This window comes from Podarcis bocagei, assembly GCF_964188305.1.
Source record: "Podarcis bocagei genome assembly, chromosome: 2".
Classification (NCBI taxonomy): Eukaryota; Metazoa; Chordata; class Lepidosauria; order Squamata; family Lacertidae; genus Podarcis; species Podarcis bocagei.
This window is the reverse complement of record NC_138126.1, coordinates 102,832,092-103,244,914: the sequence shown is the minus strand read 5'-3', so window position 1 is coordinate 103,244,914 and position 412,823 is coordinate 102,832,092. Positions and strand designations below refer to the sequence as shown.

The 412,823-nt window shown below is 46.4% G+C and overlaps 8 protein-coding genes and 2 long non-coding RNA genes across 18 annotated transcripts; 5 read left to right on the top strand and 5 right to left on the bottom strand.

Annotated features, from left to right (window-relative positions):
- Positions 1–6,267: 6,267 nt before the first annotated feature.
- On the bottom strand, positions 6,268–34,722 carry GAA (alpha glucosidase). The gene is made up of 20 exons (XM_081180868.1): positions 34,613–34,722; positions 33,004–33,595; positions 32,264–32,409; positions 29,486–29,651; positions 26,625–26,721; positions 25,137–25,256; positions 22,917–23,035; positions 22,634–22,765; positions 21,449–21,559; positions 20,860–20,973; positions 20,644–20,728; positions 19,787–19,904; positions 18,839–18,972; positions 18,075–18,226; positions 16,150–16,298; positions 15,751–15,892; positions 9,158–9,256; positions 8,742–8,906; positions 8,469–8,621; positions 6,268–7,331 (listed from the first exon to the last, which is right to left on the bottom strand). The coding sequence occupies exons 2-20, from the start codon at positions 33,526–33,528 to the stop codon at positions 7,272–7,274; spliced, it is 2,787 nt and encodes a 928-aa protein (XP_081036994.1). The 5' UTR covers positions 33,529–33,595; positions 34,613–34,722; the 3' UTR covers positions 6,268–7,271.
- Positions 34,723–37,641: 2,919 nt separating this feature from the next.
- Positions 37,642–61,838, bottom strand: CCDC40 (coiled-coil domain 40 molecular ruler complex subunit). Its single transcript, XM_081180854.1, has 21 exons — positions 61,640–61,838; positions 59,651–59,717; positions 58,943–58,999; positions 57,850–58,206; positions 56,581–56,701; positions 55,684–55,862; positions 54,822–54,905; positions 54,510–54,729; positions 52,949–53,106; positions 52,486–52,608; positions 51,042–51,163; positions 49,660–49,903; positions 49,362–49,544; positions 46,992–47,237; positions 43,972–44,185; positions 42,576–42,745; positions 42,243–42,334; positions 41,498–41,618; positions 40,501–40,689; positions 38,419–38,577; positions 37,642–37,963 (listed from the first exon to the last, which is right to left on the bottom strand). The coding sequence occupies exons 1-21, from the start codon at positions 61,657–61,659 to the stop codon at positions 37,718–37,720; spliced, it is 3,372 nt and encodes a 1,123-aa protein (XP_081036980.1). The 5' UTR covers positions 61,660–61,838; the 3' UTR covers positions 37,642–37,717.
- Positions 61,839–62,214: 376 nt separating this feature from the next.
- Positions 62,215–63,439, top strand: RMI2 (RecQ mediated genome instability 2). The gene has a single exon (XM_081185312.1). The coding sequence runs from the start codon at positions 62,225–62,227 to the stop codon at positions 62,654–62,656; it is 432 nt and encodes a 143-aa protein (XP_081041438.1). The 5' UTR covers positions 62,215–62,224; the 3' UTR covers positions 62,657–63,439.
- Positions 63,440–64,643: 1,204 nt separating this feature from the next.
- On the top strand, positions 64,644–125,279 carry TBC1D16 (TBC1 domain family member 16). 8 transcript variants are annotated; one of them, XM_081180873.1, is made up of 14 exons: positions 64,644–64,662; positions 70,251–70,342; positions 81,166–81,418; positions 83,703–84,330; positions 85,250–85,357; positions 109,858–110,055; positions 115,167–115,314; positions 117,588–117,755; positions 118,401–118,549; positions 119,305–119,439; positions 120,188–120,374; positions 121,842–122,021; positions 123,794–123,940; positions 124,195–125,279. In XM_081180873.1, exons 3-14 carry the CDS (start codon positions 81,229–81,231, stop codon positions 124,438–124,440), a joined length of 2,484 nt encoding a protein of 827 aa, XP_081036999.1. In that variant the 5' UTR covers positions 64,644–64,662; positions 70,251–70,342; positions 81,166–81,228; the 3' UTR covers positions 124,441–125,279. The 8 variants fall into 8 exon arrangements, 7 of the variants coding, with proteins under 7 accessions (XP_081036999.1, XP_081036997.1, XP_081037000.1 ...); XM_081180871.1 differs by lacking the exon at positions 64,644–64,662 and adding an exon at positions 64,726–64,833; XR_014004600.1 differs by lacking the exon at positions 64,644–64,662 and adding an exon at positions 64,751–64,899 and having other exon boundaries at positions 121,842–121,962; positions 124,195–124,333.
- Positions 124,731–318,740, bottom strand: LOC308579917. Its single transcript, XR_014004636.1, has 2 exons — positions 318,708–318,740; positions 124,731–128,647 (listed from the first exon to the last, which is right to left on the bottom strand). It is a non-coding gene; the product is annotated as an uncharacterized lncRNA (long non-coding RNA).
- Positions 192,998–204,218, top strand: CBX4 (chromobox 4). Of its 2 annotated transcripts, XM_081180889.1 has the most exons (6): positions 193,012–193,144; positions 196,350–196,632; positions 196,773–196,816; positions 197,879–197,944; positions 200,641–200,707; positions 201,776–204,218. In XM_081180889.1, exons 2-6 carry the CDS (start codon positions 196,564–196,566, stop codon positions 203,156–203,158), a joined length of 1,629 nt encoding a protein of 542 aa, XP_081037015.1. In that variant the 5' UTR covers positions 193,012–193,144; positions 196,350–196,563; the 3' UTR covers positions 203,159–204,218. The 2 variants fall into 2 exon arrangements, with proteins under 2 accessions (XP_081037016.1, XP_081037015.1); XM_081180890.1 differs by lacking the exon at positions 196,350–196,632 and having other exon boundaries at positions 192,998–193,144.
- On the top strand, positions 254,117–255,388 carry LOC308582202. The gene is made up of 2 exons (XR_014005552.1): positions 254,117–254,452; positions 255,193–255,388. It is a non-coding gene; the product is annotated as an uncharacterized lncRNA (long non-coding RNA).
- CBX8 (chromobox 8) lies at positions 268,982–274,126 on the top strand. Its single transcript, XM_081185287.1, has 5 exons — positions 268,982–269,320; positions 269,943–269,986; positions 270,212–270,277; positions 270,409–270,475; positions 270,699–274,126. Exons 1-5 carry the CDS (start codon positions 269,252–269,254, stop codon positions 271,545–271,547), a joined length of 1,095 nt encoding a protein of 364 aa, XP_081041413.1. The 5' UTR covers positions 268,982–269,251; the 3' UTR covers positions 271,548–274,126.
- Positions 286,860–297,498, bottom strand: CBX2 (chromobox 2). Its single transcript, XM_081180922.1, has 5 exons — positions 297,250–297,498; positions 297,083–297,126; positions 295,737–295,802; positions 290,169–290,238; positions 286,860–289,361 (listed from the first exon to the last, which is right to left on the bottom strand). Exons 1-5 carry the CDS (start codon positions 297,319–297,321, stop codon positions 287,982–287,984), a joined length of 1,632 nt encoding a protein of 543 aa, XP_081037048.1. The 5' UTR covers positions 297,322–297,498; the 3' UTR covers positions 286,860–287,981.
- A 9,123-nt stretch (positions 318,741–327,863) lies between the features above and the next one.
- ENPP7 (ectonucleotide pyrophosphatase/phosphodiesterase 7) lies at positions 327,864–339,565 on the bottom strand. Its single transcript, XM_081181179.1, has 6 exons — positions 339,549–339,565; positions 336,976–337,216; positions 335,872–336,017; positions 332,962–333,582; positions 330,446–330,671; positions 327,864–328,568 (listed from the first exon to the last, which is right to left on the bottom strand). The coding sequence occupies exons 2-6, from the start codon at positions 337,214–337,216 to the stop codon at positions 327,970–327,972; spliced, it is 1,833 nt and encodes a 610-aa protein (XP_081037305.1). The 5' UTR covers positions 339,549–339,565; the 3' UTR covers positions 327,864–327,969.
- Between the last annotated feature and the right edge of the window lie 73,258 nt (positions 339,566–412,823).

Genomic DNA, 412,823 nt, shown 5'->3' with positions numbered 1-412,823 from the left:
AGGGGTTGAAGGAGCAGGGTAAGTGAGAAAGTGAGAGGAGATATGATAGCCATCTTCAAATATCTCTCAAGAGCTGTCACGTGGAACAAGCTGTCACATGGAACAAGAGGGAACAAGTTTGTTTTCTCCTGCTCTGGTGGGTAGGACCTATCATTATTTATTTTTATTGTTGGAAACAAAAAGTACATGGGCTGTTCTGGAGCCTTTGCAGTTTACATTTCAACTGGCTCTAAAGGGAGAGGAGGAAAACGAGACTAGAGATGAAATTCATGCTTCAGGCAGAGGTTGATCTTGGATCGAAAGGTTGGGAAAAATTGGTTCTCTTCCTCCCCATTTAATCTTCACAACAACCCTGAGAGAATGACTGGCCCAAGAACACCCAGTGAGCTTTCATGGCTGAGCAGAGCTTTTGAACCTTGGTCTCCCAGGTCCTAGTCCAATACTCCAACCACAATAGTACACTGGTTCTTTTTAAGAAGCCACAAAATGCTGGTTTTGCTGCAGTACAGACACTGGAAAAGGTTGAGACCTTGGAGACCTGCTTTGGGCTTAATGGAACAAATAGCTTTTTGATTCAGTAAATGACAATTACATGAGCTCATGAGCCTTGGCTTTGAAGAGATAACACAAAAGAGGCAGAATACTCCCCCTGTGCTTTATTATAACCCTCTTGTGACAGGTACAGATCATGCATGGGGAAATTTTTGTTTTGGTTGGTGGCAATTGTCCCAGACAACACGGAAGGGAAGAATCCCTGCCAACATACCTGCAAACCGAGTCAGTCAGAAGCTCCACCTAGCTTGGAGAGGAAGGGAGGGTCAAGCCATTGAAAAATCCATGATTGCAGAAGAAAGGAAAAGGAACAAGTGGGCGTCTCCAAAGCCAGCACTTAGCTAGAGAGACAGTGACAACCAGAAGAGCTACCTTTCCAATTCGCAAAAATCCGGACTCAAAGACAGTCCAGGGAAATTATAGACAATAGTTTGTTTGTTTTTAAAGAGGGAGGGTATCTGGTACATTGGGGGTGTGGGCAACCTGCAGCTCTCTGCCTAATTTCATGGGGGTGGCAAGAACTAAAAAAACAGAGAGAGGAGAAAGAGTTAGCAGAAAGGGAACGTGGTGCTCACCCCCACCAACAAAAAGGTTAACCACATTCGCAGTATTTCCGCCCTGGAAATCTTAACTTCGATTCAAGATGTATAGTGATTACGGAAAGGAACCTCTTGCCAGTGCTTCTCATATTCTATTTTTTTTTTTTATAAAATTTTTATTGGTTTTACAACATTTTTAAGAAAAACAAACAAACACAAAAAGTAACAAACATACATGAATAGTTTCAAACATATTTTCATAAACCTCTTTTCTTGAACTTCCCCATACCCCCCCTCTCTGCATCCCAATGTCCATAATTCAACTAGCAACTCCCAGTTGTTACTTTCTAATCTCTGTCATCTTAGTCCTCTTTTATAGTCTAGCCTTGTATCCCTGTACCCTTTTACTTCTGGGAACCAGAACATTTTAGCATTCATTAAGTTTATAGTAGTCCTTAAGATAACTTTTAAATTTTCTCCACTCTTCTTCCACCGTCTCTTTTCGTTGATCACGGATTCTGCCTGTCATCTCGGCCAGTGTCATATAGTCCATCACTTTCATCTGCCATTCTTCCAAAGTGGGTAAATCTTGTGTCTTCCAATACTTTGCGATAAGTATTCTTGCTGCTGTTGTGGCGTACATGAAAAAAGTTCTATCTTTCTTTGTCACCAATTGGCCGACAATGCCCAAGAGGAAGGCCTCTGGTTTTTTAGAAAAGGTACATTTAAGTACCTTTTTCATTTCATTATAGATCATTTCCCAGAAGGCCTTTATCTTCGGGCATGTCCACCAAAGGTGATAGAAAGTACCTTCAGTCTCTTTACACTTCCAACATTTATTGTCGGGCAAATGATAGATTTTTGCCAGTTTGACTGGGGTCATGTACCACCTGTAAACCATTTTCATAATGTTTTCCTTTAAGGCATTACATGCCGTAAATTTAATACCGGTGTTCCATAACCATTCCCAGTCAGCTGACATAATGTTATGTCCAACATCCTGAGCCCACTTAATCATAGCCGATTTTACTGTTTCATCCTGTGTGTTCCATTTTAACAACAAGTTGTACATTCTAGATAAATTCTTAGTATTGGATTCTAACAATTCGGTCTCTAATTTTGATTTTTCCACCTGGAAACCGATTTTCCTATCCTGTTTAAAAAATTCCATTATTTGGCGATATTGGAACCAATTTTCTACTTTATGCTTCAATTTCTCCTGACTTTGTAGTTTGAATTTATCTCCATCCTGTTCTAAGATTTCCCAATATTTCGGCCATCCGACCTCCATATTGAGTTTCTTCACTGCTTTAGCCTCCACTGGTGACACCCATCTAGGGGTTTTATTTTCCAATAGATCTTTATATCTTATCCAAACATTAAATAATGCTTTTCTAACAATGTGATTTTTAAAGGCACTGTTAACTTTATCATACCAAAGATATGCATGCCAACCGAAAGCATTGTTGAAACCTTCCAGATCCAAGATGTCCGTGTTCTCGAGGAGCATCCATTCTTTCAGCCAGCAAAAAGCTGCTGCCTCATAATACAATTTTAGGTCCGGCAGGGCAAAACCCCCTCTTTCTTTAGCGTCAGTCAATATTTTAAATTTAATTCGGGGCTTTTTGCCCTGCCAGACAAATTTCGAGATGTCTTTGTGCCACCTCTTAAAACATTCCATCTTGTCAAGAATCTGCAAGGTCTGAAACAAAAACAACATTCTAGGCAATACATTCATTTTAATTACTGCAATTCGGCCTAACATTGACAGTTTCAAATTTGACCATATTTCTAGATCTTTTTTAATTTCTGACCAACATTTTTCATAGTTGTCCTTATACAAATTCACATTCTTAGATGTTAAATAAACCCCTAGGTATTTCACCTTCTTGACCACAGTCAAACCTGTTTCCTCTTGAAATTTCTCCTTTTCCATATCTGTTAGATTTTTCCCTAAAACTGTAGTTTTTTGCTTATTCAACTTAAATCCAGCTACCTGGCCAAATTGTTGTATTATTTCTAGGACCTTTTTCGTACTAGTGTTTGGCTCTTGCAAAGTCAATACTAGGTCATCTGCATACGCTCTTAACTTATACTGTTTAGCTCCGACCTGCACACCTTTGACCTGCTGGTCATTTCTTATCATGTTCAGCAACACCTCCAGAACTGAAATAAAAAGTAATGGGGAAATTGGGCACCCCTGTCGTGTTCCTTTTTCTATCTTAAGTTCCTCAGTCACGACATTATTTACAATCAGTTTAGCTTTTTGTTCAGAATATATTGCAGCCATACCATTCTCAAAACCCTGGCCTACCCCCATCCCATGGAGATTCTTCCTCATAAAACTCCAAGAAACATTATCGAAGGCTTTCTCCGCATCCACAAAGATCAATACTGCTTTAGTGTTTATATTCACCTCTAGCTTTTCCAGAATGTCTATTACATTCCTTACATTATCTGCTAGGTGTCTCTTAGGGAGAAAGCCTGCTTGGTCTCTATGAATCTTCTCCATCAAAACTCTTTTAAATCTTTTTGCCAAAATGTCTGCAAAAATTTTGTAATCCACATTAAGCAGTGATATTGGGCGGTAGTTCTTAAGTTGGGTCTTTTCAGTCTCTGACTTTGGTATGAGTGAAATATATGCCTCTTTCCACGATTCAGGTGCCCTTTTTCCCTCAAGGATCTCATTACAAACTTCTCTTAGTGGTTGAATCAGCCATTCCTTCAGCGACTTGTAGTATCTGGAAGTCAGTCCATCTGGTCCCGGAGATTTGCCCAGTTGCATATTCTGAATGGCAGCCTCTATCTCTTGTTCTGAGATTCTCTGGTTCAAATCCATCTTATTTTGATGAGAGATGTTTTGTAGTCCATATCTTCCAAGGAATTTATCTATATCTTCTTCATTTTGCGGGCCTTGAGTGTAAAGTTTTTTAAAATAACTTAAAAAGCAATTTCTAATTTCATTGGGTTTAGATATGTTCTTTCCATCCACCTCTAGGCTTGTAACTGTATTTAGTTTCTGCCTTTTCTTCAGTTGCCATGCCAAAAGTTTACCACATTTATTTGCTGATTCAAAAGTCTTTTGCTTCATTTGCTTTATCTTCCATTCAATCTCTTGGTTCATCAATTCCATATATTGTGTTTGATATAACTTGATCTCTCTTAAAATATCCTGAGACTTTGGTTTTGTTCTTAATTTCCTCTCTCCTTCCTTTATCATTTCCAAAATCTTCTCTTTTTTCTCATTTTGTTTTTTCCTCTTTATTGAATTTTGTTGAATCAAAAATCCTCTCATAACCGCTTTACTTGCGTCCCAGATCACTCTTTTCTCCACGTCGGTCCTCAAATTTATTTCAAAATAGTCTTTTAGGGTCTTTTGGGCCTTCGTGAGAATCTCCTTATCTCGAAAGAGGGTGTCATTCATTCTCCATCTAAATTGACCAGTTATTGTGAGTTTCATCTCCATCTTCACGGCGTTATGGTCGGAGCAAGTTTTTGGGCAGATTTCCACTTTCTTAATCTTTGGAGCCAGTCCACTAGTAACCCAGATTTGATCAATTCTGGTCCAGGTCATCATTGCTTGGGAGAAAAAGGTTCCCTCTCTCTCCAGAGGGTTCCTTGTTCTCCAAATGTCTATCAAGTCCATGTTTTCTGTCATTTCGAAAAAAGTCTTAGGGAGTCTCCCTTCTTTAGTGACTGTTAGTCTTTGTGCCTTGTCCATATTAGTGGAGACAGTGCTTCTCATATTCTAGGGTTGAATTCTGGTATTAAAAGCAGATCTGGCTTCATCAGGCAATGGTTAGAATATTCCACAGGGATCTGTGCTATAAACTCACAGTAAAAAGTTTACTTCATGTCATTTGAGGAAGGTTTTAGTAGATCATCGCTCCCATTCCGTACAACGGTCCTCAGGCAATTGTTGTCTGCAGCCTTGCCTTAAATATGGTCTTGGGTGTCAGAGACCCACAAGTATTTCAAATACTCCAGGACAGTATTGCAGTAGTACAAAGCAGGGCCTGCAGTAAACTGTTGCAATGCATTCTCCCTCCAGTGCAGGATTCTAAACAGCCACTCCCTTCAAGCAGGTCAGTCCACTCCTTCCCTCTTTTCAGCTTTATGTTTAGTGGCTCTTGAGCATGTTCAGCCTTAAAACTGGGCAAGTTTGGTGGATTTTGACCCTTTAGGGGGTCCCCCAACTTTTTTTTACTTTTTTTGCTAATATTTAACACAGTGGTATCTCCCCTTCTGCATCTCTGTAGACCCTTTGGGCTACAACTCTGATAACACTTGCCAGCTGAGTTTACCATTTAGAAGGAGCAACAGCAATGAACAGTCTTCTGTACTTACATATATAGAATGCATAGATTTGTGGGGTTTGCAAGGAATGACTTGACTCTGTGGATCACATGCATTACCCTTCCTTAAAAGACCTATTTATATATATTTTGAGGAAGATAGTTTCTTGGAAGTTATTCTCAATTTAATTATGAAGTATTTGTTTAGAGATACTCAGAAAATCTCTCAAACTTCTATGTGCGCATACACACATACACATGGAACAGGGTCTCAATGTACTTTTAACCAACTAATGTAGTTCTGTGTGCCTTAGTCCTTTTGTTCAATCTTCAATCTTCTCTTTTTTTTTTTTTAAGAAATGAGTATCTGTTAAGGATTTATCTATAGGGCATGCATGGGGTACAGAGTGGCTGGAGCAACCCAGCAACATACTGTTGTTACAATTTTTATTCTATCTTGAATCAACCTTTAAAATAATCACTGCATCCTGCATTACATGCAATGTTGTTTACTATTTGCTCTTGTGTCTGTGCCTTATGCTGGGCGACAGCAGCACCGTATCCTCAAACTGCAGCAGTTTTTGGCAACCACCACCACCAGGATATCATCATGATCGTTAACCATTTGGGTGCTGGTAAAGCAAACTTGATGGCAACAAGAGAACAATCTGAATGCACCTGATAAAGAGCCAGTTGGATGCCTGGCCTGTTCTGAGCTTTTGAGAGGAAAGGTAAACGAATAGGAAGGAGAGATGGGAAAGCTCTATGAGTAGTAGGGAGTGTGGCTTTGTGATCACCCACATTTTATTAAAGGCGAACCTTTTTAAAATTTTCTGCCACCAGTGAAATAGATCCAACACAAGTGAGGGTAAAGCACAAGATTTAAGAAAAATCTTTATTGAGAAGACAGACTTCCAAGAGGCAGGAAAAAAATTCATTTCAGACTTCAAATGCAAACAGACTCTCTGTATTCCCTGAGTTCCTGTTGCAGCTGCCTTTCCCCAAAAAGGAGGGTTTTTTTTGTTCATAAGAGCTGCTCTTTCAGCAAGCAAGCAGCTTTTACAGCTTTCCTGTGGATGCACTACTACAAAAATAGAGCTGCATTTTAGTGCAATAAAATGAGGTCTTGTGCATAGAGAAACCCTTGCTCTGCCCAAAACAGGAGGGCAGGGGGACATGATTTGGAATGACTAACTCAATTGTCATGCTGTTTTCCCCTGAAAGATTCTGCTCCCCAGGCCAGGAAAGTTTCCCTTCCACTGCCCTTAGTCCTGGATCACTACAGCCAATGGGAAGCTACCAACTAATTCAAGGGGAGCTGACCCTGGTAGCCAATGAAGTAGGTGTTTGCAATGGCTTCTGTCTGCTTCTGCACCTGCTTGAGCAAATTTGCTCCATCTGGTCGTACCATTAAGGTGAGCTTCATCACAACAAAGCAGCATCTGTCTTCCCATGAACATTTTTTTTCGGGGGTGGTGGGGTGGTGGTGGTGGGAGATATGAAAATTGCAGCCATGTGTCTTGAACTTCATCAGCATCCAAAAAGCAAAACCAAAGCCATCAAATATCTGGCTTAAATTAAGAATACAGAAAGTCCCTGAAGACTCGTGACTATTGCCCTTCCAACAGATACTGAGCAACCTGTGACCCTCTAGATCTTTTGGACTACAGCTTCCATCATCCTTGACACCAGAAGGGTCACAGGCTCCCCTTCCCTGCAGTGCCAGAGGAAAACAGGAAACAGTTCTTGCTGCTGAAAAGACACTGTCTGACAAATCACCAAAACATTCCAGTGTCGCGTACAGACAGAATAATGTGCATTGTTCATCATTGGTTTTTCATTCTTCTGTTGTGCAGAGAAACTGGTGAGAGCTTTTCTTCTTTGCTCAGGACCAGGTGATGAGAAATGGCTCTCCCATCAACAGGTGGAGTGGGATGGTAAGGATCTGAGGAAGCGACAAGGTAGAGTTAGTGACAGTTGCTCACAGACTTCATCCTGGAATCGCAATGAAGGACAGAGCAGTCCAAGCTCAGATGCTGGCTGGTCCATGCCAATCTCCACTGAGACCTTGTGGGGCCATGGGTAATCTCACAAAGCAGAGGGGAAGTTCTGCTGTCCCTTCCTTTGTGCTTGGGCTTCCGTGGTACACATGGTTCAAATGTGGGTGCTGCCCCATGTGGACACACCAGTTCACGCGACAGGCACTTCTAGACTGACAGCCTGTTGGCGGTCCTACAAGCTCCTGCAGTCAAGTACCCTGGGTGGAATTCAGTGCAGCAGTAAGTAGGGTATGCATGCATGGAATGAGGTCCACTTGCACAGCAATACTTCCCCGCCCCCATGCCCACCTGTTCTGGATGGTTAGGAGAAAACCAGAGCAGATTTAGGGAGGGTGGAGAATGGAGAGGAAGGAAATCTCCCTGCATGAGTGGACCTCATCAGCTGAATCCCACCCAGAGAAGCTGCCATGCTTCTAAACCAAGTCAACAATTGTCTTCTGAGTTATGCAGCCATCCTAATTATTTCTGAGAATATTCTGTTTCCAAGGTGTAGCTGGATATATAAAGTAAAAACAAAACAAAAGCAAAAGAGCATTTACCCCCAAGTATATTGAGAATGACATTGTGTTCCCTTGATTTGCATTTTAATAGCATTTACAACATTCAGAATGTTTGAGGAAGTTTCTAGATGGGTTTTGGGGAGCGGAAGAGAGGAACTGAAATACTGGGGCAAGTATTGGGAATTATGGGAGAAACACAGGGAACTCAGGGTAGCCATGTTGTCCAATGTCCAGTTTATACTGTTGTTGCTTTATGGCATTTGTTTTGATTTATACATTTTGTATTTTGTTATGTACCGGCCCAGCAACTTCAGATTCAAGGGCAGAAACAGAAATCTAATAGGTAACTAATTCCCTGAACACTGCAAGCCCTGCTCAAATCAATTTGGCACTTTCAAATCTTTACTAACATACTTTCAAAAAGCTGACTACAGTATATTCCATTGCTTAAATAGCTCATGCTGTCTGCAATCAATGCAAGCAGAAAGAGGCATCAGCCTCCACCCACAGAGAAGTCCTTACCTTGGTGTCGGTGCGGTAGGAGAAGTCTGGGACGGGGACCCCGTTTGCCAGGACATGCTGAGGAGGGCTGGGGACACCAAGAACTGCCACCTCTTTCAACAGCAGCCCATCTATTTGGCTATTGAGCTGCACAATCTCATTGACCAGCATGCCCTGTAGCCGTGGGGGAGAGAGGGAGGAGAATGACATGATACCCCCACAAAACAGGTGCAGCCAAATGAGATCCCAGGCATTAGGAGCAAATGGAGCAACCTGTTTCTCCCAGAAACTCACATCTCTTGCCAGAAAGACAATCTGTGTGTAATCGCCCTTCTCAAAGGTCTGCAGTCCATCGCCATCATCCCAGAACAGGTCACCTCTTGCTACCCCTTCCAGGGTTAAAGCCACCACTAGGGACATCCCCTTTTTGCGGGACTCTGTAGTGGTGAAGGCAGGTTCCTGGAGAGAGAGGCAGTGGAGGAAGATGCTAACCAGAACAGTAAAGCCCTGAAATATAGCTCACCCCCCAAGCAATATTATAAAAATATCCCTGCACCCCACTAATCATGCACACAAGAACACCCTGCCAAGAGAATCCTATGGCAGTACTTGGCTTAGTAGTTCTGTGTTGTTGTTTTTGGTAAAGGCACTGGGTGGATTCAAAGACATAGGATGTCCAGGCAAGGTCAAAGGTGGTGGAATTAACTCACCTGCAAGGGTAAGATGTGACCTGCTCGTACATGGACATTGATAGTGTCAAGTGGAGCCGATAAGAGAACCCATTGTCCCTTGCTGTGTATGGCAGATCCCTGAAAAGCCAGATACAGGACCCATCATTAAGCAGGCATTTGAAATCCTGTGCGTGGTGTGTAAAGGCACAAAATGCACAAAGGCCGAGACTTCGCGGATCACACACAGCTTGGCTGGTTTTAGTTACAGGTAGGTAGCTGTGTTGGTCTGCCGTAGTCAAAACAAAATAAATTAAATTAAATTAAAAAATTCCTTCCAGTAGCACCTTAGAGACCAAGTAAGTTAGTTATTAGTATGAGCTTTTGTGTGCATGCACATTTCTTCAGATACACAAGCTTGGCTGGTGCTTGACTGGTATCATGGCTCCCCACCCTTTGAACGCACCTTCCATTTTGCTGGTGTGCAGAAAAGGTTACACACACACACACACACACACTCTGTCCTAAGAGCTGATGAGCTACCAAGCCTCTCTTTACTGCAGCTTAGCCAGCATTTGGATTGAGAATAAATACGGCAGCCTACTTCTGCATTGTCTAAAGGTTAATTTTCATCCACTCAGGATGATGATTCAGGCTACTGCCGCTTTAAGACAAGATTAGTCACTCGACAGTTTCAAGTCAAGCAAAATCTGAAATGTGACAAGTATTTGATCATTACAACCCACAGCGCCCAAAACAAGTATTTCTGGAGCCCATGAATGTGGCCAAGCCTGAAGGGCAAGTCATCTACCAGACACGTTGCAGAAAGATATCAGAAACCACGGCTTCTATAGAGAGTGGGCACAATAATGTTACGAAGGTGCGAGGTCAATGATGGCCACCTAGGTGAACTCAATTCTGTGAATGTCTAATCAAGACATATGCTTCAGATACAGCTTGGGCATCATGGGGAAGGCTCCATTTACTGAAGCTGAAAGGACCTGGAGCAGGGAACTATCAACCTTCTCTGCCCACTGTGCTCCCGATTCCAGTGAAACGTCACAGGCACTTGTGATCTTTCACATTAATTATAATAATAGTTTTATTATTTATACCCTGCCCATCTGGCTGGGTTGCCCCAGCCACTCTGGGCAGCTTCCAACACATATAAAAAAACATAATAAAACATCAGAATGTTTTATACATAATAAAACATCAGAATACATAATAAAATATCAGAATAAAATATCAGAATAAAACATCAGAAACGGCAGTCTTCCTGGCTGCCCAGGAAGACTCCCTGAGTGAGTGCTTGTGGGCCCTGCTTTTGCCACTTACCATCTGGCTTGGGGCGGGGCCTGGGGCCTCACAAGGACTGCGTGCTGCTTGCGGCCTGCTGCCCAGGAAGACTCCCTGAGTGAGTGCTTGTGGGCCCTGCTTTTGCCACTTACCATCTGGCTTGGGGCGGGGCCTGGGGCCTCATAAGGACTGCGTGCTGCTTGCTGCCTGCTGCCCAGGAAGACTCCCTGAGTGAGTGCTTGTGGGCCCTGCTTTTGCCACTTACCATCTGGCTTGGGGCGGGGCCTGGGGCCTCATAAGGACTGCGTGCTGCTTGCGGCCTGCTGCCCAGGAAGACTCCCTGAGTGAGTGCTTGTGGGCCCTGCTTTTGCCACTTACCATCTGGCTTGGGGCGGGGCCTGGGGCCTCATAAGGACTGCGTGCTGCTTGCGGCCTGCTGCCCAGGAAGACTCCCTGAGTGAGTGCTTGTGGGCCCTGCTTTTGCCACTTACCATCTGGCTTGGGGCGGGGCCTGGGGCCTCACAAGGACTGCGTGCTGCTTGCGGCCTGCTGCCCAGGAAGACTCCCTGAGTGAGTGCTTGTGGGCCCTGCTTTTGCCACTTACCATCTGGCTTGGGGCGGGGCCTGGGGCCTCATAAGGACTGCGTGCTGCTTGCGGCCTGCTGCCCAGGAAGACTCCCTGAGTGAGTGCTTGTGGGCCCTGCTTTTGCCACTTACCATCTGGCTTGGGGCGGGGCCTGGGGCCTCATAAGGACTGCGTGCTGCTTGCGGCCTGCTGCCCAGGAAGACTCCCTGAGTGAGTGCTTGTGGGCCCTGCTTTTGCCACTTACCATCTGGCTTGGGGCGGGGCCTGGGGCCTCATAAGGACTGCGTGCTGCTTGCGGCCTGCTGCCCAGGAAGACTCCCTGAGTGAGTGCTTGTGGGCCCTGCTTTTGCCACTTACCATCTGGCTTGGGGCGGGGCCTGGGGCCTCATAAGGACTGCGTGCTGCTTGCTGCCTGCTGCCCAGGAAGACTCCCTGAGTGAGTGCTTGTGGGCCCTGCTTTTGCCACTTACCATCTGGCTTGGGGCGGGGCCTGGGGCCTCATAAGGACTGCGTGCTGCTTGCGGCCTGCTGCCCAGGAAGACTCCCTGAGTGAGTGCTTGTGGGCCCTGCTTTTGCCACTTACCATCTGGCTTGGGGCGGGGCCTGGGGCCTCATAAGGACTGCGTGCTGCTTGCGGCCTGCTGCCCAGGAAGACTCCCTGAGTGAGTGCTTGTGGGCCCTGCTTTTGCCACTTACCATCTGGCTTGGGGCGGGGCCTGGGGCCTCATAAGGACTGCGTGCTGCTTGCGGCCTGCTGCCCAGGAAGACTCCCTGAGTGAGTGCTTGTGGGCCCTGCTTTTGCCACTTACCATCTGGCTTGGGGCGGGGCCTGGGGCCTCACAAGGACTGCGTGCTGCTTGCGGCCTGCTGCCCAGGAAGACTCCCTGAGTGAGTGCTTGTGGGCCCTGCTTTTGCCACTTACCATCTGGCTTGGGGCGGGGCCTGGGGCCTCACAAGGACTGTGTGCTGCTTGCGGCCTGCTGCCCAGGAAGACTCCCTGAGTGAGTGTCTGAGGGCCCTGCTCCTGCCACTTACCATCTGGCCTGGGGCGGGGCCTGGGGCCTCACAAGGACTGCGTGCTGCTTGCTGCCTGCTGCCCAGGAAGACTCCCCTGAGTGAGTGCCTGAGGGCCCTGCTCCTCCCTGCCACTTACCACCTGGCCCGGGGCGGGGCCTGACAGGCCTCACTAGGACAGTTGTTACTGCCGGAGAGGCACAGAGTGTTTTTAAAATGTTTTTTAAAAATTTTCTTTGGATTTTTTGTATGTGGGGGGTGGGGGTGGGATGGATGTTTGGTTGGGCTTGGGGAATTATTATTTTTTTATTTTGATGTTTTTGTAATTTTTACATTTTTTTGTTTGTATTGTTTTATTGGTTTTGTTTGTTTGTTTAAGGTGTTATTTTGTTTTTAGGGGGAGGGTTCAGGGCTGCCGGGGAGTGGGCCCCAGCCCACAAAATGGCTGGGGCATGTTCCACAGGGGGGGATGCACTGGGACAACCGATCTCAGTGATCACGGGTAGGAGGAGGAGTTACGCTAAGACCAGACCATGTCATTACAGAGGAGGCAGGTTTAGTCGTTGTCTGAGGACTATCCCTGCCTCCGGGTCTGGTCCTGTCCGGATGGATACTAGAATCAGCAAGGGATACCCACGTGACCTGAAGGTGCTGCTGTGCAATGCCAGGTCAATGATTCGTAAGACCACTGCCATCCATGACTTGATCATGGATGGAGGATTTGACCTGGCATGTGTAACAGAGACTTGGTTGGATGAAGCAGATGGGCCTGTCCTTGCCGCTGCTTGTCCACCAGGTTTCTCTTACGCACAGCAACCCAGGTCACGTGGGCGGGGAGGGGGGGTTGCAGTGATTTTTAGGAAGTCATTAGTTTGCACCAGGCGTCCTATTGGGAAGACCCAGTTTTCTGAGTGCATGTTCTGGAAGTTGGGCAATAGGGGCAGTACAGGATTCCTTTTGGTGTACCGACCTCCCCGCTGCACCAAGGATTCCCTGCCCGATCTGCTTCAGGTCGTGGCGGATGTTCTCCTGGAGACACCTAGCCTGGTTGTCCTAGGGGATTTTAACATCCATGCCGACACGACCTTACAAGGGGCCGCTCGGGACTTCGTGGAAAGCATGGCCTCCATGGGGCTGTCCCTGAATAAGTCTGGCCCAACCCATAGCCGTGGACATGCCTTGGACCTGGTGTTTACCTCTATGGATGTTGGTGATCTGACACTAAGTAAAAGCGAAATGAAAGAAGTGCCATGGTCAGATCACTTCCTGGTGCAACTGGACTTCTCTGCGACCCATCCCCTCTGCAAGGAGGTGGGACCAATTCGGATGGTCCGCCCCCGCCACTTAATGGATCCAAATGGTTTCCAGAGAGTGGTAGGGGATGCTTTATCCCATGTTGATGGCCTTTCAGCCGATTCCCTGGTGGCCCGCTGGAATGTGGAGTTAACCAGGGCTATTGACTGTTTGGCTCCGAAGCGCCCTCTCCGATTGCATGGAGCCCGGACAGCCCCGTGGTTTTCCATGGATCTGAGGGCAATGAAACAATCGTTGAGACGGCTAGAGCGCCGGTGGCGGATAACTCATTCCGAATCTGACCGGACACAGGTTAGAGCTCAACGTCGAGCCTACCAAGTGGCGATAGCGACGGCGAAGAAGAATTTCTTCACCGCCTCTATTGTATCTGCAGAAAACAGCAGCAGGAGACTTTTTCAGGTGGTTCACAATTTAGCGGAACCACCTGCAACATCGGGGCCCAGTACGGGCCACATGTTCTCCTGCAATGATTTTGCAAAGTTTTTTGCAGATAAAATCGCCCAGATTCGGGAAGAAGTAGACTCCACCGTGGGAGCAGGGCCGGGGCGGGAGAGTGCTAGAGTTCTGTCTAGTCAAGTTGAGTGGGATCAATTTCAATCTGTTACCTCCGAGGATGTGGACAGGCTGCTTGGACGAGTGAAACCAACCACCTGTCTCCTGGATCCTTGCCCATCCTGGCTTATAAAAGCTAGCCGGGAAGGACTGGGCGGTGGGCTTCGTGGGGTGGTGAATGCTTCCCTCCGTGAGGGAGCCTTCCCAGACCCGCTGAAAGAGGCGGTTATTAAACCGCTTCTTAAAAAACCATCTTTAGATGCGGCCACGATGGCCAACTATCGCCCAGTCTCAAATCTTCCATTCCTGGGCAAGGTGATTGAGCGAGTGGTTGCTGAACAACTCCAGGCACGCCTGGAAGAAGCGGACCATTTGGATCCCTTCCAGTCGGGATTCAGGCCTCATCATGGGACTGAAACTGCCTTGGTCGCACTGGTTGATGATCTCCGGCGGGCTAGGGACAAAGGTGAGAGCTGTTTCCTAGTTCTGCTGGATCTCTCAGCGGCGTTTGATACCATCGACCATAGCATCCTTCTGGACCGTCTTGAGGGGCTGGGAGCTGGGGGCACTGTTATACAGTGGTTCCGCTCCTTCCTCCTGGGCCGTGTTCAGAAAGTGGTGGTGGGGGATGAGTGTTCAGACCCTTGGGCCCTCACTTGTGGGGTGCCTCAGGGTTCTGTCCTCTCCCCCATGCTTTTTAACATCTATATGAAGCCGCTGGGAGAGATCATCAGGAGGTTTGGGCTGGGTGTTCATCAGTATGCGGATGACACCCAGCTCTACCTCTCTTTTAAATCAGAACCAGTGAAGGCGGTGAAGGTCCTGTGTGAGTGTCTGGAGGCGGTTGGAGGATGGATGGCGGCTAACAGATTGAGGTTGAATCCTGACAAGACAGAAGTACTGTTTTTGGGGGACAGGAGGCGGGCAGGTGTGGAGGATTCCCTGGTCCTGAATGGGGTAACTGTGCCCCTGAAGGACCAGGTGCGCAGCCTGGGAGTCATTTTGGACTCACAGCTGTCCATGGAGGCACAGGTCAAATCTGTGTCCAGGGCAGCTGTTTACCAGCTCCATCTGGTACGTAGGCTGAGACCCTATCTGCCTGCGGACTGTCTCGCCAGAGTGGTGCATGCTCTGGTTATCTCCCGCTTGGACTACTGCAATGCGCTCTACGTGGGGCTACCTTTGAAGGTGACGCGGAAACTACAACTAATCCAGAATGCGGCAGCTAGACTGGTGACTGGGAGCGGCCGCCGAGACCATATAACACCGGTCTTGAAAGACCTGCATTGGCTCCCAGTACGTTTCCGAGCACAATTCAAAGTGTTGGTGCTGACCTTTAAAGCCCTAAACGGCCTCGGTCCAGTATACCTGAAGGAGCGTCTCCACCCCCATCAGTCTGCCCGGACGCTGAGGTCCAGCGCCGAGGGCCTTCTGGCGGTTCCCTCACTGCGAGAAGCAAAGCTACAGGGAACCAGGCAGAGGGCCTTCTCGGTAGTGGCGCCCGCCCTGTGGAACGCCCTTCCAGCAGATGTCAAAGCGATAAACAACTATCTGACATTCAGGAGACATCTTAAGGCAGCCCTGTTCAGGGAAGTTTTTAACGTGTGACATTTTACTGTATTTTTGGTTTTTATGGAAGCCGCCCAGAGTGGCTGGGGAGGCCCAGCCAGATGGGCGGGGTATAAATAATAAATTATTATTATTATTATTATAAAAACTCCCAAAAGAGGCCTGACTTCAGATGTCTTCTAAAAGATGTATAGTTCTTTCATCTCCTTGGCATCTGATGGGAGGGCATTCCACAGGGATAACAACAACAACAACAATAGTAATAATGGCGGCACTAGCCAGAGGAAGCAGCAACACTCACCGCCAAAAGGTTGTACCATGTGCCTGAAGGGAAGTAGCCGCTGACATGACTCTTCCCTGCCTCCAACACAGGAGTGATGAGAACCCCTGCTCCCCACATGAGCTGTCGGTCGATGTCCCATGTATTGGGGTCTTCTGGGAACCTGCAGAGAAGAGATTCACCCCCATACCACTCTGTTTTATAGGGAATCAACAAACTTGATTTGATCAAGAAGCAAATTCCTCTGCCTCCAGCTCATAAACATTCTCTTTCATTTTCTCTCTCTCTCTCTCTCTCTCTCTCTCTCTCTCTCTGGCTCCTCCCCACCCCCCCACCCCCACGGGTCAAATGGCTGCAAGGCCACAGATTCCCCACTGCACCTGACCCTTTCACTGCCAGCACAGCAGTCCGCTGACTCACTCCAGATAAAGGGGTCGGGCAACCGTCTCCCCTGCGGAGTGGGCCTTGTGAAAGAGGGTGTAGAGGTACGGCAGCAAGGAGTAGCGCAGCAAGAAGGCTTTTCTCATGGCTTCTTGGGCCTCTTGGCTGAAGACATATGGTTCCTGGGGCTGCAAGATAGAGGGAGAAAACATATTAGAAGCATCATGCCCCAAAGACTCCTGCAGAAAGAGGCATTTCCCAGGTTGCCAAGATCAGATTCAGAAAACATCTTTTCCCCCCACATGTACCCTCCCCGATACCCAAACATCCTTTTCACCAGGAAGTTCAACACCTGCTGTGGGACACGTTGACACTCTTAACACAGTGTTTCCCAGACTTGGTTCTCCAGCTGTTTTTGAACTACAACTCCCATCATCTCTAGCTAGCAAAACCAGTGGCCAGGGATGATGGGAACTGAAGTCCGAAAACAGCTGGAGACCCAAGTTTGGGAAACACTGCCTAACAGGAGTAGAGTTGATGAGAGCTGAAATAAAAAGAGTAACCCTGAAGCCAAGGGTAGCTAACGCGGTGCCCTCTAAATGTTGTTGGGCTCCAACGCCCATCAGCCGGCTCTTGTTTTAAGGCATGATCCCATAGGGCCCGTTGTGCCAGTAACAGAGCACATAAGACTGGGCACTTGTACCAACCGCAATCTGTGACACTACATCGACAGTAACAGTCAGTTCTAACTGTTATGCTGCTGCTGCTGCAAGCAGACCCGAAGATCCTTTACTACAAGGACCCCCATGGCCACTTTTGGTGCAACAGCGGCACGCAGAGCCAGAGCTCTGTAGCAAGCAGAGAGGGCAGAGGTCACTGCATGGGATGGAGTTACTTGCCACTGAGATGTGCAGCATCTTGAGGGCCACTGTGAAATCTACCAAACCAGAAAGTGAAAACAAATCCATGCAATTATTGCATGGATGGAGAAAACGGGCAGGGGGAGATACTATTAAACCACGGTTAAGGCTGCAACCCTACATGCACTTACAAGGAAGAAAAAACAGCATGGAACACATTAGAACTTACTCCCGAGTAAGCATTGCCTTGAAAATTGACTCACTTCATGAGGTCCAGTTAATGATTTACGAGACTATAAAAAGAACAACTAAAAGAGTTGTGCATGCTGCACAATTCATACCATGCAAGCTGTGAATCTAACCATATAGAGACCTCCAGTTCCTTGCAGTTGCATAGCAGCGCCAAGACTACTGGGGTGATTCACCAGCTCAGTATTATACGGCCTTGTTTTTCAAGTTAAGTTGCCCTAACCTTTTTCTGGGGCTCCACACCTAATAGCGTTCTTTGCCACATTGCCACATTGCTTTTAAAATATTATCTGGCCAATTCCTTTATTACTTCTATGCCTGTGGCTATGACCACATCACTGCACACTCTTAAATGAACTTAGAGCACAGGACACTTCTAAATGAAGTGCATTTAGGTTTTGACTCTTACTTCCTGCTCAGTATTGGAGGGGGCGGGAAATGGAGCCTTTGTCTGCTTTCTTCCAGCAGCATGAAGCTGAATGTTATTTCACTGTTGCTTGACAAAAATGATTATCAGAACTTTTGGGGGGCAAGCTTCACAGGATGGGTTGTAGTGAGCAGAAGCCGATTCCAAAGATTAAACTAACTGGAAGTATTTGGGGGAGAAGGGGTGAGTTGTTCAACAAGCTACCTTTATGCTTGGTTCATGACACCAGAGACCAATCCAGATACAATGGCCCACCAGTCCCTTATCCTGGACCACTGAGCGATGCTCCTATCTCCCAGAGACACACACCTTCCATTTGAACTCTCTAAAACGTTTAATCCCAGCCATGCTCCCCACCATGACCCCACACACAGCGTAAATATGTTACAAAGAGGGGGAAAGAGCAAGGCTGATCCACCGTCGCTTACCTTGTTTCTACGGTCGTTGTGGTTTCGCATGAAGGGGTAGAAGGCGCCCAGTTGGGTCCAGCGCACACAAAGCTCTTCTGACGTGTCACCCACAAAGCCACAGATGTCCGCGCCAACCAATGGCACACCATAGAAGTTAAAGAGCAGCACCGCTGAAGCAAGACAAGGAAAATACATGGAATGACCTCTTCAGTGGCAGGCTCTAGGTGCAGGCACGATTCTGCAGTGGTCTGTGGGGTTTTTTGTGTTTGTATATGTGTGATATTACACAAAATTCATCCCTGCTAGGGAATTCGGGACGCGGGTGGTGCTGTGGGTTAAACCACAGAGCCTAGGACTTGCTGATCAGAAGGTCGGCGGTTCGAATCCCAGTGATGGGGTGAGCTCCCATTGCTCGGTCCCAGCTCCTGCCAACCTAGCAGTTTGGAAGCACATCAAAGTGCAAGTAGATAAATAGGTACAGCTCCGGCGGGAAGGTAAACAGCATTTCCGTGCGCCAGAAGCGGCTTAGTCATACTGGCCTCATGACCTGGAAGCTGTACACCAGCTCCCTTGGCCAATAAAGCAAGATGAGTGCCGCAACCCCAGAGTCGGCCACGACTGGACCTAATAGTCAGGGGTCCCTTTACCTTTACCTTTAGGGAATTTGCATCTCTAAGTCCAGGAACTTTCCTCTCTCATGGAGATCTGAAAGAACTCCAAAGCAGCATCTTTATAAGCAGAACATGGCAAGTTCCCGGGACTGACTCCTCAAACATATTTACCTGGTATGGTATAGTATAAATGGTCCCAGGTGCTCATGACATCTCCAGTCCAGTGACCAGCATAGTGACCATGACCGGCAAAGGTGGAACGAGAGATGATGAACGGGCGCTTCCCTCGCACTTTCATCAAAGCGCTGAGAACAGAAGGGAGGGGAAGTTGTGGGCAATGTCAGAAACTGACCCCTGTCCATCCAGAGCTTTGATCTTTCAATAATAATAATAAATTAATTTTTGTACCCCGCCCATCTGACTGGGTTGCCCCAGGCACTCTGGGCGGCTTCCAATACATATAAAAACATAGTATCAAACATTGAAAACTTCCCTATACAGGGCTGCCTTCAGATTTCTTCTAAAAGTTGTGTAGTTCTTTATCTCCTTGACATCTGACGGGAGGGCGTTCCACAGGGAGGAGTGCCACTACCGAGAAGGCCCTCTGCCTGGTTCCCTGTAACCTCACTTCTCGCAGTGAGAGAACCACCAGAAGGCCCTCAGCGTTGGACCTCAGTGTCCGGGTTGAACAATGGGTGTGGAGACGCTCCTTCAGGTATATTGGGTCAAGGCTGTTTAGGGCTTTAAAGGTCAGCACCAACACTTTGAACTGTGCTCGGAAATGTACCGGGACCCAATGCAGGTCTTTCGGGACCTGTGTTACGTAGTCCCGGTGGCCGCTCTCAGTCACCAGTCTGGCAGCTGCATTCTGAATTGTAGTTTCAGAGTCACCTTCAAAGGTAGCCCCACGCAGAGCACATTGCAGTAGTCCAAGCACTGGTGGAAGTGCTGATTTACTGCATCCCATGAGAAGATTCTCAGGCAGAAGTTCAAACTCAAGGCGCTTGGCTCCAGCTTATCACCAGCAACAGGCCCTTGAATACCAAGATGAGACTCTGCATCCAAGAGGCATACTACCTTTTGGGCAGGGTCCCCGAGGACTCTGCATGTTCTACTCACTCGTGTGACGCGATGGCTTCGGTCAACCCATACAGATTGTGCAGGTTGTAATGGGAGGACAGGTATTGCCTGCTGGAGGCACAGAGCGTTCGAGTCTTCAAGGATCCTCCTAGCACACCTATGTGGGGAACAGGGGCAGGCAAGGCAGAACGTGTGAGCAAAAAGGCCATCACCCAGGAGCTAGAAGGCAAGTAAAGCATTCTTGAGCACTCTTGGTCTCAGGGATCTTAGGATCACTAGTGCCCAACGAGGAGCTCCTGCAGGCCGAAGGGAAAAGGCAACACTTCTCAATACTTACACAAGTCTCTTGACCTTCACAGGGAGCTGCTGCTATAGGAATAGTCTAACCACAGAGAGGTCAATTGGGAGCGACTGCTAGGACTCCTGCTTCAGGATCTGGACCAGGCCAAACAAGGATGAACTTGTTGCTCTTCGGTGCTCCTCATACACACCAGCCCTGCACTAACTGGCATTCTGTGACTTGTGATTCCTTGACTGCTTTCATATAGTGCAGTGTGTGTAAATCATGGGTAGAGAACCTTAGGTCCTCCAGATGTTGCTGGACCAACTCCTACTATCCTTAACCATTAGTCTTGTTTTGCCCGGGGCCATAAGAAGCTCCCCATCCCTGGTGTATGTCATGATTTTGTTAAATAGCTAATCCAGTGCTGCACAGTGCAGTGATCCAAGCAGAATTAACTGAAGGCCATGCTGTCATGAATATTCCCAAGTAATCATATTTGGAGATTCCTCTCCCCAACAGGTTTATTGATTTATCTTCTATTCCCAGATTCTCCAGTCCCACCCATCATTTACTAGCAAAGCCCCATCTTTGTAACCTTCTCTCTCTCTCTCACCTGGCACATAAGGGGGCATCTCAAACTTGTTGCTAGGACAGTCTTCCAAGGAACCTTCCACAAAATTTGATGGCTCATTCATGTCCTAGAATGGGGGGTGGAAAGGAGAAGAATCTTGTTTCTCCATCAGTGTAGAAGCAAAGGGATTTTGAGGACTTTGCACCTCCTCCGTTCAATGAACACGACAACACCAAAGTACTGGCCTAAGAAACTCACAATCCACATGCCATCAAAGGGCACCTGGTCATGGAAATCCTTGACCATGTCATGCCACCACTGCTGAGTCTCTGGGTTGGTGAAGTCAGGGAAGGCGGTGGGGCCAGGCCAGACCTGGAAGGTAAAAGGTCACAGGCGTCAAAAGCCATCGGGAAACCCTTGTGTGTCACAATGCTATGCTTACTTGCATCCTTAGAGCACTACTTGTGGCCCAGTTCTCCTGGAACCCCTTAAAATATGGAACTAGAGGAAGGCCAATGAAGTAAGAAGGCACAGCAAAACCTGTGTAAGAGCAGAATCCTCTGTGGTTTCTAGGGGAATGGTGACTGCAAGTGTACAATCGCAGCCATATAGCGCGCTGAGAATGCAATATTACAGGGCTTCGCTTTGCAATGCTACCAAAATGGAAGTCGGAGCCCTATGAACAAAGGAAGACATGGGCCATCCTATTGCCTCTCCTTGACCCATCCAGCTCAAGTATAATTAGAATATGAATCATGAGCTTTGATTTCACTCAAAAACATGTGCCATTCAGAGCAGGCATTCTTTCATGGTCTGCCAAAGCTCAGGGCTCGGGCCCAGGACTCACCTCTCCAATCAGAGGCTGCCCTGTTGTATTTAAGATGAAGACCCCCCGCTTCAGGCCTTCGTCATAAGGCTTGTAACTCCCAGCGGGGCTGGAACTGCTGATACCTGCATCCTAAAAAGAGAACACAGTGAGACGCAGGCTAGGACATGAAAATGCAAGAAAGCATGGAATTCCACGACTTTTGAAAAGTTAGCAGGCCGATACACAGTATCTCTTGAAATGAAGTCTATCATTTCATAACTACTTCCATTTTCTAGGTCAGACCAGCAAGTCTGGAATCTCACACCTCATGTCTCAAAAGAGTTAGGTCATATGTACCAGGGGATTTCTCAACATATAAATCTACAGATTTAAGAAAGAGAAGTCCTAGCAACTTGCTGCTTGCTTGTTGCACCTCAGAAAGCAGCCCAGACCAACAGCAGTAGCCTTAAACCAGGAGTGGAAAATAGATAACAATAACAATAATAATATTTATATTATATATTTCCCCAGCCACTCTGAGCGGTTCCCAAGAGAATATTAAAAGCACAATACAATATCAAACATTTAGAACTTCCCTCATCCCTGACCACTAAATGGTGTTGGGAGTTCAAAAATATATGGAAAAATGCAGGTTTCCAACCTCCAGCTTAAACATTGTACCTAGGCTTAGAATCATTCAAGTTGTTTCTTACTGTAGGCCAGGAAAGTAGCCTCTAGATTGTTTGGACTGGTGGCCAATTGTCAGGGGCGATTTGTGAGTCCCACATCACTTGGGTTGTGACAGGTTAGCTACTTCTACTCTAGAGCAGTTATCTTCAAACTTTTTGGATCCAGGACCCACTTTTAACCAGAACATGGACTGGGGGACCCATTTCTTAATGTTTTACCATATATTTGTATGGTGCTTGTGCTGGTGTCACGAACCACCTCAGATCAGTCTGCAACCTGGCCATAGTAATAATAATTTAAAAAAATTGTTTGTATCCCACTCTCTCCGGCCGAGGCCAGGCTCAGAGCGGCTAACATCATAAAAACAACACAATAAGCATAAAAACAGACATCAATTAATTAAAATACATCTTAAAATTAATTCAGACAAGCTTCTGAATAGGTCCCGACAGACCAGCGGACGATCTACGATGTAGAGAACCGGCCTTTGTGAAGTTCCCCATCGGTGGAAGAGCTCAGGCTTCATTAACTTACCACAATCATGACGTACCTCCGGCCATCGCGGTGGAAGTCGTTCACCATATCTGGCATATCCCCGAAGCCATCCTTGTTGAAAGTGAAATCTCTCCTAGCATCTGCATAATCCAGGTCGTTCCACTGCACATCCTGTGAAGTCCACAGATGGCGGCATTACTGAGCATACAGGCGGTTTCTCTGAAGCTCCGGCCCTGTTGTTCCCCACTGCTCTGTTACCATGGCTCTAGAGGCACATGAGGGAGAAGCTGTGTCCTGGAGAGGACTCCGGGAAGCCACATACCAGGGGGAATCGTGCCGCTGTCATGTTCTTCACCACTTCCCGGGTGACATCCGTAGATGAGTATCCCCAGCGACACAGGTGGAATCCCAGGGCCCAGTAGGGGGGCATGAATGGATACCCTGAAGGAAAAAGGAATAGGTGGGGGCAGAGAGAAAGGGAAAGATACTCAGAGGCCTCCAACAACCAATAGCATCTCACAAATCCACCATGCAAGTAAACTTTCAATGAAACAGCCTCCAAGATTTGAAGAAATAAACTTCCTCATTCAAATGTTCTTTGGGAGATGGGTAAAAAAATCTAGCGTAAATATGTCTCCTTTAAAAATCTAAGACCGCCTCTTTTCTGTTGCAGCTAAGGCCAGGATTAGGAGCAAGGGGTCAGTCCCCATTCCAAATACTCATGGAAAGATTCTGATGGTTATGTTTATTGCATTGTAATAAATACAAATACAGTGGAAACTCGGGTTACAAACACCTCGGGTTACAGACTCCGCTAACCCGGAAGTAGTACCTCAGGTTAAGAAGTTTACCTCAGGATGAGAACAGAAATCATGTGCCGCAGCGGCAGTGGGAGGCCCCATTAGCTAAAGTGGGACCTCAGGTTAAGAACGGTTTCAGGTTAAGAACGGACCTCCGGAATGAATTAAGTTCATAACCCAAGGTACCACTGTAGAGCGGCCAGAAGAATTCCTTCAGGGGGCAAAGAGGATTAAGGCAGCAGAGCTGGAAATCTCAAGCATGATAGTCCAGGGCTGCCTTATGTATTTTTCAGTGCATGAAGTACATCCATGTGGGAAAAGGGAAGCCCGTGTACAGATGATTATTATTTTTATTTAATAAATTTATATACTGCCCTATACCCGCAAGTCTCAGGGCAGTTCACATGGGACGGTGGCAATGCTGGTATCATCACCATCACTGCTCCTTCATTTGTATGGTGCCTTGCCACGCACAAAAACTGTGCTCAAAGAGGCTTGGAAGAAGGGCAACAGCAAAACAGTACAAAATCAACCATCGGAATTACAATTTCACAATAACAGCAATAATGAAACACCAATGTAATAACAACCATAATGGCATACAACAAAATAACATCTCGGTACTATAACTATAGCAACGTTGCACCTCCTAGCAGTAACAAAAAACAACAGGGGGGTTTAAACAAGCTCTACCTCTCTTTTAGAGGGACGCAGGTGGCACTGTGGGTTAAACCACAGAGCCTAGGACTTGCCGATCAGAAGGTCGGCGGTTTGAATCCCTGTGACAGGGTGAGCGCCCGGTCTCTGCTCCTGCTAACCTAGCAGTTCGAAAGCACGAAGCGCAAGTAGATAAAGAAGTACCACTCCGATGGGAAGGTAAACGGCATTTCCGTGTGCTGCTCTGGTTCACCAGAAGCGGCTTAGTCATGCTGGCCACATGACCCGGAAGCTGTACACCGGCTCCCTTGGCCAATAAAGCGAGATGAGCACCACAACCCCAGAGTCAGCCATGACTGAACCTAATGGTCGGGGTCCCTTTACCTTTTTTTACCTCTCTTTTAAATCAGAACCAGTGAAAGCAGTGAAGGTCCTGTGTGAGTGCCTGGAGGTGGTTGGAGGATGGATGGCGGCTAACAGATTGAGGTTGAATCCTGACAAGACAGAAGTACTGTTTTGGAGGGTAACTGTTCCCCTGAAGGACCAGGTGTGCAGCCTGGGAGTAATTTTGGACTCACAGCTGTCCATGGAGGCGCAGGTCAATTCTGTGTCCAGGGCAGCTGTTTACCAGTGCCGCCTGGTACGCAGGGTGAGACCCTACCTGCCTGCGGACTGTCTTGCCAGAGGGTGCATGCTCTAGTTATCTCTTGCTTGGACTACTGCAATGCACTCTACATGGGGCTACCTTTGAAGGTGACCCGGAAACTGCAACTAATCCAGAATGCGGCAGCTAGACTGGTGACTGGGGTTGCCCCTTTTAATAACTTTCTAGCACCCACAGTGCACTACCTGAAGTTCAAAATAAAGAGGAGTGCCTATACAGAGAAAGGACAGGCTTGAATTATTGCAGCCCTGGCACTGGATGCTGGTCAGTGCCATTAAGGACAAAGCTGGAAGTGGCTCATAGCACTTCACAGGACCCACAACAGACCAGAGTGGTATTTTTGATGGCAGCAGTTTTGGAAGAGAAGGCACTTTGTCAAGTTATTAGCTAGCTTCTCATAAGGAAGAAAGCAAGTGCCTACCAATGACATCCATGTACTGCCGCACAACACTCTTTGGGTCTGGTCCCAGGAAGACGTAGAAATCTAGGATACCACCAGTTGTTCTCCAGGTTAGGGCTGGACTGGGCTGGAGGATCACATCTGAAAGGCAGAAAGAGGCATGGAAATGGTGGCCGAAGACCAAAGGCACATTCTGAAAACAGATTCCAAAATCTCGTTCCAGTAAGGTTGATCCAGTGAACTAGTGGCAATAAGCAGGGAGGGACCAGAGTCAGACCGAAAATAAAAATAAATTGGCTTTATCTAAACTGAAGCACATAAATGATGAAAATTTACAAATTCAGCAACCACTGAAAAATCAGAATAAAAATAAATAAATTTATAAATGGTAAATGATATTAGACTGGGGAATAAAATTAATTAAATGAAGCATGTATGTAAACCCTAAATTGCACCCTCCTAAAACTTTTACCAGTCTAATTTAGTTAATTTAGGTTACTAAATTCATATCCTTTTAGCAGTTTAATCTAAAGTGTAGTGGGGGGTGATGACCTTCACCATGCATGCAGATTTGCCCCCCAAATGGGGCGCAGGAACACTTCCCAATTTGGAGCCCAGATACACTGTCACGATTTTACCTTCACGGTTTACAGGCAACCATCACCTTGCATCAGCAGCTAAATCCCTCACCTCTCCAGCCTGATGTGCATTTTTGCCTGTAAATATGCTGACAGCATCAGCTTGCTGTTACCCACTCACTACACCGCCTGATCTGATCAGGACAGATGCACAATATTACATATAGATTCATCTTACATATAGATTTGTCTTAAAGGAAAAGGCTTACAACGTATCAGTCAGGCTGTGATCCTAAACACATCCTGAACAGTGGAGCTTCCCTAAGAGTAAGTTCCATGGAATACAATAGAATTTGCCTCTGAAAAAATGTGGGTGGTGCTGTGGGTTAAACCACAGAGCCTAGGGCTTGCCAATCAGAAGGTCGGCGGTTCAAATCCCCGCGATGGGGTGAGCTCCCGTTGCTCAGTCCCTGCTCCTGCCAACCTAGCAGTTCGAAAGCACAAAGTGCAAGTAGATAAAGAGGTACCACTCCGGCGGGAAGGTAAACGGAATTTCTGTGCACTGCTCTAGTTCTCCAGAAGCGGCTTAGTCATGCTGGCCACATGACCCAGAAGCTGTACGCCGGCTCCCTTGGCCAATAAAGTGAGATGAGCGCCGCAACCCCAGAGTCATCCGCGACTGGACCTAATAGTCAGGGGTCCCTTTACCTTTACCTTTTACACATGCTGAGGATTGCACTGATGGGTAAGAAACTAAACTGCCACAGCTCCCCCCCCCCAAAAAAAAAAGTCCCAAAGCATTATAGAATGCTTGAAAAAATGACTATTAAATATATAGTATCCTGCATTTTAAATAAACAAGATGTAGGGCCCTTTGTAGAGGTAGATAGATATAAAGGAACAGAGAACACACTCTAAAGAGATACCTTACCCATAGCATTGCTGTTTAGCAAAAAGACTCCATGGGCCAAGCCGCCGTCTTCCATTGCCAGGTAGAAGGGGTGTGAGCCATACAGATTGACAGAGGGCTGAAAATGCAGAAACAGTGCATAGTCCACATTACACTACACAGCTAAGCCAGGTGTCAGGGACTGGACTGAAGGGGACAAGATGGAGGAGGAATGGTGGAGATCACTCCCCTCCCCCGCCCCCCGTTCTCCTGAAGCTTCCAGAGAAGAGGAAGGCAGTACAGTAGTACCTCGGGTTAAGAACTTAATTCGTTCTGGAGGTCCATTCTTCTTTTTTTTTTTTTTATAAAAATTTTTATTGCGTTTCTTTCCATAGGTTAACAGATTTGTTTACAGAGCAACATGCAAGAAACATTTTTTTTTATATATATAAAGAAAAGTAAAGAAAAAGAAGAAAAAGTTAAGATACTTTCATAACGTCCTTCAACAGCTCATTTTTTGGACCTCCTCGCGTCCTCTCAGCATTGCATTCATTATTCTAGCCAGTTCAGCAATTTGTTATCTTGTTTCCCATCTTATTATACCTTTAAGTTTATTATGTTACCAATTTCAAAAATTTGTAATTTAGTTTTAACACTCTTAATAAACATAATATTTTGTTTCTAATTTGTCTCGTTTTTTTTCATCAATACTTACTTTGTCATTTACTTAAAATAAATTGCGGAAGCATAACGTTTCTTAATCGTGCGCAATCTTAACATTCAAACAACTTATAATGTTTTTGCAAATAGTCCTTAAATTTTTTCCAGTCCTCCTCCATTGTTTCTTCGCTCAGATCTCGAATTCTGCCAGTCATTTCTGCCAACTCCATGTAGTCCATCAGCTGCGTCTGCCAGTCCTCCAGTGTGGGTAAATCTGGTGTTTTCCAGAACTTTGCGATAAGAATCCTAGCTGCTGTGGTTGCATACATAAACAAGGTTCTGTCCTTCTTTGGCACCTTCCGGTCCACCATGCCCAGAAGAAAGGCCTCTGGTTTCTTAGAAAAGGTATATCTGAATACCTTTTTCAGCTCATTATGTATCATTTCCCAAAAGGCCTTTACTTTCGGGCAGGTCCACCAGAGGTGAAAGAATGTCCCTTCTGCCTCCTTACATTTCCAACACTTATTATCAAAAAGATGATATATTTTAGCCAACTTGACTGGGGTCATGTACCACCGGTATACCATTTTCATAATGTTCTCTTTCAAGGCACTACATGCCGTGAATTTCATACCGGTGTTCCATAACCTTTCCCAGTCCTCAGACATAATGTTGTGTCCTACATCCTGTGCCCATTTTATCATAGCAGATTTAACTGTCTCATCCTGTGTGTTCCATTTAAGCAGCAAGTCATACATCCTCGAAAGTACCTTAGTCTTTGGTTCTAGTAACTCCGTCTCCAGTTTCGATTTCTCCAACTGGAAACCCACTTTTTTATCCATTTTAAATACCTCTTGAATTTGAGCATAATGTAACCAATCTCGCACCTTGTTTTTTAGTTTGTCCTGGCTTTGGAGCTTCCAATTATCTCCAACTCTTTCAATCAATTCCCAATATTTTGGCCAGTAGGCCTCCATATTGGGCCTTTTTTTAGAAATCTTGGCTTCCACTGGTGATAACCACCTCGGGGTCTTGCTTTCTAACGTTCTGGAGGTCCATTCTTAAACTGAAAGTGGTCTTAACCTGAAGCACCACTTTAGCTAATGGGGCCTCCTGCTGCCGACGTGCCACTGGTGCACGATTTCTGTTCTCATCCTGAAGCAAAGTTCTTAACCCAAGGTACAATTTCTGGGTTAGCGGAGTCTGTAACCTGAAGCGTCTGTAACCTGAGGTACCACTGTATTGAATTACAGCAGTGGTTTGAGGATGGTGACAGCTCAGAGACATGTGAACAGACGAGTTGGGAGGTGTTGGGAGAAGAGAAGAGAAGAGAAGAGAAGAGAAGAGGGAGACTGAGACAGAGCAGACAGCTGACACGTTATCATTGGAGAGTATTTCTGACCCCCCTTCTCCCAGAACCTGGCGATCGTTGATATACAAGAGCAAAAGACTCAGAGACAATTAGCCTCTGTCGGCCACCATAAAAGGAAGTGCTGTTACTAGCAAGGGAAGGGGAAGGAGCTCAGCTGGAGCAACGCCATTAACGGGAGACAGACTGCATTCCTTGTCTCTCGCTGTGATGATTGAATACACTCACTAGTAGGAACTATTCTTTGTTTTCTCTGTTTCTCGCTGCCACTGGGGGAGGGAAAGAATTCCCCGAAGCTTGACACCAGGTTTAGTTAGTAGAACAGTGCAATGATGGATCTACGCTGTGGACAATAGCAGAATACTTCAGAACCTCACTGCCAGACTAGGTCAAACGATCCTTTCTGCACAAAGCACATCAGAAGTCAATGAGAGAATAAGGCATTCCTCAGGCAAATGGTCCTAGCAATGCATATGATGGTGTGCATGCCCACAACTCCATACACACTACTAACTTATAACCTGCTGAAGAATTCTGGGTACTGAAGTCAGGTGAGGCATTGATAATTCTCTGCTGGAAATCCCAAGCTCCTTTCCTAGAACTACTTCTCCGGGAAGAAGGAAAGGACAGGTTTAACTGGATTCAAAAGCAGAAGGGACAAAGGTGAACTGCAACAAAATGTTGTGGCGTAGAGTGCTCCTGTTGGGGGTTCCAGCCAAGCCATTTCCCATGCTTCTCCCCTCTGTCCTCTGGATACACAGCGCAGTGTGGCCTCTGAGCATGCCCAATCTGTATTGGGCTGTTGCTGCTTTTTGAGAGGCAGACTTCTAAAGTTTTTTCACCCCAGCCCTTCCTGAAACTCCCCATGACTTACTGTGGGCGTTATGTCCCGATTCCATAAGGTAACCCTGGTCCAACTGACATTCAGGATGAGCGAGGTCTGGTGCTCACCCAGCCCAGAGATGAAGCACGATGGCAGGGAAGTGGAGATCTGCAGGAACTGGTCTGCATAGAAGAGGGGAGCCACGGTGGTATTGATTCTATTTGGGGGAGAAAGTGGACAATCCCACTAAGCAGACTGCAATGAATTTGCCTTTTCTAGATCTCTGTTCCACTAACCACTCCCAAAGCCTACACCCCCACACACAACTTCCAGTGGATTTGTTGACCACATGGCCAGGGCACATGAGCACTGTGTAGCTCAGTTGGCTATAGGAGGCTATTGGTTGTCTGAATTCCCTGTGAGAACAAGGAGAAAGAAGCCCCTGAACCAGACATTAGGAACACAAGGATCTGCCTTATACAAGTCCACCTAACTCAGTGTTTTCTGCCTGACTGGCAGAGACTCTCCTCCATTTCAGGCAGAGATGTCTCCAAGCCCTACCTGGAGATGCTGGGGATTTCACCAGGGACCTCCTGTCTGGAACACAGATGCTTTACCACTGAGTCCAGCCAAAAAGTGTTAGAATTCCTGCTCCGTGATTGCAGTCATGGGATTGCTGTCGTTCACATGACGGTGTATGTTTTGACTCCACAGAGTGGGAAGTGACGGAGACAGGATGTTTGTATTACTGTGTTCCGTGAAGTGGGACTATTGTCCTTTGTTCTTTTTCTCTTTGCTGTTTGATGCTAGAGAGAGAGGGAGCCATGTTGCAGTGCTCCGTGTGTGTTTATATGTAAATAAAGTAGATTAGCCAAAATGCTGAGTTGCTGAGGTCTATTATGCAAGCTGCGAAGACTCTGCGATCCCTAAGTGTGCCTAAGTGTCTATTGGCATCGGTCGCTGTGATGTTCGGGCTGAAGATAGCTTTTGAAGCTCCCGAACGATCGACCAGGACGGAGAGAACATGCCAGTCGGGCATGTGTCTCTGCCAGGGTCCTACTCGAGTGTAGGTCAAGCTCCTGGCAATTCCACTTTAGCATTTCTCTGGTTCATGCTGCTCTAGCACACCTGTGAATAATGTCACTACATACCCTGAATGCAGAAAAGGACCTTTCAAGCTCTGTCTCACCAGAAAAGCAGAAGGTCAAAAAGAGGAAGTGCTTTAGCCCAGAGTTATAAATACTACAAAGAGCTCTAACCACTGGAGGCTGCTTCTCATAACAGTATTTGCTTAAGGTGCACACTTAAAAGAGGCTACATTTTCAGATATCAAGTTATGTGCAAATGACTCCAATTCATGTCTGGAAAAACACACATCAGTCAGGCGCACACATCAGAGAGTTTGTAATGTCTGAAGTGCTACCTTAGGTAGATTCTTGGGTATAAACCCTGGATTGCTCGTATGCAGTATGGCAAATGGCCCTGGGGGCAGCCTATCAGTGGAAGCCTTCTGCTTGTGCATCAGGGTGAGCCCCCTACCCCTGTGTGACCCCTGAAATTGGGGGTCGAGTATGATCTTAATACTATTACGTATATAGTGCATTAACTGATTTACCCCATGAAAGAATATGTACATTATCCTATATATTAAACATAATACATATATGTTTAATTAGGCATTCATAATTTACCCCATGAATATCCTTGAATATACTAGTACCTATAATTTTACATAATACGTAACTGTTTATTGTGCATAATATTCTATACGACTATTAAATACGTATTATTAACCTATATATCTGATTTTAAAACGTTATATCTATCTCATGCATTATTATTTTTAAAATATATTTTATTAATTTATTTACAACATAGTCCACAACAACTCATACATACAAACAAACCCACCACCATGGACAATTTAATTATCAAAATTAAACTCCTATCCCCTTACATAAAGAAAACAAACATAAAAATAAAAGACTTCCTTTATCCTGTAAATGGCCTCCTTATTTACTTCTGGTATACTGTTTCTTTTATATGTGACTATTACAATTTTTCCTAGTTATGACTTTAAAAACCGCAAAGTCTCCTGTAGAAATTAATCGAAACAAGTCTAGGTATATATTTTGGGGCACTGTTTGGTAAAGTATTCTCTGCATTTCCCCCATTCTTTTTGAAATTCTTGTCTGGGTTGTAAACACTCATGGCTATCCACTAACTACCCTCCATAATCTTACATTCAGCCATTACCTGAAATATTTCTCGTCAACATGGAAGTGCATTTTATACCTGGTTATTTATTAATCTGGCATATCACGTGAGAATCACCAACCCCTGTATATAAGGCCCCTCTCCCTAGTAATCACGCCCATAACTTGAGGTTGCATCACTTTTCCCAAGGCCCCTGGTCGTTACGTCAGGACCATCCTACTCTCCATCACCACTTTCTCATCTTTTCCAAGGCCTCTGGTTAACGGGTTAGTTCCGCTTGTGCCCTTGCTCATAGCATAACTAGTTTTCCTGTCGGCTGGTATTTTTTATTTCTCTTTCCCTTCAGATCACACTATGTGGTGGGGAGAGGAGGGATCGTTCTGTCTGGCAAGCTGTAATGCTTGCACAGACGGAATGACTGAAGAAGCATGATGTTGAAATCTAGATATTAGCTACAACATGGGTCTCAGACAGGTCAACTGCCTTCACCCCCACATGCTCTCATTCCTCTGTTATTTTCATACAGCTTTTCAGGCTCTGTTTGACTGATGCTCTTGGCAGCAAGCAGACAGAAGGAGAACATTTGGGTAAAGAAAATCAGGAGTAACTTACAGAACCTGCCCACTGGATTTTCGGACAACAACAAGGCCAAATGGATCATCAGAGAACTGTACAGAGTACAGTGTTGAGGACGCCCGGTTGCTCGTTTTTGGGGTCTCTAAAGGGACTTCATAGCGCTTGTTAACTGGATCCTTAAGCTGTGTTGGAGAAGACAATTGAAACAGCATTACAGGGTTGACTTAAGCCATAGTGAGCCTATGAAGAGATTCCTGCATCACAAATAGAGATGCTGCAAATCAGAGAAGTCTAGCCAGGCTGTCAGGAACTTAGCATCTATAGTGAAATTACTTGAGAGAAGTAGGGGGTCGGAAAAGATCATTCATAAATTTCGGGGTGGGCATGTCCTGGTCAGAGTATGAGTCAAAGGAACCAGGTGTTTTTCATGAAACAACTCATCCCTCCACCCCCAATTCAATTAGCAAAATATTTGACTTTATATACAGTACTGATTTATTACATCCCTTAGCCACTGATTTGATCCAAGTAGCAAAATACCCCAATTTTCACCTGATTTTGATCATTGTATATTCTCCTGGAGCACTATAGGCCCACTTGGTTTTTGATGTTGCTTTGAAGTATTACACTGAGATTTTTGTGCTGTTTGGGTGTGTGTGTTTTTAATTACATCTTATTGCATGTATAATATGCAATTTGCAAGTTGCTCTGCGAAGATCTTATTTTCTTGATGAGTAGTATACAAATGAAATGAAATAAGCACAGTCCCTACTCACCGTGAAGTGAAGCCTACCCTCCGTCTCAAAGATCACATCCAGCTGCAAGGTCATTACGTCGTCCGGCATGAAAGTGGGCACACCGCGGGTCAAGCGGGCAGTGTAGCCACTTTCAGTGGTGGTCAGGTTTGCTAACTTGTAACTAGGGTAGCTAGGAGGGAAGAAGCACCACGGCTGCAAAATAGCAGGGCCCTTGGGCAAAACAGGGACATAACAACAGCCCCGGGCCTGGCATTCTTCTTGAGAGAGCAGCTTCTCTGGAGCACAGTCAAAGCGGCTGTCTGGAGGAACGTTGCACTGTGGCTGCGCGATGAACCCTCTGGGGAATTCCGGTCGTTCTATGGGTTTCCGTTTCACGTCCCTGCATTTATTATGATCTCTGCAGGCACTCGCTTCTGGAGCAGCTCCAGGGCTCAAGTTATCATGGACCCCAGAAACAACAAGTATAACAGTTGCAGCTGTGATGCCAGAAGCCCACAGAATCATGCAGAGACCCTTCCACTTAGGCTTCTCCATCAGTGGCATAGCGGACTTTCAGGAGACAGGCAGGTGTGCCCTCCTCAGCCGGCATAGGATTGGTTAAGGCATCTACCTACGGGAGAACATGCAAGACAAGGAACTTAAGACTTTCTGCAGGCTGCATTGCCCAAGAGTCCTATTGTGTAGTCAAAAGTTCCCAGTCTGCTTCTTGGCATTCATTAGTTTTATCTGACTTAAGTACCCAGCAAGTCAGTTCTATACAATAGCCAGAGTGCATTCCTGCCTACCCCCCCACCCCGGTCTGCCTAATGCTGCTTCCAAACTTAATGGGCCCCCTGACACCACTTTGAGGGTGCACTAGACTACTCACATTGATGGATTTGGGTTAAAATGGAGCATTCATTCATGGGTGTAACATAGTTGTCAACTTTTCCCTTTTCTTGCTAGGAATCCTATTCGGAATAAAGGAATTTCCCTTTAAAAAAGTTGACAGCTATGGGGTGTAGCGGGGGGTGGGGTGGCAGGGGCCAGCAGCCTCCCCTCAATCAATAAAAATCCATAGAAACCTGAGGTCCTGCCCCACCCCAAAAATCCTGGCTACTCCCATGCATTCATTCTAGTTTGGTGGACTCCATTCTGCCTGTGATTAAGTCTTATGCTCCCTTCTTTTTTTCTCTGGAGAAAATGGGGTACAATTCTATATGGGAACTATCACAGTCCCAAATACTACCTGTTTTCTGGCAAGATTCCGTGCCTAAGAGCTCTGCAGCAGGCAGAAAAACAGAAGGTGTGGCTTTTAATAGCATATACAGTACTGCTATTATACAGTGAAAGGAGGCACGTTTTCCCAGTTTTTTTGGGGGGGGCAGTTAAAGGCACGGGAATCCTGCAAATAACATGAAAAATGGTGACATTGTGTAATTAATAAAATACCGACTTCGAAATTTTCCTCATGAGTCAACACTGCTAACTTTGCTTTTTGTGTAATAAAAATTACAGGAACCCTTGAAAACCTCACAGTGCTTGATCTCCGAATAAGATTCTTCAGCTTACTCTACCAGGCTTGCAGAACGGGGTGGGGGACACTCAAATATATCCTGACCATTTTCCCCTGCAAAACTTCACTCACCGCCGGCTCAGAAACGCCGTCAGCCAGCCACATACAGTACTCGAGTCCAAGAATATTCCGGGTGGGTGGGGGAAAGCTCAACAGTCACGTGAGCAGTTGATCATGTGACTTCCCCCTAGTTTGTCTTTCGGGTTCTCTTGAAGCAAGCAAGCTCCGTAGACTAAAGTGGGAGGAGAGTCTGTTGTTGTTACTTGAGGCATCATATAGCGTCATGGGGAAAGATTCCCCTGGATTCAAAATACTTTTCTCAGGGAAAATATGGATTCGGATTTGTACCCGAATTCATCAAACTGTGTAGAACTTCAACCTCGAACACGCACACACAGCCACCACGCTGGGGAACAAAAACAAGCAAGAAAAATTTGATAGGAAATGATCGAGGCCGCTCCTGAACTTTGGTATCTTCTAGACCTAGAGAGATTCATTTAGTCGGAAGGTGCGTGTCCTGAAGAGGGAACATGTTATGCCCTTTTGGAGTAGTTTTAATAATGCGGACGCTTGGATACTCATTCCTATTAGCAAGCGATGAGCTTCTTCCTCATTGACGAGCTGTGACAAATTACCTTTTTTGCGGGGGGGGGGAGGAAGCACCAATCCTGTGATTAAACCCTGTACAAGCATTGAGAATGTTCGCAAGTTTTTAGTCTGCCTCCTCGCGTGCGCGCACTTGCTACTTGTTGCTGTCGGTTTGGGAAGTGGTGTTCAAAAGGGACGATTGGTCTTACCCAGGCTTCCTCAACCTTGGCCCTCCAGATGTTTTTGGCCTACAGCTCCCATGATCCCTAGCTAGCAGGACCAGTGGTCAAGGATGCTGGGAATTGTAGTCTCAAAACATCTGGAGGGTCGAGGTTGAGGAAGCCTGGACTTACCTGAAGCGTAGATTTGGTGGATAAGGAAGGGTACATCACTTTGCCACCTTTATGCAGCTCTCCTGAAGTCCTGGGAGATGCGCTGGGAGAGAGGCTTTGCAGGTGCTGCCAATCAACAGCGCTTGCAAAGCATCTTTGGGCCAAGCCCTGCCCTTGCCTGTCCCACATCTGGCATTCTACTGTATATGTCATATAACAACTGGTGCAGAGCTGGTAGGCATGCTTGGTGGAATGGGCCTGATGATAGTCAAATTTGGGCAGCAGGCTGGAGGTTCACAGTGGACAGTATACAGGTGTGCTTGCAGAACTAGCATATTTTTTTCTACAACGAAAAGCTGTTTCAGCCACACATTTTGTACTCCAAATGGATGACAAGGTAGAAAATACACAGTGTGTGTGTTTGTGAAGGGTGTTCACATACAGTATAAAACTCTGAACCAACACTTTAGCAAAAAAGAAAAGAAAATACCCCTAGCTGAGTGCCTATAGCAGGGGTCAGCAAACTTTTCCAGCAGGGGGCCGGTCCACTGTCCCTCAGACCTTGTGGGGGGCTGGACTATATTTTGAAGGGGGGGGAATGAACGAATTCCTATGCCCCACAAATAACCCAACACATTCTTTTGTTGTTTAGTCGTTTAGTCATGTCCGACTCTTTGTGACCCCATGGACCAGAGCCCGCCAGGCACTCCTGTCTTCCACTGCCTCCCCCAGTTTGGTCAAACTCATGCTGGTAGCTTCGAGAACACTGTCCAACCATCTCATCCTCTGTCGTTCCCTTCTCCTTGTGCCCTCCATCTTTCCCAACATCAGGGTCTTTTCCAGGGAGTCTTCTCTTCTCACGAGGTGGCCAATGTATTGGAGCCTCAGCTTCACGATCTGTCCTTCCAGTGAGCGCTCAGGGCTGATTTCCTTAAGAATGGATAGGTTTGATCTTCTTGCAGTCCATGGGACTCTCAAGAGTCTCCTCCAGCACCATAATTCAAAAGCATCAATTCTTCGGCGATCAGCCTTCTTTATGGTCACACATTCTACTCATGTAAAAACATGCTGATTCCCTGATGGTCCGCAGGCTGGATTTAGAAGGCGATTGGGCTGGATCTGGCCCCTGGGCCTTAGTTGGCCTATAGTATTAAAGTTGGTAGAAGACACCCTGCACCACTTGGGCCTCAGTCCTCCACTAGTATCCCCTAAACTATGCACCTGTTCCTTCAGAGGAAGGGTAACCTCTCTCAGAGGAGGCTACCTCCTAATCTATCTGGTCTAGGGAACTAGGGGTACCGACTAACAGTGCCTCAGTATCGTTTGGATTAAGCTTGTTTATTGGCTCTCATGCTGAGGCAAGACATTGTTCTAGCACATTCCCTACCACACCTGCAATCAGATAATTTTTGGAAGTGGGTTTTGATAAGCCCCTCTACAATCGGGTATAAGTGGGGAAATGCTTTCAGTTCTGGTGTTCTGTTTTAAGTTGGAACACTGTAGAGAAGATAATCTGGAGATGAATAAATAGGGCCCTGGATAGCATGATCTGTTCCTTTAAATTGTTTTTATAAAAGAAGCAGCACAGTCTGTTTAGCTTCTCCAAACCTAAATACCCTCTTAGGATACAATATAGGGGAAAATAAACTCAACCAAGGGAAGCAAAACAAATATAAATACCTGTGTATTAAAAATGAGGAAGAAAACTTTTTATAGTGTGACTTGCTATCTTTGCAGCCTGATGGTAGTCAATTTTAAGTATCCTGATCAGCAGAAAAATTACGGGACCCAAATTCTGCAACTCTCCTTTAGTGTATTAAGGGTTTATAACATAGATCAGGAACCTGTGGGCCTTCAGCTGCTGCTGGATTCCAACTCACCTCATCCCTATTGCCCATGCTGGCTGTTGAAATCCATCAACACTAGGAGGGCACCACACTAGCTGCCTATGCCATAGATTAATGACAGATTTTCTGTCCTCAGTAACCTAAGTCTACAGACAGTAAACTGATCCTTAACAGCCTGCTGTTCCAGAACAGAAAGAAAAGTAAGAGCAAAAAAAAAAAAAAAAAAAAAAAAAATCAAGACTGACATGCTTCTATTTATTTATTGCCACAATGACCATCTTTGCTCTTTCATGTTTAACTATCCACTAAATGATAAGCAACAATTGTTCCAAACCATTCTCAAAAACATTTTTATTTGTGAAATATCCAATATGTAAAAGTTTCAGTCTTCGTTTCCCCGCCCCCTGCTACTATACTGTTGGGGTACCCAGCCTATGGTTTAGGCTTTGGATGAGCAACTTCAATGCCGGCTTGTGCTGAGGATGCTCCTGCCCGATTTGATGGAGGATGATGTGAACGCTGTGAAGTCGCTCCTCCAGCTTCTGCCTTTCGATGCGGACCATTAACTCAGCGCGGCAAACTGGGTGGTAGCGTCCTTCCTTCACTGACCGCAGGTGCTTCAGGCGCCCCTGGTTGGCCACAATATCTGCAAGGTTCTTAGAAAAGCAACATCAAATACGTTATAAGAAACAAAAGTCTACAGGCAAGGCAACAGTGAATGGGTGCTTGAGGTTGGGAAGAACTGCTTCCCAAAGATCTGTTCCTTCTGACAATCAGAGACCTAGTCTTTAATAGACAAGGTCCCCAAGTGCAGGGGACAGTGAAACAACATGGTGGGCACTGCAAGGGAGTTCCAAAAGTGAATGCTTGCATTATTCTACCTGCACAGGGCTAATGTATTTTGGTGGACAGAATGTTGGGTTTAAATGCAATAAGCCCTGCTTCAAATCCCTGGCCAGTCATGTAGCTCAAAGATGGACTTGGAGTGTGTGTTAGCCTAAGCTAACCCATAGGTTGTTGTAAGAGTAAAGGAAAATGCACTTTGTACACTATAAGTCAGGGGTCAGCAAACTTTCCAGAAGAAGCTACAGAGAAGCCCTGTTCTGCTCACCTGCCGTTTCTTCTCCTGCAGATGATCCACCTCTGTCTCAAGCTTATTAAATTCCATGTTCAAGAGGGAGATGTTGTTCTGCTTCTCCTGAAGTGAAGTAGCGAGGCTCACCTGGGAATTCTCAAGTTCAAAGATGGTTTTGTTGCACTCCTCAGCATTCTAAAGGGAGAGAAGCAGAGGGGGAAACACTCTATGCCTTTCAGTGCCAACCCACATGCCAGATAGTCTTGGGGTAGCATCATGCATTACATTTTTATTAAATGGTGGCTATTCTAACGTAGGAAAATGCATGTACACTGTCACAAGAAGCTTTGATACATGGGTGCAGACAGGATAGCTGATGAGAATCCATACGTCTTGCAGCAGGGTAAAATCTTATGCCATGCTTAATAGGTAATGGCGCACATAAACATGGAATGGAGGAAATGTCTCATATTTCAAGCTCTTCCTTCCCTTAGCATACAAAAGCAATGAAGACGCAGGTGTTCCTAACTGCCATCTGGCCAGCAGGAATCTGGGGGACCGTCTATTGACAGTCTCCTCATGGGATCTGTCCAATTGTGTTGCTGTTCTAGTTCATTGCATTTTAAACCATATTTTGAAAAGGTTCTTTGAACTGCAGAATAAAAGGCTCTAATATTTTCTTTCTAGATAGGTCCTTTTTGGGCTTGGAGCTGGCAACTTCAGGAAGGCATTTAGCAGTCTCTGGTCGCTTTCATACTAGTTGTTTTGCCATCCTCTGTTCACTCAGTTTTTATTGAGAATAAAGATGATGCATCCTGGAACTGATTAAGAGCTGATTAAGGGTTTAGAAGCTACTCATCGGTAATGCTGCTGCCATACTGAACAGGAAGCAATCAGAAGGCAGAAGCACAAGGGGGAGTTTCTAATTAAAGCTGCAGGAGGGGTTTGTTTGTTTGTTTTTGCTGAACAGGACTTACATCTGAGTATACACTAAAGAAAGATATTTGTCATGGGCACTGGTGGATAATACAGTATTATACTGTGTGGTGTTTCAGTTCAACTTCCAGCTGATTACAGGAAAGCAACCCTTGCTAGGAGATCCTAGTGTGGAATAAATGTATATTTCAAACTGCCTGCTGTGGACCAGGAAGGTTGTTAAATTAGATTTTGTTCCGAGATTCTGCACTTGTAGGGCAGGCAAACTTGAGGGTCTTGCTATTTTCTATTCTGCTCTCTTTATATCAGCTTAGTAAGAATTGACGTTTCCTGTTCTGTCTAGCATTTCATTTCATAAGGTTAATTATTTATGAAAGGCAGGAACAAGGCAAAGTTTATACGACATTTGAAGTGCTGATATAAGACAGTATTTAGTTTGCTGCCAGGGCAACTAATAATAAGAATAACTTAGGGATTTGGTTGTTTCAATAAAGCAATCTGTGAGATTCAGTATATGTACAGTATATGTTAGAGTCTACAGCTGAGACTATTATTAAGCTATATAATACCATCTTCCTACTGTTTTTAATGAAGAGCTGCAGCTTTTAACGTGGGCAGAGATGGGAGAATGTGATCAGGTAAGACTAGCTAGTGCTGCTATCCTTTGCAAGTGGGCTGAAGATGCTACATCTCAAGTCTTTTGGATTTGGGAAGATCCTGGCTGCTTCTTTGTAGAGTTGCTGTTCCTACCTAAGCCTAATTCCTCACGAACAGGAGCCCAACATTATCTCATATTATGTTCAGGGGCCCACTAGAGCAATGGCAGGCCATGGTAGCAGTCATGCAGAGGGATGTTTTGAGATGTTTGTCTAATGTCCAAGGGACATTAGAAGGCTGGGACCTCTTTAATAAGACACTAACTTCTATGCTAGGAAGTCTGGAAGTAGAACACTAAATAACTAGGAAAAGGACCCAGGATAAGGTGGAAACTGCACCAGCTCTTTTTGCTATTTTGGAGACACACTGTACAAAAATGAGCTGGTCAGATAAGAGTCCGATTTTTTAATATACTTTTGAGCAGTTTCGTGGTAGCCTATAAAGCAAAAAATAAATAAAAAGTGATTAGAATATCCCTTCTACATGGCCTTACTGAGCTATTGCCATCTGTCTTTATTTCCTGACCTTCTGGGTCTCTTTGATCTTTTTCTTTAGCTCCAGCTTCTTGTAATGGAAATCGCCCTTGGTGAACACTTTGCTACTCATTTTCTTCTGTGCCTCTCCACGAATCACAATGGACTCTCGGCGGGCAACTGCTGCCTCCATATCTCGCATGAGCTTCTCCTGTTGCTTCATCAGCTGCTGGTACCTTACCTACAATGCAAGAGAGAGAGAGGCAAACCTACTGGATACACCTCAAAGTCACACATGAGGCAGATGCCACTCTTCTATGCCTTGCATTTTAGCTATCAGACAGGGCACAGCGAACACATGAGCATCAACAGTCCTAAGGTTTGTACGATGTAGGTTGCATACACACCATACACTTAAAGCACAGAATTTCCCCCAAAGTCCGAGGAACTGGAGTACAGTGTTGATTTGTGCATTCAGCAAAAGGCTTTAGAATGGTTACAGTTTTCAAAGAATCTCAGCTATTGGCTGCAGAATGCCATGAGATAGGAGCTAGGGAACAACACTCCAATATGAAATGCAGTGGATCACAGTGCCTCTGTTATCCAAGGGCTATCTGTTTCCTGCCAGTCCTTAGAAGAAGGCAAGGTTGGCAGCTAGAATGAAATTCATTAAACACACCTGAAAGAAAACCCCATTGATCTGCTTATCAATTATCCCAACTGCAGGATCTGTGTTTCTCCTGCCAGAAACTGGTTATCCTCGTTACAAGTTTTGGATCTGTCTGGCACAAAAAGTCACCAGGCCCCCATATATATATTATATGTGCAACTTTCCTTCCTACATTGTCTTCCATCATAATAGATACATCAGCAGAACAGGAAAGGATCACCAGAAGTCTACTGTGTAGGCAGGAGGTAATGTTGTTTAGGTTGAAATACTCTCTGCCTTAGTGCCTTAGACTAGGCTTCCACCAGTTTGCTGAGGTTTCTGATGCTTTTGCCAGGCTAGGTGATGAGCAGATTTGTCTACCCAACCCTTTCTATGTCACCTGCATCCTGTGGATCTCTGACTTCATGGCTTGGATCTCACCCTGCCCGGTCTCTGAATCCACTGCTGCACGCATCTCTTTGGCCAGCTGTATTTTCTTCTCCCATTGCATCATCTGACATCTAAAAGGAGAAAAGGTGAGGGGGATGGAAAGGTTTTATACAGAACACTAAAGCAGTTATTTTGGCTCTGATCTGTATCTGTTTCCAAGGTAATATATATTAGTTACAAAAAGGTCACAGAGTTATACTACTGATCTCACTAGCCAAGAGGAGCCTGGAGCCTCAAGCAAACTGCACACCGTACAAAACTCACTATCACAACAGGCATGCTTTTGGGGTAAGTTGGGTGCAGAGAGATGTTGGTAGGAGAGATTGCATTTTCCAGGCAACTAAATTACTATTGTCTATGTAACGTGAACTCACAACATAAGTGCTACAGGTGGATATGTGGATCTCACAAAAATACTGAGAAGAGTAGAATTGTTGCTTTAAAAAAGAAATCATCTAGAAGACCCTGGACAGCACAGTAGCAATTGTGGTGAACAAACCAATTATTCCAGGCATGAAAGCTGCTGTCTGTTCAGCTCTGAGGCTGTGATAAAAGGAAATCTGATTTACGGTACTTGTGGCTATTCTGTGACTGGTCCTTCCAAAAGAGAGGAAATGCAACCATAAGGAAGCATGTATATTTTACCAGCTGTACTGCATAAGCGTTCAAGTTCCATATTACACCACAGGACTCACTCTGCCTCGAGTAGGCTGTTGAGGAGCCTCTCTTTCTCTTCTTGAAGTCGGTCCAGCTTCTCTTGCATCTCAATTGATTCTCTCTCTGCTACCTAGAGCCAGAGAGACATTGTTTATGCCTTTTATCCACTTGGGAATAAACTAAATGTGCATTTGAGCCCCCTTTCCCCCAATTTAATTCTTAGGTACACTGTACAATTTACCATACCACCACTCCCACAAAAGGCATTCAGGCTACTTCTCAAGAGTTGCCCCTTTCTCTAGGTTCAGCAAAACAGAGCAAGAGCATCTCAGACAATGTATGAGGAAACGCATCAAGAAGACAGGCAATACCTTGAGAGCACGCACAAACTCATTCTCCATGATAGTATTGCCTTGTTGCAACCCTTCAGAATTCTCGCTGTTCTTATTGATCAATAGATGCAGTTTCACCAAGTCGTTAGTCATGTTCTTCATGTGACGCTCAGTGTCCTTCATCTCATTTTTCTCCTGCTGGATTTCATCTGCAGGGGAACAGTGGAGAGAGATAACAATGCTCTAAAATATGGGATGTGTAATTATAGTCCACTGGTGAAAATGCCATGGAGAACATGTGTGTGCATAAACTTTATGAAATATGCCATAAATATTGCTGCCCAAATATAGAAACCTGTTGATGTTGCTAAATCTGTGCTGCACTGTGATTTTAACGGCACCTTTATATCCCTTTATATTTATATGTCTTGTTCACTATGGCCAGTGAACTGCTTGTTTACTATGGCCAGCAGGAACATGAGAGTCTATAACTTTACAAGTCCCTTTCTTGGTAGCTGGAAGGTTGGTAATAGAGTTGTAAGGGCAAAATGTCCTTTAAGAAGTCCCCTGTGAAATTTATGGAAGAAGAAGAAAAAAAGAAGAAGTCACCTGTGAATGTCTGCCATCTGAGAATCTTAAATTCTCTCAGAAAGGAAATTCAAACCTGATGGGCACAAACACACAATTCTGCATTCAGAAGAATCTTCTGATTTCATGGGATTGATTACAGATTGCTGTGAAGTACTTTTTTTTTTTTGAGATTTGGCAGCAGCAGTTTTGTGAGAGCTTGACACCAAATCACTCAAGGCGATCTAAGTAAAAAATACTTAGACAGCTCTATAAGACGCACCCAACCATAAGACGCACCTAGTTTTAGAGGGGGAGAACAAGAAAAAAAATATTCTCTCCCTCTCTGCGCAGTGCCTCTCCAGCGAAGCGAAGTCAGAACAGCAAGAGGGATCGCTGCGCAGCGAAAGCAGTGATCCCTCTTGCTGTTCTGGCTTCTGGGATAGCTGCGCAGCCGGCATTCGCTCCATAAGACGCACACACATTTCCCCTTACTTTTTAGGAGGGAAAAAGTGTGTCTTATAGAGAGAAAAAAATACGGTAACTCAAGCAACACATGTGACCTTCCTGGAAAAGAATGCAATTACCAAATGCTATGAGACCCCAGGGTAGCTAGCCAGTCACCTAAATGACTATCTCACATTTGCAGGTGCTTGAAAAGGACTTCACTGATGCCGCTGAAAGAGAGTGGCGTGTCTCTCTACCTTTCCCCCCATTAGTTCTGCCTTTGGCAATCACTGACTAGCAATCACAAACAGAATTATCCCACTTTAACCAGACCATCTTTAAACAGACTTCAAAACCATCCAGTCAAAGCTGTGGGGAAAGATCTTATTAACAACTCCTTAAGAGGAGGACCTGCACTTACTCTCTATGCGAACTTTCTTTTGCTCCTTAATTGTGATTTCTTTCTTTAACATATCCAAGGATGCCAGCTGCTGTTCTCGCACCTCAGTAAGCTTCACTAATTCCCTCTGGCTGTTCAGCCAGTGTTTCTGTAGCTTCACCACCTCCATATCATTGTCCTCAATCTGTTTGGAGAGCTTCTTGATTTCAATTTCCAGCGGCCCCAACTCTTGTCCCTGGAATCAGGATCACATGAATGTTGGGGTGAGGGGTGTTGCGGCACGTTGCTTTCGCAGGGCTAACATGCCACTTCAGCTGCTTATACATATCACAGCAATGTTGGAAACATATGACTTGGCGGCTAATGCTTCTAAGTGCACAGAATCTTTTTCTGAGACTGTATCAGCTCAAATAATGAGTTGTGAACGGCATCTGGGAGTGCTGAATCTGTGCTGAAAATATCAAATTCTGGTAGCCGAATGAATTATTCTCATTAGCCCCAAGTCAAATTTATTTTATTTACTCCAGTTGCGACGTTCAATCATTTTAGCATGCCAAACATCAATTACTTGGGAGCAAAATAGATATGAGGAGCACAATGCTGAAATAAAAATAGGAATATAGGTAAGATAAAAAGTAAAGGACCCCTGGACGGTTAAGTTCAGTCAAAGGCAAATATGGGGTGTGGTGCTCATCTCGCTTTTCAGGCCGAGCAAGCCGGCGTTTGTCTGCAGAAAGCTTTTTGGGTCCTGTGGCCAGCATGACTAAACCACTTCTGGCGCAACAGGACACAGTGATGGAAGCCAGAGAGCACGGAAACGCCGTTTACCTTCCCTCCGCAATGGTACCTATTTATCTACTTAAACTGGTATGCTTTTGAACTGCTAGGTTGGCTGAAGTTGGGACGGAGCAATGGGGAGCTCACCCCGTTGCGGGGATATGAACCGCCTACTTTCTGATCAGCAAGCCCAAGAGGCTCAGTGGTTTAGACCACAGTGCCACCCGCGTCCCTGGATACATACACTGTTTGATGCTGTCTTTGCTTTCAAACTTTTCAGCAGAGATTGAGCAACATCCAGAGTCCCACATGTGCAGAGGTTTCTCATGTTTTACTCTGAACTGAAATGCTTAATGCAAACATAGGTGCTATAAGGGCACAAGGAACAGCAAAACAGAACAAACAAATACTAAGGAAGATCTTGGTTGGGGTAAGGGAGGAACTAAACTGAGGAGTGACCAGCAGGCGGGAGATAGATAACTGTAAGAGCTGGCTAAGAGGTTCCTTGCCTCTCTCAGGCGGACAGAGAGGTAGCTTCACACAACAACTGGTGGATGCCTCCTTAATCCCATGCAGAGGAATAAGTTAATGCTGTCTGATCAATGAAAACAAACATTCTCAGCAATCTGAGAAGAACTAGGAAAAACAGGGGGGAAAGGAAAACATTTTTATGCAGTGCTCCATAATTCCACTTACATAGTTTTCTGATCAGCCTGATAAATATCTTGTGGTTAATGTCACATGAAAAAGGGGCCTTAACAATGCAAGGAACTTGTGCAGGATTATCTACATGCCATCACTACCTCATTATTAATGTTGGTGTTTAATAGAGGGGCAATTCACTAACCCACATTGCTCAATTCTAGGCCATGAAAAATAACAAGACATGCATAACAACAAGGATGGTGGGACCTTAGATGACCAGGTGGTTTACCTACTTAAGCAATTTCTCATTCTAAATTTTTCATTACCCACGTTCTGTGCCGAGACCCTATATACAAAACACAAAGTAATAGCACAATGACACCTATGATTAAAGTGGTAGACTAGGACAGGAAAGACCTGGATTCAAATTCCCACTCAGCCACAAAACATGCTGGGTGACCATAGACCATTCATTACATCTCAGCCTAGCCTACTTCCCAGGGCTGTTGTGAGGATAAAATTATTGGGGTCGGGGCACACTCTATGTGCACTGTCTTGAGGTCCTTGGAAGAAAGTTTGGATATTATAAATTATTATTGTAATATTAATAATAACATTATGGGAGTATATTGTATTTAAAAATGGGGTATCAAGAGTTTTTAGGGGGCTAACCAGGTTGGGGGAGCTGGGATAGCAGGCTTGTTGGGTTTTGAATGTTTTATGTAGATTTTTCAATTTCGTTGTTCTGTATGGGACAATGACAATAAAGATTATTGTATCGTATTTTGAAATGACAAAGATCAGAATCCAGAGATTTTGCATAACTAGCTCTGATCTTTGAGCAGACCTTTGGATTTGCATATCTAGAGCAGCAGTCCACCATGCCACAGATTGGGGAAAAGATTGTGAAATTTCTCAACTGCAGTCCATGTTGCGGTACAGAGACGTACAGAAAATACATAAAAGGCACCATATCCCCTCAAGCATCACAAGTCCTTGGGTGCTTATAAAGAGGCTCTTTGTACTGAGCTAAGGAATCCCATGGCACCATGGAGAAAAACTGGTTTTCCTGTGGCATGAGTACAGCAAGCTAGTTCACCAGCTGCATGCAGTCGATCTAGAATTACTGGATGTGCAGAGCTAATACCTTTCTCACTTCAGAGCAATGTATGGTTTAGATTCAGCCTCTCATTATCACTGTGAGAGGGGGCACTGGAAACTTTTGCACGTTCTGATCAGCAGACAAGACTGATAAAAGATCACATACCATATGTTTTATGCTATTACACTATTAACGATGAAGTAGCTCCTCTAGGTTTTTCTTATTAGAAATGTTGGCTTAGTTTAAGGATATAACAGGTCCCCTTATGCGCCGGAGTTTTATTCTCATACCATTTCCCCTTTGGAAGTCCTCACTAATCCCCAAACCGCTTTTACAATCCCTGCTACTTTAAAGAGTGGCCTGTGGTGCAGCACAAAGAGTGGCTGAAGACATAACAGCCTAATAAATCTTGGAGTGAATGGCAGCCAATATTTTTGAAACCTAATGCCAGAAATGAGATGTCATATTCCAGTGAGGAGGCTCAGATTTCAAACTGTGAAAGTCACAAGGCACATACCCCCAGCTGAGATAAGATCATTTCCAATTTCTTGTTGTACAGGTTGATGAGCCCCTGTTTGCGCCCAATCAGGAGGATTCGCTTCGCAATTTCAATCTCACTATGGTTGATTTGTTCGTTCAAATAGTCCATTTCCTTGTCCACTTCAGAGAGTTTCTTTTCAAGCATATTCAGCTTGCATTGGGTGTTTGTTAGATCCAGTGCAGTTTGGGCCATGTCGTTTTCTGCATTAGCAATCACCATATCCTATAGGTAAGCAAGGGCAGAAAAGGAAGGGGAAATTGATTCAATATTATCAGCAAGCCTCTGATACTGACATAGAAAGTCTAGTTCTAGAGTAAGTTGGCTAAAGGATGATAGATTTCATTGCTGGTCTCCTGCTTAGCATGAATCTGCCTGTGAGTCTCATTACCATCAGTTGTCAAACGAGCTCAGGTGCTTGCACAAGCAGCACCCTTCACTGAGCAGACTCCCAACAGGGCACAGGTGGATTTCCACTAGCACAATGGGATTTTACCTTCCTCTCCTTCCTGCTGCAAATCTCCCCATCCCTCCAAAATCCATTCCAGAAGGTCCTCCAGTATTCTGGAGCAAATGTTGAGGATGCAAGGGACTTCAGCAGGGAGGAGAGAGAGATAAAGTCCCACTGTACAAGTAGGATCCCATTCTGCTCATGCATAGTACTGGGTATAGCCCTGTCTACTACTCTCACTGATGTCTTCTCAATTGTTTGGGGAGTGTGTGCTAGACCTTTTTTCTTAATGCACTGAAGTAGCCAATATTTTACTTCCTTATAAAACATACGCTGTTGTTTTTTTTCTACAGAAGCACACCAGTGACTTTCAAATATGAAGGAGGCTACACTAATAAAAAATCTCCAGCAACAGCTAACAAGCAAAATTATTAATCAAGTGTACATAAAATAGAAGGAAAGACAGTTGGCCAAAACAGTTAGAATTCCTAGCCATACCTAATCAGTATTAAAAGTTCAGGCAAATGTGAATTAAGTACAACTGAGATGCTTTGATGGTAGAAGTTAGAGGATAACATTTTATATCTTAGGAAAAGGCTTGAAACTTCTATTGCCATTTAATAGAAACTCAAGGAAAGCTTGTGAATTTTCCAAAGCCTAATAATTTATTTCACAAATGAACCACTATTGCCAAGAGTAAATGACAAAAGATGGATCAATCCATGCAGGTATTTTTTCATTGAAATGTGTATTACTTACTACTATTTACTACCGCACCAGGTTTTCAGTATTCCACCAGGCCCTAACTGCAGCTGGACCCAACCTGTGGTCTTCTCTACCCAGGGCCGCCAAAGACGGACATTGTAGAGCTAGCAGCCACTAGCAGTTGGAAGGTAGGTTGTGGGAACTATGGACTAGCATCTCAAATGCTCTCCTCATAAACAACTCCAGCAACTAACATGCACACAGTTTCTTAAAGCTTCATCAGGTCCTAACAGAAACTGCAGCATTTGCAAAGTTTCTTTCATTGCATAGAAACTACAGAGGTGTGTATCTCTCTGACATGATCAGAATACTGGGTGTGGCTTTTTTAAAATGGAAGATTTAGCAATTAGCTTTAGTTAAAAATGCACAGATGGAATAAGCTAGAAAAACAGGCTATGGCAACACAACTCATAATGCAAGAACCAAAAAGATTAGATTCAAACATCATGCCTTCTCCTCTCTCCACCACACACCCATTTACTTGTATTATAGCTTCTGGTGGGTTTTAACTGTAAGAAATGTGAGAGCTAAACTAGGGAATGTTTATGCTAAAGAAACAGTATCATACTGAGCTAAAGTTCCTGACGCATTCCCAATACAGGCTGTTCATGAATCTCCAAGTCCAGCTTTGCATCATTTGCCAATGATTCTTGGTTACTGGGCCCAGACCAGTTCTTAAGAGGAATAAATTCTTACACAGTTTATATCTGCCTCCATAACTAGGTTGTGCAAGAACTGTCACACAAGAAGGCAGCAATGTTATTCCAGTTGTGTTTTCTTTGCATGAATCATCCTTTATCTACAGCCTCATTAGTTAGATTGCCTTGAACGTCAGATAAACATGCCATCAGTTGGAGGTGAATTGCAGATGGGATAGTTTTCACTGCATAATAAACACTTATTACGCCTATAAGTGCGCTTTATGCGTAATACTTTAAAAAGCGTAATCACGGAAAATCTGCACATCTCCATCCTTCATTAAGAAAGGAAAGAGGTGTGCTTGAAGTTTGGCACTATTTCCTTGTAACGCTGGGTCCTTGTGGTCTGATGGTTCATCGTTTGAAAACATTGTGAATATAAAAAAAGGGGAGGAAATCCTGTGCTCTCCATGCAACCTTCAGTGCTGTACATACCAAAGCCATCAATCTGTTCTGCAGCTTGATGCCCAGCTGCAAAAAGTATTTCGCTGCTTTGTTAGACATCAGCTGATCTTGCAGCTTGCCCACAATCTCGTTCTCCAGTTCTTGCTTGTTTTGTGAACCTTTCTCTAGCTCTCGGCGAATGAGAACCAATTCATTTGTGCGAGCAGCTCGATCCTGGAAAAGAAAGATATGGGAATGTTAAACACACACACATGATTGTGAACAGAGCATAGGTTTTTGTGACTTACTAGAGTAAATCAGGTAGCAATGCCTGGCCCCGTGATCTCACCACATTGGCCCGATTGAGGGCTTGCTCTGTTTCTTGAAGGGTACGGGTGTAGGTCCCAAATTCCACTTTCATGGCATCCTGTTTGGCCACGCTCTGGGCTATCAGCTTCCTGCTTGTGTTGGCATCGTTCTCTGACCGGTTCAAGATAGCAGCCAACAGCTCATTCCTTTCCTCCTCCTTGATGATGGACTTCTTGTAAACTTCAATCTCAATCTCTAGAGACTTCAGCTTGTGCCTGGAATCTCTGCAGGAGCAGAAAAAGAAATATCCAAGGGTAAATAGTGACATCAGTGCCTGCTGCCAAATGAACTGTGAGAGAAATAAGAGAGGATTGCAATGGCTCATTCAATCTCAGTGGTCACCTGTCTTCCTTACTTTCAAGGATGGACCTTTCCAGATGATTTCAAGATAAAAAAGGCAGGTGTTACTTTCTTTGTTGTTGGAAATACAGACAAAAGTAATCCAACAAGAGCATGGTGGTGTGGGTTTGAGCCCTACGTTGGGCAAAAAGATTCCTCCAATGATCCTCCTGGTCCCTTCCAACCATCCTATGATTCTAACATCTGGAGGGTACCCTGTTAGCTGCCCCTCATTCAGATGGTTTTCCTAACCCATCAGTAGCAAACTGCAGTGCATTATTGCTAGGAAATGTGATTCCTCCTCCTGCCCACCCCCAAAAAGTCAGTGCTATTATCACTAATAATAATCACCATGTGGAAATCAGCTGCAAAAATGTCACAAATCCTCAAAACTACAAACTCTGAAGCCATTTAGATACAAAAGTTGCAAATTGCAGTAAACGTATGAAGCATGCCATTGGCTCCCACTTAATGTATCTGTGAGAAACCAATGTCTCACACTGTGCTTCTCTTAGCATGTTAGAGAAGCTGGATAATTTTTCAGCTTTGGCAAGGTCCAGATCCTAGATAAAGAAAGGAACCAAGTAACTAACTGCCCAGCCTAGATGCATGAAGTTTCAAGATAGAGCTGGATCCAAACATAAAATGTTAAGGTAGGAACCAGAGGATAAACAAATTCTCTTTCCCCCCTTAGGCAGAGATTAAGAGGAAAGCAGACAGCTGCCAACAACTCTCTTGTCAGCAGATCTCCAAGAAGATCAGATGGAGAGGCAAAACGTGGGTATCTGTTTACAGACCAGGGAAATACGTTCACAGTTTTTAGTGACTGGCACACATTTGAGCAAAGAGATAAAGCAAGAATGAACATTTCCTTTTGGAATAGTTGTCATTCTAGGTAAGTTCTGAGTGTCATTGGGAATTATGGTGATCTCCATCTAACCCAAAGGCAACAATAGCCAAGTGTTGTTGTTGTTTTAGAAATACTATCCACCCAAAGAATCTCTGCTTCTTCACTGCGGTTACCTTAGAGCTTCCTGCATGGCAGCGTAGGCCTCATCACGGCGCTTCATTGCAGTCAAACTGACAGTCCATTGATGCAGAAGTTGCTTTTTCTCCAGGTGAATAGCTTGTATTTCTATACTTGCCTGCAAAGACACTGTGGTGAAATACTACAACACTGTGCAGACAAATGGGAATCAAATCCTATTTCTGCTAATCACCACCTCCTCCTTTTGTACACAGCCCAATACCAATGTTATAAATTCTGACCCTTAACTCTCATCTCCTTGGTTCTTTTTTTCTTCATGTCAGAAGAAGCTGAACTGAAAACTGAGCGTACAAAAAATGAGTTGGAAATTGGAAACTTGTATGAAAAGTTTGGAGGACTTAAAAAGGTCTATGGAACCCTAAATTGCAGTGCTGACTAGTGCTATCTGGAGGAGACTGAGAGGCAAATGACACATTACACACAACCTGTAGGGGAAAGGCTAAGTGCCTCCAATCTCCTGCCCTGTAATTCTTCCACTCAAAATTATATCCTCCCAAAACTGTTCTTTTAATCATGCAGTTTATATACCCTGAGTTATCTTCATAATATAGACAGAAGAAGATAACACACACAATTTTAATAAGCCATAATAAAGTGGTCAATGCCATCTCAAAACACTAAACATAAAAGAGGTCCATTTTGTACAATAAAGAAAACCCATGGGGAACACCAAATAATTTATTCATAACTCAAGGAATTTGATCTTTCCTGAATGATTGTTGCTGAGGAGATGAGTTCTTAACTTGCCCAAAACTGTGGATCGATTCTTTTAAAAATGGCTAAAAGGTCTTCCTTTACATGGATTGTAACCTGTAGTTTGCTCCAGAGTATTATGAGCTAATGTATCTGTCTATGTATCAAATACTTCCACATAGATACATAAATGTTTAAACATGATAATGGAAAGGTAGGGTATAAATGCATTAAATCAGTCAAAATATTGGTATATAATTTACGTAATTTACATCAGGCACCCTCTTGGGTGAGGGAGGTGCTTCAGGTTGGTGGTGGCAATCCTGCAGGTGTGCATTTATCTGCAGGATGCCACTGCTGCCAACCTGAAGCTGCCTTGACGTTGCTGCTGCCTTGCCCCACTTCTGTCCCCGTCGGTCAGGAGCACTTGATCAATGTGGGAATCACTAGCTCTGCCTGAGGAGTTTAAACAGTGCAGTCCTATGTGTGTCTCCTCAAGAGTAATCTCCCATGAGTTCAATGGGACTTGCAACAGGACTGTAGTCTTGAGCAAAGAGTTACATAAAACAAAAAAGGTAAATAAAACAATAGGTTTAATCTAATCAAACATTTTGTTTGAAAGGTGGGCTGGTTAAGTTCAGCAATGCAATGTGTGCATGTCCTTTTTGGAGACTGGCTGGAAACTTCCCCTTTCATGAATATATCTTAGCCACAGAAAGACATTACCTCTCCCACTTCTTGTCGCGTGATTCTGGTGTCTTCAGCCTGAGCCATATGTTGGGCTTCATACAGAGCAATCTGCTCCTGCAGCTCATCGACCCTCGTCACGAGGCGGTCCACGTGAAGGTCCTGTGAAATCAGACAATTCCAGATTAGCGGCAGCAGCTTTGTCTCTGCTCTCTCTGTGCACTCTCGGAAAAAGAAATGGGCCCAATTTGCTGGGAACTTTCTGGGAGCGTTCAAAAATGATACCGCCCAGTTGGAGTCTGCAACCCACTCTACCACCCTAGGCTTCTTTATCACCCTGTTTATGTGATAAAGTGCAAGTGGAAGGAAAGCTGTTCCAGGAAAGGGGTCATTGTGGCAGATGGGAGGAGACAAAGGGGCCAACAGGAGATCAGCTTTGGCAGGATACATAAAGCAAATTACATTCATGGATAGGAGTTAGAGAGGATCAACCGCTAGGTACCTGTTTTTTCTTTTCGACCTCTGCTCGCATCCTCTCCATTTCAGCCTTCTTCACTGTTCTCTTCATCACAGCAATATCATCGCGAACGTCTTGGTCCATGTTCTGCATGTAGAACAGGCGCAGGGAGAGACTTTCCATTTCTGTCTGCATGGCTGAAACTAAGAAAACCGGAAGGAATACACATATATATTTCCATAGCCTGTGCCAAAACCGTGGTTAAGAGTATAGTAAGGGGAAAGCAACAAGCCATGTAAACTAGATGGCTTTCTCTAAAGTGAAAGGATGTCAGGCCTGCAACTCACAGGCTGCCCAACTGGGATCTACTTGATCATATCTCTAGAGCAGGAGTTGCCAATATAGCACCCATGGGCAAACCTTCTCTGACACCTACCGGGGTCCCTTTCACTTCTGAAATTAGGCCTGAAATAAGAACAGGTTGTAGTGTGTGTGGTTGGTTGCAGAGTGTGGGTGGGTGCACATGACAGTTTCTCTGATTTCCAGATGTGCCTATGGCCCCTTGAAGGTTAGTGATTCCTGATCTAGAGGCATGTGTATATGATACTAAAAATATCCAGATTTCCTACCAAGGGAATGTTTTCTTCCACCCCAAAACTGGAATACTGTGGCCTCAGTAAATCATGCAAATTAATCACATGCATTAATCTTGTTTTGCATCTTTTAGTCTCCTTCTCTAGCCAGAAGAAAAGAACCAGGAGCATTACATAAAGCCAACCCTTAGCCCCAGCTTTGTATTCAGCAACTCATCTGATAGTTGTAGGTGACAGCAAATTCCACATAAGTCAGTGGAAGAAGAGGCAATCTGGAGCAATCCATTCCTCCTATTTAAAAAGGCCCATTTAAAAGGTTGCTTTGTCCACCAAAAGTGCTGCTTATCGCTCTTTGGCTTCTGTTGTACATATGTGTTTTAAAAAAATAAATAATAGTCATAAAGTTAGAATGAAAACTGAAAATGGAAGTTGGGATTCTCAGAATGCTGAATTTTATGTCCAGAACAGTGGTACCTCGGGTTACAGACACTTCAGGTTACAGACGCTTCAGGTTACAGACTCTGCTAACCCAGAAATAGTACCTCGGGTTAAGAACTTTGCTTCAGGAAAAGAGCAGAAATTGTGCGGCAGCAGCGGGAGGCCCCATTAGCTAAAGTGGTACCTCAGGTTAAGAACAGTTTCAGGTTAAGAACGGACCTCCGGAACGAATTAAGTACATAACCCGAGGTACCACTGTATCAGCTTCTGACTTTTCAGTACAGAATACACATACCCTCCGTAATATCACTTTTTACATTGGCCTGATGAATAGAGCAACTATAAACACAATGGAAGAAAATTCACTGACCACCAACTATGTCTACATGCAGTTGATCCAACAGTCATACTATATATAATTCAGGAGTCTGATAGAAGGAGACAAAACTACTTAGGTTGTTGAAATATTTGTAGCCCCTGAATACTGGAGCTAAAGCTTACAAAGTAAGCATGTGATAGGTTTAATCTCTCAATACGGAAAGGGTGATGGACAACATAGCAGCAAAGAAGGTCACCTTTTTTACGTTCGCTCTCAGTGCCCTGGCATGTCTTCTTATACATGCCCCTGAGGTCTTGCAACTCTTCCTCTAACTGCCGGCGTGCCATGGCAATCTGGGAATGGTGATTGTGGTTCTTCTCCAGTACCATCTGCAGTTGGGCCAACTGCTGCTGGACCCCATACAAGATCACGCCGAGTTCTTCCCTCTCAGTCTTTGCAGTCTTTACGCCTGCTGTCTGCAATCAGGGGAGGGACAAAGTGACCATGCACACTCCAGTGTGAATGGACAAAAAAGAAGAGACAGAAATTCAAAGGAAAGATACTGTACCAATTCCCGAAACTCTTCAGTCAGCTTTCCTATCTGTTTATTCAGGTAGTTCTTGAGAGCAGTTTGGAATCTTTTCATCAAGGGCTATAGAAAGAAGCAAGAGCAAGTTAATATATCATCCAAGGGGTCAACATTTGTCTTCTATGACTGCTACAATTTCTGCCCTGCCTATCTTGGGTAAATTTCAGTACAAAATATGGGGACAACCTGATTTCATGATAAAATTTTAAAGAGAAGAAGATCACATATAGCTTTACCAAAGGTCCATGCTGGGCATCCACCCCTCCTTTCCAACTTTCCACTTAGGACACACCTACAGACCGGCATTCAATAAATGCCCCAGGCATTTATCTCATGTAAAACAATAGAATTAATGGAGGAGAATCATGCCGAAACAAAAAGCTTTACGGTAATTTTGTTTGCTGACTGAATGGTTCGGTGAACAAGGAAGGCGAGGGGGAAATGGAAGGAAAAAGGGGAGGAAGCAGAGGCACAGCTGGGGAAACTGGGGTCAAGGTGGGGATTTGTAATTATAGAACGCAAATGAGAAAGGAAGTCATTGAGAGTAAGGGATCTTGTGTGAAAATTGGGAGGCTGGTGGATCGAATATATTCATGAAAAAACTCGGAGCAACAAGGGTGAGAGAGCAAGTGTGGGGAATCTTAGAACTGGGGGGGGGGGGAGACGGACATTGTTATAACTTGCAACCCTGATTTATCTTTGTGTGAGAAGATCTGCTCAAAAGAGTCAGCCGCTTTGTATTTAAATATCACAAATTTCATCAATATCTTTTACTATCTGACTTTCTGTTTTCATCCAGCTGCCGACATGACAGCTCTCTTAAGCTTTGGTCTTTTCTTACATGCTCTGGGTCCAACACAACAAGCTCAGCTTCTTCCTCTGCCTCTTCGCTACCGAGATCACCCTCAGCAAAATCCAACGCTTCCTCCTCTTCCATGGGCCCAAGCATACTGGGTTGCAGAGACAAAGGCTGAAAAACAGCCTCAGTAGACTCAGGGAAGATGACTGTCTTAGAGGCACCTATATGTGGAGAAGAGATGAGTAGCATCAGCAACAGAAAATGCAAGGTAGCAAAGACTTCTTTATCACATGGAAGGTTTACTGTGACCTTCTTGGGGCACAGTGCTTCATAGAAAAGCAGGGTATAAACTGAACTGAACTGCAACAAAAAGCCACTAAACTAAACCAACACCTCTCACCTGATACTACTGGGCAGCACATTATTAAGGATATTCCCCCAGTTCCATCCATTTACTGCCATTTTGTGCTATTTTATCTATTTTATAGTTCTCTTTCTCTTCTGCTAACCTATTTTGATTCTATTTAACTTCCTATAAATTGATTGTTGTTTCTATAACTTTATGTAAGTTGTTTAGAGTGGTGTGGCCTGAGAAGTGGTATACAAGTACTATAAATAAACAGTGTTGTTATTGCCATTATCCAATCTCGGTTCTACAAAAATCTCTTCCATCCAATCTATTTAATATCATCTCCATTAATCACTGTTTAAAATCCTTGTTTCTATTATCCAGATCCTTTGGATATCCACAGCATGTTCAAATGACTGTGGCAGTGCTATAATGATAACAATCAGGCAGAAAACCACAGTGGAAAATACAGAAGTCGACTTAGTATTGGCACCAAACATTTCAAATGCAAGGTTTCTCCATCACCAATTGGATTCAAAACATGCTTCAGTGGCAAGCAAAGTCCTCATCAATAGGATGGCGACTGATACCTGAAAACACACGGCGTCCCAATGGCGTATCCAATCTCAGGCTGCTGGTCCCTGAAGATACAGGAGACAGCACTTGCCCACTGGGCAATCTGGAAGGCAGGCTGAATGTGTCAAACCCTTCCTGAAATAAAGGCTACTGTTAGAAGGGAGCTGCCGAAAAGGGTGTTGATGCTTAGAAAGACTTGAATTGGTAATACAGTCATACCTCGGGTTACAGACACTTTGGGTTGTGTGATTTCGGGTTGCGCATTGCACTGAACCCAAAAGTGCCGGAACGGGTTACTTCCAGGTTTCAGCGCTTGTGTATGCGCAGAAGCACTAAATCGCACTTTGCGCATACACAGAAGTGCCAGATTGTGACCCACGCGTGGGTCCCGGGTTGCGAACGTGCCCCCCGCATGGATCACGTTCGCAACTCAAGCGTCCACTGTAGCAAAATACGAATGAAGCTACCTCACAACGACCCTAGGAAGCAGTTTAAAGACTATAACTGGGGTGGATAGCAGATAGACACAGATGCTTGTTGGCATCCTATGAGAGTCTGCATTAATTTTTTTTTTTTAAAGCTACCTCGTGTGATTGCAAAGTAAAGACTGGAAACATCTTGCTAGTGCAACCTTGGGAGAGTACAACTCATATTCCTTCTATCTCTCTCCCCCCCCCCCATCACACACAGACACACATAGAGCACTCAGCCTTTCTTCCCTAAGTCAGGATGAGGGGCTCTAAAAACCCATCTCCCCCTAGGGTTGAGATGGGTAGTGAGGAAACACATCTTCTTCTCTAAGCAGTAGGCAGAGGGCTTTATTTCCCCATCTCAGTGCTGAGTGCTACAGCACTCCGATTGTAAGATAAAGCTGGAGGGGGCTGACAGGTCACTTCCTGTGAAATGCTGAGCTGGATTTGGCTGTGGTAAATCAACCCTGCCTTGGACAAAATAATAGTAAAAATTGACTCATGGATTTAATCAGTCCCTTCCCCCCCAGAATTATCCACTTCCACCTGCTCCTCCTTCTCACATTTTATTCATTTAGACTCAACCACATTTTCAACAGGACTGCTTCTTGATAGAGACCTGACATTGTATATACAACAGAATGGCCTAAATCAGATATAACACAAGACTATGGGAATAAGCCTGCTTGAGCCTAGGGCTTTAGAACTCTCCTGTCTTCCTCTAGTGTGGTTTAGCAGCATTATATCCAAATGAGGCCAACATGACCTAGGGAATAAAAAGCTCCTTTGTGCCACATTCAGTGTCACACTCACCTGCAAAAAGGAGGGGGTGCCACTCTCAGGAAGACCTGGCATTGGTGTGCCGGGCTCACTCATCACTCTTGAGAGTATCTCTTCCAAGATTTCCATAGGAGCACCTTTTGCCCCTTCCTCTGTAGCAGCTGCAGGAGCACCTTCTGCCCCTTCCTCTGTAGCCACTGCAGGAGCACCTTCTGCCCCTTCTTCTGTGATCGCCGCAAGAACACCTCCTATCCCTTCCTCTGTGGCTGCTGCAGGACCACCTTCTGCCCCTTCCTCTGTAGCCACTGCAGGAACGCCTTCTGCCCCTTCCTCCATGACTGCTCCAGAAGCACCTTCTGCCCCTTCCTCCATGGGATTATTTTCTCCTGGCTGCAAAAATTAGAATGAATCAACACTACCTGAACACTAGAAAATAATATGAAGATATTTCACGTTTCATCCTCTAGAAAGCACAGAAACTTGTCTTGATTCAGGACATGCTTAACCATCCTTTAGATTTGAGTGTGATAATTTGAGAATCCAAAGTCTAAAGACAGTTAGAAAACAAGTTAGATCTGTATTTTTCTTCACTGATTTGTAGCATGGTCTTTGGCAATGACTGTGTAATGTTTATTTTCAGCAAAGGTTTAGATTTAGATTCTTTTTTAAAAAGTGAAAACTGGAACTATGTTATAATATCTGCTGGACTGGAGACAAGAGTGCAGTAGCAACCTGTGGGGGGAGGTGGAGCAGCCCTCCAAACACTGATGCTACCTACCTGGATGGGGCTGGGGTAGGTTAGGGTGGTAGCAAAGTCAAGGCTACATGGGGGTGTCAGCAGGGCCAACCCAGTGCTCCCACCATTGTACCTGTGCAGCCCCAAATTCACAGCCACCCTGCCCCATCCAGGTAAGCTGCAAGGATGCTGCTGGCAGTGGGCGAGCTCTGCTGCTCAACCTCATCATGTAAGCTGCTACTGTAAGAGCAACAGCAAAGCACTGATAGTGCTAGAAAATAATCAAAATAATTTGACTACTGAATACCAGAAAAAGGAAGCAGCTTTGCTCTTCTCAAACCATTTAAATTAACTGGATTGTTTTCCTACTGAAGAATCATGAATACCCACCTCTGTGGTCACCCCATCATCTTGATTTTGGCCACTTGTATCTTGCAGCTGCTCAGTCTATTCAATACAAAGAAAAGGGTAAGTGTGTGAAACATAGACATAGAGGAAAATAGCATTCTATTTATTTATTTTTATTTCCAATATTTATAGACCACTTTTCATCATTGATGGTCACAAAGCAATTTACAGAACAATCAATGAAACAACTCTTCAGTCACTTAATATGGTGTTTAAAACAAACAAAAACCACAGGTAAAAAAACATAAATTCACAAATAAGCATAAAATGACATACTTAAAATGCCTGCTGGAATAGAAAGGTCTATGACAAGCATCCAAAGTTCAACAGGGAGGGTACCTGTTGCTCTCAGCTGGGAAACAGTTCCACAGAGTCTGACACATAATACTGAATGCATGGCTCCTGGTGGACATGAGCCGTGGATCTGAGTCATGGGGCACTACAAACAGGGAATCCACCCTCAGTTAATGGGTTGGGATATAATGATCCTTAAGGCACCCTGGACTCAAGTTCTTAAGGGCCTTGTAAATTAATACAAATATACATATTGCAATAATTCAAACCAGTGCTAGTGAGTTCCTCAGTTCAAACGTGTGCAGTTCAAGTGAAACTGTGTCTTTAAAGCTGTGGTTCACTTTCTATATATAACTTTAATTCTCCAGCACATCAAAATCCTTGCATTTATATTACCTCTTCATCTTTTGCAAGCAGCTCTTTTTTCTCATCTTCTGCAATTTCTCCATGCTGCGATTCAGCACTTTATTTTAAATTTAGAGAAAATAAATTATTTTAATAACATTACAATCATATGTTGAAAAAGCAGTTTAGATTTTGGTGAATTTTATATTCAGGCCAGTTTGCAAGGCAGGGCACCAATACAGAATGACAACAGTAGTAATTTGCCTTTGTTTCATTTTGGCAAACCCAATTTGATATCTTAGTGCTACAGATTTATACTGTACTAGGTCTAACTGTGCAATCCTATGCATGCCTACTCAGAAGTTGAGTTCAGTGGGACTTCAGTCCAAACAAGTTTATATAGGGTTGTTGTTGTTTGTTTGTTGTTTATACTCTACCTTTTTTACTGACAAGACTCAAAGCAGCTTACAGATAAAAATAAGAAAAGGGGCGGGCATTAAAAAACAATTAAACACACACACACACACACACACACACACACACACTATTACAGCCATTGGTTGCAGTCCAAAAGTCCTGAAGAGTCAAGAGGTAAATGAATAATATCAATGTGAATGACAATCTAAAGAGGAGAAAGAGTTCTGTGTGGAAGGTGATACAGCTTCCACAATATTCTTTGCTTCTTATTACTGCAAGTTCTAATGATGACTTTAGCAGTAAGTTTCAGATGCAAATGTGCAGCTTGGTTGACTAGAACAGACAACAAGATGAAAGGTGAGAGCTATGTTTCTTTTAATAATGCATGTGTGCTGAATCAGTCTAAATAGGAAGTGGATGAATGGAGATTCTGGGTTCACAGGAGCAGGTGGTGCTAAAATAGGGAAGGGAAACTGGGAGCTCTGGATTGCAATAAATTGATGGAAATAAATAAGGATAACAACAGCCCAGCATTTGAGAAGAGAAAGATACAAAATGCAGTTGTTTGAGAGGCTGGAAGTTGTGAGGAACTGAGTTTTTAGTGATTACATAAACAGTGGTGAAAATGGTCTTGAAACCCTAGGAAGAGAGCTGAGATGCAAAGTGTGAGGAAATATGAAGTAAGGGGACTACAAAGCTGATGACAACAACTAGAAAGTATCTGGGCTTGTGCATAGGGAGAGGCTCTTGGTCTTCCTTGAGCAAAGACCAGATGGGAAGACAAGTTACACAAAGTAATGTTTGAAATGGATATCAGGCATGGGGAAATGAGGGCCATGCAGTTCACCCCAATGCATGTCAACTCACAAATAAATTCACTGGGACTAAGTAAGCACACATAGGATTGCAGCTGGCGGGAGGGGGGAAGAGTAGAGGTTTGGGAGATCCTTGTTGTTTTTAGTCGTTTAGTCATGTCTGACTCTTTGTGACCCCATGGACCAGGCACTCCTGTCTTCCACTGGGAGATCCTAGAAGCTGGTAATATGGGGGGACTGAGGAGAAAAGTAAAGGGCATCAGCGTCAGGGATGTCCCAACAAAGCGCCTTTTGGTCAATGGAGTGGAATGGGGTATTTGTTGACTGTTTGCAATGGGAGGTGGAATATTGAGAAATGGAGGGTGGAGCTGGTGGGTAGGGCAAACAAGGAGTGAAGCGGCAGCGGGGGGGAAAGCAATGGTCTGTTTTATGGGGCTCCTTTTCTTCACCCACTAACAACAGAAATTCCCATTCACATATATGCCCATTCTCCCTTGAATTCAAGCTTTCTTGATATACGACCACAGCCCTAGATTTTAGTAGCTGAATGGGAGCGGGTTGGGGGGTGCTGTTAATGAGGGCACAGCAATGTAGATCTACAACCAGAAACTCATTTTATTTTATTTAAAAGGAAAAGTGGGGGGCTGTCCCCCCCCCAAGAAGAGAGATACTAAAAGGGCTTAACTAATGCAATACACTGAAGGGCAGCAGCCTTTTCTGGGGCACCCTTTCCCCTCATCACAATGCACCCCTGTGCCTGCCCCCTCTCTAACCCAAGTGCCTTGAACCCGCTCTCTTAAGCGCTCACCGGCTGCCGCTCGGCTCCATCCTCCTCCGTTGCTAGGCGACGCTAAACACATGCAGCGCTCTCTCTTCCTTTCCCTTTCTCTCTCTCTCGTGCCCCGCCCCGCCTTCTTCTCGGATGATACCACTTGCGGGGAGGGGGAAATGGAAATATGGTCCGAACCATTTCTGTGCTTCAGGCCGTCGCGCCCGGACTAGGCTTTAAGAGACATGCATATCGAGCGACGGGAGACAAAGACAAACGAAAAAGTGTAGAGTGACACGTTGCATGAACTGAAGATAATTTATCTCTTGAAATAACTGATTGTCTGAGCTTCTCTATGGTCGCAGAAACTGTGTCAATTAGGTGTAATCTATCTTTTTTTTTGCAGTAAACGTTAGCGGGGGAGGAATACCAGCTCAGTTTAATTTTAATCTATGGAGAACTTTGTGAGTCCACTCTTCTTTTTCCTCTCTCTATGGCCAACGAACCTGTGCGTCTGTTGCTTTTTTTAAAAAACTCCTTCAACTCTCGCGATATTACTGGAAGGCTCCGCCGGCCCGTCATCCTTTTCGCGGCGTGAAAATTGGCGGGAAAGAAAGCAGGGCCATGTCGGAAGACTCTCGCCTCGCGCAGTCGCCGCCGCCGCTGCCGCCTGTGAAGGTCCTGGCCGCGCACCTGAGGCGGTGCCGCCGGGTCCCTGGCGGGCCGTGGCTGCTGGACCGGGAGGAGTACCGGCGCCCCGCTCTCGCCGTGTCGCTGGTGTGGCTTCAGGGCACGGTGCTGGCCGTGGAGGAAGGTGGCTCGACGGTGCGGCTGCGGGACGACAGCGGCCCTTTCGTGGCTCAGGGCGTGGAGAAGATCCCCAAGGGGCGGCCTTGCCTGAGCGCCGGGAAGTACGTGATGGTGATGGGCCTGGTGGTGTCTTGCAGCCCAGAGCCCACCATCCGAGCTGTGAAGATGACGGACCTTTCAGGCAACCCCCTGCACAGGGACATGTGGCAGCTGGAAGTGGAGGATTTGCATAGGCACGTTTTGTGATGGGAACAGTTTGTCAAAACAGCTTCTCAAAAGAACCTAGGAGGCTGAAGAAGCACCTTTGGATTTTTTTATTTTTTATTTTGCCAAATAAGGTTCCTCCTTTAGGAGAACTTGGATTAACCAGCGGAATTTGACCTTGGTTCCTTTGCTGCAGATATGACAGAGCAATGGAGATGGAAATGCTTGCATCCCAACCCCCTTTTTGGAGGAGGGCTGTCGCTGATTTCCAATTAGTCAACTTGGGTCAAGTAACGTTAGCTTATCCAGTGGAGAATGCAGTTGTCACTGCTACGATAAAACATCTGCAGTCAAGAATCTGGTTGCAAAACTTTGGGCTCTTCATTCGGCCTGCACTTTCTCTGTATTACAACGCATCTAATGTTGAGTTGCCGATTTCACTACCAGTTGCAGTCCAGACATCTGACTTCAACTGTAACTCCTTGAACTGCTACATAAAGTCTATGCTGCTTTGAAATACTGTTTCCTCTGCCCCTGTACATATTTGGACTAATGGAGTTTCTGGACAGCTATACACATGTGGATTCAGGGAGACACTTGCAAGATGGACAAAAGTTACAATAAAAACCTGAGCCTATTATCAGCTTGAGCATCTATGCTGACCATTTTCTGACGGGTCAGTGGGGTTCTTAATGGCTCGTGTTTCATGGAATTCAACATCACAGCTTATGCATAATTGATGTGCCTTGTTTTGGAACTTGCCTTGCTTACTAATGTGTGACTATTGTGAGTTGTGGAGGTAGCTATTGAATAATCCACAATCTACTCCTGATTTTGACGTAGTACTTTTCCCAAATAAAAAGAATGCAGGGTAGTTGCTGATGCATGCTGCTCTGGGGCATGTTGCGTTTCAGCATAGAAGCGCATACTAAACACACATAGTATTTCTACATTGTCCAAATATTAAAGAATCATCTCTTGCTAGCTACTGGATTTAGTTATGCATAGTCCCTCTGGTTTGCTGTGACTCAACAGCATATCATGGAATCAAGTTTCCTTTTACTTCTGATGCTCAAACAAAAATGTTTATATTAACAGGTTTGGCATTGCTGAGTACTATTAACATACAAAATGGTGGTCAGAGGGTACTAACTCAATTTTCTGCAGACTCAGTTTCTCAGGTATAAGTGTTCCACATGTGTATTTCTAGATATATACTTGGGTTAAAAAAAGAATTTTGGAATAACTCAGTCACAGCATGAGCACTGAATAGTATGGAACAGAAATACAAGTTTTCCAATAAAGATATACTAAAAATAGAGGACATGAAATCTAGTTGCATAGTATTCAAAAGCATAATCTCTAGGTTTAGGAGATGCAGCCATGCTGTAGTCCAGAGATGTGTATAGATTAACTTTTTAGTGCAATCTTTAACAGTTCACCATGTATTATCACTATTATTCTGAGCAGACTGCAGAAGGAGAAGCATGAAACCCTGGCCAAGGCAATCACATTGAATGTATTTAAGTTCATGCAGTAGGTTTATTTTAAAATGCTCAACTGCTGTGTAATTTAAGGTGGAACTTTATAATGTGTGTGTGTTTCTCAAATATAACTTTGAATATGGAAGAAATATAATACAAAAAATCCAATTTGTCATTTTCTATAAAGCCTCTTACAATTTTGGGTTGCCGAAGGCGCTTATTTTCTCATGCATCCTTGTTTTTGCAGCCCAGTGCTGTTAATCATTCTTAGGTTTTTCAAAGGACAGCGTAGTGTCTACAGAGTATGTTACTCATTTTAAAAAATAAATAAATGGCCCAGCACGAGAAAGTCCACTTTGGCTCTGCATGCATGAAGCCTCTGCTTTTTACACTGAAGCTCCAGGCTCTTGCAGCAAAGATGCCGAGGCGGGGAACGGGAGCGGGGAAAGGGTTGCGTATATTGTGCAGCAAAGCTTTTCCAGGATGCGAACGCAGCACGTCCCTGGAAACCGGACGTATGACAAAAATCCCCCGTCTCCACGCGATGCCCTTCTGCCGGCCTAAGTATTTGCTCTTTCCATCCTCTAAGCCCGGAGCGGATCCGGGAAGGAAGGCTCTGTGGGCAGGGCTAGGCAGATAGGGTGGGAGTGCCTAAGGGTGGCCGCGCCCACCTTCCCGCAGACCCTCCTCTCGCGCGGCGAGGATTTAGGAGGCGGCAGCGGCGGTGGCCTCTGGGTGAGAATTTGCCCTGCTGGGCTTTGGGGGGCGTGGGCGAGGCTGCTCTCGCGGTCTTTGCTCGAGGTGTGTATTCCCTGGGAAATAATAGCTTGTGGGAGGTGGGGAGCTGGTTCGATTTTGGGGTGGGGTCTTCATTCAGGCCCTGCGGTGGGTGAGCGGGGTGAATGGGATGTATTGCGGTGCTGGAGGAGGCGAGGTCGCGAGGGGTTGATTCTGGGAAGGAGCTTCATCTCTCGGGGGTTGGCCCTTAGGGGGTGGTCTCCATCCTCTTGTAGATTACCTGCATGTGTTTTGACACTGGTACCTATGGGAAAATTATGGTGGGAATCTTGCACTGTACGTGGCTGTATAGACACTAGGGGTTGACCCTGAGGTTATATGTGCAGAGAAGCCAGTTGTTATACTAGCGAGGCAGCGATTGTGAACTGAAGGGAGCCTGGTATTGTGAGCAGGGATTGGCCATTGGGTATTTGAAAGCTGCACACCATAGTGCTCTAGACAAGGGAAATGTAGTCTAAAGAGGAAGGAGATGAGTGTATGTCACTGTAGAAGGCTTATGATGAATACATGGGGAACATGCTTTCCTTTGGGGTAACTCTCTTTAGGTACATCTATTTATATGTACTATGGTTCGCCTGTCTTTTTTTGCAAGGCATTAAGCATATCCTTCTGTTATGTGACTGGCAGAGGAATGAATGTTTTTTTCTTGTTTTTTAATGTACCTCTTCAGTCACACTAGATTACCCTGGGCTGGCATGCCAAGTTCCTCAGTTGCATTTGTATATGGCATTCTTCTTTCACTGATTAACACTTAGAAATAATTCATCTTGGCAGGGAAAGGGTGGGGAATGGCACACAATACATGATATTCTGGTGCAGAAAAGCTGTGAGTTAGACATGATCTCTCCCCCCCCCCCCAAATCCCCACCTTCCTGGAACACACTGGTGAAATTGGAACCTTTACTCGCCAGTTATTTGGCAGGATGTAGCAGCAATCAATTTCTAAGGAGACATATGTAGCATGCCTGATGTTAAGATCCTGCTAGGTGATCCTCATGTTTTGTGTTATGCTTATTTTAAAAGCTGCCTTGGCAGTTCTGTCAATATGTAAATGTCATGATTGGGGTGGGGTGGGGCAGGGAGAGCCCTTATGTGGAATAAAAAAGGTAAAGGGACCCCTGACCATTAGGTCCAGTCGTGACCGACTCTGGGGTTGCGGCGCTCATCTCGCTTTATTGGCTGAGGGAGCCGGCGTACAGCTTCCGGGTCATGTGGCGAACCAGAGCAGCGTACGGAAACGCTGTTTACCTTCCTGCCGGAGCAGTACCTATTTATCTACTTGCACTTTGACGTGCTTTCGAACTGCTAGGTTGGCAGGAGCAGGGACCGAGCAATGGGAGCTCACCCCATCGCAGGGATTCGAACCATCGACCTTCTGATCGGCAAGTCCTAGGCTTAACCCACAGCACCACCCGTGTCTCATTTATGTGGAATAGTAGCCTATTAATCCTGTGTAGAATTGGGCATGCTTAACTGCATAGGATCAGGCTACTGATGAGCAGACCATTCTGCTCACTTTTTAATTTACAGAGCTTCTGCCAGCAGTGAAAGAGGTTGTGTCTTTCCTTTTCTCCCCACAACCTGAATACAATGAATAATTCATATTAGCCCGGGAGGCCATAAAGTATGGATCTCATAGCATATGGGGTCAATACCAATGTACAGTTAAGTCCCCAGGCTCAGAGCATAAAAGGCCACAAGCATAATAAGAGACATAGTCTCTCCTTTCTACCTAGTATAATTCGATTTTTGTGTAGTCATGTCCCACGTGTAGTTACAGTGGTACCTCATGTTAAGTATTTAATTCATTCTGGAGGTCCGTACTTAACCTGAAACTGTTCTTAACCTGAAGCACCACTTTAGCTAATGGGGCCTCCTGCTGCTGCCGCGCCGCCAGAACCCAATTTCTGTTCTTATCCTGAAGCAAAGTTCTTAACCTGAAGCACTATTTCTGGGTTAGCGGAGTGTGTAACCTGAAGCATATGTAACCTGAAGCGTATGTAACCTGAGGTACCACTGTATTTCTTCTCCAAACTTCTGTGTTTAAATAACACAGTAACTGAGGTGTTTCAATGCCTTCAGGATGTTACCAATGAAGTTTATTTTATTATTTATTATTTTATTTATTAAATTTATATATCGCCTATACCCGGGGGTCTCAGGGTGGTTCACAAAATAAAAAGTTACAGCAACGTATGTCTAACAAGCAAATAGTCTTTTGGTCATGCATGCATTCTCTTGGAAGGCAGTTCCCTTTGGAAAGGGGAACAAATCTGTTGGGAGCCATTCTCTCCTATTCATACAGTACATAACATTATACAGTAAGTATAGACTTGGCATTAGGAATCGGAATTGTTCTTCCGTTGTCCATATACTTGAAATAATAACTTCTAAGTAAGCTATTATTTAAAATAAGCCTTAAAGTACAGTTGATGGTGGAGAAGGTGTTAAAAGACAGAGTTGCTCTTCCTGTTACTAAGACATGCACACAAAAAATCCCACTAGGGAAGTAGTTTGAAGGGGTGATGTGTCAGGAAGGAAGGTTTTAAAAACAAGCATGACTAGGCTGCGCCAAAAGTACAGTGTAAAATTGGCTAGATATATGCTTGCTAGTATGTTAAAGGAAAAAGGCTGGTAGCAACGTCCTTTTAGTTTAGGTGATGGTTAAAAAAAGGATTTTCAGCAAGGAACAATGCAAAGTTGCAAGAGGATTTCATTTGAGATGGAACCACAGCTGCAACATAGTTGTTGATGATGACAGGGCTGTAGCATGTAGGTTTGGAACATCAGAGAACCTGCTTATGCTGAGCAGAGGAGTTAGGCCTCTAGGAATGCACCTGTAAATACCAGGGCTGGGCTGAGGCTTTAGCACAGATTAGTCTTTGACGCACACGTTATAGGAGTTCGTCTCTCGCTTGGCACACAGGCCAGTAATCAGGAGATCAAATGAGATGGTGGTTTGGTGAGTAGGACATGAGCAAAGGCTTTTGACTCGGAAGACCAAGAAGTGGTACTGTATACTTAAGCAATCCCCAATTAACTTTTAAGTAGAGGAAGGGTGTTGGTGGCTTTAAGAGTTGGGAATGAAGTTAAGGAAAAGGCCAAGACCAGCTGAGGTACAGGACAGGAGTTGGACAGAGATTGCTGCACACACACAAGCGCACGATTCCAGGACAACTTGTCCAGTGAATGTTCTAGGTGGGAGGAAGCTTCCTCATACTTTCTGCCAAGATTACAGTGGTTTTTGGAGGTTTGAGCCACCAGGCAGAAGCAAGCAAACAAGCAGTTAGGAAACATCACAGAGATCTCACAGGAGCAGGAGTCAAGAATCCAGCAGTGGTTGAACTGGTGAACTGGAAGCAATAGATAGCCAGACTCAACAGGAGGCAAAGAGTAGAGATAGTCTGGATGAGGTGGGGTGCTGTGTTCCATTAAAGTTAGCACACCAGGCATTCAAAGTTGTTTTCAAGCTGAGGATGTCAGAAAGACTGTCACCAGTATTGTGGTTGTAATATTGGTGGCTGTTTAATAGTTGCATGAGCACCTAATTGTGGAATAGCACCTTACAGAAAAACGGAACACTGGTTTATATCCCTGGGTAGTTTTGAAAATAAAAGTATGTGAGTTTTGTTGCTGTGGACAGTTTAAGGCAGTGTTTTTAAAGTTTGTACTTTCATAAAACCTTTTCCAAATCTATGTGCCTTTGGGTATCTGCCCAGAACCCCTGTGTATTGGGAAGGGTGTTTCACCCCAGAACACATTCATTTGGTGGTAACTGGTCAGACTTCTTGGGCCTTGCCATCATCCTGAGTGAAGGAGAAATCACCGCAACCTTCTTTACAGCTGCACATTTCAGGGCAAGATTGGTAATGATGCATAAGTCAACTTTGTAAAGAATCTTAATGTCCTAGAAAGCCCTGATAAGCGTCCAGGAAGCTCCAGGATTTCATAGAACACAGCTTGAAAACCACGGTGCTGAAGTGATGTGGAAGGTTTGTCAAGTGGTAGGTAAGCTGATGGCGCGGTTTGGACCAGATAATGAGAGCTGAGCTGGGGAGAAGTGCTGTGCTGATCTTCTTGCGTAAGAGCTCAGGCCTGACCTAACAAGGAAGTTTACTTAGCAGAGCAAAAGTTGATAACGTTCCTTCCTTAAAACATGATTTAATCAGCTTCCAGTGAGCTCATTCTTTTAAAGGACTTACTCATTTCTTTGAGTCATTTATTTGTGCATGATTCTGGGCTGTGAGGTGCACGTTCACTGCAGTGCCAGAGCACTGTAGCTGGTCTAGAATATGTTATGTTTTGTAAATGGGTGATTGAGAAGCTATTGTGCTCAGTTCCTCAGGGTGTGCTCCTAAGAAGCAGAAATCCCTTGGGGGAATATTCTTCTCAAGAGGCTTGTCTGGTATGCCTCAAAAGGACTCTTGGATATCTGCTTGCTTCCTTCCTTATTTATTTATTTATTTATTTATTTGGTAACTTGATCTTCTGCCCAATGGTTATAAGAGAACTCTCTTAGAGATGCTCTAAGACAGGCATGTCCAAAGTCCATTTGGGGGTCCTCATCTGGCCCTGTGGCCGGTTTCATCCAGCCCGTGTGGCAGTTTATTTATTGGGGTCAAATCCTTAATAAAGCTCAACAAGTTCAATCCTCAGCAACTTTGATCAGCCCTCATGCATGTTCACTTCATCAAATCTGCCCCTCTTTAGTAATAGTAGTAATAATAATAATAATAATTTATTATTTATACCCCACTCATCTGCCTGGGTTTCCCCAGCCACTCAGGGCGGCTTCCAACTGAATATTAAAAACAATACAGCATCAGACATTAAAAACTTCCCTTAAAAGGGGTGCCTTCAGTTGTCTTTTAAAGGTAAAATAGTTGATTATTGCCTTGACATCTGCTGGGTGGGCGTTCCACAGGGCAGGCGCCACTACCGAGAAGGCCCTCTGCCTGGTTCCCTGTAACCTCTCTTCTCGCAGTGAGAGAACTGCCAGAAGGCCCTCGGCGCTGGACCTCAGTGTCCGGGCTGAACGATGGGGGTGGAGACGCTCCTTCAGGTATACAGGACTGAGGCTGTTTAGGGCTTTAAAGGTCAGCACCAACACTTTGAATTGTGCTCAGAAACGTTTGGGCACCCCTTCTCTAAGAGGTCTGTAGATTATCTTGAGAGAGATTGTCCATGTTTAAACTTCCTCTGGAGTGAATAACCACCAGTTATTGTGCACCAGAGATAATATATATATATATGCAAGGTTTCTTTCATCCTTTACTTCACAAAGTACATTATAATCTGTGTTCAGTCTTGCAACCACCCTTGTGAAGTAGGTAACTTCTGATCCCATTTTACAGGTGACACTGTACAATGAGTTGTAGCTGCTGTGATCGATGCCAGCGGAAGCACAGTCCTTTGCACGGCTTTGGCACTCTCTTGGGCAAGAGAGGTGAGTAGCGCTTACTCATGCTGCTGTTTCCAGAAAACCTCCCCTAAGTTGTGTGGTGCATAGTATTAAAGGGGTGGTGGTGGATCTGGACCACTGTACTAAAGCCACTGTACTAAAGCCAGTGTGGAGACTGAGCTACAATTCCGTCTCTGGTTCTAATTTCATCCCAGTCACAAACTCACTAGGAGACCCATCTCCCCATCTGCAGCATGGGAATAGCAGGGCTGCCCTACCTTGCAGGGTCGTTGCAAGGGTTACCGCAAGATAATGTATGTCAAGTGCATTGCTGAGCACCCATAAAGTGCTGCGTAAATATTAATTGAAATTCTGCAGCTGTTTCTTCCCTTGCAACAATACAGTTACACTTTGCAAATAGCAATAGTCAATATTTGGATTTGCCCCGTCAGAAACTTGATTAGCTGAGGGCAGGGACTGAAGGCGTGCAGGGGTTAGGATCTTCCAGATACCGTCCCAGATGGGAGTGCCCATTGTTTTAACAGTTCCTGGGAAGTAAGACTCGCCGCCCCCACCAAGAAATATAGTCTCCTCCTTGGCACTGATGCTTTCCATTGTCGTGTTTTCTCTCCTTCCCTCCCTTTTTTTTTTGTTTGCCTTGCAAATATAGCAAAGTACTTTGTGAATTCAGAAACAGTGACTACTTGAAAGAGATGAAATTGCCATGGTTGCCCCTTGTTTTAGTAATGTCTTTGGCTGCAATCCTAAACCCACTTACATGGGAATAAGCCCCATTGAATTCAGTAGCACTTATTTCTGAGTAGATATGGTTAGAATTGAATAGTTAGTTAGATTACTGTAATTCCTTATATGTGAAGCTGCTTTTTTTTGGGGGGGGGGGAGGAAAAAGTCTTGGGAAACTTGAATGATCCAGCCGTAATATTGCTAGTCCTTAAACATCTACACTAGCTTCTGGTGTATATGGGATGTAATTCAAAGTGCTGTTTTTGACCTTTAAAGTTCAAAGCACATTGGTGTCAGGATATCTAGAAGACCATTTTCTTCTGTATGAACCTACCTGTTAGCTGAGGTCTTCATATTGGGCCCTCCCCATCTTTGAAGGTCAGGCAGCTATCTATTGAGGAGCAGGGCTTTCTTGTGGTGGTGCTATATCTATGGAATATCTTCCCAAATGAGCTCTTCTTTGGTGCCTTACTTATTGGCAACAGGTTAAAAACTGTTTTATCCTCTCATTGTTATGGGCAGTCATACTTTGCCCTTTTTGCTATGATTTTACTGGTTGCTTTCCACTGCTGCTTCTTTTGTTTAGTCTTTTGTGCATTTGCTGTTTATAAACTACCTGGATTTCATCGTGTTTTAAATTGTATCCCTTGGATGCCTGGAAAGCCATTTGCTGAAAATGCAGGATATAAATATTTGTGTGGTTTTTTTTAAAGAAACAAATAACTAAAGAAGGAAGTGTATTGCATACTTGAGTTTTAGGTTCTTCATTTTCTTGCACATGATGTTAGAGGAAGCACAGACTATGCTTTCGTTGCAGTTACAGTAAGAACTCAAAAGTTCTTGTATGTAACCTGTTAAGTCCCCCTCCCCTCACAACCAGCAATGAAGCCAGGCATCCCAGTTCCTGCTGCATCCATCTTTTGATACGGGACCATTCTTCCGCACACTTGGCTTGTAGCAAAACTCTTAATCAAATACAGCTCCCACTTCTGAATATGCCTTTCGATTCCATGGCAGCTCTTGGGACCTCTGCACTGCTGCAGTAATTTCTATTGTGTAATTTTAATGGTATGGCCACACTCCTTCGTCTTGAATAGAGAAATGCAAAATAAATTGGTTTGCAATATTAATTCTTTGTGTGCGATTGAATCTTCTGCTTATACCCATCTGCCCCTGTGCTTTTCACAGTCCTTTTTATCTTTTCTCTTACTGTTCTTTGTTTCTGTGCTAATTTTGTAATGGGGAAATTTTAAGAAGAGCTGTGCATATCTATATTTCCCATTTCCCATCCCCCCCCCTTCTGACTTTCCCATAGTTGGCTGGGGCGTTGCATAAATCTTCAGTGCTTTCCTGCAGGGAGCATGCTGTCTTGCATGCCTTTCAAACATTACTGGGTTCTTGTAACTGTGCCAAGTCTTCAATAAGAAATCCATCCTCCCAGCCAGACCATTCCCAAAAGCCATTCCTCTTTCTGATAAAGAAGAAACGTGCAGCCGGAGCAAGTCAGCAGCCCTGCCAACAGGATTTTCGGCTGTTTGTTCAAAAGGGATGGGCCTTAGAAGAAAGCAGCCGACTGTTTCTGCTGGCCCAGGCACTGCTTTGCTGATGAGAAGGCCTGGGGGTTATCCAGTTGCTGCCTGCCTCCAGGGGCATTGCCCATGAAAGTAGCCAGTAGCTGACTGGAAGTACGCTGTGGGCTGCAGCACAGGTGTGCAGCAGTAGCAGCAGCAGCTGAGTGTGGGAGGAAATTAATAGGGCATGAGCAATTATTATTTTTTAAGGCAGCTGGGATTTTATTTCACCGCACATGATTGCATCACAGGTGGGGGAGAGCACTGAAGGGCCAGCTTCACAAATTGCTTGCTGTTTCCAAACATGAGGAACTGGACTCTCCAAACCTGAAATTTCTGCAGTACGTGATTTAAAACAGGAATTGTTTTAGAGCGTGATGCCACAGCACTAATCTCCTGTCTGCACCAAGGCCTTGCATCATGTTTACTTGGGAATATGCCCCAAGAAGTGTCTGTCCTCAGAACCTGCAATGTAGGCATGCTCTGCGCATTACTTGGAGCAGTGCGGTCGCTTCCATGTTACTCTGGGGTTCCTCCTGCACAGTTCAGGTGAACTGTGTGCACTTACATTGTTGGCATGCTGTGCACCTCCCAAAAGAGAATACAGTGGTACCTCAGGTTAAGAACTTAATTCGTTCCGGAGGTTCGTTCTTAACCTGAAACTGTTCTTAATCTGAGGTACCACTTTAGCTAATGGGGCCTCCCGCTGCCGCCCGCCACCGGAGCACGATTTCTGTTCCCATCTTGAAGCAAAGTTCTTAACCCGAGGTAATATTTCCAGGTTAGTGGAGTCTGTAACCTGAAGCATATGCAACCTGAAGCATATGTAACCCGAGGTACCACTGTACCATATTTTTCCATGTATAAGATGCCTCCATGTATGTGATGACTCCTATTTATTTGAACCCAAAATTAAGAAAACAAAACCCTAAACCAGAAGTGAAAATCTGGATGAGCGGCGGCAGCAAGTCGTTGATCTTTTTTTGGGCGATCACCCTCAAAGTTTCCAGCATGAGGTGCGCATGCAGTGCTGCTCTGTGGTGCAGAATCAAAGGCAGCGGTTGGGGCACCGCATGTGGCAGCTGCTGCTGCTGCAGGGAAGCGAGGGGAAGGAGGCTCCCAAGCAGAATACCAGGGAAGAGCCAGGGGAAGGCAGCGCCCACTGTGGGCGACGCCAGGCCGTCAAGCAAACTGAGCTGAGGAAGGTGGTGAGTGGGCTGGGGCCAGGGTGGGAGTTTGAGAGGGGAAGCGGAAAAAGAGGAAAGAGCAAGGAGAGGCAGCTGTGATATTAATGCTGCATTCCACCGTTGTACCACCGTGAATGGTGGTTTTTATTTATGTATTTTTGTTTGTTCCATTTTGTTTTGTTTTGGGGGGTGGACACTGAGTGGGGCGGGGATTGGTTTTGTTTGGGCATAATTGTTTTGGTTGTTTTGTTTTCTATTTGTAAATGGAGGTTAGTATGAGGCTTGGGATTGCGACCGTGGAGGGGCAAGGGAGGTATGGCGGTGGGGGCAGATGTTATAGGCGAAGGGGATCGAGATATGGATATGCTCGTACCCCTTCCAATCTGCGCCCCATCCCGAGAGACGAGGGTAGGGTGAGCAAGGATTACTCACCTCCTTCACTGGTGTTGTGCAATGCCAGGTCTATAGGCAACAAAACTGCTACCCTGCGAGATTTCTTTATCTCGCAGGGAGTTGACCTGGCTTGTGTGACGGAGACCTGGGTGCGCGAAGGGGTAACTGTTACCTTACGAGAGATGGCGCCCCCGGGTTTCTCCGTCCTCCACCAGTCACGGACTGTGGGCCGGGGGGGAGGGGTGGCAGTATTAATCCGGGAAGATTGTTCTTTCAGGGCTCTACCATCGCCAGCGATCCCCGGCATTGAATGTGTTGGCCTAGTGTGGGGCTCCGAGGAGAGCTTGGCTGTCTGGCTGGTGTACCGGCCACCTAGCGCACCAGCAGCCACCCTGTCAGGCCTGCTGGAGGCGGTGGCCGGCTGGGCCTTGGAGTTCCCTAACCTATTGGTATTGGGAGACTTCAACTTCCACGCTGATGCCACTCCCTCCTCACAGGCTCTGGACCTGGTGTCTTCCATGGCGACACTAGGGCTCTCCCAGTTTGTTTCGGGCCCCACACATCAAGCAGGCCACACGCTGGATTTGATCTTTGGCGCCGGTATAGATGTGATCATGTCTCCTTCGATGAAGGTGCCATGGTCTGATCACTACGCTCTGAAAGCCAGGATTGACTTTCCACCCCCACCCTGCTTAGGTGGCGAGCCGATTTGGGCTCGCCCGCGGAGGCTGATGGACCCGGATAGATTCCGTCAAGCCTTGCGGGACCTTGCTCCCCCTGGCGACTCATTGACTGAGCTTGTTGAGGGCTGGAATACCCAGCTCCTGGCAGCCATCGATGAGATCGCACCTAAGCGCCCTCTGCGACCCCGCAGAAACCGGGCTCCCTGGTTTACCGAGGAGCTTCGGAAAATGAAGCGGGACCTCAGACGGCTAGAGCGAGTATGGCGGGGTGCCCGTGACGGAGCCTCAAGAACATCTTATAGGGTTTTTATGAAAACCTATGAGATGGCAGTGAAGGCTGCTAAGAAGTCTTACTTCTCGGCCTCCATTGCATCCGCTAGCTCTCGCCCGGCGCAATTATTTAGTATAATCCGGTCTTTAACGTCCCTTGAAGGACAGCCAAATTTAAATAACAATCTGACACACAGCTGTGAGGCATTTGCGAGCTTTTTTGCGGAGAAGGTCCTGTTGCTCCGCCATGACCTCCCTGCCAATTTGGATACAATAAAGGAACTGGAGGCCCCTCGACTGTCCTCGGGTCCAATATTGGACCACTTTGACCGGATATCTCCAGCCGATGTGGACAGATTCCTCCAAGCTGGAAAGCCCACCACCTGTCCTCTTGACCCGTGCCCGTCATGGCTGATTAGAGCGTGTCCAGACGAGGTGCGGGGCCCCCTGGGGGATATCATCAATTTGTCCCTTGGCACCGGGATATTCCCAGGGGAACTGAAGGAGGCAGTGGTGCGTCCGCTCTTAAAGAAAACATCATTAGATCCCTCAGATCTATCCAATTACCGCCCGGTCTCGAATCTTCCATTCCTGGGTAAGGTGATTGAGAGAGCGGTTGCTGAACAGCTTGGTAGGTTTCTGGATGAAACATCTGCTCTGGACCCATTCCAGTCCGGCTTCCGCGCTGGTCATGGGACCGAGACGGCTCTGGTCGCCCTAACAGATGATCTCCGCAGGCAGCTGGATCGAGGCGGGTCAGGGCTGCTGATTCTTCTAGATCTGTCAGCAGCCTTTGACATGGTCGATCACGAACTCCTGGACCACCGCCTTGCCGACGTGGGGATCCAGGGCACAGTCCTTCAATGGCTGCGCTCGTTTCTCTCTGGTCGGGGACAGAGGGTGGCGCTTGGGGGGGAATTGTCATCACGCCACTCCTTGGTGTGTGGAGTGCCTCAGGGTGCAATTCTCTCCCCGATGCTTTTTAACATCTTTATGCGCCCCCTCGCCCAGCTTGTCCGGAGTTTTGGGCTGGGTTGCCATCAGTATGCTGATGACACCCAGCTCTATCTGTTGATGGATGGCCATCCTGACTCGGCCCCAGACACACTGACCAGATGTCTGGAAGCTGTGGCTGGATGGTTACGTGGGAGCCGGTTGAAGTTAAATCCTTCGAAGACAGAGGTCCTCTGGCTGGGGCGGGACGATATGGGATCGAGGGGGCAACTCCCATCTCTTGCGGGGGTGCAATTAGTGCCAGCACCGGCCGTTAAGAGTTTGGGTGTAATCTTCGATACCTCCCTCTCTATGGAGTCGCAGATTACAGCTATAACAAAGGCGGCATTTTTTCATCTCCGCCAAGCTAAGCAGTTGGCCCCTTATCTCTCTCGTCCTGACCTAGCCACTGTGATCCATGCGACGGTCACCTCCAGACTGGATTATTGTAACTCGCTCTACGTGGGGCTGCCCTTGAGACTGACCCAGAAACTCCAGCGGGTGCAGAATGCCGCGGCGAGACTCCTTATGGGGTCTTCGCTGCGAGAGCACATTCATCCGGTATTATACCAGCTGCACTGGCTCCCGGTGGAGTACAGGATCAGGTTTAAGGTGCTGGTTTTAACCTTTAAAGCCCTATACGGCCTGGGACCCTCGTACCTACGGGACCGCCTCTCCTGGTATGCCCCACAGAGAAACCTACGGTCTGCAAATAATAACATCCTCAAGGTCCCAGGCCTCAGAGAGGTTAGGCTGGCCTCAACTAGAGCCAGGGCCTTCTCGGCTGCAGCTCCAAACTGGTGGAATGCTCTGTCAAAAGAGACTAGGGCCCTGCGGGACCTGACATCTTTCCGCAGGGCCTGCAAGACAGAGTTGTTCCGCCAGGCCTTTGGTCAGGGCGCAGCCTGACTCCCTCCTCTGGCAACCTGCACATAATTCTGCTTAATTGGTTGCCATCAATTTGATTTAATTAATTTTTATAATGAAATATTTTTAGATTGTGTGATTATTTGACTGATTATTTGATTGTTGTTAGCCGCCCTGAGCCCGGCTTTGGCTGGGGAGGGCGGGATATAAATAAAATTTTTTATTATTATTATTATTATTATTATTATTATTATTATTATTATTATTATTTTTAGATTTTGATTCATGTGGAAATTGTTTTCCACTTGGTTGTGTATTTTTTAGATGTGGTTTATTTATTGTTTATGACTTTTTAAAATTATGTAAATCTTGTCATGTTGTAAGTCGGTTTGAGCATTGTTTTTAACTATGGAAAGGCAGCATACAAATAAAATGATGGTGATGAGGCAGTTTGCAGTGGCAGCTGTTCTCGCTCCGGTGGTCGAGCCAGCGAGCGCTTCAGGAGGCAGCAGGAGCAACTGCCTCAGCCCGCCCAAGCCAAAATCCCGGATATATGCTTAAATATTTAAAAAATCCCTCCAGATGCCCATGTTCTGTGTACAAGGCAACCCCAGGTTTTTTACTATTGTTTTAAGTCTTATACACGGAAAAATACGGTACGTTGCTTCTGTGTTTTGTAAACATGATGCACGTCTGAGCCATGTGGAAAGAAGGTTATGCATTGCTGGGATGCAGTGGCATTAACCATAGAAGCAGAGCAACCATGCTGTGCCCACTGATACATTCATAGGAGCACAGGAATCTGCTTTACACAGAGTCGGACCATTGGTTTACTTAGCTCCGTGTTGCCTGTACCAGTATTCCCCAGCCTCCAGATGTTGGTGGACTGCAACTCTCATCACCCATGGCCATTAAGCTATGCTTTTGGGGACTTACGGGAGATGGAGTCCATCATGTCTGAAAAGCACCAGGCTGGGAAGGCTGGTCTACTGTAGCAGGCAGCAGCTCACCAGGGTTTCAGACGGGGGTCTTTCACCCACCCAAACTAGAGAGACCAGATTGAACCTGAGACCTTCTGCAGGTAAAGCAGGTGCACTACGGCTTATCTGTGGCCCTAATGGCTTGGGGTTGATGCAACCACTTTTCTCCTCCCGGCCTGATAAGCCCTGTGTTCTCTGAAATGTAGTATTCATGTCATATGCTGTCTTGGGTTTCCCAAGCACTGTCATTCAGAGGTTCTTATGCACTCTTTGTGTGTAGCAAGAGAGATTAAGTTCAGTGTAGGATCTGGTGGCATGTTTGTTTCCTTTTAGATCCTCATCGTGGGCAAAAAACAAACAAGCCCTTTTCATGTTCAGCAGCTGCTTTGCTTTTGCTCAGCAAAAGCTGGTGATATGGCGAGGCTGCTTTTCATTCCATAAGGGGGTCAATCTACTGCTGCTTCAGGCCCCTGGAGAAAATAGCTGGGAAAACATGTGAGTTTGTGCCTGAGCAGGCCAGATTCCCCCCCCCCACCTCTTTCTTCCAGAGGAAATGCTGCCTTTGCATTCCCCCCCCCCCCGTGGATGCATCTGCTGCTCCCTGACTCTGCCAGTAAGACACTACTACATCATGACACTGTCACACAAGCTCAACGATACACAAGGCTTTCTGCACAATACAGAGGAACAACATGGCTGCAAGCAGTTTTGCTCCTCTCCTCAGAAGTGTGAGCATCTTCGTTTTGTCTGCGTTTTTCAGTGAGACGAGAGATATACTTGGGTCAAGAGCTTTTGAGCCTGGTTTGACCTGGAAGTGTGTGTTTGGCAGTGGTGGAGAGTAGCATGTGAAATTTCAAAGATGTCTTGGTGAAATCAGCTCAATAATCTCACTTTATCAGAATGTTTGAGGAATATACCTCTCCATAAGGATGATGGGATGCACTTTCTGAAAACCAGCATCTTAAGAGCTGCCCTCTGGCAAATTACTCTCAAATCCGTGTAGTTCCTTGACATGCTTCCTCACTTGAACCCTAGTAAGGAAGTGCTGCAGCCATGGTATTGCCAGGTGCATGGTACAGATGGAATAGGCTTTAATTCAGGAGTGGCTAACCTGTTTCGGCCTGAGGACCGCGTTGGAGGTGCATGCCAGTGGTGGGCATGACCAATGTATGTTCACTTTCATGTTTGCACACAGCACACATATATATCGCAACTGCACTCATGCATATACAGTACACACAGAGAGACAACACATGTAGCACGCATACATATCAGCAGGCAGATGAACACATTCTCTCTGTGTGTGGAGATCATACCACTGGGGAAGGAGGAGGCTGTCCCCCCAGCCCAGCCCTGCAAAAATGTACTGCCGCTGCTTTAATACTAGAGGAGAAGTATGTCCTGCCTCCCCTCCCATGGTACATACATGCTGCTGCAGTGGAGGAAAGGAAAACCCGTGTTCTCTAGGTAATGGGGTTGCCAGAAGGTGCAAAGGGAGATGTTCTAGAAGGAAGCCATAATTTTGAGAACAGGTAGAAAGTGAACTATTTCTGTGTATAAATAGCTTCTTGGCTTTTAGTGTGATTTTTAGGTCTGCTGCTATTAGTGCATCTGCCTTTTTTTGTTTCCTCCTTCCTTCTCTCCTTTGTGCATCTCTGACTGTCTCTCTCCTGTATCTGTATCTGTATCTGCATGTGTTAGCTTATGCATGCATTTTCCCCAGCCTGCTTTCCTGTTAATTATTTAGGGGGACAGGCACACAGTAAGGTTTGATCTAGGCTTGCTTCCTGATATTTCTCTTTCTTTCATTTTCTGCTTGCCTTTTCATGCACAGACCAGAAAGCCCTTGAATCTGGCATTGCAGGGGATGCCTCACCTGGTATATCCAGGTGTTGCTACAGGGACCATAGAAACCAGACCGGGTTAAGCTGACCCAGGGAACAAAGAGTACTGACTAAAAAGGAACAACTGTGCTTGGAGGGGAGGCTTTGAGTGGGATCAGTTTTCCCTTGGCTTGTTTTTTTCTGGTGGACCTTTGGAGCCACTTCATATCTGAAGCTGGTGATGGCAGGAATGTGTTGCTGGACAAGCTCCATTTTCAAGAGGAGTCAGAGGCTATGTATACAGAGGCTTGTCACTATGCTACAAAGGAAACAATAGCCACAGCAGTTCCCAAATTGCACTCCTGGGCAAGGTGTTCCCATCATCACTCTGCAGAGATCCAGAGGAAATAAGTGATCATGGCAGAAATGCTTATTGAAAATACCTGGTGCATTCTCAGCTAAAATTCATCCTCCTTTTCAGACAGCTTCTGTTCCAAAATGTGATTGCATAGCTCTTGAGGAAAGTCCCTCTGTTGTTACATATTAAGGTGGTATGGAGAGGGAAAGAGGATGGGGTTTTTTGGGAGGGGGGTGTTCCCTCATTTTTTCTGGGCCACCTCATCTCTCTGTTGAATTGCAGACAAGAACTCTACAGTGGTACCTCGGGTTACATATGCTTCAGGTTACATACGCTTCAGGTTACAGACTCCGCTAACCCAGAAATAGTGCTTCAGGTTAAGAACTTTGCTTCAGGATAAGAACATTAATTGGGCTCCGGCGGCGCAGCAGCAGCAGCAGGCCCCATTAGCTAAAGTGGTGCTTCAGGTTAAGAACAGTTTCAGTTTAAGAACGGACCTCCAGAACAAATTAAGTACTTAACCCGAGGTACCACTGTAGTGTTAAAAGTGACACTGGAAATCTGTGACCAAAAGCTGTGAATTTAGAATCCAGTATCATTTATTTTTAATACTTCGGAATGAGAAAAAAGAAACTCCAAATTACAGGTTCCGTTTCTGGTGTTGCAAGAAAACCAACCGTAAGCCTTGTGGTCCCACAAATATTTAGCCAATCTGCTGTGGCAGCATACACTTTTGTGGTCCACAGCTCATTTTTCTAGAAGTAGTTGCCTAAACTGTGTTGGAGTGGGGTTTGTTTGTTTTTTAACAAAGACTTTCTTATTCTCTCAAGTATTGTATTATTTCCCCCCCCCCCACTAATCTCATGTGACTGAGACAGTGTCATACTGCACTCAAGGTTTCACCTCCTTTTGCATGAAGGCAAGCAGTATGTGTCTTTCTGTCCATTCTACCTGTTATTGTTCTCTTTCTGACACTTTTTCTCCTTTCCCCCTGGGCAGAGTTGACTGTCTGAATTAGGTGCTTAAGTGGAGTCAACAGAGAATGGAAACACTCCCTTGGCAATGTCTCTGGGAAGACTCCTCCGACGTGCCTCTTCGAAAGCATCTGACCTCCTGACCTTAAATGCCAGCAGCAGCAGCAGCGGTGGTGGCGGCTCGTCTTCCGTCTTGGATGGGGGGATTATCTACTCCAAGAACAATGTCTGTGTCCATCCACCTGAGATGCTGCAAGGCATCGTGGAGCATCACCCAGGTGAGGGCAGGCTGGAGACATGGGTTGGTTTATCTCATTTTGTTTACGAGTCTCTCCCCAATGAACAATCTTGAAGCAATTTAACAATAAAAGCTTCATTAAGAAATTCTTAGAAGTAACAGATTAGGCTGAGGGATGGAAAAAGGTTAATAAATAATGAATATTATGGATTACAATAGGAAGCAAAGATTAGAAATTCGTAATTGAAAAAAAAGAAATATTGGTGTTATAAAATATGAAATTGGGAACTGCTAAATATGTGATATGATGAAATTCGGATTGGAGGGTGTCGAGGAAGTCTTTTGGCAATGTAAATATACCAGGAAATAAGAAGAAATAATTCTTCTTTTATTATTTTGTTTTTATTGTTGTTATGTTTTTATGTTGTGTTAAGTGTAATGTTTTTCTTTTGTGTTTATGTTTTTGTGTTATAAGAGAAAACCAATAATTTTTTTTAAAAAAAACAAACATACAATAAAAGCTTCAATAATGAAACAGTTATTAAATGTAGTTTCGGGTTCAAAATTGGGATAAAAATGTCCACTTGAAAGGTTTGTTGGAAGAGGAAAGTCTTCAACGGGTGCCAAAAAGATCATAGGGATAGCATGTGTCTGACAGGTAATGGAATTCCAGAAGGTGGGTGCCGTAACACTAAAGGCTCTGACATTGTATGGAATGAATCTCATGATGAGATGGTGCCTGCAGAGCATGGTGATCAGTTGCGTATACATGGGGTGAGATGATATTTTCCGTATCGTGGTCCCAGGCGGTATAAGGCTTTGCACAGCGGTATCAGCACCTTGAACTTTTATGCTGGACTTAATGTTAAGGAAAGTTCTATGGGATACACTTTGTGCACAGAAGAGTCTCTCAGTAAGCATTAATTGTTCCATAAAACCTCTCCCTTGACTTCTTACCTCTTATTCTCAATCCGGTTTCAAAGTTTCTATGGAGGGTCCACTTGGTATTCCTTGTTCTTCCCTTCTCATCTTCCAAATGTTTTATTATTTCTTACGTAAAACATCAGAGTATCTGTGGTGGCGAATTAATAGATTTTTTTTTTAAAAAAAGACCCTCCTCTTAGGGCTAAACTGCACAGGATGCAAGATTGGAATTCCCAATATTTGTTAAAAGCTTAAAAAACAAGGGGAGCTCCCCCTTTTCCACCAGAGTCTTTTTCCCAGTTAAAATTGCATCTCTTGTCATTCCTCCAAAAAGCTGCTGGTAACCATGCTGGGGCAAGAAGAAAACAGCGTAATATAGGAGCCAATCCTTTTCTACCAGTGAGAGCCAGTGTGGTGTAGTGGTTGAGAGCAGTAGACTCGTAATCTGGTGAACCGGGTTCGCTTCTCCGCTCCTCCACATGCAGCTGTTGGGTGACCTTGGGCCAGTCACACTTCTCTGAAGTCTCTCAGCCCCACTCACCTCACAGAGTGTTTGTTGTGGGGGAGGAAGGGAAAGGGAATGTTAGCCGCTTTGAGACTCCTTCGGGTAGTGATAAAACAGGACATCAAATCCAAACTCCTCTTCTTCTACTCCCTACCCCACACTAATAGGGTTGTTGTTTTTTTGGAGGGGGGGTAGTATGATTAAACAACGTTTGCCCCACCCCTGCTTTAGTAACATCCTGAAATTCAACCAGATTCCAGCCTGACATGAGCTCTGGAGGAGTAAGTGATGATCTTAGGAAGTTGCCTTAATACCAAGTCAGAGTCAGTGGTCTATCCAGCTCAGTATTGTCTAGTCTGCATGGCAGCAACTCTCCAGGGTTTCAGGCAGGAGCTTTTCCCATCAGGGATTGAACCTTGGACCTTTTGTAATCAAGGCAGATAATCCATAACCGAATGGTGGCCTTTCCCATCTTGATTTTCTAGGACTGGCATCCTTATTCTTTGGGTTGCAGTTGGCCAGAAGAGTGCTCTGGTGTTCCCTCTAGCAGATGTAAAAATGACTTGGATGTGCTGATTGAGTTGGCTATGTTTTTGCCTCTAATGCCCTGTTGGATCCCAAACCGAGCTGTTGTAGATACTAGCTGGAAAAGTAAAATGCAGTCAAGAATGATGCTCAGTCAACCAAACATTGCTCCAGTGGATGAAGCAATTGGGTCTGGTTAGGGGAGGAGGAAGAAGTTGGGCTTAGGAGAGAGCTGCTCAAGAGGCAAGTGAGTGATGGGAGGATCCCCAGTGGTAGCAGGAAACTGGAGTGCTCAGCACCCTTTCAGGATACCTGCCATTCATGAAGTTGGGGCTTGGTTGTAACTCTGGGGCACTGTGTTCTTCCGTAGGCTATTTGTGCCTGTACATGGAGAAAGATGAGCTGCTTGGAACCACGCTTATCTTGGCCTGGGTCCCAAATTCCCGAATTCAGAGGCAGGACGAGGAGGCCCTCCGCTACATTACACCAGAGAGCTCCCCGGTCCGCAAGGCCCCCCGCAAGCGTAACCGCCATACTCAGGGTTTTGGCGCCACTATGCAGGCTTCCCCCTCCGAGCAGAAGCGAGCTGTGACCCCAAAGGATGAAGAAGACGTTCTGACCGTGTCGCAGCTGGTTAGGGATGTGGCTCACGTCAGCTGCCCTTCGGAGGAAGGGGAGAAGCTGTCCCAGGGTTGCTTGGCAACGGACAGCATCCACAGCTCGGCTCAGCCTGCCCACAGTGACTCAGGTATCTTATCGACAATCAGTTCTCTGGAGGAGCACAACCGGTTGGAGGAGTCAGTGGAAGAAGGGCTGGAGACCCACCTGGAGACTGGAGAGGACGACGAGGGCTCTTTGGAGTTGTCTGCCGATGATGTCAGTAGAGACAGCACATTTGACTCGGACTCTGATGCCTTCTCTTCTCCATTCTGCCTCTCACCCATCAGTGAAGCCCTGGTGGAGAATGTTGGCTCCATGTTCCTGGTTAATGAAAACAGGTGAGTTTATGTTCCTTTTCTCCTTTTACGGAGTAATCAAGGAGCAAGATTATCCAGTTGTAGAACAACTATTTGTCCGGTTTTTGCCCCTGCTGAGGGGCGTTCACTCTACTACTCTCAGCACTGTGATTTTATGTATGTCTACTCAGAAGTCCTACTGAGTTTAGTGTGACTTGCTGCTGCATAAGTGTGTATAGGATTACGGTCTATTCTTTTGCGCCTCAGAGGTGAAGGTCCTGGATTCCACTAGCTGTCCAACTGTGGTGACATGCGTTGACAGTAGTCGCTACATATGAGATCCCATTTGGTCATTGAGATGGTAGACCCTGCTTGTTTTGAGATACCCGCTGCAATGGAGGTGTAGTTGCAAGCCGTGGTATAAGTTGCTTTGATGACCAGGATGTTACTTAAATATGGATCTGAATGTATGTACCTGTCTTTTTTATTAGTATTCATGTCATGTAAGGAATAGCTTTTAGCTGGCTGACAACATTGCCTTACAGCAAGTTGCTTCTTTCAGTTTGGGGGCACCTCTGTTTGATGTTATCTACAGGCAGCGACCGTTTTAGCCATGTCCAATTGACATGCAGTTGCCAACGCATTGGTCCATTTGGACCTGGAAGAAGACAGAATGGGAACTGAATGGCTGACAGGGCAGAATGGGGGCAGGGCACATTTATATGGGCTTTGCTGATGCACACAGGGGCTGGGAACAGAACCCTGGCACGAAATGGCCGTCACCTGTATATCCAAGACAACTTTTACCTGTCTGAAAGATGGATGAAAGAGGAGCTCAGTTGCGTGCTTCAGTACCCTGGATATAGTCTTGGAGCTTAGGCTGGCTGTGCTACTATCCATGTAATTTAGGTTGCCAAGATTATAAATTGCCAGGCTGATTTTTCTTTCTGCTTTCCTCTAGTGCTGTTGTGCAGGAGTGGCTTGCCATGTCTTCCTGTTCCTGCGCTGCAAAATCTAGATCTTATACAACTTACCATTCTGTGACAAACTGCAAGGCTGATTTTCTAGGGTGAAGATTTACACTTTATCAATAAAATTTGACTGAAGCCACAGCTCTCCAATTTAGTGCAGTGCACACTGTTTTGCCTGCTCATTGTGTGGGGAGGGTGCCCTCGTGTGGCCTTTCAGTTATATTGCAAATTGGCACATGAGAAAATATTTAAAATTGCAGAAGGCTGGTTTTCAAAGCTGTTAACTTTGCATGGTTCCAAGATCCCGTGTGCTTTTTGATGCTTACTTGTCAACAGGCAGCATTCCTGTTCTGTGGGCTGTGGTTTATAGAATAAAGGCAGTCAAGGATTTCTCTTTGTTTCCAGAAGATGTTGCTGTTCAAGACATGCCTACTGGATAGCCGAGTTGGCTAAAGTGTGGTGCTGATAATGCCAAGATTGCAGGTTCGATCCCAATTTGGGACAACTGCGCATTGCTGGTTTGGACTAGATAATCCTCAGGGTCCCTTCCAACTCTACAGTTCTATGATTCTATACTGCAATCTGTGGATGTTATTCTTAGTAAACACGTTTGGAGGATTACACAGAGTAGCTGAGGTCTTTCAAGCTGTGGGATGGTGGGAGTGCGTAGGTGGTTGGGAGAGTTGTTTATTGACATAAAACAATTCGAACTCACTTTTCTGAAATGCTCCTTCCTTAAAATGAAAAATACAGTTAAAATAAATTGTACATTAGCTTCTTTTTTTAAGCCCCAGCAAGCTTGCCAGAGAAATCAGCCAAACTTGAGTTGAACTAGGTTTTGCATTTATTAGACACCATATGCAAGGCTCTCCCAGGTTTTTCATCAGGCTTCAAGGGTCTCAGCTGAAACACAATACAGTTTTCAGGCTGCAGAGATTTCTGCATCTACATACTGGCAAGAAAGGACTGAAGTAAAAAGATAACATCTTTAACACTTTTTCAGTTGTCCCATTCCTTTCTAACATTGCACAATGACGCATCTCTCAGGGCTAAGATGTCAAAATCACTTCTGGTTTACTTCACCTTTTATTCACTTTACTTTTTATTGTTATAAATGTGGTTAAAGGTTTTTAAAAATTAAATATAAGTGACTTGATCGTTCTCTTTCAAGCTCGTATACAAATCCCTGCTTCAGTAAATGTTCTTGAGCCCATGGCAAGTCCAGTAAAATTGGACAGGATGGTGATGATGATGATGATTTCAGGTCTTTATTAAAACACAGGCTTAGATACCTTTCCAGGCCTGAAGCTTGAAGTCCAACAGTGAGTTAAATATTGCTGGACTGCACTGAGAGGCTGCTCAGAGGTAATCTCCAGAAGGAATGGTGCGTGGATGAAAACAGCTGGACATTCATGTAATTTCAAACCTAGATCCTCTTGCACTGAATTAACTTCAACATTTGGTTGTTTGATAGTCCAAGCTATTGCTTCCAAGTGGATCTGTCAATATGCACACAGGGTGTGGTTGGTGCTTTGCAAGTGGAGTTTTGTTCACACCATGGGATTTCCCCTCCCTCTCCTCCCTCTTCATGCTCCCAAAATTTCAGGTGGCAGAGGGACTCCCAACCCTCCAAAGTAGATTTTGAGGGTGCAGGGGTGGGGCTATGGGGCAGGGAGGAAGGAGAGGAAGGGAAAGTCCTGTTGCACAATTGGGAGTCTGTTGCGTGAGCAGAACAGCAGGGTTAGATGCTGAGAGACATCCTTTCCCCATAAATAGCTACAGGGATGTCATCAACACAAATTAGCAGTCCCATGGTGCCCACCCCCATTTATTTTTTGTACAGAATATCATCTTCCTTTGCCCTGGTTTGGAAAGAGACTACGTTATTGCAGTCACATGGGGGCGGGGGAGATTTCATATATGAGCTGGATATGCCACACAGTCCATATGCATGAGTCTCCCTCTTCCAGTCCTTTGCTGTTACTGCTATTAAGTGAGGAAGATACTTAATCCAGGCCTCCACATATTTGTGTTGGTGTGGATTGCCCAGTTTACATATTGCTTCTTTCATGCAGCTGAACATACGAGCCAGGATGTTGTCCTTAAGCCCTGTCCGTCTTGATTCTAGGGCCTTATTAGGAGATTCCAAGAGGAAGGAAAGGGTCTTTGCCTCTGCAAGGATGTAAGGCTCCAGCTGAGAGGCCCCTGGGCTGCTCCTATCTTTCTCCTTTGTGACCTTCATGGCAGGATGCAGTTTATGTTTTCCAGTTGTATCCTGTCCTTGTTCATTTTATATTGTTCTGGGTTTGCAGGGGGCAAGTACAGTGGTGCCCCGCAAGACGAATGCCTCGCAAGACGGAAAACTCGCTAGACGAAAGAGTTTTCCGTTTTGGAGGTGCTTCGCAAAACGAATCTCCTATGGGCTTGCTTTGCAAGACGAAAATGTCTTGCGAGTTCCTGCGGGTTTTTTTCCCTTTCCCCCCTTTTTCTAAGCCGCTAAGCCGCTTATCAGCTGATCCGATAAGCTGATAAGCCGCTAAAAGCCGCTAATAGCGCTAATCCGCTAATCTGTCAATGGGCTTGCTTTGCAAGACGAAAAAACCGCTAGACGAAGAGAATCACAGAATGGATTCTTTTCGTCTTGCGAGGCACCACTGTATCCTCTAAAATTTTGGGTGCCAGATTCTCCCAATTACTCTCTGAAATTACTGAGTGTGGCGTTGGCTCAATGGATTTAGCAGGGCCTTCACAATAAGTCAAGCCAGCTTTCTCGGGAGATTGGCTGAGAGAGGTGCCATGAAAGAACTAAACAGATGATGGCACTGACATTACCCTGATGAAAGGCGAGCCATTGGGACATTCAGTGTCACACAAGAAGGGGGGTGGAGTCCCTCCCCCAGCTACTTGTTAGTTAGCAAAAGACAATAGCAGAGTTGGGAAGGGGAGGTTGCCAGGGTTACAGGGGGCATGATGTCACCACAGGAAAAAATTGTCCTTTTTGCACGAGGCTTGGGTTGCATTTTAGGAAAGGTTTTGGGCAGAAAGAAGGGTGGAGCCAGTGGCCATGCAGGCTGACACATGGAGAAGCTGTGTGGAGATACAGATGACATTTGGGCTACCTTTGTACCAGGGCTGCACTGACGTGGTGAGCGAGCCCCTTGTGAGATGCGATGCTCAGAACCCTCTCTCCATCCAGACTCAGATGTAAAGGTAAAGGTAAAGGGACCCCTGACCATTAGGTCCAGTTGTGGCCGACTCTGGGGTTGCGGCGCTCATCTCGCTTTATTGGCCGAGGGAGCCGGTGTACAGCTTCCGGGTCATGTGGCCAGCATGACTAAGCCGCTTCTGGCGAACCAGAGCAGCGCACAGAAATGCCATGTACCTTCCCACTGGAGCGGTACCTATTTATCTACTTGCACTTTGACATGCTTTTGAACTGCTAGGTTGGCAGGAGCAGGGACAGAGCAACAGGAGCTCACCCCGTTGCAGGGATTCGAACCACCGACATACTGATCGGCAAGTCCTAGGCTCTGTGGTTTAACCCACAGCGCCACCCGCGTCCCTTTAGACTCAGATGTAAATATGTGTAAATAAACTGTATTTCACAAAGATACTAAAGTCTCCACCACACCTCTTTTTCCCAAAGGAAACACGGACACTGGTAAAGTGCCAAGACCCCTGGAATCTCAAACTCTGCAGTGGAGATTGGGGTGGCCAGAAGCTATATATCTATATCTATATCTATATCTATATCCATAACACACAATATATCAGATAATGAATCAAACTGCAGTCTAAAGGAAAACATTACAATAATAAAGTAGCAGTTGCTTGTTCCATCATATGTAGGTTGATCCTTGTTTTGTAAGCAAGCTATTTTTTGTGTGGCCGCGTTATACCCCTTTATGCATCATATATGAAATTTCTGGCATTCATACACAGTGAGAGGGGGTAGCTCATCAACTCCCTTCTCAGCACTGGCCTGCTGCTCAGTTTGGTAGCTAACCACTGGCATATGTGCATGTTTTAATCCTGTATGCTCATTGTATGCACAGAGGTGGAGCCTGTCATATAGCAATCTTGGATTCTTGGGGTGGTTTTTGTGTGTGTGCAGTGCTATGAGCACACCCTTTGGTTTCCTGGTTCTCCTCCAGACGCTGCCTGGCTCTCTGGTTTGTTATTTGAACAAGGACTCCCCTTAACAGCATGTGGATACAGAAATGCACAACACCAAATAGCACACATTGCAGCTGCAGAGCTGGTAAACCTGGGTTCAAAATAAACTTCCACCTGTCTTTTAACAAGCGGGGCTGCAATGTGTAATCAATTTAAAATGCTGGCCACTCAAAAATGTGACCCCTGTTAACTGAACATCTGATTGTCTTTATTAAAAAAGATAAAAGTACAGTTTGTAAAATTGGAGGTGGCTTTTTAGAAGCATTTTTCTTCTAAAAGGAAAATAGGTGCCTGCCACAACATGCACTGCATTTCTTTAAAAAAAAGAAAGCGTGCTTTGTGTTTCATGCTTAGTGTGTTGTTCATCTGCAGAGTTAGTGGACTGGCTAATCAATTTATTGACAGTAATATTATTGATTGGTCAAGCAACAGCCCTAGCAGTAAGTAATATAGCTTTCCCCCCTGTTCTTTCTAGTGGCAGTGTTGCAGGAATTGGGAGTCCTGTCGCGACAGTCTTCAATAAAGACCAAGCCTACTGGCTGCTGTTTTGCTCTGGTATTCCTGGCTGGTGTCCTTGTTTTTTGTGCAAGGGAGCCCTCAGATTTCTGTGTTAACAGCAGGAATTAAGAAACAGCTTTGGGACAGGAGGGATGCATGTGCCCAGGAAAAGCGTGGAATCCTTAGGAGGCAGCTTCTGCGGGTTTTGGCTTGATGCAATGCTTGCATATTTCTTGCCCTTTCTGTTTCAACTCCTTTCTAGGGAGCTGGTGATTAAATTGCTTTCTTGTCCAGTTGTGTTATTGGGCAGGGAGTGTGCAAGTGTCTGTGGGACTGCAAGCAGTAACCGAGTCTGGGATGTTGCATCATGCTGTTGTGGCAATTCACCTAGGAGGCTGGTGCCGGCTGAGATCTCTGTAGAATTAAGCAGGAGATGAAATTACTGGCAGAGCAGTTGTGAGCCATAGGTATGTAATGGATGGAAAAGCAAGTGTAGGGAGCAGAGAATACCAGGCTTTCGAAATTGGCTTATGCTGTATGATGCTGACGTGGGATTTACCTACTTCATGCAGTCTGTGTTCCTTTGTGTTCTTCTTTTTATAGAATCAAATTATCTGCTGCGTTGTCACCTATTCAGTCAGCATATTGATTGAAATAAAGCAATCCACACTTCCAGAAATGTAGCTGTGTAGGACTAACATATCAAAAACAAAGAGCCCAGAGGTACATTTGGCTTGCCAAACTCGCAAACCAATCCTAAATGCCCAATCTGTCCATAGGCTGCATTTTAAGTCATTTTAGCTCCCATCCTTGCTATGTGACCCAAGGTGAGTGAGGTTAAAATAACCAATTGATTAAGGTCCCACCGATTGTGTGTGTGCACGTGTGTGTTTTTACACCAGACAGACTCATCGACTCCTTTGTATGCCTTTGTCAATAGCTTGCCTTGCACCTACTGTAGAATTAAGGACTGAGTTGGATAATAGAATACAGTAACGGGCTGTAAAATGTACCAAATGGGCCTATTTCAGTGAGATTATAAGGCTATGTCAGAAACAGAGAGAGGCACATCTGCATCATCAAAGGCACCTGTAAGACAAAATAAGAATCCAGGAAGGAAGTGAAGCTAAGGGATTGTACCATCTCCCCACCCCCAGGAAGGTGGTAAAATTTAAGATCAACCACCAGTTCTATAAAAGAACATTCCTTACACGTATCAAATAGGACAATTGGAGCAAACTGTGCAGCAAAAATGATCTTCTTTCACCATTTCCATTTTGTTAACAATAGTGGAAGGACAATCCATCTTAAGGAGCACAACCTTGACATAAAGCACAAAGACAGAATTTCTATGTACACCTTCCTTTTTATTATGGTTTTATACATTTACTGATGCTTCTGTTGTGCTTAACTGATACTCTATGCCTTTGCCTGTGTCAAAACTGGCTTATAACCCTAAGTAAAGATTTGATCTGATTTCTTTGTCTGTGTGTTGCCAGCAGAGGCCTGTGAAAGGAGAGTAGCTTTGTAGATGGGAGGCGATGGTGCCTTAAGCAACTCCTGTGAGGAACTGGGATCAAAACAGGAAATGTCAAAGGTATGAGCTGCCTAGCATTGTGTCAATGTTTAAACAGCGGAGAGGGGTTATTTTAGGTAGGCTCTGTTTCATATGGGCTCTTCCTATTACCTAAGACAAGGGAGCAGTGGTGGCTTTTGATGGATTGTTGGCAAAAGATGCAGGGTGATTGGGAATGGAAATTAATAGATTTCTATTCTTTTCAAGGTGAGACATATCCAAAGTAGACCAATATAAGAAACAAAGTAAGTTTTGAAGGTCCACGGATTTGTCTCCTGTGTGGTGCTTTCGCTGTAAATATGGTCAAGGTCTTCTGGAAAGGAATAGGGCAATGGAAGGAGCTTTGAATGCGTTGTGACATCTCTCTCTTTGTCTTCCTCCCTCACTACCTCAACAAACCAATATGGCCTACTAGTGCTTTCTCTGCTCTACCCCATAGCCCAGTAGAATTTTTTAGCTCTCTACAAATCAGAGCTCTGTATGCATGCCTGTGAATGAATGAGAGAGAGAGAGGAAAAGATTGTCCAAATAGGAGGGACACCACACAGGACATCACACGCTGCCTTGAGATTATATACCCTTAACAAGGTATATAATGTGTGAGCACCTCACTTTGTCATGAAGTAGGTGGAAGTAGTTGTATCTATTATCTCTAGAAGCTGTTCTATTTGTACGAGAGAGATGATGCAGTTCTTTCTCCAGAAGTAACCCAAGGGGTTTGGTAACATTTTCCTATCAGAAATGTAAAGGTTTACTATGGCCCCGTTAGCAAGCAGTGCTAAGGCAAACCATGGCTAAGTGTAAACAAGCAAGCACCTGAGTACGCAGAGTGAAAATTGTGGCTTTTTTGCTCCTCCACAAGCAGTAAGCCAAGAGCAAACCTTTGTTACATCTCATGGTTTGTCTGGAGCAAAACAAATCATCAGCTCTGGATTGACATAATGCTAAGTCAGATCATGGGTCGTTCCCTGATCTAGAAACCATGGCTTTTGCAACAGGAGTGTTCTGTTGTGGCTTGTAGTACAGGGATTTCCGCCCCCCGCCCTTACGTGTATTCAGCTTGTGTGCATTCAGCTTTATGCGCTTAGCAAAAATAAAAATAAAATAAAAAGGGGGTGGGAACGGGGGCAGACATCTGGGAAATTCTTCAGTCCCACCTGCCACTGAACCCAATGGTGTTTTGACTATACACGATTTCACGTATATGCCCAGTACTCAGGAACATAACCCCTGCATAAGTGGGGAGACGCCTGTATCTACAGACTTCATACCCCAATGTAGCTGTACCGTTAGGTGAAGGGACCCCTGATTATTAGGTCCAGTCGTGACCGACTCTGGGGTTGCGGCGCTCATCTCACTTTATTGGCCGAGGGAGCCGGCGTACAGCTTCCGGGTCATGTGGCCAGCATGACTAAGCCGCTTCTGGCGAACCAGAGCAGTGCATGCAAACACCATTTACCTTCCCGCCAGAGTGGTACCTATTTATCTACTTGCACTTCGTGCTTTCGAAGGTTGGCAGGAGCAGGGGCCGAGCAATGGGAGCTCACCCCGTCGCAGGGATGCGAACCGCCAACCTTCTGATCGGCAAGTCCTAGGCTCTGCGGTTTAACCCACAGTGCCACCCGCAACCCTAGCTGTATCGTTAGACTGCACCTAAAAGCTAACTGTTCCAAGGACAAAGGCATCAATAGGTGCATTCTTTCATTGCTAACATGATACTGGGAAAGGGGTGTATTTCAGTGGAAGAGCATTTGCCTTGCAAGCAGAAGATCCCAGGTTCAATCCCCAGCATCTCCAAATAGGACTGGGAGAGTACCTTGTCTGAAAACCTGGACAACTGCTGCCAGTCAGTGTAGACGGTGTTGAGCTAGATGGACCAGTAGTGTTGACCTGGTACAAGGCAGTTTCCTGTGTTCCTAACAATGGTTTTGCACTGCAAGGCATTCCGCCCTTGCAGTAATGGTGGAGTCTGCTTTGCCAGTGTACTCGTGGGAGAAATTTAAGTAAAACGGGGAATAATTTTCAATGAAAGGTTAGAGCTAATGTGATCAAGTCAAGTTTGTCCGCGATTACTGCACTCTAAGTAAGTTCCCAACCAGTGTAAATACAAAACTCTGTAACTATAAAGCTTAGTACAACAAAGAATACATAATAAAAACCACACTGTCTCAGTGCAAACCATTTCAGGAATCAATACAATACTAAATTCTTAACAATTTATTATACTAGAACAAAAAAGCACAGCTATGGCGGTGGGTTTAAAATAGCAAGTCACAGTTCATTTTGTGGTTGGCTTATTGGGCTGGTGGATAAGTACAAGACTAATAGCACCGTCTAATGCATGTCTACTTGAAAGAGAGTCCCATTGAGTTCAAGGGAGCTTATTCCTGGAAACTGGGTACAGACATAACACAACACTCCCCGACCTGTATATGTGTGGCGCTGGGAAATCAATCAATCGATTTAAATAAATTCAAATCTGGAAATGGCAGGACAGAGCTGGAAAGTCCTCATGGCTTGTGAGGAGACCCTCCCCAGAGCTGGAAAGTCCTCATGGCTTGTGAGGAGACCCTCCCCAGAGCCCGATGTTTAAAGACTTTTAAAACAAGAATTTATAGGCTCCAAAATGGCTTGCGGGGATTCTCACTGCTGCTGCGCTACCCCTCTCGACAGCTGTTGGACGGGAAGCTACATTGCAGTGGGCTTGGACACACTTTTCCCTGCTCTTTCTGGCAATCTGGAGGCAAAGGAACAATATGGGTTGCTTTCTGTTACGTAGGGTCCCGAAGAGCTCTGGCCTTTTTTTGTTGTAAAAGAAGAAAAAATCGCCCTAGTTCCCTGCCGTGACGAGGCTCTCCACTTACACACATTTTGCTTATGTGCACGGGGGCCCAGAACGTAACCCCCGCGTAAGTGGCGAGTCACCTGTATAGGATTGCACCAACCACTGCAGTCCTATATAGCAACTTTCCCCAACCTCATCCCCTGCCATACGTTTTAGACCACAAATTCCATCATTGCTGGCTGGGGTTGATGAGAGGTGTAGTCCCAAACACCTGGAGCAAACATGGTTGGGCAAGGCTAGGAGTAAGTCTCATTGCACTTCATGGGACTTACAGCACAATCTAGTGTGCATCTACTCAAACAAGTTCTTTGTTCATCTTTGCTTTCTCCCACCCACCGCATCACAGCACCAGCATACAAAGTATTTTATCCTCTTTCCCTTATCTTCCACTTCCTTTTCCTTTCTCTTGTATTTCCTGCTTAACGTATAACACTAAGCTAAACGGTAGCTAAATGTGAACACATGAGTGCATGGGTAAAGCAAAAATTGCATCCACTTCACTCCACACCCAGTCACCCTGCTACCATGCTACCTGGAGTTAAGCCCTGGTTTGGTTTAGCGTTGCTTCCAAACTTAGGCTTCTGGTTTGCCTTGCTCTAGAGCAGGCATGTCCAAAGTCCATCTTGGGGGCCTAATCCGGCCCACTGCTCAGTGTAATCCGGCCCCTGTGGCAATTTATTTCCTGCAGTAAAATCCTAAAAAAACCTCAACAACTTCAATCCTAAAAAGGTCAACAACCTTGGTTGGCCCTTTTGGTCCTTGGTTGGCCCTCATGGCCCTTCACTTCATCAAATCTGGCCCTCTTTGAAAAAAGTTTGGACACCACCGCTCTAGAGTCTAGGCCAGGCATCCCCAAACTCGACCCTCCAGCTGTTTTGGGACTACAATTCCCATCATCCCTGGCCACTGGTCCTGTTAGCTAGGGATGATGGGAGTTGTAGTCCTAAAACAGCTGGAGGGCCAAGTTTGGGGATGCCTGGTCTAGGCAAACCATGAGCAGTAAACCAAGGACAAACCTTGGTTACAGATTGTGATTTGTCTGGAGTACCTGCATTCAAACGAACAAGCTGTCATGGAACTGCTGTACAATCTGGTTTGGGCTAACTCATCCCATGACCAGTATTGTGTTGCATTTTCCCACTGCCATCGAGCCTCTTGATTTTGGGAAGATTAATAGGTTGGGTCCTTCTTTTTTTCTCCCTTGCCCCTCTCCCATTCTGTATTCAACACATTTTCTGTGCTCTTGAAAAAACTAGCAATCAGAGGTCATCTCTTCATGCGTCCAGTAGATGGCACACTTTTCTCAGCACAACTTTGGATAACTAAAGGAACACCAGAGACATCTAAATTTAAAGCTGGGTGGAGGCTGTCCCAGCCTTCTGCTTTTCTTCAGAAGAAAATTCTATCATTGATCCTTCTTGGGAGATGGCATGCCCTTTTCTTGCTATATCATCTGGGCTAGCAACTAATCAAACTCTGCCATTTATTGCCTGCCTTACATTTTGGCAGGCATAGCTGCTGATGGACCTACTTGCCTTCTGAGTGCAAAATCATCATTGTTCCTCCACTTGCAAGTAGCCCATCTTGATCCTTGTGCCCTTCAGTTTCTTCCAGGAAGGTTGCATGGGCAGGCTGCTTTCTGGTGATTAAACAATTTGCCGCTGCTGTGCTGTGATTGGCTAACATCTTCTTCTCTAGGGACATGGCCTCTGACCTCATGTCCTTGGAGAGACAATGATTGAGAGAGCTGAAGTGTGTGTGTGCCTTCAAATAGAGGACAATGCAGAATCCATCGGTTTCCTTTTCTCCCATGGAAGCCTGGATGAAAGATGACCTAAAACATGAAGGTTTTAGGAGAGTGATATATGTGCATTTTAATGGAGAGTTCTGGCAGGAAGGTCTTGATTTTGCATGCCATTGATGTCTGTAATGCAAAATGTAGTTGCTGCCTCAGATTCCTGTGTTGCTTTTTCCATTCATGCATCGAAAAGAACCAAGTTTCTAGTCCTTATGGGTGCTGACAGAAGTTACCTTTGAAAGCATTTGTGCAGCGTTTGCTAATCGCATGAAATCTTGTTGGGTTTTGAAGCGCATTCCACATTAAGTAGAAGATCAGGAGGTAAAACTGCTACTGGGCTGTGCACTATTTCAGACTGTAGGAAAACGGGTAATAAATGTTAGGTTGTTCTCCAGTGTTGAAACGATATCTGCACCTAGAAAACGAAAATTCTGAGGCAAAGGAGATTGGGAATGCAATTCATTCCGTTACTTAACATCCCTAGAAAGAATCTGATTCCATCAGTATTTTGGAAACTGGTAGTAATCTCCTTGTCTCCTGTGGCAGTTCCTTACCAGTAATGCAATATTCTAGTGTCCCACCCTAGTTCCACCCTACAATTTTTGCAAAAAGGCATCATCACAAGACATCTAGACATGTGCCTGGAGGTCACCGTGACTTAAATTAATCAAGAAGAGTGCTTGATGGTTATATTGCCAAAAATCTTAGGAAGCAGGTAAGTGGTCAGATTGGGGTAATGCAGGCAACTGGCTTAACAAGTGGTTGCATGTATGTGCTCTGCTAACTGGTTCCCCTGGTTTTTTATTGACCAAACTGGAAAGCTCACAGAAAACCAAGCCCATGATTTAAATATCTGAAAAGAAGAAAAGTTGAGGCGAAAGCAAGAAAAAAGGCTTGCTCACTCCATGTAACCTATCATGTACTAAATCCAGGATTCAGCCATTCCTGTTTCCAGCTCTAAGGTGCCAGTGAAAAAAACAACATTATTTTATTATCTTAGCATAAACTATGCTAACACCAGCTCTGTTCACTGCTAGCTGTACATGAGCTTGCTCTCATGCATTGAATGTGATGGCTATTGAGGCACCCCCTCTTCTTCCCCATACCAGGAAGCTTTACCTGTGCATCTTTTTCACCTGCCACTGCTCATGTTCCTCTTAAATTCAAGAGAGTCTTTTTTTTTCCTTTAGAGAGCATCTTAAGTAAACAGTATGCACCAGTGCTGTAAAGAGGAGGTGCAAAGTAACATTTTAATTTTAGATAGATATAGATAGAACCAAAAACGAGCTTTTGGCTAGGAGAAAAAGGTGTATGAGTGGAATCCCCAGTGTAGATAAAGGTAAAGGACCCCTGGACAGTTATGCCCAGTCGAATTTGATTATGGGGTGCAGTACCAGCGTTTGTCCATAGGCAGCTTTTCTGGGTCATGTGGCCAGCATGACTAAACCACTTCTGGTGCAACAGGACACCGTGACGGAAGCCAGAATGCATGGAAACGCTGTTTACGTTCTCGCTGCAGCAGTACCTATTTACTCACACTGGTATGATTTCAAACTGCTAGGTTGGCAGGAATTGGGACAAAGCAATGGGAGCTCCCTCCGTCATGCGGATTCGAACTGCTGACCTTACGATCGGCAAGCCCAAGAGGCTCAGTGATTTAGACCACAGCACCACCACTTCCCTTACCCCAGTGTAGCACCCATGGACACCAGAGTGCCCCCTTGCTGCTCCTGACTTTTTTAAGATTACATTTTCCAAAGGTATTTTTTTCCCTTTGACAGTGGCTGGTCAGGTGGGTTAGAGACAAAAAAAAGAGAGGCTTATTTAAATCACTGTCTGATGTTCTGATGTCTGATGAATCACTGGGACATATGGTGCTACCCATGACATATTTCCCCTGGTCCAAAAAGGTTGGAGGAGTCTGGTGTGTGGGCTATAGAAGGGAGGAGATTCTGGAGCAAACCCAGCTCCATTGGAAAGGAGCAGTTCTTTTACAGCTACAACAGCAGCAGCCCCAGCCCTATTCCAGGATTGCTTTTTGCCCTTTTAGCAGTGGGGAAATGAGCAAAGCTTCCTGTCCTTCCTCCCACCCTGGAGGTGAAATTGACAACGGGTTTAACCAAGAACTCTACAGAAGAAGAGAGCAGGACAGGAGCAAAAGGGGATAGCGAAGCTTGATGGCAGAAAGGCAAGCAGGTAACAGAGAGAGGTAGGGTTTACACACAGTCAGTCACCAGCCCTATCACGGATTGCAACCTCCAGACCACATGAGGCAGCAGCATTATATGAGTTTGTGCCTGAAAGGACTCTTCTGCAATTGCGATGAAAGCTCAAAAATAAATAAAATATACGGTTTTTAAGGGATGCGGGTGGTGCTGTGGGTTAAACCTCATAGCCTAGGACTTGCCGATCAGAAGGTTGGCGGTTCGAATCCCCGTGACAGGGTGAGCTCCCGTTGCTTGGTCTCTGCTCCTGCCCACCTAGCAGTTCGAAAGCACGTCAAAAGTGCAAGTAGATAAATAGGTACCGCTCCGGCAGGAAGGTAAATGGCATTTCCGTGCACTGCTCTGGTTCGCCAGAAGCGGCTTAGTCATGCTGGCCACATGACCCGGAAGCTGTACGCCGGCTCCCTCGGCCAATAAAGCGAGATGAGCGCCGCAACCCCAGAGTCATCCGCGACTGGACCTAACGGTCAGGGGTCCCTTTACCTTTACCTTTACAGTTTTTAAAGACTGGAGTGATGCTCATATAAGGACAGGGATGCAACAGTTCAGGAGAGGTGTCTTTTGGGCTATTGTAAATCAATGGTTCCCATGCCAGATAAAAAGACTAGTGTGGTTTCTCGACCACCATTCAGTCTGGCCCCTTTGACGTTGCTGCTCCCCACCCCACCCTTTTAGTCTTGTAACTACCATCCATTGTGCATCTTTTTTCTCCCATGCTCATAGGAGCCCAACCTGCCCCTTGCAAGAGCAGGAATTGCTACCATGATGCCCTCTAGGGGTTGCAGACTCTCGCCATTCCTGACCACTGGCCGTGCTGCTGGGAGTTGAGAGGGAACCATGTCCTGCCTTTCAGCCTTTTCAGTTGATGCCATTTCTTGCCGCTATCTTCTGATGGCTAAACCAGGTTTTAAGAACGTGGACTAATGATGACCACCGTTCTTGTTTCTTCGATATTGGCATTCATCTAACATTGCAGACAAATTGACAAAAGTTACTACGCAGCTACAATACTTACTGGTCTGCTTGCCTTTTTCCCCCTTCCTTTTTTGCATACTCCTGCGAGCCATTTTTGGCTCTTCCAACTTTAACAAGAAATTCCCTGCCTGGCTGCCTGCAGGCAATTCCTACTTGTTATAGGCAGAGTGGCTGTTTTTGCAAGCCAGCATTAATCCCAGCATCGATAGGCCATATGTTCTTCTGCGCTACTTTACGATGAGCGCTTCATTGGCGGCTGCCTTAACAATGCACTTATTGCTAATATTTAACAAAGAGCATCCTTTCTTGTCCTACCTGCTCACTGCCTCGCTCTGTCTGTATTCTATACTCTTTTGTTCAGAACAGAATTCTCTCTCTCCCCCTCCCTCTCTCTCCTTGCAGCTCATGCAGCGAAAATTGCCTGGCTTGGTTCCCTAATCCCAGCCCTTGAAATAACAATATTAAACACTCTTGGTAACCCTTCTGGTCAGCTCTCCCCATTCCTGCCCCCTCCCTGTATGTGGAATGTTATGCCATACTCCAGTGGGTTTTGAACAGCGGTGCCAATCTCTTTGGGTGGTGCTGGCTGGGCAAGTGTTGGAGTTCTCAGCAGAATATAAATTGGTGGTGGGGGGTGCTTTAATCTGCCAGGCAAAAAAAGGACCCTTTGAGATTCTCTGCTCATTGCTAATATGCTAAGAATCTGAGAACAAGAATCTTTAGGTGTTTCCAGTGACTTAGCTTTTTTTTTTTAAAGGCTTGATTGTAATTAGCATAATGAGTTCTGACTTTTATTTTTGCATGGATGGATAGGGAGGAGGGAGGCAGGGAAAGCGTTGCAAAATGACCCATTGATTCTTTTTTTAAAAAAATAAAATAAAATAGAATAAACAAGGGTAAGAAAGCTCTCCTTTTCCAGGCTGGACCAGCTGGAAGGTAAACATTTCTCTTCATGCTGTGCTAAGAAATCACATTTTCCATCTCTAGGATTTGGGGGGGGCGGGCGAGAGAAGTGTTACATTTCAATTGATTTATTAACAAGCTGAAGCCCAGGCGCAAAGGACCCCCCTCTTCTGTACAGAATGTAAAGACGTATCTTTTGGCTTTTGCAATACTTGCCTTGTTTTAAGAGGAAGGTCAGGTTCATGTCCACGGCTGCCTCTCAATGGTTAGCTGTGTTAAGCTGCAGAGGGGTGTGTGACTGTGTTTATTCATAAGTGTCAAACGACTAGACCTGTCACCGCTAAGCAACTGTAACAACAAAAATGTTGAGGAAAATCCTTTCCTTGGATTTACCGAAGCATGCCTCATCTGTTTAGCAAGTATATATGTGTGCGTGTGCGTGTTTGTGTGTATAAAATCGGAGAGTGAGCGCACTTATATATGAATGTACAACTTGCATTTGACTGGCTAAAGCAGATTAAAGCACATGGATTATTTCGTAGCAAACTGCTAACAGCTTCTTTTTTTGCCATTCCCATTTTAAATTAAGCTGTTTATCCTCTTTGCATCACTTATAGTAGCTAACAAACCTTTCTAGTGGAGTAATCGTTGACCATGCTTCTGTACCAGAAGCCTGAAAATATCAAGCTCTTTGTTGCTTAAATATATTGGAATATGTTGTATAGATTGAAATATGCAAAGTAGGCGAAATTGCAACAGTTTCACTGGATGTCTCTTTTGGGCCAGTCACTGACTGGAATGTATATTGGGCTAGAGGGGCAACAAAACAAAAAACAACAACAAAACAACAAAAAAGAGGAGTGGGGAAATGTGCAAAATGGACACTTCCTGCCTGCTAATGTGCCACATGATCACCTCTGGCCTCTCTCTATTATTAGCAGACTGTATTTTAAGAATCATGGCTAATGAGGACATGAAATTTCGCTCTAAATTAAAAATCAGGAGGCCTATCAGAACTGGTGTAATATAAAAAGACTTTGTGTATTAACGGATTCCATGCTGTGCATAGCTGAACACTGGCCAGACAGATTCAGAGGAGTATCTAACCTCCACTTCGGGCACAGCCCTCCCTGTGAAATTGCCCTGAAAATGGTCTCTTTTCTCTTTTCCCTTCTTCTCCCTTTTAATATGTTGGAAATGAAATGGGGTTTTACAAAGGATCTCTCACTCACACACACACACAACTGTGTCCTTGTGTTGAGTCAGACCAGTAAGGGAGCTCCCCTTTAATGCCATGAGAGGGTTTCTAGAACCAGCTATGATCCTGACCTTTTCTATTTTATTGTTATTAAGCATTCCTCTAAAGGAGTATGGTGTACTAAACATGGGTCCGCTACACAACTGGGTATTTTCATCTTGGATCAAAATGCCAAACAAAATAACTTGTCTGCTCCACAAAAACTGAATCCTGTTTATGTGTGCACGCTCACATGTGCACACATGCGCAATTTTGGATTCTCTGAGAGAAGAGTAAAGGTCTGATACGAAAGTTTCCCATATAGCATTAGCATGGATACTGAAAATGACTGACATTGCTGCAAGCATCACTCAAAAGGGCTTTTGTTTTCTATTTCCCCACTATTTGATGAGGAGCAGATGCCAGCACAGACAAAATATAAACAGTCTGGGCTTTGAATATCTCCGTAATCCATTTTTAAGAGAGGAATATCTGTTAACCGATAAACTCAGAAGAATTATTAGCTTATATATATATAGATTGTTGAATCCGCTACCTAGCGTTGCATGGAAATTTCATGTAAGCATTGCTCCCCCCACCTTCCATCTTTTCCATTGTGCGTAGCTAGGCAAATTTGTCCGTAGCAGGAATGTTCCTAATGCAGTCCCTAGTGACCTTTGTGGACATGATTGGCAGGCTGCTGTCAAGGTAGAACTTTTGCCTCAGTGGTGGGAAGGAGCAGAACAAATGCCAGAGGACAGCTCCAGCTCCCTTGGGGAACTGGGCTAAAAAGGTGAAAGAATCGCAATTACAGGAGGTTTTCTAGCACAGAAAGTTAATTAGCTACTTAAATAGCATTTAGTGGCACTTGCTAGGGGGAAATGGACACATAACAAAGGTCTGTGTGCATGTGCATGAGAGAGAGAAGGAGGGAGGGACCCATGCCAACATTCTAGCATTGGGTGCTACAACATTTCCAGAAGTCAGTCTTTCTCAAGAATAATGGGACGTACTTGGTTAGTGGAAGGAAAGGGAATTTAGACTTTGCTACAGTCCTGGACTGGACGTGGGTGGCGCTGTGGTCTAAACCACTGAGCCTCTTGGGCTTGCCGATCAAAAGGTCGGCGGTTCGAATCCCCGCGACGGGGTGAGCTCCCGTTGCTCGGTCCCTGCTCCTGCCAACCTAGCAGTTCGAAAGCACGTCAAAGTGCAAGTAGATAAATAGGTACCGCTCTGGCAGGAAGGTAAACGGCATTTCTGTGTGCTGCCTTGGTTCACCAGAAGCAGCTTAGTCATGCTGGCCACATGACCCGGAAGCTGTATGCCGGCTCCCTCTACCACTAAAACGAGATGAGCGCCGCAACCCCAGAGTTGTCCGTGACTGGACCTAACGGTCAGGGGTCCCTTTACCTTTTACAGGCCTGGACAAACAAAAAACGAAGATGCAATCACATTCATTTTTATGTAAAGAATATTGCACTTAAGATAAAAGGATGTGCACAGTTTATCCTCAATCCCTACTCTCCACCTAGATTTTATATTAGAAGTTCTTTGAAGCAGCAGCCTGTGTTTTTGCTTAATCCGGAAAGTGGTGTATGCATGCTGGTGGGTACTACAGACATAAGTCTTTGAATTTGAAATTCTGTCGCAGAGCTGTTGTCCTATTGCTGAATCTAGAGGGGTTTTTGCTGTTGTAGAAATATCTAACCCACTTTCAAAACAAAAATAAAACTGCAAAATGCAGCAGTCGGGTCCAGAATTTAAATTGTGGTTGTTGGGTTTTTTAAAAAAAGTTTTCTTAAATTTTCACTTCAAGAAATTTCAATTTCAATTGTTGAACAGGTAAAGAAATCTAGGCCTGCATTTGGAGGTGGAGCTCTTAATATCATGGCTTGTTGCCTCATATGGCTGGTCAGCAGATCAGCATAGACAAAGAAGGAAGCCAAGATGTAGATGCTTTGATGAGCTTATTATCTGGTGTGACTGCTAACAGAAAGGCCCACAAGGCAAGGAGGCACAGAAGGAGCCCCTTGGAATTGGCTTAGTGTTTCAAAGCGGGCATGATACAGCACCACACACAATTACCCTGACTCCAGTGGAAGATTTGCCACTGGCTTCATTTCAAGCTTCACTAGATACTAGATTATGATTTTTAATTGCTCTGTTTAGACCCTGAGACTGAAAGCGAATCCTTTCATTCAGCTTTTGCTCTAGATCAGGGGTGGCCAGCTCCCAAGAGACTGCAATCTACTAACAGAATTAAAAACTGGCACTGATATACCCCTTTTTTCGAGCTTTTTTTTAGGGAGGAGGAAACCCCCGATTATTGAAAATCCAAGCCTAAGCTCAAGGGAGAAAGGGGAACAGCCACTCAACAACAGATCGCTGCGGGGAAACAAACAGCCTCACTAAGTAAACTCCGTCTTCCGTTCTGCAGATTGTGCAGCAATGGAGGCCGGGACAAGGGGGCAGGGCTGGAATTTATTTTACCAACACTAAGGAAAGGGATAACTGAAGAATTGATGCTTTTGAATTATGGTGCTGGAGGAGACTCTTGAGAGTCCCATGGACTGCAAGAAGATCAAACCTATCCATTCTGAAGGAAATGAGCCGTGAGTGCTCACTGGAAGGACAGATCCTGAAGCTGAGGCTCCAATACTTTGGCCGCCTCATGAGAAGAGGACAACAGAGGACAAGATGGTTGGACAGTGCTCTCAAAGCTACAAACATGAGTCTGACCAAACTGCGGGAGGCAGTAGAAGACAGGAGTGCCTGGCATGCTCTGGTCCATGGGGTCACGAAGAGTCGGACACGACTAAATGACTAAACAACAAAGGAAAGGGACCCAGCAATCGACCGCCATCTACCAAAACTTCACAGGGATCTACCAGTAGATCACGATTGACCTGTTGGACATCCCTGCTCTAGATTGCTAAACTACATGGTTTTCCCTTATGCATGTAACGGGAAAATCAACAATGGCACATCTTTATCCATGGGTCTCTTTGTTAGGCACAGTACCACATAAACACAGAAAACTAGGTTGCGATGCCTGTTCTCATTGTACCCAGGCAGATACCTGTGGGAAACCCGCAAGCAGAACCCAGGCACAATAGCACTTTCCTCTCCTGTGGCTTCCAGCTACCGGTATTTGTTCTAGCAGAACAAACAGAAATTATATATGAGTTATGTACACTTCTTTTAATGAGTTACCAACTACAGGAGCATCATGACCTGGTTAAAACCTAGATTACAACTGTTAAATTACACAACTCATTTTCATTGCCAATGTGGGAGTTGAATGTCCAATATGATATCTGGTTTTAGATGTAAATATAGGTCCCTGTGGTCAGTCCTCAGTCTAATTGGATATACTTGTAATTATGTCCTGCATCTTATTTTATAAGTGGGTGTTGTCAAATTAGTACGTTAATTATCATGTGATGATGTAAGCACTATGGTGTAAGGATTGCCTAAACTGAAAGGAAACTGTATTCGCACCATCCTTTGAAGGAAATCCTGAGAGTCAACAGATACTTCCAAAGGGTCCTTGGCCAGCAAAGAAGAAAACATCTGAATGACTTACCAGCTACTTTGAATATGGAATCTTTGTAAACTGAGAAAGTTACCGTATTTTTCGCCCTATAGGACGCACCGTCCCATAAGGCGCACCTAGGTTTTTTTTTGGGGGGGGGGAAATAAAGGGGAAAAAATTATTTCCCCCCCAGGCACGGGGCTGGGGCGGGGGAAGCTCGAGCTTCCCCCGACCCCAGCCCCCAAACAGGCAGCTCTCTGCAAGCTGTGGGAGCGCTCCCGCTGCTTGCTGAGAGGTGCGCGAAGCCTGGACGCGCTGAGCTGAGCGCGCGCAGGCTTCAGCATGCAGGCAAGTCTCCGCAAGCAGCGGAAGCCCAGCGCTGGGCTCCCGCTGCTTGCGGAGAGGTGTGCGAAGCCTGGAGAGCGTGAGGGGTCGGTGCGCACCGACCCCTCTCGCTCTCCAGTCTTCAGCGAAAGCCTGCATTCGCCCCATAGGACGCACACACATTTCCCCTTCATTTTTGGAGGGGAAAAAGTGCGTCCTATAGGGTGAAAAATATGGTAGTTTAATCAATGTAGCAGCGCAGACTAGTTTGGAGTGAGTGAACTGCCCCTATCTTCCATGGTCACTTTTTAATTTTTAATAATGTTCTTTGTTTTGGAAGGTTGAACCCTAGCCTTGAAATACTTTTGGGGGAAATTCAGTACGTATCTCTCACCCCACTGCCCCCACTCCTCCTCACTCGTGGCACAAAAAGTGTTATAAATTTTGACTTCCCAACAGCTTCTTTTGAACTCTTCTGTTGGGCTGCCCAAGGAAGTAAGCTCTTCTCTTACCCTCACCTGTCTTCTTCAGTCTTTCTGACAAAAGGCAGATCGCCAGTTCTTCCATGGTTACCTAACAAAACAGGATTCTGGGCCTATTTTTTGCTTGTTTGGACCAAGTTAACTGTTCTTTCCAGTATGTGATCTGCTCAGTCTCGCAGCTGCTTTGGGAGTCAAGATGGTGGTTTCCCCAGGGCATTCAGAATGAAATAAGATTTGAGTTTTAAGTTTCCAGAAATCTTGAGGACTTGTGGGTAGTGGATTTCAAAAAGATGGACCTGTGCAGGAACAGCTGTTACGCTATTTCCACTCCCCACCTAGCTAGTCGCTGAGCTGCTGTTCTGTGCCAGAATGTTCAACAGATGTGTTGATTTTGCTTCTGTCTGTTGCATAGTTTTGATAATAGGTGCAGTTTCTGTGAGACGGAAGTCATTTTGGAATAAGGAAAACCTCTTTTTTATGGGGCAGAAATGGTGGAGCTGAGGTGGGGGGTAACGGGGTGAGAGAGCTTGGGAGGCAGGAGACCCAAGAAACGGAGAGCCCAAACAGCTGTGAATTACTTATCTATGATCACTGAAGATGTGCAAATAAAAGGACTTAAAAGCAAATTTGGAGATGGTTAGAATATTTCTGTTTAAAGAATTAGCATGTACAGTGGTACCTCTGGTTGCGAGCAGGGATCCGTTCTGGAGCCCCGTTCGCAACCTGAAAGGAGCGCAACCTGCATCTGCGCACGCGCTGGTTGAGATTCGCTGCTTCTGCGCATGCGCGTGATGTCATTTTGCGTGTCTGCGCATGCACAAGCAGCGAAACCTGGAAGTAACCCTTTCTGGTACTTTCGGGTCGTTGCAGGATGCAACCTGAAAACATGCAACCTGAAGCAAACATAACATGAGGTATGACTGTATTTAAATTTGAAATGTGTTGGGTAGTAGATCATTGGGCTCTACTGTGTGTGTGTGTGTGTGAGAGAGAGAGAGAGAGAGAGAGAGAGAGAGAGAGAGTACACAGACAGAGAGACTGACTTCAAGCTGTATTGCTGAACTTGGTCTCTCCTGCACATCAAGGGAGGGGGCTCTGTTAACAATGGAGCCCTCAGCTTGGCTGTCTAGGGAATGTGTATTGGAATGCAATGACCCAAACCACTGGTGAATGCTAAAAATAAGGCTCTTCCAGTGGTCTAGTTCAGTCTGTGGCCCTGGTTTGGGGGGCGCTGTTTTCAGGATAGGAAAGCATGCTGGTGGGGATGTTCCGCACAGGCATGCTGAGTGTGTGATTTCTTCAGCGTTCAGTGCCTACATTGTTCAATAAGCGGATTAGAAAACACTGCATAAAGTGGCTTTTCAGGGGGCTGCTTTTATACCTGCTCCTTGCCTTGTTTTGCAAACCATGATTTCACAGTAGAGCCCATTCAGGCTGTTCAAATGGATTGGCCTTTTCAAGATCTCAGAGGTCACAGTTTCAGATTCACTTGTTTCCCAGAGCACTGCTGTTTTTCTTGGGGCAGGAGGGAGGATGATTTCATAGGGGAGGGAAGGAGTTACTTTCTGAAATCTGGACCCTATTTGGGGGGCAATATATCTCCTGAGTTCAGTTGCTTAACATGCCGAAAAGCTTTGTCTTGTTGTCCCTAGTATTTTGTGGTTAAGCAGCTGTGCAGCCACTTTGTCTAAAAATGTGATGTGTGATGCTACCAGCTGAGCTTCTATGTGGTATCGTATTTTGCATTCCTAGAGTAAGGGTGCTGAAATCCTGTTCCTTGACTATTCGTTTGAGGGAAATGTGCCACGATAGAAGCAGGGAGTTATTCTTACATTTGAAATGGTTCCTCTAAAGGGTTAGTGTGTCTTCAAATTTGCATATATTTCAATTTGAGATGTGTTGGGAAGTAGGTGGTTTTTGTCTGCAGAATGTATACATGCAGACTATGGAATTTCATTCCTGTTATTTCTGGAGAAATGTGGCCAATGTCACTACCAAACATTTCTCTGTGATTAAAGGACCTAAAGCCTTTTCCCTTACAAGGTTCTTTTTCTACCACAGAACAGCCAGTAGAATCATAGAATCGTAGAGTTGGGAGGGACCCTGAGTGTCATCTAGTCCTGTCCTCTTCAATGCAGGAATATGCAGCTGTCTCATACGGGGATCGAACCTGCAACCTTGGCATTATCAGCACCACGCTCTAACCAACGGAGCTATCCATGCTACTGTTTGTATGCTAGCCATTTGAGGAATATTTGTAGAAATAGAAGAGGCCTGCTTGGGAAGAGATTTTAGAGCAAAGGTCGCCAACCTCTTTGGGTCTGGGGGGCACTTTTGGAATTTGAGAAGGTTGCTACTGCCAAAGGTGTGGCTTAGCCCTAAAAAGCTGCTGACTGCAAAAGAGCAGAAAAAGAAAAGAGATGGAAACATAAAATGTTTCAAATATGGAAAAAAACTGTTCAGGTGTTGATTTTGTTTTGTTTCTGGTTCACAAAAAAATGTTTGGAAAACTTTCTTCATTTCTGGATACAGTTAAGTCTTGGTTGTTATGTTCCCCCTGTTGCTGGTTTGCTGCTGTAGAATAGAGCTGGAAAATAAAAGATAACTGAATGCAGAAATAATTTTGAATTACTACAGCCAGTCATACATTCACAGATACACACACAAACCATTCTTAATTCTGGCTGGCGAGTGGTTTTTTTTTTTTTAAAAAAGATCTTTAGGGAATGGAAAAGAATAGAATACAAATACAAGGAAAATACATTAAAAATGCATAAAATGAGCTTGACTCGTACTTGAACAATACTGGCTCAAACTGGTATGATGTTTAAGGCTGACTATCATCTGCAAGCTTCTCAAAATTAGGGCTTTATGAGGAGAGAACAAGGATTATGCTTCTGCCTTTTCACTGTGCTGACTCTCCCCAAACGACTTTGGAACAATCCATGCTGTGGACCAGGCAGAGGTAAAGGTGATAACAGTGATGCCTTTAAAATGGGTCCCCCCCAAAAAACAACAACAACAAAATTGGAACAATCAGGAAAAAGGTGGTGATAATAGTGACAACGACAACAAAATGTCTTTGGTAACAGGTCTGGACCTCTGCATAAGACTTCAGGGTTCCATTGATAGGGTGAATATTGCAGTATTGAGCTAAATAGACCAGTGGCCTGGTTCTGCGTAAGGCAGCTTGCTACATTCACATGTTCACGTGACAGACTGACACTGATGTAGAAAGTGCTTAATGGTCTTTTTCTTTGCCCTGCGAGAGAGGCGGCTGCATCTGTTTTGCAAACTGGAAGCTGTGGTCGAGAGAGGGTCAGTGCCCGGCCACCCAGCGGGTCTGGCAGAAGTGGAACTCAGAGTCAAGTGGTTTCCCCAAGTCCTTTCACAGCACAGGAGCCACAAGCCTTTTAGCTCCTTCCACTTTGGCCAGCAAGCTTGAAACATTGCTTGCTTCTCTCTTTTTTTAAATATTGTCCTCTCAGCATTGTTGCACTTTGAGGAAACCTACCTGCTCTGCTCACCAGCCCTACCTGGGAATCAAGCACAGACATTGGTTTGAAGCTGGTGTTGGCCAACCAGTGTTGCCTGTTGGGAATTCATAAACGTGCTGAAGTGAGAATGAGACATTAGGGTTACTGGCTTGAAAAAACATGCACACAAATTTGGACTTTTCTCTAATGCCACTTTGCAACTTGGGGAATGCTGTGCCTTCTGATTACGTGAAGCTTAATGAAAAGAGTTGGGTTTTTTATTTTATACTTCCAGCTTTCTTTTTCTTTTGCTCAGAGCGTTTTATTCTTGCAGCAATGGATAAAGGTTAGACTGAGTTGATGGCTTGCCCAATACCACAGAGTGAGCTTCATAGCTAAGTGGGGTTGAGTCTGTTTCCCACATCAAAATCAAGCCCTCTAGCTCCTATACCACACTGGCTCTTGCAGTTAGTAATTTTCAGGTAATATTTCCTGCCTTCTTCCTTCCTTTCTTCCTCTTTTGGTGCCACTCTCTCATGGTGGTGTAGCGAACCGTGCAAAAGCCACATGACTCGCTCAGTCAGCTCCAATTCAAGCCTTGATCCCAACTCCCAGTTCCAAGAGAATAACGTTCAAGTACAGACCTCCCGGTGGGATGAGCAGCAGAAGGTGTTTGCCTTGGAACAGATCTGTGGTGTCTTCAGAGTCGACCTGGGACAGATGCGGTCTCTTCGCCTGTTTTTCAGGTAGGATAATTCCTTTGGAGATGGTCTGACATGCCTTCCCTTGCCCTGTTACCTAGGAGAGTGACACGGCAGCAGGACCAGGGTGAATTTCCATCTTTCATTGTTCTCTGAGTGGAAGCCCACCTAGGGAGTTCTAATGGTATCAGGTGTTCTTTGTGAATGGTGGACTGCTCCTCTGCGTCCGTCTTTCAGACAACAGATTACCTGTACATCCTCTATGCATTCTGAACCAGTGAGCCAAGACTTACTGTCTCTATTTCTTCCCACTCGCACCACCTTTTTTGTGAGGGGATTTTACTGGGCTGGCAAAAATATATAATGTGGTGCTTTAGTAGTAGGCCAGATTCTATATATCCATACAAGTGGCTCTTCCTACCCAGCTTGGAATCCATAACTTGCATAAAACTTGGCTTCCTGAGGCTGGGGCTACACATTACCTCAGCAAACATGGATGTCTGCCAAGGTAATATGTAATTCTAGCCTGGGAATTTGCTTCTGTTCCAATTTTCCCTCTCCACCTCCACAGTGGTACCTTGGTTTAAGAACAGCCCTGTTTATGAACTATTTGGTTTACAAACTCTGCAAAACTGGAAGTAGTGTCCCGGTTTGCGAACTTTACCTCGGTCTAAGAACGGAAGCCGAACGATGGAAGGGCACCGGTGGCAGGAGGCCTCATTAGGGAAAGTGCGCCTCGGTTTAAGAATGGTTTCGGTTTAAGAGTGGACTTCCAGAACGGATTAAGTTTGTAAACTGAGGTACCACTGTACCATGGTTTCAAATGAAAGGTTTAAAATGTGAGGCAGTGAAGGTATTATGAAACTGTTGCCACATGCCATTTTCTTGTGACACAAACTGCCTGAACGAACATAGTCTTTCAGGCTGGCTGAAGGTTACACACCACTCTTTCTCTTCATGCTCAGGTAGCTGTGGAGCCCTGGGAGAACATAGCTGTTAGGGAAGTTGCCTGAGCTTATGGAAACCTAACTTTTCCATCCTGATCTGTTCAGACTCCCCAGGCTACCTAAGAGAGCCTGAAACATTTTGGAGCATGAACCCAGAAGGAAACTCCTTTTGTTAATGGGTTAGCTGCAGTTTCTTAAACCCCAAAGCAAAACGCATTGAGTAACTTGAGGAAATAATTGTTTTACACTGAAAGGAGGAAGGTAGCCTTAGCCAATATTTGAAACTCCCATTGTTCTAGGCACATTTTGTGACAGGGAATTTCATTAGCACGAGCTGTTTCTGAGCTCTGGGCGCAGTACTGCGCCTAAGATTTCAGAAAAAAAACTGCAGAGTGGAAGAAAAGGAGGACCCTTTTCTGCCTCCCCACTTCCGGCTACTCTCTGAAGACTGGAGAAGAGACTCTCTTAAGAATATTAGGGGGGTGGGCAGGGGAAGGACTAGACCAGGCATGGCCAAACTTGGCCCTCCAGCTGTTTTGGGACTACAACTCCCATCATCCCTAGCTAACAGGACCAGTGGTCAGGAATGATGGGAATTGTAGTCCCAAAACATCTGAAGGGCCAAGTTTGGCCATGCCTGGTCTAGACCATGTGAAAAATGGGAATTGTAGTCCCAAAACATCTGGAGGGCCAAGTTTGGCCATGCCTGGTCTAGACCATGTGAAAAATGAACATAATGTTTTAGCTGCAGTTCATTCATTTTCAGCTTTGCATTCTGGTTATAAAAAAGCGTGCCTAGACATTCCGTTGTTGCACCCATAACTAGGATTAAGGTGTGCCATTTAGCTTCCTAGCTTTCATATCTCAGTTTCTAACATTGGCCTTAGCATAGGAAATAAATGAAAGGTGAAAACAAACACTAAAAAAAAAAGGAAACTGCCTTACACCTAGTCAGATCATTGGCTCACCCCACTTGATGATGTCTGCGGTGATTGGAAGCAACCCTCCAGGGTTTTGGGGATTCTTTCCTAGACATAGGTGGATACGCCAGGGGTTGAACCTGAGACCTCTAGACCTGCATGCTCTACCTCTAGACCTTTAATGGGTATAGTATAGTATAGAATAGTATACGTGAAAATTGACACTGGATTATGGGACATAAATATGGATATGCACCTACTTTATACACCAGTTGGAAATCTTGGAACGTGCTCAGTTTATGGCATCTGAAATGTACGTCTGTACAGTCCTGTTCATTCAATGTAAATTCATGAAAAAGAGCTTCCTTCCCAGTGGCAAAGAGCAGTGCGATGGAGCCTGGCCTTTAAGCCCTTGCCTAAGCCTCTGCATGCCTTTTTACGGCATATTTGTTCATAGCGCTTCAGCAACCAAGGCCTCTGGAAGTAACTCAAACCACTTCCCAAAGCAGCAGCGCTCGCCATAGTGTTTTGAACCCACTTACAGAATCCCGCTGAAAATGTATTTAAAGTTTAAAGTGTGTGCTTTTGCACCGAATTGTTGCAGTAAGGTGTTTATGACATTGGCACCCCAGATGAGCGGTATGTATGGGATTATCCCATTTTCTTCTCACAGATAAGTGTGTAAGGTAGCATTAGATAGTGACTAAACCAGACTCACTCAGAGACCTCGTGGGCATGTTAACACTAAGCCAAACCATGTGTCCCACTGCGTTTGAGGCACTCCCTTGGCCTTACACCAGGCATAGGGAACCTGTGGCCCTCCAGATATTGTTGGACTCACAACTGCCCAGCCCCAGCCAGCAGCCCCAGCCGGCATGGCACAAGGTTGAGGGCAATGAAAATGTCAGTCGAACAACATCTGGACAGCCACAGGTTCCTCACTCCTGCTTACATCATATTTTGTATATTCTGTAGCTCACTCACTAAATTGCCTCTTTGCACATCCTCTTTCCTCTTTGGTTCTGATTTTTAGGGCCTGTAACTGTTGAGAGCGTAAGTTTTTCTAGGGTCTTTGCTGTGTAAACAGGAAGTATGCACTTCTTCTATTCCATAAAATTCAGCTCCTTTTCAGGCTACCAAGTGGGATGGGGGGTGGGGAACAAGAGGAAGTCTCTTCATTTAGAACGGGGAGAGCTGAAGGGCTATGGCTAATTATCCTATTAATCACAGGTAAATTAACAGGATTTGCATATAATTTTCATAAACATGACAGCTGTTACACTTCTACAGCATTTATTTATTTATATAAGTTTTTCCTTTTTAAAAAAATAAATAAAATCCTGCCTTTATAGCGGGTACACATCATTCCAAGGGAGATTTTCAACAAATGTGTCACAATTTAACAATGAAACCCCCAATAACAGTGCAACATACAGTCAGATACAACATGATGGTTATTTTTCTGCTGTTGCTGCCCACAAATACAAAGTTGAAATAAATAAATAAAATTCCAGTAGCACCTTAGAGACTAACTAAGTTTGTTCTGGGTATAAGCTTTCAGTATCTTTTTTATTTATTTCGACTGTGTCAGACCAACACAGCTGCCTACCTGAATCCACAAATACACAGATAGCTAAATACAGTGGTCCCTTGGTTCTCGAACTTAATCCCTTCCGGGAGTCTGTTCAACTCCTGAAACCGTTCGAAAACCAAGGCGCAGCTTCCGATTGGCTGCAGGAGTTTCTTGCACTCAAGCGGAAGCCTCATTGGACATTTGGCTTCCGAAAAACGTTCACAAACCGGAACACTTACTTCCAGGTTTGTAGCATTCGGGAGCCGATTTGTTTGACAACTAAGCCGTTCGAGAACCAAGGTACCACTGTATCTGAAATGTGTATTGATTTATGGAACAACGTTGACATGAAGCGATGAAAGGTTGGAAGCCCTTGACAAGCTAGCTTTGTTTGTTTCCTCCATTTCAGTCCTTGAGCTGCCTCTGTTATTTAGCTCCTGTTTTTGGTTTTTACAGTTCCAAGTGGTGTATGAATAACAATGAGGACTAGAGGACATGGAGTTACAAAGGAAAGCTGGGGTTCTTGGTTGTGGGGGAGGGTTATATTATTTATTATAACACATTCAGTGTTTTATGTATGTGTGAGAAAGACGGAGAGAAAGAGGGCTTTGTGCCTGTCTGGTGAGTGTGTGTTGTTTATTTGGGGAATGTGTTGAGTGTGTGGTCTGCACGTGCAGGATATTTTTGTGTGTATGTATATACATTGGCCATACCCACTGGTGGCATGTGGCTGAGCATCCCTTGGGCTGAAAACGGTTAGCCACTGCTGATTAACGCCATGAGTCCTGGAGTTCATTTGAGAAGCAAACTGGTCTTGGCAGCCGACTCCTTTGCCCAGGCCCTTAGGATCTACTGGCTGTGGGGCGGGGAGCACTGTTCCATCTGATACTGCTTTTGTTTGTACAGTGCCTAGCATACCAGGACTCTGGTTGATTACCATAAACAACTTGGTAAGTACTGCCAGATGTAAGCAAAAAAAAAACCCCCAAACCCACCCCAACCTTTTTTGGGTACCAAGAAAAGTGCAGTGTTCTCTGCACTGTGAGACCTCACAAGCGCCAATTGGGCCATGAAAGCTCATAATCAGAGCAGTGTGTGCTCTGCAGGGGGCGAAATGAAAATGAAAAGCAACCTCTACACCCGGGGTGGGGGGGAGGAGAGGGGGGAAGCAAAGTATGTGCTCAGAATATATTATGCAAACTAAGGTCAGATGATTTGCATAATTCATTTTGATTGCAGTTTGGAGTTTTCAGAGAACTTGCCATTTCAGTCCTTGCAGATACATTCTATGGGGAAGGGGGGTAGGGAACGAGAGAGAGAGAGAGAGAGAGAGAGGGAGTGCAAGGGAGGAGGAAGGAATTGGGGTGCTTGAAGCTTGGGAAATGATGTAGAAAAAGATGGCTGTCGATGCAAGGCACAGACTTCTGATTCCTGGAAACGCTCCCTAAATTGGTTTTTGAGTCTTAAGAAAGCATATGCTTCAATGAGAGGTGCCTAAACCGCATTAGATTGTGTAGCGCGGTTCACATTTCTTTGGAAGGGTGCTGTATATATTCTCAGCCCAGCCATGCAACATGCACGCAGGACTCACAAACGTTGTTTGCGCTATCTGTATTTGAACAACGTCCCACCCCCTAGATGTTCTGACCAGTAAACTGTGCTCTTAACTACATATTCCCTCTTTCCTTTCCCGGTCCCTCCACCATTTTCCTTCAGTGATGAGGCATGCACCAGTGGGCAGCTGGTTGTTGCCAGCAGGGAAAGTCAGTACAAGATTTTCCACTTTCACCACGGCGGCCTGGATAAACTTTCCGAAGTGTTTCAGCAATGGAAATACTGCACAGAGACCCATCTCAAAGACCAGGTAAGCTGTAAAGTCCAGAGTAGACCTGGGGAGCTTCCACACACCCTCTCCACCCCTAGCAGATGTGGTCTGTGGATTTCTAGCTAGGAATGAAGAAATGTGAGCAGCATCTCTTCTTGTTTCTGGCATGTCTGGAAAAGTGGTGGCAAGTGCCCTGGAAGGCTCAGAGGCCAACAGTAGATAGGGCCAGAGCTAACCTACCAGGCCAGATTCAAAGCTCTTGTGTTGATATGCAAAGCCCTGGGCAACCTGGGTCCAGAATACCTTATATCACTCTGGAGGAGGGAGGTTAGTTGTGCTCCTGTGCTACAGAGGCCCAATTGGCTGCATCCAGAAGTCAAGCATTCAGTGCTGCCAGTCTGTGCTGTGGATCACTCTTCTGGCAGAGACTCAGCAGGCAGCCTTCCTTTTTATATCAGGCGTCTCCTGAAGATATTTTTTTGTGTGTGTGTGCTGACAGGTTAAAAAAAGAAGAAGATCGAGAAGATTATTTTGTACTGCCTTTACAGGCTTTTGTACGTTGCTAATGTTTTCTGGGAGGGCAGTTTATAAATACTATTATAAGTGAATGAATGAATAACAGAGCCAACCAATTCTAGTTTTATCCCCTTCCTCCTCCCCCTCGACTCGTTGAAAGTAAGAAGGCAAGGCAGGTAAGGGCTGGATGGCTGCCTGGCTGAGAGCCAATGTGGTGTAGTCGTTAAGAGCGGTGGACTCGTAATCTGGGGAACTGGGTTCGTGTCTCCGCTCCTCCACATGCAGCTGCTGGGTGACCTTGGGCTAGTCACACTTCTCTGAAGTCTCTCAGCCCCACTCACCTCACTGAGTGTTTGTTGTGGGGGAGGAAGGGAAAGGAGATTGTTAGCCGCTTTGAGACTCCCTAGGGTAGTGATAAAGCGGGATATCAAATCCAAACTCTTCTTCTTCTTCTTCTTCTTCTTCTTCTTCTTCTTCTTCTTCTTCTTCTTCTTCTTCTTCTTCTGAGGTTGGTGGGGCTGTGCCCCATTCTTGCTGGCAGGCCAGCTTCCCTGCTTGTCTGAAGAGCTGCCAGGGGTTTGTAGACACTGGTGATGCACTTCCCTTGGTTTGTTCTTTCTCTTGCTGGAGAAGGGGGCCATCCAAAGTATTTGTTTAATCCAATATTGGGGATTAACGAGGAGCAGGTTTACGTAGGTAATGTAAGCTCCTGGCAAGGTGACACTACATTGGGTTAAGAAATTTTAGCCAAACAGGAGTTTCAAATAATGGAGGATTTGCTTTATTGGGCAGAGTGTTCGCCTTTATAAACCTCTTCTGCAACTAGAAGATTTGGGCCCCGTTTCATTTCCTTTGCTTCTTGTGGCCTGCGGCAGCCTTATGAAATAGGCCAGCTGTTTATATAAATGGTGAAGCCACAGATCTAATTCTCTCAGGGTTCTCTTCTGTGTGTTATGTGTCCGGTATGAGCACAGGGTGAGTCCACAGATTGGGTGGAATCTGAACTCCAGTCCAGGATGCAGCAAGTGTCCTGACTTGCCCATCCTGTCTCTGCAATTAGGCTTGTGCTGAGTGTTCAGTCTATGACTTCTAGCCGTCTGTATTCAAATGATGTTTTGACAAGGCCTATTGGCATATCTTGCTTCATTCTGCACAAAGGCCTTGCAAAGGCCGTAATTATATGTTTAAAGATACTAGAGATGCTTGTTAGAAACAGTGATTTCTACATTCCCTTCCTTCTCCCCAGCCCCCCTCCCCACTTCTTCCCCTGCTGCTTTCCCCTCATTATAGTACCACGGGGGCTTCCATCTGTGTTGAGTAACCTTTTGATTTTTAAATTAAATGTCAGCTGCAGTTTTCACCCAGGAATGGCAAGCGTCCTCGGAGAGCCTGGCACCGCTGCCTTCTCTCCTTCGTAACAGCAGCCCTTTTGTATGTGGCCAATCAGATGTAATTTATTGCGTGCATTCCTGGGCAGGCTCACGATATTGCTGCAAGCCGTGTTAGCTCTGATCTTGGGCAGGGGAGGGTGGGAAAGGCAGCCAGCCGAACCAAGCAGTGCGTCATGTCGCTCTGATCCTTAATTACTCCCAATTACGCTTTCTGGCTTGGGCCGGAAGTCTCCCCAAACTTCCAAGGCTTTGCCGCCCTCCCAGGACAGTCTCTCTCCAGACAAAAATCATCTTCTTTTTCCGCTGTGGCGACCTGGATATAAGATGCCCAAGCCATGGGAATGGGAGGTCAGGCTCCTGCAGCTATTGCTCTAGCCCTCTCTCCTGGTTTTGTCTCCCAATTAGCAGCTCACTGACGTGAAGACCTGCATGCAGTTCTCCATCCGAAGGCCCAAGCTGCCCTCCTCGGAGACCCATCCCGAGGAGAACGCTTACAGGCGCCTGGATGTCTCTGCGTGGCTCCATCATCTAAATGAGGCTGGGCAGGTAGAAGAAGAGTACAAGCTGAGGAAGGTGAGGGAGAAGACACAGTGGCATGTTTTGCTCTGCTGGTTCCAAGAGAAGAAAGGTCTCCCAAGTGGAGCGTGGAGCAGTTGTGCTTATTTGGCCTCCAGGAACCTTTGCACGTCTTCCCAGCCTTTGGCAACGGGGAGGCAGCACCTCTCAGCTCCCTGCAGGCTAACGGCAGCAACTCTCTGGATCTCTGGTTTGTTGCTGCATTGATTGCCCAGCAGTTTGGGACATGAAGACCAGTGAGCATTTCTAGGGGTGCTTGCACAGTATGTGAAGGCCTATAAAAGCAATTGAGACTGTCTGGCTTTAAAATAATTAAGGGGGAGGTGGTATGTGAGTCTGGGTCCAAGTGTGAAGTTTCCAAGATTGGGGATTAAGCAGTGACGTGAGAATGATGTGTTAATTGTATAGCCTCTCCAGGGGGGTTATTGACATTGAAATGAGTTTGATTTGTGTCTCCCCTGGGAAAAGGGGGGGGGCTCTGCTTTCCCTCTAAACATGTGCAGATTGTGGGGCTCCTGAATCTCAAGGCGTCACTTGTCAGAGGAGGAGAGCAAAAGAGGTCCAGTTTCAGAAACTGTGGCATTTTCCTCTGTTGCAACCTCTTTATCATTTCCCCTCTGCCCTCCCTCCCTTCCTCCCCAGGCTATTTTCTTTGGTGGGATCGATGTCTCCATCCGTGGTGAGGTCTGGCCTTTCTTGTTGCGCTACTACAGCTATGAATCCACTTCAGAGGAGAGGGAGGCGCTCCGAGTGCAGAAGAGAGAGGAATACTTTGAGATCCAGCAGAAAAGGTAATGAGGGGTGGCAGTGGCTCCAACTCCAGACTTTCAAGGTTTACATGTTTTCTTTCTTTCTTTCTTTCTTTCTTTCTTTCTTTCTTTCTTTCTTTCTATTACTTTTATAAATGCTGAACTACTTTGTTCTGTAAACCTCAATCCTAAACCCCAGATCTGCTGCGTGGAGGGTTAGGGTGGGGAGGGGGAGGGAGTCAGCACATCACATTTTCCTGCAAGTGTAAGGACTTTAGTCCTTCTGCCTTTCAGGGGAATGGAGGGGACTTTGAATCCAGCAAGTCCATACCCAGTTGTGTGTGTGTGTGTGTGTGTGTGTGTGAGAGAGAGAGAGAGAGAGAGAGAGAGAGAGAGAGAGAGAGAGATGGATGCCTCTTTCTCCCCACCCTCCCTCCCTCAGCCATTCTTCTTTTAAATCCTCCCTCCCCTGGCAATTGAAACAATGAAGGGGGAATTAACTATCCCCAGAAAATGAACCTTCACAGTAGGTCCAATGTCACATTTTGGGTGGGACGTATACAGAAGAGAGGCAACTGCTCTGTCCTCCCCAACTGCCCCAGATCTCCTTTATTTTGACCCTTACCTGAAAGTACTCCCAGGTCCATTGGCATAGCTGTCAGCATTTCCCTTTTTTAAAGGGAAATTCCCTTATTCCGAATAGGATTCCTCGCAAGAAAAGGGAAAAGTTGACAGCTATGTCCATTGGCAGCAGTGGGTGGTTTGGGAGTGCACTCATGTTGTAATGTGGCGCCTAGGCTCTCCCTGACACCGGAGGAGCAGAAGGCATTCTGGCGGAATGTGCAGTTCACGGTCGACAAAGATGTGGTGAGGACGGACCGCAGTAACCAGTTTTTCCGAGGAGAGAACAACCCCAACGTGGAAACAATGAGGTGATTGTTGTAACCCATTAGTGCCCCCCAAAATACACTGAGAACCTTGCACCCACTTGGAAAGCCCAGATCCATCTGTGTTTTGGACACCCAACCTCATACTAAAGCTAAACCCTTTCAAGGGTGGGCCGGGCAAAGCAGGTGGAGCCTGCAACAATATTGTAGTATGGAGTGCTCCTTTTCATGTTGCCAGCCAGCCATGCCCATTGCCACTCCGCTCCACTCCATTCCATCCCCCAGCCACCCTAACAGCGAGTCAGCATTCTGTGCCTACTGAGCATGCTCACAGACCCTCCAAGTGTCCCTATTTCCCAGGGACAGGCCCAGATTTACAGAAGCCATCCCGGTTTCTGATTTGCTCCCAGAATGTCCCGCCTTTCCTTAGGACGTCCCTGTTTTCATCTTGGAAATGTTGGAGGGTATGGTAGGATGTCCCTACTTTCATTGGATAAATATTAGAGAGGGTATGGAGTTAGCCAACCCCTAAGCCATCTGAAGGCAGCCCTGTATAGGGATTAAAAAAAAAATGTTTAATGTTTTATCATATTTTTTATACATGTTGGAAGCCGCCCAGAGTGGCCGGGGCAACCCAGTCAGATGGGCGGGGTATAAGTAGTAAAATTATTATTATGGAATAAGAGGTCCCTAATTCCATTGGAGAAATGTTGGAGGGTACATGCTCAGGCCTCTCTGGGTTGCTCCACCATCCCAGCCTCACTGTCTGGTCATTTGACCATCCTCTTCCTAGGCGGATCTTGCTGAACTATGCAGTGTACAACCCTGCCATTGGCTACTCCCAGGGGATGTCTGACCTTGTTGCCCCACTTCTCGCGGAGGTCCTGGATGAATCGGATACATTCTGGTGCTTTGTGGGTTTGATGCAGAACACGATCTTCATCAGTTCCCCTCGTGATGAGGATATGGAGAAACAACTGGTGAGAATTTGACCTTGGAGCACTCTTCTCCCCCCGCCCACCTTATTTATCTCTTTTCTTCCTCCTCCGCACTCCATTTGCCCTTTAAATCCTAAATGAATCGGAAATGTGAAATCTTGCATCCATGATGGATGAACTTACCTGAGGAAGTTGTAGTAGCTGCAAGGAGGAGAAGGTGCTGTATCCAACATGTAGGATATACTGGTGACACATTGCTCCAAATGGCTGCTCCCTACAGCTTCGTGTAAATGTGAAATGACACTGGGAAGAGGATATTACCCTTCAGAACCCCATAGCACAAGTGGCAGTGGGGTGAGGAACAGTTGCCATGGAGGCCCTGAACTCATGAGCTGGCAACCCAAGGCAACCTCAGCATGGATGTTGGTCACCTAAAACCACCGTTCTGGGTTCCTCCAACATCATACCCAAGATAAGCTTGGTCAAGGAGGCTGTTGGGGCATCAGGGTGGGAACTACACCAACAGCATTTGCAAGCTGTCTCCCAATACCAGGTGCAACCTTCCAGTCCCACTCGAAGGGATAGCGAGAAGTTAACTCCTTGTGGACTGCAGCAATGCGTCCCTTATCCCCATCCCACCAGTCTGAGGTGATGTCACACTGAGTACTTGGACAGGTAGACCTGAGTCAGATCTAACCATCCCAGCAACCTCCACTCAGGCCTTGGTGATAGGCACCAGGTCAGCCCCACTCATCCACGATCAAATCGTGGACGAACATGGTTTTTCTACAGACCGACCTGATAGTCAGCAGCAAAACCACCAGACTATTGAGGCCGTAAGTAGTGCACCCACTAGCACCAGGGATAAAAAGGTAAAGGCACCCCTGACCATTAGGTCCAGTCGTGACTGACTCTGGGGTTGCGGTGCTCATCTTGCTTTATTGGCCGAGGGAGCTGGCATACAGCTTCCGTGTCATGTGGCCAGCATGACTAAGCCGCTTCTGGCAAACCAGAGCAGCACACAGAAACGCCATTTACCTTCCCGCCGGAGCGGTACCTATTTATCTACTTGCACTTTGATGTGCTTTCGAACTGCTGGGTTGGCAGGAGCAGGGGCCAAGCAATGGGAGCTCACCCCGTTGCGGGGATTCGAACCGCCGACCTTCTGATCGGCAAGTCCTAGGCTCTGTGGTTTAACCCACAGCGCCACCCGCGTCCCTGAAGCACCAGGGATACAGTGCTCCTAATAGGACTGCTTGCATTAGTGAATGAATTAGTTTTATTCTGTGAACTGCCCTGAGACCCCCAGGTATAGGGCGGTATATAAATTCAAATAACAATAACAATAGTAATAGTAATAATAATAATAGAAGCAGCTCTTAGAGTTGTGCCCGCTCCTGCTGAGCTTGAGGGGTTTGGGGGCAGGAATGCCCAGTGGTCTAGAGGGGAGTAGCGGGGTTTTCTTCCCCTTCTCTGGAGCTGAACTGAGCTCCCCTTCCACTTTGCCAGATGTACCTGCGAGAGCTGCTGCGGCTGATGCACGTGCGCTTCTACCACCACCTGGTCTCCCTTGGGGAGGATGGCCTTCAGATGCTCTTCTGCCACCGCTGGATCCTCCTCTGCTTTAAGCGTGAGTTTCCCGATGCTGAGGCTCTGCGTATATGGGAAGCCTGCTGGGCTCACTACCAGGTAAGGTTTAAAAGGGGGCTGGAGGAGCGGGGCAGATAGAAGGGTCCTTTTTGTCGGTGGGGCTCCTGCACTGCTCCTTGGAGGATGCTGAATGGGGGGATGTTGCCGGTTGCAGCTGCTGTCCTTCCAGGCCTCTCTCCCCTCCCCCAGCCATGACTGTGACGAGCTGTGTGTGTGTGTGTGTGTGTGTGTGTGTGTGTCCCTCCCCCTCCACACTGCTTGCCTTCTCTCCCACTGTTTGCCTCTGACATTACACAAATCGATGCAAATTTCACCCTGACGGTTCATTACTGAGCTCCTGGGCTGTTCTTGCTGCTGTCGCAACCCATCAGCCAAAGCGGCCCTCAGCCTGCCTTGTGCAGTGGGGTTGCTGCAACCCTGGCTTTCTCTCCCAGCTGCAGATGTTGCTGTGTGAAGGGCAGGCGCGCGCACATACACACAGAGGCAAGCTAATTTTCAACTTCCTTGTGAGGTTAGCCCCAGGACTGAGCAGCGTATGGTTTCTGTCTGACCTGGTCTCGTCTGCAGGAAAGGAGGTTGCCACCAAACTGTGTTCGCCGTATGCTGCTTGCTCGCATTACTCTCTGCCAAATAGTTGCTCTCTGGTGGTGGTCTGGGAAGGGGGAGGGGAGATTGCTTTGAATCCTCGTGGCAGCGATTTCACCGCCCTTTGCCAGGTGGTTTAGACTCCTGTGCTCCTAAAACTCATTGTATTAAGCAAGTAGAACAGGGGCAGCCAACGGGGTGCCCTCCAGAAGTTGCTGGACTCCCAGCCCTCAATAATCTCTAGCCAGCATATGGCCAGTAGTCGGGGATGATGGGAATGCAAGTCCGGCAAGATCTGGAGAGCACAACTTTGCCTATCCCTGCAGCAGATCTTAATTCTGTGTGCAGAATTATTCAGAATGGAGCGTTTTGTAAATTAAGTGTTAACGCAGCATATCCAGTACCTAATTTGTTGGCTGCTCACTTGAAAACATTTTACTAGAAATAATATTCCCTATCATGCCTTTACTTCTTCAAAGTGAAAACAGATATAACTGGGTCAAAAAACTTACAGACTTGCTAGATTTCATATACTTCAACACTGTAGGCTTTTGTCTTGTAAGCATACACCAGTTCTCTCAGAATGCATCCAGATTTCATGCATGTAACTGGGCAGACTGCCAGGATTTACTAGTTTTGACTTCCTCTTTCTCTGTGGCCCTGATTCAAGAGATTTCTGCATTGCTTTTGAAAGTGTATAGCTCTCTAGATTTATTGTAATGCGTTGCATTCCTGTGCTTCTTTTAATAAGATTAGGGTGGCATACATGATTTCTCCACCTCCTACTTTATCCTCACAACAACCTTGTAAGGTAGAGCATGTGACTGACTGCCCCTCGGCCACCTAGTGGGGATTTCAACTTGACTCTCTTCAACCACACAGCAAAGCTCTAACCTCTACACAACAGTACCACAGCATTGTGCGAAGTACAGTGCTGCCTTTGTCTTTAAACCTCTGCCTAACAGTGGTTGGGAGAGAGTGAATAGCTTTTCCTTCTCACCTTGCCACATCATTTATAATTCCCATTACCTTTCGCATGCTCCTACATTGAAGGGGTTGGACTAGATCCCTCAGGATCTCTTCCATTTCTACAATTCTACGATTCTTCCATTCACTGGCTTTTTTTCAAGCCTAAAAGCTACTAAATGTGATCTTGTTGCCACAATCGGTGCATCTTTCTAGCCCTCCCTCCCTCCCTTGATCATTTTCTTCTCTTGCTGCTGCAGACAGACTATTTCCACCTCTTCATCTGTGTGGCTATTGTGGTGATCTATGGAGACGATGTCATCGAACAGCAATTGGCCACTGACCAGATGCTTCTGCACTTTGGGAACCTGGCCATGCACATGAATGGGGAGCTCATACTCAGGAAGGTAAATTAAAAAATGCAGGTGTTAAACAAACAGACAGACAGACAAAAAACCCTTTGCAGTTCTGTCTGCTCCAAAACAGCATATGGAAGGCTGTGCAGTGTTCTCCTTTTGTGAGTGGTGTCAAGTCTCCGTTACGGTTTGGGTGTGAGATGGGCAATTTAGATGAACTCAGCAGTTTCTCGTATCTGCTATTTGTGCCATGTGCTGTTTTGTGGGCTTGTGTATTCACATCTACTTTGCCATCCTATTTCCAGGCTAGAAGTTTGCTTTATCAGTTCCGCCTGCTGCCTCGGATCCCTTGCGGTCTGCATGACCTGTGCAAACTCTGCGGGACAGGAATGTGGGACAGTGGCTACATCCCCACTGTGGAGTGTACGGGGAACCACCCGGACTCGGATAGCTGCCCTTATGGAGGCATGGTGGATGAACCTTCTCCCAAGCCAGGGAACGAAAGCAGGAGGGGACTGAAAACACGGGAGGTCTTCGCTTTCCGGAAATGACATCTTCCTGGGGCTTGGGTGCCCAAAGACTAGAAGAGAAATGGAAGCGAAACAACTTGGCGCAGTTGAGACGCACTCTCAGCAGACATCAACAGGAGACAAGAGGAGGCAGATGTTTCTCCTCAGTGTCCCAAAGGAGATGGATGAGTGGATGGGAGAAGGAAGGAGATGGCACCGAGTGGAAGAGTCTCCCTTGTGGTCAAAGCAGGATCTTGATGTGTGTCCTATATACTTGGAAGGGCGTTGCTCTGACTGTCCCGACTTTTGTTGTTGTTGTTGTTGCTTTACGGTTCGGAACATTTTGAAGGGAGTGCACAAGGCTGAGCCTGGTGAATCAAGAGTTCCAAGGGGCAAAAGGATCCCCCCTCCTAACACACACACACACACACACACACACACACACACACACACACACTGCTGCCATAGGGGAATGTAGATGGCTTAAGACAATGAGTCCACAACCAGCAACGCAGTAGATGGAGGGGCAATGCTACTCCAGCCCCTCCATCCCGAACACACCCATGCACCTGTGCACGCCCGTGTTGCTTTAACCAAAACACCATGGCTCTCTGGCCTCTGCATAAAGCCACCGTGATCACTTGGAATATAGTCTGCCAAAAACGAAAACAATAAAATTGCAAGCTTTTGGGCTTCCCCAGGGAAATAATCACATGTGTGTATGTATCCAAAGCTTGATCACCATATTTTACAAAGCGCTTTATTTTTATTCTTTTCATATATACATGACTTGTTTGCTGTAGGTCAAAAATCAAATTTTTGCAGTTACGGAAGTTGCAATCCTCAAGTTCACTGTGAGTATAATAAATTATGCAAAATCACACGCCGTGAAAACACTTGATTATTTTTGGCCCGAACGGTCTGATTTGGAGATACAGGTAGAGCCCCTGTAACATTTTGTCACTGACTCTTCATTGGGCCCTTGCACATGGCTACTCTCAGTGAGACAGATCTGGAGAGGGGAATAGACTCTGCCTGCTGCAGTCTCAAAGCTGAGTCTTCAGGCCCCACTTCCAGAGATGCAGCCTATTCTCTGCGCCTCTGCCACCCTCCTGTCTCTCACATCCATGCCCGTCCTGTTTTCCAGCATTCACTGTGTTTGATCTTCCTGGAAAAACTACCCAAAATCAGTGCTGCAAGAGCCAGGACCACTTGGAACTGTGAGCTGAATGCATGTCCTGCAGTTGTAGGGTTAGAATGGATTTCTCAGTACTCTGAATCCTGTCTCCCTTGCAGCTTTGATCCAGCTCTGAGCTGCATTGAGAAAGTGCCACGACATACTGCAGGTCCTCCTGCTTTTCCCTGCAGCCATTGTGAGCGTGGCAGGTTGTAGCCTTCTGGTTGCAGAGCAAGGGCGACTGCTTGGTTTCCGGTGTGCTTTGCTTAATTTTAAACTGACTTACATTTTAGAATGCCACTGGAGAGACTCTGCATTTTAGGATCTGTTACAAGTACTAGTTTCATTGAGTTAGCATCCAAAGTCTCTCTCTCTCTCTCTCTTACATCTGTTCCAACGTGGCAGATAGTTTCAGAAAGGATAAATAACAACTTGACTGAGATTAGTGGTTGCAGTCTGTTAACATCCTTGCACAGGCTTCTCTTCACAACATTTGACCCACCTAGCCAAATGCAGCCCATAATAGCACTATACAGAGGACCTGCCAAGTGCTGGCCCCTGCCTGCCTGCCCGCCTGCTGCTGCCAAACTAATAGACATATGCTCCTCCTTAAAGACCTCCAGTGATGGAAGTTCCCCCGCACCTGTAAGCAACCTGTTTCAGGGTTCTACCACTCACTACACTCTGGTTTCAATCCTAAATCCTTCTGGCTTCAGCTTCCGCCCATTGCTTTTGCCCATGGCAGACAACCCACGACCTCCTCCAGGCACCCCTTTATGCACCTGAAACCTATTAGTCTTACTTTTCTCAAGTAGTCTCTCTCCCAAGCAAACTCCCCACTTCTTAGCCAGGTTGCTAATTGTTTTTGGTTGCTCTTTGGATTACACTTGCAGATATATGTAGAAAACCAGACCTGGTGGGTAATTAGCACTTCAGACTTACCTGCCACAAGGGAAAAGTCTTAGCAGGAAAGAGCCAATTTAATTTTAGTTCAGCTTGGCTTTGCTAGAGGTGAGATGGCTGTGAGAGATAAATTTCTGCAGAAGCGTTGTGTTCATTCACATTGGATTGGGGGGTGTATATATCCATTTAGGCTTGGCTTCCTCCAGAGGTCATAGGAATACAGCACCACCTGCTGTTTATAATCTCAATTGCCGTGTGCTCTTCCAAGTCTGAACTCAATTCTCCCACCTGGTCACTGGTGCCGAGACTGTGGATTCAGGACATTTTTCAAGTGGGTGGTTGTTGCCAGTGCTACAGATTTAAACAGAGTGAATGCTTTGCAGCTCAGCATATCAAAGTGGGGGAAATCTCATGTTTGGTCCACAAACACAGAACTGTTGATCTAGACATTGTTACAGAAGATGCTGCCAAAACAACAACACCACCACCAAAACCATTGAAATAAAATTAAATATTTCATCAAGAATTGTTCTCAACTAAAGCTGTTGGACAAATACAAAGAGATTTGGGGTGGTGCTGAGTGGGGGTTACAGTTCTTCACCTTCTAGCCCATGGGTAGGCAAACTAAGGCCCGGGGGCTGGATTCAGCTCAGTCACCTTCTAAATCCGGCCCGCAGACGTTCCGGGAATCAGCTTGTGTTTACATGAGTAGGATGTGTCCTTTTATTTAAAATGCATCTCTGGGTTATTTGTGGGGCATAGGAATTCGTCCCCCCCCCAAAAAAAAATATAGCCCAGCCTCCCACAAGGTCTGAGGGACAGTGCCCTCCTACTGAAAAAGTTTGCTGACCCCTGTTATAGCATTTCTAAATGTTGTTTAGGTATGGGAGTCGTGTGACTTTTGTGTTTCAGACATTGTGTAGTGGAATATTCCGGAGGCACAGAGGAAGCTTTTGTTTTCTAGCACGACCTCTATTCACATAGGCACATCTCTCAGCCCTTTGTGGCATGTGTGCATTTGTGTGTGTGTCATGCAACTCAACTGATAATGCCCAGTCCAGTTTTTTTTCTTTTTGGAGGACTGGACTGAGAGGCAGAAAATGCCAAAGAGTGAACCTAAATAAAAGGGAGGGGGCATCAAAATAAGCTGCAGTGTACTCTCACACACGCCCCTTCCCAAAATATGTTGGATAATGTTTTTGGGGGGTGTTTCTTGCTTAAAACAACAGAAGATTGCTTATTGAAGCCATGGAGTTTGCCTGTACAGTCGTACTGTGGAAGTCAAACAGAAGCTCCTGCAGCCAGTCAGAAGCTGCGGAAGCCCCGTCTGATTTCGGGTTCCAAAAGAATGTTTGCAAACCAGAACAATCACTTCCGGGTTTGCGGCGTTTGGGAGCCAAAATGTCCGAGTTCCAGGGCGTTCGGGATCCAAGGTACGACTGTATGCCCTAATGAAGTCATAACGTATGTCTCAAAGCAAACCGTCTCCACCATGAGAGCTCTAAAAATGTGAGTTTTTCAGGCTCCTGTGAGGAAAAGTGAAATAATGTTGTGACTTTTCTTTTCTTTTTAATGTTTTTATTCTATTTTAAATCTCAATAATGTGGCAACAATAAACACACGGTAATATACAAATAATTATAGGTGACAGTCTTTCAGTAATACATATAAGCAAAACACATAGAAAGTAAAAAAAAAAGGGTTTGCATTACTATTTATACATTATCTTAGGCTGTACCAGGTTCTGGAAAGAAACAGGACACCCTTTCCTTTGTTTGATCACTGATAATCATAGCACTCTTGTTTTCTCTTTCTTGCTCTCTTGCACGCACACGCACCCCCACCCACCCACCCACCCCTTTACCTCTACCTCTTAGAGGTCCACTTTGTTCAGTACTGGAGGAAATGTCTTCTGCCATTCTGGTCGTGTTGGTGTAACACAAGTCTTTCCTACTTTACTTCTAATACACACTTCAGCCTAAATGGCTCATAAGCTTGACATGTGAGTTTCCATGATCAGTTTGTTTGACCAAAGAAACATATGCGCACGCACACACGCACATGCGCGCGCACACACAAAGTTATTGGACTACATCTTTCATCATCTGACGATGGCCTGTGCATTCCAAGATCAGGATATATTCACCACAGTAGTCCATGCATTAGTAACTTCAAGACTGGATCAGTTCTACCCTGTACATGTAGGGCTCTGTTTGCACTTGATCTGGAAATTACAGTTAGTGATGAATGTTGCAGTATGGTTGCTGACAGGAGTGAGACTCTCGCAGTGTATTACACCCCTGCTCAGAGATCTGCATTGACTGACAATTTGTTACCAGGCCAAATTCAAGGTGTTAGTATATAAAGCCCTCAGCCGCTTCGGACCAGTTTACTTGAAGGATCAGATTACTCCCCCTGGGCCCATTTGATTGCTTTGATCTCCGAAACCGGCACTTTTACGAGTTCCATATAATGTATGTTCTGTGTGGCAACACCTACTTTTTGGAAGTCCCTGCCCATTGGTATTAGGCAAGCACCTTCACTGAATTGTTTTCAGCACCTGCTAAAGCCTTTTCGCAATGTTAACATGTAATTTTATTATGTGTGGTTGTTTTTAGAATTACTGGTTTTATTAACATTCTGATTTTTAAAAGTCAGCTTCCTTTTAATGTTCGCTTTAATTGGTATCGGGTAAGTGGTATATACATTTTAAAAATATACATTTTGTTTAAATAAAAATTCAAAAGCTGGCCAGGGCTGATGGGAGTTTGAATCCAGCTACCATCAGGAAGGCTGCAGGATTCCCATCCCTGAGTTAACCAGGTGATACGTATGCCATCTGTGGAGAGCTCTTGAAGCCTTCCAGGACAGGCATAGGCAAACTCGGCCCTCCAGATGTTTTTAGACTACAATTCCCATCATCCCTGACCACTGGTCCTGTTAGCTAGGGATGATGGGAATTGTACAAAAAAATCTAACAAAAAGAGAAATGACATTTTTTGAGCTATTTCTGCTCAGACACTGTTTCCAGGAAATTCTGGATGTATGTTAACCCTAAATAATCCTTCTGCTCTAGTCTTCTGAATGAATACCACTCAGGCATAGGCTTCACCATGTTGCTTATACTAATTTGCCTGTTACACTCTTTCGTAAGGAGAAAAGATGCCATATTCCAAAGAGAAGTCGCCTAAATTCTTCTTGAACTTTGAGATGATTCATGCTTCAGTCTCTGGCGGTAAGGGGTGCCACAATTATAGTCCGCAGGGCTCCTGGAATCATTAACAGTGAGCTTCGTTACAGCAGCTGAGAACATGATCTCGCTGTATTGGAAAGGTGAAGCACAGCAGAGCGGTACGTTCTGTGCAGATGGCCATCTCCCAGTGCTATAAATGAACATGCTGTGCTAGTCTAGGTCCTCTGCTCTAGTGAATGACTACTTTAATTGTTGAGCCCTCGTGAGTGAGGAAACTGTAAGTCCGAGTACTGCAAGAGGGGCTGTTAAATGAGCACAACTTGGAAGGCCACGGCAACACCTCCTTCCACTGTAGTCCTCAACCTAATTTTGTTTGACTCTTTCACAGCAGCAGCACATCCGAGCGTCTAAGGTTTCCTTGCTGGACCTGACTAAAAGCTTTGTCAAGTCCAGCACTCGGCTCCCATCAATGGTCTATCCAGGTGTCCTAGAAAGTTCTCAGGCAGAGTGTTATGCAACAGCCATAATAACTTGTTTTTTCCCCACACCACACCCAGGAATCACAAACAGGCCGTCTCAGATTATGAAGTTTCTATCTGGTTCATTCTATACCTCTTGCAGATTTCCACCCAGCATGATTTACACGGCCAGTTGGCTCATTAAAAAGAATGCATAGCATCTTGAGCATTGATGAGGTTCAGGGGCGCAATGTCCAAGCCTTTTGCTTTGCATGCAGAAGGTCCTCCCGTCTTAGAGAGGCGCTGCCAACCACAATGACTGGATGGGCCAATAGTGTGGTTCGGTATAAAGCATCGTCTTTGTTTGTTTGTTAGTGAAACAATCAGTGAAGGACTAACTCCAGAAAGAGATCTGTCTCCTGCAGTGGTAGATAATATGGAGACCTCTCGGGTTGAGTGCCTTCTTACTGAAAGTGTGCTGAACTGGTTTTAATTGCTTTAATAGGGAAGGAAAGGGATAGTTTCACCAACAAACAGCTTGCCGCTGGAGACAGAACACAGCACTTGCCTGCAACATGGAAAGAAGCATGACCCAGCCCTGTCCTATCCTTTGTGTGACACTGTAGCAAGCCTTGGTTCACCAATACTATGATGTCCCCATCCTCACATATTTAATGGGATGCGGGATAGCTGAAGGGTGATCTCTATAGCACTGTTCCCTCGCTTCCCTCGCTTTGGAAATGTGGATAGATGTGTATGCCAGAACGTAGCGCACACAGCCACTGGAATTTTTATATTATTCAAACTTTTGAAATTTGCAGACTCATACAGGTATTGGTATTGGGGAGGGACGTGGGTGGCGCTGTGGGTTAAACCACAGAGCCTAGGACTTGCCGATCAGAAGGTCGGCGGTTCGAATCCCCGCGACAGGGTGAGCTCCCATTGCTCAGTCCCTGCTCCTGCCAACCTAGCAGTTTGAAAGCATGTCCAAGTGCAAGTAGATAAATAGGTACCGCTCTGGCGGGAAGGTAAATGGCGTTTCTGTGCACTTCTCTGGTTTGCCAGAAGCGGCTTAGTCATGCTGGCCACATGACCCGGAAGCTGTACGCCGGCTCACTTGGCCAATAAAGCAAGATGAGCGCTGCAACCCCAGAGTCGGTCACGACTGGACCTAATGGTCAGGGGTCCCTTTACCTTTACAGGTATTGGGGAAGGGGTTTGTGTCGCTGTTGCTAATGTACGTATAGTCACAGGCAATACCCCATATATTGACGACGACGCTCACACAATTGTATGCTATCCAGCAACCACAGCAAATGGTTTGGGGTGTTTTTTGCGGGGGGAGAGTAATATCCCACCCACTCCCAGCTATAAAACATTGTCCTTGGGCAGTTGTGAAAAAGCCTTGTTCAAAGAACAGAAGCACAACATTGCAGGGAGAGGAAGGGGCTGGTCACAAGAGCTCACAAATGTCCATTCATTGCACAAAGACAGCAACTGTATGGGAAAACCTTCTGCCTGCTCTGCTGTGTGATAAGATCAGGGTTTTTGGGGAGGGGGGGGGAGGAGCAACATCAGCTTCTGAAACAGATTCCAGTACTGGACACTAGGGGATCCCCAGCTCAAACTAAGCACTTAAGCTTTTTCTTCTATTGTTTTAGCTGTGAAAGTGACTTCATACGCTTTAGTCTAAAGCAGAAATATTCAACCTTGTCAAGGGCAGAATCTACGTACCTTTGATCTCAACCTGCAACATAAGGCTCAATTTAACTTAATTATTTTGTCTTCCTCTTTTATCTCTCTAGGATGAATGGGTGCAAAGAATAGCAGCAGGCCTCCTGCAGTTTAAATTAGTTTATTTAAAAAACTGTTTTTAAACTCTTCACTTTTTAATAATAATTTTTAAAAAAATCTAAGTGGCATACAATAGTTTTGTGGAAGAGGAATTTTTCAGCAAGTGCAGCTTGCTAAGCTGGAGTAAGAAAAGCTTCCCCTGCTGAACTTTCCTCTACTTCGCAGCTATTAGAAGTGCTGTTTTCCTTTGCGTGGAAAACAAGCCTGGGACTGAACCTTTCCTCAGACCAACAACTTTTCTACCATCATTGTATTTGGCTTTCTTCTCTCTGAAGTCGTCATTCCGCCCTTAAGACTTGGGAGTTGTAACAACATTTTCTTTCTCATCACAACAACAGGTCACAGTTTCTCCCATGTTACGGATGTCCAACCTAGTCGGCTCTCCCTGGAAACTTTGTGTGATGAATCTGTGGCCTAACTGAGAGAGGAACTTGAACTCAGCTCCCTAAGCTCAGCCCTCTGACACTATGAGGAGATGACAGAGGAGACTGAGCTGACAGCAAAACCCAGGCCACCCAATGTTCCAAGTCCCAGGGGGTAGGGCCTATAGCCCTTGCTCAGACGGCTGGCACCAACACTTCTTATTTTGAGACACTGTTGTCACACTGAGTGACAACATTCATATCTGTTCTTGCAGAGTACAGCGGTACCTTTGTTCTCAAAATCCGTTCTGGAAGTCCGTGCCAAAACCAAAGCATTCCAAAGCCAAGGCTCGCTTTCCCATAGAAAGTAATGCAAAATGGATTAATCCGTTCCAGTCTTTTTAAAACAACCCCTAAAACAGCAATTTAACATGAATTTTAACTATCTAACGAGGCCACTGATCCATAAAATGAAAGCAATAAACAATGTACCGTAGTCACACAATCAATCAATCAGTAGCTGAACTGGGTTCCACACAGTCTCAAAAAAAAAAAAAAAGGCCACAAAAACAAAAACGCAAAATAAATAGCAAAAAACAGACAGACCTCAGCATAACACTCAAATCGGAAGTGTAACACTCAAAACGGAGCCTGTTCGGCTTCCAAAAAAAAAGTTCGCAAACCGGAACACTTAACTTCTGGGTTTGCAGTGTTTGGGTACCAAGTTGTTTGAGTACCAAGGCGTTTGAGAACCAAGGTACCACTGTACAGGAGTTTCAGAGTACAGAAGAATAAGGAGCCCAAGAGAGTGCTTGGCCTGTGTTTCTCCTCTTGTGCAACTCATGGACTGCAGTTTTGGGGGCACATACACTCTCACACACACCTTTTATTGCTGGCTGGCAAATCTGTAATGAATTATGCTCCGGCAGCTGCAGCCCCTAATAAGGAGCAGAGGGATGTTTGTTCGAGTTATAACCGTCAGGAGGCTCGTCTTTTTCCAAAGACACCAATGAGCTGGTCAGTCCTAGGGCAGTCAGCCGCCGTTTCTGTTGATTCATTGAAATGCTGCGCTTGAATATAGCGCTGCAGGACTTAGCAGCCTCAGAGCTGTATTACTGTTGCTGAAATGTCAGAAGAGCACCCCATCTCCTCCCAAAATTGTGCCCCCACTGTCCAGTGAGGAGGAGAGTTACAGAATCCTGCTGCTCTGAGCTTTCTTTTTAAAAATATTATTATTGCTGCAAAAAGCAACAAAAATAATATGAATTAAATGAAAGCTTAATTGAGAGAGCAGTGGGGACCTATGATCCTTGAGAGAGATACCATCCTTTCCTATTGGCCTGAGAAACATGGGTTCAGTTATCTGTACTTGAGCAGATAGCTCCTAGTAGAATCTACAAACCACTGTAGCGAGTGTGTTTGTACTTAACCCCAGTGAGCACAACGACCATTCGCTCTTGCTGTACAGGTGCCTTTCAGCTCAGGCCCCAAATTCAGCTCCACCAGCGTCTCCAGATAAATGATCTTGAGGTGACATGGCTGGAGAAGGCCTCTTGCCATGGGCTTTGAGAGACACTGCCGGCCAACATAGGTGATGCTAAGGAAGATGCAGCAACGATCTGACACAGTGAAAGGAGGCTTCATCTGTTCAATGAATAGGAAGAGCACAGCTTTCACTACAGCATGCTTAACTGCACATCTGCAAGCAACTGCCCACATTATCATAGAGGTCATAGAATCATAGCCAGACACGCCAACCCATTGTGCCACAGGATGGCCTGGTGTGTAGGCACTTTGAAAGCTGTATTGTACAGGATGTACTAGATAATAGGAGAAGCTAAATTAGCAGTGGGCCACACATTGCCATTGCTGATATTGCCATTACATTATGTTTGTGTAATCACTAATTACACATTAGCGAATGAACTAAACCATGATTTTGTGACCTTGCTATTCAAAATGGAAGGGGGGCAACCTTGGCTTGCTAAAGCTTAAGGACTGCCTTTGGTGGTATTAATTTTCACTAGCATGAACTTTCCTGTGTATTCCTCGGTATGCACTCATGTGAGCAACTGGCGTGTTTATTCGAAAGCATCCGGTTCATGGCTGCAGGCATTCTCACAGTCTTGGAACCAGAACACCAGGTTTACACGTTTCTGACATACGTTGCTAACAGTAGTTCTTTCAAGCACACTCATGAGGAAAATAGGAAGGTTGGTGCAATTTACCAAGGAAAACATACTGCTTGAACTAGCCTTGTTACCTTACAGTGACTAAATAATTCCGTACAGAGAAAGCTGTCTTGAACCGAGTAAGATCATCTGTCGCCATCTAGCTCAGGGTTGCCTGTACAGTGACTGGCAGCAAGCTCTCTAGGACCCCTTCCATCAAAAGCATGCTGTGCTGCTAAGAGGTGGCCCCTTACCTTCTGCATCCTCCTGGGTGACGCTGTTCTCCAGACAGTGAAGAGGAAGGAGGCTGGAAGTACATTTTGCAGCTCAAGTCAAGATATACTTGCAACTGAGTCAAGATATACAATGAAGTTTGGACTAGATAACTTTGGGAATTTTGTAGGTGTGGGGCCCATGGGTTTGCTATGGGCATGAGATATAAAGACACACACAACTTTTGATGACAACAGTTGCAAGTTAATCTATCAGCAGGTCTAAGTGTTTTTCTTTTCTTTTCTTTTCTTTTCTTTTGTTACATGACTGCTCAATTAAATATTTGCTTGGATTTCCACAGCCCCCACCTACTGCCAAATCCACACTGCAGGCTACTTTTGGGTTATCTTTGGTGTATTCTAAAGTGCCCACAAATTTTTATTTTATGAGTTTTGATGTTAAAAATTCTCAAGATGCCCTAGGAATATTATTTGAACAACCCTCTGAACTGACCTTGGTGCATATTAATTTCATTGGTGTACAGTATATTAGTTTCATTGCAATCTTCACAACAGCTTTCTGATGACAAAGTAAAAGGGCCATAATTAATTGTCCAGTAAGAAAATTACTAATGGTATAACACCAGTGATAAAATGCTACTACAGTCAATGACGGCATGGAAATGCTTTCCAATACATTGTATTAATCACAACTACCATGACTAATACTTGATTATAATTGTGGTCACTCCAAACAGGATACATATTATTGGCATTCCACTCCTTGGTCACCATAAGTATAGTGGAAAAAAATAGCTATGTAATAGAGGCCTTTGAAGGGGTAGCTCAGATGTGACTGATAAATTTTCTGCAGCTAGTAAGTCAAAGGCAGTGGTTTCTTCATTAGGAGAACTAATTTTGTTTTCACTGTTTCGCTACCTAGGCAGATGAATGATTGTGGCAGGTTTCCTATTAGTGATTTCTTTCCAAAGGGGTTTGCTATTCTAGGAGGTACCTGTACAACACTGTGGTTCCACCTCCTCCATCCCTGCCAGCTAATAATGTTTTCTGACCTTCCACACATCAGCAGCAGTTCTTGTAGAATTGTAAGGGTTGGAAAAGATCCCAAGGATCATCTAGGCTATGGTTACCAGATTTTTTTCAATGAATCTGGGGACACTTTTTTTTTTTAAGCTGAGTAGCAACAGGGAGTCAGTAGTGGGGATGTTATGTTGAGGCAAAAGACTCTTGGCCCAAGCATACATGCTTATTGTATAAAGGTACAAAGTCCTTCTTTCACACCCTGTGAAACATAAATGCACAGTGTTTTTAAAAAACTTGGCAACGGCTGCCCACCCATGATTCCCGAGCCTCCCCCAATCAGTCAAAACGAAAGGGTCAGGAGATAGCACAAGACACATCCTATGAGCACAAGACACATCATATGGGGACTTCTGGCGAGGAAAAATGGCAGGCGCCACGGCAGCAAACAACTCCTGAAGCCAGCCAGAGCCAACTGTGCTACCAGGCTGGCTCTGGGCTGCTGAGGCTGCCACTGCCACATTTCCCAGGGACAGATTTGCAAATCTGGGGACATTCCAGGGACGGAATTTATTCGGGGACAGATTTGCAAATCCGGGGACTCTCCCATGAAACGGGGATGTCTGGTTACCCTAATCAAGGCAACGCAGGACTCTGAACTAGATCATACATGACAGATGGCCATCCAATCTCTGCTTAAAAACCTCCAAGGAAGGAGAGTTCATCACCTCCAGAGGGAGTCTGTCCCACTGCCAAACAGCTCTTACTGTCAGATATCACTTCCTGGTATTTAGTCGGAATCTCCTTTCTTGTAACTTGCCTTACTGGCTTTGAATGGGGAAATATTTTACAGGTGTTGTCATGAAACAAGTTTTACAGCTTCAACCCATGGGCTGGTTTGTTTTTTGTTTTGATGTGGAATGCTTTAATGTTCCAGGAATTCACCTTGGTTGACTTTAGTTTTGGAAGAGTGGTTTGTCCAACTGGTGTGCAGAAGTCAACATAACGAACCATGAACATACACTGAAATCCTATGCATGCTTATTATAATAATATTATAATAATTTATTATTTATATCTCGTCCATCTGGCTGGGTTTCCCCAGCCACTCTGGGCGGCTTCCAACAAAAGATTTAAAATACATTAAAACATCAGTCATTAAAAACTTCCCTAAGCAGGGCTGCCTTCAGATGTCTTCTAAACGTCAGATAGTTGTTTATTACTTTGACATCTGATGGGATGGCATTCCACAGGGCGGGCGCCACTACTGAGAAGTCCCTCTGTCTGGTTCCCTATAACCTCAATTCTTGCAATGAGGGCACTGCCAGAAGGCCCTCGGCACTGGGTCTGTGTCCGGACTGAACAATGGGGGTGGAGACGCTCCTTCAGGTATACTGGGCAGAGGCCATTTAGGGCTGTAAAGGTCAGCACCAACACTTTGAATTGTGCTTGGAAACGTACTGGGAGCCAATGCAGATCTCTCAGGACCGGTATTATATGGTCTTGGCAGCCACTCCCAGTCACCAGTCTAGCTGCCGCATTCTGGATTAATTGCAGTTTCCGGGTCACCTTCAAAGGTAGCCCCACGTAGAGCGCATTGCACTAGTCCAAGCGGGAGATAACGAGAGCATGCACCACTCTGGCGCAACAGTCTGTGGGCAGGTAGGGTCTGTGTACCAGGTGGAGCTGGTAAACAGCCGCCCTGGACACAGAATTAACCTGCGCCTTCATGGACAGCTGTGAGTCCAAAATGACTTACTGAGAAGTCCCACTACGGCCAATGGGGCATACTCCCTTGTAACAAGGTTGCAGCCCTAATCAGCTTGCAGATGTCTTGTTCACAGAGCAATGGAGCAAATGGCTCAAAATATACAAGGGAGGGAGGTAGCAGGGGAGTCTGTTCCTCCTAACCTGGTTCTACAACTGTGTTGTGCCCATGGGCATCAAAGCATGGAACATAACTTGCAGGAATTCCTGCAATGCAAAGGGTTGGACTAGATAACCCTTGGAGTCCCTTCCAACTGTTCAATTCTGTGATTCTTTGATTATATGAATGCTCCTTTGACTCTAAAAATGTACTATGAAAGCCATCTCTTCACTGTCTTTTAATCCTGTGCAATCTTCATCACAAACAACCTTTCCTAACCCCTTACCCAGAAGTAGGTCCTATTGATTTAAAGGGATTTAAGTTTAGGGTTGTGGCCTTTAGGTCAGGGGTAGGGAGCTTGCAGTCTGTCTGGCTTCCTGCAGGTGTGTGTGAAGGGGGAAGAGACCTGAAGTTGGGTGTGAGGGGGAAAGGTGAGGGGTGCTGAAACTGATGGTAGAAATGGGGGGAGCCCTTTGCAAGGAACCAGTTCAGAACTCTAGCAAGAACAATCGGTCTCTCACCAGCACACTGGTCCAAAAGGAAGAGTGAGAGAAAATGGGGTGTCAGAGAGAGAGATGGTGATAGCAAAAACCACAGCTAGTTGCCATATGCCAGGGCTTAGGGGCAGCCTCTGAAGTCAGAGCAGAAGCTTGCCATACAGTACCATCTGGACCCCAGGACCTTTCTTTTACAAACCACGCCCTGGTTCCCTGTTTGTGGAATGCTCTCCCCAGGGACGCGGGTGGCGCTGTGGCTTAAACCACAAAGCCTAGGACTTGCCGATTAGAAGGTCAGAGGTTCGAATCTCTGCGACAGGGTGAGCTCCCGTTGCTCGGTCCCAGCTCCTGTCAACCTAGCAGTTCGAAAGCACGTCAAAGTGCAAGTAGATAAATAGGTACCGCTCCGGCGGGAAGGTAAATGGCGTTTCCGTGCGCTGCTCTGGTTCACCAGAAGCGGCTTAGTCATGCTGGCCACATGACCCGGAAGCTGTACGCCGGCTCCCTCGGCCATTAGAGTGAGATGAGCACCGCAACCCCAGAGTCGGCCACGACTGGACCTAATGGTCAGGGGTCCCTTTACCTTTACTCCCCAGGGAAGATTGCCTGGCATGTGTTTAGGCACCAGGTAAAAATGTTTGTTGATAACCAGGCTTTGGGCTGATTAAACATTCTGCATCCCTTAAAATGTGTTTGGGGGGGGGGAGGTTGGTTGGTTTGTTAAATGTATTTTTTGTGTGTTCTCATTTTCTATTTTCATGCTGTGAACTGCCCTGCAATCTTCAGAGGAATGGCAGTTTACACATTTAATAAATAACAATTATTATCATTTTTATTATTTAGCTGTGATTCCTGCATTACAGGGAGTTGGGCTAGATGGCTTTTGGGAGATCCCTTCCTACAGTCCTATGACTCTGTGAGAAGAATGGGGGAAAGATCAAGCAAAGACAATTTCTCTTTTTCCCTGACAAACTGCTATGTTTTGTTCCTATCAGGCTGCCTCTCTGGGACACATCTGTGCTAAATGAATTTTATTAAAATAATTATCTTCTCGCGGAAGCAATTATGTCTTCGCTTTAACTTGCAAGCAGCAAACGCAAACCATCAAACTACATGCATCTCCTCCATTTGCCCGTTTGGATGGTTGCTATGTTGGTTTGCTTGACAACTATGCTGTGCTAAGCAGGCCACACTCGCTCCTTCCAAAATCAGTGACAGCTTCTTCTTTCTTTAAGTAGGACGCTCTAGTCATATAGCGGCTACCTCAGGCTGTGGAGTAGCTAAAAAATAGCCAAGGTGTCTGCTTTAAAACAATGGTGGCCGTACAAGGATCGCCAACCTTTCTCAGAGAGGGCGCACATTTGGAAATCTAAGAAACCATTGAGGACACAATAGCAATTTCACAAAAGAAAAACTTATGATGCTTAGAACCTCCTCTCCAAAGAAAAGCAGGCAAATTTCTACAAACCCTGAAACAAACAGAACATGGATAAAAAAACAGGCAACCCCACCCACCAGCCAAACAAATCGTCAGGTCAAAAAGTATTTTAAAAACAATTGGAAGGGACAGTGGGGCCTTGTGACTGACTCCAAGAGGGATATCTCAAGGCACTGTGATACCAGTGGATGCCACCACAAGGGCCTCAGGGCTAAGGGGCTGTGGGACCAGGCCCTTTAAAAGCACATTCTTTTGCTGCCAATGACCTGATAAATCAGGCCCTTGAGGAAGTGACCTTTCCTACGAAGAGCCAACTTAAGTTTTCAAACCTGATGTCTGAGGTTAAAACCAAGGAAGCGGCATTTCTTCCCTCCAACGTCTTCTCAACCCCCAGCCCTTACTACTAATCTCACAGCATCAGGTGTTCTTCAGATAAATGTTAATAACCACAGCAAAGAAGTCCGCATCTAATAAAAAGGATGTACAGGTCAAGATGGAAACATTTACAAGAAATTATTTCTCTCCCACTCACAACTCACAACGTGAAGGGAAGGCAGATGGTTGAAAGGTTTGATCAGATCGATTAAGCCTATAAGCTTCGAATTTCACAATGGAGCAGTATGTTCTTAGACTTTGATTTAGTTATTAACATTTATAAGCTGCCTTTCCATTTAAAAAAAACCCCATTCCTATTTTGAGTTGTCAGCTGGGACATAGAAATGAAGGTAGAACTGGGATGGATAATCTGTTGTTCTTGGTATCTTATAGAGTCATAGAGTTGGAAGGGACCCTGAGGATCATCTAGTCCAACCCCCTCCGATGCAAGAATATGCAGCTGCCCCATGCGGGGATCAGCTGAGCTATCAGTTCCCATCAGTCCCATCGCAGCAGGGCCAGTGGTCAGGGAGAATGAGAGGAGTAGTCCGGCAGCTTTTGGAGGACCCAGGGTTCTCCACCCCTGAGCTACCCTTATAAGAGGGTAGACTGGAAAGGGAGCTACACTTGTTTTTATTGGCTCTCCCACAAGCCAACGCTGAACTGGGGAAAGGGAGCATTTCTGCCTGAAATGGCCCCATTAAGTTTGTCTGCTGCTCTGTAATAATCATTCTTGCATCACTTCAAAGGTAGCCATTACTAAGCTTGTGGGCACCTTCCTAGTTGACGGTGACTCCCTCCTACGAGGTACTTAATTTATCTGGTGCTATTAATAAGTCACTTAAGGTCTTTACACACGAGCCAACACCCTGGAATCCAGGTGTTGCCGGCTTCTACTTTTATGGGTGGAGACCTGGCTAGGGTGGTGTCACATGGCCACTTTTCAGCTCTCGATGAGGACATACCCTCAAACAATTCTCTGATGGAAACAGTGACATCCTATTCTATTACTACTACTACTACTACTACTACTACTACTACTACTACTACTACCACTACTACTATTATACCCCACCCATCTGACTGAGTTGCCCCAGCCACTCTGGGCAACTTCCAACATATATAAAAACATAATAAAAACATTAAACATTGAAATATACATTTTTTAAAAAAACCAGAAGCATTTTTACTTGGTATTATAGGTCAGGATATTAATAGGCAAGATGTTAAATTGTTTTTATATGCAACAACTGCTGCAAGAGTATTGTTAGCCCAGAAATGGAAGCAAGAAGAAATTCTGACGAAAGAAGAATGGCAGATGAAATTAATGGACTATGCAGAATTGGACAAAATGACAGGAAGGATTCGAAACCTGCGGGACCAGAGATTTACAGAAGATTGGAAGAAGTATATGAATTATTTGAAGAGCAACTGTAATCAACAATTATGCTTGTCTGGAAGCTGGATACAGAGGGGCATGAGAGAGTGTGAAGAAAACAGCCCACTGTTCAAATGTAAAATTTACATCCATTGCTCCAACCATTTTTGCTTTTTTATAATTTTATTTTATTTTTATTTTGACAAATAACCATTAATAATAATAATTAATAAAAAATATAAAATATTACTTTGTCAAAATATTTTTTATTAAAAAATATTATTTATTACCATTTTTGCTTTTGGCATCCACCCCCCGGCATGGGACCCATGGCCTGAAAAGGGGTTCCCCACTCCAAGTGTAGCCACTGCCAAGGTAGATGGACCCAATGGTGAGACTCCTTCCTATGTTCATAGCTGTCAACTTTTCCCTTTTCTTGCGAGGAATCCTATTCGGAATAAGGGAATTTCCCTTTAAAAAAGGGAAATGTTGACAGCTATGCCTATGTTCCATGCTGTAAAGGTGAGAGGGGCGGGTTTATTTGTTGAATTTCTGCATGCTGTGCATTTAAATAAAAGCACAAGAACTCCAAAAGGCAAGAAAGAATTTTGTTTAGTGGCCTTTATGACAGTTACATAATCTTCCGGTATAGTCCCCTAAACTCTGCAGTCCAGATCTACAGGTGCCTTTGCCTGGTCCTGTCCCCGCAAGACTTCAGTCTAAAAGTATCATAGTATCTAGGGTGGACTCTGCAGCTGACATAGCGGGCTTCCCGTGCTCATGCAATAGCAGAGCTAACTCATAGTTAAAAATGCCTTGACTTTCCGGAAGGCCCTTTCAGCCTCCTGCTTTCAGCAAGGAGTGTGGGAACTTCGCCACTGTACTGATAAGCCCTAAAGGGAAACACTGCCTTATCCTTAATTGCCTGTCAGTAAAATGGGGATAAAAGGACTGCCCGTCTGGGTAACAAAAAGATTGTGGGTGTTCAACAATACCATAATAGGATGAGGTTAGGTACCGCAGACACTTGGCTAAGCAAGTCAGTGTATGCCAGAGGACATACATGATGAATAAACAGGAAGGTGGTGGGGAGGGTTCACTTTCCTTTGATGTCCGCATACGTACATTATTGGCGGAAATAGGCCAATGGTAACAAGAGCTGAAGCGCAAGATTTTGGGGCAAGAGAGGAGTGAGCAGGTGGGGTCTGAAGGCATGAACAAGGCCGGTTTTATCATATAGGCAGGCTGCATGACCATTCAGGTGGCATAATTATAGGGGTTCCCACCACACTGGAAGAAGCACATGGATTTAGGTTTGTGTAGTCTCTAGGTTGCTCAGTTGCCTGTGCAAATCAAACAGAGCTGGAACCCTGCTATATCATCCCAGAGGATTGGGTGGGAACTCTCTGAGCATGAGGATGTCCCCCTGTCTCAGGCACACACACGAATGTTGAGATGGAGCCAGTTGTGCTATGCCGGCGGGGCACAATGAACTTGCTTCCAGTGATTAGGACAGCGAAGCAGCGGGGGGCAGGTAAAATTATGGCTGGAGATGAGATAAATGTAGGTTGCTTCAGCAGCCAATCCCCTCTAATTTTGGAGCTATTGTGAACTATGACTGCATAAGAAGCAAGAGCTCAGAGCTGGTGGCAGAAATGTTTTGATGCACCGAGAGCAAGTTTGCATCCCATGACAATGGTGTGTGTTTGTGTGTGTGTGTGTGTGTGTGTGAGAGAGAGAGAGAGAGAGAGAGAGAATAATTAGTAATAACAAAGTATACTGTGGGTTCGACTAGTTAGTATTAGTCCTATTGTGTGTATAGCATAAATATTCATTACTATTATGCTATATATTTTGTTTAATGTGCTTCGCAAGTTTCCAGTTCCTGTACTTTCCTCCCCTCCCCCTTCCATATGATGCAATCTGTGTGCATCATGTAATCCCTTGGCACCAAGGACTTTTTTTTTTTTACAAGGGGAGGGGGCACCTGTTGGTTTATTTAAACTCATGTATAGCAAAACATAGGCTCCCACACCCCCTGCTGATCATGGTGTTCCTCCTTTATAATCCAGCCAAATGTGTTCATTCCACAGGGAAACACATTGCATCAGTTAGTGACTTCATGGCTGATAATGGCTACCTCCAGTGTTTTGTCTCAAAGAACAAAGCCGGGGTGAAGCCACTTTATGAAGTCATTAATGGCCCTTCATTCTTTTCTACGCACGTTTCAGTAAACAAATTTTGTTAGGTAGATCACAGAGAATGTGAAGGCCTTCTGGCTGTTTTCTTATCCCTTTTTAACTCCCTCTTTAACCCTCTTTAAGTTGCCAGAATATTTACTTTACCCAACTGAGAGGTGTTTCCTCATTTCTTCCCCAAACTCAGTACAGATACTTGTTCTGAGTTCCTGCAGTCTTTTTCACAATCTTTCCCTGCTTCCACCTCAGATTCCCCAGAATTGGATGGGATCTCAGGGGATAATTAACTAAGGTCTTCAGAGCTCACTTCACTCAATCCAAACCATCCCTGGGAGAGTATTCCTAATGTGGTCTAAGCACATACATTTTACTACCTGTAGGATACTGGACAGATTGATATATCAACTCTTGTAAAAAATAATAATATCCTTCCTGATAGCCTTTGAGAAATGAAAACTCCCTCTAGGCAAATAGGGGAAGATGATTTTGGAAACAGGGAGAGAGTTTTTGCTAGCCCATACACATGAATACTGGCTGGTAAAAAATTGCGCGGGTTTGTAGCTGATTTCCATGGAGCTCTTTGCAATTTGGCTGCTGCCCTTCTTTCAGATGGAAACTCAAGTCTTTAAAGTGAGGTGTTTTGTGCCTCTTTATTTTCTCAGACAAACGGTCTGTACCCTCTGATGGATGGAAACAGCTATCCAGAGTACAGGTTGCATGCACAATCTTCGCAGGTGGAGTCAGGTGATCCCAGCTGCAAACATATACCTTTTCTTAAGAATCATCTTTGGCACAGATGCTTTGCTTTTTTGAGACCCTCGCTCAAATAGTTTTCACCTGTTCTCTGGGGAAATCCTTCCTATATCCCTATTGCCCTTCCAGTTTAACATTTTATCTCAAATCTTGCTTCAATGTGATTCTTTGGTTCCCAGGGCGCATCAGTACTGACCAGCTTTACATTTACATTTCTAAGAGATGACTGCAACTTCCCTGGAGATTCTGACTGGGGATAGAAGGATCTGTCAATTTGGTTCTCTCAGTTTTTAATTTTTCCAATCTTAAATTCATTTCTGCAGCAGTTTGGGAATTTTCTTTTGAAACATCTCAATGAAAATTCTGCAGCATTTTAGTGCAAATTTATCCAAATAAGCACATTTTTGTAAGCAATTCCTCCTAATACAACACATTTTGGAATGCTATCTTCCCTATTATATTCATTTCTATGCGCACTTTTAATTAACATATCCGTTGTTGTAAACATTGGTTTGTTGGACAACTGCATCACAAAATTCGGATAAATGCATATTTCGAAGGATGTCCGTGTTTCAGTTTTCATATTGCTTCAGAAAGTGCAAATTTGATACATTCCGCTTTAAACGTGAACAGGATCGTCTTTCTCCCCCATCCCTAATGCAGACTGCATTGTACCTGGCTGCTGCCAAAGTGAGAAATCAGAAGAGCAGCACAGTCAAATCAGCTGCTTTGTGTACTGGGTCCAGAGTGGTGCTGCTGACATAGAACTCTCTATGTCACACTGTTCCTTTTTTTTACAAACAAAGAGGCGCACCAGCTCCCACTTCCTGCCATATTGACCAATTCAGCATTTTAGCATCTCTCCTCTTGTCCCACCCTCAGCGGCAAGGGAGAGTGAGCATTCCACCCTGATGACAGTCCCTTAAATATGTGAAGACTTGTCATCACATCCCTGCCCTTAATTGTCTTTCCTCCAGAGCTGAGCCTAACCAGTTCTTCTATCTTTTCTTGTTTGTCAGACCGTCATGGTTTGTGACCCTCTGATCGCCATGTGAAGCAGAAGCCGTTTTCCCCATTTATTTTTTTCCTGGAGAAAGGCTTCGAGGGGGCCTCCTGAAGTGCCATAGGCAGTGGCCCAGTGGCTCTACAGTTCCTTGGGAATGTTGATTTAATTCCCTTTACAGTTGCTGTTGCAATATCTTTCAGGTCTTGCTAGCGACGAGAGGAGCGCAGGAGCCATGTTTTGACGTTAATAGAGAAACATCTCTGTTCTTGTGGAGAGGTAACTAATGGCTCCCACTGGGATTTCATGATCATTGAATACTAATCACAGTGAGCAAGGGCAGCCTTGGAGAGCCAGGGCTGTCAGCAGGTGACACAAACACTCACAATACATCCCAGACTTCCAGTCGGAATGCTGAGAGTATTAACACTTCTGCAGCAGTACACAGAGCTACTTCAGCTGATGCAAGATCAACGATTCATTGCACAGATCTCCTAGTTATCTAAGTTCCCTTCAGTAAGGTCTCCGTTTTCTGTGAATTTGTGGTTTTGCCACACAAGTACAAAAATTGATATGGGGTGCAGAATTCAGCATCCAAAACCTCTTAAATGCCTGGTATGGAGTGTTTTTTAAAATCTTTCTTTCTTTTCGGTTATGTTTCCAATCCTTATGGTTTAAATGAGCGTGAGAAATTGCTGGTGAAATCTTGGTGCTGAGAAAAAATGTTTCAGCACCCTGCATATTTCTTGGCACTACCTCTTTAAGAAGCAGAATTAATCATGCAAAATAAGCAATTTCATGCAGATTTGCACAATGTGTTCTCCTTTCAGAGTTTAGCTTTCCTTGGTGTTACTTTTGCACAGAACACACACACACACACACACACACACACACACAGAGAGAGAGGGAGAGAGAGAGAGAGAGAGAGAATAAACACAACCCTACCTTGAAGTTCTTAGGGACATGGTGGCCCTGATAGGCCATCTCTCCAAATACTGAGATAGAAAGCTTTGACTAGCAAATTTGAACCTAGCAAATATAGGATCTTTGGTATAACACAGCTGCAACTGGTCATCAAAAATTATGGTTTATCATGATGGGAATGAGCCTAGGCAACTTTTAGGCTCACACACTCCCCTTTCCACTCCTCCTCTGGTATACACACACACACACACACACACACACACACACACAGAGAGAGAGAGAGAGAGAGAGAGAATGAGAGAGAGACTAAACCAGACCTTTCCAAACTTTTCATGCTGGTGACACACTTTTTAGACATTCATCATTTCGTGACACAGTAATTCAGTTTTGCTAGCAAACCGGAGGTTAAATAGACCCCTTTCCAGCCCCGGGAGGTGCACGGGGAGCGTTCACGCAACACACCTACCTGCTGCAGCCAACGCACTAACATGTTGTGACATACAGTTCGGAAAGATCTGGAGTAGACATTTGCAGTTTTGTGCTTTTTTAGAGCTCCTCTGACACAGTTACAAAGATTTCGCTTCTGCTTTCAATTAATCATAGTTTAGTGTTGCATCTGAATGGTAAGCTGTGGTTAATCTTAACAATGGCCAGCTGCATAAAGCATGGTTTGAATTAGACTTGTTTCGGCCAAACCACAGTGAAGAAAAACCACATTTTGTTGGGATCACACAATGTGGCATGCTGAAGTTGATCAAAAACAGAGGTTAAATCTTCTGAATTCCTCCTTGGGGTTGTGCTGGAGGGTGGGGAGCAGGAGAGCCCAGGGGAGACTAGGCTCAATAAACCACGGTTTATTGTGACACCTGGATCTAGCCTTAGTGTGATATCATTAGGAGAATAACATTTCTGTGCCTGTGTGTTGTAAATTCTTACAATTCCTTCCAACAAACTGTTAACATGCTTCATATGCTTCCACATCCCGCTTCACCTGTCATGCATCCAATAATCTTCACATCTTCTTATCCCTGAACACACACAGGCATAGACAATGCAGATTTGTTTGTTTGTTTGATTGTTTATTAGAGCTGCAGTAATTTGCTTGGGACTAAATTCCAGGCATTCCAGCATGGAGAGCCAAAACTGCACATAAAACAACAAGGGTGGGGGGGGGGGTTCCTGCTGGCATTACCCTATTGGCTACGGTAACTTATTGAGCACAGGACCTATATTCTCATGGGTGTTCCAGATGTGTCTTTTATGTTGAATGACAAAACCTGAAAATCAGTCAGAGTTCTGCAAAATAAAAATTGCTACTGTCCTTAAATAACAAAGTTTGAGCTCTCCACACTGAAGTTTTTGCAGCTTTTCAGTGGACGGGTGCTTTTTTGGGTAGCATCAAATATGAATATATTTAAGATATAATACATTTTCAAGTCAATATTTTTTGGGGGGGTACATTCCTGGATTACTCTAGTGCAGCTGGTAGGACTCCCTAGCTTTTGCTTCTTTATGTACAATAGCATGCACATTTTAATCTCTCTCTCTCTCTCTCTCTCTCTCTCTCTCTCTCTTTCTCTCTCTCTCTCTCTGTTTGTTGTTGAAGAATAGAATTCATATCCTATAAGGAGGGCCAGTAGAAAATCTATGAACTTTGATGCCTACCCATAGCTGTCAACTTTTTCCTTTTTTTAAGGGAAATTCCCTTATTCCGAATAGGATTCATCGCAAGAAAAGGGAAAAGTTGACAGCTATTTGCCTACCACAGATTGCGAAAAAGAGAAAAGAGGGAGGATAGTTGTGCACCCACCAAGCCAAAATGCAATGAATGGGCTGCCTTCAGCTGGTGGGTCACAAATTATACAGGTCTGCTCTAAAGGCTTGTGTGTCACACTGCTTATCAGCTGTGATTTCATCTGCGCCTTCTGTGTCCCTCAGGGTACAGGGAGACCAAAGAGATCCTTACCTTTTGATGCCCCACCCCCTCAACCCTTAGGTCTCTTTTTCTTTTTAAAGGCTTCTGGTGGAGACTCACAATTTGGCTACAATGGGGAGGAGTCGGGGCTTGAAGGTTTCATTCAGGCTTCCCTACCTTTCGCCCCATGACTCAAGCATTACTGGCCCCCATAGCTGGCAAACCTCCAATTGCCAATGTCTGCCCTGCAGCCTCCCCTCACTCAGATGCCCTCCATGTATATTTTGGACTATGGCCACTTCAAAATAGGTTGGGGAAGCAGGTTGGGGAAGGTTTGTACCAAATCCAGCCTGCCTCCATTCTACTACAGTGGTACCTCAGGTTACAAATGCTTCAGGTTACAGACTCCGCTAACCCGGAAGTAGTACCTCGAGTTAAGAACTTTACCTCAGGATGAGAACAGAAATAGTGCGGTGGCAGCGGGAGGCCCCATTAGCTAAAGTGGTACCTCAGGTTAAGAACAGTTTCAGGTTAAGAACAGACCTCCGGAACGAATTAAGTTCTTAACCAGAGGTACCACTGTATAAAGGCATGGGGAGTTCAAGAAGTCCATACTAATGTCTCATCTAAAATAACTAATAAATAATTATTTGCACGCATATAAGAGTGAGCGCTTATAGACTATTCTTGGGGGTGGGTGCAGGGCAAGAATGACATATGGAATCCCAAATATCAAATTCGGAAACAATGGACTGTTGGTGCCTGTGTATTACACAGCCAGGTTACACAGCCTAATTTTTTCTTTTTCTTTTTCTCCTTTAATCCTTAACCGATAAGGAGAAGTTGAGCTTCTTCTGCGTTCTGCAGGGCCGAGAGGATGAGGCAATCCAATCCTCACTTTACCTCATGATGGAGCCTAGGAAAATGCCTCTCCTTGTTTCCCGCTCCTCCTCCTCCTCCTGTGTTGTACTGAGCTGCACTGGCTGTGCTTTGAGGGGCGGCCGGCTGAGAGCCCTGAGAGACATTTGGTTGCTATGGGAGTCCTGAGGCAGCAGTTTGCTGGATGTGGCAGGGAGGAATCTGTGTGTTCCAGGGAGCCTCTCCAGCCTGCTTTTTCAACTAATTGTCGAACCGGGAAGAAGGGAGAAGCTGGCGGGAAGCCAGGCAGGCAAGCAGGGGGTGGAGGTGTCTGCCCTGGGACTCTCAGCAGGTGCTGTGCACAATGACGCAACCGTCCGCCCAGAGGTACAGGTGTTAGTTACATGAGTAGGTACGCACCGAGCTGGGGGAAGGGAAGCTGCCCTAGATTTCTTTTTAATCTATGTGGGAAAGTGCATCTGAAGAAGGAATATTGTACAGCTGGAGAAAGTGCAAAAGGACAAGCAAAATTATTCTTGTTATTATTACCTGCCCTTCACCAGAGGGTCCCAGGACAGGTCACAGGAATGTAAAATACAGCATTAAAAACAGTTTAAAACAGAATGATCAAGGGCCTTCACCCCTGTGAAGAAAAGTTGGGGCCTCCTTAGTTTAGAAGGGAAAGGGCAGGCAAGTGAAAGTGGGCAGGACATGGAGATGCAATGAGACTGAGGGTACTTTCTATCATATGTGGTGGACCTGTAAAAGGGTAAAAGAGTATTGGGAAATGAATTGGGGGGGGGAGTTTAAAAGTAATTTTACAAAAAAAAACACCCAGAGTCCTTTTCGTTGGGGATAATTCAGACGGAAATTCCCAGGTGTCAAAAAAGGTTATTTATGTATGCCACGACTGCGGCCCGTGTTTCATTAGCCCAAAAATGGAAAATGAGCAAAGTCCCAACTAAAGAAGAATGTCAACATAAACTGATGGAATATACACACCTTGCGGACCCAACATATAGAATAAGAGAACAAGAAGAACATACATCTAAAGAAGATTGGAAAATGTTTATTGAATATATGGGGGGAAATAGTGTATATTTGAAAACATGGTCAGCATTAAGATATATTCAACAGTGTAAATTTGTTTTGATGGATGTAATAACAGAATACTGAATGGTTTGGTTTATATAAAATATGCAGGGATTTATGTTATGCAAAATGAACCATGGAAAGAGAAGAAGGGAAGGCATTGATATTTTAAGATTGTTTAAATGAATATTCTAAAATGTAAAAACAGAAAATTTAATTAAAATTATGGAAAAAAGAGAAAGTGGACATGACAGAGGGGTTTAAGATACGAATAATGTGGAGAAAGTGAATAGACAGAATATGTTTCTCCTTCCCCTGTTTCCCATACTCTGATCACACTAGAACCCAGGGGCATTCAATGAAGCTAAACAGAGAGAGATGTGGGCCAGACCAAAGGAGGTGCATAGAATGCAGCAGCTAGACTGATGACTCGAAGTGGCCACCAAGACCACTTAACACCAGTCCTGAAAGACCTACATTGGCTCCCAGTACATTTCCGAGCACAATTCAAAGTGTTGTTGCTGACCTTTAAAGCCCTAAACGGCCTCGGTCCTGTATACCTGAAGGAGCATCTCCACCCCATCGCTCCGCCCAGACATTGAGGTCCAGCGCCGAGGGCCTTCTGGCGGTTCCCTCAATGCAAGAAGCCAAGTTACAGGGAACCAGTCAGAGGGCCTTCTTGGTAATGGCACCCGCCCTGTGGAACGCCCTCCCTTCAGATGTCAAAGAGAAGAACAACTACCAGACTTTTAGAAGACATCTGAAGGCAGCCCTGTTTAGGGAAGCTTTTAATGTTTAACAGACCACTGTATTTTAATACTTTATTGGAAGTCGCCCAGAGTGGCTGGGGAAACCCAGCCAGATGGGCAGGGTATGTATGTATGTATGTATGTATGTATGTATGTATGTATGTATAAATAAATAATCTGTGGGATCCACTGCCACAAGATGGCCTTCAATTTAGCTCTGTTGCCCCCCTTAGCTCCCAACACCTCCTCTTCCTGCTCCTTCTCCCGCTGAACATTCATCGTCATCCCACCACCAATCCCCAGGCTCAGAGACTTCTTCCCTTGGGGGTTCCCTCCTGCCATTCCTCTGCGTCCAACCAGTCCATGGCAAAAATGCATCACCAGGAAAGAGGCCACATCTGCATAGAGTTTGTAGATGGTAATTCATACGTAAAAATACCAATTTGAAAATGTTGACAATAATAAAAAACACAATACAGCTGTGTACACACTATACCTTTGACACCTATTTCTCCCCCTCCCCCAAGAATTCTGGCCATTGTAGTTTGTTAAGGGTCGCTGGGAATTGTGACACAATGAGGGGTAAACTACAAGGCCCAGGATTCTTTGAGGGAAAGATGGTGTTTCTAGTGTGTTTTAAAAGTATAGCACACAGAGGACAGGTGAATTCTTTATATTTTAACCAGACTTGGACCAGGCAGCCCTTTAAACGGAGGACCATCTTCTGTGTAAAGTAGGATATATGATCACCTTAGGTCCAAAGGAAGAATGTCAGAAGTCACTGACCATTCTTTAAAGAGCAAGCTGTGTGAAGGCACCTCAGCACCTCCTTATTTCTGCTGCTAAGAAACGACAGGGGGTTCCTTATTATGGCTTTGCTGCCCCATAGCCTGGGCTCCTGGAGCCAGAGTTCCCAGGAATTGGTTCGATTTTCTTTTTCTCCCCCCCCCTTTTCTTCTTTTTTTCTGTTTAAAAGATCCCCAGCAGCATCTGGAAACCTTGGCAACCACCTAAAGGCGTGCCTGGACTCTGGGCCTCGTGCCAAAATTAATAAATCTGCCTCATTTCTAGATGCTTTGTGCTATTGAGGCCTGCTTCGCTCCTCTGCAAGGCCTGGCATGACTGACAACTATGGGGCTGTAATCCCAGGAGACACAGCTGTGTTTCACAGGGTTCCGAGCTCTGAGCGTGTATCTGAAAACTTGGCCTGTTGGGCGAGCCTTATTTTAACAACCTGCGTGTTCAACGAAATGCCTCGAGGCTCTGCAGACAAGGCAAAGCTCTGACGTGGCCCTATCTTAGACTATCAGGTGTTTTGAAAACACACACCCTGCCAAGTACAGAAGCCTTCTGTGAGCCTATAATCTGGGAACGACATCCCGAGAATCTGGGTGCCATGAGTCCAGTTCTGGCTCAGAACTGCCCTGGCACAACCAACAGCGCAAGCAAGGCATGGTTTCATAATCCTACACTTGATATATGCCCCAAGATCAGCCCTACTGTTAGGCAGAATGAGGGGACAGCAGGTGCTGGAGGTCACAGAGTAGTAATGAGGTTCTGAAGGGCAGGGGGTGTGTGCCCATGACCTGCCCTGCGTCCCCTCAGCTAGCCTACTGCCCTCGAGTGTTACAAAAGATGCTGCCCTGACGCCAGCGTTGAATGAAATATTCAGCTGCCAATCCACTCAACATCTGTGTCACAGTCTTGGTGTCCCAGATCCCTCAGAGCTTACAGCAGCTGCTCCTTGCATCCTTCAGGAGCAGGCGGCGGTTCCTTCTCATCAGTGCAAAGAAGCCTCACTTATGAGGCAGGGAGGGGAATAGGTAAGCCAGCCAACCACTCCCCCCCCCCCCGCCTATTATTTTATCCTCCCTCAAGTGGCAGCCTCTGCATTCCCATTTGCCTTCTCAGTGACTCCAAATTGCACTGTGGAACCTGAAGAGAAAGCCAGAATATTGCTAACCCTGGAGTTTACTGGATTTCATCATTTATTCTCGTTTGATTTTGCAGCTGCAAAATTTTGGTTTTTGTTTTGTTTTTCACCATGCAGAAATTCGGCCAAATTGTTTCGTTCACATTGGCTTTCCATAGCAGTATATGGAGTTCAGTGCTTACCAGAAAGGGCAGTGACATTTATAGCTTATCTATTGCCCCAAAGCATATTTTTTTTACTCCATTCTAATTGACACTTGCTGCAATGTTTTAGTCTTTTAAATCTCTGTTTTAAAGTGGTTTGTTTGATCTTATGGTTTGTTTTCTTTTGCTCTTTCATAAGTTATTAAGTATTATTTTTAGTTGTATTTATGTGTGTTGCATATTGAACAGAGAATAATTTTTATTGAGCTGCAAATGGATGAATGAATCAACTATTGCTGGAATGAATCAACCATAGTTAGCCATATTTACATTCCATTGAGAGCCGCTGTGGTATAGTAGATAGATACAAAGCTGGACTTCAACACTGGGAAGAATCGACCTCACATAACTCTTGTGAGAATAAAATGTGGGAGGGAGATACCATCAATGACATAAATCTGTCCATGCAATCAGTGATGGACTTGATGTGCACTAAAAAAAACCACAACATACAAGTAGCATTAATCAAGTGTGATTGGGTTTCAACCTGTTTTGTATGAGGATTGTACTCACCTTGAAAAACAAGGCTTGCAGCTTAAGAGTGCTCCACTTTGACTTGGGCTTGATCCTGGGTTCCCAGGTGGAAGCTGCACCCAGCAGTGCTTTTGCTCAGCTCCGGCAGATGTGCCAATGACATCTGCTTCTAGAGCAGGCATCAGCAAACTTTTTTTAGCAGGGGGCCGGTCCACTGTCCCTCAGACCTTGTGGGGGGCTGGACTATATTTTTGGGGAAAACAAAATGAACGAATTCCTATGCCCCACAAATAACCCAGAGATGCATTTTAAATAAAAGCACACATTCTACTCATGTAAAAACACCAGGCAGGCCCCACAAATAACCCACAGATGCATTTTAAATAAAAGGACATATTCTACTCATGTGAAAACATGCTGATTCCCAGACCATCCGTGGACCGGATTTAGAAGGTGATTGAGCCGGATCCAGCCCCCAGGTCTTAGTTTGCTTACCCATGCCCAAAATGATCCTCATAACATGGCACTTTCATTCAAAGCTAGGTAACCCTCCTTTGACACATCTGCTCCTCAAGCTGTTTCTGGCTGATCCCCAGTTTAATAATATTGATTTGCCTTTGCTCTCCCTGGGATTCCCCTTTCTTAGGCCATGTCTTCAGCACCCGCATCCTTCAAAGGGATCCTTTTCCCTAGCGGCACTTATGGCAACAGCACAGGTTTACATCTAAGAATTTTGCCCCACATCTCTCTCTCCCTCCCTCCTTGCAAGAGACACAAATTTCATCCCTGTTTCGTTCCGAATCAATTTAATTTTATTGCCCAAATCACTCAAGAGCAATTTTTCAAGTACAAAAAGGTCAGCACATCCAGGTCTAATCAATTTTCTTCCCCAACGGCAGGAGGCTGAGGCGACATATACTTCTCAACACACTTTTATTATCTTCATGATGCCTGTCATTAGTAGCAGGTATGATGTGCCCCAGAGTGTCCTTATGACAGAGAATAGGGAGGGGGAGATGGAGCAGCAGGGCTGGTCTGAAGACATTTACAACCGTTCAGGACAAGTCTGATTACAATAACTGCGCTCCAGCTGAGGAACTGGCCAATTAACTGGGAGGAATGATCAAGAATGCGGCTGACTCCCAGGGTGGTTTGATGTATAAAAAGTGGAGCAAGAGGGTAAGGGGCAAAAAAGAGGGTGGAGTGGGGATTTATACAAGTCCTAGACCTGTATAATCTAGTCACATGGCTGCTAAAGTGGCATAAGAGTGCTTTAAATGTGTGGTGTGGACGGACCCCATGCCTCAGATGTGGATGGGGCACATAATAAGGTCTCTTCCAATGACTTTAACAGGCAATCAGGCAGGATGGATTGCACTGCAGAAGGATGTTTATTAAGTACAGTGGTACCTCGGGTTAAGAACTTAATTCGTTCTGGAGGTCCATTCTTAACCTGAAACTGTTCTTAACCTGAAGCAGCACTTTAGCTAATGGGGCCTCCCACTGCCGCCACACGATTTCTGTTCTCATCCTGAAGCAAAGTTCTTAACCTGAGGTACTATTTCTGGGTTACCGGAGTCTGTAACCTGAAGTGTCGGGAACCCGAGGTACCACTGTATCCTGGTCCCAGGAAGCTTAGAGCTTTAAGGAATAGGAACTAGAATTTTGAATTGCTCTTAGAAGCAGACTAGCAACCATTGCAACTGATGTAGAAGTGGGGGTGCATGCTTAAAAAGAACTAGACCAGGCCAATAATCTAGATGCTGCATTCTATTCTACCTATGGTTTTTAGACAGGCCCACACACTGGTCTATGTAAGGTGCATTACGGTAGTCCAATTTCAATGAAACCAAGTCAACTTATTCTCTAGAAGAGGCACGTCCAACAGGTAGATCGTAATCTACTGGTAGATCACTGGACATCTGTGTTAGATCACTGGCTCCCCCCAAAGAAGCTAAAAAAAGCTCAACAACTTTGACCTAAACCCCCAAAAAGGAGGTAGATCACTGCAAGTTTTTAACTCTGTGAGTAGATTGCAGCCTCTTGGGAGTCGGCCACCCCTGCTCTAGAACATGGGTAGGCAAACTAAGGCCCGGGGGTCAGATCCGGCCCAATCACCTTCTAAATCCTGTCCACAGAATTCGTTCATTCCCCCCCCAAAAAAAATAGTCCGGCCCCCCACAAGGTCTGAGGGACAGTGGACTGGCCCTCTGCTGAAAAAGTTTGCTGACCCCTGATTTGGGGTATTCGTTTGTACGGACAAAAGCAGAAGGGAGGTCCTCCTACTGAGTGTGGTTACTTTCTTGTACCGAACCCTGTTAGAACTAGCCTCAGGGCACTGGATTTTGTAGAGGTCCTGCGACTTTTGAGAGACGCTTTTGGGATTTGGAGGAGTGTCATACCTGAAATTACACTAGGTTTTGAAAGCTCTCAGTGTTTCTGAATGCTCAGCTTTAGAGGCACAGCTCAAGGGCTGAGGTGCTACATTTCTTCTGAGGCCTGGGATTGAGTGGTGTGGGGGGTTTGCCCCTGATGAGGGCTTTTTTTCAGCCAGAACTTGCTGGAACTCAGTTCCGGCACCTCTCAGGTCAGTGCCATTACATTCTATGAGAATGAGGGGAGTGTTCATGGTGGGTTCTAAAGTCTCTTTTTCTAGAAAAATGGCACTGTCCATGAGACCATATGCCAGGCCTCATGAGGACACTGCTTCCAAGTACCCCTAAAGCCCAGCATGAGGAGCCTGACAAGCTGCAGCTGGCAATGACCACCCTTGCCAGGGCGTGGACCGTGGCGCATATCTGACTGTGCCAACTACGGAAGCTGGGCCTGTGGATACAAGATGGGTGACACCTGGCTTGAGAGCAGTACATGTGAAAAGGATCTAGGAGTCTTGGTTGACCACAAACTTGACATGAGCCAACAGTGTGACGCGGCAGCTAAAAAAGCCAATGCAATTCTGGGCTGCATCAATAGGAGTATAGCATCTAGATCAAGGGAAGTAATAGTGCCACTGTATTCTGCTCTGGTCAGACCTCACCTGGAGTACTGTGTCCAGTTCTGGGCACCACAATTCAAGAAGGACACTGACAAACTGGAACGTGTCCAGAGGAGGGCAACCAAAATGGTCAAAGGCCTGGAAACGATGCCTTATGAGGAACGGCTAAGGGAGCTGGGCATGTTTAGCCTGGAGAAGAGGAGGTTAAGGGGTGATATGATAGCCATGTTCAAATATATAAAAGGATGTCACATAGAGGAGGGAGAAAGGTTGTTTTCTGCTGCTCCAGAGAAGCGGACACGGAGCAATGGATTCAAACTACAAGAAAGAAGATTCCACATTAGGAAGAACTTCCTGACAGTAAGAGCTGTTTGACAGTGGAATTTGCTGCCAAGGAGTGTGGTGGAGTCTCCTACTTTGGAGGTCTTTAAGCAGAGGCTTGACAACCATATGTCAGGAGTGCTCTGATGGTGTTTCCTGCTTGGCAGGGGGTTGGACTCGATGGCCCTTGTGGTCTCTTCCAACTCTATGATTCTATGATTCTATGATTCTAACCAGCATTGCACAGTCAGGCCTGACCCAGAGCACCATTGATGGAAGCTAATATTCGCTGATTGAAATTAATGCAGCAGCTTCCGCATGTATGCAAGGACAAACAATAGGGACATCAGCAGAAGCTCGTGCTTCTCAATGCAGTTACAGAGTGTCTGGCTCAGGAGCCGCTTGGAGAATAGCAACAAGCCTGTTTCTTTGCTGAATCACTTTGCACAGCAATTGCGCCTGCCCTTTAAAGCAGCCCCTTTGTGAAGTCAGAGAGCCTATGGAAATGTAATGGGAGAATCAACAAACGATTGTTGGAGGGCTTAATTTAGCAGGCTCGCCATTCAGGCACGGAAGTAAACAGTACACCATGGTGCGTAAGCAGAGGCCAAGGAACAGGATGAATCAGCCACATTAGGCCTCTGCAAAATGTGGAGAGGCTGAGCTGGCAAAGAAGGCAGGTATGCCAACCTGTAATTTCCTTACTTATGAACAACTGGGTTGGAAAATGGCAGCTATTTATTAGATGCCAGGAAGGGATACTTAGTCAAGAACTGACTTGGATAAACCAGAACTCGTATTTGGGCTAGGCTAGACCCATAGTCCCATTTCTGTTTAAAGTCAATTACCTTTTGCTTAAGGGTTAATTGTTTATGCAATCAACAGATTTCCAAATCAGCTGGAGTACATTTTGTGCAATCAGTTTCAGCAGCACAGAATGACCTTTCATATGACAGACCTTTACATTCAACAAACCCCGTGCAGCTTAGGCATGTTTCCTCAGAAGTTAAGTCCAACTGAGTTAATGAGAGTTACAGGTAGGAGGTGTGCTGTATAAGATCCTATCTGCGCTATGCTTTTAAAGCAATGTCAAATCACTTTATACAGCCATAGCTTCCCTAAATAATCTTGGGAGCTGTGGTTTGTTAAGGGTACTGAGGGTTGTTAAGAAACCCCATTCCCAATGTGGTTTTTTTTTTTATTATTTATAAAATTTTTATTGGTTTTACAACATTTTTAAGAAAAACAAACAAACACAAAAAGTGACAGACATACATGTATAGTTTCAAACATATTTTCATAAACCTCTTTTCTTGAACTTCCCCATACCCCCCCTCTCTGCATCCCAATGTCCATAATTCAACAAGCAACTCCCAGTTGTTACTTTCTAATCTCTGTCATCTTAGTCTCTTTTATAGTCTAACCTTGTATCCCTGTACCCTTTTGCCTCTGGAAACCACAACATTTTAGCATTCATTAAGTTTATAGTAGTCCTTAAGATAACTTTTAAATTTTCTCCATTCTTCTTCCACCGTCTCTTTTCGTTGATCACGGATTCTGCCTGTCATCTCGGCCAGTGTCATATAGTCCATCACTTTCATCTGCCATTCTTCCAAAGTGGGTAAATCTTGTGTCTTCCAATACTTTGCGATAAGTATTCTTGCTGCTATTGTGGCATACATAAAGAAAGTTCTATCTTTCTTTGTCACCAATTGGCCGACAATGCCCAAGAGGAAGGCCTCTGGTTTTTTAGAAAAGGTACATTTAAGTACCTTTTTCATTTCATTATAGATCATTTCCCAAAAGGCCTTTATCTTCGGGCATGTCCACCAAAGGTGATAGAAAGTACCTTCAGTCTCTTTACACTTCCAACATTTATTGTCGGGCAAATGATAGATTTTTGCCAGTTTGACTGGGGTCATGTACCACCTGTAAACCATCTTCATAATGTTTTCCTTTAAGGCATTACATGCCGTAAATTTAATACCGGTGTTCCATAACCATTCCCAGTCAGCTGACATAATGTTATGTCCAACATCCTGAGCCCACTTAATCATAGCCGATTTAACTGTTTCATCCTGTGTGTTCCATTTCAACAACAAGTTGTACATTCTAGATAAATTCTTAGTATTGGGTTCTAACAGTTCGGTCTCTAGTTTTGATTTTTCCACCTGGAAACCGATTTTCCTATCCTGTTTAAAAAATTCCATTATTTGGCGATATTGGAACCAATTTTCTACTTTATGCTTCAATTTCTCCTGACTTTGTAGTTTGAATTTATCTCCATCCTGTTCTAAGATCTCCCAATACTTCGGCCATCCGACCTCCATATTGAGTTTCTTCACTGCTTTAGCCTCCACTGGTGACACCCATCTAGGGGTTTTATTTTCCAATAGATCTTTATATCTTATCCAAACATTAAATAATGCTTTTCTAACAATGTGATTTTTAAAGGCGCTGTTAACTTTATCATACCAAAGATATGCATGCCAACCGAAAGCATTATTGAAACCTTCCAGATCCAAGATGTCCGTGTTCTCGAGGAGCATCCATTCTTTCAGCCAGCAAAAAGCTGCTGCCTCATAATACAATTTTAGGTCCGGCAGGGCAAAACCCCCTCTTTCTTTAGCGTCAGTCAATATTTTAAATTTAATTCGGGGCTTTTTGCCCTGCCAGACAAATTTCGAAATGTCTTTGTGCCACCTCTTAAAACATTCCATCTTGTCAAGAATCTGCAAGGTCTGGAACAAAAATAACATTCTAGGCAATACATTCATTTTAATTACTGCAATTCGGCCTAACATTGACAGTTTCAAATTTGACCATATTTCTAGATCTTTTTTAATTTCTGACCAACATTTTTCATAGTTGTCCTTATACAAATTCGCATTCTTAGATGTTAAATAAACCCCTAGGTATTTCACCTTCTTGACCACAGTCAAACCTGTTTCCTCTTGAAATTTCTCCTTTTCCATATCTGTTAGATTTTTCCCTAAAACTTTAGTTTTTTGCTTATTCAACTTAAATCCAGCTACCTGGCCAAATTGTTGTATTATTTCTAGGACCTTTTTTGTACTAGTGTTTGGCTCTTGCAAAGTCAATACTAGGTCATCTGCATACGCTCTTAACTTATACTGTTTAGCTCCGACCTGCACACCTTTGACCTGCTGGTCATTTCTTATCATGTTCAGTAACACCTCCAGAACTGAAATAAAAAGTAATGGGGAAATTGGGCACCCCTGTCGTGTTCCTTTTTCTATCTTAAGTTCCTCAGTCACAACATTATTTACAATCAGTTTAGCTTTTTGTTCAGAATATATTGCAGCCATACCATTCTCAAAACCCTGGCCTACCCCCATCCCATGAAGATTCTTCCTCATAAAACTCCAAGAAATATTATCAAAGGCTTTCTCCGCATCCACAAAGATCAATACTGCTTTAGTGTTTATATTCACCTCTAGCTTTTCCAAAATGTCTATTACATTCCTTACATTATCTGCTAGGTGTCTATTAGGGAGAAAGCCTGCTTGGTCTCTATGAATCTTCTCCATCAAGACTCTTTTAAATCTTTTTGCCAAAATGTCTGCAAAAATTTTGTAATCCACATTAAGCAGTGATATTGGGCGGTAGTTCTTAAGTTGGGTCTTTTCAGTCTCTGACTTTGGTATGAGTGAAATATATGCCTCTTTCCACGATTCAGGTGCCCTTTTTCCCTCAAGAATCTCATTACAAACTTCTCTTAGTGGTTGAGTCAGCCATTCCTTCAGCGATTTGTAGTATCTGGAAGTCAGTCCATCTGGTCCCGGAGATTTGCCCAATTGCATATTCTGAATGGCAGCCTCTATCTCTTGATCTGAGATTCTCTGGTTCAAATCCATCTTACTTTGATGAGAGATGTTTCGTAGTCCATATCTTCCAAGGAATTTATCTATATCTTCTTCATTTTGCGGGCCTTGAGTGTAAAGTTTTTTAAAATAACTTAAAAAGCAATTTCTAATTTCATTGGGTTTAGATATGTTCTTTCCATCCACCTCTAGGCTTGTAACTGTATTTAATTTCTGCCTTTTCTTCAGTTGCCATGCCAAAAGTTTACCACATTTATTTGCTGATTCAAAAGTCTTTTGCTTCATTTGCTTTATCTTCCATTCAATCTCTTGGTTCATCAATTCCATATATTGTGTTTGATATAACTTGATCTCTCTTAAGATGTCCTGAGACTTTGGTTTTGTTCTTAATTTCCTCTCTCCTTCCTTTATCATTTCCAAAATCTTCTCTTTTTTCTCAGTTTGTTTTTTCCTCTTTATTGAATTTTGTTGAATCAAAAATCCTCTCATAACAGCTTTACTTGCGTCCCAGATCACTCTTTTCTCCACGTCGGTCCTCAAATTTATTTCAAAATAGTCTTTTAGGGTCTTTTGGGCCTTCGTGAGAATCTCCTTATCTCGAAAGAGGGTGTCATTCATTCTCCATCTAAATTGACCAGTTATTGTGAGTTTCATCTCCATCTTCACGGCGTTATGGTCGGAGCAAGTTTTTGGGCAGATTTCCACTTTCTTAATCTTTGGAGCCAGTCCACTAGTAACCCAGATTTGGTCAATTCTGGTCCAGGTCATCATTGCTTGGGAGAAAAAGGTTCCCTCTCTCTCCAGAGGGTTCCTTGTTCTCCAAATGTCTATCAAGTCCATATTTTCTGTCATTTCGAAAAAAGTCTTAGGGAGTCTCCCTTCTTTAGTGACTGTTAGTCTTTGTGCCTTGTCCATATTAGTGGAGACCACGCCATTCATGTCTCCCATGATTATCATATTGTAATCCAGATAGTCCGTCAAAGTTTCATGAAGTCTCTTAAAGAAGTCAGATTTGCCTTCATTTGGTGCATAAATTCCAACAACTAGAAGTTTTTCTCCTTGTACTTGTATCTCCACAGCCAAATATCTCCCTTGTTCATCTTTGAATATCATTTTTGGAGCCCATTTCTCCTTCACATATATTACCACTCCTCTCTTCTTAACTTTGTCTGATGAGATAAATTCTTGTCCTAGCCTTTTATTTGTGAGTAATCTCCTGTGGGCTCTAGTTATGTGAGTTTCTTGTAGACATATCAAGTCCAGTTGTTCTCTATTCAAAATATGAAATACTTGTCTTCTCTTCAAAGGCCCATTCAGTCCATTACAATTCCAACTAAGGAATTGCAAAGCCATCTTGTTATTTTCTTAAGACTCCTCCAACAGCTCCAAGTTGTTGCTCTTCTTCTGATGGTGGTGGTTTTTGTCCAAACGAGAGATTCAGGATATCCAGTGCTCTCCTCTGTTCTGCAAGTACGTCCACAGTCCCCTTCTGTAGGTCCTCCTGATATCTTGCCAAAAATTTGTCTTTATCTTGAATTGTCTTTATTTTCACTTTCTTTGCCTTATAGTCGAATGACAGTCCTTGTGGGAACTCCCACCTGAAACGGATAGAATTTTTCTTTAACAAAAGAACCAAGTCCTTGTAGAAGTTTCTTAAATCCAAAATGTATTTTGGGATGTCTTTAAAGATCTGTACAGCTGAATTTCCAATTTGCAAGGCCTTTTCAAAGTGTAGTCCTAATATTTTATCTCTTTCCTCCTTGGATCTGAATGTAATCAAACAGTCTCTCGGTGTCTTTCTATCTTGCTTTTTACCCAGTCTAAAGGCAGTCGTAATTTTAAATTCGTCTTCCTCAAGGTCCCAGCAATCCACAAACTCCCGTGTCAAATATTCCACAAGGTTGTCTCTTTCATTCTCCGGAATCAGTCTTAATTTTAAATTTCTCTCTTTCCTCTGTAACTCCCACAAGGCCAAAGTTGCATCATGCTCATAGACCTTCTTGGCAAGTGGCTCTAATTTCTCCTGTGTCTCTCCGGCAGTGGCTTTTGCCTCTTCGGCAATTTGGCGCGTGGTGGCGTTTTCCTCCACCAATTTATTTATAGATTCTGTATTCTGGTTTAATCTTGCTGATATTTCTGTTAATTTTTGTGTGTTCTCTGGAGTCTGTTTTGTCAAAGACTCCAGAGTTTGGTTTATCTTGAGCAAGGCCTCTGTCACAGCTTCCATAGAGACGGCTGCTCCTTTGTCTTGTCCTGTTGTTCCTGCTGATCCGGCTGTTGCGCCTGAAATTGAGCCTCTTTTCTTTGCCTGTTGCAGCTGCAGCTGTTGTTGTTGTTGTTGCTTGATCTTGGCTCTTGTAACTATCTCTTCTTGTGGGCCACTCATGTCAAGGTCAATTCCCACGGGATTATTCTCCCTTGGAAAATTCCACTGTCTTAGGCCGTCAAGTTTTACTTTATCCTCTAGAGGGAGCAAATCAAAATGGCCATAGAACAGGATTTCCAAATACAAAAACAAAGGAGACAGTCCAAGATGTAAAAAAGAAGGAGATTAACACAGTCAAAGTCAATGTTGCTAAAAACTTATAACTCCAAATTGCCACAGTTGCCCAGTTTATACTGTTTCTTCTTATGATATACAGTAATCAGGCACTGTGGAAACTTTGTATCAAAGTATCACTTCACAGGAAAAAGTCAGTTCAGTGTACTAACAAGGCAGACCGTTTCATGCTTTCAAATAGGTGAGATAGCAGAGGTTTTTTTCCTCCAAATGGATCATGCAGTTGTTGGTCAGATTCACCTCCCCTCTGCCCTGCTTGCTAGAGGGGAGATCAAAGGTCTAAATGTCCGGTTTATATGATCAAAGAGCAGGTTTAAACGGATGCAAGTTTAGAGTTCCGTTGCTTTCACTTTCATGCAGTCGGGGGGAGGCAGACTTCCTTTGCTTAAATCTCCCCGTTTTTAGCCCAATCTCTAAAATTTTAAAGGGTCCCGATTATTGTCCAGCTCTTACTCACGGGAATTCAGTCCAAATTTTCTTTTCAGGAAGGAATCGGCGCTCTCCGCTTATGGCGACGCGGCTTCACTTCGCAGGCTGGGTAGCGACTCTCAGCACCGCGCTCTCTCCCGATGTCGATCCGTAGCCTTTAAAAAGGCTCTTTCACGGTACCGGGGGGGCGCGAAGGTGCCCACCGAGTCTCCTTGTTCTCAGGCTTCAGCGCCTGGGATTTTAGGGGTCCCCCGCTCGCCGTAGCGGGTAAGACCCGAACTTGCGAAGCAGTCCTTCTCCGGAGCTCGGAGGTAGGACCGCCATTAAGCGCTGGCACCGACCGGAAGTCCCCATTCCCAATGTGGTTTAACAGTCAAGCCCTCTTCCCAGGGAACTCTGAGAATTGTAGCTCTCTGAGGAGAATAGCAGTGTGTTAACCACTCTCCGCATTTTTAACAAATGACAGTTCCCAGGATTCTTTGGGGGAAGCCATGACTGTTTGAAGTGGGGAGCCATGACTTTTTAAAGTGGTATGATGCTGCTTTATATGTATAATGCAGATGGAGCCTTAGGCTGAAATCTTATAAGACCATAAAGCCCATGGGTGACCTTTGGCCAGGGACTATCTCTCGGAGTTGTTGTGAGAAGAAAATGGCAGGTGAGGTGGAGATGCATGAGCTACTTAAAGGAGAAGTGGGCTTTAAATGTACGTTATGTAGACAGACAGACAGACAGACAGACAGACAGACATACATACATACATACATACACATACATACATACAATGTATGTGTGCCTTCTGCCACAATGAAGATGAAAACAGATGTTGGTTCTCCTTTAAACTCTGTGGGATGCCCTGCACATGTAACACAGAGATCTTTATCCTAGTGATTTTCATACTTTTAAATTTGTACAGCACACTTGTATCTCATACCTATTCTGTGGAGCTTGGACCATACAAATGATGTGACCCTATTTTATTCTTACAATAACCCTGGGAGAAGCGGTAGGCTGAGGTCCAATGCTAGGCCCAAGGTCAGCTCCTGAGCAGGAATCTGAACTCAGTCCAAGCCCAGCATGCTAGGCTACTCTGGCTGTTTCTGAGCCACCACTGGAGATGAATCAGTGGGGCTTTACCTGTTGGTGCCATCCTTTCCCATATGAAATTTCTAACACTGCCTTGTTCCCAGGACGCAGTGGTATAAACATGGCTGCTCTTCTCCAAAACATCTTTAAGCCAATGGTTCAAACTGCAATGTAAGCCATTCCCATTGTTTGGGGATCGCGTCACATATTTTGTCTTATGCCTTTATGGATAAAATGACATGTCACTTGTACAGGGCTTTTTTTTCCAGCTGGAACTCAGTTCTGGAACCTCTCAGGTGGGTGCCATTGTGGCAGCTCTTTTTCTAGAAAAATAGCACTTCGCTTGAAGGATGGGTGAGGGCACTGGTGTTTTAGCATGAAACAGAAATCATGAAGAGAAGACTAAAAAAAACCCTACCAACCACTGTTTGATGGAAGAACCTCTCTGGCGGCACCACTGCTTAGGTGGTACAGGCAACACAGCACGTGTTGGTGTCACAACTGTAGGTCTCACACCACCATACAGGTTCCGAGGTGCTGAAAGATCATTTCCAGTTCTTCGCCACTACCCTCCCAGCCCACACAACCCCCACCCCTGTACAGATGTACTTTTTAGTTGAAACACTTTCCAAAACACAACGAGAAACAGATGTGGCTCTAAAGTAGATGCATGGGTGGTCATTTCCAATTTGGGTTCACTTCAAAAAAAAAATCAGCTTTTCACTGGAAACAAGAGTTGCAGGATACTATGAAATCAATCAAAATGATTTCAGATTTTTTTATCTGGTCGTGGCGCTCGGTGGGTCAAACTCTACTACTGCCAGCCTTCCCCCCTCAGACCCTTCTAGCCTCAAAGGGTATCAGCGCTGCCTCAGCTTAGCCTTGCTCACACAGATGTAGTTACTGTCTCATGACGCTAGATGTCCTCTAGCTGTCTTTTCTGTTAGATACACTGGACTTTCCCACATATTTATAAAAGCCCCGGTTTCTCCCTAAGTTTAAAGTAGAATACAAGTGGTACCTCTGGCTAAGAACTTAATTCATTCCGGAGGTCCATTCTTAACCTGAAGCTGTTCTTAACCTGAAGCAGCACTTTAGCTAATGGGCCCTCCCGCTGCCGTCGTGCCGCTGCCGCCCAATTTCTGTTCTCATCCTGAGGTAAAGTTCTTAATCTGAGGTACTACTTCCGGGTTAGCGGAGTCTGTAACTTGAAGCGTTTGTAACCCGAAGTGTTTGTAACCCGAGGTACCACTGTACATGCCACAGCTTGATGCCACTAGCATGATATGGTGAGACAGCACTTGGAATAATGTGTACCTCAAATGCAATGCAGTAGAGTTGCGAAAGGACAACCAAAATGATTAAGGGGTCGAAGCAACTCTTCTGTGTAGAAGAGGTACAACACTTGGGGCTTTTTAGTTCAGAAAAGAGACAAGGCGGGACATGACAGAGATGTATGAGCTTGTACATGGAGCAGGCAAAGTGCTCTTCCCCTCTCATAGCTTTAGAACCCTGGACCATCCAAGGAAAATGAATGTTGAAAGTTTCAGGACAAAGGAATGCCCTAACTTCACACAGGGGCGTAGCGAAACTATGGCATTTGTTTCCACAAGAGGCAGTGATGGTGGCATATTTTGATATCTTTAAGAGAAAGATTAGACAACTTTGTGAAGGCAAAAGCTACTGATGACTCTTAGCTACAATTGCTGTGTTGTATCTCTGAAGTCTGAGGCTGTATGCCTCTGAATACCACTTGCTGGAAATCACAAGCGAGGAGAGTGTTGTCACACTTAGGTCCTGCTGGTGGGCTTTCCATGGGCAGGCAGTTGGCCGTTGTGAGAACAAGATGCACGACTAGGTGGGTCTTTGGCTGGATCCAGCAAGTTTCTTCTTGTGTTCTTATGGCAGCCCCACCCCATACAAGGAATGGGGGACGCCTTGCTCTAGGGACAGCTGGTATTTGTCTTCCCTGTTTTGTTTCCATTGCAGCTGGAGCAGGGGAGCACACAGCATTTTTTAATAATAAGAAAACAGCTATATTTAGAAAAGAAATGAAGACGCAAATGACCCAGAAGGATCACAAATTGATATGGCCCTGCGTCAAGTAGCTTTGCAGGTGCTCTTTGCAGGTACTCTGGAGGGTAGGACTTGAGCCAATGGCTTCAAGTTGCAAGAAAGAAGATTCCAACTAAATATTTTGGGGGGGGGATTTCCTTGGAGGTTTTTAAGCAGAGGTTGGATGGCCATCTGTCATGGGTGCTTTAGCTGAGCTTTCTGCATTGCAGGGGGCTGGACTAGATGTCCTTTTGGGTCCCTTCCAACTCTATGATTCTGTGATTCAACCTAGCCATGTAAAATTGCTCCAGGGCTCTCAGCACAGAAATAGGGCATGGCCTCCAAATTTGCAGAGGAGCTTTGGTTCTGACTTTGGTAATGGGTTGCTAAGTATTGGTTTGGCTCTTTGACACCTCATCTGTCTTTTCAGCACTCCTTTGTTTGTGTGTTAATTATTATGAATATTCACATCCTATCTTTCAGTGAATGCCCAAGGGAGGCTAGCAAAAATAATATATTTCAAAATGAAACAAATGAATTACATAATGGAATGAGTCCCACAAAACTGTACTGTCGGAGTTCACATAGTTAATGTGGTGGGACTTGCATTCTGTGCTAAGGAACAGCAGTGACGGGCCTTGGGGTCTCAACTTTCTGTGGTGCCCTGTGCAACACCAAAATTTGGTGCGTCCTCCCCCCCCCCCCGCCTCTTGCGTTCAATTCAAAATTATAGTTGTTGCATCTCCGAGGCTCTGCACCCAGTTCTGTTGCACTCCCCTAAAACTGCCTCTGGGAATAGAGTGTTTGCCTATTGCTTGATGGTGTTATTTTGCTCTCCTGTTTCTTATTCTCTCTGCAATATTCACATCCCAGTTCTAACCAATGCGACATAAGAGATGCTGCCACCCACATCTAAAGCACGGGCTGCGTCTCTTACATGTGTGTGCAAAGGTGTGTGCCTGTAGCAACTTGCATATGAGCTTGCAGCGTTCTTGGGCACCGCAGACCTACTCTATAAAAAATATATATAATTGCTTGCAAATCAGCACTTGCTTGGTGAGTGGTTTTCTGTAGCCTTGCAAATTATTACCTTCTAACAAATGTATAGAAACAGGGCTTGCTTGCTCCTGCCGAAGTCAGAGGGTCAGTTGAATATTTGGATGCATGCCAGTGCCTCGCAGACCCCTGGGATCTGCACCACGGTGCAAGTTGATTGAACACTAGAGGTGCATAAATACCCAACCAAGCTGGGGAATCCGAATATGTAGACAATCATGAGGGTGATTATTAGGCGAGCCAAGTCAGCTGCCGGATCCAGAGCAATGGTGGTGCTGTTTGGGTCAGAGGTGCAGCAGCACTCTTACTTTGGTTTAATGCAAAATCCAGTGAGAAGTGCAGATGCAGCCAAAGCACACGGAGGAGATTAATGTTTCATGACATGGTGGTCATGGGTCAAATGTGAGACTTTGCTACAAATTTAAGGGCAAGCACCTTGCCAGTGGTACAAAGCAGCCCAAGCACAGCCTGAAACCAACAGTATCTATTTTGGGAACGCCCAGGCTAGAGATCATGCATGAAAGGGGCTTTAAATCCCGTCCCCTGCCTCCAGTTTTCATGAAGTGTGTCACAAATGGCTCATTTTTTTATTTCAGAGAGAGAGAGAGAGAGAGAGAGAGAGAGAGAGAGAGAGAGAGAGAGACCCCAAATCATAAATACCTTATTGGAATTCTGAAAACTGACCCTTAGTAACTGTGCAGTCAACATGAAGTGCAACTGACTATAACTGTGAAATTCTAAGTTGCAGGCGTTGGTTATTGTGTACATTGATCATGTCTTCGATAATGTGTTGAGTTATTGTTGTATTTTTCGATGGTTTTAACACTGAGCACCATTAAAGATGCTTAGTGGACTGGAAGGCAGAACGTGAATGAAAAAACAAGTGATGTAAGTAAATTAATATTTTGTTGTCTTGCAAGAACTAACCAGACATTGAAGGTATATGTTTGTCAAGTGTGAAAACCCTGTTGAATTGAATGGACTGTGAATCTACTGAGATCAATCAGTGCTGCCATACACTGGTTTTATTTTGTTTTTTTTATTCTTGATAGAATTAAGTGAAACTCAGTGAGATGAAAGCTGCAGAAACACAGATCACCCATTAAAAGCCCTGGAGAATAAAAATGACTTAAGCAAATGTCCGAAAAATAACAATGTCATAGTGTACTGCAGTTCTGAGTCCCCTTCCTCAATCACCATCTAACCTGTGAAGGAGGGCTTTCAAAGCAGATCTTAAAGATTAGGACTCTTCATGTAGGACAAGGTGGCACTTTGGTTCCAAGCCATTTAGGTCCGCAAAGTTACAAAAAGCATCACCTTGAATTGCGCCCATATTAAAAAACAAACAAGTCAGATCTTCAGACATGCACCTTCCAGATAATAATATAGCTGCCATGTTCTGTGCCAGCTGCATTTTCTGAACCAGTTTGCTAGAGCAGTCCCAGGAGTAATGCATTGCAGTAGCTGTGAGTCTGTTTCTTGTGACGAGACAAAACATTCAGAAGAGGATGGGGCCATAAGCAAATAAACATGCTTGAAATTCCAGTTCCTTGTGGGGACAGTGAGAGGACAGGATGAGTAAGTCACACCATGCTGTGGAAATAGGTCTGGAAGGAAGGAAGGTCTGTCCACCTTCACAGAAAATGCCATGCGAACACACACATGACACACAGTCACACCCCACACAAGAATTTAAGCTATGATACAGTAGCCAGGAATAGGTTTTTGTGTCTCCTTTCCTATTCAGAAAGTTTTAATGAGTCTACTTATACTATTTTGAAAAGAAAAAGAAAAAGTCAGACATGAACCTCCCAAATTTCAGCCCTTCCAAATCCCATTGATTTCAACATGAGTATTAACTATTGCGGTCATCCTTTCCCACTGAAATCCAAGGGGCTTTAAAAGTGCTTGACCAGATTGTACCTCTGAATATTTCTTAAGTGGAAAGGATCCTCATCTGTCTCATCAGTGCCTTCAGGAGGAGTATGCGAAAAGCTTTTGTTTTTGCCAGACCTTTGCTTTTTAAGTTACTGTTCTGAGATGCCGCCTTCTGTCCTGATCAAAATGTTTTACTGTTTTAAATGTGGATTTTCTTTAAGACAATCCCCCCACCCGATTACTGCAAATCACTTTGAGGACACTGTACAATAGTGGGGTGTAAAGTTGCAGCTGACATCCTATCAGGGCCCATGAGACAAGGTGAGGCAAATGCCTCAGGTGGCAAGATCCACAGGGGCAGCAGATCCCGGTGTAGATATTTACTCCCCTCTTCTTCCTGATGCAGCCTCTTCACTTTCTTCCCTGGCGGCATGGGGGTGCCATTTTGCGGTTTGCCTCAGGTGCTAAAATATCTTGGGCCAGCCCTGAATCCTATACACACTTAATTGGGAGTAAGCTTGCATTGAATTACTTTGGCAATTTTGAGTAAAGTCAATGCTGCGGATTCTTATGAAACCACAGTCTTCTGTGTATGTTGCTTATAGTTAATGGTTTTTATGATTTATTATTATGACCTATGGATAAGACAGTAAGTTCCAGGATGAATAGCACTGGGAGGAGGCGCATGGTATTGTCCAGTCTGAGTGCTCAGACATTAATAAACTAACATGTATAAATGGCTTTCTCTTTAAAAAGCTGAGAGCTAAAACAGGGGACAGATCAGTAACAGAGCTCATGCTTTCCATGCAGAAGCATCCAGTTCCGATCCCTAGCAAAGTCCTTCCCCAACTGGGTGCCTTCCAGATGTTTTTGCTACATCTCCCATCAGTCCCAGCCAGCATGGTTACACGCTCTGGGGCTGATGGGAGTTCTGGCCCCAAACACCTAAAGAGCACCAACTTGGGGGAGGTTCTTCTGTGATCAGTGCTGTAGCATGGGGGAGCCACAGCGGCAAATGCACCGGGGGCAAAATTGTTAGGGGTGCAAAATTTCAACATCCGGTGCTGCCTCAAGACAGCTGTGCTCTCTGCCACTGGGCTCCATTGAAAACAGCTTCTCCATGCGAACCAGGAAGTGACCTCTCCAGACAGCAGAACAACTCTTCTTTTCTTATCTCTGTGTCTGCGATCTCCTGGGTGGCGCAGACACTGTTAGGCAGTTGAATGTGCATGTGTACTCTGTTTCCCTCCCTTCCACATGGCCCCGGGCACTGGCAACCCACACTATGCCACTGCCTGCGACAAAGGAACTTGGTAGCAGGACTGGAGAAATTCCCCCCCTTGAGGCCCAGGAAAGCTGCTGGTGTTCAGAGCAGATGGGACAGCCAAGCCAAGTGGACCACCACTCAGATTCAGTATAATGCAGATGGCTTAAAAACACAGCACCATTACACCACCTCTCCCACCCAGTATAAAACAAGAGAAATGGAATAACTGAAAGAACAATATAAAACCTGCTATACCTGGCCAGCAAAGGAGTTTGGTTTTTTTACTGAAGATTAAAAGCCTTGGGTTTTTATTTTTGTTGTTGTTGTTGTTTAGTCGTTAACCTGACAACAGAAAGTGCTTAATGGTATCCCCGTCCTCCATGTCTCTGGAAGTACTGTGTGTGCTTCTCCATCCCCCACCCCACCCCATAAAAAAAGGCCTTGTTCAGAGACACCAGACGAAACCAGAAGTACAAGGTACAGAATTAGCAGAAGGGGAGACCCCCCCAGGAAATGGCATCTCTCTGAGACCAATCGGCTTGTGACAGCTGGAGTTCCCAGAACCTGCTCAGGGGAGGCCAAAGGACCCCCCCCCCAATCAGCTAGCCTGGGCTTTGTCCCTTGTCCTGTAACAAACTGGGAAATGAAAGGAGCAGCGGCCTTCTGTGGGTTTCCACAGAATAGTCCCCACAGCTGGGCAAAATGACATCTTGATCTTTCAGCATGATTCATCCAAATTCTGAGTAATAGCATAGGGTGGCTTATTAACTGGGCCTGATTTTTCCTCACTGCTGCAGCAGGCCTCAAAGACCTGAACAGGAAATCTGAAATGTCTTTCTTAAGGGTGGGGACATTCCCAAGGATGGGAGACCCTCCTCCCTTTCTGGCCTTTCCTTAGCTGCAAGACTATTCCTGCTTCATCTTTGCAGTACTGATGAGAAGATTTATTCAGCGAGACAGCAGCAGCTTATCCCCTCCTTTTGTTTCTGACATCACTGCAGTCTCCATAGGAACCAGATGTGATGTAACTTCTGGATACTCCGGGGGAAATCAGATGGGCTTCTTAGGCCAGAGGATCCTGTTTCCATTAACAAATGGGAGCCTAGAAGAGAAACTCCAGAGGACTGTCTGGTGTGGATATGGGGACATCTGGAGTTCCCCTCTGTATCTGTCTAATGTGCATCACCATAGAATCCTGACATGCTCAAATAGATTCCAAGCAAAATCCTGTATCCATATGGAATAGAGAGGCATCTTATGCAATAAATGCTCTTTAGCTGATGGCCTAAGCAGGGCGGAAGAATAATTACATATGCTTGCCCCATTTAATCGAGAAATGCACAGCCTTGTCATCCACACTAAACAAGTGTTAACATGTCTCGCTAGGTGCTCTTTAACCTGATGTTTTGCAGACCTTACTCCAGATGTTCCGGCTAGCAATGTAGCCTGCTAGGGGTATGGATCTACCTCCCCCCCACTCCAATGCTCTTCTGTTTCTTTTCAGCCACTGCAAGCAAATAGATCAAAGTGGGTCGAGCTATTTAATTGGTCGAGGTGCTGCAAGTGCTCAGTAGTGATTAACCCAATCATTGCTGCATTTCCCCCTTTGCAAATCACTCACTTCACACAACCAGGGACGGCTGCATGAGAAAGGGGATGTGGGCAATGGGGAGAACTGGTTTGAGAAATGTGGCAGATAGGTGCATCGCCTTCGTGAGTTGTTATGTGTGCTCCCCCTATTGCCTCGCGTGCTGTTGTATCATCACCACTCGGTCACAAAGGCCTGGCCGGCTCTGGGCAGCGTGCAAGGAGTTAAAGCACCACAATCACAGCCCTGCCGTACTTACTAGTGGAACTGAGCCCTTGCCCTCCATACAAATCATCTGGTAATAGGTTTAGTGTCGTGGCACTGGAGGCCAGGCTAAGCAGCTTTATAGCAGGGAGAGCGCACCACCCGAGCAGCGACAGCATGCCTAGCGTGCGGAGGAGGGCTCCCCCGGCTTGTCAACTAAATCTTCCCAAACCATAAAGGCCCCTGTGTAATCTGCTGAGAGGATAAAAGCTGCAGGGTGGTCGCCGGGCTGGTGACATCGTTTCACAAACAGCCGTGTGTGCACGCTGGCATTTCTTTGAGGCTGCCAGTGCGGTGCTGTTTGTTGCAGAATCTGAAGGAGGAGTAGGCTGAGTGGGCTGCGAGTCTGCTGGAAGGAGAAGCCCTGGATGGGGCGGGTTGAGGCCGGGTGGGATGGCTGCTGCACTGGCATCTCTGCTCAGGTGCAGAAAGGAAACTCACAGCCTGGCCCAGCCGCCAGCCTCCTCCCTGCCACTGCCCCACCTACAGGCCACAAAGCCAATGAAAAGAAGGCAACAGCCCCAGAAAACAGCTGCATCTCATCTCAAGAAACACTCTGGACTGGTTGAAGGTGGCTGGCAAGAGTGACTGGGTGCTTCTACTTTGTCTGCAGCAGTGGACATGTACACTTGCCTGGTATCCTGTGCAAGAAAAGTGGGGCAGAGCTATCCAGGCTTGCCACTCTTGCCCCAACACCCAGACCAGATTCTATTTTACTGTGGCACAGAGCTGCTCTGAAGGTTTGCCTGCGAGCGTGTCCTCACGTGGCTATTCAGTGGCCCTTGCCTGCCTATCAGCTCTTCCACACTCTCTTTGCAGGTCACGGGTGCAGAATCTGCTTCGCTAGTGCAAGAGCATCTGCCAGATCAGCCACTGCAACATAGTGGGCTAAGAGCCAGCTAAGTGTATACTTGCCTGCTACAAGGATGAAGAACATCAGCCCTAAGCCATTAAACCCAAAGTTCCCAGATCTCAGCTCCACCAGGAACAGCGGCCTCAGCCAAGCTGCTATTTCTTTGCCTCAACCATTTCATCTGTAACATGGGTATAATACTACTGACCTACCTTACAGAGTTATCATGCAGAAATAATGAGGCAATGGGTATGAAGCAATCGGGAAATGCACTTCCTAAATACTAAGCATCTCAAGGCTTCGGGGAAGCTATTCCTCTCCCGGCTGCAGCAAGAACAGGGAAAACAAGGTAGAGTCCTTTTTTAAAAAAATGAATTTTATTCAATCCTAATAAAAAGGTAAAGGACCCCTGACAGTTAAGACCAGTCACAGACAACTCTGGGGTTGCCGCGCTCATCTCGCTTTAAAGGCCGAAGGAGCTGGCATTTGTCCGCAGACAGTTTTTCCAGGTCACGTAGCCAGCATGACTAAGCCGCTTCTGGCGCAATGGAACACCGAAACCAGAGCAGTACATGGAAACGCCATTTACCTTCCCGTGGAGCGGTACCGATTTATCTCCTTGCACTTTTGGGTGTGCTGTCGAACTGCTAGGTTGACAGGAGCTGGGACTAAGCAACGGGAGCTCACCCCATTGCTGGGATTCGAACCGCCGACCTTCTTATCGGCAAGCCCAAGAGGCTCCGTGGTTTAGACCACAGCGCCACCCGCGTCCCTTCAATCCTAATAGCAAGAGACAAAAGAATGCAACAAGCCTTGACAATGGCATTGCTCCAAACTGGGCTCCTCCTCTCTCCTTCTGAAATATACTCAGAGTCGCAAAGTGATTTCATGCTCTTTATTCAGCTCATAGTGGTGAGGAGGAATGAATGAAAGTCCCCTCACAGTATCTGCTTTATATACATTATTTACACAATGGGCTGCACATGATTGGCTAATTCCGGAATTCTACTGTAAGCCAATCAGGTTGTGGATTCACTTCTATCTGGAGCAGGATTGGGTGGTTCCTGCCAACCAATCATACTGCTGCATTGTTCTAGGACCAATCAGACTGCTGCATTCTGAATCCTATTGTTCTAGGACTAATCAGACTGCTGCAATTTGGATCCTATTGTTCTAGGACCAATCAGACTGCTTCAGTTTGGATCCTATTCAACTCAGTACATAACACCCCTCCCCTCTAAGTTCCAGTCCTGCCCGGGAGGTCGCATTCATAGTCCTCGAGGTACGCCGGCGGCCTACGTGTGCGTTGCGGCCTGGGGTGTTCCCTGGTCCGGGCTCCAGGTTCTGGCTCGTGTTCCAAGGATGCTGGCTGTGATGGGGTTGTTTGGTCTGGTGCAACCGGCTCGCTCAGTCGTGGTTCTGGTTCTGGTGTCCTTTCGGCCTCACGGGTCCTCTCTGTATTTACTGATTCTGCCTCTCCTGCTGGCCCCTCCTGCTCTATGGGCCTCACTGCCCCACTGTTCCCTTGGGACTCCTCTGACCTGTCCTCCTCCTGGGTTTCTCCCGGGAATCGTCGCCGTATCTGGTCGCAGTGGCGGCGCCAGCATTGCCCCCCATCCGTTAGCACCTCGTATGACACTGGGCCAGTGACCCTGGTGACTGTGGCGGGTACCCATGCTGGGCCTGCCCCAAAATTCTTTGCGTACACTGGGTCCTGGGCCTCGAAGTTCCGGGGGTTCCTGCCTTCCCCCACCACTACCTCATCCTGAGCTCTATCGGGGTGAAGGCGGTCCAATCTGATTGCAAGGCGCCGACCCATTAGTAGTTCAGCGGGGCTCCGGCCAGTCGTTGAGCTGGGGGTGCTGTGCTGTGCTAGAAGGAATGTGGCAAGGCGGTACTCCCAGTCCCCTTGCGTCATGCGGCGAAGGGTGTCCTTGGTGGTCCGCACCATGCGTTCTGCTTGGCCATTGGTGGCAGGGTGGAACGGCGCCGAACGGATGTGGTGGATGGCGTTCTGTGCTGTGAAGGTTTGGAATTCTCCTGACGTAAATGCAGTCCCGTTGTCTGAGACGAGAGTGTCAGGGAGCCCGTGGGTTGCAAACAGCCTGCGTAATACCCGGATGGCTGCGGACGTGGAAGTGGACGGTACCTGTGCAACTTCCAGCCATTTGGTGTAGGAGTCCACCACTATGAAGAATGTTTTCCCCTGAAAGGGGCCAGCGAAATCCACATGCAGGCGTGACCATGGTGCTCGGGCGGACTCCCAGGACTGGACTGGGGCCCTTGGGGGATCTGGGCGGGATTCTTGGCAGGCCTGGCAGTGTTTGACCCAGGCCTCTATCTCTCCATCGATCCCCGGCCACCACAACTCCTGGCAAGGGCCTTCATTCTTACTACCCCTGGATGTGTCTCGTGTAGGGCTGTGAGGACCCTTTTGCGGAGGGGCTGGGGAACAACGACTCTGCTTCCCCATAACAGGCACCCCTTGTGGGCCGACAGTTCATGTTTGCGGGTTGTGTAGCCGGCGAATTCTGGCCCGGGGCTGCTGCTGGGCCATCCCCTCCACACCCAGTCCAGGACCCGGGAGATGACCCTATCTTTCTTGGAATGGTGTGCAACTTCTTGTGCCTGAATGGGGCGGTCGGGAAGCAGCTCCAGGCTCATAACCTCTTGTGCAGGTGCTGGGTCAGGGCCTGTTTCCGGTAGTGGTAGCCTGCTGAGGGTGTCCGCATGGCCCATCGCCTTCCCAGGTCGGTGAATCAGTGCATACTGGTAGCTGGCAAGGAAAATTGACCACCTGAGGACGCGAGGAGACAGCACTTGGGGGGTCTGCTTTTCGGGGGCAAACAAGCCAAGCAACGGCTTGTGGTCAGTCACCACGGTGAAGGGCAAGAAATCATGGAATTTTTTTACTCCCTTCACGATTGCCAGACCCTCCTTGTCAATTTGCGAGTAGTTCCGCTCGGTTGCGTTGAGTGTCTGGGAAAAGTACGCCACCGGTACCTCTCTTCCATCCGGGAGTTGGTGCCCCAGGACAGCGCCAATGCCATAGGGTGAGGCGTCGCATGCTAGCACCACCGGCAGCCTCTCGTCGAAGTGTGCCAAGACAGAGTTTGAGACAAGCAAGTCCTTGACTGCCTGGAATGCGGCCTCCTGGCGCTGGCCCCACACCCAAGGGGCCCGCTTGTCCAGGAGTCTGTGTAGGGGCTCCGCTACCGCCGCCTTGTGGGGAAGGAAGGAATGGTAAAAGTTCAATAGTCCCAAGAAGGCCTGAAGTTCAGTCTTGCTCTTGGGCGCTGGGGCATCACAAATGGCCCGTACCTTGTCCCCAGTCGGGTGGACCCCTTCTGCGTCCACCATAAATCCCAGAAAGTCCACCTGAGGCACTCCTAGTAGACATTTTTCCCGCTTCACCTTGAGACCCGCCGTCTGGAAACGGTGCAGAACGGTGCGGAGGCGGTCCTCAAACTCCTCTGGTGTGGGCCCGGCAATCAACACATCATCGAAGAAGGGGGTGACACCAGGAATCCCTTTAAGGAGAGAGTCCATTAGATTCTGGAATATGCCTGGTGCCACGCTGACCCCGAATTGCAGCCGCTTTACCCTGAACGCTCCTCTGTGCGTCACAATCGTCTGTGCCTCTGCTGTGGCCTCATCTACTGGCAGCTGTTGATATGCTTGGGCCAAGTCCAGCTTGCCAAAAATTTTCGACCCAGCCAGGGTGGCAAGGACATGGCTGACCACTGGCACTGGGTATGCGTGGGCCGTGAGGGCCTTTTTATGGTACATTTGTAGTCCGCGCAGATGCGGACCGAACCATTAGGCTTGACGGGTGTGACGATTGGAGTTTCTCAGGGGGCATTAGGCACCGGCTCCAGCACTCCTTGCTCCACGAGTCGGTCCAATTCCTCGTCTATACAGGGTTTCAAGGCGAACGGGACCCGGCGGGCCTTGAGCCTGACCGGTCGTACTGCGGGGTCAAGCTGTAGCACAATGGGGGGCCCCGTATACTGTCCCAATTTCCCGTCGAAAACCCCTGGAAATTCCTTGCATATGGCGTCCACGTCCACTTGTAAGCTAGTGTGGTTCACCCCGGTGACAGCTAGCCCCAGTGGTCCAAACCATGCCAACCCCAGTAAGCTAATGTAGGGGCCCTTGACCACGAGCAAGTCCAGTTGCCGCGTCCGCCCTCGGTATTGCACCCTGAAGGTCCCCACGCCCATTGTGGGGACCTTACGTTTCTGGAAGTCCCGTAGGGTGAATGGGGCTGGCCTGAGTTTGGGACCCCCAGTAGGACACAGTTTCCTTAAGGTCTTTGCCGAGATTATGGATAGAGTTGAACCCGTGTCAAGCTCCATGCGGCATGGGGCCCCCTCTATCTGTACCTCTACATAAATTTTCTCTACGTTGGGGTGGGGCAACTGGTATACCTGGCAGTCCGTGAGCTCCGTCGAGTTGCCTTGGTGTGTTGGGCCCCGGGACCTGGGGCTCTTGGGTTGGTCATCTGATGCCTGGTGTCGGGTGGGCCGAGCCCGACACACCCGGGCGATGTGTCCCAATTTTCTGCACTGCCTGCACTCTGCGTTGCGGAAACGGCAGGTCCTCCTCTCGTGACTCTCCCCGCAGCTTGCGCAGTTTCCTCCTTCTCGTCGAGGCAGCTGTGGTCTGTGCGCTGCTTGAGTGCGCTGCTGTACTCGGTGCACCTCCTCCCTGTCGGATCCTGAGTCGTCGGTGAGGTCTTCGTGGTGGACCCTCGGTTGGGATGGCAGGCTCGGCCATGCCTCTTGTGTTGACCTCTCGGCAGCTTCTGTTGCCAGGGCCTCCTCTAGAGCGACCTGGAACGTTAGGTCCTTCTTGGCGTAGAGGCGTCGTTGCAGCTTCTCATCCTTCAGGCCACCAACGAGGCGGTCACGAAGCATGTTCTCCAGCTCTGAGAAGTTGCAGAACCGGGCGGCTTGGCGGAGAGAGGTCACAAACCCAGTTATGGTTTCCCCAGGGGCTTGTCGCTTTGCGCAGAAGGCATTTCGACGAGCCACCACTGAGGGCTGCGGCGAAAAGTGCCCCTTCAGCTGTTCCATTATTGTTTTGTATGGAACAGTAGCGACGTCTTCAGGCGCAAGGAGAGCCCGGGCGATTTCAAACGTCTCCTCTCCGCAGACGCTGAAGAATATCGCCCTCTTCTTGGCGTCTTCTTCGTCGGTGACCCCTTTGGCTTCTAGGAGGAAGGTGAAACGGGAGGCGTACGCTTCCCAGTCTCCAGATGCTGGGTTGAATGGCGAGAAGCTGCTGTCGGTTGCCATTCTGAGTTCCTTGTGTCCCGGAGCTGAAGCCTGGATACACGGTGCGAGGCAGCGGTGCGGCAGGTGGCGGTGCTGCGGTGCTGTGTGTGGCAGTCAGCTCAGCGGGATCCCACCCTCGTCGCCAGTGAAATATACTCAGAGTCGCAAAGTCATTTCATGCTCTTTATTCAGCTCATAGTGGTGAGGAGGAATGAATGAAAGTCCCCTCACAGTATCTGCTTTATATACATTATTTACACAATGGGCTGCACATGATTGGCTAATTCCGGAATTCTACTGTAAGCCAATCAGGTTGTGGATTCACTTCTATCTGGAGCAGGATTGGGTGGTTCCTGCCAACCAATCATACTGCTGCATTGTTCTAGGACCAATCAGACTGCTGCATTCTGAATCCTATTGTTCTAGGACTAATCAGACTGCTGCAATTTGGATCCTATTGTTCTAGGACCAATCAGACTGCTTCAGTTTGGATCCTATTCAACTCAGTACATAACACCTTCCTAGTAACAGCATCTTCCCTTATGGTGGCCACTCATGGTCTAATGTCTTTGAGTCCTTTGTTCCTGTACTCTTAATTAATGCCATGTTCTGGGAGAAGGGGGATCAGAAATACTCTCCAGTGACATGTCATCTGGCTGCCCTGCCGCCGTGTCCCCCCCCCCCCGGTCTTCTAACTCTTCCCAACTTTTCTGTCCCTCTCTTTCTGAGCTGTGACTTTCCTCAAACCCCTCAAAACCCTGCTGTAAATTGAGGCTGTCTCCCTCTTCTCCTGTAGCGTCAGGAGAAGGGGGGGTGATCTCCACCATTCCTCCTCCATCTCACCCTCTTGAGTCCGATCCCTGACAAAGCACATGGATCACCACAAGGATCCTCTCAGCAGGGGTCACCACAGCCAAGGTATTAGGGTTTCTACTTGAGGGTGCTCTTAGATCTTTGACACTAGAGACCCAACTGACCTCAGTTGCAAGGCACGCCTACTGCCAACTTCAGCTGGTACATCAGCTACAACCATACCATGGGATCCATGTGTGGCACTCTCAAGACTGGGCTGCAGTAACAAGCTCTGTGAAGGGCAATCCTTGAGGATGGTTTGGAAGCTGTAGCTACTGTACAATCCTGCCACTATATATATATACACACACAGTGCCAGAGCTGAGATATTTGCACAGGATGCCAGTTAGCTATTGGGCCAAGGAGACAAGTTTAAGGTGCTGTTTTTCACCTATTAAAGCCCTGAACACAATTGGGGCCAGGCAGTCTGTGAGACTGACTTATCCTGTCCAGTCAGCCCAGGTCACTGTGACCTACTGCTGGGGCCTTACAGTGCCACAACCTACTGGGAGTTTGCTTGGCTAAGGCTCAGAGAAGGGCCTTTTTCACTGCAGAATCCATTTGGAGGAAGACTCCCAATGGAGTTCATGTGAGCACCAATGAGGGTGTGCTTTTGATAGCTGGCTTACTACTGAGAAATATAAGCAGCTGCGTTATACCAATCTAAGCCACTGGCCAATCTCATCTAGCATTTAATAAAGAGCAAATGAAATTAAAATCAGCTGCGCATTGAGTCTGGGACCTTCAGTATACAAATCACACGCTCCACTACTGAGCTATGACCCTTCCTAGGGTTGCCATACATCTGGAATTTCCTGGACGTAGCCGGAATACTGCAGTCAGAAGCAGTAAAATTTGAACATATGGCAACCCATATCACAGAAGCAGTTTTGGGCGATTTTCCTTTCAATTAGCTCAAAGACTCATTGTTTTGCATTTTTGCCAAAAAAGCTGAACAACTTTGGCCCAAAAGGGCGGGGGGAGGGAGAGAAAGAAAGCTCAACAACTTTTGTGTCTGGATTTTCACTTTTTGGAATATGGCAACCCTAACCCAGCCACAAACAACTACCAGAGACTAGAAGGTGGCCCAATAGCGATGCTTTTATGTAACCATGCATTCAGCATTCAGCTTGTGGTACTGCTAACATGACTGGATTTCTTTCCTCCATTCTTGTCTACAGATAACTCTCTGGGATGGCACAAGGCGGACTATTATAAACCGATTCTGGATCATATTGAGGCAGATATGGAAGATCCTTCTTTGATGCATGGCTTTTAACTGGATTGCATTGCCCCGGAGGTTCCGTAGGGCATATCGCTCTTTGCACACTCCCCAGTGCACTCATGCTGTGGACCCTAAACCAAAGCTCATGGTGCCACAACCTCCTGTTGCAGGTGCCAAGTGTGAGCAGAGGAACTTGGGTCCTGCAGTCAAGCCAAAACAGTCAAGTTTTAGGGGTTTGAAGGAAGCTGCTTGCCAGACTATTGGGGCCAGACAGGAACCTCATCCAGGGCAGGCAAGGGCCAAGCCCCATTAGCATGAATCATTGTCAGGGACGGCAGTTCCATTCAGCAAACTGAGGCAATTGCCTGGTGCAGCCAGGACAGGTGTGTGTGTGGATTAACCCTCATTTGCCTTGCGGGCCACACCACCCGCCCAGCTCTTGCGGGGCTCTCCCATCTCCATGTCTCACCTGGATGAAAAAGAGGGGCGTTCTGGGAAAGATGGCCTACAAGAAAACCTGTGCTGCTGCTGCTGCTATCCCATGGAGGCTAGAAATTCTCTTTCAAACCTAGTTTAAAGTCAAATCATTTAAATGTTTTAAGCTAAATTTAAAACAGAATCTCTGCTGCCTCGGAAAAGTGTCAGAGGCACTTGGCCACTTCATCCAAAATGCCTCGCTCTGAGGACATCCATATGGGTTTTTTTTTAGAGCTTTGCAGTCCTGTGTTATTGGGACTGACTTTTGAATGAACAAGCATAGCATGTGCAACTTTCTGTGGGTTTGGTGCTATATATATATATTATACCCCGCCCATCTGGCTGGGTTTCCCCAGCCACTCTGGGCGGATTCCAATAAAACACTAAAATACAATAACCTATTAAACATTAAAAGCTTCCCTAAACAGGGCTGCCTTCAGATGTCTTCTAAAAGTTTTGTAGTTATTTTTCTCTTTGACATCTGGTGGGAGGGCGTTCCACAGGGCGGGTGCCACTACCGAGAAGGCCCTCTGCCTGGTCTCCTGTAACTTGGCTTCTCGCAGTGAGGGAACCGCCAGAAGGCCCTTAGCACTGGACCTCAGTGTCCAGGCAGAACAATGGGGGTGGAGACGCTCCTTCAGGTATACTGAATATATATACCTATATATATGCACAAAAAGTGCATTTTGTTGCAAAGAGTTTGTGGCCGCAAGAGAGAATGGGCAGAGAGAAGAAGGGGGTGGGGAATGAAGCTGCAAAACCCCGTGCCAGGCATCCCAACTGCATCACAATTCACTGAGCAGCTGATGGGCTCTTTCTTGTGGCTGTCTCTCTTCTCTGTTGTCAGGAGACACATGTGCAGACCTGTTCTTCAAGGAGAAAAATCTTGTAATTACACTCAGCTGTCAACAAACTGCATCCACTTAAGCGGCAAGCGCTGCTCAATATGCAACGTTCAGGGCCCAGTCTTCCCTTGGCCCCTTCACCTCCAGATACCACCCAGAACCTTAGAGCTTCCCTTGCACTTTCGTCCAGTAAATAAGGAAGAAATCTGAAATTTCCTCTCTCTCTGGTTTGTACCTCAGCAGAAGGAATATAGATCCTTTGTCAGCCTGAGGGCTGCGTTACCTTGGTCAAAAGCTGGGGCAGGGGGGCATGTTCTAGCAGTAGGTGGGCTAAGACCCCAGTGTAGTAGGGCCAGGCCTGCACACAGCTACAAACACACGCTATGTATGTATTTGGCACACACTATGTCTCTCTCTTTCTCTGTCACATAGACTGTCACTATCTTCTCCCTTCATGCTTAGTGCTCCCCCAAGCCTTTAGCTGATCTGCACCAATCACCTGAGGAACAGGGCGGGTATAATTTCCACCCCCATCCTTGCGTGCCTTGAAAGGAGAGGGGAGTGGGGTGTTCCCTGGCCATGTTGAAAGACTTGGAAGGGATTCAGAGGCCAGAGGTTTAATAATAATAATAATAATAATAATAATAATAATAATAATAATAATAATAATAATAATAATAATTTATTATTATTTATACCCCGTCCATCTGGCTGGGCTTCCATGTAAGGGTGTGTCCTCCACACACACACAAAAGTTCCCTAGAAGGCAATATTGTTATCTGGTTGTGATAAAATATACGCCTCACACAAATAGTTGAAAATAACTATTTTTACCTGTCAGGTTGGTAACAACTGGACAAGTTTTATTTACGAACTCTTCCAGACAACGCCTGCATGAAGTCTCCATGCTTCTCATCTTCACAACACTAACAGAAAAAAACCCTACCAACTACCACCTCCTTTCTCCAATACCATCTATTCTTTGTGAAATGCATTCCCACTGAAATTACATTACAAATACTAACAAATAGGACCTTTGAAATGAAAACTGTTCCTCACAGTTGCTTAATACTGGATTAATGCAAATTGTACTTTTTTTCTGTTACAGTGGTACCTCGGGTTACAGACGCTTCAGGTTACAGACACTTCAGGTTACAGACTCTGCTAACCCAGAAATAATACCTCAAGTTAAGAACTTTGCTTCAGGATGAGAACAGAAATCGCGCACTGGTGGTGGTGGTGCGGTGGCAGCTGGAGGCCCCATTAGCTAAAGTGGCACCTCAGGTTAAGAACAGTTTCAGGTTAAGAACGGACCTCCGGAATGAATTAAGTTCTTAACCCGAGGTACCATATACCACTGTATATGGTTATTGCTTTACCCTTTTTTTTCTTATTTGCTTACTGAGGATAACAGTTTATGTCATGTCTGGTGGAGCTGGTTCTAGCTCACTCAAGCTTGTGCAGTAACAAATGTGCTAGCCGTCAGGTGCCACAAGACTCTATCGTCTGTGCTGCATTCAGCTAACATCGCTGCATTTAGGCGAACCTGGCTACCCCTAAGAAAGTGGGTCTCCTCCCATATATCAGCGGCTGGTCAGCTCCTCTGACAGCAATTTTTATCCATCTTTCCTGTGTCTGTTCTTTCTCCATTTGGAATATTTGCCTTTCACTCTGAATCTGTGAAGCCATCAAGCACCCGGCTTGATCTGTGAGGTGAAGGAGCAAGTTGCATTTCGAAAAGGGACAATAATTGCAAGTCAGATGCGCTTGTTCAATACTCTATTGACAGATTTGCCTTGGCAACCCAGAGCAGTGATTCTTTGTGTGCCTCTTACTTTGTGGCATTTGATTGATTTTCATTTTCATGGTCTCTCTCTCTCTCTCTCTCTCTCTCTCTTTCTCTCTCTCTTTCCCCCCAACCTCTCATTCTCTTTAAAGTCTACTTCCCCATCTTCTTCTTTCTTTTATCCCCCGCATGTTATGTGACCCACAGGCAACTGGTTTGTGCCCTACATTTCAAACATGTCTGCTTCAGCAGAAGGATAGGCCAAGTCAGATGGAAACATTAAACTGAACAACAGGGTGAGGTTTCCTACCTGCCTCTTGGAATGAATGAGGGACATAAGGGCCTGAATAGCTGGGAAAACACCCACACTGATTCTGAGCTAGCTTTGCAGATCAGCTCGCCTCCTATTTTGTTCTCTTTCCCACATCTTTTATTCCTCACCCTGTGATTTCTGAGAGCAACTAGTCCGATCAACAGTTTAATATGGATATGTGGTAGTGAAAATAAATTTTAGAAATCCCTTTAAAAATAAATCGGTTTTCCCTTTTGTTGAACAAAGTCCTGTTCTACCCAAAATGTATCCATTTTTGTAAGCCAGAAATGATTCCACCCCCACCCCTGGCATTGATCCATTTGCTAAATGGTGCTAAATTGTGGTTGGATCAGAGGAAGGCACACAGATTTGCTGCCTTTCCAATCACCCTCCTGAGCTGCAAGGTCTCAGTGTCACCCCCAGCCAAGAGGTTGAGATTCTGCACTGGTCTGAACTGGGCAAGTTTATTCACAATAGTGGTTCTCTCTATATCAGGTCTGAGGGATCTTTGGCTTGCTAGATGTTGCTGAACTACAGTTCCCACCAGCCTCAGCAAGCATGGCCAATGGCTGGGGGGGCGGGATCTGTAGTTCAGCAACATCTGAAGGTTCTAATATTGCAGGGCATCAGTGCTACTGAAAAGCAAGACAATATCTATTTCCTGAAAGAACCTGACATCTGACTGGGAGGTGAGAGTCCCTCCCTTCAAATGAGCATATCTGTGGTCCATGTACACTACCCGGAAAAATGATAAGCTACTCACATCCTGGGAGCCAGTGTGGAGGATGGGTCAGTGAACTTGATCTCTGCGAAACCCCAAATAGATTTATTGGAGGGCATAAATTCTACATTTATGAAGAGTCCTTAGGACCTCTATCATGGGGGGTGGGGGAGACAGAGTCTGGTGTGATCATGGGTTGACCTGAATACTGAAAAGTTCTCTGTGGACTATGAAAAGTGTTGTATAAATTATTACACGTTTGCACACATGCGCTGTGGAAACGGGTGAAATCAGAGAAAAATGAGTACAGTGTACAGTTGTTCAACATTGTTCTGTAGGTTCACAGTTCTGAACAACAGAACAATATCAGTAAGCAGGATGTGATTAGAATACCATTATCTTGGTCTTAATTGCCAGGAAGAACCATTAAAGGTCTTTAGAAACCTTTCACAAGAAACTTTGTGCAAACCTTTTCTCTCAGAAACAAATGAGTAGGGTTGTCAACCGATTCAAGGGTTTTTGGTCAATTAACTGCCTTTAGTTTTAACTGATTAATTCGCCTTGCAGAGGTCTGCTCTGGGATCTCAAATCAGGAAATACTTTAAGGATTCTTGGTTAAGAAAACACAAACTTTTTTGCATTAAGTGCTCTTTCTCGACTGCCTGAATCAAGGAATCCCTATGGTATTTTACAATAATAACCATCAGCCCAAAATACCTTTTCACAAGCGTATCTATTTTAATCTGGGCAACAGTGAAAACATATGCCTGTCTACTCAGAATGAAGCTCAATATAACTTATTCGCAGGTAGGTGTGGATAAGATTTCAGCCCTTCACCTTCCTTTTAATATTTCAGACCCCCATATTTGTAATACAGTATTTTCATATATATGTATTATAAAGTGAAATGTTTTTTTAAAAAAAACTGGATCCCACTTGTGTATATGGTACAGTTGTGGTTTCTGTGGAACTGAGCAATATGCCTTAAAAAATATTTAAAAACCTACAAAGGAAAAGATACATAACCAGTTCATAAACCTTCAAGGTAGTAGGACGGCAAAGACAACATTATAGGCCCCATTATAATCATTACTGTCAAATCATGTGCAATCAGTCCAGGAAGAAAAGCCAGATGAATATCCTGCCGAAATCCATATTGTCAGATCTGGCTTTTTAGCAATTTAAACTCTTTGAAATTGAATGATTATAACACTGAATGCTAGCAGTCTCTGAGATGTGGCTTCTGCCTTTATACACTTTAATGGTGGGCTCTTTTGTTTTCACCTGAGGCAGGATTATTGTAGCTGGGTGTGGGCCGTGGGTGTTTTTTTTTTAAACAAAGAACCTGAGTAAATTAATTTGTGTGTTTAGGAAAGGTATAAAGGCAGCTGGGGGGTGATGGATCACTTTTATGCTTGGCTGTTTCTAAAGAGGAAATATTGAGATTTTTCAGATGCAGATATCCTTTTAAAGTTCAGCAGAATAAACGTGGGGCAGGCCTGCAGAAATACCCTGATGGAGGGGGGGGGGTTGAATAATAATAATAATAATAAATACCCAACCTCATCCAGCAGGCACTTTTCACCCAGATCTTTTTTTGCATTTAAGCTTTCTCTGATTTTCTTGCAAATGTACATTAGGCAAGATTACAGGGCATTTATCCCCTCTCTTTAAAATAAGTTTAACAAACTCTTAATGCATGCAGGTGAAAATTTAGCATTAAGTAGATGACTGTTTTGGTTTGGGTTTTTAAAAAAAAACAACACCACCACCATTTCCTCTGAGCACTCTATATCAGCTGCTATTCACAATGGATAATAATTCTTACATTAAGCCCCATCAGGCCCCCAGGGAAATCAAAATTGTAATATCAGTTTGCTTTTTATTGGCTCAGCTCTGTGACAGTGCAGAGGCAGGGTCTTTGTTCAGCTCCTAGCCAGAAAGGTGTGTGCAAATGGTGATATCCAGTAGGCCCTTTCCTTGCAAGCTCAGAGAGCTTTGCTTTTCCTGTTCTGCTGCCAGTCCAAGGGACTGGTCCTTCTTGTTACAGGCAAACCTTTGGCTAGTGCTTATTTCCTGTTATAAGACTTTATCCATTTGACTGGCTGGTTTAAACATAGCACCTTCTCCCCACACCCCACCAAACACAAATGCTTTCTCTTTAACCAAAGCATTATGAGCTGGGGTGCCAGGAGTTGTCTCTTGTTTATCAGGGGTCCTCGCTTATTTTGCAATATACCAGCAGAGCTTCATGAAATGCCCCATGTTGCAGAAACCCTGGAGAGAGATCCAACTTCACATTAGTGGATGTGACAGGATTCTCCTTCCCTGCCTCCTAAATCTGCTTCAGAGGGTCCCCAAACCTGTTTTCACAAGCAGGATGCCACAACTGATTATCACCCATGGAGTGGAATATGGCCTAGCCTAGGGCAAAGAAATCCAAATAGCATTCCCCAAAACATCTTCCCTTCCACAAAGCAGTCGTGCACATAAAATCATACATTGCTCTTGTTAAGACAAAGTGAACCATGAAATGAATGTATGTTGCCCTGCCTCCTGCAGCCATTACCGTAATACACGGAAAACCAGGTTTTGATACAAAACTATATTACATTGTACCAAACAGAACTTGAGGATACAATATCACTTTCTGTATTATTCCAGACAATCCTGTATGTGTTTCCTTGGGATATACTTTCGAGGTGGCTTGTTCCCAGGTAAATGTGCATAAGACGGCAGCTTTAGCTGTTAAAAATGTGGTGCTAATTAAACGCCTGACAATTTACCATGCTTTGAAGATGCTCCAAATTGACTGCTTTCTTGTGTTTCTTCGAGTTCAGCAGGGATCTATATTCTCTCCTATGCCATTGAACATGTGTATGAAACTGTTGTTGAAGTTCTCTGGGGAACTGGGTTGCTGTATGCACACACGGCACCCAATTTCATTTTGCTTTGTTATCAGATCTTTGCTTTGTTATCAGATCTTCACGTGGCAGTAAAGTCTCTGAACTGCATGCTTGAAATCAGTAATGAAGGTTAATAAGCTGAAACTCATTTATATCAGAACAGAGATAATGATACTGAGCGGTTAGTTATGGGGAACTGATGAGAGATCAGGTTCACAACTTGGGAGTTCTCCTTGGCACTGCCCAGGTGATGGCTCTGACCTCAAGTGCCTTTGACCAGCTTAACTCGATGCACCAACTGCACCCACTACTGGAGGGCAAAGCTCTTGCCACAGTTGGTTCATGCTGTATGGTTATTGATTAGACTACTGTTAACACTCTTTATATGGGACTACCCTTGAAGATGGTCTAGAGGCCTCAACCAGGAAAGAAGTTGACTGCTGACATGTTAACAGCTGTATGCTTCCACATCACTTCCAAACCAACTACACTGCAGGGGATTGAGCCCTTGGGGTCCCTTCCAACTCTACAATCCTATGGTCAAATTCAAGCTGCAATCCCGAAGTGGGATGGGCCATATATAGGTAGGTAGCCATGTTTGTCTGCCATAGTCGAAACAAAAGAAAATAAAAAAAATCCTTCCAGTAGGACCTTAGAGACCAACTAAGTTAGTTATTGGTATGAACTTTCATGTACATGCACACTTCTTCAGATACACTGAAACAGAAGTCACCAGACCCTTATATATAGTGAGAGGGTGGGGAGGGGTATTACTCAGAAGGGTGGTGGGAATGGGTGATTGGCTGATAGGTGTGGTAAACCCCAATCACCCATTCCCACCCACGGTCTGGTGACTTCTGTTTCAGTGTATCTGAAGAAGTGTGCATGCACACGAAAGCTCCTACCAATAACTAACTTAGTTGGTCTCTAAGGAATTTTTTATTTTTATTTTTTGTTTTGTTTTGTTTCTTTTTCCCTACGGTTGCCCTGGCATATTAAAATATTTTCATCAGGTCCTGCTTCATGTTCTACCAGTTAGGGAATTATCTTTCATTGACAAGGAACAGGACCTTTTTGGCAGTGGTCTCTAACCTCCTCAGTTCCCTTGAAGGTAGGCTGGCAGGTACAGTCTCTTTCTTCTTGAGGGCAAGTAAATATCCATTGATTTTTGTTTTGTCTTTTTTATTTGATTTTTATCTGACAAACTTTGGCTGTATGCCATTGTTGTATCTGCCGTTCTGCTTTGTTGCTGTTGTTTTCTAATTGCCGATTATAGCTATTATTCTTCATTGTTGTGGTGCTATTATTACTGGGAACTGCTTTTGGGAAACACAGTTATTGAAAAGTGATAAGAAAATGCTACAGACAAAAACATCCCCTCACTACAGGATTCTAGGCCACTCCGTGTTGTCCCTTCAAAAGCAAACAAAGAAGCGCAGTGTTCTTCAGATGTTCAAGATATGCCAGTCTGGAAAGCAGTTCTGTATGTATTCCAAAATAGCCAAGGGATCCAAACAGTCTCTCACTTTTCCTCCTCCCCACATCCTCCACCCTGTGTGTTTGTGAATGTTCTTATGTGCTGCTTCTACAATTACCTAACAAAATAAAGAACTTCATCAAAGGCCTTTCTAACTGCTCAGTTTGTTCTGGGCTTTTGTGTTTTATTGCGCAGCAGTGACATCCCTCACCCCCTCTATTGTCTTCTTCCTGGAGTCATTTGTTTTGTTCTAAAGATTTCAGCTTTTGTATTAAAAAGTATTTTTAAGTAAAAAGGAAGAGGGGATGCTACCTACTTGGTTTTCAGAAGCATGTGTGTGTGTTCAGTGCACCTTAGGAGCTAGTGCAAGTGTGTGCGTTGTCAATAAAGAATTAAATTACCCCCCCAAAAAAAGTATTTTTAAGTGTTTAAATTTAACTTTCATTTGTGCCTCACTTTTCTTTCATTGAATTTCTGTTTAGTTAGAAAACAACAAAAGGTTGTCCTTATTAGAGGTACACAACTTTTCTCTTTCATCCTTCACCGAAAAATGCCCCCCAATTCTACGGTTGCTTATTGACAGGCCCAGCACTCCTCTATTTGTGCTATCATTTTATCAGTTGGCATATTTCTAGCCAAGGCATGCACCCTTAATGGTAAAAATGTTAATAATGGAGGTTTCTTCAAGGCATAAGAACAATTTGCTCTCTACCTCAGGCATCAAGGAGCAACTTTTTACACTACTGAAGGAAATAAGTCACCTAACACAAAATGGCTGCCGTCTCCTAAAGAGCAGAAAAGGAAGAGACAGGAATATAAATTGAAGACATAATCATGATTTTTCCATATTATCATTAGCAATAGTAACGATAACACTAATAGTGCATCTGTAGTGTGCTCCCCCACCAGTAACAGCTTGGGAGCAATCCTTCCCCCCCAAAACTTGCTCCCAAATAAAAACAAGTGGCAGACTCCAGGTTCCCACTATGGTCCGCAGACTGCACAGCCAAAGTAGTCCCCCACCCAAAGTGGGCAGGGTTCGACTTCACAGCCAATGAGAAGGGAAACGGGGTAGACATTACACCGGCTCACCAACACGTTAAACTCTTTAAATATGCCCAAATCGGTATGCGTTAACAAAAAAGGCAAATAGATGTGTTTGCCCCCCCCCCCCAAATCCCATCTCTTCTTCGTTTTAACTTTGCAGTTCTGAACTGTGGTTGCATCCCACCTGGTTTCGACGTGCACAAAGACAAGGGGAAATAATTTTTTGACAAGTGTCTAAATTTGATTCCCCCTTTGAACTCGAACCTCCTGACGTCCAGAGGTCCTGAGAGCGCGTCCCCACGTGCCTGTTGCAGTCGCGGAGTCAAGAACGTGTGAACGCCGCCAGTTAGGCATCACCGTAGATTTCGTCCCACTGGGTTTCTCTAACCCTGTGCAGCCCTTACGATTGGGTGCCTGTCTTGGATAACAAAAGGAACAAAGCTCCGAGGAAGGGGCCTTGTTGCCGGGGGAGGGAGGAAGGGCAGCGCGGGTTAATTTGGGGAAAAAATTAAAATCCAGCCTTCCACGCTGCGGAGACAAGCGAGGGTCCCGCGGCCCTTCCCCGCCACCGCCAGTCCGCTGCTCGGCCGCTCCTGGTCCCAGCGGGCGCCTGCAGAACCCGAGCGCGCAGCGAGCCATCGGCGTTCGCTTTCCTCCCCCTCGCGAGCGACACACGTGGCTGCCAACTCCGGCCTTATTTGCATACGGAAACGCTTAACTCTTTCCGCTCCGGAAGGGCGAGGAGCGCCGCTGGAAAAGGAAATATTAATAGCACCGTTTCGAGCCACACGCACGGGGATTTCTCCCTTTTCCTCCTCCTCTTCCGCCTCCTCCCAACGCGTAAATTCTTTACCACTTTAAGAATTTTTTAATTTTTTTTTTTGGAGATGATCCTGGGATTCCAGAGTTCTCACGGAAATTCCTGGAAAGCTTCGAGATCGCCTCGGGATCGTTTCCTAACTCATTTCAACCCCCCCCCCCCCCAAGTTTTAAAAAAGGGAGCTGCTTTGGAATACCCAAAACCCTGTGGGCCGGCGAGACTTCCTGGGGTTTATAATGAATCACACGCCGCTAGCATTGAATGAATGCCTCCGCCCTTCTTAATCCAAAATAGATTCCTGACCTATTAAGTGGGTTCTTCTTTCCCCGGCCCAAATCACTTCCAGGAAAGACGCCTTTGCAGCGAAGGACTGCTCCCCAAGGAGGTGCCGGGGGAGTTCAACAGAATCAAGCCCGCAGCTTCCATCCTGGAGGTCGGCTCCATCCGTTGCCCGGCTTCCTCCAAGTTAACCTCCAACCGACCTAATGCCCAACCGACTTCCCCACCACCTCCCGGGTTACAATCGGTTGCTTCAAAATTCAGCGCAGCAGCAGGAGTGGCTAGTGCAAGTCAGATCCTGGTGTCTAAAATGGTTCGCTCGGTATTCCTGGTTCGCAGTTTAGGACTTGGTCCTCACTTCCTCAACAGCCCGGATTAAAGGAATCCAGCAGACACTTTAGAGACAGGTCGAGAGGAGAGTTTGTTTGTGCGGCCCCTTTGAATGTAATAATATCCCCTTAAAGAGCCAGGCGCCCGTTTGCTGACGCTGTGTGTGTATATGCGTGAGTGAGAGAACGATTGGTAACTGCAATTCTCCTGGCTGATTTTAGATGTCCGTGTAATGTATTCCTGGCACGATCAGATGGCAGGGCATATCGTTATTGGGACCTTGGGATTTTAGTTGTGAGCTTTCCGTTTTCCTGTCTATTTCCACATACAGGTGAGAAGCGGCAGAATGGAGTTCGTAGCCCCACTGGGGGGCTTCAGGCAGAGATCTCCCCGCCTGCCCAGGAAACTGCTTTATTGGTGACATTGGGGGCGGGGAATGGGGACGGAAAGAAAACGCGCTGGATCCTGAACTCTTCCTCCGCAGGCTAACATAGAAAGCCAGAAATGGATGCAGCCAACTGCCCTTTGGGCATAAAAGCGGTATACAAATTAATAATAATATCAACTTGCTGCAGATGCCACAGCTGCTATTTCACAACCCCTCTGCTTAAGCTATTATTGCCAGGTGATCCTGAGCCAGGAGAGCATCTGCATCTTTCAGAGGGTCAAGTTTTCCTGTCACTGCAGTGCTTTGTGGCAGGAGAAGCTCCACCTGGAGAAATTCTCCCTTCTAGCCAACTCTCAAAGACCCTTAAGGCGTCAGTACTTGGCAAACCCCGTTCCAGACGATCATCTCTTTTCCGGTGTGTGTTTATCGCAGCTTTTAAAAAACACAACCCCCGAACTTTTCCATGGTTGTTATTCACTGTCTCCAGGTTGTTTAATCCTCTTTCCCCTCTTCTGCGCGGTTCTGTTGGCTTCCCTCTTCGGGCCACCCGCAGGCTGCTTCTCCCAGCTTCAGGGTCGTTGTGTTTTATTGCGTCATGCCGTGTGTCGTTATGACACAATGCCAGCGTCCGGTGGGGCTTCGATTGGAAGCGGATGGGAGAAGCGGAGAAGTCATTCGTCCGTTTCTCTCCGAACTATTCCCTAGTGCCTCTCCAATGAAAACTCATTCCAGGTGGGATAAACGAAGTGGAATGAAGTTTTTGGGAAAGGAGCAAGGTAGGGAATTTGGGCTCTAACGAGGCAAACGCTGCAAAATCGGGGGACAATCCGTTTGTTTAGAGTCTGTCTCTGTCCCTCATTCGATTTTGCTCTGGAGATGCTGTAACGCGGGATTTGAGCGTGGGTGTTTTGCGCATTCTCTCTGCTACAATCCTTACACCGAGTCAATTGTTTTCTTTCCTTCCCAATCTCTCTCTCTCTCTCTCTCTCTCCGCTGTGTCTTTGGTTTCAGGCTGAGACAGGAATGTTCCACTTGGTCAAACAGCTTCTTTCCTTCTTCTACCTATTTGACAGCCCCCAACCCCTTTTCAAACTGGGTAAAATCACTTCAGCAGCAGAACCGAGGATCCTAAAATGACCCAGACCACCACCACCACCAGCAGCAGCAGCAGACCTACCGAATTATGTCCTACTTTTTAAAGAGCTCACACGCCCAGCTTTTAAAATGGCGCGTAATCCAATAATGTATTGCGAAGAACTCTTGATCCGGATCAACCATTTCAAACATCCTAACTGCAATTTAGTGTTCACAGGTATAAAGTGATGTAAGAGGTCTGGTTTTTCCCACTTGGTAGTATGTGGAATAGTAATTGGATAGCATTAGTATGTTGGATAGTATGTGGAAAAGGAAAAGTCTAATCCTCGATCAGTACAGAAACAAGAGGCGATAGCTCTTCTGGATTAGTGCAAAGTAGCAGGATAGGATCTTGCAGGTCCCTATGAATGCAGTATCCGCCCCCGCACCCATAGGATCAACTGTAGCGCATAGATTGCATTTTTTGTATTGTCCAAATGCAGAAAATGCAAACTCCCCCCCCCATCCCACCCTCCATTTCCTGTTCCGCGGATCGGGCTCCTCGCCTCGGTTGAAGCGGCGCTAAATTTCCCGCAGACATCAGTAGGGGGCGCACTGGCGGGCAACTGAGAGAAGATGAGATTGCTCACTTGCTGCTTAAAAAAAAACACACCAGCTAACAGCACGTGGAAAATATAGGGAGAGGAAGGGGGGCGTGGAGAGAAGAGGGCTTGATGTACAGTTCTAAGGGCCCGCCTTCCTCTGATTCTTTTTTTTAATGAAAGGTTATTGCTGGTTAATTAATAAAAAACGATCTGGGTCGACCATCTTTCCACGGTGTGCTGAATACACCGGCTAGCTGGCTGCTTGCGCATCCTCCTCTGTCTGTGTCATCCGAAGGACCCGTTTGGCCAGAGCAGATTTGGGAGATCGTAGAAAGCCAGGCGTCCCCTTCCCCTCCCTCCCCCACTAGTTTAGCGCCAGCGCGTCCCCGGTGCTCCGGTTTCCAGCAACATCTCGCGCAATTGGCTGCGAGAGAAGGACGATTCCAACAGTGTGATAAATGCTCCCCTTTGCTGAGATTAATCCGCTTCTTCTCAGACCCGATGAGCTCCCAGAACCTCGGCCGTGTGTGGACAGAGGTATTGGCGTTTTTCTGCCGTAACATCGCTTAGCCCACGCCGAGCCCCATTAAGGGGGGGGCAGCAAAAGATCTCTGCTGGAATTACAGCCGGGGGGCTATATATATATAAGCCAGCTGATTAAATCGACTGTTCCCGAAAAAAGAAAGCCACCAACTCATCGCGCCACAATAAACCTGGTACTCCCCTAGGGCGCACGACACTCCGGGGCAAATGGGTCGATCGCCTTCTCATGAAACCGCCCCCCCCCAAAAAAAAACAAAAAACAACAACTGGGCAACTTTGCGCACGTGTGTGAGCTCCGGTTAGGAGGGGAACTGTCCAGCCTCTGGTAAACTCTCCCGGTGGAAGCCACGATCGCACCAATCGGGCTGGGGCTCTAGTTTCCGAAAAAGGGGCCCTCTCTCTCCCGCCCACCTTGTGGGGCGACTGACAAGGGGGATTCGCCCCTTTCCCATACCCTTGGGGAATATAATATTGTGCCCCGCAAAGCTTCCCCATCCCCATCCACTGAAGTTTTTCGGGATCTGGGCAGCGGGTCTGCCTCTGTTGCAAGACTGCTTCTCTCTCCGTCTGTCTGTCTCTGTGTGTCCACATCTTCTGAAGTTCTCCACTTCTCATCTTCCACGTCGCCCCATTCCAACAAGAGCTGGCTAGCTCCCATCGCCTCCCCCGTTTATATCATGCCACGAGGGTTACATGCTGCAGAGCTTCCCCAAAGTCTCCCACTGGGGTTCAGAGCAGAGGGCTCGCACGCGCCCCAACCCCAGCTCGCTGGCATCTTTCGGGGGGTGCCCTGCACTTTCTCCGCCCCCACAGCTCCTCCCGCTCACCTGCCACTCCAGCGAAGGTTTCCATTGCCTTTTTTATTGTTCAACTTCTGCCCTTATGCGCGCAGCATAAAGAGACTGAAGGTTCTTAAACCTTTAGTAGAAGCCTTAGGTGACCATCTCGAAAAGGGCAGTTTTTATTTTATTTTTAAAGGATTGACTGACTGGGATCCAAGATCAGAATTTAAATCCGGCAAACCGGGAGAAGCTATTCCTTCTTTAGGGAGAAGCTACCGTACTTTTCTGTCGCGAGACTAGGCTGCCCGAGGGCCGGAGTGGACCTGCTCATCTTATTTGACGTTTGACGTGGCTGAAACCTCGCCCACCCACCACCGCGTTGCCCCCGGTTGCCCTTCTCTCCCAGATATAGACTTTGCCGGGTCCCCTTTAATCTAAAGCTTGTTCCGTCATGTTAAAAAAGGTCATTCCCCCACCCTCACCCCATTGCAGAACAAACCCCACAGCAAATAAATGGAAAACTTTGCGGATCAGCCCCTACGCTTCTGACGCTACGAAGCTGTCAGAAAAATCAATAAGGTGTTTTTTTGGGGGGGGTTGCTACTTTGCAACTCCTCAGTCCTCCGGTTTGGTCCCCGAAAATGGTTCCTTCCCTGCATAAGACTTTGCCAAAGGGCACAGTTGCCCCTGCAGTGCTGCTATCCAGAGAGACTGAATACCACCCTAAAGACTTTTTTTTAACACGGGCGGATTTCGAAATTTTAGGTGGGGGGGCTGACTAGGGTAGATTGCTGAGCAATGGAGCAGTCGACCCTTCCCCCCCCCTTACTCTCACACACCGACTGCATGCAAGGGGGGGATTAAATCGAAACCCCTTCTCCTCCGCCTCACTAACATTCTCTCCGTTTCCCCTCCCCCGCTTTTCCCGCCCCTCGACGGCGCGGAGCCAATCCCCGGGCCGCTTTTCTCTTTGACAGGCAGCGAGCTCCCCGCCCCCCCGTGACGTCCTAGCGATGATTTGCATGAGTTGCGCTGCTGCAAGAGGCTGGAGCTCAGTTGTCTGGGAAGGCGAAGCGAGCGGAGAGAGCCGGAGAGCGCTGTCTGACTGCAAGACACCCCAGCCCTAGGGTTTCCCCCCCCCGCCCGATCTCACGCTCCCCTCCTCCACCCACCCAGCCCCCCCTACCCAAAATGGAGCTGCCGACGGTGGGCGAGCATGTCTTTGCGGTGGAAAGCATCGAAAAGAAGCGTATCCGGAAGGTGAGCGAGCGACGGTCCTTGCAGCTCCAGGGTGGAGGGCGGAGAGGGGAGGGCTGCTGGTCTGCAGACTGCGTGGTGGGGGGATCTTTCAGGAGACTGACGTCTTTTATTCCTCCCCCCTCCCCTTATTTTATTTGCAGGGCCGAGTGGAGTATCTGGTCAAATGGAGAGGATGGTCCTCCAAGTAAGTCCTGGGGAAGGGCGACGGGGGAACCTTCCAGCGGGCTGCAGAGTGCTGGCTTGCCTGCCTGCCTGCTAACGCACTCCGCTTGCATGCTCCAGCAATCCGGAAAATGCCTCGGTTGTGTGGTGTTTTTTTAACGCATGCATAAAAAGGAGGGGGGAAGTGCTTGCAATTTTGGGGGGGGCAGCGTAGAGAAACGAGGCAAAGCGGTGCAGAGCCAGCAGCTTCAGAGAGAGAGAGAGAGAGAGAGAGAGAAGGCAAAGGCGGCGACTGATGTTCAGCAGTTGCAGAAAATGGCTCCTTTGGAAAGCAGGCTCCATATTGCAGAACCGAGCAGACCCGAGATCGAGGAGAGAAGGGAGGGCGAGAGGAGGGGGAGAACCCCCCACAAATAAATAAATAATGCATTGAATAGGACCCGATTTAAATCCTCGAATCTAGCCCGAGAGGGAGAGAGACCCGGGAGGAAGGTGGCCAGCCACTGTCACCAGGGTGCTGCCTTACTGGCTGGGAGGGGACTGCGATTGAACTTGACCGTCCCTCGGTCCGTGCTGCTACTTCTGCTGGATCAGAGGAGACGTGCGGGAGCTGGGAAGCTCCGTGGGGTCTGGATGACAGAGCCTGCGAGGAGGGGGCGGGAAAGGCGCTGGAACTGGGTAGGATGCCGAGACGGCGGAGGGGGCAGATTTGGAAAGGGGGGGTGGGCTTTTGGCCCGCCGCCGCATGCATGGCATTCCTCCGGAATAATAACCGCGCTAAATAAACAAGATTCTCTGCTCCGCCCGCCCAGTCTACAGCCCCTCCGCCCATCCCCCAGTTGCCTGTAGCGGCTGGAGTCCTGAATGCGCACTTTGAAATCTGTCTTGGGAAGCCGGAGGGGGGCGGCGGCTAACTTGGCCAGTCTCTAAAATGGCCCCTTAACATGCAACTTGGTGTGTGTGTGTGTGTGTGGTTTTAAGAGCTCCCATCGAGAACTACAAATGTGAATTATTGTACTATATAGCTAAGTGGTGTGCATTTGAAATAAATAAATAAAAAACCTCCTTTCATTTCCTTTGCAAGGTATAACACGTGGGAGCCGGAGGAAAACATCCTGGATCCCAGGCTCTTAATCGCCTTTCAGAACAGGTGAGAGCTTATGGAGCAAAGGGGATGTCTGTCTTTCTGCCTGTCTGTCCGCGTCAGGAGCTGTACAACCAGATCCATTTTCGGTGGACGAGCGGGGAGCCTAGAAACAGCCACTGCTTTTGCGCGGGAGGTGGGTAGTCCCGGGGTGGGCCGCGGAGTGCCGAGGACCTTTCCTTTGCTGCTGCTGCAGTAGCACAGGTCGCAGGGAGCGTGGCAGCCTTGTGCAAGCGGCGCTGCGCGTGACGGAACTCCGCTTTAACCCCTTCGCCGCTGCAGCGCAGGGACTTCCTTTCCGGACGACGCTCGAGTTGCCTCGCCTCGGTCGTTGCAAGGTGGTGCTGCTGCTGGCACGTGACGGAAGGGAGAGGCGGCGGGTGTGCGCGCTGCTTGCCAGCTCGGCCGCTTTTGCGCTTGGCATTTTCTGAGAGCATGCCTGGGGAGAATCGCTGCTGCGGAAACTCTCGCAGAGAGCCCCTCCCTCGTCGTGTGTGTGGCTTGTGTGGCTGCAAAATGCAGCTCTCGTCGAGCCTTGGCTGCCTCAGCGGGAGATTGGGTCGATCCCAGTGCATACGGCGCTGCTGCCATACGCTTACCTTTTTGCGTGCGACTCGTTTCCCTTAGGATTTTGGCGCAAACTTGGGGAATAGGAGGCGACGTTGGGGAGAGGCACTTGCAATCCCCCCCCCACACCACAGTCACCCCTCGGTGCGTTTGCCAAGCTGCCCTGAGCTTGAGGACTCTGGGCCTTGCAGGATATGGGGGGCGGCGGAGAAAGAGAGGTTGCTTCTCCCGGTGCCTGAACTGCACACCTTGGAAAGGGCGCTAGTTGCAGGCTTTGCATTGCCCCTGCTCCGCTCCGGCCAGCCCCTGGTGGGGGCGGCACCTCCTCGGGCTCCGCCCCTCCCTTTCCCGCGTTCGATCGATAATTTGGTTACTTCGCAGTTCAGGCGCCTGGAGCACGTTCTCCCCTCCCTCTTCAGTCCATGAGTGGCCTCCGAGGCAGCGGTGGGGGGAAGGGGCGCATTATGTGAATCCTAATGAGGTGATTAGCATCCTGGGCAGTTCCTGCTTTCCTGCCGCGTTGTGTGTGTTTGGTTTCGTGACTCCCATCTCCTCTGCAGGCAGCGCGTGGGATGGGTGGGACGTTGGCTGCTGGTTACCCAAACACCTACAGCGTGGGGGAACTGAGTGCAAGGAGGGTGGGGACTTGCCTGGACTTCCCCCCTGGGATGCGCTTTGTTTAGGATTTGCTGTCAGCACCCAGATGTTTTTGCCATTAGGCAAGATCTCCCTTAACTGCCAGTGCACATTTGCACCTTTCTACACTCTCCTTGCAGATTGCTAATTTTATGGGTGGTTTCTTAAGATAAGCAAAAAGGGATCCAGTAAAGAATGTCTCCTGTGGCAGGGAGGGGAGTGTGAGCAGAAAGAAAAGCTTAAAAGTCAGCAGTCATTGTTTCCACCCGGGTTCTCCTAACCATGTTTATTCAGAAGTAAGCCCCTTCCCCATGGTTTTCTGTGAGTTTTTATGACCTAGCTGTAAGCAAAACCTTAGGTGTGTTTCGTTGGAAATAAACTCAACTTAGAGTGTGATTTTACTTTTCCTGGAGTAAGCCCCATCAAACTAGAGGAAACCTACTTTTGAATAGTCATTGATAGGATTGGATTGTCATCTACATAGGACTTGCTTTCTCCCAAATGTTCTTAGAATTACAGCATCTGTATTTGTTTTGACATTTTAAAATTAAAACTTCTACCAAAATGGTGGGTTAGTTGGCAAACCAAGATAAAGCAGCCTCGGAAAAGATATGTTTCAGCCCCATTTAAAGTGCTAAAATGGCCCCCTGAGAGACTTGGCCGTAGTAATTCAATGACTTGTTTTGTTGCAAAATATCAGATTGGCTGGTTTCAAAAGCTATTGCGTTTCTATGCCTTTTTGCACGGTTGCGGAAAATGCTGGTCTCCATGAGAACTAGATTTTTATTTATTTGCTTGTCTGTGAATTCCTCGATCTTGATAATTTCTTGGGGATAGAGATGCAGGGCATTTTCATGCATTGCACTAACTGCAATCCTATACATGTATATTCAAGAGTAAATCCGACTGAATTCGGTGGAGCTCATTCCCTGGAAAGTGTGCAGGGTTGCATACTAATTTGGAGGGAGTGTTTCTTATGCCCATATTGGGCTACTCTGTGTATTCTGGGTCATTGTTTTTTAACTTGTTCTTCCACTTGTTACTCTGCCTTAGCATTTACATGTACAAAGCATGAAAGGTGTTTTTTTTAGGTGGTGTGTGAAATTTTCTCCCGCCCTTTGCTTGTCTGTGCATTTCGTCCCTCTCTGCTGGAATAACTGATACCCTGTAGGGGCTCGAGGCAGCAGTGCTTGCTGGCTTGTGTTAATTCCCCTGACCTTTTAGCATTTTGTCTTGTTGCCTTTAGTGCTGTAGCCTCCTGCTGCTGCTGCTGCTCTGCAGTAAAAATGCTGCCTAGCTCTGTGATTCCTTACTTAGAAGTCCCACTGTGCTCAGTGTGGCTTACTCCCAAGTAAGAGTGCTTAGGATTGCAGCCTTAATCTTGTGTTCATAGTTAACCTGCACGGTAAAGGACACATTTCTCTCCCTTGTTCTCTTTAGTGTGTTGTTGGAAGAGAGGTTTCCTAATTGCATCGCTATTGATTTTTATATCTCTTCAGGGAGAGGCAGGAGCAACTTATGGGGTACCGCAAACGAGGACCAAAACCAAAGCCATTGGTGGTTCAGGTAAATCCAATCAGTTCCTCTGCTTCCTTCTCTCCTAACTTTCAAAGTGAGATAAGACAGTAACAGTAGATCTAACCAAATCCTGAAATGGGAATCTTGCTGAGCAAGCTGATTTTTTAAAAAGGCTTTCTGAACGCCTGTTCTGTTTTTGTTTAATTAATAAATATCCGCTTCCTTGTCTGGTGCCTTTCCCAGGGGAAGAGAATTTCATCTTGGTTTCATCATGCTCTGGGAGACGGCGTGTTTGTACACACACACACACACACACACACACACACACATGCCTTGTTAACTGTAAATAGCAGAGGAAGCCCTGGCCATCCTGTGACTTCATAGGTCCTTTTGCCAGCATGTGTGGAATATATTCTGAGAAGGCCCAGCAAATGTGGTCTCTGTCATGGGTGACCATGACTGAGCCCTCTGTCTCCCGCAAAAGAGATTTATTGGTGGAGTCTTTGAATCAGCAGAAGGAGAATTCTTAGGTGTTCTCTTCCACTTTGCATTCTGTGTTTGGTAGCCCAGTTGGCTGTGAAATACACTTTCTGCTTCACTTGCGGAGACCTACAATGCAAGATGCCTGTGCCTTGGCAAGAAGTATGTAACAGGAGCCAAGGAGTGCTGTTCACAGCAGCGTTGTCCCTGCCCCAGCCTGCCCCCATTTCCACATACGTTCCTTAGACATCCTTTCCCCCTTGTGCTCCAAAGGACCATTGACTAAATGAATGCTGCCTCTAATTTCACCTCTGTCTCAGCCAGTTAGGGGAAAGGTGGGATGAGGTTGTTGGGCTAGGCATTTAAAACAGGGTTTCCCCCAAACTTGGGCCTCGCAACTTTTTTTTGGACTACAACTCCCATCATCCCTAGCTAGCAGGACCAGTGGTCAGGGATGATGGGATTTGTAGTCCAAAAACAGCTTGTCTAGAGCATCCTTTAAAAACTGTTGCTGTTAAAAGTTCTGGGTCTTATAGGATCTGTTTCAATATGGCTTGTAAAATGTGCTGCCCTCCTCTCTCTTTCAAAGCCCTTAATGGACTGTTTTCCCCACCCCCTCCCTGCTCCTCCTTGCAGCTGCCATCCTTTGCACGCCGTTCCAATGTCCTCACTGGCCTCCAAGACCCTGCCGTGGAGAACAGGCCCAAGCTGGACCTGGGCAGCTCTGGCAAAAGCCAGCAGCACCAGTACGAACTCAACAGCAAGAAGCACCACCAGTACCAGCCCAACGGCAAGGAGAGCAACATCAAGTCTCACGGCAAAGGGAAATACTACTACCAGCTGAACAGCAAGAAGCACCACCACTACCAGCCTGACCCCAAGATGTACGAGCCCCATTACCAGCCCAGCAGCAAGGAGCCTCAGCAAGGGCAGGCCTGCTTGGACCACAGCAAGAGCCCCTTGATGTCCCACATGGACAAATGGTCTCATGGCACGGCCAAGAGCCTGCTGAACCCTGTGAAGAACCTGGGGGGTGCCGAAGGGAAGAACGGCGCAGAGAAGAACCTTTCCAGCGGCACGGGACCGCCCCCACCGCCCCCTCCCCGGGACGGCGTGACCAGCAACGGAATAGGCGGCAAGATGAAGATCGTCAAGAACAAGAACAAGAACGGCCGCATTGTGATTGTCATGAGCAAGTACATGGAGAACGGCATGCAGGCCGTGAAGATCAAATCTGGAGAAGCGCCCAAGAAGCGGGTGGCTGAGGACAGGACTGCTAAGAGGGGGGCCTCCGAGGAGAGGCAGGAGTCGTGGAAAAAGCCCGGGGCGGAGAGATGGCTGGGCAGCGACCCCCAAGGGAAATCGGGGGCAGAGGCAAGTAAAATGCCTGCCGAGCATGGGACCAACTGCCAAAAGACTACAGCCTCTAGCAAAGAGCCGCCCATTCCTGAACAGCAACCCCTTCAGCTCACCACCAAGCCCAACCTCTCCCCGTGGTCCCTGGACTCCAGGCCGCAGGAACAGAACTCTGCTGCTGCTGCTGCGTCATGTGTGGGGCTGAACCTCTCGCCCAGTTGCGGTGGGTCGCGCAAGCGCTGCCTCTCCGAACCCCACAGGGACAAGGAGGGCGGCAAGAAGCGCCTCACTTCCCGGAGCATCAGCGCCCCCACTTGCCTCAGCCCTCCTACCCCAGAGGGACCAGAGGCCCGAGCGCTTCCCGCCTCCCAGCCCGAGGTCATCCTGCTGGACTCAGACTTGGACGAGCCCATAGACTTGCGGTGCGTCAAGGTGCGGGGGGACAGTGAGCCCGGCCTGGTGCACATTAAGCCAGAGACTTTACCGGCGCCGGCCGACCCGCCAGCACCGAAGCCTCCGAAATCGGTGGAACACTTTGAGGTAGAGGAAGAAGAGGAGGAGGAGCCCGTGCAGGAGTTCAAGCCTTTCTTTGGGAATATAATAATAACGGATGTGACGGCGAACTGCCTGACTGTGACCTTTAAGGAATATGTGACAGTGTGAGGAGGCGCAGGCTTCGGCCCTCTCCCTGGGCAGCCTGACACATGACCCCCTCATCCCTCCTCCTCCTCCTCTAAGGTATTGTTCTGCCCAGAGAGTAACTCTATGGAGCCACCCACCCAAGATCAGAAGTGGCCCACGACCCCCGCCACGCCCCAGAAGAAGGGAGGGTGGGGTGCGGCGATTCTCCTTCGCTAGAGGGTGGTCTTCCATCTTGGTTGGTTCCTCCAGGGGGCAGGCCATCTCCACCCTCCCTGGGCCCCGTGCACCAGGAGGTAGTCAGGGTGGCAGCTTCCCAGTTAACTTGACGGGAGAGTTACATAGTATTATATTTTAACAGTGCTAACTTGTCGAGTCGTTCTTGCTCCCGTTTGTATGTGGTGTTGCTGAAAATGTATTGTTTGAGCTGAAGGCAGCCCCCCTCCCCTCCAAGGTGGGCCACGCAATTATATTTATTTGTAGGTATTTATATAATGAAATATTAAGAAAAGACTAGATTTATGGAGTTTCCCTAGATTTGCCCTATATATATATATAATTATATTAAATACATATATTATATATATATTAAAAGCTATATCAGAATATTTTCATTTTCGTCCCTTTTTAAAAGCCACTTCTGGTTTTCGTTCCACCCCCCCTACTTTTCTTTTTCATAAAACTTCAGGACCATCCTTTTTCCTCTGGTATATATTTTTTGATACTGTGTCCAACGCATTCTTGTTTTCAGTGTGCAAAAAAAAAAGTTAATAATAATAATAATCATTATCTAAAGCTAAACAAGCTATTATAGAAACTGCTGCTACTAGAAATGTCTAAACTATAAGCTTCCAATTATTATGAATTGCTTGAATGTAAATATTAAATGGATATGTTGAAAGTGCATTTGATGTTCTGCAGCTAGCCTAGGGTCTGGGTTGCAAAGACTAGCTGGAAAGTGGGGAGGAGCGAGGGCCTGGAGACCTGATGGGCACCTGTTGCTCTTTGGGGGCTGTATGCTGAAGGAAGGAAAATTGTGTGTCATGCAGTCATTGCAAAGGATTATAAACCTTTCCAAAAACAACAGGCGGTTTTGAGTACATTTATTGCAACTTTGGTTGTCCTTGGGGGCCCTGTCATTGTGCATGCAATCTAAGCATATGTTGCTGTTTCGGGTCTCCGGTCATAATCTGCAGGGGGTACTTTGGATGCAATAGGTTCTCCATTCTTGGATTAGATGACCTCTGGAATTCTTTCTCACTCGCTAGCTGAGAGCCCACAAAGGAAGCACTTGAATGCGATGGGCAAGCTTCTGTTCTGCTTTAGTTTTCAGATGATTTCAGTTCTTAAATGGTGCGGAACGGAGCGAAGTGCCAAACGCTGTCATGCCTGACATGTATGATCATCCAACTAGCACATATGTAATTGGTTGTAAAAAAAAGACCTACACAGAGGCTGCTCCTTCGATAGCATCAAAACATGGATTCCGTCTCCTTCCCCCCACCCCCTGGTGCCTTAAAGGTCAGGTGTAACTTCTTAAGAAATCCTGGATAGAATAAACAATCGGAGTTCGATGATAGCAAGAAAATGTTGCTCTCATTCTGTCTCCCACACACTTCCTCCATAGGAGAATTATGTTCCTTAAGAGGCAGGCTGTTCATTTCAAAGAGTTGCATGGATTTATTTGGCATTCACCATCTTCAGATTGTAAGGTCCCTGTTAGGACTTGCACAAAATGTTTACATAGATGAGCCTCAGCAGAACTTCCTCACCAGTCATCCATAGCAGTCTCTTAGGGCGCTCGCCATAAAACAGTCAATTTCTGCCCTACCTTGACATGTCATGAGAGAACATGGCAAAGTGAGTGGACTTTTGTCAACTTGCCACGTTAACCAGAAAGGTAGATTGCCAGACTGATACTTCCAAAAGAATGCAGTTGTGCTAGTGTAAATTGTGTTGACTGTCATTCTGTGATGCTTTAGTTTTCAGGATTAAGTCATGATCCTAGAAATAAAGGACTGTCTTCCTTCCCGTTCCCCGCCAAAAATAATAGTCCGCCTGTAAGAGCCTTCCCCAGCTTTTGCTGCCCTCCAAATGTTGCTGGACTATAACTCCCATCCCTGACAATTGACGGCTAGCTGGGGCTGATGAAAGTTGTAGTCCAAAACATCTGGAGGGCAAAAGGACAGGGAAGGCTGACCTGAAAAGGGTACTGGCTTTGCCTTCTGATATCTCAAAGCACATTTGAGATTGGGTTGTTCTTTTTGTTTTCATTATGTATTTTGTGCTTTTATATTGTGCTTTTATGTTGTGAACCACCTGGAGACCTGCAGGTATAGGGCAGTACAGTCGTACCTTGGTTATTGAACGCCCTGGAACTCGGACGTTTTGGCTCCCGAATCCTGCAAACCCAGAAATGATTGTTCCAGTTTGCGAATGTTCTTTTGGAACCCGATTGTCTGATGGGGCTTCCACGGCTTCTGATTGGCTGCAGGAGCTTCCTGTAGCCAACCAGAAGCTGTGATTTGGTCTTCGAACGTTTTGGAAATCAAACGGACTTCCGGAATGGATTCCATTTGTCTTCCAAGGTATGACTGTATACAAATCTAATAAATAATAATAAATAACAATAATAATCATTAATATTAAAACATCTGTATGGCAAAAGAACAGGGAAGGCTGACCTAGAAACAATGCTGGCTTTGCCTTTCGATATCTCAAAGCCTAATTGGAATACAGAAATCTGTCCTAGAATCAAATGGTCCAGTTCAGCACTGTTTACACTGAGAGCCAGCAGCTCTCCGGGGTCTCGAGAGTCTCATCTGGACTTGCAATGCCAGGGATTCAACATAGGAGCTTTGACATACAAACGTGTTGTTCCTTTCCACTGAGCTATGAGGCACCTAGAGGCCCGTATTAGCAGATCTGAGCTTTAGGAAGTGCAAGATGTAAGGATAGGAATCTGAATTCTGTTCAGGCTACTAAGCTTTAATTGAAAGGTGTTGGACTACTGGATGCTGTAGCTGAGATTCCTGCATTGCAAGAGGTTGAACTAGATAACCCTTCATTTCCCTTCCAACTCTTACCATTCTGTGATTCTGTATCCTGTGTCCTTCTACGCCTCTGCTGCCCACTGCTTGAAGAACTCTTTGAAAGCTGGTTCTGTTATTTTTCTCAGCAATGCTGGTAATGGAGGGAAAGGTAGATTGGGTAGATTACACTTCATTGGGCCTTGGTCTCATCTTGTTGCCCTCCCTGCCCTCAATTAACTCTCACAGATACACCATTATTGGGCAGTGCATGCTTAAGGTGGACTGCTGTTGGAGTGGGAACAAATTGCTTCATGTGATTATACTAGTTATCTTCTGTATAAACAAAAAATATATAGGCTACTACTAGGTAGAATCCTAAGTCATTGGGAGCGATTCCTGTTGAACTCAGGGCAATTTATCAGTAAAGCTGCCATGGGAGTCAGGCTGCGTGTGTTTTACTCTTTCCAAGCACCTATCTGAGAAGGAACTGAGGACTTTAGCCATGTCACAACATGGACAGCTGAACAAAGTCTATTTTTAAAATAAGCAAAATGCAGAAGTTAGAAGAACAAATACAAAACCAAGAGGGTGGCAGCTCCCATGGTATCAGTGGTTTAATTTGATTTATGGATTTTTTTGAAAGAAAAGGACTGCCTCTTACCCCCCCCCCAAAAAAAATGCTTTACAGCTTTTTAAAAAAACACAATCTCCATTCTTTCTACACAGACATCTTGCTAAATATTAATCAACTGTATTCTAGGAATGCATTTGGGCTGCTGTAATAAAAACTCAATATTGAGAATGGATTTCTTCCAGTGAGAAATTGTAAAAGCTTGGATGGAAAAAGCTTGAAGAAAATGCTTACTTTTTCAAGGAAAATGTTGTGTCCCCACCCACTCCTCACAAATCTCTTCATTCCTTTGTTAAGAGTGAATACGGAAATTTGGCTCAGCTTTGAAGTTTCAGGCTGTTTGTGTTCAGCTTTTGAGTTTTTTTGAAAACCGGAAAGGCAAAACATATTTATCAGCTGCCCACTGTAGAGGGCCACCTATGGATTTTGTCTTATAGGTGACTGTGTGAACAAGTCTGGGGCCCCTTCTTACCTTTGTCTTGTTACCTTTGTCTAAAACAAAAAGATTTTAAAAGTAGAAAAACTTGTGAAGAATAATATAATACAACTTGGCCATCATAGCTCAGGCTCTGAGCCACACTTCCTGTATCACACAAACATGTCAGTGGTTATGAGATGAATCTTCCTGTTCCTCTAGTAAACTTAATTATATTTAATAACTTTAATCATTGGTGGTTAGCAATTAATGCAAAATGCATTATCACTAGCATACTAAAAACAACTTAATTGCAACTTATTACTAGCTATTGGCAAGCCCATGCTTCTTGCAGATTTCTCCCCACCCTGCTCCTGCCCCAAATCTGACAACTGTCCTGGATAGAGAAGCTGAGCTTTTTGACGGAGCATCTGTGGTTGTTTTGAGGAACGCCATTTCCTGCTAGCTGTATCTTGCGTTGAAAGTACACAAGTAGCTGGCAGCTTCAGGTGCAGCTGATTTAGTAAGCCGACAAAACGGATGGGGCCTATCCGCTCTTCAAATAGCCAGGGGAAGAGGATGTATTTTTAGTGTGCAAGGTTTGCTGTTGAGCTTCGCTCAGTGGCAGCTGGAGTTTCATGACTATGCAGAAGTGCTGTGTAATTCATGACACACATGGCAGATTGGGAGGTACGGTGGCTGGCAAGACTAGTTGGATTCCTAACAGAGCGTAGGCTGGCTTTGAAAGCTGGAGGCCCGTTTTAGATGTCATAAATGTTGCTTCCACTGACCTACTGTTGCTTTCCTTACACTTGGCTTTTCCTTTGTGAAGCTCAGAGTCGGTTATGTGGGCTCTTGGCTACACCCCCAAACTGATCAGACTGAGACACCAATGCAAAACATTTCTGCAAGTGTATTTGTGGAACTGGTAAAATTGTTCAGCCCAGATACAGAGGTCCACCTCTGAGGGCCTTATGGCGGTTCCCTCGCTGCGAGAAGTGAAGTTACAGGGAACCAGGCAGAGGGCCTTCTTGGTAGTGGCGCCTGCCCTGTGGAATGGCCTATCAGGTGTCAAGGAGATAAAAGAAGTACACAACTTTTAGAAGACATCTGAAGGCAGCCCTGTATTGGGGAAGTTTTTTAATGTTTGATATTTGATTATGTTTTTCTATGGGCTGGAAGCCACTCAGAGTGGCTAGGGAAACCCAGGCAGATGGACGGGTGGTGGTGGTTGTTATTATTATATTAATTCCAAATTATAACACAGTACTGTTGTCAGTGAGGTATATACACTTAATTTGCTTAAGAAGGACCAGAGGCTTCCTTCAGAGGAAAGAGTGACCTGATGGTGAAAGATCAGCTCCTTGAGAGTCCTGAGCAACCCATCTCAACCTGGGGCCATCCAGATGTTTTGGTTTATTGTTCTCATCAGTCCTGGCCAATGGAGAGGGAAGCAGGCTGGGGAAATCATCATGAATGTGTAGTTCTGTACAAGCACACAGGGCTCATGGAAGGTCCCAGTGAAATGCAGCCTGTCTCCCACTGCTGACAAAAGTCAAAAGGGCCCCATACCTAAGTGTGTAAAAGCTTCCTTCACAGGGGATGGGTGTAGGTGTATGTATTTCAGTCCTTGCAGCATTAGCTGCAAGCCCTGCTGCCTGTGACCTTGAACAGAGCCTGTGACCTTGAAGAGACTAGGCGGATGCAGGGGATAGCTGCTTCTCTGGAAGCAGGTTTGTTTTGATTTCTTGGTTTGTCGGCTGCTTTCCCCCTCCCCGCCAAGCAGATCAAAGCAGCATCCGGTGATCAAAACGTATAAGGAGCACAAAATAATTAATATCGTAGCCTTCCAATTAGACAGCCAGACCCAGATATTAGTCTGCCATGTATTTGAAGGGGCGGTCTATGCAGCAGTACAGAAAGGAGGAATTCTGCTCCAACATTACTCGAGCTGCTCCTTCTGCAATGTATGGAACTGCTTTGAATGGGTGGGGGGGGTATTCTCCCTCCCTCCCCAGCTGTGTGGTGTAAACAGAAATAAATGCCAAGGGCATTCCTCCTTGGTCTCTGGCTCTCGTTTCTGGCACTTCCTCTCCTTCCCAAGTGAAATAGTGGATTATCTGTCCAAACATATTTTCTCCTACAAATATTTGTGCAACAGACTTGACAGAATGTTGGAATTCTGTTTTCTGCGCTAGCATTTTAGCATCCAAAATTCTAATGTTTGGGCTGTTCTTGACAGTCACAAAATGTGTATAAATTACTAACCTTGGTTTATGTATTTATCAAATTTCCAAGTGTCACAGTTGCCAGCCTTCCCCCCTTTTAATTATTTTATTTATTTATTGCTGCCCTTGTGCCTTTTAACAGCAGTGTGACATGTAGAAGTCTTGCAAAAGAGCTCTTTTCAGATAAAACAATGGAACAGAAAGGAAATATTTCACTTTATTTCAATGGCAAGGGAATCTAAATTCTTGCTTGTGAGAATTATGTTAAAGTGGTTAATTCAGTGTTGCAGTAGTTTTTGCAGTTGGTTTTTGCCAAGTGAGGCTTGTACAACTTGGGAGTTGGCAAAACTGGAGTACTTCAATGCTTTCCCCAAGCACTAGTGCTTAAAAGGCAAGGTGCAATACTTGCCAAGTGCAAAATTTCACGCTTGTTTCTGAAATCCATTTCACTTTAAGCTTAGAATCATAGCATTGTAGAGGTGGAAGGTCTAGAAGGGTCATGTAGTCCAACCCCCTCCAATGCAGGAATCTCAACTAAATCATACATGACAGATGATGGCCGTCTTATCTGGTCAGCTTGCTGCATTGTGGGGGTAGAAGCCAGCCTTCACATTTGCACATTTAAGTTTGAAACTGGGCTGACCAAGTCTCTGGTTTCATTCAGGTCTTCAGACACTAATGAGAGGAGCCACCCTGGATTCACATATTCCACCCGTAACGAAAACCATCAGAACTCCCTTCTCCTTGAAACACAGTATGAACAAAAGGAATAGTTGCTTAAGTGAGATCGTACTCAGTTAAGAACAGTGCTGGCAATATAAATTAGCAGAGAGCCTCATTTAGCCAAGTTGATGGGTCTAAAACACGATACTGACAGCATTCGTTACGATGCACCTGGAACAAGCCTGACATGTTAATATAACCAAAATAGCAGGATTCAGTTTTTCACATCTTTAGGTTTGTTTTCTAACCATCTTAGGCTCTTTATTTAGCCCTGCTTTCTTTCTGTAAAGGAAAACACCAGTGTGTACGGATGATGCCCTGACTTTTGCCTTATTATTATTAATTGAATTTATATACTGCCCTATACCCGAAGGTCTCAGGGCAGTTCTCCCCTCTGTGCAGCTACCAAAATCCGCTCCTCTATTTCAAAGGTACAGGAGCTGTCTCACCTTTGTATCTGTTTACCCTAATGCCAGGGAGTTTACCAATTGACTTGATTCTACTGGGGCCCTGAAACTGAAAGAACATGATTGCAGCAAGGCCTTTTTTCAGCGTTTATGCAAAATAACAATGGACCCTGAAAGACTTGCCTATCAAGAATACAAGAGAGAGAGTTTTTTTTATAGAAAAGGGGGGTGGGAGTTGTGCTCAAACAAACTGGAGGATGAATGAACAGATTGGTTACTATCTCCAAAAACAACAGTTACCTCTTGGCCAAAATGGAAAACTTCCAAATCCAAACACCCACACTTGGGGATAATGTTTGGCTGGGGGGTAGGAAGGAAGGCTTCAAATCTGCTTCAGATTTCCAGTCTCACTTGATTCCACAGAGAGAGATCTATGGCACTACAGTGGCTGTCACAGGTGAGTGCCAACAAACAATTGCATGCCCAAAGCAGAAGAGAATTGACGTGGAGGAATGGAGTGGGCGGGAGGAGAGTCTCTAGCATTCCTTTTGTTATTTGGCCCAGGCAAATGTAATGTAGGTTGTTTCATCCTGGAGGTTATAGCTCTCCTATGTTTCCTGTCTCAAACGAAGAAAAAGGAAATTCAGTGTATTCTTAATAGATTGCAAACGTGTATAGCTATATTTAGCACACTGATTTCAAAGGAATTCAGGCATGCCTAATTCCTTTCTGGGTGGTACCCAGTCAGTGTACAGCAGGAATCATGCTTATGAATTGGCTTAGCTCCAGCATTTCCAGATTGTTCTTTCAAAGCCTCTAAAATGGCTATGGAATCCATGGCCCTCCAGATGTTAATGGGCTCCATTTCCCATCAGTCTTAGCCAACATAGCCATTGGTCAAGGATGGCGGGAGTTGCAGTCCAACAACACCTAGAGGACCACAGTGGATTTTTCTTTTTTTCTTTTTTCTTAAATTTTTTTGAACCCCCCTCCACACACACACAATTTCCTACCACCTCTTAGAAGGACTGAAATGCCCCCCCCATACCACAACCTCCCCAGTTTATTTAAGCTAATATCCACTGAGGGATGAAAACCACCAGCCTATCCTGTACCTACCCCCACTTGTAACCCCCTGAGAAGCAACCTTGGTGGAGGGGACCCTTTTTCCCCCATTCCCAGATTTTGAGGACCCCCCCATCCATTTATGCTGAGATACTCCTCCTTCCCCTCCCATCCATGTAGCGCCAGACCCTCCTCTCCATGACTCCTCCATGACCCCATCAATGCAGAGGCCCCCCCCCCATTTTGAGGTCGCCCCCCCAATCCACAGTGGATATTTCTGAAACCCCCTCTCTCCGTTACTGTCCTTCCCCCAAGATGAACACAACTCTTTTAATTTCTGCAATCCTTGATAGATCTTCTCAAGTAGGCCGTGGGTATTGCCCTTCTCAAGTAGGGAACTGTGTTAGTGGACCTTGCAAACTTCCATAGGCTCTGGGCAGCAGCAGTCCTTGTGGGGGATGCCTGTACGCAGGGCTTTTTTTCAGCCGGAGCTCAGTTCCAGCACCTCTCAGGTGGGTGCCATTGCCATTCTTAGAGAACAAGGGAGAAGTTTGTGGTGAGTTCCAACACCCCTTTTTCTAGAAGAATAGCACTGCCTGTGCCGGTTATGCTTGTGGAACCTGGCAATGTGTCTCAGATTGCCCTAGTCATGCTTTTTCTTTCTTTATATATAACAGCTAGCCCAGTCTTGAAAGTCACTTACACTTTCCGCACATGTAAAATGTGAATTAATGCTACCTCTTTCACAAAGCTGCACCGAGGATAAAATGAATAGCAGTTTTTAGTCAAGCGCAGAGCTGCCCGCTAATGTCCTTCACCAAGACTAAAAACTGAATGAATGTTGGCTCACATCCCATCCTTTTCATTCGGATATTTCCCCCCCCCCCAGCCAAGGAACAGAGGGGGAAACATTTGCAGGCATATAGGGGTGACAGCTGCTAGAAGCTGTTTTAGACTCTCTTGCAAGACGACAAGTCTACTGACAATATTAAGTGCTTTCTTTGGATCACCTGAAACACATCGTTGGATGTTTTGCAAACTGCCTCTGAAACCGCTCCCTTTCGAAAGGAGCTTTCCAGGTAAGCATAGAGTCTGCTGCTTGTGAAAAGCAAGTCTAAAGCCCTCTTTGGCTCACAGAACAAATACCACTGTTCTTTTCAATCCTAGCTATTGCTTTTCATCATCATCATCTATTTATTTATGCCCCACCTTTTTCCCTGACAGTGACCCAAGGTGGATAATTGTATATAATTGTAACTGGGCAACATTGGGGTGCCTTTGAGGAGGATCTAATAATAAAGGCCACTTAGAGTGTCGCCTTCCCTATTATTATAACAAATATTTTTCCTTTGCATTCACAACACTAACTCAGGAAAAGCCTTTTCACATTTTTGCTGACGATTCACAGAATATCTGACACCATTCTGCACGGCAAAAGGTTCAATGTCATTTTCAGCATTGATAAAAGAGCTGTGCAGATACATACAAATCCAGCAGAAGGCGTGTCTGCCCGGCACCTGTATGCTTGGAATGCAATTCTCTCTTTTTTAAAAAAAATAATGTTTATTAAGAGTTTAAAAGTTACAGAAAGAAAAGAAAAGAGTTAAACAAAGCAAAACAATACAATACATAAAAAATAAAAAACACTGCTTATCTTAACTAAACAAAAACAAGAACAAAAACAGAATCAATTAAAAACACATCCCATATTTCCATATCTTGTCTTTCATTTACTTGTTTCGACGACCTCCTCACACCTCCCTTTTTTGTATTCTAGTTCAGTTAGCTATTTCAGCAAATCCTTTCCATCTTTCTCAGTTTTTGTCCTATAATTTATCTTAACACAATCTAACCTTGTTTCCCCCCCCCTTTAGCCCATTAACAGTCTATTTTTACTTAATTCTTTATAACATTTCTGCTAAAGCCATATAACTTCATTCCAGCATCCTTCTAACATTCATTAATTTTACAGTGTTTCTGTAAATAGTCTTTAAATTTTTTCCAATCTTCTTCCACCGACTCTTCTCCCTGGTCTCGGATTCTGCCAGTCATTTCCGCCAGTTCCATGAAGTCCTTCAGCTTCATCTGCCATTCTTCCTGGGTGGGTAAATCTTGTGTCTTCCAATACTTTGCGATAAGTATTCTTGCTGCTGTTGTAGCATACATAAAGAAAATTCTATCCTTCTTCATCACCAATTGGCCGACCATGCCCAGGAGAAAGGCCTCTGGTTTCTTCAGAAAGGTATATTTAAATACCTTTTTCATTTCATTATAGATCACCTCCCAGAATGTCTTAATCCTTGGGCACGTCCACCAAAGGTGAAAGAATGTACCTTCAGTCTCATTACATTTCCAACATTTATTATCAGGCAGATGGTAAAGGAATGCAATTCTCAATCCAGAGTCTTTAGTTTCATTTCAGACAGCCCCCCTGATAAGACAGGGTGATATCTCTGAATTGTCTCCTGCTTTCACCAATCCTAGCGGCTTAATTCTGAAGCACTTAAAAAAAGCAAGTGCCATGGAGGCCAGTGAAGCTCATTTCATAGCATCTGTGCTTAGGTTTGCAGCCTCCTTGTTTGTCTTCTGAATATTTCAAGATCTTGAATATACTGGTAAAATCAACCTCTGTGTCAGGGGTGGGGAACCCTTCTCAGCCTGAGAGTTGGATTCATATTTGACCAGCCCTCCAAGGACCAAGTGGGCAGAATCAAATGCTAAGGGGATGGGGCCAAAGGCATGCATCTACGTTTTGGTAACTGGACTGTTGTCTGAAGTCTTCAAAGCACAAAGTGCTCTGTACCAGAAGACATTCAAAGCTTCCTGCTGCCAGTCTGAGGCGAGGTCCTAACATGGCTTTAGGAAAGACTTCAAAACTATGTTTAAGATGAAACCCTGAACTAATCTATCTTCAACTATCAAAGCTGTCCGTCTTATCCCAGTGAAACACAGAGGACTTCGACAACCTTCCCTCAAGAAGTAAGTGGTAGAGACAATGCATGACCCCTCCAGAACCAAAATACTGATAAACTGGCCCAAAAGTAAGAGGAAAAGATGAACTTTTCGGTACTAATATAGGTTGTCAGAGGATGACAGGGTTTCCCAAACTTGGGTCTCCAGCTGTTTTTGGACCACATCGTCCCTAGCTAGCAGGACCAGTGGTCAGGGATGATGGGAATTGTAGTCCAAAAACAGGGGACCCAAGTTTGGGAAGCTCTGTGTTATAACAAGTTTTGATGGCTCAAGAATTTCCGTGATCAATAAAATAAAATTGGTCAACAAAGTGTAACATTTTATTATGACATTTTAGTCTACGTTTTATGACTTTTTATTCTACAGTCTAGAGATTATGAAAGTCTGTATAAACAGGTAGTATAAGGTCCACAGAGATGCTGGCCATCTTCGCCCACCAATTACCGTACCTAATATGACCTTTGGAGTAATGAAGTGATGTGCATGGGGATGATGGGAATCGTAGTCCAGCAACATCTAGAAGGCACTGTGTTGTTAACCCTTGTACTGACATGAGGTGTGGGGAACCTTTGACCTTCCAGATGTTCTCCACACCTGCATCACATTATTTTCCTGCCCTTCCTCTAAGGAGTTCAAACTAATGTGTACAGTGGTATGTCATGTTACAGATGCTTCAGGTTACAGACTCCGCTAACCCAGAAATAGTACCTCGGGTTAATAACTTTGCTTCAGGATGAGAACAGAAATCATGCAGCGGCGGCACAACGGCGGCAGAAGGCCCCATTAGCTAAAGTGGTGCTTCAGGTTAAGAACAGCTTCAAGTTAAGAATGGACCTCCAGAACGAATTAAGTTCTTAACCCGAGGTACCACTGTATTGTTTTCCCCGATCCTCTTTATTCTCACAACCACCCTGCAAGGTACCATAAGTTAGGTTAGGGCCGAGTTAGGTTAGAGCGCCGAGTGAGCTTCACTGTTGAGTGTGGATTTGAGCACTGGACTCCCTGATCTTGACGGAACTCTTTAACAACTCTACCACACTCTATAATTTGAGTGGCAGCCCTGGCCTGTAGAAGGAAGAAATTTAGCTAACCCTATACTACATCTAGGATACATAAACATATTGCAGCACACATATGATGGATAGTGGAACCTCTTTTCTATCTTTCTTTTTAAGCTTTGGCGTTTGTTTACAATATTTAGTGGTACACTTAGCTATCCCAATGAGCTGTACTAGATCCTTTGCTTTCCACCCCAGATGAATCATGTCCTAATGCATGTTTCTCAAAATCATTCTGCTCCTGATTTGATTGCCTACATATTCTGCAGGTTACAAAGGAGGGGAGGAAGGCATAAGAATATGCTGGACACAATTCTGCATCACTGTTTTGAAATGCATATGGCAGAATGTACTTTCTATCATATGCGGTGGACTTTTAAAAGAGTAAAAGAGTATTGGGAAATGATTCATAACAAATTGGGGGGAAAAGTTTAAAAGTAATTAAAAAAACAACAACCAGTGTCCTTTTAGTTGGGGATAATTACCCAGAGAAATACCCAGGTGTCAAAAAAGGTTTTTTATGTATGCCACGACTGTGGCCTGTGTTTTGTTTGCCCCTAAATGGAAAATGAGCGAAGTCCCAACTAAAGAAGAATGGCAACTTAAACTGATGGAAAATCCACAGCTTGCAGACCTAACATATAGAATAAGAGAACAAGAAGAACATAGCTTTAGAGAAGATTGGAAAATGTTTATTGAATATATGGGGGAAATTGTATATATTTGAAAATATGGGCAGCATTAAGATATATACAACAGTGTAAATAAGTTTTGATGGATGTAATAATGGGATACTGAATGGTTTGGTTTATATAAAATATGCAGAGATTTATGTTACGCAAAATGAACCATGGAAAGAGAAGAAGGGAAGGCATTGATATTTTAAGGTTGTTTAAATGAATATTCTAAAATGTAAAAGAGAAAATTTAATAAAAATTAGGGGGGCGGGGAGGAGAAAGAAAAACAAATGGCAACGGCTAAAAAGCTAAACAAGGAAATTTGGAATCCAGGATACAGTATGTCTTCAGAAACAACACTGAGGATTTTTAAAACAGTTTTCAGATCTGTGGTTTAGCACAGTCAAGGCAAATAGTAATAGGTGTGTACCTTGGAGAGATGAGTCCTTGTTCCTAGAAGCCCCAGATTTATTGTAATGATAATATCCTTGACTAAGGTACTATGCCCCATCTATTATGACCAGGCCAGTGGGAGAGGGGATAATGTACTTTGTGAGCCTGCAACGGAACTTGCCATATTTCCACCATATGATATCAAGCGCTGGTGATGAAGATAAATTCTGAACAAATAAATGTTATAATCTGAAAACGCAAACCAATATGATCAGTTCTAAAAGAGGCCCATTCTTGGAATGTGGTTGCCACTGTGATTAAATGTAGAATGTCAAACAAGATCCATGTGTCAAGGTGTCCTTGGCTCCTGGAAGCTAGGAAGGAATGTAAAGAGGCACCTACATCCCAATTGTTCTGCTTCAAATGACTTCTGAAGTGCATTGATATAGTTGGAACATTGGCTTGACCCCATTTGGGAGCACTATTGTAGAGACACAGTAATGCTGCTGTTCAAGGTTGCTTTGCTATCAGCTTCTAAAAAGCAGAGTGGGTTTTCTTCCCTTGGGAAAATGAATACTCTCTCAAGAACCTGAAGAGGACCTGTTATTTTCTGCATTCCTTATTAAACCGTCTTGAATCCTTAGTAGGTTAGAAAAAGAAAAAGAAGCCATCCAATGACAACTTTCACATCGTGCTGTCCTCCATTCTTCTCCCTGTGAAAGGCTCTTTGCTATATTCAGCATGAGTAGTTTACAAGAAGCAGAGGGACTCCTCTTCAAGGTTTCCTCTTCTTATTCCTGACATTGCCATTGTTATCTGTCTATGATGAAGCCTGTTGGTTTCATTACTGTATTATTATTTTTCCAGGGGCTACAAATGTCATTCCTCAGATGGGCTTAGAGGGCTGCAGTGAAAGACAGCTTGTCTGCCAGGGCTGATCTCGGATGTTCCATGTCAGGGCCAAGCTACACATTATGTAGGAGAGCCATGATTGAATTTGTTTTTCCTTTAATGAAGCTGCAGCAGGGACCTCTGAACCTGCCCAGAGCAGGTGTTTGGGTGGGAGGGCATATTCAGTCTTTACCCGTGCCATTTACCTGATCTAAATTGCCCCTCCCTGTGGGTCTAATATAAGGGATGCGGGTGGCGCTGTGGGTTAAACCACAGAGCCTAGGAATTGCCAATCAGAAGGTCGGCGGTTTGAGTCCCCACAACGGGGTGAGCTCCCGTTGCTCGGTCCTTGCTCCTGCCAACCTAGCAGTATGAAAGCATGTGAAAGTGCAAGTAGTTAAATAGGTACCGCTCCAGCAGAAAGGTAAACGGCGTTTCCGTGTACTGCTCTGGCTCACCAGAAGCGGCTTAGTCATGCTGGCCACATGACCCAGAAGCTGTATGCCGGCTCCCTCGGCGAGATGAGCACCACAACCCCAGAGTCGGCCACGACTGGATCTAATGGTCAGGGGTCCCTTTACCTTTACCTTTATGGGTCTAATAGCAACCTGGGGTGGGGTAGAGTTGGGGGGAAGAATTTAGATTGGGTGAAATGGCAAGCACAGCTACGCTGATCAACAATGGAGCCCACTACCCATGTTTCTTTAAAGTCAAAAGGTTGGGAGAGCCAGTCATCATATTCCCAGCAGCGGATGGTTTCTCCCTCAAACACACGTTGGGTATGTTCTAAGTGTCCACTCTAATTTCCCACAGGCCTAAAACATTTTGATGCCCGAGACAGAGCATCAAATCGTGCCCCCCCCCCGCCTCAAGTCTTAGATAGGACAGCTATTATGGCAGCTGAGACAGAAAATCCTGCAAGCACCTCTTCCCTTCCCTTCTCCCAGGAATAAAAAAGCCAAGTAGCAAAAAACTGCCTCCCCTTTCATGACAGCTAAACCTGCTGCTTCAGGCCGCTGTTCACTCTGCCAAATGGCAGGGCTGGACCTGTGTGGGACAACAGAAAGCTAGTAGTTTCATTTTTCTTTGACATGAAGATATAAAATCAAATGTTTATCAACATGAACTGGTGCCCTGGAAGATGCTGCTTCCATCCCAAGTTCTGAGTCCCCTTTGGACAAGAGGAACACCTATTTAATTTGCCAGAATGTCATTGGAAGAAGAGTCAAGGCAATATCACAACATGGTGCCCAAGAAAAAAGAAATGAAATGCAGTTCAGAGGTCCCACTCTGCATAAATTGTTTTTGTATCTTTGGGCTAGCTAGATGCAGAGATGTGGACCCTCTGGGTGCTGCTGGACCCCAGCTCTCATCAGCCCCCTGCCCAGCATTACCAAGGGTCAGGGATTATGACAAGTGCAATTCGGTGACAACTGGAGGACTACATGTTCTGTACCACAGGAGTAGGCATGTGCAGTTGCAGTCTGCAGAAGATTTGTCTGCTTTTGACCACTGCAGAGATGTTGGGCGCCTTTGCACTGGCTCCTGGGCAGCAACTTTAGAGAGAGGTGCACCCAAAATGTCTCGTTATTGGGAGAGATCAGTAGTCCATGAAACTTGGGAGTCCGTCTCCCAGTTGGTATGCTTACTTTTAGGTTGGTTGTTTTATTTTATAGGACTGTAAGATGCTATACTTGCAGCCCCATGGAGTGCAAAATAAGGAGCAGGCTTTATGAATAAATTAAATAACACATAATAGGAACCAGCAATTATTTATATGCAATATAATACAATTGAGTCCCCCAAGAGATCCAGTTTCAGTCATTTATCCCTACCTTCTAGTAGGCAAAGTAGTGGGTGCAAAATATAGATGGCATCTCCCCCAGCCCTCTGCCATCCTTAATTCTGATTCTAAGACTTACTAGCTTGGAAGTAGGACTCACCAAGCTCAGTGGGTAAGCATGCTTATGGATGGACAATTCGTCTCTGATGTTCTGTGCTTCTTCTTTATGGGACACTGCTTATCTGTGTACTTTCAGGGTGTTTGTAAACAACAACAACAACAACAACAACAACAACAACAACAACAACACTCATCTATTCCCAGGCTTTTGTCGTATATCCCACAGCCAAACATAGTTCTCCACGGTCACAAGCCAGAAAGTGGTCAGCCATCCAAGTGCTTCCACAACTTCACCATCCATATTTCTAAAGCTATTGCAAAGATTTGTTGCCATGTTTGGCCCAAAGAAAGGGGGATATAGAAGCTGGGCCCCTGCTCCCCAGCTAACTTTTAAATGTGCTTTGGAATATCACAGTGGTATCTCATGGGCATAAACAAAGTGGAAGTGTGTGAGGTTTCAGTGTCTACATTCAATTTTACTAGGAAAAGATCGGCTACTTTAAATGTGGGTTTTTTGCATCTAAAAAAAAATGCCCCTTAGAAACATGGAAAAGGAAGAGTGTGCTTGTCATGGAGTGAATGCATGTGTGTGCTGCATGGACATGAAAAGAAAAGCTGCAATCCCCAAGGGGCAGGTTCTTTTAATTAAAACCTAATGGCAGCCATTAGAAAGCTGCTTAGAAGTTGGGATGCTGGAGACAGATGAGAAAGCAGCCAAAGGTGCAAAATGAGGGCAATTTATCACACTGGTCAAGATGTTTCCCCAAGGCTCCAGAAAGCGCAAATCTCTGTCCCAAGGATGTGGATTCACATCTGCCCCATGGCAAAACAAACAGTGCATTTTGCAGGGTGGGCTTTGGGTTGCTGCGGAATAGAATTCCATGCCTGATGTTAAGGATGCCATCTGGTCTGCTGGGCTTTCCCATCCAAAGCTTGTTTTCGCTGTAGGTAGAGCCATTATGCTGACTTGGGCTCCTGGGACTGACTGGTGACATGCTGGCACAATGCTGAAGGTGCCTAGAAAGTAACAGCATGAAGGCTGTGGTGCCTTTGTGAAGTTAACAGTTCTGGATCATCTTGGATCGCACACAGCCATCTCTACAATTCCTATTCCTTTGAAGAAACCCTCCACCCATATAATGGGTTCTGTTTTTTGTGAAGTTGCTCTTTCCAAAATACAGTGGTGCCTCGCAAGACGAAATTAATTCGTTCCGCGAGTTTTGTCGTCTTGCGATTTTTTCGTCTTGCGAAGCACGGTGTCGGGAAAGTTTTGGAAAAGCTTCAAAAATCACCAAATTCTTTAAAAACCTCAAAAAAGGCTACCACACCGCGTTCTATGAGTTGCTCCTCGAAGTCAAGTCACAACTGTATTAACGGTGTTAAGAAAAAAGAAACAAACTTGCAAGATGTTTCCGTCTTGCGAAGCAAGCCCATAGGGAAAATCGTCTTGCGAAGCAGCACAAAAAACCCTTTCGTCTAGTGAGTTTTTTGTCTTGCGAGGCATTCGTCTTGCGAGGTACCACTGTAAAGCTCACATGGTGTCAGAATAGCTGGACTGCATCCCAGGAGTTGTCTTCTTGCTCCAACCCAGCCCTTCCCCACACCCCAGTATGCATGAGACCAGGAATCTTCTCCAGCTCTTCCTTACATATGAAAAGTTCACCAGGGCAGGCTCAAGCACAGTTTGCTTAAATAGTTTTAATGCCAGTAACTGATGAGGCCATACTAAGGGGTTTCCAGGGTCCTTTAAAGGGACTTAAAGTACTTAGCTACTTCCCATGGTGCTCCAAAGGGATTTAAAATGAACAGCTCCAAGACTATTTTAAATGCTTAACTTGGTTTGACTTTGTGGAGGGCCAGACATCTTAGTGCACCTCTGGGCCAGAGAGATCAAGATGCTAGAAAGTAAAGAGAAACTTCCTGGCTCTGTGTCTGCTAACCTCCCCACCCATTACATTATGTTCTATGGCTTTAATAGCTGCAAAAGTGGCAGCAGTTCAGAAGGTGAAGTATATACACATCTTCCCAGGAAAAGTTACACCTGATGATTTTCTGCCTCTCATGTTGAAGCCCCAGATACTCCAACAGCAAACAATGACAGCCTTCCCAGCTCCACTGAGAGTTACCTCTAAAGGTAACTTGTGAAAGAACCTTCTTTCCCTCCCAAAAAAAGGGGGCACTTTTGAAATTGAATTGAACCAATTTCAACCATTGAAAAGTGTTTGTTTAATGTGGTTTGCAGCTGTTGAAAACACAAAGAAAAAGTGGAGGAGGAGGACATCAGCGGATAGCATTGGATGTTAGGGCACACACAACAAATTCTGCGGGTGCATAGTTATCAAGAAAGACTTCTTAACACCTTCTAAAAATCCAGCATTTACCCTTCCACTACTTGAAATACTTAAATCTTTATGCTCCTGCTTGGCTTGCCTGCCTGCCAATTTGCTTAGAGACTGGTTTGTGGACAGCATGTTTTCCTACAATGTCAGCAGTGGCCTTGAACCGGCACCTCTGGCTCCTCCATTCATGTGCTTATCTAGAAAGTCTGATCTGATTATCTGATATGCTAATGCTGATGTTAGTCTTGTAGACTTAAATGAGCTGTCCTTGAGCAGGTTGCAACAGCAAAAAAGATGCAGGGCTGGTATTATCTCAGGATGTTGCTTACAGTGGTACCTCTGGTTACAGATGCTTCAGGTTACAGACTCTGCTAACCCAGAAATAGTACCTCAGGTTAAGAACTTGGCTTCAGGTTGAGAACAGAAATCACGTGGTGGCAGCGGGAGGCCCCATTAGCTAAAGTGGTACCTCAGGTTAAGAACAGTTTCAGGTTAAGAACAGACCTCCAGAACAAATTAAGTTCTTAACCCGAGGTACCACTGTATTTCCAAAGACGCAAACCAGTGTTTCTTTATCCCCCAACCCTAGGAGGCAGAACAGATGAGTGATCCAGGTCAGCTTTACCATGAAGGGAAGGGAAGCAGTTCCTTTGAGCAGCAAATCCTGGAAGGAATAGCATTTTCTTCCCCCATCTTTGGGTATAATTTTAAATAATGAGCAAGGAGAGTATCATTTTGACATTTTACTTTAGGTACGAAAATGTCCAACGTGGATTCAGCAACCTTTAGACACATAATACATTTTTCTGACAGGCACACATTCTTGTGGTAACCACTCATGCAGGCAACCACAATGTGTGAATGGATATGGCCAGGAAGCATTTCTGCAAACACATTGGCACATTCCCTCCTAGCTGCTGGGATCATGACAATTGCTGATGACCGTATGTACAGTGACACAGTTACCACACTCTGCTTTCCAAAGCAAGTATATACCAAATGGAAGGCTGGGTCTGAGTGCCTGGGCAGGCGAGCGAATGAATGAATGAATGAATGAATGAAGGAATGAATGTAGGTAGGTAGGTAGGTATAGGGTGAATTGATACCTAGCCACCAACATCTGTAGCAAACAGTTATCAACTTTTGTCCATTCTAATGGTCATGCAATGCATAATTATCCAACAGAATGTATCTTATGGGATGTTTTGATGGACACTTCTTAGCAGAATTAGATAAACTAAGGGAAGCTATCAAGGGCTATTAGCCACAATATACAGTACAGTGGTACCTCGGCTTACATACGCTTCAGGTTACATACGCTTCAGGTTACAGACTCCGCTAACCCAGAAATAGTACCTCAGGTTAAGAACTTTGCTTCAGAATGAGAACAGAAATCGTGCTCCGGTGGTGCGGCAGCAGCAGGAGTCCCCATTAGCTAAAGTGGTGCTTCAGGTTAAGAACAGTTTCAGGTTAAGAACGGACTTCTGGAACGAATTAAGTACTTAACCCGAGGTACTACTGTATATGTCTGTAGTGTGGGATATTTACAATGCAGTCAAACCTACAATGCCTGTTTGCTAGACAGGCACATGATAGGAGCTGAAGGTCACAGAGTGTTCCTGTAAGTTTGCTAGAGAGAACTCTGAGAGACAATCCCACTGTGCCCTGATTGGAGAGGGCATAGTCATGTGTGTATATTCTCCTTACCTGCATGCACACATTGCCTTTTGCCTCTCTTCACTCTTCCTCTTCATCTGATCACCAAGCCAGAAATGTGAGAAGAATCTGCATGTCCGAGCTCCATTGTTGACACCATCTTAAGGTAGACTTAAGTGTCTTTGTAACTCAATTGCCATTTTAAACCTGCCTGAACAAAGCTGCTGTTATCTGTCATTCAGCAATGGAAACTCTGAGTGAGTGTTATTTTTTTACCTTTTACAAGACTGTGTGATTATTGTTTAAGGGGGAGAAAAGGGGGAAATACCAGGAAAATTCAGTCTGCCTTAAAGCATCCTGGATTACTTAAACTAAAAGGCTAAAACTAGCTTATCCTTTAAGGTTGTGAAGGGATGGCACTCTGCTGAACTCACAAATGTGGGGAAGGAAGGATAATAACTAATAAATATATCCTCTACTTGCATCTGTATTGTATATTTAGAGTGGGGTCGTTGTTGTTTAGTCGTTTAGTCGTGTCTGACTCTTCATGACCCCATGGACCAGAGCACACCAGGCACTCCTGTCTTCCACTGCCTCCCGCAGTTTGGTCAAACTCATGCTGGTAGCTTCGAGAACACTGTCCAGCCATCACGTCCTCTGTCGTCCCCTTCTCCTTGTGCCCACAATCTTTCCCAACATCAGGGTCTTTTCCAGGGAGCCTTCTCTTCTCATGAGGTGGCCAAAGTATTGGAGCCTCAGCTACAAGATTTGTCCTTCCAGTGAGCACTCAGGGCTGATTTCCTTCAGAATGGATTGGTTTGATCTTCTTGCAGCCCATGGGACTCTCAAGAGTCTCCTCCAGCACCATAATTCAAAAGCATCAATTCTTCGGCGATCAGCCTTCTTTATGGTCCAGCTCTCACTTCCATACATCACTACTGGGAAAACCATAGCTTTACATATACGGACCTTTGTCAGCAAGGTAATGTCTCTGCTTTTTAAGATGCTGTCTAGGTTTGTCATTGCTTTTCTCCCAAGAAGCAGGAGTCTTTTAATTTCATGACTACTGTCACCATCTGCAGTGATCATGGAACCCAAGACAGTAAAACCTCTCACTGCCTCCATTTCTTCCCCTTCTATTTGTCAGGAGGTGATGAGACCAGTGGCCATAATCTTCGGTTTTTTTTAATGTTGAGCTTCAGAGTGGGGTAGCCAGTTGCAAAAGAGAACAGGGCTTCTGCACCAATCATAGTTGCATAGACGAGAGGATTTCAGCAGGTGGAGCCTCTCGTGGAAGCTGTGTCTGCCCCAAACCCCTCTTCTATGCAGCTATGAAAGGTGTATCAGCCATGCCCTCTTTCACATCAGCCCACCCTAGTTCACAGACAGAGCAAGTGAAGCCTGCAGCACAATGCTGTAGTGCATTCTCACCCGTTCTTGTTCAAGGCCTCAGGCATGGGTGTAGCCGTGGGGGGCAGCTGCTCCCCTAAATCAGGTACACAAATAAAAATACTTAACTAAAAGTAGAAATTGTAGAGAGATTTTGACAGATTTTTCCGAGCACCTGGGTCAAAAGAAAGCGATTTAAAATAACTGTTGAGATGTTTCATTCCGAATCTGCTAGGCAGAGCCAGACAGAGGATGATGGCAGGTGGGTGTCCTGCCCCCCTGCCCCCCCCCCATCCATAGTCTAAATCCTGACTATGTCAATGGCCTAAGGCAGTGCTGTTTTCTAAAAAAAATGGTTAGGGATACTCATTTTCCTACTCATATTGAAATACTGCCCCTCAATGAGGCCAAACTTAGATTCACAAAATGTTTAGGGGTATGCATCCCCCTGCATCCCCCCCCCCCGGAAAAAACCCACTGGCCTCAGGTAACCTGGAACCATAGCTGTCAACTTTCAGATTTGAAAATAAGGGAGCAGCAGCCTCAAAAATAAGGGATCAGCAGCCTCACCTGTCCCAGGGACAGTCTATGGGATATCTAACAATCCGGAATAGCAGCGGGAAGCAGCGGGAAACGGCTCTGGAATAAGGTAATTTCCCGCAAGAAAAGGGAAGGTTGACAGCTATGCCTGGAGCAGGAGCCTTGCAGTGCTGCTCAGGTGGTAAAGAGGTCAGTTGGGGGTGGGAGTGGAAGTATCAATGATGAGGTAAGATAGAGAAAACATCTGATTTCCCCACCCTGGTCTTTTTTTACTACTCTGTGTAGCACTATAGCAGGGGTGAGGAGCATCAGGTCCAGGGCCTAAACTCTCTCCCAGGAAACATCCCTCCATATTAAGTCACACCCCTTACCGACCCTGCTCTGCTCCCTCCATGACTGGAATGTCTCCTTGAACACATGAGGTGCCTGGAGAAGCTTCTGGCTTCTGCTTCTAAGATGTGGCTTACCATTCAAGGGTTAAAAGTCGCATCTGTTGCTCTGGCCACTTTTGCATCTGGTCCTGCCCTGACGCCTGGGAGGTTACCCATAAGGTAATGCTACTCTTGGGCTGAAAACATAGGAGCCAACTCCTAGGAGCTGTGGGGCTTCGGCCCCCACAAAGTTGATGACCATTCCCATTCAGATGGTGTGTGTGTGCACTGTGTCATGTGATCGATTCTGCAGGGCGGGGCTTACCTGGGCCTCCTCGATGTTTTATTCAAGTTGGAAACCCTGGCTGAAAAGGTTTTTCTGCTGCTGCACTAAAGAGTGGCACTGGCTGCAGCCGCTGATGAATCTGAGCATTTTATGGCTGTATGACAGGGAGGGGGTGTTTTTACCTTCTCTTCTCTTGGAAATTCCTCACAGAGCACCTTTTCCAGCACTACCATATTTTCTGCACTATAGGACGCACCCGACCATAAGACGCACCTAGTTTCAGAGTGGGAGAACAAACAAACAAAAATTCTCTCCATCTCTGTGCAGTGCCCCTTCAGCGAAGCGGCAGGAGAAACGGAGCCCCTTCCATTTCTCCGCCTGCTTCACTGAAGGGGCACTGCGCAGAGAGGGAAAGCGGCACAGCGCCTCTCCAGCAAAGTGAAGCCTCCGAAGCACAACAGGAGTGGTCCCGCTGCGCTCTGGAGGCTTCGCATTGCTTTCGCTGAAGCCATGGGGCCTGCACTCGCTCCATAAGATGCACACACATTTCCCCTTACTTTTTAGGGGGAGAAAAGTGTGTCTTATAGAGCAAAAAATACGGTAATTCCAAGACACTTGGTTCCCTCTTCTCCTTTCCACTTCCTCCCCTTTCATCCCCCCCCCAAGCTAATACCTCGACTCTCCACATACCCTAGAAGTTCACAGGTCCTGGACAACCAGGTGTGTTTTGTGTTTAGTGCATTTTTTTCAATCATACTGTAGACAGTGGTACCTCGGGTTAAGTACTTAATTCATTCTGGAGGTCCGTTCTTAACCTGAAACTGTTCTGAACCTGAAGCACCACTTTAGCTAACGGGGCCTCCTGCTGCTGCTGCGCCGCCGGAGCATGATTTCTCTTCTCATCCTGAAGCAAAGTTCTTAACCTGAGGTACTATTTCTGGGTTAGCGGAGTCTGTATCTTGAAGCGTATGTAACCTGAAGTGTATGTAACCCGAGGTACCACTGTATACTTCTGCAGACCTAGAGATCTCCCAGCTATATAGAAACCATTACAGTGGTACCTTGGTTTCAGAACAGCTTAGTTTATGAACAACTTGGATCAAGAATGCTGCAAACCCAGAAGTAGGTGTTTTGGTTTGTGAACTTTGCTTTGGAAGCAGAACATGTTCCGTTTCCTGTTGAGTGTGTCCCATTTGTAAATTGAGTCCCCCGCTGCTATGGGAAAGCACACCATGATTTAAGAATGCTTTGGTTTAAGAACAGACTTCCGGAACGGATTAAGTTCATAAACCAAGGTACCCCTGTACTTTATTTTTCAGTGGCCCTGTTTTGCTCCCGAACTGTTGGATACTGGTCCACCCAAGTTCACTATTTAGAGAGGGTGACATCTCTTAATTACCATACGTCGGAGGCAAAGAACAGGGGTTGGCTACTTATCCTATTTTATCACACACACACACACACACACACACACACACACACACCGGGCACTAGAGGTCGGTGTGTCTGCATAGAAAAGAGTAGATAAAGAGAATGGAACCCCTAAGCTTCCTAGACTGTTCTTCAACCAGTATTGACCCCCCCCCCTTTGGGCTGGACTGATATCTTCTTCAACCTCCAGATGTTTTGAGACTACAATTCCCATCATCCCTGACCACTGGTCCTGCTAGCTAGGGATCATGGGAGTTGTAGGCCAAAAAACATCTGGAGGGCCGAGATTGAGGAAGCCTGTTTTAGGACCTCATTTCCTACTTCCTTCTTCATCCTTAGCTTGGAGGAAGAGAAACTGTATCTTTTGGATTTCTGTCCTGCTGAGATGTAGCAGCAGGCATGGCTCATTGCATTCTGCACCTTAGTGAGTTAGGACTGGAAGTTTTCCTATTAAGCATGTGTATTTCCTGCAATAAACGTTGTTTTCTTATTTTCCTAACCTCAGAGTCTCAATGTCATTGTAGCCAGGGTAAAGTGTGTTCTTCCAACAGTGATTCAGTGTGTTAAGTTCTGTTTTTATGCCCCATGTTTAAATGTGGTGCATTTAAACTCCAAACACCATCACATGTCAGAGTTCTTGTGAAGATAAAAAAGGGTGTATGCTATGTATGTTGCTATGCATGCCCTGAGCTCCTTGCAGGAAGGATAGTATAAACATGTAATTATAATAATATCATTTAAAAAAATAATATTACGCGCTACTGGAATTGCAACCATGTAGCTAGGCACATAATTTCTGCTTAAGATTCTAGTTTCTTAGCCAGCAAATTATTCATCAGAATTCAGCTGGAGTGGTATTGTGATACATAAGGACAGAAGCCGACAATGTGACCCACAAATCATTAGACTAAGCAAACCTAAGCTTATTTAAACAGTTTAAAGTTCCAGTCTCGTGTACACTGACTTGGGTGGGAAATCTCTTTGGAGGTTATTTGCATAGGCTCAGGCTACCTGTGTTCTTCGATTCATAAGTTTAATTGACTGAGTACATGCCCTCCAACATTTCTCTGATGAAAATAGGGACGTCCTATTCAAGAAGAAGAAGAGGAGGAGGAGGAGGAAGAATTTTACTATTTATACCCCACCCATCTGACTGTGTCGCATAGCTGTCAACCGCCCCTTATTTGACAGGAAAGTCCCTTATCCCAGCGCCGTGTCCCGCTGCTGTCCCTTATTGATGATGTCCCTTAAATTTCCCAGGTTTCAAAGGAAGCAGCTCCTCTCCCTCCCTCCCTGCCAGCCAGGGAGGAGGGAGGCTCCAACTGTGTTGTTTGGCTGCGTTGCTCACCCAATAAGGAGTCTAAGAACAACTGGGGGTGGAGCTTGCATGCTTTGTGCCGATCAAATCGGCCACGTTGCCTGGGGACTCGCCTTTGCTCAGCGCTTCCCAGCGGAGAGGTGACAGTGGTTTTCCTTGCTGCAGCCCCTTTGCTGGGTTACAGCGCTATGGGAACCACCGCTTGAGGCTTCGTTTGGGTGCTGGCTGGGCTTTCTGCCTTTGGCTCGGAGGGGCTCAGAAGTTGAACATCGCTGTGCTCTGAAAATCCCTTATTTTGGCTGCTGATCCCTTATTTTTGAGGCTGCTGGTCCCTTATTTTCAAATCTGTAAGTTGACAGCTACGCTGGCTTGCCACTCTGGGCAGCTGCCAACATATGCAAAAACATAATAAAACATTAAACATTTTAAAAAATCCCTATACAGGGCTACCTTCAGATGGCTCATGGGTCGGATAACTCCATACCCTCCAACATTTCTCCGATGATAGTACGGATGTCCTAAGGAAAAGTGGACATTCTAGGATCGAATCAGAAACCAGGATGGCTTCTGTGAATCTGGGACTATCCCTGGAAAATAGGGACACTTGGAGGGTCTGTGAGGAATTGGGAAGTTAACATGGACACCTTGTTGGGGATCTACTTAATCACACCTAATCTCTGGCTTCTCAGAGAACCAGAATTTCACAATCAAACACAGACACTTACTTGTAAAGTGTTGTACTTCACAGTACGAAACCCCTCATCAGAAATCTACAGTTAAAACTTTGTATATGAGAAAACTCAGTCAAAATTCACTCAAACACACACACACACATACAGCAAGAATGGCACACAGCTTTATGAATGTGACGAAATCTACAACTGCTTTTAATGTTTGGGACACAGCATTCAGAGAAGACTACGATGCAAAGGGATTTGTTTTAATAGGCCAAGCGTACATCTTGGCCTACTTTATAATATAAAACAAAATTACTGATGGGTTGGGTATGTGTAGTAGAGTGACTCACTGTTCGAAGGAAAACAGAGGTTTGGCTTCCTTCCACTTGGCCCTGCCTCTTCATTCATGTTGGTGGTTGGCTGGTTGGTTGGTTTTGGTGGGGATGGATTCTGCATTTTAAAGAAAAATTACTATACCATATTATACAGCTACCGGCAGAGAGATCAGCACAGAGCCTAAAACTGTGGGAGATTAGCAGCCAAATCTAACAAATGCTAGTTAGCATGACAAGGGGCCAGACCATAGAAATACAGTTGGTAGAGAGGGCTCTGTGTGATGTCACTTCCCTTCCTCTCCTGGAAGGAGCATATAGTACTTCCTGTTCTTCTCTCTTTGAAACTGTTCAACCCACACACATGGGCATCTGGAGGGCTCAATTGCAATTAATATATCCTCTCCTGCTCATTAAAGCATATCTCACAAAAACAGAGACCAGAGAATGTCCCTAATAGACTAGTATGTTATAACAAAAAGAGTGCTGCAGTTAGACCTGAGTTCAAGTTCTGTATTAAGCCATGAAACTCTCTAGGTGACATTGGGTCAAGCGCTATCTCTCATAGGGTAACTCTAATGATAACATGGTGGGTATCATAAATGCCTTTTTTGAGAAGAGATGGGATTCGGCTGAGATGAGAAAGCTAAATAGCAATCTCTTCAGCGATGATTAATTAGTCAATTGCTATCATTATTACCAGTTCACATATATTTATTAAAAACTATAATAAAATACAACCTTGCAGATGGAAGTTATATTTTCCATTTTGCTTATGGGGACAGAGACCAAAACTTAGAAATTTACCCAGGATAGCTGTTGAGTGAATTCTTGGCTGATCAAGCCTCAATCAGATCCAGTCATAAGGCAATTTGATGCACTGGCTATCACACCAATAAAATGTAATCTGATTCTCCTTATAACCTTCACATCAAGGATCTTGATTTAGAATATTTACATTACTCTTCCATTACAGTACAGGCTTGCTCAGTTTGCAAGGCAGGTTTTGAAAAGTATCAATAAAATGACTAGCCACACCAAATGTCAAAAATTTCCAAAATGTCTTTGCGGATGCTATATGGAAAAAATTCAACTACTGTACAATAAACTTTTATTAGCAAGAACTCACTTTATATTGAATACTAAATTATTTTAAATATTTTACATATGCTCTATAAATATAAAACTAGACTTGGCAGAATCTCAAGGAGGATTGTGCCCTTAAATCTGTAAATTAAAATTTGAGCCTCCTGTCCCACATGTATGGGAGAAATATGAGAGTAAACAGACTGTGAAACCCTTTTAGCAGAGTCAAAACACTTATGCATTTTTACATCTTACTGGAAGCTTGGAATTGGTCAATCATACATTTTTATACCTGTTTATTTGAGGTCTGCTGACCTTCCCCTCTTTTTTCCCATTGCTAAGAATGAACCACACATTTTAGTTTATTTTTAAAAAATGTTTACTTACATTTTGATGCAGGCAGCAAATACATCAAAGTAGTATACAGGTAAAAATACTTCTTAGTTTTAAAATGCAAAATTAGTCTCTGAAGTGGAGTCTGGGTTCTGAGCAGAGCCAGGCTTGTACGTCAGCTCACATCACTGTCTTAAAAATAAGATAATGACTGAAGCAAAGAGGAAGGAGAAAAGGTTAAGATCCTTCATTCCATTTCCCACTACATGGAAATAGGGGATATGAATACTGGAATACAGGAACTCTGAGAGTCTTAACCCCTTCACATACTTATTTAGCAAACATAATTGTCATATTGACTGCAGATTTTCCCACAAAAACATCATGCAACAAGAGTATGGAAGAGATGCTTTCAAACTACGGGGAGCATTCTCGTGAGCTTTATGAAGGCAATTGGAATTTATAGCATTTATTTATTTATCCTGTTGTTATATAAATATCATTTTTAAATGTTGTGTAACAGGAAAGGATCCAGAACCACTTTGTCTAAGAAAAGTGGGGTATTAATATATATAAATAAAGGAACCATTTCAAACACCATGGTGTATATTCTTAACCTTATGTGTGAATCAGCATCCGAAGGTCAATTTGTATTGTAAGGTCCAATGTGTTTCAAATGCAAAATGCACATTTTAGGATTCAAAACTTGACCTTGAGTTGGTGATTTGCCAAAACTGCACACATGGCTGCACGCATTTTATCAGCTGTTTGTACAGTTTTTCATTATCAATATGCAGGAAGTCTAGCTCAACAGCAGTGTAGCAAAATATCATGTACGTTTGTAGAGTCATAGGGTTGGAAGGGACCTCAGAAGTTGCCCAGTCCAACCCCTTTAGGTGTAGGAAATACATGACTACAGTGTCCCTGCACCTATTAGATGGTCATCCATTTAAAACAACAACAAGGAGGCACCTGGTCTGAGAATCAGTTCTGTTTGACTCAAACACTTGTTTCCAGTATATTACACACTTGCTATTTCAAATAATGTGTTCCACATTAATCTGGTATTTCTTTATCTGTAAATATATTTCTGTTTTAATTTAAGGGAACTAACAACGTTCTTAGATTATTGCAACAGAGTGCATGACACTTCCTCTTCCAGATGCCTAAAATCTGAATGACAGGTGTTTTTCACTTGCCTCAGCTAAAATGAAGATAATCTGGAAGAAGTGTTTAGAGAAAAGAAAGATGATGACTTGCATTGTTCTGTTTACCAGCTTTGTTCCTGGCTATTAAGTATCACCTTAATTTGTAAAGCAGAGATTGGGATCCTGAGGCCCTCCAAATGTTTGATGAACTACAACTCCCATAATCTCTAACCGGTGGCCATGATGGCTGGGGCTGATGAGAGTTGGAGTACAACCACATGTTGTACCAGGAGGTAGCATGTCCCCTGCCTCTGACCTAAACCACTTACACAATTTTCTTCACCTTGAATGGATGGTCCCAAAGACCATTGGTCCAAAGGTTGTGTGGTCGTTACATCCCTCAAGGGGCATCTCACAACTCTGCTAGTTTTGCCTGCAGGCGTGGCTAGTGGCCCACAGAAGGACCAAACTAGCAGTGCAGTGGTCCCTGTCTAGCCATTCATTCCCTCTGGCAGGTTAGCTTATTGGTCCTATAAATCACAAAAGGCAGATCCTAAACAGAAATTGAAAGCTGAGGTCTTTCCCTGAACAATCAGGTATCTCCACCCACTTCCTACAGAAAACGCAGATCTTCCCAGCAAACCCTGATATCTCCAAATGCTATGAAGTTTTCCAATGTCCAAGTCCATAGGATTCCTTTATGCGGTTATTAATTTAAACCCTCAGGTGCTTTGGCGATCCCAAATCCATAGCCCCCTGAAAAGATATTCTTCTATTTCCGTAGAATCGTATAGAACCAACACCTCGGTTCATATTTTATTTTTACTGCCTCGCCCTCCCCCCTTTTCTACTTACAGCGTTTAGCTTCCCAGTGGTTAAAAAAATAAATAAACCCTCAGCTTCACAAGCACAAGGCGATTTCCACTTCTAAACGTTCTCTGAGTCCCAGTCCAAATCTGATTCTCCTTCAACTCGAAGCACTGTAGCTCCCTGCTGAAAACAAAACACCCGCGTTTCTCAGCTGCTCCAAAGAACTTCGATAAAAGACAACAAGCTCTTTATGATGGGGGAAATGATCTCATATGCAATCTGAAGCAGCGCGTTTCGCATACGATTCCGCTAAGGAGAACAACTACCTGCTAAAAGAAAACCCCCTCGCGATCATAATAAATCTGAATCTAATCCATATAACTCCGCTTAAACCCGTGACTGGGAGAGAAATCGATTTCTATCCATAGCCGTTTGCCGGCTTGAGGAGCGGACGACGCGTAATTGCGCGGAGAGCCACCGGCTCAAGACGCGATGCGAAGCCCTCAGACTCTCAGCCGGAGTTTCACTCTGGGCAGCGCGGGAGCGGAAAGGGGGCACGTGGGGCGATCTTTGGAAATCGACCGGATAACTTGACAGCTTTGGCAGGCAACGGACTCCTTCTTTCGAGGAATGAAGCCAGGGGACTGTGGAGGCGGGTAGCTAGGCATCCCCCCCCCGCTTTGTAAATAGGTCGAAAAACTAGTTCAACAAGGTGAAAATGTTTCATGCAGACTTTATGAAGGCGACTGTCCCTTCCTTGCAGAGTCCAAAGTTGGCCAATACGATGCTAAAGTAACCCACTTCTTTGAGAGCCCTGTTGAAAGTGAGGGGGGGTCCCTTATGGCTAAGATCACGGTGGTGTTGGAAAACCCTGCGGGGGCGTCGCTATCAGCCCCCAAGAACACAGCTCTTAATATAGCAAGCAAAGCAAACCGGAATTCAAACTAGACACAGATTTAGTATCCCCTAATCTCCCTGTAGGGCTGACTGTACTCTGTGCATGTTCAGTGATAACATTCTTTCGACCTCACATGTTCCCAGGACTTCGCCCTGAGCTTCATCGTGGGCGCAGCATCTTAGGGACGAAGCTGTCACTCGGATGAACTCTAAGGAGGAGGCGGGGCGGCGGCGAAGGAAGAGAAAATCAGCTCCAAGAATCAGCCCGCGCGGAGCGGGAAGAGGATCCGCCGCAGCGCGTGTTAAGCTCATCCAGATCGGGCCACGTGGCACCTTGCGCCTGCGCAAAGGAATCCAGGCTACCTCGAATCGCTGACTTTCTGTAGCTGCCCTTGTTGCAGGATCTGCGAACAAAGACCTGAGTCACGGCGAGCTCCGGGCGAATCTGGCGCAGCCGGTCGGCCGCTGCAGCCTTGGCGATCCTCCTGCGCGTGCTACTCCTCGTGCCCGGCAAGGCCTCGCTAGCTCTGCGGATGATCAGAGGCTGCTCGAGTTCCTGCTGAAGAAGGGGGAAGGGCCGGGCTGCTGGAAGACCCCGGGCCCGCTAAACCGGATTCAGTCGTTCCCAATGGCCCAGCAGCTGCGGGGACAAGAGATAGTTGCAGCAGCAAGGAAGACCTTTCAGAGAGCTCCCGTTTTCCTTCTGCAGTGTCATTTAATAAATAATAATTTAATAAATACTCATATAACCGGTGGGGAAAGGGATCCCTCGACGTCCTTAGCCCGAGGAAAATGACGTCGAACTGGCGGCCAAGCAAGAGCCCGTTTTACACTCTCAGGTCGCCGATGAGCGCTCGGCTTCGATTATGTTGCCACGCCACGTGTCTAGAAGATTGTGTTGGCCCGATCCTAACCTTATTGAGTCAAAAGGAAGGTCCCACTGATGTACCCCTGTGGTTTACTTTAAGAGTATCCTTAAGAAGCTATGCGTGTTTCCAGTGTGCCCAGTGAGACTGGCTTCTATGTAACAGTGCCTATAGGATGGATCATCGCAGCCTTAGGATCACCGCAGCCTTCCTCTAGTCGAGCAGCCATAGATAGTCCCATCGATAATAGGTCTCATTGCGGGCTGCGATCCTATACTCTCCTACTGGGGAATAAGTGCCCCTGAACGTGGTGGACCTGACTTCCGAGTAAGCAGGTACAAGTATCTGCTGTATCGGTAACTGGTGATCTGGTAATTTGCAAGTCAACTGCGTTTAAAGTCATACTTCCTTGGTTAAGAGCACGCCACTAAGATGTTCTGTTTAGAGAGCTGGGCTGCAACTGCTTCAAAAAACCCACTCGGGCATGTAGTTCTCAGGGTCGCTTAGTACCAGTCCTTCGCTCTCAGCCTAACCTACCGCCACAGGATTGTTAAGAGGGGAAAACGAAGAAGGTACGGTCGTGTGTGGCTCCCGGAGGCCCTTGGAGGAGCAGCGGCATATAAGTAAATAAGCAAGAGCCGAGAAACCCTTTGGTGAAGAAGCGCGTCCCTCAGCCCGGTTCCTTGGATGGCCATACAGAAACCCATGGCATTTGCTTCCTAGGAAACATGGCTCGGAGGATGGGGGAGGTCATCTCTTCCTCCCCACCCTGAATGAATGAGTCTCTCTTTCTCTCTGTTCCCCAAAAGGAAGCAAGTGAATGGTCAAATATCACCCAGTGGATTTGAGCATAAGGTCTTGGAAAACATACAGTAGAAGGCTGAAGAATCCGAGCCTCTGAAACAAAGGAACTGAGACTGCGGCAACTGGAATCGTTTGCGCATGCAATTTCGGCTTAACTTTAACCGGTCCGAGTGGATGGTGGTTGCTCATCAATCCCCTTGGGAGGTCGAGCGCGTTTCCTTTCCCCCAAAAGTCTGAAATCCCCACCGCCGAGACGTCTCTCGAGATAGAAAAACCGACTCAGTAAAGGAATTCAGAATCGCCTCTTTCCACATTTAGCTGCGAGCTAAATCCCCCTGGAATTCACTAGGGATGACTTCTCACGAGACGTGTATAGGATGGCGCTGCACTCAGAAGTGGTCTTGTCAAGCCGTGTTTCTGTGTCTTGCCTGAGGTTCGAGGACCGCGTTTCTAGCCCTCCTCCGTTTTCCCGAAGTTCTGGGTGGGAAGAGGAATGGAGAAAAACTGGCTGAATTCAGCGCAGTGTATCTCCAAGCCAGATATTTAGGATTGGGGGGGGGGAGGGGCCTCCGCTTTTTAGACGCTGCCGGTCCGTGTGGATCGGAAACAGTACCGGCGCTGGACCTTCCGGCAGCACCTTGTCACGTCCACCTGGAAAGGGATGGCCGCAGATCCAAGCAGAAGCATCAGGAATGGACAGAGAAGCAAATGGCCGGAGGAAGGGGCTTGGGGGAAATGGAGGCCTTGGGGAGCCTGCCTTGGTACCTTTTCGCCCGCAGCCCAGCCCAGCCCAGCCTCGCCGTCGTCACGCAAGGGGATCCCGCACCTGCATTGCAACACTACGGACCTCCTTCCCTGTTTGCCTCTGTGCTGGCAACACCCTGCAATGCAGCGTTGCAAAACGCCCCTTTCTCTCTTTCTGTTCCTCTTTCTGCTGAAATAATGAAGGCGCCACCCTGCTCCCCAATCAATCCGAAAACCAGGCTTGCAGTTTCGTGTCGCCAGTCTCCCCACTCCACCCCACCCCTCCAACACACACACACACACACACACACACACACACACACACACACACACACACACACACACTTTCCCCCCTTCCCCCACACCAGATTTCTGCCTGCTGTAGCGGAATTATCGGATCTGTTGCGCGCGCCCTCTCCCTAGGGGCGACGCGCCCCTTTTGGACTAGCTAAGGGATGCCTGGCCATATTCAAACCAGCCCCCGGGCGGCGGCGGGGTGGGGTGGGGTGGGGTGGAAGAGTGAGAAGGAGGAGGGGAGCGAGAGAAAGAGCCTTCCCCGCGTGTTCTTAGCGCACCCACGCGTGGATTTCCAAATAACCCTGCCCCGCGTGGGAAGGGCATCCAAGGATCACGGAGTTTAAAAATGGGGATCTGGCAGGGTTGGTGTTGGCATCGGTAATACAGCACGGTCGTGCCAAGGCATGCAACCAATATGTAGCAAAAATTAAATAAATAACCCTGGGCACTTGTGCGGCCGCACATGAGAAGCTGTTGGACTGGTTTGGAGAGGCAAAACAAACACGGTGCAGTAGGGAATTCAGTTGCGAGACATCCTGCTTTGAAGGGTTCCTGTGTGAAAGCCGCCCGCCTCCTCTCATTCCCGGCCGAGCCCCCACGCTGAGAGCTGGGCCTCAGCAGCCCCGCCAGAGATCGGCATCGAAGTCCAATGGGTTTGTGTCTCACGGTGACAAAGGTCTCCGAAGGGTCCCTCTCGCCCAGTTCCTTCCCATACGCCCACAGCCTCATGTGACATAATGGCTGCGATGGAGACGTGTCTCTCTGTGTATATATACACATATATACATACAACAGAAAATATATATATACACGCACACATATATACAACATACACACATACGCATATACACAACAGAAGTCTAGATACGCATATAGACAACAGAAGGCTTTGGTGAGCATATTTGAGAAGAGGCTAAGCCAAGGCTAAGCGTTGCTTTGGACTCTCCGGAGGGGTCGGATAACCGAAACCAAGACCACCACTCTCTTTCATTTCCGTGGTGCAATATTGGAGGCTTTCAAACGGGAGAAGCGGGTTCGAACTGTCACCCTGTTCGCAAGCCGAGCCTGAGCTAGTGCGGCTGCCCTTGGCGGCGTTCAAACTCTCCCGTTTCTGCGCTGGCAACGGGTGCCATCCTGGCCCTCATGCCCGAGGAGCTGAGTAGCAGGTGACTTATTGGAGAGGCCAGGAGGAACCGGCTAGAAGCCGGGGAGAAGTTGCAGCTGGGAAATTCTTCGCGGTTTTGGGTTATCACATCCACGCGGCACACACCCAAAGCGGTCTTATACCGCTGGAACAGCCATGGAGAATCCTGGGAACTGCAGTTTGTTAAGGGTGCTGGGAATAAAAGCTCCTCGAGGTCAGCACCCATAATTCTTTGGGGGAAAGCTATGACTGTTCAAGTGCTATAAGGGTACTTTAAATATACAGTGGTACCTCGGGTTAAGTACTTAATTCGTTCCAGAGGTCCGTTCTTAACCTGAAACTGTTCTTAACCTGAAGCACCACTTTAGCTAATGGGGCCTCCCATTGCCGCTGCGCCGCCGGAGCACAATTTCTGTTCTCATCCTGAAGCAAAATTCTTAACCCGAGGTACTATTTCTGGGTTAGCGGCGTCTGTAACCTGAAGCGTATGTAACCTGAAGCGTATGTAAGCCGAGGTACCACTGTATCTCAGTGGATGCTGAGAATTCCCAAGAAGGCTGTAGGGGTTCGCCCCTTCCATCCTCTCCACCCCATAGTCCCGTCGGCCTTGGTGGCTGTGGGTGCAGAAACAGAGTCGGCAGTGATTCGGAATTAAAGAATCCGAAGCAAAGGCGTGGGATGGGTTTATATTTGTGGGGGGTTGTCGGGAGAGTCGGGTGTTATAGTTACGCCATGGTGGAGACTGAAGATCCTGGCCTGACCCCAAAGTGGAGGGGGGACACTCTAAATTCGCACTGGAGAAGACCAGGGGACCCCGATCAGCGGGGCTGAGTGTGCGGAGGTCCGAGCCTGTTGCTTCTCTATTCATTCTTTCCACCCCTCCCCGCCGCAGCATGAGGACCAGAGGGGTGACAGCAGAGAAAGCAGTCGAGCTGGGGGGTGCCTCTCTCTTCCCCAGCAGCCGCGAAGGATCCATGTGGCCACCCATCTCTCTCTCTCTCTCTCTCTCTACTTTAGGGAAAAGCTGGCGAAGTACAAAATGGCGGGGCAAGGGGTGGGCAGAGGCACATAAAGCCCTTTTCCCTGCGCCGCTCCGGCTCGCCGAAACCCACCACGCCTGGCAGCAGCAGCCCCTGCCTCTTCTGCCGCAGGATCGCCCCCCCCCCCGAAGCTCCTGCGCCCTCCCCCCGCTCCGTCTCCTCTTTCTCCAACGTGATCCAATCCTAAAGGCAGAAAAACATCAGAAAATGGCTGCCTAGACTCGGTTTTCTTTTTCCAGAGGAGCGATCCGAGCTGCGCTCTTGCTCCTTCGTTCCCCCGATCCCCACCAGGCTCTCCTCCTCCCCAGCTGTTTCTGGAACCTGGAAGAGGAGAATCCTTCCGCCTCCCCACCCGACCCCCGGCTCAGCCTCTGGACAGTAAGACTTTGAAGGAGGCAGCTCTGCTGCGTGGCAGAAGCAAGCGTGCCTTCTGCCGCCTTGCAGTTAGTGCCCCGAGGGATCCACCAGGTCACCTCTCCGGGATTGCCCTAGACCCGGAGCAGAGCTTGGGCCAGAGCCGCAGCAAACGCCCAAGGGCCCTGAGCTGACCTCCCCGGGGGGCCGACAGACGGCACATGCCTTGGCGCAGGTCTTGAACCTGCCTCAGGGCTGGGAGAGACCGAGAAGGAGTCAGGGCCGGCGGGTGGTCCTTCTCAGCTGGTTCACTCATTTGATGCGCAAGAAGGGAGCGCGGCAGAGCGATCCTAAGCCTCTGCGCTGGGTCCCACTGCGGTCCATGGGGCTTATTTCCTCGCGGGTATGTTCAGCACTGCACCTTAGCTGCATACTGACCATCCTGTTGCCCACCCCTCACCCACAACTGGGGTGACTGATCCTTCCCTTCCCCTCCCCCATAATGAATACCCTCCGATTAAGGATTCTAGTCTGTAAGCAATAGGAAAAGTACACCAAGAGGCGGCACATTGTAGATTAATTAACACGGGGTGGGGAGTGTAATTTTGTGAATTTGGGGTATGGTGTGCAGAGGTGCGAAGCTGCCCGAGTTGCTGGTGATCGGATGAGAGAACAAATGTCTACTTCTGCAAAATATCTGCTTGGACCTTGGATTACCACCAGCGAAAAAGCAACGAAACTTCGGTTCCTGCGTTCTCAACCTGTCTAAACGCAGGTATAATATCGGAATCCGAATCCGCTGTCAAAACAGCAAAACCAAGCTGGGAGTAGTGCCATTTCGGAGCAAGTCTTCAGGACTGGGAGCTGGCTTCGAAGAAATCCTTCTAGCTTTGGGGATGTCGCCGCCTCTTAGCCTCACTCAGTTGGCTCTCGTCTGTGAATCACGAGTAGAAGTGGTGTCCTACCTCACCGGGGTGCGGCGGGGAAGAAGGGGCTTCACCCCGATCCGATTATTTTTCTTTTTTTAAGGGGGTGGATGGGAGTAAATCCCACGATTGAACTAGGGCGTGTGAAACATCGAAAGCACGGGGATTGCTATCCTGCGCACACTTCCTTGGAAGTGAAACTATGGAAAGAAAGGAGAGGCTTCCGAGCAAACGCGGTTAGGGTTGTAAAAGTGGCATGGTATATGCAGCCATATACCCAGACTCCCCCCCCCCTTCCCTTCGAGGAGTGGGTGTATATATTATAATCGTATCTCCAGACAGAAACCAAATAAACCCTCGAAAGCCTTTTTAGGCGGTGGTATTTCACCCGGGATTAAACAGGTCAAGAGGAGGAGACCGACACCGGGGGGTTTCTCGCGAGGCGCGTCGGGCTTCGGCTACAGGCGCTGATGTCAAGGGTCTAAAAAGAGGCGAGCGCCGGATCGCCAGCCGTATAAGGAAGCGCGTTGAAGCTGGCGAAGGGAGCCGCCATGGCGGGCGGGCGCGGGAGAGAGAGAGGGCGTGTGGATGCAGCCGCGGCGGGATCGGCCCTGGCGAGGTTGGCAGAGCTCGGAACACGCCTCTCGCGGCCGGGCAGGAGCACGTGGAGGGTGGAGGGCGGAAGCAACGTGCCAATGCATGCCAAGGGAGTGCAGACACCGAAGCAGAAGGCAAACATCGAATGCCCGCAGTTTGGATACTTCGGCAAGGTGTGGGATCTGCTTCGTCCACGTCAAGTGTCTCTTTCTCACTTTCACACACACACGCGCCGCCGCCAGCAATTCCAAACTCACTGAGCTCGCGAATGAGGCTCCTTTTCGTGTCGCGTGTGCGCAGGTGGCACAATCCTCACAGCATGCGTGTTAGTCTAAGGGAAGCTTCCCGGGTTTTGCTCCCTGGCAAGTGGGGAAAGGGCTGTGGCGTGCAGTTCAGAACTGGCCATTTGCAAAGCGCCTGGATAGTTTTTCCGACGTCTCCCTGAAACTTACAACTCCAGGGGAAGCGGCGAGTGAATTGCAGCGTCTTCATCTCTGGTCCCTAGCTGAAAACCCTAAGTCTCCACAGCCTTTAGCCCCGATTCTAAATCCTGAAATCAATGGAGTTTCCCAAAAAATGTGTCCTGGGTGACGTTTCACTGTAGGCAGGCAAGCAGATAGATAAATGTGAATGGGGTGGGACAGAGAAAATAGCGCCAAACGGTTGCAGCCGGGACCAGCGTCTATTTTGGTAACCCTTGTCTTTGTCTGCTTGCGTTTTAGTTTGGGGCGATATTGTAAGCGAATTTTTCAAACTGAATCCGACCTTCACGCTGAACTTCATATGGACATCAGCAAGAACTGAGCTCCAGTTATAGCTGATTTCAATATGAAGGCCAAAACCAAGGTCAGGCGCAGAAGGAAGATCTACCTACGGGCGCTTTTGTTTTAACTGCTTTGTCTGTGCTTTTTGGAGAAGCGTAGACCTTTACGGTGGGTGGGATTCGCTTTTGAGACAATAACGTGAGCCAAAGAAATAAAGAAATATCGGAAGCTGGTAGTGCTACGGCAGCGTCTCTCTAAGGTTTCAGATAGGCATCCCGGGGACTGAACAGCAACACTTTTGCGTGGAAACCAGGTAGATACGTAGCACTGAGCAACGGGCCTTCCCTTAGAATTCATTCCATTGCGGAATTTCGGGCGCTCCTTGCACGAAACAGCAAATGTTCTGAAATGAGGCGTGTTTCCTAGGGATCCTGCACTTCCGACAAAGGATTAGGATAGCTTGAGGGAGGTCTCAACCTTTTTCTCTCGCTTGGTCGGCGACAATCCACGTCAGCGACAATCTACGGCTGACATTAGACACGGATGCCATTGCCGGCGACAGTTTTTGCCGGGCGAGTTCTCCAGCTGCCATCACATCTTCACGGGCACCTTCAAAATGCTGCCTGTCCGCGCACTTTAGGGGAAGGAAGCCAGCCGTTTCTTTCTCTCCCCAGAGGGAGAGTCTTTTATTGGCGAGGCGCCTTGCGGTGGCCAGGCTAAGAGGGGCATCAGAGAGTGGGTACCAGGCCAGGGGCTTCACACACAACAAGGGCGTTGGTGGGCCGCCTCTTGCGCTCCTGCCCCAGCGGGGCCACCCGATCCCTGCGCTCCGGGAAGAAGGCATGCTTCTACTCTCCCCTGCTGCACCTGCTCCCAGGCGCAAGGCCTCAGCTGCGGCTGGCTACCAAGGTGGGCCTGCGAGCGAGCTCTGGGCAGCTGGCACAGCTCGGGGGGCCGGAAGCTCCAGCTTGCAGCCTCCTGAGACGCCTCTTAAAAAAAACAAACCAGGGCTTCGTCGTGGCTGGTTCCCTCCGCGCCACAGCAGCGATCTCTGAACCAAGGAGCTGTGTGGGTGGTGCAGAGCCGGCTGCTGAGCGAGGCCAGCTCGGAGCTCCGGGCTGCCAGGCGAGCCGTTTCAATCCCAGCCTGCAAATCTCATGCAGCAGGGTGACCTACATTGTTATGAGCTGCCAGAGAGGAAGCGGCGCCGGGCTCGGAGGCCGGGCTCGGATTGATCGCTCAACAGCAACAGCAGCAGCAGCGGGCATTGCGGACTCCCTAGTTCTCCCCTACCCTCGAGCAGGCCATAAGCAAGTGGCGAGCTAACGCTGGACGCGATCCCTCGGCCAGTGGGGAGGAGGGTGTCTTCTCGCCCTGGAAACCTCTGGGTCTTTCGGAGCCTGAGCGCAGTCGAAGGAGGGAGGAGCGGGGCTGCGGGTGCCTTTCTCGTCCCCCACCCCAGAGTCCAGGATTGCTGAGGTGGCACGGGAGAGGTTAACTGGCGCATCTACCACGCTGCCTCTTCCGCAGCCGACGAGCCACTGCGGCGCAAGGGCCCCCATGGTAACCGCAGCAGCCATTTCAGATACAGGCAAAGATGGCAGATTCCCTGCTCCTCTGCTGCCACCGAAAAGACAAAAGCGTCTCCTTGTCTCTTAAAAACGAAACGCTCCCCGGTATTTATTTATTGAACAAGAATGAATCCTCTCCTCTTTCTACTTTCCCCCCCTCTCCTTGTAAAACTGGTTTCCCCTCCAGTCTCTGCACCTCCGCCCATGTTCTGCGTCCACAAAATGCCGCGGATCAAGTAGGAGCTCAAACTAGGATTTAAGCGCTAGGGCTCCCCCCCCCCACGCCGTTTATTTCGTTTTCCTTCACACGCCTTTAATAGCGCACCTATTGACCTAGAGGACTGGCCAGTGGTCACCTACATTTCCAAAATGCAGATGTTGAGGATGTTGCGCCCTTCGGGAGACGGTGCCCAAGGTCTGCGGATCTCAGCCCTGCGCTCCAGTCCTTGGCTGCCACGTGCTGCTGAATCGAGACTCTTGACACTTTGTCTCCCTGCTGGTAGAGACCACTGCGGTGCCCGCCAGATCACTAGGCGGAAATAAAGTCTTCCATGTTCCTCAGTGTTCCCTTTCATTTCAAGGGAAGAATGTTCAACGATCTTCTGCAGCAGCAGCATCCCACAAAACGGGCGTCCATGCCGCGTAATGCCCCCATGGACCGGATTTTTCTGGCTCCTAGGAATTCACAGGTCATCCAGAGACAAGCCCAGTCTCAAACGCATCTGTCCATAAGGCAGCGAGGCCTTCTGTGGCTAGCTAGCCTAAGCAAATTGGATTTGGGATCTTAGTTAATCCTGTCCTCGGTTGTGGCTCCCTTTAAAAATGAGACGAGCCGAGGCCAAAATCTTACCCTTTCAAATTTTACGGAAGTAGGCCCCTTCTGAATCCACCCGGCTTTGGTTGCTGGTATAAACATGCACAACAGGATTGCGCCACACGTTCGTAAAGCTGAGTAAGGGTACGTGTGAAAACGTGTGGATGCGGGGAGCAGGTATGCGGAAACACATGCATCACACTTCCGAGGAGAGCGCATTTGGGGGCGAACTGGCTTGCACCTGTGCAATGCTGACAACGACCCTTGGCGTAGGAGGGAATGCGCAGCTTTCCCCCATTGCCCTTCTGCCCACCTGCCCCCTTCCTCTGCATCTATCAACCCCCGAAATCTCTCTAACCAATGTGAACATCCTCCGCTCTTTCTGCTGAACCCATCCATCAAGGCCTGGTATTCATTGGGCCATCCATCACTCAGGCATACGTGTCCATCCGTCATGTACACCTAGATCTATCTGTCTCCCTATCCATCCCTCCCGCCTCTCTCTCTCCCCCCCCCTCACACACACACAAGAGTCTCTGAGCTCCAAACCCAGCCACTCCAGTAGAAGCCATCTCTTTGCGCAGCTAATTGTAATTATTATTACGCTCTTTCTGACTTACGCAGGCCAGAGAGCTGGGGGTGGGAGAGGGAGAGGGAGCAGAAAAGGAGGGAGGGGGAATTGGTGCTGGTGGAAACCCATTATCTGCTGGGGGCCAAATTGGCAATTTCAGCTGCAAGAAGGCGACATGTCAGAGGAGAAGGAAGGGAGGCGGGCACGGGGCTCCCCCCCTCTTTCCCACCATATTTGCCTTTGCTGACTTTGTGGTGGGTTGCGGGAGGGGGGGGCAGAGAGGGGATGATAAAAAGGGGGGAGGAGAAGGAGGGAGGGGAAGGCGCGCGGGGTTAGAATCCTCGGCTCTTTTCCACCACTGAAGCCCGGTTGCCGAGATACGGGCGCACCAATCAGCGCTCAACAGCTCACCCGAGGCTCTCGCGCCGCTTCCTTTTATGGTGCAGCTAGTCTGCAGGGCGCCGCGTTCGTCACCATATAAGGGCATGAACCTAAATACAGTATCTACCTTGTTCTCTCTCTCGGCGCTTTCGCCTTCGCCTCCTCCTCCCTCCCCCCCCCGCCCTGCGCACCGCCCCCCCCCCGTCCTCGCGCGCCCGCTCCCTCTCTCCCTCTCCCGCCCGAGCCCGAGACGAGTTAAAAGGCGATCGATGCCAGAGCCGAGCACAGCCGCCGCCAGAGGCCGGGTGAAGCAGCAGCAGCAGCGCGGTGCCCAGGCAGGAGGGAGGGAGGGGCAGGGCTGCAGTGGCTGCAGGAACTGCTGCTGCTGCTGATCGAGACACAGATGTGGTTGCCGTATTTCCCCGCCCCCATCTCCCGGGTTATTATTATTATTATTATTAAGTGCAGGCTGCTGCAAATCCTCCGCTTGCTTATTAGGGGCGGAATGCAAATGAGCGGGAGATACTTTCGCACGCAGTAATGGCTTTTGTTAAGGCACGGATCCGGGCGCTGCTGCCAAAATGAAGGAGGGAGGGAGGGAGGGGCAGGGCTGCAGCTCCTGAGGACTCCCTCGTGCCGCAGTCACCTGAGCACCCCTGGAGGGACCTGCTTGCTGGGGGTGGTGGTGGAGAGGAGAGGAGGGAATCCCCCCTATCTGAGAAGGAAGTGGTGCTGGCCACTCAATTTGGGGAGCCGTGTGTAATAATAATAATAATAATAATAATAATAATTAATAATAATATTTATTCCCTCTGGCTCACCAACGTTGCATGACGTTCAAAAGGGGTGGGTGGGTAGCGGAACACGTACTTGTCCAATCTAATGGCCAAGGGGTGGGCTTCCTCCCCCCCCCGCAACACAGCACGGCTTTCTTGCCTGCCTGGAAGCTCTTTCCTGGCCGTGGCAGATATCTGTGGAATAGCGGTGGCGGTATAAAGATGATGGGAGGAAAGGCACTCTGTACGTGCTCAGGGGCACTCTGGTTTTCCCATCGCCTTCTCCTTTTGCTTCGCGTTTCAGGTTGGGGGTGTTGTTGGAAACAGATGGGGGGGCAAATCCTGGCGACTTCCCTTGCGCGGTTTAAATTAAGGCAGACACTAACGGAGGGCGGGCCTAAGGGGCGGCCTGGAAAGGGCTCGCCTCCTAGCCGAGGCGAAGGAGTTGCCGCCGTCACACCTCCTTACAGCTGTCAGATTCCAATTTATGCCTCCTCCTCCTCCTCCTCTCTTCTGTTGACGTCAGCGAGCTGATGTGCCTCGAATGAGATTGCGGGTTGGGGCTGGGGGGACTTGCATGCAAATGCACGGCGCCCCCCCCTCACAACAGGGCTATTTTACCCTAGCTGAGGAACTAAAGAGGCAAACGTGTGAGAGAGAGGGGGGGGGAGGGAGGGAGGGAGGGAGAGAGAGAGAGAGAGAGAGAGAGAGAGAGATTATTCTGGTCCATTTCAGGGGGCTTCTCCCTCCCTCCCTTCCTGATGAACAACTGGATTTTGCTGGCTCTTTCCAGAACCCGGCGGGGAAGATAAACAACTCCCCGAACACGAATATGGCTCAGTGTGTGTAGCTCAGACAAAATGGATCCGAGAAGAAGACCGGGGAGGTGGTGGGGATGGACGTAGGGCGAGATTCTCTGCCTGTCACGGCAACCTTTCATTGGCTGTCCCGGGGGGGGAGGGGAAGGACAGTGTTGCTGCGGAGAGCCGAGCCTGGTTTGCGAGGAACACGCATGTTTGTGTTTCGAGGCAAATTGGGTGGGGGTTGCCGCCGCCGTCCACGGGAACAAAAGGCGTTTTGTGTGAAACGTCCTTGCAAGGCGGAGAGTGTCAGATAAAGCTGCTCGCTGCCGCAGCCGCCGACACACACACACACACACACACACACACACACACACACTCCAGCCCCGCACCGCCTCCGAATGGAGCAATTTTATCTCACAAGGATTTTTCTGTGTGAGTTTGCGGGTCCCGGTGGCTGAAATAGCCTCCTCCTCTCTCCGTGGCGGGAAGGAGAGGAGAGCCGGGAGAGCCTGAAACGTGTGTGTGTGTGTAAGGAACTGATGGGTGTCATGTTCTGGGTGGTGTCCGTCAAAGATCGCTCGGCTTCCAGCCCTCTATTTATTTCGGGGGTGGCGGCAGCGGCGGCGCCGGAGTGGCCTTTGCTTTGCGCTCGTGGCTTAGGATGGGGTTCTAAAGACACTTACTAGGGAGCATGCCCCACTGACTGTAGTGGCACTGATTCCCACAGGATGGCGTGGCCAAGCATCTCCCCAGCTGTGGGCTCCAGATCTCCTTTGGACTCCACTTCCCTGCGCGAGGCGCTGCGCGGCTCCTGAAGCCGCTCTTGGCGCTAAGGCAGAGGTCCACTGGGGCTTGGCTCAGGTCCGGGCAGTCTGCAGTGGGGCGCAGTGGTTTGAGGGTCAGCAGCCCAGCAAGCGCCTCTGCATGGGTCCCCCAACATCAACCCCCTGGGTGCAGGTTTCCCCCACCACCCAGTTGCCACATTGCTATTCTGTCTACATCAGCTTCGGTTCCTGACCACAGCGCCAGTGAGTGCACACATAGTTCCATTCATTCCCCCACGACACGCCCAAACTTCTCCTGGCCGACCAGTTTCTCTAATCCCCGTCGTATTTCTGCCCAGGGAGCGGCTGATGGAAGCACAGACGTCCTGGAACCTGGAGCAACCCAACGTGTTCTGCCAAATCTCTCTTGTGTCCTGGTTTTCGAGGGACGGGGAAAGGGATAGAGACAGATCGGAGTCCTCACCCGCGTGTCTTCTGCTTGGGCAGAAAAGGATTACTGATTCCAGACTACAGGGGCGCAGAAGGAGACCACAGTGAAAATCGATGGATGACCCTGCTTTCTGAGCCCCAGATTCCTGAGAGTCATCGCCTCTTTCATCACCTACACACGAAATTGTAGCTCCTACGATTTTGTGTGGATGACAATTTCCATGTGCTTTCAGAGGCTGCGATTTTACACACACACTGCGCAAACTCAGAATATGTGAAGTACTTAAAATAATAATAATAATAATAATAATAATAATAATAATAATAATAATACTTTTGAGAGAAGGGAAGATCCAGGAGAAAAATGGCACACACAGCCCAACGGGAGAGTTAAACCCGAATAAATGGGTCTAAGGTGTAAGTGCCCTCAAGACGCATTTACAACCGGATGAATAGTTCATTTGAAATTATAATACATCAGGATTATGAAGGAGCGTTTGGCGTCCAAGAACGCACACAATTACTTGGGAGTAAATCTCACTGAACCCGAAGATCAGGCCGTAGGTTCTGGTGTGAAGACAACGAAAGCCCCATTGGTTTAAGTGGAGGGTCGATTGTGCGGCCATAGAATCATATAATTGTAGCGTTGGAAGGGACCCCGTGCAATGCAGGAATCTCAGCTAGAGGAGTCTCAGACAGATGGCCACCCATCCTCTGCTTGTGTGGTTTTTAACCAGGTGGCACTTATTCCTCAAGGCGAGCGGAGAAGTTTCTGCTGAAACGAAGCGGCTCTCGCGCCTGGTTCGGCGGCTCCCTCGCTTTTGCGCGCAGAGACCATTTCTAGTAGCACGATGCCACCTATGGAATGTACCTGGAATTATTCTTTACCACGCAGCACACATAGCACGAGACATCCTCCTGCCCCACTTCGGAAATACCTAATCCCGGGAGGGAGGTGCGTTTTGGGAATGAGAGGCTGTCACAAAAAGAGCAGCTTCAGAAACTGCAACAGCAAAAAGGAGGAGTAGCAGAAAACGTGGAGGTAGCCGTGTTGGCTGCTGAAAAAATGCGGGAGATCATCTAAGACCTCTGTTGGGCTAATAAAAATGCTACGAAATAGCGCGCGAGGCGCCGAAGAGCCCCGGAAAACTCGAAAGCTTGCGTGTTGTTTTGTGACATTTGGGCACGTAATGAAGGTGTTGCCCTAATGTGGCTTTTGAACCAACAGTGGTTCTTGCTTGTTTAGACCAGCATGGATCTCTAAGCAGTGCATAAACTTACTGTAGCCTGTTAAAATAATAGTTTCCTTTAAAGGAGGTGAAGTTTGCATAAATGATACGCTCCAAAATCTGCTTTCAGTATCAGAGCAGGTTCTGACATCAAAGCTAGTGCTGGAGTCCTGGCTGGCATCTGACTAAAGGTTCCTCTGAGCACACACAGAGGACATTTTCTCCATCTCTGAGATATCACAGCCTCAGGAATTATGTACCGACTTGAGATGAGTGAACAAGGCTTTCAAGGCGGGTAGCGGAGTTTCCAGGTAGACTTTCTTTTCAGGCACCTCTCTTTTTGGAGCAAAGATAACGCGACCAGTACCTGAAGGGGTCTAAAGTGACGTCCTCGCAGAAAAGAGACTGTGCTCAAGACACTGGGGCTGCCGGCAGACCTCTAGAATCCAGCGGTTTGCAGCTGTACCCGGGTTCGAATAATTTCATTAATTCTGAGTCAGGGTTTTTCTTTTGTCAGGGCGGGGCAACTCGTTCTAGAGGGTGCGAGTAGCGTTACCCAAACCCAACAATTGTCCTTCGGAAAGCAGAGGGATAGCCTTGGCTGTGTAAAACACACATCTTTGTTCCGCTCAACCGAGGAGGTAAAGCAAGTAGGACCGGAATACTCGGAGTGGCCGCAAGCTGCAAACCACAAATGCGGTTTCCGACCAGGAGCGCAGGACTCTTTCAGGAATGCAAGAGGTTGGATTAAATGACCTTTGTGATCTCTTCCAACTCTACAATTATTCCATTATTCTATTATTTCAGGGGCAGTCACCCTCGCATCCCTGGAAGGATGAGCTTTCGGGGCCACACACCCCAACTCCCACCTCACTGTTCCCGAACTAGGACGGAGTTGACCCGGAAACCGGGTCCAGGATTCTCCCAGCTGATTCCTGATTATGGGTCCTCTGAGAGACACCGATATTCGAAAGAAGGTCCTCGTTGCACTGAAATTGAATCTGCCCCAGTGTGCAAAGGACTGGAAGCTAAGCGCCTTGCGGGAATTGCTTTGGATTTCTTCAGTCACTTCCCTGGAAATCAGTTCTTGAAAATAATTGGAAAGTCGGTCCTTTCCTTTCCTCCTACAACCCAGAGACGAGAACACACACACACACACACACACACACACACACACACACACACACACAGAGAGAGAGAGAGAGAGAGAGAGAGAGAGAGAGCGCCAGAAAAAATCAATTATCTTTCCTCTGTCCTAGTTACAATTTACTGAGGGCTTTTGTGAATATCGAAGCTGAAGTGAACCGTCTCTTCTACGTCTTTGTCCCCCCTCGCCTCCCCGAAGCACACACAGCTCCACGCACCACCAGGCTCCCTTTGTTGTGGCCTGGGCGATTTCCGAAGGCGAGTCAGAATCAAAAGTCTGCAGAAGATCAAAGTCCGCAACAGGCAGCGGAAGTTCGACTGAGGTCCAGGAAACGCCCGCTTGCCTTTGAAAGAATCCCTGGCACGTCGAGAAGTCGCTTTTCCTGGCTGCGTAGGCGACCTTTCAGGAAAGTCTCTCTCTCTCTCTCTCTCTCTCTCTCTCTCTCTCTCTCTCTCTCTCTCTCTCTCTCTCTCTCTCTCTCTCTCTCCCAGCCTCTTTCCAGTTAGCGAGTTCGGGCTTGCAGCTGTGCAGTGCGATCCCACGCGGGTCTGCTCAGAACGAAGCCCCATTGAGTTCAGCGGGCTGTGTGCAACGGTGGATTTGCGCAAGTCCAGCGGAGATCCGCATGTAATTTCCGCAGATTTCGCTGCCGCTACTTACACCCCATAATGTTCCGGAGGTGTCACCCGCCCTTCAGGAAGGTGTTTGCGGTCCGTGGAGGGGAGGGGGACCCTGTAAGGACTTGCAGGAGAGTAAGCACTTTCCACTAGTGAAATGCCGGAACGAGAGGCCAGTTCCGCAGCCCAAAATGTCGTCACTTTATGCGAATAAAAGATCACATTTGAGATCTACGCAACACTCACCAACCTGTTGTTGTTGTTGTTGTTGTTGAAGCAGCAGCAGCAGCAGCGGGACTTAGGAATTAATGATCAGAGATTTTCTTAAAAACCTTACCGCTTTTTCTGATGTACCTATCGACTATACAGCGACATGCATAGTATTGAGAGGTTGCTAGAGAATGGAGTTAGGGACGCTCTTTAGAAGCGAATCCGGACCCCCACCCCAATGGCAAGAAGACAGTTCATTCAAAAACAGTAGATGGCGGCGGTTTTGCTTTTTGTTATTCCTCCTCCGGTAGGCACTTCCAGCTTAAACGTGGCAAAAGATAGCGAAGTCTGTGGCACGTCAAAGCCTACTATCTTTGTGGATGGCACCAACTCAGGGGAAGGACTGTAGCTCAGTGGTAGAGCGTCAAGGTTGCATACAGAAGGTCCCAGGTTCAAGTCCCCAACATCTCTGAGGGATAGTTCAGTTGGTAGAACGTGAGACTCTTAATCTCAGGGTCGTTGGTTGGTGCCCCACTGCATTGCAGGGGGTTGGACTAGATGACCCTTGTGGTCTCTTCCAACTCTGCAAATCTGTGATCTCCAGATCGGCCCGGGAATGCCCCTGTCTGGAGAACCACTGCTGGCCAGCATAGTCAATACAGAACCAGCAGGACCAATGATCTGATTCAGGATACGGAAGCTTTCTGTGTTCCTAGTTAGGTGAGTTAGGCTGAAAGGCAGTGATTGCTCCAAGATTTTGCAGTGAGTTTTATGGTCTCAGTCCAGCACTGGCTGTGATGGGTCGGTTAAGGCTGCAATCTCTTCTACCCTAAACATACTTACTTCCAATGGAATTTATTCCCGTTGCGGCGAGGAAACGGTTAATCCGCGCCGTTCAACTCTCACTTTAGCCTTACCCATAGGAACAAACTCCTATGGTCCCTTGTCCCCCCAATTAAATATTTTAGGGGGCCGGTTCCCTCAAAAATTGTGGGGAATTCCCATTCAAATGCTGTTTGTGTGCCACGTCATGTGATCGATTATGTTGGGCAGGGCTTATCTGCCCCCCCCCCCAATATTTGATTCAAGTTGGCACCCCTGGCCTTGATCTCGCAACTGCAAGGGAATATGCTCCACTGAACGCAGCGGTGCTTACTTGTAAGTAAAGATATGAAGAGGATCCAGGTTGTGACCTGAGGCAAGCTACGTTTCCAGACTGGAGCATTATAAAAATCACATTCGTCTATTTTACAGGGTTGTTAGGAGATTATTGAGACCGGGTACAGGTGAGGCGCTTGAAGTTACCTAAGGAAGCGCCAAGTATTGGGGATGCGGCACAGCCCCACAGTCTGATGCACGCAAGTCAGGAAGGAACAGCGACTCCAGTCGAATTGGAATCCTTGCAGCCGACAGGAAGGCGAGAGCTCTGAGTTTGGCCTGGTCCGGCAGCATCCTTCGCCTGTTTGCTTCAAGGGCCGGTGGCAGGTCATGTGACTTCTGGCCTCTGCCAGTGCACGCAGTTCTAAGACCCAGCAGAAAGTCACAGGACACCCGACCCCTGTGCAAGCAACAACAACAACAACAACAACAACAACCAGGCCCCAGCTGGACGAGAGATGCCTCTTTTATAACTCATCACTTTCCCCACCCGGCATCGTTAAACTGCTCGCTGCTTGACCTTTTCCACTCTCTCATTTCGTAAGTCTGCGTCTGTAATGGAAGCGAACTGCTTTCGGAGGGAGTACAGCAGTCTGGAAAGCGAGATTAAAATCACACACACACACACAGAGTGGGTTCCAGCAGTTAGGAGGGAGACATGATCAAGGATGGTTAATATCTCCAGGAAAGTCCTCTTTTCTATGGAACACCATTGCCTTGATTTAGGTAAAGATTCAACGCGTCTGTGTATTTGCAGTTGCGTGGAAAACTTTGTTAGTGCTCTGTCTACGTTTATGTTTGTTTTATTTATTATCTGTTATAGTTGTTGGAAAAATTATCTCTCTAGAAAGAGTGATTTCTGCCTGCTTTTCTGGTGCTTAGCTCTTTGCAGGAGAAGGCCATGTCAGGGCCGGGTTCCTTTGCATGCCCAGAATCCAGCCCCTGTTCTTATTCTTATTCTTCTTAATAAAATTTGTATACCGCCTTTCATCCGTAGATCTCAAGGCGGTTCACGTATTTCTGCTCTCTACGAAGACCATTCGCCTTGCACTGATGCAGTTACGATATTGCAACGCCTGGTACGACTCTGTCCTCACTCCCCACCGCTTGCCGCATCTATGATTTTCCTTTCTGCGCCTGCCCCAGGGGCTGTTGTTGTTCCACATCTTCGGGGGGTCTTTTTGGACGGAATCTGGAATCTGCATAGGATAGTAGACAGCCAGGCCTCAAATCCGTGCTACCACTTGGCTGCAGCCTGGAGGGGAGTATCGTACAGCGGGGTGAGGGAGAGTGGAATAGGAGAAGAAATAACCAGCCTGTCCCTATGACTATGCAGAAGGTATGCAAATCCCCTTGCTGTATTAACCAGAACCAGCGTCTGCCTCTGAGCTTAGGAGGAAGCCGGGTTTCCCAAAGGCAGGACTTGTTGGTTTCGGTGAATATCAGTTTACCTATCTATATAAGCACTGGACGCCAGTAGCAGCCCTTTCCCACCTTCTCTGTGACATCATGGATTCGTCCACCCAGATTTAGTGAAACTTTTGATCAGCTTAACACAGTTTTGAATACCTCTCAAATGCAATACATTTCCCTCACCTCAAAGAACCCTGGGAACTGCAGTTTGCTAAGGTTGCTGGGAATTGTAGTTCTGTGAGGGGTTAACTACAATGCCCAGGAATCTTTTGTGGTAGTGGGAATGTGCTTCAAATTGTGATGGTGTGTAGGCACTGGCAGTCAGAGCCTAGCCTTGTGAGAAAGAGAAAAGGAATCGCTCTTGGTCCTTTCTCTCTCTCTCATTAGAAAGAAAAGCCCCAGGACCGGTTCAACGGCAGACAAAAGTGATTTTGTGCGAGGCAACGCGATGATCTGTGCCAAGCCTGGAACAGGTGGAGCAACCAGTTAACATGGGAGAAATGAACCACTTCCTTGGGCAGAGAAGGGTATGATTTTCTGAATCTCCCCTTGACCTTCCCCAGAGAAGTGGTTTCAGACTTCCCTTAGTGCTCGAACCTGCTGTCAGAATCAGGATTTAACAGTATCCATGAAGCACAGAGGGAATTGTTATTGCAGAGCACACCCAACCCCCCTCCCTCTCTAAATGGCACCCGTGAGAAAGGGTGCCACCCTCGAGCATGTCCTGAGTTCCTTCCAAGAGCCGCTGAGGAACCTCACACAACATGCAAGACAAGTGAGACTAGCAGCCATTTTCAGCCTTGCCATTTCTCCTCCAATGTCCGGACTCCCGTGCCAATGATCAGCGACGTAACATAGAAATCCAACAGGTAATGCTTTCAGATATTCAGATGTAGCGACCGGATTGTGGGGGCGGGGTGATGACAGCCAGACACCTTTGACTTCCAGGCACCTTTATTTTGTAGGGAAAGGTCACTGGGGCTGTCCTAACACGACATGCAGAAGCTGTTGCCTTCCTACTCTGCGTCAATTAATCCTGAATATCGATGATTACCAAGGCGGTTTGGGTAGGCTGTTAAAAAGATGTTGCTTAATGCGGACTAGTTACTTTGCAAGTCCTTTGCGAGTGTCCCCACCCCACCTCCCGCGTCTGGAGCCCCTGCCTTCCGCTTTCGAAGCAAGAAAGGGACTCCAACCAACCACACGACCGTTGGTGGTTTCCTGCTTAACAGAAAGCTAGGGAGCGGATGCAGTTTTTTGAGGACGGGAGCAGCCCCAAAGCAAGGGGGGGGGGTTTAGTTCTCAGACAGGCTTGGAAAGGGGGAGAAGGAAATCGGCTACAGCTGTGCTCTTCAGAGTGCTGACAGGACTAAGAATGAAACACACATACTTCCGGCAGCAGTCTTGTGGTGACATCTCCTTTCGCAGGTAAGAGCGCACAGCCCCGTCAGCGTCTGTAGACGTGTCACTCTCTCTGCAAACCGTGGAACTTAGGCAGCATGACAGACTATATAAAAAAAGTTGGAAAGTGGGCAGAGAGAAGGGTGCAATAACTATTTGCTCATAACCTCAAATCTCCCCCTCTCTCGCCCTTCTCTGTGCATATCAGCCTCCGGAGCGCTTGTTATCGGAGAGAGGAAGCACCTGAAATCCACGGATCTCGTAAATATCGAGGGTGAAGAGAACAAAAAGCAGCTCGAGAAGTTCGGGAAGACTGGGGTTCACAAGCAAATTCAAACGGAGCGCGAGAACTTCAGGGCAAGATAATTTAAAGGGCCTGGATTAGGCGGGCTTTGCGGACTGGGCTCTTCTGAGCGTCTGTTTTGATGTTGTTATGTACTTGGTTTTAAATAAGGGAACCTAGAGTCGTTTGCAGCTTCTGATCCTGGCACGCAAACAGAACAGGTGTGTTCACTGCGATTCCACCCCCACCCCACCCCGCTCCCTAAAACTCCCCGAAAGATTTCTCCTAGCTAAATGATAAGCGGGAGATGGAGAGCGCAGAGTATCGTTTGTACAGAACACAATGCACGCATTTTAGATTAATTAAAATAGTTTTGGTGGGTGAAGGGTTATATGGATTACGTTATGGTCGGAGATAACAGGTGTCCAGGTCTCTCTCCCTCCTCCCGCCCCAGTGCTGTGTGTTAACTGAGATTTGCCACTAGGAACGGTTCATTCAAAGAGCAGCAGAATCCACGCCCCTCGCCGCCACCACCACCTTTTGCCTCCACAAGACCAAATAGGAAGCTGTTGGATTAGATTCCTCAGCCAGGAATATGGCGCAGTTATCTGTTGCCTTTGAAAGTGGAATGTCTCTTGCCTAGAAAGGAAGAGATGGGGTGGGTGGGAGTAAAGTTTGTTCTGGTCTTCTTGGGATTGGGACGTTTCTCTCCTTGCATTTATCAGTGCTAGGTCTGTAGGTAGGTGATGCTTGGTAAACTAGATTGTCTCTCCAACTTCCCCCAAGGGCATGGGCGCAGTCAAGGGGGGTTCAAGTAAAACAACGGCAATACTTAACTAACTGACCAATCACGCCGGTTCCGCCCCTCCTACAAAAGTCCTGTCCCCCTAACAAGGTAGCCTTACAAAAATCCTGGCTACTCCCATGCCCAAGGATTTCCATTTCAGGGTGTTTGCCCCGCCCCGCGGCGAGAGATGGGCACGAGCATTTTCCTGCGTTTCTTTTAGCAAGAAACTGGGGCTCTTGATTTCACAGTCCAAGCCATATGCATTTGGGCTTTTGTCTACACAAGACAGGGACATCGCATGAGCTTCTGCACTGAGCTATGGCCCTTCCCGCTGGTCAAGATAGTTTCATAGGATGGTTGCCCCCTTCTAATTGTACAGTTGTACAGCTAGGGAGAGGAAGGTGCTCCAGAAGGTCATAACCACAGCCCAAAGGATTATTGGTCATCCTCTCCCATCTTTGGAAGAACTGTACGGTTCCCGTTGTCTTAGGAAAGCAAATAACATCCTGCAGGATTCATCTCACCCGGGACACGGTCTGTTTGCACTACTGCCTTCTGGCAGGAGATATAGAAACATCAAGTCAAAGACAAATAGACTGAAAAACAGTTTCTATCCAAGAGCTGTGGCCTTTTTGAATGCTGTAACTCGATAGTGTGACCTGGGAGTTTGATGGGTGTGGTGTGGGTGTGGCTGGAATGTGGTTTGTTTGGTTGTTGTTGTTGTTTTGCTTTTGATGTTTTAAGGGATGGCATCCAATTTCGTTGCACTTTGTACAATGTTGCACTTGTGTAATGACAATAAAGAATCTATTCTATTCTATTCTATTCTATTCTATTCTATTCTATTCTATTCTATTCTATTCTATTCTATTCTAATGCGTCCCATTTGACTGGAGGTTGGAGTCAGAAGACCCCAATTCAATTCGTATCCCCCAAAACAATGCAGGTTAATTAATCCGGGGCAAAACCACGAGTGCTCTCTCACTCTCATCGCCATGCACTGAAACACAGTGGCCAAGACACCCAGCTCTTTGTGACCCAAGTGTACGGCGCAGGAAATTCACTTCCCATGTCCCTGTAGTGATGAACATGCCCCTAACGCTGGGAAGCTCTAATACTGTAATATTAATCCATATTAGTGGAAACAACAACCTGAGGGCAGGGGTGGCGTTTATTATAATCAGATAGCCAAATGCAGAATAAAAGACCGTGATCTAGTCAGGCACATTCCAAAGAAAGAAAGAAAGAAAGAAAGAAAGAAAGAAAGAAAGAAAGAAAGAAAGAAAGAAAGAAAGAAAGAAAGAAAAGAGGCTCTAGCAACAACCACATCGAGTCCCAGTCGGCTGTCCTCAGCCAGCCAATGACCCGCGAGCTGCGCGCCTATTGGCGCAGCGCCTCGCTGGCGCAGACTCAGTGCTCGCCGCGGTCAGTTTCCTTGCGCGTCCGGCGCTGCCTCTGATCTGCTGCGGCCGCCGAGACTCCCTGGCAATGGTTGTTTCTGTGTGTCTTGGCTTCAAGGGAAGCTTCCCGTGGCCGCTCAGCGGCGAGGACCGCAGCCGCTGCTTTGCAAGAAGGCGGCGAGGGGGGGGGGGAAGGAAAGTAAATATATATTCTGGTTTTTGCCCGACTACTGTAACAGCAGCCCTAGCTGGGAACAGAAGAAATGCAAGCTTACGTCTTCAAGGAATGTTCACTAGCTGCTTTGGCGCTTCTTTTTCTCTCATCCCACAATTTATTTATTATTATTTTTTTTGGGGGGGGGAGTAGTGGGATTTAGTGAGGATGCGCCTGTCTTTTAGAAATGAAGCTTTTTATCAGTTGTTGCCCAACATGTTAAATAGGACGGATGTGTTGTTGGCAACGTGGTTGTACATAGACATCCAGCGTGGCCAAGAACTAGATTTTGGGGAGACTCGGGATTCAAACCCCTTTTCAGCAGTTAAACTTACTAGTGATCCTGGGGCAGTCAGTCACCATCTTTCAGATTGACTTAGCTCGCAGGGTTGTTGTTCCGTCAGTGGCGTAGCGTGGGTTGTCAGCACCCGGGGCAAGGCAAGTAATTTGCGCCCCCTAACCCTAACCCCCAGATGTTGCGCCCGGTGCGACCGCCCCCCCTGCACCCCCCACGCTACGCCACTGTGTTCCGTTAAAATGGAGGGAAGCATGCAGGCACTAGGCCCTGAATTCTCCGGAGAAGCGACTGTATTGAAATGTAATAAAAGAATAACAATATTTTCCTCTCCTTGCACACTTATGACACCCGACCTTAAAACACTTGGACTTAAATGGACTGATTTAAATGCAAACCTCTATGCAGGAACGCCTAAGCTGCAATCGTACAGTACTTGCGCGGGACCAATCCCCACTGAATTCAGTGGCACTTACTTCTGAGTAGGTGACTTATGGGTCGCTTCCAACAAAAAAAAGTACCTAAGCGATTTACAAACAAGTTTAAAGACCCCCCCCCAAAGAGTTCTATATATAAAGCAATACACTTCCATAAAGCCCCTGGCAGTAGGGTCAATGTACAGTCAGGGATGATGGGATTTGTAGTCAAGCAGCAGACTTTGCGTTGTTCATATCGCTGCCTGCAGGAACCTCTTCTTTCTGAGCTGAGCCTGAAAGGAAATTCCATTGAAATCAGCGAAGATTCCCTTGCCACTAAATGTGCCGAAGATTAAGCTAAGGGAGTTCACAATCGGCGCATTCAATATTGAGTGACTGCGACCTCAGGTGATGACTTACAGCCACCACCTCACGTCAGTTGGGTCACAGTGCTTTTTAATGGCAGCTTCTTAAACACCCATCTATGAGTCAGCCGGGGAAATAGAGGGTTTTGCTCCCGCAGGTGTGTATCCCTCGCCCCTCATCTTTAGTCCCTTGATTGTGAGTTGATTCTGTTATCAGTAACCCGGGGCGGGTGCTGAGTGCTTTATAATCCTTATCGCTTTCCTCTTATAACACGGGTGTGTGATTTTGCTTTGATATTTGCATTAAATAGATGAGTTGGAGAGATTTGAAGAGCGCCCTGTTTTTAATGGGACAGGCCATTTATGGCAAGACTCACTGCTGATCAGTATGATAGAAAGGCGATTTAAGTTCCCAGGGAGTGTGACAAAGGTCCCATCTGCACTATAGATTTAAAACAGTATCCTGCCACATGTCCCCCCCCCCCAATAATCCTGGGAACTGTAGTTAGCTAACCCTGAACGTTGTTAGGAAGCCTCTGTTCCCTTCAAAGAGGTACAATTCCCAGAATTCCCTGGCAAGAAGGGGTGGCTGCTAAACCATTCTGGGATCTGTAGCTCTGAAAGAGGAGCAGGTGCCTCCTGAAAATTCTCAGCACCCTTAGCGAACTACAGTTCCCAGGATTCTTGGAAGAAAGCCAAGACTGTGTAAAGTGGTCTGATGCGGCTTTAAATATATAGTGCAGATGGGGTCATAGAGAGAGAGGGAAGGAGAAGCCTCTTCTCCATGGTTTGAACTATAAACGGGTCTGTTGCCCTTGCTACTTCGTTGGATTCCAGCTCCTGTAAGCCCCAGTCCGTATAGCCAGCGGTCAAGGACGAAGTGATTCTCAGTTAAGCAACATTTGGAAGAAGAGGAATTTCCCACCCTTGCTATAAAGGCAAAATCGATTTTCAGGGCAACCCTGAGTTCAAAAGCTGAGCCTCTGCGATCTACAGAACTTACCCTCGGTTCAGTTAGTATAAGATTGGAGTTTTAGCCCTGAGGCTAAAGCAGTATGTGTAACCCGATCCCCTCGATCTTTATCCCGAAGTAAATCCCACAGGATCCAATAGGTCTAACTCCCATGGACGTGCGTGCAATACTGAAGCCCAGGCCTCCACATGAAACCAAGAGCTTTAAACAGGAGACTGGCAACTCGCAACAGGTCTGGATTCATTCATTCCAGAATAACTACCATTCTTTGCTTCTACTGATAAAGGAGGTTTAGAATTTCGACAGAACAGGCGCACTGTGTAAAGTGGTCTGATGGTGAAGTCAGCCTTCTTCTGACCAACCTGGTGCCTCCAGATGTTTTGGACTACAATGCCCATGAGCCTCAGCTAGCACAGTCGCATATCTGATAGAGGAGTGGCCTGATGGAAGTGGCAGTCCGACGGATGCGGAGGACTCCCGCTGGGCGAACACTGAGATAAGGGGGAACCGGCTCATGCAAATAAGCGCTTCAGTAAATCCCAGGGGGTGAGGCCGGCACTCCTTTTCCTTCCTACTGGTGGTCACTGTCTCGCCTCTCCCCGCCGCCTCTTTCTGACTTCTCTGGTGAACTGGACGAGGCTTTTTTTTAAAGGGCTGCCCGCCTTTTAAGGGTTGCCCTCTGACTCTGCCGTGGGGTGCAGGGGGTCCCCTTGCCCCCAGGTTGCGGGGGGAGGGTCCTGGTTGGCCGCAGCCCAGCCAGGGTCAGCCCTCGTTGACCTCCGTCCCCTCTCGCCCTACTTCCCCCCTTCCAGGTCCCCGCGGCCGGGGGTCTCCCTCCTTTCCGCTTCATTCTTCTCACACCACCCCTCAGCCCCGGGGCAGCCAAGCGCGTTGATGGGATTGAGCAGAAACCCGCTGGGTCCTGCCTTGGACGGGCCGCCCAGAGACGGCAGCCCCTGGCTCCGAGGCAACGCTGGCCTGCAGGGGAAGAAGGGCAGCTCTTCCAGGCCGCCACCTGCTCAAGCCGGCCGGCGCTGCCCAAAAATAAAAAATAAAAAAGTCCTGCTCAACTCAAGCGAGAACCCTCAGCACAGACTGGGCAGCCACAAGGGCGAGCGACGGGAAGGTCCGGCCCGTCCTTCTTGCGGAGCGTCCTTTGAAATGGATTGGACGGGTCCTGCTTCGTGGGGGCGGATGCTAAATACAGCCATGGAAGGTTCGGGTTCCTCGGTTCAGGGTCGTGACCTTCCCTCCGCTTGTTTGGAGACCAAATGCACAACGCGCGGGCCTTGGCTCTGCTTTGGCCTTCCCGGCCAAGTGTTTTCAACAAATGGAGGACCCCATCGGGTTGGGCGGCTGGGTAGGAGGTGAACTCACTACGAAGCAAGGCAGTGTGGGTGTATGTGGAAATTTAGGGGCGAATCCTGATAAGCTAAGGTTTTTCTTGGAGGGAGGGGATTTAAGATTGCCCAACTCATTCTAGGGAAAGCCTGAAGGCGGTGTGAAAGGCGAAGGGGGGGACAGCATTGTTTTTCTACTCCACAAAATTACCATTATTTTTTTTAAAAAAGAGAAATATCATAGGATCTGACCTGTTTTTTTAACAAAAATGGTTGCAAGTGGGATGCACATCTGTCCAATAGAACAAAGATTTCAGGAAAAGTAAAAATTAAGAAATGTAAAATCTCCAGGAACTGAAGAAAAGCTCATATTCGGACTGGGATTAAGAATCCCAAGGGCAGGCCAGGGAATGTTTGCTGGGGATATCTCAGTTCTTCAGCAGGGAGAAATTCGCTGACTCCTCTCCACATCCCCCGATCCCAGCTAAGGGCGCTGCTATCTTCTGTTGCCCTCTCGGTTTGGTACACTGTGCTCAGACTAGCTTCCTTCCTACCCACCCACCCCCCAAAAAACCCTGGGCGTTTGGGTGTCATCAGCACCGCACACTAGCCAACTGAGCTATCCAGGACAATAGCCCTCCCCCGTTGTTGTTCCTCAGACTTTCTGCCACCACCAGCGGAGTCAGAATTTAGCTATCGTGCCTAGTAGCTATTGATAGCCTTGCCCAGCATGGCCTGGCCTGGCTTTCCTCTTTAAAGCCGCCCGAGTTGGTGGCCAGCGCTACATCCCGTTGCAGCGAGCTCCACCGGCAATAGAGACACGAATTATGTGGATAATGATAATGATCATCCTCATCAGATGAGAGTGCCTGTAACTAGCCAGGGCGATGGTTTTCCCCAGACTCAAGCCCTTGCAAAGGCATCTCTGCGTAGCATTTGGTATTTGGCTCCTCTCCCAGAGGGGTGATGCAGGCTGAAGGGACACGGGTGCGGGGCAGGGGGCACCTTTGCACCAGGCAGGAAGCTGCGGCTGCCTTGTCCACGTGTCGCCTCCCTGTCACTTGCAAAACAGCCCCCTCCCCCTCCCCTCTGCCTCACTCGCAGAGACAGAACGGCTGACAGGAGGAGAGACGCGCGCCGTATTTATTGGGTTAGACGCGCCCTTTGCCCCCATAAACCACACACCAAAGCACTCACTCGGGACCCCATCCCTCTACGCCAGAGGTAACCAACGTGGTGCCCTCCAGACGGTGTTGGACTAACAGCCACCAACAGCCTCAAGCAAAATAGTTAATGGTGTGAGGGATGATGAGAGTTGTAGCTCAACAACTTCTGGCGCCAACCACCCTGACTAGTGGACAGCTCATTTGGTTAGACCGTGGTGCTGACAGTGCCAAGGTTGCAGGTTCGATTCCGTATGGGGCAACCGCATATTCCTAGATGATCTTCAGGGTCCCTCTCAACTCTACAGTTCTATGATTCTATGATAGTCTTGCTCTACACTTGCTGCTAACCTGACATCATCTCCTACAAGCAAGACTCCTTGCGCTGCCACGATTCAGTTCTGTTCACCTCCTGGTGATTTCCCGTCCATAGTAACTGCTACCCCTGACCCCACGCTCACATCAAGAACATTCACAACATCCCTCGATCCATTAGCATGTTGTGAGAGGGGACTCCAGCAGCCCTTAGGGCTCATGATGGGACAGGACAATTTGGTGGTCACAAATCGGGATAAAATTGACATCCGTCAGCGCTTTTATGCTGCAAGGATTCCTCTCGCGTCTCACCCACATCCATTCAAGCTGCACAGATGCACATCAAGAGTCCAGAGGAAAAAAGCAAAACGCAAAAGAGACACAGCTGTCTGAATACACGGAGGCGCCCACAGACTCTTGCAAGGGGCACTTCTGAGCATCATCAAGCGAAAGGTGAGATCCTAGCTTTACACAATTCCTCAAAGTCCATGTTCATTGCACCCGCTGAGTCTTCGTTTCCGGATGGCACGTTGAAGATTGGGCTGCACTTACTTACCTGGAAGACCCTTTCTTTGCAATGAGAGATTGTCCTGGTGTTCATATGAATGAGCGCTGCAGAACCGTGGCACGTGCCCTGCGCCCACACACAAATGCACACAGGCCACAAAGCGCAACAAAGGCACGCCTCTGCACATACATGCTCCGCTCGCTCTCTTATTTAATACGGAGTACTTTTGACACCTGCACACCTCAGGTTCATTCACAGAGCAGAGCAAGACACGCCTCCCTCTCTGCACACCTTCGTTTCAACACCCGCGCACTCACCACCGAGCTTCTTCGAAGCTATTGGCCGGCCTCTATGGACACAACGGGGAAATGGGTTTCAAATGCGCAAAGGGGCGGAGCGGAGCTGGCTGGGTCAGCCAAGTGAAAAAAGGAAAAAAGGAAGGTGCTTCTGTCCACGCGAGGAACATCGGGAGCTGCCTTCAGTCTAGTCAGTTCACTGATCCTTCTACCTCAATATTGCTTACACGGGCTAGCAGCCAGCGGCTCTCCAGGATTTCAGGCAGGGAGGGAGTCGTTCCCAGCGCTACCCAGAGATGACTGAACTTAACACCTTCTGCATGAAAAGCAGATACTCTTTCATTGAGCTGTGATCCTTTACCAATTTGCAAAAGAATAAAAGAGAGTTAGATTGACTCGATCGTCTTCCTGGAGCCTGCATTCAGGTCCACCTCGGCTTAAAGTTTATATGGATTTCGTGGTATGTAGAAACGGACCATGCCACGAACCTAAAGCTCAGCTCGACAATAATTATTTCTTTATTTTATTTTTTAATTTTATTTTTTGTCCTCCTGCTTGCTGTGAGGTCATGTGCGTAAACTCTGCAGTTACACGCGCCCTCTCGGGTTGATTTCGGAAAAAACCATCACCGACAACGGAAATCCCGACTGCTTGGGAAATGGCACCGTGTGTCGTCCCTGCTGCGTGAGTGTTGCGCGCATTTCGCCCACCGACGCCGGAACCGCTTCTTCTCTACTCGCACCGACCAGTAAGTCTCCGGCGCAGTGTCGCAATCTCCGGCGCAGCCCTACAGCAATCTCTTCGGCTAGCTTCGCGCCTCCGCGACGCCCCCCGCTGGTTCTCCCGGGCCACGCGAGCACGCGCGAGACGCCACCTGACTCAGGCATTCCCTCCAATCGCCGCGCAGGCGCGCCAGGATCCGAGCACCACAGGCTTGTCACTGCATGGGGGGGGGGGGGTCGGGTACGCTGTTTGCACGCTGCGCGCTCGTTACTGCATCGTCTGTATAGTATATCCATATCAGAATGCGCACTGTTGGTTCGTTCTTCCCTGTCGTCTGCCTCCAGGCTGTTTCCCATACAGCCTCGGTATGAATATGGTGATCTATATCCCCAGGCTGCCGAATGATATGTTTGGGAAGCGGGGGTGGGGTGGGGGGTGAGGGATCGACAGGCAGCCAGCCAGCTAGCCAGCCAGCCAGGCTTGGGGAGATCCCCATTTGGAACTCAGAACAGGCCCCTCCTCCTCTTATTTCCAACCCTTTGGCTGAGGCATCCCCGGGCAGTTCTCTTCCCGGTCCTTCTCCTCCTCCACCCGCCTCTCTCTCTCTCTCTCTCTCTCTCTCTCTCTCTCTCCATATCGCACTGCAAATACAACTCTAATGGGGGGGAAATCGCCTTAGCTGCTCTCCCGCACACCCCGCCCAACGCTGCGGTCTCCTAACGCTCTCCTGGTCCCCGATTTCAGCTCCGAGCCCGCCGAGACAAAAGCCACGCGTCGTGGCGCGGGGGGGGGGAACAGGTGTTTGGCAGCCCCTGTTCCATTAAATAAACACGCGCACACAAAGAGAGAGCCCGGGAGGGACGGGAGAAGAGGGTGGGGGGGGGGGAGGCGAGCCGGGGAGAAGGGGGAGCTAATTTATCACGCTGCTAACGATCCTAAATGGAACTGCTGGCATTTTTTTCTTCATAAAATCGCAATGCTAGACCGTTTTATTTCTACTTTCACACAGGCGCACGCACTCGCTCCAAGACAGTCAAAATTGTAGCCAGATGGAGGGAGCCAAGGTGGAAGAGAAAGCCTTTACCTTATTTCTCCAAGCGGAGGCGCGCGGACATTGGGGAAGCTCAGATGTCCCAGCAAGGCGATTGGAAACGGAACAGGCATTTCGCACCGGAGCCTACAAGCTATTCTAGTCTGTACTGTGCTTTTTTTTTGGGGGGGGGAGCAGGTAGAGGTGTGAGGGACTGACGGTGAAAACCCAACGGGGTGCGTGGAATAGACACGGGGGTTACTCCAGAGGTGGCCTGTTACTATATTGTTTATCCCAGTGGCAATAAGAAAACAGAGAGTGAGGAGACGGTTATGCGAGGCAAACCTCACCCTTCCTCTAAACTTTAGACTGCTAAATTCAAGTTTTGTACTATAATTCTGATCCCAACGCCAAAGCTGTTTCGTTTTTGGAAATAAACCTGCCCTAAAAACCCTGTCCCCATATTGTTCAGAAACATGTTGAATATTGCTGCCTTTGCTAGTCAAGTTTACCATTCAGAGGAATCCCTCCGATGCAGAGATTGATTGATTGATTGATTGATTGATGACTGCTGAAGCCATAAAAGCCAATACGTAAGATCGTGGAGATAAATGCTGGGTTTCAGCTAGAATGGAAAGCACCGCACACCCTTGACACTGATATCACGTGCGTACCTAACTAAGCGATCTTACTATTGCTGTCTGATTTATTTTGCTCAAGCACTGTGCTAGGAGCTGCACAAAACTCTTTACTTTTTTTTTAAAAAAATTATTATTATAAATATCCCCTCCGCCCCTGGTCGTGGCAAATAGCACCAGAATGCATATTAAGTTTTGAACCATACCACTCTTCGGGTCGAGTCCATCCTTTCTGTTCAGATCACGTCGGAACAGAGAAGGAAAAGTGGTTCCTTCCTCCCTTGTTTTTGAAACTCGGCGGGAGATGACGCCCAGCCTATCTGCCTCCCCTCTCCGCGCAGCGCCTGAACTTCTTCTTGAGTCCCTTCAAATCGTCTGAAAAGTAAACACAGTTAACTGGAGTAAAGAGGCAGTAAAGTCACTGAGGGATGAAACGCAGAGAAATAGTATCTTAAAACAAATAGCTGCAGTCTTAAAGAGCCATTAGTGATTTAAAGGGGATGGAGGGCGGGGGAGGCGGCTTAAGGGGGGAAACTTGCAGGATGGTTCGGCAAGAGGAGCCCGACAGTGCGGGGAGGGGAGGTCGAAGGAAGAGGGGAAGAGGCACCGTCTCTCAGTGGAGAGAAACGCCTTGATCGCTCCACACACACGGGGCCACTTTGTTTACAAACCCCCAGACACTTGTGACACCCCTTGTGGGACGCGACGAACGCCTCATCATCTCCTCTCCCTCAGCCGTCCTTACGTTATATTATATTATTTTATTTATTATTAGTATTTTCTCTCTCTCTCTTTTTCTCTCCTGCTCGAGCAAACTTGCGAAAAGCTAAGCCCAGAGGTACTTGGCGCGAGGAAACCGGAGCCTCGTATTATAGGCTCTTGAGGTCGGCTTTATTTTCACTACCCAAACTGTTGGAAAGTATTTAAACTTAAGCAGAAACAGCTGTATTGCTGGCACCGCTCGTTCTTGCTGCGAAGAAAGACTTTGTAGTCCACGGCTGGCTTCTTTAAAAAGGAGAAAAGTTTTGGCTGCTATTGTCCGATGAGGTGATTATTTTATTTTATTTTTATTTTACGTAATTTGTAAATAACCTCGTGCAGTCGTCTCCCCGCGCCAGTGTTATATGCTTTATTAACCCATAATACAATATATAATATACCTCCATCTAATCCATCCATCCTTGGGGAAGCAGCTATATCGTGGTAAACTATCTGGGTATCTTTTAAACTCCCAACTAGCTACTCTATTGATCTGAACTCTGATACATTTATATTGACTTTTGGTCCTTTTTATACCCTATCAGCACAAGCACAGCGAATCGTCTGAAAGAGAAAATCTGTATACAGTACTGAATAGTAAGTAAGTCTGTCTGTCCCTGTGGAGTGAGTTTTGTTGTTGTTGTTTTTTGCTCCAGACTTCAAGCAGTTGGACAGAAATAGTTCATCTTGAAGCCTGATTTGGGGATCACGTCAAAATTATCCGGCATAACTGACTTCTGGATGGGGCGCGGGTCTTCAAAAGCCATCCAGCCAAAAACTCCCTCCCTGTCTGTCCGTCATTCCCGGAGTTCACAGGAAACGTTTTGTTGGTAAAGCCAAACTGATGTCAAAGAAGTGTACTTAGGATCGCAGCTTCGTAGGTTTCTTTCGCTCGGATCCCACACGTGCTTAACTCTGAAGTGGGGAGTCATGATGTCCGTGGAACTTACCGCCAAGTAAGGAGACAAAGTTAGGATCTCCTGTTTAACTTTATCACCGCTCAGATCCCTCCCCACCTAGGACGGAAAGGTCAATAAAGATCGGTAATAAGTAACAGAGACTCTTTCTCCACCGCGCAAATCGCGCGTTTATGGTTTTTCTATCGCATATTTCCGCATCCCTCTCACACACGTGCACAACCCCCGTCCCCGTATCTGTCTGCATGTGTCATGCTGCAAATATGCCTTAAGTCAAAGTTCAACCGAGTTTTGCTCAATATGTTGCCATAAAACGAAACGGCTGCTGCGTTTCAACTTTTCTACGCAGCAGAACTCGAGAGGAAGGCGAACGCTTTGCTCGTGGAAAAGCGCAGGAGCCCCCCTGGTTTCGGCAGAGGTGGACGAGGGAGCGGAGCGAGGCTTTTCCTTGGCGACCGAAGGCTGCCTAGGAAAGCGACCCGGCTCTGGTGTGTCTGGATCTTGGGAAGGAAAGAGGTCCAGTCCCAGGAGCAGCAGTCCTCCTCTTGCTCTGGTGCCACCGAAAAAGAGATGGGGGGCTCGCTTGCTGAGTCGACTTTTCCAGCCCATTGTGTCCATTTGAGGGCTATCCCCCCCTTCTTTTCCAAATCCCTTTCTCTGCACAAACGTCGCTGCTGCTGCTGCTGCTGTTCAGGAAATGCAGCGTCTGCTTGAGCTGGGTGCAGGAAGGCAGCGCGCTGGCTGGCGGCTTCGGTGGTGGTACCTAACTCATTCTAGTCCCGCCTCCTCCTCCCGCTATTAAAAGGCACTTTACGCGGTGTGAGGAAGGAGAGGCGGGCGTGTGTGGGGGGGGGGTGAAGGATAGGCTAAATTATTTCATTTATTTTTGCAATGCGCGCCACGCTCGCCACCAAACCGTCCTTGCCTAGAGGATCGAGAACGCCATCGATTTCCCAAACCTGTCCACTACCCAAGCCGAGGAAACTTGGCATCCCCATTCACCCGGCGTGGACACCCCCTTTATTATTCTACCAACCCCCCTGATCTTCGGATGGGGGGGAGTTTCTCTGCAAGGCTTAGGGAGGCGTCGTCGTCGTTTATTTTGTAAATAAGTCGTTTGAAACACACACACAATAAAACCGTTATAGTATCATCGGCTTCTAGAAATGCCACTGAATTTATTCCACCCTCCTTCCCACCACCACCCCGCATCCTCGCCCCGTACCCCCACCCCCCTACCCCACGGTGAATAGGGAGAAGATCAGGCCGTGGGCCCGAGTGCCTTGGCAAGCTGCAGCGAGTCCAGGCTGCAGCGTCTCTCTGCGAAAGGGGGAAGGGGGTGGCGGCTGGGGAGGGCTGCCTAGATGTGCACCCCTCCCCCTACCCCGGTCTCCAGAACCAGACAGCTGAGGACCCCCTCCTCCCTCCCCCCTCCGGAGAGCCCCCTCCCTGCTCTCCTCCTCCTCCTCCTTGGGACGCAGCCTGCCCGCCCCCTCCTGCCTCCCTGCTCCTTGGGCGCCGCCCCCTTGCGATTGAAACGCGGCTCACGTCGCAGGGAGGCGGGCGCCGCGCGGCCGGGGGAAGAGCCGGGCCCAGGCCGAGCGGAGGAGCTCCGGCAGCGGTAGCGGCGGCGGCCTCCCTCTCTCCTCTGCTCTCCCTCCACCGCCGCGGTTGCTCCGAGGGAGCGAGCGCGCACGCAGCCAGGCAGCCAGGCTCCGCCAGCAACAAGTGCGGAGGCAGGCGAGGGAGGGCGACGGCTGACGTCAGCGAGCGGAGTATTATGGTCTGGGCTGGGCTGGCCGCCGCCGCTGCCGCCGCTTTCCTGCTGCCCGCGGCCGAGTAAACATGGAGCTCTCCGCCGTCGGTGAGAGGGTGTTCGCGGCCGAGGCCTTGCTCAAGAGACGCATCCGCAAAGTAGGTGCCCTCGCGCGCACGGGAAGCGCCCGTCGGGGCTTTGTGCGCGCCGCCCCCGGGCCCGCAGGCCCCGCGCGAGGCCGCAGGCAAGCAGGCAGGCAGGCAGGCGAGCGAGCGGCGCTGGCCCGGCTGCTCCCCCCTGCCTTCTCCTTCTGATGCAGCAGCAGCAGCAGCACTCCGGAGCCCCGCCGCTTCCTCCGGGCTGCTGCTCGCGTTGCGCACGGTGCCAGCGCCACCGCCATCGAAAGCGGCTCCTGCGCCTCCTTCCTTTGCATGCATGCACCGTTCGGGCTGCTGCACGGATCTTTCGCTGCACGCATTCGCTGCATGCATGTTTGATCACGTTTTTTGCAGCACGCCCCCTTTTTCATGTATGGATTTCTCTCTCTCTCTCTCTCTTTCCGCCCTTGCCGCTTGTGTGTGCATTTTTGTGGCACCCTTTTGGCCACCAGCAACACACACATACACACTGCACACACCCACACCCCTGACACATGCTTTTGAGTGCACCTTTGGTTTTTATTACAAGCATGGTTTTGAGCGTTGTATTGCATTCTTCTGGACCGCCCCCTCCTTTTCCTGAAATGCATGCTAATTTGTCTTCTCCTCTTGACATCTACAGGGTCGTATGGAATATCTTGTGAAATGGAAGGGCTGGTCTCAAAAGTAAGTAACTGTCAAAGGCAGTCCTTGAAGCTGAATGTGTATTTAGGATGGTGTTGGCATTGTTTTATTTTGCAGTAAAATTGAATATAGTGTTTTAATGGAAAGAGGGATGGACTGGACGATCTTTTAAGTTACCATGCACTCGTTCTGTTCTGGAAAATAAGAATGCATTAAAGAAACAACCCCTCACACCACCTCATTTTGTTTTCCTTCTCCTTTGGCTAGATACAGCACCTGGGAACCTGAGGAAAATATTCTAGATGCACGTCTGCTTGCAGCTTTTGAGGAAAGGTATGCTCTTTAGGCAGGGGGAATTACTTTTTACCCATATCACTGTGTTTTGGAGCAGTGCTAATCTGATGCTATGATCTTCTGGAGTTTTTTAATTTTTTTCCCTTTTTCCTTTTAAAAACCTTATTTAGGGAAAGAGAAATGGAACTTTATGGTCCTAAGAAACGAGGCCCCAAACCCAAAACGTTTTTGCTAAAGGTAAGAGGAAGTGTACAGGATAAAGAGAGAGGTGTCTTCTGGGTGTAACAGAAATCACTTTCAAAAAGCAGCATTGCTAATGAGGGATGATTCCATTGCTGTGTTTATATCTGTGTGTGCACCAGAGGGAAAAACAAACACTGTGATTGCTTTATAAGCTAAATTGATGAAGCTGCTGTGGCAAAGTATTAGATCAATCCAGTTCTGTTCTGTTCTGTTGCAGGCCCAGGCAAAAGCCAAAGCTAAGACCTATGAATTCCGTAGCGACTCTGCTCGGGGGATCCGGGTGCCGTACCCAGGAAGGTCCCCCCAGGAGATGGGCTCTACTTCCCGTGCTAGGGAAGGACTGAGGCAAATCCCATTGCCCCCTCAAAGCACCTCCGCCACTGCTACCACCAACACCTCCCGGGTAGAGACCATCCAGGAAAACAGGATTGGGGCAGAGGAAGACCGGTCTGAAGCAGCCTTTAAAAAGCGAGGCCCCAAGCCCAGGAAAGAACTCTACAAAGACCTGTCTGAATCGGCTGACGTCACCTGCAAGCGGAAATCGGTGGAACCAGGGGACAAGGCCGTGGTCGATTACCTAAAGGCCAGAAAACTGGAGGAGGCAGCTAACCCGGGCACAGCCAAATTCAGCTCAGGACACAGCGTGATCCAGTTAGCTCGGAGACGGGAGCCTGAGTTACCCAGCGCTGTCTCCAGCCCCAGAGCAGAAGCTGGCATTAAGCTGTGTGCACCTGAGGCCTACCCCCCCAGGCTAACAAAGCACAGGGCAGATTTTCTGGATCCGAAAGGGCAAAGTAGTTTGGACTTGGGCGCCCCTAAGATCTTGCACAGCTCTGCGAGCCAAGGCGGCTTATACCGAGATGGTATAGGGACCCAGGCTGGGAGGCCTTCTCTCATTGCCCGCATCCCTGTCTCCAGGATCCTTGGTGACCCGGAAGAGGAAGCTTGGAGCCCATCTCTCAACAACTTGGAGAAAGTGGTAGTCACTGATGTGACGTCTAATTTCTTGACAGTTACCATTAAGGAGAGCAGCACAGACCAAGGGTTCTTCAAGGAAAAGCGATGAATTCCCTTTGAGAAGAGGAGGCATCTAAAGGGTTTGGGGTAGAGGTTGTTGTCTGGTTATGGATTTTTGGTTTATTGGACAGGATTGGGGGAGGGGGAGGGGGGAACACCTGTCCTTAACTCATTCATTTAGTCCCTCACCACCAATTTCAATTTTGGTTGGAAAAATTATCTCTAGAGTTATATTTTCTATTAGATGTAAATATGTTATTTAAAGAAAAATACATATATATATCTATATACATATATATTTCAACTCTAAGTTGTTGGTTTTTTATTTAAGGCTCTTGGAGAAGGACAGTAAAAAAAACAGAACTGATGTATGTCTTACTTCAGTTGCAAGAGCAGGTGTAGATAGTGAATGACCTTATTAGCTAATTATAACATATTGATTTCATTTTTTCTGGTTTGTTTGTTTTCCTTTTTTTTACCCTGTCCCTTCCCCCAAAGAAGATGAGGGCAAATAGGGGGTATTATATTCACCTGGGGGGACGATAAAAGGTCTCCAGTTTCTTGATTGTTATATTATAAGGTGTTGCTTTGTACAATCAAGTGTGCTGTATACACAACTGTTCTAGCTGGGCAGCTGAAGTGAGCACTTGACTTTACAGTATTGTCTTTCATATGTTTTGCTCCAGTTTTTTTTTTTAAGTTGTTGCTATAAAACGTGTCAATTAAAAAAACAAAAATCCGAAAGATGTTTTAGCAAAGAAGTATTAACTTGAATTACCTTTTCTTGCAAGGGAAAAGGGGCTTTGTATGTTTCAAGATTCCGAAAAAGTGTAGCTGCTGTCATGCACTTTAAAATGACTTGTGGGGAGAAGGGGGTGGGGAGAAGTAACTGAGCTGATAGTTTAGCTTAACTTGTTCTGGTCTTTCTTTCTTTCTTTCTTTCTTTCTTTCTTTCTTTCTTTCTTTCTTTCGTCCTTCCCTAGTCACTCCAAAAAAAGAAAAATCTGTTTACATTCCTTACATGCCAGAAAAGTTGGGGAGGAAAGTATCTCACTGCTCATATTTTAGGCGATCCTGCTGTTACATTGAAAGTAAACCTCCTCTCTCTTCCCCACCAACTTCCCCACAATTGACCTTCTTCCCTGGTTGTTAGATGGGTCTTTAAAAAGGTGTGTTAGGGAAGATCTTTATCTTCCTCAGAAATGTTAAGCCTCCATTATAGAGGCTGAGAAAGCAGCTCCTCTTTAAAAGACACTTAATTAGGGGCACAAGATCAGTTACAAAGCAAGCTGCCTGTTTATATGTGGCTTTCTTTCTCTTGTACTTTCTGGGAAGAAGTATATTCTGCTCCGCCCCCCCCCTTACCCCCAGTCCCACACGAGATTCTTCTTTCTGTGATCAATAGTCAAATAGTTATTTTCACCTGCCAGTTTTATGCTGAACATAAACCCCTTTTTCCTGCTCCCTTGCATAAAGCACTCTTGACATTTGAAGATTTGTAAAATGCGTTGCTATATTCAGCTCCCTCCAGTTGTTGTTTTTTTCCCGGAATGCAAATTTGTTTCCTAACCCTGCGTTAGACCCTCCCACGTTAAGAGGGGATGTGTGCAGAATGGGAGGCTGGCTTTGCTCTCGTTTGTGTTTAGCAGGTGTTGTGGTGTCCCAATAGATATTGATTTAAGCATCTCTTCTTGGTTCAAAAAGCACAAATCTGTCTAGCAGTCTCCAAGGGCCTGGCAGGGGGGGTGAGTAGCCTTCTCTGTCTTTTCTCTGAATGGCCTACTTGCTGGAACCTTTTAAAGCATGCTCTAATTTGGGGACGGCGCTGGGGATGAAAGCACATGTGGCATAATGAGACATGGGGAGGACGAAGGTTGGGTGTAAGAAGGAAGCACAAGGAGGGCTGTTTTCTTTCTCTGGGATCAGCTAGAAATGTCTTGCTTCTTCACCCACCTCCTTGCTTCTGTTCATTATTTTGGAGGTTTCTTCCAACGAAACAAATGTGGGGATTTTTGTTGGGACTGTAATGAGGGAAGTAAGTCAGGTTCTTGTTTTCTGTCCCCTCCTTTCTAAAATGAAGCCAATATTGCAAACTCAGTTCAAAAACTTCATGAAACAAACTGCAGATGCGTTCAGTTCTCCTACATGGGGTGGGTGGGGAATATGTATGTCAGCTTTTTGTATGTTGACAAAGGTTTCTGTAGTCCTGCTACAGAGGCTGGAGGGTTTGGGGTTGGGGAAAGGGTAGTGGCCAGGAGGAATGCCTCTTGGGTTGAAAATAGATCACAAATGCGGTCCCTACCTCCTCAGGTGTCAAAGGTGGCTCTGTGCCACTGACGGACGTGTGTCTCTCGACGCACATCCATGGGTATATAAAAGCTAAACATACATGTGGGTGTATATGTGTATGTACATAGTTACATATATTGAATGTATGTGCGTGTGAGTTATTTAATTCTCTTTGTAAAAAAAAAAAAGGAAAAGAAAATACAAAACCTATAATCATGGATCTGGCCTAACAAGTCTCAGAAGTGAAGCTTAAGTAGGTGTCTTCGGCCAGTGTTGAATGTCTAATACAGTACCTGCTTTTTATGTGAACTGAAATATATATACGACTTTGTAAATAGAGACTTGGCTTTGTTTTGTTTGTTGCTCTGTGGAGTGCAAGAGAGATGCAACCCCCCCCCCTTTGCAATTCAGAGGGCTGCTGGCAATGTGTTTCCCTGCTGGAAAGGCTTGTGGCTGGGTTGGGGGGGGGAAGAGGCGGGGAGGGGACTGGGCCACTTTTGCTGACTCAGCAGTGCTTCTGCTGCAGTAACCAGAGGGGGCTGTGCTGGGTACCATTTCCTGAGTGAGATGTTTCAGTCAAGGGGAAAAGATGCTGCCTGTGACTATCTTTGTTGGAACACATCTCTCAAGGGGAAGCGGGGGCAGCTTAAGAAGACATTTAAGCCCTGGAAGAGACCTAGATCTCCATAGGTAGACTGAACTATAGCCCAGCCAGATGATAAAATTTATTACCAGACTAGAAAGGGAACTGGGCTAGGAATTTCTCCCAGTGGTTTGCTTTGGTCTCTCTGCTTATACCGGCCTGTTTTTTTTAACTCCCATCCTGTTGCCACATTATTTCCAGTCTAAGACCTCCCTGCCACTCATTCCAACAGTGACCTGAATATACCGGAGGCTAAAAACGAGAGTAGAACCCTATTATTTTTATTTGTTGCTCAGCTGATACTCACCAAGTAGTGGAAGCTGCATTGGTGAACACTGAAAGGCAGGGGTCCATCTCGGACTTTCCCCCTCGCAGGTTCCTAAGCGGTTCTCCTGGGTTTCTAAGTGGAGCGGGGCCAGGAGTGTGTGTGTGTGTGTGCGCGCGCGCGTTATTGCATCCAACAAAATCGCGGGGGGGGGGTCATTCCCGTTCCCGTTGACTTCAATGGTAGGAAATGCTCACACGATGCAAGTTTTCCTCTTAGCCAAGTCATCAATGGGATCACACACCAAGTAATGCTCTAAACTGAGCAAATGCGAAGTAAACGGGAAGGAAAGCCCTATCTTAACCTTTAGAGGAGCAGTCTCTGCATCGCCAGTCTGGAGAGCTTGAAGTAAAGTACGAACCAAGAGTAGGAAAAGCGCCCCCACCTCAGATTTTAAATGCAAGGACGGCAAGCTCGAGCAGAACAGGGCCGGACAGCCCTCGGCCTGCTGCGCTTCGTTTAGGATTAAGGAGCGGCTGCAGCTCAAGGTTAGCTATGGAGATAACAGCAGTGGAGAAGCGTCCTCTTGCTCTCTCCGGAACTGCCTCCATAGCCTCCCCACTCTCCGCTAGCCTTGACGTTGCTAGGAGAGTACTATCGCATTTCTGGCAGCTCTGGGGAAGCAGAAGTCGTTTTCATGCCGAGCGTCCTCTGCGGGTCTCCCCAAGTCCTAGCTATCTTCTCCCATGACCAGACAGAGCGAAATGCGCAGGAGTTCTGCTAATCTGGCCAGACTGCGGAGCACCCAAGGGGGGCGGTCACTCGATGCCTTAGACTTAGAATAACCTTCCGTGGTCACTTGGGCGGGGGTGGGGGGAGGATGGAGGGGGGGAGTTAAAGGACAACCCTCCCTGAAGGAGAACAGCCGACGCCTGATCTGAAAAAGTTAACTTTTCATCCCCTCCTCCTTCTCGTACATTATGGCACAACAACCCTGAGAGGGAGGGTAGGCTGAGTTTCTTCGCTGAGTGGGGATTTGAACCTGAGCTTCCCGGATTCAAGTGGGATCCTGCAGGCAGCACTCTGGCTTGGGGAATGATAAAGGCCGTCCGGCACCCCGGGATCTTTCCTGCTAAAAAAAGAAGAAGAAAAAAGAGTACAACTCGCGCTGGCCGCCTCTGAGAACAACCACGGCCACCCTATCTCTTAGCTCTCTTTGTCTTGGGGGTCCGTGAAGTCGTTTACCTTACTCAGGAGTAAGCTCATGTTGCTGCGGGTCGTCGGTATGAGTAGCAGCAACTACCGCATATTTAAGCGGGATAAAAGCCTCTCTCAAGCGAGCGATGAACCAGTAGCCACGGAACGAACCGCGGCTTGTATTTCATTAAGAAACTTCTGAATTATAAGCGTGCCCCCCCGGAAGTCACCTTACCTTCGGGAAAAACAACAACAAAACGGGGGTGGGTGGAAGGACAGAGAGGGGCAACTCCAGAGCGACTAGATGATTTAATTTTAGGATTTTCCTGGAGGCAGAGTTTCCACTCTCGCCCCGTTCTCTCCCACCTAGTCTTGCATCCCAGCCATCTCGGGCCATCTTGGACCCTGAATGTCTCACGCTGAGAAAGGACAGCGATCAGCTCTATCAGAAAAGCCAAGTTTTGGTCGGGAGCGTCTCCTTCCCCGTAGACGCGGTGCTCGCTTAATTATTGTTTGCTGCGGCGTGTTTCCCTTCGGCTGTGCGCGACGCCAAGCCAGCAATTAGCAAGCCCAGAAAGGCTGGTTCGGTAGCAGAAGAGCCAGCTTGGTCCCGCGACCGTGGGTTCCCGGGGCTGTGGGTGTCATGCTGCGTGCATGGCCCTGGCGCCGAAATGTGTGGGTGCCCGGCCTCTTCACGGGGAATTTTGTGGGCAGCTGACACCTAAGCTGGGTTGCGTGGTCCTTCAAAGAAGCGCCCAGTCCTCATGAAGGATGCGCCCAAAGGCTCCCGATTTGGAAGCATCTCGTCCATATTTATTTAGGACCATTCTTAACAACCTGAAGAAAAATATTTGGGTGGGGGGAGGAAGGTAAGCCCCGCCCCACGTAATCTATCATCATTTGAATGGCAATGCCCATCAACTTTGTGGGCCCCCTCAAATATTTTATGGGGGGGGGCAAAGACCCCTCGGCCACTAGAGGTTGGCTCCTATGATTCTTACCGTATCTTTTCTCCAAAGCAACTCGAGGGGGGCAAAACGAGGTCTCTCTTCTCCCACTTGTCCTCTTTAAAACAACATTAGGGATCGGGAGAGAGAGAGCATCCAATGGCCAGCCAATGAGTTTCTGGCTTGAGCGGAGATTTGAACCCGGTTCTGCCCGCTCGTGTTCGTCCGATGGTTTTAGTAGTCCCTGCACGGTGCCTCTGCGTCTCCTGCCGGAAAGATCAGCTCAGCCACGACTGTTCCCTTACTGAGATCAAGGGAGAACACAGTGGTACCTCGGGTTAAGAACTTAATTCGTTCCAGAGGTCCGTTCTTAACCTGAAACTGTTCTAAACCTGAAGCATCACTTTAGCTAATGGGGCCTCCTGCTGCCGCTGCGCCGCCGCTGCACGATTTCTGTTCTCATCCTGAAGCAAAGTTCTTAACCTGAAGCACTATTTCTGGGTTAGCGGAGTCTGTAACCTGAAGCGTCTGTAACCGAGGGTACCACTGTATCAAGGAAGCCCGTATTCCTTTCAAAACACCGACTCCCCTCTTTGTCCAAAAGGGAGAGCCGGGCACCAGGCTGGTAGCTCAGCCTTGCATGAAGAGGTGCTTTGGTTCAATTCCCGGCGTGGCTTGGAATGTCCCCAGGAGAGCTGCTGCCAACCAGTGTAGGCAAGGACCGACTTAGATAAGCCGGCGGTCTGGCTCAGGCAGCGTTCTTTGTTTCCCGTTGTGTTCAAGGCTGCTCACGGCCTCCTCCGTGAAGGTGCCAGAGGAGCTCAAGGAACAGTCTGATGACCCTTTTTGGGGGGGTCCCTTCTAACTCTGCGATTCTGTGATTCTAAGACAATTGAAGGCGGTGCCTTGGGCCATTCGGAGCTGAGGGTGAGCATTCATCTCTGCAATGCTTCCACCTCTTCATTGTCAATGTCTGCACTGAGTTGAGCTTGGCGCCCAGGTGTCACGAGGTTTGAGCTGACACGAAAGTCCTGTCCTGGATGCAGTTCAGTTGCCAAGGCTGGTCACCCCCGTCGCGTGGGAAGGCGCCTCTCTAGCTATCGCCAGCACCCCCCCCCCCTTGCGCCCTGCGCATCCAGCCTCGCTTCCTATGCGCTGCCGGTGTGGGAGGAAAGATCTGATTCAGTTTCTGGCAGGGATCCAGTTACTCGGGGTCTTGGAGTCCTTTCCTAAAGATAGCCAAGGAACTCGCCGTCTCCTCCGCTGTTTTTAGGAAAGGCGGCGAGACCTGTATTTTGTTGTTTTTAGGATTGCGACTTCCCTCGTTAGGAGGTGCTATGCAAGCGGTGTTTGGAACCGCTGCAATTTGCTTTCCCTCCTTGATATGGAACTGCTGAGTTTTCACGTTTCGGACTTCCCCAAGCTTGAGAGGAACAGGGATCCATCCATCCCCTTAGCCGTCCAGGATTTATTTTGACAGCGTGGCTTTTTCAGTTCTGGACTACAGAGAGATGCGGAGACTACGCCGGGCCGCTTTCCTTTCTCCGTGTCGACTAGGGCAGAATAGCCCTTCCAGAGGGATTTGTTGTTGTTGTTGTTTAGTCGTTTAGTCGTGTCCGACTCTTCCTGACCCCATGGACCAGAGCACGCCAGGCACTCCTGTCTTCCACTGCCTCCCACAGTTTGGTCAAACTCATGCTGGTAGCTTCGAGAACACTGTCCAACCATCTCGTCCTCTGTCGTCCGCTTCTCCTTGTGCCCTCCATCTTTCCCAACATCAGGGTCTTTTCAAGGGAGTCTTCTCTTCTCATGAGGCGGCCAAAGTATTGGAGCCTCAGCTTCAGGATCTGTCCTTCCAGTGAGCACTCGGGGCTGATTTCCTTAAGAATGGATTGGTTTGATCTTCTTGCAGTCCATGGGACTCTCAAGAGTCTCCTCCAGCAGCATAATTCAAAAGCATCAATTCTTCGGTGATCAGCCTTCTTTAACTGCCTTGCCGTGGCGAAGGGGCTTGAATAACTCAGAGAAGCTATGAGCTATGCCGTGCAGGGCCACGCAAGATGGACAGGTCATAGTGGAGAGTTTTGATCAAACGTGATCCACCTGGAGTAGGAACAGGCAAGCCACTCCAGTATCCCTGCCAAGAAAACTCCATGGACAAAGACCAGAGGGATTTACTCTGGACTTAACCAAGGGGGCAGCGGTGGCTGGTGCCCCCTGGGCAGGGACGGCGGGGCGGGGGTAAAGCCGGGCAGATAACAGGTTTTGCTCCCCTCCTCTTCCCTGCTGAGGCCTACAAAGGGCGGCAGAGAGGGGGAGGAAGCTGACGGGCAGTGCTGCCCACTGGGCTGGGGGCAAGTCAGCAAGGAAGGCAAGAAGTGGGGGTGGGGGACCGGCTGAGGGGCTGTGCCTCGTTTGCCCAAATGGAGCAGCCTCCGCTGCAATCGGAGGGGAAAGGAAGAGCGCGAGCGCGCAACCACCAGTTGGCGCGGGGTTCAAACAGTCCACGTCCCTTGAGGATGGCGATGTGTCCGTGGATGGCCCGAAGCACAAACTCGGTGCGGCTGCAGCCTTTATTTCAGACAAAACCAGGTAGCCCGAGGGGAGGAAGGATCATCCACTTCTTTCCCTTCTCCAAGCAAAAAGAGGAATTTTGCAGCGGCCATGCAATGTTGCAAGAAAAGGAGGTGGGAGGAGAGGATTTTTACCACGTTTAATTATGGAGGAAATGTTCCAGTACAGGTTTTTCGCTTCAGCCGATTACTCAAGAGCAAGTCGTTGGAACATCAAAGGAACCGCAATTCTTCTTCATAAGGGACGCGCATGGACTTGGGAAACTCCCGATTCGGCCTCGAGTCCCGCAGGGAAAGTCTCTCATTCCACCCACAGCAATTTATATAGGGGAGGATACCCCTAAGAAAGCTCTCTTGGCTCAGCAGCGAACTTTATTCAGCGGTATGCCTAAGCAGTAGAAAATTTAAGTCGACTGCAGCATCCAGCGGCCTCTTGGGCTTGAGGAACAGCCGGTGGAAATGGCTAGATCAGCCTGGGAATGAGCTCACCAGGAGGCAAATGTCTGCCAAGTTAATCGGCCCCCGGGTGACACAAACAGGGGTGGTCAGGCAACCTGTGGCCTCCCAAACGCCCTTGGTTGGACTACAACTCTCGTAATCCCCGTGACCATGGCCGTGCTGGATGGGGACTGATGGGAGTCCGCCATTGAGAGGCGTGGCCCTTTCTCGTCTTCTCTCCCATACTAGTGGCTCTGCAGATGCTGCGCTTCAGCTGCTATTTATTACCCCACTTCCTACACTGTTGACTTTTGGAAGACGGTGGAGGTGGAAAATGTAGGGATCCACCCCTTTCCACCGACTCCCCCGAGCCAAGCGGCTTATAAACTACCGTTGCTCCTTTTAACCGGGTCAACATAGCACCACAGGAGCCACCGCGGGCTCAAAGAATGGGCCATTGAAGAAACGGAGTTGTGACTTGTTTTCTGGGCTCACGCAGGCGTTAGACGCTTTCGATTCCCTTCCCGGAGAGCTTCGCTGCCACATTCGGCAGCAGGACCGGCTCTGGCCACTAGAGGCCCTTTGGCAGTAGAGCACTGACTGCCTGAACAGATTCCCACAATGCCGCATTTAGATAGAGAATAGCCAGCAGCTTTGTATGGGAGTTGCTCTGGGCCGGGGCAGCTGCAGTAGCAGTTAAGTCAAAGACTTGTACTGTAGTGTTTGGATGTTAAGAGTCTAGGGATTTAATCATGGCATGATTCAGCTGAGATATTTTCTCTCTCTCTCTCTCTTACAAACTCACACACACAATTAGGCAGGTTGTGTTAGAAAACACTCCAATTATCTGTAGAAATTTCTTCTAGCAAGTCACGTGGACGAGATGAAAATAAACATTAGATTACGGTAATTTGTGGACACACCTGTTCAGGGCTTGAGGCAAAACAGGGCGTGTCACCCTTCCCTGCCCTGCCGCCTCCATACCTTTTGCCACTGGCGCCGCTTTTGCCATCAGCAGAGAAGCGGTGCTGGTGTAAGTGCAAAATTTGGATGAGATCTCACATGATTTCAGATACAAATTCAGCTGACAGCAGTGGCAGGGAGCCTGTGGGGCTGCTACCTTGGGGGCTTCTGCAACCTGAGGCAGCCACCTCAGACTGCCTAATGGCAGAACCGGTTCTGGACCTGTTAATTGTCAGTTGATAGTGCCAGGGTGTTATACAAGATGTTATAAAGAATGTTCCACAAGTCGTCAGATGAGCAGAAGGACTTGACTGTTTTTCTTTTCTTGTGTACATCTACTGATACATTAGATAGTTCTTTTGCCCAGTATTTAAATACACTAGTACCTTATAATTTCTCTCTCTCTTTTTCGGTGGGGGAAAGAGTACAGTGGAGAAGGAAGTATTTGGGATCCATCTGAATGGAAAGTTGCACATAGAAATACAACCAATCAATTCAAGTACAGGAATTGAACTATGCATAGGCCACAGTGAGCTGAAAAGTTAAAAAAATATTTATTGATACTAAAACAATGAATTGAAAGTTATACAAAAATTGTCCAGCATAGCATCTTCTAGGAGCCCTTTTAACCTGTAAAATAAATTAAAAAAAACAAACACACAAAACAGCCTAGAAATCTCAAGCCTAAACTAAAGTTAATGGCCAAAGGAAACTGGGAGATAAGACATCACACAAGAGAAGCAAGCAAAGCCAGCCAGCCAGGGTCAAGCAAACAAACCCCAAATGGAGCAATGAACCCACAGTGAGATCAATGGGCAGACATTGCTTTCAGCCTTATTTAATATTCTGGCTGGAAAGTCTGTCCCACTCTAACAAAGAACCTAAGCTTTCCCAGGGTAATAACATCTCCAACTTTTGTTCTCTTAGCATAAAAGCAAAGGAACAGCTCTAGTTAAAGCAATTAGAAAATGTCATACAAGAACTATTTGGCTTTTAAAAAAAATTAAACACGGTGATTGACACACATTACAAAAAGCACAGGACCAATTCTCACAAGTTTCCTTCTTGTAAAAGCAATTCTTCTTGAATGCAGAACTGGTACACTGAACATTATAGGAACGTGAACAGCAAAATATAAAACTAAATCGGTTTTGTGATTTTTTTTAAAAATTTTATAGTTTTGGTACTGTGCATACTACACCTTTAACCAAGTGACTTAAAACGGATAACTTCTTCCAGCCAATGCAAAAGAGCAACTTAATTATTCCAGATGAAAAATATCCATTTGATATACAAATACTGTAGCATTATTCAAGTTTTTTTATTTTTAACAAAAACTCTTTCAAAAATTGAGAAAGTAGTGACAAGACTTTAAACAGCAGTTTGCCACACAACTAATATACTCAAGACATATAGCAGCAAACCTAAGAAAAATATATAAAGGTAGGCTTTGAATACTAACTTTATCAACTGGTAAACATGGTCAGCACCAATTTGCCACAACAGATTAAACTGTATATGAATTCACAACTTGTCAACTAGATCCCCCCCCCCTTCTTAAATGTTTCACTTACTTCCACATTAAGCAACTGAATGGAGTCAACTCAAGTTGTCAGAAGAGTGGATCACCTTGCTGGTTAGTAAGGCGTTTTCAAGATTACAGACTTTGGAATTGAAATAGCTGGTTAATAGAAAGGCACAGCATTAGAACTTCTAAGGTAAAGAGAGCAACAGGCTCTTCAATTTTCCAGGCAAGCTGTGGAATATAAGCTTGTCTACAATGGCAGTGTCTGAAGAGCAAAAGTCAAGAATCCCAAGAAAATTGTACAGAAGTTTGAAACAGGCAGGGATGCCCCTCAGTAAGAGGAAATGGTTGTATATTTCAGGTTGTGTTGACAGAAGAAGCTTATCTAGAAAACCAATCGATGGCACAGGTTAGGTTGCCTAGCAAAAGTTAGAAGAAAACAGGATGCACAGAGGCAAAATGGAAAATATACTGATGTAAGTTACAACACTGCAAGCTCTGTGTAACACAGGTATACACACATAACATAGAGAGGGTTTAAGAGATTATATTTGAGCCAGTAGGGTTTCTGGATGGAGGAAAAGCTCGTTTCTGCTCCCGAATTCTCAGCTGTATCAATGGATGTCATCAATTAACCAATACAGCATGCATGCTTCCCCCCCTTATGGAAAGGGGATGGCCTCGGCAAAACAGGAGGCTGCCATGTCTTTCTAGAAGACAGCTTCCATTTTGATTAGCTGAAAGGGACAAAACAGCATGCACACTAGGATAGTATGAAGTCTCTCTCCTACAGAACCTTGGCCCTCTAAGGCTTTAATAGCCACCTCATTGTGGCAGCATCAGCATCAGACTGCTGCCAGCAAGCACACTTCTCCAGAAGGCACACTGCAGAAATCAAGATTCACGGAAACCAAGTATGTGGTAAACACTTGATGCACAGCAAAGTCAATGAGATAGCAGGCAATTGAAGTTTACGAAATCCCTCTCAGTGACTGCAAAAACAAGACTTGCCAACTGCACGACAAAGAACACGACAACGTTTAGGACTCTAAGTCTGGGCCAGGCATTGGCAAGAGCTTTCAAATTATTGGCTAGTGGAGGTCCTTCAGCCTTCCAAATGGAGAATTCACTGGCTGAGCTTATACTAAGAGAGACCAACAGAACATACTGTTGTATTTTGGCACCCAGAAAGTGAGACATTCATGCTTTGCTGAGAAGAAAAACAAGACCCCTGTGTGCTAAGGCCATGTAGGCCCTGAGGATTAATCCTGGGGCAAAACAAAAGCACAAAACAACAAATGAACAGAAGTGGCCATTATAAAACAGGGCTCCAAGTGTCTTGAAGCAGATACAGTGGTACCTCGGGTTAAGTACTTAATTCGTTCTGGAGGTCCGTTCTTAACCCGAAACTGTTCTTAACTTGAAGCACCACTTTAGCTAATGGGGCCTCCTGCTGCTGCCGCGCCGCCGGAGCATGGTTTCTGAACTCACCCTGAAGCAAAGTTCTTAATCTGAAGCACTATTTCTGGGTTAGTGGAGTCTGTAACCTGAAGTGTATGTAACTCGAGGTACCACTATATTCTAAAGCTATAGGGCAGGAATATGACCATAACGTCTTGCCCAATGGTTTAGAGCCTCTGCTTTGAGACACGAGTCCCTATTCTGCAATGCCAACAAAAAACAAGGACACCTGAATGGAGAACAATAAATGGGCAGAGAAGTGTAGACCCTTGTGAAGTGCACCTGCATATTCAGAATAAATGCTTCCTTCCATTTCTAAGGCTATATACAAGGATGCTTTTCATTTAGAAGTTGACTTTACGGTCACATTTACACACTACATTAGAATCAGTGACATCATTGTACATATCAGCCAAAGGGACTCTTTACTCTGGTCTGGGCAAAGTTCCTTAATGGAATTATACTATTACTATAAAGTATGTTTTTAGAACCACTATTGTGCGCACTCTAGCAATTAGTACTTCAATCTCACCAAAACATAGAAAGCTCTCTGAACAATGTACAAGCCACCTATTTAGCTTCCTTCTGAAGAGAAGGTCCAACGCATCAACTGTCTAATACAAGTGTTCTGCCGGTGCAAGGATTCCTCCTTACCAGAGGGAACGGTCTCCCCTCTCCTCCTCCCCCCAAGCACTATTCTGGGGGTTCTACCAATTCTCGAGAGTGGAATTGGCGGTAAGGAGAGGGGAAAAGTCACAGTGAGTTATCGAGAGCCTTTCTGCTGGCTTCCACTAATGTAGTGGGTTAGTTGAATCCAGGCTAGTGTTTCTAAACAAAACTTAAAACTGCTCTTAAACAATCAATGCTTCATTATCAACCTGCACCTGGTTTATAAATGCAGTTACTTGGAAACAAAACCCATTGATTTCCATGGGATTTACTTCTGCGTAAGCAAGGTTGAATGAACCAACCTGCTTTAATATCCAATTCCATATACAGCTGCAGTTAACCCAAGTGTAATCAGCACAACATCCCCAAAAGGTTTGCACCTTCCTTTCTCATCCTTATTTTAGTTTAAGGAATATAAATATCTTTGTTTGGAAACTCATGTGGCAGTAGTGAGTAAACAGGAAAACTGGAAGGCCAAACCATTTCTTTCTTTTTTTAAAAGGTCCAAAGGTTGCTAACTAGGGCCTGGGTGATATTATGACAGTCATACTACCAACTAAGATGCAAACACAACCTGTTCAACTTTCAGAACAATTAAGCCTGGCACACACCCATTTGTCCTTGAGGAGCTCCTATAAACAAGTATTTTAATGTTCATACACCCTAGGATTATGAAAGCTACACAGCTGCATGTTCTTGTAGCCAAGGTTTGAAAGCATTGCATTATAAATAATGGAGACCTGGAGAGGCTAACCCTTTTCACTGGCTGCAGTGTGGCCAATGCTCCCTTCACTTGCATGCACAGGCAGATGAAAGTAGACAGCTCCTCCCTGCCTCATTCTCCCAATCAGCTCAGTGCAGGGATAGGCAGCAGAGGCTCCCCTTGCCTTGCAAAAGTGCCTCTTCTTATTGCAGCACAGCACCATTCCAAGGTCTTAGGGCTGAGGAAACAAGTAGGAAAGACCTTCTTGGAATGGTGCAACAGCAGAGAATGAAATGGTGCCTTTGCAAGCCAAAGGCGCATACCGTATTTTTCGCTCTATAAGACGCACCTGTCCATAACACACACCTAGTTTTTGGAGGAGGGAAACAAGAAACAAAATATTCTGAATCCCAGAAGGCAGAACAGCAAGAGGGATTGCTGTGCAGCAATCCCTCTTGCTGTTCTGGCTTCAGTGAAAGCAACGCAAAGCCTCTTCAGTGCATTGGGAGGAACGCTCCCACTGTTCTGAAGAGGCTTCGCATGGCTATTCCAGAAGCCAGAACAGCAAGAGGGATCGCTGCGCAGCAATCCCTCTTGCTGTTCTGGCTTCTGGAATAGCCGTGCGAAGCCTGCATTCGCTCCTTAAGAAGCACACACATTTCCCCTTACTTTTTAGGAGGGAAAAGGTGCGTCTTATTGAGCAAAAAATACAGTAATTTTTTGAAGACTGGCTGACTTTCCATAGCATGTCAGTGGGAACATCACAGCACCACAGTGGGGATCACCCCGGTAAAACAGTTTTTAATTTGCTTAACAAAAATGAATAATGCTAAATAGTTAGATTTTTTTTGGGGGTGTACAGAAAACCTTTGGTACAGAAAACTCACTGGCTAGCAACCCCTGATCTAGACATTCTCTGCTCCTACCCATTTCCCCCTCTGAGCATGCTATGGTCTTGGGATATGCTGAAGTCCTGGCAAGCTAGAAGGGACACAAGTCAAATTCTGACGGAAATAAACATGCTGCTCGGTGCTAGCGCAAACCTGGATTACAGGTTTGACCCATAGGAAACATCTATTTTGGGAGAAGCAAAACAGACTCAAACTGAGTCACATCTTGACTTCAGGCAAGTTCAGGCTCAACACAAATGTTGACCTCTCTGGTTTCAGTCACTGGTAAGCAGGAAAGGGTGATGTCACAACGAACACTTCCTGTAACTACAGATCACAAGGAGAACTTTGACTCTGCATCATGTGTGTGAAGGCTAGTAATATATGATGCAGGGATGCCTGATCTACATGCAGCCCAAAACATCAGCAAGGGAGAAGAAAGCGGAGCTCCTCTTCTAAATGTTATATGCATGGGATGTTTTGTATGAAGCTTGCTAGCAAGAATGCGGAGGAAGAGATCAGTCCAATAGAAACCCTAAGGATCTGTTGCCCAAATACCAAATGTCCTCAGTTAAATTTGACTGGCAGATATCAGCAACATTCTCACTCATCAAAACCTCAGGACTACAAAATGTCTACATGGAGTACTACTGAATGAACTCCGCTTCTATTTTTTCTCTGTGAGGAAAATATATAAATATGCATACGCACCTACATATACAGGATGAGTCCTTTAAAAGAGGCCCCGTGGATACAGAGTACACATGTTCCACAGGGCCTCTTTTAAAAGACTCCCCCCCTGTATAACCATTTATCACCAGTGCATGTATGGATTTTTGCTGCATATAAGCATGTTTGGAAGCCACAACTGGCCACGGCTTCATCATACATGAATGCACAACTAAACTCTTAACAATGATTCACATGTGCTTTCCATGTAATTTTTTTGCGATGGGCAAAATATCCCTCAAACACACCCCTGGTCCTAATAAGGAAAAGGAGGCTGGATTCCCCACTCTGAGCAGCTTCATGCAAGTGAAAAAGGGTGTCGTGTCGTGAGCTGACCTCAGAGATTGTTTTATTGGAATGATTTCCTGTACACTACAGCACAAGGGTTCCTAGATAGATCTGGTGCTTCCAGGGGCCAATGTTCAACCCGAGCCTTTTGAAGCAGCCCGCTGCCAGTTTGGCCTTGCAGCAAGCAGCACCGTCAGACCCAGCCCCAAAAGCTCTGAGGGCAATGCCCACTTCTGCACCACCCCCTTTAGCTTTCAAATCCAAGGCATTGACTTAAGAAAATGTAAACATCATTCTCATTTCATATGCTCTCTTGCAGCCTCCTAAATTTGCATTCGGGTTTAGATTGGGTTTGACTGTCCTAGGAAATGACAAGCTTTGAATGTGGATAGTTTGGTGGAAGGAATGAGGAATGTTGTTTTCCTTGGAGAACACAAATGTTATTGTACTGGAGGGCTTGCTCTCCCCGCAACTTACCAGGCGGATAGATCTCCATTTCTCTCTGCCATTTCTAACTCATAAAGCTAAGAAGTCCCCAAGCACAGCAAAACCTGGGCTACCAGCCTTTGCCTGACCTCCTCTATAATGGCTGGTTTCAACAAGTAAAGCCATTCCTCTTGAGAAAGAGAGTCCCCCACTGCATCACATATAATTTGGCAGCTGAATTAACAACTTGGCTCCCGAGAAGAACCCACTGCATGCTTCAGGGAGTTTCCATAGATAAAACTACAGGCCCACAGAGCCTCCCAATGCAGAGTGACTGCGTCATAGCATATAGCTTATAAAGGGTGGGAGCAGCTGGGTTTTGTTTCCCCTTCTGGCATCCAAGGCAACAGTCAGGTAGAGTCAATGAGACAGGATGAGCGGGAGGGAAACCTATCTTCCCCCTGAATGCCTCCGAGCTCAGTAATGTCTAAGATTAAAAAAGCCAACACTGGTTGGTGATTCCTTGACAGTCACTGTGATCAGGTTAGCTGTCACGTCTGTGACGAAGACGTGCTCGATGAGGCTGCGAGTGGGCTTCCAGTCCTGGCTAGTCTGGACGGAGACAGACATGTTCTGGCCTGCTCCGGGGAAAGAAGAAGAATCTCTGTCTGAATCTGAGCTCGTCTCCTCTTCTCCGGTGCTCATCTCGGAGAGGGCCGAAGCCTTGTGGTTCTCTGCTGCGGGGCACCCCTCCTGGGCACACGGGGGCTTGCCGCTTTTCGTGGCTGCATCTCTCTCGCCCACAGCTGCTCGTTGTGCCGGCTTCTCGCTTTTGCGAGGGTCTGCGCCTGCCAACGCTGCCCCTGCGTTTGTGGCGTTTGAGCCGCTGCCAGGCCCGGCACTGCCCTTGCCCACACCTGTGCTCACAGCCAGGCTGCCACCGGTGCCCTTGGCCACAGTCCCACAAGCATGGCGGGAAAGGTTGCCTGTGGAATTCATCCCATTTTTCACACTCTGCAGATTTAAAGCTTGGAGGTTGAGCTCCTGGTTGGAAGCTGGGTGGTTGTTGCCAGAGCCGGCGGGGGGCTTGTTGCCATTGTGCAAGTTCTGGGCGCCAGGACCGTACCCTGTTTTCTGCTCCCCCAACGCGCTGCTGCTGCCAGGCCTCTTTGTCACCTTGGAGCCTTGCACGGTCAACTCCAGATCCCCGCCGGCTTTCTGGTTTTTCAGTTTTAAATCGAGCCCCAGGCCACTCTTGCAGGACATGGCCGACTTGAGCGTCAGCCTCCCCACGGCAGAGGCATCTGCTGAGTTCTGGTTCTGCGACATCCTGCTCATATAATGTACGATGGAGCTCTGCCAGCTGATGCCGCAGTTTGGGCTCCCAGGCGCGGTGCTTTTCACAATACTGGAGAGGTTGTCGGTGGAGGAAGCCCCGGAACAAAGCCCAGCAAATGCACCTTGGGCTTCTTTCATGTGGGATTTAAGCATGGCAATGCCAGAACTCTGAGCGTTGTGCTGCGGCTGCATCTTGCTCATTAGTTTGGGGGCTCCTCCCCCGCCTCCCATCTCCTTTTGGTTTGTTTTCAGCACCTTTGTCAGGTTGACAGTCCTCTTCGCTGCCTTCTGCTCCGGAGGCAGAGGCTTCCGCCCACGCTTCTTCCTAATAGGGTCCTTATTCTCAGGTTTGGCAACCAGGATCTGAGCTTTCTTTTGAGGCACTGGGTGGCTCTCTCTGCTCCGCTGACCTCTTTTGGTCTCAAGGTCACTTTCATCCTCTTCATCGGAGGAGGAAGATGAGGAGGAGCTTGAGGAAGAAGAGCTGCTGGATTTGCTCTTTGCAGGCACCTCCGGCTCCTTTAAAAACAAAGTAACACACACATGCAAAGAGTAGGAGCGACATTAATATGCTCTGCTTCTTCAGTACAGTGGTACCTCAGGTTACGTACTTAATTCATTCTGGAGGTCCGTTCTTAACCTGAAACTGTTCTTAACCTGAAGCACCACTTTAGCTAATGGGGCCTCCCGCTGCCACCATGCGATTTCTGTTCTCATCCTGAAGCAAAGTTCTTAACCCGAGGTAATATTTCTGGGTTAGCAGAGTCTGTAACCTGAAGCGTCTGTAACCCAAGGTACCACTGTGATACTGTCAGTGAAGGCTTTTGAAGGACTGCTGTATGGAAAGTCCATCAAAGCAGAGAGATCTACTCTACTACAAAACATTTTAAAAACACTAGTAACTTCCTGTTATTACAAAAAGGCATCTGATTCTCTCTCGTGGCAGGCCGATACTTAAGACCATGCAGCCTTACATAAAACTTTTAAGTAAGATTCTAATAATAACAATATGCTACCTGGACAACTATTTAATTTTCAGAACTCAGAAAACTATTTCCACTTTCCCTGGCTTCAAAAAGGAAATGTTTCTGGATACAGGCATTATTTAGTTTCCTGATTGCCCCTGGAGAATAAAAACTGTCTCCAGGTGACGGGCACACACAACCAGCTGTGGGAGAAAGCCACAGACTGCACAAGACACACTTCCTAACAGAGGCACATGAAGTATGTCTTTATGCAAGCAAGCATGTGTCCCATCCCCACCCCAACAGTCTGCTGTACTAAACATCCATTTTTAGCTACCTCCCAGAAATCACCATTACTTACAACGTTCTTCCTGGGTCTGCCTCTAGGTCGTTTGCCCCTCTTCCGATTTTGCACCTCCTTCTCATGCTCCCTGAAAAGACAACAAAATGACAGTGTAGTTCTCAAAGTCTCTCTTCTCGCAGAAGATTCCGTGGGTGAATAAAGACCACCGGTTTACCATTCTGAGAAATGTAGGAAAGTATGTCCGTTTTTCAAATAAATGCAAGCATTTGACAATGCAGATGACCCTGCCTGGTTCTACAGTATTCCATGGCTGGTGTTCTGCCATCCCTAGCTTATTGACCTGTTTCGTTGCTAAGCAGTAAAAGACATTTGCCCTACCCATCCCTCTGTACATTACTGCTATTTGCTACTTTTTCCTGGTTCTATGTGTGCGGAAGTAGATGATATATTTTGGTTTTGTTATCTCAAAAGTTTAATGGTACTGTTCCAAAGAGATCAAAAACGTATTTTTCCCTTCTCTCTGGAGTTGCTCTCTTAGGAAAAAATTCTGGTGTTTTACAAATTAGACTGATTCTTTTTAAGCCTTGAGATGGTCTATTGTACATGCAATTTAATATTATCCATTTGCATTCTGTATACATGAATTTTTAGTAGTTTATGATTTGTGCACAACTCACATATGTAACAGGTACGCGGGTGGCACTGTGGGTTAAACCATAGAGCCTAGGATTTGCTGATCAGAAGGTCGGCGGTTCGAATCCCCGCAACGGGGTGAGCTTCCGTTGCTCTGTCCCTGCTCCTGCCAACCTAGCAGTTTGACAGCACACCAAAAAGTGCAAGTAGATAAATAGGTACCGCTCCGGCGGGAAGGTAAAGGCATTTCCGTGCGCTGCTCTGGTTTGCCAGAAGCGGCTTAGTCATGCTGGCCACATGACCCGGAAGCTGTACGCTGGCTCCCTCGGCCAATAAAGCGAGATGAGCGCCGCAACCCCAGAGTCGGCCACGACTGGACCTAATGGTCAGGGGTACCTTTACCTTTAACACACATGTAAATAGGACTATGGTTTCAGAGATATTAGTTTTTCATTGAAGAAAAATACTTAAATGCCAAAGCAGAAGTATTTTTTAAAAATGCATTAAACCTGGATGTCCTGTATTTCTTTTTTTTGTAGTACACAAGCAACACTAGAAATGGAAATCTGAACATGAAAACTGAAGGTGACAAAGCAGCAGGGAAAATAAGGTGTCTTTAAAAGAGATGACTCACACAAAATTCTATAGCTGGGGAAATATTTCCCCACAAATCACTAGCAACTGAATATTAATACCAATGACTATCCAACCAGAGGAAATGTGGGGAAGCATTGCTATAAGAACACAAGACAAGCCTGCTATTTTGTAAAGCTCTCCCGCCCTGCATTCACATGAGAATGTGGTAGAACCTGATGATGTACCATATATTACATTAATACAGCTGAACCACCATGCAGTGGAAACTTTATGGGGCAAGTAATTTGTTTGTATTCAACTCACATCACGTATTATCTACTACATCAAGTGTATGTTATTTCATTTCACATATGTGGTCTTCATATATCCCCAAACATTTGGATTTTTGGTTCTATTCCACCAACAAAGCAACACAAGAGTTGTAATAAACAAAGATCAGAGATAAGCTACTACTATACTGATGGAATAGTCAACACATCCAATGCGTACCCAGACAAAGAGTGAATAAACACACACCTAGAAAACAATAAAAAGCAGCAAGAAAAATGGCAAGTATGCCTAGAGTAGCCCTGGAAAAAACACCACAGCCCATGCAATCAGGGACTGTGCCAATGCCTACATGCTGCACACACAGAGAGGCAATGAACTCACAACAGGGACACTACCATCCTGAGTCACCACACACAAGAAAACGCAAGGCAATGCAACTTTGCCCCCAAATCCACCAGCTTCAGTGGCTCACTCTGTAGCACATGTCCGTAGGCTCCTCACAACCATTGTTTTGGAGCACAATAAACAAAGCGGAGGGAGGAGAACTTGCACAAGATCTTGGCATAGCTGCCATGGAACTTGCAAGGCGAAGTGCACCTGCCGAGAGCAAGTCATTTTAACAACCCTACAGAGCAGTCTTCCTAAACCAGTTGCCCTCCAGATGTTCTGGACTACAAGTCCCATCAGCCTCATCTAGCAGGGCCGTCTGTCTGGGACATGGAAGTCCATCCACGTGTGGAGGGCACTAGGTTGAGGAAAGCTGCCACGAAGGAACAGCTGTGTGCAGCTTAGTCACTGCTGTTGGTCATGAGTTGGGCCTCCCTTCTGGCTTATGCGGAACAGGGTGTGGGGTAGACCCTGTGGTTGTGTGAAAACAGCTTGTAGGGTACGAGGGGAGATGCAGACGGAGAAAAACTAGCAATGGGTAGCATTTGCAGCACATAGTTCCTATTACTGGATGCACAGTAGTGAGTGGTGCCACCCAGATGCTCTTCCAATGCTCATGCTCAACGTGATCGGTGTGGGGAAGGGAGGTGAGAGACTGCATTGATGGAGTATATTACCTCCTTCCCCCAAACCAGGAGTTGTGGCGGAACACTGTGCACACAGTGGCTGTTTGCCATGCTTCCTGCAACCAGGCTGTGACCTTCCCTGCTCAAGATAAGAAAGGACTCAAGCACCTGGCCTGTGGTGGCAATGGTTGGAGTGGGATGCCTGGGCTCTGACAACAGAGGGCATGCCTTCATTTTAAAAGGCGAGTGTCTTCCCCTTTGTGTAGGAGACACTTCTTCCTATTCTGGGAGTGGGGGGACAACAAGATAGTTCAGCCAAGACACAGCACGGCATTCACATCTAGCAAAGGGGCAGCAGGACAGAGAGATGGGAAACAGTTGTAGCAACTACACATTACAGCACATACTCCTGCTTCCTTTGTTTACCTGTGTGGGGTTTTCTGTCCAGGTACAAGCAGCCATGGGAGTGGAGTTGTGTGCTTGCGACCAGGTGCTTGTTTGCTCTAGCCTGTGACACTCAATGTGCTCAACTTCCTGTGCGTGCTTGTGTGTTTTGTGACCAGGCTGCTCTGTGAAAAGTGCTCCATTTATGCACAGAGTGCCCTTTCCCCACAGCTTCCCATTGCAAGAGTTGCCTCTTCTGAACAATGCCCGTGGAGCCAGAGAAGTTATATTCATCCTGTGTTGGATTTTTATTATCTGGGGGAGGTGCGCTGTGATTGGGTAGTAACATATACATCATACCCTATGGCTATTTTTATTTTATTTTATTCCCCATTTAAGTCAACAGAAGGAGAAATGATCTGCAACAGCTTTAACACTTGTGTAATGTCATTCTGCAAGTGGGGGTGTACCTATGGATGAAAGAGATATCGAATCTGTCCCCCATCCTATTTCGGCTGCTCCATCTGTTCCTTTTGCTGACAGAATGGCTGTGCTGTGCTGGGAGGTATAGAAAGGGCTTCTGACAAATCTTAAAGGCCCTTAAACCAGTGTTAACTCTAGCACAGGATTGCACCCTCGGTGACCAATGCACTACTATTATTTCCTTTAGCTGCTTCATTTCAGTTTCCAGCAAGCACACACCCACACACACATTCTCCACCCCAAATTATATCTTCTGGTCACAAAAATTGTCCAAAGTGGGGAGAATCAGAGTACTTAGCTCAAGATTATTCCTTTCAACAGAGACCAGATACCCGCAAGGAAGGTACAAGTAAGGCACACCACCAACACCCTTACGGTTGAAAGCACATTGTCCCTGAACACAAGGATTCAAGTTCAAGTTATTTTACTGCTAGTACCCACCTTCTGTGAACCTACCTACTTTTTTTAAAAAAAAAAGCTATTCAGGGCAGAGACCATCACAAGGCAACATATTCTATGAAAGCCCTCCCCTTTCACAGTCGCAGCCTATCAGCTTCATGATTTTCATTTTAAGAACGAATCATCTTTGACATTCATTATTTCCGTGCTACTCATGACATTCAAACCTCTATCATGCCCTTATCTTAGTAATATTGATTCAGATGATTAAATGATGGGGGTGCATAGTCTTCAAGAGAATAGCTCAAATCTACAGATCATTTTAGTTAATACCCACCCTGCCTCTGTTACTTTCTCCAGTTGTGCATTGGGGGTGAAACAAGAACTCCTCTCATTTTTTCTAAATACAACCAGAGAGGCTCCATGGATACTACTTGCATCGGTAGGATGAACAGGTGAAAAAGAGAAATGGGCACCAGCACCTTGATCAGTTATGCTGAAAAAAGAAATTTCAGCAGGTGTTGCTGGAACAGGATAGGGGACCAGGAGAGCTGCTTAGCCTCAAGCTACAGATATATATATTTTTAAGGATGCATGTGAAACCACATGTGGAGCCACTACAGCTGCTGGGACTCAGCATATGTACTCCGAAAGCTGCTCAAGCTACCAAACAGAACTGCAAATATTTCTGTGGCTAAAGGTGGTTTGCAAGGTGGTTGGCTAGTCGAAACTGTTTGTTGTTACTACAGAGTGAAGGAGGGCAAATACTATGTTAGGTCCCCGACTCCCACCACAAAAGACTAAGGCAGAAATCACCATGCAGCAGCTATTGGTGGTTTCACCTAGTGAATTTCCTCACCATTTGCCCCAATGGTTAAGACAGTCTGCCCAAATATAAAGACCTTGGACTTAAGCCTGTCCAAATGAATAAACAAAGTTTGCCTTCTGTTCTGTTACCCAATCACTCACGTATGGAGAATTCCTTCAGGAACTCTTTGCAGTCTGCTTTAGATTTGACTATTGTAACTTTTAGGCATTCTTAATTCTACAACTACAAACTGAAAACCCAAGAACAACACGGAACATCGCAAGTTGGAGACTTTTGAGCAAGGTAGCTGTAAGGGGGTTACAATATTTTCTTAACAGTAGAAATTGTTTCCAGTATTTTGTCAGACATCTTTTCTAATTTTAGGTTGGGATTAATTTAACTGTAATTATTATTAATTATTATTTGCTATCCTATAAAACAAACAGAAAAAGTGGCTACTATAAGGCATTTGGAAGGAGAGTGCCAGCAATTTGAGACTGCACTACTATTGCCAAAAGCTAACCTATTTTGCTTCTCAAAGTTTCTCTTCTGTGAGTTTGGACATATAATGCGTCCCACTAGCAACAGACTGGAGCTGAAACATACAAATACTTTACAAGCCATCAAGTTTAAGGACTTTTTTTTGCATGGTGCTGCCCTCTCATGCTACTTACATATGGGTGTTGTTTACGCAGCACAGCAAGTGGGAGAGAGAATTTCAAATGAAGCCTACAGTGTAGTCTAATACATGCAGTACAGAAGCAGGAAAAGCAAGCTACAGATTTACGCCTTGTTTGCAAACATCCCTCCCACAACAAGACGTGACTTTTCGAGTCTACCGAGACCACTAAACACACCAGGGCATTAAAACACTTTATATTTAGGTACCAAGGAAAGGCTGTCTTGAGTACTGCAATTTAGGGGGAACAATGAATACACAATGGTCTACTCTGTATTCTGTTTCCATAATCCCAGCTGGGCAGCCTAGAGGAACCCTCCTTCCCTCCCTCCCTGCCTCTCAGTTTGTGGCTTACTCACTTCTTCTGAAAGGCCAGGAGCAGCCTGGGATCAAGAATATTCTCTTCGGGTTCCCAGCTGTTATGCCTGGAAAAGAGTAACCAGTCACAGTAAACACAACCTTCTTTTTATAAAACAAGTAGTTAACAACAGGCAAATGTCTACTGTTTTTTATTTTTTAACTTTTGAGATAAAGCATGCCCATTTTATCAAAGATACCACACCCTAGAGTCTAGAAGTACCGTTTCATTACAATAACCCTCAGAAATGCTACAGCCCTAGCCGTACACAACCATCACACTGGCAGATTTAAAACTGAACGTGGCTATGCTCTTAGAGTGAATTGAAAAAATAATTGATTGGGAAGGTGGGAATTTTTTATTTTTTTTTAAACTGTGGGTCGTTAAGTGGGGTGAGAATTTAGCAGCACATGACAGGGTAGGTTCAATTTCCATAATGAAAAGGAGAGGAGAGCAGAAAAAGGAGTATTCGCTTGGCAAAGGGGAAACCTCAGGTGGATTATGAATAACTTGAGAACACACACACATGTATGTGCTAAGGGAGTAAAATGAGAAGTCAAGCAAGAAAAGGATGAAAGCAAACGGGGTGGGGTGGGGGGGAAGCCTGGTTTGCAGGCGCAGCTGGCAGGAGGAGTAAACAGAGATGGTAGCCTCTTAGGTTGATAACCCCTCTCCCCAGTCTATGAGGTGGTGGGGGGGGGGAGGGAGAACACACCACATGCATCAGTTGATATCTCAGGTTTCAGAAGAGAATCCATAGACAACATGGGAAGCAGTTGCAGCTTCTCTGCTGGAGCCTGGGGAATCCTAACAGCTCCCTCAGATCCTCTCCTCCAATTCCAACCCCCTGCCCCCCCCCTACAAAAAGGGGTAGTGAAGGCGACCCATGGCATCTGGCCGTGGTTTGATTTGGCAGAGTTAACATATAACACAGGGAGAGAAGAAGTGAACAAAATCAAGGAGGTGCTGGAGACAGAGAGAAGCTAAGGCACCAATTATGGGTAAACAAAAGAAAGTCCAGCAGGAGGAAACGATGCCCTCCCACTCACCTCCCCGATTCTGGGGTAGGAAAGCAGGAGCCTTGCAGGGGGAAAACAACAAAAAACTAAAGTAACTTCCAAGCGTCTGGAAGCGCCGACCCGGGGGTGGTGTGGGGCAAGCGCCTCGGAGCCCCGTTTCTCCCTCTCGCTCTTTGCGCCCCCTCCCCTCCCCGCCTTATCCCCCCCCGCCCCAAACTCAGGGGTCGCCTGGGCCCAGCATCTCCCCGCGCTCAAGCCCCGCCCCTGGACCCCCTTCAGCTCAACGGCTGGCTGGCGCTCAGCTGCTGCGTTCATTGTCCGGACTCACTTGGAAGACCAGCCTCTCCACTTCACCAAATACTCCAGCTTGCCCTGAGGAGGAGAGAAAGGAAGAAAAGAAGGCGCGGGTTAGAGCCAGAGGCGACGCTGAGGAGGCGGCTGCTGCTGCTCCCCGCCGGCTTGCCCGCTCCCTCGCCCGCCCGCCCGCCTGCCCACCTTGCGGAGCCGCTTGCTAAGGATGCACTCGGCGGCGAAGACCTGCTCTCCCACGCTGCTCAGCTCCTCCATGGCGCCGGCTGGCTCGGCTCGGGCTGCCGCCTGCTTCTCCCCCTCCGCTGCTTTGCTCGTAGCGGAGCCAGCGTTGTGCCGAGTACAACAAGGCGAGGGGGGCCCCGGGAGCGCGCGCTGCTGCTTCTTCTCCTCCTCCTTCTCCGCCGTCCTCCCTCGACTAGCAGGGCACGCGCGCGCTTCCCTCCGCCGCCAGCGCCTCACTGCCCGCTCGCCTTGGCTCCTTGGCGCACACAATGCAACGCGCGCGCAGCGGGCTCCGCCTCCCCACGCCCAGCTCAGGGGCTCCCCAAATTCCCAGCGAGCCAATGAGGAGCGGGGAAGGCGGGGCCTAAGCTGCTTCTGGCGGAGGGAAGGAGCCAAGCGGCCGGCGCTATTGTCTCACGCGGCGTTTTCCTATCCCTCCTCTGGGGATCGGACAGTTGGGTCGGAACGCGCGGGTGGCTGGTTCCTGGAGTTTAATCCTTAGGAGGAAATAAGGCAAACGCTTCGGACAGATTTTCTTTCTTTTACTGCACCGTCCCCGGCGGACACGCTCAAGTCAGTCCCGAATAAGCACCGGCGGCGAGGACTTCCAGGGAACTTGGTCTGAAGTTGGCCTTCGTTTTGGACCGGCGCTGCTGCGAGCAGAGCTTTCCTTGCCAGCACCTCGTCGTCTTCCAAAGGGGGCCGGAGTGGGGAGGCCGGCGCGTGAATCCCGAGGGCACCACATGGATCGGTTTGTAGGGGCGCCCCGGAAAGGGTCTCCATCGTGACAGCCCCCTTCCTCTTTGCACAAGTCAGCCGGACCGTATCGAATTGGAAGGACAGCTGGCACCCGCCGACAAATCGTCACATAAATGGAGTTACAATGGTTTTATTAACTGATGCATTAATAAATTTGTAAATACAAAGCAGCCCCCTCCTACCATTTTTTTTAAAAAACCTTCCGCATTTGGATTGAATATTTGAAAAACAGAGGTGGACAAGGAGACCAAACTTTAGTTCGTTTGTATCCCATAAATGGCGTTGTGAGGTGCAGTGTAATACTCAGAAGTAAGTCCCATTGAGTTCAGTTGGAGTTACCTCGGGGTAACTGTGCATAGGATTGCAGTTGAAGCAAGTGAGCTTTGAGGCAGAAATTAGACCTCATTCCTGTGAGCTTTTGGGGTGATCTTACAACATGTCTCTTAGGACATGTCATCCCCATTCTGCAGTATGGGAATAAAGATGCAGACTGTCCTTACAGGACTGTTGCAAAGATTATCAAGGTGATGTCAGTGAAGCTGTTGGAACATCCTAACAAGAAGCACTATACAAATGGGAATGGTGCTATGGTGTCAGGAGGACACTTGAAAGTAATGTGATATTTAGTCCCTTCGTTTTAACACTAAAGGACCCCCCTCTATATTCTGTCAGTCAGTTCATTGTGGTGTTTGCCTCATGAGTAAAGAGACATTTACACAACCCGTGTTTCAATAAGATTTATCCCTTATTTATCCCCACAGTGCCTGGGGAAACCCAGCCAGATGGCCAGGGTATAAATAAAGTAAAAATAATAATTAAAAAAATTCCAAAACATCGCAGCTCTACAGAACAGATTTGCCTTCCATGAGGCACCATAGCCCTGTAGGGCCTTGATTTGAGATGTTGATTGCTTGGAAAGTAATGCTAGAAAAAGACAAAATTTCAGCCATGGGAGGGAAGGCCCACAGGGAAGGAGGAACTAGGTCTTTTGTAAATAACGATATGCTGTCTGACTGCAAAGAAAATATTCTTCCTGACAAGTGCCCTTTTTGAGCTTTTGGAGGTCTAATCTTTACCCTGTGCTTGGGGGGGGGGGCAGGGAGAGAGCATCCCAGCCCAGAGAGAACTGGAGGTGGCAAAGAACCTCATCCCTCTGAAGCTCAGAAAAAGAAAGGAAGGTTGGAGAGAGAAGAGGCCATGTCTCTGGATGAATTAAGCAGACAACTGCTTTGGGCAATGCATAATGAGCAACTTCAAAGGAAATATATATTCTGCCACCTCCTGAGAAGTGGGGTGGGGGTGGAAATCATGAGCAAGTACTTCAGTGGCCTGGTCCTGCCTTCCTGTTGCCCTCATTAAGTGAAGTTTAGCTGGAACTGAATTCATGGCAGGCAGATCTGACTATTACTATTAGACATGAGATTAAGTGGAACTCCCATGTGCGGAGACAATTTAACATTGGAGCTGAATGCTGGGAACAAAATAGCAGGAGAAGGCTGTTGCCCCGTAACGTACCTTGCTTTGTAACTTCATAGAGGCATCTTGTTGGCATCTTGGGGTATTTGCCAAGTGAGCACAAGGGCAGGGCCTTCTCTGTGGTGGTGCTGCGGTTCTGCAACATCATCCCAATTATTTGTGCATTTCAGTTATTTATCTCTCTTCTTCCAAGTAGCATTAACACCACCAACGTATTGTTACATGCATCCCAAGCCAGGGCCGTAGCGGGGTGCGTGCTAGCTGAGGTCTCAGTCATGGGTGAAGCCTCTAGGGGGTGCCACTGAGGATCCCAGCTTGCGGGGGGGGGAGCAGAAAAAAGGGGGGGGGCGAGGAGGAGACAATCCTCCTTGCCTTTTCTCCCTGTCTTTCTTTGGAACTGTGTGTGAAAGAGAAATCCCGGAGAAGGCTGCTCTCCAAGCAAAGTTGAAAAGTGGAAGTTTTGTTGCTTTCTTCTTTTGATTCACTAAGCGTCTCAGAGATCAATTAAAAGTGGTAAAGAGATGAGAACAGCACCTCCTGCCCATTTTGGATACGGAAGCACTTTGGAGTATTGCTTGCTTATGTGTTCTCTCTGTGTTTGTATTTGGACAACATGCATGTTTATACCATGTGAATACATAAAGAGATATAAAAACCACAGACTTGGATATATCATCCAAATCACACCCCGCCCCTGTCTTATAACTCTTTAAAATGTCATCAGGATGTTTCCCATCGGGCAGCGGGTGGTAGAATGGCCCAGGGTGGCGGCAGAGAGGATACTCCAGGTGCAACACGCTCTGGGGTCTTCCTTGCCTGCCTCCATCTCTCTACTGAGAACCTTCCCACAGAGGAGTTGATGTTAACCCCTGTTGGAGACTTGATGCTGGATTAAATGGACCTTGCCTGAACTTTCTCATCCTAGATGAACCTGGCCTAATTTTTTTCTCAGGGAAATATGAATAGTTCCATCTTTGAAAATTCTAAAGGAACAACTTTAAAGTATTTTCATTTCAGCCTGCTTTTAATTAATTATTTTTTGCTTTCATTAAATTCTAAGAGGGGCGTAACATAGTTTTAGGTGGATGATTATTAGGTTGGCTCAATAATAATATTATAATAATAATAATTTATTATTTATACCCTGCCCATCTGGCTGTGTTTCCCCAGCTGCTCTAGGCAGCTCCCAACAGAACACTAAAAACACGATAAAAGATCAAACATTAAAAACTTCCCTAAATAGGGCTGCTTTCAGGTGTCTTCAAAAAGTCAGATAGTTGTTTATTTCCTTGACACCTGATGGGAGGGTGTTCCACAGGGCAGGTGCCACTAACAAGAAGGCCCTCTTCCTGGTTCATTAGTATTGATCTATTTTACGAAATTTTGTCCACTTAAAGAGAGGATATGGTGCCCTAAAACCATGTATATAAAACCAGGCCATATGAACAAACACTTAAGGATGATGTAAATAAAGGATTGTAAAATAAAAGTTCGTGACTTGCAATTCAGATGAGCGGAAAAGAGGAAACTTTCAAACACATGAGCTAAGATACTTTTCTTCTTCTGCCAGTGCTGACTCTTAACAGGGCACATGTAAGAGAGGAGGGTCCTGTTCACTATCATCATTTGTGCCTCTGGATAGCAGATTTGTCAATGGTACCAGTGTTAGAACATAATAAGGCAAGTGTTATTGGGGATTCAGCATTCCATGCTGAACATTGGCACCAGCTGCTCATGAATGTGATCAAATCTACAGTCTGTTCACACATACATGGGCCCAATGTATAGGAGGCAGGCAGAGAGCAATTCAGCCCAATCCTATGCATGTTGACTCTGAGGTAAATTTAATAGAGCTAACCTCCAACTAAGTGCACATAGGGTTGCTGCCTTAATGATTGATGCCTTGAGCACTGCCTCTTGATTAGTTATGTAAAGGTTTATACTACGCTTTGACTTTTCTGGAAAAAAGAAGATGTAAAGAATGTCAGCATGAGGACAGTCTTTAGGGATGGGGGAAGGACAGCTTGCTTTTGTCTGAGCTTACCGCTTGCAAAGTTCTTTTAAAAATTAGTCCATGAAAGCTTATCATAAATTTGTTAGTCTTTAAGAAGCCACCAAACACTTTGTTGTTCAGTAATGCAAACAGTGTAGTTCTAAGTGACTTAAGGCTTATACAAACTTAAACCAGAGCTTTTGGATTCCTAAAGCCAAAACAAAACAAAAACTCCAGAATCCTGAAAATTAGTTCTGTTGTATTGTATGTGTTTTAAAACACAAATGGCAAACATCACACAGTGGTGAGGAGGGCATGGGGGGGGGGGGTTGGCAGGAATTTGAAGAAGCGAAGACTTTGGGGTTAGGAGAGACTGGCTAAAGTTGGAGTATGTGAGAGCATATTCAGTGGATGAATGGGGGTTTCTTGTTAATATTTAAAAATGGTGCTATCTTACTATGAATGAATTGTTATTAAACTTTTTTATGCTTCTGCTGACAACATTTTCTTTTTAGCTGTAGTTGGCAATGCTCTTCCTTTGAAACGTCTCTGGGTGTCTTCAGTTGAACATATCAGAATAAACCGCTTTTATTTCCAAATAAGCACTGGTTTGTTTCTTCTTTTTTGTAAAGCATACTTGAATTGCCGAATTGATCAGTTTCTAATCGCACTCAGGGCCTTCAACGGTAACTCTTCCTTGCCCACTCCTTGTAATTAAAAACCCAAGCTGTGTCACTGGGTTATACATTATTGACATTCCTCCTTTCCACTCCCAGGAGTCTCTGGGGGAAAGTCACATGCTTCAGATGTACGGTGTGTATGGAACCCTAAATGCTACTAGTTACATGCATGATGGACTCTTTCAACATTTCTAGAAAACCTGTAAAAAGTGCAGATTAATTCCTCCTTTTGGTAGGGGAAGGTGAGAATTCAGATGGGTCAACAGCACAGCAACAGCAAATGGTCCTGATATATTAAAGGACAACATTCGTCTCTCACAGTGGCGTAGCGTGGGTTGTCAGCACCCGGGGCAAGGCAAGTAATTTGCGCCCCCTAACCCGTGGATTTGCGCCCCCTAACCTGTGGATTTGCGCACCCTAACCCTAACCCCCAGATGTTGCGCCCGGTGCGGCCGGCCCCCCCTGCACCCCCCACGCTACGCCACTGGTCTCTCAATCAGAAGGCAATACAGAGTCAAGTCAAGTCCTGAAAAACACCCAGATGTCAGCTGGACATTACAGGAAAGCTAATAAATCACGGGTGCCAAAGGTGTGTGTCCTTCCCAATCTACTCCTGGATCCAGCACAGATTCAATTCCTGGAATAGCTAAACTAACTTCCTAGTGAAGTAATGACCCTCGTAAGTATGGGCCATTAAGGTAGCAAAGGAAGTGACTCTGTGCCAGATGTCAATGGCTCGGCCCCCCTCCCTCAATTTGCTGGTAGTTTGAGAGACAAAAGGCCAGCGTTGAGAGTTGTAGCTATGGGAGAAGCAAGGCCTCCTTGAGGTGCTAATGCTGTGAGGCCCTCCGTCATAGGCTCAGGTTGTATATATGTGTTAATAACCATATAAGGACACCACAGTCTCTGTTGTTCCTAATTTGAGGAAACTGAACTCTGGGTAAGCACCTGGAATTCCTGGAGTCTTGCACTGCTTGGAGATTGGGGTGGCATGCAACACTACTTTATATTCTGGGAAATGTTTTGTCCATTCACAATAAGTTTGGCCACCTCTCAATATATGGTTGCCAAATTTGGCACAAGGGTTCCCGGGTGGGAGTGGTAGTTTTCATCAATGTTGGGACGTTGGACGTAATTTTGACTCAAGAGTAGACCAGAATATAACTTTTGTGTGACTTTGCCTGGTTTTTGGCCTAGGTTCATCTGCCTCTTGAGATGTCACCACCAAACAGCGCAAGGGTTTCTGAGATGGAGGCAGTGGGCTTTGTCACTATTTGGACCATGAGGTGACATCCTGAATCAAAATGGCAGACTGAAATATTACTGTGGCATGACACTGTCAGTTTTTGGGTATAGGTCTGGCTGTCTCTCAAGGTATCATTGCAAAATTTGGCATGAGGATTGCCAAAGTAGTGGACTTCATTGCTGTTTTGATGCCAGCTGCCATTTTGAATTGAGATGGTGGATCAAAATGTGATTTTGGAGGATCCAACCTCACAATTACACTATCCATTTAAAAATCACAATTTTTTTGGTTTCCACAAATTCCTGGGCAAGTCCTTTCCTCCCCCACGTTAATTGAAATAGGTCATTGGAGGTTGCAATTTCCATCCAAGACAACTAAAGAGTAATAGTTGGCATTGGTCCTAGAACAGATTTAAACATATTGCAAAATCCATAGTACAGCACCCAGAATGGCACAAACGAGTGAGCAAGCTTTTGAATTCTCCAGAACTCTTCTTGAGAAATGTGGGGCAGAAGAGACAAACTGGTTTGCTGTTAAAGCCATGAAGTCTGCAAGAGATAGCAGACTTGATTAGGGTTTTCTAGATACTATGCAGGTTTCAGGTAACACCTAAGGTAGGGATGAATGAGGAAACAACATGGGCAATTCACCATGTTTTTCAAAACATAAAATCCACCAGTTCTTTAGATCTATGTCCAGCCTTAAGAGAGAAACACGGGCTCCGCATGGAAGAGAACAGCAAGAAATAGATACACACCAATCTTAATGTTGGTGAAGCCACAGAGATGAATTTTTGGTGGGGTAGGACAAAGTTAACAGAAGCCAAATCAGGTAGTTTTATCTAGCTGTTGGAGGGGATGTATCCTCAGAATAAAGTCCCATAATTATTCTGATATGAAATGATTTCCCTCCAGTTTAGCGTTGTCCTCTTGAGCAGGTAAATTCAGTATTCTCCGAAGTCACAGAAAAAGCAAAGATAGCTTTTTTGACCCTTAAGGGAAAATCCTGAAATCCTTTGTAGGGCAATAGCTTTATTGGGTCAGACAAAATGCCACACAATATACCATATTTTTCACTCTATAAGATGCACCTAGTTTTTAGAGGAGGAAAACAAGAAAGCAACGCAAAGCCTCTTGAGCGAAGAGAGGCAGGAGCACTCCCGCTGCACTCAAGAGGCTTTGCATGGCTATCGCTGAAGCCAGAAGAGCAAGAGGGATTGGTGTGCACCGATCCGCCTTGCTCTCCTAGCTTCAGCGATAGCTGCACAGCCTGAATTCGCTCCATAAGACGGACACACATTTCCCCTTACTTTTTAGGAGGGAAAAAGTGTGTCTTATAGAGCGAAAAATATGGTAGTGAGCAAGCATTTGAGTTCTTTTAGTCTGTTAGTCAAGACTTCTCTAAGGCAGTGGGGGCAGGGGACTGTCCCAGTCAAGGACTGCATTCCCTGGAGGTGGCTGCACTGGTAATCGGTAGGGGGTTGCATGCTAGTGGCAAGCGGAGCCACCCTTTTTCTCTCTTGCTTCCTGCCACTCCCTTGTCTCTCCTGCTCCAGAGGTCTGAGACGAGCTTGCAGAGAGCATTTGAAATCAGGCTGAGGGCCAAGGGTTGCCTACCACCTCCCTACCCTAAGGGAAAGTGAGAGAGCTTTGCAAGCCAATGTACATGATCGCCCACTCATTCCTTTTCAGATACCCTACTCTGGTGGTCTTACAGAAAACTGGAACCTTCTCCGTTTTCAGTGGGGGAATTGACAAGCTGGCCTTGTGTCCACACACGGCTGAGCAAGCTGGAATGGTTCTCCTTGAGCCCCTGTTTTACCCTCTGACTACAGGGCCTCCAAGTCTAGGGAAGACTAAGAGGAGTCAGTCAGCTGAGCCTCCAGGCCTGGCAGGGGGAATTTCTGATTGTTTCCTTGCTCAGCAACCACGGAGCGCCTTGGGCATTTTCAAAATGAGATCCTGACTCATCTAGACAGGGCCTCCCCATTCCACTTCTTAACCAGGTATGCCAGAAATCCTTGGAATGTTTTATGCTGTATGTTGCAGAAGGCAAAACGATGTAAAATTTTCAAGTAGCTAGGCTTGGAGTATACTTTGTGGGGAAAGGAAAACATGACATTTGGACATGTGGTATGGAATTAATTATGCTCCTTAACTGCAGCACCAGTCTCTATGCCCCTTGGCTATCACAGCCATTAAGTGCTTTTCTCTGTCTACTCAATGGGGTCGCTGTCTTTCCCCCTCTCTGTGGGGCTCAGGGAATAGGGGGTGGGGCAGGTGCTGCAGATTGGTTTCCCCACTCTTAGAGGTCAGGGGCATACATTTATGTATGGCCTCCTGTCATGTGAGAAGCTCATCTTAGGAGGCTGAAAGTCAGCTGCTTCACCAACCCTTTCCCATCTCGCTGCCAAGCTTCTGGCATCTCAGGATGTGTGGAAATGCTCCCCACAGCCCCAGCTTGGGGAAGTGGAGAACAGAAGAGCTGTTTTATTCCACATGCATTAAGGATTGCATGTTAGTTTGTTCTCTAAGTTACCCCTACTGCCAGACGTGAAGCAGGGGGTAACCAGAGAAAGGGCCTCTTTGGTGGTAGCACCTCTTGATAGAATTACCTCCCCAGGTGCCCACAATTAGGCTTCAGGTACCAAGTTAAGATTTTTTATTTTATTTTATTTTAAGTATTTTAGTTGGAGTCCACAGAATTCCAGGTAAGTGTGTATAGGACTACTGTCTTATTGTTGTTGCTTTTAAATGAATGTGTTTATTAAAAAGTATTTTGCTAGTTTTGTTATTGGTACTGCTTTGGGAATTTTATTTAGCTGACTATTTAGGCAATACAGTGGTACCTCGGGTTACAGACGCTTCAGGTTACAGACTCTGGTAACCTAGAAATAGTACCTCAGGTTAAGAACTTTGCTTCAGGATGAGAACAGAAATCGTGCAGCAGTGGTGCAGCGGCAGCAGGAGGCCCCATTAGCTAAAGTGGTGTCTCAGGTTAAGAACAGTTTCAGCTTAAGAACAGACCTCCGGACTGAATTAAGTTCTTAACCTGAGGTACCATTGTAGTCACCTCATATGGACAAGTGTCAAATCTTAGGACTGCTTCCTTTATTGCTATGGGAGATCCTCCTGTACGGCTCCTCTTCCTGCACCCGTCAACTATTTATGTCAGGCTTCCTCAAACTTGGCCCTCCAGATGTTTTTGGCCTACAACTCCCATGATTCCTAGCTAGCAGGACCAGTGGTCAGGGATGGTGGGAATTGTAGCCTCAAAACATCTGGAGGGCTGAGTTTGAGGAAACCTGATTTATGTGGTCATAGGGAAGGACTTTCTGCCATGGCCCTTCTAGGAATTGGAACCCAATGTTTGTCAGGAAGTAGCTCAACCCACAACGCTTTGGTCTCCCAGTGTTTTCACTCTCTGGGTCTTACTTCTTGGAGGTACTTGTTAAAATGGTCCTGGTTGGAGGGGTGTAAAAGCAGTAGATGAATCAAAGAATTGTAGAGTTGGAAGGGACCCTGAGGACCATCTCGTCCAGAGGTAGTCAACCTTTTTATACCTACCGCCCACTAATGCATCTTTCTTGATGGTAAAATTTCCTTACCACCCACCAGTGCTCGATGGAAGGAGGATTCAGCTTGTGCCATAGAACCCTCTACCGCTCACCTAGAATCCTAAAATGCCCACTAGTGGGTGATAGGGACCAGGTTGACAACCCCTCATCTAGTCCAACCCCCTGCATTGCAGAAATATTTAGTTGTACTATACTGTACAGGGATCAAACCTGCAACCTTGGTGTTATCAGCACCACGTTCTAATCAAGTAGAGATTGTTTATAGAGAAAAGGCCAGATGATTTTGCTTCCATTTAATATATTTTCACCTTGTTTACTCAGAAGTAAACCCTATTGAATTCAGTGGGGATTACTCCCAGGTAAGTAGGTTAAGGATTGAAGCCTTAGTGATTTTTTTCCTATGTAATAAGGAATTACTGAGATTATCTTCTTTGATAGTCAAAATAATTTCTTCCATTTAATTCCAGCTTTAATTTTAAGCACTGAAATTGGAGTGTTCCAGATTGCAGCTCATGAAAAATGTAGACCTGCTACATTCATGTCCTTCACCAGCCCAGCGCAATGAGTACATATTTTTAATTTATTACTTAGCTGTGTATTTATTCCCCACTCTCCCCTTCAGTCTGGAAGGTTTTTATAGCAGTATACAATGATTTTTAAAATCCATAATAACATCAATTTTGAAAAAAAAAGTTTAAAATGCAGCAGACAAGATAACCAGGAAGAAGCAGAATTAAACAAATCCAATAGGCCTAGGCAAGGGCATTTCCAAAGCCCACAACACAAATGTGAATAAAAATTGTATATGCTAACTTGTATGTTCAGTTGCAAACCTAGGCTTACTTTCAGAGGGGAACATATTTTAGCTCTTGCTGTCAGGGCTCACATGGTGAGTTATGGGCGCTGACGTAATATTCTGGCCCCAGTACAATGCATGTGGATTTTGCAATCTTTTGGCAAAATCTGCTGTTTACGTACATGGTAAAACTAAGTCAAGTCTTTTCTAAAATCTAGCAAGACTCTCCCCACACATTGCACTTTCCCTACCCATGTCCAGCTATTGCACATGCCTTCGGGAAAATTAAGACAGTGGGTAGCTGGGTCTCACTGGCATTGTGTTTTGCAGGGTGACCAGCCACCCTTACATGCTGTTGTTTTTTAATGGGTTTTTATGGGTGATGGACAGATCTGCCCAGCATGACACAACCAGGGCTTGGGTCCCCTGGACCACCCTAACAGTAGCCCTATCCATGGAAAATTTGGTGTTAGAAGTACATTAGTCTGTGCCAGGCACCTTTTCCATACTATTTAAATAAATATTATAGCATGGTGAACTCGTGAGCAGGATTTGAACTATGAGCAACAGAAGTACAGTGGTACCTCGGGTTACAGACGCTTCAGGTTACAGACTCTACTAACCCAGAAATAATACCTAGGTAAGAACTTTACCTCAGGATGAGAACAGAAATTGCATGGCGGTGGCGCAAGGCCCCATTAGCTAAGGTGGTACCTCAGGTTAAGAACAGTTTCAGGTTAAGAACGGACCTCCAGAACGAATTAAGTTCTTAATCCGAGGTACCACTGTAACTAGATTATAATATTGTGGTTATTTATTTAATAGAAGATAGGTGCAGCAGAAGGGGAGAAACAACAACTCCATGGAAAACAGGGTGGGAAGTTCATAAAAATAGGAGAGAAGAAGAAATTGTATTTTGATTGCGCATGTTAAAAATGCTGAAACTTAATAGAACATAATTTATCACAACAAAAGTCTCTCCAGGGAGATAATTCCAGCCCTGTGTTTCTACTGCTGCAAAGGACTGTTTTGCCCTCTCTACCTGTGTGGTGGTGATGGAAAATCTGGTGAAGTGCTTTTGAGTCAGATCTGAACGTGTTGGTGGGCTCATGCGGAAGAAGGTGTCCCTTAAGGTAGGTTGCTCCTAAGGGGCTTCCCAGCTTAAAACAGGTATTGAATGGAAAGTAGTATAAGTCCATGAATACGTTCCATATTGCCCAGTAATGTGATATGAAAAGACGACTGCCATATATGTATATATATACACACCTGTAAATGGCATAGAGTAGTCGCAGTTCAGAAGGCATTTGCCAGCAGAATGTCCAAATCTGAATGTGCCTTAACATTTTTTTAAAACCCTGTGTGCATGTCTGGATTTAGCATCTCCATCAGTCAGCTGGCCAGAGACTCTTCTTGTTCCCCCGAGGCTTTTGGGTTACCATAGGAACACCTGGAACAACCCCCAAGCTGGTCCCCTGACAGGCCGCTTTTCTGGACTTTGCAGTCCAGCTCCTTGGTCAGCGAAGACCCCCCGGGCAGCAAATGTCTTTCCAGCACAGGAGAGAGAAAGGGAAGCAAATGGTGTGGAAATGCGTAGCAAATTGGGTTGCAATGTAACACAGGCCTCTCCCTGCTGTGCTGTGCGATTCCTCTTTGCCCTGGAGGCAGGGCAGGCAGATGGGGAACCAATCATTCTGGAAAGGAGAAAACAATAATGGCCTTGCCAAACATTTCTGGGGAGAAGAAACACCAGCTGAACCCAGAGCTTTTTTAAATATATATTTTTTAACCCAGAACTCTTCTAGCATGTTCTGGTCTGTTTTGCTTGGGAAACGCTGCTTGGGAAACTCGCTGTGCTGCGAGTTCTCTGCAGTGTGTATCCTTCAGGGTTCTCTCAGTAACTTTGCATATGATCCTTTTAGAGGAGGGAGGAAGCAGGACTTTCCAGGGTGCTAATGCCTGGTGGGTTTTTGTGGTATACAACACCTTGAACAGTGAGGTAAACGAGCTTCTTGACTAGCTAGTGGCAAGTGAGCTACAAAGGCTGAATACCTAAAGAGCTACAGAAAAGAACCCCAAACTTGACCAATGAGGAGGGAATTGTGGGAATGTTCAGGGATGCAGGAGAGGATATATTGTTTGATTATAGCCTTTCCAACTTGTGTAAACAAGTTCACAATTTAGCAGAGTAACATTTTCCTTTTTAAACTCACAGCGGATGCGTTTGCTCAGGCTCACTAAAGCCTCTATAATAACTGTCCTAGTATTTTCCCTTTTATTCCCTTATAAAAGATAAGACACGACACAGTCTTCTATAAAAGTATAAAAGAGTTTACTCACTCACATTCTGTTCACAATCGGATCCCAGAAGGCAGACTTATCTTAGAAAAGTAACATACACTTGGAAACTATCCCATAAAGAGACAGTCCCTTTGTTCTCTCTTGGCTGGAGGCAAAGAGAGCATCTTTGGCTAAGCAGATGTTGCTTCTTCGACGAAAGTAGTCAGAGAGAGAGATGGCTGCCCTGTGCTTTTGTCGTTACCTGCACAGGTGAGGCCACGTCCACCTCTGGTCACATGTAGATGAAGTCTGTCCCAGCCCAGAAGGAAACAGGAAGTTTACCTGCTGGCTGGACAAACATTCTTCCGCATGTGTAAACATGTTCACTCTAGGAATGTTGTACTTGACTGCTCTTGTGTTTCATACCCCACGGGAATGCCCCACCTGTTCTGTCCCCACCCCTAAACAGAACCTGGGAAGGTTTTTATTTGGTCCAATGGTTGACTGGCACATGCCTATGCCAATAGAATCATAGAAATGTATGGTTGGAATCGTTTTGATGTGTTGCATTACACAATTGTACTTTGAAACTTGTGCAGTTTTAGATTCCTGTCACCACATGCAATGAAGCCTACAGGACAGCCATTTGAGATTTGACTGTTCTCTTGCTGTAATTTAGCAATAGTCATTACATTTTTGGTTGCGACAGGAGTAAGGAAGCCCTGTGATTCACAATACACGTGTCTACAGCTTGGTCTTTTCCCCGCCCAAGTCTTTTCTACCACCTTTCTCCTGCTTGGCCAAGTCTGACTTGCAATGCCTCCCCCCCCCCCCCGCGATAAACTTTGGATTTCAAGGCACCTGTAACACAGACATTTAGATGAATTACTCAAGGTAGAGACTCTGTCTGGCAGGGTTGCGAACTCCTCACTCAGCCCCTTTATCAGCGGTTCGATCAGTGTCGGTTGCCAGGTAATCTCATATAACTCCCCAGCATGAAAAGCTTCTTGTATATCAAGCTGTTGTTAAAGATAGGTCAGACTGTTTGGTTGGCTGCAGCTGTTTCCCCCCCGCCCCCCGATCAGTTAGCAACCCTACAGGTAGGGTGGCCAGGTGGAAAAGAAGAGAGAGGTCTCCTGCACCTATAATAGTTGCATAGAAGAGGCATTTTTCAACAGGGCTTACTTAAACTCCCGTTTTCTACACAACTATAACAGTGGGGAACAATTCCCCCCCTCCATTTTCTCTTGCATGAGATTTTTCAACTGTTCTTATATGTTCTTTCAATGCTGATTTCAAATCTGAAATCAATTTTCATGTACATGGTATAGTTATCTTTCAATTTCCGACTTTTGCCGATATGTCATATTTACACTGGGGATAAGTGGACACTGACACGTTGATCTACCCTAACCACATGGTAATTACTGTTTTGCAAACTTAATTTTTCTTTATTTTTATAGTTTCGTAACCTAACTATTTGTATTTTTCAGATCGGACCATGGCTTCTTCAAGTAGACAAAAATGTGTAATTTAATGTGTAATTTAATTTAATTTTAATTAATGTGTAATTTAAGGTGTAGGAGTCCCCTCTCATCTTTAATTTAAGGTGTATGAGTCCCCTCTCATCTTTCACCTGCAGGCCAGCTGAACGGACCCATTCTCCCTGTTTTCTTCAACTAATCCCAATTATGTTCTATTTGGGTTTCTCCTTTTTCATTTTGTATGTGTTGAAAGTTTTATGAATCCCCCTCCGCCTGGGAGTGCAATCCAGTAAGTCATTCCCACTGAGCTATATTTTGAGTAGATAGGTACAGGACTGTGCTGCTATTTCAATTATATATCCATTGTTTTGGTTGCATTCCTGTCTTTTGCTTCATTATGTTTGTTGAATTATCATCCAGGCTTTCCTCCAAAGAACACCAAAGTACCCTGCATAGTTTTCTTCCCATGTTATACCCACAACAACCCTGAGAGGTAGGTTATATCAGGAACTGATATAGTTCCTAGCCTAAGCTTGCCCAGTGAGTTTCATAACTGAGTGGGACTAACTGGGTACTCTTGATCCAACACTCGAACCTTGCCACTACAAAATTCTGTATGCTTTTGTTCATATAAAATCTATTGTCATAATTATAGGCTTGGAATGTCCATTCTGAATTCGTCCCATTCCGTTTCCCCCCCATTCAGTACATCTACAGTAAAACCTCTTTGCGGTACATATATAATGCAGGCAAACGCTAATCTGAAATAAAAGGTCAAAACCAGGACCTCTGTTTCAGAACTGGCATTTCAATTAAATAACCACACCTTGAATACCATATGCCATTCTTGTTGTTTTTATGTTAAAGATGAAGGACTGCACAGGAAAGGGTGAAATCCTAGGAGGGAAAAGGGGTAAGGATCTTCCATCTTTATATGATCAGTGACTAAAGGGAAAATAACCCGTTGGAAAATACGATATATGTGAGGCTGGCCATGCATTATGTGGAGAAAGGGGCCTATGTTATCCTTATTGTGGGAAGAAAAAGAGTGAACATCTCATATTTGGCATTTTTTAAAAATAAAAAAATGTTACATTCATGCCCTATGGAAATCAATGAAACATACATAGAGTTCCTAGATAGTATATACTATCAGGAAGTGACCAGTCTCAGCCTTGCTTAGCTTCAGAACGATATGAAAATTCAGCATGTAATGTTAGATCTGGGCTAACATTACGACTCATTTCACATATGCAGGTCACTGTTCCTGATGTTGCGGTCAGCAAGTGAACAGTGTTTGTCTTTGAGACAGCCCATAGCTGGTCTGGCAGGGTGATCTTAGATGGCTGACTGCTGGTCGTGACTTGGGTGTGACAGAGTAAGCAGATGATGGCATCCTTTGTAGGGGACATTGTCAAAGACTAGTCACTGGGCTGACTGGCTGCTAGTTTGACCGTACCTAGCAATGGGCATACAAGTTAGCCTGGGATTCGCATATGAAGGACCAGCTGCTTTATAATGATGAAGCATGTCATTTAGTTACAGCTGAGCCAAAATTCCTCAGAAGAATTTTTTTGTGATGTGTTTTTTTCCTTTTGCTCACCCTGCTTTGAAACCACTTTGTAGAATATCCTCCGAGTATTTTTTCCACCAGTTTCTTTGGCCTGGCCTCAATTCCCTTGCCCCCTGGCAAACAACATGAAATGACAGTAGACCCAGGGCGTTGTGGAAGCTGCAAAATGGTAGCCCGGCAGCCGACGCAATTTCTGCTGCCACTTTCAACGCTAGCAAAAAACAAATCTTTTGGCAGGAATAATAATAAAAATAATAATGAAGCTGTGGTAGTGCTTTGCTAATGGTGAGCCCTCCCCCTTGAGAAACTTTTGGATCATTTTTCCTTCCCCTGGTCGGTGAAATGTCCCCCCCCACCCCCAAATTTCTCTGGCCACAATTAAGGTGAAGCTTTTCGGGAGTTAGCTGCCTCCCTCTACAGTGGTACCTCAGGTTACATACGCTTCAGGTTGCATATGCTTCAGGTTACAGACCAGAAATAGTACCTCGGGTTAAGAACTTTGCTTCAGGATGAAACAGAAATGTGCTCTGGCGGCGCAGCTGCAGTGGGAGGCCCCATTAGCTAAAGTGGTGCTTCAGGTTAAGAACAGTTTCAGGTTAAGAACAGACCTCTGTAACGAATTAAGTACTTAACCCGAGGTACCACTGTAGTTTGGTAGGTGGCTTCGTGCATATGGGTGACGATGACTTACCTAAGATGTAGGCACAGCTGAGAAACTTATTGAAGCCGTTTCAGTTTCAACGGCCAGTCAGATTGTCTGTTAACAATTAACGTTATTCTGCAACAAGTGATAGTAACTGGCTGTGTGTGCACAGCTACCACAGTCCCTTTGGAACGAGGCCAAGAGACTGTGGGAGGCATGCAGATGTGCAGTTCTTTTTGCTCTGGACAATCTTCGGTTTTCAGTGCGGGCGGTGGCAGCTGGGAATGTTTTAACCCTTCTAGGTTTGCAGCAGCTTCATAGCACAGCAAACACAGGGACTTCTCTTAAATCATATCAATGGGTCCCGGTGTTCGATCTGAGTTGCATTTCTGACTTATCTTTAGGGAGAGACATTCCAGTGTATCAACCAGATGGATTGCACCAATGTTCCCTCTGTGCTAAGAGTGTAAATAGCAGCGCTGGACTCCCAGGGCTACAGTGCCAACTGGAGACAGTTGGACGTTTCAGCAATATGCTGTTTGACTGTAACCCTTTCCCCAGCCTGTTCTGACCCCACAGCTGCAAAAGCCTTACCCAAGGGGTTTGAAATGCAGTTGCGGCCAAGTTAATAGCAACACAGCTTGGGAGCCACCACCTGCCTGTGAATGGTATTGCAGAATATGGTTGTGTTGCAATGTAGGAGTGAGGGAGAGCACCACAGTCCAAAGACGATCAAGAGGTCACACTTCATCCCAGGAAACATTGCACAACGTGGCATGTAGGAAATTGTGAAACTGTTAAAAATAGCTCAGTGTTTTCCCCTGTACTAAGAATACAATTAGCTATGCTGCATCCCTGGATTTTTCTATTTCTAGTTCATAACACTTTTAAAAAGTTGCTCTTACTGCCAGGAGTTGCTGGCACAAGCTCCTTTGATATTGGTGCAAGAGCATAGCTTGTGTCTTCTGGAAGGAATATATAGCTCTAATCAAGGGATGTGCTTGTATTCATGCCATCAGCGCTGAAAGCCTTCCATAGGGAATGGGCCTGATTAAAATCCATCTACAACGCAGCACCTCTGAGCTGTGATAAACCAATTAATTAATTGCATTGATCAATGCTTTCAGTCATATGGTCAAGCGATCCATTCCCCTGGGGTTTGCTTCTAGCTTTTGGCAGTTGCTGTTATAGGATGCGATTACATTTAAAATGACATCTGCACTTATAAATTGCAAATTCAGATCCATATTTTTGATTCCGTTCTGAATTTTCATACGCGAATGCCTTGCTTTTTGTTTGTTTCTTTTTACCTCTAGCCCATCCAAAGATTCGTGATGATGTTATTCATTACATGATTATATGAGATCCTAGATTATTTTAATACATGGTGACCTAATGTTTCCTTTATTGTATTAAAAGCTACACAAATATTGAAGTACAACAAAGGAAGGATAATTTAAAATTACAAAGTAACACATGACAAGGGAATAAATAACCAAGTGTGAATGAGGCGCTTAGGCACCCTAAGACTGTTGCAGTTTGCAATGGGTATAGATTCACACTGGAATAGATTCACTAAGGCAGATGCGCTACTCAAATACTGTTGCTGCATTTGAACATTCTTGAAATGTCAACTATTATTAGGTTGCCTACCTTGGCATTTTTTGCATGGTGGTTATATTGTTTAGATTTAAGCATGTCCCTTCCAAAGCCAAATGTCTCAGAAAAAAAGCTTGTAATCCTAAACACACTTAGGAAGTTACAGTGCAATCCTAGCCATGTCTACTCAGAAGTTGGTCCTATTGAATAGTGTTTACACCCTGGCCATTGAGATTAGGATTGAGCTCAGGCTTCTAAACACGTTTAGAGTTGTACACTGTCAGAGACTGACAACCAGGAATCAGGCATTGGGATTGAGGGCGAACAGGATTTAGTGGCTACTAAATCCAGAGGAGGAGAGCCTGGCTGTTCTCTCCTTTGCCTATTTTTTACTGTACCCATTTTACCACATGAAAGTAGGATAGATTACAACCTGTTTTTACAGAGAACCTCAGCAGCAGCAAGGAATTGCCAAGGTGGCAAAGATTTGCTAATGCGTTTATATTACCATTATAGTTCAGTCTCAGTGGGCATAGTCTACATTCTTATTTTGTCTGCAAGAGCATGTTGGTGATAGAAACTGAACTCTACTGGGCTGGCAGATACCTACTCATAGGTTTTAATTTAAACAGTTTCTCCTTACATCTTACACCAAACCATGCATTAGAGCTTGATTATATGTGCATTTTTTGTCGTGGTGTTAGGAAATACTCCATTTGCAGCTATGGAAAGCTTTTTTTTTCCTTTCACAAAATAAAATAAAAAGTATAGCCTTGAATATTATTACCAGGCCTGGTTTCAGGAGCTGGCAGGACTTTCAAGACCTGCACAGATAGCCACTGCCAATCCCAGGAACTTCCTGGCTTTTTTTGCTCCTTCTCATTGCTGCCTTGTTCACCTATCCTCTTTTGGTGAGAGGCAGAGGAGCAAGAAGGGGAGTAACTTGCACACTCCATGTTCTCTGTCTTTCTGTCTGGAAGGTGGTGCTGACTGAGACAACCACATGGGCATAGCAATGACCATGAAGAAGATGTGATCCCACTCAGGGAGTGGGGCCCACTGAGAGGGTCTTAACCAAGGTCTGCCTAAGGTCCACCCAAAACCAGAAACTACCACTGATATGTGTCTGTCTGTCTGTCTGTCTGTCTGTCTGTCTGTCTGTCTCTCTCTCTCTCTGTGTGTGTGTGTGTGTGTGTGTGTGTGTGTGAGAGAGAGAGAGAGAGAGAGAGAGAGAGAGAGAGAGAGAGAGAGAGAAACCAGTCAGGTGCATGCCTGCCTTGCTGTCCAATAACAGGTTTCCTAGCATCTGCCCCAGAGGCAGTTTAATAATTTGTGTGGTCAAGAGCCAGTGTGGTGTAGTGGTTAAGAGTGGTAGACTTGTAATCTGGTGAACCGGGTTCGAGTCTCCGCTCCTCCACATGCAGCTGCTGTGTGACCTTGGGCTAGTCACACTTCCTTGAAGTCTCTCAGCCCCACTCACCTCACAGAGTGTTTGTTGTGGGGGAGGAAGGGAAAGGAGAATGTTAGCCACTTTGAGACTCCTTCAGGTAGTGATAAAGCGGGATATCAAATCCAAAAAACTCTTCTTCTCAAGGTGCTGCAAGGCATGTTGGGAACCCTACAGGGAACCAGGCAGAGGGCCTTCTCAGTAGTGGTGCCCGCCCTGTGGAACACCCCCCCCCCATCAGATGTCAAAGAGATAAACTACTACCTGACATTTAGAAAACATCTGAAGGCAGCCCTGTTCAGGGAAGTTTTTAATGTGTGACATTTTAATATATTTTTAATCTTTGTTGGAAGCCGCCCAGAGTGGCTGGGGCAACCCAGCCAGATGGGTGGGTGGCTGGAAATAAATTATTATTATTATTGTTATTATTATTATTATTAGGCCTAAAAAGGCTGCTTCTTGAGTGTTATATTAAACTGCCCAGCGACCAAATCTGGTAAGTAGAGTGAGGTCGCAGCAGCTGATCTTGCGTGTCACCCAAAGGCAGCAGATTGGCATTTAATTTATTATCCTGAATTGTGTTTTTATTTTTTATTTTTTACTCCCAGGGAGAAGCATTTGCGAGATTTTCTCAGCTGCCAACATAACATGGCCTGCCTTGCCTATGGTGCACCTTCCCTTTGGGGAGGGGGCATCGATCAATGTTTTGCTTCATGCATCAAAACATCTTGGTTTATGTTTAATATAGAGTAAGCTATTTGCTGTATTAGGCATGTAAAATGTGAGTATCCCCTCTTTCTTATCAACTGCGACAGTTTATTAATGTTTGCCCTGACTTGTTGAAAATAGTGGAAGACACACACGTATATCTGGCTTGGTTGTAGAACAGCCTCTCTCCCCCCCCCCACCCCTTGCAACAGGTTCCCAAGCCAAACATTTCCTTCCTGCTCTAGTGGAGAGCACGTCTCTTGTTTCATCTCATTAGTGGGAGAAGTCCACCACCGGTGAGCACAGCCGGAACTGGTTGCTATGGCAACACATGTTTATTGAGCTCCTGAGATATGAGGTACTAGGCTGGGGAGAGGCACTCTCAAACATTGGGGGGGGTGATGAAGGGCTGCACTGCGTGGTCTGTGGAGCCAATGGTGTCACTGAAGGATGTGTGAAGGGGCCGGAGCTGGCCCCGTACCGAGGGCCGTGGGACCCCACACCATTCGCTGAGGCTGAAAGGGCTGGGATTTGGTTTCTTCCTGTGCAGGCCCGACAGCGTTTGAAGCAGATGCGCATTGCCAGTTACAATGCATATGATGTTGTGGGGTGTGAGATGGAATGCAGGCTTCCCCAACCTGGTGCCCTCCCAATTGTTTTGGGTGAAAATTCCCATCAGCCCTCACCAGCAAGATACTGCTTCCCGGGGTTGATATGAGGCTGTGGCTTCCTTTTTCCCACTGTTGTTCCAGCTGCAGAGACAGGCTTGGAAGCATGAAGAACTGAACAGGACAGGCCGTAGGGGTGCCAACTTGAATAATATATTGGGAGGGTGCAGGTAAGCTCCACCCCACATATCTATCACATGATGTGGCGCACACATTTGAGTGGCAATGCCCATCAACTTTGGCAGGCAGCCCCCTCAAATATTTTATCGGGGTGGAGTTGGGGGGCTGAAGGGACCTTGGCCCTCAGGAATTGGCTCCAATGGGACAGGGAGAGCAATGTCTGGCGAAATCTTCAGAAGCAGGCTGTATGGGGACAGGGCTTTGGTGCCGTGTAGAACTCCTAGGGACAGCTTTTGCAACACTAGGCTCATGCATGGGGCTTTCATATTAAAAGTTTAAATCAGTGGATACTTGACAGTATGATAATTACTGTATTTTTTGCTCTATAAGACTCACTTTTTCCCTCTTAAAAAGTAAGGGGAAATGTGTGTGCGTCTTATGGAGCAAATGCAGGCTGCGCAGCTATCCCAGAAGCCAGAACAGCAAGAGGGATTGCTGCTTTCACTGCGCAGCAATCCCTCTTGCTGTTCTGGCTTCTGAGATTCAGAATATTTTTTTACTTGTTTTCCTCTTCCAAAAACTAGGTGCGTCTTGTGGTCTGGTGCGTCTTATAGAGCGAAAAATACGGTAGCCAAAGATAAGCCTCTTTCATTTAAACAGAAGGCATGTGCCCTTAACAGCTGCATAACAGGCAGATATACAACAGGTAAACCCCCCAACTGGAGATGCAGTGATGGGAAACCTGCGCAATGTTTTCTGCCTATTATACAGCTCTTAATGACATAGGGTTTCTTTGCATGAAAAAGATACAGATCTTAAATATAAATTGCATGAAAGGTCCAAGAGTGGTTGTGGGCGGGTCAGAATCCTTGGTCATCTCCTTACATATGTTAATGCTCCCTTTTGATCTCTTCTCTACTTCTCAGAGTGGTCTGTAAGCCATCCCTTTGCCCTGCTGTTCAATATTCCTTGATCTTGCAGGGATCTGCCGCTTCCTGCAGACTGTTCATATCTGAAAATAATCTTTCTTTCTTCAGGTGACAAGAGAATCCCAAATTGCTCGAAAGGCTTTGCAATGCATATACGTTACCAGAATGTGTAGAACAGATGGAGCTGAAACATCAGCTCATGCGGCCAAGGGCAGGAATTAGGAATCAAAGCCCAACCAAGTATTGGCCGCTAACAATACAATCACAGTAGCAGAGTTGGACAATGCAGCAAGTGGGCTTTCCAAGGAGGTCTGGGATTGTTCCAGGACGGGAGAGAGGCTTTCAGATGGCTATTTTAAGATGAATGTAACTGGAGAACAAAGGCACTCTTGATGGTCCAGAACATAACAAAATTGTAGACTGCGAGCATCCAAGAGTGCAAGACCTTAAAAAAGAAAAGAACACAATTCCACCAGAACCTTATGTTTGTTCTTAATGAGAGAAATGACGGGCAGTGTGACAGGTTATATTTACTCTCTCCCGCAGATGTAGGAGAGACAAAGTAAAGGGGGTGCATTTATTTAGTGTATAGTTAAAACGTGGTAAAAAGCTGCCCTCCCTGCAGTGGTTCTGGAGTTACAGCTATGTAAAACGAGGGAAAGGTCTTCCACTCACCTTAGTAATGTCCCAAATTACACCTTTTCCTCCTCTCTCCTAAAGAAGTTGATGATAATGGTTTATTCTTTTTAATGTGGTCATTGAAAGGAATTGTAACTGGGCACACAGTTGAGGTGGCAGTAGAACTTGTCCCATCCCCTCCAACTGAGATTAACAGGTGCAAGTTTTGCCCAGACCTCAGTTATTTCCGCAGCTCCAGCCCTATATGCATCTCCCATAGAAGTCCAGCAGTGCAGAACCAGTGAATTTGGACACTGGAGTGAGCGAGGAATAGAACAAAACTGTTCTTCCTTGTTCCTTATTCATTCTGGTTATCTCCTTCCTGGGCACCTTCACTGTGGCATATGCAAGCTGAAAGCAGTCCAGGTAGACAGCCAAATGTGCTCAGAGGCCCAGAGGACTGTTGGTCACAATGCATGTTTTTCAGAAGATGCCCTATCAGAATTCCAGTGTGACCAGCGGATAGAAGCAGCGAATGGGGATTTTTGAAATATGATTGGCCATGCCTTCAAAGTGTCAAAACTAAAAGACAAGCTCAGATTTTTGCATAAGCTAGAAAACCTCAAGAAAAGAAGGTAAATGAGCAGGTCCTCCTTTAACAATATAATCCCAGTAGAAATGATGACTGCAGTGCCTGGAAATAGACAATAAGGTTGTGTATCCACAGCAGTAACTGGAGGAGGAGTGTCCAGTGGGAGGAGTGTAGAGAGAAGTAACGCCATGGTGCACCTCATCTGCCCACCTGCAATGACTTCATCTGCCCACCTGCAATAAAACATGTTTCTTCAGCCACAAAAGGCACTGTAACTCTCCAACTTTGCACTTTTCATTGTCCCCTGAGACAGACGTTTGCCAATGATCTTCCAAGATTTGTTAGGCTACAGAAAAGCTACAGCAAACAGTTTTGCTATATCTGTACCAGGCTGGATTAGGAATTTGGGTTGAATGCCTCTTATGCTATTCTAGTGACAAAATGTAATAGGTTCATTCTTTCCCCCCCTTCTCTTTTTGCTAGCATCTGACTGATATCAGAACCATGGGGAGACTATTTTGTGTACTCTGAATGCCTTCTACTGTATATATATATATATTTCAGAACACTCTTCATGAATGCTCCAGAAAGCATAAACCCTGTCAATCACACAAGTTAGCCAGGGATCACTATATTGTGTGTGAGGCAAGCTGAGGCAGGGAAAAGTTATTTATCTAGACAAATATGATGGTGGGTAGAGGTATGCTTCTCAAGTCTTATCCCCTCCCCCCACAAATAAAACACTCTAGCCAATAGAATGTATGTGTCTGGTGTGATTGAGGGCTGTTTCACATTCAGACAGACAACAACTCCAGAGAGTTGTTTCTATTCAAGCATGGAAGTACACCTCTCTTGTGTGAATAAGTAATGAATGCAAGAGACTTCTTGACAGATCCAGTAGAGAGCTTGATAGGTGCTTCTTGAAGTGTATGTTTTGTTCACTGGGATTACTATCTTGTGCTGTCTAGGTGCTATAACACTCATTTCCACTGTGAAGACCTAAAAATGCAATTGTGAGACATTATTCTATTCTTCTGAATCATTTCACCTGGCGAGGCATATGTACCAATGTTCTTCTAGTGAATGTTGCCTTGCATTTGTATCAAATGTCATCTTCCAGCCAATAGCGGTTCTGTGCTTCTCATCAAAGTCTAAAACATATGGAAGAGAACTGCATTTATACCATTCACCACCTGGCTCCATCTTGAAAATGATTTAGTAGTGGTAGAAATCGTGGAGTCCATCCCATGTAAACACAGATGACATGCCAATGAAGTTCTCCCCAATGTCTTGTTTGCATACTGCACCAGTGGTGGGGTTTTTGAGAAAATTCTGAACTAGGAGGAAAACTTCCAGGGGAAAATCTTATGGAAATTAAAGTGACGTGGGATGATTTGCATCCGGAAATTTTCAGTTTGCATGTGAAATTTTTCTGATGCCTGAGAAGAGTGAGCTAATTGAAGCATGTTTGTTTTACTTGCATTTAATAAACAAACTTTGAAATTGCCAAGCTTGCCTAATATTGCAGTTGGCATCCATTTATTATTACTAATGCACTTATGAAACAGAAATATTTCCGGGGTGGGGGTGGGGGGTGGGAATAAGGTGCTCGAGATTTTTCTGCCTCACATCACAGCAGTTCTGAATGTATTTGACACACAGTTTGGTCATCTCGTGATGTTATAAAGCAGCCAACAATCAAAATGAAAATTAAGAGTAAAAGGAGCTTTCATCTTCTTCAAAGCCTAGATGTGCCAAATGCCAAGCTTCTGGCATCACCTGTATTATTCAGCAGCACTGAAGAACACCACCACTCTCCCCCAGACAGGGAGATTAGTGTTTGTGCGGAAAGATGGTGTGGCCATTTACTGGAATCTTGGGCATCATTTGCATCTTCTTAATCTTATTACAGTGGTACCTCGGGTTACAGGCACTTCAGGTTACATATGCTTCAGGTTACAGACTCCGCTAACACATGAGAAGAGAAGACTCCCTGGAAAAGACCCTGGAGTTGGGAAAGATGGAGGGCACAAGGAGAAGGGGACGACAGAGGACGAGATGGTTGGACAGTGTTCTCGAAGCTACCAGCATGAGTTTGACCAAACTGCGGGAGGCAGTGGAAGTTAAGAGTGCTTGGCATGCTCTGGTCCATGGGGTCATGAAGAGTCGGACAGGACTAAACAACTAAACAGCAACAGCTCTGATCCAGGAAGGGGCTGCCTGTGCATGGAAGGCAGGCTCCCAGATGTGCTCACAATGTTGGGTGAGCAGCTGTATGCATGGATGGGTGTGGCATGAGGGGGTTAAGCTTGCTGGCCCAAGAGCTGGAGCTGCATGCAAGCAGCACATTTTCAAAAGCTAGACACCTGCCAATTAGTGGTTTGGTAGGAGGAATGGAGGTTGGGGTGGGGGGTGGGGAGGCTGGAATCAATCCCAAAAAAACACACGAGGGCAAGCCTCACAAAATGCTGAAGAAATAACACGGTTTATTTCTGAAAGCATTCTCGTTATGCCTAACACGTTTTGACTGTAATTCTTTGTCAGAGGAAGCTAAAAACCAAATGCAGAAAAGGCAATTAGCCAGTATAACATGAAGGTTATATTCAGATCCTATTGTGCCATTGGAATACATCTGAATATATGCTTCGTTATATATGAAAACAACGCTCACAGGATCTCAGCACTGGATTCTGGTCCCCTCTTTCCCCCCCTCCCCAAACACCTGGTTGTGATTTTAGGCTGTGTACACACATAAAGATAAAGGTGAAGGGACCCCTGACCATTAGGTCCAGTCATTACTGACTCTGGGGTTGCGGCGCTCATCTCACTTTAATGGCCGAGGGAGCCGGCGTACAGCTTCCGGGTCAAGTTGCCCATCATGACTAAGCCGCTTCTGGCGAACCAGAGCAGCGCACAGAAACGCCGTTTACCTTCCTGCCGGAGCGGTACCTATTCATCTACTTGCACTTTGACATGCTTTCAAACTGCTAGGTTGGCAGGCGCAGGGACTGAGCAACGGGAGCTCACCCTGTCACTGGGATTTGAACCACCGACCTTCTGATCGGCAAGTCCTAGGCTCTGTGGTTTAAGCCACAGTGCCACCAGCGTCCCGTGTACACACATAGTTTTGCCCAAAGAATCCTATGAACAGTAGTTTACCTTCCACAGACCTATGATTCCCAGTACCCTGAACAAACAACAGTTCCCAGGATTCTTTTTGGGGGGAGGAGCGGATGTGCTTTAAAGGTATAGTGTGCATGCAGACATTTTGCAAAAAAGGGGGTGGGTCAGTGCATACTGCCCTGATTTCTCTGTCCACACTGTGCTGCATCTGAGTTATGATGCGATGCACATTGTCTCCACCCTGTCAGAATACAGGAAGAGCCCAGCTGTTGGATCAGATCAAGGGTCTGTCTTATTCAGCATCCTGCTTCCATCTGTGACTGGCTAGATTGGCCTTCAGGAAGCCCACAAGAAGGACAAAGCATGGAAGCCCTTTTGGGTCAGGCTCAGGCCATGGGCACCAGTCTGGAGCCAAGAACTAGGAGTCAAAAAACAAAGAGCAGAACTCAAGAGCAAGGTTATAGATGTATAAGACATACCAGAGCTAAATTAGGGCTTGTTGCTCAAGCAAATGTTAGTATTTGTACCTTATTTGTTAGAAAAGGTATTTTATAAAGAATAAATTGTATGGGGGAAAAGAAAGCATATGTAATGTAATGTAATGTAATGTAATGTAATGTAATGTAATGTAATGTAAACAGCTGCAAAATCTTGAGACTCCAATTAAGGTCACAGAAATGGTGAGCCATTGCCTTGTTAATTTGTTAACTCCCTTTAAAAGTGTGTGTGCGTGACTTAGATAGGAGTGGGAGTTGAAAGTTGGCTGGTTATCTTGCCAACATGGGAGTGTGGAAATGTCAAGCAGATGCTGTGTCTGGAGGAGTTGGAGAGGGCAGGCAAGCCATGGACTGATAACTTATGCAGTGCTGCGAAGGAGTTTTGGAAGCAAGAAGACCCTCTCTTGGGCTCAAGGGAGAGAAATGCATTGTATTGCATAAATAATACTCCTTGCTAAAATAGTTGCCATCCTGCAAGTAAAGAGTCATCGTCAAAGTCTTGTGTCTGGAGTCTACTTCATCACTAGGGCTTTGAGGGTGAAACCGCTGTGTCACTCTGCATGACTCAGAAAAATAGCTCACAGCAAAACTAGCCAATGAGCCAGGGGACCCTCCTATAACTCTTTCTTGCACTGGAGGAGTTAGTGAACAACCTGGGTGGTTAGAACCAGTCTAGTTCTGAGAGGCTTCAGCAATGTGGTTCACCACATGGGGCAGAGTGCAGCTGTTCCTGACACTTCAATGCAGGGATCTTGCAAAGCCCAAGTTAGCCACCATCCTTCAATCCAGAAATCCAACAACACTCTGGGCAGGTGAAAAACTTGCATATCTTTGATTATGAACTATGAATGGGCAATAGGATGGATTTCAAGCAGCACTGCTAAGGAACCCCTTTCCCCGAAGTGCTGTAAAAGAGAGAGAGAGAGAGAGAGAGAGAGAGAGACACCTCTGTCGCAGTCTGATGCAGAGCAAAAGATGGGCCTTGGAGCGGCACACCTGCCTGCAGGTATTTCTGTTGGAACACACACTGAATTGATAGAATGTGACAAGAGGCTGCCTCTCTGGTCCCTTGAAGGCATTGCAGAGCAGCTCTTTCCTTGCGTGTTGGAGAAATGCAAATTCTGTCATAAAGAGTGTCTGGCTATTTGTGGGTTAATGTTCCTGGAGAGCCAGCAGACTTCCAGCAGCGTCTGGGAAGCAGAATGTGTGGGAGCTATTTTAAGATGGCTGTCCTTTGTGCAGTAGCGATGGCTAACTATTATCGTGAACACCGTTGCAGTCCACCGTACCCGGCTGATGTCTTTCCAGGGAAGCTGGAAAATACCCCTTGCCCAAGCACACCGCAAGGAATCCCAGCCGTGAGTTTAAGGAGCGCATGTGAGCACAGCGCCTGTCTCCAAGTCCCTGTAATGCAGAAGGCAGAAAAGTGACACAGCACCACTGCTTCGTGCAGCTCCTTTGCGTTAGGCAAAGAGGGGAGATCTGCAGAAGTTGGCATAAATGATTTTGTGGTCCCTTTCAGCTCACAGAAAGGCAGCATGGGGTGTAAAGGAGTCGCTTAATGTGTGTGTGAGCGCGCAGGGGGGAACGACAGATTTTGCAGTTACTGTATTTCAATTTCAAGGCAATAAGAATCTCATTTTCACTCCAAGCTTCTGCCGCAAAAAGACGACGTAAGCTGTGGTGCAGTGGCTTCTCCACTAGATGCCACCATTTAAACAAAAATGTCCTGTAGCTGTCCATGCAGGAATTTTGGGGCATCTGTAAAGCTGCCACCACCACGTGTGTATCAGGCAGAGGGTCGGATCCTGCACCCCTTCCATCTCAAGTGGTAGAAGGATCAGGACATCACGCACAGGGCATGTAACGATTGTGCTGTGCTATGGGCATGGCGGTGGGTTCCCATGCAGCCCTGTGCTCAATGTGCATGCAATATTGTTGTTGTGGGAGAACTACATAAATGGAGCCTTTTGCCCATAAAAAGCACTACTGAACTTCTTCATTCCTCATACGTCCATGGGTAGCCATGCTCTAACAGTGGTGGAGAAAGCAAGCTTTCTTCACAATGATGGCTGCTCGATCAACACCTGACTCGCCTTAAGCATTCTGCATATGCCTGAGCACATCCCAAAGGAAGAAAGTCAATGCTGTGTGTTATAAGAAAAAACTGCTCCTTTTCCCTTATGGGGTACCCAAGAGCCCATATAGAGTCCTTTTTTAGGTTCTCTATTGGTAGGAGAAAATAAGAGACCAACCAGAGAATATTGAGAAGCAAAGCAGCTAGTAAGCCTGATCTTTATTAAAGCTGCTGCAACACACAGGAGGCAGGAAGAGAACCCCGAACCATGCGTGCAAGCCCTTATATAGACCTTTGAACTGCCCACCCTGGAGCTCAAGACCACCCCTCATACATCAGACATACATCACAGAAGGGGTGTAGCCCAAGACCATCCCCCCAATACATCATACTTACATCAAAGAAGGGGCGGACTACAAGAGAAATCTGAGTGCCTTGTTTTTATCCTGTTTGCCAGGTTACCTGATTGGATTACCTGGGCATCCAGGCCACTCTTTTGTTATGATAACTACTCAATTCCTGAATCCAGGTCACAGGCTCACCCTATTCATATCTTAAATGTACCCTTGAGACAGGATTTGTGAGCAAAGAGATGATGGGGATGCTCCCCATTTTCTTTGACCTTGCAGAGAAATATTTGAGGTCAATTTGGAAGAGACAAAATGGTTTCAGGATTTTTCCTGTACTGATTCAGACATGTAGTTTAAATATTTATGGTTGTGTTTGCCTGGTACATTTATTTTATATCTTAGACCTTATAATTCTCATAACATTGTGAATTGACCCATAGTAGATATTTGCATGCACCTTGATAAACAAACCAGTTCGTCCGTCCATAATTTGATGTGTGCAATGCATCCTGATAGTTGCTGGGGGTGGTGGAGGGCAGGATATATTCATTGTGTGAATCAGTTTCTCCTTTGGATAGAGGATAAAACTTGTATAACTTGCTTGCTTCACCTTTGGAAGAAGGTGCAGGATATAAATTTAATAAATAAATAATCACACCGGAATGTTGGTCAGCTGCTATGTTCAGTGGCGGCCCTCAGGGTCACAAATTTCAGCTGTGCGATACCAAAGAATTTGCCAACCCCCCACCTCTCACCTTCCATTCTACATCATAGTTGCAGTGCCCCTGAGACTTGGCACCCAGTGTGACCAAACCACCTCTGCTGTGATCATTGTAATTGCTTACAGGAGGCCAAGAGATGAGAGGCTGAGGTTGCAATTTTAATCGCCACTTAGGTGGGAGCAAGTCCAATTCCCCCCATGCCTTTAAAAACAAAAACAAAAAACTTGTACAGTGGTACCTCAGGTTAAGTACTTGATTCGTTCCGGAGGTCCGTTCTTACCTGAAACTGTTCTTAACCTGAAGCACCACTTTAGCTAGTGGGGCCTCCCGCTGCCGCTGCACCGCCACTGCACGATTTCTGTTCTCATCCTGAAGCAAAGTTCTTAACCCGAGGTACTATTTTCTGGGTTAGCAGAGTCTGTAACCTGAAGCGTATGTAACCCGAAGTACCACTGTATTAATTTTCTCTCAGCAAAACATTGCATTTATTAAATTATCACTTACTTCAAGCAGAGCAAGGCTGCTTGAAACGCCCCCCCCCCCATGCTGAATTCGGGGAAATAGTTATTTCACCTCTGTTCAGTGGATCAGCAGAACCAGACAATGACTTGAAACTCATTCCTTTTCAACTTTTTATTTATTTCACTCAGTGAAAAAATGAAAAAGAAGGCAAATTCCTTTTGAAACGCAAAACAAGTGGTGTTGAGATGCTGCAAGCGGCTTGTTATAAGAGAAGCGTAATCAGGAGGAGAGCCAGGAGGAGGAATCCAAATGAGGGAGAGAGAGAAGTAGAAGTATTGTTGGCTTTGGTACATGTTACATTTTTTATAGGACTGTCGTTACCAAAAACACCCTCTTTGTGTGTTTTTAACAGGCCACAGGAAGATTCACTTATGCAGCCCTTCATGTTGTAGTTTATGACATTCTCGTCTGTTGATGTAACAAAACTAACGCAGTAAGTGTCTGAGCCAGTACAATCCACCACTTCTGCGGTACACTTTCCTGTGGGAGAAAAGCAGCCCGGGCAAGACTTTCCATTGGGCTTGGTGCTCTGTGGTGGAAACGTAGGAGTGGCCGGTGTGCAGTCAATCTCCTTGCAACAGGTGATGCTTTCCCGCATGAAATTCCCTTTGCCATGAGTCACCTCGATCAATCCCAATTTGCAGGTCTCGGAGGATGCACAGCTCTTGCTTATTTTTTTGTCTTTTGAACTGGGGACTTCGAGCAGAGAGATTGAACAGGCATCTTGGCCACTGGGACAAGGCCGCTTCAGACCCGTGCAGTTGTTTGTTCCATTGCAATACTCACATTCCAAAGAGGCGCCTGTAGATAGAAGCACAGAGATCAGGAAAAAAATCCAGGAGAGTGTTCATGGTGATGGGAAGGGCACAGAGAGACACCTAAGTGTTTTAACCATCATGTGGGCTGGAGGGCAGGGAGCAAGTCCCCTTGAACTCAGTAGGTTTTACTTCCGAAGTAGCCCTTCTTAGGATTGCACTGTGTGAAAGCACCTCTGTGCATTTAATGGACATGCAACATGGAGAAAGGACATCAGTAAGAGAGCCAAGAACAAACCGTGGCTTCAGATCCTGGCTATGTTCTGAAGCCATAGTTGAAACAAGCCACAGTTCTGTAAGTTCAAATGTCCCAGGGACACAGGGAAGAGATGAAGAGAGCAGCATGCAAGCCTGAGGGTTATTCTCATAGATGGAAACCATGGTCATTACTTTCAAAACTAATACCATGCCAGTATGCTAAGACAAACTTAAGAGTTCACATTTTATGGGGTCTTCTGCCCATTGCCAGCAAAGGTTACCTTTGATTGAAACCTCATGTCCTTGGGGATGTTATCCATGGGACCATTTAATCAATCCCTTGCTAACGAGCTCTTTTCATCCTCTCTGTTTTGCCTCATGGGTGACCTCCAAATCTGCTCTACCACCTTCCTGGAAGTGGGGGGGGGGGGTCCAACCACTCTCTCTATAGGCCATCTGACAGATCACAGCTACTCTCCAAGGAGAGATGTCTGGTTGTTTATTCCAAGTTGCATGACCTATCTGAGCTTTAGTAAAATGCAACTGGGAGCCTGCCCCAGAAATAGCAGAGAGCCCTATGACTGGTAAATCCCCCAGCAGCCATCAAACCATAGAAGGAGTTTTTTGTTTGAACTTCTGTCTTCAATTACAACATGAGGCTTATTGGAGTGAGCTGTGAAAGAAGCAGCGTCATTGAGTTTGGGGAAGATGGCACTCATTTGCAGATTACCTTGTTAATAGTTATTAGTTAAAATAGGCTACTGCTTGGTGTGCCTGCTGTAGAGCTAATGTTGGGGAACCAGGCTGAAGGTCCTCCTCAATTTCCTTCTGCTTTTCTACACCCCTCTTCATAGTAGCTAGTACTGAATGCTGTTGAATGCTCAGGTAACCTGATCCCAACTCACTGGCTGCAGAGTAGACTAGCCTGTGTGGTTTAGAAGGGGAAATGTTCATTTTGGGCAACATTTCAGCTCAGTATGTAGGAAAGGTAAATGTGTTCTGTATTGGACCCATGATTTTTTTTTACATTTCTCCATGTCAAATGTCATTATAATGCACAGAAGTCCTTTGGTGCCTGAAGCAAGTGTGGTCCACCAAAGGTTGTTCGGCTACAAATTGCATCACTCTTAGCAATTGGCCACGCTGCCTGGGGCCAGTGAGAATCAAAGCTCCATATCTGGAGGGCTGCAGATCCCCACCCCACCCCTATGATAAAGGATGATGATGATTACAGCTCCTTAGCTAGAACACATCCATTGAAATCAATATACGACTAACAGTGGGTACCACCCTAGGAGTCAATTCTGGTCTATAAAACAGCACAATATCTGGGGTTTGATGGTTCAGGTAAGGCATCCTTAGCCATGCTAGTAACACCCTCCCCCCCCGATGCTTTGAACTCCCAGCTTCCATCAGCCCCAGCCGGCATGGCTAATGTTCAGGAATTATGGGAGTTGTATTTCGAAACATCTGCAGGGGCACCAGGTTGGAAAAGTCTGATATAAGGGACTTTCTATGGATGTCACTGAAATTCTACAGCGCTGACCTTATTCATCAGAATTTACCAGTTTGGATTTAATCAGTTAATTGACCTGTTTGTTGGTTGCATCCTTGAATGCTTTGGTTGCAGTTCTACTGAAAGTTTCCTAAGGAGCAAAATCATACCTGCATTTTTGGCCAGCATGTTCTGTGTGACACTTAAGGATCCATCATGTGGCTCAGGTGTAATCTCCAGGAGTTCGCAAAGCAGGGCATAAATATTCACACTTTCAAAAGGATCCACCTCCAGACCTTTCTTAAAGGCTGGTCCCACAGCTCGGAATATAGTCTTCATGTTCATAACCTCATTGTCAAATCCATGTTCACCTTTATTGAATTGCACTTTGATTCTCTGAAAAGGAAGGACAGGGCATAACCTACTGCACGTTTTGCCTTGGTACTTCCCCAGCTTTCCTATGCGGTAACAAAGCAACGACACCGCACATTTTTCATCTGTTGTGCTGTATATCAGGGCCAGCCCTACCATTAGGCACAGTGGGTAGGACAAAAGTGAGCTATTTGAAATGTGCCTTGTGTCCACTAAGCTAGCTTCGCAGTAATTGAGAAATGAACTTCAAAACTGAGAGCTTTATATTTCCTGAACAAACATGCATACTACCTGGTTGCTATAACCCAATGTATTGCTTTGCAATTAAGAGTGCCTCTATACAACCTAAGAGCACAACCTCTGGCTGTGCAGTCCATGTACATGGCAGATAAGAGACAGATTTCTGTTTGTCTCTATGCACCTGTAAGGATACTAAGCAAGGTCTTGTTTGAAGAGTGAGTCTGCAATCATAACCTCTAAGGAAGAATCCTGATGGAACACAGCCAGGGCTTACTCCTGGCTAAACATGCATGAGATTGTGCTGCGAGGCTGCAGTTCTTTGCAAGCTTATAGGAAGTGCACCCACTGAACAAAGTGACACTTGCTTCTGAGTGTGTATGTATGCATGCATGGGAATGGGCTGTAAGTGTTCATAAGCAAAAGCTGCTAATTACGGGGCAAAATTGTTTCTCTGAATGAGACAGGAAGCTCTCTCAATGCGACACTTCATTAGAGTCCTAAGTATCTTCATAATGTAACAACTGCAAAAATCAGGATGACATAAAATAAAAGCATGAGGTCATCCATATGAACTCTGATATTCAAAATAGGTTGGCTCTACATTGACCTTTTTAATGTTTTTAGAACGATATTAGCTATATCCTTCTAAAACGTCACAGGGCATACTGCTAAAAAATGTTCATTACCTCTGCAGTTTCCCTTACTACTGGTTCATGGTTGCTCTGCAGTGCCTTCTGGTGTCACATTTTAATAATGCATTGTTAATGTTCTAAGCAACACATAACATGTTGCTTACATTTTTGAAATTATTTCCTTAACCCTTTCTTAATGTTATAAACCATGAGTGTAGATCCCTTCATAGCCTCTCCTGGATTCTAACACTTGTGATAACTTGCTAGTTCCTGAGTCCACTAGGAAGTCCACTGTAATAAATATAACATAAAATGTACTTTAACTTGATCTGCTTGAGAGATGATTGAAGTTAAGGCGTGTGTGTGTGTGAATACAAACATGTTAAACATTTACTATAACTAAATTGTTAAAAATCTGGTTTAAGCAAAATTTCTAATATAAACCCAATTTTAAAAAAATGTATTGAACCCATCTGGTTCAGTGTAAATGCCACGTGAAACAGTCAACCTGTCATACTTACATCAATACCTCCACTAGAAACAAAACAGGGGGGCATAAATATTGATGGGATATCACCATAATTAACCGCTAGGCTATGTTATGTTGCAAAGGCTCTCATATTGCTCAACTGGATCCATATTCCCGATTCAAAGTTTCCCACAAGAACCAGGATTTCAAAACTAGCCCTTTCTTTCAGATTCCTTGGTCAACAGAATGGATTTGGGGAGCTTACGACAGGAGATGGGAACATATAAATTACAAGAGCAGAGCTCAGTTCAAAGACAGCCTTAGGTGGCGGCCATAGAAGTGGCAACCCTCTTCCTACTCTTGTCTTTCTTCAGAAGGAAAGGCAGCATGAGAAAAGTGAGGCCAAGGAAGGTCAGTTCTGGTGATTCCACCACCACATATCACTAGGTGGACAGGATGCATCCATGCTTGTTCGGTGGGAATGGAAAGCAAGGATTACAAGCAGACAGAAACAGAGAACTGTTTTGCCAGAATGCACAAAGGGACAGCATCTACTACTAGGACTGGCTCTGCCAGGCAGCACCATCAAGGAGATAAAAGAAGACAGGGATTGCTGTCAAACTAGACTTTTTCAAGTGTTGGCCCTTGCAGTGGTGGATTTAGGGGAACGTGACCGGTTTGCCTGCACTTGTGCTGCAGGGGGTGCTGCAACAATGAGGTAGAATGGAAGACAGGGAGTGGGGATGCCAAATTTTAGCATCAAACAGGTTGCCACTGAAATCTGAAAGCCCAAAGTCTGCCAGTGTGGGAAGGTGCTATTTGGACTCCAATTCAGGCACCGAAACATCGCTGTCTATGCTTCCCCCTGCCCTCCTAAGTAGACTTCCCTTCCATTTCTCATGAACAAAACAGAAGACAGAATAAGGAAAGGAAAGAGATGAGCTGGAAGTACAGTGGATAAGACCATACATACCCCGTGGATCACGTAGCCGGGGTCACCGTACAGCACAAGAGGCGTGATCCGTGTGTTGTTGGCATAATGAAACCTCCTGGGGAATTCCTCCTTCTTGTAGACATGGAGCTTGGGGTGAGCATTTTTCAGGGCTTCATAAACTTGTTCTAGTTTCCCTGGCTTTGGTTCCAGGAGACCTTGTGGCCCATAGTCTACCAGCTCAAACTTAATGTCCTGGAAAGAGAAGTTCTGCACTTTCTGAAGGTGAATTTCATCCGTTTTTATCACCGTTTCCATGCCGTGGTCAGATGTGATGATCATGTTGAGGTTTGAGCTCAGGCCTGTCTCCTCAAGGCGCTGCCTCAAGTAACCCACCGTCCGGTCCACCTGGCTGACCATGTCTTTCCTCTCCTGGGATTCTGGGCCATATTTGTGTCCAGTGGAGTCGGGCTCACCAAAGTAAAGGGCGACGAAGTCAAGGTTTTCCTCGAGGAACCACTTCATGACTATGTCAATGTTCTGTCTCCACTCGGTCTCGTTGTTGTACTTGTGAAAGAGTTTCTCCACTCTCTTCACCATCACCTGCTCTCCATGGTAGGTGGCATTTCCCCCAGGGAAAAAGAGGGAGGCTGTCTTCAAACCCTAGGATGAAAAACCCCAGACCTAGAAACTGGCACAATAATAGATCCAAACTGCATATGATGCAAACACAGGTTCTCTGGCCTTGGGTGCACAATTGGGCATCCTAAATCTTTAGCCCTCAAGATTGCAGAGAAAGCCTTGGAAATGCATTGCCAGTAGTATAGGTAAAGGTACCCCTGCCCGTACGGGCCAGTCGTGTCCGACTCTAGGGTTGTGCGCTCATCTCACTTAAGAGGCCGGGAGCCAGCGCTGTCTGCAGACACTTCCAGGTCATGTGGCCAGCGTGACGAAGCTGCTCTGGCGAGCCGGCACCAGCGCAGCACACGGAAACGCCGTTTACCTTCCCGCTAGAAAGCGGTACCTATTTATCTACTTGCACTTAGGGGTGCTTTCGAACTGCTAGGTGGGCAGGAGCTGGGACCGAAAGACGGGAGCTTCACCCTGCCATGGGGATTCGAACCGCCGACCATACGATCGGCAAATCCTAGGCACTGAGGTTTTACCCACAGCGCCGCCCGCGTCACCTAGTAGTATAGGGCGAACCCTCAAAAGCCAGCACAAAGCTGGGCAGCTCAGGGCTTGCCAGAGCATCCAGTGATGCAGGTGGATGAGGCTTAAGTGCCTCTGCAAAGCTCTTCCTTTCCCCCCATGCATCTGTTTGTCTGCTAAGCAAAGCAGAAACACATATTTATTATTCATTCATTCATTAAATAAAACCATATGTGGAAAGAAACTCATAACTGCATGCAATGTCAGTTTGGGTCCTTTATTGGGGTGATCTGTGGGTGTGTGTATGTCTGCATGCAGCAGAAGGAAAGTGTTGCTCTAGGATCAGGGCAGTCGAGTCCCCATCAGGGAAATGAACAGGAAGACCCTCAAATTCAGCTGGGCTGGCTGGCCAGATTTTGAAGTAGGTGAAGTAATAGGCATCACCATCTAAAGAAGAGGCCCCCTGTGAAACCATCAAGTCCAGAGTGCAGCTTTTTGGAGAGGCCCATAGATCCTGCCCCAACACATGGTGGCTTGGCTTCCACCGGGAGATGATTCAAAGAAAGGCATCCATATGTCATATTGTGTCTCTGGGCACCGAGCACAAAGATATACAGCAGTTCTCCCGAGATTTCTTGCCGTATGTGTGGCCTCTGTCATCGTGATGTGTGCTTTGGTAACCATAATCACAGAGAGGCCAGTTCCTGACATCCGTCACTTTGCCATCCTGCTACATGATGGGGGCTCATCTGATGTCCAGCTCCTTGGGGGCAGGCCCTTCAACAAAGGGTCCAATGTTTCTACCCCTTGAGGGAAGGCCCTTCAACAGAAACATCTTTGACAACCTTTCTCCAAGTCTTCTGGCCTTGGTAAAGGTAAAGGGACCCCTGACATTAGGTCCAGTCGTGACCGACTCTGGGGTTGCGGTGCTCATCTTGCTTTATTGGCCGAGGGAGCCGGCGTACAGCTTCCGGGTCATGTGGCCAGCATGACTAGGCCACTTCTGGCGAACCAGAGCAGCGCACGGAAACGCCGTTTACCTTCCTGCCGGAGTGATACCTATTTATTTACTTGCACTATGACGTGCTTTCGAACGGCTAGGTTGTCAGGAGCTGGGACCGAGCAATGGGAGCTCACCCTGTCACAGGGATTCGAACCGCTGACCTTCTGATCAGCAAGTCCTAGGCTCTGTGGTTTAACCCACAGTGCCACCTGCGTCCCTCTGGCCGTGGTAATGAATTCCTAAAAACTTCTTCAACGGGCTGATTCTCCAATTAATTTTAAGATAGTAGTTTTAGAACAGGGTTGGGGGAAACTGTGACCCAAACTTGGGTCTCCAGCTGTTTTTTTTGGACTACAACCCCTGTCATCTCTAGCTAGCAGGACCAGTGGTCAGGGATGATGGGAATTGTAGTCTGAAAGCAGCTGGAGACTCAAGTTTGGGAAACACAGCTTCAGGTGTTGTTGGGCTCCCTCTCCCAACAGCCCCAGCCAGCCAGCTTGGCCACTGAGAACAAAGCCTTGAGGGCACCAGCTTCCACCCACCCCTACTTAAGAAAAACCTGTGACATTACCAATGTCTGTGAAGCTGATATGTGCCTGGATGCTTTAGTTAGCAAGACCAGGGATGGGCTCGATGAAAATGATGCAGAGGAAGATGCAAAACTAACTTCATGAGAATGTGGAGCTTGTTGGTCTGTCTGTCTGTCTGTCTGTCTGTCTGTCTGTTTCTTTCAGTGGCAAGTTCCAGAAGAGGGCCCCCATTTTGTTCCCTAGAAGTGTTGTGGGTTTATGGCTTACCTGCCTTTGTGCTGTGATCCAGATGGGGAGGCTGCCATTATCCCACCACTCAGACTTCCCCTGTGTGTTGTAATAAGGAAGCTTCTGTCCGGTGCTGACATTGAACCACATGTTGTGAACCACACCATGGTTCTCAATGTACCTTCCTGCCAGGGGAGAGTCAAACTTGGCATTAGTTACAAGCTGTCTGCTAGTAGGAGTGGGTGGGTGCATCTCCATTTGCCGTACTTGCTGGACTCTGGGAACTCACCCCCAGGGGCCACTGAGTCAGAGTCTCAGGCCAATTGCTCACCTAGTCCAGCATCCTGTCTGGCAAGTAGATGCTTGTGAGAAACCTGCAAGCAGGATTTGAGCACCAGAGCACTCCCACCTCCTGTGGTTTCCAGCAACTTCCATTACTGAAGACAGCTGGAGACCCAAACATTCAGAGCCCTCAGCTGCAGACCAGTCAAGTCTTTGCAAATGGTAGGATCTTCCCAAGTTAGCCCTTGAACTTTGCAGACTCTGATAGACTCCCTGTCTTCTAATTGGCAGGAGACTGGTGCAGAACCTTCTTGGGGCAGATCAGCCTCAATTCTAAATATTCTTCCAGCATGAAACTTGCCAGCATGAAATTGCTATGTCCCCTTCTTCTCTCATTTTGCTCTGTTTCCCCTGCCTATGTTTCTTCTTTGCCCTCTGCTATGGGCCAACTGCTATCTCACCTATGCCTGTTCCAGCATCACAGAAACTGATGCCAAATAATTCCCATGGATGTGGCTTAGTTGCCACCCTTGGATCCACATGCCAGTGTGTCACTGATGGTTGACCTGGCTCTTGAGAATCCAGCACAGCAAGGAGTCTAGGAAGGTGATGCTGTTTTGGACTTCAGTTCTTATCAGCCCATGTCACAGGTTTTGCCCTTCAAATTTTTAGCCTTAAACAACTTGGGGCCAGGTCTCAGGTGGGCAGTGCTAAGAGTAATGCATGTCCAAGAGGTTTGCTTAAAATGCACCCCAAACTAAGCCTTTAGCATTACAGCTCCTGTCCTTAAAGAGCTGCCACTTCTGCTTCCTAGGGCCCCACTGTCCTGTCCTCATCTCTCCCAAGTGACCGGGCACTCACCTGTAAGCAGAGTGAAGTGGCAAGGGCTCGTCTGGGTGACAAAGGGAGGTGTGATGTAGCGGGCCTTCACCCCATCATAAGCCATGGCATCCAAATTGGGGGTGTCCACATCCTGGTCATAATTCCACCGAAAACCATCGAAGGAAACCAAAAGGAGCTTGCTGCGGTTGCTAGCCCTTTGCAAAGGGGCACAAGTTCCGAGAGCAAGGAGGGTAGCCACCAAGCCCAAGGAAGCAAACATCTTTCCAGGAAGGCGAGAGAGAGAGAGAGAGAGAGCAGGGAGAGAGTAAACATAGGAAAGGCACGGATTATATATGCATGGCAGGGTCTCAAGTTCACAGCTCTATCTGATCCACCTTTCCACACTTGGCTTGGGAACAAGTTCCTGCTGGGGTTCAAACTGTTTGTCAGCTTAATGCACAGTCAGCTTAATGTTGTTTTGTGCGTGTGCATGGATACATGTGTGCGTTGAACATGCGGAATTTGATGATAGTTCAGGCTTTATTTCTCTCCTCCCCCACTCGACTCTCAGCACTGGTTATTTTCTGTAATAGGGCATGAACTGTCTTGCTATCAGTCCTGGAAGACCTGCAAGTTGGTGTGGCTGGATGGGGAATGGAAATAACACTAGAGTCACCTGTGGAGGAGGACTTCTGGCAAGGCAAGATGGTGAGCGCCATGGCTGCGGTGAACTCCTAGGGACCGCCAGCACCAACCAAGCTACTTGGCTGGTCCCTGCGCCGCCTTCAACCACCAACAACGCAATCAAAGGGGGAGCCCAGGGCATCCAAAACAACAAGCGAAGAGGCCTCACAGAGCCTCCTCCTCCAGATCATTATCCCATGGGGACCGAGAGCGCCCCAACAAAGCTCTGGGACCTGGAGGCCTCTGGAGCTATACAAATAACGAAGCAGAGACACACCCTGAACCATGCACCAACTTATCGCTGCCGCCGCCACCAAGGGAGAACTCCATGATGGAAACCAGAGTGCACGGAAACACCATTTACCTTCCACATTCAAGAACAGTCCATAGTTTATCTCTAGCAAAAGATTTCCCTCCTTTCAAGAAGGCATGTTTAAAGGAAGACATGGATGGAAGGTTTGCAAAGTATCCCAACAGATATGTCGTGTGTTAACAAATGTTTTGGAGCTAGACTTGTAAACTGGCTAGAAAATCATCATAATCAATGTGTCTTGTTTTTATCACTTTAAAAGAGTTTGGATATGCAGAAATCAGCAGTGTGAAGTTTTTATTGACACAGATCTAAGTATTATCACTCCTTGCTCATTGGTGCAGATCTTGGGCCATGAAAGGACCTCCAACCCTAACTGGAGGGGGAAGCTTCAGAAATTAGACTCATGCCCTAGCTTGCATGGTAGAGCAGCCCTGTTCCATAATACCGTATTTTTTGCTCTATAAGATGCACTTTTCCCCTCCTAAAAAGTAAGGGGAAATGTGTGTGCATCTTACGGAGTGAATGCAGGCTGCGCAGCTATCCCAGAAGCCGGAACAGCAAGAGGGATCGCTGCGCAGTGCTCCCTCTTGCTGTTCTAGCTTCTGGCTTAGCCCCTCAGTCCCTTCCCCCACCTCCCGGAAAAGCCCCCAAGAGCCGCGCAGGGCATGTGTGCGGCTCTTGGGGGCTTTTCCCCAAGGAGGGAGAAGGGCAACCCGTCAGTGACGGGCTGCCCTTCTCCCTCCTCGGGGAAAAGCCTGCAAGCACCGCATACACGCTCCACACAGCTCGTGAAAGGGAACGCTGAGCAGAGCCTGGGATGCATACAGGCTCTGCTCAGCGCTCCCTTTAAAGAATATATTTTTTCCTTGCATCCCCCCTCTAAATGCTAGGTGCGTATTATGGTCAGGTGCGTCTTATGGAGTGAAAAATACGGTAAGTGGTATTTCCTTAAGAGAAGAGGCCAGAGAAGCAGCAGTGCCATAGCAGTGCCTGTGACAAAAACAGCTGCCAGCAATCATTGACAAGCTGCATCTTTTCAATCTCAATCATTCATTCCCCAATGCCTCTCCAAAGCTGTTCATACAGGGTGGGAGGAAAGGGGAAAAGCTAATTAAAAAGGAAAGTATTAAAATTCATCAAAATGGGGCAATCTAAAATGCGAGCAGGCATAACTAAATGAAATAGATAATATACCATCACCAAGAAGCTGAAATACAAAAACAATCTCTCTGTATCCCTCTTTCTGTACTCTGCTTCTCCAGTTCTCCAGCCTGAAGATATCTGGTTCCACGCATTTCTCTTCTGCTGCCCTCTGGTGTACGGAGCTCCTTCCATGAACATATATGCTGATCTGAACATGCGTGTTGCAGTGTCCCTCTCTTCCTTCCTGCCCTTCTGTAAATTCTCCCTTGCTGCCCCCAGCACATAGAGCTCCTTCCTCACGCATGTATGTTGATCGGTGCTCTCTCTCCTCCCACCCCACCCCCTTTCTACCTTTCCAGACCACCTCTGTTGTTTTGGGTCTGCTCCCTTAATCCCAGCTGCAACCAAGTTTGGAGCACGTGTAATACCGTTTGTCCATGTCCCTCCCTCCCAACCCTTGTCTCTCCTTCACCTCCTTCTGTTGTTCTCCCAATTGCACTTCCAATGATAGAGCTGGATCAAGGAGCACCAGCTCCTTCAGGGAGACTGTGGCTCCAACCAGGGCTGGCAATTTACTGACTTGGATGTTTATTGATAGCACTGCATAAGTCAGCATTTCTCAAACTGTGTTCCTGAAAACTTGGGGGTTCCAAAGGTTAAATCAATAGTGCATGGCAGAATGGCACAGGCAAGGACAGTCACTTGGTGTCCTCATGCTGCTGGTCACTGAGAGGTGGAAGGACAAGGCAGATGAGTGCAATGTGGCCACATCAGCAGAGCCCATCTGCTCCTCCTCAATGCCTCCTGGTAACTGGGTGCAACACACCCTTTACTGGTATCCTGTAAGCAATGGTGTCCTGCTTGCACCACCCGTTTACTGGGTTGAACAGGCTGGTCAACAGGGCCTGTCCGCCCATCAGGCAAGGTGAGGTGGCTGCTTCAGGTGGCAGGATCCAGAGGGGCGGCAGATCCAGCCTCCAAGGAGCAGCCTACATATGGTCCCCTGCAGTGAGATCTGCTTAGCTTCATTGCCTCACCTCCTTGGCATAATGCCTGTCTCTACTCTCTGTGCTCCTGTGAGTAGAGTCACCTGCAGGAGAGATGTGCAGGGCAGAAAGAGAAGCAGGTCTCTCTGGTATCACATTGTAAGGGGTATCTCACTGGCTGTGCCTTTTGCCACTGCTCTTATTTTGCCAAGTTATCTACACATCACTTTGTGCTGGCTTGCTGTTGTTGCACAATGCAAATTTGTGACAGTATTTTGCTATACTGAGCCTTCCTTTTTTTTTATTAAATTTTTATTGGTTTTTCCACTTTTATAAAGACAAAACACACACAAAAAAGACACAAGACAAGAACATGTATAAATTCCGAAAATCCTAGTTTCCTAACCCTATTCCCAGACTTCCCCCCACCCCCCCTCGTGCATCCCAATTCCCAAGATTGTGTCAGCAATTTGGTGTTTCTCCTCTTAACCATCTTATTACCTTTTTTATAAACAAAATATAGATTTTTCCTAAGTTGGACTCAAGTTCTCTTCCCTCGATTTCTCATTTTGTCTTAATTAAAAGTCATATTAACTAAACCTAAAGGTCTTGAGTGTTTTTAAGATTCTCTTCTTCCCTCCCTCCCATCCCCGGTTTTTGTCCCTTCCCAATACATATCCAGAATAGCAGTTCTTAGCCTGGGTTCCTCACGTCCGAGGCTTTCAAGTCTCTTTCAGTCCCTCTCCGCCGGTCTTGTTGGTAGTCCTTTATGTCGGTCATCAAATCTGGAAAGAGTTCTTTCGCCATCAAACCATATTCTCTTCCCACAAGGACATTTGAAAGCCACTGCTGAAAAATTTCCACAAATCCTGCATCTTCAAAGTCAAAGTCAGAATGGAGGCCCCAATCATATTTCTTTGTTTTAAGTTCCTGTGTTCCATAGACTCCCGGGGCCTCCTCCTTCATCTTCTTCATCTTTCGCAGACTTGTGGTAGATGTAATCCAAAAATCTCCTTGCTTGTATTCCACAGATGTCGGCTTTTGGTTATTACTTCCCAGCTTTACTTTCTCTTTTTCTTGTTTAGTCTCTTCCACCTCTTCAGATATCAGTTCCCATTCAGCTGTGGATTCTTTCTCATTCAGGTCCTCAATACATACAGCAGAGCTGCCTGTTCCAGAAGTCAAGGTCATAAGTTGTTTATTCATAGCTAAGCTCTGCTCTTGTAGAATTCCCACCAATTGAAACATCCTTTCGATTTCCACTAGTAACTTTCCATCCACAGCCATTGTATCCATTGTAGTTTCACAGAATTCCCCCTAGGGGGAATCTGGTTACTTATTAGTCTTTTCTCCAACAATCCTTTAACTTATTTTTATTACTTTGTTTCCAACAATCTTGGTTCAATTGTAGCTCATCTTAGTCCAGAGGGATCTTAAATAACAATTTTTCCACTCTAAACTGCCCGCTTGACAGCTTTGACAGCTGTCAAACTCCGCAGCTCTTACACAGGCACAGAGACAGGACGCTCCCGGGCCCGGGAGGGGGGGTTGTTTAAAGCAAAAAGAAGGCTTCCCAGTCTCCACTCTCCAGCTCAAAATTTCTTTTAACTAAATCTTGGAAGTTAGTGTCCTTTTTAACTCACCCCTCCAAGGGTAGGCTCTCCAGCTTAGCACTTTGTCGTTGCTTAGATCGTCTGCAAGGGGGGGGGTGCGGACTTCCTTTTAGCACACCCCCCGGTCGTCTCCAATTCAGGGTAATGTTTTTAAAATCCAATTCCGTCTTAGTCACGGGTTCTTTCTTTTCAGTCCAAATTTCAAGGAAGGAAGTCAGCGCTCTCTGGTCATCGCTCGCGGCTTCACTCCACCGAGGTAGCGATCGACTCTCAGTGCCACGCCGCCCTCCGTATCCTCTCCGCAGCCTTTAAAAAGGCTCTTCGTGGATCGGGGGGGCGCTTAAGGCACCTGCCGAGTCTTCAGTCCGCAGGCTTCCGCGCCTGCGGTTTTTAAGGGTCCCCGCGTCGCCGGCGCAGCAAAGACCCGTCCTCGGTTGAGCCGATTCCCTCCGCAGCTCGGAGGGAATCCACCATTTCCAAATCGCGCCAACCCGGAAGTCTATACTGAGCCTTCCTGTAGCCCATGGAATGGAATCCTGCCTTGAGGACCATTTATTCAGGTCCCCCCACCCTAATTTGCTTCTGATGTTTCCACCCTCTCAGCACATCCATGTAACAGCCGCTGCAAAACTCTTCCACATGGTGGTGCTCCATGCAGGAGCTGTGATGTTTGAAAACTGACCTCCATGTAGATACCCACAACTGCATACAAAGCCTTCATGTCAGTGGCAGCAGCCACCAATAATATATCCCAGTGGCCTAGAGATTCTCCTTGCAGTATTCCAGCAATGAGCCATTTCCAGGGCATCATTCACACATGCAGGTTCGTCACTAAATGGGTTTAACCTCATGCGATGACTTGCATGTGCAAATGACAGACTGAATCCTTTAGCATCTTCACACATGACCTCTGGCTCGAGGCTTTTCAATGGAGTCAGTTTACACATTCGGTGACGAATATAGAAGAATCGTGGGATATTCTATAGGGGTTGTCAGGAGTTCAGCCTACACTCAAGTGGGACCCTGGCAGAGACACATGCCCGACTGGCATGTTCTCTCCCTCCTAGTCTTTCTTTCGGGAGCTTCAAAAGCTTTCTTCAGCCCAAAGACAGCAAAGAGAAAAAGAACAAAGGACAATAGTCCCACTTCACGGAACACAGTAACACAAACATCCTGTCTCCGTCACTTCCCACTCTGTGGAGTCAAAACACACACCATCATGTGATAGATAAAAATCCCATGACTGCAATCGTAGATCAGGAATTCTAACAGGGGTGAATGAGGTCTAGTGGTTATCCCCCACTGCAGAGCTCTGTCACGCAGACACAGTTTTCAGCCTACGTAGGAAGAAGTGTGTTTGCTTCACTTGGATCACTTTCCTTGGCCAAATAATTCAACTAGAAATGCCAGGCTTTCGTCCTCAGGAAACTTTCGGATCTGCAAGTTGCACTGGGGGATGTTGCAGGCTGAAAACCCCCTCGCTGCGGGTTTTGCGGAGCTGCATAGCCTTCTCAGATGCCTCTCTTCTGTGGCCCTGAGGGCTGTGGAGCAAGCAAACCATCCATCTGCCGGCTCACAGCCCTGACTGAGACAGGCGCGACCTGACCTTCAGCGTGGCAGAGTTTTATTATGTCGACTCTCCGCTTTATCAATTGCTCTTGCTTTTTATGACTTCTCTGGGGTTTTATCACTGCTGCTGACTCACCTCGCAGTGAAAATGGGGATTAATATTTTAAGGGAATTATGTCATGCGGCTCCCCAGAGGCCCCCTGCAATCGACCTTGGTGCCTCGCCTCGCGTCCCCCTCCGCTCGCTCGGTGGGTTTTGAGTTCCTTCCTTAGCTGCTCGCTTTCTTGCCTGCTTTGCCAGTCTTTCCGGTTGTGGGAAGGAAAACGAGCGGGATCAGCTTTATGGGATCTTCTGTGCATCTCCCCACTGGCTGTGCTGGAAGGATAAGGGCTGGGAGTTAAAAGCCACTTTCCCTGTGCCACAAATGCTCAGGTTTCTTATTCCCTTCAGCCCCTTTTCTTAGATCTCATTTCCTGTCTGCTGTAACATTTGCTGCACTGACTCTCTAAAACAGGGGCAGCCCCATGAGGTGCCCTCTAGATGTGGCTGAACTACAGCTCCCACCCTCCCTGATCTTTACCTGCAATCCCTGCATTGAAGGGGGTTGGACTAGATGGCCCTTGGGACCCCTTCCAGCTCAAAAATTGTATGATTCTATGACCGTTGGCCACGCTAGTTGGGGCTGAAAGGAGTTGGGAGTCCGGCAACAACTATAAGGCACCACCTTGGCTTAAAGGTAAAGGGACCCCTGACGGTTAGGTCCAGTCGTGGCCGACTCTGGGGTTGTGGCGCTCATCTCGCTTTACTGGCCGAGGGAGCTGGCGTACAGCATGTGGCCAGCATGACTAAGCCGCTTCTGGCGAACCAGAGCAGCACACAGAGACACTTTGGCTTACCCACCTTTAAAACATGTTACACACCATGTGCTGCCACCAGCTCCATGGTGGTTTCGGATCCCATCAAGGAGATTTGCAATCATTGTCCTATCAGTTATGCAGCAGATACAGTGTTACCTCGGGTTACAGACGCTTCAGGTTACAGACTCCGCTAACCCAGAAATAGTACCTCGGGTTAAGAACTTTGCTTCAGGATGAGAACAGAAATAGTGTGGCAGCAGTGGGAGGCCCCATTAGCTATAGTGGTGCTTCATGTTAAGAACAGTTTCAGGTTAAGAATGGACCTCCAGAATGAATTAAGTTCTTAACCCGAGGTACCACTGTACTGGTATCAGTGCAGCCCAAGCACTATCAAATGTCAGAAACCAAGACATGCCAGAATGAATTGTGTAGGAGCTTCCTCTCCTCTCCCCTAAGTGCCTTTCGCTGATCGGTCCTTTATTAGGCACAGCTGTTCAGATTTCAAACCATCCACCTTACGGGTTTGGCTTTCTCAGCATCTTCGAGATACGTTATTTCTTTGCCTGCTACTAACACTGTCTCAGCCTCTGCCTACATTACCGTAACAGACAGGGCAAATCCTATCTATGCCCTCTTTGCGAAGAAGCCCCATTAAGTTCACTGAGGCTTACTCCCAGGGAAGCATGTCTACTGTCAGATTACAGCCTCAGAAATGTAGGTGGCTCCTTGCGAACTGTCTTTCACCATTCCTTCCCTTTGCTGTAGATTCCAAATGGCTTTGGACATCCAAATATGGTGGCAGAGTAGAAAAATGTTTGCCACCTTAAGCTCCTGCGAAGAAAGGTGGGATATAATGTGAAAGATAGATGATAGATAGATAGATAGATAGATAGATGATAGATAGATACTGTAGATTGATTAGATTAGATAAAACTGGAACTATAAGGGCCTGTCTACATCACTCACAGTTACAGGGTTGAATATGCATGGGTCTTCTTGAGACTGCTGAAATAAAATACCCACATAGCAAGGGAATATAATGTTCTGTTGGAAAAGTGGCAGTGCAGTCATCATTAGGCAAGCAAATAGCACTGTGTTAATTATTCCACGTTAAATGGTCTTGAGAATGGCTCCTAGAATGTGTATTTGCAACTCTAATCAATACTTGCAATAAGAGAGCCCGGACGGCAAATTTATTCTGAGTTATTCCTTGCACTTAGCATCAAAATGATACCTGGTGGCCTCTGTACCAGAGCAGAATGGGCAGGGCAGAGTCTTTGTTTCTTAAACAGAGAACAAGCATTTCCTTGACTCAACATCAAACACAACAAGGTAATAAAAGAATCAAGCAATGCATCCTATCGCTTAGATCACTCCTGATCAGCATAAAACAGAACCTTCCTGGATTCATAACATAAAGGCACAAACACCTTGACTGTTGGCACAGAAGCGTGCAAACCTATGTAGGGCTTGCCTGTTAAAAGGTTCTGTGTGTCAAAAGCTTGTCTATGCTTACCTAAACAAATGCGCTCTCTCTCTCTCTCTCTCTCTCTCTCTCTCTCTCTCTCTCTCTCTCTCTCTCCTGCATCTCTTGGGATCCTTCCATGCTTTGGCTTCCCAGGTGAGAGTAAAGACAAATCAGGAAGTACCTAATAAAAGATGATGTTTTTATTCTGGAGGTCTCAATGCAGAAAGTCCAAAAGGCATTTGCACCCACCCACCCTCATGCTCATTAATATGGGTCACAACCCACCAGGAATTTCTCCTGAATAAGCTCTGTTGGCATGAATGGGAGCTGCACTCGCCAGCTGAGTATTCATTTATTTTACTTATTAATTTTGTTGGTCAGTTTATCTTGCCCAGGGCAACCCAAAGCAACTTCAAACAATCAAATGAATGAATAAATGAACAAACAAACAAACAAACACACCCCCACGTAGATACATTAAAAGCAAAGGGGGGAAAGAAATACAGGCAAACCCCTGTTTTCTGTGGGAGTTATGTTCCAGGTCATTGTGTGTGTCGGTGGATTGCATGTAACCCCACCCTGCCCTGTACATCCTGTTCCACCCCACCCTGCCCTCTTCTGGATGCAAAAATGACCCGTGCATTCACAGTTGCACATTCTTTGAATGTGCGCAAAATAGGAGTTGCCTGTACTTTAAAACCATCTCCCACTTCTAAAAGGCCACAGGTAGTTAGACCAAAGGCCTGGTTATATAAGAAGGTTTTTGTCTGGTGCCTAAAGATATATAATGATGGCTCCAGGTGAGCCCATTGGTCTGATCTGTTTGTATCTCACTCTGATGCACACCGACACCTTCAGAATCTCCTGCCTGTACAGCTGCTGCCTCATCTTGCTTCTGGTTTGGAGCTGTGGTTGCTACTTTTACACAGTGACAGTCCTGCTCTTTCTCCTCCACCTTTTGGCTCTTGATGATTCTTCAGGTATGTTTGATCAGCACAGTTGATGCTGAGCTTGTGGGTGTCTAGTATGCATATTGGTCAACAATCCCAAAAAGGGTGGAGAAAGAAATATGACACATGAGAGAACTCCCTGCACCCTAGCTATTTATGGGTAGCACGAGGTGTGCTGGCCCTGGAATCACTTCTGCTTCTTTGATTTGCCCCTCTCCTCTTGAATGGCCATCTAGTAATACACAGGTCCAGTTTCATCAGGGAAAGTCTCCCATCTTTTCCCTTATACACCCATTCCATTTGGCTTGTTGCAAACCAAAGCAAGCATAGAGTTATGGCTCTGTAGAACAGTGGTTCCTAAACTCTTCCCTCTCTTGCAATGAACCACTTGAAAACTGCTCATGGGTTGTTGTTGTTTTGCCTGTTGTAGCAATTGCAATGCACTGTGCTGGACGCTGTATGGTTTTCAACTGTATTTTTTATTGTTTATTTTATTTCCTGTTCCAGAGAATTCAAATTGTAATACAAAAAGGTGCAACATAACCAATGAAAGAAGCAAGAAAAATAAGAGCGGACTTTGGCAACTCCTTCCAGGGGTGTCCACCGCAACACACACACACCCCTTCAACTTCACAGGACCACGGAGGGTCAACTGTATTCAAAGCAAGGGGGAGACCAGGGCGGACAAGGACAGAGTAGGGACCTTTGGGTTTATGTTCTGAGCAGCTTGAGTGGAGTCCACAGGATGGAAGCCAGATCAGAGAGGGGTCAAGAGCAGAGGTGAAAGAGAGAAAGTCAGAGGAGCAGGAGAGAGCTTGGCAGCAAAGGAATGAGATCAGCAGTTGCTTAAAGGGTGAGGATGGGTCAAGGGAGCTGCGAGAGCTGTAGGATGCTAGAACACAGCAGGAAAGAAACCGGAGGAGAAGGACGGGTTGGGACTGTGGCTGTAGTGGTAGGAGCAGATAGGAAATAGGTCAATGGGTGTGCAGGAGGGTTAGATGGGGTCAGCAGCGTAGTAATCTCATCAAAAGGCACTGGAGGAAAAGAGGGAAGGATTGAGGGAGGTGGGTTGCAGGGAGAATCAGGCAAGCGGATCACAGCAGACAGCTTTATGTACAGGGTAGAAAAGTGGAAAGTCAGGAGGGAGTGGTGGTGGACGAGGAGAGGGCAACCTAAGTTGCTCCTCAAAGTTAGAGAATAAACTGGGAATTGTCAGAGGGGAACCTCCAGTCATCCCTTTTGTTGCTCACTCATGATTATTTTTGCTCATGATGCTATGAGGTTGGCCACACATGGCCAACACTATTTGCGCCTGCAAAAGCTTTGGGGCAGTCATACGGCTTCATTTCCATTCAGCGCATGCCCTGTAACTTCCTAATGAAATCCCATAACTTTTCATACCACAAATGTTCTTGGTTGCTGTTGCTGTTGATTTCTCCTGCTTTTGTGGCACTTATAGCCAGACAGCAATAATATGGTAGCATTGGAGAAGCATCGCAGAACAAATTAATAGCACAAAGCTAATCCACCACTAATGTTGTATCAAAAATACATTGCAGAAAGCCAGTGCAATAAAGCGCCAGAATGAGGGTTGCTTGGCCCGCTAGAAAGCAGGAGAGGAGGAGGAAAAACATTGATTAAAAGTGAGCAAAGTCACTCGGGTCTTTCGATTCCCTCCGAAGATGCTCAGCAACCCAAGTGCACAAGTAGAGATAACAAACTGAACATAAGGTTCATACCCTCCAACATTTCTTCAATGAAAATAGGGATGACCTTTTAAACGACAACACAACAGCAACAACACCCCACCCATTTGCCTGGGTGGCTTCCAACTAATAAAAAAGCATAATAAAATATTAAACATTCAAAAAACTTCCCTATACACGGCTGCCTTCAGATGTCTTCTAAAGGTTGCAAAGTTACTTATCTCTTTGGCTAAGGGGTTGCATAACTCCATACTTTCCAACATTTCTCTGATGAAAATAGGGATGTCCAAAGGAAAAACAGGACACTCCAGGAACAAATCAGAAACCAGGATGGCTTTTGTAAATCTGGGACTGTCCCTGAAAAATAGGGACACTTGGAGGGTCTGTAATGAATGGAGTAAGGTAAAGGTAAAGGGACCCCTGACCATTAGGTCCAATCGTGGCCGACTCTGGGGTTGCGGCGCTCATCTCGCTTTATTGGCCGAGGGAGCTGGCGTACAGTTTCTGGGTCATGCGGCCAGTATGACTAAGCCGCTTCTGGCGAACCAGAGCAGCGCACGGAAACGCCGTTTACCTTCCCGCTGGAGCGGTACCTATTTATCTACTTGCACTTTGACATGCTTTCGAACTGCTAGGCTGGCAGGAGCAGGGACTGAGCAATGGGAGCTCACCCCGTCGCGGGGATTCAAACCACCAACCTTCTGATAGGCAAGCCCTAGGCTCTGTGGTTTAACCCACAGCGCCACCTGCACGGGCTATCAAATCCCATAGAACAAGCAGCAAAGATCCACAGTGTCCCATACAGGGGGCAGGGGAGTTAGAGTGAGCTTACTAGCCTTGCTCAGAACAGGATTGTGCTGCAGCAGCTTAAGCCCAGAATCCAGGTGAGAGTTGGAGTCCATGCGTGGACAATGTCAGGCTACCTGGGCTCAGCTGTCTTCCTGATCCTTTCTTGCTGGTACCCACCTGCAGTGCCCCAGTCACTAACATCTGGGCAAGAACCAAATGTCATGGAGGATAAGGCCCTGGCTACCAGTCCTGCCGGCTACATTAGCTCCAGGGTCAGAGGTGACATGTCTCTGGGTGCCATTTTAGAGCTATTGTGCTCATGTGCTGCTTGTGGACTTCCCATAAGCATCTGGTTGGCCCCTTGGAGTACAGGATGCTAGACTAGATGGGCATTGAAGTGGCGCAATTATCCTTATCAGGCAAATGTATCTTCATCCCCACCCTCCTATTATTAATCTACCAAGCCAATGGGCTTCTTTTGTCCCCATGTTGTCTGATACCAGAGGGAAGGAATCCTGATAACGTTATCCTGATGAAGATGTCCTCTTGCGGGAGAACATCTGCCTTCGTATGCAAAAGAGCATTTGATAACAGATGATGATTATTTTTTTAGTGCTTGTTCAGAGATTAAGCATCAAGGAAGATCTTTGTGCTTCGATAAAGGCCTTTACCTTTGGCTGACCTTATACAGGCAAAAGTTCAAAGACCTTGCCTAATGGCTGGAATTCAGCACTGATCCAAGGAAGTCTCAGGGACAGGTTGTTTGTGTAGTTGGAAATACTGGCACGGAAGTCCACCTTGAGCTGAAGGAACTCTGTTCAGGGAAGGCCAAATCTTACCTACTTGCATTGTGAAACTGCCTGAAGGGAAAAGGACCAGGAAATAGACATATATGTACCGTATTTTTCGCTCTATAAGACGCACCAGACCACAAGACGCACCTAGTTTTTGGAGGAGGAAAACAAGAAAAAAATATATTCTGAATCTCAGAAGCCAGAACAGCAAGAGGGATCGCTGCACAGTGAAAGCAGCAATCCCTCTTGCTGTTCTGGCTTCTGGGATAGCTACGCAGCATGCATTCGCTCCATAAGACGCAGACACATTTCCCCTTACTTTTTAGGAGGGGAAAAGTGAGTCTTATAGAGCAAAAAATATGGTACATGGGCCTGAGTCTGCAATATGGGCCCGAGTCTGAGACATGTGACTGGTGAAGAAGGTTCCAGAAGGTTTGCCAGATTCATGCTACAGTCTAACTGCTATGCTCCTGGCCAGCTCCACTGGTTCCCCAAAACTGAACCAGCAAGCTCTCATTAGGTATCAAGACTTTGATCCAGAGTGTGCCACAGAATGATAAACCATTAGGAATAAGAGACCCACAATGAGGGGCCACAGTTAAAATTATATATTTTGCTTGACTGGTGAATTGCTTTTTAATGTATAGATCAGGCATAGGCAAACTTGGCCCTCCAGATGTTTTGAGACAACAATTCCCATCATCCCTGACTACTGGTCCTGCTAGCTAGGGATCATGGGAGTTGTAGTCCCAAAACATCTGGAGGGCCGAGTTTGCTTATGCCTGGTATAGATGAATGGTGGATTCAGATGACCAGGAGCCAAGGACCTGCTTAAACCTTTGCCGCCAGGTGCCTCTAGCTGCCCAGGGAGACCACCCCATGTTGCTTCCAATGGTGCCATGGTGCACATGCTTCCTTGTTCTCTGAATCCAACTGTTCTAGGTAGGGGACGAGACTTGCGATTGGGGCAGGAAGGACTGTGCTCCTTGATTGTTGCTGCTGATTATCAATCTGGAGCTGTGATCAATCTGATTAACGACCCTGGCATTTTGAATTGTGTAACTAGTCCGGCCCATTTCAGTGTTACTTCTAGGGTTACAGCTTACCTTCACAAAAGACCTCTTTGCTTTCCATCTTTTGCTTTTTTCCAAGGTACTGACTTATAAGAAGGATTCCTGCCCCAAAGATGAATACTGTTGGATGTTAGAAAAACGTTTTCAAAAGTTTACAGCAGGGATCTTCAACCTTTTGGACCAGCGGACATTTTGGGAGAGAGTACTTTGAAATTTGAGACAGTGCTGGGAGCACCGGTTACAAAATAATGGCTATCAGGGGAGGGCATAATAAAAAATGGCTGCTATGAGGACCAAGGCATAAGACAAAATTAGAGAAACAGCCATCCCTATCGAACACATACTTAACATGGGAAGTGAGCTACTTCCTGCTGCGCCTGATGGTGAAGATCACACAGTCTTGAAGACACGCTGTTGCTGTGCGGAACAGTGCCAGGAAAAATATACAAGGCGGTCACATCACACTCACCCTCATTTCATAGAAATTGCTTAGAAGGTACCTCCACATTTTGCTCCATAACTTTCTTTCTAGGGGAGTAGTTTTAACAAAAATTGAAGGTTTGCATCTGGGGCACCTGCCATGGGGCACCAGAGAAAGTATTTGTGAGCACCTTAGCACCCATGGCTGCTGGGTTGGTGACCCTTGGTTTACAGTTTTTTAAATTTAATTTTTAAAAACTGCTATGCTCAAGCCTGGCCACAAGGTGACACTCTATAGCTTTGCAGTGCACTTCCCACAGTTGTATTCCTGCTGGTCAAGCCAGTAATACTATTATTGTACTAAACAGCCAATGAAAGATATTGTAATTGGAGCAACATTTGCTGTTTGTGCTTGGGAAGGTCTGCTTAAAACATCTCTATCCAGCACAATGTGGAGGCAGCATAATTAGGGGAGCAGGGGTGGCGGGGAGAAAATATGCAAACCTCATCCCAATAGCCAGGGGTGATGGGAGTTGTAGCCCAAAACATCTGGAGAGTGCCGTGTTGGCTAATCCTGGCATAACAACTGCTGGGATCCCCCTGAGTGGGATAGACAGGTGACAAGGGGTTGAGATTAGGAGAGATTAGAAGAGCTGTAGGAAAGCAAGGACTAACACTGGGTCTGCAGATGGACACCATTGTTGAGCTTGAATCTTTTGATTTGTTAAGTGAAATGAAGTTGCTGCAGGAGGGCAAAATTCCTGGCTTGCTTGGCTTGGCTGGCATAGTCATATGATGATGATCTCAGCAGTAGCCCATGTGACTGTTGATAGGGCGTCTATATTATCACCACCACCCTGATCCAAGAACCTTCAGGTTGAATGTTTTGAACCAAACTGGTCACCATGGAGAAGTAAACTTGGTCGTGTCTCTCTCCCCATGTGGTTTATGGTACCTGTTTTGTCTGTGGTGAATCGCTTGCACACCTTCTCCAAGTCCTCCAAGAGCTTCAGCAAATCCTTTGTGCTGCTAACCTAACCATTCTCAGAATCAGATGCCTGTAAGGATAGGCACTTGCAAACTTGCTGATGGTTTAGCGTCTGCTCCACACTTGGCTGAGAACCAGGCAGAATCGCAGGACTGTGATCTAAAGGGCTTGTGGGTCAGGATTGCTTGGTGCATCAGCAGGATAATGAGAATGTAAGATCTTGGAGAAAGCCTATCAGGGTCAGTTTAGACTTCTCATCTGGTGATAAGTGCCTTCCTTCCTTCCTTCCTTCCTTCCTTCCTTCCTTCCTTCCTTCCTTCCTTCCTTCCATCCCACCCTCCAGTGTAAAACAGGAATGGGGCACCATTCCAAGTTAGGGGCCATGTCCTGGGTTTTCACCACCCCTAGTGAGTTTTTTGGCAGGTGGGTAGTGTGGGCCACCTGTCCATCACTTGTCATCACATCAATAACTTGATGTTAGATGACCCATTTTCCCTTTGTAGTGCAGCTTCAATTCAAGCCACACTGCAAAGGAAGATTGGCACCCCTGATGCCAAGCCCTTCTGTGGGGAACATCACAGTGCAGCTGATGCCAGTGGTTGACCCATTTTCCCTCTGAGTTCAAGCTGCCCTGAGAAGGAAAACCCAATCCGATCCAAGCAGGCTATGAAGTCAGCAGAGCTCTCCATGGAGAATTATGTAGCGCTCTCAGTCCCAGTGGGCTTATAGTCAGTGCCTATCAGCTGATAGATGCTCACTTCAAGTCCTGTTTTTGGCAGGTGTTGGCTGTGCACCCTGACTGGGAACTGTGCAGCGCAGCTGATCCCAGCAAGCTCAGCTGATTGGTGATGACAGCAACCCTCCCTTGCCAAGGAACAGCCAGGAGCCCAGTTGTGAAACTCCCCAATGCCTTTCGACAGCTGCAACTGTATCTTCCTCGTGCCTGATGCCACAAAGGATGTTGGGCCTGGGGCAGATGGGTGTGGTTTTAGGGGAAGTGACCTCACGTTGCAAATGGAAACCTCTGCTGGGACTAATGAGGCTCAAGGTCTGAAGGTTCTCCAACCCTGATGGAAAAACCAATTTCAGGATGCTTTAGAATGAGGTGATTAGAAACTTAAAAATATTAAATGAAACAGTAACCAAACAAATAGAAGGGGAAAAAAGCAGCATTAACACAATTCCACAAAGGTAAAAGACTTGGGGAAAGCGGGGGAAGCACCTCATTGAAAAGACAACACAGTCTCCATGGGGAGTGTGTTCTGCAAACTGAGTGCCACATCTGGCTGCCCCAGATGTTGTTAGACTTCAACTCCCATCAACCCCAACCAGCTGTCAGGAGTTCAGCCTACATTCGAGTAGGACCCTGGCAGAGGCACATGCCCGACTGGCATGTTCTCTCCCTCCTGGTCAATCGTTCGGGAGCTTCAAAAGCTTTCTTCTGCCCAAACATCACAGCGACCGATGCCAAGCAACACCAGCGAACTTAGGGATCTGCAGAGTGTGCGCACCTTGCGTGACAGACCTCAGCAACTCAGCATTTTGGCTAATCTACCGTACTTTATTTACATATAAACACACACAGAGCACTGCGACATGGTTCCCTCCCTCTCTAGCGTCAGACAGCAAAGAGAAAAAGAACAAAGGACAATAGTCCCATTTCACAGAACACAGTAACACAAACATCCTGTCTCCGTCACTTCCCACTATGTGGAGTCAAAACATACACCATCATGTGATAGACAAAAATCCCATGACTGCAATCACGGAGCAGGAATTCTAACATTAGCATGGCTGTAGCCCAGAAACATCTGGAGGGCTACAGGTTCTGTATCCCTGCTACATGTCCTGGAGAAGGGGTATGGGCCCCTGGAACTCACAAACCACCATGCTAATGACATCACCAGTAAGCTGGGCATTAGTGTACACATTTTCATGAACTTTTTCTGGAGAGTGGAGGGCTTATAGTGACAATGTGTGTGTGTGTACTATCCATGAATACTTTGCATGAAGTGTGTGTGTGGGGGGGTCGGTCATGTGCACTCCCAAAGCCCCAACCATCACCCCAACACTTGCACCAGGGTGAATGTCACAGTTGCAGCTGAATTGTACCTTAGTTTCTATATACCCATGCCAAGTATCCACCTTGCTCAGCGTTCTCAGCTCTAGACTCCTTTTGATCAGGTTTCCTTCCAGACTTGGCTGTGCATCCAGGTATTGAATTTCAGCTCAAGTGCTGGCACCACTCAGGCTCTGTGCTCAGCCAGCTGAGGGGGTATCTCCCACTCAAGGATATGCCCTGGCAAGCAGGAAGGCCTTGACTCAGCAGTCGTTCTGCTTTTGCTCCCTGCCAGTTGCGTTGCAGCTTAGGAGGATATTTTCTGACAACTTTCCTCCTGCTTAGAATATTTATGATACTCGCATCCTGCCCTTCCTTGAAGGAGATCGGAGCAGCGTTTCCACCTCCTGATGGGTCTGGGAGGCAGCTGAGGCCGAGAGATACCGGCCTGCTCAAGGCCACTCAATAAACATCACGGCTGAGCGGAGATTTGAATTCTGGGTTCCCCACCTCCAAGCCCAGCACTGCGCCGGGATGTCAACAACGCCTTCCACTGGGGGCTGAGATGACAAGAGGATTAGCAGGCCCAAGCCGCAATCAAGGTAAAGAACAGGAGAAGAGGCATCATGCAGAAATGTAACTCACTGCCACTCTGTTTCCTAACAGCAGCGAGCATAGCGATGGCATGAAATAAAACATTTAGCAGTGAACCATCTGCATGCCCAAATTCATCCCTTAACCCTTACTCACATGGTACACAGAGAGAGGCCTGTCTGTAGCAATGAGAGTTTGGATGCTGTATAGCAGGACCAGCGATATATCTTGCAAATTACCTGTCCTACTCAAAATGCACCACTGGAACCTTCAGTGCATTGCTATTATCTTCCTGCCTCCTCTTTTCCCTTTCCTGATTCCCTCCCCCCCTTTTTAGTTACATTCATTATATATTTTTTTTTCTTCCAGCCCGCTTTTCCCAGCGCAGTCAGCTTCATCTACACGTACCCCACTATTCTTCAAGGGGAAAGGAAGGCAGATTCCCTGGTTCCATCTTGACCATCATGTCAGGCAGGACACGTTGTCTCACTCTGGATCCCCACCGCTCTGCCAAGCAAGCCCCTGCTGTGAAGCCGCCTCTTCAGTCCCACATGATCGCTTGCATGTTGAAGACAAGAGTTGTGCGGCAATTTCACACCTTCTGTGCCATATTGCATGAACCCCTTAAAATAACAAACATTCTAACACATATCTATTTTTAAACGAATTTTAGTCTTTCTGTAGCTTAAATCTCCTTGCCCTCGCAGTTTAGAGAAATGTGAGTGAAGCGATGCCATTTCTACATTACAGTGGTACCTCGTGTTAAGCACTTAATTCGTTCTGGAGGTCCGTTCTTAACCTGGAACTGTTCTTAACCTGAAGCACCACTTTAGTTAATGGGGCCTCCTGCTGCCGCCGCGCCACCGGAGCACGATTTCTGTTCTCATCCTGAAGCAAAGTTCTTAACCTGAAGCACTATTTCTGGGTTAGCGGAGTATGTAACCTGAAGCATATGTAACCTGAAGCGTATGTAACCCGAGGTACCACAATATTGTAAGAGAGGGGAGAAAGAGAGAGAGCAGGGATACTACTGCGAAGAGCTGTACTTTTGTTTTCAAGCCCAGTTGAGAAATGGCCCTTTTCTTCAGCCTTTGGCATATAGCCTGGGAGAGAGTAGTGAAGGGATTATGCTCAGTTAATGGGAAGTCTCCTTCTTTTTCTTGCCTTGAGCTACTGGAGGATATGCGTGGAAAGTCACACCTACATCCAAGGGCATTGTGACCCCTGATGCATGATGATCAAGGTTCTGGAAACCAAGCCTTATGAGGAGCGGTTGAAGGACCTGGGTATGTTTAGCCTGGAAAAGAGGAGACTGCAAGGAGGGATGATAGTCATCTTCAAGTGTCTGAAGGGCTGTCACATGGAAGATGGAGCAGGCTTGTTTTCTCCTGCTCTGGAGGGTAGGACTGAAACCAACGGATTCCAAGTAAAATTCAGGAAGAACTTTCTGACAGTAAGAGCTGTTCAACAGTGGAACAGACTCCCTCAGGAGGTTGTGGATTTTCCTTCATTGAAGGCTTTTAAGCAGAGGTTGGGTGGCTATCTGTTATGGATGCTTTAGTTGAGATTCCTGCATTGCAAGGGGTTGGACTAGATGACCCTCGGGGGTCTCTTCCAAATATGAGTCTATGAAACAAAAACCCTAATGGCACTTCCTTCACTGCAGTGAACACCTGGTTCTTCTAAAGCAGATGGTGCACAAAATTCCAAAGGTTGGCATGGCCAAGTACCATAACAGAAACCATTTGTTCATGTTGTCTGTGCATGTTGTCTGCACATGCATAGGCAACATATTATCTTTTAATAAATCTTTTATTAAATACATCTTTTATTAAATATTTTAATACATTTTTATTTATTTATTAAAATATTCGTTTCCCACCGTGCAGCTTCTAAGAAAGTGTTCACTGTGGCCAACAAAAATAATAAATACAGTGGTACCTCAGGTTACATACGCTTCAGGTTACAGACTCCACTACCCCAGAAATAGTATCTTGGGTTAAGAACTTTGCTTCAGGATGAGAACAGAAAACGCACAGTGGCAGCATGGCAGCAGCAGGAGACCCCATTAGCTAAAGTGGTGCTTCCGGTTAAGAACAGTTTCAGGTTAAGAACGGACCTCTGGAACGAATTAAGTATGTAACCAGAGGTACCACTGTACAGCATAAAAAAGCAATCAGAACCATAAAACCATTTTTAACTAGCTACAACAGCAGAAAAAGTGACTCAAACGATGGAGACCCCAAAGCTTGAGGTGAAAATTTTGGAGTAGGGGACAAAGTGATCTACTGCGGGAACGTAGGGAGTTCCACATTTTGGGTGCTGCAACAGAAAAGGCCCTGTCACAGCAAGTCCCTGCCCACTGCACCTCAGATGGTGGTGGGATGTGCAGAAGGGCCTCTCCTTTTGACCTCAGGTTCAGAGGAATCATATAGGATAAGACAATCATTTTTGATGTCCTGCACAGGTGATGGCCAGCACTTTGAGGTGCACTTGGAAATGGACCAGCAACCAGCAATACATTATTGATTTAGTAATGGAGTAGCATGCCAAAGGTCAAAGCATTGAGCAGGTGACCCCCAATCGCCACCCTGCTAGAGTCAGTGTTCCAGGAAGGACCAGAAGAATCCTCAAAAGATACCTCTGATCCCCACCACAGCCAGGTGGTCCAGAAGGATACCATGGTGCCAAAGGCTGCTGAAAGTCTGAGCAAAGCCTCTGCTCAATTCCTGGCCAAGATCATCATCAGGGGTACTGAGGCCATTTCAGTTCTCAAGCCAGGCCAAAAGGGATGTTGATTTGTTTCATGGGGAGTGGAGAATCGGTCCGTTGCACAGCCTTCCTGCCTTTTTGTGTGTGAAATGGTAATACTGGTTGGTAATGGTCCAGAATGGTGAGATCCAGAGAATAGCTGCTGCTGTTTAAACAATGTTTTAACCAGTACTGCCTTCATCCCAGCTGGAATATCTTCCTATTTGAGAGTCAAATAACACCTTATGTTAAGCATCCCCTAACAGCACCTGCCAAATAGCAGAGGGGGATTGGGGAGGGGGGCAGCAGGGTGGAGCAGCAAGTGCAGGGTCCCAATCTGGACTGGGAACACATTCTGATCTGGGTCCTGTGTGGCTGCTCTTCTTTCAGAATTAGAGAGTTTACTTAACCTAAGAAGTAACCCTCCATTACTTTAAACACCCACCTTGGAATCCCGTTTGTCACAGCACGAATGATGTTGTGCAGCTCTGCCATCAGGCGTCAAGGCTCGGTGAGTTTTCCCCTACACTTAAGACTCCCCATAGGGCTCCCCGCCCCCCAGCCTCGCTCCGTCAGGAAACCTGATTTCCCCCTCCGCCCGCGCAGTCTTTTTGCCATTTGGCTGCCCTTCCACATCTGCTTGCTTGCCTTCCTCAGATCTTCCCCTCGCTGGCAGCTGGCTGCCCGGCGCTCCTGTCAGAGGCTCCTCCTCGTCTCCCTGTAACCTTTGGAGAAGCGCAGAAATGCCGACTAAAGTTTTGCAATCGAAGAAGGATGCGGCGGGCGGCGCCTGCGGGCTGCCGCTCCGGGGAAGTTGGAGCCTCTCCTTGCCCTGCCCCTCCCGCCACCTTCGCCGCTGTCCGTGGTGCTGAAACGCCCCGAGCCAGCCCAGCTCTGTCAAGCACCGCAGCCTCCTTGAAGGGCCCCAAGCGATCGCGATCGCATTCAATAACTGCAGACTTTACCCAGTTTTTTAAAAGCAGGGCCCCACGGCAAGGTCCCGCAGACACAGACGGAGCTGACCTTTCCAATCCGGTCTGGCAGCTCCTTGCTTATGTGCCGTCCCTTCTGGCTCCTCCACACCCTTCGGGGAGGACTAAATGTGCTTTAATGGCATGTACTGTCACTCCCCATCGATCTCACCTTCTCTATCAATATGTGCACAGGAGTCATAATCTTTTGCTAATCCACAGAAAACACCCCCCCCTTGTGGAGGGAGGTCAGCGGGGTGAGAGCCTCCCCTTGGCTAAACTTTAGGAACAGAGGAAGAAGAACTTTGCGTTTGACGCAGATAGGCTTGGAGGTCAAGACTTCTTCATTGAGTCTCCAGCTAGGAGTAGGAAAAGAGAGAAACTCAATGGGGACATACCCAGAATGAAAAAAAGGAACAAATATGCTCTTCTGTTTGATGGGTATGTAGTCTATATGTGTGAATGCTTTGGATGTGCACATGCCTTCCTGCAACATAGATCTGTATTCTCAAGGGCTCTCTCCTTCAGGCACCCAGGGGCCAAAATCGTGCTTTCCTGCACACCCTGCCCCCTTTAGTTCAGGCTCTGCAGTAAAGTAAGCATTAGCTAGCAAAGGATGTTGAATGGAGGTGTGGCTGAAGCAGCTATAACAAGGCCCAAAGAGAGTTCTGGAGTAATAATGTGGAATTATCTCTATCCTCACATTTGTTTAATTTTTTCCCCTTATGCATGCACACATGATTTTATTTGTATGCCACCTTTCCATAGTCCAAACCATGCTCAAGGTGGCTTACAACATGGAAAAAAACACATAACTGCAACATAGCAAAAGTAGTCATAAACAATAAAGCACAAAACACACACAACTAAACTGAACCATTTCCACATAAACCACAGTATTTAAAATAAATATATACCGTATTTTTCGCTCCATAAGACGCACCTAGTTTTTGGAGGAGGAAAACAAGAAAAAAAATATTCTGAATCCCAGAAGCCAGAACAGCAAGAGGGATCACTGTGCAGCGAAAGCAGCGATCCCTCTTGCTGTTCTGGCTTTTGGGATAGCTGCGCAGACTGTATTTGCTCCATAAGATGCACACACATTTCCCCTTACTTTTTAGGAGGGAAAAAGTGCGTCTTATAGAGTGAAAAATACAGTATATAAAACCATAATCAAGAGCAATCCTTGCCCACAAAAAAAACCCAATAACACCCCAGCTCAAGAGTCTATTCAGTTGCTTCAGTTTTTGTAGCTGGAGTCAGTCAGGGCCCCTCCTTCCTAGTCCAGCTGGAAAAGACCCGCAAGGAGCAGGTCTTCCAGAACCCACAGCCAAGATAAATACAACTTATAAATACAACTGTGGACTGTGTGGGGGTTGTTTTTGGTTTTTTTAACAGCACCTGGATTAAAATCCATGAATTCCAGGGGCAGTATCCTGCCCATTTGGCTATTGCTGGCCTTGATATTGCACAACTCCTTTCCTCATCTCCATTCTCACTGGAAGTGAGGTTACCTTTGGCACCCTGTTTCTGGAGCAGCACCTCTGCTGCTCTGAACCAATGTTCCCTCTCACATTTCCTGGTCAGGAACACTATGGGCTTATCCACACTTACCCTTTTCTCTGCTCTTTCCAGCACAAGGTCCTCACTTTAAAACTCTGTGTCTGAGCACTCCCCCCCCCCCACTTTTGTTGGTCCTGGAGCTTTCTCTGGTCTGACTAAGTATAAGGCAGTAAAAAAATTGTCCAGTAGCACCTTAGAGACCATCTAAGTTTGTTCTTGGTATAAGCTTTTGTGTGCATGCACACTTCTTCATGCACACAAAAGCTTATACCAAGAACAAACTTTATTGGTCTCTAAGTTGCTATTGGACTATCTATATCTATCTATCATCTATCATCTATCTATCATCTATCTATCTATCATCTATCTATCTATCTATCTATCTATCTATCTATCTATCTATCTATCTATCTATATCATCTATCATCTATCTATCATCTATCTATCTATCTATATCTATCTATCTATCTATCATCTATCTATCTATCTATCTATCTATCTATCTATCTATCTATCTATCTATCTATCTATCTATATCTATCTATCTATCATTTATCTATCTATCTATCTATCATCTATCTATCTATCTATCTATCTATCTATCTATCTATCATCTATCTATCTATCTATCTATCTATCTATCTATCTATCTATCTATCATCTATCTATCTATATCTATCTATCTATTTCAACTGCGTCAGACCAACACGGCTACCTACCTGAATCACTATAAGGCAGTTTCCAATGTTCTATCCTGTGGGATAGGGACCTGGTGGCCTCAGGGATTGCAAGGATATAGCTTATTTTAGCCCCATCATTCCATATCTTAATGTGATGTCAAGAAGATATCACTTGTTTCGCACAATAAAAAGGAAAATCCTCTTCTTCCGGGAGCTACTAATTGAGTTCCTTTCCCATGTTTTCCAGTCCATCCAGATACCTAGTCTGGGAGGCAGGGAAACTGTCTAGCATTTTTCTCTGCTTTGGAAAACCATTAGAGCCAATGTCCCTAACTGGCAGATCCTGAAATTATTGATAAACATTCATTGGCCACTGGAGCCTGGTGAATTGCCAGCCAAGAAACCCCAGTGGATTTCTCTCTTGCCAGCATCATTTTTCTTGATGACAAGGTATTCAGGAGGAGATGGGCTGGGGCTTAGCTTCTGTGTAACTTTCCTCCCCTTTCTATGTATCATTTGTTCTAAATGATCTCTGCCTTAAGGACAGATGGGAAGGAAATAGGAATTAATACCTATAATTGTACTTTCTACTACAGCCTACAGATGGGTGAGGCTACAGTTAGATAGTGGGCAGTTGTTTGTTTGTTTGTTGTTGCTGCTGCTACTGCTGCTGTTTTTGCTATTGGTATTAAATGTATTACCTGCCCTTTGCCAGCAGGTCCCAGGGCCAGTTACAGCTGTTTAAAATTCAGAATTAAAAAACAGTTGAAACAAATTATAGTCATGTAAATCAGTGGATAAGGCGTTTTGACGATTAGGGTCCTTTTTGAGTGCAAACTCCAGCCCAGTCATTGTCATTCTGTGAGGGAATGACCTCCCTCTTCAATCTCACTTCCCATCTGCAAAATGGAAATAAGTTGCCCTCCTCACAAATATTCTCCCCACCCCTGAAGATGAACAAGACGAGAGCTGTAAAGCACTCTGCACACTAGCATCTTGATACTATTGAACAGTCTTCCCCAACCTGTTGCCCTCTGAGTGTTCTGCATTTCAACTCCCACTAGGCCCCACCAGCATGGTCAAGGGGCAGGGATGATGGAAATTGTAGTCATATAATATCTGGAGGGCACCAGGTTGGGGAAGTCATAAAAGTGCATTGAGTGGCATGCACTAATGTAATTATAGCAGCATCCTGCTGGAGGCAGATTGGGTGTCCAGCCCACAAGGCTGCGTATTCATTGCAACCTCAAAATAAAACTGTACAGTTACCTAAATGAAGCCGACTCCAATGTGATGTTCTCATAGAACGGCTTGTAGTTGTATTGTATTTTGTCATGTTCCTGTTGCACACACTCTTCCACTAATTTCTCCTGTTGCTTTGCCAGAATGCTATGTCTGCAAAGGGTGGCAGTGCAGTGCAGTGGTATGGATTGGCCCACTGAGATGCTAACAATATTTGCTGGATCCGGTACATAAAAGAGGTGGAGGCTCAAAAAAATGGATGGTATCCTGAAAGCTCTTTGCATCATTGCTGGGGACACTAGAGCAATTCCATTTTGTTCATAGTGCTGGCAAGGTCAGGAGAGAAGACACATGTGAGTTTCTCATGCTACTTTTGGCCTGGCTATTGATAGCACTCTTTTATACGGGCACAGAATCATGGGTTCATCTCTACCCATCTGTCGGTGGGCTGCCCACACTGCTGGGGAAATCTCAAAATACCAGCTTTGTGCTGCAGCTGAAATGCTGTCTTCATAGGCTTGGGCTGTAAAAGTGTTTCATAAGATAAATATTCAGAGTTTTTATAGGAAAGTGGGTGTCCTTCCTTGCTAATCAGCCAAAAAGAATGATTCTGTCAAATATTAATTCCTCAGAATTCAGATACTGTCATTTTAGGAATCAGAACATAATTTGGGTGCTGTGCAGGCATGGGTGGAGCAGAAGTTCACACAGCTGAGAGGGACAGGGGACACCAGGTCCAATGTAGGCTGTGCAGTGCAGCCTACTAAGAGGACTTTATGTCCTCATCATGATGGAATTGCTTTGGGGGGTGGAGTTCCTGCCTTTCTCAGGACATTAACCATGTTGAGCTCTGATGAGCATTAAGACCACATTCCATGTATGCAGAAGATTTCCAGTTCGGTCCCTGATGTCTCTAGTTAAAAAGATGATGCTGCATTTAAAAAAAATGCAAAAGGGCAGGTTCATGCCCTAAGATGCTTGCAATCTAGAAATAGACACAAGGGAGGCAGAAGGGGAAGACAGGTGCAGGGGTAATGCAGGGGTAATGGGCAGAATATGTCATTATTTCATCTATGTTCATCTAACTTAGGCTTAGTTAGGGCAGGGCAGGAATGCGGAACCTGCAGACCTCCAGATATTCTTGGGCTGCAGCTCCAATCAGCCCTGACCTTGCTGTCAACTCTTGCTGGCTGCGGTTGGTGGGAGTTGGAGCCCAACAAAATCCAGAGGTCCATGGGTTCCCCATCCCTGCAGCAGGGAATTGGGATTCTTATTGTTGTTAAAATTTATTGGTCACTTTTTTGTCCATGGCAACTCAAAGAAATTTACAATTGTTCAAGCAAGCAAGCAAGCAAGCAAGCGCGCGCGCACACACACACACCAGAATCCACCCCTGCAAAAGGTCATAGATAATTAAAAGCCAAATGCCTGATGAAAAGGAAATGCTTTTGCCTGGCACTTAAAGATGATGGTGTTAGGTGAGGCTCCCTGGGGAGAGCATTCCACAAGCAGGGAGCCACCAGTGAAAAGACCGTTCTCATGTCACCAGCCTCCAGACCTCCCATGGAGGGGGCACACAAAGAAGGGCCTTATATGATGACTGCAGCGTTCAGGTCAGTTCATATAGGGAGAGGCAGCTCTTGAGGTGAGGGTCTTGAGATGTATAGGGCACTAATAACAGCTTGTACTTTTTACCCGAGGGCTGGGAAAGGTCTTGGAGAGCCATCACCGGTCATCAAAACTAGTCACACAATACTAGAGGGGGAAAAATCTGATTCTGACTCAAAATTAGGGCAGCTGCATAAGCTTGCATCCAAATGTGCTCTATAGGACTGACGTGTGGGAAGGCACCGTTTGGAAAAGCCCTAAGCCACTTTATAATGCTTCTTCCTCCCACCCCACTCCCAAGCCGTGGTAGCTGCAGATATGTGGCTGCAATACTGTAGAATTGGTTAACCTTCCAGAGCAGCTATGAAGCTAAATAGCCTAGTGAGTTTTAAACCTGAGCTTGAACAAATCTAGGAGTGCTATTGTATGGTGAGAGCTTAATCAGATGATTGCAAAGGTCAGGAAGGATTATTCTTAACTTTAGGTATTCTGAACTGTTTTGTTGCTCTTCCACCAGAGATGCCTACAGCTAAAGAGGAGAATGCTTGGGGGGGGGGGGACAGTGGCAGCATTTGTGTTGCTGTTGTTTAAATCTCAAAAGGCTTGACATCAAATTGACAGGCTTGTTTATTTTTTGCGTGTATTATTTATTTTAAAATTCACATGTGGCTTCACAGCAACTTACATAATTTTATAAAAACAATTTTAAAATGGAAACAGTCGCAGTACCAAAACATATCCCCATCTCTAACCATACAGGGCAACATTAGAAGCAACCTTAAGCAGAAAATGTCAGTGTACAACAAGCTCAAACCCAAAATCAATTCAGAAGCCATGAAAGGTTGGAGTAAATAAAAAAGTTCTCAGCTGATGAAGAAGAAGAAGAAGAAGTGTTTGGATTTGATATCCTGCTTTATCACTACCCGAAGGAATCTCAAAGCGGCTAACAATCTCCTTTCCCTTCCTCCCCCACAACAAACACTCTGTGAGGTGAGTGAGGCTGAGAGACTTTAGAGAAGTGTGACTAGCCCAAGGTCACCCAGCAGCTGCATATGGAGGAGCGGAGACACTAACCCCGTTCACCAGATTATGAGTCTACTGCTCTTAACCACTACACCACACTGGCTCTCTGATGGCTTTAAAAAAGTGCAATGTAGTCATTTGCCTGATGTGCCCTGGAGGGCATTCCACAGTCTGAGAATCACCACTGAGAAGGTCCTGTCCTTGATACATTCCTGCCTCCTTTCAGAGGCAAGGCTTCCCCAAGGAGCTCAACATTCAGGCAAGTTCCTGTAACTCAGGATAAAAGTTCAGGCATCTCATTAAGTGGGTTGTAGTCCACAAAAGCTTGTGCCTTAATAAATTTGTTTGGTGGGACTCAACTTCCTGCTATGTTCAGGACTTCCACCTACGGGTATTGTTAGGTGAATCCTGCCCTTAGTCTTTAAGATGCCACAAGACCCTTGGCTGTTTATCCTGCAACAGATTAGCACAGATACCCTTCAAGAAATCATACTCTATTGCAATCGCACAATCCACAGCTTGCCATATTGCAGATCCAGTACACTAGACAGCTTTCCCTGGATTCCATTCCGACAGATGTAGTGCTTACAGGAAGAGATCTCTTTGTATTGCTCCGTTCCTCCAGTCTGCAATGCAGTAAGCAGAAGTACATTCACTGGTGTGTAATGTAAATATGCATGTGCATTTACAATAGAACAGTGCCACTTGAAGGGGAAACAAATAACTTTCGAGCTGCTTCTTCATCAGTGTAGGGAATCACATTAACGGGAGTTGATGCCATGGTCCAAAATATTTGCAAATTTGCAAAGATACATGCCTATCCTTTATATAACCCTGTAGCTTGGGTTTGCAAATGAGGACAGGCTCACTCTGTGCTAAAGGATCACATTCCTACACACACACACACACACACACACACACACACACACACACACACACACTCCTGAGCCCAGCAAATACCCTATTACAGTTGTCATGGAAATTAGAAAGTGTGTCTGTTTGAATTTCCTCAGTGCAGGCCTCCTTGTTCCCAGCGGCTGCTACATCAGAGAGCCTCTGGCAGTGCTAATGCAGGCGCCACTCTCATTAGATGGCTGCGATGCTCAGTGGGCAGCCACTCCCCAGACAGGCTGGCACTGAGGACCGAGGGCCACAATTGAAGGTGTCAGCCTTCTTTAAGCTAGAGAAAGTGAAGATGTTTCACAGCAAACTGAAAGGTGCGATTAATCAATGCAGCTCCCCAGAGGATCCTGGCCTGTCAGGCACAAAAAACCACATACATCACAGCAGGGGAGAAAAGAGGGAAGGCCTTGCTGGAGTTTTTGTTTTTTAATTGTTTTATCTCTCCTTCTACGGCCATTCTGTTTCCATGCCAGCTGCTGGTTCTTTTGTGATAGGAAGCTTTGGGGTATGCAGCTGGGCAAGAGAGGGTCAGGAAGCTGCCTCCATACACTAAGAATCTTCAGCTGGATAATGAGCTACTGTGCTAGATGTCGGCATGTTAACATACTGCTTCCCATGTACTGGCTGCATTCCTCTACTTTTTGCCCCATTACTGAAGGGGAAGCGATTAGGCAGGGCCACTCTCGTGTCCTGCCATCCAAGGCAGGGAGAGAGAGCACATAAAACTTTGATTGCAACCATTGGCCAACCACGGACCCCTTTCATCAAACCAAATGACTTTTGGATGGCATTTTTTCCGGTTCCTTGGGCCTATGGAGACTGACTGCAGGAAGTACTCTTTCATTATTTTAATTTGTGCACCAAGATAACAAGCAAGAATGCATTCTTGCAATACCATATGTGAGACCTCCTGGCTATGGAATAAGACAGGCATCCCCAACCTGAGGCCCTCCAGATGTTTTGGCCTACAACTCCCATGATCCCTAGCTAACAGGACCAGTGGTCAGGGATGATGGGAATTGTAGTCCAAAACATCTGGAGAGCCAAAGGTTGGGGATGCCTGGCATAAGACTACAAAACCCATGATGCTGCATGACTCTGGATGAAATGCATATGCATACCAGTTATCCAGGACTGTAAGTGAACCCATAAATCAGAAGTATGGCAGTGTAAACGAGGCCACTTGAAATCCCAAAGGGTGAATGTATTTCCCATGGAAATCTGTTCTTTCAAATCGGGAAGTAGATTTCGAGATGAATTTTGTTCAGGGAATTGTTCATGTCACAGATTTGAATTCCTCCTTTGCCCTAACACTTCACTAATGTTCTTGGACAAATAACCTGTGGGCATAGGTCTCTTGATGCCACCTTGACTGCTAGTGGATGTTGATGTGAGTGGGGAAGAGAGGGGTATCCATAAATAACCCACTATCAAATGGCCCTGCCCTCACAATGCAAGGCAGCTTAGGCTCAAGCAAGGCGCAGGCCAGACCACCCAAAGCAGCCTGAGAGGAAACACAGCATTCCCCTCCACTCCTACTGCCTGTCCCCTTCCTCCACCATATCTCCACCCACCTTAAAGGGTTGTTGTGAGGGTTGGAACAAATTGCAGATGTTCTGTGCTCCCAGGGCTCTCTTGCAGCGCTCACTTGCCTTTCCAGATGGTTACCCACAGCCAGAAGTGAGTGGCATTTCCATCACTGCTGTGCCCTGCTCTAATTCAAAGTGAAGGAGAGGGCTGGGTTGTGTATGTGTCTCTGGAGATACCTGGCTGTTGCCATTCAAGGCTGCTGGCCCAATTCTGCTGATCTCTCTCTCTCTCTCTCTCTCTCTCTCTCTCTCTCTCTCTCTCCCCCTTCATTATTCCCCCACTCTCCGCCCTTGGCGCTGTGTTACAGCTCCTCCTCCTCTCTGTTCACCACATTAGCACAACGTAGGGCCATTTCCCCATCTCTCCCGTCACAGCGCCACACATAAAAGCAGCCCTGATGGCCGCGGCGTGATAGCGGAGCCAGAACTTAATTTCACAGCATTTTTCGCGTAATACTCTATAAAACTGAACAAATTTGCTGGAGTCCAAATTCCATCTCATTATGCAGAGTCTGTGCAAAAGCGGAACCCTTTTAGATTCCAGGGCTCCGAGGCCCACTAAGGGGATGTTACAGAAGAAGGAAAAAAATAATTAATTAGGTGCCGCTCTGTATCTTTGATCCTCCATCGTGAGACACATTAAATAAAATGCCTGGCTCATGAATATCAACGTGGCACAGAGCCTCTCTCTTTCTTTGCTCCCTTCTTAGGCGATTAAAAGTGAGTTTCAAGTATGAGGCAAGTGTGTGTGTGTCAGGGAGGGAGGGGATTCTTCCCTTCAATAGACGTCCTCTGTGCTCATTTTAAAATATATGACAAGGCTCATTGGAAAAACAGGTGCTTGAGGAGCCAGAGGTGGAATTGCAAGCAGAAGGCAGAACTGTGTTTTAGGCCTGAGGGCTAGGAGCAGAGTCAGAGGTCTGGAGGTCAGCTCGGGTTGGAGGTCTGCTCAAGGTTGAGAAAAGCCCTAGGCCAGGACCAAGGGACTGTGCCAAAAATGTGAGAACAGTGATAAGAATCGGTGGCCTTTCTTATTTGCCTTCAGCTGCTTCATATGGCCAGTCACTTGGGGTTACAGAGAGAAAGCTCAAGTCAGTTGCATTGCCCTTCCAAGGTCCAGTATCACTCCACCTGCCCAGAGATCCCTTTGCTTGCTGATGGCCTGGCTATAAATGCTTCCTGGTCTGGACACCAGCCAGATGTTGTCTTGGTTTATATAGGGCTCTTTGAGGATGTGCACTTTCCAGTCTTCTGCCCAGCCTCTGTTTTTTAGCCTTATCTGCCCTTTTCTGGGCCTTCTGCAAGTCTGGCCCAGCCTTTCCTTCTGAGCTGTGGTTTCATTCCATTTGTCTCTTCTACCTCTGGCCATCTGTGTCCTTGGATTTCCAAGAAAGCCAGTGTGGTGTAGTGGTTAAGAGCGATATACAGTGGTACCCCGCAAGACGAACGCCTCGCGAGACGAAAAACTCGCAAAACGAAAGGTTTTTTCGTTTTCGAGTTGCCTCGCAAGACGAATTTCCCTATGGGCTTGCTTCGCAAAACGAAGCTTGCCCCGGGGACAGCGGGTCTTCTCTTTTGAAGCAAGGGGCTGTGGGGAGATCGCTATCTCCCCGCAGCCCCTTGCTTCAAAAGAGGTCCAGGGGCAGCGGGAAGCAACGCGCTTCTTCCTCGCTGCCCCCGGACGTCTTTTGCAGCAAGGGGCTGCGGCGAGATCGCTATCTCCCCGCAGCCCCTTGCTTCAAAAGAGGTCCGGGGGCAGCGGGAAGCGACGCGCTTCTTCCCCGCTGCCCCCGGACCTCTTTTGAAGCAAGGGGCTGCGGGGAGATCGCTTCTCCTGGTGCTCCGAAGCCGGGCGGGGGGCAGGGGACACCTCCCGCCGCCGTGGGGACACCTTTTGAAGGCAGGCGGGGGGGGGAGCAAAGACTTTCGGCCCCCCCGCCCGCCTTCAGAAGAGGTCCAGGACCTCTTCTGAAGGCTGGCGGGGGGCAAAAGTCTTTGTCCCCCCTGCCTGCCTTCCCAGGGGCTTTTAAATCGCCCCGGACAGCGAAGAAGTCCTCCGCTGTCCGGGGCGATTTTAAAATGCCGCCCGCCAGCATTTTAAGATCGCCCGGACAGCGGAGAAGTCCTCCGCTGTCCCAGGGTTTTTTAAAATGCTGGGGGTGGGAAGAAAAGCCCTTGTCCCCCCCCAGCCTTCAGAAGAGGTCCGGGGACAGACTGTCCCCGGACCTGGTCTGAAGGCGGTTTCCCTAGGAACGCATTAATTGATTTTCAATGCATTCCTATGGGAAACCGTGCATCGCAAGACGAAAAAACCGCAAGACGAAGAGACTTGCGGAACGAATTAATTTCGTCTTGCGAGGCACCACTGTACTCGTAATCTGGTGAACTGGATTCGCTTCCCCGCACCTCCACATGCAGCTGCTGGGTGACCTTGGGCTAGTCATACTTCTCTGAAGTCTCTCAGCCCCACTCACCTCACAGAGTGTTTGTTGTGGGGGAGGAAGGGAAAGGAGAATGTTAGCCGCTTTGAGACTCCTTAAGGGGAGTGAAAGGTGGGATATCAAATCCAAACTACTACTACTACTACTACTACTACTATTCTTCTTCTTCTTCTTCTTCTTCTTCTTCTTCTTCTTCTTCTTCTTCTTCTTCTTCTTCTTCTTCTTCTTCTTCTTCCACAGCCTGGTACTAACACTGGAGGGGATCACCAGCAACAGTTGATGGCACTCCTTTCCTATGGGAAGGTAACCAAGCTAATTCAATGGAAGAGACTAGTATGGACAAAGTATGGATTAGTATGGAGTTTCCCCCCCAAATACCACACCTGGCACACTGTGCTTGCACAGCTGGCCTGGCAAGAAGCATCATGCTGCCTGAGACAGGGTGCTACTTCCATCTCCCCAAAAATGAGCCATTGGCTTACCATTTTAAATAGTTTTAAAAATTGATGCCTTAGTGGCAGCAGCACAGAAAAGCTTTCTGTGGATTGTTAGGGCTGTCATATTTCAAAAAGTAAAAACGAGAACACCCCCAAAGGACAAAGTGATGCTTTTCAAAAATTCCCCCTGGACATCACTTCCGCCTTTGAATTCCCGGTAATGTCTGAATGTATGGCAGCCCTAGGGATTGTTATCCTGCCCCTCATCATCACATTTGGAGGAAGGAGCCCTAATTCAAAGTGAGGCATAGGGAACAAGGTAGTCGCAGAGGACACATTTACTGAGGTGGTGGCAAATGATGTTCAGAGCTTATCAGTCTATGTTAAACCTTCTACAAGCCCTGCAAGAAAGGACTCCTTCCTCAAAGTGAGGTGTGGGCCCATGCCCTAGAGACACCTGCAGGAGTGGTGTTGGTCATGTCTCTACAGTGGCAACCCTACTTGTGGCTCATGGTGAGCCCTCCTCCATAATCTACTGTGCACTGGATTTATCTGGAGGGCAAAACCCCAGGTCAAGCTCCCATATTTTTTTCCTTCTGAGCCTAGTGAGATCCAGAGTCAACCATCACCACCTCTACCACCACTGTATTTTTATTGCCAAATTCTTTTTCAAGGATGCACAGTAAATAAATATTATATGGTGATAGCTATAAAAAAAATCTAGGCAGAGAAGATTTTACTGCATGTTTTATTGTCAATCACTAAATTTACTGGTGGCTGACAGTCCTGCAGGTATTTCAGATTCTAAAAGAAATGCCAGACTGAGCACCCACTGCTTTATGATGTTATTTGCTAGTGCCTTCTTGTTTTGAGAATGAAGACAGAGTTATCAGGCTGATGACAACCGAGCCACTGCCAAGAGAATGCTTGCTCTTGCTTTGACATTAAGAGCTGATTTACTAAACAATTTTAACATGGGTAGTGATGTAGCAAAGCAATCATATGTTGTCTTGGATGAGAAGCCTTGGAAACATTTTATGCAAAAGGAAGCTGAGGTACGTAGTTCATTACCTCCAGGATCAAGCCCACATTTTGAAGGTTTTCTAGGATGAAGTGAGCCATAAGAGGAGATAAGATAAGCTTGCACCTAGTGGTCAGCAAGCGGTCAGAATTTCATGCAGTAATGGGAATCACTGCTGGTGTATCTCTTAACCAAGAGAGAAGCCTTGGCACATCTGCAGTTGTGCACAAGTAGTTGTGTGCAAAATCAGTGGCTCTCATGCATGGCTATCCATTGTCATGGACTGTGAAGAGGAGAAATGGTGGAGACTGCCTCCCCAGCCTGACCCTTCCAGAGAAGGAGTTCAGAATTACAACAGGGGGTTTGAGAGAGGTTACAGCTCAGAGGCAGATGAGGGGAAAAGCTGGGAAATAATAGAAGAGGAAGAGAAGACCAGGGGAGAGATGTCTGGTGGACTCAGTGTCTTCAGAAAGCATTCTAGACCCCTCCTTTCCCAGAACCTGGCGGACATTGAAAGTAGGCGAGTAGATCAAAGTAGGTGAGTAGCTCAAAGGCAAAAGGCCCTTTCCAGCACCCATAGTAATGAATCATGAGGAAGTAGGAGAGACGGAGAGGGTGGGGTTTCACTCGGAGCAACACCGTTACTCCAAGAGGCTGCATTTCTAATCCTCTCTCTGAATATTGAATAAAAAGCAGTTGGTAAGAACTTTCCATGTGTTATCCATTCCTGGCAGCCTACCATGGGGGGGGGGGGACTGGAACCTCTAAAGCATAATAACCAGGGTCCAATTTAGTAGAGCATGAATGAACATCTCAGAGGCGGCTGCACATTTGGATTGGTTCAGGTGGAAACCTGCTTCAACACACTCATCTACCTCACTGGATCAAACTGACCAGGCATGTTCCAGTTGGAACAGGTGCAGTAAAAAAGATGCCACAGTAACAGTGGCATTGTCCTATGTATTTATTGTTTGTGACATTTACGTTTCTTTCTCCTGCCACCAATTTATCCTTGAAACAACTCCGTGAGCGACAGCGACTGGCCCAAGTTAACCCAGTGAGTTTCATAGACAACCTGGAAGTTGGAGCTGGATTTACTTTGGCACGAAGCCCAAGCCTGTAGTTCTGTGGCGAGGAATAAAATACAAATAACAAAGGAACAAAGATTTCCATGGGGAAAGTGAGGGGTGATAGAGAAATTTAATGTAACGTTGGGATTCCTGCATTGCAGGGCATTGAACTGGACGACCCTTGGGGTCCCTTCCAACCCTACAGTTCTGTAATGGAAAGAATGGTCTGGACATAGTGTAATGCAGGGGGAGCCAATGTAGTGTCCTTCAGATGTTGTGAGCTTCAACTCCCATCAGTCCTAGACATCATTACCAATAATGAGTAGTGAGGGGAGTTGGAGCTCAAAGCCTCCACATTGGCTACTTGTTTGGGCATGGCCGAAAATAGGTACCAAGATCACACAGAAAGCTGGCAGAGTTGGTTTTTTTTTTAGTAACCCATAAATCTTTTTGCCCCCAAAATTTCTGCTTTCGCTCACTAGACTGTCGTCTTCTCTCTGAGGCAATAATAGGGCCCAGGAGTCCTGGAACCAGTCACCCCCTCCCTTCTGATCAGACAAGGTGGGGTCCTTCTGCCTCCCTGGCAGGAAATTAGGGGCTGATAGTCCTCTCGGGGTCAGCAGTGAAGTGAAGCAGGTAGATTAAAAATGCCAATTCTGCCAAGGGGAGAGCGTGAGAGCCTATTTCTCCTGATGAAATTAATTAATCTCCAAGCCAACAAGGATGCTCTCGTCTATTCTTTACTTAATCCATAACCCTGAAATTATGGCATCTGTTCAATACAGTGAAATTAATTACCTTGGGAAATGGGCAACAGGTTGCCTTTCTAATGCCCCCCTTATCACATACAGTAATCAAAGCTACAAAGTGCTTCCCTGAGCAGACCCGGCAGCAGCCATCATGGGATTGTTTGTAGCAGTCATTAAACACCAGAGCAGCTTTCCTCCTTGTAAATCTGGCACAGCAACCCTTCGCTGTTAAAGAAAGCTACAGTTAGTGAGGGGGGGGGGGGAGGAGAGGAGAGGGGGGAGGTAAGCAGGGATGGAGCAGAGGGATTTGAGTGGGGAGGGGGCTGCGACAGCGGACATTCCTGCAGAGGAGCGTATGATGCTGAGCAGCCTGCCTTGCTGTCACAGTATGAAGCTGAAATCCAGGTGTCCTTCTCTGCTTTTCATAGAATCATGCAGGTGCTGGAAAGGGGTGTCTTTGGCCAACGTGCTGCATTCACTGCTGCCTTCTGCTGCAGAAATGTTCTAAAAGCATTTATCCCCCTAACCCTTTGGCACCCACTACCACTTGCCCTTGGGACGTGGGTGGCGCTGTGGGTTAAACCACAGAGCCTAGGACTTGCTGATCAGAAGGTTGGCGGTTCGAATCCCCGTGACGGGGTGAGCTCCTGTTGCTTGGTTCCTGCTCCTGCCAACCTAGCAGTTTGAAAGCACGTCAAAGTGCAAGTAGATAAATAGGTACTGCTCTAGCGGGAAGGTAAATGGCATTTCCGTGCACTGCTCTAGTTCGCCAGAAGCGGCTTAGTCATGCTGGCCACATGACCCGGAAGCCGTACGCCGGCTCCCTTGGCCTATAAAGCGAGATGAGCGCCGCAACCCCAGAGTCGGCCACAACTAGACCTAATGGTCAGGGGTCCCTTTACCTTTACCACTTGCCCTTAGGTCTGGCCAGGCCTGCAAAAGCAGCGAGCCATTAAACTGAACGCAAACCACATCACCCATGCACTGGAGCTGGGAGGTTTAGTTTCCAAAGACAGTCGCAGATGTGTAGAAGCCACCCCGGTTTCTGATTTGATGCTGGAATGTCCCACTTTTCCTTAGGATGTCCCTATTTTCATCGGAGAAATGTTGGAGGGGATGGAGTTATGTGACCCCCTCCAAGCCAAGGAAATAAGTATCTATACAAGTTTTATAAGACATCTGAAGGTAGCCCTGTATAGGGAAGTTTTTAAATGTTTAATGTTTTATTATGTTTTTATATTTGTTGGAAGCTGTCCAGAGTGGCTGGGTTATTATTATTAAGGATGTCCCTATTTTCATGAGAGAAATGTTGGAGGGTATGCTAGTTTGCCTCTGGTGGTCCACTGTACAAGGCTGATAGGCTGCATTTGACTTGGTGAATCACCACTTGAGCAAGCTGGGATTAAGCACTGGTGTGGGTGGGTGGGTGCATGCAGCATGGCACTGATGCCCACCAATACTACTGCCTGTGTTTTCCATTGGGAACTAGTCCTTTAGGGCAAATAGGATACTGTCCCAACAAGTTCAGTCTGCCCTAGCCAGCCTCTCTCCACCTGCCCACGTTCTGACTTACAACCAATCCAGAGAATGGCCCTGACTGCCACTTTAGCCTTAAAGTTGCCCCTTCTAGAATGCAGCAGAGAGGATGGTGGGGACAAAACTAGAATTAGCCAGCTCTTTCTGTCACTGCCTTTGGCTACACATGATGTTTGGGCTCCCTGCCTTGCACTTCATCATTTACAAAAGGCACCAGCCACCAGTGCCTTACCTGTAAGGCAGTTCTGTGCAACAACCCAGGAGAGGAACTTGCCCTCTGTACATCGTCTAGTTGCAGCAGTGGAGGTGGAACCTCCCTTCACCATTGACCTAGGAGGGTTGTTCTCATAGCCATTGCCTCGCTGTACACCTGTTCTTGGCAGCCATGCATATTCAGTGCATTCACTGTGCTCTCTCCTCCTGGGCCGTAATTATGGGATGATAGCAAACTGTGCTTAGTTCTAGCCCTTGGTTCTCTTCTCTTTTCCTCCTTGTTACTTGGGCCCCATCCTGAGATCGCAATCCCTTCACCCTCCGCCAACTGATTTCCCACTCTACATGTGCACACTGGTGTTTATGTGTGTGAGAGAGAGATCAACAGAGGGTAGATGTTGCAGTAAGTTCTGTTCTTTAAATTGTTTTGTGGTGTAGTTTAGAAGAGTCTGTAAACAACCTGTCAGAATAACTTTGAGAGATGCGAATTGCCTCCTTAAGGTCAGTGAGAGGTGCGTCCCGGTGCCTGTGAATGATTGGATGACTCTTTCGATCAAGCTAAGGCACCTTTCCCACATCTTTGGTGCTGGCACTTCAGCGAGGGAGAGGCCAGTTGTTTGTCATTGCTAGGGAAAAGCTTCAGATGGACCAGACGTTTCATCCCCTTCCAGACTTGCAAGGCAATTATGTTGGACTGACAATATTACTGATGGAGGAATGGGGTAAATTTGAGTGAAAAGAACCAAACTGGAAAGCTATTGATCCTTACACAGAACTCTAATGCACTAGTCACAAAGTTTATTACAACTGCAGAGAGGAGCAACTGCAGCCACTCTTAAGCAGTGCATGTGTGAATGCACAGGTGTGTTTGCACATGCCTGCGCACCTGAGATATTACACATTACAGAGGGCAGGTAGCTGTGTTTATATTCCTGGAATATAATTTGCACATCTGAAAATTCCTGGTTAACCTAGAAGCCTCTTGTCAGCCATGCCTAAGGGAGGCAGCCCTTAGTCTCAAGGAACACTTTTCTACAAAGACTGGGAGAACTCTGTTCATAAAGAAAGGGCTCTGCCTCATCCCCACCCCCTTGGCCTGCTTTCTAACTCTCCAAGACAGCACCATGAAGTTTGGCTTTGGAGTAAAGTACTATTGCATTCTCCCGGCCCCCATGAAGCAATTTGCACTGTGCCTTTGTCCTGCCTGCCCCTGCCCATCCACTCTCACATGTTGATCTTCCTCTCTGCATCCCTGATTCTGACCTTCCCCTGGCAAGGCCCCAACTGCTGAAGGACACTCTCTTGCACTCCAGCTCACGCATGCTGAATGACTTTGAGGGGAAGAGGAAAAGGTCCTCATCAGAATGGATCAGGAGAACATGAGCCTTTACCTCTGGGTACAGAATAATAGTGATTTACTTTGTATTAAAGTCCCCTCATGGGGAGTTGGAGAGACAGCGAGAGAGAGGACGTGAGAGGGAAATGTGATCAAAATTAGTTCCCTTGGTGGAGCTGAAGAACAGAGTAGGCACAAGGAAGCAGCAGGCGCCCATCGTGGGAATTCCAGGCTGCCAGGAGTGTTGACCAGTGCTGGGATGAGCTTGGCAGCAGCAGCAAATGTACAAACTGCGTGGCACAGCAGGCCAGATTCTTCGCTGCCCACCGATGAGGCGCGATTGAGCACTTTTGATGAGCAGGGAACAAAGGAACTTTTAGCAGAACTTGCTGTCTGCCAGCAATGGACTTTGGGCAAAGGCAGAGGTCCACCTGCATCTTCAAGGAGGTAGACTCTCCCTTGGCAAGCTGCCCTGGCCCTAAGGCATAAATGGTGCAAGATGACATAAGCACAATGGTTTATGGAGTGGACCCAATGCCCATGTTTAACAGCAAGGGAAGTCCCAAAGTGGGACAGAGAGAGAGGTAGAGAGAGGAGAGAGAACTGAACTGAGATTACGGAAAGAGCAGGGATGGTAGTTGCCGTGCTAAATATTGGAGACTGTTGGCTGTTAATGTACAACACAGGCCAGGAGTCAATGTTAGGGGGATACTATATGGAAGTGTATCCTGAGGCTTCATTTTTGACCATGGACAACACATGGTGCCCAAGCTGCTTTCACAGCCCAGTTACCTGCATTGCTGAATTTTTTCTCCTCCTCATGTGATTTTGAAGGGGAGTCTGCTAAACAACTGGTCTCCTCCTCACATGCCATTCTCGCCTTGAGTATGTGTGAGAGAATGTCTCTGTGTGTAGAGAGAGACAATGTGTATGTGTGGAGAGAGAGTAGGGGTACCAACCTGAATAAAATATTGGGGGGCCCAGTTAAGCCCTGCCCCACATAATCAATCACAAGATGTAGCACACAAACGCTACTTGAATGGCAGTGCCCATTCAAATAGGGGAGGGGGGGGACTGAGAGAGAAATATGTGGCAATGGGATAAACAATGCCCTTTTGGGGTGTTAAAGCTGTGGGCCCCTCCCTTCTAGATTCAGTTTATATATATGTGTGTAAATAAGCCATATATCATAAAGACACCACAGTCTCCACTGTGCCTCATTCCTAAAGGAAAAATGAACCCTGGATAAGTGCCTGGAGCCCTGGAATCTCGCACCACTAGGAGATTGGGAAGACATGCAACAGTATCAAATAAGGGTTGTTAGCTAGCTAGAACACGGGGTACACAAAAGCTGTTTTGTCTTTTACAGGTTGAGGAGCTGTTCTTGTGGATCTTTTCATGACTTCTATAAGGGGAATGCAAGTAAGTATAAATTTATTTACTTTTCACTTCCCAGTGGAAACTTTCAGCTGGTGTGCACTTTTCTCTGCTGTTAAAAAGTCCCAGGTGTTCGTATCACAGTAACAAAGAGGTGGTTTGTTCGGAATCCCATCTTCTAGCCAGTACAAATTTAGCCACTGATAAAAGGAAGAAAATTAAATGCTTCTTCTATCTAGTAAACAGAATGAGATCATCTGCATCATAATTTAAGAGAGCCAGCTCTGGATTCATTGGCAGGTTTTGGTAAGGTTTGTTATTATTATTATTATTTCATTTTATAATGGATGTAAAATAGAGAGAACAATTATAACAACAGGTAAAAATTAAAAGACGAAAAACTAGAATATAAAATAGGCACATAGAATGAGTACAGTTGCACATGGATTAAAATAACAAAGTCCAAGTAAAGATGATCGCTTTATCAGATCATCAAGTATAATTCCAGATTTGCCTGGCTTGTTCCACTGTATAAGTCATAAAGGAATGCCAAAGTATATAAAAAGTGTCTGGAGGTTCTAGTCTTTGTTGAAATCTCGAATTTGATTTTCTCCATTATAGCCATATTCCAGAGAGAGTGGTACCAAGCGTCCAATCAGGTTTATAACTTTATTCATAGGACACTCCCATCATATATGTAGGTACATACAATCTTTTTAATAGTCTGTTCAATAGTCTGTTCAATCTTTTCTATGGTTTGGATCAATTATCTCAATAGTGACTTTACCCCCCTCAAAAGATTTATACCACTTGCTTATGATTTTTAAAGCCTGGTGTTGGCACAGAAGGTAAGATATTTTGCCAAATTCCGTTCCATCTGCCATTATCCCAGTGCCCCTGTAGAACTTTCCTCCACTTTCCCATGAAATGAGTTTTAGGACCCTGAAAGAATTTTAGCTGTTCTTTTGTATGGAAAAGAAACCGTACCTTAAGCCAGTGTTTCCCAACCTTTTTTGGGCAAAGGCACACTTGTTTGATGAAAAAAATTTCGAGGCACACCACCACTACAGCCCCGTGACGTCAGCGCGCAGCGTCACGCCGGGAGGGACGCACGAAAGTGTAAGTTTCAATTTTTTTCCCTCCCCCTTGCCGGGGAACCTCCAAGCTTTGGGGGTGGGGGGGGGAGGAGGCAGCAAAGCGAGGCAGGAAGGAGAGCGCGGCTTGGCTGGGTGAGCTTTGGCAGGGGCAGGGAATGAGAGCCGCGAGGCGGGCGCTGCGGACGGAGGCGCTGCCCGCCGAGCTCGCAGGCAGCCAGGCAGGCAGACGGCGAGAGCCCCGCGCTGGGCGGCCTCTCCTCGCCGCCGCCGCCCTGCCTCTTGCCGCCCAACTCGCCCGCCTCCCTCCAGGCAACATCTCGCGGCACACTAGTGTGCCGCGGAACAGTGGTTGGGAAACACTGCCTTAAGCAATATGCAAAGCTTATTAAAATTAAACAAACAAACAAACAAAATTCACCCTATATCTCCAGCAGCTATTGAACTGCTGAAGAAAACAACAGATGATCCAATCACAGATCTCACATTATCATATGTAGTTGCACCCCAAATCCCTGCAGAAAGAGAAGTTCTCATTCCTGATCAGGAAAAAGAAAATGAGAACAGTATTTGCAAATAAAAAAGAGAGGCTAATAATAATGTGTTGAGGTTGTCCAATTCAACTTCCATTTAGGTTGCTGTTTCTCATACCACTGATTCCCTACAACTGGGCAGGACTGTGATGAGGTCGCTGCTAAGTTGCAAAGGAAGACAGAGGTTCTGTGCTTTTCATAGCTACATATAGGTTCAAATTTTGACAAGTGTAGCTTCCCACAAGTCTCACTTGCTAAAATTCCCTCTTATATTCAATGGCAAGAGAGGTCCAGGAACTTTGTCCCAGGTGCCTTATGCACTATTGTGAGGGAAACAAGGAAAAGGAACAAACTTGCAAGCTATGAATGCTCCATTGTAACTCCCTACTTATGGAATCCTTCCCTCTCCACCAGACACAAGAGTTTCAGTGGCTCTGTATATACCCTGGCCAGCAACAAATTGATACCTACTATGTGGCGCACTTGGCTGCTGAGTGGTTTCTTGCGGATAAAGGCTATTATCAACTAATGTCATTTGGCTCGCTGCATGGCCACACTATAGTTGCTCCAGGATAAGGGCAAGTTCGTTTCAGGCTCAAAGAAGCATGTGCATCCTTATGCTCCCAGCATCATAACGCCTTATCTAGAGAGCTATATACTCCACAACTGTTGTTCTGTGGAGACAGGCTCTGGATTGGAACCCACAAAAGCAAAGCAGTTAGCATGTATCTTTCTGTTGTGTTTACTTTTACGTTCCCAGAAACCAAACAGCAAATGCCAACATAGTTTTAGAACCCATATTGAGTAGTTCTGGCTTATGGGAAATACTGGCCAGACCAGAAAACCAGGCATGGCTCTTATTACTTTTACTGCTGCTGTTTGTAAGCGGGATTTCTTTATCGGCATTCAACAACATGAACCTAATCTGCGGTGGGGAAATGGCTGTGTTTTAATGTATTTTTAACCTTCTGTTGGAAGCTGCCCAGAGTGGCTGTGGAAACCCAGCCAGATGGGCAAGGGTAGAAATATGGATCTCTGGAACTCACTGCCGCTGGATAGGACAATGGCAGCCAATAGTATCACAGAACAAATTCACAGAGGGTCAGGTTGACAGAAACTATCTTAGCCAAAAGAACCTTATGTTCAGGGCAAAAAGGGGGGGGGAGCATTCTTAAAGTCTTGTAACATCAGATGTTGCCTGCTGGGTTAGGTAGACCATACATGCTCTATGGCTATTTGTACAGAGAATGATTAGGCAGAGGGATCACATCATCATCATCATCATCATCATCATTTCCATTCCAAAGAAGACTCAGTGTGCTCACCATTGGAAAACAGAATTGAGACAAAGAGGGGGAGGAGAATTGTTCCAACCATTTACATTTTGACGCAGATAGTTAAAGAAGAGTATGTTCACAATACTGCTTATTCTGCATCCAGGGCACTCTGACTAGTGTCAGTTTTTACTGGCTAGTTTTTTGAAGACACATCCACACAATGTTAGCCACAATCCTGTAGTTTCTGGACAAATGCTGCTGTTTGATGTGTCTTTTCCTCAAACCAACTTCAGTCTGACTAGAACCTGGGAATGCAGAGTACGTGGTGATGTGAACATTTTGAGGCAGCTGTGAGCGCACGTGTGCAGATGGCAGCTTCCTGAACAAGAGTTCTGGAGGGGGTGTTGAAAGGGTGAGGAAACCCCAAGGGGCATGCATGTTGGGTGAAGACATCCCCAGCATCATGGAAATGGAACTTGAACTGCACAGGAGGGAAATGGCCTCACTGCCTTTTAAGCCACTAATGAGAACAATACCGTCAGACCTTTCCTTGAAGAAATATTCCAGCCTGCTTCCCAGCATTCCCCCTCTTCCCCCAAATGCATCTTCTCCCTCTTGCCTTGATTCCAGTTGCCTGCCTTATTACTTTAGCTAGTGCTGTCCGGATCCTGCCCCCATTGCTTCAGTAGAGCCATCGTGCCCCCACGCTGCCCAGGCACTCCCTTCTCTTTGCCTCAATCCTGCAGCAAACGTGAGATTTGCAGGAGCAGGCCTTTTCCAGCGGCACCTTTCCCTGCCCTTGCTTCCACACCTCATGCGGTGACAATCGCCTTTAAAAAAAGAAGGAAAAAAGCTCAGTTGAAAAACACAGAGACAGATCATAAACTACTTCGACACAACAAGCATTAATAGCCTCATTCCTCCTGCCCTCTACCCTGTCACCTTCTGCACATTGGCATGCATCACACTGCCTGGCCCCAGCAGGGAAAATGGGCCAGTGCTTCCAGCATCCTGCTGGGGAGCATCTTGGCGCTTCTGATGTGTGTGCTGTGTGCTTTGCCCTGTTCCAGCAAAGTCATCTGCTTTCTTCGGCCTCCCCCCCCCCCACAAAGAGAGAGAGATAACTTCTCTTCTCACGCACATTCTCTACCTCGTCTCTCACCCTGCAGACCTCGAGCAGAACCGCTTCTGCCTGCAAGGTCACGGCCGAGGAGGCATCCACAGAGAATTGTGGCTCTTCAGCCTAACCTGTGCTGGACAGTCCCTTTTTGAAGCACTCTGGGCTTTCCTTTTTAGCTTCCAGCATGGTGAGTCACACAGGCACAGATGTGCCACTGTCTATGAAGATATCTAGCAAAACAAAAAAATATCTTTCAGTGCACAATGTCTCCCGTGGGCCGGCTGAAGCCAACACACCTGCAAATTCCCTGTGAAAAGGGCAAATGGAACAGGGGGTGGGGAAAGGCAGAGAGGGGTGACAGTGGTGGAGATAGAATCAGTCCTGGCCAGCAGCATGTCTTCTCATTGGGGCAACTGTCAAAGAATTTGGAACCAACAGTTTTGTTCTGCACCCCAGCTTCTTCCAAGGAGGTTCAGCCAATAGGTTAAATGTTTGAAGATGCCTCTTTTTAAAAGCTATTTTGATACTCTCAGCAGCCAGAAACCTCATAACCAGACCCTGGAGAGACCTGTCAGGAGTAAGCATGGACAAATGGTACCAAATAGTATGGGAAACGGCCTTACTAGAAAAATTAACCGATAAACTGAAACTGACACGGGGACAAATAGAAGAAAACGCCTTCACCCCGGTATGGCTCCCCTTTATCACATACACAGCCCAACAAGACAACGACAAAAATCCACCAACAGCATACAAATCAATATGGCTAACCTGATCCAAAACACCCACCCACCTCACTCACACACGAAAACAAAGATCACCACAGCCAATCACAAACAAACAATCACACCCTAGGCCAACCCCAACCTCTCTCACCACCAAAGGAACACAAGCGAATAGCAAAGAGAACCTGCACAAGTGACCCTGACACAATACCTCACACATACAGTGGGGATTCCAGCGCTCCAAACCCCTCCATTTCATCTTGCCCAAGAGCATTTCAGTTCTGAGCTGTGTCTATACCCTACAATGGCCTCTCCCAGCTAGACACTTGAAGCCACGCAAGAAGAAATGTTTCCCTGCCAATGGCTTTGGGCGTCCCCCTCCCCACTACTTGTGGAAAACGCATCTTCAGTTTTCTGCTGTGAGTAAATCACAGCACAGAGTCTATCAGTGACACTTAAGAGGGAGTTAGCGATGATGATCCCCCATGGCCAAAGTGAAATCAAAGCCCCGCAGTGACTGCGTTACGCCTCTCTGCGTAAAGCCAATTCTTTTGCACAACACCATTAATCCAGCCCAACTTCCGTGCAGTCTTCCAGTGTAAACAACCGAAATCCCCGTCAACAGTTTTAATTAAAGCCCATTAACCAGAAACCAGTTCCATCCTTAGCACAGCAAAGCTGGAACAATGCACCGGCAGGAAGGCTTTGAGCCCAGCTCCTCCCTGCTGGCTTGGCAGCGTGGCTTGTTAGCGAATACCCATCTGCCAACATTTGCTGGAAGTACGTTTGAAGCTGGTTGAAGCCCCCGGAACCATTTTTTTGTGTGGATTGGTTTTGGTGGTTTAGTTTTTCTGTAGGGAAGGATTTCCTGGAAGTGGCTGAGACAGATAGCGGTATACATGTGGCTAACACATTAAGGCCAGCTGTAACATAAAACCCATACTAAAAGAGGAGTAATGAATTCAAAGAATAGCCAAGCTGACAAAAGCTGATATTAGTGGGGCATTTTAGGATTCCTTTCATTTCCTCTTTAGCTATTGAAGCTGAGCTCCCTGGATCCGAATCTAAGGAGGTGGGGGGTGGGGGCGGAATAGAATTGTTACTTCTCGCTCTGCCCTATCAATTTAAATAAATGAACTATTAGATTAACTACACTTAAAACAAAACAAGAAATCAATCCCGCCAGCCTCGGCTGCGACTGAACTACGTTTTGCACCACTAAACTGATAATTGCTGAGGGTGCCCGCAAAGGAGGTACTCGTAATTGGATTCCGATTGTGTTCCTTCTACATCTTTGTAATGCAGGAAAATGCAGAGAAATCCGGAGAACAGTGCAAGAAGGAAAGGCCTGTGGAGGTTGCACCCTCCCTGTTTTTCTCTCTGCTAATGTATTTTGCACTAGGCGAGACCTAGTTTCTCTGCAGTGTGCTTCATCTTGTGCCATGCCGTGAAGTGTGGAGACATCTGCAAGCTTCAAGTCCATCCAGTTGATAGGAAGGCAGAACAGGTGATGGAGGGATTTCTCTCATGCCATTCTCAGAGGTGCCTATGACTCAGACCCTGATGCCTGCACCTCTGGAGGCAGGAAGATGACAGGGTGCATGGGGAGCTTTTGATCTCCAGGGTTCCTGCCTCAGAGCTGTACCTCACAGAAGGCTGAAAGGCAGAGCCCCTTCTCCCCACACACTCCCTCACTCTGTCAGCGAAGCCTCATTGCAGCAAAACCAGAGGGAGAAAGGGGGCACTGCACAGAAGTTTATTTATGCCGGAGGAATAAAAAATGCCTCTGTTGATAACAGAAAAGAAGGAGCCAAGCTGGAGTCCTTATTCTGCAGGGCCAGCTAGACTGGGACAAAAGACTAACGATGAAGCGACTGCCCTTTCCAAACATTAGGATGGTCTGTCCTGCTTGAATGGTGAAACGATATCCATAACTCGTGGCTTTTAGAGATGGGTGGGAGCCTGCAATCCTCCAGATGTTTCTGGACTCCAATTCCCGTCATCCCTCCAGGGTGGGGGCTGGCTGGGGCTGATGGGAGTTGGAGTCCAGAAACATCTGGAGGGCCACAGGTTCCCCACATAAATTTTGCCTGGCTGGATCAGACCAAGGCCTATCAAAGTGTGTTGATTTGTTTCCAGCAGTGCCTCAAAGCATAATGTGGTAGCAAATTCAGAAAGTTCATTAGCAGGCTGCATTGTGAAATGACTTTGCCCTTCAACAATGTTCCATAGGAGAAATGGCGTTACTTAGGGCCTCTTCTCACTTCACATGAGGCAGAGGTCACAGCTGAATGGCAGAGCTGATGTTTTGCATGAAAAGGTCCTCAGTTCAATACTCAGCCCCTCCAGGCGATACCCCTTTGTGAAGCTCAGCATGTGCTGGCCGGTGCAGAAAGGTGCTCAAGACTGCCTCCTTCCTCCCTAGTCATTTTGCAGCTACACCACACTGGTTTAGTGAAGTGTGTTGACCAAACCAAGGCTCCTGGTTTAGCTCTCTGCAGACTAACCACAACCTGTAAACAAAGTTTGTCTGATGGTTTATGAGAGAGCTAAACCAGGAGCCCAGGTTTGGATCACGTACTAAGCCAGAGTATGTGCAGCAAAACTGACTGAGAAGGAGCAAAGATAACACCATCTCCTCTCCCTAACTCTGAACACTTGCATATTTGCAGTGACCCATGGTTTGGCTTAGCATGACATGCAAACCAGTTAAGGCAGCCTTCTACATTTGTGAGTCGAGGACCCTCCACGCACATAGGATTATAATAAGACACACAGACACATTATTTTAGGTTAATGGTCAAAATTAGGCCACAATTTTTATTGCTAACAGCATGTAAGTAGTATTGGCTTAGGCATTGGATGAAACAGCAATACAAGACTCCACCCCGCACAGCCGGGTTAACAACCAATGGGAGGAACTTGTTGATGCAAATACAACTGGAAGCTCCCCCATGACGTCACTGGGGGTCGTGCCATGGCCCTAGCCACCAGCAGGGCATCAGACAGGATCCATGACTGCCGGATTCCTTTAACGGAATACCCAAAAGAGGACGGGTAGATGATGGTGCATACCCAATCCACAAACACAGCACACACAGCACACATATTCCAATACCACCATCTCCTCTCCCTGAATCTGAACACTTGCATGTTTGCAGTGACCCATGGTTTGCCTTAGCATGACATGCAAACCAGTGAAGACAGCCTTCTACATTTCTGTGGCTTGGATTTGGCTATTGCTTGGATTTGGCTATTGCTGACACTCCCAACATGGAAGCTGGAAGAAAGGGGAAATCCTATGGAAAAGCAGAGTTTATTGCTAGAAACCAGCTCCTTCCCTTTTTCAAAAGGATCTGCTGTTTCCTTTTCCCTTTTCACTTGAGTTACCACTTTGTTTGAACCTGCTCTAGCAGCTTCTCAAATAAATTAGCATCTAGAGGATGTTTCTCTCTCTGCATTCAAGAAAAAGGAACTCAGTAGTGCCAGCAGCAGATTGCATTGTTTAGAAGCATTAAAGAGACACAGAGAAAGCTCCAGTTCTTCCCCCTGCTGCTAGCAAATAGAATTCAGTTCGGCTGGATAATAGGCCTTTGTATGCATACGTGTGCACCTATTACTAGTTTCCACAGTGTATCTGGAAATAGACGAGTGGGTGTCTCTGTTTCATGGGGATGCACAAGGGGGTAACCAGTGCCCCCAAATCTCTGCTGCCATGCGATTTCCCATCCTGACCCGCTGAAATGTTCAGATACATTGCAAAAGAAAGGAGTGGAAGGGATAAGCTCCTGAGCTTCCTGCTCTGCTTGAGGGCTACCAGAGGCACAAGCAGGGCAGTCTTTAGCATATGCACCGCTGGGGGGATAAAGATCAAATTTAGTTTAGCTCCCAAATTAACTTTTATTATGCTTATGTCAAACACCACACTTATGCCTTATCTCTTGTTTATGAAAGAAGGGAGGAAAAAGAAATGTGTTTCTCGCTTAGCATTTGTCATAAAATGAAGAAAAATTATGCAGCTCGCGGAATTCATAGCGTGTGCTCTAGGCGCATTTTTGCAGAAATGGAAAACTAAAACCATGTGCTAAAATGCATGTGTAGTAGAGCCCTAAGTAATAAGTAGTTAAAGGTAATGGGACCCCTGACCATTAAGTCCAATCGTGGACAACTCTGGGGTTGCGGTGTTCATCTTGCTTTACGGTGTACAGCTTCTGGGTCATGTGGCCAGCATGACTAAGCCGCTTCTGGCTAACCAGAGCAGTGCATGGAAATGCTGTTTACCTTCCTACTGGAGCAGTACCTATTTATCTACTTGCACTTTGATGTGCTTTCTAACTGCTGGGTTGGCAGGAGCAGGGACCGAGCAACGGGAGCTCACTCCGTCACGGGGATTCGAACCACCAACCTTCTGATCGGCAAGCCCTAAACCACAGAGCCACCCGCATTCCCAGTAAGTAGTTAGTCAAAGAAAATGCCAACAATTAGCAAAAATAAACATTATTTTTTAAACAATTTCTCTAAATGAATTTGAACTGAAAGTAATGAAATTAAAATGCTCCATTGTGAATGACAAGCGCCACCGCTGGTGTGGTGCATCTTTGGTAAATGAGTGCACAAAGTCGGAAGTCCTTTAGTGAAACAGTAGGTATACATTTTGGTAATACCTAGGTATATATGTATTTTGTTTTTCTAGCTTGATCAAAAATATTACATTAATCATAATAGGTAGATAGTTAAGAGCTTAGGTGGCTTCAGCAGTGGGTGCCTGGCATCCCCCAGAATTTGGTGCCTGGGTGCCCCGCATTCCTTGCACCCCCAGGTAAAGATAGCCCTGGGCACATGGTTGGTCACAGTGAGATAAGAGTTTAGATTAGACTGGCCTTGGGCCTGATCCATTCTTACATTTACCCACAGGAAGACTTCCTTCCATGGGAAGGTCATGCCTGCAAAATTCCCATGCTTCAGGTAAGTAATTTTAGAACAATTTTTAAACATGGGGTGCGACGTACTAGCGTGGTGCCAGCATAATCACAGAATCATTTAAACAACCACGCTCATAGAGTTGCATCCAATGGAGTCGTCCTATTAACACAAGGTTTCCCAAACTGGGGTCTCCAGCTGTTGTTGGACTACAACTCCCATCATCCCTAGCTAGTAGGGACCAGTGGTCAGGGATGGTAGGAACTGTTGTCCAAAATCAGCTGGGGACCCAGATTTGGGAAACCTTGCATTAACACAAGAAGAAGAAGAGTTTGGATTTGATATCCCTCCTTTCACTCCCCTTAAGGAGTCTCAAAGCGGCTAACATTCTCCTTTCCCTTTCTCCCCCACAACAAACACTCTGTGAGGCGAGTGAGGCTAAGAGACTTCAGAGAAGTGTGACTAGCCCAAGGTCACCCAGCAGCTGCATGTGGAGGAGCGGGGAAGCGAACCTGGTTCACCAGATTACAAGTCCACCGCTCTTAACCACTACACCACACTGCTCTCTTCTTCTTATGCCAGCACAATGGGGCTGACTCTTCCTCTCCCCACAAACCCACACTGCATCCCCAAATCTGTTTTGGAAGAGCACCCAGAACAAAACATAAAGAACATAAAAAGTAAGGTGGGGGGGGAGGAAGGAGGAAGAATAGGAATGAGGGCAGTAGTGGCAGGGGAAGGATGGTGATGGCACAAAGAGAAGCAGCAGGCACAGCAGGAAAAGTGGCAGGATGGTGAATGCAGGAAAAGGGGGAGTGGGTGGCAGTGGCAGAAGAGCAGCACAATCTCTTGCAAAAGCCCTGCATGAAGACCTATGTTTGAAAGAGCACAAACGCCTGTCTTTGCTTTTACTTCTTGGGGGGGAGGGGTACACCCTGCCACAAAACTACTGCAATTACAAAGTCTAGATCCCTAAATCCTCCTCTGTGAACAACTGTCAGCTCTTTACATCTCTTGCCAGGAGATAGCCAAGCCTCCAAAATTAACAAGGAAATTCAAGCCACAAAGAAACGAACAGTTCCTCTCTGCACAGGAAAATCCACAGAGAGAGAAGTGCAGATCACGCAAGTTCTAGAGGGGACTGGAGAAGCGGGAGGGAGCTAGGGAGACACTTTTCAATAGATCCCATTCCCAGACACAGAAGACAGGCGGCACAGACTTGGCTGCCTTTGCTGCTGACCTAACCCCATTGATTTCCACCGATCCGAGTCTGATGAGATGTGTGAAGCAATCAATGCTCCTGCTGCGGCTCTGTGGAAGAATGTGACTGGAGGGCCTGAGTTTATACTATTAACCCTTCAAACCCCATGTACAGTAGACCTCAAGAAGAAGAAGAGGAGGAGGAGGAGTTTGGATTTGATATCCCACCTTTCACTCCACTTAGTAAAGGTGAAGGTGAAGGGACCCCTGATCATTAAGTCCAGTCGTGACCGACTCTGGGGTTGCAGCGCTCATCTTGCTTTATTGGCCAAGGGAGCTGGCGTACAGCTTCCAGGTCATGTGGCCAGCATGACTAAGCCACTTCTGGTGAACCAGAGCAGTGCACGGAAACGCCGTTTACCTTCCCGCCGCAGCGGTACCTATTTATCTACTTGCACTTTGACGTGCTTTCAAGCTGCAAGGTTGGCAGGAGCAGGGACCAAGCAACAGGAGCTCACCCCGTCACGGGGATTCGAACTGCCGACCTTCTGATCGGCAAGTCCTAGGCTCTGTGGATTAACCCACAGTGCCACCCGCATCCTTCACTCCACTTAAGGAGTCTCAAAGCAGCTAACAATCTCCTTTCCCTTCCTCCCCCACAACAAACACTCTGTGAGTGAAGCCGAGAGACTTCAGAGAGAAGTGTGACTAGCCCAAGGTCACCCAGCAGCTGCATGTGGAGGAGCAGGGAAGTGAACCTGGTTCACCAGATTACGAGTCCACCACTCTTAACCACTACACCACACTGGCTCTATGGTAGTCTTTTCTTTGGAAGGCCAGTCTGCCCCTGTGGAATCTGTGGTCAACCTCCAACCCCCATCAAACCCAGCCAGCATGGCCAATGGTAAGGGATGATGGGAGTTGTAGTCCAACGAATACCTTGAGAGCCACAAGTTTTTCCTCGTGCAATAAGGCATGCTGCTTCAGCATGGAAACCCAGCTCCGTCTCAGTGAGATAACCAGCATGGAGAGGTTCTGGGACCAAAGGTGATTTTCCATGCAGGATTTGGAAGACTCCCCTCCCCCAAGAAAAAAGAACCCAGAGAGTCAACAGAATATGTAGAAAGAGTAGTCAGCACTTTCATGGGTCATTGATGGCCATATGTTGGGGGCATGAACTCTCATCAGGCATCAGACACTCACTGACATATCTATAAAGGGGTAACAGATATGTTTTCTGTTGAAAGGTGAAATTTGTTTGTCTGGTATCTGCAATGGGGTCTGCAGTCCTTTGCAGTTGGCAGGGGAGGAGGGATAGGTAAGCTCAATCCAGTGGAAGGGGTGTGGGGAGGGGTTGCACGCTGAGGCATCATAGCAGTAAAGAGGGGGTTACCAAACAATCACTCCAGTCTGAGATACCTGAGAAGGGAACCACCTTTGGGCACCCAGCAGCCTTGCTAAGTGTGTGTGTGTGTGTGTGTGTGCGCGCGCGTGTGTGTGTGTGTGTGTGCGTGCATGCGTGCACTAAGGATGTTACTGGGGCGTGTAAGGTGAGTTTGCAGTGAAGGGCTATGTCCAGTTTAGGTTTGGTCTGCTGCATTGAAGCAAGATGGAGTGAGCAATAATTATCTTTGTTTAGATGAGGGGTTTCAAACCTGTGCCACCTCCAGCTTCTGTCGGACTTCAGTTGCTACCAGGCCCAGCCAGCATGGTCATTGATTGGGGAGGCTGGGAGTTGTAGTCCAGCAACTTCTGGTTTCCTATCTGCCTGCCTTAGATGCATGTAAATCTGCACTATTGTAGCAAATGAAAGGCAAGTTACCGGTAACTCTTCACCTACACTTCGGATCCTCTGAGAATGTTGTGGGCCAATTCCTATCATATGTTTTGTGCAATTATACAAGGATGCAGGGACACTTTGTCCAATACTAATCCCAAAGCTTTTAAGCAAAATCTGAGATGGCCATGCTGTACTGAAAATGTCAATAACAGGGTGTCTGTGTTCTGATCTCAGGGATGGGGTGGGATTCAAGCCCAAGCAGGGGCATGCTCCAGTCAGGTCAGGATCCAGGAAGCACAGTCAAGACAAGGAAAGTCTGATTCCAGCAAGGTAAGGCCAGATAAAGGAGAGGGTAGAATTGGGCGAGCAAAGTGAAGCACAGGTCTAAGTCCCAAAGACAAGCGAGCAAGGCAGTCAGCACCTTGGATAGTTCCATGTGGAGCCTAAACTGCAAGTCAGGAAAGGAAGGCTTGAATGCTGCTCTGACTGATGCCGTCTGCCTCGAGTGACAATGGAGTGTCCCTCTGAGGGTGAAGTCAAACTGCTGAAGAATCACAGTGCCTGCTGTGGCTGTAGAGACCGGTTACTCATAACTGCTGCCTCTCATGTTGCTTTTGCTGTGTTAGCCAACATTTTCTAAGTACTTAGCACATAAACACACACACCTCTCCCCTCCAAATCCAAAGGACTAAACACTTGAATTTTGAAAAAAAATAAATGAAGAACATGAACACCAGACCCTCCATATTTCTGCTCATGTATTAACTGCACTTCTGATGTGTTGGTGCAATAAGTGACGTAATATGGTGTTTTGGGACTGGAGTGGCTCACCTGCTTGTTTTGCCTTAACCTAAAATCAGATGGGTTGAAAAACGATCAAGAAATTAAGGCTAGCAGTAAGCTGGAGTTTGAAGGCTGTCAATATCTGCTGTCGATTTTATGCTGTATGCCTAGCAGACACAATGAATATGTTTGGCCTTGACCAAGATATGTGGTTAAAAGTGCCACCGCTTAGGGAAATGGTTGATGGAACACTCATGGAACACTTGATAAAAAAAGTGCTGTTGTTTACAAGTGACATGTTTCAGAGTAAAATAATAATAATAATCCATTTGGACAGGGAGGATGGAGTCTCACAATGATTGTCACTTCTGGGGCAAGAGGAGTGTATTTGGTGGTTGCCCAGCAATGACCCAGTTCTCTTTCTGACCTAGGTTGCCAACTCTTGAAAGAGTTCCAAAGAAAGTCCTGGTCTAGCAACAAATGCATTCACACACAATATAATTTATCCTTGGAAAACCAGGAAGAGAGAGGAACATGGACGTTGGCTTTCCTTGCCCAGCAACAGGGAGGGAGGGAGCAAAACACCTAAGCCGGTCAGTCAGTCACTTCACGTTTGGACTAGATGACCCTTGAGGTCCCTCCCAATAATACAATTCCATGATTCTCACCACCTGCAGAATGCTTCTTGGTCTCAACTCTAGAGGCTTCAGCTGGCCATGTGTATAATTTACTTCTCTCCGCAGAAAGACCCACTTGGTGCCCGCTTCGTCACTGTTGCAGTGCCAGGCAAATAGGTATTTTTTTTCCAGGGCATTAGGCTAGTACCAATGTTATTATATCATATTTTATCTGAATTCGCAGTTTTAATTGGTTTTCACCTTTTTTTGTATTGTATTTTCTGTTTAGAGACGACTGTAGCTAAGCAGTATATAAATTGTTTAAATAACTATATTGTTCAATCCATTTTTTAATATACTTTGGTAATTCTTTCCTTGCGTTTTTATTTGCTTGTAAGTTGCTTCCAGACTTTTTAGTGGGAAGTGATATAAAAATTAAATAAGCCTAAAAACAACAACCCTAACCCTAAAACCTCAAGGTAACTGCTACAGACAGGTAGAAGGGAAGAGAGAGAGAGAGTCTTGCTGGCTGCTTTTGAGTCATCCTAGGCTTTAATCCCAGCAAGCAAGGGTAGCTGATGAGGAAGCCAACTGGTGTCCTAAAGTCAAATGCTTCTTTCACCCCCTTCTTCTGGCTTCTTTTTTTTTTTTTGCTCCAATTAGAAAAGGAGAAAAAGGGTTTTAAATATTCTTGTTTCAACTGCTCTACTTACAAAAGCATTAGGAGATTACAGGCAGCCTAGAAACGGGGGCGGGGGGGGGGACAATGGCACTTGCACTGACATATCTTTTTGTTAATCACAGCCCATCATCATCCCCAAAGACAAAAGTCTAACCGTGTAGCAGGTTTAATTCCATGGGCTTTGGACAAAAATAGCACCCCACCCCCCATTAACAAAAAGGAGAGAGGCATTTGAAAGTTAAAGATGAAAGCCCGGCCTCTTCATAAGTAGAGCCCTGTGGATTTGGTGCAGTTGCAGAATTTACAGTGTTAACACGATTTATGCCTACGTTTGCTAGCTGCCACAAACTGCAAAGCCCTAAGATAGGGCAACAGTCTCTGTGCAAGTGTAACAGAGGACAGAGCAATGCAAACTCCCCTTATGCTGGGCTGGGAGAAGGGTAGGGAAGAGCAGAGGTGTCCCTTTGTCCAATTCTGGCTAAGCTGCCCTCCCACTGCCTGCAGCCAATGGAAGGAGGCAAGCGTCACTCCATTTGGGCCAGTCTCTCCTTTCTGCCTGTCAAACATAGGTGCCAACTTCCTGGGGCCCTGGGTGCCCAAACACCCACAAAATTCCCAATGAAGGGGCTGGGTACCCACAAATTCTGGTGCCAGGGCCATGCACGCTACATGGCACCCATGGCCCCTGGCACACATGGTCGCAGGGCCAAGCTGGCACTCCTGCTGCCAAACATGCCAATGCAGCAATCTTACTGGCCCCACCTCCCACAAGCAAATGTGGCCAGGGCTATGCCACTCAGGGAAGCCCTGTAAGGGCAGGGGGCTAGCAAGGTTTGGACAGCACCCTTTGTAAAGATGTATAAATCAGGAAGTCCTTGTTTGTTTCTATATCTATACTCTTCCTTTTCTCCAAGGAGCTCAACATGTCCCGCCCCCACATTGTATTTTCACAACAACCCCGTGAAGTAGCTTAGGTTGAGAGAGAGAAGAAGAGCTTAGATTTGATATCCCACTTTATCACTACCCGAAGGAGTCTCAAAGCAGCTAACCATCTCCTTTCCCTTCCTCCCTCACAACAAACACTCTGTGAGGTGAGTGGGGCTGAGAGACTTCAGAGAAGTGTGACTAGCCCAAGGTCACCCAGCAGCTGCATGTGGAGGAGCGGGGAAGCGAACCCGGTTCACCAGATTACGAGTCCACTGCCGGCCAAAGGTCACCCAGTGAAATTCATGGCCGAGTTGTGACTTGAACCTGGGTCTTCCGAAGTCTTAGTCAGCCTCTCACTGACTCTGGTTCCTACCTCACCTCCTCCAATAACTTTCTGGGAGACTTTAGGCAAGCGACTCTCTCACCCAGCTTTAGCACCACCCTTCTCCCTCCCTGCTACAATATGGGGATAATAATAATAATAATAATAATAATACAACGACCTTCTTGGACTGATATAAGAAAATGAGCATGAAGCACTTGGAACATTTAGGAGAAAAAGCAGTGCTTTTAATTTGGTAAGATGAACTCATGGTCCTTCCGCTGTTTCTCCGCAGTGACCAGGATACAATAAAACAGTTGAAAATCTATAATAGTAAGGGTTATATATATAAGCAGATAAAAACCAACCAGAAATCAAACACCAACCAGTGGTAAGAACACCGAACAGTGCCTATGTTCAAAAAATGTTAAGTAAAAGTAATTGTAATAATTTTAAAAACCCACCCATTGTACATGATTCTTACTGCACACATCTAAGTAATGTATTGGCGAGGTTCCTACTCTTGGGGTTTGCCTTTGTGGTTGCAGGATTTTGGTGGCTTTTAGAAGTAGCATTTCACTAGCATCGATAGCTAAGCCTAACAACAGCAAGCCCACTAATGTCTCAATAAATGAAACTGATCTGTAGAAAATGTAACTTGAAAAAAAGAGACATTGCACATACTTTTGTAAACCAAGAAATCTTTAATAAAAAAATACATTAAAAAATTAGCTTTGGTACATCTGTATTGTAATGTAATATATGAAAACCAATAATACAAAAGAATTAATAATAATAATAATAATAATAATAATAATAATAATAATAATAATAGATTTCCCAAAACGTCTAGCGGAGGAGAGGAACCTGCAGGGGAGATGGGGGGACATAGGACCCTGCAACTTGCAGTCTTTCACTGTCACAGGGAGATGTTGTGCCCTGAGCAGTTCATAATAACCTTCACTTCCTGAAATTATTTTTTAGCGGCATAAGTAACATAGGTAAATAGGATTAGCACACTCGGAAGGCCCTGGCAGGATAATCCACATCCTCATCATTGTAATATATTGCTAAGTGACGAGAGCCATCGAGTTGCAGGGGTCAGAGGCCTCCCAAGTTACTTCACAGTCAGCATAAGGAAGTGCAGGCGCTGAGGCATCAAGACTGCAAATGTGTGGCTGCAGAGGCAATGTGGCTGGGAAGCAACATCTCTATATTCCTGGGGCTGGGGAACTGAGATCATCTTATGTGGACCCTCAGTTTAACACACATACCAAAAGGATATAAATATGTTATCAAGCGCCTTTCAGGCCTATTTGGTAATATTCAAGCCGATGCATGGAGGTTCAGGCAAGATTTCAAGCATGGCCAGGGCTGGCTCAAGACATTTTGTCACTTGAGGCAAAACAGAAAATGGTGCCCACGCTGTCTTACTTCCCTGACCGCCCCCACCCCCAGCCGCCTGAGGTGACTGGAAGAAGGAAATTCTGTTGTGCTGAACCCAGTGGGGGAAGAAAAAGGAGGCCAGAGAGGAACTGGCAGTGGCAGCAGAGACTCTGCTCTTCCCAAGTGGCAGCCATGAGCAACCAGCGAAGGCAGTGAGTGGCACGCTCCTCAGGCACCTAGATCTGCCACCCCTACCAGCTGTCCCCAGCCTGAGGCAGCTACTGAGGCTAATGGGTAGGCTGGCTCTGACCCTGGCAAAACAAACTCTCTTCCTTCCACCCCAAAGGTAGATGCCAATATTATATTTATTTAATACATTTGTATTCAGCCCTTCTTCCAAGGACATCAGGAGATATATATGTGGGGACAATAGGACCAACTCTGTAGGGCTGAGGTCCCCCCAAAGCATGTGGGGTTCCCAATTCAGAGTGCTGGTTTTGACCTATAAAGCCTTGAATGGCTCAGGACCACAATACCTCATGGACCGCCTCTTTCCATATGAACCTACCCAGACCCTGAGATCATCCTCTGAGGCCCTTCTTTGTGTGCCTCTTCCACAAGACATCAGGAGGGTGGCTTTCTCTACAGGGGCTCCCTGTCTGTGGAATACTCTCCCTGGGGAAGTTCGCCTGGCGCCTTCATAATACACCTGTAGGCACCAGGCAAAAACGTCCCTTTTAAACCAGGCTTCTGGTTGATTTGATTGGTTGGTGCCCTTTTAAAATGTGGTTTTGGGGGGAGGGGGTTGTTTTTTATTTTGATTATATATTTTGTGGTTTTATATTTTGATTCTGTTCTGTGAACCGCCCTGAAACCTCCAAGTATAAGGCTGTACAGTGGTACCTCGGGTTAAGAACTTAATTTGTTCCGGAAGTCCGTTCTTAACCTGAAACTATTCTTAACCTGATGCACCACTTTAGCTAATGGGGCCTCCCGCCGCAGCTGCGCCGCCGCCGCACTTTTTCTGTTCTCATCCTGAAGCAAAGTTCTTAACCCAAGGTACCATTTCTGGGTGAACGGAGTCTGTAACCTGAAGCGTCTGTAACCCCAGGTACCACTGTATATAAATCCAATATATAATGAAATAATAATAATCCAGGGATGGGGCTGAGCGCCCCAATCTTGAGGGGCCAGGCTGCGGTGGCAGCGGGCCTCGTTGGGCTTTCCTGCCCTGTGGTGACGCAGGACCCTGCCAGGCCTCACGGCCTCCTCCTGACGCATGTGACATCACATGTGTGTGTCGCACATGTGATGTGATGTGCATGCGACGAGGCCCCCCCTCAGTGTCGGGCAGAACTCGGTGCCTCTGGTGGAGACTATTTTATTTCTCCACATAAGACCCCTGTGAAGGCCGCTAGAAATAAACTTCCAGTGAGGTGCAAGGGTCAGTAGTGACTAGAACCCAGGTTTCCCCAGTCCAAGACCAAAACTCCAGCCACTCTACTCCTTAGGCTTTCACACTGGTGTTTGATTACACAGCAACAACCCCAGTTTTGTTACTTTAAGCGAAGCAAACCTATACATGTCTCCTCAGAAGTAAATCCTATTAAGTCCTATGGGATTTACTCCAAGGTAAGCAGCAATAGGATTGCAAGATATGAATACGCTTGCCAGTCCCAGTTTTCCAAGGAGTGCATACCTCTGTGATGTATATGCAACATGATTGTTGCATCCATTCTTTGATTTTCTTGGTTCACACTTTTTAAAAAAAAGTAAGTTCGTACCTAAAAACAGAAACAAACATATTGAGTGAAGTAACTTTAGACCAGAAACCTCCAATCTGTGAGGCATCTGTGATCCACAGAAACAGTGCTCCTTTGGGAGGAAGGGGAGGGCAGGATATAAATTGAATAAATACATAAAGACGTACTGAGCAAGGGGAAATAAAAGGAGGGTGATCAGCTTTGCCACCATATTAAAAAATGGTTATCACCACTGCAGACAAAGAGCAAATCCAGTGCTCTGTTACGAAAACAACCCATGCATCTGAAGGCTGACATTGTTTTATCAGCCCAAAACAACGTCTGTTATTGAGTCAGAACCTGCACATATCAGAGAATTGTCCCCTGGCCAGCTTGATCCAGTGAATATTGGCCTCCCTACCTTCTTCACATTTGTTCAGGCTTAACTTCCAGCTGTTTGTACTTGCTCTGCGTTTTTCTGTTAGAGTGAAGAACACTTTAGTGCCCAAAAGATTCTCCCTGGGAAGATGCTTATACACAACCATCAAATGACTTCTTAATCTTATTTGTGATAGGCTAAACTGATTTAGCTCTTTTGAGAACCTTACTCAAAGGACCCATTCACATGTTGCAATTTGCAAATGGCAGAACCTCCACTGCACTCTTGACACCAGCAGCGGCTCCATGGCAATGGTGCTCTCTTTCTCTCCCACCCCCACCCTGGTGGAAAGGCATGGCAGTCAACTGTATTGGCAAGGTGTTTTTTATTTGTTTGAAACGCGTGCAGTGTTTATGATAACTCTATTTTAGTTTCTGTTAAGATACCTAAAAAGCTCTTAAGCAGGCAAGTTTCCCCTGAAACTACATTCAGTTTGAAGGGACCACCAGGCCTTCATTAAGTACAGTGGTACCTCAGGTTAAGTACTTAATTCGTTCCGGAGGTCCGTACCTAACCCGAAACTGTTCTTAACCTGAAGCACCACTTTAGCTAATGGGGCCTCCCGCTGCTGCTGTGCTGCCAGAGCATGATTTCTGTTCTCATCCTGAAGCAAAGTTCTTAACCTGAAGCACTATTTCTGGGTTAGCGGAGTCTGTAACCTGAAGCGTATGTTACCTGAAGTGGTACCTGAGGTACCACTGTATCATGAGCTAGCCACTTTCATGGGCCTCTCACACAGGGCTCAAGCATACACACGACTCAAAGAACTATATGTATCACTTGCTCTTCTTTTGTTCCTGGATTGTAATTCCAGCCTGATTTCCCCCACCTCCCACCTCCAATACATGGGCATTTCCAGATTTCTCAGGGTACAATCCATCCCATGGGGGGGGGGGTTACATTGTGGGCTAGCACGGTGACACATACATAGTTTTGAGCATGAGCCGATTTGCATATGGGGTGGATACATTGGCGTACAGCAAACGTTAGGCCCAGATTTTGTTTGATCAATACCAAAAAAAAGGGGGGGGGGGTGGGCTCTGAAAGAAAAGCCCTGCTCTGAGACAGACATGTTTTGACAATCCCTTTTGTTCCTGGCTTCTAGGCAACCATCTCAGCAGCTTGCAAGCCTGCTGAATGAGGGCTGCTTTTCAGGTGTCATTTGGAAAACCCATCTGCTAAATAAATAAATAAATCCATCCATCCACAACCCTGGTAGTACAGTAATCAAATAACGTATTTTCCTGTGTATAAGATGAGGTATTTTTTCCCTTTTTTTCTTTTAAGTAAAAAAATTGGGGGTCATCTCTTATACACGGATGGTGCGTGTGGGATCGCGTTAGCGAAGTGGTGTTGGACTTGTGTCGAGGTGGAAGGCGCTGAGGGGGCACCACCGAGGAGCCGCTGTGGCAAAGAGCAGGGCCCAGAGCCAGGCATGCTGTGGCCACTCGCCTTCCAGAGCACCTTGTTCGCCAGCTAAGGCTGACGTGCGGGGACACAGTGGTGCTGGAGATCACGTACTGTGCCAATCAGCCCCAGTCCCGTCCCCCAACTGAGGACGGGAAACGTGCAGGGTTCAAGTTCTGCCCTTTGACCCAAAAGCCCTTCCTCTTAATGAGGAGAGAGGTTTGCTGGTTGCAGTAACTCAGGAATGTGTGGAGGAATACACCCTGCACATGCTTGGGAGTGCTGCCCTCATTTCTTAGGTTTTTCCTTTCTTTTATCTTCATGGGGTGGATTCCAAAGCTAAAGCTATGCTTAGGTGTGCCCGCGCTGCAGCAATGCCATTGCTCTGCTATTGCACCACTGATTCTGATTTTCTGAGTGCAAGTGGCGAAGTGCACTGCCCTGGGGGTTACTACACTGGTGCTTTGAATATTTATTAAAATATCGAAGTTGTTCAAAATATTGATTTCTCAGTTTTGGGTGCAAAATAAATATGGGGTCATCTTATACCCGGAAAAATGCAGTATTCTTCACTACTTGATGGATACATTTAAAAAAGGATACATTTATGCATTCCCATATGTAGTGCCATTGTTCTTAGATTCCAAACTGCAATCAAACCGTTGCCACAATTCTTTACCTAAGTGTGCTTAGAAATTTCACACCTAAGAAGTCAAAGAAGACTGTACGGTAAAGTGGCAGAAAAGCAATCCAGGACATGACAGCCTCCAGTGAGGTGGACTTTGGAGTGATCATTCTCAAGAAAATCAACTCCAGTGGACATATCGAGCTGGCAGAACAGGAATTCATATAAAAATTGATTGTGTAAACCAGGGTTTAAAGAGTGATTATGGGTTTTTCTCTTATAAAACCCAAGTGAAGCATTTATCATTATATATATCCATATCCCTTGCCATCTGAAGCTGTTTGTTGTGTAGGTTAGCATCGCTTTAACAATGAGGGTTGCTGAGAGTAAATATTCACATCCTTACGCCGCTTGCTGCCAGCTTATCCACTCTTGCATCTGAAGAAGTAGGTTGTAACCTATGAAAGCTGATGCCGTAATAAAGATTAGCTTGAAAGAATGCTAACTGAATCCATACTTTGCTGTAACCTAGCACAGCACTCCAAGCGTACAGGAAGAGGTGATTATGGAACAAGACCTTATTGCCAGTTCTATGCTCCAATACACCACAAGCCCAAGCTGAAAGTTTTAATGTCAAACCACTTGATTCCTGCTTTACAACCTGCCATTACTGCCAGTGCAATGCACATTGTAAATAGCAGCACACACTTAATGGTCGGTGATTACTGGACCTAAACCAAAAGGAAATTGCTGAACTTGAGTACGGAGAGCTTTTGGCCGCAGGTGAGAGAGACCCAGACACTTTACCTGGATTTGATGGAAAAGAGCAACAAATAATACTCCAGCTATCAAAGCAGGAGCTGATCAGCATTACAGCTTACTGTATGGCCTTAACCCCTTCTTGCATTAATTAGCATGTTGGCTATATGAGGCTGGTTATCCCACAGACGAGGGTCTTTTGTATACATGTGCTGGAATTGTCCTGCAGCCTTTTCTTATTACTCTATGATTTTCAGAAAAATAACACTCATCGCAAAACAAAACATGCATTTGCCTCCGCAACTGGCACTTCTCAATGTGTGGGAAGGTGAAGATGAAGATGTAACATACAATTTATTAATTTCTTTCTAATTTCTTTCTTGCAGTTGGTGGCTAGATTGGAGATAGCCAAAAACTGAAAACTAGCAGATACCTTGGTCTTTGAAGTGTGGCTACATAATCTGTGGAACATCATTGCGCCAGACAAATTGACTTCCACAGTAAATAATAATAAATAATAATATCAATGGATTTCTTTGCCTCCTGGCATCCTGTTCATGGATTGTGTCAACGCAAATAAACAAACACTCAGTATGTCACAAGCTTTTCTCCAGCTCTGAGATAAACCCTGTTCGTCTACCAAAAAGGACAGTTATAAACATTTTTACCTTACTTCTGTGTCGTCCTAAGGCTGGCACACATGCTTTCTTTTCACAAATGATGTACCGTATTTTTCGCCCCATAAGACGCACTTTTTCCCCTCCAAAAATGAAGGGGAAATCGGGGTGCGTCTTATGGGGCGAATGCCTGCAAGCCTCGCGCGCCCGGCAGGAGGTCCCACTGGGTGCGCGAGGCTTGGGGCGGCAGCCGGTCACCCGAAGCACGGGGAGCTCTCGGGAGGGCTCCCCCTGCTTTGGGCGAGTGTCTGCAAGCCTCGCGCACCCGGCAGGAGGTCCCACCGGGTGCGCGAGGCTTGGGGCGGCAGCCTGTCGCCCGAAGCATGGGGAGCCCTCGGGAGGGCTCCCCCTGCTTCGGGCGAGTGTCTGCAAGCCTCGCGCACCCGGCAGGAGGTCCCACCGGGTGCGCAAGGCTTGGGGCGGCAGCGGACTGCTTGCGCGCACCTAGAAGCTTGGGGCGCGCTGAGCTCAGCACGCCCCAAGCTCCTGGTGTAGCGCAGCGCACCTGGGGGGGAAATAAATTTTTTTTCCTTTATTTCCCCCAAAAAAATCTAGGTGCGTCTTATGGGCCGGTGCGTCTTATGGGGCGAAAAATACGGTATATCAAGTGGTGCAGGGAACAGAAGAAGTGGGACAGGGAGAGAGCTGTTGCCTATTTGGGGCTCTTTTTTCTTTTTCTTCTTCTTCTTCTTCTTCTTCTTCTTCTTCTTCTTCTTCTTCTTCTTCTTCTTTTTGGTTACTTACATGTTATAACTATTGAACTTACGTAACTATTTGTATCAACACTATTACTTACCTGTGATACTTTGTCATGAACTGGCAGGGTGACGAGGGGAGTGGGAGAGGACGAGGATCCCAGTGAGGGGTGTAGCCAACACTGGGACACACTGGGGCAAGCAGGGGATGGGGAAGAAAGTACAGTTGTACCTTGGTTTTCAAACAGCTTAGTTCTTGAACGTTTCGGCTCCTGAACGCCGCAAACCCGGAAGGGACTGTTCTGGTTTGTGAACTATTTTTGGAAGCCGACAGGGCTTCTGTAGCTTCTGATTGGCTGCGGGAGCTTCCTGCAACCAATCAGAAGCTGCGCTTTGGTTTCCAAATGTTTTGGACTTCCAGAACGGATTCCGTTCAACTTCCAAAGTACAACTGTACTCACAGACTGATGAAGGATGGCAAGGGGATGGGGGTCCGTGAACAGGAAGCAGAACAGCAAGACGCATCACCAGGGCCAGAGGAACCCCTGTCTCCATGAACATGGTGAGCTCTGAGGAGTAAGGAGCAGTGGGAGGGGCACCTAGGAGGCTGAGACAGGCAAGGGCCCACAGCCCAGCTCCCTAGATGACCAGATGGGAGGAGGAGTGTGATTTGTCAGCTGCAGTAGGCTGCAATCAGCATGCAAAGTACAAAAGGGAGACAGAGCTGAGGTTCTGGGTCTGCTCAACTGCCTACGATGTGATGGACCTTGGCTTGGGTGCTTCTGAACCTCTATGGGACTGTGCTTTGGGTTTGACTCTGGACTGTACCCTGACTGCTGGACTTCAAACTTAGCTACTTGGTTTGACCCTGGATTGCGTTTCCTGATCTTTGGACTTTGCTTGTGTGGCTTGACCCCTGGACTTTGAACTCTGGATTTAACACATTGACTTGCTGCAAGGTAGGCCAGGAGTTCAGGACATACTTGTAGTCAAAAATCCCTAAATCACCATTTAAAATAAAAACAAAAATATGAATTTTGCAACAGATTATGTGGCCGGTATAAATAATGCATCTTTGAATAGAACTAAAATGAGAGACGAGTGCTGCTGGATCAGACTAGCAGGGCCCATTCAAACCATTCTGTTTCCAGTACAGACAAACCAGATTGCCTTTTTCATAATTTACTCTCTACTTCTGCTAGTCACAGGGTTGGGGAATGAAAAATGCTAAAATCTTGCTCTTAAATATGCTAAACCACCCACCACCAGCAGCAGTTTTTGAGATTTCACCAAATATTGCCCACACAACTTTGCATATGCCTTCTCTACTACAAGATCCAGAAGTTTGCTCTTCAAAACAATCTACTGGAAGTCAAGGCTCTTGGGACACTGAGTTCTGCAGCCAGTACTAAATTGCACACTGGTGTGCAGGACCGGCTCCAGATTTCTAGAGGCATAGGGTATCAGTGGGCTCCTTAATACCTCCCTTTCTTCCTCAAGCCATACCTCCCCTGTCTTGATCCCACAGTTTAAGCTAAAACAAATGTCGATCAATTGTCAAGCGAAAACTCAAATTTTAGTATTTCACTACAAGCATTTCAATTCTTCTTTCTGTGCTCCTCCCAGCAGTCATTCCTCCTCTGGTTACTGTTGTGGATACACGACCTGACTGTCTTCAGGCACTATGGTCAGTCGTCTGCAAGGAATTCCCACAGAGCGGGGTTAATGTTACCAGCCTTCATGTCACGTCTTTGTAATGCAGACTTGGTCTGCCAATGGGCCTGGTGCGTGTAGCAGTGGCGTAGCGTGGGGGGTGCAGGGGGGGCCGGCCGCACCGGGCGCAACATCTGGGGGTTAGGGTTAGGGGGCGCAAATCCACGGGTTAGGGGGCGCAAATTTCTTGCCTTGCCCCGGGTGCTGACAACCCACGCTACGCCACTGGCGTGTAGCCAGCAAAATGAGCATAAAAGTTATAATGTTGACCAAAATATAGGGTTCCCATATGTCCAGAATTTCCCAGACATAGCTGGAATACTGCAATTGGAAGCAGTGTCCAGGCAGAAATTGGAAAAAAAAATGTCTGGAAAAATCCGACTGTGTCATTTTGGGTGATTTTCCTGCAAAATTTCTCAAAAACTTCAGAAAAAATCTAATAATAAAGGAAAAAGAAATGCCATGGTGCATCTGCAGCAGCACAACCAGGTGTCTTCCTCTTCTCCTGCTGTAACAAAACATGTCTCTCCCATATCAATCTCTACAGCCACAGCAGGGGCAGTAAGCTTCCAACCATTTGACTTCACCCCCCAAAACACACTCCTCCATTGCCTCCCATGACAGACAGATGCAAACAAGTATAACTTAAAGGTACTGCTGTATCTTCTATACACCTACCAGCAATAGATCCCGGGCCTACTTCTAGGTAAATATATATAAAATTGTACTGTCAGATGTAGAATTTGGGAGACATATCACTTGGAGGTAAACAGGAAATGCACACATCAAAAGTTAACCGCCAGAATAAATTTTATTCTCCTGAAATTACAAATTTTAAAAGTTACGTGTGAAACCTAAAAGACTATCAGATTGGATTAAGACATAACTCCCTTTCCTTTTTCATTCTTTCATCAGAAAGCTGACTGTCTCTTAAATTCCATGTTTGACAGGGCACATATATACCAGCCTTGTGCTTCCTGTTGGAAGTCAGTTGTGTCCTGCTGAACTAGATTGTGGATATCACACTATTGATTCCCGCCCCCTTGCAGAACAATGCTGCTGTTATCTAATAACAACAAGCAACACATGCCTACCTCTTTCCCACACGCACCTACCTCTTCCGCCCCAACCTTCTTCTCCACACACATTCCATGCTGAGTGACATATCCCACCTGACAACCAGGAAAGCCTTTTTATCAGACAAAGCATGCGGTTGGCAGCAGGCAACAAACAGACAAGTCCGAGGCTCTGCCCCTTCTTCCTCTATTAACACTCAGGAATACCTTTTGAACAGAGCAAAGCAAGCGAGCAAGTCATGGCCAGCAGCACATATCTAGACAGGCAGCCAGCAATCAAGTCCAGAGGCCCATTGCTCCTTCGTCTCTCGCATCCCCATCCAGAAAGCCTCTTCCCGGGGCAAAGCAGCCCCACTTATCTTCCCCATAACCACACATGGCTATGTGTCCTGGTGAGGAAAAGGGCAGGCGGTGAGTGGTGGTCCTAGGGCACTGTGGGTCATCATGAGTTCATGGGCCCTCAGCCAGTGGGCCCCCTGGCCCCCCGCTGCCACTGGCCATGCTGGTGTAGCATGAGAATCATGGGATGCACACACAACCTTAACTACTGGAATGTGCTCTCTTGTCGTGGGAAGTGCCCCCATCCTCTCAAACCCAGTGATCCAAGTGAAGGTGGTTCTCCACAAAGTTATGGATTGTGGAGCTTCCTTGAGCTGCTCCTCGTGGTGGCTTTGTGGGCTTCATTGCATATAGGGTGTTGACTTACAAAGGAGATTGGTGAAGACCAAAAAATTGGCAGGTGGAACATGTAGTCTGGCTCGGCCAAGTACTTGTAGTTCTGAGGATTTGGGGGTTGCAACATGTGTGGATGGAGGCAGTCTTAGAAGTCTAGCCTATTTAAACACTACTAAGCTCATATGTAATGTCCACAGGAAACAGAGAGGAAGGTAAACAGGCAAGGTTGGAACCATGAAAGCCGAAGACAGAAACGGCCTCACTAAAGGTGTAAACAGGTGAGGTGCCGATCTTGGTTAGGAAGGGGACTTGACCTGAGGAAATCTCTAGGTCTCTTGATACTAAGAAGAGATACTAAGAGCACAGCTTGCTGTTGTAGCAAGAACAACAACATGGTGTGTGATTGGATGCATCCAATGAGCAGTTGGTAGTGGATCAGCTGACTCCTGCCTCAAGGTGTGGGGTACCAGTTGAGCCTCTTGGCTCTCTTATCAGCAGCCCCTGCCCAAGATTGTAATAATTGGTGCAGTTACTTTGCTTGAAAATGCTGCAGTGCAGAGAAAAAGACTCTTGCTGAGTACTCCCAGTGTTTTAGCTACTTTGGTACCTGCTAGAAGCCAAAGATAAAAATCTATGTTTGTGGAGTGGCTTGCTTCAAGGGTATTAAAAGTTGTCATTTCTTGCACGCTGAGCAAATGATGCCTTTCTTGTATTGTATTTGGTGAGGTATGCACTGAATTCCCTCCAGATGAACTTCATTACAGAGAATGAGCCTATTTCTCACTAAGTGGGGAAAAAATTGTTTAATTGCATTTACAAGGCAAAATCTGATGGAACAGGGAGATAAATTCAATCTCGGCTTCATTTCTCACACAAGAGACACAGTCAGACTTTGTGCCGATTAGAAAAATTCACACTGAAGGCACCATTTATAACACACCAGAACAACACGAAACATTTGGCCCTGAGGGAGGTGGGAATAGAATCTGAGACTTGCCTCTAATCTGCTTCCTTTATCATTTTCCCCACTTCTCAGTTCCTCACTCCCATCACTTGGCAGCCCCACTGTGTATTTATGCTCCATCTCTTTCAGGTGACTAATCATTAGACTAATTACTGGCTAATCAATGTTTAATTAAACCTTGGCTGTTAATTACAGAAAGTGCTACTGTAATGTGGGAGTAAAATATTTCTTAAATACTATTCTCCCCCTCCCGCTTTTCTGGCGGATGGTTGGTCTACGTCTTGGAGTGAAATAAATTTCCATTCTTTCTTTTACTTAGTGCAGTGGGATCTCATTTGTTGATCAGAGTGTGCCTATGATGGTCCTCAAATGAGGCTGTATCATGCATAAAGAGATAACTGATTAGGGATGGGCACACTCATCCATCTCAGCTCTGATTCAGAAACAGTTTGAATGTACTGGACATCAAAACTCCAAATTGCCCTCCTCTGTCTGCTTTCCCACCTATAGAGGAATGAAAATGGCCCCCTGCATCTTTTTTCCCTGTAGCAAGAAAAGTTGGTTGGTGCCACTTTTGAGCAGACAAATTTGATTGGTTGTCAGGAAAATGGCGATGCACACCAAGGCCAGCTGTGCCATTAGGTAGAGCAAGGTAGCTGCCTAGGGCAACTGTTTTCAGGGTGTTGTGAAAAGAGCAACAGGTTGTTATTTAATTTATTATTGTTGTATTTGTACTTCCAGGCAAGAGAGAGGTGCTTGTGGGATTCTCTTCCCTGGGTACCAAAATAATTCCCTCATCTTTTGGGGGATGCTGCCACTTTCTGCTCCACCTCAGGCAAACAAATGCCTCTGTCTTGCATTCTCTGATGCTCCCAGTCCTCTCCTCAAGATTCAAATCTCTCATGGGTACCTTTGCCACCAAGCAAGATATCACAGGGCAGCATGTAGTACGTAGTTTGACCCTGAGCCAGGGAGCTTTATCAAGCATGCCCTGGGAAGCTGTGTCAGAAATAATAAGGGCGTGGAGGAGAAAGGTCCAATGGATGGAACAGCAGAGAGCTGGGGTGGGGGGCAAACACTTTAAACACTGGGTGTGCAAAACATGGGGATGGAGGTTGGCAGGCCAGGATGGTGGTGGTGGTGGTGGTGATGATGATGATGAATAAAAGACCCTGCAGAGAGAGAACTGAGGTCAATAAGGCTCTTACCAGGTTCATGATTCTGCAGCAAGCCCCCCCCCCCCACTGCAATATTCCATAACTGGAAAGCTGAAATAAACCATGCAAGGAAAACAAGCCATTAATGTTGCAATCCTAAACACTTAATTGGCAGCAACATCTGTAAACAAGCACAGGATTGCACTGTGATTTTCATAGTGAGTCTTGCCTATAAACTCTGGCTTGATGAATGTTTTTCTTAGTATGTGAGTGAGGCTTGTTTTCATTCCATCCTGCAGAAAGCCCAAATGCTACAGCTGGGGTTTGTACTATTTCTGTTTATTCCTCATTATTGCCCAACTCTGATCCAGTGACAGGCAGGTTTGTATGTGTATGTGATGGCAGTTCTGCAGGCTATTCTTTTTCAGCATGTCAATGTGTTGTCTCACCACTTTTTCATTAGAAAGAATGTATAGCTTCTGATTATTTGAAGAAGTAGCTTTCTCACACTTTTTCTCTATTTGAGACATTTGGAGCAGACTCATCTGTCAGTCCTAGCCTCCTAATATCACTCAGGCTCCTCACTGTTTGGCTCTGATCCTCTTGATTTCAATACCTCCACCTTGTGGTCACTGATTTTTATTTTATTTTATCAAGGACCTGCTTTGCTTTTGTGCATTGTTGTCAGCTCCCTTATACTAAGTCTGACCACCCAGCTCTCTACTGCCTGCTCTGGCAGGCAACAGCTCTCCAGGATTTCAGATTGGGGTTTCTTCCAGCCCTGCCTGGAGGTACCAAGTCTTGAACCTGGGACCATTGGCTTGCAAAGCAGATGCTCAACGCTTCCCGGGGCACAGCATCAGTTCTGCTGTACAGATCCAGGGATCCACACAGTGATGAACAGCAGTTCCACTGCAGCAACTCCTGAATTTTATTCCCACATTGCTGCTTTGACTGTTGATCCAGTTATGAGAGCACCTTTTTGTATGATCTTTGGGCTTTGAGATGACATATAACCGTGAAGTGTTTTGACACTTGTATTAAAGCAGAGCAAATAAAGCAGAGCAAATAAAACAGATCTGCGTCTACCCATGGGAGATGGCCTTGCACAGATTTCTTTCTGCCAACTCCTTAGCATATTCAGGGCCAGGCTAGCGCTTGCTTCTCCCTCTTGTGAAAATGGATTTGCACTCATTCCAAGGTGAGCAGGAACGTGGTGTTGTAGAGAGGAGCTTCTTTCCAGTTCTGTGCTGCTGGTAAAGCATCTAACAGCCCCTCTGCGATCGGACGGGAGCTGCAGTTTGCTAATGACTTCATTTACATTCCTTCTACTCATTGCTCCCCATTTTCAGGTCTGTTTTGGTTTCCATTATGCCAGGCATATAATAAGAGTGCCATCCCTTTTGAGAGGTCCCTGGCATTTGCAGACCAGTCAAACGTCTTCATGGCTGCAGGTCCTGAGTGCTAATGTCCATTGGTCCTCAGGAACTCGCCAAGAAGGGAGATTGCAGATTGAAAAACCAGTTGTTGCTCTCTGTTAAACAAACAAACATTCCCTTCTGTGCACAGAAAAGAGGTATGTAAAAGAGAAGGGCAGGATGGAACCCTTTTTCCTGACAACAGCCTGTGTGTTTTTGGTATGAAGGAGTATTCAGTCACGGATACCCCCTGCCCCCTTACAATATGAGATAGTACTAGGTTTGAACAGGTCTGACAATTTCGGTTTCTCATTTTGCAAATCTTAAATTCAGATCTCCACATTTACATGTCAGTTTGTTGAATTTTTTTTAAGTCCTCTTTAAAATCTATCAGCCTTTTAGTGTGATTTTTCTCCAAAAACACATTTTTTGCATGCAGTTTCTCGTGGTATAATGCACATTGTATTGTTCACTAATATATGCACCCATGTACACATTTCAGTCCAGCATATGCATTTTTGTACACATACTTGACTGGAAAACTGCACTGAAAAAGTCAGTGAAAAGAGTACTCTGTGTTTTTGTTTTTTGTTTTTAAAGAAAACAAGGTAACCCCCAGCTCAGCACTAAGAAAAGCTGAGTTTGTGACCTATATAAATTATGCAAATCAAGCATAATTTATCTTATTTTGCATAATTTATTTTGCAGTTCTTAAGAAGTAATGGAAGGCACTGAAGCTGCTTTCTCAACCCCTGGAAATCTTATCTCGCAAGACCTCTGGCTTCTGAGATTTCACGAGGTACCAATCCTCACGTTTTTCAAACACGTCCACAACTTTAAAGGATAGAAACTTAGACAAAAATATTTTTAATGGAAAGTTGAGTTTTCTAGGAAGTGGAATTTCTTGACTTTTACAGCGTCAATGAATATGCATAGCCCTACTTAAAGCACAAATCCGTCACCTGGGACTCTATAGGCAGGATTCACTCATATGGTGTCCATGGGTGCCAATGTAACCCACCTCCCCATTCATCCTATGGTTCCTGCATAGGTTTGAATAAGTATTCCTTCAGCAATGCCCAGCAAACTGTTTGCTCTTCCTGCTCAGTTCCTGCTTTTGCTGGTTCAGTCTCTGAACCCATTCCCTTAAACATGCTGACATTTCATCACCTATCAGGATTGTGTACTCACCCTCCCATCTGTTCTGAATAGAGGAGAAGTACAATGGGCTTCTCTGTGAACAAGTGTGGCAGTGGCTATGTGGGTACCCTTTAACAGAATCATAGAATTCTTGAGTTGGAAGAGACCCCAAGGGTCATCGAGTCCGACCCTCTGCAATGCAGGAATCACAGAATCCCTGACAGATTACCTCTGCTTTAAAACCTCCAAAGAAGAAGAGTCCACCATCTTCCGAGGTAGTTCGTTCCACTGTCAAACAATTCTTACTGCAAGATAGTTCTTTCTAATGTTTAGTTGGAATCTCCTTTCTTGCCATTTGAATCGATTGGTTTGGGTCCTACCCTCCGAAGCAGCAGAAAACAAGCTTGATCCATCTTTCATGTGGCAGCCCTTCAGATATTTAAGGCTAGCATATCACCTCTCAGTCTTCTCTTCTCCAGGCTAAACATACCCAGTTCCCTCAACCATTCCTCATAAGGCTTGGTTTCCAGATCTTTTACTTCTTGTTTGCCCTTCTCTACACACATTCCATCTTGTCAACATCCTTCTTAAATTGTGGTGCCCAGAACTGGACACAGGACTCTGGGTGGGGTCTGACCACAGCAGAGCAGAATGGGACTATCACTTTCCTTGACCGGACACTATACTCCTGCTTGATGTACCGTATTTTTCGCACTATAGGACGCACTTTTTCCCCTCCAAAAATGAAGGGGAAATGTGTGTGCGTCCTATGGTGCGAATGCAGGCTTTTGCTGAAGCCTGGAGAGCGAGAGGGGTCCGTGCGCACCGACCCCTCTCGCTCTCCAGGCTTCAGGAAGCTATCCCAAGTCTTGCAAGCCCGGCGGGATGTCCCGCGGGCTCGCAAGGCTTGCGGGCAGCAGCCTGCACCCAAAAGCTGGGGACAGCGGGGAGGTGCAGAGCCGCCACCCTGCTATTCCCCGACCTGATCTGGAGGCTGGCGGGGGGAGAAGCAAGCCTGCTTCTCCCCCCCCCAACCCTACAAGCTCGGGGGATAGGGGGATGGCGAAGCGCCGCCATCCCGCTATTCCCCGACCTGATCTGGAGGCTGGGGGTGGTAGAAGCAAGCCTGCTTCTCCCCCCCCACCACCCCCACAACCTCCAGATCAGGTCGGGGAATAGCGGGATGGCAGCACTCCGCCATCCCGCTATTCCACGACCTGATCTGGAGGCTGGGGGTGGGAGAAGCAAGCCTGCTTCTCCCCCCCACCATCCCCACAACCTCCAGATCAGGTCGGGGAATCGCGGGATGGCAGCGCTCCGCCATCCCGCTATTCCACGACCTGATCTGGAGGCTGGGGGTGGGAGAAGCAAGCCTGCTTCTCCCCCCCACCATCCCCACAACCTCCAGATCAGGTCGGGGAATCGCGGGATGGCTGCGCTCCGCCATCCCGCTATTCCGCGACCTGATCTGGAGGCTGGGGGTGGGAGAAGCAAGCCTGCTTCTCCCCCCCACCAGCCCCACAACCTCCAGGCTTCAGGAGAGCCCCACCGCCAGCCCCACAAGCTCGGGGGACAGCGGGAGAGGCGCAGCGCGCCCTTCCCGCTGTCCCCCAACTTGGTTAGAAGGCTGGCGGGGGGAGAAGCCTGCTCCTCCCCGTCGCCAGCCCCGCAAACTCGGGGGACAGCGGGAGAGGCGCAGCGCGCCATTCCCGCTGTCCCCCGACTTGGTTTGGAGGCTGGCGAAAGGCTTCCTCCTCCCCCAGCCCCGCAAGCTCCCAGAGTGATGCCAAAGCTGCGCGCAGCTTCGGCATGGCTCTGAGTCCCGTTCTGGGGGAGGGGGAAGCTCGGGCTTCCCCGCCCCAGCCCCGCGCCTGGCGGGGGGGGGATAAATTTTTTTCCCCTTTATTTCCCCCCCCCCAAATCTAGGTGCGTCCTATGGACCGGTGCATCCAATAGTCCGAAAAATACGGTAGTCTAGAATTTCATTAGCCTTTTTTTTTTTTTTTTTTTTTTGCTGCTGCATCAAGCTGTTCACTCATCTTCAACTTGTGGTCTACTAAGCCCCCTAGATCTTTTTCACATGCACTGCTGCTAAGCCAGGTGGAGCAGAAAATGGTGCCCCTCTCCCCAAGAGAACAGCCTGCCCACCCCTTTGAAAGTGATGACTGGAAGCGGAATGGAAGCTGACTGGGGGAAGTGTGTTGTGATGCAATTCCCACCCCCTCTCCCCCACAAAAAAGGAATGAACAATTGCATGCATGAAATTCTTTGGTAGCCAGCTTCTGGCTGTTGTTCACCAACCAGGATAGATAACGATTCCTCCTGCAGCTGGTCATCATTGTACTTGCACCCACATGGCATTAGTGAATCGGGTGAGGTTCCCTTATACAAAGTAGCTGGACTGGGTCAGAATGGTCAAGTGGGCAATTGTGAAAAAGATGAGATGTTTTGACCAGAGGGCCAGTGCAGGCCAGCAGAAGGGACTTTTAAAAAACAGGCCACTTAGTTTTCGCTTTCTAAAGCAGGCTTTGAAGGAGGCAAAGTGTGTGAAAGTGGGATGCGTTTTCTTTTTGCTGGGTCTGGGAAAGCTTCACCCAAGGTTGATACCAACTTCACAGTGTTTATTGACTTTCTTGCTTGATGCCACTTTCCCTACAGCTAGCTCCCAGTACCCTTTCTTGTTCGTTATAATGGGACGCCTGACAGCAGACCAACCTTCAGCGAAGTTAGGCAGCTACAGGGCGAGGAGAGGGAGCTATGTTTAGAAATAATTACTTTGTATTTTGCAGAGGTATTAGTGCCTCCTCGCTGGCAGTTACAGGAATTAACTGGAGGCATCAGTGACATAAGTAGCAGTAATTTTGCTTCTGTATTCATCATTGCTCGCTCGCATGAGAGACAAAGAGACAGTATCAGGGCAAAAGGGGAAGACACGGAGAGAGAGAGAGCATCTAAGTGGGCACCCGTGTGAAGAGTCTAAGGCTTTCTGCAAATGGCAATTTGCTATTCATCAGGTTGACTACAATGGCTGTATTCCCTTACTGAAAACGACACATACCTGCAAAGTGTTTTAAAATCCGTTGCTTAACAATGCCAACTTCTGGGATTGCAATCAGCAAGGCACTTTTCTGAGCTTATAGTTCATTTGCATGCTCCATGGTTTCATTATAACACAGGGGGGTTGGGAAAGAATTAAGTGTAGCATAGTGACCAAGAGCCTAGCAGCACAATCCAAACCCAAGATCTGCCAGGTTGAGTGAGTGACTTTGAAAGAGATGGAGCTTGGGGTTATGCCAGCAGAACTCCCCCATCCCAGCTCATCTGGGGATATGCTGATTTAGGTCCTTAAACTAGGCTGATCCAGGTTTTTGCTCGCTCAGCCAGGGCTTAGCTAGTGAAACCTATGCCTCCTATGCCACCATAATTCCCCCCACCACCAATGGGGTGTTCCAGGGGTTTAGTGCGGCAGTAGGGGGCAAAGAGAGACTTGCACCTCTTCCAAAGCTCACTCAGTTCAG

What these genes read in the sequence shown, in the direction of transcription:
- GAA (XM_081180868.1), bottom strand. Translation starts at nt 33,528, where the DNA reads ATGCCACTGATGGAGAAGCCTAAGTGGAAGGGTCTCTGCATGATTCTG. An exon ending in GGAGGTACGTCATGATTGTG is followed by an intron (nt 21,560 to 22,633) that starts GTAAGTTAATGA and finishes TTCTCTTTTTAG; the next exon opens with GATGCAGGTATCAGCAGTTC. An exon ending in GAAGCCATCGCGTCACACGA is followed by an intron (nt 18,973 to 19,786) that starts GTGAGTAGAACA and finishes TTCTGTTCTCAG; the next exon opens with CGCTTTGATGAAAGTGCGAG.
- CCDC40 (XM_081180854.1), bottom strand. Translation starts at nt 61,659, where the DNA reads ATGGAGCCGAGCGGCAGCCG. An exon ending in CTGAAGAGTTTCGGGAATTG is followed by an intron (nt 54,730 to 54,821) that starts GTACAGTATCTT and finishes CCCTGATTGCAG; the next exon opens with ACAGCAGGCGTAAAGACTGC. An exon ending in GCCATGCAGGAAGCTCTAAG is followed by an intron (nt 49,904 to 51,041) that starts GTAACCGCAGTG and finishes CTGCTCCTGCAG; the next exon opens with AGATTCCAGGCACAAGCTGA.
- RMI2 (XM_081185312.1), top strand. Translation starts at nt 62,225, where the DNA reads ATGTCGGAAGACTCTCGCCTCGCGCAGTCGCCGCCGCCGCTGCCGCCT.
- TBC1D16 (XM_081180873.1), top strand. Translation starts at nt 81,229, where the DNA reads ATGTCTCTGGGAAGACTCCTCCGACGTGCCTCTTCGAAAGCATCTGAC. An exon ending in CCCAACGTGGAAACAATGAG is followed by an intron (nt 119,440 to 120,187) that starts GTGATTGTTGTA and finishes TCCTCTTCCTAG; the next exon opens with GCGGATCTTGCTGAACTATG. An exon ending in AGGATATGGAGAAACAACTG is followed by an intron (nt 120,375 to 121,841) that starts GTGAGAATTTGA and finishes CCACTTTGCCAG; the next exon opens with ATGTACCTGCGAGAGCTGCT.
- CBX4 (XM_081180889.1), top strand. Translation starts at nt 196,564, where the DNA reads ATGGAGCTGCCGACGGTGGGCGAGCATGTCTTTGCGGTGGAAAGCATC. An exon ending in AAAAGAAGCGTATCCGGAAG is followed by an intron (nt 196,633 to 196,772) that starts GTGAGCGAGCGA and finishes TTTTATTTGCAG; the next exon opens with GGCCGAGTGGAGTATCTGGT. An exon ending in TGGAGAGGATGGTCCTCCAA is followed by an intron (nt 196,817 to 197,878) that starts GTAAGTCCTGGG and finishes TTCCTTTGCAAG; the next exon opens with GTATAACACGTGGGAGCCGG.
- CBX8 (XM_081185287.1), top strand. Translation starts at nt 269,252, where the DNA reads ATGGAGCTCTCCGCCGTCGGTGAGAGGGTGTTCGCGGCCGAGGCCTTG. An exon ending in TCAAGAGACGCATCCGCAAA is followed by an intron (nt 269,321 to 269,942) that starts GTAGGTGCCCTC and finishes TGACATCTACAG; the next exon opens with GGTCGTATGGAATATCTTGT. An exon ending in CTTGCAGCTTTTGAGGAAAG is followed by an intron (nt 270,278 to 270,408) that starts GTATGCTCTTTA and finishes AACCTTATTTAG; the next exon opens with GGAAAGAGAAATGGAACTTT.
- CBX2 (XM_081180922.1), bottom strand. Translation starts at nt 297,321, where the DNA reads ATGGAGGAGCTGAGCAGCGTGGGAGAGCAGGTCTTCGCCGCCGAGTGC. An exon ending in TGGAGAGGCTGGTCTTCCAA is followed by an intron (nt 295,803 to 297,082) that starts GTGAGTCCGGAC and finishes ACTCTTTTCCAG; the next exon opens with GCATAACAGCTGGGAACCCG. An exon ending in CTCCTGGCCTTTCAGAAGAA is followed by an intron (nt 290,239 to 295,736) that starts GTGAGTAAGCCA and finishes TTGTCTTTTCAG; the next exon opens with GGAGCATGAGAAGGAGGTGC.
- ENPP7 (XM_081181179.1), bottom strand. Translation starts at nt 337,216, where the DNA reads ATGTTTGCTTCCTTGGGCTTGGTGGCTACCCTCCTTGCTCTCGGAACT. An exon ending in CCGGCTACGTGATCCACGGG is followed by an intron (nt 330,672 to 332,961) that starts GTATGTATGGTC and finishes CTTCCTTTTCAG; the next exon opens with AGAATCAAAGTGCAATTCAA. An exon ending in CATGCTGGCCAAAAATGCAG is followed by an intron (nt 328,569 to 330,445) that starts GTATGATTTTGC and finishes TTCTATCTACAG; the next exon opens with GCGCCTCTTTGGAATGTGAG.